Here is a 576,716-nt window from a genome sequence, read left to right as displayed (position 1 = left end):
CATGATGAAGAGGGTATCGGGATTCACCAGACCACGCAACGCTCTGCCACTGCGCCAACGTCCATTCACATGCCCATTTCAGTCGAAGTTGCCAATGTCGTGGCGTTAACACTGCCACATGCAAGGGTCCGCGACTGCGAAGGTCCATTGTTACGAGTGTTGTGTGCCCTGTGTGTTCAGACACACATGCACTCTGCGCAGCAGTAAAGTCTGATGTTAGTTCCGCCTGGGTTCGCCGCCTGTCTTGTTTTACCAGTCTGCCCAGCCTATGACGTCCAACATCTATAATGAGGGTGGCTGCCCAACCCGACGACGTCTCGACGTGGTTTCACCTTGGTTTCGGCACTTGCTGCAGACACTCACCACAGCACTTTCCGAACAACCCGGTAAGTCGTGCAGTTTCCGAAATGCTCGTGCCGAGCCTCCGGGCCATCACAATCTGCCCTCGGTCAGGCTCAGACGGATCACGCGCCGTCCCCATTTTACACACGGACAGCACTCTCACTGATACTACATGCACATGTGTCTGACTAGCAACCATTCCTCGCCAATGTGATGCTGCTACCACCTGGACGGCTTTATATCAATAGTAGGCCGGGGACCATAATGTTCTGGCTGATTAGTGGATATTCAGCGACATTCCGTCGTGAGGTCGGCTAATAGCAATGTTGAAGAATACGTGACTGTGGTGTTGTCACCGCTTTTTTACTGTGTAGCTAAAGAAACAAATGTAAATTAGATAAAAAGTTAGCAGTCAACTGATATCCAAGTCTTACTTCACCTCTCGAACAAACTAAGGAATAATATTGAAGCGTTACAATGTAGTCCTATTACAATAGTAAGAAGATTGAGTTTAACGTCCCGTCGACATCGAGATCATCAAAGACGGAGCACAATCTACGATTGTGTCAATGATGGGGAAGGAGATCGGCCGTGCCCTTTCGAGGGAACCATTCCGACATTTGCCTAGAGCGATTTAAGGAAATCACGGAGAACCTAAATCTCGATGACCGGACGCGGGTTTGAACCGTAGTCCTCTCGAATGGGAGTCCAGTGTGCTAATCGCTGAGCCACCTCGCTCGGTTATTACAGCAGTGTAGTAACGTTGCGCTATTTACAGGAATTTTTTTATCAACGCACAGAAAAGAACACTCAATACCTTTCTCTGGTAGCGAGAACGAGACTTTACTACTATTCTATGTTTAAATTAGCATCCCCAATTAAACGCACAAAATATTTTCACAAAGCCGATGTATGTTCATCTGAACGCCGTGTGATAAAACAATGCATATTGCTATTGCGTCACGTGACTGTGGATACACAATTTATTTTGGCAATGGACATACCGAAAGTATACAGCACTCCAGCCTGCTGGCATCGGGACACACATAAATAAGAACGACTGCGGAAATAGCTTCGTAACTTGCCTGTCCTCACCAGCAGGATGCAAGCGCAACGGTTTATTTTGTACGAGGTGGTTTATTCCTATTTGGTATGATAAGTGTCGCTATTTTTCTGTTTTCTACCCCTATTATATCTCCTACTACAGCAGTAAATTTTGTTTCATTTTACAGCGTATCTTATGGTGGTCGCAATCTGAAACTAGCCACAACGAACATACCCACGATCCGAATTGAACATTAGCAGAAAACAGACGCACTACGCTGTAGGATGAAATTGTATGGTGCAAGCTAAAGATCAATGAATAAAATAAAATTTGTAAAGAACATATGAAAGGCTAACTGTCTCAATGAAGTATAAAACCAAGGAGAATTTGCAACTGATTGTACATCAGACCTAGTAACTTGTTATTGCCGTGACTACGGTTTTGCAACTTAAAACCTTCTCCTTCGATTTCCTCTGAGTAGAGAAATAGGGCATTAAAAGTTTTGAGAAGTACGATTTGAGATATTTGTGTAATTTGCAGTAACTGCGCAGTGCATTCGCACATGTCCCCTTCCAAAATTACGAACATCAATAAGGATTAGCGCGCTCGTGAATGTGTTAAATAATTTGGCAATGAGAAAATGTCATTCAGAGACGTTTATAAAGTAGACGGAGAAGCGAATGCCTCCCACGACAGATCACTGGCGGTGTCAAGACAAGCTCCTTGTCACTGTTTCAATAAAATTATTTATCAAAATAATGTCCACGTAATATTCCACTAAAATAATAAGTAGTAGTATCGGTGCGCAAAAAAAATAAAATAAAAAAAAACGTTCAAATGGGTCTGAGCACTATGGGACTTAACGTCTGAGGTTATCAGTCCCCTAGACTTAGAACTACTTAAACTTAACTAACCTAAGAACATCACACACATCCATGCCCGAGGCAGGATTCGAACGTGCGACCGTAGCAGCAGCGCGGTTCCGGACTGAAGCGCCTAGAACCGCTCGGCCACAAAGGCTGGCTTACAATTACGACCTAATAAAAAACATAATTTAACAGAAGATGCGTAATTTGTGTCATTTATATCTCACAGTACTGCTCCCAGTTTCCGAACTGTTAAACTAATGTCTTCGATTTAAAACGATGTGTGGGCTGCTCAGAGGTGTATCTGATATGTGTATCCTCTCTGACAGTAGGGAAAGTACTTATGAAACAAGAGCAGAACATTAAAATAGGGTGTGTGTGTGTGGGGGGGGGGGGGGGGTGGTTCTCGTGTCCCCTTCAGCCACATATCTAAGTAAACAATCGAAAGAAAATTTAATTGTTATGCATATGATTTCCTCCATCCGCTCAGTCACAGCAGCATATGGGATTGATGTCAGAGACGTAACCGCGATGCCTTAGTTGTCTAATGATCGCACTTTAATAATTGTCACCTGTTTCACCAGCCTGGAAATGGAACTTTCCACTAGCGCCTAAGCGTTTATAATTACGACGTATAACTGCTCATAAGCAATGTTGTTTCTGCTCGTCAATGGCTACCCACCAATACTCGTGTCGCACGTATATACATTTTGGGTACTCAGCCAGAAAGGGAACGAACACCATCATCATTCATTAATTCATACTGGAGGCGCAACCGGTTAACGACGTAAACGATGCAGCGACGAGCTGCATAAGAGGCTAGGAAGCCGGCGGGAGCGCGGGTTCGAATCCCGCCCTTATCTGCGCCCAGCATCTGACCGGAGCTGCTATCTGGCGGTCGCATCTAGGCATCTTAATTGATATTCACGATTATTCCGGAGCGGCTGGCAAACATAGCGACGCTGCCGTATAAACAAGTCAATTGGCCGCGAGCTGGGACGGCTACTGTGCACGCAGACTACTGCAGCGTTATCAGATGGGAACCGGCGCTACGATAGGACGGGACGGGACGGGATGGGATGCGGCGCGATACGATAGGAGACGATACGATACGAAACGAGGCGATAGCATCTGGGGGCCGCGACAGCACAATTACTGTCCTCGGCAGCCGGCGAGACGGCCGTGCCCCGCGGCTGCCGAACGCTAATTTGGACGGCCGCGTCTCGTGCCTGCCTACCTGCGAGCTCACCCACCCGCATTTCATTACGGCCAACCTCCCATTTTGTACTGTATTATCTTCTCAGCTGCCCTCGTCCACGGATACGTAAAACCTCGGCTCTTTAACACTGCCAAGTACGGCGGCATTAATGAACACTTCACGCGCTAGTCGACTACCGTGTTAACTGTACCATTCTACTGATACGATTACCAAATTTGCCCGACTGAATATTGTGTGAAGTGTAATCAGGGTTTTTGACTTCGTCGTCCGTAGAAGACATCACGAGTCATCTGGCCTCGGCTGGTCACGGCGGAGGTTCGAGTCCTCCCTCGGGCATGGGTGTGTATGTTTGTCCTTAGGATAATTTAGGTTAAATAGTGTGTAAGCTTAGGGATTGATGACCTTAGTAGTTAAGTCCCATACGATTTCACACACAACATTTTTTTTCATCTTGCCTCCGTCCCGCTCTACGAGATATCATTGACTTGTAATTTCCTACAAGTAGCGTAATTCTGTTCGACTTCGAAATCTGTAGGTCGATATTTATCGAACTGTACAACTGTCCAACAATGAGTATAGCCACCAAGTGACTATTTTTAGAAAAGGAACAAATCTAACCATCGCATTTCTATTAGCATACAGCTAGCAGAGTTGACACGTGTAGTAGAGAAGACGCACTTACCGTTTTCATAGTCGCCGCTATCCGGCTGCACAAGTCTGTCAGTAGCGAGTTAGCAGCTGTAGTGGCAGGCATACTACAAATTGTGAACTTATACGCAAGTCTTAGAAGCGAATTTTCTCACCGACTGGCTGAGCTAAATGTCTCTCAAATTTCACAAACATAGCGCAGTCAATACATATTACAAAATTTACACGCGCGCGCTTGTGTGTGTGTGTTCAAATGGCTCTGAGCACTATGGAACTTAATTGCTGAGGTCATCAGTCCCCTAGAACTTAGAACTACTTAAACCTAACTAACCTAAGGACATCACCCACATCCATGCCTGAGGCAGGATTCGAACCTGCGACCGCAGCGGTCGCGCGGTTCCAGACTGTAGCACCTAGGACCGCTCGGCCACCCCAGCCGGCTGTGTGTGTGTGTGTGTGTGTGTGTGTGTGTGTGTGTGTGTGTGTGTGTGTGTGTGTGAGAGAGAGAGAGAGAGAGAGAGAGAGAGAGAGAGAGAGAGAGAGAGTGTTTTCCACATCTCCTCCTAAACCAGTGGACCGATTTCAACCAAAATCGTACACTTATCCCTTACTGTCATGCAACAATCACTGCAGGGGTAAGAACTAACAACCTATCGTAGGTAAGGAGATACGACATCATAAACAATGAGATGAGTGAAAACTACCGCACTGTGCATCACTTTTAAATTTATTACTTCTTTGCTACTGACTCTATTCGCACTTTTTTCGTTCATCCATATATGTCGATGAACTTACCTTCACAAATATATCATTGTACGACACATAGTTCAAGAGATATGACGTCGTAAACACTGATTTACATGGAAAAACTTCGCAACATATATGAAGTTTTAATAAATTTATTCTTCACTACTACGACACTCCTACAGTCGAGTTAACTTCAGGAAATCCCTGACACCTGGCAGCGCTTCTGTCAGTTTTAAATTGTGAAATACAAACGGCTGTAGGTGAAAACATTCGCCATCTTTAGAGCAATGAAGAGGCGTGTCATAGGGATGTTTACAAAATCGAGTTGCAGACACGCGAAGCAGCTACGACCAGCGTACATGAACTGTCCGAGTTGTTACACTGCAAACGAGTGTCTTTTTTTCGTTTCTATTAGAAAATTGCAAAAATGAGAACTGGAGCAATACCGGTTTTGTCAGCTAGTATTGTTACATGATGCGTGCGCAAAGGAATTAACGAAAGACCGAATGACGCACGCGATAGATAGGTTAATGGTACTGGCGTGCGGAGTGTTTAATGCTGGTCATCCATTTTTACACTGGAAAGGCAATGTGAGTCTTCTTCACAACTGCTTTAAGAAAGTTGCCGCATGAAAGCAGTAGGAGGGAAGACGTAAACCTGGAATGGGTACCAATTTATTGTGCGGCTATTTAGTGGTTATAGTGTAGTACAGTTTGTCTAAATCATCTGTGCTATGCTTGCGGGGTATATACATCATGCCGAACACCTATAATCAGATAACAAATCGAGCATCTTGGAGTGAAATTGGTTTGAGAAATGCGGCTAGCGCTGTAATGACACGGAGGAATTCAATGAAGACGAATGTGTACAATGTCTGGAACCTTTCTCTCAAACTCGATCTACGGCGGACTGATTACAATGTGTAGTGTGTAAATGTTGGTTGCATGAAGACTTTAATTTACAACATTGTGTGTGCCCTTTGTGGAAAATGTGAAAAGAAAAAACAGGAAAAATTACTGTTAAACAAAAGTAGAATAAGACTTCCTGTTTTGTAATTTCTTTGTTTGCTTAGTTACCTATACATGAGCAATTTCATTCTATTTTCACGTTTGTGCAGTTATGACATGCGATAATAATAATTGCTATTCTGATTCCTTCATTATTTCCACTGGTTTGAAAAGCTTCTTAGGCCAGTTGCAAACCAACAGACTAGACTTGTCTTTATAAGTAAACGAAGCAATTCCAAAATACAATCACGTGGCATCTCTCGCACCCATGTTGCGTCATTTTATCTACCCTAGGAGGAGAATTACAAAATATGGTCTTGTTAGGTACTGTTTAAAATCACAATTTCGTTTATAAAGGGTGTCCCAGCTACCTTGTCCACCCAAAATATCTCTGGAACAATAACAGCTATTGGAAAACGACTTTCACCGATATCAATGTACGGCTGGGGCCCATGAATGTACGTATTTGGAAACATTCTAAAACGAAAGCATTGTGTTTTTTAACACAAACTTATGTTTTTTTTTTAAATGGACCTCCTATATTTTTTCTGCAGCAATCCATAGCATGACAAAGCACATACACAATGGCGTTGATTGCATCGCAATATTCCCATTACATCCCGAGATATTGAGACGCGAAGTTGACGCTTGAAACACCCGACATGCGCTGCTAGCGCACGTCCTGAGGCTCAGGCGTGAACCCTATGCTGCCCGTAATCGCGATGTGATTGACATGTGTAATCACACCTCCATACTTATCAAGAGGTCCGAAACGAATAATACAGTCTGTTGCCATCAACTCTCATAAGCACATAATGGTTTCCCTCTTGCACGTTTTATGTATCTACGTACACAATATGAACCAGTACTGATCGGTGTACACCCGTCAGGTTGTCTTATTTATCCTGCACACCCAAAATAAGGTTTATCTAATGCGTTATATGACCCATTGTGCCTGTCGCGCAGGGCCTGGCTCTACCTAGCCAAGTGTCCAACGTAGTTCCCACTACTGCCACAGTTACCACTTCGCCTTGTTTATGATTTGCGACCCATGCAAACTCCTGTACTCCATCACCCTCCGAGCATCCCATCTGTTGTTGCTTTGGCGTGCAGTACACCGGTTGCCAGTGTAGTCGTGCATCAGAGTAATCTAGTGACGGCACGGAGGTAGTACACATTGTGAATAAACGTTGTGTTGTGGAACTTACACTGTACAGTATAATGTACACACATGAAGATATGGTAGAAATGCTGCTGATCTATGGAGAATGTACGTTGACGGGAAATACGTTATGAGATTGCTTGTTTGTTGCTAGTACTGTTAGCGAACATTATGATTAATAAGTTAATATGTCTGTTTTCTACCCCACTCTACATACTTGTACTGTACCCTGTTGTAGGGGGACGAAATGCTGTTCAGGCAGAACGACTGTACAGAAGACGATTCCCTGACAAGCCATCGCCTTCGCGCCGGATGTTTGGTCGTCTCACATCTCGTCTACGTGAAACGGGAAGCTTAAATCCAAGACCTCGACATCGTACTAGAACACGCACAGATGAAAGTGCTGAAGTTGCTGTGCTCGCTACCATAGCTGTGAATCCTCAAATCAGCACACGTCAAATTGCACGTGAAGTTGGTGTGTCGAAATCAAGTGCACAGCGTATTCTTAAACGTCATAAATTTCATCCTTACCATGTTCATTTACACCAGGATCTTCATGGAAATGACTTCCGCAATAGGGTAACATTTTGTCGGTGGGCTCAGCAAAAACTTCTGATTAATCCAATTTTTTTTGCAGATGTTCTCTTTACCGACGAGGCATCATTCTCCAACAAAGGAATTGTATATATGAGGAATATGCATTATTGGTCCGCAGACAATCCAAAATGGCTCCGTCAGGTAGAGCATCAACGTCCGTGGAAAGTTAATGTTTGGTGTGGGATTATTGGAGATACCATTATCGGACCTTTCTTTATCAATGGCATCCAAAATGGCAGACAATACTCCAGATTTATACGACACAATCTTCCTGTTCTCTTGGACACCGTACCTCTGAAGCGGAGAATGGTCATGTGGTATCAGCATGACGGATGCCCTGCACATAACGCCTTACGAGCACGACAACTTCTGAACCGTAAGTTCCCTGGTAGGTGGATTGGACGAGGTGGCCCAGTTAGGTGGCCTGCCCGATCTCCGGACCTTACACCGCTGGATTATTTTCTTTGGGGAGCAGTGAAGGATGCTGTTTACCAACACGAACCAACAACACCAGAGGACATGAAGCAACGCATTACTGATGCTTGTACAGCCATCAAAGAGGAAACAGTAGCACGAAGTAGGGCATCCTTCATCCGCAGAGTGACCCTATGTATGCAAGCCAATGGGCATCACTTTGAGCATGAGATGTGAACGCTACGTTTAGTATGTAGTGCTGGTATCACAGTGGAAGTTTCTACAAAGGGCCATTTTACCCAGTGAAGTTAAGAAACATTTGTTTGCAACAATCTGTAATTTAACGCATTAGATAAACATAACATTGATAATATTGGTTAAACATGTTTACATTCATCTTCTATGTCCTACCTGAACTTCCCAAATCAAAACATTTTTACCTAAACAACGGTAAAACTTTTAGTCCACTTGCTCGTTTCACTAAAACCATCAACATGAATTTTACTATTACGAGTGACTGATTAACTGTCACTTGCGCTAGATCTACAGTAAAGTAAAGTTTTAACGTTGAACGGCATTACCTTTTTAGTAACGGATTAACGATAAGCGAAGTTAACTTTGTGACAAACGTTGCGGTACACAGATATGTTACAGAACCGCATCACCCCTAGCCAATGGGATAAATACCTGCTGGAATGTACGACGTTAATGCAGGATGGCAGCAGACCGTATTATTCGTTTCGGACCTCTTGATAAGTATGGAAGTGTGATTACGCATGTCAATCACATCGCGATTACGGGCAGCATGGGGTTCATGACTGAGCCTCAGGACGTGCGCTAGCAGCGCATGTCGGGTGTTTCAAGCGTCAACTTCGCGTCTTAATATCTCGGGATATAATGGGAATATTGCGATGCAATCAACTCCATTGTGTATGTGCTTTGCCATGCTATGGATTGCTGAAGAAAAAATATAGGAGGTCCATTTAAAAAAACATAAGTCTGTGTTAAAAAACACATATGCTTTCGTTTCAGAATGTTTCCATATATGTACATTCATGGGCCCCAGCCCTACATTGATACCGGTGAAAGTCGTTTTCCAATAGCTGTTATTGTTCCAGAGATATTTTGGGTGGACATGATAGCTGGGACACCCTGTATATTCGCAGAAGCGGTCTTTTTCACAAAGACGAGAAATATGCGTCAAACATCTGGCAAGAATTTATACTTTTATGTATGCACTTGTACGGGGTTAACATAACGTTTCCGCTTTACCCTACATCTTATACAAATTTCACTGCTACGTAGAATTTTTATTCTTTTTCTTATTTCTTTCGCGCTCTGCATTAGAAGAGCGACTGCATATACGCATCTGTGTAAGCTCTTATTTCTTTAATTTTAAAGCAAAATTTATTACGCGGAATAAATGTGTGAGGAACTTAATTAACTTTCCTCTCTCGTAAATTTATGAATAAGGATTCCAGTGTTGCAGAATATTACCCATGTAGCGCGTTCCACTGCAATTTGTTGAGCATTTAAGCAACATACTGAATAATCAGGAAGCTCTTTCGAGAACCATCTCATTCCCTTAATCCAGTTTGATGAACGTTCAGGACTGAAAGGAAATACTTAGGCATTATTAAAGGAAAAAAAAAAAGTTTCTTCGCCAGTGCCAGACTACCTCTGATATGTTCCTGGCTGCAGCCAACCCGTGTAATTTCGCTTTCTGGGTAGGAGTTTCTCTTCTTCACTTCTTCTACTGCCGCGCTTCGATGTGAAGCGAGTTTTACTCTTCTGTCTATTCCTTTCAAAAGGTCTTCGAACTCTTCCATAGCTCCGGCCCGGAGGGCTATGTCGTCTGCAAATTTTACTTCTGTTTCTCTTCCGAAATGCTCTTTCACTTACTTCATTGCTTCTTCGACGTACAAGTTAAGCAACAGTAGTGTTAAACTACAAACCTGTCTTACAGTCTTCTTGACACCAACTTGTCTTTCTTGACCTTTCACTTTTATTACTCCAACTCTGTTTTTGTAGATGCAGAATATTCCGTCTGCCTCTGTACTTTTGCTCTGATGTTCTAGAGATTTTGAACACCTTACTCCAACTTGTTGGAGGCTGTTCTAAGTCAACCAGTGCTAGGGAAGGACCTGATTTTTTTCTTCGTTCTGCCTTCTATTACGGAGCGAATTAAAGAATTTGCTTTCTGAAGCCAATCTCGTATTTTTCCAGTAAGTCGTCAACTTTCGTCTTATTCTTCTGGTTATTATTCTGGTCAGCAATTTACAAACGTGGTTTGTCACACTAATCGCTTGATAGTTTTCGCAAATGCCCGTTTGGAAACGTTATGCTAATGATTTTCTGGGGATATGACGGCAATCTACACATTCCACAGTTCTTTTTTTCTTTCTTTTAAGGGTGCAAGGCTGATGAGAGCAATACTCGAGAATCGGTAAAACTGACGTTCTGTATGTCCACGAGTACGTTCATATCGAATTTAATCGTATGTATGATGCAGCGTAATGTTCACTTTCCATAATTTGTCATATTACCTGTAACTACGTGAATGACACATTCATTGCTTTACGAAATATGCGATGTATGAGAGTTTTTAGTAAGTTCCATGTCTTCCATGTCATTCGTTTCCTCATGCTACCTGCTCTCGTTTCTTTCCGTTGTGTCTGCACTAAACAGGCAATGCTAAAACATTCATTATCGTGGCGTAAGAAAAATGCAATGTTTCTACTTTGCTATCGTGCTGTCACGCTACGATTAATAGACAAAGAAGGAAACAGTGAAAGCATAGAGGTATAACGCAGATAAAAGATGTAGTTTAACAGGTTCTGCCAAATCCTTACACTCACGTAGGGACAAATAAACAACGGGGCGAAAAACAGATTAAAAGTAACGCACGTATCGAGCTTATAATCAGGTGACTCATCTACGCTCGGAATATTCCGAAACGTTGAGAGTCTATTTTGTTTTCTTCACGTGCGTGAGCTGTGAGGTCTTGTCATATGACCCACAATGTCTTGCCATATTATTACTAATTACAGATATAGCAATTTCACGACAGCTTTTCCAATGGGGACTATAGTGATTTCTACGTTTGCATTATCGCTCTTACAGAGACAATTTGTGTGCGTTCATGACCAAGAACATGTACCTTGACGTAGGTCTCTCGGAAGGAAGGTTGGTTTAACGTCCCGTCGAAGCCCAGATCATTAGATACGGAGGACACATTCGATTGGCGAAGGATGGGGAAAGCGTAAGTATAGTAACAGAGCAACAAACTGTCGTGAAGTTTCACATGAAACTACTGAAACCTATCTTTTACTAAAAGAAATGTATGGCAAAAACTGTATATCACGCACGAGAGTTCCTGAGTGATTCAAGCGTTTCCAAGGTGGCCGAGAAGACGCTGAAGGCGGCTAACGCCCGGGACGCCCTACAACATCAAAAACGGATGAAAATATCGAAAAAGTAGGTAATCTGATTAGACTTGACCATCGGTTGAGTATTAGATCGATTGTAGAAACTGTAGGAACTGACAAAGAATGTTTAAGGCAAATTTTATGTAACCAATGTAGTACGAGAAAAATTTGTGCGAACCTTGTGCCGAAAATACACACGGTCGAACAGAAAGAAGCCCATGAAAATGTTTATAGTGACACTCTCAATACAATGAAAATGTTTCTAATTTCTTGGGTAGAATGAAAACACGTGGAGAATCTTGTTTCTTTCACTTATCAACCAGAAATTAAAGCGTCGATCCATGCATTGGAAGGGCTCCACCTCAAAGAGAGCGAAAAAAGCTCGGGTGAGGAAATCAAGATTCAAAGCCATGATTTTTTTTTTCGATACTCATGAAATTGTGTATTGTCACTGGGTTGCTAAAGGTCAATTTTTAATCAACATTACTAGCTTGATGTTCTTGCCCGACTCCGTGAGAAAATAATAATAAAAACTACGCGAATTGTGAAAAAACAGATCATGGCTTCATGGGCTCTGCACCAAGAAAACGCACCGTCTCATACCGCACTGTCTGTTAGGAGGTTTCTATCGAAGTACAGCACCCCAGTGCTAGACCGCCCTGCTTTTCTGACATGGCGCCATATGACTTTTATCTACTCTTCAAGGTCGAATCTACATTAAGAAGAACAAAATTTCAGTCCGCTGAAGCAGTGAGAGAAAAAAACGGGACGCATCATCAAGGAGATTACAGAGCAATACTTGCCATCAACAGAAAATTCGCACAGAGCGTTGCAGGGATAAAGGAGGGAAGTATGTTGAGAACAATAACAACTAATTATATACACTATGTGATCAAAAGTATCCGGACACCTGGTTGCAAATGACTTACAAGTTCGAGGCGCCCTCATCGGTCATGGAATTAATATGGTGTTGGCCCACCCTTAGCCTTGATGACAGCTTCCACTCTCACAGGCATACGTTCAATTACTCGGTGCAGACCAGCCCATTGCAGGGATGTTATTGTCGTGTAACCACTCCGCCACAGGCCGTGCATTATGAACAGGTGCTCGATCGTGTTGAAAGATGCAACCGGCATTCCTGAATTGGTCTTCAACAGTGGGAAGCAAGAAGGTGCTTAAAACATCAATGTAGGCCTATGCTGTGATAGAGCCACGCAAAACAATAAGGGGTGCAATCACCCTCCATGAAAAACACGACCACACCGTAACACCACCACCTCCGAATTTTACTGTTGGCAATACACACGCTGGCAGATGACTGACGTTCACCGGCCATTCGTCATATCCACACCCTGCCATCGGATCGCCACATTGTGTTCCCTGATTCGTCACTCCAGACAACGTTTCTCCACTGTTCGAAGGTCCAATGTTTACGCTCCTTACACCAAGCGAGGCGTCGATTGGCATTTGCCGGTATGATGTGTGGCTTATGAGCAGCCGCTCGACCATGAAATCCGTTTCTTCACCTACCGCCTAACTGTCATAGTACTTGCAGTGGATCCTGATGCAATTTGGAATTCCTGTGTGATGGTCTGGATAGATGTTTGCCTATTACACATTACGACCCCCTTCAACCGTCGGCGGTCTCTGTCAGTCAACAGACGAGGTCGGTCTTTACGCTTTTGTGCTGTACGTGTCCCTTGACGTTTCCACTTCACTATCACATCGGAAACAGTGGACGTAGGGATATTGAAGAGCGTGGAAATCTGGCTTACAGACGTGTGGCACATGTGACACTCAATCACCTGACCACGTTCGAAATCCGTGAGTTCCGCGGAGCGCCCCATTCTGTTCTCTCACGATGTCTCATGACTATTGAGGTTCGCTGATATTACCTGGCAGTAGGATGGTAGCACAATGCACCTAATATGAAAAACGTATGTTTCTGGGGTTGTTCGTATACTTTTGATCACTTAATGTATATTTACTAAATAGAATGTTTAACACGACAGTCCCAGTATTTTATAGCAACGCCTCGCATTGTGCCACGATCCAAAAAACATGGGCGTGAAGAGAAAGAAATGAACGACTGATATTTACTGGATGAATCGAAGTGAAATATTGTTCATCCGTATAAACGGCACTAGCCCACTGTATTCCGTTCCTATAACAAAAACTAGTTTTCCATACTGGTACCACTGAAACGGCTACTTTCAATCCGGCGATAAATGTAATTAAATACCTACGAAGTAGTTCGTCTGCGATTAGATAAGCAGGTGTGTGCCAGCCGATTGTACTCCACAAGAGATTCCAAAATAACAGCCCGGAAGGTGGGCTGGGGCGCATATGTTGAGGAGGCCGCCCCTCCGTTAAGACAGCCGGTAGACGTTCGTCTGCCGGGTCACAGAATAACAGGAGCAGACGGCGCGTAAGCAGGTAGCGGCCGCAGCATTACAACGTGTAATCCCGCCGCAGGCCCTTCACAATGCCTCCGTCGGTCAAGATACCGGACTCAGCTCCGTGACACTGCTCTCCAGGGATTTATTTAAGCCCATGGCCTAAAATATGCCTCTTTTTCATTGGTACCGCTACGCTCCTCAAATGGGCAACTAAGCCTTCATCAAAGACACACGAAACTGTTGCTCCTTCTCTCGGCTGAGAGTGTACGAGAAACTTCTCTAAAATACTTATGATACATGGATGTAGGAAGGAACTGTAAATAGCGCCTATGTGTTATAGACTTAAGGTCAATAAACAAATTCTGAGCTCCCACTCCCGCCACAAATCCAACTTTCGGATTTCATAATATGATGAATTAATTAAATTGACTGCAGTCCATTCCAGTAGTTTAGTCCCAGGGTTCAACTGCGTTAGGCATTGTGTTATATGTACAAAGTAATAAGTCAAAGCCGGCCGGGGTAGCCGAGCGGTTCTAGGCGCTACAGTCTGGAACCGCACGACCGCTACGGTCGCAGGTTCGAATCCTGCCTCGGGCATAGATGTGGTGATGTCCTTAGGTTAGTTGGGTTGAAGTAGTTCTAAGTTCTGGGGGACTGATCACCTCAGAAGTTACGTCCCATAGTGCTCAGACCCATTTGAACCATTTTTTAATAAGTCAAAACATGTCTCCAAAGAATTAAAATTTTTACGTCAGCACAATTCAAAATCAGATTTCACAATGTCAGCAACCACTGGCTATGTTTTTTGAGCTTTAGCAACGTAAGTTCGGTAAGGAATCCGTAAACTACTGAGGGTCTCTGATGACCCACCTCAATGTTAACTCCATCAGAACTGTCAGTCACGTCTCTTACAATATAAGCCCTGCGTCTCCCTACCATTTTAAGTGAAGTGAGGTCACGAAGTATAAATATGTACTTCATTGTGGAGTAAGCTGCATGACGACTATCAACATTTCTATTTATATTAGTTGTAGCATAGAAAGTTCGTCCTTTTTATGTTAAATTAATCGTAATGTACGTTCTGCTATCTTAGCAAAATAAAAATAAATGTAATTTTTTACGAACTTTAAAACCAGTGTGAAATCATGTGTGAAACGTATTACCGTAAAAAAAATTTTTTGCATTGATTTTAAAAATTGGTCTTAGATTTTGGGAGGTCGTAATACTTTCGAAGTTATGGAGAATTTAATATTATGATTAATATTTTATCGACATCAACTCAACTGACACGTCTAGATTACAGCTGTACATGTAAAACATGATATTTTGATCTCTAGCATCAGCTGTGTCAACATTACTTTTGCTAACAGTCGTTTCAATACTGTTTCACAAGTCTTTCGTTAATACATGACACAATTTCGGAATTGGCAAAATCAATAGGTCCCCCACGAAATCTATTATCCTATTAAGATCTTTAGTTGCTCTAATTCCTCAATTCATCGCAGCAGAATATGGGGTCATAAATTTAACTGCTTTCAACATTCGAAGTTTGGACTTCTTACACGAATCCTAAAATACAGTATCAGGCGGATAGTATGTATCTACGGAATCAGCAAGCAAACAGAAATGTTGTGCTACTGTTATGAACATATCTTATGAATTTAAAAATGAATTTTACGTAATATCAATGTAGGTCAAGGAAAAAAAGAGTCTGTTGCAGCTTGTCGCATTCGAATTTCCTTTAATACTCGATAGGCCACTACGAAATCGTATCACAACTTTAAAACCAGGCGTTATCTTACACAGCATATAAGATTTACTCCCAAAATAACCAGTGTGATCTTGATAAATTATCAGCTTGATGCACAGATTAGGGACTAATATGAAAGATATAGATATCTAAGAATATTGACGTCAGTATATATAAAAACAAGCTGTTGCTGTGGCTCTGTCTGGTGAAATGAAAGAGAAAGAAAAGCGAACACACTAGTTTCTACCATGTATGGGGATTGGGAACACTTCGAATCTCCTTCTGCCCCTGTATCTGTCCGTCTCCTCCTTCCCCTCCCCCCTCCCCCCTCCCTCTTTATCCATCACCTCTTCCTTCCCCCTCTCTTTGCCCACCTTTTCCTTCCATTCACCTCTCTCTCCATCTCCTCCACAGCCCGTATCTCTCCCCCTCTCTCTTTCCATAACCTCCTTCCCCCTTTCTATGCTAGTCTTCTCCTCACCCCTTTCTCTCTCCTTTCCCTCCTTCCCCCTCCCCCACCCCTCTCTCATATATATATTCACTGTACCAGACAGGTATCCCAGTATCTGAGTAACGCATTTCCTCAATAGTGGATTGGCCATGGCGGACCCATTAATTGGTCTGTCAGATCACACGACCTAACCCCATCAGACTTGTTTATGGCGCTAGTTAAAGGGGTATGTGTACGCTACGAAGGTGGGTACATCGAAGAACTGGCTCGCATCACCGACGCTGTTGCCCGGATTAAACCCCGCTGCGACGATGTTCGATGTGCAACACATCATACCCTCCAACGCACTAACATGTGCGCTGAGATGAGTGGGGGGGGGGGCTTCTTGAACGAATGTAATAGGATGGATCAGTCATCTGTCCACCACAACGTCTCCACAGCATTTCAGTAAGTTATGTTCACACTTGTATTCATATTCATTCATGGATGTGCGTAGTCTTCAAGTCGTTCCAGTTGCGTAACGACAGAAACTCGCACACACGTTCAGAGAATTTTTTCGGTTTCATGGCCTATATAAATATTAAAAATATATAGCCGATGTCCATCCGAAAGTTCATTACAATATTGTGTAAATATTTGAAGTAAATTGATGAAGAAGTTTCAATTTTTTGCTAATAACGCTTCTCGTTTACACATTAGGTACATAAAACATGTACATATTCCACGGCATTGTTGTGTAAAACTTTCAAAGCAATTGTTGAAGAACTACTGTAGATATATGATTCTGAAGAAAAGAACATTTACAGTTTTATTTATATAAAGGATGTAGTAATATGTTTGGGTTATATTATTTATGAGTAACAACTAGAACCAGTCATGTTACACAGTTACATGGAAGTGAAAATGAAGTGGCATATGAAATTTAACGATAGCTTAGGCTTACTTGTCGGCCCAGCAGCTAACGACAATTGTTGAAAGTGGAAAATGAAAGAGCAAAAGTGAGTAACCACTGTCGGAAAATCTTGGTATTTCCTTCTAAACCAGAATTTCTCCGCCTGAATAGGACAGCAGTATTGCTTTCTACGTCAAATACAAGGGGCAATCAAATTAAAACGAGACAGACGGATAAAAAGGGAGTTAACTGTTTATTATCCGAAAAGTAATCTCCACAACTGTCGATAATTTATCCCACTATGAGAGAAGATGATCAATGCCTTCACGGAAAAATGTTTGCGGTACCCTACTAAATCATAATTGTACCCAGGCGTGCATCTCTTCAAAACTGATGGCGCTAACCTTGAAAAAGGCTTTTCGTTTCCTCTGTGATATCTACCGGTGGCTGAAAGATTTAAGGGTGTCACGGTCTCTGCGGTCCCTAGAATTCTGCTGGGACACTCTATGGGCGAATCCTGCACTCAGGAAGATGTTTTACACCGCACCGTAAAGGGCTCGAAGGTTGCAGAATTCTGGAAGGAAAAGTCTTCTTCCGGGCCAGAAAATAAAAAAGTAACATTACATTTTAATATTACATACTATTAATGCATTTTGAAACATATTTATACGAATTGCAAGATTCTTGCACTCGTGTTCTTGGCTATGAAGTCATGAGTCAGTCTCAAACATGTGCAAGGGAACTGTGTGTGGCACCTGCCACTACTTTTGCTTGCTAGAAACGTCGTTTGGGGGTGGGGGGTCCGCCGCTTGCACACCTTTCCGTCGCCCGCCCTTTGTTCTCATTTCGCGCGGCGCCAGGTCCTGGAGACCACACGCAGGTGGACAGAGACCTCGCGGGCTGTTAGGCATAAATCAGGCAACATTCGGGCGCCATCTCGCCTCCACAAACAACCCACAAGCGAGCTGATTATAATCTAACCGCATAGTGTCAAACCACCTAATCTCAATCAACGGACACACCAACAAATTTGTTTGAAACTGGTGTTGTTCTACCTCTTTGTTCCCTCAACCTACATAAAAATGTATTGTCAAAATATTACGGTTGAATTAAAACAAATGCTACACTCGTAACTTCTTTTCTTTCTTTTAGTGTTTAACCCTGAGGTTGGTTTGCAGCAGAGCGCCATTCCTCTCTTCTGTCTGCCTTCCTCTTCATTTCCACGTATATGTTACATCCAAGGTCATTCATGATCTGTTGCATGTATGATACCCTTGGTCGCCCCCGCCGATTCCTTCCCTCAATAGCTCCTTCTGCTATTGTTCCAATGATGTTGTTATGTCGTAGGATGTGCCCTACAAGTTCCCGTAACTAGTTCAAGGAAAGTAGTTGGCAGAGGATGGGTGCCACAGTTTGACATCTCCTGAGACATCGTGTTAAGTGAGTGACCTATTATAAATACATAGACAAACGTACCCTTATGAAGTACACAGGAAATAAAGGTGTAGTCTATTATTATCCCTTTCTGTTAGTTTGCAGCTATGTGCATGTTAAACCGCATCGTTTACTGCAATATGTCCATAATACGGTAGAAAGGAAAGCTGGATAAAAGAAATTAAGATCACTGTTAACGTCCCATTGACGACGAAGTCACTACACACAAATGTTTAAGGTTAACTTAAACAAGAGCGGGAAAGGAGATTAATCATGTCCTAATGGTTCAAATGGCTCTGAGCACTATGGGACTCAACTGCTGAGGTCATTAGTCCCCTAGAACTTAGAACTAGTTAAACCTAACTAACCTAAGGACATCACAAATATCCATGCCCGAGGCAGGATTCGAACCTGCGACCGTAGCGGTCTTGCGGTTCCAGACTGCAGCGCCTTTAACCGCACGGCCACTTCGGCCGGCAATCATGTCCTAATCAAAGAAACCACGCCAACATTCTCCTTAATAAGTGTAACAAACTAAGAAAACCCCAAATGTCCTGACGGGTGATTTGAATCTGAATTCTCTCGAATTCGTTGACCATTGTGCTAATTCATTTGGTCCTTCAAGAGGCTGCCTTGGGTTCTTACAAGAGGGCGTGCTGAAAGCTAAGGCCTCCGATTTTTTTATTCTGTTCTCAATATCGATTGAGTTACGTGGGCCGGCCCGTGTGGCCTTGCGGTTCTAGGCTCTTCAGTCTGAAACCGTGTGACCGCTACGGTCGCAGGTTCGAATCCTGTCTCGGGCATGGATGTGTGTGATGTCCTTAGGTTGGTTAAGTTTAAGTAGTTCTAAGTTCTAGGGGACTGATGACCACAGATGTTAAGTCCCATAGTGCTCAGAGCCATTTGAACCATTTGAGTTACGTGTTATGCACATTGCTCGGTTGATTTTCCCGCTTCGCTAAAGCAAGTTGCAACTTATGCCGCTAGAGGGCTCCCCATTGCAGCGTGCGACATGGCAAAGAAGGAAGAAGGACGGAAGATTGGGATTAACGTCCCGTAGACATCGAGGTCATTAGAGATGGAGCACAAGCACGGATTGTCTCGAGGACTGCGAAGGAAATCGGCCGTGCCCTTTCACAAGAACCATCCCGGAATGGTAAAGCTAAATTTGGATGGCCTGAAGCGGATCTGAACCATCATCCTCCCGAGTTCGCGTCCGGTGGATAACGTGGAGGTGTGTGACTTAATTATTTTGGTGTACTGCGAGAACCTCAGAAAACCGAAAGCACGAATTCGGAAGAGTTCTTCCACAAGTGGAACACCATCTCCTTCGGCATGACTATGCCAGACCACACACGAGCGCTGTGACACCTGCAGGATTTCGCCACTCGTCCGACCGACTAAATAATTGAATATTAATGCCGCAGAAAACGTCTGACTATTCGCAACAGAGGATGAAACGTAGCAACGTACGAACCCGCAAACTGGTAGGTCTATGGGATTTAATGATCACATCAATAAGTAGCTTCAGCTGGATATGATGTACTGTACATGAATACTCTTGTGGACTTACTTCCTCGCCGAATTGAGGCCATCGTTAGGACAATACACGGCGTGACACTTGGAGGTGATTAACGTTTTTGTTTGGCGTGCTTATTAGTGAGTAGTATTTAAGCTGAATGTTCTGTTCATTTCTTTCCTGTGGACAAATATAGGACACGACAAGCACACAAATATCCCTGCTTACAAGGGAACCTCCCCATCACACCCCCCTCAGTTTTAGTTATAAGTTGGCACAGTGGATAGGCCTAGAAAAACTGGCACAGATCAATCGAGAAAACAGGAAGAAGTTGTGTGGAGCTATGAAAAAATTAAGCAAAATACGCAAACTGAGTAGTCCGTGCACAAGATAGGCAACAACAAGGAGAGCATGAGCTCAGGAGTGCCGTGGTCCCGTGGTTAGCGTGAGCAGCTGCGGAGCAAGAGGTCCTTGATTCAAGTCTTCCCTCGAGTGAAATTTATTTTCAATTATCAAACTTCAGGCACTCACACATAATCAACTTCGCTCTCCAAAATTCCAGGACATGTTCAGATTTGCTTGGACATATGCAGGATTTGACGGTCTACACACGGAAAAAATTGAAAACGTTAAAAACATATGTTTTGACGGGGCACAGGGAAAACTGTGCGACTGTGAAACTGTTGCCTTCATTTGTTGCAGTTTATGTGACAAACTCTTATGTTTTCATCACTTTTTTGGGAGTGATTATCACATCCACAAGAAAACCTAAATCGGGCAAGGTAGAAGAATCTTTTTACCCATTCGCCAAGTGTGGGTTCACAACATATTCCTGTCATGTGACGCACATGCTGTCACCAGTGTCGTATAGAATATATCAGACGTGTTTTCCTGTGGAGGAATCGGTTGACCTATGACCTTGCGATCAAATGTTTTCGGTTCCCATTGGAGAGGCACGTCCTTTCGTCTACTAATCGCACCGTGATGCGGTGCGGTCGCAAAACAGACACTAAACTTATTACAGTGAACAGAGACGTCAATGAGGGAACGGACAGATCATAACTTTGCGAAAACAAAGAAAGTAAACTTTTCAGTCGAGGGATGACATGAACCAAGGACCTCTCATTCCGCAGCTGCTCACGCTAACCACGGGACCACGGTGCTCCTGAGCTCTCACTCTCCTTGATGTTGCCTATCTTGCACATCGACTACTCAGTTTGTATATTTTGCTTATTTTTTTCATAGTTCCACACAACTTCTTCCTGTTTTCTCGATTGATCTGTGTTCAGTTTTTCAAGGCCTATGCACTGTGCCAACTTATAACTAAATCTGAGGGGGGGTGCGATGGGGAGGTTCCCTTGTTAGAAACTAAGCTAAGGGCAACTGAGTTAACGAATTTCTGAATCTGAACACCATACACTGGCAGTCAGCAATTCACTGATGTTTGGAGCTTCTACTTGGCCTGCATGTAACGCGATACCCGGCCCCAGAAGCGAGCGGGGTCACTGGGCAGACGGTGGAACAGTCACGAGTCATTTCTGGGGAGGGCAGACGGCGGTGGCGCCAGCGCCGCTTTGAGCGGAGCCGCCGCGCCGCGGGTTTATGGCGGGGCCCCGGAGAACACGGGCCGAGGTTCGCGCGGCGCCCAAAAAGACGAGGCGGCGCGGGCCCACCCCTCGGGTGACACAATTAACCGCTCGGCTGCGCCGCGGCCCGCCCTACCTGCGCGCCTTTTTGTGGCGGCTACCCATGCGAGGGGCGCGGTTACCTTGACGCGCGTTAAATAATGGACACCTGCCGGCCGCGACTCGATACAGCGCTCCGACCACTCGCCGATTCATCGCCGGGGGACGGCTGCGCTCCCTCATCACTTGTGCAAGCGACACAACTCTTAGAGAGTGGCACCCCGTTATTTTTTTCTGAGGACAGCTACCTTTGACGCCAAATAGAAAAGGCCCAGCAAATTGACGCGATACTGATGCGTCCGGTCGGTGGTTCAGGAAGTGAGCGCGTCCAAAATCATCGCTTTTGGTAAATGTCGCGGGAGACCACGTCAGTTTTCAAAATATTGTGGATAAAAATGAACCTATTAAAGACAAGACTATTTTGTTCAGCCACGCATTTGGAATGTGTCACCAAAGTTAATTGTTCAATTTATTATCCTCTATGAACAACTCTTCCTATTTGTATATAGCTATTTAATTAATTTTATCTTACGTAAATAATCTTGCACCGTACTTACATTAAAATAATTCCTCTTGTTTTATTCCTGCACCTAACATTAACATTTTTCATCTCTGGAAATGGAGATACTCTGTGCACCACATACTTTTCTTTGTACCTAATGATGGCGTAACAGTCGAAAACCTGTTTGTGAAATAATTAATAAATATTGTAGAATATTACACCACTGTTGTGTGTGTTTTCATTCATACTGATAACTAACTTCTCAAAATATTTCAAAAGAATTGTTCAATCGCTAGCATTCATGGTGTACAAAGAAGTCCCTCATTTTTTCAACTAGTTTCCTTTCAGGTCAAGCCACTTATATCCACCGATTTTCTAGGATTAGATTACATATTTGTGTTTTGTGTAATCCAACTACGTCTGCAAAACACCAATCTACCAGAACAGTAAAATCATTACGGAGCACAATGTTTTCCAATTGTAAGTTTCCAGACAGAAGTCGATGAGTTGACTATCGCGTATGTAGAACAGAATGAACATTTTATTAATTCCTACTTCAAATCTCTCAGTTTTCTACAAGGCCTAGGCACATGTATGGGCGCTGTTTACTTTTCTATCCAGGCAATCCGTGCCTTTCGTCATATATTTGTTTCGTAACAACAACTTGTGCAATTCTCCAAAGTTATTGTTTTAACTCTGCAAGTTAATAAATGAGGAGAATACCTATTGCATACCAGGAAACACCGCTGGCCACAATCTTTCCAACAGATCAAACAGAATGGGTTATTTTTGTGACGGGGCTGTCGGCAACGGCTGTAAAAATTCAAAATGTCTGAAGGTGAAAGACAACTAGATCTGTACTTCGAAAGCAACATTCCGACAGAGGCGCGTCTGGTCACAGGAAAATAATGAAGCCACATTTTATATTTTGAGAATAGGGCTGAAGCAAACTTATTTGGGGACTTGTCTGGCGCTAATATGGTACATCATCGCACACAGAACTTTGGCCCTACACTGACAATCTGTTCGATCTGCAGTACTTAAATTACCTTGCCAATGGGTGATAACGATCCGTTCACGAACCAGCGGCCACATAAGAGTGCGGAGTGGGATGGGGGTGCAGGCACAGGGCAAAGATGTTGATGGGGGCACAAAGTGACACGGGGCAGAGGTACCAAATCAAAGAATAATTTCGAGTTTCACGTTAATATGATTAGTTTCACAATTAAAATCCATTCCGACAAAAGCAAGAAACGCTCAAGCAAGCAAGAGTTTGTCTCTACTCCATTCCGAAACATACAAAAGGGAGCTATTAGACGAGTAATCAGTGCACAGGAAATGCGGACGTTCACAGAGAGAACACAGCCAATAGTTAGGTAAACAATCCAACGTAAACAGCGTGCTACCCGACGGAAAGATACGTGCTGTCGCATTATTTAGCAGGGAAACAGGTTAGCTGGACCTGAAGACGTACAATAAGCTGTTGCGTACAACATTTACTATCCTTCATATGATAATCAGCTTTGTTGCTCGCCAATCAGACTTTAAAGAAAAATTCTACGTGCAATTTCAACATGTTAACTCAAGACAAATAAATTGGTCCCAACCATAACTTGTATACTTTTATAAAACTTCGCCTTCCCAAGTCTACGTATTTTTGGGTTACGGTTTCTATTTCGCTGTAAGGGTAAATGTAAGACAGACGAAAACATATTGCAGAGCAATCGTAACGAGTAGACGCCATACCCACACGTACGGAGAAACACCAAAGATAATTCGTCATGCAGCTGTAATCGATCGTTCCTCTCTTTATTCGACATTTCGCATCAGACGAAATCTGTGAATTATCACCAGAAAAAGGGTAAAACACATTATGGTAGCAAAAATCGCCCACAACTCGCCACTTTGCTGAAAAGTTAGAAACCTCTCGAATTGCATTGGATTCCAAATTTTGTGATGTACGTTACTTCACACCTTTCACGCAGATGTTCTCTTCCGACTCCGTCTGAAACATCAGTTTTCTGAAGTGCGGTATTCCCACTGTAAGTTTATCTTATTTTCTTCACTGTTGTCTCGACTTTGTTCACGAAACCAAAATGCTTCATTTCTAGACATATATCTAAGGTATACTATTTTGTTCCCCATTGACTGCTTTCTATAACTAATTTATTCTCGTACCCTGCATGTTCTTCCTAATGTCTTTGTAAGTTTTTCCTCTTGTTCGTGTGCGTTACCTATAGATTTCTTTATTCTGCACGACGAATCGTTGACTATCATACCATACAAGTGAGCGTAGAATATATTCTTTCAGTAGATAAACGACGCTAGTGTAAACCGCTGTCATTAATTAATGACTTCCAATTCGTTAACAGCATGCAAATTTTCTTGCACGCATTATTTTTAGTAACAAAGCTAACGCGGAATATACCCCGAATTGTTTAGTTTTCTCTCCCAAATTTGTTTTACCATTTGCGTATTTTCAATGCGTTTCCTGTTGAATACCTTACAAAACTGCAAAATCATGACAACAGATTAGTGATTAATAGCTGAGTGTATGTGAAACTGAAACGAATGAACTTAAATTCCAAGGGAAGGAAAAGAAAACAAGACATTCTTCACAAGAAGCTCACGTTGCTCCAGTGAATCACAGCACTTGGCTGACCACTGAGCCCGTCAAGCACATATCCTAGGGGTGGGTGGTGTGCTCGTGAGTAATGCGTTTCGTGTGTTTCGCCCTGCATTCCCACGGCTTTCGGTTGAGGACGTGTTTCCGGCGCGTAAGGTTGTGTTTCAAACCGCTTCTGAAAAGACGAATCAGAATGCGTCCTACAAACGAGTTTCAACCGACTGACTTGTCCAAAACACCAGGAAGTATATATTTACCGCACGTCAAACTAAACACTATTCCGAAACGGATATCTTGACAACGTGCACTAATCCACATATCTAACCCACAAATGAACTTCTCGTATTACAAGGAAGTAAGAAAATTGATCTTTAGTTACTACAACCCCTTTGTCGCTTTACCCGACCACTTTTACGTACTGCTGTCTCAACAAGAAGCCGAAAATAGCACGTCATGAACAGATGCCGGAAGTGACCACACACTTCATCAATTCAACTATGTTTATCCTGTGTTAGGATAAATCTTTTATGGCACTTTCAATCCAGGAGAATGACGTCGAGTTAACGGCAGCATTAAAATTGATATAAAGGACATTAACAATCATTGTAGGTTTTTCTTTCAACTGATTGGATAGTGCCTGTAGAAAACAATGTAGAATATTTTGGTTCACGGTGGTGGGAAAAAAATGAATAAAAATCCTAAGATGGAGGCGAAACTTAACTAAAACTAGTTTGCGCTCAACGTAAGTTCTTTGCAGTCAAGGAGATCTCAAATCCATTCATTGGATAGTTAACAGCTAATAAACTGGGAATTCCTTAAAACATGCGAGTGCAGGTAGATTTGCTTTGTTTTTGCAGACGACACAGTCATATGGTAGGAATAAGATACGAATAAACAACTTGATTGAGAGTGAGAGCCTGAATGGTACAACCATGGACAACATAAAGCAAGATTATAACATACCACCACCAACCACTGTAGAACACTGGGGAAAAGGCGGAGAACTTTAAATATCAGCAACAATTTTGAGCATAGAGGAATCAGGATAAATGAAAGGCTAAACGCAAGGAAGAGGAAGAACAGAACCGCCTGGTGCATGGCCTGAAATATCTACAGCGAATAAAGCAATGAATTAACGGACAATGATCAGACACAACAAAGTAAGAGTGACCAATCTAAGCCGCTGATATGATGAGACATATCAGAAACACTGAAGAAATAGGACAAAAAGAAAAACTCAGAAAGTTGGCGCAAAATGCGTAACAACTGGCGTACTGACCGGATGCTTTCTTCAAATGTGAGTAAATACGTGATAACCAACGGTAGATTTATATTAATTTTGTTTCGGAAATGGGCACAATGCAGTTCATTTGTCAGGGAAGCTGCATAAAACACTTGTGTGAGGTACTATTCAGGACGCGTATGGAGTAAAAGAGAATGTTTCTGTATCTTCGGTCCACACGCGAAGAAATAAAACAGAGTGACAAACATTTCACTGTAAAGTGGCTTATTTATTTGTCCTGTTAGGATTGGGAACTTACGGTCTTCTGTTATAGCCAATCAGTTATTTTAAGTTGCATTCAATGTGGCACACGTGTGCGCTATATAAAGTGAATTAATTAAGCTGTTAACCCCAAATATTTCCAGAACTGTTTAACTCATTGCATTTCTGTTTTCACCTGCACGAATTATATAGACATCCTCCCTAAAAGACCTCTTAATATTGCAATATTGATCAGAGATAGAGAGATCATCTTAGTTCTTACAGGAAGAACTACAGCAATTTTTGTTGCTAGTATATTATATCTCCTGCACGTCACGTCCGGTCAAAGCATTGCATAATATATTTAAAACCGCAAAATTCTTATCAACCGTTAACAAACACGCCACGATAAATGACTCCTTTCTAACGCCAGATCCTTCAAGGGAAGATCGGTCACATTAAAAGGGGCATGACTGAGTGGACATATACTCAGGACAGATGTGGATAGAATAGTCAGAAAACTATGGAATATAGGGGGAAGAACGAGAGGAACAAAATGTGTTTCATTAACTGGAGAATTAAGTACGAAGCAGTGAAGAACTGGTGAAATAAATACTATCCAACAGATATATCAGAAGTGGACGGTAGCGATGAAAGAAAAACAGGACAGAGTTTACCACTAGGTGGACAAGGGATACTGCCGACCTACGAGAAACGGCAAAAGAAGAGTAGGGAGAAGATGAAGAGGCTCTGACAGGATAACAGGAGGCGGCCTACTATTCGACAGTCCCATGCGGGTCTCTCGGCCGTCTTGAACCATTATTTCAGTGACAAACAGCTACATGATCATGCGGCGAGATAAATTCATAAAATCTTCTAGGACGTAAGAGGCGCGTCAGCTAGTTTCGCCCACGCACTCCTCGGCAATGTCAAATTGAAACTGACCGTATTCTGTCCAATGGTGTCTTCTTCATTTATCAGCATTGCGAGGTGTGTCGACAGTGGCGCTCGGTCCACTGCCAAACGGTACTTTTATCAAACTTCCTGGCAGATTAAAACTGTGTGCCGGACCGAGACTCGAACTCGGGACCTTTGCCTTTCGCGGGCAAGTGCTTTTGGTAGAGCTAAGGTCCCGAGTTCGAGTCTCGGTCCGGCACACAGTTTTAATCTGCCAGGAAGTTTCATATCAGCGCACACTCCGCAGCAGAGTGAAAATCTCATTCTGGTAATTTTATTGCCCCGTGTCCGCTTCAGCCACGCGAGTGATGGATAACTTAAGAGCACAGTGTCATAATCTCGACACAATACGACAAGCATTTTGCACCAACTCCTCAAAAGGAAAAATCATATGGACAAAAATTAAGCTTATATTTGATGTAAAGAAATGAAACATTTGAACTGCAAAATTCTGCGACGTATTTTGACTGTAGTGCTTAATTTTGCCTATTTTAAAACCTGTGGACGACTTCGTGATCTGACGCAGACTTTTCTGATAAAATATTTATCAGCTGTATTAATGAGAGTGGCTTTATTCCTCCGAGTCGTTAGCGCAGGACAGCGATGCGGCTCACGGAGGAATGCGCCGGCGAGACGGAAACCCCGCCAGTAATTGACAGGGGATAATGGAAATGAGGTGATTAGGGTTGGCCTCGTCGTAATTGGGGGAAAATATGCCGAAGAACTCACGTAAACGAGCAAAGCACCTTATGCAAATATGGATATAATCTCAATTCTCGCTGATGTGCTGCGCATTAAGCAAGCCTTTGTGTAGAATGGCTGGTAGTACGCTTAAATCTCAGGAGTCTACACAAAGTAGCAACGACGAGCACTCTGTAAGATCCTCTATCCTACTCACAGCATATGCAACGAATTCCAGATTGCCACTGTCATTTATTGTACGCATTTCGAGGGACCATCTGGAATTCTGTTAGCGACATATATGTAGTACCCCTCGCAAAGTGCTACCGTTCTCCAGTAATTCTCCAAGCATTTATTTAGCAAACGTGTTCTCTGAATCAGTCAACTATACGATGTAGTTGTCAGTTTGATATATCCGGATCACCATCTGAAAACCACTGCGTCAAGTACATGGCAAATGCTACCCCCAACTGTGGCATTGTTTTGGACTTCTTCCCGTTTCATGCGTGTACGGTGCGCGGGAAGAATGACTGCTTACGCGCATCTGTACGCGCTGTAACTAATCTAAACTTGTCTCCGGGTATATCCTCTGCAGTATGTGGTAAACATTAAATCTATCGCATACGATCTAAATTCGCCATTCAGGCTGAGGAAAAAAATAAAGAGAATCCTTCGACTACTAAATAGATACTGTCCTGAGTATTAAGGTGCGGATTTTCGACCTCGGTCTGTGTCTCCTTACTCAGTGACGAGTTTAAGAACGATCGAGTGGCAGTGGGCAAACATTTTATGACACTTTTTATTATGCCCTTCAGATGATGAGTATGAATTCTGACAGACAAGGGACAAGACTGAGGCTGTAATTTTACGTATTTACCAAATATTTTCGATTACTGGTGGTCACTTTCAAAGTGGAACCCGTTTGGTTCCACCGCTCAGAATATTTTTAACACACAGTTTTACGCCATGCAGTACATCCGCCGTTTCTTTCACCTGGTGGGGCGTCAGGAAATGTCTATAGTAAACTGCTCGCTCGCTGCCACCAGGTAGATCGATTCTGGTGGAACTTTCGCACCGTAGGGGTACAGTTCACGATCTTTTTTTAAATTTATTTTTTAGCGTTCAATTACATTAATTCAACTGACTCAAGTAAGTTGTCTCAGGACTTGCTTATATCTGACCTTTGCGTGTAGCATTATCGACCACATCTTATAGTGTTTAATCTAATTTGGAAAAATATCTAGTTGTGTTCCTCGGTAGTGACTGGTCGCAGCGACGTCCCTATGGCGGCATTCGGGACCGTCAGTAACGTTTCTTGCAGATCTTATTACATGAGGAATTACTGCTGACTATGACTGTAAAATTGGCTAATCTGTGCATCCACTTTTATTCAGCCAGAAAATGATGATAATGTAGAGTGAAGTGTATCATCAGGCCGCAAAACAGCTTAGTCCGAAATAAGTAGTTATCATTCATGTTGGCGCTGCGCTAGAATTACTTTCAATGTTACTGGGATACAAGATTATTCGAAACCACTTAATCTGACAGATTGACGCGACTAACATTATGACGAACTCTTAACACAATTTTCTCTGACAGACGGGGTCACTAAGACCCCCACCCCCGCTTTTTATGGAACCTTCATCCACGGCCAGTGCGTAAATGAGTTATAGGTCCTTCGTGGGAACATCTGTCACCTAGACGGCATTTGAACACGTTCCAAATTCTTAAGTTTCAACAGAGAAGGTGTATCGGGAAGGCGATGTCACTGCTGTCGATATACTCCATTCCATCCTAGCCATCGAGTTCGACAAAGAACATACATTCGTAGCCTAGCGCACCAAAAAATTGTCAAGGATGTATTCTATAATGACAACGTTATGCTCAGTACATTAACAAGACATCCCCAGTTTCCTTGACGAGTTTCGCTGGTACTAAATATGCATTTCAAAGGGAGATAGCTGGCAATGAAGTCGTTGTAATCTTTATCATAGATAATTGATGAAACTCATCATTTAACAGCCTCGGTGTAGACTCGGTGCGGCTAAATTTGTACAGTTGCTTCCAGGTGTGGGTAACTCAAGCCACTCACCACTGTCACAGCTGCTTGTACACAGCGGCTCACCTGTGTGTCGCTGGTGCGGGTGTGAATGTGATCGATTAGTGCGGGCACATCGACGTTGGGCTTCATTCCTTATGGATAAAGATTTCCTCTGGTGTAAATAAAGTAACGGCTGTGGCCGTTTTACCTGTGTGAGTAGTGGCTTCCTGCATCAACGTTACCGCAAGCCCGTGTACTGTGGAGTCGCTGACAATTATCTTGTCTCCAGCCCGTGCATATCAGCTGTAAGGACGACCTTGTCGAATGATTTCTTCCTTCCTTCCTTCCTTTCTTTCTTTCTTTCTTTCCTTGCCCTTAAACATTGTGTGTGTCTAGTGTTCGTGCCGTGGCGATCAGGTTTACGACGGAAGAAAAAACTGTGTTCATGTCTTTCTGGAAGCTTCAGATTTGCAACGACACGGTCATCAGTGGAACTAAAGCACCTACAGTCCATGAGAAACCAAATGCCAGAGTTTACTGTTACCAGCAGAAAACCTCGCTCACTGGTGACTCCTCGTGATAGCGACGTCAACCTGAGCAAGCGCACTTGGGGAGAGGGAGCTTTTATTAACACACCTCACATAAGCTAAGCATCTAAAGAGTTTCCGTTATCTCGTAGTAGTCGTTCCCTCCTAACGTACACGGTTACCAGAAACCCGCTGAGTCGATGCGCATGACGTTCAGCGTGCCCTAGCGGCGCCCGTTGATCCACGTTCTCGGGCCTTCTTAAATCACCGTTCAATGAAGTAGTGCATGTTATTACTGAACTAGATCCAAATAACATGTCTTAATTCTACAGTAACAGGCTCCCATAACATGTCAATCGAGAAAAATTGCACAAAGAAATTTCCTAAAAATGAACAGTATGAGAACGTGGATATGTGATAATATAGGTGGATTTTAAAATAAAGTAACACCAGCAAACAAAAAACCTGTTAATTATTCCATGTATAAAAGCAGATAGCAATAAGAAGTTGCGAACCGACAGGTTCATCTTCAAACGGTTGTTCATATTTATCTCACGTCATATTCACTGATCACATGTCTTCTATTTCCAGATTTGGTCAAACTTTCTTGGTATGACAGTGGCTTACAACAAGCATCAATATTAGGAAAAAGATTATCTTATGTGTTGTTTCTAACAGCCGAAATGACAAGGAGGCGGAGATTAGTGTTTAACGTCCCGTCGACAACGAAGTCATTAGAGACGGAGCACAAGCTCGGATTAGGGAAAGATGGAGAAGGAAAGGTGCCGTGTCCTTTTGATGCAACCATCCCGGCATTTGCCTCAAGTAATTTAGGGAAATCACATAAAACCTAAATTAGGATGGCCGAATGCGGGTCTGAACCGTCGTGTCGTCCTCCCGAACGCGGGTCCAATGTGCTAACCACTGCGCTACCCCGCTGAACAACATAAACAAAACTTTATAAGTCAGCAAATGAATTCTTTTGTCCTATTGACATCGAAAGAGTTGCGCTGTTTTTGCGGAACTGCTGTCTGATGTTGGGCTGCTTCCGATTGCGCGGAACAACGAGATGGAGTAGACACTTTTCCAACTTCCTTTCTGCAAGAATCCACCTGCACTGTACGATATATTTTGTTGAACGGTTTTTGTAAACTGTAATCTGGGAATCTACTATAGCTACCGCTATTCTACTGATAACTATTAATACAACGCAATAAAATAAATACAGTAGTTACCAGTTTCATAGAACACTCTGTACGCTTCACAGTTGTTCTCGCCTTCCGTCCGATGACTCTTTTTGATGCAGCTCTCCATGCTACGTTGTCCCGTGCAAGTCTCTTCACAGTATATTCATTCCCTGGCCTCCCGCTACACTCCAAGCCTCCCTCGCCGCGCGGTCTCAGGCGTATTGCCACGATTCTCGCGGCTCCCCCCATCGGAGGTTTGAGTCCTTCCTCGGTCATGGGAGTGTGCGTTGTTCTTAGCGTAAGTTAGTTAAAGATAGATTAAGTAGTGTGTAAGCCACCCTCCATTACCAAACTAACATTCCTTGAAGACTTAGGATGTCCTACTAAACGCTCCCTTCTTTTAGTCAAATTGTGCCATAAATTTAGTTTTACCCAAAGTGATTCAGTACCTGCTCATTTGTTATTTTATCTACCCACTTAATCTTCAGCATTCTTCTATAGCACCGTATTACAAACGCTTCCATTCTCTTCTTGTATAAAGTGCTTGTCATCCACATTTCACCTTCGCAAGAGGCTACGCCCTAGATAAATATCTTCAGAAGAAACTTCCTAACATTTAAATTTACATCAGATGTTAACAGATTCCTCTTTTGCGCTATTAGCTCCATATTAATAGTGGCGTTGCAACTTTAATAAAAACATATGTAAGACTCTCTAAACCTTTTACTACTTCCTTGTAACAGTGGAGTTACAGACGTAGTTACGGGCAATTTTGATTCAGTAGCTCTCGCAATAGAGCATTTGCAATCCCACCGAACAAAGTAAATACGGACGATACATTACACAGATGTTCCCTTAGTCAAACTCACATTGCACGAAAGGTGGAAGATCGATGCGTTACATTACCTTCTCCAAGCAGCTGCAATTGAAGTTCGGATTTTTTACAAGTTGTTCTGAACCATAGACAGCTGTCACACCAGCGACAATAGTAATCGGGAAATGTAAATTCGTGCATAAGCTCTTTTCCTACTTTTGGAGGTCCCCTTTCGTTGTTTGTTCCACACTACCGAGACTCAATCTCTATCCTCCATAGGAAGTCGGTGGATGAGATTCCACGGTGACTAATTTCTTCATCACGTTCGTCTCTTAAACCATTTCGTTCTCGTATGGGATTATTACTATTAGTGTAGAGACTGGTAACTTTTACCAAAAAATGCAATTACCACGTAAACATTAATCATCACATCAGTAATTTTCCTTCGTGGTTTTTATGAGTGTTTAGTTAGTCAGTAATTTTTTTTTTCTTTTGCTTATCTCATCTTTCTTTGCTGGAGGCACTTGATAGACATTTTCAGTTGCTGGATTATAACTTCTTTGTTATTTCTTTGGGGTTGGGGCTGGGTTGTTTGGGGAAGACCAGACAGCGAGGTCATCGGCCTCATCGGATTAGGGAAGGACGTGGAAGGAAGTCGGCCGTGCCCTTTCAAAGGAACCATCCCGGCATTTGCCTGGAGCGATTTAGGGAAATCACGGAAAACCTAAATCAGGATGGCCGGACGCGGGATTGAACCGTCGTCCTCCCGAATGCGAGTCCAGTGTGCTAGCCACTGCGCCACGTCGCTCGGTTATTTCTTTTTGGACGAAATATTATTACATAATGCAGACTATAAGCCTTGCAAAAGCTGGTTATACTGAATAGTTCTTTTTTATCGTTTCAAGCTACTGATTGACAATCGATTGAGTCTCCGTTGTTAATGCAACAAAGAAAGATTGCATTGTTTCTATTTTGCGCCCTATGTCTTAGAAAGTTTATATTCCGCTTTTAAATGATTATATAAACAGTGTGTTTTGTGTCGCATGACCTTGATACGTTTCAAGATCGAGTCACAGCAAGTCGAGTTTTCATTTGCTTTTATGTAATAATTTTCTGTAGTCTATACGAGTGTGTGCGGCACATAAACAGACTTTCCAAGCAGTTACAATGTCTTTTATTATGACTAACTCAATGCTTAGCGTAGAGTATTATGCTTCACTATAAAATAGTATAGTATAAATAAGTTACAGTTGCATGTGAAACTGACCACTTAATTCAATGGTATTAGCAGCGTTCATGCTGCCCATTTATTAAACCATGTAACGTGGCTGGTGACGAGCTACGAAGAAGGCGAACTGAAGGATATTAACAGATCATTCGAAGATACAATATGGAATAGATCGAACAGACAAACAGTGATTAGTATTTCCCGTGTTTCCCATAGATCTTCCTTTCATTTAGCACCTGTTGTACTCTCGATCACCTTATTTCGGCGTTCCAGTTTGACAAGAGTATGATTATTACATACATGTAGTTGCAGTTCCTCTTGCTTACCACTTCACAAGGGCAATTAAAAACTTTCTTTTTTGTATCATTTACTTTAAGAAAAAATCGGCTCCTTTGATTCGAATGGTAATGTTCAATATGTGCTAAATAATTATGCTTTCAAGACACAGAAGTGCAGACAACGTTGACAGTGATGTAAATAAACTGAATGGATAAAGTTGGACACACACATCGCTAACGCAGTACGCATATTGAAGCTATCTAAAGTTTTTCCCTTTCGCGCTAGCGAGGTAAACCAGTGGTTAAGGCATCTGAGTGGCATATATTAGAAATGGCGCTCAAATAAATGTTCTCCCAATCCGATTTAACTTTCCGGCGATACCTCTGAAATGCGGGAGCCAAATTTCGGGATGGTACATTCAATGAACTCTTCCCTACCAGAAACTGATCGCTATCGACAGAGTATTAGACTGTAGCCTTACCTCTTTCCTATATTTTGTTTGTCGGCAGAGATGAAGCTGTTCTTAATAAAATGTCGATACACAGAACAGCAGAGCAGAGCAGAGGTATCGAAAAACTTTGACTTCAAAATACAAGCTGTGTTCATTCACGGGCGTATCAATGCCCTGGATTAACTACATTGATCGTTATTTTTACAGTTAAAAATTAAATGTACGTGGTGCGTGAATTATCACCTGGGCTGTTGTTTAGGTGGTGCATCATAAACTTTGATACAGTGACACACTGCCGGCCGATGTGGCCGAGCGGTTCTAGGCGCTTCAGTCTGGAACCGCGCGGCCGCTACGGTCGCAGGTTCAAATCCTGCCTCGGGCATGGGTGTTTGTGATGTCCTTAGGTTAGTTAGGTTTAAGTAGTTCTAAGTTCTGGGGAACTGATGACCTCAGATGTTAAGTCCCATAGTGCTCAGAGCCATTTGAACCATTTGAACAGACACACTCTTGTACGGTTTACTTGGGCGGTTACGAGCACTGAAGCAGTTGTACAGACAGGTTGGCAGGTTATTTTTGACAGCAGTTACATTTGCAGCATCACTGAAATACATATACACATAAAAGCGTAAATTTCATTTGGAAGTTCCGTCATTGAAATGTTAGAAAGGTATGCTAACAACTTAAGCTCCGGTGATGCTGTGCTTCGAAATAAACAACAGCGGAGAGTAAGTGCTAATGAGAAGATTATGATGTTGGAGCTAGAGCGCTCAGCGGCTTGATCATCAACGCCCTTATTGCGTATCAACATTTGAATTATAAATCTTGCCGCAAAGACTGACACACACACACACACACACACACACACACACACACACACCTGCATGGAAAGCTCATATCTTGACCGATGCTGAAGAATAAACAAATACGGAGCGTCAGACTGAAGCAGCTCGGCCTCCAGCAGGGAGGCGCGCCGGCCGCGGGTCGCCGCCGCCGCCGCCGCCGCCGCCGCCGCCTGGCCCCGCCCCCCGGCCAATAGCGTGGCCGTGTCACTGCGGACGCCGCCTGCCTGTCTCTGCTGGCCGCCGCGGGCCCAGCGCAAAAACTGCCCGCGCCACACCGCTCCGCACCGGCCACAAGAGCACACGAGTCACCCCTCATATTTCTAGGAAATAGTAGTTTCCCGGTTCGCACTGCACACCTGCTCGTTACGGTAATCTGTCCTTAGCGCAGATCCGACAAGGAGCAGACTAGAGCTGCACTAGCTCTGATCAGTTTTAGGTTTTTTACAGAGCACACAGGACGGCTACCGACCTTTTTCCTTTTAGAATTTAGACCAAAGCAGTTTATACGTCATTAACCCCTTACGAGGGTATCTCCCGCGCGCACTTTTCTGCCTCAGTGGGTAATTTCCGCTAGCGCAATTGCGCTACATGTCTCGCTCATTCATTTATGAAATAAACTGTCTCCTGGGTTATTTACCTGCCCCTGCTTCTTACTGCATTTTCTAGGCAAGCATTTGGACAGAAATACAAAGTAATCAATACAGGCTGTTCCCGCTATCATTTGGTATTTACTGACATGAAAACAGCTTTACAAAATCAAAACATAACAATGTCCTATTTAAAAATTACTATCTCGTTACCACACCATTCTTACACTTCGATATATCTGTTAATTATTGAAAAAAAAAACACTTTAAATCATATAATTGGTGAAAATTCCTGACAGATTAAAACTGTGTGCCGAACCGAGACTCGAACTCGGGACCTTTGCCTTTCGCGGGCAAGTGCTCTACCAACTGAGCTACCCAAGCACGACTCACGCCCCGTCCTCACACCTTTAATTCCGCCAGTACCTCGTCTCCTACCTTCCAAACTTCACAGAAGCTCTCCTGCAAGGAGACGATTGTGGACACCTCTTCCGTTTGGAAGGTAGGAGACGAGGTACTGGCGGAATTAAAGCTGTCAGGACGGGCCGTGAGTCGTGCTTGGGTAGCTCCGTTGGTAGAGCACTTGCCCGCGAAAGGCAAAGGTTCCGAGTTTGAGTCTCCGTCCGGCACACGGTTTTAATCTGCCAGGAAGTTTCATATCAGCGCACACTCCGCTGTAGAGTGAAAAATTTCATTTTAGAAACTTATAATTGGTAATTCAAAGCAGTGCATTTATGTCCACTAGTGTAAAACATAAAGCAAAACAAAGATTAACCAGGTAAGGTTCATCTGAAGGTGATTTCACAAACCCTGAACCTGAGCAGATTTTCATTCATCCACACACTCGAAGCCGACTGAGCGCCTGCAGGAAGCACAAATATGGCGTTTGCAGTTTATATAGACCGCTTCAGTCTTCTTATCCGACGACTGAGGACACAGGTAACACCTCTTCCGTTTCACTGGACCAAAATTCTGCACTGAAGAACGCGAGGCCTCACTGGGAATTGGGCAACGCAATGACAATCCAACATTTCTCTTAGGTTCCTCTGTTCATAGAAAGTATTCTGTTTTGTTGTTTCGCAAACTCGTCAATATCTGATGCATTCAGGTCAGATTATGTATCGTGTTCACTGTTACATTCAGGATCACTTTCGTTGCCAGCTTCAGCATCACTGTCTTCAATATATTGCACCTCGTGTAACCAGTGAGTGAAAAGGGCCTCAAAATCTGGATCTGAAACACCCACTCTATCGTTGTTTGCTATGCCGAGCGATATTTCCGTAATTAATACAAAATACAAAGCGTTTAAAATTACAGAGCTCGTAATGTAAACTGTGTGGTTGGGTCACGTCATACTGCCAGCAACCCATTCTACTTACCAAGACATATTAACAGCAGCTCGCAACAATGACTGATCATTACAAACGCTCATAACGAACTGAACTAAAGCTACTGAGAAACAGAAGTGCTCAGTACGGAAAATTCCGGCGTCATGCGCATTGAAATGTAGGAGGGGTATCCTCGCGCGCCACAAAACCGATTGAGGGTTGAAACATACCTAAAAAAAATTAATACGTCGTTTCTTTCTCAGTCCTAGATGCACTTTTTTCATACATGACTAGTTTCGATCACAGATCTATGTTTCTCTTCAGATCTATGTAACTGTGTCAGCAACCCTCGCGTCCGTATCTAAACCTCACGTCAGAATATGGTATTCTGCGTACATCAAACACAGCGTGTGAAACCGCCGTAATTAGAACGATAGTCCGGAACCGCGGGACTGCTACGGTCGCAGGTTCGAATCCTGCCTCGGGCATGGATGTGTGTGATGTCCTTAGGTTAGTTAGGTTTGGTTGGTTTGGGGGGGAGTAAAGGGACCAGACTGCTATGGTCATCGGTCTTAGTTAGGTTTAAGTAGTTCTAAGTTCTAGGGGACTGATGACCACAGAAGTTAAGTCTCATAGTGCTCAGAGCCATTTGAACCATTTAGAACGATAACTCCATGAATGAGACGAGTAACAGCTGATCGCACGGATTTTCCGCACCAAACAACAGCCATCGGCGCATCAGTTAGGGATCATTTGCTCTGAAAACTTAACGTCTGCCCTGGACTACGCTAAATTGAGCACAGATTGTTGGCGGGCCTATTTTATCAGAGGTTTTCTCTTCTGAATCTTAGTATGGCAAAGAACAGTGCCGCAGATGCTGCATCCCCAAAAACACGATTACGGTGGTAGTGCAAATCTTCCTTTCGCAAACTCGCGGCTAGAAAGGAAAGAAGAAAATAAAGAACATGACATTGTTTGGAGAAAAAATTTTCTCACGCATTTCGAACCAACGATGTTTCAAGAGGGATGATGGCTTTCTCCTGCACTAGATCCTCTTTAAGCTGCTTCACTAGAGTTAAACAACAACTACTGCTAAGACGAGATGCCTTGCAGCCACCATCATTGACACCACTCCACGTCAGACACCAATGGTCAAATGTGAAATCTGTGATACCCCTTAGCCAGCAGTATCACCTGTTCTTTCAGCCTCTGTTTTTTTTTCTGTAGCTTCATCTCGGCAACAAAGACATTCGCGTTGGCTCAAAAATACTGAAGAGTTTAAAGCCACAGTCCGAGAGGCCATTTCTCCGGAAATGATCGCGAATGCAATGAGGAGCTTCCGTGAATTTCTATAGCAATGCAGCACCAATGATGGAAGCCATTTGTCTGATACACTTTTCAAGAAATAAATTTGTGTTCGTCTTCTCGGGAATGACAAAATGTGTGTAAATGTTACCTACACTATCTGATCCACAAGTATATGGACACCACTATGTAATGCGGACGTGACCGATAAATAACACGAGAAGCGGACCCGCCAATGCACAAGGAGGCGGTGAGTATTGTGTTGTCAACATATAAGCACTAACAGTTGATCGCACGGCAGCATAGTGAATTGGAACATGGTGTAGTCACTGGATGTCACATGAGTGACAAATCCATTAGGCGCATTTCAACCCTTCTAAAGCTGGCCAAGTGCCATCACGTGATTGTGAAGTGGAGAGCGAAGGAAGAACCACAGCTGAACCAAAACAGGGCAGACTTCATGCACTGATAGGAAGTGACCGTCTAGTAATGAGCAGGCTGGTTGTACAAAAATCAAAGCGGAAGGACTCACTCAAGAGTCCCAAAGTGCTATCAGTAGTTGAACTAACACAATGAGTGTGCGTATGGAGTTAGAAAGAACAGGGTACAATGATCGAGCAGCTCCCCATAAGCCACATATTTCTGTAGTCAACACTAAGCGACGCTTGAGGTGGTGTAAACACCGGAGCAACTGGAGAGTGGATGACTGGAAACGAGTGATTTGGAGTGATGAACCGTGCTACACCCTGTGGCAATCCGGTGAAAGGGTTTGTGTTTGGCAAATTCTTGGAGAAAGTTACCTGCAATCATGTGCAGTGGCAACAGTGACGTACGGAGTAGATGGTGTTACGGTACGGGGGAGTTATTCATAGTTCGGGTGTGGTTCCCTTTTGCGCTTAAGAAATCGCTAAATGCTGAACAATATGAACACATTGTTGATGACATTGTAATTCTGTCAGAGACAGCAAAGGACTTGGAAGAGCAGTTGAATGGAATGGACAGTGTCTTGAAAGGAGGATATAAGATGAACATCAACAAAAGCAAAACGAAGATAATGGAATGTAGTCGAATTAAGTCGGGTGATGCTGAGGGAATTAGATTAGGAAATGAGACACTTAAAGTAGTAAAGCAGTTTTGCTATTTGGGGAGCAAAATAACTGATGATGGTCGAAGTAGAGAGGATATAAAATGTAGACTGGCAATGGCAAGGAAAGCTTTTCTGAAGAAGAAAAATTTGTTAACATCGAGTATAGATTTAAGTGTCAGGAAGTCATTTCTGAAAGCATTTGTATGGAGTGTAGCCATGTATGGTAGTGAAACATGGACGATAAATAGTTTGGACAAGAAGAGAATAGAAGCATTCGAAATGTGGTGCTACAGAAGAATGCTGAAGATTAGATGGGTAGATCACATAACTAATGAGGAAGTATTGAATAGGATTGGGGAGAAGAGAAGTTTGTGGCACAACTTGACCAGAAGACGGGATCGGTTGGTAGGACATGTTCTGAGGCATCAAGGGATCACCAATTTAGTATTGGAGGGCAGCGTGGAGAGTAAAAATCGTAGAGGGAGACCAAGAGATGAATACACTAAGCAGATTCAGAAGGATGTAGATTGCAGTAGGTACTGGGAGATGAAGAAGCTTGCACAGGATAGAGTAGCATGGAGAGCTGCATCAAACCAGTCTCAGGACTGAAGACCACCACAACAACAACAATGAACACATATTACAGCATTGTACACTGTGTACAGAAGAGGAACTGCTCGGAGATGTATCAGCATGGCAGTGATCCCTATCCTAAACCACCATCTAAGAAGCAATGGATGATGGACGATAGCATTTCTGAAATGGATTGGCCTTTGGGAGGAGTTAGAACGTCGACTTCGCAGAGGATCCCAGGGTTCAACATGACTACCTTGTGTAGTTTTAGCTCTTGAGAAAGAACGAGCTGCCAGCTCTCCACAGACATTCAGTCACCTCCTCATTGAAAGCTTCGTCAGCAGAGTTCAAGCCATCATAAAGCCGAAGAGTGGCACACCACTTATTAATACACGTTAGACGTGGATACTTTTAATCAGATAGTGTACAAGCTACACTGGCGTAAATATACGCAAAAGTTAATAATAACCAAATTAAAATGTACTATTCCCTGTGAGCCACTCCGTATATTTACCTGCGGGGAAGGTGTCATGTTTATGTTTATTACATATTTCCTACAGATAGTTAAATAAAAAGCAATAGAAAGAAGAAGGAATCCCACTGCTAACCTTCGGCCCTGTAAGTTAACTATCAGATCTCTTTTTGGCAAACCGGATCTCTTCTGCAAACCAGATCTCTTCTGCAAACAATGTGTGTGATATCCAGGCGGTATAAAAAAATAAAAACTATGGGGAAAGTAACTGGTTACTTAGGTCTGTACACGGTACTCCGATAATACTTTACGGACTGCATTATCTGCACTCGCAAAACCGAGGCTCTTCTTGGTAACACGAGAAGGAGCTAAATCATAATATTCATCCAAATTTAATACTGGTTTACTAGCTTTTGAGAGTGCTGCAAAGAACCAGTTCAGAGGTGAAGTGAGATTGTTAACGCTGCATAGAATGCCATACAGGCCTTGGATATTGAGTATTTCTGAATGCATCAGACAGTAGAAGCCCTCCAGTCAATAGGATGGGAATTAACCTTGTTTTGCAAGTCACGTACGGACAGCGACCGTTATCAAAAGACTTTCACAACTATAAGAGTTTAGGAAGTTGATTCAAGTCTGACAAGTTTGCCTTATGGACCGTGAATTAATTACATCGTGTAATGGCGAAATTACGAGAGGCGTGAATCGCCTGGACCACGTGGATGGAGTAGTCCTAAGTAAACTTCTCTAGCGCCAACTTCACAAAGCATCTTTCCGGGGTTAGTTATTGGTAATGTTCTGGCTCAAAAACTTCACTTTCAAAATCAAACTGAGACCAAAACGCTAAAAGATGGAGCCTCTACCTGTGTTTACTTCAAAGAAGAAAGTAAAGAGACTGAAAATCTTGACAGTTGGCAACATTTGCTACTGCAAGTCGGTGCGAAGATGTATTCAGTGATCGTAGAGAGAGTGTGTGTGTACGATAAAACAGCGGTTAATTGGTTTCCAATTACTGAAGCTTTGAATCGTTGATGTTATCACAAAGAAAGATGTCACGTTGACCGGTGATTAACCTGTGCACAGGTTCTACTTTTTTTCCGTTCCGGCAGAGTTGAAAGGAGCGATACGGTAACCGTTAACATGGACTCACCAGGCCATCTCTCTTTCCAAGCCTCCTGGGGATCGTGATGAAGTCAATTACTATCGTCACCAAGTTCCACAACGACTTCGCGTCAGTTTAAAATTTGCTGAATTGTCAAATGAGGATATGGAGCGGGACCTTAGCAGGCTGTGGCTTTAAGGAGTATTAACAGCCAGTTTTGGGAGTGCGAGCCGCGACAGAGAGCATTTTGTTACGGAAGATCGTATTCACATACTAGAGTAATCTGCATTCTGGGTGATAATAGCCGCCAGTTTCATGAAAATTCTTAACTAAGTGCTGATTATGTGATTGCTTCCAGAAACAGATCCATCCAATCCGCCAGCAGAGGATTGTGCAACTGAAGTACTCGGCATGTTTGTGATACTGTCTAATGGAGTCGCAAACCAGAATTCGTGGGTAGTTAACAGTTTCGAGCCTATCAGTATAAACTATCGAGGATACAGCCGACAACCGTCGTTGTGACGTCACAGAAGAATGCTTGAGGTTAGTCTACGCAACACGGAGCAAAATCCATTGACCTGCCCGCACAAGTAAGAAGGAACGCTTGTAAGAGCGCATTCGACTAGCTGACGCAGCCATCAGTATCTGATTCTTAGTGGAAACATTAAAATACTAACTGTGTTTCGTTACCATGATCATGCAGATGTGCTATCAAAATATTTTAATCATCATTATAAACTTAACTCAAAGTCGCTTTCTTTGGGACCAGAATAAACTCTTGACAACTATGAGCATGTGAATTCTATATAGTTTTCATGTTAGAGTGACAATGCTTCTGCAGTCTTAATGGACAGCTGAAATGGTTCACCTTCACACGAGAAGCTGGTGTCCTCGCAGTCCACGAATTGGCCCTCTGAGCAGCAAATATGCACGTTATGAACAAGATACGATAATCAGCCCATTTATTGTCTTCTGAGTCACGCAAGCAACAGACTTCTCTCAAAGAATGTGCACTGTAAAATCTCTATTCCAGTGAAACCACGACTGAAGAGGCCAGCTGTCATAAGATTGGCAGGGATCGTATTCGCCTTTTAACTAAGACTGTAATAGCAGACAACAATAACAACAACAATTTGTTTGACAATGCGTCAGCTATCATCCACTCATTGACTTTGTGGAAGGTAAGTATATCTAACAAATGGTGTTCACTCTTCTTTTAACAAAACTGTTATCCACGAACGATTTTTCTCGGCAATGCGCCCACGACTGTACTGACACAAATTTAGAGGAAGCAGTGATCAGATCGATAGAGTACTTAGATGTTTAGATATCGTCAGAAGAGCAGCTTTCGGCCGGGTTAATGTTACCAATGTAGCAAGCAGACCGACTGTGCGTAAACAGAAATGAGCTTTCATAATAAGTTTCTATCGTTCTTGCTTAGGGCATATGTCTAGTTCTTCTAAAAGCTTCTTTCTAAAGACTGCCTATATAGTTTTCATCTTAAAGTCTTCTTTTTTCATATCATCATACAGGATACACGTTAATAAGACCGATAAACTGCAGGAACGAATTCGTGACTGCAAATGGAGGAACCCTGCGCTAACGAATGACAGTTCCTCTGACCAGGTGCCGTGTGTTCCTCGTTTGTTGCAGGCTGTGTGATCGAAGCAACGTACTGTAAGCAGCAGAATGGTCAGGTCGGTAACAGACCTGTGTTTGTGCACGGCCAAGCAGATGGAAATAGCGAGGGGCAGCACAGCTATACCAAATAAATATCCTCTCAGAAACCAACCACATCAAACAACATTTCAAGCCCTTTTTGGGCGTTTGTGTGATCACGAATCCTTTCAGACAGACGAACGTGCAGGGAGGCGGCGGACAGTGCGCACACTAGATTCGGAGAACCAGGTTCTACAGGATATAGAGAAGAACCAGGCAAGTGGCCACTCAACATGAGCACGGTTATGTGTATCCTGTGTGACAATCCCATGGAGGTCACTTTAACATCTGTTGGGACGTAGGTGCGATGCAGCTCTGTACTGTGTTCTGCGATGCTTTAATTTCGTTGCACGCACACCGTCCATTTCCGGACACATGTTCAAAGGACCTTTTTTCCCCAAATTTCAGTCAGGAATCCGTCCCTGCAGTTGTCTGTTTTATTAATTTTCATATTACACATACTTCAAGCGTCACATAATACTTCATATTCAGCAAACTGTCCTTCATAAACGTTACGCATTTCTCATAATTTTCGTATATTCAGACGTAGCCTATATTCCAACGTAGTCTACTTTACGCTACATACCAACGCTAGATAGCGCTCACTTTCCCTTCTCCGGTAGGAAAGATTATCTTGTTTTGGCAATGTATGTTTAATGGTCGACTTACAAAAACGTACTGAGAAATTCAACAGAACGTAGCGCAAAATCCGCACACTTGGTACCTCAAACTTCTTTCTGTGCAAAAAGTTGTGAAGGGCATTTTGACAGTGTCATGGTCACTGAGTTTTATTTGCACATTTCGATCATTGATCAATAATTTTATGGCTCAATAATCACCTATTATTTGGTTTAAAGTCACGTGACGAGGCAATTATTTCACGTTTTTGTGGCTAACTTTTGTCCTTTGTAAGATGATGGACGTTAAAGAAATCTTATCAGTTACTTTTTAGTGCGACGGCGTTCTCACACACACTTTTTAACCAGTCATTGGGGGGATAAGAGTTTCGCGGTTAATTCTAGACAGTATGACCTACTTTATGAGTCCCTGGATTGAGTCTTCGCGTTACAACTGTGATGTTGAGTGCGCTTTTATGCGCAGGGCAGAGCATTTCAGGCGTTTATCTTTACGTCTGCCTAATTAAAACGAGTGGCAGTTACCCACTTCAGCGAGGTGCCTTTATTACTGGTTGTCCGCACGCTTGTTTTGTTAGGTTATCTCTTAATGGCGGGCTTGGAGCGGCTGTAAATTATAAGGCCCCTTGCGCCCGGTAAAAGGCGAAACCGCAGAACCACCGAGGCAGACCTAACTGCGAAGTGAGAGCCTATGCGAAAGTCGTAATTCATTGGTACCCGAGTTTGCTCTCGAATGTATACGTCTATCCGTTTTCATTAATTAGAGACTTCACAATGAATCTGACAACTGTCGCAATCCAATCACAGATGAAAAGAAAGGTGAAAACATCATGGGAAATGAAAAGTACGGAATTAAAGAGACAATCTATGAAAATGAAAAAAATAGCAAGTCAAAACATAAATAGAACAGAACATTGTGAATGTATCATAGAAGGCAATAGAGCCAATGAGAAATTTTTCTGCACAGGTTCAGATTTAATGTTGGTGTTCAGAATACTTGCGGCTACTGGACATAGCTTCTCGTTGGTTTGGTATGCCTTTGGAATACAGTGCAGACATGTCTTACCACAACAATTTCGGTCCTTTCAGAACGTCTCCTGTTCTCGCTGCGCTGATATCATACGAAGATATGCCGAGTCGCGTAAGACGCTTGCAGTTGCGGTGCTGTTATGCGTACGCTAGAATGGCTGATTTGTTTTGTAAATCCACTTGAGAGTTCTTCCGACCGTACTGTCATCCGAAGCACAATGGCCACGAATTTCCAACAGAAAAACGACAACCAGCCACGATTCAATAACTCACAAGGGAGGAATTCACGATTCTATAAGTATTTCAGAATTATTAGAGATCTAATGCTTATAGGTGCGAGTTTTAACAAGCTATGATTGCTATATACCATGCTCAATGAACTTACGGTCGTGAAGTCATAGTTCGATCATTTTGGTGACCATTTAACTACAACAAAATACAAATAAAGTAACAATAAAGCTAACAGTCTTCTCGCACTTGCATGCCAAAGTTGCAGTACACGTCCAACAAAACAATCTCACCCGTACAAAGATTACATTCGCATTTCCGTATATGGTGAAACTCTAGCTGAATGGTAACAATGAAAATAAATGCCGGACGACGACTCAAACTCGGATTCCCGCCTTACGGGAGCGGAAGTCTTAACCACTTTGGCTCTCCGAGCACATTCCCTGCAAAGACTCAAACTTCCACGTGTCACCGTTTTGTCTACATCCTACACTGGCATCCCGTACAGGGAGAGACGTATGATTAAAATCGCGGCCATATTTTTAGGCGTGAAATACTATAAACAAAGGCAAGAGATTCGCGGTAACTGTGCCAATATAAGATGTAGACAAAACGGCGACACATGGAAGTCTGGGTCTGCACAGGTTGCGTGCTCGGACAGAGGCATCGTTTACAGCGACCACTCGAGTGAAGTGGGAAATCCGAGTTCGAGTCACGGTCCGGCACAAATTTTCATTGTCATCAATCAATAGTGCAGCTGGAGTTGTATCATATTCGCAAATAATTCTTGTACTTCATACAGCTGACGATCCTTCGGACACGCAAGTATGTCTGAAGGACATCGCACAGTACGTCGAAACAACATAAGCATTGCAATAGAATAATACAGACTTACCCGTATTGCAACTAAAGAAAAAAAGAAAATTTTCTTTCGTATGAAATGCTAATGAGATAAAACATTGTAATATTTCGTAATTTACGTTAGTAAATTTCTTTCATAAAATAGGTCCCCTCCAAGCCAAAGTTCCCTGTGATTTCGGCTTGTGGTACTTGACTAAGGTCACTGAAAATACTTGGCCGTATTGAAGATTACTTTTCCAATTATATAGTATGGTGAAATGTTGGTGCAGCCGAACCAAAACTCTCCCACAGAAACCTCATTTTTAAAATATGAAACTTGTTTCACAATGTTTTTGAAGTTAAATTGTTACTGGAATTGCATAAATAATACACTCGACTTTGAATAATACTCTGCTTTCAAATTACATTCTCAACATACACTTACATTCATTGAGCAATGAACTGCAATCAGAATCAAATCAGCAAAAGCATGTCATGAGAATGCGAATGAGAATTCGAATGTTCAGAGTCTAAATTTTTCGTCACTTATAAATCACTTGTGAAAAAACATTCTCGTCCCGCTATGACGAAGTTTGTATTATGTCTCTACGATTTAGTTTCTCCTTGCTCTTAAATAATCTTTGCCACTGTGCTTGAACATTAACTATACTACTTCTACGTAACTAAAATCAAAAAACTACGTAAAAACTCAAACTTAAGAAAAGAGGCGCCGTAATCTTTGCTACCCAGAATATTCCAGTCCTTAAAAACAAAGTGAAACAGTTTTTGGCAAATAATTCGTAATCCATCAGCATGAACTGTTACAGAATCAGTATAGTTGGTTTTTAACACGTTTATCACAAAAGAAAGAACGGATATATGCACATGTCGGAAAATTTTCGGTGCCATACACTAAAATAGTCCAAATTACAACATTAAATGCAGTTGATGCCTAGCAGTTACTTGACTCCTCGCTTTTAATTGTCTCTCACGCAAGACGCTTGCTGCGTACAGATAGTAACAGAAGGTTAAGCACATGTGAAAATCTTCACTGGGCAAGCAATTAATTTTCTAAATCTGATCAAAGCTCGAAATAGAGTCTGCGACATTTGCTTCGTCAGTTTGGATAAGAGGATGTTCCTGTAACAGATACAGCGAGAAAATACAATGAAGTGTCAATCTGTGGAAATCTCATTCTATCAAGCACTACCAACTCATATAAAATGTCAGTTCCATGCCGAATTACCTAATTTTGTAACTCAAATGAAAGTTATAAGGGATGTTCAAGCACTCCGTGGTTTTAACCAGGCAATTCCCTTATCTGTTAATTCATCACAAAAGTAAATACTTTCCACAATCAGAAAGCCTCGTTACAAAATTCATTTTCAGAACATTCGAAATGAACAATAATTCTGAAGTTTGGCGGTCACCCTCAAGGAGCTCGGAATTAGAATCTGACCGACGCAATAAAAAGCACCTGTTTCTAGTCCTTAAATCTATAAGTCGTATTCTGTTCTCTGCTTTCGTTGATATGTACACCACTGCTCATACTTATCCACGGCACATATCGCTCAGTTACTTTCACAAACAGTTATATGCAATATCATCATCATTAGGATGCGTTGGTACTTAGAGATTTCCAGAAATTACTTCGGTAAGATCCGTTCGCTTTGATGAACAGTCAGTTAACAGCGGTCTGTCTTCCACAGAAAAGTCTGGTTTCCTGGTGCACTCAGTCACTTTAAAGTCTTGGTTAACACAATGGTATACTATCTGTACCCCATTTCTGTAATGCGTCATGAGAAGTCGGTTCCTTAAATCTGACTAAAATTTATTAAATTGCCTGCACACGAAGATGAGCGAATAACTTACATATAGATGTGGGTCGAAAAATTTACGAGTAGGCATTTCGTGTTCACCATCATTGTTAACCTTCGTTCTGCTATTGAAGGAATTGCTGTAGTTGATCAGGCGTAAGCATGATATGGTCTGAAAACTGTGTCGTCTTCTCATGATCTAATTTACCTGTACATGAGAGTCAACCACAAAAAAATTATATTTTTAATAAGGCAGAAGGCAATATTTACGAAGACATTAGAAACCAATCACTTTGTGCTTCCAGAACAGCGCAAACATAAACGAAACCGAGCGACTGCGTGTGTTCACACAGGCCACACGTAGCCACCGTGACTCGGCATAACACCTGCTGCGTGACAAATTCTCCTGTGACCCTACAAGCCAAACAACCGTGACAAACTGTCGGGCCATGCATGCTAGGGCCAAGCGTCGGATCAGCGTCTATCGATATCTGATTGGTATTCCGTTTGAACAAGCTGTCTGCTTGGTTCTCTCCGTTGCGGCAAAGGATGAAAGATTAAAAAAAAAATACATCGATGTATAATAGCAAATAAGAACGCTGGTTAACGTCACGAATACAAAAATTGAGTAAACAACCCACTGAGCTTTTTCCCACACTGTAAGAAGTTGCGCAAGCCATTAAAAAGAAGCATCTAGACAGGTGCTGGGTACCTACATTTAGGACCGTGTTCGCTATGACAGCAGGAAGTGTGAAGCACCAAAGTTGCTTATACTAGATCAACATTACTGACAGTATTTCATAAAAGAATAACTGCATCACACATTTATTTCTTTAGCATTTTTGGTGATTACCACCAATTATACTTGTCATCAAAATGAGTTCCTGCATCTTCAAAAGAGACAGAGGAAAAAGTTTATCATGCCAAAATAAAACATATATCAGCGGTTTGAATTTACATTCTGTCGTTAAAACCTATTAGCAGTTGCTTCTTGGAATAAGATCAGAGAGAAAGACGTTCCTGCTTGTGAAAAATCCTTTCTTTTCTGTTACCCACTCAACATAATAGCGCATGTCTTTCAACTGATATCAGAGAGAAGGACGTTCCTGCTTGTGAAAAATCCTTTCTTTTGTGTTACCCGCTCAACATAATAGCTCATGCCTTTCAACTGATAGAGCACAGTAATCAGTCGTCCTTTTCTTTCAGATTTTTTTTAGACAAATATAGCCTACCTTCATTATAAGGAGTCCTGAACGAACTGTGACAGAAGCCTGAAGAACAAGGGACTGACGTATTAGGACATGCATTGATACTATGAAATAGTACGTTGATAATGGCTAGGCACTAGCCGAAATCTAGATTTACCTAATAAAACCTGAAAGAAAAGGACGACTGACTGCTGTACTCTATTATATGAAAGTCATATCACAGACGTTGAGTGCACCCACATTCCTAATGAAAGGTAACCTTGATAAAAGCTCATGTGCTGTATCATCAAGCAGTTATGGTCGCCACAATTATTTCGTTACCTTACGTGAGTTCTCTAGAATCTTCTATGAATCATCGTCATGATATGTTTATGATGTAGAACGTATTAACAAATTTCCAAAATTAAAACTTTTCTTCGGAAATATGTATACAACCACTCAAGTGAGTGACATTTACTTTCTTCGAAATCTATGCTTTTTCTCTATGGTCAGGAAGAATTGTCAAAAAGTTTATTGTTAGTATCAAGGAGTATTTAAATTTCACTTCGAATTTTGTATGGCTTATTGACAGAGCAGAGCTATGCTGTGAACAATGATGGTAATTTTTATTCCTAATGTTATTTCGAAAGCTAATGTGTTTTCTTTTTCCTTCAAAAAAGGTGCGACTAGTTGTCGATGAGATTCTTCGTAAGGAAATAACGAGTCCTATAAAGCAGATGTTAGTATATTTAGGGGCTTCAATATTTCTGTAAATTAGTCTTGGACGTATGCTTCAAATAATTCTTAGCGTAAATATTTGTAGAATCTGTAAATACACAATTGCTCCAAGATATTATTTCACGTGAGATTAATGAATGCAAATACAGGATATACACCTTATTGTTTAAGATCGCCAAAATAACTGTTCACTCGAAGAGTAACAGCTGCAGGACATAAGGAGAGTTACACTCTAATTTGCGTCACACAATTTATTGCCTCGTACAGAACACGTAGAATGACATCATCTAACAGATGATTACTTACGGAATCTGATAAAGCTACACTCTCTCAACTTCCTGTTAGTTAAAAACAAAGTAAATCTCTTAAGAACTAAATTTGCAATGTCATAAAATGGAAGTTTTTCCAAAATACTGTTGTGAATTTCACAAACAAACATCCTGAACAGGTCACACAGAATTAATGGTATTATTATTATTATTATTATTATTATTATTATTATAGATAACTTAGCTCATTAGAGAAGAGCATGAAGCGTTCTGTCAGGTGAGATATTCTTAAGCGCCACACACTTCTTTCGTCTTCTTACTATACATTTTCTTCCTTTCATCTGGCCAATCTGAAACAGCTTCTTCGCTGGCCGGCTGATCCCGGCGGAGGTTGGAGTCCTCCCTCGGGCATGGGTGTGTGTATTTGTCCTTAGGATAATTTAGGTTAAGTAGTGTGTAAGCTCAGGGACTGATGACCTTGGCAGTTAAGTCCCATAAGATTTCACACACATTTGACACTTTTTATTCGCTGGTTGTTGAGGCTCAGTTCGAAGCGGGACGCATCACTGAAGACAATTCTGCTCCAGTCAACGAGATTCCTGGCGAAGACGTGTGTGGAGACGTCCCTGACAGCGGTGGGAAACCAAACTGATTGTCGCCCACCATACGGCCCGAGAAAGAGGAGTGATGGTTTGCGGTGCCACTCCTTTTCATAGCAGGATCCCTTTGGTTGTCATCCGTGGCACCCTTACAGCACGGCGGTACGTCGACGATATTTTGCGCTCTGTTTTGTTGCCCTTCACGGCAACCCATCCTCGGGTTACAATTCAGCAAGATAACGCTCGCCTGCATACAGTGAGTGTTGCTACTGCTTGTCTTTGTGCGTCCCAAACCCTACCATGGCCAGCAAGGTCGCCGGATCTCTCCCCAGTTGAAAAGAATTAAGAGCAGCACCCTGCAAACAGCTCGGGGTTTTGACGATCTAAGGTGGTAATTGGACAGAATCTGGTGTGATATCCCTCAGAGGACATCTAACAATGCTATCAATCAATGCCAACCCGAATAATTGCTCGCGTAAGACCCAGAGGTGGACCAACGAGTTACTTACTATCTCAATTTGTCAATCTCTTTCTCTTGAATAAATCATCCAAATTTTCTAAAATCATAATTATTCCTTTGCCTGCGCATGTACATCACATCTACTGATTTCCGTCTCATTCGGATAATTCCTTAAGTGGTGCAGCATCTTTCAGGTATTTTCTGACTTCGATTATCCACCTCATATTCTTAATGCTTTCTGTGTACTCCAATATCTGTTTAGTCTGTCGGATAACCAGCATGTTCTTGATACCCCAATAAAATTTCAGTCGACGTTTTTTTACTGTATGTATTATGTTAGCTATCTGTTCGGTCTCTTGTCTGCTCCGCAATCTGTAGACTTATTATTATCATTATCAGGCATTTGACATCCACTCAAAAATAAAGTCCTCCTCTAGAGTTTTCCACGCGTTACGATCATCAGCGTTACGCATCCCTCCTGCTCCTGCACGCTTTTTTAAGTTAATGGTAGTCCTTTAAATTCCTTACCATGTCGCTGCTGTATTGATGAATGACAGATTTAATGGAAATGGAACCGGCTCAGCCTTTTGCTTCTGTAGAGGTGCCCAAATTGTGATGGGTACACTGTTCTCATAAAACTGTAAAGAATGATGGGCTGAAATGTCATATTTCGTATCACTTCTACAAGTGTGGTCAAAGAGCCTGTTTGTGATCGAGTATGTCCTCACAGACGAATATATTACCCGTCAAGGCGCTACTATTGTTCGGAAAGTTCACAATTGATACCAAATACCGAAACCACTATTTGCTTCCTCTTTACTTACATATAAAACACTACTGTTCTAATTTTTTCCATAAACGTTCCACAAGTTTCCACGGCACAACTATAAATTGAGATTTCAATTATCTTTGACATAAGTCTCCTTGCAAACTACAGTGATCTCTTGCAACACGTTCCGATAACGCGCATACATTTCTTCACAAGCGGTTTCATATAGAAATAGTCACATCGAGATATGTATAGAATTCTTACATGTGCCATGGAGAAATTTACACACGACTAACAAATGATTCGATAGATTTAAGAACTTGTTTGCTTCTGATCGAGCAACCGTTCATTTTTTTCATATTAAAACAGTTTTCTATGTTTTAAACACACTATTTTTATGCACTTTTTTGGCTCATCGGTCGTCTGGCAGATCTGATGTGAACTGCCAAGAATTCCTCTCCCGTGCTAGCCTTTCATCTCAGAGTAGCACTTGCACCCAACATTATAAATTACCTATTGGATATATCCCAACTTCCGTCTTCCCCTACAATTTTTGCCCACTGGAATTCCCTCACGTGCCGAGAAAGTTATTCCATGGCGTCTCAAAATATGTCTAATCAACTTGTGATTCTCTTTGTCAAAGATTTCAACGAGTATTTCCTCCTCGTCGATTCTGTAGAGAACCTCGTGATTCCTTCTCCTATCAATCCACGCAATTTTCAATATCCTTCAACAAGATAGCATCTCATACACTTCGATTCTCTTTTTTCTGGTTCATATGCGTAACTATTCCGTATTTCCTCATTGCTTCTGCAATAGCTAACAACTAAACTGAAAACCTTCACATTTAAAATATGGATGAGGGAAAGTCAAACAGTAAAGAGATTTTTGCACTTTCTCGCCGTACGGCTTGGTGATACTGCTAGAATCCAGGGCTGAAGTACTGTCGTCTGCAACGGTTCTATACAACGTGTCACTGTTATTCCCGCGTCAGTCGTCGTATTGTAGCAGACCGTGAAGCACGGCAGCTCCATCGTCGATCTGCACCACGGAGGAAATGTGAGGGCAGTGATTCGCTTTTTGTTTGCAGAAGATGTTAAACCTGTCTGGCGAATTTCTTTGTTAAAAAATTTTCTTCCGGCAGAATAAAAAAACCTGTGAAACGTTAGACAAAGTGCGTTGAAATGCAGGGAGGTTATGCAGACAATGTGTGTTTTAACTGTCTATCATTGGAATAAATATACTTTCATTTAAAAGTCTCTTAGCTTTTTGACTTCTCTTCGTATAAAAACAGGCATATCATTAAGGACGTTAACTGTGTTTTGAATTCTTCGTACATTTAAGAAGGCAGGATGATCATTTATTACAGTACTTTAGTGTGCCATGGAAATATATACCCTAAATGTTATTTTTTTCGTTTGTATGGATTTTCATTTACCTTTTCTCTCTCATCACTATCAGGTTGAACAAAACAATTGCTGCAAAATACAGATGGGTGCGGAGAACCCCACGGAAGCAACTATAATTTCTTTTACCGTTGCATTCCCAAATTCATGCCAGACTTCTTACATTGCGCAATCTTGTCCTTACACTAGCTAGGCAACACATACGGTGTAAACATTTTGAGTTGATGGGCAAACTCGGTACGGACAAGCATTATGAGAGAAATTGGTAGGAAAGTAGTTGTTAATTTCTAACTTCGTCACTTGCCAGTTAATTAGGAGTTTTTGAAAGCTTCATCCACATTCTGCAAGCACATAATTACATTTAGTGAACAAACAGTACACTGTTCTTATCTACGTTTCGTAAGAATTTTACACTGACGTACATGTTAATTACAACTCTGTAAAGACATCAAAAAATGTATAGCAAAAGAGCTTTGTACTGCTCGTTACGCACACTGACAAATCTTCCTACAAACTGGAGTCTGCCGCTGACTTTTAGCTGATGCTGATTGTATCAAGCTCCAAGAAGAGTTGAAGAACAATTACTGAAGTAATGTTGCCGCTGGCATACCCATCATCGTATTTGTCTGAAACAGTTACTCACAAACTGTAGGCATACGATCGCTTATAGCAATGTACCATCAAGCAATTTGACAAATGTAAAACGACTGGTTCTTCATGGACGTCTGCAAGGAGCGCTTGCGAAGTCTGCTGTTATATTCAAATTGTTACGCGTGGGTTAGGATTCTAAGGAAAGGAGATGGTGAGCCGATTGGATCTTACGAGAACTTTTCCCGAAAAGCAACATGCGATCGTCAAGATGTATTTCTAATCCCAAGCCATCAACAATGTCATAAGCTGTCACGTGTAAAATATTTCTTATGTAATATGAAACTTCATTTCCGAAGACTGCTTTGAAGCAGCTCTCCACGCTACTTTATCTTGTGCTAGCCTCACATTCTTCGAAAACTACTGCAACCTACATTCTTTTGAATCTGCTTGTTGTATTCATCTCTTGGTCTCTACAATTTTTAATCCACCCGCCCCGCACACACATTTCCCTCCAGCACTAAATAACTGATCCTTGATCTTCAGCATTCTTCTGTAGCACCACATTTCAGAGGCTTCTATTCTAGTCTAAACTGTTTATCGTCCGTGTACTACTTTCATCCATGGATACACCTCAGAGATATACCTTCAGAAAAGGCTTCCTAATAAATCTGTATTCGATGTTAACAAATTTCTTCTTTTCACAAACGCTTTTCTCACCATTGCCAGCTAACATTTCACAATCTCTCTACTTCAGCCATCAGTTATTTTACTGCCCAAACAGCAAAACGCATCTGCTACTTTTAGTGTCTCGGTTTCTAATGTAATTCCCTCATCCTCACCTGATTTAATTCGATTACATCCCTTATCCTTGTTTTGTTTTTACTGACGTTCATCTTAGACCCCACTTTCATGATACTATCCAAAAGCTCTTCCAAATTCTTTGCTTCTGTGACACAATTACAATGTCATCGGCAAACCTCAAAGTTTTTACTTCTTCTACCTGTAGTTTAATCTCTTCTCTAAATTTTCCTTTGGTTTCCTTTACTCCTTGCTCAATACACATTCCCTTCTCAATCACTGCTTCCCTTTCATGCCCTTCGACTCATAATGCTGTCTGGTTTCTGTACAAATTGTCTACCAGTTTTTCCATTCTTCTGTAAAGAATTCGTGTCAGTATTTTGCAACCATGTTTAATAAACAGATTGTTGGGTAATATTCACACGTGTCAGGACCAGCTTTCTTTGGAAAAGTAATTATTACATTCTTCTTTAAGTCTGGGGGTATTTCACTAGACTCATACATCCTGCACACCAGGTGGAATAGTTTTGTCATGACTGGCTCATCCAAGTTTATCACTAGTTCTGATGGAATGTTGTCAGAGGCCTTGTTTCTACTTAGGTTTCTCAGCACTATCAAATTCTTCCCACTGTATCATATCTCCCATCTCATCTTCGTCAACGTCCTCTTTCCTTTCTAAAGTATTGCCTCCAAGTTCATCTCCCTTGTACAGTCCTCTATATACTCCTTCCACCTTTCAGCAATCCCTTCTTTACTTATTACTAGTTTTCCATCTCATATCTTGATATTCATACAGGTGGTTGGTTCTTTTTTCTCCAAAGATCTCTACAGGCGGCATCTTTTCCCTAGTGATACTTGCTTCTAAATCCTTACATCTGTCCTCTAGCCATTCCTGCTTAGCTATTTTGCATTTCCTATCAGTCTCATTTTTTAGAAGTTTGTATTTCCTTTCACGTTCATTTAGTGCGTTTTTATATTTTCTCTTTTCATCAATTAAATTCAATATCTCTTGTGTTATCCAAGAATTTCTACTAGGCCTGGTCTTTTTACCTGTTTGACTCTCTGCTGCCCTCATTATTTCATCTCACAAAGCTACTCATTCGCCTTCTACTGTATTCCTTTCCTGTTCCAGTGGACCGTTGCCTAACTCCCCCCGAGAAATTTTCTACAATATCTGGTTCTTTCGGTTTATGCAGGTCCGAGCTCCTTAATTTCCTTCCTTTTTACAATTTCTTTATTTTTAATCTACAGTTCATAATCAATCAATTGGGGTCGGAGTCGACATCTGCCCCTGGAAATGTATTACAATTTAAAATTTGGTTCCGAAACCTCTGTCTTATCATTATATAATAAATCTGGAATCTTCCGATGTCTCCAGGTCTCTTCCACGTACACAACTTCTTTCATGATTCTTAAACCAGATATTAGAGATGATTAAATTATGCTGTGTGCAAAATTCTATCAAGTGGCTTGCTCTTTCATTCCTTTCGCCCGGCCCATATTCACCAACTATTTTTCCTTCTCTTCCCTTTCCTACTGTCGAATTCCAGACGCCCGTCGCAATTAAATTTTCGTCTCTCTTAACTATTTGGAATAATTTCTTTTATGTTATCATAGATTTCTTCACTGTCTTCCTCATCTGCGGAGCTAGTTGCCACATAATACAGGGTGTACATAAAGTCCGGAAACACTTTCAATTATTTATTGCACAAGAACTAAACACTGTACAGATGTCATACATATTGCACTTTGAAGAGAAACTATGAAAGTTTTTGTTACAAACATTCGATATGCGAACCATGAGTGATCGGCAAGACGTCAATACGGTAATCGAATTCTTGCCATACCCGTCCCAGCATGGCATTGTCGACTGGGACGTCCGCTTCTCTTTGCCGGGCGCAAGCAACCCGTCGTAACGAATTTGTTGTGCCAGTGGTAAATGCCCTTCCCTGTTGGTGCCTTCTTCCCGTATTTTGTTCTAAATATCCGTTGAACAGCTGTAGCACACCTGTTTTTGTCGAACACCAACACGCAGAAAGCCTGCTCCGCATCTGAACTCTCCATGATTGCGACTAGCGCTGACTAACGGCAAATTACCAAACTACGCTACGGCGGTATACACGAAAAAAAAAAAAAAAAAAGGTCAGGGGTTCTCTTCAAAATGACATAGTATGATATCTGTAAAATGTTTGGTTCTTGTTCAAAACATAATTGAAAGTGTTACCGGACTTTATGTGAACTCTGTATTGTACTAATGTGGTGGGTGTTGGCTTCGTGTGTATCTTGGCTACAATAATGGGTTCACTATGGTGTTCATATTAGCTTATCCGCATTCCCATGTTCTTATTCATTATCATACCTACCTCTGCACTACCCTTACTTGTTTTTGTGTTTATAACCCTACACCCATTTGACAAGAAGTCCTGTTCCTCCAGCCACAGAAATTCACTAATCCCCGCTATATGTAACTTCTATTTTTTCATTTTCAACATTTTATTCAAAGAGGACTAACAACTTTTTTTAAATATTTCATGAAGCGTTTATTAACAGATCTGTTGCAGTTGCAGTACTTGCGTTTGGCAACTCGTTTCGAAACGATTGGTTCATTCTCAAGCCTGACCTATCGAGGGTCTGATCTTAATAGCGAACATCACAATGGCAATACATGCAATGTATTGCCATGGTGATGATCGTTGTTTAGATCAGGAGTTTCAGTGCAGCCTCAATAGGTTATGCTTGAGAATGAAACAGGTGGTTCGAAACGGGCCGCCAAACATATGTTCTGCAACTGTGACAGATATTTTTATAATAAACTCTTCATGAAATATCTAGCTTCAACTTATCCAATCCCATTTTTAAATTTTGTAGCCTATTTGCGCGATTAAGGGATCCAACTTCCCACGGTCCGATCCGTGGAACGCTCGTTTTGATCCTCCTGGTGATAACATCCTCCAGAACAGTCCGCGCACGGAGATCCGAATGGGGAACCTCCGGATAATTTTACCCAACAGGGTGCCACCATTTTTTTAATTATACAGTGCAGCTACACGGCCTTGGGAAAAATTACGGCTTGATTTTGTGTACGTTGTATTTCAACTGTTCGCAGTACCAGCACAGCATGGCCATGTTGGTTGAAGTCCTCATCCAGATCGTTGCAAAAAATGGTTCAAATGGCTCTGAGCACTATGGGACTTAACTACTGAGGTCATCAGTCCCCTAGAACTTAGAACTACTTAAATCTAACTAACCTAAGGACATCACACACATCCATGCCCGAGGCAGGATTCGAACCTGCGACCCCAGATCGTTGCCCGTGCACTTAATGAAATGGCTGCCGCTGGAACCAAATGTTTGTCAGCCCTCTCAACAGATACCTCTCTGTTGCGGTTGCACTACCGTACGGCTATCTGTTTCGCTGAGGCTCGCACGGCACTCCATCACGGCGAGGTCCATGGTTCATGATTTAACGACCACTACATGAGATGAATCACAACGTGTGACGGTGCGCCTGTGTCAGCCGTCCATAAACGTCTTATAATTCCTGTGGCCTTCGGTCCAAACAGTGGTTTCATGCAGCTCTCCACACTTGTCTATCCTGGACAAGCCTCTTCATTACCGTCCACTACAGCAACCTAAAAACATCCGAACCAGGTCACTGTACTCAAGCCTTAGTTTCCCTCGACAATGTCCTCCCCCCCCCCACCCCCACCCCCCTCCCCTACCTACAGTTCCCTTACGTATCAAATCGACGAGTGCTTGATGTCTCAAGATGCGTCCTATCAACGGAAATCATCTTTTCGTTAAGTTGTGGAAAATATTTCTTTTTTCCCGAGTCAATACCGCTTCGTTAGTTACTAACTTAATCTTTAGCAATCTCCTGTAGCACCACATTTAAAAAGCTTCTATACTCTTCTTGTCTGAACTGCTTTATGGTCCACATTTCACTGTTGTACAAGGCTACACTCCAGAGAAATGGATTCAAAAAAGACTTCCTAACATTACATTTATATTCAATGTTAAGACACTTCTCTTTTTAAGAGATGCATTTCTTGCTATTGGCAGCCAGCATTTTATATTCTCTTTACCTCAGCCAAAGTCATTACTTTGCTATTCAAATAAAAAAACTCATCAAGTACATTTAGTTTGTTTACAAACAACGTCAGGCGTGACCTTCCGATCGGTATAGAACAATCACAACAATAGCAATACACCTGCACGACCTATCGGGATGATACAACACTTTTGTTGATAGATACATACACACACACACACACACACACACACACACACACACATACACACGCTACGTTATGCGCTATTCTGATTGTGCTTTTGGTGTAGGCACAAAATTACTGTAAGTGCCTACTGTACGGTAATTAATATCTATAAGGTTAATAGTGATTTTATTTAGTAATATCAGCTTTTATGGACTTCTAAATTTTTATTACGAAAGGTTTTCTTGTATTTAAAATTAAACACTATTAAGCATGCTCTATGTATTAGCCTCGAATTGTCCGTTTTCATATTTTTTGTTGTGTTTGTTCTTCTCTGTTTCCATGTTTTTATGATACAATTGCATCATCTTATATGGCGGTGTGCACCTCAAGACTGTCGGTGACAGAGGTTAGCCGCTTGTTTATAAATTCTTTCAGTGACCGTGCAGCACTTGATCCTAACTCTTATGTACTTGTACTAGGCCTGACTGCAACAAACTTGTGTAAATTTTATTGTTTGTGTTGTAGTCTTCTTTTGAAAACCGATTTATTTGCCAAGATCGCTATGTGAACACAGTTACTAATAAATAATTTCGACAATATGTATTGCCATCCACAAAACAGCTACAACATACAAGCTTTACACCAGTCTGTCGCATGAGGACTATATATTATGCATAACAGAGTCGATGCTTTACAATAACATGGTATGTGTTCTATCATAAAGTATGTACAACTTTGAACATTGATGTAAGCATTGTATGATGTACTTACCACTCCAAATTTTTATGGGTCTGAGGATGGCAATACATATTGCGAAAATTGATAAACCAGTAATTGTGTTTACATAGAGATCTTGGCAAATAAGCTGGTTTTCAACAGAAGACTGCAATACAAAATTACAGAGCGCCTCCTGCACTGACTGATGCTGTCAGGTAGCCATTACCGTTTTGTGTGAAGAGCTCGAGTCACATAAAATGATTTCGTTGTTAAACACTTCAATACTTGTGGTATTGTGGTTGCTGGGAACGGGTAGGTCTGAACAGGCAGAGGAATGGGCAGCTGCAGGTCCCATCGCGGGGCGCCGCGGCAAAAAGCAAGCGCCTCGGCTACTGTTGGCTGCACGCGACACCGGTATTAGGCAGGTGTCCTCGCTGTAATTCAATCAGCGACAGCCGGCCCTTCGCTCATTAGCAACTCTGCTTTTTATCATCGGCCTTCCGAAAGAGTTGTTAGTGGGTCTCCGCAGTGGTCATCATACGCCAAGTGGCCGCTCTGGAATACGAAAGCAGCGGAAACACGAGCCTATGTTTTGCGCGACGCTGTTTTTCAGTGTATGCAAACAAACGGCACGAGGCGCATTTCTTTTTCAGCTGCTGAAACAGGAATCCGGGCACATCACTACGCAAGAAACAGACATCTCATCTTTTAAGGCCAACGTTCTATTACGTTTAAGAAACAGACTATTAATTACTATTAACCACTATTAGAACACAAAAGTGAAACGATTATCCCATCTGAGTCAATAGCTGCTCAGAATATAACGGTATTCAAGGATAAACAAATTAAGTAGTCTAAACGCAGTTTTCTTTCGTCACAAGATAAATCCCACCCTATTCATCAATGTCACACACTCGCTGCTAGGTGTTGGAAAATTTCTTCATTTCTAGTGCTTCCACTCAGACAATTTTTCGAATAAAAGGGAAGTCCTCATTAACTTTTCACCGCATATACTGCACAACCTATGGCTCCAAGTCCGGAAACTGACTAGATCACTGATAATTTTGCGCACAGATACGACGTTCTGTAATGTATAAGTCACCTGACTCCAAATAAGAAAATTCGAAATCATGTCTGCTCTCTCCATTCCATTAATGGCTGTTAACTCAAAGTTAGCGTCGTACTGTCTATGTAGATTAGTTGTCAACTGTGAACACATAGAACGATACATATCAATAAAATCACGATATGAATTACATCCATTATCGATCGCTTCTATTTACCGTGTTTGTGGCTTTGGCAGTGAAAGCTGCTTATTATATTCTCTCCCCCTGGTGGATTAAAACTAGGAGCTGCACCAGGAATTGAACCCGGAACATTGCCTTTAAGCATTTACCGACTGAGCTATCTAGCTACGATTCGCGACCCGCGCACGCAGTTTCACTTCTGGCAGTATTTCTTTCTTACTTTGCACCTTCACACAAGGTCATCTGTTTATCTTGTTGGACTAGGTCTCCTGGAAGAAAAGAGCAGAAATGGCTTAGCCACAAATTGTTTCCAGCATGAATATCTCATTCCTCAGCTGGGTGTGCACTATTACAGAACGTCATAGCACGTTAAAACTGCGTGCTGGCCGAGAACAACAATGTAGAGTGCTAGTAACGGTTCGCAAGGTGCTAGGGCGTAACACAACAGCGCACACGCTGCTACAAAATTCATATGAGAACGTAACAAAGACGAAAATTACTATTTAGTTTGAAATCAATACAGCAACGATCAAAACCTTTAACGCTCGGTGTAAGCTACTACACAGCATGAAATATCAACCTCAACTTGTTCAGCTTCATATCTATATGTAATAGGGCTTTCTACTTTTCGAACGACGAATTTGGGGAAAATACTCTTATAATTTGGTTAATACGGTAATACATGCACTTGCCTGCAAATGTTGCAGAGCACTGCGCTTGGCTGGCCCTACTGACCATAATTACTTGGTCGTTATGGATAACAGAAGACATTGTCTCACAGAAGTATCTGCGCAAACCGACACTCACAGAATATAGAGACAAGCAGATACAGAGAACAGCACATATAGACACAAGCACAGGTGCTGCAAAATTGCCAAAGAACGCTCAAACAAAGAGGAAGATAGCGTTCAACTCCGCGTCGCCGACAATGTCAACAGAGACGGCGTGTAAGCTCAAATTGGTTAGGGATGGGACAGAAAATTGCCCACACATTTGGAAACGAACCACTTCGGAATTTCCTTGAAAAGTTTTAGGAAAACAACGGAAAATCCTCATGCTCAGGAGAACTGGCCCTCCAAATGTCAGTCTAATGCCGCAAACACTACGCCAACTTGCTCTGTTTTGACTGTGGATGTACGACAGAAGATAGTCTCGACTGATGAATTGAGGCACATGCTGGTACGCATGAAAGGAAAAGCAAATAAGACAGATGAATCTCTCGTGTCATCGAAATACAATTTAGATCAATGGTCGTATTTTTCTGTGAGGATGTTCACCTAAAGTGCACTTACGGTGTAATTTTCCCGAATATATAACGATTTCCGAAGTTCTGGTTAGATTGGAACTTAACAGCACAGTTTATACTGCTGGGAGCGAAACAAAATACCAGCTAACTTAATTTACGAAGCATAGGAAATTACGAACGATCGAGTGACTGGCTACCTATTTCCGACTAATGATTTATTAATCATCATTCATTAAGCAAAGCGTTACCAGCACCAGACAACGGAAAATCCGCCGACACCGTGATCGCACTTTTACCAAAATTTTAGCTAGTATATTGACAAAAAAATAGTCGGCATTGCTCGGCTTTCTAAGGGACTGTTTGTGACTATTATTTCCCACTTCACTGGAATCAGATTCAACAAAATCAATTTACTCAGTGACAGCGGATGCGCGATTTACTACAGACATGATCTTTCGCTCCGCCAGTAGTCAAAGAGCAGCGCAGCTCATCTGCAGCCTCAGGGTAAACGACGTTTACAAATGTTTTGTGCAGTGAAAAGAACGGATACTGACATGTGTGGACCAATATGGATCTTAGTTTTAAGGCTACCATCAATAACTGAAGATATTCTGTCAGTTCTCAAATCAGTTTCGTTTTTCCCCTCAAAACTCATACCAATTTTCTGGCGGAGCGCAACAGCTAGCCTATAGTAAAATGTTCGTCCACTTCCTCTGAGATGGTCGATCTTGATGGAACGTGTCACGGCGTAAGAGCACCAATACGCCACGACACATAGTTCCTCAATAATATGCGCACTGTGGTGTTTTTTTATGTGCAAGTAGTTTGCCTGAAATGCTTTGGCAAAACCGCAAAAAGTATATCAGGATCTTGTAGCTTCCGCTGTGATGGACGGAGTGTGTGTGTGTGTGTGTGTGTGTGTGGGGGGGGGGGGGCGTCAGCTGATAATATTTTCATGGCAATTATTACTTTCTACAGAATTTGTCAATCTGACTTGATTACACCAAAATATAACCAAATTAAGGTTAGAGACAAATCACCTGCATGGTACTTTAGTTGGACCTGTCCGGCTGATGTGTTTTCATACCTGTTCAGAGTGGATGAGCTGCACATGTTCAGAGGATACAATTACGAATATACTGCACATGAATTCCAGCATTATGAGCCTGAAAATCAGCCTTGTGATTTCGAAACACAGCATGGAGCCATACGAGAAACTGCACAGACGTATTATGTGTTATTAAATTAATAAAAATTTACTTTCTAGAAATCAAATTTTTAGATGTAGTTTCTCAGAATGTCGACGTAGCTGCACCACAGCATTCCGATTCCCGACAGATACGGACACGCACCGAGCGATTCCGAGGAAAAGCTGGATTATTTTAAAGAGATTTGTGGTCCATGAGAAGCACTTTGACAAGAAGAAATTAATAAGAACTGACACTTTTAATGATTTGTAAGTAAACGAGGAGTCGCACCCACGAGCGCGACGAAAATTACGTCAACGTGCGATTCCATAACCCCTCCCCTCATCTACATCATCATTCAAGGAAACTGAGTAAATCTACGTCTGGGAAAGCTCCAAATGAAAGAAGGCTGCGGGAGGAAAACCTTAGTAAGAGAATTAAAGAACAGTTTGAAGGAATAGCTTTAGTGACATGTGTGAAAATGTCGGTAGCATTGTAGATGACAAGTTGTAGCTTCATGTAATAAATTCTTTGTAATTTTCTACAAGTTATCAGTGGAAGGAATTCCAAAAATTCAAACTAGTGTAAGACTAGCAGTAATAAATTTACTGATATTTTACGCCGTTCAGTTGAAATTAAATCAAACGTATAAATAAGAGACAGTCTAATGAAAACGAGACAGATGGGAAAAAATGAGTAAACTCTTTATTATTTCAAAAGTAATAGCCACATCTGTTAACACATTTACCCCAATGTGAGACAATGCGATCAATGCCTTCACGAAAAATGTTTGCGATTGCCTACGGAACCATGACAGTACCCAGGCGTACACCTCTTCATCTGAAGGCTGCCCACTTGTTGACAAGGTTGCTTCGACTGTGCTGCAGGGAAGCCCTTACACATCCTCCGTACAGTCCCTACCTATCCCCATGCGATTTCCATATTTTTGCAGCCCTGTAGAAACACACACAGCCGGCCGGGGTGGCCGGGCGGTTCTAGGCGCTACAGTTTGGAACCGCGCGACCGCTACGGTCGCAGGTTCTAATCCTGCCTCGGGCATGGATGTGTGTGATGTCCTTAGGGTAGTTAGGTTTAAGTAGTTCTAAGTTCTAGGGAACTGATGACCTTAGAAGTTAAGTCCCATAGCGCTCAGAGCCATTTGAACCATTTTGAAACACGCTCATGGCAGTCTATTTTCCTTCGGGTGAAGAGGTGCATGCCTCATACAACAGTGGTTCAGTAAGCAACAGCACACATTTTTCCATGACGGCGCTGACCACCTCGTCTGACTATTTATGAAATAATGAAAGGTTTACTTACTTTTTACCATCTGTCTCGTTTTCATTTGACTTCACCTCGTACTTTGTTGTCATTTATCTGATAGTAGTTTTATCTCTTGGTTTGCTGATTAGACACTGTGGTGATAAACAAGCGTAAAATGAAGGGCATACCGGTTTAAAAAAAATGACCGTGCACAAAACTAAGTTATTCACAGGGAAGTTGTGTTCACATTGTACATTTTTTCCTACTTTCCATAATTTTTTAGATTTCTCTTCGAGTAATTCCTTCTGGATGTAGAGATTATAGGGATTAATCTGTCGAAGTACTTTATCAGAAATGTTTTATTAGTCAAACCGGACATTTTACAACGTCTTACTGTTTACGCTGAGATAACTAATAATGAAATTCGTGCGATTGCACAGTAACACTAAAAAAAAAACACATTTAATACACGATAAGACGTTGCCACCATCTTTTACTTTTGTTAGGATGGAAAAACTGTTTTTAATGTGTTAGGTATGCGCGTATCGTTCATGCTGCTCTGTACAGTTGGCAAGAATTTTTATTTTCGTGCATTACAATTTTATTCATTTGTAACATCCATTCTTAGCCATTTAAACGGGAATAGTATTGCTAATTTGATCTTGAGCACATATGTTCATTGTAGCATTACGCTTATGTGTGTAACTACAACACATCCTACCACATATTTGCCTAATATTCCGTTTTCGAGTTTCATAATTATCGACACTAACTAAAATTGCATTTGTAGCTACTTACATACGAAAGTATCAGTGATCAGTTCTTGAGTGCATTTGTTAAACATACAACTGCATGAGTCAGAGAGTAAAGTAGTTTTGTTTTTAACGATCCACGAGACGCCGGCTGTGAAAATTGGGCCATCTTTCTGGCAGCTGCACGATGTCATCACACTGAAGGCTCCGGCTTGTGTAGAGTAGGCGATGGACAGGAGGCGGACAAAAACATGGGAGCAATGCGAGAAATGCATGCTTGAATATAAATGCAGATGCTAGCCAAGCCTGCTGGCGGCGCTGTTGTACGTAACTAAGAAAGGCAGCTGTGCAACGTCCTCAGTACGTTGCCAGTGGCAGTCGTGTCAGAACGGTGTTATGTGTGGTAATGTCGCTGCAAAGTGAATCCCAACGTGGGCATATTGTTCCTGCTGCGTGGGTGCGTGGTGCTTGCTTCCGCAACCAAGAGAGCCGAAGGGTTCGATGTGTCAGCAGGCACCATATCGAAGATTTATATCGCAAACATGAAAGGCCGAGATACGTCATCCGCTGAACTGAGTTCCATAAACAGGGAGTTGCAGGGCGACCTATAATTCCAAAGCCAGTTATCTGTGATGCAATTGCCCGTAACAGGAAAACGTTGTACCGAAGCCATAAAACCTGGACTGCGGAACAGTAGAAGAAAGTCATTTGGTCGAATGAGTATTGTTTCACACTGTTTCCAAATTCTGTCCGAGTTTAAGTCCCAAGAGTGAAACAAGGCGGTGGTTAAGTGATGATTTGGACAGCCGTAGCGTGGTATTCCACGGGCCCCTTGGTTACCCTGCAAGCCGGTTGCGGGTGCCGAGCGGTTCTAGGCGCTTCAGTCGGGAACCGAGCTGCTGTTACGGTCGCAGGTTCGAATCCTGCCTCGGGCATGGATGTGTGTGATGTCCTTAGGTTGGTTAGATTTAAGTAGTTCTAATTCTAGGGAACTGATGACCTCAGATGTTAAGTCCCATAGTGCTTAGAGCTATTTGAACCATTTATCCTGCAAGTTCGCACTACTGCCAAGGATTATGTGACCATTCTGGCTGGTCAGGTCCACCCCACGGTAAAATCTTTGTTTCCCAGCTGTGGAGCAGTGTTTCAAGACGCCAGGGCCCACAGAGAGGTGTGCGTGATCGCTACCCTCCTCCATCACAATGGTTCAAATGGCTCTGAGCACTATGGGACTTAACATCTGAGGTCATCAGTCCCCTAGAACTTAGAACTACTTAAACCAAACTAACATAAGGACATCACACACATCCATGCCCGCGGCAAGATTCGAACCTGCGACCGTAGCAGTCGCGCGGTTCCAGACTGTAGCGCCTAGAACCACTCGGCCACACTGGCCGGTCCTCCTCCATCACCGCCACCTGAACGTGCCACTTTTTTGCAAGAATAATGGTATAAGATTCTCCTGACAACCATTCTGAGAAGCCTGGAAGTTGTTTTGAATGCCAACGAGTTACCTACACTGTATTAGGCATGGTAATGTGTAGCGTTTTTGGTGTTTCCATGTTCTCCAGCGGTTGTACAATCTTTTTTCCCGCGGACTATACGTGAATTTAGGAGGATGGTGAAGAGGAGGTGAGGTGTGGGGGAGGAGGTTGACAATTTTGGTACACACCGTATCCTCTGCAACACACCATACGATGGCTTGCAGAGTGTAAATGTAAACTCAGAGAGTAGAAAAAACTATGAGAGAGAAAAAGTGGCAATCTAGGTACGTCTGATTTGTACCGTGACATTTAAGCCCACGACCGCATGTTTACGTGTCTTCTGACGTTTCAGCTACCTGTCCAATATATGAGCACAGGACAGTATGGTTATATAAAAGGCGAGCTGCAGGAAGGGCGGTCGTGACAATAAATCGCTATCCTTAGCTCTGCCGACTGCCTCTGCTGACTGATCCAACGACAGCGAGGTTGGACGAGTTACGGTGCATGTCGCGTCTATGTGCGTCATCATAAAGCTTACGGGAGATGTCGTGAGCTACATGATACCTACTATTATTACAGTGATTATTAGCGATTCCATCATATATGAATGCATTGTCTTTAATTCTGACAAGGTACGTCTGATAATTCGAAATTAAAAAGCGTAGTTAGAAGTATCTGTCATATACACTCCTCTAATCATACAAAGCTACCTACGCACATGCTGTAGCTGGAAGGAGGTAGAAATGGTGGAGAAACAAGTACTACGGTGAAGCTTAAATATTCACTGAACCCGCCAAAACCAGTAAACAAAAGGTTTTGCAGATAGACGTGGAACGTCACGCAGCAGAGGTAACAGGATGGCCCAGCGGACTGGGGACGCGAAGTGCATCGACCCTGCCAGGCTTCCTGGAGTATTGCGCTCTACTGCAGATTCTGGCAAGCCGGCCGGGCCAGGCCGCGAGACACGGACTGGGCGTGCTAGGGCCGACACAACACATCACTATAGCCACCACAAATTGCCGCCGCCAGAATACTGAAGATAGGTGTAACGTACTACTTAGTATTTGGTATCCCCTATTCAGTTGGTCATCACTGTGAGTAGTATCTCTGTTCTCCTCCTGAGGCAGGACAGATGGTGCTGAAAGCAGTACGATACTTTGCATTGCTACTAGAGATATATTCAGGAGCATCCACAAAATCAGTAATTACTATAGTCGTTCGTAGGTGATAGAAGTGTGCTGCTGGCGATTAAAAATGCAACACCGTGAAAGGCAGCACGCAACAAACGTCAAACTACCACGGAGTGCACTACATGCTTGGGTAAGCAAATCATTAGTACGAGGGCTGATCAACAAAGACTGAGATTGATTTTTCCTGTAGCTTCCGTGATAGTTTCCTGTGTACACCGTGAATTACACTCGTGTCAGTAGGTTGGTAGTAATGCTTTGTTTTGTAGTCGCTCTTTGCATTTCGCAGAGACGCGAGTGGGGCTGTATGACGCAATAAAATTCTGCGTTCGTTTAAATCATACAGCCACTGAAACTTAGGAAGCGTGCGGTGAAGGTGCATTACCTTGTGTAACCAAGTTTAAGTGGTTCAAAGACTTCAAGGAGGCCGACTTGTATATGTTAAGAAAGGGGGTTTGACGTTTCGGCTGCTGCTGTGACTGAAGTCAACATCAACACATCTGCTGTAACTTTCCTGGGGATAGGCGGACAACATTTCTTTAGCTCAGTGAGGTGCAGAGAATTTCACATGGCAGTGTCTTTATGATTATGCATGATCATCTCCATACGACCAGTGTTTGTGCCCGTTGGGTGCCACGTCTGCTGACTCCCGAACAAAAAGCTGTGCGAATGGAGACAAGCCCTGAGGTGTTACGTCTATCTGCAGATAGAGGGAATGTGTTTCTCGAATCGACTATCACCGGTGATGAGTCATAGCTGCTTCACTACGATCATGAAAGAAATCGATCCAGCAAAGAGCGGAAATCGCCAGATTCTCCAACACCAAAAAATCGAAACTTCTTCCACCTGCAGGGAAAGTGATGGTGATAACATTTTTTTTATTCTCGTGGAACAACTTACCAGCAAGCATTCCCCTTGACACTACTGTTACGGCTGCATATTACAAGTCGGTATTGGCTAATCTGAGGAAGCGCATTGCAAGGAAACGACCAGAACTTTCCCGGAATGGCAGGGGACTTCATCATGTAATGCGTTGTCTCACGTCGCAAACCAAGTCACGTAGTTTATGACTCAATTCAACATTACCTGTGTACCGCATAACCTTATAGCCCCTGTCTTGCACCCTGTCATTCCTTTTTATTCCCATCACTAAAAGAAAAGGTTTCGGGCATTCTGTTTGAAAACTCTGAAGCAGTGCTCAAGAAAAATCAGGCGATTCTCAACGACCTGACAAAGAATGGACTGCACAATGTGCTCGAGGACTATCAGAGAAGCTACGAAAAGTCCAACTAGGAAGGGGTTATTTTGAAAAAGATCATACAAACATTGCTAAGGAGTAATAAACATCAGTTAAAAAATTAGGCTCAGTCTTTGTTGCTCAGGCCTCGCACAACAGCACAAAGTAGATAGCATTAACATCACTTATAATATTCTGTGCATAATGAAATACTAAGCAGCAGGTCTCTCGTTCAGTAATTGCGTCTGAATGTTAGTTCCTTGTGAGAATATCATGTTACGCCTCGTGCAAAATGGAGAAACGTCTACCACTGTGTGTCGGAGTTCGACAACGGCACAATCATGGCCTTTAGAGATACTGGTTTATCATTCCGCCATGTTACTGCTCGCGTTGATCGAGATCCCACTACTGTCACGCGAATACGGAATCGATGGGGTCAGGAGAGTGAACCTCAACACCATGTAGGATTTCAAGGGCCCCAAGCGACTAGCGCCCGAGAGGGCAAACACATGGTTAGCTCGGCCGTACAGGATCGTAGAGCCACGTCACTTACCTTGGGTCAGGCTTGTTTGTGGCAAGGCTTATCTCCACATGGGCCGTGCGCCTTATGGGATAGAGGAGGAGGAGGAGGAGGAGGAGGAGGAGATGGTGGTGGTGGTTGTGGTGGTGGTGGTAAGTGTTTAATGCACCGACGACAACGACATCATTAGAGACGGGGCAAAAATTCAAATTGGGGAAAGAAATCGCCTGTGCCCTTTCAAAGTAATCAATGAGCCAACCCGGCATTTGCTTGAAACGATTTGGGAGAATCACTGAAAACCTAAATCGCGATGTGCGGACGCAGATTTGAAGCGTCGTCCTCCCGAATGCGAGTCCAGTGTACTAACCACTGCGCCACCTCGCTCGCCACCTATGGTGTAGAATGGACTCTCAAATACGATACCACAGTTGCGGTTTCCCTTGATGCGACACCAGAGATACGTGCGCCAACAGTGTTGCCCCCTTTTTTTACGAGTCTCAGTTCTACAAAGAGCATCCCGATGGACATATCCGTGCGTGGGGGATCCAAAGAGAAAAAAATGTTTGCAGACTAGATTACTGTCTACAAGACGCGATTGTACGAAGAAGCATTGAGTTCACAATGTGATCACCCTTGGTTTTATAGCCAATAATTTGGACAGCAGCCTTACATTTCTGACGTGTTAAGCTCACTGGCTGTGCCACATCTTCGAGTTCTCCAAGATACTATCTTCCAATAATCTAATGCAAGACAACGGTGTCCTGTCCTTCCTCGATACGGAGGGTGTTCGGCTGTTGCGCTGACCGGTACCTACTCCAAAACTCTTACCAACGAAAACATATAACCACGGGTTGCCGACAGACTAAGACGCCACCACTCACCAGCTGTCACAATTGATGACCTATGGCATAGAGCTGAAGAAGAGTGGAATGACATACTTAGAACTGACGCCCGACCTGAGTTCGACTCGATGTGCAGCCTGGTTAGAGCCACCGTTGCTGCCTGACATCGCATCTTGTACATCTTTCAAATCTAGTACAAATTTAATCACGCATCTTCCTTCGGACAATAAGTAGAAGTTGGGTATTTGCTACCCTTTCTGGCCAGCAGTGTTCACATCATTTGCAAACGAACGACAAAGCGCACATTTGGGTATTCTCAGTGCGTGGCGGCGGCAGAAGAGCCAGCAGGTGTATCAGGCAGGCAGGCAGGCAGGCAGGGCCCACGTGCGTCGTGGCGACGTGAGCGCCCAGCACGCGGCGTCGTTGCCTCCGGGACACGCGCCTCACGCACGCGCGCCTGCACCGCGCACGCCCGCCGTTGTTTCGCCTCTGCCGCCGGCCGCCCACAATCGTCATCGCAATTAGCCCATTAGCAGACAATACGCGCCAGAAATTCGTATGCCGAGTCATGCCCCCGCTGGCGCCTCTCAAAGTCCGGTGGCCAGCATCCAAAACGTGCTCTGTCCGCCGAAATTTCCGCGGATAGTGTTCGGCAAGGACAGCCTGCCCCTGGGACAATGGGCCTTCTGGCGGCCGCTGACCCAACTGTTCCTGCTGAAGCCCCTCCTTGCATGTCGAGCAGCTCGCGAACAAAAGCTGTTTTCCGCTCGTATCCGTGCTAGGAGAATTTAGGTTTTCAGCTTCCTGTCAACAGTCGAATCATCTGAGTGGTGTCGATGGCAAAGAAGAGAGAGGGGAGAGGGGAGAAAGAAAGAGGGGCTTAACGTCCCATCACAGACGACGTCATTTAGAGATTGAGCAGAAGCTCGGAGTGGGGAAGCAAATCGACTGAAAACCATAGAAAACTTAAAACATTATGGACGGAACCGACCACCTTCATCTTTCCCACTGCCACACTTCGCTCAGAAGAGAGAGAGAGAGAGAGATTGAAAACATATCCACAAACGCTTTAGCCAAATTAAGAAAGAAATCGTTCTTTGGACACTGCAGCCCAGAGACAGTTAGGATAAAATGTCGCAAGCCACCACCTCCCAGACGAGCTGCGACCATGGATAAGACAGGCAGTTGCCACCGTACATCATCGTAGATCATAGAATTTGGCAGGAAATCAGCTGGTACATTTGTCGTGTTACAAAACGTAGCCACATTGACCATTTGTAAATAATATTTGGAGATATACTGCATACAGTGCTGTATCAAACAATTCTGTAAGTTATTTACGTTCTTCAGAATGGAAGATTACTTCCGTGTAACTAATTTATAAACACCCTATTACCATAAAATGGGACGAATTGTGCTTAGGCGTCACCTATTTCAGCGAAGGAAGAGACCGAATAATGTAGCCCTAATATGTGCAAAAAGTAAACGCGAACAAGTGTACAACACCGAAAAACGTGGCAAGTGTCAATGCCGGGTGTCCCAGGAGGAATGGACAATATTCAGGGGTATGATAGGAACAATCATTTAAAAAAAGACCCTGCTAAACAAGGGCTCTAAATTGCATACCTTGGGACCTATGAGCGCTTCTCCATCTTCGCTACAGTGAAACACATCTCTTCTGCTGAAAAAGTGCTCATAGCTCTTGAGGTATGCACTTTAGAGCCCGTGTTGACTACACATTTTTTGCTTCTTTTAGTCCATACTATCTCCTCCGAAAATATGGAAAGCAAAGAGCTGCAGTAGAAGATATTTGTTTCATAGTATCGACGATGAAGAAGTGCTCACAGCTCTTAAAGTATGCAATTCAAAGAGCTCATGTTTAATAAACTTTTTGCTTCGAATGATCGTTCCTGCATGGCCCTGAATATTGACCATTCCTCCTCGGACACCCTAAATATTCTAGCGCAAAGTGGAACGAAATAACAGTGTCCTGAAAGAGGCGAAATTGTAAAAGTGAGTCATTAAGGAAATGTGACCGATGTATAGCAGCGCTGACTATGTACCGATACTGTTAATACCACATCTATGGCTTTTCTTTCTTACAATCCGTATTTTCTGCACTGAACACAAGGAAAAACACTATACCGCTTCTATATTTTTCGAAACTATGTTGTAGGTAATGGGTTTTACTTAATATCGTATGATACCTCAGAGTTGAAAACTAACTTCCTTTTCTGTACTGACTTCAAGTTATTTAACTCTACATCTGCGCTAGTCCTCAGAAGTCGACCGTCGCAGTTCCGATACAATTTTCTACATAATGACAAGTTTCTACCAAGAAACCATTCTGCTCTCGCCTGCGCTTCCTACACTTCTCAGCGGAAATAGAAAGCTACGTAATAAATAATATAAATTTGTCTGTTCCTTAGAGTCTTACGATGCAGCAAGGTAAGTAGGTTGAAGTCCGCTGTGGCAACAGAGGAAGAGTAATTTCTTGTATATTGTCACTGTAGTGTTCCCAAATGTGAAACACATTCACTTCAGTTCATTCGTCACATTAAGTTGGCTGCTGCAATCTCAAACACATGTGCATCACCCAGTTTTATTAGCCCGATAAAGGTCATAAAGTATTAATAATATTCGATAGATTCAGCTGCGTCTTCGGAAGTCAGAATTTAATATCCCTTTTGCTTAGTCTGGTGGTTGCGGGTTGTAGCGTGGGATTGAAATTGCTAATGAACAGGATTCAATCCACGCTGATCTTGGGATATTCTTATTCCTTTGGATCTATAAGAAATAGTCTACATTTGTACCGTGATCCGCCGCCAATTTTAACTGTAGGTCTCCCTATAACTCTGAGTGGGCTAGTTATCATACTGGAGGATGGCATGTAGTTCATAGCAAATTTTGGGTGGTGATAGTTTTGTTTTAGAACACTTAACGGTTCTCACACCAAACAGCAATTAAATCTTTAAGTTATATCCACTGCTATGTGGGCATATTCATAAGACCTCCAGTTACTGATTCAGCTCAGCGCTAAAGGAGAAAGCCTATGCAGGAGTTCTTGCGTAATGAGTATTGAAAATTAGAAAAATATAAAACGGCTGCGTGAACTGAACTTAATGCTGTTGACGTGCTACATAATGAAAGCTTCGTCACGTGATTAACATCAGAAGCATCAAGGCATCGTTGGTGTCACATGCTACGAAATACTGAACTTCAAGTTAGTTCTTTGTTCTGATCAACTATGACATTTTCTATCACAATGTAACTATACACATGTCTGTCTTAGAATGTATCAACTGATCCTCTAATATTCTAGCCATCGCAGTATATAATCTTAGCGAACTAACTGAATACTGTTCCCTTCAGTTTTTTTTCTGATTCGTGTTTTCGAGTGTATCACATAAAACTATTGTATTATAAACTTGGTTCAAACAAAATATGAAATCACCAAAGAGTAGCTTCTTTCTCGGCAGAACTCAACGTCTATTCCATTATCACGCAAATTACCGGCGGCCTGCCGGGGTGGCCGAGCGGTTCTAGGCGCTACAATCTGGAACCGCGCGACCGCTACGGTCGCAGGTTCGAATCCTGCCTCGGGCATGGATGTGTGTGATGTCCTTAGGTTAGTTAGGTTTAAGTAGTTCTAAGTTCTAGGGGACTGATGACCACAGCAGTTAAGTCCCATAGTGCTCAGAGCCACTTGAACCATTTGAAATTAGCGGTATTCGTCGCGTTAAGTTTAATGCGCGTTGTTCCACTGTGATGTCCCAGATTTAGCAAAAGTGTAAACAACCTTCAAAAATCATCATTTTCTTCGTTTAATTTGGACGAAGATAGAACGTACAGACCAAATTTCAAATATGAAGTACTATTAAGCTACAACAAAATTTTTACGGTGTTCCAATATCCCGAGAATATCCCGATAATTCAAATTTAAAACAGTAACTAGCGTAATAATCATTAGAATTTACGATCATTCCCTTAGTCTTTGACTAAGATAAATGATAAAAAGGCGTTCGCTTAGTGGATCGACTCCAATTCTAGTTAGGCGTCGACACGTTGAAATGCAACGACGAAGTGGGCGCAGTAACATCCAGTAATTATAGGAGGAGCTCAGTTTCCTGTTTCTATGTCTGCAAAAGAGTCCAAAATTAGGGTTGCTGACAAGTTTCCCCAACTTATAGAAATTTAGTTGTGAATGATTTCAGCACTTGCCCAGATGTGGGGATTGGAATGCAGTTGGAACATGTACGCAATCTGGTGGTCGTTAGTACTTTTCGACAGTTTATTACCTGTCTACGCTCTCATTAATTTATTCTGCTGTGGTTCTTATACGACCGAGACAGAAATTTTAGTTCACGCGAGCACTAAAAAATGGTGTTTTTTTTGTAAAAAATCAACATTTCGTTGCAACGGTCACTAGACAAACTCTTGTTCAGACTTAAGTGGAGGAAAAACTGACGAGGGCGTGCTGATGATTAAATATCGCGACAGAGTGAAGACGGGAAAAATAGATCAGCGCTCATAGAGTGGGTTTTGAAACCAGTTCCCTCGTCTTCAAATTGCTTCATCCTGTTAAGATAGACGGTGACTAAGAACCTCACGCTATTGACAATGTACACCAAGCTATAGTACACGGTAATCCGAGATGTATGATTTGTAGCGATAAACGGAGCACGCCGTCAATTCTATCTTTCTTGTAGACGGACAGGATTTGTTCTTTACTGCAGTCGTGGGGTGTATAACCGTAACTGTAACAAATGGGAGCTCCTTGTCCGTAACTGCGGTGTGAACACGCGAATTGCAACAACGCACAAAAACTAGACATTTATTGATAGCCCTTCATGCAACATCGTAACAGCTAAAGTGCACGTTACGAGTTGGCGTGAGGGCGCCGAGAGACACGCACAGGAAATGCTACGCCGGAGCAGTCGTCGGAGAAACAGCCATTCTGGACCGATAATTGCTGTAGCACGGGGACTCGAAATGCGATACACGGCAACACCTGTAGATGCGCGCCCGATACGCCGCAGCTGGTCGCTGGCAAAAAGCAGTCGCGTCGCGCCCGCCCGCTCCGCTACGTCGGCGTCTATTACGCAGAGAACGGTAATAACGGAGCGATAACGCAGACTCGGCATTACGACGAAATATAAATTGCGCGCACGAAACCGGAGGCAGTAATAAGGGCGATTTCATCGAGCTGCGCGACGCACGAGCAGACCGCGGCCCGCGATAAGGCTGGTGTGCGCCCGCATCAACATACAATGGGAAACGACGTTAAAGAGGCTGTCGGTCAGCCGTGAATCATAGCGCGGCACCAACAGCCTCGCAGTAATAAAAGCGTCTCGCCATACAAGCTATACGTGCATTCGAGCCCCGCAACATATTCAGAGTCTTTGTTGCATCACAATGAGGAGTAAAGCTTTCCTCCGACAATATGGTCGTTGCGATTAGTTTAGGGATGAGCAAAAAATAGCGGTATATCAAAATACCGCCATCATCTGATGATAACATCGATATGTACTGCCGGTATATAAGTTACTGATATATCGATTAATCGATGAGTAACTAAAATGATATTTTTCTTATTTTTCCTCTTTTTCTTGACTCACAGGCACTACAGTTCTCATCGGCAGATTTCTTGCCCATTCCAGCTACTACCAATCTCTGCAATCTAACAGTAAATACACTGAAGCGCCAAAGAAACTGGTACAGACATGCGATTCCAAATACAGAGATATGTAAACAGGCAGAATACGGCGCTGCGGTCGGTAATGTCTATATACGACAAGTTTCTGGCCCAGTTCTTACATCGGTTACTGCTGCTACCATGGCAGATTATCAGGACTTAGAGAGTTTGAACGTGGTGTCAGAGTAGGCGCACGAGCGATAGAAGACACCATCTCCGAGGTAGCGATGAAGTGGGGATTTTTCTGTACGATCATTTCACGAGTGTACCGTGAATATCAGGAATCCGGTAAAACATCAAGTCTCCGACATCGCTGCGGCCGGGAAAAGATCCTGCATGTACGCGACCTACGACGACTAAAGAGAATCGTTCAACGTGACACAAGTGCAACCCTTCCGCAAATTACCAACACTTAGCTCCGACATTATGCACTCACGACGACACAGAACTTTGTTCTGACAACGGCTGGCGGTTGCAACGTATTGAGGACATTGCACAGGTGCCGTCTGTGGTCAAATACAACAGCGCAACCTCATCTGCATTTGTCTCCAAGCATGCATTTCTCGCGTTGTATAGCCATATGTTTGTCCAAATCCTGTAAGCAGAAAGCGTGAGCGCATGACGGTGTATATCTGCCCGCGTATACACGCATGCAGACGGACAAGGACAGGAGCGCGCGCACACACACACACACACACACACACACACACACACACAGACAGACAGACAGAGAGAGAGAGAGAGAGAGAGAGAGAGAGAGAGAGCCGCAAGCGCGCGTAGGGAAGAGAGAGAAAGAAAATATTACTCACATACTGCATCCCATAAAGTCGCCGTAGTTGCACACAGCAGCATCCCGCGCAATCGCCAACACCGCAAAAGGGGAGCGCAGTCGGTTGTTTCCCAAGGTATCAGGAAGCCAACATGAAACAAAATAAAGGAAAACATCCGTGAGAAGTCATAGCACTGGAAAAACTGTGACTTACCTATAGGAATAAGAAGTAAACGGCTCCGAGTTGCAATTGTAATTTACATACATCAGTCTTGGAACAGTCGTCTCACACAACACATTTTCATCAAGTACCCTCAAACTGAAACCGTTTTCTATACATATTTTTCACACAGTAACCCGCCAGGTTAGCCAAGAGCGCTAATGCGCTGCTTCCTGGACTCGGGTAGACGCGCCGGCCCCGGATTGAATCCGCCCGGCGGATTAACAATGCCGGTCGGTATGCCGGCCAGCCTGGATGTGGTTTTTAGGCGGTTTTCCACATCCCGCTAGGTGAATACCGGGCTGGTCCCCAAGTCCCGCCTCAATTACACGAGTCGCAGACACTTGAAAAACGTTTGCGCTGTTCCATGGTTTACACTAGACGCAGACAGCTAGGGTATACTACTTCCGCCCCAGGGGGTACGGGGTGGCGACAGGAAGGGCATCCGACCACCCCCTAAATTAACCTTGCCAAATTCAATAGTAACCATGCCGACCCTGCGTAGATGCGGGACAAGGGCACAAGCAAAAGAATTTATCACACAGTAATGTCTCAGTGAAGGTATCTCGTATAAAAATACGATGAAGACACGAGCGACAATCACTCTTTAAACTGATCATTTCTCAACGATATGTCAGTATTATCGGTGATAGTTCGGGTAGATTATTGACACGAATTTTGGACAGGCAACATTTAGTAATTGGATGAGGCTTGGATACTACTACATAGCGTATACAAATATGGTCCCTGATACCCTCCAATAGAAACAACACATTATTCGGCAAAGTCCATGTTTTAAGTACAAGTACTCATGAAAGAATATTCGTGTAACTTGGATGTGACCTAACTTCACACAGTAGTTCTAAAGATTGACTTTACACCCTTTGACAAAGTGAAATTTCAGTACAGACGACTGTCCACCATCCAGTCAGGCAAAAACACATGCCAATAAGATGACAATGATCGAAGACACGCCAGTAGTGTGTAACAGGCTGGGAAATTGCGTCGGAATGGGAGTGTGCCCGGATGACCGAGGGGGTTAATGCGATAGCTCCCGTTAAGCGGGAAATCCAGGTTCGAGTTCGGGTCCAGCACAAAGCGAGAGCGAGCGAGGGTGGAGAGGGAGGGAGAGAGAGAGAGACTTTAAACACGTCATGTAGGAAAGTGTTTGCAGTGATTTAACACTTTGTAACAAATATTTACCGCGCATATAAATGTGTGTTTTTGTTTTTGTTTTGATGTTCATTTTTTGTCTTGAGTCGCCGTCTTTTCTTCTACATTTTACCTATTATGTCTTCCTTTAGCATCATTCATCAAGATACGATCTCTCATTGAATAAATTGTGAGCCTCTTATAAGCTAATTTCCTTTTCAAAAAATAGCAAAAAAGTACTTACATTTCCATCTAACACATAAATTTTAAGGTATCATGAATCAATCGCCAGTTTTGTAGCTTTTTGTAATATGACATAGCTCCTATCCTTTCATTTGGTAGAAAACAATCAAAAGATGCTCTGAAGTAACAGAAACTGGTACAGCAGCACTACGCACAAAGTATTGATGTTGTTTTGTGTGATTCAAAGTAGTCTCTCTTCACTAGTGCAGTTATATATCTTATACAACTAATGCAGTGTTTAAAAAGTTCAACCAGAGAGTACAATTTCTGTGTCAGTGTTCACGAAACTACAGGTGATGTAAATCTCTGCAATTTTCCTCAGCGACAGACACAACAACATAACAACATTACGCTGCAGATAACTTTTTGTCAGTAGCCTTAAGGAATACCGGATACGTAGCTTTTAAATACACTGATGGTGCGGCAAGCGTCGTATCTCGATTCCAGACTTCTTTCCCGAAACATTCCTTGCCGCAGTGGATACACCGGTTCCCTTGAGATCACCGAAGTTGTGCGCTGCCAGGCGTGGCCGACACTTGGACGGGTCACCATCCAGGCCGCCATGTGCTGTTGCCATTTTCTGGGTGCATTCAGACTCGTGATGCGAATTGAGGAGCTACTCGACCGAGTAGTAGCGGCTTCGGTCAAGAATACCATCATTACGACCGGGAGAGCGGTGTGCTGACCCCACGCTCCTCCTATCCGTGTCCTTCATTGCGGATGACGCGGCGGTCGGATGGTCCCGATGGACCACTTGTGGCCTGTAGACGGAGTGTTTTTTTTCCGAAACATTGCTTGTTGTCGCAGAATGTGTAATGCTACTGTTCTCTTGGGAATTAGTAGTTGCACAACTTACAGCTACGCGACATCTAAAGATGATCGTGATCTTTGAGGATGGTTGCGTAATTAGCTATACCTAGAGTGAGTTACACATGGAAAGAAGTTCATAGAAAATGTCACGAAAACACCTCACGTATTATAACGCAACTTCCATTGCCTTGTGTCGTAACAGCATTCATAGCATGTTTGTTCCACGGCGTTAAGCGAAGAACACGCCGTCGTTCATTCGCCCTACACAATACAACACGCGCTGAACCGGAGAAGGATAACCATTCCCAATCACAGCTAATCCAGAGTCGATACTTCCTTGCAAACTTAAATACCTTCTGTCGATTCACTATCATGAACGTCTATTCAGGTACCGCCCGCCCGCTGCGAAACCTCATATGTAGCGGAGTCCGCCGAACTACTTGTTATTTGGATGGTGAGGTGTTCAGCTGTCGAGTGTCGGTTGGCATTCACTCGCTGTTGTAGTTGACTGTCAGTACCAACATCAACGGCATTTGAGGCTCCGTGAGTCCACGGAGAGTGTTCGCAGTAGTGCAGTTAGTCCACTCACAACACTCGTTCACACAGAGGCAAGGCGAGAGATCGAAAGCTTGACTGGATCAAAAGTACTGCACCTCTTTGCTCGAAAGCCGATGATTATTATATTTTGCAACTTCGATATCTCCTTTTACACACGTTGCCACTGAGGAAGACACGTACAGACAGCCCACCAGCCAACGCAAACATATGCCCATCCAATGCACATCGCCAGGAAACGTATGCGATGCCGTAGCCGTCATATCGAAGAAGTGGTCATAGTAACATGACTGGACATTGTGGTCGTGGATTTCTTGTGTAGGCACTCGATAATGGCCCTTCACCCAACAGGTAACCTATTTCTGTCGTACTGAGTTACCGTCTACAGTTCTTCAAGAAACAGTACTTTAGAACCGCCAGAAATGTACAGATATAAGAACTTCTCGTTCGCCGCTGATGGAGAGAAACTGAAACATTTCGCTCGTGTACAGGACGGGACGGCTACGGCCGCCTGCAGGCGCCCGCATAGGAGGCACGCGACGCTGGCAGTGGCAGGTAATGAAGGATGATGGTATCGGGAAGGGGGCGATTCTCCGGGGGGTGGAGGTCGGTCGTCACTGCTCGTCACCGCCGCACGCTAATTCATTCAAATTTATGACGCCAGCCGACTTCCTGCGCTCGGCCCTGGCAAAAACAAACGGTGGTCATTATCGGAGAAGTCCGTGGCGGCTAATGCCGAACGGTGGACCCGGCCGTGCCGCCACCTACTACCCTCCACAGTCCCTGCATGAGCAGTGTAGACTGCAGACACGGCGTTTTCGTGTGCTCTCACCAGACTGATCTACGACACTGGCATCTGCGAATACATCGATGTCCGTTGTACAGTCGCGTGCCCATTAATTTAGGTTGAACCCGACAGCACCATTACAGTGAATGGGAAAGGTGCCGTCTACAAGTCGACTGAAACATTCCACTATGTTCCTTAATCTGATATCAAATGACACATAATGGACTTCTTTTATTTTGAAAAGACTACACATATCGCAGAGCTGTCTTAGGACCGACCAAAATTAAAAATATCTGTCTGGCTAAAAAAAAAAAAAAAAAAAACCGTTTGCCGAAGCGGTACACGAACCAGGAACGTTGCATTTTGCAGACAACGCTCTTGCCAGCTGAGCTATCTAGGGAACGACTCACGGACAGGATAAACAGCTTCAGTTCTGGCAGTATGTTTTTGCTTGTCCCCAACTTCACAGTACCTCTCCTGTATCTCTTGCTGCATTAGCTCTCCTGGAAGAAAGGATATCGCGGAGAAATGGGTTATTTACAGCCCAGTAGTTGTTTACAGAATTAATGTTTCACAGTACATCGGAATGTGCTCTGTTTTGAAACTCGCTCGCTGATTAAGACAGATTCCAGACCGGGACTCGAGCCTGAGACCATGCCTTTGGAGGGGAATGCTCTCCAATTTACTCCGCCATCTGGTAAGGAATCGGCCTCTACTCAATACTGGGCCAATTCCGAAACAACTATAAACGGCACTATATGCAAATGTACATTCCGTAAGATTTTTAATACAATTAATAGACTACAACGGCGCAACAGTTTCCAAATTAGAATTACATTAATACCTTCAGCTGCCAACGGGCGTTGGTATTTATCAACGGGGACAGGTGAAAATGTGTGCCCCGACCGTGACTCGAACCCGGGATGTCCTGCTTACATGGAAGACGCTCTATCTATCTGAGCCACCGAGGACACAGAGGACAGTGCGACTGCAGAGAACATCTCGCGCACGCCACCCGCTAGACCCACATTCTCACCTTGTAAGTCCACACATTACATTCGTAGTGTCCCAACCAACACATTCATTACTCGTAGAAGACATTCTTACCAAGTCCCGTAAGAGTTCGGGGAATATGTGTACATCCGCACAGAAGGAGGAGGTCATGGCCGGTGTTGCCAGATCTATATACAGACACCATATCCATATAAGAAACAGTTTTCATGTCCTTTCATGTAAACTGACATACCGAGAAAACAGCTGCATTTTTCAATAAGACGGCTCGTCCAAGGATTTTTTTTTCCATTCTGCATTTGGACTACCAAGGCCCGCCTTCTAATAAGTTTTGTGCGCGCCGTAGTGCTCCACTCAGTCCACTTTAAGCCTGAACCAACGGCCCCTCAGCACGCCGCTCTCATGCTGAGCTGCTGACGCCATGGGTTCCACAGCCCACCCTGCACCACGTGGAGGTGGGGCCTCGTGGATATCTTTTCTCCTCTTTGTTTGTGTAAATGGGATCTGTATTGTACTTATAAAACTATCATACATCATACTGGAAATAGGAAATTATAAAAAAAATGATTTAAGAAAAATCATAAAAGAGGATCGATAGATTGAATAGTACAGGTCCCTTCACATGCGTTGCCCAGGGAGGAGGTCACGGAAAGTGATCTCGAGCCCCACATCTCAGTGCAGTGCCTCCCGAGGATACGTATTAAGGAATGTTGATCTGAGAGTCTACTTAACTTTAGGTCACCACTTTACCGGCTCACAGTGGTGCCCAGTACAATAATTGGTTACACTATGTTATACATTCTACATCGTATCTGCATACTCTGTGATTATTGATAAGAGGCCGCGGTGGACGAGCGGTTCTAGGCGCTTCATTCCGGAACCGCGCGACTGCTACGGTCGCAAGTTCGAATCCTGCCTCGGGTATGGATGTGTGTGATGTCCTTAAGTTAGTTAGGTTTAAATAGTTCTAAGTTTTAGGGGACTGATGACCTCCGATGTTAAGTCCCATAGTGCTCTGAACCATTTGAACCACAAGAGTGTAATTTTATTCTAACTTACGCTATCTGTTAAAAAAAAAACTACGCTATTATAACAACAGGTTTAAGGTGGCGCCTGGTATAATAACGGACGACGATTATACGATGTCTCTTAGGTTTGATCTATGTTTCGTGTTCCTATGTCTGGGTTTTTACGTGATCTTCTTCGTGTGTTCTGTCTTCTGTGTCGGTGTTGGAGGAGTCCGTAGTACTGGAGTCCTCATCTGAGCTAACCCAGTCATCTCTCTGACGTCTGCTACGACGCCAGTACGGTCTCACTTGTTTATGAATGTTGTGTTCCGTGTCGGAGATGTATTGTCCCCATTTGTGTGAGTCCCTGAGTGTGTACGTACTGTTCCTGTTGCGATTACTGTTATTTTTCACCGTGCGTGTGAGTACCGCTCACAGTACAGCACAACGTGTTCAGGGAATCCATGTTTAAGCAATGGCAGATAGCGTCCGCAAAAAGCGAGAAAGCGCCGTAGGTGCGCTGGATATCGGCTATGCCCAGTCAGGAAATGAACCTTCCCTGATATATGGGAAAAATTGCAGAGCCTACTGTCTTTGTCATTTTGGTCCTACTCCTGCTGCCAGACTTCCAACCCCCAAGTGTTTAGTTGTTTGTGTTCGAAGTCTCCCGCAGTTATTTCCCTGATCTTATCATGTATTCCCTCTTAAGTCAGTAGTACGCGGCCCGATACCTGATCCTTATATCGATCGGGAAGGCCCAAACACCACACACATCGCCTCTGTTGAGGTAGTGCGGAAAGCTGCCGACAGTATCGGGACTCTGGAGTACACTCCTTTGTCCCCGCCTCACTGCTGCCCTCCTGGTCATCAGAGCAAGCATATGTGCCCATTCACGTGTTGCGAAACTGACGACCAATTCGCAGAGTGCAGTGGTATGCTCTGATGTCTTGTGCAGTGTTAATGCGTGCAAGTCCGTAGAGTATTTTATCTGCTTTATCAACTGTTATGTGTACGTGGCGTGCACACTAATCTGAGGATTAGTCTTTCATCCGCGACGTCTACCCCGTGGTCTAGGGGTAGCGTCTTTGATTTGTACTCAAAACATCACTGTTCCTGAATTCGAATCTAACCACTGCTTAAATTTTCAATAAAAAACAGCAGCAATGGCCGCCAAATATTTCCAGCATAGGAAGCGACGCTCGTTCTGCCAACATCGTTGTCAAACCGTTCGGAGGAGAGGACGAAGGTTAAGGGAATCTCTTGCCCTTTGGGCGGGAAACTGCCCCTTAAAGTCAGAAGAATCAGTAATGGTAAAATGGATGAGGATGCAGGAGGCAATGGAAACCACTGCATCCAAGACGCTTAAGGTACACCCACAGAGCATGTGGCCTTTAACTGAAGAAGGGAAAAGATGATCTCTCCCTTGGCAAAAGATTCCAGATTAGTCCCCCATTAGGACCTCCGGGAGGCGACCCCTAAGAGGAAAAGAGACTCTACGAGTCGGCGTGTGGAATGTCAGACGTTAGAAGGTGGTAGGAAAGCTAAAAAATGCAAAATGGGGAATGATATAGTCGGGGTCAGTGAAGTGATAATCAAAGAAGATTTCTGGTCAGAATAACATGGAATAATATCAACAGCAGCAGAAAACGGTATAACAGAAGTAGGATCCATCATGAATAGGAAGGCAGGGCAGAGAGTGAGTTACTGTGATAGGGTTCTGCTCATCTGAGTCGACAGTAAACGAACGCCGACAGCAATAGTTCAGGTATACATGCTGACGTCGCAACCAGCTAATGACGAGATAGGGAAGGTATATGTGGATAATGAACAGGTAATTCAATATGTAAAGACAGATGGAAATCTAATAGTCATTGGGGATTGGAATGCGGTGGTAGGGGAAGGAGTAGAAGAAAGGATTACGGGAGAATATGGTCTTGTTGGTAGGAATGAGAGGGGAGAAAGAAAAATTGAGTTCCGCAATATATTTCAGCTAGTAACAGCGTATACTGATCCAAGCATGACAAGAGTGCACCCGGAAAAGGCCCGGAGACAATGGAAAATTCCACCCGGGTTACATCATAGTCAGACACGTATTCCGAAACCAGATATTGGATTTTAAGGTGTACCCAGGTGCAGATATACACTCAGATCACAATATAGTACTGATGAAAAGTACACCGAAGTTTAACAGAAACGCCTGAAAGAATCAATGGTGAAGGAAGTGGAATTCTATAGTACTGAGGAATTATGAGACCCCTTTTGAAGTTGGATGAAGACGTGGATACTCTGATAAGGAAAATCACAGTACGCAATTCAGTTGAAGAGGAGTGGAATCTCTAAAAAGAGCAATAACAGATGATGGACAGACAAACATAAGTACAAGGAAGATAACAAAGAAACCTTGGGTAACAGGAGAAATACATCAAAGACGAAAGAATAAAAATGTTCCCAGAAAGACAAGAATACAGAAATATAAATCACTTAATAATGAAATAAATTGGAAGTACTGGGAAGCCAAAGCGAAAGGACTGTAGGAAAAGTATGAATAAGTCGCAAAAGAAAAGTTCGTCGGAAGAACTTATCATCACACAGAAAAGTCAAAACAAGTTTCGGTGAAATTAACAGCAAGGGTAGCAACATTACAACTGCGATGAGAATCTCACTCGTAAGTGCAGAGGACAGAGGGACAGGTCGCAATTTCTAAAATCATTGGGGGAAGTGGCAACCAAACGACTACTCAAGCTGAAGTCTAGGGTATGAGACAGGGGACATACCATCATAATTTCGGAAAAATATCGTTCACACAACGGGAGGACGCAGGCAGCAAGGGCAATTAAATGCGTGAGCTATCGCACAGTCAGCATTAACAGCTCATGCATCCAAGTTGCTGACAAGAATAATGCATTGAAGAATGGAAAGGCCATGGTCTTTGGCGGGGCAGGATGCAAGCTCGGTTTGCGAAGACTTTTTATGGAGGGCGGGGGCGGAGGCGGCGGCAACTCCTCGCTGTCGCTGTGTAAGGAGTTGACTCATTAGGTGTGAGATACAGACACAAGGGAAGATTATATATGGAATCACTCGATGAATGTTTCACCAATACACTTGTATACAGCAGGAGCCCGACATTAGTTCGGCCGTGTCCTAGTTTAGAAACAGGCTGAGGTATCTGTGTAGAAATTTATCGTAATTTTTTAATAATGATTTTCGTTATGATACCATTTTATAAAGATGACAAGTCAAGTTCTGGTGGAGGCAGAACAACGGCAAAGAGAAAGAATTCTTTTCAGCAGAAAAACATAGGATGAGAAATTGCCAGCACTTCGATTTTCAGGTCACACATATAAACAATGTGGCTGTGGACTAGCTTCGTGAGTATAATACACTGCAATGCACAGCTGCACTGCAGCTTCCTGTGTGCTTCGCTGGAATGTGAATGTATGTTGGGTAGTGAACTACTATACCATAAATGCCCGCGTATTCACAGTTACACTGAACCTCAAGAAGCAACGCTGTGATAACCGACACCCATCAAGGCTGTACAGCACACCTACATTACGAATAACGATTTTACATTACATGTTCATGTCAACGTCAAGGTCATTATAAATGAGTAACCAGGAAGCGATAATTGGGGAAGGCATCAGTCTTATTAATGGAGTCACCCCGATATTCACAGAGAGATTTAGAGAAACGTATGTATACAATAAATCAGAATAATCGGACGGGGATAGTAACCTTGTTCTTAGAGAATCGACGGCATGGAAACAGCAAATCATCATAGTTCGCAGAGACTTAATGAAATAGAAAATTCATACAAAAAAAGAATAGCTTGTAAAAGCGTTACATTACTTACTCTTAAAAAAGCTGGCAGAGACCCAATGACATGAAAAATTCATAAGAAAAGAAGAGTAGCTTCTAAAAAAGCTAGATTACTTACTCTCAAAAAAGCATTAAAAAACAAGAAAAAGGAACCACCAAGAGCCTAATTGCAGTAACGTGGTTACCACCGAGTTTGGGAAAGTACATGAAGCCCAGTAGATTTTCTCACCTAGCGCAGCCGCAGGAAGTATGAAGAAGAGCAGCTCTTTAGTGACTGTTAAGTCGCTTAGAAAGTTAACAGTCAAGTCAGCGCAACGACGAGAGCTATGTCCAACTTCTTTCTTCACCTGGCCATACACAAGCTGAATGCTGCGTTTCATTATCCGCATTCGGTACAACTGCAAAACAACACGAACGCCGCCACGCATAACAAACTTGTACGAGTGGTCGCCAAGCGAAGTTTTCAGCGTATAAAGGATGCATTCTGCAGAACCATTTCCACTACTGCAAAGAATACGAGGTAATCTACTTTTACCTTCTCTGAGAGTCCCGACGGTGCTGTTGTGTTTGATTTATGCAAGGAAACGAGAATAAAGTGTTATGTGGGAGCACGTAATGCGCAAATTAAGAAAAGAAAACAAACACATTTTATTGATGGTGGTCCACATTATTAACACGCTGTCTCGTGTGTACATTTCTGCAACACTGTATAAATTTGAAGCAGAAAATATTATGCAGCGACTGAAAGAAACTGCCTTGCAAACGAGTGAAATTTAATTGTATTTGTTGCAAAAATCTGAAAACTGAATGTCGGCTTAAAATACATCTTTCGATCCTGGTTATATAAAACCGATTTTATGCTTACATTTAATCTATCACTGAGGAGGCGGAAAAACGCCGGCCGCTGGTGGCCGAGCGGTTCTGGCGCTACAGTCTGGAACCGCGCGACCGCTACGGTCGCAGGTTCGAATCCTGCCTCGGGCATGGATGTGTGTGTTGTCCTTAGGTTAGTTCGGTTTAAGTAGTTCTAAGATCTAGGGGACTTATGACCTCAGCAGTTGAGTCCCATAGTGCTCAGAGCCATTTGAACCATTTTTTGAGCGGAAAAACGAACCAGAGATTTGTTTCAAACCGGGAAAGAATTGTGTATGAAAATGAGTAAATCATGAATACGGACGCTCGATCCACGCAACGGCAACAACGACAACAAGGAAAATAAAGCAAGAAACTCCAGTGAAAGTGACAAGTTTGAGGATGTTGTAAGGCCAACTGGGAAGAAAGTCGAAGGAAACATTTATACAATGCGATGTGCAGGTAGAAAAAGAATCTTAGGCAAAGAGTGAAGGCTTATAGCAAGCAAATACAGCAACGTTACTTGAATCTAAAAAGAAAATTTCAAGAACGTAGCAACAGAAATAAGTAACACCGAAACAATTTTCAAAAGCAGGGAATCGACGAGTGAAGCTTAACAAATTTAAATCGAAACGTTCTCATGCATTAAGCTCTGTACCTGGCGCAGTTTTAGACGTAAAAATCATTAGTTGCAGGGAATAGAGCAAGTAAAATGTCACATATAACTATGGAATAGTACTGTTTATAGAACTTTCTACAATAATCGTGTTCTACATCTTTGTGCATTCTCTGAGATCCACTGTGAAGTGCGTGGCGAAGTGTACTTGTTGCGTGTTGCATCTTACAGTTCCTTCCCGTTCTGATCATGAATTGAGCATGAGAAAAATGACCGCTAGTGTGACACTTTTCTAAGGTTATATGTGTATGTTTCGTTCAAATGGGTACTCTCGAACTCAGTACCTTCGTACAACTCTCTACCTCTACGATATGCCTGTCCGACGCGGACAGTTTAAGCCAAGAACTCGCAAATTTGATGGTTGTTTTTAAGGAAACTGGATACTCTGAGAATTAGAATCGTCGGGCTATGACGTTTGGACCATCCCCGGAGGTACACGAAGGGAGCATAGGTCGGTGGCCTTTATTCCTTATGCTGGAGGCATATCGTTTACGACTGGAAGAATTTTAAGAATTTTTCACATTAAGAATGTATTCCGTCCATCTTCCAAGATTAGGTCAACTACTCGGCTCTGTGAAATACGATTTGGGGCTTAGGAAGCCTGGCATATATAAAATTCCGTGTCAACATGGGAAGGCTGATATCGGCGGTTCATTTCGCACAGGACAGGGGCGTTGAACATCGCGGTACCAGAACACTGCTTAAAGGAGGGATACGGGATGAAATCTGACGAAACTGTAGTAGTTGCCAACACTTCCGGTTTTTGTAACAGTGTTTATAAAGAGGTAATTGAAATTAGGTTGGCGGGTAAATTGATTAATAGAGAAAATGGGTTTCCTCTTAACGGGACGTGGAACTATGGACTACTCCGTATCAAAACTGAACGTTCTTCGATGCAACCGTTCCGAGTGTTCGAAACTAGTCTCTGAGTGCGATATATCGTTGCCGCAGCATTCTACAAAGGGCGGCGCCAACTGTCCAGTCTTGGAGGGCAGCAGCTGTGATGGGCGGCGCACGCGCCGTGTACGGTACGGAGGCCTATATATAGGACGTCGATTTGCAGCCTTGGCATCAGTTCTCAGCGGGACTCAGGAGCAGAAGGCGCGTTCTCTCTTCTTTGCGTGACATCCACGTTCACACTACCCTACTTCAGAAAAATTACTCCAGACACCCTAATCAAGGTTTGGGAAGAACTCGCCTGTCGACTCGATATGTGAAGAGTGATGCTTACATTGAACACTTGTAAGAAAAACTGAATTGTTCTTTCATTTTATGTATTATTTATAATTATAAGTTGAATTTAATAAATGCTACAAAGTCTTAAAGCCCGTATCTTCATTTTAAAACACCCTGTACGTATCTTTAGTACTGTATACCAGAGCTGAAACACTATCAAAGCAACAGATGGAAGATGGTGGCTCTATACTGAAGACGAAAAAGTGTAATTCCTACGCTGCAACGGTTCTGGCAATGTTTTGCAGGATGTAGGAGAACTCCAATCATTTATTCGCGATGTCTTGATCGCATTTGGTGGATTTATTACAATCATTCATCCACGAAATGAGATCAAAACATTTCAGAATAAATGATTGTATTTCAAATAGATCGTGTGTCCCTGTTTCACAACGTCAAATTTCAATGAAGCAATACTTTTCCTAACGGTTATCTTGAAGGACACAAAACAGTAACTGACAAACATAGCACCCGTCTGAACCCAATGGATTGAAAATACTTGAGAATAGATGTAGACTGCAAAAGATAAAAGTTTCTCTTTCGGGCAAAGCACCATTCACTTAATCACGAAGGTTATTTGATAATGAAAAATCTAAGGAAATCTAAATACATAAAGTTTTTAGTTCAAAAACACAGTCTTAGACATCAGGCCAAGAAATTTCCTCCTTATCGCCGTACAGGCAACAGAGGCGGGCTGGAACGAACACCTGTGTGCATGTAGAAAAGTGGGTAGTTTTTTCTTATATAGCCAGTGTAGTGTTCCTTGTGCGTTTCGAGATACAGAGGCAGCTGCGTCTACCTGCCACTTACGCAACGATCAACATGTGAACATTCACCCGTAGAAATTTGCACACAGCGGGCCGTATCATATACGGCATCACGACTGATGGTACCCTGCCGGTAAGTAACGTAAAGATATTAAAGATTAGCCGCACACCTTAAAAGGATCGAGACGCACCAAAATGGCATCCGCTAATATCCGGATTAAAGATAATGCACCTGAGAAATGATGTCCTCATAAGGCGCGACACAATTACCTCCTGCAATAACTGTGTCTGTGCATATATTTTCATAAGCAGGTGCTCGCTTATCAGGTGACCACAAAAGCAGATCGTGTAATTTAGCGAGAAATTCCGGAAGCGTGTTGGTAGGTAATGTGCACGCGGCCCGTATTGCATACGTATGAAGCAGGGGGAGATACGGCAGCACGCGAGTGTTCCACAAGCGCATGCGCCAAGTAGAAGGCATCTCTACAGCTCACGTTTGCTTCGACAACGCTTTGCTCTAGTGCGAAAGAAGGCCACACGCTGACGCAAAGTCGAAATTTTGTCTGAACGGTGGCGCAAAGTTTACTTTCGCGGAGAGAAATGTGCCGTTTGAACAACACACTAATTGTCCTCTTACGAATTTTGAAGCTCATTACTTTAGATTTAGTGGTCACTTAATGATTGGTTACATAAGTGTCAACATTCTCAATCTGCTGTCACTCAGTGATGTTTCGGTATGGTTGTATCATCATCACTTTGTTCTTTTATTGTTCCAACAACAAAGTGATATTTCGAAACCAACGAAACACGCGTAAGTGGAGAAAAGAACATTGTGTTGCTCAAGGTGGTGCCTTCAGAGTACTTTGACCATAAGAATTACATTAAAAATTAGTGGAAGGAGAGTAGAAGGAGCTATTTGCTTATTCTGAGTCACATATTCCTGCAAATGCAGAATTACGAATCAATATTTCTGCGTCAACTACAAGAATCCATGAATCTTTCGACGTTTGTAACAGTAGCCAATATTTTATGGATTGCCACTTTTCACTTCATTAAAAAATTAACTGCAGTATCAAAATGACAAAGCGCACGCCGATTCATCTAATATTGTGATTTCATAGGGTATGTCTAAACCGCGGTTGGTTTGCGATTTCACGTAGATACATGCTTCGGTGGTTCTTCAACTTTGTCCCGTCAACTTAATTCATTTATGAAAATTTAGAAGGAATTTCTAAAGTTCAGTAAATATGACTCCAAATTTATAGAGTGTAACTAACGCATTTTAAATGAAGTACGGGCTTACTGTGTAGGTGCTTGTGGGCAAGCTGAAATAGAAAATGAAATGCATAATACATACACTACCCCTCGCCTTTAACGTCGCCATCAACATTTATACTGGTAACTGTTCTCATCCAGTAAGCCGCTGAGGATTGTTCGGAATATAACCATACTGAAGAAGAGTCTCTATCCTACTTTCTCATTTCCACATCAAATCTCTTTTCACTGCTGGGATTCCCAAAAGCCAGTCTCTTTACAAATTAAAACTATCAGAGGAGGCGACACGTAATAATTATTATGATGCCTTATAGTTTTTTTCCAGTTATATATATATATATATATATATATATATATATATTTCAAGTTATATATATCTGCTAACCTGCAGGATCATCCTCTTAGGCCTACAAACAAGCGAGAACGTAATAGCTCTGTTGAGAAGTAATACCGAGATTCGTTTATGGTAGTCTGAAAATGTCATTCCGTTGAGTGTGATTAAAATAAACGAATGAGTTTTATCTCTTGTAATACCTCTCATGTGCTGTTGAAGTGTAACTCCAGTGAAAGCATTCTAATCAATGGGTTTTGGTATCCAATGCAGAGCCTCCATATCCGCTGATGCAGATGAAAGGCATTTTAGGAGGTACGTCTAATCTGAAATGCTAAGGTACATACACAAGTATTACACTGAACACTAATGGATGGTCTGAGAAGCAGCTGTCTTCACTCTCCCTCCAATTACATCACTCATTGTGGCTAATCGAGATCGACAGGTGCGCGCATCCATCATAACCAGTCGCCTTAAAGTAATGACTATTCTGTCAAAACCGGTTTAACCGAGTCGCACTCAGTGAACAGCTTCCCAATAAAGAAACTTGCCAACAAAGAATTGAAAATCGAGCCAAAGATATTCATCATTGTAGCTGATAAGTGCATCTCGAAGATTAAGAAGGTGTAGAACTACTATAGCGTGAAATATCCGCACGTGAGCGATAGGTCGAAGTCGCTTTCTCCATGTATGGGCCGACTGAGAGAAATAAATTTATAATATATTATGGGTATAACACATTTACACGTACCCTTCGGAAGACAGTTATCCAACTTCAATTAATCGATGGAAAGTGTGAAACAACTAGTGCAGAGAAAGCACTGTAGCTTAGCCTAGTATTCATCTAGATTACGTGCAATTCAGCTCCCCACTCTACTGTTCAAAGTTGAACGTTTCGCAGAAAGTCCTTTAGATATATTCGAGAACGTCAGGACGACGATGACGATGATTACGACGACGAATTTAGGGTGCTCGAAGGCATGGTTATCGGCGGAATTGTCAAACACGAATGTTAAAATTTAGTGAAAAGCACAGAGTCTTCATTTAAAAGCAATTTTCCAGTGAAAATGTTTCACAGACACGTAACAGCATTATAGGGAACGTCTCGCCGCGTCAAAACTTGAGTACCCCCGTGACACCCTGCACCAACACCAACACCAACACCTATTCTATTCCTGTCACAGGTTGGCGTCGCTCCACGGCGCGATTCTATGGGAAAGGAAGGTAACAAGACTATCTGTATTTGGGGAGGGAAGTGTAAACATGTGTTCATCATCAGTTTTATTAAGGAGCAGACGGTTAACGTTACATAAAGAAAAACACCGGTTGCCGACGAAGTAAGAATAAGATCTATTATTTAAATTCTTGGTATTACGTCCGTATGATCCTCATATTTTAAAAAGTAATAAATAAAGTTTATAGTAAAAGGTGAAGCTAGGAAGAGGTGAAAGACAAAATATTACCACAGAGTAATAAGAGTGGCTGATCACATGATTAAAAATGGATAAGAATTTTTTGAACACTGTCCTCAGGCAGATACATCGATTAATTAAATTATACTGAAGTTCTTTCACTAACACAGTCTAGATCGCATGTAAGCTGCATATATTTCATTTGGTGACCGGTGTCAGTTCCTTCAGAAGTTGTTGTGTCTTCAAGTCCTGAGACTGGTTTGATGCAGCTCTCCATGCTACTCTATCCTGTGCAAGCTTCTTCATCTCCCAGTACCTACTGCAACATACATCCTTCTGAATCTGCTTAGTGTATTCATCTCTTGGTCTCCCTCTACGATTTTTACCCTCCACGCTGCCCTCCAATGCTAAATTTGTGATCCATTGATGCCTCAAAACATGTCCTACCAACCGGTCCCTTCTTTTTGTCAAGTTGTGCCACAAACTCCTCTTCTCCCCAATTCTATTCAATACCTCCTCATTAGTTATGTGATCTACCCATCTAATCTTCAGCATTCTTCTGTAGCATCACATTTCGAAAGCTTCTATTCTCTTCTTGTACAAACTAGTTATCATCCGTGTTTCACTTCCATACATGGCTACACTCCATACAAATACTTTCAGAAACGACTCCCTGACACTTAAATCTATACTCGATGTTAACAAATTTCTCTTCTTTAGAAACGCTTTCCTTGCCATTGCCAGTCTACATTTTATATCCTCCCTACTTCGACCATCATCAGTTATTTTGCTCCCCAAATAGCAAAACTCCTTTACTACTTTAAGCGTCTCATTTCCTAATCTAATCCCCTCAGCATCACTCGACTTAATTCGACTACATTCCATTATCCTCGTTTTGCTTTTGTTGATGCCTTCAGAAGTAAAATAACATATATAGCATGCAGAAGCCATTTATTTTCCTTATTTTCTACTATGGTTGTATTCATTCCTCGACTACTTAAAAAACGTAATAATCTTGTTTACAGACTAAAAAAATGGTCTGATGATTGTCTTATAAGAGACGGAAACCGGTCACCAAATAAATACGAGGGAGAGTCAAATGAAAACCTTACATATCTTTTTAAATATTATTTATTGTGCAGAAGTGGTGCAAAGCTGTATCACTTTTCAACATAATCTCCCCCACGCTTAATGCAAGTCCTCCAGCGCTTACGAAGTGCATAAATTCCTTTAGAAAAAAATTCTTTCGGTAGTCCGCGCAACCACTCATGCACCGCGTGGCGTACCTCTTCATCAGAACGGAACTTCTTTCCTCCCATTGCGTCTTTGAGTGGTCCAAACATATGGAAGTCACTTGGGGCAAGATCTGGTGAGTATGGTGGATGAGGAAGACACTCAAAATGCACGTCCGTGATTGTTGCAACTGTTGTGCGGGCACTGTGGGCCCTTGCATTGTCATGTTGCAAAAGGACACCTGCTAACTGCAATCCCCGTCGCTTTGATTTGATTGCAGGCCGTAGATGATTTTTTTTTTAGGAGATCTGTGTATGATGCACTGGTGACAGTGGTCCCTCTAGACATGTAATGCTCCAAAATGACGCCTTTTTCGTCCCAAAAGAGAGTCAGTATAACCTTCCCTGCTGATGGTACTGTTCGAAACTTCTTTGGTTTTGGTGATGAGGAATGGCGCCATTCCTTGCTCGCTCTCTTCGTTTCCAGTTGGTGGAAGTGAACCCAGGTTTCGTCCCAAGTAACGATTCTTGCAAGGAAGCCATCACCTTCTCGTTCAAAGCGCCAAAGAAGTTCTTCACAAGCATCAACACGTCGTTCTCTCATTTCAGGAGTCAGCTGCCGTGGCACCCATCTTGCAGACACTTTGTGAAACTGGAGCGTATCATGCACAATGTGGTGTGACTAATTTGTAAACATGCTGCAATGTCATTTAGTGTCACTCGGCGGTTTTCCTTCACTATGTCTTCAACTGTTGCAATGTTCTGTGGAGTCACAACTCGTTGTGCCTGACCTGGACAAGAAGCATCTTCCACTGAAGTCACACCATTTGCGAACTTCCTACTCCATTCGTAGACTTGCTGCTGTGACAAACATACATCACCGTACTGAACCTTCATTCGTCGATGAATTTCGAATAGGTTTCACACCTTCGCTACGCAAAAACCGAATAACAGAACGCTGCGCTACGGTCGCAGGTTCGAATCCTGCCTCGGGCATGGATGTGTGTGCTGTCCTTAGGTTGGTTAGGTTTAAGTAGTTCTAAGTTCTAGGGGACTGATGACCTCAGCTGTTAAGTCCCATAGTGCTCAGAGCCATTTGAACCATTTTTTTGAACACAACGCTGTTCTTCCCTGGTGCAAGTCGCAAGTGGGGCGGCCATCTTTATACTGATACTGAGACGGTATGTGTGCATCTGCACTATGCTGCCACCTACAGACCATTCTGCACGCTGTTTGTAGCACGCTTACCAACTTACAGGATAACGGTGCGAAATATCGATTTGTTATTACAAATTTAAGGTTTTCAGTTGACTCACCCTCGTAAATAAATAAAGGCGACACACCAAGAAGGAATAACCCGAATGGGACAGAAGTCGGTAGGCGTGATGTACGTGTACAGACAAACAAATGATTAACAAAATGGCTCTGAGCACTATGGGACTTAACATCTGTGGTCATCAGTCCCCTAGAACTTAGAACTACTTAAACCTAACTAACCTAAGGACATCACACACATCCATGCCCGAGGCAGGATTCGAACCTGCGACCGCAGCAGTCGCGCGGTTCCGGACTGAGCGCCTAGAACCGCTAGACCACCACGGCCGGCAATGATTAACGTTTCAGAAAAATCGAATGATTTATTCAAGAGAAAGAGCTTCAAGCATCGACTAAGTCAGTAATGCGTGGCTCCACCTGTGGTTCTTGTGCAATCCGTTATTCGGCTTGGCACTGACTGATAGGGTTCCTGGATGTCCTCCTGAGGCATATCGTGCCAAATTCTATCCTACTGGCGGTTTAGATCGTCACAAGCGCGAGTTAGTTGGAGGGTCCTGCCAATAATGCTCCAAACGTTCTCAAATGGGGACACATCTGGCGAACTTGCTGGCCAAGGTAAGGTTTGGCAAGCACGAAAACAAGAAGCAGAAACTCTGGCGGTGTGCGGATGGGCATTGTCTTGCTGGAATGTAAGTCCAGGATGGCTGGCCGTGAAGAGCAACGAAACGAGGCGTAAAATATCGTCGACGTACCACTGAGCTGTAAGGGTGCTGCGGATGACAACCAAAGGTGTGCTGCTATTAAAAGCAATGGCAGCGCAGACCGCCACTCCTGGTTATCGGGCCGTATCGTGGGCGGCAGTCAGGTTGGTATTCCATCGCTACCTGGGGTGTCTCCAGATACGTTTTCGCTGGTGATCAGGGCTAATCACTACAGAGAGTTCTACTCCAGTCAATGAGATTCCAGCCCGAAGACATGTGTGGTGATGGCCGGGAGAGCGGAAATACATTTCAAATGATTGAAGGGAGTGCTGGTAAATCGAAGATAGTCAAATTTATCACAATTCTTTGATACAGTTACTGGAGAGGACTGATCTAAATCGAAAGATAGCATACGTTGCCAGCATTATAGCTCCCGCTGAAACAGAGAAATTTCTTAATCATTGCTCAGATTTAGGTCCTGGTTTGAATCCTTCTAGCCACTACACACGGTGTCATCAATTATGCCCGATATATACCCAGAATAGACACTGTGAGCACAGAACTTTAAAATTTCTGGAAATCACTCGCATAAACAACATATTCAAGAGAACAAATATAAGTAGCAAGCAGAAATGACAGTACCTGAGATAGGATTGAGCCTCGTGGGACGAGCTTAAGATGGTGCAGATTCGGAAGTGCAAGGAAATATGTGTACTTGACGATCGCAAAGAAGTCTGTTAACGCCAAGCTTTCTGTAATGTCACGCATCTAATTTAATTCGCGAAGTGTGTTCTGTAAAAGAAACAGAAAGGCGAAGGTGAAATGGGCCTAATTGCAGTAGCCGGCAGAGAATCAATGTTCATCTGTATGTCGATCTCAGATTCCGGCGTAGTGACCTGGCGTCCCATGCAAGAAACCATGTCGGAGCAGAAAGTATATCACTGACAAGGCGGCTCCAAACGACATAAAGAATAACAAGGCTACAGGAATCAGTTTTAGGCTGCGTATAACGCTTTTTATGAGGACGGACCATAAATTCACATACTGACATACCCTAATAACCATTTCCCTGTGATTTTATTAGGGCCTAATGGCCTCATAAATCTAAAGCCCGCCGTCGCAGACAGGGATTAAAAAGGCCGCCGAAGAGCCCCACAAAGGGCGCTTCCGTTTTTGCGGATTGGGTGACGGATTCCCGGGCTCTGTCGGACACGCGACGCGCGTGCGCAACGACGGCTGTCCGCGACGCAAAACAAGTGCGGCGGCGGTGACTGCAGGCGGCTACTATTAGCTCGTCCCACGGCGGCACACATTTTTTGGTGCGACCGCCCACAGACTATTCTCATCATTACTACCCTTGCGATGTCTACTCATTGGAACGCTCGTAAGTCGCAATATGCAAAACGATATACCCATGCCGCATTACAGACTGATAGCCGCATTGTATGTAAGCTTGAATAGTGGCTGCATTGACAAAGATGTAAACACAGTAACAGAAGATGCCCCAAAACTCAACTTACAATGTAAGGTAGATTGATGATATCTCAGAGTCGTCGGTATTAAGTAAACTTAAATGGATTGTTAAAGACAGTGTTCAAGTAAACAAACGAATTTCTTGTTGGTCACTTCCATTTTCTACTCAACAGCCAAAGAATTACCAGTGGAAAAATGCTCCTATCGGAGCACAAAAAAGGCAAATACGCTCCTGTTGAAAAGACTGACTGAAAAGTGGGGCACCAGCTGCTTCACCCCAACTTCTTCAGTATCTTTAAAAAATTTCTAAAAAATTTTGGCATGTGAACATATTCGCGCTATTTTTAACATGCACATCACCCCTTACTCCCAAAAGCTCCTCTGTCTGTAACCCGCTCAAACCCATCGGTCGACCGCTGTTACGTCTCTCATACCCACCACTCTCACTAACCCTTTCTCACTCACTCATTCAGCCCAACTCACTGTCATTATCTCTTTAGGGTCTCTCTACCTGTCATAGTCTACTGTATCACACCCACAGTCTCCTTCCTCCATCACTACCACTACTACTACTACTACTACTACTACTACTACTACTGTCTCATTTCACTGTCACTCTATCCCTCTTGATCTTCTTACTGTTACTATCTCATTCATTGCTTCCCACTGCTACTGTCTCTTCTCACTGTCACTATCTCTTCTTCTTCGTTGTCATTGTCACATATTCTATCGCTCATTATCACTAGCTCTCGCCCACTTCCACTTTTCCTTCTTTTTCTCTCCCACTGCTACTGTCTCCTTCACTCTTTTCCTAGCACTGTTCTGTCACTGTCAAGTAAGTTCCACTGCTATTGTGGCTCTTTCTATACCACAACGACTGTCTAATAACTTCCAGCATTTATTACTTTTCCGTTCCTTTCCCACTGTCACTGTCTCCTCCTTTCTCAGTATAAAAAGGTACGAATATGTTCACACGTCAAAATTTTTGAGAAAATTTTTCAAAGTGCCGAGGAAGGTACAAATAGGCAACTGATACCCCACTTTCAGTCAGAGTCTTTTAAACTGGAGCATATTCCTCTTTTTGTGCTCCAATAGGAACATTTTTCCCGCTAGTTTTCTTCTTTTCCCTGCAACGACAAAGCATGCCACTCATATAATAAGAACTTAGAGGTCAGTAAAATTTTGACAGTTTATTTGTTTGAAATAGAAATAACACAAAGCTAATTTTACAACTCAGATCAGATTTAATGTGCACAAAAATATTACATCTGCTTCAGTACTACAACATGGGGTTCCTACAACCCTTCTGATGATAATGGAGACACTTTAAATCATATTTCTCCGTGCTACACCACTTTATAAACGACGTTTTCGCCGAACACTGGATATTACGCGCGCTACTTACGTGTACAACTAGAGTAACTTTGAACCTCCGTAACTCGGAAACAGATGAAGATATCAAGAACATTTTCAAGGTTACACGAGATCCGGATCTCGAATGTATCGTAAAAATTATGGTCATGCGCATACTGTCTTGGCACACGAGACTAGTTTTGGTACTGAAAAACGAAGTTTTTGAGGTTTTTCTCGACAGCGGATAAGGATTTTTTTGAAAACGGGAAGATGGCATTTCTAGATAAATGCCTTGAGAATATACCCTTAAAATTTAAGCAATTTTCTGCCGTTAGTTATTTAGATATCCGCTGCTGACACCGAAAACAGGATGAAAAAGCTTTTTTCGCATTTTCTCAGGAGCCGCCCATGAACTAAATGGTGTCTACGTAAGTCCCTCTACGAGCACTGTAGACCACATCTGTTGCAAACAGAACCAACTGATTTCCTCCATTTGCCTCGGCTGGTGGAAGTGTGTAATACTCAAATCGTGACCCTGTACTGTGGGATGGGTACAGTAAGGTGGTCCCTCTGTTGGGTACGCAAATCGTCCTTAGCCCAAGGGCTATCCAACCCGAGGTATGAGCCCCGGAAAAATCCCGTTTCTATGTTCGGCGGTTTGGAACATATTTGTAGCGCATGCTGTTGCATTGGTAGCGATGTAGCAGTGCAATAGAGCCTGATAGTATTGAGGGGTAATTAAAAAATAATAACGATCCGACAATAATAATGCTATTGACTTCGTTGCTATTACTCTGCAGTTGCGCTTGCACTGTTGTCAACTATTTGCAAACCATATTATTTCACTGTGTATAAATGAAATGGTATATTAATTCACTTTTGCTGAAATGATAAACTGTGAAAACGAGATTTCATTACAGAGGTAAGAATGGAGTGGTTATCTTTTCTCCCTTTATATTCTTAACTTTACCTCCTTAAATAACAAACACAAATAGATAATTTGTCAATCAGTATCTATGTAATACCTTTTTTTTCCTTTTGTAATTATCAAGATGCTTTAATTTCTTCCTCCTTGAACTGTACTTGTGCCTGCCACGTGGCTTAGTTATGATGCTCCAACCTTTGGTGGCGAGTTTGTGAAATTGAACTGATTAGTGAGCAAATCAGCTCTCGTACTTGTCTATCGGAAAAAGTGAACTCTTCTCCGCTGTTAGAAAAATTCCTATACAATGCCGCCAACTTTCAAAAAATAAAATATCGAGCCCATTTTATTTACGGACTTTATCGTGCAGTAACTAAAACACTAACTATAGAAAGAAAGGAAAGGAAAGAACTAAAACTCCTTTTGTGTGACTTTATTACAAAGAGAAAACTCAAAACGTTTTACAAAGTGTACTGAAATTTTGACTCGAGAAAAAAGAAAACTGCAATAAATGACTTTAAATTGAAAACTAGCTAATCATCGTCTACTGTTCATAATCAGAAGAAGAAAGGAAAGAAATGAAGCTTAGAACTAGTCAGTGAACGGTCACAGAAGAGCTAATAGAAGAAAAAAAGGATACAGTGAAAAATTAACTTGACTCACTGTGTTTAGGCGATTTCGCCTTATAATTGTCTCGTTTGAGACAATAAAGTAAAAAATGGTTCAAATGGCTCTGAGCACTATGGGACTTAACAGCTTAGGTCATCAGTCCCCTAGAACTTAGAACTACTTAAACCTAACTAACCTAAGGACATCACACAACACCCAGCCATCACGAGGCAGAGAAAATCCCTGACCCCGCCGGGAATCGAACCCGGGAACCCGGGCGTGGGAAGCGAGAACGCTACCGCACGACCACGAGATGCGGGCGACAATAAAGTAAATAATACTTCTGTTCCGTATTAACGGAAATTCCCAAAAGTGCTCCACGGCTTCGATATACTTCAACAATTCATAAACCATGTACGACAATGGGAAAAAAACTCAACGTGCTAACAGTCAAGGACAATACACCTTCCTACTTTGTCTATTGCGAATGCAGCGGTTTATCAATGGAAAATATTGAACGCCATATGTCATTTCTGCTGCAATTATGTTTTAGTATAAATCTGATATTATCGGAAATTATTAATATTTTTTAATTTATTAGACTTTGTTGTTTCCTATTTTATCTGGAGACTTATCAACTCTCTGCAGTTAGGCATCTGCATGTCGAAGCATGTAGTCATCTTCATGTCAGTCTGATGTTTGTTGCATGCTACGTTCAGGGTGTTGAAGTTTTAATGGCTAGTACTGTATCCATGAGGAAGGGCAAGGTACTACGCAGAGCAAAGTGCTACCACCACTCGTGATATTTGTCGAGGGAAGGTAAAGACGATTAGTGTTTAATTTCCCAAAGACTGTGAAGTCATCAGAGACGGAATGCATGCTCAGACTGGGGAAGAACAGGGGGAGAAATCAGCCGTGCTCCTCGCAAGGAACTATTCCAGGATTCACCTTAAGCGATTTAGGAATCATGGAAAACAGAAGTCTGGATGATCCGAGTGGGAATCCCGTCTACCGCCATACCACTACGCCGTTACCATCCCCCACCCCTCACCCCCAGTGTACATTTCTTGATTAAAAACAGGATCGTGCGCAAACAATCTTAGAGAAGGATACGATTCTGCTACACTGGCTACCATTGCAAGGGATTCAAATGCCTCTTAAATAAGTTACAACTGAGATGTACGAATATAGTGTGAATGAAAGGTCACATACCTCAAAAGCAATCAGATTATGAAACATGTTTTATTTCATCGCCTTACACACAGTGTTCATAAGATATGCTCAAAATGGGTGCCCTCTTCTGTAACGCATGCACGTACTGATTAACCATGTCTGAAGACACTTTTCAGACATGCTGACGCTGATGTTAAGCTCCGTTATGTTAATCTTTAGTTCTGCAGCCTGTTTTACAGACTTATCATTTAAGGTGGCTTCGCAGCAAGGGGTCTGAAGACGCTGAATCGGGAGAATGTGGGTGACATAATCCTTTAAGGATGGTTTGATCACCACACAAGCCGCTTAAGAAATTAATTCTTTCATTCAATGTGTCGCTAGTAGTACCATACTTCTGCACCGACAATACAGGGGCGTAAAGTTTATCTGCCTCAAGAAGCGAAGTAGACGATACAATGGTGTCTTGTTGCACAACACAGTTGAATGTAGTTTCAAAGGAAACATGGCCCACTACTCGATGACGTGGCCTGGCACACCACACTCCAGTTCTCTGACAGTGTAAGGTGTTTTCTTGAAAATTCTTGTGTTTCGTGTATACATTAACGTGAAACCATACTTCATCAGTGAGGCAGACACGGCCATTTCTACAATTCCAAGAATGTCAACAGAAGGCTGAAACCACTTACAATATGCTAGTTCTTTTCTTTATCTGGAGCTTTAAATTCCCCAACACTACCGACATGATACGATTATGGAGGAAACTTGAACTTCTGCACCCTTTCTGAATAATATCATACGAAACCTGAAATTAGACAGATGGTATCTCCAAACTGTTTGATGGTGAACATAGCATTACAGCCCTCACCTGAGCCTGTTTAGCATCCATCAAAATGGCCGGTCTCCTGGTTCTCTTCTTGGCTGCATCCACATTCCCGAAATGCGAGATTGATCCTATTCTATATATATATATATATATATATATATATATATATATATATATATATATATATCTCCCATGATTGACGTCTACAACACTTGCATACGAACGACTGGCAGAATACTGTCCAAAAATAAAAACTCATTGCTCTTGGGAAAACGACATGTTTACCAAGCTATGAACTTGGTTCAAATGACTCTGAGCACTATGGGACTTAACTTCTGAGGTCATCAGTCCCCTATAACTTAGAACTACTTAAACCTAACTAACATAAGGGCATCACACACATCCATGCCCGAGGCAGGATTCGAACCTGCGACCGTAGCGGTCAAGCTATGAACTGCGCGATGCTACAAATGTTATGTGACCTGCACCCATTGCGCAGGCGTTATCGTTTATTGTTGATAATACCTGTGGCACTGTTTTGAGTTGGCTGACTGAACAAATGCAATGCAACTCTTATTTATAGACACATTTATTTTCAAGTGTACGACTTTTTGATCGCATTTGATCGTATTTCGGACAATCATTTTGAGTGTGGCTACACAGACGAAACAGCACAATGATGAATGTAAAATAAATCCATATTTTAATCCATTCAGTGACGCCAGTGAGATAAAATGTTATCATTTAAACCGATTGCTGTGGCTGTGGACCCTGTTGCACCCAAGAATTGGAATCTCAAAGAACTATTGACACTGTATACTATCACATTATAAATGTGCAGTATTTCAATTACACTAACATTTCCACAACATGCTACGCTTTCTAGATTTAAGACGTTGTTTTCCATCAAGGTTTCCACACGCTGTAAAAAATGTTAAGACCATTGTTATGAGGTACGTATTAAAATCAAGAACGACAAATATATACTGGTCTGTGAAGTTCATATTAAAATCAAGAACAACAAATATACATTAATCATCATGAAACTTTCTACATGCAACACAAATAAATAAAAATAATTTAAAAAACCTTGAAATACAAAGCTTCATCTACTTACGCCCTGTGGTAGATGAGATGTCCGGAAGCAGCAGCACAGCACATAGAAAAAGAAAGAAAGCATTAAATATTTTCTCAATAGCAATTTCAACGTATATAAGAACAGCGCAGTGAAAAAAAAAAAGAAGGCTGGTGTAACTGAGGTATTTTGCTAGGTAGGTGCACTATTTTAGTATGTCTATTTTACACCCCACTTACATTACTGTCTAGAAATACAACTTAAAAAAAATCAAGGGAGTAAAATTCGGGCAGTATGAAAGGGATTTCTCAGTGCAATAAAAAATACAGATTACATAAAATTATGAATGCTGACACTATCGACGAATTGGACAGATACAGATTTATCTATGTGCTGCTGTTGTCGCGTGTGGTAAAACGTGGCCTGTCTTTCATCGCATTTTGTGTATCCAAATGCAAAGATTAATAACAAAATTGTCTGAAAACAGTCAGATTGTGCAATGAGAGTCATATCTAGGTCCAATGAGCATAATGCACAATGAAGGAAAGGAGAACAAAATCTGCTGATTGGTACTATATCTTAACAATGGTGGCAATAATGGAGCTGGGCAGGTTCTAGCACAGTCTGCATTGCTTCAAGATATCTCATGCAGTCAGCACGCACTGTTGACAGATTTTTTCCCCTCCCTTTCTGACATAACTGCTACGATTCATAGTCTGACAGCACTACTTTCATGTCACTAAATTGTGGATTTTCAAACATTACCACTGCATTAAACTCTCGATCTGACACCAAGCCTTTAACAACATGTTGACTGTTAACAACATGTTGACTGTCATTTGCATTCAGGTTGTACATTACAGATTAGATCAGATCAGATGCATTTTTCGTTCCATTAGATCCACAGTGAGAAGATCCTACAGGATGCAGAACATGTCAGAAAAACATCAATACACAATAAATATTTACAAAAAAAATAAAAAATAATGCTAATGTACCTTTCATGGATCCCAAGCTCGATGGTCCTCATGGATGTGGAATAAGTCAAAAAAACTCTTACACATTTAAGGTAATAAATAACTTGTCACAAAACATGTAAATGTTCAATATACTGAAATGGCTACGGTAATTCTTAGGCTATTGTAGTCACAAATTATCAAATACAAAATTCATGTGACAACGCTTATTTACAATGACTGCAATACTGCACTGAATTTGTACACAATTCATATTATACTAGTACTCATATTATTTGATATTGTTAGTAATGTACACACAGCAGTCGGTTCTACTAGGAAATTCATGAATGATGGGGAAGGAGTTTGCCACCAATAAATCCTGCAGACTTCTCTTAAACTGATTTTTATTAGTAATTAAACCTTCTGCGCCTGCCTCAAGTTACTGAAACTGTGCGTTCCCGAAAAATTAACACCTTTCTGGACCAAAGAAAGTGACTTTAAATTTTTGTGGAGATAAAAGAATAACACTACATTCGTAGGTGCACTATGCAATGCTACAGATTCGATGAATGGTGCAGATGTTGGTAATAGTGAAAACTCAAAGCATGGAAGCAGTTTCTCGTGCCACTTGAGGTCTGCTCCAAAGAATCAGGTGCACTATGCTGGTGGCTCAATAATTTATAAAGATGTTGGATCTGGAAACAATTCTGTGTCCTGCTCTGATATACCAGGCACTGCTGTATGGAGTCAGTCTGTGTGCTGCGTCGGATTTCTTCCACAAATGCGTGTTTCGACTGAAAACATTTTGCAAAAAGGATGTTTTATTTATTTGGCAGGCATCAAATACATAAAATCATTTTCAGAATGGGTTTTGAAGAAAGCTCGTGCTCCAGGAGCTATCATACAAGCGGACGGTGTAAGTTTTTTACTGCTTGAAAATATTTATGTTTCTTGATGAATTTGTATTATGACCATAAGAAGTGAATGCAATTTGTGCTAACTGTATTTCCCGTATCACGGTACGTCGAAGCATGATTCCGGACCCCTTCTGGAGGCAAAACGCTGTGTTTCGACATCATTCATGGTGCCTGTCTCTCCTGTTCTCTCGCTGTTACCGTATCTGATCCTAATAAGTCTCCTGAATAAAAAACAAATATAGATAACACACAGAACCGTCAGGCAAAAGCATCAGACAAAAGTATTAAAGAAGTTAAAGTAGAAATCGATCATACCCCAAAAATCATCAGTAATGCGATTGAACACTTTCTTTCTAATTAAATTAGAATATCTTTTACCACCTATGATTTGAATGGCAAACTTCTTAAAACCAATCTTTCTTAGTGGCACGAAAATGAAGACTTCGTTAACAGTAGTTATTAAACTGACACTTATAAAAGATCAGGTTACCTTCCATTCAGAAGGCTGTTGCACTAAGCGACTGTTATATTGACTTGTAAATAATAGATTTCAGCTATCAGTCGTCCTTTTTAAATTTTATTGGCAGATCTAGATTTCGGCTAGAAATGAGCCATTCTCAATGCTAAGAATACAAGAGGTGCATAGTTAGATGATGTCATAAAAAGTTGCAATTAATGGCTTAACTCATATGGTTTGTATATTACACACCATTTTCATTTTTGATCAATGCATGTAATGCCTGTTGGTCGGGCTTCATACACAGTTCATTGAATACTACTGTTTGCGAAAGGCGGGCTGTGTGGAGAACACATCGGTTGGTTACATGCCGCCATCTATGTGAACTACGTATAAACCTCAAGGGAAGTAAATCGCTTCAAATTACATAAAATAAAACATAAGTAAAATTCTTAAATTATCGTCCGACTTATTTCATATTTATCATCAAGTAATAAAATTTCCATGTTCACTCCTTGTGAATCCGTTATTATTATTAAAACATTTAAATTACGTCAGGTGGGTAAAACTCTTTAAATTTTTTCAAACATTTTTTTAGAATTTATAAAACACTAGACGACACGTGCTGTATACATCTATTAGTTGATATGGCTTAAACATATTTATTTTTATATTATATCTCCGTTTATTAAAACATCATATTTACTAAATAGTTCATAGACGACGCCAAACATCAGTCAGATGCATGGTTATTACAATTTGGCTATTCTGATATAGATACAGAGTGTGCTAACCTCAATAGCGGAACAGCCAATTGTAATAACCATGCATCTGACTGGTGTTTGGCGTCGTCTATGAACTATTTAGTAAATATGAAATCTAGATCTGCAAATAAAATTTAAAAAGGACGACTGATAGCTAAAATCTATTATTTACAAGTTACTTGTAAAAGATCTGGCTGAGAGAATCGTCAAGCTCACGGAAAACTACAGTAAATAGTTAACAATAAACAACCAAACGAATAAATATGTACTTCAGTTTGTATTTGGGCACTGCAGGGCATAAAAATACATTTTTATCAATGAAAAATAAGTTTTACAAGGAAATGAAATTTTATCGTGATATTTGCCTTAGAAACACTGTGCGAGGGTGTGTTAAAAAGTAATGCCTCCGAAATTTTTATGTGAAAACTCGTAAAGTTCTTTTTTTTACATAAAACAAACGTTACTGACATTCTACGTGTTTATTCTTCATATCTACGTATGTATTTCTGAACGTAGTTACGCTGGCGACGAACACATTTCTCCCAACGAGAGATCGGTTTGCTGCTAGTGTCACTGTAGGATATTTGACTTGGCTGATGGAGCCACAACTTCGCCTCTGCTTGCACCGTTTCATCACCACCAAAGTGACGTCCTCGGCCGGCCAGGGTGGCCGAGCGGTTCTAGGCGCTTCAGCCCGGAACCGCGCGACTGCTACGGTCGCAGATTCGAATCCTGCCTCGGGCATGGATGTGTGTAATGTCCTTAGGTTAGTTAGGTTTAAGTAGTTCTAAGTGTAGGGGGGGCTGATCACATCAGATGTTAAGTCCAATTGTGCTCAGAGCCATTTGAAGTCCTCGAAGGTGTTATTTACGTATTGGAAAGAGATGAAAATCGGACGGGACCAAGTCAGGACTGTATGGAGGGTGATCGATGACGGTGAACCGAAGCCGTCGGTTTTTTGCAGATGTCAAGAGCGCTCGGTGTGTGGTCCGGCACAGTCGTTCCGAAGGAGAGGGCGTTGGGTGTGAAGATGAATTCTTTGAATCGAAACTCGATTGCAGCACGCGGTTTCTCATGAACCGACATAGTTACGATGCAAACCGCCTTGTAACAGAGCTGCAAATATGCGGACATGAACAATAACAGCGTAGACTAGCATTTGTTTTACTTTAGGGAGTTTTTACGGATAAAGTTTCGTGCGATCACTTTTCAGCGCGCCCTCGTATATAGTGGCTTGACAGATTGATTTATTAAATGTAATACGGTAACACTAAATAATGAAGTATAAGTAGCTACTCAGGTAATTAAAAGCAACAGACTTTGAACAGAAAATAAAACTAAGATTATTACGCACATACTTGCTTTTTTCCGGCCCAGGGGCACCCCCTTACCCTTTTTCTACGGAGCCCAAATTACAGATGAATCATTATTTTGTACAATGGAACCACAATAGGTTTCAGCAGAAAGAAAAAATGAGACTTAAAAAATAATTTGCTAAAACCGATTATATTTGTATGTAATGTAGCCTTATACAGAAATGATACGTGGGCGACGTACATAACACACAAAAAGAGAACAGAACTTTTGAAATGCGACGCTCCAGAAGAACGTCGAAGATAAGATGGATAGATTCAATAACTAACGAATAGATTCTGCGTCGAAATGGAAAAGGGAGAAGTTTATCACACATCTTGGGGATAGACGGTAATCAGTTGACAGCCCATGCTCTGAGCTATCAAGAAATAATAAACTTGGTAACTGAAGGAAATGTGGTGAAGGGGGGAGTGAGTAAAAAACTGTAGGGAGAGTTAAGGGAGACCAAGATTTAAGTACAGTAGGTAAGTTGGAACGGGCGTACGATGCAGCAGTCACGGAGTTCGGAAAGTACATGCAAAAGATAGACGAGTGCGGGGAACCGCATGAATCGTCTTCGGATTGATGTGTACAGTAACAGCTTTTGCAAGATGGCGGACATTTGGAGCAACAATCATCTTTTTACAGACATCTTTGCAGCTGAAATGAATTGGGCCGTCTCATCGTGTGTAGCACAGTGGAGCCAGACTACGAAGTAAGACACGTCGGAGAAGACTTGGCTGTAACTATAAATGCGCTAGCTCGGGGCTACTTAGATGAGGATGTCAAACTGTAAATGGAGAAATGCCAAGGAAACTGCAATCCAAAGCGAGTGCGAAATCTGGACGAGAGCGAAAATCCGGGACGGCGGCAGCCGCGTTAACTCCGGGGCGCGGCGGGCACTGTATTAGCTGGCGAGGAGGTGCAGGAGAACAGGCAGAGGCAGAGCGGAGGCGTCTGGGCAGAGCAAACAGCTGCGGGACGGCACTGTTCAGGTCTTAATCAAGGGCCGGGGGCTAATGGCGAGAGGCATTATAAGGCGGCTACACGGGAAGGGTGTGTCCGCGCCACGTCATTACGGCGGCGCGCAAGACCGCGCGTCCTCCGCAAACACCGCGCCGCGCCGCGCCGAGCCGAGCCGAGCCGGGCTGCGGGCGTTCCTCTCCGATCCGGTCCGTCGTCTGCGACGCTGCCGCAGGGCGCTTCTCCAGCTTCCCAAACCTACTACACCACATACAAAGTATCTCATTTGCGTATTGCGCTAACTTTTTCTTTAAGAGCTTTACGTCCCGCAGAGAGACCGGTCATCATAAGACTCACTCGGTGGAAACAGTACGGTTCGTAGGAGAGGCGTTCAACAAGTAATGCAATGTTTCTTTTTTTTCTCAAAGGAGGTTGGTTTTATCAGGATTCCAACATGCTGTAATATTCCCCAATCTTTTGGCTACGAACCCTATTTTTCAAAATAATTTCCGCTCAATGCAACTGGGAGAGGGGTCTGTACGTCCGCATGGCACCGCTCCACTGATCTACGTCGTAGCCAACATCTATCCGTATCAGTAACGCCCCCATCGTCAACGTACACCTTCCCGCGGAGTGCATCCTGCGCCGGGTCAAACAGATGTGATCGGACGGTGCGATATCGGGGCTATAATAGGGTGGATGAGTAAGAACAGAACAACGAACTTTTGTCAGCTCCTCTCGGTTGCGCAGACTTGTGCCAGGCCTTGCACTGTCATGGAGAAGGAGAAGTTCGTTTGCAATATGGTGGCGAAGAACACGTTTAAGTCCAACATTGCAGCAGTCACAGGTGTGAGCGGCCAGCCTGCACAAGAGAGAAGATCCGTCAGGTTCGCGCGTCCTTGTTGCGATGACGACTCGGACGGGTTTGCGCTTCCTTGTTGCTAAGATGACGCACGTCTCGCCAAACGACTCACCGCGCTTTTGTTCACATCCGAAGACTTTCTGCAAGCGCCTATGAGTATATACGATGCTCTGGTTTTCCGCCAAAAGAAATTAAATCACAATTCTCTGCTTGCAACGCACCTCCGTTACAGACGCCACTTTGAAGACTACTTATAGCGTTGCCTCCAATCGGAACATCGTGCAACTACAGGGGCTGAAGCGCGAATATTCCACAATTATACGCAACGAATTCCACATTTTCTCAACCGAAAGTGGCCGAGAAAAAAAAGTGTTGTATTTCTTATTGAACGCCCCTCTTGTGTACAGCACGCCGATTACAACTTTTACCTCAGGAACACACGAAGCCGGCCGAAAAGGCCGAGCGGTTCTAGGCGCTACAGTCTGGAACCGCGCGACCGCTACGGTCGTAGGTTCGAATCCTGCCTCGGGCATGGATGTGTGTGATGTCCTTAGGTTAGTTAGGTTTAAGTAGTCCTAAGTTCTACGGGACTGATGACCTCAGAAGTTTGCTGAGAGCCATTTGAACATATGAAAATAGAAAGCAGAAAGGTTTCATGGTCTTCAGTTTCTATGTGGAATATGACCATTTTCTTTTTTCCATCACGTTGTTGTTGTTGTTGTTGTTGTTGTGGTCTTCAGTCCTAAGACTGGTTTGATGCAGCCCTCCATGCTGCTCTATCCTGTGCAAGATTCTTCATCTCCCAGTACGTATTGCAGCCTACATCCTTCTGAATCTGCTTAGTGTATTCATCTCTTGGCCTCCCCAATTCTATTCAATACCTCCTCATTAGTTATATGACCTACCGATCTAATCTTCAGCATTCTTCTGTATCACCACATTTCGAAATCTTCTATTCTCTTCTTGTCCAAACTATTTATCGTTCATGTTTTACTTCCATACATGGCTACACTCCATACAAATACTTTCAGAAACGACTTCCTGACACTTAAACCTATGCTCGATGCTAACAAATTTCTCTTCTTCAGAAATGCTTTCCTTGCCATTGCCAGTCTACATTTTATATCCTCTCTACTTCGACCTCACAACGACCTACCGTCCTTTCCTCCCTTTCCCTTCCAGTCCCTTCCCTTTCCTTCTTCCCTTCTGTCAGTCTCTTCATCGGTGTAGGAGGCGGGTAATATCGATAGGTAAACACTCACGGCTTCTGTACCGACGAAGCAAGGCACCTGTGATGTGCCTTAAGGGCGTATGTCAGGATACTTGCAGTGGCATATGGCCATTCACTGCTTCCCCTGCCTCTTGCCAGTAGTATCGGCCCTACGATCCACTGCCAACTAGAGGCAGAGGACGAGAGAGTGGATCTGGATCCGCGCAACTGCTTGTCCACTTTAAATACCCTCACGCGCAGATGACTCCGGCAAAGTTTCAATGGACTATGAGCTTTGAAAGTCCTGCGGCGATGGAGTACTGATGGTGAGGCAAGGGTTTGGTGTACCTGAACCTTAGTTGGTGCTCTGCACGTTAGGCGGTCAGACGGTGATGGTCGTTCTGGTACTCGTGAGAGACGGGAGGACTGGTTCGGCAGCTCGTCAGACGACAAAGCCGCCCTATTCAGGATCGCTCTGCTTTCCCTAATCCAGGGAGGGGCCTAGAAAAGGTGGGCTAAACATAACCCGTCTCAACCAAGCACAAGTGGCAAACTGCGGTCACTTGTTCACTAACATATGCGGTCAAAAAAATAATAAAATAAACAGTTACCTTAAATATCTAATGATTGGAGTCTGGAACGTCCGTACTTTACAGGATAACGACCATAATCAGTGCCCAGAGAGAAAGACAGGACTTATCGCAAGGGAATTGGCTAGATATAACATCGACATTACCGCCATAAGTGAAACACATCTTAGTGACTCTGGACAGTTATGTGAACCGCTCGGAGGTTATACCTACTACTGGAGTGGAAAATCATCCAATGAAAGGGCGGAAAGTGGGGTAGGCTTTGCCATACGCAATAAATTGGAATGTTCACTATCAGAACTCCCAAAAGGTATCAGTGACAGAATAAAAACACTCAGACTTCACCTGGCATCCAAGAAATATCTTCACTTGATCAATGTATACGCACCTACATTGCCATCTCCGGATGAAGAGAAGAACAAGTTCTACCAAGACCTCCGACATGTCCTTAGGGATATTCCTTCTGCAGATAAACTTCTGTTACTTGGTGATTTTAATACTCGTGTTGGGAATGATTTCAGTGCTTGGAATGGAGTCCTCGGTCGCCATGGGATTGGAAAATGCAACTCGAATGGTTTGGATCTTCTAATTCTATGTGCAGAGTTTGAACTCTGTCTGACAAATACATATTTTCGTCTGCCTGAAAAATATAAAACGACATGGATGCATCCGCGATCTAAACACTGGCACCTTCTGGATTATGTGATAGTACGGAAAAAAGATCTTGCTGACGTACTGGTCACACGTGCACTGAGAGGCGCTCAGGGATGGACAGACCATCGACTCGTGAGGTCCAAATTAAAGATAACTTTGAAGGCACCACGTCGAGCTTCACACAAAATACCAACAAAATTGTCCTGCAACATCTTGGCAAATGATCAGACTATGAGAGCAAAACTGGATGAAAAATTTGGTGTCGATGGCCTTTTGATATCTGAATCTGCCCCTGTAGATGAACAGTGGAGTGCATACGCTAGCAGACTGCGTGGCTGTGCTTCATAAGTCTTGGGAAAGCCTCAGGAGAAGCACCAGTTTGACGACTCAGATCCAGAGATCAGAAAGCTAATTAATGATTTCAGAACCTCTCTTCGCACCCCTGATGATAACAAGCGTAGAGCAGCGCATTACAATCTGAAAGTGAAGGCACGTGCTCTCGAAGACAGTTGGTGGGCAAATAAAGCAAATGAAATACAGTTATATGCCGACACACACCAAACGGGCAGATTCTTTGAGTCCCTGAAAACTATCTTTGGTCCAAGAGTTGGGAAGATAGCACCAGTCTATAACAAAGATAAAAGTTGTCGTGACATCCTGTCTCGGTGGGTGGAACATTTTAATGACGTTCTTAATCCCGACCATCAGACAACCGATATTCCATACACAGAAGCACTTGAAGACCTGCCAGTTGAGGAACAACTTGCGGATGCCCCTTCCTACGATGAATTCATGTCAGCACTGGCTAAGCTGAAAAATGACAAAACAGCAGGATTAGATAACTTGCCATCAGAGCTATATAAATATGGGGGGCCAAACATCAAGAAACCATTGTTTGCTCTGATCTTAAGGATTTGGGAGTATGAAATGATTCCACAACACTGGAAAGATGCTTGTATTTCCAAGATCTATAAAGGCAAGGGTGGCATATCAGACTGCAGCTCCCACAGGGGCATTTCTCTTCTCTCAGCAGCGGGAAAAGTCCTTGCCCACATAATTAACACCCGGTTAACACACTTTGCAGAAAAACTGCTACCAGAGACCCAGTGTGGCTTTCGCCCAAACAGAGGCACAGTGGATGCCATATTTGTTGTCAAACAAATGCAAGAGAAAAGCTTATAGCAACATCGGCCTTTGTTCATGTGCTTTGTAGACCTGGAAAAGCTTTTGATCGTGTCCCACGGGAAGCTCTCTGGATCATACTAAAGAAAACTGGGTGCCCTGACAAAATTGTCAGTTTGATTCGGCAGTTTCATGAAAACATGATGGCAAAAATCCGCCACGAGGACAAGCTCTCAGAACAGTTTCCCGTGACATGTGGTGTAAAACAAGGCTGTGTTCTGGCTCCCACATTCTTCTCACTCTACTTCGCAGTTGTTATGAGAGACGCGACCAAAGCCTGTAGTAATCAAATTAGTCTCTACACAAGGACAGACAAAAGTGTCTTCAACATCTTTCGCCTCAGAACAAAAAGTCGCGTAACCAAACTATCCGTCTTAGAGATTCTCTACGCGGATGATGTATGCATGATGGCTAATTCTTGCGAAACTCTTCAGACTTACATAAATCTGCTAAATGCCTCCTGCAGAAGATTTGGCTTAGCCATTAGCATCACTAAGACGCAAGTTCTCAAACAGCCACTTAGAGGTCTTAATGCAGATGACTCCAGTATCGAGATAAATAACAAATCCTTGCAAAATGTGTCAAATTTCAAATACCTGGGAAGCCAAATTAGAAGTGACAACAGCCTGACAACGGAAATCGCAGCGCGTATAGCCAGCGCAGCCTCAGCCTTCGGTAAGCTTAATGACCGAGTATGGAAATCACATGATCTCAAACTACAAACAAAAATTGCAGTCTACAAAGCAGTAGTATTATCCACCTTACTCTATGCCTCGGAAACCTGGTGCCGTTACAAAGCTGACATTAAGAAGCTAGATAAATTTCATCTTCGATGTCTGAGATCAATTCTGCGCATCAAATGGGAAGATCGTGTCCCAAACACGGAGATTTTGCGCCGCGTGAAACTGGCTGGTATTGAAGCTTTAATAATGAAACATCAACTGAGATGGAGTGGTCACATAGTACGCATGGATGACAGTAGGCTACCTAAAGCGGTGTTCTACTCGCAGCTCTCGTGCGGGAAGAGGAGGAAAGGTGGTCAACACCTGCGATATAAAGACACCATTAAACGCCACCTTGCAGCCTGTGGCATTCCAAGCAACCGTTGGGAGGAGCTAGCATTGCGCCGATCGGAGTGGCGATCAACTGTACATAAGAGCATCGAACAATTCGAGCAAAAGCGTCTAATGAACCTGGATGCTAAAAGAGAGCTCCGAAAATCTCAGCTCAAGCCTGTCTACACGTATACTTACAACTCTGCTCAACTTCACTGTGCTTCATGCAACAGGATATTCAAAGCGAAATTCGGATTCGCGAGCCACATCCGAGCCTACCACAACAAGGACAGAGAAGACTGACGGAGTCGCTGTCGCCGGACACGGCGAGGAGGACATCATCATCATCATCACTTCGACCATCATCAGTTATTATGCTCCATAAATAGCAAAACTCCTTTACTACTTTAAGTGTCTCATTGCCTAATCTACTTCCCTCAGCATCACCCGAGTTAACGCGACTACATTCCGTTATCCTCGTTTTGCTTTTGTCGATGTTCATCTTATATCCTCCTTTCAAGATACTGTCCATTCCGTTGAACTGCTCTTCCAAGTCCTTTGCTGTCTCTGACAGAATTAAAATGTCATCGGCGAACCTCAAAGTTTTTATTTCTTCTTAATGGATTTTAATAACTACTCCGAACTTTTCTTTTGTTTCCTTTACTGCTTGCTCAATATACAGATTGAATAGCATCGGGGAGAGGCTACAACCCTGTCTCACTCCCTTCCCAACCACTGCTTCCCTTTCATACCCCTCGACTCTAATAACTACCATCTGGTTTCTGTACAAATTGTAAATAGCCTTTCGCTCCCTATGTTTTACACCTGAAACCTTCAGAATTTGAAAGAGAGTATTCCAGTCAACATTGCCAAAAGCTTTCTGTAGGTCTACAAATGCTAGAAACGTAGGTTTGCCTTTTCTTAATCTAGCTTCTAAGATAAGCCGTAGGGTCAGTATTGCCTCACCTGTTCCAACATTTCTACGGAATCCAAACTGATCTTCAAAAATGGTTCAAATGGCTCTGAGCACTATGGGACTTAACATCTTAGGTCATCAGTCCCCTAGAACTTAGAACTACTTAAACCTAACTAACGTAAGGACATCACACACATCCATGCCCGCGGCAGGATTCGAACCTGCGACCGTAGCAGTCCTGCGGTTCCGGACTGTAGCACCTAGAACCGCAAGACCACCGCGGCCGGCAACTGATCTTCCCCGAGGTCGGCTTCTACCAGTTTTTCCATTCGTCTATAAAGAATTCGCGTTAGTATTTTTCAGGCGTGACTTATTAAACTGATAGTTCGGTAATTTTCACATCTGTCAACACCTGCTTTCTTTGGGATTGGAATTATTATATTCTTCTTGAAGTCTGAGGGTATTTCGCCTGTCTCATACATCTTGCTCACCAGATGGTAGAGTTTTGTCCGGGCTGGCTCTCCCCAGGCTGTCAGTAGTTCCAATGGAATGTTGTTTACTCCCGGGGCCTTGTTTCGACTCAGGTCTTTCAGTGCTCTGTCAAACTCTTCACGCAGTATCGTATCTCCCACTTCATCTTAATCTACATCCTCTTCCATTTCCATAATATTGCCCTCAAGTACATCGCCCTTGTATAAACCCTCTATATACTCCTTCCACCTTTCTGCTTTTCCTTCTTTGGTTAGAAATGGGTTTCCATCTAAGCTCTTGATATTCATGCACAAGTGGTTCTCTTTTCTTCAAAGGTCTCTTTAATTTTCCTGTAGGCAGTATCTATCTTACCCCTAGTGAGATAAGCCTCTACATCCTTACATTTGTCCTCTAGCCATCCCTGCTTAGCCATTTTACCATCATCTTAAGCAACGTAGATTCTGACAGTACACATATCCACTGACCACGACCTACGTCTATATCATTATTCCGCAACTGACATTTACGTACTTGGCACGGTTCATCGAACCTCCTTCACACTGGTTCTTTACCGTTCCACTCTCGAACAATGCGGGAAGAATGTGGAAGCTCTGATTTCTCTTATTTTAACACGATGATATTTCTCCGTAAGTAAGCGAGCGTCAACAAAATGATCTCACTCTCGGAGGAGGAATTTGCTGATTGAATTTTCGTGAAAAGATCTCCTCGAGAAAAAAAAAGATGCCTTTATTTTAACGATTGCAGTCACGCATTCTATCCGTGACACTCTCGCTATTTCGCGATAATACACAACCAGCTGCCGTTCTAGGAACTTTTTTGATGTTCTCCATCAGTCCTATCTGGTAAGAACCGCATAACGCGCAGCAATACTCCAGAAGAGAACGGACAAACGTAGTGTAGCTGTTTCTCTAGTAGATCTGTTGCATCTAAGTTTTCTGCCAATAAAACGCAATCACTGGCTCGCCTTCCTCACAATATTTTGAACGTGATCTTTCCAGTTTCAGCTGTTCATAATTGTGATATTAGGTATCTATTTGCAATGACGCCTTTAGATTTCTGTGATTTATGTGTAACCGAAATTTAATGGATACCAAAAATCATGTGGATGACAATACACGTTTTACTGTTTACAGTCAAATGCCATATCTACCGATTTAGTAACTCTCTATCAAATATTACTCAAATTTGGTTTCTAATATGTCTCCGTTTCTTGCAGCAAAGAATCCATACATACATTTTAGCATTCACCTGCCCACACGTCAACCATTTTCTTTTTGAAATAAAAGAAAGTTGCTTTGGCGAAAATGTACCTCCTGCTGACTACCGAAAACACTAAGAGTAATCTAGGATTTAAAAATGTCAGATGTCTTCCGTATAGATTAATGAAGACCATATTTCTTTCAGAAGTTCAGTACCTACTATTGTCGACGTATATACATCAGATCTCCATAAAATCTGAATAGGGATGTTATAAAAATGTATGATTATTGTGGGGAAAAGTTCTAAACTGAACAATGATCAACAGTAAATTCTCGCAGAAAATGGCCCAAATGCAATGTTATGTGAATTGTTGCGGCCAATTTGACCAAGGCCCCGGAGGTATGATGATGCCGATCGGGTAGGAAGATCATCGATCTCCCTGATGTTAAATCCTATTTGCAAGCTCTTATGAACTATAATATTCAGAGTATAGTGGTCGAAATATTACGGGTCAAAAAGTTTATGGTGACAGACGGGAAAAATTAGATATAGTTACACGTGAATTTGATATTGATTTGTTATTATTGGCTAGTGTGTCGCAATTGTATGGTGAATCAACAAAATGTCTGTGTGATCCATAAACAGGTAGAACTATCTTTCCCCCCGTAATGTCGCATCTCAAGTGTGTTACGCTTCGATGACAAGTCATGAAAGGGCACGAAGAGCAAATGACAAGTTAGCACCTGTAAAGAGTTCTGTGGGAAAATGGAAATGCCGTGTGGCCAGGGCCTCCCGTCGGGTAGACCGTTCGCCTGGTGCAAGTCTTTCGAGTTGCGCCACTTCGGTGACTTGCGTGTCGATGGGAATGAAATGATGATTATGATAAGTACAAAAGAACACCCAGTCCCTGAGCGCAGAAAATCTCCGACCCACCCGGGAATCGAACCCTCGTATTAACGGTTATGAGGATTGCTTTAGAAATAATGAACAGTTTACTTACTTCTTTTTGCAACTGTTCTGTTTTCATTTGGCTGGCACTTATACAAATTAGGAAACGAGATTTCTAAAATTTACCGCTAGTAGACGTATAGAAAATTAAATGTAGTGTAATAAATTACGTGGGTGACTAGTTTCGGACACCAAGTTCATTTTTAAAGCCAGGCCTTTTAAACCTGTTGGAAATACGTAGCAAATGTAGTGTACTCATTTTTCTTAGAATTTCCGTCCTTCAAATCAAGTACCATGAACACCAATCTGCAGTTCAGGATAGGTTTTTATAATCAATTTTGTAATTTACAGCTATAATAAATAAAATCTCAAAAGTGGTACAATTTAGCCACCTCTACTATAAGATACTTTAGTTTGACTCACAGCTGGAGAGCACGTTTGTATCGCATTAGCACTCACCATCGTTGGATCCTGAAACAAAAGAGAAACGTATGAGTAAACATCTCTGAATAAAAGAAGCATTTGAATTTTCTACAACAGTACATTTCTACTCATGTACTTAGATTTCACTCTAAAATATACTTCAGAATTAATCACAAATCAGATCATGCCAAAACACACACACACACACACACACACACACACACACACACACACACACACACACACACACAGAGAGAGAGAGAGAGAGAGAGAGAGAGAGAGAGAGAGAGAGAGAGAGAGAGAGAGCGCTGCAATTCCTTGAATAGAGAAGCATGAGAGGAAGCGTAGCGCTACATTACAGCATGCACCCACGGGGACATGCCGAAAGAGAATATGAGAGAACAGATGGGTATGGGGGCTGAAAGTATATAACCAAGGCACTGATAACTCGACAGTAGAGTCGGATAATCATGCAATGTCATCCGTACAAGACGTGACAGGCAAAGATGATGAGGAATTAAGGGTAAGGAGGAGGAACATCAATGAAGAATCTAGTTAACTACTGTAACTAGTGCAGCATGGATTATAAACACGACATAAACTGGACATAAATTAAGCTCCTTCGCTATGGGCAATGTTGAGATACCATTATTCCTGTTGACAATAAACTCAACTAAATCACAACGATGCATGGGCCGTTTTCACCATAAAAATAACAGAGCTAATTGTAAGTATAAAAAACAGTTCAACACTGATACTGAAGACCGAAATTTGGGAAAAGTATTATGCCCTACATAACCTGACGGTATGAGAAAATAATCGGAAAATGTATATTTTCAAACGTAGTTAGGGATAAACATACCAACAATAAATGTTTTATCAAATAAAGTCTGCGGTGTTCTAATGGTTTACTCGGGGAATACCTTTCATTAATTAAATGATTTCGGGAAAAAACAACGATAATGAAATCTTTTAATGTCAGTTAAGTTTTTGAGAACAACAATTAGATTTGGATCAATATATTTAAGGGGGGTAGTGCTTGATGTAGGCGAAATATGAATCCTTGCTAAATAACACAAAACATACCCAGGAGCTCTCTGTACCGCCACAAGAGTATGTACCGTTACGTAATTGGAATATCCGGTATATTATGAAATACACAACGAGGAAGAGAAAACGGAACAAACAGCTACCCAACATCTGCTACTTCGTATGCAACGATTTATGGAAAATAAAACGGCACTAGAATCATCACAGGTTACAGATACTGGCAACAGCGTGTCGGGTCATAAAAGACTGTGAAAATATTGAAGTCACTGTGTAATGGTGAACAGGGTGAAGGCGAGAATAACTTAAAAGATCCTCATGAATTGGTGCATTTCTGTTTTACAGTGAGTACAATTTTTATAATACAAACAACTAAGGTAACTGTCCATTATGATTCTTCGTTTAAACAAACTGGAGCCAAAGCTAAACATACCGTCAAAGAGGACAGTGGAAGCAAATCATCGATCAATGGTTCAATGGCTCTGAGCACTATGGGACTTAACATCTGTGGTCATCAGTCCCCTAGAACTTAGAACTACTTAAACCTAACTAACCTAAGGACAGCACACACATCCATGCCCGAGGCAGGATTCGAACCTGCGACCGTAGCGGTCACGCGGTTCCAGACTGAAGCGCCTAGAACCGCACGGCCACACCGGTCGGCCAATCATCGATCAAGCGGAGTAGAAAACTAGTGTACAGTTTTCCTTCTCACAGCGCAGGTGATCGTTAGTGATACGGCAAGGCATGGCATAGCATAGCATAGCATCTCTCTCAAAGAAAACTGCGAGCCTTACAAGAGTAGAATTAATTTCACATCCCTTGGAAATCCGGCGACAATCGTGAACAGGATCGTAGTCCGCCTGGACACTATAATTATGGGCCATAGTAGGCGCTGTTTTACAGCCGACGGCTTGTCCCGAGCGCCAGATGAGCAAACACTTGTTTTGAATCATTAAGTGCAGCCGCGAGTGCCGAGCGTTAAGGCTGCGCCCATATTACCACTTGGCCACTCACCGAGCCTCCAGACATCGCGCCTACTGTGACGTATGTAGAGTTCGAAAGACGTCTAGCTTCAGCAAGTGATCATCTTCTGTACTCCTATCTGGTTCAGATTAACAGACGCTAACACAAAGATTCAGAAGTGCTATACGGCGCACACTTTTAACTATTCTGAAACAGATCACTCCAAACAACACTTCTCGTGTCATTTCTAGACATATTAAAGAACTGTACAGCACTTTCCGTGGCATGTTCTAAACTCTAGTATGTATGTACGTCCCGACGATGTTAAATTTTTATAGACGTCTTTGCCGCAAGATATATGAAACATACTTTAAAATACAAAAACTATAGTAAGCAATCGGATAGAAGAATTTCAGAAACTCAAGAGTAGCTGCATTTTTGTAGAAGAAAAACTGGGATTTTAGAGCACTAATTACCTGATCACATACATGAACTGTCTGACGTTCAGTCGTACTCGCAATGCGTCGGCGGGATAGTCACAATTACTTTAGGTACCTTCACTAAATGAACGTGATGGGAATAGATTTGAAACAGGAATACGGAAGCATCCATGTTTTGCACAGCCACTCACGGAGCTAAGAGCTAGCTTGTTTGAAACCAAAACAGAGGCAACGAATCAAAAACGATGTTGCGTTTTGTTACCTGTATCGTGCTGAATCGGTCAGCAAGAAAGAAGATCGTTAAAAAAAATTTCGATTCGTCCATGTAGTGAAGAAGAACGCTCGCTGCAGTCGTTCACATGGTCTATTTGATGCAACAGGCAAGCGATTCGACTACGCAATGTAATTACCTCACTGTAGGCCATGAAACGTTCTACTGGTGTTCATTAGTATAATTATCTTCATTAAACTGTTTTCATAACAATCGCTAGCATCGGTTTTAATTATGGGACAAGATTAATCAGTGCCAAATCCAGAGGAGATGGCTTGTGCCTTGGTGCTCTCTGATAGCATTCAGAGAATTTCTGATTAGCCTCCTGCACCAAAAGATACATGGACATGCCAAGAGTTAATACACAAATTCAGATATGTTTGTTTCCACAGCAACAGCGACATTCATTGTTACTTACGACAAAAAAAATCCATGCCCGAGCCTTCGAAGAAACTATTCAACAGTTACCTATTAGCTCCACAATCTAACACAGAGCTGAAAAAGCATCAGCCTCACTCCTCGTCCAACAACCGGTCCACCAAACCTCACACCTCTTATCTATTGAGTCCAGAGTAGCTCCTGAAAGTCTTTCAACATCGGCCTTTCTGACAATAAGTACCTTGTATACACAGTATTTGCCGCAAAATTCTTCGAAGTGACTGATAATGTTAATGCTTACAGTTAAATCACCTTCAGAATATCTGCGGGTGTCTCACACAATTGTTCACATATGTATAAGAGGTAGTCAAACGAAAACGAGACAGATGGAAAAAAAGAGTAAGCAAACTGTTTGTTATTTCAAAAGTAGTGCCCTAACTGTTAATACATTTATCACACTGTGAGACAAGACAGGTTCAAATAGTTCAAATGGCTCTGAGCACTATGCGACTTAACTTCGGAGGTCATCAGTCGCCTAGAACTTAGAACTAATTAAACCTAACTAACCTAAGGACAACACACACATCCATGCCCGAGGCAGGATTCGAACCTGCGATCGTAGCGGTCGCTCGGCTTCAGACTGTAGCGCCCAGAAACGCACGGCCACTCCGGCCGGCAGACAAGACAGGAAATTCCTTCATTGGAAAAATGTTTGTGTGTTGCCTCGGAATCATGATTGTACCCACGACTATGGAAATTTTTGAAAACATAGTCAGCGATCTTAAAAGTAGTTAAAATTTGAAACGGTCTTGATCGCAATCTTGTTAAAATATTTTTTTATTGGAGTGAGTGGCCGGTTTCGACTCTATGAAAGAGTTATCTTCAGTCTCGAGAGCGGTGGATGGACACTGCTAGATGAGTTACACGAGCGTCGAGGGTTGACGGAACTCATCTAGCAATGTCCATCCACCGCTCTGGAGTCTGAAAATGACTCTTTCATATAGTCGAAACCGGTTACTCACTCCAGTAAAAAAAGATATTTTAACAAGATTGCGATCAAGAGTGTTTTAAATTTTAATTTTAATTGTACCCAAGCATGCACCTTTTCGTCCGAGAGAAATAGACGGCCACCAATGTCTTCCATCAAGACACCAAGAACATGGTCATCGGATGGGACGAGATCGGGACTGTATGAGGGATGTCCAACGACTTTCCAGCGGAACTTATGCATTCCAGTCGAAACAACCTTGGCAATATCTGAGCGGGCAACACGGTTCCGTAGGGCATCGCAAACATGTTTCCATGAAAGTTTCTTCGTTTTGTCTCTCAGCAGGATAAATGTATTAACAGATACGGTGATTACTTTTGAAATAATAAATGGTTTGATTACTTTTTTCGATACTGATCACTTTTAAAATAGACTTTGAGTCGGAAATCAGATGATTGTGTGCGACATATATCTATTTTGTCTGCTTCCTACAGCCAATTAAAATAAAGATGACTTCGCCCATCATTAATTTCATCCATGTCACAATGGTCAGAAAAGCTTTCTATGTCACAAACATTTAGTATAGGATAGAAACTTGCGTAAAAGCGTTCAACGTGAGTCAATTACTTTCCTGAAATTAGTTACACTCCGACTTAAGGGAAATCCACCTTCTGCTTAAGGCTACCAGTAAAGGAACAATCGCCGGCCGAAGTGGCCGTGCGGTTAAAGGCGCTGCAGTCTGGAACCGCAAGACCGCTACGGTCGCAGGTTCGAATCCTGCCTCGGGCATGGATGTTTGTGATGTTCTTAGATTAGTTAGGTTTAACTAGTTCTAAGTTCTAGGGGACTAATGACCTCAGCAGTTGAGTCCCATAGTGCTCAGAGCCATTTTTGAAAGGAACAATCCTCGCCTGGGAGTGGGGCTGCCCTGTCCCACTGACACGAAATGACACCCACCCTGCAGTCATCCACGCGCCGGACTTGTGTGTGAAAAATGAGTTCTTGAATTAAAAACTGGTAATCAAGCACGGGTTATACACTACTACTGCTGCCGGAGACTGCAAATACATCTAATCAAAATTTTACTGGTGACCACTCGAGATGAGTTTTACCAAATTTGTGTCTGCTTAACGTCGCTCATACTCGGCCAGATCAGGCGTTTACACCGACGGCACTGAGCCCCAGACTGCGATGTGTAACGTGAGGCTGCACACAATATTTTATAACAGCGATTATACGAGGAACATAATTTGAATGTGTGCTCAGATTTAACAAGCTTGTCCCGAACGTCGAATTATGTCAAATTTGATCAGAAAGTCTGAGAGACTGCTTCCTCCGGAGGAGCGGCGGCGGGCCGCTGCAGAGGCGGCGCGGGAGGCGGGGTGGCCGATAATTTAGGCCTATTAAAAGGGGGCGTCGGGGGCCGGGGCGCTCCCGAGGTGCAATAAGCCGGCATGCCTGTGGCTTCCTGTCTTCGCTGCAATTACCGTCCTGGCCATTACACAGGAAGCGGCCGCCGAGCCGAGTCGAGCCGAGGCCGAGGCCCATTACGCCCTGCCTGGCCGGGCCGGGCCGGGCCGGGCATGCCCTCCGCCGGTCAAGGACTCACCTGCCGGGCCAAAGTGCTCCCAGCCGGCCACTTACCTGCCGCAGACTGCGTGACAAACGTTCTGACCCCGTAATTCAATCACACAGATTTACCTGAACCGCCTCTGGCCATCTCGGGCGCTCTCAGCGTAGTCGGACATATGGGGCATTCAGTGCACAACGGTACCAAGTCACAACGAGAAAATTCTGAGAAAAATAGACAAAATGTTTGCTGAATACAACAAAAACTCTACACCATCATAAAATGTTTGAATTACACAAAGTATTTTGTATGAAGTGTTCTCATACTGAAGAAGGGCAAAGGGCAAATGTAAGTGCTATTACATGCTACCTTGAACAGAAATGTAAAATTTGGGACTTGATTCTTTGGTGCACGGAGTGTATAGTACTTGTATCTTCCTCTTTATTCTAGTCTTCAGATTTTATTAACAAGACAGTTTAGAAAATACATTCCTTGAATATATAATTACAGTCCCTGTCTGTACTTGTAACAAATATTTCCAAACAGCAAGTTATACAATTTAGATTCGAAGAAAAATGTCTTTCAACTCCTTGCCCATGAAAAGCTGAGAAAGCAGTCGTAGCAATGTCACACGGTAGGTTCTTGGAAAAATGGTGACGCACAGGTGAAATGAGTAGCAGTAAATCCTCCACGTCCTTTTTCTTCTCTTTTGTTATTGGTCCACGTTCGGCATAAAAATGGCCCTGCCGGATGTTACGAAAGTATGTCATGGGATGGCCAGCGTTCTTTCGTAAGTCATCTTCGTCGAACTACACATCAAGATTCAGTATCTGCTTAACCATAATGTAAACATCTCATAGTGAGCCAGTTGATGCCATAATGCTCAACCATTTTTTCCTGTTCGTTACTTAATTCACCAAGTTTCCGGTGGATATGAAGTCCGCGAATTTTATTTTTGTGCCTTCAGATCTGGTGTACTTTCCGTTGCTTGTCTCGCGATACTTCCTAAACACTTTCTCCACTAAAGCGAAATCACTACTGCTAGGTAAGTAAGAATGTCCTTTAGCAATAATTTAAGTTCAATGGCTGAGAATTCATGCTCGGCTCTTGACGTAACTCCACGAAAGACAATAACATTTTAAAGTTCGTGTTTTCGCCAGTGCAAGGCTATGAATGTAAGTTTATTTTATTATGTGTAGAGGTTTCATACCCTTACAGATTTCGCTCCAGTACTTAAGAAATATTTGAAGCTAACGTCTTCAGGATTTCTGGAATCAGCTCTTTTCTGAAACCTCACAAACGGACCTGACTGACCAACACACAGAAGGTACATGTTTTGCCGACTGTAATCACTAGATTTCTAGAAGGAATAAAATAATTATGTTGTCTCTTCAAACGTAATTATCAGTCCGCTTCAATTAGAGCTCACACACCGACAAAACAAAGTATACAAAATGTGACAGTGGACATGTTCTCTTTGCGCTCTGAACAAAACACTGCTTCCCTCCGTGCTCAAAAGTGCTCCCAATGCTACATCAGTTATTTTCAGTATCTGGACATGAATCTTTTATGCTCTGAAAGGAGCTTCACAAATAGTACTTAAAAAGTAAACAAAGGCTAAGACTGCATGTCAAAAGGCTGAAGATAAATTACCTGCTCATCACTTAGTAACACTAGGAGTATATCCATGGGGGAAAAAAGGGTTATGAGGGGGTGGGTGTGAGGGGAAGGGAGTGGGCGTCATGGCACAATTCACATTAATATTTTTACATACCTAAATATCCAAATTTCTCAGTTAACTTGCGGAGAGTAGAGTACAATGAAAAGACTGGGAAGCTGAAAAGGCGACACCAATAGTCAAGAAAGGAAATAGGAGCAACCGCTAATTACGACCCGTATCATTCACGTCGATTTGCAGTAGGATTTTGGAACATATACTGTGTTCCAACATTATGAATTATCTCGAGGATAACGACTTACTGGCAAGTAGTCAACACGGATTTAGAAAATCACAACTAGCTCTTCATTCGCACGAAGCAATGTGTCCTATCGACAGCGGACCTCAAACTGATTCCACATTACTAGATACAAGAAGGCTTTTGACACAGTCCCTCACAATTGATTTTTCACCAAATTGTGTGCCTATGCATTGTGGTCTCAGTTGGGCGACTGGATTGGTGATTTCCTGTCAGAAAGGTCATACTCTTCGTAATAACTGACGGAAAGTCATAGAGTAAAAAGAAAGTGATGTCTGGTGTTCGCCATGGAAGTGGTACAGGCCTTCGGCTGTTTCTGATCTACATAAATGATATAAGAGCACTCGTAAGATTGTTTGGAGATAACAATATACTAAAGTAATCAGGAGACCAAAACTAATTTTGAAATGACTTAGACACGATACCTGTATGGGGCGAAGAGTGGCAATTGACTATGAATAAGGAAAAGTGCGAAGTCATCCACAATGGAACAAAAAGAAATCCGTTAAATTTCGGTTACACAATAAATCACATAAATCCTAAGGCAGACAACTCAATTAAATAACTAGGAATTACAATTACGAACAAATTAAATTTGTAACGCTCACTTAGGTAATGCTGACTGCGTTTTATTGCCAGAACACTTAAAAGAAGCAACAGTTCTACTAAAGAGACTGCCTACACTACGCTTGCCTGTACTCTTCTGGAGTACTGCTGCACGGTGTCGGATCCGTATCAGAGTGGATTGAAGGACGACATCGAAAACGCTCAAAGAAGGCCAGGTTGTTTTATGTTACTGTGGGATAGCGTGTCACGGATATCATAAGCTAGATTTTCCTCTGAATGCGAAAATATTTTATTGACACCAACCTACATACTACGAAACGTTCGTCACAATAAAATAAAAGAAATTGGAGATCTCGCACTGATTTAGTTGTTCGTCTTCTCCGCACGCTGTTGGAGAGTGGAAATGTAGAGAGAGAGATTGAAGGTGCTACGATGAACTCTTTGCCAAGCATTTAACTCCCACGCGGACCTGACCGCCCGCAGACGGCGCTCCCGCTAGAAAGAGGCGCACAGCCACAGACCGGCCGTGCCTGCCGACAGCAACAAACGCGGTACGGATCGTCCGTCCACATGCAGACCCGCTGAACCACATGAAGACGAGTAACGCAACAGAGAAGGGAAGATCCCCTACTAAGAAAATACTTGTAGCAACACTGCCTTCCCGAACGGAGGCGAAAACAACTTTTTTCTTTTCTTTCACTCCATTTCCAAGCGAGATTGCGGGCCGGGGTGGGCCGAAGTATTTTTCAGCCAGTTTCAGTTAATGCTGTTATGGCACTGCTTATTCCGAATCTTGGTTCCTTGTTTGGTTACGACACTGTATGTAATATTCACACTTAAATCCTTGCAGAAATACCTCCGCTCGGATTATTTGTCTTCGTCAAGGCATTTTTTGTCGTGTTGCTCTGTGTGGTCTGGTTGATTCGCTAATAATTCCTGTTGTCATGGAGACATTAACTTTTCCATGTTAGCTAATGTAATAATGTCAGTACTTTTTTATGCTGGATTGTTACGTGTTCCAGTTACTGTAGTTGAATTATGAAGAATCTCGTTTATTTCTTCACTCTTTAGGAGTAATTAGCGAAGTATATCTGGTGTAGCTTCGACAACGACCTCAGGGGCGTGTATATGTATGTGAAGTATGGATAGCTGAAGTTCGTAAATACGTGCTGAAGGGCATATTTCATGGGTTCAGAGTATTTTTTAAATGTTTACACCATATCAAGTGCCTTGCTCTTTGAGTCAATACTGTATTTTCTTTGTAATGAGACTTGCGTGAACTGAGGCAGTAGCAAAGTCATACGCTTCATCTTTCACAGCAGGAGACCTAACATACTGAAGAAAACAGTGTCCCATTCATTTACAAGCTCGCATGGCGACTGCCCCTTCACAATCGTATAGCTATCTGAAATACTGATAATGGTGAGTGCACAACACCATTTTCTTTTTTGTAAATTATGACATAATAGTGGCGAGAGAATCCTTTTCAAATGCTGTATTTCTCATCACTGCAATTTCTATGTACGTTAGAGAGAGTCAGAAGGAAATCCTAGATCGCCGCCTGTGTAAAACAATGTGGCCTCGAAAGTTCCTGGCTGTGTCACAGTTGTCCAATTCTGTAATTACCAATACAAAATAGCGACCCGCAGATTGTGAAAGTACGCCAGGAACAAAGCAACAAGCCATCAGGTTACCTTCCATTCAGAAGGCTGTTGTACGCAGCGACTGTTATATTGACTTTTAAATAATAGATTTCAGCTATCAGTCGTCCTTTTGAAATCCAGACCAATTGTGTGGTGGGATTGAAGAGTTCTTAGATAACAGAACGCAGCATGTCATTCTCAATGGAGAGAAGTCTTCCGAAGTGAGAGTGATATCAGGTGTGCCGCTGGGGAGTGTCATAGGACCGTTGCTATTCACAATATACATAAATGACGTTGTGGATGACATCGGAAGTTCACTGAGGCTTTTTGCAGATGATGCTGTGGTGTATCGAGAGGTTGTAACAATGGAAAATTGTACTGAAAAGCAGGAGGATCTGCAGCGAATTGACGCATGGTGCAGGGAATGGCAATTGAATCTCAATGTAGACAAGTGTAATGTGCTGCGAATACATAGAAAGATAGTTCCCTTATCATTTAGCTACAAAATAGGTCAGCAACTGGAAGCAGTAAATTCCATAAATTATCTGGGAGTACGCATTAGGAGTGATTTAAAATGGAATGATCATATAAAGTTGATCGTCGGTAAAGCAGATGCCAGACTAAGATTCATTGGAAGAATCCTAAGGAAATGCAATCCGAAAACAAAGGAAGTAGGTTACAGTACGCTTGTTCGGCCACTGCTTGAATACTGCTCAGCAGTGTGGGATCCGTACCAGATAGGGTTGATAGAAGAGATAGAGAAGATCCAACGGAGAGCAGCGCGCTTCATTACAGGATCATTTAGTAATCGCGAAAGCGTTACGGAGATGATAAACTCCAGTGGAAGACTCTGCAGGAGAGACGCTCAGTAGCTCGGTATGGGCTTTTGTTAAAGTTTCGAGAACATACCTTCACCGAAGAGTCAAGCAGTATATTGCTCCCTCCTACGTATATCTCGCGAAGAGACCGTGAGGATAAAATCAGAGAAATTAGAGCCCACACAGAAGCATACCGACAATCCTTCTTTCCACGAACAATACGAGACTGGAATAGAAGGGAGAACCGATAGAGGTACTCAGGGTACCCTCCGCCACACACCGTCAGGTGGCTTGCGGAGTATGGATGTAGATGTAGATTTTATTGGCAGATCTAGATTTCAGCTAGAAACTAGTCATTCTCAATGCACTATCATTTTTGATCAATGCATGTAATGCTTGTTGGTCGGGCTTCATCCACAGTTCACTGATCAAAAATGATAGTGCATTGAGAATGACTAGCTTCTAGCTGAAATCTAGATCTGCCAATAAAATTTCAGAAGGGCGACTGATAGCTGAAATCTCTTTTTACAAAAGCAACAAGTATCCTGGCGATGGAAGCACGCTACGTTGAGTACCTGGACGAAATTAAGCCTGAGAATTTCGAAACCTCTCATAAAGCACGATGACCTGTATATGTACTAACAATGGGATATCACCTTCAACCACCTATCCCGAATATTTTAAATATTTCATTTAGACAACAAAGTCGTTAAATTCGTTGAAATACTTCTTTGTAAAAATGGTGAAGAGCCATGAATTCCAAGGAAGCATCCTGGTAAACTATGACAACGTACAACAGTACCGTCGGACATGAATCAAAGTAGAACACTTCCTTAATTCGAGGAGGAGGGGGGGGGGGGGGGGGGGAGGAGGCGGCGATTAGTGTTTAACGTCCCGTCGAAAATAAGGACATTGGAAACGGAGCAGAAGCTCGGATTAGGGAAGGAAATTCGTCGTGACATTTCAAAGGAACCACCCCGGCATTTGCCTGAAGCGATTTAGGTAAATCACGGAAAACCTAAATCAGGATGGCCGGACGCTAGTTTGAAACGTCGTCCTCCCGAATGTGAGTGCAGTTTGCTAACCACTGCGTCACCTCGCTAGGTTCTTAATTCGAGTCCATTGCCTGCACCCAGGTGCTAGAAGCAATTCAGCTCCTTGTACGGCTTACACATCAGAAGAGAGTATAATATATTGGCGCCCAACAGCCCTAATTACAGCATTGAGCAAGAAGTCAATTTCGTAACCTCTTGCTTAGGTGGGCATGTATGATCAAGCCAGAAAGATTCTAATCCCATCCTTATATCTGCCTGTAAGCATGATCATCACTTGTTATTTTAATGATGAAGACGGCTCCGTTGCAACATAACTACGTAAAATAATTGTTATGATCTAAATTGATTCAGAGTAGCAGCCGAACATCCTGCCTCCCCCCCCCCCCTGCAAATCAGCCCGATATTAGCCAACATGATTATGAGAGGTAGCATTTTCATTGATCGAGGGAGGAATTCTGATTCAGACTTCACCAACATGGCATCTCTGTCTGTCAGCTCTCCAACTGAATATAAAAAAGTTTTTCAACGCATACTCAGACACTACATTCCTCTTTTTTACTTTGGTTATGCGGTGGCACGACTTGAAGCTTGTCAGAAAGAGCAAAGAAGCATTTCAAAACTAAAAGAAGTACTTCTGAAAGTAATCATCGGAGGTTAAGCGTGCTATTAAAGGGTAAAGCAATGGTAAACGGCTTTCAGTAGCCCGGTTTTGACCAGGTCGTCTTGATTCATTGCATTATTCTTTCTTATGGAGGACATATACAAGTACAAAAGAGCGAAGTATTCAATGCTTCGCCTGCCTGAGTAGGCAAATAGCTCTTCCTGTTTACATCCGAAGCCCACCGCAGCGGCGTGCTGGCACCAGCAGGCTCGCACTTCGCTCGACCGAGCTGTTGGCCTGGAGGTTCAGAGCGAATAAAGCGTGAGACGTAGCCTAGAATGATACGTGTCCATGGGTTACCAGATTAGAGGAACGACAAAAAGAGAAAGTAGAAAAATCTGTGTGTTAAGTAATAGACAGAGTATTTAAAGTTTCATGTCTCCCTTTCACCGTGCCATTCCACCCAAAAACATACAAAATAAAATGTTATTTGCACTTCAATGTCTCACTGTTACTTTGAGCCTATACCTACTTGAACTTCTTCAGTACCCAAAGGACCATCTCTGAATTCAACGGACAGAACAACGCCCACCTATTTCGTTCAATTCTGTAAGTGCGCCTTCGTGATGGTTATTTTGGAACTACGGTGACACTATGGCGCTCCAGAAGAATTTAATGTGTTCGAATGTATGCAGCCAATTCAGTACCGATCGGCAGGACAGGAGAGGCGACGATTACCATAAATACTGTACGAAACCGTCAATCTAACTATAACCTCTGAGCTGTGTCTCACAGCGTGACAGACAAATTGTACATTTCGTCGGAAGGTTGCGAACGCAAAAGCTGCAGAAAGGGGTGTAACGGCATTCGTATTCAACCCGGCTACAAAAAATTTGGTTCATCTGTTCTTCACGGGTATTTCATCTGGCTTTACTAACAAAAGCTGCACAATTTCGGCTATGGACTGACCGCAGACACAGTTATAACATACAATGGAAACCGGCAACAGCAGATTCTGGTACCACAATCTGAATACCCCTTCTCTGTTCCATTCGCGAATGGTGAGTGGAAGGACAATTGTCGGGAAACCTCCGTACTGGTTGCAACTTCTCGGACTTCGTCGTTTTGGTCATTTCACGAGTAGTACATGGGGAGAGGAAACCATGTTGGCCAAATCTTTCGGAACGTACTCACTCGGAATTTCGATCGAAAACCTCTCCGTGATGCACAAAACTTCTCTTGTAGCTTCTGCCAGTGTTTTATAAGGGGCGTTCAAAACGAAACGAGCCGGAGTCTGGAATGCGCAAATAGGCGACAGGAGGGCGTATGTAACGAGGTGTGGCTCCGACCAGAGCGTGCAAGTTCACAGCCCGTCACGTGACAATACAGAGCTAGCAGCATGCATGCATCAATCGTCCAACGCTGCTAGTCGCATTGCAAACAATGACATGGAGGCGTCAACAGCAGAGCAAAGACCTTCTGTTCGTTTTCTGACAGCAGAAGGAGTAGGAGGAACGGACATTCATCGACAAATGTCACAAGTGTACGGCGAACACTGCGTGTCCCTTGCAAGGGTCATGGCGTGGCACAAGCGCTTCAGAGAAGGACGGGTGTCGTTAGCCGATGATGCACAGTCTGGAGCACCGCACTGCATTACGATGACATCGTCCAGCTGGTGGATGCACTCATTACCCAGAACAGCCGAGTGACGGTGAAAGCCACAGACGCCGTGGTCGGATTGAGTGTAGGAAGTGTTCACACCATCATGACGGTACGACTGCACATGCGACAAGTGTGTGCCCAATGTGTGCCCCACAGTCTTCAACCACACCAGAAAGCGTGTCGAATGGCCCACTGTCTTGCTCATCTGCAGCGCTACGCTCGGGAAGGGAATGCGTTCCTGGCACGAGTGGTGGCTGTAGATGAGTCATGGTGTCATCACTTCGACCCAGAATCAAAACGACAACCCAGTAGAAGCATCCAGAGTCACCACCATTAAAAAAAGCCAAGGCCATCAACACGAGTACAGGAAAGGTTATGCTGACGTTCTTCTGTGAGCAAGACGGCCCCCTTCAGACTTCCTGCAGCACGGGACAACAATGAATGCCCAGCATTACTCGCAAACCTTGAGCACCCTTCGCCAAGCGATCAGATCAAAACGATCAGGCAATATTACCCGTGGAGTCATTCTCCTCCACGACAATGCAAAGCCTCACACGACCAACAGAGTCGCGGCACTCCTGCAAAAACTCAAGTGGGAGGTTCTCGGCCACCCTCCACACAGTCCGGACCTCTCTCCCTGTGATTACGCCATTTTTGGTCCCCTTGAAAAAGCTCTGTGGGGGCAAACGATTCACCTCGGACGACGACGTCCAGTTGTACGTGCGGAACTGGTTAACATCGCACCCCCGTAATTTTATGAGACAGCCATTCATCGCCTTGTGTCACAGTGGGACAAGTGTCTCACCAGCCAGGGTCAATACTTCTAACATACAGGTACTGGCTTCTGTAATTACGCCTCCGACTCGTTTCTTTTTGAACGCCCCTTATATGAGCCACGTATATTGTGCTTGAATTACATTTCCCTAACAGTCTTACAATGAATCTAGGCCCATCATTTGCTTCTAACGCTACTTGTTTTCTGTGGGAATTCTACTTTACGTCGCTTCAGGTGAAGAAGACTCGTCGGTATTTCAGGAGAGTTACTGTTTCCAGAATTTGTCACAAATTGTGGATTTCTTTTCCTGTGTATGTACAATACGTTACATTTATCTATGTTCAGGGTCAACTGCCAGAGCCTGTATCATTTATCAGTCCTCTGCAGTCATTCTCCAAACCGATGCAGTATTCTGGCGTTGCTACTTTCTTATAGTCAACTGCATCACCTGCAATCAGTCTCTAAGAGTTTCCGACGCTTTTTACTACATCATTTATACACACTGTAAACAGTAATAGTCCTAGACACTTCCTTGGAGTATTCCTTGACACCTGTCGGCTTTGTTCCATTAAGAGCGACGTGCTGAGTCCTGTTTGCAACAAAGTCCTGAATCCAGTAAAAAAATGTAGTCCGATGCTAGGTTACTTCGTATTTTTCTCACTAATCGGCAGTGTGGGACGATATCAAATGGCTTTCTGAAGTCAAGGAACAGACCAACCTTGGCGCCGTTGTCTATAGCGCTGTGGATCCCATGGAGGCACAGAGTGAGCTGAGTTCCGCAAGATCTCTGTTTGCGGAATCCTTGCTGATTTTTATGGATGACATTTTTTAGTCTCCAAAAATGTCATAATTTTTAGCATAAAACGCGTTCCATAATTTATAGCACATTGACGTCAACGATATACGTCTACAAGTATGTTCATTTGTCCTATTACCGTTCCTGAAATCGTGGCTCACTTGCGCTTCTTTCCAGTCGCTAAGTACCGTTCGTTGCTACAGCGATCTCCTATAAACTACTGCTAGAAGAGGCGCAAGTTCTTTCGCATAATCTTTGCAGAATCTTACAAGGTATGCCACCTAGTCCAGATGCCTTCTCGATTGTAGCTGCTTTTCTGTTTGGCAATCACCTACCTCAGTTCCGCCATTTCGTCGCTCGTGCGGTGACTAAAAGGAAGAGCCTTATTACGATCTTTCGCGGTGAATCTGTTTGTAAGAGAATTCAGTATTTCGGCTCTCTCTCTCTCTGTCATCTTCCGTTCCGGTGCCACTACGGTGATAGAGCCACGCTTGAGCTTATTTTTCTTCGGCGCCACAAGCGTACCAGAGCACAGAGTTCTGCGATACGCTGGCGATAAAAAAGATACGCCGCGGAGGTCAGCGAATGAAACAAATGAGTGCGAGCGACAGGCAGGCAGGCAGGCGCAGGCCGCGGCGAGCGTCGTCTGGTCAGGACTACAAATTGGCTCAAGGTCCCGCTCCGGGACGGACGTCGCGGCAGCGGCAGCGACACCGGCTAACTAACACACCAAGGGAAACGGACAAATTTATTCAGGCTCGCTTCTTATTTATACTGGCCAGTGCCCAAAAAACTGGTTATCATTAATATATGGGCGGCGGGCCGGGGAGCGCGCGATGCTATCAGCGCGGCCGGATTTATTGTGGAGGCCGGCAGCGGCGGCGGCGGCGGCGGCGGCGGCGCGCGGTCGGAGCGGCCTCTCCGTGCCGTGCCAAGTCGCGCAGGCAGATTCCTGGCCCGCGGCAGCCGCCGCCGCCGCACAATGGCTCACTCAGAGCCGCGGGCGCGGGACAACAGCCGTGACGTCACTCACGGGCACGCGGGCACTGCCCCGCCGCCGGCACGCAACTCGTCTGCGTGAATGCCGCTGTCCTACAGATCTCTATCTAATGCGATGTCGAAATGCAACAAAGTTTGCCGGCCTAATATCGTCAGACTTCATACTGTCCAGATACAGAATTTGGGATGCACCGCTGAGAATTTTTCCGCCTCTACGATGTATGGTAAAGTATGCTCTATAACTTGTTGTATACGAATATTAGTGATTTTTATCGTGCCACCTATTTAATATAAAACCACTTTAGGGTTAAAGGAGACCACTCACCAAAAAGCAGAAGTGCTGAGTTGTCGATAGGTGCACACAAAAGAAAGGAAAATTGCTAGCTTTCGGTGTTATCCTTTGACGAGCTAGATAAAATACCGAGTCTACCCAACAGCATGTAAGATGTGTGTGTGTGTGTGTGTGTGTGTGTGTGTGTGTATGTGTGTGTGAGTGTGTGTGTGTACGCAACCGACGATGTATCTTGCTCTAGCTCGTCAAACGATAACTCCGGGAACTAGCAAGTTTTCTTTGTTTTGCGAGTCCGTATCGAAAACTCAAAGATTCTGCTTTTTGGAGAGTGGTCTCCTCTCATCCTGAAGTACGAGGACTAGTCGGAAAGTAAGGGAAGATCGAATAAAAGTCTCTCGGGGTACATACCGCGTCAATTCAGGATAAAACTCCAAGCTTTCGACTACTACCTCCTTGGTCGTCGTCTGGGCTAAAACTGACTGTCGTGAACTGGCGAGGCTCCCACTTTTATATGCAAAGAACGGCTTCTGATTGGCTGGAATACGTCATAGCAACAGCGATATGGCGCGTAGTGAAGTGGTGCCCTTTACTTCCATAGATGTAGTTTCTATCCCGCGTTCCTTGCAGCGCCATCCCTTGAATCAGGAGGTAAAGTGTCGGAAGTTTTCCTCTGCGATTTTTCTTTATCCAACGCACTCTTCCAGGTGTTGCTAAGTGTCTCTGTTAAATTTACTATCGCTAAGTCTAATTTCGACCGCTTCCCGCATCACAGAGTCCCAGTAATTCGATGCGTCGGCTATTACTCTCGTTTCTTCAAATAAAATCTTATGCTTGTTAAGCAGGCTATGGTCAGCCACAGCTGATTTTTCCAAATACCTGTATTTCAGGTGGCGCTGGTGCTCGATGCAACGATCGGCAACGGTTCTTACAGACTGGCCCACGTACTTCTTGCCGAGAGAGACTTTAATTCAAGAAATACGCCGCGAAAGACTTCCAACCAAGGGAAGATCGGTCGCGAAATGGAAACCACACTGAAAATCCGATGAAGCTTTGCACAGATGTGTTGGGCAGTCTCTCTAGTATGCCCGTAGACAGCGTCACTCGCTCTTCTCACTTCTGAGCTTAGAATAACCCCGTAGAGATACGTAGAAAATAGTGTCTCCCGCCAAGTATGACTGACTGCCGGGAGATTTCACGCAACCCCACGTAAGGTAACTGTCATGCAATCCCCTCTCCATAGCAATTCTCGGTCGCAAACTGCAGGAGCAATGAGGACGCTCCTGCAGCGTTTTGATGGCAGGTGTTTCATCATCCACTATGCAGCCCAGACTTGGTTCCCTCCGATTTTCATCTCTACTCACATGGAACGCTGGCTACGGAGGCAACTTTTTGGCAAAGACAACGAACTGCAGACCAGCACAGAGAATTGTCTGGAAGCACAAGCGACTCCCTTTTATGACGATGGTATTGGAAAATTGGTACAACGCTACGACGGCGGCTATGTAGTGACGTAGCTGGAAGGTGTAGCTAACTGTTGCAAATTAAAGTTTTCCCAAATTTCACTGTGGTTTCCATTTCGCAACTGATCGTTTCTTACTTTCCGAATAGTCCTCGTATTTACATTCTACACGAACTTTACTAAAACAAGATTAATATAAAACTGAGAAGTGTTTGTCTTGTGTTTTCTTTCTTGCATGATCGACGAAGAGATTGGGCAAGAGCTGACGGCTGCTCTTCGCGCGGCGGGAAAATTTTTACAACACCGAATTAAACCTCCACCGGGTCGACGACCATTTACCGCAAGAAGCTCAAAATGTTCAAATGTGTGTGAAATCTTATGGGACTTAACTGCTAACGTCATTAGTCCCTAAGCTTACACACTACTTAACCTAAATTATCCGAAGGGCAAACACACACACCCATGCCCGAGGGAGGACTCGAGCCTCCGCCCGGACCAGCCGCACAGTCCATGACTGTAGCGCCTTAGACCGCTCGGATAATCCCGCGCGGCCCGCAAGAAGCAACCTGAACCCGTGAACAACCTTCCGCGACTATTAATAATAATAATAATAATAATAATAATAATCATAATGATAAAACAAAACGAATTTTAAAAAGTTGTAATGTTCGCGTTAACGTAATCAGTCACACTATTCAAGGCGTTTAGTCACGTATATGTGTTTTTACTTAAAAGTTTTCTGAAGACGTGGCACTGTGGTTGATACTTCGCTGTTAATAACTCAACCTGAAGTTATCTGCAGTTGAAAAGCAATAACTATGTTTACGTATTTAATAATTCAAACACGAAGATTCTGTCCTCACGTGACCCTATTATATCGCATATTCCAAATTTCTGGAGAAGAACGAGATGGACTGTTGTAAGACTAGTACAATAACGGTGGTAATTCTGCTGTATCATTTCAAAAATCTCCTGTGTTCCAGACATCGACAGGATGATAATAAAAATTATTTTCCTTCATTTCACTTATTTTTTGCCCATACATTCTACTGTCGCGCATAAAAACGCCATGAGATGCAGCAGAAATCAATAAATTAGGTACTGTGTTAGCCAAATCTCTAAATACGCATAATTAGTTAAATCACGTGTCGTAAACGATGCAGACTCCTCTTGAACTACGTTGGCATCGTTTGCTCATACATGCCACAACTAGCACATATTACATATGAATAAAGCATGCACTTATTAAACATAAACTGATATTAAAGTGTGGAATGGCATCTACACCTTAATCTGAAACGCAATACATTTTTACATGTTATCTGCTACTAGCATTTATTGTCAATCAATGTGACAGACATACGTACCGCAAATGCGACAGTATACTTCCTTCAGCAAGATATTAAATACCGAGTTTTCAGGAAAATTATCTGCTACATGAGGTCTATTTTGACGACACAGACACACGGTGACAAATTTCGGGAATCGTATTGCAAATGCTTGTCAGTTTCATGCAAGAACTACACAGTAAACACAAAGCGCACTTAATATTTCTGAAACACTGAAATTCCTGTTACCATTTGCAGCACAAAAAAAGCCGCGAGTAATACTGTAAAATGCGTAACATAAGTCAAGGAAGCAGTTTATTCTGATTATGTACGCCTTTTCTTAACAAGTACGCCTATTGCAATATTCTGCTAATCTGACAATTCCCTGTTTCAGATGGTGTTAAAGCCAATGACATCTATGCACCCAAACCGCGTGAAAATTTAATCACATATGAGTTCTAGTATAATATATTTGTCCAATGAATAACCGTTTCTCATCTGCATTTCTTCTTGGTGTAGCAAGTAATGTAGCTTCACGAACAGAAGCGAGGTCCACAATATATTTTCCGAACTGCCTCGTACGTTAAATGTGTTCAAAATCCAAAGATAGATTTGAGAATCACAGTGTTTTAGTATACATGCTCGTATTGGAGTTGGTACGGCCTTAAATTCCTTCGACATGTGAACTGATTGATCAAGCCAGTTATAGTGGGGCATAAAATCTAACATGGACCTCGAAACACAGTGCGACGTGGCAGTTTTCACGTTAACAAATATTTACCAGAAGCGAGAAGTGTCTGAAAAAAAAAAAAAATTCCATCGACTGACTGAAGACTCGCTTTTCAAGCGCCTGTATCAGAGGTAGGCAACCATGAAATAGTACCGGCAGAAAAGATATGGCTAACGGAAGTAGTTTTACTGTCGTAGACAAATTTCACTATAGTTCGATTAAATTTACTTAATAGTTGACTTTTACCACTTGGCGCTACATTGTTGCCGCATCGGCTGCTGGCTACCGCGCGGATACAGGCTACATAGAAACGTGTCGGATCACTTCACAAATGCCGTTAATGTGTAACGCGGGGCGAAGTGGCCGCCGTGAGGTATGCCGAAAAATGCGAAGTGCTCTGCCGACAGCTGATCTTGAGCGACCAGTGACTGAACTGAGGCAGACGACGCGTTTTGTAGCTCTCGATTTAAACTCATGTCCTAACCTAACCACAACCTCGTCATGTGGAATGTGTCCGATAAAACGGCGTTTAACAAACTGCGGTAGAACTAAAACGACGATCGCTTTGTTCACGGTGATTAGAGCTAACCTCTACGAGCAAACTCAAGACAGAAAAAAATCGGTTGCTGCGATAAAAGCAAACGGTAATTTTTCGCTGCCGTTGGGTTTCCTCACACTGGCTACACGAGCTGCCGTGAGCAGCCATTGTTGGCACTTAGTTGTGTATTACAGAAAACACAGGAAGATCACAAATGAAGAAAGAATGATAGGAAGAAAAGTAAGCGCAAATAAAAAAAGTCAACAGGATGATGAAAATGATGCAGCAAAGAATTAGAAATAAATTCTTCTATACGTCTGGTTTATAAGCTAACCATTACGCTATGCCGCTGCGCTTCTTTACGGTGATATATTTACGATTGTGGTGACCCAGTCGCAAGGATCCTTCAAAAATTCAGCTTCATGTAATGTCGCTCGAAGCTTATCGAATGTAAGTCGATCTCCGTAATTTTGGTAACTGTATACGTGACGCTGAATCGTGTCTTGTGCGGAAGTAATAGGTCGTGAAATGTCAACCATAGAGTAATTTTAAGCGGACTATAGTACTGTGCGGCTGCTCCCGGCGGAGGTTCGAGTCCTCCCTCGGGCATGGGTGTGTTTGTCCTTAGGATAATTTGAGTTAAATAGTGTGTAAGCTTAGGGACTGATGACCTTAGCAGCTAGGTCCCATAAGATTTCACACACATTTGAATTTTTTGGACTATAGTAATTACAAGTGCTTATGTACAACTTCATGTCACGCCGAGCCATGTTGATACTAGAATCACTGCCGTGTCTCTGTTTGTACATCAGAGGTTACAAGGGTACAGGTGAGGCTCTTATACGTGACTCTTCCTTTACTAGTATATTTCTTATGAAAGAAAAAGAAATATGTGCATAGGTTGTTGTCTGAAACCCATCACAGCTCGCGTTAGTTCTTAATATTGCTCTTGTGATATCTGCAACCCACAATAACGATAATTCTCTCTTTGTAACTGAAATAAACGAGTAGCAACACACTAAAATTACAATTACGGAGCGATTACGAATTTACCGAAGGAATTACAAAGCGCAGTATGTTGTTGGGGGCCAGACCCCTGAACCTGAAGTGTGAAATCGTCCTCGAGCGGAGTATCGGGAATACTGTGGGCTATGCATCATGCAGTAATTGTTTGGAGCGCTCGCCGATGGGCCTTATAAATCCGTGGCGCCGAGCCGGCCACTTATTGAAACGCAATTTACAGGTGGGCGGCAGATGTACTGCCGGGTGGCCCATTCGGCGGACCGCGCCGCTCGGAAGAAGGGCCCCGCTTGTCACGTTTCCATTAGCCGGCTGCCGTACCAGTTATATATAGGGGAGTGTATCGCGCGGGAATTGCTCGGCCGGGACGCGGCGCACAGTTGGCGCGACTGATGTATGTACGCTCGGTAGTCAGTCCGCGGCCGGTAATTACACGGACGCAAACTACTGCGCACCCACTGCTGCCAACCCACCGTTGACGTCGATTGAAAAACAGATTTACGGACTTTGCGGGCAAGGGCCAGGGCCGTGTCGCGCTGCTCGCCGGCGCTGACGGCCGCGAAATTGCCTCCGCAACGCCCTTCGCGCAGCGCGTTGTCCGAGGGGCGTTCCGCACTCCGCAGCTGTCCGCGCAACCGTAAACACCGCCACACTGCCCAGTACCGTGCGCCGCCGCGGCTCTTCTGAAACAGTCTGCCAAAGATACACATACCTTCTCCTTAGCGCACATCAGTCTAGAGACACGCAAAAAATATCAGATTCTCTCTCTTCCCTATCTGCACTGCGAATCGCGGGCACTCTGAGACCCAGCAATTGGAATAATCCAAATGTGTTACCAAATAACGCAGATTTGCAATACTTTCAACTACATCTACATGTATACTCCGCAAGCACCTTACGGAGTGTGACACAGGGTGCTTCTGATTCCACTATCGTCCCCCACCCCTGCTCAATTAGCGAATGGCGCATCAGATCGGTAGTAGCCACGGGAGACGTCCAAGTGTTGTTAGTTCGAAACACAACAAAGGGAAAGTTCGAGACAAGAGTTGTTGGTCGCCTGTGCGGGACAACGGTCAGACCCTGTAGGGTGGCTACATAAAATGTCGGAGGCTCTAAGAGCATCGTGGACCAGAGGCGCTAGGTTAGCGATGGTTACGTTTAGCTTTAACACTGTAAGAGTGTTATAATTGGAGACAAGGAGCGAGGGTAAGGGAGGGATAGAGGGAGCAAGTCTTTGGAAGGGGCACCATATGGCATGAAGAGCCTATACCATCCCTAAACATGATTTAACGACAGACGCCTCTTTGCCTCCATCTATCTTCCTAATAAGATTGCACAATTACAGCCAATGAGATGGTGAGGGTCTTCGAGAACACGACATGGCACGGACTAGTGGGGGAGAAGATAAAACTGAATAAAACTCGGAAGCACGACGCTCCGAAAGGTCTACTGCAGTCAGATTAGGGAGTTGGTAGTTTTATCAACAGAGGCAGGTGAAGACAGTAGCCAGGCAGGGATAAGCACAGTTATCTGCAGTAGCTGCAGCGCAGCTGATGGAATCCTAGTCGCTCAGTTAGGGATTTCAGCGAGTCGTGTCGTGGGTGTGGGCTCAGTTAGTAATGACAGCTCCATTTTACACTGACGGAACGGTGCTAGTTAATCACCGTCTCTGAGTAACGACTTGGTCTCTTCGTGTGTGGAATTAGAGCAAGTATATCAGGAGTTGACACTATTTTCTGAATAAAGCCAGAAGTTGTAAAACACAGTGTTTCTCATTTCAGTACTTTTTCGAAGTCTTAGCTTTAGTAAAAAGGGAATTTTAACTACATAGACACGTCAAAACTCTCTCCCACTTTGGCCAAACGACTATTTCTTTCTTTCCGAACCCTGTCGCTCAATCCCAAGCAACGCTCACGTCTGGGACGCGACAGAACGACTGCTGATAAACCTCCGTAGGAGCTCTCATTTCTCTGATTTTCTTGTTATGATCAAATCGCGAGAGATATGATGATGATGATGATGTTTGGTTTTTGGGGCGCTCGACTGCGCGGTTATCAGCATCCATACAAATTCCCAACCTTTTCTCAGCTCAATCTCGCCACTTTCATGAATAATGATGAAATGATGAGGACAACACAAGCACCCAGACATCTCGAGGCACGTGAAAATCCCTGACCCCGCACTGAATCGAACCCGGCGCGAGAGATATGTGCAAGGAAGTAATACGTTGCCTGATTCTTCTTGAAACGTGCGCTCTCGGAATTGCCACAGGAACTCCCTCCGTGATACTTCATGGCTTTCTTGCACAGCCTGCCTCTGGCGTCTGTTGAGCGTCTCCAAAACGCTTTCGCGTTTACTAATCGAGCTCGTGAAGAATTGTGCAGCTCATTGGTGTATCTTGTCTATCTCCTCCATTAATTTAACCTCGCAAGAGTTCCACACAGATAAGCAATAATCAAGAATCGGCCGACCAAGTGTCTTCCAAGCCTCTTCTTTAGTGAACGCATTACATTTCTTAGGATTATCCGAACAAGCCACAGTCTCGCATCTGATGCTCCTGCAGTCTGATATGGTCATTACATTTCAAGTCACTCCGCACGATTACTCCGAGGTATCTTGCGGTTTTTACTATTTCCAATAGTTTATCGTCAATAGCGTGTCCGAGCATATGCTGTCGTCCAACCATCGCGGCACAATAACAGAGTTGGCAACGCACACCAAAACCACAGACATTAGTGACGTCTCGCTGCAATGCGAAAAGAAGAAAGGGAGGCGCTCTTGGGGACGCGCCCTCTCTCTCAGTACCGCAACGCCATCACGCAGGGATCGATGTAGAGCCAAGCATGGACTCTCTCTGCACCAGTTCGTGACCTCCGATGAAGCAGTCAACATCATCTAGTTAGGACACCAGTTCTATTCAAGTCTCCGGTGGAGCTATACCTTTGTAAATGTTGAACCTGTACATCAAGAAGAAGAGTTTGTAACTGTGTCCTCAAGTGACGCTTTATTGTTCAAAGACAGTTGTAAATATTCAACACCTTTCTGTTGCCATGGATTAAATAAATACTTGTATCATTCAAGTAAAATAGTGAACTGATGCTTCATGTGTTGTAGTTCCGATTAGCCATCTCGCAGAGAAATCAAAGAACCCATAGTTATAACCTGGCCGGTTATTGCAGTTTCATCTAGTCATAACAGAACAGTAATGGGTCTCTTCGCCCATTTTTTTGCGATAGTGGCATTTAACGGTTATAAAATACTTCATCGATACTTCGAGGGGTACTGTGAAATACATGTGTTGATGTTCCACAATAACATCTACATCATACTCCGCAAGCCACTAATGGTGTGGCGGAGGGTACTTTCGGTACCACTATCTGATCCCTACAACCCTTTTCACTCGTAAATGTAAGGCATAACCATCGAGTGAACGAGGACGCCATGCTACTGGATCTCATCAACCGATGAACTCTCGTTAATCGTTTGTGTTCAGTACTGTTGTACGATGCATAGAAAATGTGGTGGTGGCGGCTGAACCATCTAAAAACATTTTCTATTTCACACCCATGGACAATGTGTACACGTTACAGGAGCGTGTTTCCAATGCATGTGATGAAATCCGCGGGCATTTTTCATGCGCTCGAGATTGTTTAAGGAGGAGGGCTGAAAGATGTGTAAGAACAAACGGTAATCACACAGAACACCTCCTGCAATGTTAACAGACAAATGAATCAAACGACAGAATGAATCCTCACCTCAAGCATTTGTTGCCAGGCGTAAGTTTAAGAAACGTTTTCCAGTTTTCACCACTACTAAAGCCTGTAAGATACGAGTACACATAGAAAGGGAAGAGTACATACGAATGCGCAGAAGCGCAAGTCTAAGTTCCGTACAAGTGTTCGAACTCGGAGGATCTTGTCATCTGCAAAGTGGAAAGATGAGTCCAGCTGTGCTGGAAAACGCCATGCCTACCGTTAGGTCCGGAACGGGCCGCTAGCCTGCTGCCGGAGGCTGATGTTATCACGAACCGCCGCAAATTTACTGCGCCGCATCAGAGCCGCGCTGGGTAAGGCGGCGTCGGCCACAATCCCGAGGTCCTTAAGCGGAGCTCGGAAACAGTTACGCAAGTCACTCTCTGAAAAGAATGCTTCGCAGATTAGGGACGCAGAGGGCAACCTACTCTTAGGAAGGGGGCCTTTAAAAACTGCATTGATTCAAGAACAAAGCGTTATTGTCGAACTTTAACTGCAGTCTTACATGGAACACGAGTTGGTCGCCAACACTACCATTTCCTTAAAGTCCTGTAAGTTGAAAAGGTAAAGCTGCCCCTACACACACACACACACACACACACACACACACACACACACACACACACACACACACACACACACAGATCAGACACCAAAAGGCAAAGGCGACAAATGAGATACTAAATGCAGCTGCGATGTAAACACTAGTAAGAAATGGTGTAGCACAACTAGAAAAAGGAGAGAGAAAGGTACTAAGAAAAGTACTGGGCCCTAAAATTTTGTGAGAGATGGATGCGAAAACTTGCAAAAGAACTGTATCGGAACACGAGGGCTGTATGGACCGGATCAGGACAAAATGGGACTGAAAACTGTAAGATTTACAGGACGTTTAAACAGAATGAATATAGATGACGAGAAAAAAGCATCGGTAACAACGGGGAGCAGGTGGGTTTTAAATTCCGGAAGGATTGGTCTGAATTGGGCTCAAGGTGGAAGGAAAAAATTTGGAAATTTGTGGTAAGTTGTTGCGAATCCAAACTGCTCAGCTCATCGATCCCTAGGCTTACACATTACTTAATCTAACTTAAACTAACAACACACACACCCATTCCCGAGAGAGGACTCGAAACTCCAACAGCGGGAGCAGCGCGAACCGTGGCAAAGCGCCGAGACCGCGAGGCTACACCGCGCGGCAAGGTGGAACGGAAGGAAGATTGGAGAAACAAGTACATACACATCGACGAACAGGCCAGAGATCGACGACACATATGGATAGGAGAAGGATGGAGAATCACAACTGGAGCAGACAAGATAAGAGGATACAGTGAATCTCGGAAGGAGAGTGTTAGAGAAGAGAAAGGATGAAGTGGTTCTGGGAGGAGTAGAAGAAAATGCAATCCAGGAGGAAGTTACCCGTAGTCCTACAGCGCCCATAACAGAAGAACAAGGAAGCTATTATCAACCTGACGTTTGGTTTGAACGAGACAGTATTTTACTAGGCGTAGTCTTGTTGTAGGTGATACGACGTTGCCTTCCTCCGAGATTTGAACTGATTTACAGAGCCATTTACAGGGGGGACTACAATTTAACGAGGACTCCGAATCACCATGGAACTCGGTGTTCTTCATGTTGACAAACATTACCAGGGGTGGAAGAATAAATAAGGGCTGAATAGGTACCTAACCCAGGACCTTTGGGTCTGTAGCCTGGCGCTTAACCACTGAGGTTCAGAATCAGAAAACCTGGCGATGTGGTGCGATCATTAACACGGCGAGGAGTCAGACTTCGATCATTCAGGGTTTGGTATTATCATTTCTTTTTCGTAAATCAATACAGCCGAATGCTGTAATGGTACCCCAAACAAAGAGTGCAGTCATTATTGCAGTTAGGAATGAAGGATGAAAGATTAGTCGTTACGGGGACAGAGCTAAAGCATGGATTTAACTACGATAGGAAAGGAAAGTTATGATTCGTTTTCGATGGACCATCTCTGCATTTGCCTTAATCGATTAGGAGGAAACCACGGAAAACTTAAATCGGTATGGCCGGACTCAGTAGGGCCCCTACCGAACATCAGTCCAATCACTCACCCACTGCGCCGCCGATGCGACATTAAGTTCTGAACAGTCGGTAGATGGCCTTCGAACGTGTCTTGAATGCACCTGTCTCGTTGTTTGATGGTCTCTGCGCTGGTGCGAGAAAGAAGGAAGTAATCGAGTTGTCTCAGTGCTGTGTTAAGTAAAAGTTCTCATATTTGGGACTCACAAGTTTTTCATTCTACTACCGAGCTACGTTCTAATTTCCTTCTCCCGATGCGACGGGGACTTGCACTCTAAAATTCGGCTCTTCGGAGAGGAAGTCAAGTCGAAGAAATAACGGACGCCGCAGCCACGCCGTCATTGTTATATGTCGTTGGAGAGAAAAGGTAAATTTCCAAGTCTCACACTACAACCACAAGATTAACATTTATTTAATGTTTTAGAACGCATCTACGCCAGCGCGCGTTTCTGGGCAGAAAATTTTTGGTGTGGCTTCCCGTTAATTCATGCATAATAAACCTTTCTTCCCAACCATTATAACGACCACACGTTGCTGCACGAAAACGTGCCTTCTTGATGTCACAGGATGTCAGCCTTTTTCCCTGGTTTGCCAGATCACCAGACTTGCCACCGATCGAAAATGTGTGGGAATTGGTGAAACAACGGGTGCAGTGTTTAATATTTTTTTGTGGTATTCAAAAAATTTAAAAACCTCTCTCACATCGGCCTGATTTAGCTTCACTGATCAGGATAGTAAAAACATGCGCATGTTAAGGGAATTTTCATTCACAAAGCAGGCTTATCACATTCACACAGTTCAATACTGTTCTATCCTGATTAAATTGAGCTTAACTTAAATTCCATAAGGCAGTGAAGCAATTTCGAAGTCTCGGTGCGACAAAAATTGTCAGTCGATCTCCTGAAAACATTTGTAATAATTATTAACTTTCGGTGATCACATGGGGAAGACCGGAGATCTGCTGGCAAGACCGTGTTAGCCTATTTATTTGAAGTAACTGAATATCTCGAGCATACAAAACGGCACGTTCGTCCAGTGTAAATCAGACGTTCCCCACTGATCCCGTGCAACACAGCGTAGTAAGCAGACACTGTCAATAATAATCAGTTGAATAATACGCGAACACACTTACTTTAGTTCATGTATTAAATTCCTTCTCATATAGAATCTCATCAAGATGGCGACTAGCTCAACAATACATACATATACATCCTCCTCCTTTCACGGCTAATCGGCAAGAACTCCCTCATCCTTTTCATAAGAGAAAACATAGATAGCAGAGAAGCTATTCCATGGAGTAATTGGACGCTCCAAGGAATAATAGGGCTTCAAGCTACTTTGCACTGATAATCATCGTATATTAAAGTTTAGGAATCGGTAAGATAAAAAGAGATATTTCGAGATATGTACTGAGTTATATAATTTATAAAATTTCTGAAAATATCGCGGAGAGACCGCAGCAAAAGACATTACAAGTGGTGCGACCCAATTCCCACCACCAAAGATGAATTTTGGAATCAGGTAAATGCAAGATGGATGGCAATACATAGGACGCCTAATATGCGTCGATGCCATCACGCGGATCCTGTACCTACTAGGTAACAGGACGCAAGCCGAACCGAGGCGACTGAAATGCTAATCATTTCTGCAGAACATACGAACGTACATTTCCTGCGAATATGAACGTCGTATCTCTAGTCGTTCAAGGCGTTCTGTTTTTACTGAACATGAGTGTATTTCAGAATTTTAAGCTTGACATAAATCTGTGTGTGTAAATGTCATATTATTCGTCTTAATTAGCGCGGAAGGTAGGATGCAGAATAGAAAGGAAGGTTAGGTACCGTACTGTTGTCGTCGAAGTCATTAGGGATTGAGCAAAAGCTCTAAATGGAAAAGGAAGTGGACGGAAAGCGGTCGGAATCTTTGACAGGAACAGTCGTGGAATTCGCCTTAGCGATTAAGGGAACACTCAGATAATCTAAATCTGGATGATCGCAATGGGATTTGTACCACGGTCCTCCAGAATATAAGTCCAGTGTCTTATCACTACCACCTCGGTCGGTTACACTCATTTATTTGCACATAAACATAATCTTAAAATTACCAGTATAGCATAAATGTATAGAGTGCACAATGGTGTATATCCTGTGATCTTCAGTCCGAAGACTGGTCTGATGCAGCACTCGAGGCTGCCCTATCCTGTGCGAACCTCTTCATCTCCGAATAACTACGGCAACCTACATCGTTCTGGATCTGCTTACTGTATTCGTCTCTTGGTCTCCCTCTACTATTTTTACCCCTCACACTTCCCTCCAATATTGGTGATCCCTTGATGTCTCAGAATGAGCCCTACCAACTGATCCCTTCTTTTGGTCAAGTGCCGGCCGCTGGTGGCCGAGCGGTTCTGGCGCTATAATCTGGAACCGCGCCACCGCTACGGTCGCAGGTTCGAATCCCGCCTCGGGCATGGATGTGTGTGTTGTCCTTAGGTTAGTTAGGTTTAAGTAGTTCTAAGTCCTAGGGGACTTATAACCTCAGCAGTTGAGTCCCATAGTGCTCAGAGCCATTTGAACCATTTTTTTTTGGTCAAGTTGTGCCAAATTTCTTTTCTGGCCAATTTCATTCATTACTCCCTGATTAGTTACAAGATCGACCCATCTAATCTTCAGCATTCTTCTATAACACCGCGTTTCGAAAGCTTCTATTCACTTTTTGTGTAAACTGTCTGTCGTCGATGTTCCACTTCCATACATGGCTACACTCCAGAGAAGTTCCTGCAGAAAAGACTTCCAAACACTTAAATCTATATTCGACGTTAGCAAATTTCTCTTCTTCAGAATACATGTCTTGCTATTGCATCTATATTATATATACTCTCTACTCCGACCATCATCAGTTATTTTTCTGCCCAAATATCAAAACTTATCGACTACTTTAAGTGTTCTCGTTTCTTACTCTAAGTCCCTCAGTGTCACCTGATTTAATTCGGCTACATTCTATTCTTGTTTTGCTTTTGTTGGTTCAAAAATGGTTCAAATGGCTCTGAGCACTATGGGACTTAACTGCTGTGGTCATCAGTCCCCTAGAACTTAGAACTACTTAAACCTAACTAACCTAAGGACATCACACACATCCACGCCCGAGGAAGGATTCGAATCTGCGACCGTAGCGGTTGCGCGGTTCCGGACTGTAGCGCATAGAACCCCTTGTCCACTCCGGCCGGCGCTTTTATTGGTGTTCATCTTCTATCCTCCTTTCAAGATAATGTCTATTCCGTTCAACTGCTCTTCCAAGTCCTTTGCTGACTCTGACCGAATTACAGTTTATGACACTGCCTATGGGCGAACCTTGAAGTTTTTATTCCTCCCCCCCCCTCCCCCGAACTTTAATTCCTACTCTAAACATTTCTTTGGTTGCCTTTACTGCTTGTTCAGTGTACAAATTGAATAACATTGGGGTAGGCTATAAGCTTGTCTTAATCCCTTTCCAACCACTGCCTCCTTTTCACGCCCTTACACTCTTGTAACTGGCGTCTGGTAGCCGTACAAGTTGTAAATAGCTTTTCTCTCCCTCTATTTTACTCCTGCTATCTTCAGAACTTCATAGAAAGTATTTCATTCAACATCGGGAAATGCTTTCTATAAATCTACAAATACTATAAAAGTTTGCCTTTCCTTAGCCAGCTTCTAAGGTAAGTCGTAAAGTAAGCATTTTCCTACATTTGTCGCGGAATGCAAACTGATTTTCCCCGAGGTCTGCTTCTACCAGTTTTTCCATTCTTCTGTAAGGAATTGGTGTTTGTATTTTGTAACCAAGACTTATTAAACTGACAGTTCGGTAATTTTCACACCCGTCAGTTACTGCTTTCTTTGGGATTGGAAGTGTGTCTCTTAAGAGTTAATTAAATACTCAGTTGCGATTCGTGCGTCCTCGCATTTATGGAGCCGCCTAGTCCAGTAGGTACGAGTGGCGCGTTGTGCCTAAGGACCCTGCTCGCAGGAGTAATGGCGACGGAGACGGGAGCGGGGTGTGGGGGGCGGCGTGATTCACAGCCTCGTGGGATGACAATTAAACCCGCCATTAAGTGCGGAATTAGTGGCGGGGGCGGGTACAGGCTTTTTGTGGGCGGCTCGGCCGGAGGCGCGCCCGACTCGCTAATGGCAGCCGCCGCCCGCAGGTAGCGACGGAGTTCGTCTTGGGGAGCCATTCTCAGGTGTCGTGGCTTCGTCCATCTAAACTGAGAGGGGAGCTCGCCGAACGTCTTATCATTTGCAAGACTCATCCGTAATTCCAACTGTCCTCGTATGCAGAGGGGGACGAGGAAGGAAGAGAGAGAAAGAAAGAAAGAGCCTGGTTTCCCAAAGTGACAGCCCTAACTGAAATGATACATTGGGCAAGTTGGTGATGTTGCCAAGATTTCTAACTCGTATTTGGAAGTAAAGGCGTGTAAATTATAGTCCACGGAACCTGATTCGGGTGCTTGCACTTTTCCCATCAAATTAGTCATTCCAATACAGCCTCTTCTCTTCTCCCTCCCACCTCTCCCCTAAACGAAAGGATATATACTGTGCGGACACTCTGTCCCTGACACACTCAACGTGCTGGTGTTGGGGCCCGAAAGTACCAAGTGCATGCCAACAGGAAACCGAGCATACTGAAGAAAGGAAAATTAAGATTTCAGATTCTGTCGACGGCGTAGTCATCACAAAGAAGAGAGGCACACGGAGAAAGAAATTGTCGGTGGTTGTTAGAAAGGAACCATCCTACTATTTGCTTAAAGTGATTTAGGAAAATCACGGAAAATCTGAATTTAGATTACCGGACAGGGATTTTAACACTGCGAATTCTGGGCTACTGCGCTACCTCGCACAGTGTGTTTCAAGTTACCGGCGTAGTGAACTATTAGAGTGAAGGTAACAGCTGCAAGAATGCTTCTAAGTCACAGGAGTTTTCTCACATAGCATCGACTTGAATCATACAAGACAAGGTTTGTTGATTCTAGCGCATCAGTTACTGCGTATCTCATTGGTACCGCTGTCTCCATTGGCATAAGTTAGTTTAAGTAATGTGTAAGCCTAGGGACCGATGACCTCAGCAGTTTGGTCCCCTAGGAATTGACACACACACACACACACACACACACACACACACACACGAAGTCGATCAGTGTGTGAGGAGTATTCCTGCGACGACGCACTGCAAGTTTCAACGGACTCCAAGCATGCTGAATCAGTTTCATGTCAACAGATACCGCAGGCCATTCCATTGAGTTGATTTCTGCATCTTCGAGAAATGTGTTCATGGGATGGACGTTGTGTGATCGTGCATTATCGTTTTGAGAGACGAACTGATCACCGGACTGTTGACACTATGACTGGGCAATGATTCTGAAAATCCTGTCCCGATAGTCACCAACCCTCTGTTTACCCTCGACAGCGATGAGAGGCGCCTGACACTGTTACAAGAAAATGCTAACAAAGTTATCAATCATATAGCAACTGGGGACGAGACTCGGATGAACCATGTCAACTGTGAAGCAAAAAGGCAATCGATGTAAAGGAGACACAAATTCTACCAAGAAACCAAGGAAGTGTTTGCAAACGCTGTCAACAAGAAAGATTATGGCTTCTGTGCTTTGCGACTCAAAGGGAGTGATTCTCATTGATTTCCTTGAACGTGGCACAACAGTTAACTCGGAGAAATATTGTCAAACATCGACAAAGTGAAGGCGAGCGATACAAAACAAGCGTCGGGAAAAACTTAGCGGAAAATTTTGCGTTTTCACAACGCGCATCCACACACGGCCAATCGCAACCGAGAGTTCCTACGAGGATTTGGATGGTCGATGTTTTCTCATCCACTGTACAACGTGGATATGGCATTTGGCGACGAGCGACCAACATCTTTTTCCAGTAATGATGACATGGCTCGCTACACAACGCTTTGATATTGCCGCCAAACTGCATGCTGGTATAAACGAGTGGGTGAAATCGTAGGCGGTAGATTTCTACAGAGACGGTACTGAAGAACTTGTGCCATGGTATGGTAAGTGTCTCGGTTTGAACGGGGATTCTGTACAAAAATAGCTTCAGAGCGTAACTTTAAATCGTACATAATAAAATCTGGTTTTTCCATATTCTTAATTGCTTTTAATTTCAAAACTTCTGTTACTATCTGAATAGCCACCTTATGTTGCCGTTCGAAAACAATAAACTTCCAGAAAATTATTCATCTTGATAATTTCATGTGACATACAAACAAAAGTGAATAAAATAATAATTCTGAAGGTTAACGCAAATTGTATGCCACAGCGACATATGGATTTATATTTTTATTGCAAACGATACACATCACACTTTATATCTTTGAAAAGGCCTCAAAAAGCATGCGCAGCGGCAGTGATAGGGAGAATCAATTAAGCTGTCGTGTTAGCTTCATATAGTAGCAGTTCTTGTTAGCATTTCATACAGCCGAGTTCGTGGTTCATATGTTATTGTGACACAGTGTTGTAAAGCAATGGATTTCTTCTGGACAGACTGCTCTTATTACTAAAATGGAAACCAATATTGATCTCGAATAAGCAAGGGTTTCTTTCAAGATAATGAAAACCACACAAGAAGTTGTTAGTTTTAACGCAAAAGACAAACGCGGACCATTATTAAGACGACGACAACAGAAGGATCTTCCCTGGACAGCGGTGCCGAAGAGAAGTTATTTCATTTAACTGTTGTATGTACTCTCATCAAAACATTTAAATCGAAGTGCAAAATTAGCTATTTTGCTTTATAAATGCCGTAAATGATATATTGTCCACGCCAGGCATGGTGGGCAACCTTTGGTGACACGCGAGCCTGATTCACACACTTACTAAAGTTCGGGGGCCGCCTCTCACCAGAAGACAGTGATGCTCCTAGCGCATAAACTCAGAATATAATGCATTCATGCCGAGATGAATGGCATCCCTTTCCCGACACTCGACTTCAACATCTTCCTCAAATAGCTGATTTCACATTCACCGTTTCTGGCGCGAGGCAGATTGGGCCGGATGCGGGCTGCGTGATGTCCCTCCTGTGATTTACGCTATGGGAACACCTGAAACTAATTGTATCTGGCGGGTCGCTTGAATATGCGCGCGCACTGGCCTGATTGGCAAACTTCAATGCTAATTAACTCGGAAAGGTCGCAACGCGCCGAATTTTTCCTCAACAATTATTTCCCTGCACAATCTACCATGCAACATCCACGCAGGCTTTTCAGACTGTTTCGTGACCACTCTGATTTTTTTTTTTTAATATAACAATATGGAAGGGGTTCATTTCAAGGGCGAGGGTGAGCTGCTGTTCACACGTCTCACAATATCGGCTGAACGCTCTAATGACGCCGCTGTGGTGTATGCCAGCGTCAATGAGTGTGCGATCTAATCTTGAAATGGACCACGGAGGTGCATTGACAGACTGAACAGTATACACAAACTGCAATGTCCCGTTCACGATTGGACACTCAGCGTGCTCTACTATACTGCAATGACAATGAAGGTTTAGCTTCAGCTCCATTACACAACTTACAGGCTTACCAAGTTCTTAGCGTATCGAAGAAAATGATTCCGGAAGAAATAGACCACAAACTGCACAAATCATGAAGAGTCGTGCAAATTTTTGTGAGACGTTTATTTAATGAAAATACGGCATCTTGAGTGTTTCCATCTGTTTATTTCTAGATACACATTTCAATGAACGGAATTATCGTAACGAATTTAAAAAAAGCGGCTGACAGTATATATGTCACAATCCTAGGACGTTGACAGGCAGTAAAAGCAGCTGAAAAGAAGAATGGTGGCAACCATTGGTGTGCGCCACGTAAAATACGTGAATATACCATCCTTTGTTCCTGCCCTGGGTCTGACGAAACCCTGGAACACACTGTTCATTTATAAGAGAAGCGGACCCCCTCATGTCGACGTTCTCATTTGTGAGGAGTACAGCAGCCATTTGTTCCCGCAGCGAGCAGGGCCGGGTCGCGACGCGGGATGAGATACGGCACGTCTATGGGGACACACAAAGACGGCTAATTACCCAGCATCTCTGCAGATTACATCGACGCTGGAATAATTAACATAGGGCAAACGCTCTATTACAGTAAATTACTTCTAGAAACTCCGACCAAGCCGCGATGCCATTGCTGAAGCTTCGGTAGGCGCATGCGCAGCGGTCGCAGGTACGTTTCCTTTGTTAAGAAAAAATAGAAACAGCGCGCCGCTAAGTATCGTTACCTGAAAACTCCGGAACGCGCTCTTCAAATGGAAGCTGCGCTTTGCTAGAAAGAAGATGTGCTCATAATAAATGTAATACGTTACACTTTAGACTATATTATGAGGAAAAGCGGCGAGGTCTTCTTTACAGAAAAATCGCGGCCGTTTTAACGCAGCTCTTTGGACGGATCCCTCTACTAGTAAAGGAAGGCTGTCACTAGCAAGAAGATTGATATAACGAATACTCAACATATCTTTGCGTCTCCGACTCGGAAACCAGCTCACCCGGTCAATCACAGAAGTGCCACAGTTGAATGCGGAATCTGGATCTCAAAGCAACTTAACTTTTTTTTCCACGCACACGAAACACTTGACACACGCAAGAGTTTCGCTACCTGAAATAAATGGGTACGGTCAACGTTGCAGGAGTTGAAGGCGGCATTTAATAGTAAGAGCTTTTCTGTCTGCCTATGCTAAGATTAGGATCGCTCTCATAAGCATCACCTCTCCTTGAGCTCAAATTGCGTGCAATTACATTAGTTAACTCCTGCAGGGATCAACCAGAATTTTGTACCGCTCACCTAAAGCGTGATTGTCCATAATTCGTACGCTATATTAAAAACAAGGACTATAATTAATTGAGGCATTGATTCAAATGTTCCGTGGTTTTTAGACTGAGGCAGATGGCCACTTACGTCCACAGACATCACGTCCCTCAATAGATTACGATGAAAGGTAATGAGCCAAAAATGTCTCATAGATGATTTTTGTCATATATCTTGACCAAAAAGCACTTGACAGGAAATTTAGAAAAAATGTGACTATGTACCGGCGTGATAATAGTACCATGCAGTGAACAAACCTTCCAACCCAACATGAAGGTCTGTGTGATTATAAACAAAGGGGAATGAAGGTATAATATCACAACTGAAGGAAAGCCATTAGAACAGGTTCGTAAACTGAAGTCCTTTGTCTATATCACAAACGGGAATGAGTAACGAAATGGACTGCGAAGTTGTAGAACGTTGCACCTTGTTCGTCTGAAGTAATTTAACAAAACCACGGAGAAGATACATAAAGATTGCGAGTCGGAGGCTCGGATGTCGTTCTTGCCTAATACGACCCACTGTTCTGATCAACAAGCCATGTAGATGGGGTACTGTTTACGAGAATATGCGTTATGTACATCCCTAACCTGTTCGATAGGATTAACATCTTGCGAATTTCGCAGACAGTATATCAAGTGGATTTCACCTTGTATTCCAGTTCAAAACAACATGATTCTGACAGTGTGGCCGGAACACACATCGTGCTAGACGCCTCCTCATCATTCATAAAGGATGCTGTAACTATAGTAATGGGACATTCGCCGCTCAATAAAGTACAAACACTAACCTAAAAATGTTTATCTCAAAGGAAAAGCGAAGAAACAGATTTAGCATGCATTATCACGTCTATGGTAGTGCGTAATTGTTATGCCTTCACGCAAGCTTCTGAGCCCCAGCAAGGGATACTCGTTTCTGGTCCACATAAAGTAAGTTCATGCAAAGTTGAACGACATAATGTAGATACTAAGGGCGACGGAAACGAAGTTTCACTCTCTGGCATAACTGGTTCTGCAACGCCTAGCAGAACTGAAAGACGGGTACATTTTCTGTAAACTGCTTGATATTCAGAAGGATGTGTGATGTCCTTGCGTTAGTTAGGTTTAAGTAGTTCTAAGTTCTAGGGAACTGATGACCTCAGCAGTTAAGTCCCATAGTGCTCAGAGACATTTGAACCATATATGGACTATTCTCATGGAGAATCATCAAACACACTTAAGAATTATTTAGCTGCTGCTGTCTTGGGACTGCCACTTTACAAACAACTTCGTCATCTGTCGAAGTCGATGTTTTTAAAGGTGGAAACGGGGTGTGGATGCCTAATGTGTCACACCTGTTCGTAACGATGTCTGTTGGGCGATGAAAACTGCAAAGCGACTAGAGAACAGGATGTCACCAAACTCTCAGGAACAATACTGCAGTGTAGCAGTTACACCTCATGGTGGTAATACATCATCATAGAAATATATCAAATGCTGTGCAGAAAGTGACTTTTATCTCATGTTGGCAACACTGACAGCATCGCAGATATGTCATATTAAAACGTCTGGTGGAAAATCCCGAAGGAAGTCAGGTATGACGCACTTTACTCCTAATTCTTCAACTCTATGTAACACTGCAGTCAGTAAAAATGTTTACGTTCTCAGAATAATTTATCTCCTTATCTGTAACTCATAACTAACGAAAGTGGCTTTCAACATATATTGCTGGATTACTGCAGTTCTTGACAGTAGTTGCACCAGTAACATCTTTACAGAATCCATGCGTATCACAATTCTCAACGAGTATCAATACGAAGTTTCTTTTAACAAATACATAATCTGGAGAAACAGTGTTCTGACAACGAAAAATTACACTACCGGCACACATTTCAATAAAAAGCTATTCAGATAAGCTTCGTCAGGACCAAAACGTCAGAATTACACACTGTTCTCTGGATTACAAACCGTAATTCTTGAAGCGATACTTAAAGGTGTTATGCATATCAAATAACCAGGTGGGTCTTAACCTAAGAAGTTAGTCCTCAGCGTAATTTAGCCGGACAAGCCGTGAACGCACTTATTTACCGAACAAATTCGATTAATGCCAGAAATGGAGTAAGCAAAGCTTACACTAATAAACACAGAACGTAATAGCAGGCCAATTATCTGGAACAATGTTTCAAGTTTAAACGTCCTGTGCCCGCTGCGATTACGGACCCTTCCACTTAACATGCCAACTCGTTTCGGAATGTGAATAACTGTGTTTTATAAGGCACTTTTTTCAGTCACTTAGAAAACACGGTACTGCTAATTGCAGACACCCAAAAAACAACGCTGTTATCGTTATTCGTGATTTAGAATGCGTAATAATTATCACAAACGCCAAATAAGCAATAAAGGGCAATCTACATACGATGCTACTGAATAACGATCATCAACCTTTTTCGCCGATATAAACTGCAAAGAAAGCCCAGAAATGAAATGCGCAGAATGATGACACAAAACTACAGGGTGTTGCAAGTAGGCTCCAACGACAAATGGTCAATAATGTAGGCTAATCGAGATTATTAAATGCTATAGGAAACGCAAAATAAAATTTAGATTTACTGACTGTGAATTATAAAGACCATCTCGTGAATGGTGTCTTTAGATAGCAGAAGAAGTATCTTAAGATTCGAAAAATCTCCATCTAGCACAGCAGAAAAGTACATCACCCGATGCTGTTATGCGTTAAAAAGCCTTCTTTGTCTCCTTGGGAAACGGGCAACGCACGTATACAACATGAGGTTACTGAGAAAACATAAGTGGTGCAACTGTCATTATGAAGAAATCAGAATCCTGCGCCAAGTCATAAATGTCATCTGGACATCTGACTGTGTCTTATAGGTCGGAGTATTCCTTCCAGTGGCGGCTGTGAATACTGAAACGCCATCAAGAAAAATCATAAATGAATTACGGTTACTATACATCTGATCTGTAGCGATACAAATAATCGTTAAACTAGGCACAGTATTTAAAAAAAAATCTCATGCCGAAAATCAGAACTTTATTAAGTGGCCTCTCATACAGGTCAAGCTTCAGAGATAGTGGTAGAATAACGTATCGACTATGTCTTTAAGAAATAGAATGCCGTATACCTTTCACTCGATTTCAAAATTTCAGGTGTTGCAAATGTGGCATGAGCGAGACGATGACTGATTCTAATAAAATGGTGACACCTCAGGTGAATAGATAGGACGGGGTAGAAGCGATATTTGTCGTGCAGAGAGAGGCCTTAACACACTGGTGTGCAAAACTTGAGAACGAAAGTAGCTTTCGCATGATCTATCACGGCCAAGTAATATAGCTCGATTAAGCTTGCCCCATACATAGAAAGAACTGCTACAGAGAAGGACAGAAATAACACTTATACGAAGGTCGTCGACCATTGTGTTGTCGATGATGAGAGGTAATGTCTGAAACTTGGTATTGGTTCAAATGGCTCTGAGCGCTATGGGACTTAACATCTATGGTCATCAGTCCCCTAGAACTTAGAACTACTTAAACCTAACTAACCTAAGGACATCACACAACACCCAGCCATCACGAGGCAGAGAAAATCCCTGACCCCGCCGGGGAATCGAACCCGGGAACCCGGGCGTGGGAAGCGAGAACGCTACCGCACGACCACGAGATGCGGGCAAACTTGGTATTCTCACCATAGTCTTGACACCGAGCGAAGTGGCGCAGTGGTTAGCACACTGGACTCGCATTCGGGAGGACGACGGTTCAATCCCGCGTCCGGCCATGCTGATTTAGGTTTTCCGTGATTTCCCTAAATCGCTCCAGGCAAATTCCGGGATGGTTCCTCTGAATGGGCACGGCCAACTTCCTTCCCCGTCCTTCCCTAATCCGATGAGACCAATGACCTCAATGTTTGGTCTCTTCCTCCAACCAACCAACCATAGTTTTGACACTGTGGATCTAGAAATATTGAATCCCCTAACAATTTCCGAAATCAAATGTGCCACGCGTCTAGTTCCAACTACCATTCCGCGTTCATAGTCCGTTAATGGCTGTCGTGTGCCCATAACCGCTCCTCCTGTAAATGTGCGTATCGCTAGCCCATGACTTTTGTCTCCTCAGTGTGTTTGGCTGGTCAGTACAGTCGTTTAGGTTCCAGGGTAAAGCACATGCCACACACGATTTTCCAATATAAATCGGACATTATTTCTTCAAGGATGATTGCCGATATGTTGGATACCGATACTGGAGTCAGTCACACCAGGTCAAGAATGGCCGCGCTCGTCATGAATAGGGTGAGGATAAGAAAGGCCCGGAGTGAGCGGCGGCGGAGGGGGCCATGACGGATCCCGGGCAAGTGCTCGGCATTAATACCGGGCTGGCGCTGGGCGGGCAGGCGCGCCTTTTTCAACGTCGCGCCCTATCCGCGCTATCGGGTTTCTTGGCAGCCTAACACTCCGGGAGGCTAATTTCTCTCGGCGGCCCGCCTGACGGGGCAAAGTGGCGCGCGGCGAGCGCCGTCTGCGGCCGCTCATTTGTCACATGGACAAACACAACCGCACCAATGCGCCGGCGTCACTACACGCGCAACGCCAGGAAAAGCTTTCGCTGGCACAAGCCAGTTTTCCCATCCTCTTTGTGTTACACACTCGCCGGGAGAATACGGTAAGTGTCATATACCGAATTCCCAGAAACTTCGTTCAGTGGAAGATGAGTTAAAATAAGTGAAGACGTGTTTCTGTTTATCCGTAGATACTCTATCGTTTCTGAGAAAACGACCGTCCAAGTTCTCGACGTAATTTAGATGCATTTTGCCGCCCAATTAGCTTATCACAACTGGTGGCACTTTGACTAGCATCACGTATTCTCAGTTTTGTGTCCTGTGTTCGCATCCCGATCGCTGTTTCTATTTATTTATTTATTTTTATTTATCTACCCATGCCCGTAGAAGGTTGCTACATGCACTTCCTTATCTAGTTGGGGGATACAAGGGCATTACAATAATTGCAAAATTACAACTTGGTTTCACAATAACTGTCTCTTTCTAAATTATCATATTTTTATATTTTATTCCTATATGAATTCTTATTTCTTACATTTTATTCTTATGTCTAGATGTCTTTCCTTGGTTGATACCGATCGTAGAAACATTCAAAACACGGGAATTCAGAACAGCACGAGCATCGCGCGAAGGCAGCTTTGTCAAAGCGGCATTTCTTCGTATGACTCTCACTCGACAAGACACGTCGTTAACATAGCTGATATGAAATGAAATCATCGTGTGACGTTGATGGCCGGGAGGCCCTGTCCGGGGAAGTTCGGCCGCCGGGTTACAAGCTCTAACAACCCTACCACAAAAAAGGTCAGCATTTAATAACGATTGTGGTGTTGCTCACGCTGCTAAATACTGCATTTTCGGGCAACAACAGTCATATTATGTGGCAGGTGTCATTAGAGCACAGTTAATAAAGTCATTTCATATAATAACCAAAAAACTAGGCACTCATCTTTTTGTGTTTCCCACGCTGGTCTCGTCGTAAAATCATGGCTCAATCGTTGAAAATCTAGGTGGTTATGATTCCAAGCTCGGATGCAAAGAGGCCTAGGTTTTATTCTGATATATTCAAAAGTTCTGTAGATGCGCTTCTCAAACCATTCTTGGAGATGAAACCTCTCAAAGTTAGCACAATGGTGATGCAAAAAAATAATGAGCACTCCGAATTTAAGTTACACTTCCTTTTAACTGCTTTTATTGCAATATCACGTATCACACAAAACATCACTTCACAATACAAAACATACTTGAAAACATCTTCCTCACATTTTATAAGCCAACTATAATATGCGTCTTTCCAACATGACGTCCAAGACTTGACCTTTTCAAGGTCCGACTCTCTAACAACTTAACAACTAACTAACAATCGCTTACGCGCCCAAAAATCAGAGTTACAAGTACGTCAAAGATCATAGTGACAAAAGAAAGAATACACATAAGAATAATATCATTGCAATATAAACATATCGATGTATCACAAATGAAATCAAATCTGAATATTGTCTCAGAAATATGTTAACTACTTTACAGAAACACAATAAAATATTACTGGAATCGAGAGGTTCAGGTGAGGCACCATAATGGTTACGTAATTCAAGTACCATTACAAAGTCTTAACTTCAGGTGACACCACACTGGGCGACTTGCGCATCGGTGATGATGAGGATGATGATGATGAAGATGATGACACAACCCGGCCGGAAATCGAACCCGGGCCCGCTGCATGGTAGGCAAACACTTTACCCCTCAGCTAAGCATGCAGGCAACATAGCTGAAAATTTCATGCGTTGGCAATAATTACCCTGCAAATCACGCGTAACGGATCATCTTTCCGAAAATTGGCGCTTGCAACGGATCATGAATCAAGATACAGTACAGGAATTTCATCGAAAACAATTTCAAATAATTTTTCCATTCATTTACTGTTTTCGATTTTTTAATTCGTTTGTCAGACAAACAATTAGTAGACAAACAAGAGCAAAGTTATTTCACAATGTACTGGAAAACATTCGTGTAGTTATCATCTACAGGCATGGGTAGACAAATAAAAAGAAACCAAAACTAAAGGTAATAATGGGATTACCAAAGTGTGACGCCACGACGCTGGCCACTGTACAACTGCTTCGGATGCATTACTTGCTCCCTAAAATGTACTTTAAGTACCCCAGTAACTTAAACTGTAGTATTCTCCGAAACGGCGGAGTATCATCGGATAAGACGAGATACGTGTTCGCTTATTCTGACCCCTCTTCCACTGAGCGACGTTTCTCGGAAATCTGATTACGGCACTTGCGTGTTTTCCTGGTCAGTTGCATGTGGACACCAGTGTCAACTTTTGTGCATAGTATTGCAAACACACAAATCAGGCTTGCTGGCATCAGAAGATATATGAACACCATGTGTACAAAATTTGCAGCCGACTAACAGAAGTAAGACCCTCAGGGGTATTTAATTTTTAAAAAAGTAATAATAATAACAATAATAATAATAATAATAATATATAATTTCACTCCAGAAACTGTTTCTCACATATTGCTTTTTGTGCGTTTCATAACTATGGAAATGAAGCATTATTGACAGCATGAGATTAATAAAAAATTGGTGAGTACCTTGATGAACAGAAACGCTTAGCTCAGACAACAGCGGTCACTTCTCAAAAACAGACAAACGTCGAATGTAATTACGTATGTACGCTTACAACGGATCCACTACAGTAGAGGAAAGGAAGGCTGGATAAATAAACGTTTGACTCAATCCACTGGACAACCATACAGAAGAGACACTCATGACATTAATCGTATTAACAAAGGAAAATTACAGAAAAACACAAAGCAAGACTACCGGACGCAGATTAGAACCCTGCTCTTCCGCGCACTTCGCTTAATAATAGCACCGAGCAATATGACACTGAGTTCATATACGGGAGGACAACAGTGCGCGGCCATTCCGATTTAGCTTTACCGTGGTTTCCCAAAACCGCTTAATGCGAATGCCAGGCTAGTTCCTTTGAAAAAGATGTTGCTGTTGAACGTTATGGGAAGTGGTGTGATTCGAGAAGAATGTGTGAAGTGTTTGCCGCTGATTCTCTATTAGCTGGATCGTTAACCTCACCTGCCAATCAGCTGTTCCCTCGACCGTGTTGGCATCCTGCTTCTTCATGTCTAGCAGAGTTGTCGATAGCTAAGTAAAATAGCTTATTGAATAAGGGCAACAGAGGTATGCTGGAAACCAGTAGAGAGATAGGTTTGGTATGTAAATTACATATATTCGCACAACAAAATACGTGAAATGAGAGGTAGCATATTACCAGCTATTAAAATATCGGTTAATTTTTGCCAGGAGAGTGCACAGGGTTGCGGTAGTGACTTCTCCAGGCCTCATGAATGTCAGAGAAAAGCCTCTGACTTACAACACAGTCAATTCCCTTACTCATATTTCGTCATTCCGAACTTGTGATCAATCTCTAATCATCTCGTTGTCGATATGACGTTAAACGCTAATCATCTTTTTTTTCAGTGAAGTTATCTAATTATGTTATCGGTGAACTAACAATATGTAAATAAAACCGCGTCAGGTAAGTGAAAATGATAGGAAATAACTGTAACGAGTTAACAGTAAGCAGATATTAGCTGCCAGATATACAGTTAGTATCCACTCCTTGTGAAAACTGGTGAGGTAGAGCACTAGTTAAAATAATAAACTCTTATTCGGAAAGCAGCGTGATTCAGTTCCCCGTTGTTGAGGTTTTCTGTTGTTTCCCTGTATCCGACCAGGTCAGTTCCGCGTTGGTCCCATTGAATATGTTATTTCCCCTTATTTGAAGCAAAGGCGCTCAGATTCAAATGTTCTCGACGTCGATGGGACTTTCTTTTTATTAGTGAATGGCAACGCTTGCAAAATCGTAATTATTTATGTCTCTGCATTCGGCAGGTCAAGTGTGTATATTACCAACAGCAAAAATACACCCATAATCCAACATTGTATTACAGTAATCATCTTCAGGTTGAACCTCTTCTGTCCGTGTTTGCTTACAAATGTATTTGTTTATGGAAGCATCCACATTAAGCAAAACACAATTTTATCTTTCCTTCTGTTTCTCAGATATGCTTGCTCAAGTTTTAGCATCATCAGTGGGCTTTTATTTCTTTTCTATTAAACAGGAAAGATGCTCTTTACTATTTTTGCACATTTACAATTTAGTTTTTAAGACAGTATTCACAAATTTAAAAAAAACAGACATAGTTTAGTATATGTACCTTGTTATCAGAGACTGACCACACAGTGGTTAGCAGGCAATGTTACACTTTTCAAAGAAGTGTAGAAAACACTACCTTTCATATAAAAACTTTACCGTAATTTGAAATATCTTTAGAGCTACTTTTCAGAATCGACTAGCTTAGGTTGCGACAGAATCTGTATATAAATAGGCGAATAGCTTCTTACAACTGGTTCCTAAGCAATCGACGTCGTACGTCAGCACCTGCCAAATGTGCTAGTTCGAATTATGATACGGGTGGCCCGCCCGGTTAGCCGAGCGGTCTACGCACGCCTTCCCGGAGCGGGAAGGAGCGCCTGGTCCACGGCATAAATCCGCCTGGCGGACTTGTGTCGAGGTCCGGTGAGCCGGCCAGTCTGTGGATAGTTTTTAGGCGGTCTTCCATCTGCATCGGCGAATGCGGGTTGGTTATCCCTATTCCACCTCAGCTACACTATGTCGGCGATTGCTGCGCAAACAAGTTCTCCACGTACGCATGCACCACCATTACTCTACCACGCAAACATAGGGGCACATTCGTCTGGTGTGAGACGTTCCCTTGGGGGGGGGGGGGGGGGGGCGAACCGCACAATAACTCTGTGTTCGGTGTGGGGCGGCGGAGGTTTGAAGTAGACAGCGGTAGTCGTCATGGGGTTGTGGACCACTGCGGCTGCGGCAGGGACGGAGCCTCTCTGTCGTTTCTAGGTCCCTGGTTAACATACATCATACGGGTAGATGACTCAGTACTGCATTATGGCATTCGCACACACGCACACACATGTGGCTGCTTACGGGAGGGTACGGAAAATAACACGTTCCGCATTTCAGCAATGGATCTTGGTTGGTTGGTGAATTTGGGGGAGGGGACCAAACAGCGAGGTCATCGGTCCCATAGGACAAGGGAAGGATGGGGAAGGAAGTCGGCCGTTCCCTTTCAAAGGAACCATCCCGGCATTTGGCTGAAGCGAATTAGGGAAATCACGGAAAACCTAATGGAATGTGAGTCCAGTGTGCTAACCACTGCGCCACCTCGCTCGGTGCAATGGATGTAATAAGACAGACAGACACAAGCGTGACGCAAATAGGTATATACGAGTTTGTGTTACCTCTCGCCTAATACTGATAAACACGTCGGCATGAGTTAAAGAATGAGAAGTTTATTTTTCATAGAGAGAACATGAATTACTGCGTCGTCTGAACTTCGCAAAGAAAAAATGCTTCTACTGCCACTGAAATAAAATCGAGAAACCTTACTGCAAGTACAGCACTCTATTGACAGAAGAAGGGACAAAAAGATATTTGTGTCTCACTGGAAAACAGTGTTGTAAAGTGACTTGTTTAGAAAAACAGGACAACCCCCCACCCTCTCCCCCCCCCCGTCACACACACACACACACACACACACACACACACACACACACACACACACACACACACACACACACACACGTGTGCGTACAAACTCGCCAGAGAGAACGCTGGTAGGTAAGGTACACGGACAAGGAAGTGTGTTATAAATGGGGCCTGTGGCGGCTAAAGCATCTCCAGCTGAAATACGACGAGACAGACTACAACGCAGCTGCAGACACGAATGATAAGAGGCATTCAGACTGTTTTAAGTGCGTCACGTTCAACATGCGTAACTGATTAAAATGAGCACTGGTGACATCACGTAATTAAAACGACGACGCTCTGCACTTTCGCTAACACGAGTCACAAGCAGTCGACGTCGAGCACGTGAGGGCTGCCTTGTTATCAATCCCCCTCATTACACAGAAAATAATTATGTTCACGTAGCCGCCGGAAGCGTCTGTTAACAATCTTAAGCGCACACTGTGAGGATAAACAGCTCGCTGATTGTTTCTGAAGATTATCCGCTTTCCTAGCTACAGGTATTTTTTGGTTATTCAATGGATAAACACGATAGATTTTTCCTGTCGTTTACTCACCCTACCCCACCACTTTATCTCCAACATCTTCTAGCTGCCTGCTCGCCCAGCCACAGGCCCAAGCTTTCTTCTTTGTTCTTGCAATTACAGATTTGTATGAATAAGGGAGATACCATAATCTTATCTCATCTCTTGCAATTTCAGAGTATAGCTTTTTTTTACACATAATAAAGATTGTTGCACACGATCTGACCGAAACTGTTTACTGCTTTGGACATTACAGTTATATTTAGGAGATTCCGACCTCAAATATCGGTCTGCTCATTCTGCTAGATTACAAATATTTTTCATGATCGCTTCAATATTGTCGACTTCTTCCAACTTACTGTCTTTATACAGGCTGATTCACGAAGATATGCATATATTTTAATATGTTGTTCTACAAGTAAAAGTAAAGAAAAAAGTTCATATAAACACAGGTCCGCAAATGTTTAGTTACGGAATTGTGGCTAACAAAAGATTTTGCCTGAAATTTAACAACTTCGCTAATATGAAGCCATTGCAAAACTGTACGAGGTTAAAGTAAAGCACGATTTCCATTTATTTCGTTGTTATTGGTCAGGTAAATCTAATAAAACATGTCCCAGACGTGTATCTGCAGTAGTTTTTCAGAACATCCGGAGAAGCGAAGGTTATTACACAAGTAAATTTGTCTACTTTCCATTAAGAATGTAGAAACGTTTATGTCATTGCTGGCAACCGTCCTCTATAACTTATGTTGAAAACATTGTGCAATTGTCTGGAATTCACAAAACAAACTGGGCCAAATAGTTAATAAAATAAAAAAAATTACGAAATTACATCTTTCCTTCTCTGGATGTTGTGAAAAACTACTAAAGATACACGTCTGGGACATGTTTTATTAGATCCACCAGATCAATAACCACAAAATAAATGGAAATCATGCTTTACTTTAACCTCATACAGTTTTGCGATGGTTTCATATTAGAAGTTGCTAAATTTCAGGCAAAATCTTTTATTGGCCGTAGCTCCGTAACTAAACATTTGCGGTCCTACGTTTGTATGAACTTTTTTCTTTAGTTTTACTTGTAGACTAACATATTAAAATATTTGCATATCTTCGTGAATCACCTGTATAGTTACCCCCACTCCTCTTTTAAATGTGTCATGTAGGAGCTACTTAAGAAGTTTTTTTTTTTTAGAGGAAAGACGAACGAACGCGATAAAAAATATTCCAAGCATCCATCCGTTGACTGTTTCCGTTGTAAAAAACTTCTGTCATCATCATTTCCAATCAGGGCTTATCACAGAGTTCAATAATTATGCACTGACTCGCAAGTACCAACAAAGTGTGGTCCAACAGTTGAGATATCAAGAGAGTCTCATTTACCATAGCGAATCTCTCTACTGCTATCTCTGTCCGACTTGAGTCTGGAATCCGAATCACTACACGATTAATTTTTTTTTTACATGCGAAAAGTTTGAGAGTCTAGACGTTTGCTAGCTGCTAGTAGGGCCCTTGGATGGAACACACATCGGATTCAGAACTTTCGAATCACCTACCCACTCCGTCATCAAACTGCACGGACCTGAAGTAAGGTATGCTAAATGAATGGCATTTTAGAAGACTTTGAAATGTGGTGTTAAAGGAGTTTGTTGAAAATCAGATGGAATGTATGGGTAAGGACTGAAGACGTCCAGCAACGAGCAAACGAGAAAAAAATGTCTAATAAGGAACATTATGAAACTGCGACAGGGAATGGTTGACCACTCAGTAAGACTAACTCGTACCCCTTTTGGGGTAGAGGGCGGGGGTGATAACGTGGAGAAATAAGACGCTAAGAGGAGATGGATAGACAAAGACGTGTTAGAAGGAGGTAGGCAGAGAGAGGGGAGGAGGAGATGTATAGAGAGGGGGGGGAGTGGTGATGTACAGGGAGGGAGGGAGAAGAAGATGAACAGAGAGGGGGGAAGTGGTGATGGACAGAGAAAGACGGAGGAGGGGATGCACAGGGAGGGGGGGGGGGGCAAGTGGTGATGAACGGAGAGAGGGGGACAAAGAGATGGATAGAGAGAGAGAGTGGGGAGGAGTAGATGGATAAAGAGAGGGGAGTAGGGGATGAGCTTGGAGAAGGTTAGGAGGGTGGAGGAGATGTGCAGAGAGAGAGGGGGAGATGTATAGAGAGGGGGAGGAGGTGATGGACAGTGAGGAAGGAGGAGGAGATGGACTAGTAGAAGACTGGAATATATACACAGACAACGCCTATTACCCAGCTAGTATTGTTAATAACCAGCCATCCTCGTTAGCTGCTACGTCAGTTTTTACCGTGTAGATAATAATTATTACGATTATTATGTTTCTTCTGTTTTCATGCGAACATGTTTTCATCTATTACTGTTAAGCATGTACCGTGTATTACGTACGGCACGTTAAATTCCTATCCACTAAGAGGAGCGTGGCCAGAGGTTATTTGTCTCTAATCACCGAAAGATCGCCCCATGCCCGGCAGTATGATGTCAGCGGCGCCACCCTCGAGTTGCTAGGAGCCGTGGCCGGGGACGTCACTTAGTCAGTCAGTCAGTCGATCCGTGGAGAGCAACGAGGAAGGACGACAAGGAAGCAACAGAGACGGGTGTGAGCATCCGAAGAGAGATTTTAGTTGGCGTGGGCAGCAGGACAGCCTGGTGGAGTCCGTACCTAAACTAGCAACAGACGGAGCTTTTCATCAACGGGCGGACATCGGTTCCTGTTCCGGGTGGCAGCACGGTGACTGGTGTCTTGGCTCCAGACGAGGCCGTGCTGACGACACCCAAGTGGATGCTACCCGCGTTGTGTGGTCTTGAGTGGCGCCACGCAGCAAGAGTCGTGCGTGGTGCTTGAAGAAAATATCGGCTGTGCAGTTACTTGCATTCTGGCTGTGATTTACCTTCAAGTGTGCTAGCTGTTCCAGGGCTCAGTGTTTGCGTGTTACAAAAATTCTAACGGCAGGGCTGCTCCAAGGTGTGTTGGTTGCAACATGTTTCAGCTGAAGAGGATTTACGTGAATTAGACCGTGGGGGCGTTAGCTACGGTTGACGCTACTAACTACTTGGGCTGCCGATATCGGTTCCGATCATATGTCGGGAGCTAGGGTCTTTGGTCGAGACTTGTGTTGTTGGTTTTTGGTGGGGTCTCGTACTGACAGTTAGCTGGAGGCACGTGGCTGGCAAGTTGTTGGCTTCGGGGGACTCCTGCTGTCCGGTACGCGCATCGAGAAGCCGCGAGTGGTTGGATCGGTAGGAAGCGAGCTTTGCCGGCTGGATTACGGATTGACGGCGGCAAGTTACGGGAAGAGCAGCGGACGCCGCGTGCAACCTGGTCAGAAAGTTTCCGGCCAAATCTGCAAAATTAAATTTTACGGCACCTGGAAGATCACCTGTACGAATTGGGTGCAATAACCTCCCTGCTTGGAATCCTGGAAGTCACGGCTTTTTCACACCGGAGTGCAGTTACGTATCGCTTTTTATTGGTACTTGTTATCGTAAGGCCACGTCTGTGTTAATGTGGAATCAGGCCTGTCATTCTAACGGCCTCCGTGTCTTTGTGTGGATGGTCATCGGTCAGTATACTAGTAATAATTTGTTGTTCCAGGATATATTCCGTGCAATGTACGAGCATTCTCTGTTGTAAACTGAACTGATGAAATTGAAATAACGTAGTCTGTGTCGAAGGTAAGGCACTTTTTATGATGAGTATGTCCCAGTGATTGCATTTTCAGGCGCTGATATTTCACCTTGTTAATTTTCAAGTAATTTTAAGGAGTGCTAAGCTTGTAACTTGTATGTGTGGTCACTTCCGGAATAAGTTAATAGTGCACACTTCCTAGACATTCCCGTTTGAAGCCGTATTTGGGCGGATTACTATTCCCTTATGACGCATGTTGGCAGGGTAGTTTCGGCAGCAGACGTCGCGTTCCTGTTTCCTGGGCCCGGAGCAGAGACGCGTTTTCTTTCTGCTGCGGCGACACTTCCATCGCCGCACGACGTCTAGCTTGGCCTGCTATCTGGCGCCTCCACCAGCCTCCTCGCGTTGGCTCAAGTTAAGTAAATTTCAGCGTGTGATACGTGCCACGGCGGAATGTCACCAGTCAATTTCTGAACTCTTGCTGTATTCAATATTGTAAATACAGCACGCACATAAGCTTTCAAGCGTGTTCTGCAAGTCCGAAGTTCCTTGTCACTATACTTGCTCTTTAACTACTTGTTTAAACCTTGCTCCCTTGTTGCTAGTTTTGGAGAATGTTAAGTTTTAATGCTCTTTACTCTTTTTATCCACAGTCATTAGTTATCACCATTCATTCTAAAACTTGCCTGCTTGTTGCCTGTTGGCTGTGATAGCCGTCTGATGTAATTTGCCACCCTTCCTCGTATTCAGGGGGACTGTATATATATTTAATGGTCATTGTTAATGTTTATGCTGGTGCGTACCAGCGGGGAATCAAATTTAAATTGCATGTCTTCGCAGTTTCTCTTGTATTTTGGGGGATTGTATATTTGAGTGTCATTGTTAATGTTTCTGCTGGCATGTATCGGTCGGGAATCACATTTAGAGGCCGGCCGAGTTGACCGAGCAGTTCTAGGCGCTACAGTCTGGAACCGCGCGACCGCTGGTTCCACAATTTGACCAGTAAAATGAATTACAAATGACTGCCACTCAAGGTTAACAATTCCCAAGCATGATTAACACCTTAAACAAATATACAACGCCCACCCAAAATATAGAAAAGATAACAAGTCACACTGATTGCGGCTGTTGGAAAGCCCTTAACAATTTATAAACCTTAATAATCACTTAAGCAATAAAATACAAAATCCCCATAATATAAGAAAAGCTGGGAAGGCATACAATTTAAATGTGATGGTTCAAATGGCTCTGAGCACTATGGGACTTAACTGATGTGGTCATCAGTCCCCTAGAACCTAGAACTACTTAAACCTAACTAACCTAAGGACATCACACACATCCATGCCCGAGGCAGGATTCGAATCTGCGACCTTAGCGGTCGCGCGGCTCCAGACTGTAGCGCCTAGAACCGCTCGGCCACTCCGGCCGTCTGAAATTTATGTTTTTTGCCATAAACATCTAGTAATACCATGTGTGTCATAACCTAAATAAATACTAAATCAAACAGATAACGATTATAGAAATTGAGAACTTCTATTTTGTGGTCAACTAGTGCCTGTGCAAGAGCCAATTTGCCTACTAAAAGAATATTAAATACAAAAGTGATGAATTACTGTGTTTCCAGAACGAGATTTTCACTCTGCAGCGGAGTGTGCGCTGATATGAAACTTCCTGGCAGATTAAAACTGTGTGCCGGACCGAGACTCGAACTCGGGACCTTTGCCTTTCGCGGGCAAGTGCTCTACCAACTGAGCTACCCAAGCACGACTCTCGCCCCGTCCTCACAGCTTCACTTCTGCCAGTTCCTCGTCTCCTACCTTCCAAACTTTACAGAAGCTCTCCTGCGAACCTTGCAGAACTAGCACTCCTGAAAGAAAGGATATTGCGGAGACATGGCTTAGCCACAGCCTAGGGGATGTTTCCGGAATTAGATTTTCACTCTGCAGAGTGCAAACTCTACAGAAGCTCTCCTGCGAAGAGGAGAGCTTCTGTAAAGTTTGGAAGGTAGGAGACGAGGAACTGGCAGAAGTGAAGCTGTGAGGACGGGGCGAGAGTCGTGCTTGGGTAGCTCAGTTGGTAGAGCACTTGCCCACGAAAGGCAAAGGTCCCGAGTTATAGTCTCGGTCCGGCACACAGTTTTAATCTGCCAGGAAGTTTCAATTGCTATGTTGTATGAAAAAATAAAAAGAGAACCTAACTGTCTCATAACAAAAGTATGTATAGTTAAACAATTATTATTTTTATTTTAAAGACTATTGATGATACCCACCATGTTTGGCTAAAAACGAAAAACGGTTCAGTTTCAATAGACGTGTGTGTATTCCTGTCTACACGATGAACAAATATTATGACCTTCGGTGCAGCAAAAGTATAGTTGAAGAAGTGGTGGAAGGAAAGAATCACATTCATACACGTTGGTATATCAGCAGATCGTGATGATGTGCAGTTATGCTGAAATGAAGAGGACTGCTAACAAACGACACCAATGAAGAACTGTATCAAACCAATTTCACAGAGTTGATTACCGAAACAACGGCAGTGCATCGGGAGGTAAATCCTGAAAGCGCCTCGTGCTGTTTATTGCTGGAAGAGGTGGGTATCGTGGCCAGTGGTATCGCCGGGGCGACTGACGAATCAGCTGGAAGCGCATCGCTGGCGGAACGAGAGCGCCCGGCTGGGGCTCGACAGTGCAGGGCGGCGGGGCTGGTCGCTGGCCCGCGGGCTCGCCGCGGACAGAGACGTAATGAGGCGGTGCGGGCCCAAATAAATAACCGGACAATCTGCGAGCGCATCTGGCGCCGTAAATCCGCCAGCGGCCGGCGCTGCGCTGCGCGGAGCGGTGCTGACCAGCGCTCAGGACGGGCCGGGCCCGGCCTAGCGGCGCGGATTGAAACGTCGGCACGGGCCGAGGCTGCCGCCTAGAGGCCAGCCCGCCCCTGAGCTTCCGCCGAATTCACAAGTCTGCCATATTTGGGCGTGAGTTCCGATTAGACGCACATCGACGGCTTCAGAGACACGCACTGCTTCAGCACCAACGTTCAGACGCTCAGCAGGATCGCCAGATCGTAAAGGAACAACCTCAACTCTATATAAAACATTGTGATTCCCGACCTTTCTGATATCATTATCGCTGAACGACATTATATGTCAGCTATTATCACCTCAGTGTGACTTAGCGGCCCCTACCTACGGCTTTTATGCAACTTGCAGCACTTTAACACACCACGAGCAATATTTCAATATTCTCTACCTCGCTACGTGCAAACTATTAGTCCTACAGAAAAAATGAACAGGACATTTTTGCAGGAAATTTAATGTAGTTAAATTTTTTACTGCGATACGTTTCCGCTAGATGCCGCAGTTTTCGAATTATTCAAGAAAAACGAACGAAAGGGACCTTCAAACGCGATCTTCTCTGATAACTCTAAATCCATGCCAGCATAAAATTTAACTACAATAAGTTCCCTATAAAGGATCCTGTTCGTTTTCTCTGTAGGATTAATAGTCTGCGCGTAGCGAGGGAGACAATATGAAAATCTCTCGTGTGGTTTTGAAGACCAGATACAGAATTGCCGTTTGCATAAAACCGATACATAGATATATACCAATCTTTTGAAATAAAAGGAGATAAATAATGTTTAGTTAACTTTCAAACAAATAAAATTCACTTGGTGCTTTATTAAAAACAAGTCTTGAGTTAATGAGACGGTCGGTTTGTACTCATTTGCAGCAAGCTGCTTAACATTACGTTTTGCCTAGTCCAATGTACATCGGTCGAGGTAATAATTGATACTCACTAGTACCTTTCTTCAAAATAACGCCACTTCTGTTGAACAAAAATTTACTTGCAGAATGCAGTCGTCGTGGATTTCAGGAAATTGTAGTTGATTCGAGTTTCACGATCTGGAAATACTTTTTTCCGTCAGTGAAAACAGCTTTAGAAGCCACCTATTTGTTTTTCGATTTCCCACGTCAGTGCTCATCGCGAATATTGATGACAAGCGCCGATTCAATTCATCTGTGGATGGACGGATTTTTTAGCTTGCGTCGAGTACACTGTCATTTTTGAGCACACTGACACGTCCTCAGCTTTAGCAAATGAATGGTTAAAGCTCAATTTCGAAGACAACTGTCTACTTTACATTGTTCTATTAAAGTGTTCACCATACTTCCTTGCAAGCGGAGCATATCTGACATTTTGGCTTGGTCGCTAAGCGTATAACTAACTGGTGAAACAAAGAGTGATAAACGAGGGGATTACTCGATCGATCGATTGGAGACATCGCGCCTGGTAGACATGTGCTTCGTTGCGTTAAGCTGCATTCATTTCTAAAAGCTCGCTGTTTACACATTCATTTCTCATGCTGCGGCTTTAATTTTACGCGATAACAACTCATGTAGAGTGATTCAATTGTAAACCACCACTCTTTGTTTTTACCCTTCATACTGGGAACAACTAATCTACAAAAAGTATCAAGAGTTCGAACGAATACATGTTCTCTTCCACAAAGGTACAAACGTTGCACGCAGAAGGCCTGTGATATTTCTACATATACCATGCACTCCCACATCACCGTTCTTCACCCTCTGCAGTGGACTCGTTCGTGAGAGTTTTAGGACAGTGAAAGTTCACCCCAGTCTCTTATATATCCTCTCCGGCAACTATCCTTCGATTTATTCAGCCTTTAAAAAACGCTATACTCCCCGTCAAACGGTAAAATTCTTTGTCCCTCCCGAGTATTCACGAACACCGCCCAAGTAGAAAGTATTTCCTCACAACTTCCCGTTTAACGAGCAACGTATATTAAAAATCAACGTATCCTGTCATCAGTATTTACATTCTAAAAAACAATTAATACTTGAAACACTTTCTTGCTCTAAACCTCCAGCTTCGTCGTGTTTGTCAATGTGTGCATCACGACTTCTTTCGAATTGTATGTGACATGTAAAGGACGCATGTACCATTCTCCGAGTAGTTCTTTAGCTTGTCAAACCACAGAACATGAAGTTCATTACCTTGTTCTAGTACAGCATACGGTTTATGAGAGTTATTTACTGAGCAAATCTTCAATAAACTACGTGTTCAACATATGTTGGACACCCCTAGTATTTTATAAATAGTTCAACGTAGGCTATCGAAATAAGGTATACACGACAAGAGATGTATTTTGTTGCGTTGTCAGTGTTGTCCACATTTTTTAACTACCGTAATACTGAAGAAACAATGGTTCCCTTTAACTTTCGTTAACAGCGTTCGCAAGCTTCTTAAGAAAACTCAGCTCACGTGCAGTAATATAAAAATACTTAGTCGTTCAGTGAAATTATTCTCTAAAAGACGCGGGAGATAAATGCTAAATCTCCTATAACAGATGACCACAGCTGCCTAAGTACAATTTCTATTTGTTGCCTTATGGAATTTACCACATGCACGTTGGGAAGACACGAATGCCACACTAGTCTCTTGCCACCATCTCGGTGCTTATATAACCGCGTCTGAGTCGCGCCACGTTGCATACACGCTGCAGCAGCGCCACCAAACGGAAGCTTCTCGATCGCCTCGTACATATTAACAGTAAGTAAGACTCCAGACTAATGTTATCTAACTTACAACAAAAACGTCTCTTTATGTCAAATCTTATGTGTGTATAAATTACAGAAAATACTGACTTCCTGTTATGGAGTGCTTCGGTTATACGAGGGACGTTCCATTAGTAAAGCAAGACTTTTTTCTCGGCCGATTTTGGTTGACAGAATGTGGAATTTGTTGGGAGACATAGTGGAATATTCCCGCTGCAGCCCCTATAGTTCCATGAAGTTCCGATCCGGTGGGGAAGCTATACGTAGACTTCAAAATGGCGTCGATAACAGGGGCGCGTTCCAAGCAAGTCATCGAGTTTCTTTTGGCGGAAAACCAGACCATACCAAATATTCATAGGCGCTTGCATTATGTCTACGGGGACCTGGCAGTGAACGAAAACACGGTCTGTCGTCGTGGGAGGCGTGTGTCATCATCTTAAAAAGGCCGCGCAAACCTGTGCAATCTCCACCGTGCCGGCCAGCCGCATACTGCTCTAACTCCTGACTCCTGCAGTGTTGGAACTTGCGGACACACCCATTCGACGTGCTCAACCGATCACAATCAAACACTTTGATGCACAACTGGACATCTCTGCTGATAGTAGTGCTGGCACACTCGCCCGTCACTTCGGGTACTAAAAATTGTGTGCCCCCTGGGATCCACCCTATAGCCGGGATCTCGCACATTCCGACTTCCATCTGTTTGGTTCAACGACGGTTCTAGGCGCTGCAGTCTGGAACCGCGTGACCGCTACGGATGGATGTGTGTGTTGTCCTTAGGTTAGTTAGGTTTAAGTAGTTCTACGTTCTAGGGGACTGATGACCTCAGAAGTTAAGTCCCATAGTGCTCAGAGCCATTTTTGGTTCAACGAAGGACGCACTCCATGGAAGCAATACGTGGATGATGGGTAAGTTATTGATGCAGCAAGACCTGACAAGTAGAGTGATACCACGGCGGCAAGTAGGCCCCTCCCAGTAATGTGGCAGAAGGCGGTGGCATTGAGCTGAGATTATGTTGAAAAATGGGGTCTGGAATAATATGGTGTATTGGAATCCAGAATGAAACAAACCTGCTTTCAGAAAAAAAGTGATGCATTACTTATGACCCTCGTAGTTTTCCTACTATAACTTCATACTGTTGTTGTTTCAGTCCCGTGCAGTCAGTGGAAAAACATTGCCAGGCGACATCTAAAGCTACATCTCTGTCCCCTTCCTGGATGCAAGCCGTCACCACAATACTCTGTCAGTGAAAACAAAAATATGAACCGCTACCGGCCAGCTTCCAAAGTGAGCCAATAACGCTCGTTACACAGTCACCCAACACTTAGGAAAAAATAAGATGATTTCAAGTTAACGACAGAATACAAAGGAGCAGTAAATGAAAAAGTTATTCTAGGAACTTTAAAATATCTCAGTTTGTACTACTAAGCTCCTACAGCAGGGAGTAGCCAGTACTTTGGCAACAGCCCGTGACTGATGTAAGAACACCGACTCAACAAGGTGTCGACGAGCTCACCCGCGCTAGGAAACTGTACAAAATACGTGGCGGGCGCCGACAGACACCGTGTGTGCTCCCGCCGACGCCAACAGCTCGCCCGCAGGCTGTAAACAACGCAGCGAACACTGTGTCCGAGCGCGGCGAAGACCTCAAAATGGAACACGCCGCCTCGTGTTACGGGGAGAAGGCCGCGCTGCGGACGTGTTCGCGCACAGTCTTGGCGCACCTGCTCGTAAATATCCTGGCCCGACAAGAGCATGTGTAGGCAAAGACTAATTCTACAGCTTGTAGCGTCAGCTTATGAGCGAATACCGGCGGAAATGCAGCGCTCAGTCTCTGTCGCGCGCACTCGGCCCGGCTTGTCACGCGGCCCGCTTCTGAAATAGACGCAAGAACGCGCCACAAAAATGCCGACATCACACGCGCGGCGAATCCAAAATATCATCACGCGAAGGGTGAAGGGCGGAAGAAATTTATTTCCAGAAGCAGCTCGAGTAAATTACGGCTCAAATCGATCAGTTTCTCTGGTCTATTGTTGTGTCCCGATAAACTCGGAGAGACAGTCACTGTTACGAACAGGGATCCAGATCTGAATATACGGATTTCCGACGGCGGGATTAACGTAGGAAACGACAGGAACAAAAAGAACTATTTCACTGCCAGAAACCTCCCCAAAGCCACAACGGGAATTTCAATACTGCTAGTCTGTGCTGGAAATTAAATAACAGACCTAGTTGTAACCAAATAATGTCCAGTCTGAATGGTGATTTTTATAGAAAAAGGACCTGACTAGGAGCAGGTGTAAGGACGAATGGGCGAAAGCTTATTCTCCGGGAAAACAGTTTTGTTTCGTTGCACTATCAACTCCCTGTTTACGGCAGTATCATAGATCAAAGCAATTCCCTTTCTGCCCCTAGTACTACAGGTATCATACGCATAAGTTCAACAATACAACACGCAAGTTAAGCAGGAAGCTGTTATTTTTGTGGTTCTTAGGTATTTCGCAACCTATATCTTGTCTGACTCGTGGTCAAGGTTTCAGTAAAATTGCGAAGGTAAGTTGGTCCGCAAACCGAAGAAAGGCAGCAGCACAGCTTCTCCAAGAGGACAAAGATTAGCAGAACTCTGTGACAATCAAATCGTATTTCAGGTTCACGACTACTTCAATTTCTCACGGATAACGAGTTCTTGGACTAACTGTAGGATTGTTGTGGATATTAAAGAAATTCCTAAGTATTGCGTATTCACAAAAACAAGTTCGAGACAGGAGCGTTTCCTTAGCAAACAGCTACAGTAATAATAAACAATCGATAGATGATATCAACAGCCAACGCAGGCCAAGTCTAATTTCGATGTTTTAGGATGCAATCACAATGAAGTCACTCCGTGTCTATAACAACAGAACTATATCTACTGTGTTCAACGATGACAGTAATCGGTGCATATTGATATAGCAGTGTTAACAATATGTTGGAGTTTCCAGGATGAAATTTTCACTCCACGGCGGAATGTGCGCTGATACAAAGCTTCCTGCAGGTTAAAACTGTGTGCCCAACCGAGACTCGAATTCGAGACCTTTGTCTTTCGCGGGCAAGTGCTCTACAGACTGAGCAATCCAAGCACGACTCAGACCTTTACTTCGGCGAAGACCACGTCTTCACCTTCCAAACTTCACAGGCGTTCTTCTGCGAAACTTGGAAGACTAGCACTCCTGGAGCAAAGGATATTAAGGAGACACGGCTTAGCCACAGCCTGGGGGGTGTTTCTAGAATGAAATTTTCACTCAGCAGCGGACAGCGCGCTGATATGTAACTTCCTGGCAGATTAAAACTATGTTCTCAGTCGGCGGAGCACTTGCCCGCGAAAGGCAAAGGTTCGGAGTTCGAGTCTCGGTACAGCACACAGCTTTAATCTCCCAGGAAGTTTCAACATGTTGGAGTACCTTCACTGTGATGTCATATACAAAAGGAACCAACCAATTCGCAGATACTCTTTTCTGGTGTGCTGACGTTGTATCAAAAGTGCTTACATAACAACTGAAACTCTGATGATGTTGCTGGACCTTCGAAATGTACATCGGCGTAGCACAAAACGCTATGACCAGACAGCAAACGGATGTTATTATTAAGTTTCTCCACTCATTTCACTTTTTGGTTTTAGCAAGAAGAGGCTCTATGGCTATCGTGAAAGTTCTTTGCCCATCGAATCTACGAATTCGCAACAGAAAGCTCCGGTTTTGTGTCTCGAAAAGTCCAGGTACGAAGGGGGCTATGTGCGTAGAGAATAATGCTGTTTCAGACCTGTATCCTATAGCAAAATCAACCTTCCACTATGTGGAAGCAACAACGTGACATATGATGAATACTCGCACGCATTCTTGTCGTCACGGCAGTGAACTCAGACGGCAATGATGCGTACAGAATAGTAGTAGTAAACTACGAAAGAAGCAGCCCCAAGAATGCACCACGATCATTTAGCAGAAACAGGCTGCTGGAACAAAGTACACAGAAGTGGAGCTGCGCGGAGCGGCGGCCCAGCTAAGAGCTGCAATCCGTCGCAGCTGGCCGGAGCGACAGACACATACCACAGGTCGCGGGCGACCGGCCTCCAGACTTAGGGAGGCCGGGCCGCGAGTGCCTTCACTTGTTACCCATTGTCCGCCATCAATAAGGGAAGACGCCGCAGCCAAAACACGGCGCGGGGACCACCGGCGCCGGCGTCTGGGCCTCGCGCCGCCCCCACAGCTGGCGGGCGGCGTCTGACTCGCTCTGCGGCTCTGTCCCGGCTCCCACGCGACACGCTTTCCTTACTGCCAGCTGATGTTCGAAGTATCTTGCACGTACGACAGCTTTCCTGAGTCACAGAACAATCTACATCCAATAACGACAATGCTGCCCTAGTGAATACCCAGAAGCTTTCCTGCTTACTCTTAACCGTCCTAAGGATAGACCCTGCACTATCTGATTAATGCAGCAACGATGATGTCATATTACCATCAAACTGATCTTTCTCCTGAAATACAGTTTCATGTAATACATGTACGTTAAGATTTTTGTTTTCATTACCAGTCCAGCATTCCATTACTTCCATTACATCAGCTTATTCTGAAATATTTAATGCTATGGAAGTTGCACCTTTGAAACTAAAGGCGGTTCGGTCAGAATCATTAATTCCAATTTTTACGTAACGTCGGAGTTTTCTGTCAGCAGATATCACACGGAGGACCACAGTAAACAGTACATTACTGTGCCAACTATACATTCTTATATATGTTTAAAGTTTCGTTACTATCTGATGAGGTTAGATAGTTGCAGTTTGTGCTTCAAAATAATTACAGCTTGCTTTGAGACCTACTACAGTAATCAAAATTTCACTGATATACAAAATCCGAAATCACTTACGCCAGAGCAGACGTAATCACGGACATACACGATAAAACCTGTAAAATCAAGTGTTCATGAAACTACACTGAAAATAAAATAATCTTTCTCATAGTTTAAATCAAACATTGGAAAATCCAGGATGGAATGTGACAGTATTACGAAAAGGATAGTTGCTACTCACCGTATAGCGGAGATGCTGAGTCGCAGGTAGGCACAACAAAGAGTCTGTCAGGAAGAAAAATTTCGGCCAACAAGGCCTTCATCGAAAATAAACCACACACACACACACACACACACACACACGACCACAGTTTGTTAACAGCCTCTTCATTACAGTGAAGTCTAGCCTCAGCAGACAGAGACTGTGGTAGTGTGTGTGTGTGTGTGTGTGTGTGTGTGTGTCTGTCTGTCTGTGTGTGAGAGAGAGAGAGAGAGAGAGAGAGAGAGAGAGAGAGAGTTGCGTTTGTGTGTGTGTGTGTGTGTGTGTGTGTGTGAGGGGGGGGGAGGGAGGGAGGGAGGGAGGGAGGGAGGGAGGGAGAGAGAGAGAGAGAGAGAGAGAGAGAGGTGTGTGTGTGAGTGTGTGTGTGTGTGTGTGTGTGTGTGTGTGTGTGTGTGTGTTATCTATTTCCGTCGAAGGCCTTGTTGGCCGGAAGCTTACTTTCGGACAGTTTTTTTGTTGTGCCTATCAGCGACTCAGCATCTTCGCTACATGGTGAGTAGCAACGATCCTTTTCTTACAATTTATTATGTTAATTGGGATAAAAAGATAAATAACTAGGTAAAAATGAATCCTTGACTCCTTATTCTACATAAAATGCCTGCCTGCTCAAATCAATAGCAACTAAAGGAACTGTCGACGAAGAACTTTCAGCAATAAAGTTCGACAGTAACAAATGGAAACGCAATTTACATAACTGACACAAATAATAAGAATACATCAATTTTGATTAGACAGATAGCATGTTTGCTGATGTGTTTGTAGGAATTAAAGGCCAAGTTGATATTATCAAACATCCAGAATACAACGCTTTATTCTATACAAGATACTTCAATCTAAGGAGCAAAATGTTAGAAATTATCACATCGGAGTTATCAAATTACTTACATCACAGCATAGCACGGACCACAGAGACATACTGCACCTTTTTCGCGCATGTACTACGTGACCCGCATGCGAAGATGATGGTGAAGAAAATGAATTATGTATCTTAAATTTCTCAGAACAATGAAAAATGAAAAGTAACCGATAGCGACTACCAACTTTTATTCTAATTTCCATAAAATCGTTAATTTTTAAGCGTTCTTTCTAATTTCATACACGTGTCTTTAAGCAATCGGGAACTACTAACAGTAGAATCCGGACCTTGTAACGGGACATCCTCCCCCAGCATTACTTTTCCTCAACAGTGGTTGTAGATCCCAGTAACATTTTTCGAATTTTGGACAGGTCAATATTATCTCAGCTGCTTTTCTGAAAACTTTCATATAATTTTATACACAGTATGTTATATTTCAAGATAAAATTTATGAAACGGGATTACTTTATTTTGGATGTTATGATCAATAAGTACTAGATCTGAATGTGCAATTAAAATTAATTTCTAGAAACATTTGAAATTACGAATTATTTGGCACACTTAAAATTTCTATTTTTAATTACGCAATCTAGTTCTGTTTACTATGATTATCTCCGGATTCATTTATGAAATAATATCGAAACTAAGAGAAATTCATTTGTCAAAAAAATTGTAAACCCTTTGGAATATTGTTATTTCCGCTGAGTGAGACAGTAATATGAAAGCCTCTTGTGTGATCGGACGTGTATTTGTATTTTGTGCGAACAATGCCATTTCGGCACTGTTAGTGTGAAAAATCAAAAGACACTATGATATACTAAAATGTGAGAAAGTATTTTAACGTAACAACAAAAATTATGCAACAACAGTCTTTAAATTTATTTAGATCAATTCAACCATAAGGACATAAAATATGAGAATTTCAGCTTCACGAGTAAATAGATAAGATGATCTAGAGTCAACTCTATGCGAAAAGATAAGCGAACTAGAAAGTTTACTGTAATCTTCGCTCCTTTCAAACCTTCACAAAAGACTAATGTGGACAGTAGCTGGAAGTAGGAAGGAGGGGAAAGATTACAACCTCCATCTTCGCTAATATGTAGCCTACTGAAATATTACGATCATTCAGGTACTGAAACATGTTATGGCTAGGAATTGCATCAATAAAAATATAAAATACATAATATTACTTAAGAAAAGCTATCTGTTTTATGAATACTTGTTGTCGGCTACATTTATGCGTCACTGTACCGAAAGTGAGGTAGCTACGAAGAATCCGGTGGTGGTGGTGGTGTCTAGAGACACAAGCCAAGGGTAGCGACAGCTGGCCGGGGGCGGGGCGGTCGTGCTATATTTACGGGCGCGGAGAGCGTCATCCATCGCGCCACTTCACAACAAACAAGGCGGGAGAACGCCGGCTCTGACTGACTGGCCACCGCCTTTTAGCGACCCACACATTTAAGTTGTTTGCGTGATGACTGTCTTCCCCAGGGCAGCGGAAAAAAAAACCGCTGAAGCCAAGCTGACTAATTTAGCAGGGGCTGAAATGAAAGCAGATGTCCCAGATATGCGACACTTATTAGCGCTGGTAGAGAGAACCTCGGCCACAAATAATAATAATAACAATAATAATAATTTTAAGGTAATACGTCAATAACATACACTTAGTCAATGCGGAAAGACGTAACATTCTTTCTGCTGTACAATTGTTGGTCCCAGTCAATGATAAAAACTGGAAAGATATCTGTCCCACCTAATAACAAGCTCTGAGTCAGAAGAAGTATTATAGAACACATATTAGCGCTACACTCTTTTCGTACGGTAATCATGCCATATGAGACAGCATTAAAAGCTCCGCTGCTTGCTCCACTATCGAAAATTACACGACAGAAAATCACAAACTATAAGCTCTCAGTACGCCACACTTTCGCTTCATCCATTAGATCAAAAAATTTGAGAGCAGCCTTCTTCTACACGACAGTAAAACATTTCCTTTTCATTTATTTTGTACATCTTTCTCTGTTTTACACAATAATTCTTTTACGTTGCACTCCAGTACGCCTTCGCAGACAAGCATGTTGCGATGACACTTTCTATCACTACCCCATAATGTTCTAATGCTCTACGGCCCTAAAAACAAACCTCTAACAACAGAGAAATTAACAGTTGTCCGCTTTAAGAAGTCGAGAAGACTCGGCTAGCACATGACAACGCGATCACTCAGTCGATGCTGAAACACGTAGGAGTGTGATGAAAATACCTGGAAATAACAATGCGTGTAGATGCGACGTGGGAAGATTTGACATTCTCAATTGTGCATGAAACAGATGGTAGACTTCGAATCTTGCTTCACGTAAAAGTGTAAATTACATGTTCCAGTATCTAAACTGCTAGTCTTAAGGAAGATGCGTGGTGTCTCACGAAAGCAGATTTATAAAATTTACCCAATTCGGTCCAGTACCGCCTCATTAGTTATTCGATCTACTCATCTAAGCTTCAGCGTTCTTCTTAATACCACCATTTAAAAGTTTTTACTTTCGGAACTGCGTATCTTTCATATTTCGCTTCCGTACAATGCAACATTCCAGACAAATGCTTCAGAAATGAATTCCAAAGACTTAAATTTATATTAGATTTTAACAAATTACTCATTTTCAGAAATGTTTTTCTCGCAGTTTATAGTTTGCTTTTAATCTCCTCTTTATTTCATCAAAATTCATCTTCTACTTTTAGCATGCCGTTTCGTAATATCACTTCCACTGCATCTCCTGATTTAATTCGCCTACAGTCCATTACCTTTCTTTTGCTTTTGCTGATATTAATGTTACAACCTGTTCTGAAGACATAATCCACTCCTTTCAACCGATCTTCAAGCTCTTTCGCTGTTCTTACCAGAAAAGGTTTTTCATCGGTAAACGTCAAAGGTTTAATTTCTTCTCTCTGGCCTTTAATTCCCTTCCCAAATTTCTCTCTAGTTTTCTTTACAGTTTGTTCAGTGTACTGATGGATTAACAGAGGGGATATAGGTTACAACAGGCTACAACCTTGTCTCCTAACACCTTTTCTCAACTATTACTTACCTTTCAGGTCCTCCGACTCTTGTAACTGCAGTTCGTTTCTTTACAACCTGTACTTCACGCCTGTTACTTTGAAAATTACAGAGAGTGTATGGATTATTCATGTTCAATTTACCTATATAAATAAAAATGTAAATGTTCGTTTGTTGAAAACCATGTATATCCCGAAGTTCTTGACCGATTGCTTTCAAATTTTGACAGAACGTTGAATTCTAAAGTGAGCGTGTTTTAGGTACCAAATTCATTAATGAAAGTATATTTATCCCTACGTAGGTGGGCTCCAACAAAATATTTTCACATTCTGTGGAGAAATATGGTGACTAAAATTTTATGAGAAGGTCCTGCCGTAGCGAAAACCGCCGTTGTTTTAATGACTGCCAACCCAATTCGTTTATTATATCTATCGGTGGCACACTCTGCAATAGTCTGGGGTAATAGAAAACTACTTGCCCTTCTTTGAGCTATTACGATGTCCTCCGTCAATTCGCCCTGATGTCGATTCCACACCGCACGGGAATACTCCAGGAGAGGGCAGACAACCGTAGCGTAAGCAGTCCCTTTAGTGGAACTGTTACATTTTCTAATGTCTCGCCAATAAATCGCAGTCTAAAGTTTGCTTTCCTCACATCATTATCTACGTGATCGTTCCGATTTAAGTTATTCGTAACTGTAATTCCTAAGTATTTAGTTGAGTTTACAGCCTTTAGATTTGCGTGATGTATAACTGAAACATAGCGGATTCTTCTTACATTTTGCAGTTGCTCTCGCTAACCACGGGACCACGACGCTCCTGAGCTCACATTATCCTTGATGTTGCTTATCTTGCGCATGGACTACTCAGTTTGTATATTTTGCTTATTTTTTTCATAGTTCCACAGAACTACTTCCTGTTTTCTCGATTGATCTGTATTCAGTTTTTCAAGGCCTATCCACTGTGCTAACTTATAACTAAATCTGAGGGGGGTGCGATGGGGAGGTTCCCTTTTTAGTGCTCGCTTGGATCACCTCACACTTTTTATTATTTAGGGTCAATGAAGAGATGGACAGAAGTGTGGGAGGAAATGGACTAGGAAACTGGAAGGAGGATATGGACAAAGAGAGGGGGACAGGAGGAGGGAGGGAGGGAGGGAGGGAGATATATATATATATTGGGGAGGGGAAGATGGATAGAGAAAGGAGGGAGCCGGACGGAGTGGCCGAGCGGTTCTAGGCGCTACAGTCTGGAACCGCGCGACCGCTACGTCCGCAGGTTCGAATCCTGCCTCGGGCATGGATGTGTGTGATATCCTTAGGTTAGTTACGTTTTAGTAGTTCTAAGTTTTAAGGGGACAGATGACCTCAGAAGTTAAGTCCCATAGTTCTCAGTGCCATTTGAGCCATTTGAAAGGAGGGAGGAAATTATGGACTGAGAGAGGGGGAAGGAGGAACAGATGAACAAAGAGATGGACAGAGACAAGGGAGAGAAGGAGATTAGGACATATATCGAAATCCCACACACATTAGAAACGTGTGCTTTCTCTTTTCTTTCTTGCCATTTAAGCATACTGAGGCGCAACAAAGAGTAGCCGGATACATCTAGTATTTAATAAAATAAAAATTAATTAAACTGGGCTCATATTTTTGATTAACCCAGTACTACGCATTAACTTTGGAAATAACCTACTGATAGCAGCTGAGAGTGAGGGTCCGTTATGGACGGCGAGTTTGGCGAAGGTTGCGGCGCAGCTGGCAGAGCAGTGGAGAGCGTCGGGTAGCCGGACGGGCAGAGGCGGCCGCGACGGGCAGACATACGCGGGGCCGGCTGCTGCTTTACGAGCCACAACTACCGCCGGATTAAAATGAAATAACGCGCCGACGCTTATCTCGGCGCCGACATTCGGCCGCGGGACACCAATCACGCCGCGAGCATTCCGGCCGCGTGTGCCCCGGGAGGCGCGAGGGCCACGAATTAATGCAGCGCGCGCGCAGATAAACAAGAATGCCCCGGGTGCCGGGTCGGGTCGCGCCGCGTCCTCGGGGTTGGAAACTAACAAATCACTCGTGCTGATGACAACGGGGAAAAATGAAAAAGATCGCCGGCAGTGCCGCCCCGTTTATCATATCCCGGTGGACGGGGAGGGGAAGAAAAACGAGCCAAAGTGTTGACCGGCGTAACCTTTACAGGGGGTAAGAGACTTGGCACTTGTTTTATATAAAAAGCAGATAGGAATCGCGGCGCACGCGCGTAATTCAATGAAGGGGACGGGGCGCGGGCCTGAGACGCCACGCCGAGCCTGCGGCCTGCGCCGGCCAAGCCGCCGCCGCAGCGCCGTGTGACGTTGCGCTCGCCGCACAGTAGCCGCCGCCGCTTGTAGCGCGGCGTAATTTTCTCCCGCGATCGGCGCGTCCCTGCCTCGGCCGCGTTCCTCTCGCACATTCTCGCACGATCGCTATCTTCTGGGCCCGCCGCGGCGTCTCACACCGAAACGCCGGTTCGTGATGAAGCGAGCCATTATCCGGCTGCAAACCGTTTAAGTCGAACGCGTCCGCACAACCCGTATTACAGGGTTCGGTACCGGCTCATTACACAGAAGCGACTATACGTAATTCTAACTACGTCCGCTCACAGCGCAGCCGGAGTGGCGCGCTCTTACACGGCTTCCGTCACTACGCGTACAAATTGCCACTTTCTTTCTCAATCGTGTCAGTTTGTTGTAAAAGCTATTTTCTTATCGTGGAAGAGAATAGAAGTGGTTAGCCAGGTGGGACGTGATACTCCCATCCTCCCATCCCGACTATAAGGCTCACGTGATAGCGTGAACACTGCACTACGTGATCAGGCCCAGTGGGCCGCACACATTTATAAGTTTCCTCCTCCACTGTATTCTGTCCATTGCTCCTATCCGCCATCCGTTGACATCTATTGACACTTGGTTTAAATCTTCATGGAGTCCATCCCTCCAACGCTTCTTGGGTCTCCCTGGCGGTCTCTTTCCTGTAGGTGTGAAATCCAGGAGCTTCCGAGGCCATCTGTGATCCTCCATCCGGGCCACATGGCCGGCCCACTGCATTCGTTTGGCTTTGACAGTTCCTGCTATGTTGGGCTGCTGGTATAGTTCCTCGAGCTCTTGGTTGTATCTGATCCTCCATTTCCCTGTATCTGCATCCAGAACCCGACCGAAGATCTTCCGAAGCACTCTTCTCTCAAAAACAAGGAGCTTATGGAAGTCCTGTTTCCGGATACTCCATGTCTCACAGCCATATAGAACAACCGGCTGGATCAGGGTTTTGTTCAGTCGCATCTTGAACTGTCTGGAGATATATCTGGACCGATCTTTATCCTGTACAGGGTGCGCAAATTTTTCATGCACCTTAAAACAGGCAATCCCAACTTACACCATCTGCAACTGGGGTTTAATGGTATGACTTGGGTTTCCTATATCGAAGCGTATGAGGTATTTTTCGGACCGGTTTTCTTTTGCCCATCCTGTCTGTAAGAATGTAACCGAACTTTCATTTTTTTTAAGTAAAAATATTTCACGTAGTTGTTTTGAACACCTTCAGTGTTTCTGTATGTCTTCTATGTTTCATCTGTGTCAACTGTTCTTTAGTGAACACTACTGGACTAAAACGTATCAAGTAAGTTATCACTTAACTGTAGAACATTGCAGTGATTGCAAACAATCTTCCTGCTACGACCTTCTCTGTTCATTGCACTTTACAGACATTAACACTTAAATTTTATCGTTGCAACTACAACGCATTGTGTGCCTTGCTTCTTTACGAGAAGCGCGCACCACCCACCATTAAGACTCTCTTTCTTTTCGTCTTTGTTTTTCCTTCACGACCATGGTCGTTAGTCAATGTAATTTAAAGACTCCCTGAGAAAAAACACTCAGTGCCATACCAGCTTCACCGACGATTCGAAGTAACGGGCACGAGAACAAGCTAGATTCCACCATCTTGAGCGTTTTCTATATTAAATAAACGAGGAATGCCGAAATAATCATACCTATTCCAACAAATGGTCCTCTATTCTGTCTTTATCTTGGGCATTTTACTATCCTTATAAACGTATCTAACATTCATTTTACATTTTTATCTCTTCTGGATAATTAGTTCTCAAGACGATTCACCAGTCAAGATCGACCAACTGTCATAAACTATCAAATGCAATCAAAACATTTGTGAATATAAGAGTAGCTCCTTTCAGTTGAAAAACGCGTTTCGGTGGCACGAACGGTGTACCACACTTTCCGGACAAAAAGTGACAGGTTCTATCATGTAAAACTGTTTGATACTGGTGACATTTTCCTGAGACGTTATGCTTTCACCCACTTGAATACACAGGGGTTACCTGCCTCGCTGCTCCGTCTAGTGGACGGACGTTGATACGCCTCACTATTAACATCAGAGGACTTGGAAGACAACTGGTTCGTAACTCGCTGTCGGATATCAGGCGAAGGTGCGAGTGAGTGATCACATGACAGATATATCAGTAAGAGGTCTGAAGGTAGACGGAAGAACGTTTGCTCACTATTCTGTGATTAGTTTAGCAGGTGTTAATTATGTATGTACGTATGTATGTATGATCAATAATATTTATTGAATTGAAGTCACTTAGAGCTGGGAAGACAGCAAGCTTTTATCATCTGTTCCAACCGTGGGAGGCATGTTGCAATTTGTGCCAGTTAGCTTACCAAATAAAACAGAATTCACTATTTACAGCAGAAAACCGTACAGCACATATCATAGAAACTCAGGCATTACCTAGTCAGCATACCTCAACGTTCCGCAACTTCAATTCTTCGACGACAGCAGTTCCACATAATTATCGTGGCCGCATACAGAATACACTGATGTTTGTAAAAGCCCCGTAATTTGCGAGACCATTCTCTCTCTCTCTTAAATCGGGACAGGCCCTTCTGTACCTCTTGGATGACGTAGGACCCCGTCCACTTCTTTTCTTAAGGTCTGGCGTGAAAAATCATATGACTTCCTAAGGTCTGGAAAATTTCTTCCTCATTCGTCTTGCAAGCAATTCTCAGTGACCTGTGGCTCCGTGACTATTCTCGCGTCGCATTGGCTGTTACATGTTAGCTCTGATTAGACAACCCGCTTCTTGTCTTCTCAGAGTAAACGCTACACGCAGCTGACTCACACTGAGTGAGTAGAAGAAATTCAAATTCATTTATACACTGCCGAAAAAAAGTAGAGGTTTCTAATTCACTTGAGATTTATTGTTGCAATAGTGCATATGGCATAAATGAAATGAATACATTTACAGATCATAGCACAAGCGGTTCTGATGTACTAGGTATCGACGCATGCTGAAACACTCATTTTAGTTCGTTGTGTAGCCTCCACGGGCGGCAATGCAGGCAGTGACTACCATACAGTCGTACAGACGGCAAATACTGTCCTGGGATACGCTTTTCCACGCCTGCTCGACCTGTTCACGTAGTTCTGTGAGAGCTGTTGGATGGTGAGGTGCAGGAGTCACTTCTTGTCCCATCGTGTCCCACCCCTGGTCGATTGGAGACAAGTCCGGAGATCGTGGTGGGCAAAGGACATTATGCACGCCTTGCAGAGTACATTGAGTTTCACGGGCAGTGTGTGGGCGAGCAGTATCCTGTTGGTACAACACATCACCCTCCTATTGCAAGAATGGCAAAAGAACGGATCTAACACAATTCTGCACGTACCGAGTGCTGGTTGTCGTCCCTTCCACGAACACCAAAGCTGTTGTAGCTTATCGCACCCCAGACATTAAAGCCTGGAATGGAGTCATTACATCTTGGGCGGATGTGCTCACCAGGTCTATATCGTACGCGCAAACTATCACCACTTGCGCGCAGGCAGATTCTGCTTTCATCGCTGAAGACCACGGCGCGCCATTCCATCTTCCAAGTGATCCTCTGACGGCATCAGTCGAGCCGTTCGCGTCGATGCAGTGGCATTAGTGGAAGACGGGCCAGAGGTGTGCGTGCCCGTAGTCCCACACCTAATAACCAGTTTGTAACAGTTCTACATCTACATACATACTCCGCAATCCACCATACGGTGCGTGGCGGAGGGTACCTCGTACTACAACTAGCATCTGCTCTCCCTGTTCCACTCCCAAACAGAACGAGGGAAAGATAACTGTCTACATGCCTGTGTACGAGTCCTAATCTCTCTTATCTTTGTGGTCTTTCCGCGAAATGTAAGTTGGCGGCAGTAAAATTGTACTGCAGTCAGCCTCAAATGCTGGTTCTCTAAATTTCCTCAGTAGCGATTCATGAAAAGAACGCCTCCTTACCTCTAGAGACTCCCACCCGAGTTCCTGAAGCATTTTCGTAACACTCGCGTGATGATCAAACCTACCAGTAACAAATGTAGCACTCCTCCCTCAATCGTCCTGATAGGATCTCGTTGATACGTCTAGGCTCACGATCCCTCTTATCTGTGCTCTGGTATCTGTACGATCTGCCACTGCTGCCCTTACAATACGATGGTCCCGGCGGGCGTCTGTGATGCGTGAACGTCCAGAACCTCGTCTACGGGTGAGAGAATGTTCATGTAACCACTGATACCACCACCGCCGACCTGCTGACGCAACACGCCGAACTTGTATGGTAATTTCCGAGAGGATCATCCCGCTTCTAGGAAGGCCTCAATTTGACCCCTTTCAAACTCGCTTAGCTGGTTGTAGGAAACACGAGTGCGTTTCGGTGGCATTGATGCCAGCTTGCTTCACACGTTTTCACCATACTGAGCCTTCTGGCCGTGAACTTTCTATTACATGGTAGACATAGATGGCGCTCAAGGTATATCTACGCTATCCGTTGGCGAACGACGCTGAAACTCTTATACGAGGTTTGTCCGGAAAATACGTATAAAAGTTGAATAATAACTTTATTTTACAATTATTCAGGTATTACAATATGGTCTCCTTCAAAGTACTCGCCCTGAGACGTGATACACTTCTGCCAACGCCGTTTCCACTGTTGATAACATTGCTGAACGTCTTGAGTTGTGATGCTGTTCAGTTGCCGTGTCGTTTCCGCCTTGATGGCTTCCACATCTCCCAAGTGCCGCCCCCGAAACATCATTTTGCATTTCGGGATGATGATGATGAAGAAGTCACATGGGGCTAAATCGGGTGAATAAGGCGGGTGGTCTGTCACGGTGATTGAGCTTCGGGCCAAAAACTCGCGCACAACGAGCGACGTGTGAGCGGGCGCATTGCCGTGATGAAGGATCCACCTGCCCCCTTTTGCCAACTCCGGTCAAACTCGGGCCACACGATCTCTGAGACGTGTCAGAACTTCAACGTAAAAATTTCCGTCCACTCTCTGGCCGGGAGGGAGAAATTCCTTGTGAACAATGCCCCTAGATTCAAAGAAAACAATCGACATTGTCTTCACATTGGACCTTGATTTTCGCGACTTTTTTGATCTCGGTTCTCCTGCCAGTTTCCATTCCTTGCTTTGAGATTTGAGCTCCACATCGAATTCGTAAAACCAGGACTCGTCTCCAGTGATGACTCGGTTGAGAAAGTCCCCTCGTTCCTCTGCTTTCCAACCAATCCTCAACAGCACTCTACCCTCTTTGCTTTCTGTTCTGGCGCCAAGAGCTTCGGTACGATTTTCGCACACAATTTCTTCATTTCAAGTTTTTGTGTCAGGATTTCGTAAACGATTGTTTTGGGGATTGACAGCTAGTCAGCAATCATTCTGACTGTCAATCTACGGTCTTTAAGAACACAAGCCCGAATTCGTTCAACATTTGCATCGGAACTCGATGTCGACGGGTGTCCTGGGCGAGGGTCATCGTTCACTTCTTCACAGCCATCCCGGAACCTTTTCAACCACTTGTTCACGGTTGGTTCCTTCAGAGAATTGTCTCCGTAAACCCGTTTCAAACACTCAAAAATCTCACGGCCATTCTTGCCTAGCTTTGCAAGAAACTCGATGTTGACGCGCTGTTCCTCAAACAGAGAGAGCTCCATGCCGACGGCAGGTGGAAAAGGGTAACTGTCAACAAACTGCCGCACACTCCCACCTTCACGCAGATTGCTCTGACTCGAACTGAGCGTTGATGGGATTGATTACAGCAGTAGTGCCACCTGGCGGTGACTGCAACTTGTAACATAAAGACATTATTCAACTTTTATACGTATTTTCCGGACAAACCTTGTATAGTCTAATATCCCCCACGTGGCATTTTCCGTCATCGGATCGAAATCGACGTTGTCTTTCGAGGTCTACTAATTTTTTATTTTTTTTTCCAGCATTGTATTTTCCATGAGACGCATTAATATATGGCTATATAGCTATATAGTGGGAGGCAGCAGGGCGGCAGCTAGTTAGCCGGGTAAGGCTTAGGCACGGGCATATATCTGGCGTACGTCCGAAGAACAGGCGGGGCTGGCGGTGTTTGGCGGCGAGGCGAGGCGAGCCCACCTACACAATGCGGGCACGGCGCGTCGCAGCGCGGCGCGGCCAAGGAGGCGGGCGCGCGCCCAGCCGGGCCGGCCAGCGCCGCGCAGCGCTGGTGTCGATGCGGTGAAATACGGCGGCCCGGCACACGAACAATGCCGGCCCATTCATCACCGCGGCCAACACGCGCGCCGCAGCACAGCGCCCAGCCGAGCCGAGCCGAGCGGCCGGCCTAACGAAGCTGCGGAACGCCGGACCAGTAATTACCGCCCAGAGCCGAAGCGGCAGCGGCTGCCGATGGCCGGCCGAGCCCCCCGCTACCGGGCTTCACGGCCACCGCGCTGCTGCTCATAACCGCTGCCTGCTCTATTACAATACTCTGACCGACCGTGCGGCCGGTCTTGCAGATAACGTGCGATGATGTTCTGTACGATCACATACGCTGAGACGACAAAAATCATGGGCTAGCGACATGCAAATATACGGATGACGGTAGTATCGCTACACAAGAAATAAAAGGGCAGTATATTGGCGGAGCTATTATTTTTACTCAGGTGATTCAAGTGAAAGGTTTCCGACATCATTATGGCCCCACGAGGGGTATTAACAAACTTTGAACACGGAATGGTAGTTGGAGCTAGACGCATGGTACGTCCCATTTCGGAAGTCGTTGGGAACTCAATATTCCGAGATCCACAGCGTCAAGAGTGTGCCGAAAATAGTAAATTTCAAGCACTACCTCTCACCACGGACAAAACAGTGGACTAACAGCCTTCTCTTAACGATTGAGGGTAACGGCGTTTGCGTAGGGTTATCAGTGCTAAGAGACAAGCGACACTGCATGAAATAACCGCAGATATCAAGGTAAATGTAAATGTCGTGTGACTAGGGCCTCCCGTAGGGTACACCGTTCGCTGGGTGCAAGTCTTTCGATTTGACGCCACTTCGGCGACTGGCGCGTCGTTGGGGAGGAAATGATGATGGTTAGGACAACACAACACCCAGTCCCTGAGCGGAAAAAATCTCCGACCCAGCCGGGAATCGAACCCGGGCCCTAGGATTGACATTGTCGCGCTGACAATCAGCTAAAGAGGGCGAACCATATCAAGGTGGAATGTAGGACAAACGTATCATCAGGAATGTGTACAGAAATCTGGCGTTAATGGGCTTTGGAAGCAGACAACCGAAGCGAGTGCCTTTGCCAACAGCAGGACAACGCCTGCAGCGCCTCCCTTGGGCTAGTGACAGAATCGGTTGGAGCCTAGGCGACTGGAAAACCGAGTCCCGATTTCAGTTGGTTACGGCTGATGGTAGGTTTCGAGTGTGACGCAGACTCCATGAAGTCATGAGGTCAGATTGTCACAAGGCTCTGAGCAAGCTGGTGGTGGCTCTATAGTGGAGTGGGCTGTGTTTACATGGAATGGGCTGGGTCCTCTGGTCCAACTGAAGCGATCACTGACTGGAGATGGGTATGTCGGATACTTGCAGACCATGTGCAGCCGTTCATGGACTTCATGTTTCCAAACAACGATGGAATTTTTATGCACGACAAAGCGCCACGTCACCAGCCCACACTTGTTTCTCGAATGGTTTGAAGGGTATTATCAACAATTTTAGTGAATCATTTGACCACCCAGATCGACCGACATGGGACGTAATCGAGAGACCAAATGGTTCAAATGGCTCTGAGCACTATGGGACTTAACATCTGAGGTCATTCAGTCCCCTAGAACATATAACTACTTAAAATTAACCAACCTAATGACATCACACACATTCACTCCCGAGGCAGGATTCGAACCTGCGACCGTAGCAGTCCCGCGGTTCCGGACTGAAGCGCCTAGAACTGCTCGGCCACCGCGGCCGATTACCGTATTCGTAAAACACCTTACTTTTTAGCAGCTCTGTGTAAGAAGAATGGGCTGCGGTGTTACGTTTAGGCTTGAATTGTACCACGCAGATACAGCGTTCCATCGTCTTCATGTCATACTTCGAACACAGAAAATGATCAAGAACAGCTGATATTTTCGACAACAACAAAAATGTAAACGTAAACTAGGTCCACAGGTACTGACGGCCTGATCCCTATCGACCATCCGCCACATCGTCCTCCACCAATGGCTTCATTGGAAGCCGTATGAAGGGACGTGGAATCAGCACGTGGCTCACTACTACTCCATCCAGTAACTCGACAACTGGCATCATCAGGCAGAGTTCACCACCAGGAAAAGTTCCTGTCAGTACCAAGAATCAAACCCGGGTCCTCCACACGACAGTCAGCTGCGCTGATCACTCAGCTACAGAGGCAGACAACGAAAGTATATAAATGTAAATTAGTACACAAAAACTCTTACGCCAAAAATAAATATTCATAAGAACCAAAAGAACTGTTCCCTCCAGTCTGAAGATAAGCTTCAACACCTTCCATGAAGATGGGCCCACTTGTGATAATACTATATGTCTTTATCTTCACGAACTATTCCAGTCACGTGGTGTGCACTCGGGTGCGTTTCAGAACCACCTGTTCTTTCTATCTTAAACAGTATACTTATCAAACCGCTCCATAAAATGTAATCCAATGAGTTCTGATTCGGAGACCTTCGAATCCACTGTCATCGTTCCACCTTCACCAACACAACTAGTGCTAAAAACTGTGACGTCTCAGTTGTGTGGTAGAACGTCCTGCATGAGCCACGCATTTACTCTTCAGCTATATCGACGTCTCGGAACTATTTTGGAAACTTATGATATGGGAGCTTTAGACAGTTTGAGCTTTATAACGCATGTAAAGTGGCAGGTCATGATAAATTCTGACCGACAGTACGGCATCAAATATTTACGGTAAAATGTACACGCAAGTCAGATTAACTTTATGCGTGTGTTTTTTTCGATTAGGTATGAGGCATGTGCGGATTTTAAAAGCCAACGCGAGAAAAATGCGCTATGTCAGTGAATAGGACATTTTTCAGGAACCTATTACCAACAACATGGTTTTTCGATTCAAGAGTTCAGAGACAATAATATTACCCATAAAAATTTCGTCAATCGTTTAATATCGGGTTGTTCTCGGTAGAGAATGCTTCATCTATACGATTACCTAGTATTTATTTGGGGTGAGAGTAGTTTCATCCCCATCCTGCCATCCAGATGTAGGTGCTCGTGGATTCTCTGAACCACTGAAGCTGAACACGAGGGTGTTTCCCCTGAAAGGATGCGACCGATTTGCGTCCCCATTCTGGCGTTCCATACCTGAGGAGATAATACGGATTAGACGCAGGGGCATGAGACTATCAAAAAACTTTTGCAGATTTGGTGAGTCCCGCATAACTTTTGTTCATAACGATTTTCCTTTAACACGAGTTATTCTTAAAATACACTGACGTAAGTATTGGACACACAACTTCTTTATTTCCAAATACTCTCACAATGTAAATCTCTAAAATAAGAATGTTATTTTATTACAGTGCCGTTTAACAGTTTATGTGGAACTTAAAGTGAATTTCTATATACTCTACCAACAGAACGTTAGCTCGGATTCTATAGCAAATGAGATGGAACTTTCTAAACAAGTGTCGTCTCACGCTAAGACCGTTGCGCAAGTGGTACACTGTCAGAAGAGAGTACATACTCCGAAATTCCTGCAAACACAGTTCTGCTGCGGTATGGACAGCACGTGAATTACAGTATGGGAGAGCAATGGCGCCGCAACCAGAAACTCACTCCACGACCCAGGTTCACGGGATAGTAAGACTCTTGCGAGCAAAACAGCTTAACTGCACACCGATTCACCGTGAACTTCTGGCGGTGTACAGGCCAATATTTGACCGACGCCGCACAGACGCGGATGATGGTGATTGAGAAAGAAGGTCATGGACATCCACATACAGGATTCTCGAATGGCTCCATTACAAAAGAGCTGAACTGTACGATCTTTACGTTCTTGGCACATGAATAATGAGACTTAGTGAACGAAAATACGTATACGCAAGCTAGGAAACTCACATTATCGTGCAAAGCGTCAATTTCCTTACGTCTATCATGAAGAATATAGAAATGTTATTCCATGAAACGACAGCGAGACACGGTGATTCCAGACAGGGCTGGACAAAAGCGTATATTCTATATGGTCCGACCCGTAGCAACGGCCTGCGCCCCTATCGTTCCTTCATTAACCTTAGGGGTTCAAAAGAGTAAAAGATAAAAAATATGACTATCAATATTCTCACAGCTGGTCGTTAATTTGAGGACGATTAATGGTAATTCTCTTATGTCAACATTATGACCCGAGCCGTACAAAAGGCGAAGGATCAATTATTGTGCCGGGGACGCCATTGTGTTTTCGTAATTAAAGTGGACCGCCAAGAGGAAGTCATTACAGCTCTCGATTTTGTTCTGAATGCAAGAGGCTACATACAGAAAAGCAAGCAGTGCGTTGACCTGAAGGAATGTAACCAAATAGATCACCACTTTGCCAACCAACACAAGTGACTACAGCTGTTATTTGTGATTCGTTTTTCAAGCCTATTTTTAGTGTCACGCAAGCTACAAATCACTTACCTGACACTATTTGTGTTGTTTTAATCCCAAAATGACCGGGTTGTTCTCTTCGGAATTGAATACCTATGCGAGTTTTTTTTCTCTACTGCAACGAGGACCCTATACAAAGAATTCAGTTTTTCTTCTAATCACAATCACGCGAAAAGCAGATCTTAAGGCTACCTCAGACAATCCAGGACCAAGAAAAAGAGATAAAGCCGAAAACTGATATTCTTACAAACTAAAATCTAGCTTTTCATCACAATTTCACTGTTTCGCTAAATCATTTTGCAGTGCATGTAAGTGAACTCATGCCTTAGGAAGACAAGGTGGTTTTGTTCTGTCCCTCTGTGACCTTAATTCCGAGTTCAGTTTTGTGAAATACTCTCAAAGTTCTCTTCGCCCCCTTATTTTTTCTGAAGATACTTATATTGTGGTATCTACAGAATACTGCATACAACAGCCACAAAAAACGTAAACACGCTACAAAATGAAATTTGGTCCCTGTGGTGAAGTTTTCTAGCGCAGATACAGTGTCCGAAAAAAAAGAAAGAAAAAAAGGGCACAGTCTCAGAAGGCACCGTTAGCAAATAGTGGGCTGCCTGCAGCATCGCGCGTCATCCCGCACCACTGATCGGAAACACGGACAAAAAATGGTTCAAATGGCTCTGAGCACTATGGGACTCAACTGCTGAGGTCATTAGTCCCCTAGAACTTAGAACTAGTTAAACCTAACTAACCTAAGGACATCACAAACATCCATGCCCGAGGCAGGATTCGAACCTGCAACCGTAGCGGTCTTGCGGTTCCAGACTGCAGCGCCTTTAACCGCACGGCCACTTCGGACGGCAAACACGGACAGCCGGACTCAGGAACTGCCTCCCATGTGTGGGCTGTCAACACGCAACACAAACGGAAAGGTTTGGAATGGTGCCAGACCGGGAAGCATGGACAGCTCATGAATGACATCGCAACGTGTTCAGCGATGAATCATGGTTTTGCACTACGGCCAACGTCAGGGAGTATGCCGGCGAGCCGGCCAGAGTGGCCGAGCGGTTCTAGGCGCTTTAGTCTGGAACCGCTCGACCACTACGGTCGCAGGTTCGAGTCCTGCCTCGGGCATGGATGTCTGTGATGTCCTTAGGTTGGTTAGGTTTAAGTAGTTCTAAGTTCTAGGGGATTGATGACCTCAGATGTTAAGTCCCATAGCGCTCAGAGCCATTTTATGCCGGCGACCTGTGGAGAGATCCAGACTTATAATACTTTGGTGAGGCATAGCGATGTTATTCCTGGCGTCGCGGTACGAGAAGCCATCGGGCATAACTTCAGGTTACGACTTGTAGCAACTGAGTGTACTCTGACGGCACAATGATATGTCAGGGACATCCAGCGTCCTCAAGTGTTACTACCATGCGGAAGTATCGTGGTGCCATATTTGAACAGAAAATATATGGCAAGTGTGTCTATTAACTGTCTGCGTGATGTTGAGATACTCCCCTGCCCTGCAAGATCCTCTGACCTCTTCCTGACTGGTGGGAGCAGCTCGGTCGTCGACTCCACCCCAGTTGCAGAATCCAGGACATCGAGGACGAGTTACAACTGTTGTGAATCCATTTGCCTCATGAGGAGATACAACGCCTTTATGACACCCTTCCCATCCGATTCAGCGAATGCTTCCAGGCCAGAGTGGGTATTTCGTCATACAGATAAGTGGACTAATACTGCCTAATTTCTTTGGAAATATAAATCGATTTTGTAATCACTGCAATACCATCACATAACCTCTCCACCGGTGAAGTTTCATTGCATTTCGTCCGCCGTTTCAGACTGCTTCACTTTTTTTGCAGGCAGTGTATTACTGAAAACTGCATAGCCAAACAGAATGGCTGGATGACACCAAAGTCAAAGGATGCCCTAACCAAGGTTGGAGAGAGACAAAATACAAGTACGTCCAGCAAGACGCTCTATTGATCATCTTGCCGATGGGGCAGTGTGTATACGCACGGTGACATGTTGAATGACACACGTCGACGGTGCAGTGGTTGATAAGTGACCCAGTTACATACGGTAAAAAGAAGAATACCAATCAGTCCATCTTGTATGTCCATTCTGCATAAATATGGAGAGTCAATACTAATACAATCCTCGTATGCATACGCATAGACCATGAATTCATTGTTTTTCTACTGTCGATCTGAGGGTTCACTGATGTAACAGAAGAAGCATCATGTTTTCAACTTCTAATTATTTCGGCGTCTCGTTATCGTCGAGAAAATATAGAAATAACAGGATCTACGATTACATTCGTACAGTCTGTATGAAGAATCATTCAGCTTATCATTAGCAGTGTTTTAAAACGCTAACTTTAAAATCTTTTGTGTTGACTAAGCGCACTTCCTGATCCTTGTAACGGGGACAACAGTTACTTGCACGCAGCAGTGCAGCAATCGCCTACGGTCCAGCGCGCTGCCTGCAGTGGAAATGCGGTTCGCGTCCGATTTTCGCGGCCGGTGGTCGTGCAGGTGTGGGTGTTTTAATTAGCGGCTGGTTGGCTGGCGGCGTTCGATGGATGGTCCCGGGCCCTACCAGTAAGTTAGGCTAATTAGCAGACGACCGCCCGCCACCGCGGACCACCGGTAGCGGACCTCGCTCGTTCCGGACGCAAAGCGAGCCGAGGTCGTGCCGTCAACTCACTGCGCTACGTCCAAATTACACCGCTGCCCATTAAATGTGCAACGATATGGAGGCAGCATGCAACAAACGTCAAATTGGCAAGAAGTGTACTACATGCTTGGATAAGCAAATGATTAAAATTTCAGCTATACCAAACAAAGTGCATTGGAGTAACGCTATCTACAGTCTACGTATTAGGAAGGTTTACAGTGCTAATTGACTATGTTATACGAACTACGTATAGTAAAGAGACTCGCCTATCAGTATTGTGGTTAACAGCTGCGTGAAGTTGTTCCTTGCGTTGGTTGGGTTCCCTATCACGAGAATATGTTATCGATGGGTTCAAGATGGCAATACTCAACGCCGTGCAGATCGTACAGCCACTCACGTACCTTGAGTCAATAAAGTGGCCTGCTTACAGCAAGACAAATATGCGTACACACGTCGGCAGCATCACGGACTGTCTGCAGGCCGACCATTGATAAGGCTTCCACTGCCGCTTGCAGCACAGGCAGGCAGGCAGGAATCACAATCTGGTGCCTGCTTTTTCTATAGTTTCATGTGGCCGTTCCACTTTATATCACTACGGACGCATACCGCTGCATATTTTACGGTTGTGACTTTTCTGTGATTGATAACCTAAGATACAATGAATCATTAACAACTCTTTCGTAAACTTATGCACAATATGCCACCTATGTTTGTCGGTCAACTGCCAATACCTACACCAAACTTCGATCTTCTTCAGACTTTCGGTATTTCGCTCTCATGTTGTGGCGTTACGGCTCTACCGAATACAATATTACCACTGGCGAACGGCCTCGTCGAACTTTCGACGTAATTTGTCTGGTCATTTATTTATTTTACAGTATGTCGGGATAGTTCTACCAAACATGTCACTGCTAATTTCCTTTCCTATTCATCCACATCCGTCTCTAACGTTCCAATGTTAAAATCTAACCTACTTACCTTCCTTCATTTTTTATTGTACCTCATATATAATTTGGGATTGTAAGGCACCATATACACAAAGTATTTACATGTGCAAATGGATCATTTCAACGAGACAGAATCCTTTCCGTAATGGGAATTACTTGGGACGATGTTTTCTTTCATATTTCCGGTCTTATAAGTTTACAGAAATGTAAGAGCTTTTTAGTGAAGAAAGAAAACAAAACAATCATATAAAAATTGAATTATTAACGCACAAAGCACTGAGACCGACATTCCGAGATGTCAAAAGTCTACAAATACGTTCTGGAAATCGTATAGAACTATTACGGCTCATCATCAAAGAGAAATTCACTTCAAAAGAAGAAATGAGGCAATTTACACATGACTCCAGGAAAAATGATCCTAAAATACGTCACATTTAACGCTTCACTGTATTAAAAATTTCTATCATTTCAGAAATACACATCTCACAGCATCACATGTATATGCGTGTAGTTCGAAAGCAACGACGTAGCGGCAACAAAATTACAACATTGTTTTTAACTAGCAACTTAGTAATACTCACAGCTATGCAGTGGAGCTCGATTCAGAGGTAGTCGATTCGAACCCTAGTCGTAACGGAATTTTTGTAGCTGGTATTTGGCCGGGAAGGGAACAGAGGTGCTTCCGTATTACTACTGATCAAAAACCTCTGCTTTAATGTCCTGGGTTAAATTCCAAACCTGTTCGCGGTCTCGCGGAGTGAGGGCATGTATCACTGTTGATGATGGTAATCCTTTCGTCAGATGAGGACTGCAAGCTAAGAGTTCCTCTTGACGTTAGACAAATGATGTAAGCTAAGTGGCTGCATCGAGTTTCATCCTCTCAACACTCTTGACACACAAGAAAATAAAAAACAATCCTAATCTGTCCATACGCTCGTCACAGTCTTCCACGCGACACAGATACACATTTGACACAGAGTAAGACTTAGAGGAAGGCAGTGGCAGATAAATTCCACTCGCGCATTGCACAGGAAGCCAATGACTCACAATACTATGCAATTACAAATGGCAAAATTTAGGGACTGAAATCTTTTTGTATCTTTATTCATTAGCCTTTTGGATGGCTGGAGACCCGCCTCCCAAACGATTTAATTATATGTTGGATACATTCCCCCCCCCCCCCCCCCCCAAAAAAAAATTTCAAATGGCTATGAACACTATGGGACTTACCATCTGCGGTCATCAGTCCCCTAGCACTTAGAACCACTTAAACCTAACTAACCTAAGGACATCACACACATCCATGCCCGAGGCAGGATTCGATCCTGCGACCGTAGCGGCAGCGCGGTTCCAGACTGTAGCGCCTAGAACCTCTCGGCCACAAATGCCGGCTGCATACATTCCAATCTATGTCTCCTACACACAGTGTTTACCCTCTAGGACTCCCTCTAACACCATGGCTGTTATTCCCTAAAGTTTTTCCTATCGCCCTGTCATTTCTTCTAGTTAGTGTGTCCATATATTCCCTCCTACGTCGATTCTGTGGCCAATCTCATTGCTCAACTTATCAAGTCACTTGATTTTCAGCTTCTTTTTGTAACACCACATTATAAAAACGATTATCGTCTGTCACAACGAAAATGTGCAGCGATTAACTTATGACGGCTCAGTTTCAAGAAAATGTTATTGCTTAAGTGGACTTCAAAACCCCGTGTTCATTACTTCGGTCCTGAAATACAGACGATCGAATAAGAATATCTCGTGACCAAATCAGTTCGAAGAGTGACTCGGGCACTGGTGCACAAGTGTTGTGCACCTGCAACCGAGCAGCCGGCGATTTTTGCAGAAGCGGACCGGCGGTCGCCGGGGGCGCAGTAACTCTTGTGCGCGGCTGCCGGCTATCGGCGGCCATCGAGCGCCTTGTTAGTAACATGCAAATTCCCGGCCGGGTCCCGGCTGCGAGCGCTGCCCGCCCGGCCGCAGTCCCTTCCCGTTCCATCTGGCTGATTTGTAAGGGCTCTCATCCGTGGCCGGCGACCGAGATTGAGCAATTAGAAGGACATGGCGACCGCTGTCGCGGAGCGGATCGCCCCCCGTCCCAGGCAGTTCCGCCGTCACCGTCCTCGGCAGTCGCGACCGTGGGGTCTCCGCCATCGGACGACCTAATTATGCCCTACGAAAGCCACCACAGGGTCTACCGTACACTAACGCTATGTTATAATGGCGTCTTTATCCAAAAGATTCCAAAAAGCAATGCACTCTAGAATAGTCTCACATGCAAGGAGGAACTATTTACTTAGCGTATCAAACTCTGGATTCCGGAAGGGTTGCTCGACGAAGAATGTCATTAATAAATTCATTGGTCAAATACCAGAACCTGTAATCTCCCCCCGCCCCCTCCTTCCTAATTCCATCTATTGTCCGCATTAGTCTTTATTGAAGATTTGAGAGGAGCGAAGATTACAGTAAACTTTCTAGTTTACTTAGCTCGTCATGTAGAGTTGGCTCCAGTTCTTCTTGTCTAGGGATCCGGTTCTTGAAGTTGAAAAAGTCACTTTTTAGGACCTCGCGGTTGAATTGATCTAAATAAATTTGAAGGTTGTTACTGCAAAACTTTTGTTTTTACGTAAATATATTTTTTCACATTTTAGTATATCATACAGTCTTTCGATTTTTCACATTAACAAACCCGCCCGGTCTGAGGCGTCTTGTCACAGCCCGCGCGGCTCCCCCCGCCAGCGGATCAAAGTCCGCCCTTGGGCGCGCGCGCGCGCGCGTGTGTGTGTGTGTGTGTGTGTGTGTGTGTGTGTGTGTGTGTGTGTGTGTGTGTGTGTGTGCGCGCGTGTGTGCGCGCGTGTGTGCGCGCGTGTGTGCGCGCGTGTGTGTGTCCGCGTGTGTGCGCGCGTGTGTGTGCGCGCGTGTGTGTGTCGTCCTTAGCGTAAGCTAGTTTACGTTAGATTAAGTAGTGTGTAAGCTTAGGGACCGATAACCTTAGTAGTTTGGTCCCATAAAACCGCTACGGTCGCAGGTTCGAATCCTTCCTCGGGTATGGATGTGTGTGATGTCCTTAGGTTAGTTAGGTTTAAGTAGTTCTTAAGTTCTAGGGGCTGATAACCGCAGCAGTTAAGTCCATAGTGCTCAGAGCCATTTGAACCATTTTTGAAAACCTTACCACAAATTTCCAAAACATTAACAAAGCCGAAATTACATTGTTCGCACAAAATACAGAAATACGTCAGATCACGTCAGAGGCATGGTTATGACTCTCACACTCTGCGGAATTACCATATTCCAAAGGGTTTACAATTTTTTTTAACAAATGAATTCCTACTAGTTTCTGTTTCGTTATTGTTCACATGTGTGTGAAATCTTATGGGACTTAACTGCTAACGTCATCAGTCCCTAAGCTTACACACTACTTAACCTAAATTATCCTAAGGACACACACACACACCCATGCCCGAAGGAGGATTCGAACCTCCACCGGGAGCAGCCGCACAGTCTATGACTGCAGCGCCTGAGACCGCTCGGCTAAGCCCGCGCGGCCTGTTTCGTTATTACATTCGATTATTATCTCAGAAATGAATCCGGAAATAAACATAGTAACCAGTACAGTATTGCATAATTAATAATATAAATTTTAAGTGTGCCAACAGTTCGTAATTTTGCATGTTTCTAGAAAAAAAATTTTTTAACTGTACGTTCAAAACCAGTACTTATCAACTATAACATCGAGACGAAAACATTTTATTAAGTAATTCATTTTCATAAATTTTAGCTTGAAATATAACATACTGTGTATAAAATTATATGAAAGTTTTCATAAAAGCAAGTGAGATAATACTGACCTGTCCAAAATCCGTGAGATAATACTGACCTGTCCAAAATCCGAAAAATAATACTGGCATCGACAACTACTGTTGAGGAAAGTAATACTACAGGAGGATGTCTCGTTACAAAGCCTTAAATATTATAATTTCACCAGTTGGTATTTTTGCGATTTTTCCAAGGCATTTGATTACGTATACAATAAAAAAACGTAAGTTTTATGGAACTGATGGCTTCCACACAACTGGCTTGAATCATACTTAACAAACAGAATGCAAAAAGTTGTACTCAATAATTTAAACATTGCTGGAAGGGAAGAAATTTTTTGTCATTGTGGAGAAACAACAAAGGGAGTACCACAGGGTTCCGTTTTGGGTCTCCTAGTTCTTTTGTATGCACACGACCTTCCACTTAATATTCAACAGGCAGAATTGGTACTTTTTGCACACGATACTGGTGCTACAATATACCCCATTTGAGAGAAAGCAACAGAAGACATTGTTAATGTTGTTTTACAAAAAATAAAAATGGATTCTCCATAAACTTTGAAGAAGCACTATACTCATTACTGTACAACAGTCACACCAGCATCTGATGTAGTGCATGAGCAGAAATCAGAAAACAGGGTAGAATGTTTAAGTTTCTGGGTGTACATACTGAGCTACTCAAACAATTAATCTCACATACTTTTCCTCTTCGTATAAGTGCTAGTCTTGGAAACAAACGAATCAACCTCCTGACATATTTTGCGTATTTCCACTCATTAATGTCTTACGTAATAATTTTCTGGGGTAAATCATCAATTACAAAGCAAGTATTGATTTGAGGCCATATTCACCATCAATCGACCGTGAGAGTTTCAAAAATATGAAAAGATTTTGCAAATACTGCAACCAGTCACAAAAATTTGTTGAGTACTTACCTTATTTAATTAGCAACATGTTTCAAAGTTAGACTTCACCATCAGGCTGCAGTGGTAGTACAACAAATATTTTACCGAATGAACAGAGATATTAAAGTATTTCTGTAGATTCTCTAATCAGGTTATCCTTCTCCTCCTCCAAAGGATGACAACACATGCCACGAATTATAAACAAAAAAACTTTAATATCTACGTGCACTTGTGTTAAACGTATTTGTATTGCCACTATAGCCTGATGACGTCTCCCTTCCAAACATATTGCTAATTAAATAACTTAAGTAGGCGAAAAATTTTCTGACTGGTAGTGGCATTTGTAAATTCTCTTCAGGGTACTGACTGCAAGAAAGCAAGCAGTAAGAATAACATGTGGAATCTACCAGAGAACGTCATTTAGGCATCTCTTCAGGGAGTTAAGAATTTTAACTACACTATCATAATATATATATTTTCGCTGATTAACTTTGTCATAAATAATTCATCCATATCTACAACGCCAGAGGAAAGAATGACATCTAGTCCTCATTATTAAAGCTGTCCGTCGCCCAGAAGAGAGTTTAATATGGAGCAAACAAAAATTTTTGGTCATTTGCCCAATACCGAAAAATGTCTGACTGGCAGCAAAGCAAGTTTCAAATCAAACACAAAATCATTTTAGTGAGACTATTCCTATTCCATGGACGAATTTTTATTTAAAAACCGGTAGCCTGTAAAAAACCCTAATATTTAAGTGAAGTTGCATGAGAAGGACTTATATTAATGTCCAATCATAACGTGTAGGCCTTATATTAATGATTCATTAATGTTAACACTAATAACGTATACATATCGTTCCACATCATGTAGATAAAAGAATCGTTCAAATGATAGATGGAACGTTTAACCAACTAAGAACACACGCTAAAATTGAGCTTTTGAAAGCAACCTGTACAACGTTTTAATAAAAGAAATAAATATTTAGAAATATCTTTCACACAAAAGCATTTTTCCGTTACGTGGTGGCTGTATTGATATTATTATTTGTACATTCGTACATTACAAAGGAACCAAAATTTTTAGTACTCACAAGAACACTCTTTTGTCTTTATGTTGTTTCAGTAGACAAAAACTTTTAGTCTTTTTTTGTACCTGAATAATTCTTCAAATCACTTTTTTTCGCGAACGAATACAACGAAATGACATAAGACACGATACATTTTTGTGCGGCGAATGGTTGAATTATATAATTATATTTGTTTTGACAAGAATAAAAGAAAAATTGATACATTAACCAATTAGTTGCCGCAAGAAACGGAAAAAAATCAGAGTGTGCTAGGTCTTTACGCAACTGTTGCTTAACACAGGCCAGTCTGAGTCTCCTCGTAACTTCCGCCTCATCCCTATTTTAGTGCCCTATAACCCTTTCTCTTAGTCTTCCTGCTCCTCCTCTAGGACACGTGACCCGTCTGCCACACCCTGGTTAAACCACTGGCGAAGAACGACTGTCTTTAAGGCTCTGCACAAGCTCTAATTTATCTGATTTTATTGTAGTGGTATTTTGTGAGACGTATGTGGGGAGTTCATCTTGGATGCCACTTTCTGAACCACACACTAATGGAAGTTTGACACTTAACCTCTCCGTGATGCTGTAGTAGCGTCAAGGAATAGAGTTAGATGCCCGTCACTGAGACGTTCTCGCATTTACTAACCGAGTCCGTGATGATATTTGCAACTAAAATATTTTCTATTCCATCTATGAAACCTACATCATAAGTAAGAGTTACGGCCTCTTGAGCGACAATCATGAATCCACTAATCGAAGTTTCGTACGTTACCTCTTTCACCGGTGAATCACATAGTCTTAGGATTCTTCCGGTGAATCGCAGGCTGACATGTCTTTCCTATTATATATTTTTCGGTTGTGACTCCAATGATTTAACAGTAAAAGAATAATGACTCTTTCGATAATAGGTTAATAGGTTTGTCTGTGTTGATGTCGCAGGTTCGAATCCTGCCTCGGGCATGGATGTGTGTAATGTCCTTAGGTTAGTTAGGTTTAAGTAGTTCTAAGTTCTAGGGGACTGATGACCTCAGAAGTTAAGTCCCATAGCGCTCAGAGCCATTTGAACCTTTTTTTTTTATGTCAACAGCTATACGGTATAGTCTTTCCCAAACCGCTGAGGTTCTACAGTCCTGCCAGTATTTCACTACAGTTTTCTGGCGTTCAAACTTCCGTATGTGGAACATCACCGTTAATGAAACAGCGTCATGGACTACCACCGTTATGAACCTGGTCAATTTTAAGTTATGAAGAGCAACGGTCACATAAGGCTTCTTTCTGTAACGTCCAAAGCTATAGTAACATATATTTCTACCCGCTTCCTAACTGTTCAAAGACTGTGCTATGTCTTATTTGTTAAGAAGTTTTCAGTCCAACCACAAATATAGTACGATATTCGACAAGCTCATCTTGTTCACCAGACAACTGTGCTGAATTGCGTCGAACAGCTTCAGGACACTAAGAAACACGGCGTCAACCTGGATGCTACTATCTATTACCCTCGTGGCTCTTATGGGTAAACAAGGTGACCTGAGTTTCGCAAGACCGATATTTGTGGAACATACAGAAATAAATTTTGACACAGGTGATTTTCGGTGTCTACAAGCAATAATAATAATAATAATAATAATAATCATTTAAGACTGATTATGGTGATAATGCCTTTCAGCCTTCAGTCTAGAGCATAGTCCCCCTTATAAAATTCCTCCATGATCTCCTATTCAGTGCTAACATCGATGCCTCTTTTGATGTTAGGCCTATTACTTCAAAATCATTCTTAACCGAATTCAGGTACCTTCTCGTTGGGCTACCCCGACTCCTCCTACCCTCTACTGCTGAACCCATGAGTCTCTTAGGTAACCTTGCTTCTCCCATGCGTGTAACATGACCCCACAATCTACGCCTGTTCGCCCTGACTGCTACATCTATAGAGTTCATTCCCAGCTTTTCTTTTGATTTCCTCATTGTGGACACCCTCCTGCCGTTGTTCCCATCTACTATTACCTGCAATCATCCTAGCTACTTTCATATCCGTAACCTCAACCGTATTGATAAGGTAACCTGAATCCACCCAGCTTTCGCTCCCATACAACAAAGTTGGTCGAAAGATTGAACTGTGCACAGATAACTTAGTCTTGGTACAGACTTCCTACTTGCAGAAAAGAGTAGATCGTAGCTGAGCGCTCACTGCATTAGCTTTGCTACACCTTGCTTCCAGTTCTTTCACTATGTTGCCATCCTGTGAGAATATGCATCCTAAGTACTTGAAACCGTCCACCTGTTCTAACTTTGTTCCTCCTATTTGGCACTCAATCCGTTTATATCTCTTTCCCACTGACATACTTTCGTTTTGGAGATGTTAATCTTCATACCATAGTCCTTACATTTCTAATCTAGCTCTGAAATATTACTTTGCAAACTTTCAATCGAATCTGCCATCACAACTAAGACTGCTTATTTTGTGTTCACATATCTTAATCTCACCCAGTCAGTCTATTGTTTTCAACATATGATCCATAAATAATATGAACAACAGTGGAGACAGGTCGCAGCCTTGTCTTACCCCTGAAACTACTCTGAACCATGAACTCAATTTACCGTCAACTCTGACTGCTGCCTGACTATCTATGTAAAGACCTTTAATTGCTTGCAAAAGTTTGCCTCCTATTCCACAATCTCGTAGAACAGACAATAACTTCCTCCTAGGAACCCGGTCATATGCCTTTTCTAGATCTATAAAGCATAGATACAATTCCCTGTTCCACTCGTAACACTTCTCCATTATTTGCCGTAAGCTAAAGATCCGGTCCTGCCAACCTCTAAGAGGCCTAAACTCACACTGATTTTCATCCAATTTGTCCTCAACTAATACTCGCACTTTCCTTTAACAATACCTGAGAAGATTTTACCCACAACGCTCATTAAAGAGATACCTCTGTAGTTGTTACAATCTTTTCTGTTTCCATGTTTAAAGATTGGTGTGATTACTGCTTTCGTCCAGTCTAATGGAACCTGTCCCGACTCCCACGCCATTTCAAATAACCTGTGTAGCCATTTAAGACCTGACATTCCACTGTATTTGATGAGTTCCGACTTAATTTCATCAACCCCAGCCGCTTTATTGCACTGCAATATATTGACCATTTTCTCCACTTCCTCAAATGTGATCCTATTTCCATAATCATTCCTATCCCATTATACATCGAAATCTGAAACTTTACTGATCGTATTTTCACCTACATTGAGCAACTCTTCAAAATATTCCCTCCATCTGCCCAAGGCATCAACAGGATTCACCAGCAGTTTTCCTGACCTGTCCAAGTAATAATAAGAGAGCATAAAATGTGTTGCATAATTTGACAAGAAATTGACGTGGTTGATGTTTAACACCACCAGGCGAAAACATGTTTTGGGCTACAAAAACAAGTATCAGTTGCGAAAGAAAGCTTTTATCTGCAAAAAAAAACCTCCATCAATAATCATTAAGCAATAATAACTGTTGATCGCGATTTTTCGATAAGCCTTTGTCGTCTTTTCAACGTTACGATGACACTTATAGAAAACTAATGCTAACTCTTAGGCCGCAACAACAACAAAGATTAACTTTTTGAAAAGTGATAAAGGTCGGAGCAGACTGGACACTAGCAATAATCGAGAGTTAACTGAGAGGGAAAAGAAAAAATCCAACTATACGTCGAAAATGACAAAAACAGTAAGTGAATGGGCGATGGTCAAATACCAGTGTATGGAGATAGATAGATAGATAGATAGATAGAGATAGAGAGAGAGAGAGAGAGAGAGAGAGAGAGAGAAGAAGAAGAAGAAGAAGAGGTTATCGCACAGCAAAGGGGTCTAAAGATACAGCGGATCCCATCCAAGAAATATGTGACGGCAACATTTGTGGCCCTCAGACAATGATGAGATCCGGCAGGCAGTTTCCATTCGATTTTACTATGATTTAACAGTGCTAGAAAGTTGGATTCGACGAGAGGGCAGGAAAGCATTTACATACCTGCCAGCACGACATGCGGTGGAAAGCGAAATCCAGCATATGTGCACGTACAAATTTCAGAAATTTAAAGAATATGTGGTTTAGTAAGGATGTATCCCATAAACGGAGCACATCTGAATGGAGAGACTGAGCCGATCTTAGGTGGATCTCAGAGAGTCCTCGCGCTAGAAAGGAAACATTTTTCCATTTATACTAAAGGTAATCAGTTTTGTAATTGATTTACGAGTACTATTCAGCACTGGCCGAAACAGGAACACTAAGAATGCCCACAGCAGCAAAGGAAAACAATATAAATCACGAACTAAAACAAATATCTAAGGACAATGGAAGCATAGCATCAGGGACGAGTTTTATCGGGTTCTCGAACAATCTAATTTGGGAATGTTAGCAACAAATCTGTCCACCTCGTAGGAGGAGCGTCATTCATTTACATAAATAGCGATAACGCGGGCGCAAAGGGCCAGCCGCTGTATTTCATAACGAGGGACGCGCCGTCTAATTCCGGCCGTCGCCGCTGCCGATACCATCGCCTGTTAAAATTTATACAACGCCTCCCCATAGCTGCTCTCACGCCATGCAGCTCTGGCGAGAGACGAATAGGAAGGCTGTGATGCAGCCGCCAAGGCGGAAACGTTCCCTTTTGATCCAAAGGGAAATCGAATCCACCAGTATCCATTGGATTGCACTTTAGATACAGTGTTCTAACAAGATATTTTTTGCGAACAGCCGAAGACGTTTTGTTGCAAACAATCGCACAATACTGCAAATTTCTTGAAATTTTGTGCAGAAGTTTCTCTCTGTCTCCGCTTTCCCTCCCCTGTGTCACGAATATACCGAAGTGCTGCCCCCCAAAAAGCACGCTCAAATTTCAGAGTTTGTACAGTAGCAGGTCGTTGAGGTATAGCATTCTTAGTTACAGTAGTTTAACTTAGAACAGGTACTCTAATGACGATACCCGACAGTCCCAGCTCAGCCTATTGCTAGGAGTTCACTCTCCTCTGTAGTACAAGTATTCCTTCCAAATATGTAAAACTAATTTTGTTTCTGTGACTTATGGTCAGTTTTAAGAAGTTCCAGAAAACCAGCACAGATCGAAACGTTCTTCTTTGTCTAGTACAATCTGTGCGACAAGGGAGTCTGTTTTATTTGGGAATTAAGTGTGTAATATCGCTTCCTGCATCTGACAAAAGGTATTTATGCTGTAAGTTCATGCTTCCCCAGCATATAATATTACGACGGCGATCTCGTCTGTACGACAGTGAGTCTAGTGGCACAATATTTAAGGCAGAAGATCGCGTATTCCGCAACAGGTGCTCTAAGGCCAAACGGATAAAGAATACCTGGTCAACGTCACGATCGCCTCTGGTTTATACTGTTTCTCGTCGGTAGAAGGAGATAAAGGACATACCGGGTGTCTTTCCCTACTCTTCCAGCGCATTTACTTTGGTGTTTGGGCAGATGTTTGCTGTATCGGTCTTGAACGTGTCGGCTAAAACAAATACTGCTCATCACACGTGTCATGCGTTTGTTTCACGTTCAAGCAAAATATTTTAAAATGGAAATATTGTGTGTCCATTCGATAGAGCGCTCCAGATTAGTCTAGTGCGATATTCGTTTTACCTATATTTATTTACAGGAACGGTAGAACACGACGAGTAACGGGTACTCCAGCAGCGACTGAGCAGCGCTTCTACATGGCGATAATAGTCAGCGGGGGCCAGGCAGATGCTGTCACTGCTGGAGTATTCGCTATTCCTCGTGTTTCCTGTTCCTGTTAATACATATCTTTCGCTACCGCCTTTATCCCGCATTGTGCGCAGGGTCGGCAGGGTTAGGTACGGAATTGGCATGGTTAATTGTTAGGGTGGCCGGATGCCCTTCCTGCCGCCACCCCATACCCCCCGGGACGGAATTAGTGTACCCCAGCTGTCTGCGTCCGGTGTAAATCGGGAAATAGTGCGAATGTGTTACAAATGACTGCGCGTCGTGTAACTGAAGCGCGACGTGGGGACCAGCCCGGTATTCACCTATGAGGATGTGGAAAACCGCCTAAAAACCACATCCAGGCTGACCGTCGTCGGTGATCCTCCGGGCGGATTCGATCCGTGGCCGGCGCGCCTACCCGAGTCCAGGAAGCAGCGCGTTAGCGCTCTCGGTTATCCTGGCGGGTTCCTGTTAATACATATCGCTACCACGAATATCGCGCTAGACTAATGTGCGTTCGCTCTGTCGAATGGGTACGTAAAATTTCTATTTAAAAATAATTTTGTTTGTAACTGGAGACAAACCGACGCTTTCCGTCGTCGCACGAAAGACGTGATGAGCAGCATTTGTTTGGGCTGACTCTAGCTGCACGTTACGAAAACAAAATGGCAAATATCTGCCCAAACACCAGAGAAGACGCGCCTGACGACTCTTAGAGACATCCTGTATAAATGAGAAGTTACAACCTGAAACTCATATTTCATCGTTTACTTTAAATAGCATTCAGCTCCTGTTAAACACAGTGACATAGCTCGGTGGCCGAGTTGGTAAAGTGAAACACCCAGGTGAAAGCTTCCGATGATTCAACAATTTTTTCTGTCCTTATCGTTTCTTCCGCCCTCGATTATGACGTGTTGAAGTGAAGATTGTCCAGTTCCAAAGTTGCTTAGAGCTCATTTAAACTATAGTAACCCCACAAAATGAATGAAGTACGTCAATTTAAATCGTCGGACAAGGGCAAGGGCAAACACCTTCCACTAGGATCATGCCTATTAAAGCGCTGTACTGTGTTTATTTAGCGATGAGTCTCATATTAACTTGATAAGCAAACCAATAATAACGCCCGCTGTACAACTAACCCCATTCAAGGATTATCGTAAGGTGCCCAACACATTTACGAGGATCACTCCAAAATAAATGCACACTATTTTTGTAAAAATGCAGTTTTCATTCTGCATGTGTGAAAGTTTTACAGTGTGTAGATACATCTTTCCCGCTTGTTTTGAAACTCAGTTCAACCTGCTCCCGTGAGTGGCGCCGTCACAGAATGTCTTAAAGATGGCTTGACGTTCGTCAGAAGCAACGTGCTGTCATAGAATTCCTGTGCTGTGAAAACGAGACAGTGGGAAACATCCAAAAGAGGTTGAAAAACGTGTATGGAGATGCTGCTGTCGATCGCAGTACAGTTAGTCGGTGGGCAAGCAGGTTACGTGATGAAAGTGGGCACGGCAATATTGAGGATTGTCCTCGCAGCAGCAGCTCCAGATAATGTGCAAGGAGTTAACGAATTGGTGACTGCTGACAGGCGCGTCACAGTGAACGAATTGTCACGCTACATTGGGATAGAGGAAGGAAGTGTTTGCAGAATACTGAAAGTGTTGGCGTTAAAAAGGGTTTGTGGCAGGTGGGTTCGCAGGATGTTGAGTGTCTCACAAAGAAACAAGAAAAACGTTATGCAGCAAACTTTTGGAGCAGTATGAGAATGGTGGAGATGAATTTCTTGAAAGAATTGAGACAGGTGGTGAAACATGGTTCCATCATTTTTCACCAGAGACGAAGAGGCAATCAATGGAGTGGCATCATGCAAATTCACCCAAGAAAAAAAATTCAAAACCACACCTGCTGGAAAAGTTATGGTTACGGTGTTTTTCGATTCCGAAGGACTCTTGCTTGTGGACATCATGCCAAGTGGAGCCACCATAAATTCTGATGCATATGTGATGACACTGAAGAAACTTCATGCTCGACTGAGTCGTGTTCGACCACATCCGCAAAAGCAGGACGTCTTGCTGTTGCACGACAATGCACGGCCACATATCAGTCAAAAAACCATGGAAACGATCACAAAACTCTCGGATGAACAACACTGAAACACTCGCCTTACGGTCCTGACCTGGCTCCATGTGACTATCATCTCTTTGGGAAACTGAAAGACTCTCTTCGTGGAACAAGGTTTGAAGATGATGACTCCCTTGTGCACGCTACCAAACAGTGGCTCCAACAGGTTGGTTCAGAATTTTACCGTGCGGGTATACAGGCGCTGGTTCCAAGATGGCGTAAGGCAGTTGAGAGGGATGGAGATTATGTGGAGAACCGAAAATATTGTTCCTAAAGGATGTATCTACACACTCTAAAACTTTCAGACATGTAGAATAAAAGATGGATTTAAAAAAGAAGATAGTGTGTATTTCTTTTGGAGTGACCCTCGTATAAACGATAACATGTTTTCAGTGTACTCTTATCTTTAAAGAGCAACAACATTGCAAAGAAGACAGTTTCTCCGGTAGTTGACACCCAGCTGCGAACTATCTAACTTCTAAGCTATCTGCTGTACAACACGAAAATACCGTTGCAAGAGCTTCGTAAAGGCAATCGGTTCTTTGAAACCTCTACCCAATGCAGACACAGAGCGGCCCGTCGAGTAGCAAAACAATACGGCAGAACCGACCCACAGAAAGCCGTAAATCGCAGAGTATAAAATTGTTCCCCGGCACCGGCTGGAATGTCGACATATTTACTGTTAAGTGAAACACGTAAATCGTACCGCCTCATTTCCCGCGGGATATGAATCGCGAAAGGAAAACGAAAAGCCGGACAAGCCATTACACAAAGGGGAAATATCTGGGCGGCCATCGCGCGCATTACGAGCACGGTAACTGCGGCGACATTACCGCCACGCGCGCCCCTCTAAATCAGGCGGTCCCGCCACGAGAGTCGCGGCGGATACGGCGGTCTCACTTATCCTCTATCTGAGCGGACGTCTGAATTAAGAAACGTTAGCAGAGCGACCGCGCCCTTTTTTTTTCTTTTTCCTCGTCTTTCCTTTCCTTTCCCTCTCTTCTCCGCGGCGTGTATTTATCGTCGGCTGCGTGTGTTTGTTTCCGGGGCGTGACGGGAGTTTATACGCGCTAGCAGGTACCGGGCGCGCGGCCGTCATTAAATCTACGTGAGGAATACAGCGGGGCGCAAGGCGCTGAATGAACCCGCGCTCCCGTGTAATTCGTGGGCTTAAGGGGCCCGCGGGCGGTGCGCCTAGATTTATGGCCTGCGCGGCAAGCCGCAGCCACGCCAGAGCAGAGCTGCACTGCGCTCGGGGCTGCCGGAAGACCGACGAAAGCACTAAGCTCTTCGCCCTAACTGTGGCAAAAATGTTTACATGTGTATCCAAACTCTCACATCCCCTCCCCCTTTTCCTGTTTCCCCCACCCTCTTATAGTGCTGGTGATTCTGCTTCTACATCTACATTTATATTCCGCAAGCCACCCAACGGTGTGTGGCGGAGGGCACCTTACGTGCCACTGTCATTACCTCCCTTTTCTGTTCCAGTCGCGTATGGTTCGCGGGAAGAACGACTGTCGGAAAGCCTCCGTGCGCGCTCGAATCTCTCTAATTTTACATTCGTGATCTCCTCGGGAGGTATAAGTAGGGGGAAGCAATATATTCGATACCTCATCCAGAAACGCACCCTCTCGAAAGCTGGCGAGCAAGCTACACCGCGATGCAGAGCGCCTCTCTTGCAGAGTCTGCCACGTGAGTTTGCTAAACATCTCCGTAACGCTATCACGGTTACCAAATAACCCTGTGACGAAACGTGCCGCTCCTCTTTGGATCTTCTCTATCTCCTCCGTCAACCCGATCTGGTACGGATCCCACACTGATGAGCAATACTCAAGTATAGGTCGAACGAGTGTTTTGTAAGCCACCTCCTTTGTTGATGGACTACATTTTCTAAGGACTCTCCCAACGAATCTCAACCTGGTACCCGCCTTACCAACAATTAATTTTATATGATCATTCCACTTCAAATCGTTCCGTACGCATACTCCCAGATATTTTACATAAATAACTGCTACCAGTGTTTGTTCCGCTATCATATAATCATACAATAAAGGATCCTTCTTTCTATGTATTCGCAATACATTACATTTGTCTATGTTAAGGGTCAGTTGCCACTCCCTGCACAAAGTGCCTATCTGCTGCAGATCTTCCTGCATTTCGCTACAATTTTCTAATTCTGCAACTTCTCTGTATACTACAGCATCATCCGCAAAAAGCTGCATGGAATTTCCAACACTATCTACTAGGTCATTTATATATATTGTGAAAAGCAAGGGTCCCATAACACTCCCCTGTGGCACGCCAGAGGTTACTTTAACGTCTGTAGACGTCTCTCCATTGATAACAACATGCTGTGTTCTGTTTGCTAAAAACTCTTCAATCCAGCCACACAGCTGGTCTGATATTCCGTAGGCTCTCACTTTGTTTATCAGGCGACAGTGCGGAACTGTATCGAAGGCCTTCCGGAAGTCAAGGAAAATAGCATCTACCTGGGAGCCTGTATCTAATATTTTCTGATGATTCGTCTTCGTTTCTCTATTCCATCCGTGTATCGTCGTGATTCTCAGTCCAAAGACTGCATTGACGCAGCTCTCCGCACTCTAGTCCAGTGGTCGTCAGACTTTTTTGTTCAAGAGCCAATAATGACTTCGTGAGATACTACCTCGAGCCAAGTACGTGCCGATCTTATTATAAAATGGTAACCTGCATGAAGTAGTATGTTATCAGTAAACCCTTTATTCTTTAAAGAATGGATTTCCCATGTAGAAAACAGTTTCAAATGTCTGATTACTTTAGAAATGAGTTAATGTGTTAGATACATGACGACATGCATGTAAGAGGCTAGGCAACTTGCGCTACATTTCAAACAACAAGTTTTTCGTGCATCTCAGTGTTTATGACGTCATATCTCCTGACCTGTGCGTCTTAGTCACATTATTTTCCAGGTAGATTCAGTGATTTACGTGGATTCTGCCTGCTAACTGCGACGTTAATAGAGTTGGCAATAAAGAGACACGCGATGTCTGACACTGAAGTTTTACAGCAAGAACAACGAAAATGTATTAACCGATGAACGTTATTTCCTTCCATCATCTTTTTTTCTTTTTTTTTTGGCGGGGGGGGGGGGGGGGGGTTACCGAGAAACGTTTCTCATTCTCAAATACTGGACGAATGAAGTCTAGGTATTTGTGCGCCATCAGTTACGCTGCCTCAAGATAAACATACAGTTTCTAACTGCAATACTTGCCTTAGTACGTTAAAACTTTAATAGCACATTATGACAGCATTTTAAATTTTTAAATTCAGTTGATAATATTTCTGTTGACACCCGGAAGCCTTTACATAATAGTAACTGCTACCGGATCCCGGGAGACTCGCTAAGTAACACAGGTGAACCTGCAGTAACCTAGCCATGGTATCGGCGCGGTAAGTTGGCTGCCGTCCCCTAAGTACTGATCGCTACCTGTCGATAACATTCGGAATACTTGTGATGACTGGGGCCTGTTTCAGACTGCTGCCAACCTCAGCGATTTAATACTTGTGGCACTATAGCTGCGTAGTGAGGTGTTGTCTGTTTTACTGCATGGGTACGTGACATCGGTTAATCACAGCATAGCTCGTCCACGAATCCATTGTACTTCCGTGTCAAAGTTTACACCACAGCAGCTGATCTGTACGAGTCACTTCGGGTGACAAAAAAAATTCTACCTCCATATTCGCTAATCCAGTAGTGGCCACGCTGTTTAGCCTACTGTCCCCGAGGTAAGTGGCCAACATTACTTAGCTCACGGTCGAATCCACCAACGTCAATTAAAATTAAGCGTATCATAAAATCATGCTGTCTCTGTAAGTATTTTTCTTTGTAACTGAATAGGAAATCTACGCTCTTAAGAAGGTCTAAACGTCAGTTGAAGTTTTTGCATTCAGCTGTTAGTTGCTAGATGGATATTATTGTAAAATATGGCTGAGAACCGCGGTCCGCACAAATACCAGATTCGGCCCGCAGTTTGGCGATCAATCCTCTAGTATATGGTGCATACTCTCCGACCCGTAGAACACCAGTTCTGTTCTTCCTAATGACAACGTCCTCCTCAGTACTCCCGCCCGGAGATTTGAATACGGAACTGTTTTACCACTGGATTATTTCACCCAAGAGGACGATATCCTTATTACACCATAAAGAACAACTGCATGTCTTCTAGAAATATAGCGGCTATGTTTTTCCCTTGCTTTCAGCCCTTCAAAGCATCAAGATAGGAAGGCCATGCTGACTAATATTACATATCAAGATCAATCATCCAGATCGGTGCCAGCTCTACTACTGGAAATATTGCTAGCCTTCTTGAGTAACCAAACGTCCTCTCCATAGTTACCTCTCCGAGGCTCAAATGCCTCTGAGCACTATGGGACTTAACAGCTGAGGTCATCAGTCCCCTAGGACTCAGAACTACTTAAACCACCTGCGACCGTAGCAGTCGCGCGGTTCCGGACTGAAGCGCCTAGAGCCGCTCGGCCACCTCGGCCGGCTCTCTCCGAAGCGGATCCACCTATTGTAGTGCTGTATGTATCGCTGAGGCCTTTTCATTTCTGTTGCATGGTGGCCGCAAGCTTTATTGTCGTCCGCCTCGGTAGGTGCGCTGCCATCTCCTCCACTACCAGAGTTGTGTACGTTACGGGTTAGCGGTTTTGTGCTAGAAATTTTTTATATCCTTGTTCGTTATTTTATGTGGATATATTAAAGGCTGCACTATGTATCAATAATGTATCGTACTTCGAGTCAATAAACGACTGCTTTCATTTACATGTAGAGTAACAACAGCCCACGATTCTCTGTACAGAAACATAAATGTACTCTTTAAAGGCAGCCCGGCAAATGCATATGGCAATTAATGTTACTGTGTGTACACAAACTCTTGAATTCACTGTTTTACTCCAGTAAAAAGTGTTATGTTAATGTGTTGGGTGTTAGTTCACAATGGATGAAATTATCGTACCTAATCAGAAGATTGGCGTACGAAGGCAACTTAACCAAATGAAAAATGGAATTTCTGTCGACAATTGAAACTTTTTTTCGTGAACAAATAATACGAATAATAATAATTCGCTAATGGTGACGGTTTTTAGAAAGAAAGAAAACTGGTAGAAACGGATTGCATATCGACGTAAACTAAACACGAACATATCCAGGAAATAGAAAGAAATCAACAACAAGATAAACGCTGATACGTTTCGCACGCGTATCTGAAGCTATGTTGTTTTCAGTTCCTGGCGGGCACGGGATGAACTGGCACCAGGTATGTCGGTTCAGGCAAACAGAGGCCCATTTATATAATATGTAATACTGATAATGATCATCCACTCTTTTTGACGCGTTTTATCCTTTTCGAAAGTCGTATTATTTAGCTGAAAAATGCTTTCCTTCCCATGGAAGAATATCAGCGCAGACTTTGAACGAGAAAGGGGGTGGGAACCTCAGTTTTTTCATTGCAAACTACGAAAAAGTTTTTATATTTCACGACGAAATGCTCTGGGTGCACTTGGTACTAGAGGGTATCCACTGTATGTTCTAGTTTTCTTCAAACCAATACACCTCTCTGGAAGAGCAGAATTTAAGTTCGGTGTGTGAAGTGGTTGGTTCAAATGGCTCTGAGCACTATGGGACTCAACATCTTAGGTCATAAGTCCCCTAGAACTTAGAACTACTTAAACCTAACCTAAGGACATCACACACACCCATGCCCGAAGCAGGATTCGAACCGGCGACCGTAGCAGTCCCGCGGTTCCGGACTGCAGCGCCAGAACCGCACGGCCACCGCGGCCGGCTGAAGTGGTTGGTGTTCATTTTTCTTTTCTTTTTTTTTGTTTTTGTTGAAAAGGAGGAGGGAGCGTGAGGGACTACTATAGTCTCTCGTCCATCGTTGGGTACGCCATTGCCAGCGTTTACGGGTGGCTGTGATCCCTTAAGGTTTTTTTTTTTTTTTTTTTTTGTTAGTAACACAAAAGTATTCTCGAAGCGTTAAGTTAATTATCCGAAGGAAGTCATCTGTCTATGAGGACGATTCTGGTTCGTCTTATGAATTAAAACCAAGCTCATCGCAATAGGCTGCAGAGAAATTCAGTTTCAGTATCGAAGAGTAGTTTTAAGTCTTTCCTGTCGAAACATCACCATGAAACAAAAGAAGACGTCAGACATTTGCATCGTAAATCCCTGCGCAGCAGTTACCGCTAGATTCGTGTTGAGTCGGCCGCTGTGGCCGAGCGGTTCTAGGCGTTTCAGTCCGGAACCGCGCGACTGCTACGGTCGCAGGTTCGAATCCTGCCTCGTGCATGAATGTGTGTGATGTCCTTAGGTTACGTAGGTTTAAGTAGTTCTAAGCTCCTGGGGACTGATGACCTCAGCTGTTAAGTCTGTTAGTGCTCAGAGCCATTTTTGATTCGTGGGATAGCCCAGTCCCATTTACTGCAAGGCTTATTGTAATAACGAGCTCTACAACTGGGGTACGCCAGTTGGCTTTCAAGAACCGTCGTAATGCGACAATTACCTCTGACATTAACGGTTTCCATTCAAATACGTCGCTTTCTTGCCGACCGCTTACGGACAGACAGTCGGGAAGACAGATATACACACATACAGCCCCTCGATTCAACTACTTCGCCAGAACACTCCATGTAAACTGGTGGTGAGCTGCGCGCTGTGGGAGTGGCTGCAGGAGCGCAGTGGTGTGGGAAAGGGTGCTGAACAGCTGAGGCAGCAGAGCCCAGAGCTCGGGCCGGCTCTGTGGGCCGCGCGGCGCCGCTGTCCGCCGCCAGAGATTTACACGGCCAGCCACTCCCGCTCGTTACGCCGCTGTCCGCGCGCTTATTTACTTATTATTATCGGCCCAAAGCGGCTCCCGAACAATAACATTCAATTTATTTTCTTTTACCTGTCCGCTCGGCCCGGTGCCGTTAACCAGCCAATTCTCCCGGCAGCAATTTGTATTCCTGTGACGCCCCTGCTACTGCCAGCTAGGTCCAAGCTCCAGTGCCGCTGTGCACCGCCTCGCCATGTCCGTGTCCCGTGATTGTCCACCGCGCAACGGATCTCTGCAGCCACTTCCTATCGCCGTACACACAGTGGTTATTACGGATAAAAGGGTGCTGCCCATAGGGCGACATTCGTTTCAGTTTTGTGTGTCTTGCTGTCGTCAAAGGTGATCAGTCAACAGTCACTCACTTACCAATCCCGAAAGAACGTACCTGTGTCTCTAGACATATAAAACTCTACTTCTTCGTATTTGTTAATTTTGCCTCTATGCGCCCAAAATTATCGTTCTATACAAGACGACATTGACCGTTCGTTTTCAACCCAGTATCGAGTTAGTTCAAGTTAGCGAATAACTTCAACTACGTAGTATGTATCTCAGCTCAATGCACAGCATTAATAGCGTTCCTCTACCACCAATCCGCCGTGCAGCCCATCGACGGGCCCAGGATCTTCGCGATTTTCTCCGCTCCTCTTCGATAACCGTTAAAAGAGTTAGCGCAGCTCTGTTACGCGCGACCACTTTCGCACAAAAACCGTATGGTTTGGGAGCACGTTAACCAGCACGATCCGTGTGTCAACAATCTTCGTTAGTCAGTATGTTGTGTCTAGACAAGACTGCCTAGACACAATGAGAGGAAGTCGAAATGCACGCTATAAGCTCACGCAGGATGGCGTGAGGTCTGAAACAGGATACGTAATGAATGCTATAAAGAAAAGTACGTAGCTGCTGGAATACTTAACTTTAATCCATCATTTGTGTACATCGTTCTTGATGAGACATGCTTCAAACGATAACTATCAATTGCTATGGCGCCTTGCTAGGTCGTAGCCATTGACTTGGCTGAAGGCTATTCTAACTATCTTCTCTGCAAATAAACGAGGCTTCGTCAGTGTTGCATCGCTAGCTAAATCGTCCGTACAACTGGGGCGAGTGCTAGTAAGTCTCTCTAGACCTGCCGTGTGGCGGCGCTCGGTCTGCAATTACTGACAGTGGCGACATGCGGGTCCGTCGTATACTACCGGACCGCGGCCGATTTAAAAGCTACCACCTAGCAAGTGTAGTGTCTGGCGGTGACACCACACAGTAAATCTTGAATTTCAGCGTCACGAGCCATCAGTCCTGTACACGACCAGAAGAGTAACATTTGATGGAAGACGCGAATGTGGTCAAGTAAATAGGTATACTGCGCACCAAAAAAACATTCGATCAACGTGATGTTAACAAAAGATACCCCTCTGTTTAAAAATTCTTCCAGTTTTTAATGTACCCCGTACTGTATGCTACTCTGTACGTCTTGATGCAACCGACCGCAATCTCTAGAAACTTTTCTTGGTTCAAATGGCTCTGAGCACCATGGGACTCAACATCAGAGGTCATCAGTCCCCTAGAACTTAGAACTACTTAAACCTAACTAACCTAAGGACATCACACACATCCATGCCCGAGGCAGGATTCGAACCTGAGACCGTAGCGATAGCGCGGTTCCGGAATGAAGCGCCTAGAACCGCTCGGCCACAGCGGCCGGCAAAGTTTTCTTGCTGAACCACTGTTAAAGGCTAGATGGGCCAGTTCTTATGCGACTCAGTTAACTTCGTTGGATGCGCACGGCAATCGTTATCATACAGGAGGAAACGCGACCATTACAAAATTGTTGCTCTAGAGTTCAAGCATTTGCTGCTACAGCAGCAGCGATGGAGGAATGGACAGACGTTTCTACTCCATCTGGGGTGCAATGGGGAAAAGTGAAATGCTGATGACGCTGATATTCAAGATTTACTGACTATTGAAGACTGTAGGCTTACCACTACGTAGCACGATTCATTACGGATGCTGCATTAAAGTTACATACTACACTGTCATAAACTAATAGGAAAATGAAATGAACGAGGAAGACGAAAAGATTGCTGAGTGGAGATGTCTATCGGATTGTAATGTCACCAAGATTAATTGCAGCATAACATATATAACATCTACTGATAACAAATACGAAGAGACACCAAAACAAAGAATTACTCATTCAGACATCTTTTATTTCACAAAGAAGTTAGGAAACTATCTGTTAAAGTAGAATCCATCGGACCTGAAGCACTTGTTTCAGCCTTTTATACATTAATGGGAAACAGTTCTGAAAGTCATTCGAAGTTTTGCCTCGCAGTAGTTCCAGTGTTTCTGTTTGACCTTTGCTCTATTCTAAATGCACTTGCCGTACAGGTCTCTGTCCCAGTCCACCTGAGGAGGCCGTGGAGAACGAATTCATGCTTGACTACTCACGATCAGTTTTGAAAAAATAATGACGGTTCTTATCTGCATTTGCTGCATTCAATTCTGGCGACGAAACAAATGTTCCATTAATCCAACTGTTGGTTGATGCTTGGGCTATACCGATTCGGTTGCTGATGCTGATTTTCCTAATACGAAATAAAAGTTTGGTGTTTGCACAGCGTTCTGTCATATCTGCAACATTGTTTATGGAACACGTACTCCAACCCCATCTATCGCTTCCTCACGAATGATGGTTGACCAACAGGAAATTGGTGCGCACTGGAGGCACCTAGCAAGCGAATTCGTTACTTTCGTCTCTCTCGTGCATGGAATGACATTACTCACAAGTCCAGTTTTTCACTCATTTTCATTTCCTAGATAGGAGAACTCTTTCATTTTTTCCACTACTGCATTGTTCCCAATTTTTATCTTGAGCAAATCATTACTGTCCTTTCTACTACTCTACATCACATTTGTCTTTGCTTACTTTATTTCTAACCCTTTGAGTACCAATCTTATTTCGAAAACAATGCATGGTCATTTTAAGTAATGTCTTAGAAGTTACAATATGAAAAGTACATTTCCCGCCGTTTCGTTTTGCAAGGGGTCGCGGCGGTGGGTGGTAGATTATACAGGATTAACCGTAACTACCTCCTGGATTGCCGAAGACGACTGCGCAAAACCTAAAAGACATACTGAAAGCACACAAACATCAACGGACATAGCATCTCTCTAAGTTTGTAAGTCACAATACAGGTTCTCAAAATATGGCCTTCGTCTGTGATGTAGCAAGTGCCAATTCCTGGTTGCAAGTCTTTGACGCGATGTGTCCGGGAAGGCTCGAAGGCAGTCCGCTTTGGGGATCTAGTAACTGGGTTGCCTATCTGCAGGTGAGGATTGCCGGCCGCAGTGGTCTCGCGGTTCTAGGCGCTCAGTCCGGAACCGCGCGACTGCTACGGTCGCAGGTTCGAATCCTGCCTCGGGCATGGATGTGTGTGATGTCCTTAGGTTAGTTAGGTTTAAGTAGTTCTAAGTTCTAGGGGACTGATGACCACAGATGTTTAGTCCCATAGTGCTCAGAGCCATTTTTTTGCAGGTGAGGATTATTTCGATGTGAAAATAGGGCGACGAGGGTTAACAATGAAATTTGAGGACAGCACAACGTACATGTGTAAATTATAATAATTCTGCTGACCGTTAGTAGGCTTCCCTTTACCAGGGGAACATGGTAGTGACATGCAACAAATTCCAACTGGTTCACTGAACCTATCGTGGGCCACCTACGTCCCGCTGGCAGTCAAAGGAGTAAGCGATATTCTGTGTTGAACATGTCTGTCCATTTCTTACACCATCGCTAATGTGTGTAAATCGAATGATTTGCGGTCCATTATTCTTAGAACAACTGTCGATTCCTAAGTCCACCGTTCTCGGTGATGACGCGGTATTCTTCATTGCTGCGCCTTCGAAACAATGAGAGAAAGGTGATGGAAAACAGGCACTGCCCTTTCCGCTAGCGGCGCACACAGTACGTGATCCCAGTGTGGTGGCTCGCGGATCCAGCAGCTGTGAGTGCCGGCCAGGACTTACGGCGAGTACCGGCCCATACGGGCACGGGGATCTGCGCTAATTAGAAGGCGGGCTCGGCTAATAATGAGCGGCTGGAACACGGGGGCGCGCACAATTAAGATGGGCCGCGCAGACGAGGTTATTTCTGCGGCAGCAGCAGCAGCAGCAGTGGGCCTATCGCCGCTTGTATCGCTGCCGGGATTCCGCGAGGCCTTTTTTGAGCAAAAATTGTCTGTCGGCAGCCGGGGCCGCAACAAAGGCGGCGAGAGGACGGGGCGATGCTTATCTCGCTCGCGATCCCTAGACGGGGCTAAGGGCGAGTGACCGGCAGTCGGCGGTCTCGTCGCCGAGCCTGCTGGCAGCAGCTGCAAATACGCACCAAACAGCGCAGCTGATCGTTATACATCAAGTGAAACTATTCAGAGTCATCACAAAATGATTAAAACGCCGTAAGGTATTAAAATGCAAACAATTACATACTCTCGCAGTCTCATAAAATTAAGAAGTATACACAGGATGATTCAGATGTCCCTACCTATGTGTTTTATGCAACACTTTTTCAACATCACGCGCCAAATTCTCATATTCTCTTGCTCGCTTCACGCAATCTATTAGTCCTACAGAAAAAATGGAAAGGACATTTACGTAGGAAATTTAATCTGATTAAATGTTGCACTTGGGTACATTGCCGGTGCAGACCACTGGTTTCGAATCATTCAAGAAAAACACATTTGAAGGTCACTTTTGTATGTTCTTCTAGAATAATTCCGAAACTAATGCCTCTGGCGAAAACGTATTTAACTAAATTAAATTTCCTATAAAATAGTCCAATTCCTTTTTTTAATTTTTTTAGTGAGCGAGAGAATATGAAAATCTTGGGCATGGTATTTGAATGTATTGAGGGCTGCGTAAAACACACGTGTAGGGGCAGATGTATCATCCTATATAAATAGTCAATGTCAAAGAAATAGGGTACTGCCTTGCAAGCTGGTAGACGAATGAAGTGGGTGAAATAATTAGGTATAGTAAGATAAACCACTTACGGCAGTGTACAAAGAAAAGCTTATTATGACGAAGTCTAGCCACCAGCTGTAGGTAACACGTCGCTTTGTTTCCTATTAGCTTCGACTGCTAAATACAATCTCTACGTGCTTTAAAGGGATGCAGTAAATGCATTAGTGCAGGGGGCACTGACACCGAAATTTTGTTTGTCACAACCAGAGATGCACTTAGAAGGCGTCCAGGTAGGCTTGTTAAGCATGTCTCTGTGTGGTTTGAAGCAGGCTAGCCGAACAGTGGAGTCTGAAGTTGAAAAATATACTGTTCGAAACACAACCAATCACTGTATATATACACAGCCCGTCCATAAAGCTCAGAGAGTAAAAAATTTATTCTTGGCATATAAGCAACGTTAGCGCAGTAACTATGGTAGCAGATTGAACAAACAACAGATGTGCAGTCGGCCAGTCAGTTGTGAGTACGCAGTTTTAAGTAGTGGGCGTGCGGCAGTTTTATGTCAACGTTGTTGTGTCACAGATCACAAAGGAGCAACAAAAAATGGTTCAAATGGCTCTGAGCACTATGGGACTTAACTTCTGAGGTCATCAGTCCCCTAGAACTTTGAACTATTTAAACCTAACTAACCTAAGGACATCACACACATCCATGCCCGAGGTAGGATTCGAACCTGCGACCGTAGCGGTCGCGCGGTTCCAGACTGTACCGCCTAGAACCGCTCGGCCACATCGGCCGGCAAAAGAGCAACACCTCTTAATAAGGCATTCCTATAACCGCCATATGAGCACACACGCAGTGCTAACCTTGTACTGTATTGTATGTTAACCGGAGGCCTAGAAACCACGATTAGACTCCGTCTCCGCCGCAGCCGCAGTGGTCCACAACCCCACGTCGACTACCGCAGTCCACTTCACCCCTCCGCCGCCCCACACCGAACCACTCTTTCAGGGTTACTGTGCGGTTCGGCCCCGGTGGAGAGCCCCCCCCCCCCCCCCCCCCACCCTCCTGGATTGTCTCTCACACCAGACGAGTGTAACCCCTATGTTTTCGTGGTAGAATAATGGCGGTGTACGCGTACGTGGAGAACTTGTTTGCGAAGCAATCGCCGACATAGTGTAGCTGAGGCGGAATAAAGGGAACCAGCCCGCATTCGCTGAGGCAGATGGAAAACCTCCTGAAAACCATCCACAGACAGGCCGGCTCACCGGACCTCGACACAAGTCCGCCAGGCGGATTTATGCCGTGGACCAGGCGCTCCTTCCCAATTCGGAAAGCCGTGCGTTAGACCACACGGGTAACCCAACCGGGCGGGCTGGTACTAACCTTGCCGGCCGAAGTGGCCGTGCGGTTAAAGGCGCTGCAGTCTGGAACCGCAAGACCGCTACGGTCGCAGGTTCGAACCCTGCCTCGGGCATGGATGTTTGTGATGTCCTTAGGTTAGTTAGGTTTAACTAGTTCTCAGTTCTAGGGGACTAATGACCTCAGCAGTTGAGTCCCATAGTGCTCAGAGCCATTTTTTGGTACTAACCTTAGTCTCAGGAAAATAATTCCAATGGCATTCTATTGCTGTTTCTATAGCTAGCATGGAGTGATTTAAGGAAAGAACTAAAATACAAGACGATACTGCTAGATGAAGACTAGAATTAGCGGGCTTCTGTTAGCTTAATAGACGAAACAATACGCATATCTGACCGCTACTGACTGATTATGAATATTATATTACAGTTTCGTATACCCTTCGACTACTGTTTCTTGTAATACTTAACCGATGGAACATTTAGTCAGAAAATAGTTAAACGAAAGTACGTTACTAAGAAACTTCACCTACATTACACGGAAATTCGGTAGCATTTTTTTCTGTTGGAAATGGACGGTATTTTAGTGACAGGACAGCTGATAGGAATGAGGGGCAAATACATAACATGGAAGTATTATTACGGAAGTCTTTTAATCAGAAATTATTCACAGTCCTCTTAAAGGGCGGTAGGAAGACTTTCTGCAACACAGAGACAACGGGAATAAACTTTTTGAAAGAGGCACATATGGAGCAGATGGAGGCGTGAAGTCGGCTACCAGAAATGGCGACTCCGTCTTTGGTTGAAATGCCAGTGAAATACCATCAAATCAGTTCATAAAGCACTAATGACGATCTCAGAAATAACATAAAACTAACCATCATATATCTCTATCGAACCCATTTCATGATGGCGAACGCTCTCAAAAACCAAGAAGGGACAATCAATCGAACGCTCACCCCCTCCTCCCCTTCGTTTCGCCAGCTACTGGATTTAGACGCAATGGGGCAGCAATTAACGTAATGTCTGTGAACGCCCAGGAGGATCCTAAGGTTACTGACGAACATAAGCCTTTCATTGCTTAGTCGTCTACGAAACACAAGATAAACCATTGCACTGCACAAACACTGATCACTACAAGACAGATTCCACTGCAGGACACGCCAGGTGAAGACATGGAACCCTCAGACTAGAGCCTTACGTGACGTCCGGTAAAATCTTACCAAATCTCAATGAAAATTGAAAATCTTGCGTCAACTTACTTCAGAGAATGCATACTATGTATATTATTGTAACGGACAACCTTTATGGGCTTACTGAACTGAAGTGAAATGATTGACACGTGCGCATGTCTGGGATTACCCGACTTCAAACAAGTGCCGCACAAGTGTCACATTTCTTTCCGGCAGTTGCCCGCCGCGCTGGTCGAAATCACTGCGTGTAAGTCAATGAGCCAGCTGTGATACTCTGCAATACATATAAAGCCTATTTTATTGTGTTCAACACGAATTTGTATCAGAGCTTTTACAAGGCATATGTTAACCGGCATGCTGAAAATGCGAAACACACATGTGACGAAGAAGTCAATCGTTAATGGTAGGAAGTTAAGCTGAAGTTCACCGACAAGAAATATCTAAGCGGTCATATAAATCAAGAGAATGAAAAACTACGTATCACAGGGTTCAAAGGTAGGTGGAAACAATGTTTTCTTTCAAACTTCCTTGCAGATTAAAACTGTGTGCCGGACCGAGACTCGAACTCGGGACCTTTGCCTTTCGCGGGCAAGTGCTCTACCAACTGAGCTACCCAAGCACGACTCACGCCCCGTCCTCACAGCTTCTTTTCTGCTGAGTTCGAGTCTCGGTCCGGCACACAGTTTTAATCTGCCAGGAAGTTTCATAATAGCGCACACTCCGCTACAGAGTGAAAATCTGATTCTGAAATGTTTTCTTTCATTTGCACAGTAAGAAGAGGTTCATGGTATTTAATGTTTACAAGATAACACGGAAGAGTCAATATTTAGGGATTGGTCGAAACGGTTAATACCATTTTGGTGGAGTCTTTTTGTCTGTCTGTCTTTGTGTCTCAGTACTACTCAGGGCACGCATGTTCAAAACAGTGTTTTTAACGGCGTGTTAAAAAACTATTCAATACACTTCCTAAATAAAACATGGTTCTATTAAAGTGTTTTAGTTAACGTTTGAAACGAATTTTTACCCAATTAAGGGTACCAAATCTCACCAGTGGGAGAGAAGGAGTCCAAGTTTTAATGGAAACCACTCACCCAATTCCCTTACCTAGGGCATCAATGCTGGTTTGTCACGTTGTCACTAACAATCGCTGACGTATGAGAAAGACTCGCTGATGGCAGTTCACATCGCGGCGCAACTTTAACCATCAATATTGGACCTCTGCTGCTCAGGCCACAGGTTATCCTTTTGCTGGCATTTACGCGCATTTCTCTGGAAATCTTCGTGGCCAGTGCTCCGTCAGAATGCTTCGCAGACGTTGCGGGAGTTTCCACGGCCTCCGAATCCCGCGAGGCGGCGTGACAAGGCCGCGCGGCACGGCCTTATTTATGCGCGTTGTTAGCGCCGCGGGTCGCCGCAGGAGCCCGTCACAAGTCCGGGAGGAATCCGAGCGGCTCCGCGTGGCGCCCACAATGGCCGTGTCGCGAAAAATACCGGCGTCGGCGCCCGCGCCCGCGGGCACTCCCACGCGGCGCCCATAACTCGCCCCGGCCGGGCTCGGCTCGCCCGGCGTCGCACATTCATTAGCATGAGCATCGGCGCGCTGACTCGCCGCCATTAATTAACCTAATGACGGCCGGGATAGCGGCGCGTCGCCAAATTCCGAAACGGGTCCGGGGCGCTACAATGAGAGCAAAGCGGCCGGGCCCGCCGACAGAGAAATACTGGCCGGTCGGCGAGCCGCTGCGAGGAGGGGTCCGACTCCTCTGCGAAACGAGGAGTAATACGCCGAAGGCAACGCTCTAAATTGTGTAGTACCAGCATTGAGGATAAGCAGTCTGTTGATTGGCAGCGTTGAGTCACTCTACGAACATAATTCGTGCCAAATATACAAATTCCAATTCTCCCTTTGTCAGTTGGTGTTAACATTCTCTGTGTACGATAAAAGCAAGGAAATTTTTCCTTCTTATTGTGCCGGTCATGATAATCGCTTACTGAATACAACTCAGTCGGGTGTGTGACTGTGTCACGCTGCAAATGGAACTACTAAAGTTTCTGCCAATTGGAGACATGGACTTTAACTTGATCTGGCTCAACCATCAGTACTGAGAACATCAGCACTTGCTCTGTGTCTTTCTGCAGCAGACTATGCAGCGCCAGTATGGGAAGCATCTGCACATGCTAAACAGGTTGATGTAAGTGTAAATGAGACAAAGCGAATTGTTACAGGCTGTCTCAGACCCACACCAACGGGTAATTTGTACCTACTTGCTGGAATTGCCCCATCCAAGATCAGAAGGCAGGTGGCAGCAGACGCTGAGAGAACAAAGATAGAAACAGATTCTTGACACCCACTGAATGGGCACGTCACTCAGGCTCGGAGGCTTAGGTCTCGAAATAGCTTTATTGCAAGAACCAAGATTCTTGACGGTTCACAGGAAGATAATAGAGTCCGTAAATGGGAGAATGAACAAACCGCACTGCAGATAATACCAAAAGAGCAAATGGCACCTGGGAACAAACTTCCTTATACAGTGTGACGAACACTAAATAGGCTGAGCGCTGGTGTGCCCAGATGCAAAACTAATCTGTGCAAGTGGGGACTGCTGACTAACGATGACGACGTTCTTTGCGGATGCGGAGAGGCACAAGACGAGGAAAATCTGCTCATGTGCCGACTACTGCCGGAGCCCTGCAGTTTTAGTGACCTGCTACAAGCCAACGACAAAGCCTTAGCGGTGGCTAACTATTGGAAAAATAAAATTTGATCTGCACACGGAAAAGTAAAGTAAAGTTGGAGACAGCCTTAAAGCAGAATGAATCTCTGCGAAGGGCGGTAGCTGTCGCCGTCTTCCCTGGCAGTGACGGACGTCCACCGGCCGACTGGGCTTGCGAAGGTGTTCCAGTGCCGTAAGTAGTACAGCAGAGTGTCGATTATCTTAAACAATTCGGGGCTGGGGGTGAACAGACAACTAATTTTCCTCGAAAATTAGTTATTATACATGACATAGCAACAACCTACAAAAACTGTGTTGTTGTTGGGGTCTTCACTCCGAAGACTGGTTTGATGCAGTTATCCACGCTACTCTATCCTGTGCAAGCCTCATTATCCCCGAATAACTACTGCAACTTACATCCTTCTGAATCTGCTTTCTGTATTCATCTCTCGGTCTCCCTCTATGATATTTACCCTCCACACTTTCCTCCAATACTACGTGGGCGATCCCTTAATGTCTCAGAGTGTGTTCTACCAACCGATCCCTACTTCTAGTCAGATTGTGCCACAAACTTCTTTTCTCCTCAAGCCGGCCGAAGTGGCCGTGCGGTTAAAGGCGCTGCAGTCTGGAACCGCAAGACCGCTACGGTCGCAGGTTCGAATCCTGCCTCGGGCATGGATGTTTGTGATGTCCTTAGGTTAATTAGGTTTAACTAGTTCTAAGTTCTAGGGGACTAATGACCTCAGCAGTTGAGTCCCATAGTGCTCAGAGCCATTTTTTTTTTTCTCCTCAGTTTTATTCTGTACCTCTTCATTAGTTACGTGATCTACCTATTAATCTTCGGCATTCCGCTACAGCACCAAATTTCAAAAGTTTCTATTATCTTATTTTCTAAACTCTTTATCGTCCATGTTTCACGTCACTCCGTATAAATACCTTCAGAAAAGACTTCCTAACACTTAAATCTATAGTCCATGTTAACAAATTTCTCTTCTTCAGAGACGCTTTTCTTGTTGTTGCCAGTCTACGTTTTACATCCTCTCTACTTCGGCCATCACCAGTTATTCTGCTGCGCAAATAACAGAACTCATGTACTGTCCTAAGTGTCTCGTTTTCTAATCTAATTCACTAAGTATCACCTGATTTAATTCGACTACATTCCATTATCCTTGCCTTGTTTTGTTGATGTTCATCATGTATCCTGCTTACAAGACATTGTCAATTCCGTTGAACTGCTCTTCCAAGTGCTTTAATTACAATGTCATCGGCAAGACAAGTTTTTATTTGTTATTCCTGAACTTCAATTCCTACTCCAAATTTTTCTTTGGTTTCTTTTACTGCTTGCTCTATGTACTGATTGAATAACTTTCGGGATAGGCTACAACCCTATCTTACTCCCTTCGCAATTATTGCTTCCTTTTAGTGACCATCGACTCTTATAACTGCCGTCTGGTTTCTGTACAAGTGGCAAACAGCTTTCCGCTCCCTGTATTTTACCCCTGTTAACTTGATAATGTCAAAGAGAGTATTTCAGTCAACTTTGTCAAAAGCTTTCTATCAGTCTACTAATGCTATATAAACGTAGGTTTGCATCTCTTAACCTATCTTCTAAGAAAAGACATAATGTCAGTATTGCCTCGCGTGTGCATATATTTCTCCGGCACCCAAACAGATCCCCCCAAGGTCGCCTTCTACCCATTTTTCCATTCTTCTATAAACAATAATTGTTACTATTTTGCAACCATGACTTATTAAACACAGAGTTCGGTAATATTCACACACGTCAGCGCCTGCTTTCTTTGAAATTGGAATTATTACACTCTTCTTGAAATCTGGGGACAATTCGCCTATTTATACGCAAAACTGTATATATTCTCTATTGCACATCTTACAAACACATTCCTTTTATAAAGTGACACATTACAGTTTATGGAAGAGACATCAAAACTTTCTTATGCTTCAAAACTGAGATATTTAATTTGTCACTACATTTCGCACTTGTTCTAAAGATAGCAACCGCACAGCACCATATTCTTCTTCTTGATGTAACTCCTTCGTAGTCCTCTCAATGTAGCGAAAAGTTTCGTTACTGGACAATACATTTTCAGCACGGTTCTAGTTACTGGACTCACTCTCCTTGTCGCAAAGGCCTTGGAAGCCGACGACAATAATTTCATCGTCCCTATTACCTGCAAGTTCGCGTCATTGAAGAGAGTCGTCAATCTTCCTTCAAATTCTGAAGATTCTTTGATCAGCCAAGTAAGCTTTTATACACAATGACTATTCCGTGGCCCTATGGGTGCAGTGAGAGACTCGTAAAATGGACGAACTTTATTCCAAGATTTTTCCAGTGTAGTGTCCTTGATTGCGATCAAAGCTTCTGACGCATGATTCGTCTTAATTTAGGTGTACACTTCCTGAATTTTTTTATGTTAACCCCCCGGTTTTCTATGATTCACAATATCAGTTCCGAGGACGAGATTACCGTGTTGGCTCTGAGCACTATGCGACTTAACTTCTGAGGTCATCAGTCGCCTAGAACTTAGAACTAATTAAACCTAACTAACCTAAGGACATCACACACATCCATGCCCGAGGCAGGATTCGAACCTGCGACCGCAGCGGTCACGCGGTTCCAGACTGAAGCGCCTTTAACCGCACGGCCACACCGGCCGGCGATTAGCGTGTAATTTAAACATACACACGGTAAATGTAATTACTGTGTTACACATAGTGAAGGTCTCGCAATGCGTCAAAGTCGTAACTAGTGTGCTAAGGATTAAAGATCTTGTAGTTCCTATCGCACTCATATGTTTATTACCTCTTCAGCCCTGAGATAATTAGCAAACGGTTATTCCAGAAGCTCCAGTGGCTTCTCCTTTATTACTGCCGATCGGTGCGCAGTTGAGATACGGAGATAAGAAGAAGTGTATTTCCTTCATCTAAACCAGATCTAGAATTTTTTATGCTATATTGAAATGGCTGTAGCTACATTATCATTGGCAGAGTATAGATGCATCGTTTTTCTCATTTGCGGTACTTTTCGAGCTTGTTTATATGTGGTTTATAAAGAAAAAAAGAGAAGGAAATTAAGAAGTTGTCTTCCGCCACATTACGCGTTTACGAGTGTTTAAACATTCCATAACATGTCCGAAATCAAGTTTCGCGTAAGCTTTACAATATGACTGAGCTAACTACTTGACACAACCAGATCAGGATAAGCTATGGCGTCAGACTTATTTGCCGAAACAAAGGCTGCATTACCGACTGCATTCACCAATGATGACGCTTGAGTTCCAAAATGGCGCTTACAAGAACGTTCGTAGAGCAAAAACAGAGTTAATGGTACACCGTCGAAAACCTAGTTTGAAGTCCTAGCCTTCCCGCGTTTAGCTGTCTACTGTGTTCTACATAACGTGTAGGAGGAGCAGATACAAATATTGCAATGCTGCCTTCGACGGACGATTCATTTAATAAATGGAGTTTATTGAAGAACTGTAAGGGATGGGGGAAACTTGAAAATCACTGCTAGGACAAAATACTTGTACAAGAATAAAGCATATTCTGTCTACCATCCTTTTTACTATTACGAGTGCACTCTTTTGTTTTCTATTTCCCTTTGGCAAAGTTGATTGGAATACATTCTTTGCAACTCTGAAAGCATCGGGGCTAAAATATACGAAGGGAAAGGTTATCTACAACTTGTAGAGAAATCTGACTGCAGTTGTAAGAATCGAAGGACATAAAACTGAGCCAATAGCTGAGAATGAGGGCGAGACATTGGTGTAAGACTATCCTGCCATGATGTTATTCATTCTATACATTGAGCAAGCTGTGAATGGCACAAAGAAATAATTGAGATAGGGGACTAAAGTTTAAGGAGAAGAAACTAAAGCTCTGACTTTTGTCGATGACATTCTAATCCCGGGGTAAAGACAGCAAAGGATCTGGAAAATCAGTTGAACGGACTGATGGTGTCTTCAGAAGTTATAAGATGAATATCATCAAAAGTACAACAAGGGTAATGGAATGTAGTCGAATTAAATCAGGGAAGCTGAGGAAATTAGATTAGGAATGGAGATATTAAAAGAAGTAGACAGGTTTTGTTATTTCTTCCGCAAAGTAACTGACGACGACTGAAATAGTAACTAAATACAATGCAGGCTGTCAATAGAAATGGTTCAAATGGCTCTGAGCAATATGGGACTTAACTTTTGAGGTCATCAGTCCCCTAGAACTTAGAACTACTTAAACCTAACTAACCTAAGGACGTCACACACATCCATGCCCGAGGCAGGATTAGAACCTGCGAACGTAGCGGTCACGTGGTTCCAGACTGAAGCGCCTAGAACCGCTCGGCCACACTGACCGGCCTGTTGCCAATAGAAAGAAAACCATTTATGAAAAAGAGAAATTTGTTAACATCAAATATAAATTAAAATGTTAGAAAGTCTTTATAAAGGTATTTGTCTTGAGTGTATCATTGAACGGAAATGAAACGTGCCCGGTAAACGGCTGAGAGAGGAAGAGTTCACAAGCTTTTGAAATGTGGTGGTGTAGACCAATTTTGAAGATCAGATGGATACATCAGATAACTAATGACGAGATACGGAATCGATTGTGGAGAAAATTTATGGCGCGGCTTGTAAAAGAGGGGGTTCGGTTGATGGGACACGTGCTAAGGCAGCAAAGAACCATCATTGGGTAACAGAAGGAAATGAGGGGTCAGGGGTGGGGGAGGAGGTGATAAAAATTGTAGGGGAAACCAAAGCTTGAGCTGGTTCAAATGGATGTAGACTGCAGTAGTCTTGCAGGGATCATGAGCCATGATAGGATACACTAGTGTACAGAGATGCACCAAACTAATCGTCGGACTGAAGACGACAACAACAGCGTCAGACCAAGAGGAAACGTCCAAAATTACCAGGAGGACACGTCTGCGGCCGCGAGTCGTGAAGGGCGCGACATAAATCTTCTGGTCCCACGTGAAGCCCTCCCGGTAAACAGCAGCGCGCCACTGCCGGCATACCGGCCTCTCTGTCCGCCCTGACAGGTTGAACTATTATGCAAAAAGTACAAATTTGGGAGGACGCGAGGGCCTTTTATTACTCGCCGTCGACGAATTGCATTGTTGCGGCTAATTGAGGTCGCGTTCCTGTCGGCGGGCGGAGAGGCGGCTGTCCGCCTCCTGGCAGCCACAAATCAAACGAGGGTCAGTCGGCGCCGTCTCCGCTGCCGCTCACCGCCCGCGAGCGATGGGAGCGAGACCGGGGGACCGCGCGCCGTGATACCGCCCAACAGCGGCGGAGCGTGTCAACCTTCACCGTCATCCCAGATTCAGTCCTGGCGTGTCTCGTGATCGAGGCAAAAGGCCGACTGCCCAGAGACTCTTCATTATCAGCGGAGGTAGCTGCTATTCATGCACTGAACTCTCTGAAGACTCTCGTATCAAAACAACGACCCATTTGATTATTTAGACGCTCTGTGCATACAACATAAATAATGTAGTAATAACTCACGGTCGCCGTAAGAAAGGAAAAATACACTGAGGAGCCATAACATTACGACCATCAGCTTAACAGCATGTTTGTCCGTTTTTGGAACGAAATACATCACTGATTCAGTGTATCAGGGATCAGACAGTTTGTTGGTAGGTTTGTGGAGGTATGTGGCATTAGGTATCTGCTCACAGGTCATGTAATTCGCGTAAATAACAGGTGCTGATTTTCATACTCCGCGAACGGCGCCCGATAGCGACCCAGATGGGTTCCACTGGATTTACGTCAGGCTAATTTGGTCGCCGAGGCATCAATATCAGTTCACTATAATGCTCCTCAAGCCACCGTAAGGTTCTGCTTCGTGGCGTACTGCACGTTTCGAGGCGCCCTTCACCTCGATGTCAGCATTTGTGGGTCTGACCGTCGACCTAGTGTAACAAAAATGCGATTTACCCGAAGAGCCACTGATCGACGGTCGAATCCCGATCATCTCGTGCCTATTGCAATCGTAATTGACGATGTCGTTGGGTCAACATGTGAACACGTACGGGTGGTGTGCTGCGGAGCTCCATGTTCAACAACGTACGATTAACGGAGTGGTTCAAATGGCTCTGAGCACTGTGGGACTTAACATCTGAGGTCATCAATCCCCTAGAACTTAGAACTACCTAAGGACATCACACACATCCATGCCCGAGGCAGGATTCGAACCTGCGACCGTAGCGGTAGCGGGGTTCCGCACTGAAGCGCATAGAACCGCTAGGCCACATCGTCCGGCGATTAACGGTGTGCTTCGGATCACTTGTGCGTGCACCAGCATTGTGCTCTCTCGGGATAGATGCCACAGATTACCATCTATCCTACTTTACAGAGCAGACAAGTCTCCGAAGCCCGCGTTCTGTGAAGAGTCGGGGACATCCAACCATTTAGCGCCTTGTTTCACTGTCCTCCTACATCTTTCCGTATATGTTCGCGACAGTAACACGTGAACATTCGACCAGCTTCGCCGTTTCAGAAATACTAATTCAAGGGCTCTGCGTAATAATAATCTGCCCTTTGTGAAAGTCCCTTATCTCAATGGATTTCCCCATTTGCGGCCCATATATTCGCTAGGGTGATCCCCCGTCCGTGTCTGCTCCGCTGACATACTTCTGTTACCGCGTCACGTGCCCTTAACGCCACCGGGCGGCATCCGTCATCGTGGTGGGCAGTGGTTATGTTTTGGCTTATCAGTGTATGTGATAGACTGAATTGGGTTCACAGATGGAAGAAGTGCATAATAATAAATGAATGACGTTGAAAGAGATGGGAACAGAAGTAACGACGGTGGGAGCTTGGCGTCTCACCACTGATATGAGTAACTTTTTAGAAGAAACGAGTTCCGAATTTCGGTTTGATCTTCTGAATTCAGAATTATTTATAGTTCACAACAATGCAACATTATTACTTTCGATAGTTTCACTGCGTATTCCATTCATTTCTACAATCTTGGCGATACTGAGCTGGTAAGAGCTGTCACAGGCGTATGTACACTGATGAGTCAAACTGTTTGCAGCCACACTTACGTCTTGCCCACCAAATTCGTATGATATGAACCCGCAAGAACACGTCTAGTATGTTATAGGTTGACACCTCCACGTGTACAAATCCTGGGAATTGCACAATTTGAGCATATGCATCTCATGCCACATACCTCTGAAATTCTATCAAGGACTTGTTGAAGCCATGAGTTCCAAAGTTGGTCCAACACACTATTGAGAAGACGTTAATAGTGTTTTGTCTCATCATTGTACCATATGCTACAGGAGAAAGAAAGAGAAAAAGAAATGACAGTTCAGCAATCTGTTATACACAGAGTAGAAAGCAATGTGAATGTGTTTATGTCTGCAATCCCCTCCTAAGCCCCTGTATCGATTGCAACCAATTGCCGGCCGAAGTGGCCGTGCGGTTAAAGGCGCTGCAGTCTGGAACCGCGAGACCGCTACGGTCGCAGGTTCGAATCCTGCCTCGGGCATGGATGTTTGTGATGTCCTTAGGTTAGTTAGGTTTAACTAGTTCTAAGTTCTAGGGGACTAATGACCTCAGCAGTTGAGTCCCATAGTGCTCAGAGCCATTTGAACCATTTTTTTTTTGCAACCAATTTTGACACAGAAACAGCAGGTCTCAAAAGTATCAGCACTGTGGGGTTTATACCCTCCTAGCTCCAATAGGAGCAAAGATGGGCAAACATGTGTTTTTCCTGACACTGGTGTATAGGTTGCTCTGCATGACAGGCACGTTGTGTGGGAACAGTATCAGCCCATCAGAACCCCTGCTTTCTAGGGTAGCCTACATATTGCAGGCAAGACATGATTTTCTGGACCCTGGAGGCTGCCCTGCATGACAGATGTGAGTAGAATCAGCCTGCTTTACTGAACTGTACTGCAGGGGCTCCAAGTGCTGATGAGTATAGCTGGGGATAGGTTGAGATGGATAGGGGGAAGGGTGGGATGCATTGAGTGAGGAGGAGGAGGAGGAGGAAATGGGCGGAAGAGGGTGAGATAGATGAGGCAGGTGGACAATGTAGATGGGTGGTGAGCAGGTGAAAAAGGAAGAGGAGGAAATGAAGGTGGAAAGAGAGAAGGGAGGAGGGTATGGTCAGAGGGAGAGGAAGGGAAGATATGATCAGGGAGAGGGTGGAGGAAATGGACACAGAGAAGGGGGGGGTGGATATGGAAAGAGTGGGGAGAAGGAAATAGACAGACAAAGGAGGATGAGGTGGACAGGCGGAAGGAGGGACAAAGATTGAGGGAGGAAGAGGTGTGTTCAATACATGTGTTGAAAACATACGCGATCTGATCCACGAGAAAAAGGCAAATAGTATTCCTATAGGAGACTTTCTTCAATTTCCAAAATAGTACCTAAAGCTAAAGTGTAAACGAATCTTTTTCTTAAAATTTCATTTCTCCACAGGTGTGAAAAGAAATGACGTGCAATGTAGTGAGTCAGCTGATCAACATATTTCTGTATGCATATCTTGTACAAACTGTCGACATGTAAGAAAATATCGTAATCAATCGCAATGTAAAGATAAGTCCAATACCGAAATATGCAAATTCTTGGGTTCTCTTATTATTTGATTTAATTATTTATTTTTGTTTCGTTCTGATCCTAAAAGTTTTGCATTTCATAGTTACATTTGACGGTATTTCTTGTTGGAAATACTCCATTACTCTGTTATAATAAAAGACTGTGTTGTATAGTTTTGCTCTCGAGGCTTTTAACTGTGCGCAACCCGACATTATTGTTATTATACCTTATTTATGATAGTCAATCCAGTAAGCAGCGCAGTTCACTTCAGAGCAGCGCTGGTGAGCTGTGCTGTCGGATTTTCTGTAATACGTTCCACGGAGTTGAGAAGTGCACCAAAATGCGTCACAGATCGCAACGAAAACGCAGATCGGAAACTAGAGATTGTAAATACGGCAATGAGGTAGTTATAAGTATGTGAGTAGAATGTGCCACAACAGTTAAATGTGGTAACATTTTTCGTCCTCGAAGCAACTAAGTTTGTTGACGGAACTACTGCGGCCTGCGTGCTGAAAATTCGGTGCAATTTGTTTTTTAGTTTACTCCTTTACTTAGAGTTACATACAGAGAAGAACGTAAGAGTTAGTCTCAAAATGTAGAATGTGAATAAAAGAATTTTTTTAGGCTGTGGTTCCCACGTGCGGTAGACTCCTACGACATGGCTCGACTTAAACGAAGCGTTTTTTCTTAACACTTATAGTCCATGCGGTGTATCGTACCCGCCAAAAAGTTTCACGGGGGTTCATCCGAATCGCCGGTGTATTATCTCAAATTTCCCATTTGTTAACTCCGCCCATATATAAATTACGTAAAGAAAGGATGATTAGTGTTTAATGTGCATTCGATGGATGATCATTCGAGACGAAAAACAAACTCGGAATAGCAAATTATAGAAAATTAGTGATAGATATGTCAACGCCGCAGAATCAAAACTTTCGCCGGCCGAAGTGGCCTTGCGGTTAAAGGCGCTGCAGTCTGGAACCGCAAGACCGGTACGGTCGCAGGTTCTAATTCTGCCTCGGGCATGGATGTTTGTGATGTCCTTAGGTTAGTTAGGTTTAACTAGTTGTAAGTTCTAGGGGACTAATGACTTCAGCAGTTGAGTCCCATAGTGCTCAGAGCCATTTGAACCATCAAAACTTTACGCAAGTTGCTCAACGAGACTAGCCCAGCAAACGAGCGGGATTTTCGAGACAAGAAAGTGAACAACCGCCACATACTGCTGGGAAACTGAAACGCTAAAATAGTGGAATCTCTTAGGCACCGGTAATATCACTTTTTGTTTTAGTACGTGTTTAAACGATATTTAAAGCGGTAACGATACCGTGAAGCCTCGCCTAGCTCCGAAAGCAGGAAGTGCTTACTACTACAGTCGTACGACTTTTAGACTTTAAAAGGGAAGTCTGAAATGACACTGGACACAACGAGGGTCGGGCGTAAACGTAAACTGCGATGTGGCGCAGTGGTTGACGTGACTTGAGAGTAGGGAGACAGCCTTTCCGTTCTTCTCGTACTATGCAAATCAATTAGCCTACTTGAGACAGACGCAGAAAGAGATGTACACCGGCAGCCTGCGCTGAGCGGCCACCCACGGCGCGTGCCTCGCGGAGCGGAGGCGCCGGCGCCGTCCCCAGCTGCTTAGCATAATGACGCCGGTCGCCGCTCGGCTAGGCAAGCGTTTTTGTGCCCGAGGCTTCTCTACGAGCGCGCACAGCCGCCGCAAAAACACACCGCCGGAGACGGGTCAATCGGCCATAGCCGGCAGGTGCCGTCTGTTAAGACAGTGCCGCGACACGGATAAGTCGCGCCCTCCGCCACCACTGGCCTACCATTGCGCGTCCAGTCCTTTTCATCATCTCGTTACTTTCTTCGCAATCTAACTCCAGTACTAAATTTCCTCAGAGATGATTACGCTCACTGTATGAAGAAGACAAAGGCTACCGACATAACTATAGGTAAAGATACACCCTTTCTTCTCTGCCGCCTTTCACAGCCAATACTAAAATGATAGCTGTCTGAGTGGGCCTGATGCCATCTTGGCGGGACTGGAGCGAGTAAAAATCTCCGCCCCTATTCCGGATTGATCGCGGGACCTCCACGAGTCTAGTGCCCTACCCGCTACGTCACCACGGCGACATCTGTAGAAATAGCTTTCATGAATACGGCAACAAAAAGCGAAAAAAAAAGACATCAAATTTCTTTGCTAATGTACTAGCAATAATTACCACGAATACCGTTGAAACGAGACACTCCCTGGAGAAAAAAATGGTTCAAGTGGCTCTGAGCCCTATGGGACTTAACAGCTGAGGTCATCAGTCCCCTAGAACTTAGAACTACTTAAACCTAACTAACCTAAGGACATCACACACATCCATTCCCGAGGCAGGATTCGAACCTGCGACTGTAGCGGTCACGCGGTTCCAGAAGACTGTAGCGCCTAGAACCGCTCAGCCACCACGGCCCGGTACTCCCTGGAGAAGCTTCTTCAGTTCGCTGTCTGAAATGGTCTTACGAGAAGAGACAGTACACGTACTGCCGGCCGGAGTGGCCGAGCGGTTCTAGGCGCTACAGACTGGAACCGCGAGACCGCTGCGGTAGCAGGTTCGAATCCTGCCTCGGGCATGGATGTGTGCGATGTCCTTAGGTTAGTTAGGTTTAAGTAGTTCTAAGTTCTAGAGGACTGATGACCTTAGAAGTTAAGTTCCATAGTGCTCAGAGCCAGTACACGTACTCCAGACATGCACACCTGGGATCCCCCACGGCAAAATATTGGAACGTCGTTACCGGAAACATTGGAAATGACAAAGAGAGCAATAAAACTCTTGCAGAAAAATTGTACTGTATACAGATTATTCAGTCATATGGAATGTATATAACAAGAAAGACCTTTTGTTTCTTGGTGTTTTGCCGATGGAAAGAACATAAAATGATCGTTCAGGCGTGCTTCTGGGCCAGAATTACCTGTTATTTCGACTTTTCGGCTGATAATGGTACAATCATCTTCAAGATGATCGGGTGACTGAATTAAAACCACCCGACGCAAAGGCGTATTGTGGAGTAAGGAGGTTTCAATTCAATGACCGACTCATCTTGAGGAAAGCTGTGCTGTTTATTAGCCGAAATACCAGAAGAAGAAATAATTCTGCCTCGGATGCATGCTCGAAAAACAACGTAATAAAAAGATTCTTCCGCAACGCCAATCTACGTCACTAACAAAGCTGGTTTTCCCAGAAGCTCCTTGCTACTGAGACATCACAACTAACCACGAATGTCAATGTCATCGAGCCACTGGAACGACCGATATTGCGGAAAATATTCGAATGCAAGATTCAAGACGGTATCTGGATTTGCAGAAGCTCAGGAGAATTGTATTCCCTCACGGAAATACTTAGTTCCATTGTTCTGAAAAGACGTCTCAAATTTATTGGAAATGAAGCACGAGTGGACGGCTCACCACTACCTAAGGAAACCTTCAACATCTTTAATGGATGCGAAAAACCGAAGTTCGATGGCCAGCAGACTTCCAGAAGGAGCTTAAGGGGGTTATGGATGATAGTCTCTTACCAGTTTATACTCTAATGCTCAGAAACTAAAAAGCACATGAACGCCAGGACGAGGATAGATCCATAGTACGAGGTGCATTCAAGTTCTAAGGCCTCCGATTTTTTTTCTCCGGACTGGAAAGAGATAGAAACATGCGCATTGTTTTAAAATGAGGCCGCGATCATTGTCAATACGTCCCAGAGATGGCAGCACCGTACGGCAGATGGAATTTTACCGCCAGCGGCGAGAATGAGAACTGTTTTAAATACTTAAAATGGCGACGTTTTCCTTACTTGAACAGCGTGCAATCATTCGTTTTCTGAATTTGCGTGATGTGAAACCAATTGAAATTCATCGACAGTTGAAGGACACATGTGGTGATGGAGTTGTGGATGTGTCGAAAGTTCGTACGTGGGTGCGACAGTTTAATGAAGGCAGAATATCGTGTGACAACAAACCGAAACAACCTCGGGCTCGCACAAGCCGGTCTGACGACATGATCGAGAAAGTGGAGAGAATTGTTTTGGGGGATCGCCGAATGACTGTTGAACAGATCGCCTCCAGAGTTGGAATTTCTGTGGGTTCTGTGCACACAATCCTGCATGACGACCTGAAAATGCGAAAACTGTCATCCAGGTGGGTGCCATGAATGCTGACAGACGACCACATGGCTGCCCGTGTGGCATGTTGCCAAGCAATGTTGACGCGCAACGACAGCATGAATGGGACTTTCTTTTCGTCGGTTGTGACAATGGATGAGAGGTGGATGCCATTTTTCAATCCAGAAACAAAGCGCCAGTCAGCTCAATGGAAGCACACAGATTCACCGCCACCAAAATAATTTCGGGTAACCGCCAGTGCTGAAAAAATGATGGTGTCCATGTTCTGGGACAGCGAGGGCGTAATCCTTACCCATTGCGTTCCAAAGGGCACTACGGTAACAGGTGCATCCTACGAAAATGGTTTGAAGAACAAATTCCTTCCTGCACTGCAACAAAAACGTCCGGGAAGGGCTGCGCGTGTGCTGTTTCACCAAGACAACGCACCCGCACATCGAGCTAACGTTACGCAACAGTTTCTTCATGATAACAACTTTGAAGTGATTCCTCATGCTCCCTACTCACCTGACCTGGCTCCTAGTGACTTTTGGCTTTTTCCAACAATGACAGACACTCTCCGTTGCCGCACATTCACCAGCCATGCTGCTATTGCCTCAGTGATTTTCCAGTGGTCAAAACAGACTCCTAAAAGAAGCCTTCGCCGCTGCCATGGAATCATGGCGTCAGCGTTGTGAAAAATGTGTACGTCTGCAGGGTGATTACGTCGAGAAGTAACGCCAGTTTCATCGATTTCGGGTGAGTAGTTAATTAGAAGAAAAATCGGAGGCCTTAGAACTTGAATGCACCTCGTAATACGGTGAAGAAGTCTCCGGATGATAAGAACAAGAACACCACGGTTGAATACTAGTTCTACGTGCTCTTAAAAGGGCTAAATGAAATAAAAACACCACCGTATCACGGATGCCATGTAAGAGTTCCGATTCGCAATGTGCCACAACGATCATTTTAGAGGGTCAGCAAACTCGAGTCTGACAAGGATATCGGTCGTTTCTTTTTCAAAGCAACCAGCCCGACTGAACACATAAGTCTGAATAACTCAAAGTGAATTTGAATCTGTCTCCAGAAGTGAGTCATATCTTGCTTGGTTTGCTCCAAAAATTCACGAAATTGTAGCATAGACAATCCCTGATAACAGTTTACTTTTCTATATCTTTGCACGAACACCAGTATAACACAGATTAACAATCGTTATTCTATTAAGTTAAACACTCGTTACTCCGAACGAGGGATTCTTGTTTGAAATCCAGTTCACTGCAGCGGAAAATACTTTACAGCGTGATATATTTATTTCACTTCTATGATCTAATCTTTCAGTGTTACCCAGATTTATAGTATATTTTGTAAATATCGATACATAACCCAATTGCGATTGTTAGACGAAAATCAGTTACGTACGCATTTTGCGCAAAGCGTTGCGTAAGTATAATTTAACAATATATCGTTGAGATTCAGAATAACATGCTGTTTTGCTTCTCACATATTAATACTTTGACGGCGAGCAGTGGAACACGACAGCGCCTCCAGTACTAATGAATTAATGACAAGTAGGCAGAGTGAGTTAAAAATTGTGACTGGTGTATTATTCAAAGAGTGAGTGTCCGTCGGTATCACAGAAACCCACAGACTGGGAGTCAATGCGGAGCACTCGGTACCCCTATTTCCGTAACATGAGACTGTAATCACTGAGAAGTGTTTAACGAAGAACAGCGTCTAGATCTGAGAAAAAATTGTTTTCGAAACACTGAACGTGAGTGAAACATAGGACTGACTCATCATTCTAACCGAAACAGATTAAATGCGACGCTGAAGCATTATTTGCATGAATGGAGTAAAGTGAAGAAAGCGCAGAGAGACAGAAAAGTAGCTCGATGGAGACACACGAATTACTGAATCCTTCGTGAGACCGTGGAAGGTAAACATCTTTTTCCTTCCAAAAATAACAATAGCTTCTCTGTTTCTGAAAGCCCCGAGCTGTCTTGTTTGGTTTAACTAGAAAGAAACAATTGAATGACGTTACCGATGGGATAAGACTGTACACGTGGTCTGTCTTGCACAGGATAATTACAGCAACGCTAAAAGAAAGTCATTGCTAGGGTATGGAAGGGCACACAGAAATAAGGAGTGGTAGCGTTTATGCTGTTCTGAGGTAAGGTCATACACATATCTAAATGGCAAAAGATTAATTTATAAACTCCACGAACAGGGTCCCAGAACGTGTAGTAATAGAAATATTTGAACGGCAGGGAAGACAGTAGTACTATCACAGAATTCAAAAATATACAGATGGTCAGAAACAGTCCGAAGAGATTGTAAGCGTGTTTCAGGACAGGCTGCACCGAGAAAAAACTGTCACGGAAAAACTTCGTTAAGTTGCACCGTTTTCGAGATAATTAGCGTTGAAGTTAGCCCATCTGGCCGTTGCTACCACAAATTCAAGTGGCTCACGAGAGGCAGTGCCGCCATACGTGTTCGTCGTTTGGTTTCACACAACAGAACAAGCAAGCGATACAAAAACTGGAACTGGTACGGTACTAAGAATCGAACACAAGCCAAAGTGTGAGCAGTATCGTGCGCTATCAGTTACGGCGTGAGAACAACTGACACTAATTTTATCGGGCGAGCCGCCTGAATTTGCGCTCGCAACGGCCTGATTGGCTAACTTCAATGCTAATTTAATCGGAAATGGCGCAACATAACAAATTTTTTTCTTAACAATTTTTTGTCAGCGTCACCTAGCTTGCAACAGCCGCACAAGCTTTTCAGACTGTTTCTGACCACCCTGTATCCGCTACGAATTACGTATCTGTCATGGATATCTACTTGTTGTGGTCTTCCGTCCGAAGACTGGTTTGATGCAGCTCTTCACGCTAATCTCTTCCTCTCTGCACAACTACTGCAACGTACATTCCTTTATATACACTCCTGGAAATGGAAAAAAGAACACATTGACACCGGTGTGTCAGACCCACCATACTTGCTCCGGACACTGCGAGAGGGCTGTACAAGCAATGATCACACGCACGGCACAGCGGACACACCAAGAACCGCGGTGTTGGCCGTCGAATGGCGCTAGCTGCACAGCATTTGTGCACCGCCGCCGTCAGTGTCAGCCAGTTTGCCGTGGCATACGGAGCTCCATCGCAGTCTTTAACACTGGTAGCATGCCGCGACAGCGTGGACGTGAACCGTACGTGCAGTTGACGGACTTTGAGCGAGGGCGTATAGTGGGCATGCGGGAGGCCGGGTGGACGTACCGCCGAATTGCTCAACACGTGGGGCGTGAGGTCTCCACAGTACATCTACGTTGTCGCCAGTGGTCGGCGGAAGGTGCACGTGCCCGTCGACCTGGGACCGGACCGCAGCGACGCACGGATGCACGCCAAGACCGTAGGATCCTACACAGTGCCGTAGGGGACCGCACCGCCACTTCCCAGCAAATTAGGGACACTGTTGCTCCTGGGGTATCGGCGAGGACCATTCGCAACCGTCTCCATGAAGCTGGGCTACGGTCCCGCACACCGTTAGGCCGTCTTCCGCTCACGCCCCAACATCGTGCAGCCCGCCTCCAGTGGTGTCGCGACAGGCGTGAATGGAGGGACGAATGGAGACGTGTCGTCTTCAGCGATGAGAGTCGCTTCTGCTTTGGTGCCAATGATGGTCGTATGCGTGTTTGGCGCCGTGCAGGTGAGCGCCACAATCAGGACTGCATACGACCGAGGCACACAGGGCCAACACCCGGCATCATGGTGTGGGGAGCGATCTCCTACACTGGCCGTACACCACTGGTGATCGTCGAGGGGACACTGAATAGTGCACGGTACATCCAAACCGTCATCGAACCCATCGTTCTACCATTCCTAGACCGGCAAGGGAACTTGCTGTTCCAACAGGACAATGCACGTCCGCATGTATCCCGTGCCACCCAATGTGCTCTAGAAGGTGTATGTCAACTACCCTGGCCAGCAAGATCTCCGGATCTGTCCCCCATTGAGCATGTTTGGGACTGGATGAAGCGTCGTCTCACGCGGTCTGCACGTCCAGCACGAACGCTGGTCCAACTGAGGCGCCAGGTGGAAATGGCATGGCAAGCCGTTCCACAGGACTACATCCAGCATCTCTACGATCGTCTCCATGGGAGAATAGCAGCCTGCATTGCTGCGAAAGGTGGATATACACTGTACTAGTGCCGACATTGTGCATGCTCTGTTGCCTGTGTCTATGTGCCTGTGGTTCTGTCAGTGTGATCATGTGATGTATCTGACCCCAGGAATGTGTCAATAAAGTTTCCCCTTCCTGGGACAATGAATTCACGGTGTTCTTATTTCAATTTCCAGGAGTGTGTATATATATATATCCTCAGATGAGTTACTGATAAACGACGTGTAATGAACAGAAGTGTAGCACGGTAGAAGAAGTTTTCTTAAATTGTAATGACAGTAGTGCTTGTAGTGCTACATTATTTACTAACGCCACTGAGTAGTGACAAGAACATCACTTGGCCTCGACAACACTAAAAAATAAATAAATTCAAAATAAAAAAAAATTTAATATATTCTTGTTTTTCAGTCTCATTTAAAAGTCGTTGAACTGTCACTGCACAACTCCAGGAGAATACGGTAAGCTAGCAAAAAGAAACGCTTCCTAATTTTCATTTTGAGCACGCAGTTACTGCAGTCGCCATTGTGCAGAAAATTGACTGCAGTGTTTCCGCGAGACGGAAATGCATTACCATACACGACAAGCAGCTTTTCAGTAACCGACTCCTGTAGTCGTGCCCCAGCAGTCGTCTACTCACGAATAGCAGAACAATCAAAACGCCGACCGAGCCGAGCAGCAGACACACGAGGTTGGCATGAAAGACGCGGCGGCGGACAGGAAACCGGCGTGTAGCAGAGATGGAAATCCCATAAGGTGATAGTGTGGCGGAAGCTGCGCTTCGGGAGGTCGGGCCGGCAGGCGCTGACGCCGGCGGACAGCCGGCACGCGCCGCGCTACACGGCGCACGCGACCCAGACACCCATTAGCATTGGAGAGAGTGCGTAATACAGCCGCCACACAATACGGCGCGCGCATTGGGATGCGGGGGAAGCCGTGCCATTGTGTGTCGCCGCCAGCATCCGCACTTCGCGGAACGCCCAGCTTCCCTGCTGCGCGGCCACCTTCCGGCAGCGCCGAGGAGCTCGTGTTGGTGCCGCAGCTCGCACCTTTACAGGTTTCCCTCGCATCGGTTATTCGTATTAGGGCCGGTACTGTGTCGCATAACTGCATTTCGCATTGTTGTCGCCTCGTTGTCTAGCGGTTAGCGAGGCTACCTCCAGATCGAGGGGTCCCGGGTTCATTTCCAGACCGAGTACACTTTCTTCGCTCGGGGACTGGGTGTTGTCATAATTACTTCATCTCGTCTTTGTTTCAAGGACGTGTAATTCGCCGGAGTGGCGTTAAACAGAAGGGCTTGCACCGTGCGGCCGATCAACCCCTCAGAAAGGGTCTCCTGTGCACGAGGGTCTATCCTGTGCAAGCTTCTTCATCTCCCAGTACTTACGGCAACCTACATCCTTCTGAATTTGCATAGTGTATTCATCTCTTGGTCTCCCTGTACGATTTTTACCCTCCACGCTGCCCTCCAGTACTAAATTGGTGAACCCTCGATGTCTCAGAACATGTCCTACCAACCGATCCCTTCTTCTGGTCAAGTTGTGCCACAAACTCCCCTTCTCCCCAATTCTATTCAATACCTCCTCATTAGTTATGTGATCTACCCATCTAATCTTCAGCATTCTTCTGTAGCACCACATTTCGAAAGCTTCTATTCTCTTCTTGTCCAAACTGGTTATCGTCCATGTTTCACTTCCATACATGGCTACACTCCATACAAATACTTTCAGAAACGACTTCCTGACTCTTAAATCTATACTCGATGTTAACAAATTTCTCTTCTTCAGAAACGCTTTCCTTGCCATTGCCAGTCTACATTTTATATCCTCTCTACTTCGACCAGCATCAGTTATTTTGCTCCCCAAATAGCAAAACTCCTTTACTACTTTAAGTGTCTCATTTCCTAATCTAATTTCATCAGCATCACCCGACTTAATTCGACTACATTCCATTATCCTTGTTTTACTTTTGTTGATGTTCATCTTAAACCCTCCTTTCAAGACACTGTCCATTCCGTTCAACTGCTCTTTCAAGTCCTTTGCTGTCTCTGACAGAATTACAATGTCATCGGCGAACCTCAAGGTTTTTAGTTCTTCTCCATGGATTTTAATACCTACTCCGAACTTTTCTTTTGCTCCCTCTACTGCTTGGTCAATATACAGATTGAATAGCATCGGGGAGAGGCTACAACCCTGTCTCACTCCCTTCCCAACAACTTCTTCCCTTTCATGTCCATCGACTCTTATAACTGCCATCTGCTTTCAGTACAAATTGTAAATAGCCTTTCGCTCCCTTTATTTTACCCCTCCCACCTTCAGAATTTGAAAGAGAGTATTCCTGTTAACATTGTCAAAAGCTTTCTCTAAGTCTACAAATGCTAGAAACGTAGGTTTGCCTTTCCTTAATCTTTCTTCCAAGATAAGTCGTAGAGTCAGTATTGCCTCACGTGTTCCAACATTTCTACGGAATCCAAACTGATCTTCCCCGAGGTCGCCTTCTACCAGTTTTTCCATTCGCCTGTAAAGAATACGCGTTAGTATTTTGCAGCTGTGACTCATTAAACTGAGCCGGTACTTTTCACGTCTCTCAACATCTGCTTTCTTTGGGATTGGAATTATTATATTCTCCTTGAAGTCTGAGGGAATTTCGCCTGTCTCATACATCTAGCTCACCAGATGGTAGAGTTTTGTCAGGACTGACTCTCCCAAGACTGTCAGTAGTTCTAATGGAATGTTGTCTACTCCCGGGGCCTTGTTTCGACTCATGTCTTTCAGTGCTCTGTCAAACTCTTCACGCAGTATCGTATCTCCCATTTCATCTTCATCTACATCCTCCTCCATTTCCATAATATTGTCCTCAAGTACATCGCCCCTGTAGAGACCCTCTATATACTCCTTCCACCTTTCTGCTTTCCCTTCTTTGCTTAGAACTGGGTTTCCATCTGAGCTCTTGATATTCATACAAGTGACTCACTTTTCTCCAAAGGCCTCTTTAATTTTTCTGTAGGCAGTATCTATCTTACCCCTCGTGAGATAAGCCTCTACATCCTTAGATTTGTTCTCTAGCCATGCCTTCTTAGCCATTTTGCACTTCCTGTCGATCTCAATTTTGAGACGTTTGTATTCCTTTTTGCCTGCTTCACTTACTGCATTTTTGTATTTTCTCCTTTCATCAATTAAATTCAGTATCTCTTCTATTATTCAAGGATTTCTACTAGCCCTCGTATTTTTACCTATTTGATCCTCTGCTGCCTTCATTATTTCATTTCTCAAAGCTACCCATTCTTCTTCTACTCTATTTCTTTCCCCCATTCCTATCAATTGTTCCCTTATGCTCTCCCTGAAACTCTGCACAACCTCTGGTTCTTTCAGTTTATCCAGGTCCCATCTCCTTAAATTCCCACCTTTTTGCAGTTTCTTCAGTTTTAATCTACAGTTCACAACCAATAGATTGTGGTCAGAGTCCACATCTGCCCCTGGAAATGTCTTACAATTTAAAATATGGTTCCTAAATCTCTGTCTTACCATTATATAATCTATATGAAACCTTCTAGTATCTCCACGGTTCTTCCATGTATACAACAACGTCATACCTTGATTTAATTTCGCTATGTTGCTAACAACAGCGGCACCAGTTGTGTTGGTGTGGTCTCTTAGTGACGTTGGTCCTAAGCCGAATAAAGTATAAGCAGGTATTGTTATGGTTTACGATTGTTGAGACTGAATTGGAAGATCATATTTACGAATGCACAGTTCCTTTATAGCTATATATACGGCACAGGGACCTGAATAAATATACCAATGACCTGACCTTGTAGCTCAGTGGGTATCACGTTGTAAATCTAAAGAATAAGGGTTGAATTCTTAGTCGGTCCAAGGACTGTTTCTGTCACTTGTCGCTTCTTTCGCCTCTGGTAGTGATCTGTGTATCTAAAAAACGCTGAGAAACAGCGTGGTTAAGAGTCTGCATTACTGTCTGGATAAATCAGTTCGAGCAGGCCTCTGTGGCCGAGCGGTTCTAGACGCTACAGTCCGGAACCACGCTGCTGCTGCGGCCGCAGTTTCGAATCCTGCTTCGGGCATGGATGTGTGTAATGTCCTTAGGTTAGTTTGGTTTAAGTAGTTCTAAGTCTAGGGGACTGATGACCTCAGTTGTTAAGTCCCATAGTGCTTAGAGCCATTTGAAATCAGTTCGAAGGCGGGGTAAAGCAAGGCCATATCACCATCAACTGGACCACAGCTCGTGAAGCACTGCCAACCTTCGCGTTTAAAATGGCTTTACTTTAACACTCAGGTTCAACACAGCCCTTCCGTACCGTCGCTTTTCCTAGACACCATCATGATGGAGTTAACAGATTTGCAAAAAGGAATAACGTCGGTGTCCGCTTAGTGCATCCCTGGCAACAGTTACAAATAAGGTGTTAATGTATTTAGTGTGGTGGCACCATTGACACTTGACGAGAAAACCTGGAATGCTGATCAGCAGAACATCCTACTACTACAATATCACGGAGTCGCAACTGAAGACAATTAAATCATAGGAATGCACATGTGTAACATATTGCTGGGATATAACTGCGTGATCACAAACGCCCATTCGTTGGTAAATCAGGCGACAGACTTCAGTTCACTGTTACAAAACTGGGAAACGCAATCTGTTACAAAAGATTTCTTGCAAAACACCCTTGCGAGCAAACTTAGAATATTTCTCAACTGAGTGACACAACTGCCAAATGAGACTGACATGGAAAGTTGAGCAAATAAAAAGAAGAATAGGAGTAGTAGTTTAGTCCAGTGTTGAACGTCCCGTCGACAACGAGGTCATTAGAGACGGAGCACAAGCTCGGATTAGGGAAGGATGGAGAAGGAAAGCGACGGTGCACTTTCGAAGGAACCATCCCGACGTTTGCCTTAAGCGATTTACGGAAATCACAGGAAACCAAAATCAGGATGGCCGGACTCGGGTTTGAACCATCGGCCTCCCGAATGCGTGTCCAGTGTACTACCCATTGCGGTACCTCGCTCGGTGGGTATAAAAAGAAAGACAGTGTGAATGGTCACAGGTTTGTTTGAATCACGGGAGAGAGAGTCACGAAAATTCTGAAAAACCTGAACTGGTGTACGCTTGAAGAAAGACGCAAATATCTTGTGAAAGTTTCAAGAAAGAGTATTAACTGACGAATCTAAGTATACGTAAAGTGCAGTCAAATGAAAACGAGGCAGATGGGAAAAGTAAATAAACGGTTTATTATTTAAAAAGTAATCGCCATACCTGTTACTACATTTAACTCACTGTGGTACAAGATGGTCAGTGCCTTCAATGAAAAAAGTTTCCGGTTGCCTATGAACTATGGTTGTATCCAGACGCGCACCTCTTCGTCCAAAGCAAATCGATGATCACGGGTCTCTCCAGGACTCCAGAACTATGGAAACCGCAAAGGGAGATATTGAGACTGTGTGGAGAAAGTGTAAGGGCTTCGCAGCGAAACTTCTCCATGGTACTCGAAACAGCATTGGAAACATCTGGGCCTACTCACATTGTACACACAGTCCCGATCCCGCTCCACGCAATGCCCGTAGCTTTGGACCCCAAAAGAAAGACATTCGTGGTCGACGATTTGCTTTGGACAAAGAGATGCACGCTTGGGTACAACCATAGTTCATAGGCAACCGGAAACTTGTTTCATTGAAGGCACTGACCGTCTTGTCTCTAAGCGGGATAAATGTATTAACATTTATGGCGATTACGTTTGCAATAATAAACAGTTTACGTATTGTTTTTCACCTGTCTCATCTTAATGTGACAGCCCTTTATACCACAGCCTCCCGGTAGCGCTCCAGTAGGGACTTCAGGGTGGTTTGAAGAGTATGAAAGTAGATGTAGAATTTTGGAGTCAATTTTTACCCGGTTCCTCACAGTAAGGCACGTTTACATGTGGAGTAGAGCAGCGGAAGCGTACATTTCTAACGTCAACTGTGGCCCGACTTAACCCCACGCTTCAGCCCTGACAGTGCCTCTCCGCTACTTCCAGATTTTACAGAAACTTTCCCGAATATACTGCTGGACAGCTAAGTGGATAAGAGCATTGCTGGCGAGTCCCCGTCCAGCAATACAGTCTTAATCTGTCAGGAAGTTGCAGTCCCATCCCGTTTTCAAGTATATCCTGGTCTTAATGTCACACTGAAAGGAAAATGTAGCGGGTAACTGTTACGGAAGCCTGTGTATTCGGTGATGCAGGCATTGTTTCACGAGAGGATAGCTCCTTCCAGGCTGATGATGGCTTTGTTCATGGGGGCTAGGAATATTTAAGATTGGATTGACGAGGACAATAGAAGGATAATAATTATTCATAGGTCTCCTCAATTTCCGCTCATCATACTAGGATGTTCTGGACTGCTTTGCAAGACAACTGAGGGAAAAAAAAGGTTCAAATGGCTCTGAGCACTACGGAACTTAACTTCTGAGGTCATCAGTCCCCTAGAACTTAGAACTACGTAAACCTAATTAACCTAAGGACATCACACACATCCATGCCCGAGGCAGGATGCCAACCTGAGACCGTAGCGGTCGCGCGGTTCCAGACTGTAGCGCCTACAACCGCTCGGCCATTCTGGCCGGCCAACTGAGGACACTTCGGCTTTTTCAGCATTTGTCACTGAATTGCAACAGTTTGTGAGCAGAGCCGTCAAAGACCATTTAGGAGATATTATGTGAATTACTTTATCATAGACGACTATACGGAAATGTGATTCTTCAAGAACAGTCAGATAAGTAGGCACATTGCCTTGTTAAAGAACTTCTGCTGGGTTTAATTTTATTTATTTATAGATTTTTGATCAGCACAATCATTATTCGAACGAGATAAGCTATGGCCAAAAGCACATGATCCTTATTAAACATCATAGCGGCCTTATTAATCATCATAGCACCTCTTAAATTATATAGAATTTCCAAACAAAAAGAGGGGCGATGAGGTCAGAAACATTTGTAAAACTTCTTACATTGCCTAGAATTTCAAATCTCTATTCATGATTTCGTGAGGAACTGCAAGAAGAGTGGGGAAGGCAGTCATACGCTACGAACGGCATCGCTTGTATTGATATTCGGTACATCACAACGTATACTTGGCTTCAAAGGCCTCTCAGAATAAAGCCTTTGCTTTGAGACGGTCTCCACAGCTTTGAGAAATTTTATGAAAGGCAGTCTTACTCCAACAAAAAGTTGTTATTAATTCCTACCGTATTTCGAAACAAGTTCCGACATGACTGTAATGATGCTGTAAACTTTTACGTTGATTCGCGCATACAACAGTATCATGTGTCGCGCCACTTCACAGACGACTGCATAACCAGGCTAGACGTGCATCACCGGTTAAAACTGAGTCATCAAAATGCACTAAGAGCATAGATCTTAAAAGAAATTTCTTGAACGTAAATTAATATCAGTTCATGTTCGAGAGAGTTTTTCAAATGACGCCAGCCATGCCAAAACTAGTCGCAGAATACAATATGAATTACTAGCAGCTTTTTGGTGGCGTAAAATACTTTAAAACAACCTCACAGAATCATTATAGTATTTATTTATTTTCTTTGCGTAAGTTTTACACGCCTTTTGAATAAAATCGTGTAGTACTAAATCCCTTGGTTAATTTGCAAAGATTACTCGGCCTTGTATTCAATATGGAGCGACTCCCTGACAGTATCATCGACGCAAATTACTATTTTCCCATTTCCTAAGCAATAGGCTGCTGAATAAAAAACTAATATGCGTTTTGATAATGGAAACAAACCTACAAAATACAGAATTTTGGAACGCGGAATACTGTCTGACTACAGTTCAGTTGTGACACACGGAACAATGCCCAATAAAGTATGCTTCCCACAATTATCAGCCTAGCGTCAGCTGCACTAGATCTGGAGCATAGTAATGCAGCTGGTAGAGTTCCGAAGATGCATTTTATTTGCTGTTTTTAAGGTGAGATGGGCGATTACGGAGATAGCAACGAAAAAACACACAATCAAGGTACAAAGCGTCGGCATTGTTTAATAGCCAAACTGTTTTTTCTAATATGATATCCTTAACAAAAAAAAAAAGAACAGACACCGGCGATAAAATGAACCCGCTGTTTTCCACTCGGTTTGCTAATTTACTGCAACTTCAGTGCAATAAAGTACATGCAAAAAGCTACAGCCTCCTTTGTTGGGGACGCTTGGTACACTGCGACGCTCGATAATGAAATGACCAATAAAACTTTACGACCCATCGTTGTCTGAGGATTCGTATACCATATCTTAAATACCAAAGAGTCGTCTGGTTTTATCGCGTCAGCCAGCGGAGGACTGCTGTACAGAGCCGTAAAGTGATGTGTGGCCTGGGTAATGGGGTTGCTGTCATGCTGCGGGTACACGAATCACACGTCGAGACACTGTAAGTGGGACATTAACGTGTCGTTCACAACCATAAGCATATGCGCATTCGCCTTTGGCAGTCATGAGCAGAAAGCGCCTGGGTACGCCGTAATGCCAGATGAAAGTTTCCACGGGAGTACGAAAATAAAACTCGTAAGTGTGCAGTGAAATGAACCTCCGCGACAGATTACATATGTACACCGAGGTGTTCGACTCAAGAAAACACTCAACTAACTGACAACGGACATGGACCCACTAAGTGATCTGTCACCATCTTCCCCCTCATGGTCTCATACGTATACGAAAACTACTTGTAGCTGACGTCTCCACGGGATAAAATGTGGAGATTATGTAGGCAGCGAAATACGTTACGAATATGTAGAGCAAAACATTAGTTCATGGAAAAAATTCAGTTCAGTATATAAATTCATCGATGAGTGAAACCAGTACTCAGTAGCATTCACCTGCGGAGAAGTCTGCAGTAGTACTCGTCCAAGTTCATTGTTAGCCCAAGAGATGACCTACAAATAGGTTAGGCGACACTTGCATCCAATGATGGCCATGTTTTCCGTTTGACAGGTGTTGTAAATTCTTCGGAGCAACTCGCAAAGCAGAAATATCTTTCTAAAGCGAATTTCATTGCATAGTGAAGGAAGGCATATCTAGTATAGGGAATATAATTACCGTACTTTTTATCGCTCGTATGTAAAGTGATTATCCAGGTCCTCATTAGAAGGCACGTTAATGAATTGAAATGTTTCATGTTTCAACGGAATAAAGACTTTTAGAGGAAATTAAAATTCTTAAGCATCCCAGGGCAGAAAAATGTAGATTACTGAATGATTAATTGGTAAGCAGAAACCAGTTTCATTATGATATTATAATGCCTACTATACTAACCCATCAACAGTTTTTTACCGTGAATGGTTTTTTATATTCTGACTTATTATGATTAACACATTTGAAGGTTTGGTTTTAGGCAGGTTTAAACAATTTAAATTTGATAGAGATCACTGAACTCATACACACCTTGTATCTTAGCACTCATTTTACCACCATCCTTGCACCTAATTTAATAACAATAATGTTACTGTTTACCTAATTTACTGTTTTCCGCATATGTAATTCAGCTGTGCAACCGCTTTTCGTAGGTACTTTAGTTAACCAATGCCATCTAACCCCCAGCGCTTGTTACTTCGGTTGTATAATCTCTTTACGGCCATATGTTTGTATGGCCAACTGCGACGTACGACGAATCCCATGTTCTCGACCGCATTATATACTGATGAGCCGAAATATTATGACCACCTGCTTAATAGTTTGTTTGTCCGTCTTTGGAACGAAATTCATCGCCGATTCTGCGTGTAAGGGATTCGACAGTTTGTTGGCAGGTTTGAGGAGATATGTAGCATTAGATGTCTACGCGAAGGTCATGTAATTCGCGTAAATATAGGATTTACATCAGGCGAGTTTCGTCGCCGAGACATCAGTGTGAGTTCACTATAATTCTGTCCAAACCACTGTAGCACGGTTCTGGTTCCGAGACACGGGCCATTACACAGCTGAAAGATGACATCGCCTTGGGGAAGACATCAAGCTTGAAGAGATGCAGGTGGTTCACAGCTGTCACTGTGTCTTCGGTTACTACCACAGGTCCCATGCAAACGCAGGAGAATGTTTTCCATAGCTTAATACAGCTCCCACCAACATGCGTCCGCGGCGCGCTATGCGTTTCGAGCCGGCGTTGACCACGATAACGGCATTTGTGGAGAAGACCGTCGACCTAGTGTAGCAAAAATGTGATTCACCCGTAGAGCCGACTTGTTTCCATTGATCGACGGTCGAATCCAGATGGTTCCGTGCCCACTGCAATCATAACTGACGATGTCGTTGGGTCAACATGTGAACACGTAGGGGTGGTCTGCTGCTGAGCTCCATGTTCAACAATGTACTATTAACGGTGTGCTCCGAAACACTTGTGCGTGCACCAGCATTGTGCTCTTTCGGCATAGATGCCACAGATCACCATCTATCCTACTTTACAGAGCACGCAAGCCTCCGAATTCCAAATTCTGTGACGAGTTGTGGACATCCAACTATTTAGCGCCTAGTGGTAGTTTCATTATCCCTCTACCCTTTCAGTAGATGTTCGCGACTGTAGCACGTGTGAACATTCGACCAGCTTTGCCGTTTTCAAGATACTCGTTCATAGCTCTGCATAATAATAACCTGCCCTTTTTCAAAGTCCGCTTATCTCAATGGATATCCTCATCTGCACCACATATATTCACTACAGTGAGCCCACGTCCGTGTCTGCTCCGCTTTTGTGACCGCGTCACGCGCCCGCAGGGCCACCAGGCAGCACTAAACGCCGTGGTGGGCAATGGTCATGCAGTTTTTGCTTATCAGTGTATTTACATTTCATCCGGTGTACGCAACGCAACGCTCCATGCTGTGTACGCCGGAATGCGGTTCGCTCCGTATTATGTAAGCTCTTTTAAATATTTTTCTCAGTTTGTTATAGTTATTCTTTCCTGTTGATACTGTAGTTATACTTGGCACTTTACACCTGGTTTTACTGTACCTATGCCTTACAATGTCATTTTACATCTCTACGTTAATCTAAAGATGCACCACAAGGGCGAAATGTATTAGTGGCAATAAATAGATAAAAATACTATGCTTCCAAAACTGTCTTATTTCACGGACTGGCAAATGTCATTCTGAGTTTTACTTCACGAGTTGACTGGGACATTTGTACTTTATTGTGCGAGTTCATTTCTCTAAGGTCATCTATGAGAAAAGTCTTCTATGGATGTATTTAGGAGTTCACTTCCTATCTCAGTGATTAGTGTATCAAAAACACACAGAGGTCTCGTGTTGGATTTCTGCTGCAGCATTCCCTTAGTGAAAGGTCTCTGATGTGGTCCTCTCTCACTTATAAGAAGCTATATGAAGGTAAAATAGCTGTTTCTGCTAAGAAAGAAGACATTAAAACTGGGAAGTGTGGTGTACTAATAACGTGCCATCCTATTAACGTTGAAAAGCACGACCTAGGCTTCTACTACATTACAAAAGAATTGTGTGAAAGTTCTTTTTATAAAAGAAGTTTATAAAACTTTTTACTATATACTGGTGTTTTTTATGGTAAAAAAGTTGGACCGTTTCCAAAGCTTTAATAGAAAATTTCTAACATATTTCACAGTGTAATACGGGGGATTGGGCCTAGAATGACGATGCAGTCGGGCGGCATCATACAGTCCGTCACCAAAGGAAAGACGATGAAGTTTTACACCCTGCCGACGGCACAGTTATTACGACGGAGCACATTTTCGGATCTTCCCAGGCATTCGGTTTAGGAAAACAATGAATACTCTAAATCTAAGCGGCGGGACGTAAACAGTACCTCGGTCTTCCGTGGTGCGAGTCCAGAGGGCCACCTAGCTCAGGGGTTAGTTGAAACAGTATCCCCACAAGAACTGGGCCTTTGAATTCAGTGTACCATGGTCGCGCTACGAGATGTACGCTGCCAGAGAGGCGAGGGGCACGGCGAAACGAAACTGCCGTCCGCGCTGCGCATAACCTACAGTGAAGTCCTAGCGGTAATCATCAGGCATCTCATTGTTAGTGTGGCAGGTGACACAATGTTGGCGGTTGAGGCTGCGATGGCTCGCGTAGACCTGCATGCCTAAAAGCTGCTGCGACTTACTCTGGCGCGCATACAACGAGAGACAAAAATCATGGGATACCTCTTAATATCGTGTCGGACTTCCTTTTTTCCGGCCTAGTGCAGCAACTAGACGTATCATGGACACAACAAATCGTTGGAGTCCCATGCAGAAATATTAAGCCATGCTGCCTCTACAGCCGTCCATAATTGCGAGATTGTTGCCAGTGCAGCATTTTGTGCACGAGAGGTTTCATGTCAGGCGATCTGGGTGGCCAACTCATTCGCTCGAAGTGTCCAGAATGTTCTTCAAACCAGTTGCGAGCAACTGAGGCCAGGTAAAAGGCGCATTTCATCCAGAAAAATTCTATCGTTTTTTGGGAATATGAAGTTCATGAATGGCTGTAAATGGTCTCCAAGTATCCGAACATCATCACTTACGGTCAATGGTCGGTTCAGTTGGACCAGAGCAGCCAGTACATTTCATGTACACACAAGTCCACGGAGCCACCATCAGCTTGCACGGTGTCTTGCTGACAACTTGGGTCCATGGCTTCGTTGCGTCTGCGCCGCACTCGAACCCTACCATCAGGTCTTAACAACTGTAGTAGGGACTCCTCTGACCAGGCCACGGTTTTTCAGACGTCTAGGGTCCAACCGATATGGTCCCGAGTGCAGGAGAGGCGCTGCGGGCAATGCCGTGGTGTTAGCAAAGGCATTCACGTCGGTCGTCTGCTACTATAACCCACCAAGGCCACATTTAGCCGCACTTTTCTCACGGATACCCTCGTCGTACGTCCCACATTGATCTCTGCGATTATTTCATGCAGTGCTGCTTGCCTGTTAGCGCTGACAATTCTAAGCAAACTCAGCTGCTCTCGGTAGTTAAGTGAAGGCCGACGACCACTGCGTTGTCCGTGGTGAGAAATAATGCTTAAAATTCGGTATCGTCGGCACACTCTTGACACTGTGAACCTCTCGGAATACTGAATTGTCTTACGATTTCCGAAATGGAATATCTCATGCGTCTAGCTCCAACTACCTTTCCGCGTTCAAGGTCTGTTAGTTTCCATTGTGTGGCCTTAATCAGGTCGGAAACCTTTGCACATGAATCACCTGTGAACAAATGACAGCTCCGCCAATGTACTGCCCTTTTATGCGTTGAGTACCGCCATCTGTATATGTGCATGTTGCTATCCCATGACTTTCGCCACTTCAGTGTATACTGAACACTGCCCTTTTATGCGTTGAGTACCGCCATCTGTATATGTTGCTATCCCATGACTTTTGCCACCTCAGTGTGTATTGAACACGCGCAGTTTCTTTCCCTATCTTTAACAGAGCACTGTATTATGAGGCGTTAGGTGAGACTGCAGCGAGAACTACGTTGATGGTTATCAAGTCTCCGCAGCCGTATTAGCAGGTGCAGCCTCCGCTGACATGTGAGTGACGGGACAAAACGCACGACCAGGCAGCGCGTAGCAGACGGCCTGCACCAACAGCCGCGCCGCCACCCTTCAGCTGGAGGTGTTGGTACTGTCGTCACGGCAACCTGCCAGAGCTACTGTTGGTAATAAGAGGAACTCAAGTTGTCCTCACCAGGCGTCGATTGCCTCTAGCGCGTTTTACTCAACAATACTTACGCCAAGGGCATTACATGCCAAGAGTTTATCTCGTTCCATAGGAATCCAGTTGTTCGTAATTCTCAAGTGCACAAGATACGATTTCAAAGAAGCCTACAGGAAGGCCTTTAAATAAATGCTGTGAAATACGTCAAAAGTAACTTTGTGGCGTGTCTGCTTTCTAACAAGCGACATTCACTCCTTTATTATACGCCGGTCCGGAAGTCAAGCACTGCGGCCTATTACGAGAGACAACATTCGAGAAACGCTTTTCATGAGGAGGTCTAAAGACACTGATTCATAAAAAAGCCTCTTAGTTACGTTTCAATTCAAGTTAGTTAGGTAGAACTTTTTCTTTCTCAAGTTAGTTAGGTAGAACTTTTTCTTTCTTTCACACAGTTCTTCTGTTAACAATGAAGGGACGATTTCCCTCACACTTAAGTGCATACTAACCATTTAAAAAAAGCGATAATAAACAGTTACTAAAATCTACTCGTAATTCCAGCCGCACCAAATGGATAATTTCCCGTGAGCTGTCGCGCCAGTGCTCATCGGCCACTGTCATATCACAACTGACTGCCGGTTCTGAAGCGGTGGAATCCTCAGAGAGTTGTTTCCCGGACGCCCTTATTTCCTTGCAACATCCTCGCATAGCCGTGCTGCCTTCTGTGGTGTCGCTGATGCTCAGTCCGTCGTCACAGAAGGCAATGGATTGAGCACCAGTGACGTCACAGCTGGCGAAATTGCTATATCAAAATGAGGCTATAGACGGGAAGCTACACAGATACCGACTCACAAATCAAACTTAGAAATATGACAGAAGATAGCCCAAATAAGAACCTAAAATAACAAAGGTAATTGTTAGAAACTTCAGCCGAGAGCTAATGGGTATTTAACCCATATTAGCTCCAGAGAAAGGAAAAAGCATCAGACAGTTAATTCTGATTTAGGCTCAGTAATGGACAAGATATGTGAAGGAAAAAATTATCTATCGGATTCTTTTCGTTCTGAACAACTTAGTGGTACAAGCTGGAACAATGTGATCGAAATTGTGAGCAGAGTGGCAGCAAAGCGGCGAATTAGTTACAGTAACAAGGAACGCTAATAAGAAGTAAGGGAAGTGATAAGAGATACGCTAGGTTAGAACCAGATAGTTTCAGAGTTCATTCCCACTGTCGTTTAACTAGTGTATTCAACAGAAAACGAATCAACTGAAACAAATGCATACACACACGCTTCATCTCTGATATCATTTATCAGTGTAAGAAGCGACCCAGTGCTTCCACAAATTCTTGCATTCCATGCGAGATGTTCTTACCAGTTGTACTAGCTAGACACCATTCGCCTCCCGAATCAAAGCTTGAATCTACAAGTACATCTATTCCACGTCCCAAACTCCGCAAATAAGTCTCTTACACACACTGCTGGACTAGCACCCCTCTCCCGTGACTGATTGAGCTAGGGAAAAAAAAGGCAGTCAAGTTTAAAGACACGTCGATCAGGGGATCATTCGACACGCTAGGTTTGGTGAAGAGTGAGGAATGGAATCGGCGATGTACTTTCCCGTATGCCTTCATTCAAATTATCCCTTTGAGTACCAGTGGTGTCCGCGTGAAACCAACATTTCATTAATTTTTTTACAATACCACTCAGTGCCTCTATCATAAAACAACCGACGGTGTTGTAAAACAGAAAAAAATCAGGTTGAGCTAATTTTATCAACGTAGTGCAATGTAGCAATCAAAGCGTTCAAAGTAACAGTCGACCCAGAGACGTGCTCCGTAATTGTAGGATACTGCGACATGTGTTTTTTCTTCAGATCTGAGATCATTGACAGTGGAAGTAAGCATATATATAACATAACTGTAACGTAAATCTGAGTCGGTAGTACTGTTGTTATGAGTGGTTCCTAAAGGAAACCACTGGGGCGGTGTGTAGTATCGATACAAAATTTATTAAATTTTAGACCCAATTTTGCGCGTTATTTAGGACCGTAGTTTGCTTTAGGCGTTATGAGTTCATGTAAGTTTTGAGAGATGGAATTGTGTATGAGAAAAATGCGAATTTGTTTTCAAATGTATGACATGAGATGATGGATGGCTGAAAATTTTATGTTCCATTGGTTCCAAAGTGGAACCATTTCCTCGGAACATTTAATTGTTTACTTTTTGCCGATTTCTCCTTGTATTGTTTCAAAGTAAAACCATTTCCTCAGAACATTTGATTGTTTACCTTTCGCCAATTCCTCCTTGTATTTGTTGCTTATTATGCTAGTAATTGTTAATTTTGTGAAAATTTTTAAAGAAATTAAATAATTTTAACTAATAACGCTGCTGCAACAGTATTTTATTCAGCTGTTTTTATGGCTATGAGCTCATTTATCACCGTGATCATATTCAAGCTACCTGAAAAACATATAAGACGTTAGTACATAATTTTTATACGTTTTCTTTAGTTATAAATCCCATTATAATTTTAATGCTACAATACGGAAGTACTTACGTCCGTAGCACATCGTTATTCTTGGTGGTGTCGAAATTTATCATATGTTAATGAGCTGATCCGAGTTTTATTAATCTACAGTGACTGAGCACTATTTTTGAGATATTTGATTCGTTTTTAAATTGAGAGCTTCTTTTGATAGCTTGGTAAGGATGTACTATGGTTACCTCACTGGTTTATTAGTCTATGGAATTCACAGACATACATTGTTCGACTGGCAATGCCGTGTACAGTATCGCTGAAGTCACTGAATTTACAATAGCAGTAGAGCGGGGAGCACAAAGGACGCGTCAAAAGCTGTTTATTTACTGATAAAACAGTCACAAGAAATGGCGATAAAGTGATATAACTACGTTACTTTTAGAGTTTTGACACAAGGTTAAATACGTACCTTGTGTTTGGCGGTAATTTTTCGTACAGCAGACGAAAGATGCAAGGAAGGGACCTGATCTCAATGCAAGCATAACTAGAAAGCTCTTACGAATTTTGCTTTTGTACTGTGTCTAAATCTAAGTAATTACATTGCAGTTTGTCTGATCTGATATACCGACAGTGCTTAAAAAGTTCATGCGTACTTGAAGGAATTGAATAACCTCTAGCATTAACAGACACAGCTTAATGACGTGTTTTTAACAAGTTTTGATGAACTTCGGGTTTTCTTCGAATATGTGGTATGGTCGTTATGAAAGTGCTCGTATAAGGAGAACGTGCTATTTGTATTGATAATAAGTGCCTTTATTTATTTGAGTGTTCTTACGAAAACTAGTCTGCTTTAAGTACGTGTACATGTAATTTGTTATTCTCATGGCACGATTATACAATGTATGAGTTTAACTCAATTATTATGCGAATTTTTCCGAACTCCAGACCTTGTTTAGACCACCTTGTAAAGCTTACGCCATTTCGTTTCAGAAAATCTTTGTAGTAACATACACAAACTTCCTGACGCCGTTACTGTTGCTATTGCTATATTATTGTACTGTTAACTGGTGGTATTAGCACACAGATCCGTAGATTAATAAACCAGAGGTGTAACCATAGTACATCGTTACCAGTCCGTCACTAGGCGCTGTCAATTTTAGATACCAGTCAAACATCTCAAAAATTGTCCTCAGCAACTGCAGATTAATAAAACTCCATTATTTTATTAACATACAATAAATTTCGATGGCGCCAGCTAAGGACGCAAGTACTCCCAAACTGTAACATAAGAATTATAATGTAATTTATAACAAATGAAAACGTACAAAAATTATGTACAAACATCTTACATGTTTTTCAGACTTGAAAATGACCACGCTGCAGAAATGAGCTCATAGCTCAATAAAATACTATTATAGCAGCATTATTGGTTATAATTATTTGATGTCTTTACAAGAGATTTACATTGCTGCACGCCAACAAGAAATAACAAAAATATTGAAAAATTTTAAAACTATATTTCTTTCGTCTTGTTAGGATTTGTAGAGTTAAGCGAGTAAGGGAAATCATTGAGAACTTACATAAGGATGGCCGGACATGCATTTGAAAATCCGCCATCCCGAATATGAGTCCAATGTCTTTCTACTGCGCCAGTTTGCTCGGTGATACAACTACGTCGAATAACATGGCGTGGATGGATTTTAGTGATCTCTGACGTAGATGAGGAATAATTTAGCTGTAGACTACAATAAGCTACGGTAGGTTTACCGCACTTACACACAGAGGTGAGGAAAGTCTAGGGATAGTGAAATGTACATATACAGATGGCGGTAGTATCGTGTAAGCAAGTTATAAAAGGACAGTGCATTGACGGAGATGTCATTTGCATTCCAGTGATTCATGCGAAATGGTTTCCGACGGTATTATGGCCGCATGACGGGATTCAAAAAATGGTTCAAATGGCTCTGAGCACTATTGGACTTAACTGCTGAGGTCATCAGTCCCCTAGAATTTAGAACTACTTAAACCTTACTAACCTAAGGACATCACACACAGCCCGTATCTCGTGGTCGTGCGGTAGCGTTCTCGCTTCCCACGCCCGGGTTCCCGGGTTCGATTCCCGGCGGGGTCAGGGATTTTCTCTGCCTCGTGATGGCTGGGTGTTGTGTGATGTCCTTAGGTTAGTTAGGTTTAAGTAGTTCTAAGTTCTAGGGGACTGATGACCATAGAAGTTAAGTCCCATAGCGCTCAGAGCCATTTGAACCATTTGAACATCACACACATCCATGCCCCTGGCAGGATTCAAACCTGCGACCGTAGGACGGGATTCAAAAGACTGTAAGTGCAAAATGGTAGGTGGAGCTAGACGCAGGGGATATTCCATTTCGGAAATCGTTACGGAATTCAAAACTACAAGATCCACAGTGTCAAAGAGTGCGCTGAGAATACCAAATTTCAGGCAACACTGCATGAAATAACCGCAGAAATCAATGTGAGGCGTAGGACGAACATCTCTTTTAGAACAGTGCCGTGAAATTTGACGTAAACGAATTACGGCAGCAGACGACCGACGCGAGTACCTTTGGTAACAGCACGACACCGTCTGGAGCGCCTCTCCTGGGCTCGTCGGCATAGCGGTTGGACCCTAGAGGACAGAAAAACCGTGGCCTGGTCAGATGAGTTCCGACTACAGTTGGTGAGGGCTAATGGTAGGGTTCGAGTTTGGCGCAGACCCCAGCAAGCCACGGACCCAAGTTGTCAACAAGGCACTGTGCAAGCTGTTAGTGGCTTCGTAATGGTGTGGTCGTGTTTACATGGAATGGACTGGGCCTCCTTGTACAACTGAACCGATCATTGACAAAGAGACTATCTGCAGCCATTCACGGATTTGATGTTCCCAAACACCGATAGGATTTTTATGGACGACAAGGCGCCATTTCAGTAGGTCACAACTGGTTTGAGGAACATTCTGGCCAGTTCGAGTGAATGGTTTGGCCACCCAGATCGCCCAGCACGAATAATTTTGGACATTTATGGGACTTAATCGAGGGGGGCAGTTCGTCCACAAAATACTGCACCGGCAACACTTTGGCAATTATGGACGGCTATAGAGGCACCACGGCTCAGTTATTCTGCAGAGGACTTCCAATTACTTGCTAGGTCCGCGCCACGTCCAGTTGCTGTACCAGCCGGGCTACAATATAGTAGGTCAGCAACTGGAAGCAGTTAATTCCATTAACTATCTGGGAGTACGCATTAGGATTGATTTAAAATGGAATGACCATATAAAGTTGATCGTCGGTAAAGCAGATGTCAGACTGAGATTCATTGGAAGAATCCTAAGGAAATGCAATCCGAAAACAAAGGAAGTAGGTTACAGAACACTTGTTCGCCCACTGCTTGAATACTGCTCACCGGCGTGGGATCCGTACCAGATAGGGTTGATAGAAGACATAGAGAAGATCCAACGAAGAGCAGCGCGCTTCGTTACAGGATCATTTAGTCATCGCGAAAGCGTTACGGAGATGACAGATAAACTCCAGTGTAAGACTCTGCAGGAGAGACGCTCAGTAGCTCGGTACGGGCTTTTGTTGAAGTTTCGAGAACATACCTTCACCGAGGAGTCAAGCAGTATACTGCTCCCTCCTACGTATATCTCGCGAAGAGACCATGAGGATAAAATCAGAGAGATTAGAGCTCACAAAGAGGCATACCGACAATCCTTCTTTCCACGAACAATACGAGACTGGAAGAGATAGAGGTACCCAAGGCACCCTCCGCCACACACCGTCAGGTGGCTTGCGGAGTATGGATGTAGATGGACACGATATTGGGGTATGCCACGACCTTTGTCGTCTCAGCGTAAATTTGCATGGCTGGACGGAGATCTGAACGTCTGTCACCCCGAATACGAGTTCAGTTTCTTTCAACTGCGTCCGTTTCCTCGTTGATTCAGCTGGGTTGAATAATATGGCATGGCTGCATTTTAGCGACATCTGATGTACATGAAATGTAATTTAGTTGTAGACTACCTAATCTGCGGTAGATTTACCGCGCTTATATAGCGGACGGTTTGTGTGGGTCGAGAGGTGTTGAACCACAGAGGTATTCACTGTGTTTCAATCACTGATAACTAAGACCCCGAATATATCGTCTACAGTGGCTCGCTCTTTTCATCGGCAACAAATGACGCTCCCCCCTAATCGCCAACGCTGGCCCGTAAAATCGTGTTCTTATTAAACAAAACGACAACGGGAGCCGCTGGCAGCGAAGCAGCAGTGACAAGAAGAGCTAACTGAGAGGCAGGGCCTGCGGCAGGCGTCGCGCTGGGCAATGACGGGCGGCCGTTAGGGTGTCGCCGGGGCGACAGCACAAACGGACGCGCCGTGACGCGAGCCGGCCCAGACGGCGCGCGGTATTTTTACATGCCCCCGGCGCTGACACCAATTAATTGCGGCGGCGCTCAGGTGACGGCGCGGCTGAAACTATCGCCGGCGATAATCTGAGAGGCGGCGGCGGAAGGTCGGCTATTTGTGTCAGGTGGTGGGAGGCGTGAGGGGGCAGCAGGCAGCGGCTCGTCTTTAAATGAAGCCTCAAAGGGTTTCCGCCACCCCACGCGCCGCCGCCACTAAACTGTGCGAGTCGCCGTAATGGCGTTTCAATGTTGAGCCCGGTGTTTTACGGCACCCTCTCAACTTGAGAAAACCTACGCAGTGAAATATACAGCGCCGAGGCGCGGGCGGCACTCCGGCACTGCCGCCGCACCGCAGTAAAAACTGTTTGACTAACGCCCCCCTAAACGGACAGGATAAGCACTTCAAAGGAATTAAAACTACAAATAACGGCTCTCTCCCATTTAGTCAGGTGGATATTCACTTCTGTAACAATCCCTCAGACAACATAAATAAGCACTCCGGCTACCGAAAAGGGAAGCAACATCGTGTGAGACATATACGTTGAGAACAGACGAGGTATCTACACAGTGATAAGATATATTGGTAGATCTGCCCTACGCGTTGAATAGCCCCTTAATGGAAAGTCCACGCAGCATTTCAAACATATCACCACAAATGGTTCTCGGATGCAGCCTTCTGAAAAGCACCAAATATTTTTCTTTTCCTTTTAACCCAGCCACGTCTCTGCCACTACGTCCCTTCACTACTGCATAGCGCTGTATTTCTGCGGGGAAAAAACTCAGAGGTTTGATCTTTTTCCAATATTAAGTTGTATCTACAACTAGAATTTGTGTCCACTGTTAATGTGACTATGTAATTTCATGTTAATTGATACGATATAACAACATGACAGTACCTTATCTGCGATGTTCCGCGACTTTTTACCTCAAAACAATTTATTTTTTAGTGATTGTTTGCGATAGTGCCAGTAGTCACTACATAATAACTTCGTGCCACATAATAATTCCTTGGAGTAATGTTTGATATAATTTATGATCCCACTGTCACCACATCCTTTATAAGTCATGTCACGAACGAGAAAAAAACAGCGACATATGCAAAACGTTATTGCTCATCGTGTTGTTTCTGTTCATTGTGGAGAGAAGGGGGGGAGGGAGGGGAGAGAGAGAAGGGGGGAGGGAGGGGAGAGAGAGAAAGAGGGGGGAGGGAGGGAGGGAGAGAGATGGGAGAATGGGACAAAGAGGGAAGAAAGTAGGAAGGGAGGTAAAGAAAGACGTGAAGAGGCCGCTAGGGCGGATGGGGTCGAAGGGGGAGGATGGCAAGAAAGCAGTAATTTTATATAGTGGAGGATGTTGGAACATTAGCTTTTATTTATGGACGTGTTCGTGAGTTGTTTATCAAGTGTGTCAAACAGTGTTTTGTTATGTAGGGCTGTGACATCATTCAGTGTCCTTTTGTCAAGTAGTATGGCATTTTGGTTGCATAAATTTTCCTTTACTGTTTGTGCGCGGTACATCCTATTGTTTCTTCGAGGACCTTCAGATCAGATTCAACATTATTTGACGGTGTCTTTCCTGCGTGATCCGCGTAAGTGAAGTGTGCACTATCACTTTTTAACGCTCTGGGGTGTTTACGTACCCATTTTAAAGTTTCTGTATGCTTGGCTCGAGTACACACACTGGCTTCAATTACAAGTTAAAAGATAGTTGCCAGGATTGTTGAAATTATCTTGGGAAATGTTGTTCATCTTCGGACGTTTTCTGTTGCATGTTTTTTTGTGCTACAAACTATCTGCTTCTTCTTGTAACATCAATCACACTCAGGCGGCGTTACTATTATAATTTAGTATGAACCAAGCTTTGTTTCTGTTACAGTATTCTTGTCCTAGTCCATCTTGTATGTTTGTTGCACGCTAGTATTCCTGGCCCTTTATTGTGACTTATTTCGTCCTTTTCTTATTTGTTTTTTATGTTTTTTATTTTGCTGTCTGTTTAATTTTTGTGCTGTACCATTTTCTCAAGTTGTGCAGCGTATTGTGTTTACTTTGTCGAAGGAGTTTCTGTTAAGTCGGCACAACACCTATAAAAATTATTGCTAGGATCATAGCGTCATTATCAACGATCGCAGAAGAATACACAGATCCACGTTACGTTTTCCAATCACAGAGTATGTACGAACTTGTTCAAGATATGTGTGACTAATGCATTATTATTATTATTTTTTTTTTAAATTCAGGTCATTACTGTTCCCGCCGATTTGAAGCAGCCACCCGGATCTTCATTTCTTTTGTCAAGTCTTTCATCTTCACGTACCAACCAATCATTGTTATTTACAGTCAATTCCCGTAGTCTGATTTTAAAATGTATATTTCTCCCTCCACTTCTACTGCCAGTAGCTAGTTGACGATTAGTATATGCCGCAGAAGATATCTAAATAACTCAAAAATCCTGCTGGAGGCTTTACAAATACTTCTTTCCTCGCCCCTACTCTGTGAGACGTCTTAATTGTTAACAATTTTCTGTAGCTTCATATTTTGAAGACGTAAGATTATTTCCCCTCAAAGTTTCTCGTGGTTCACCTTTCACTCTGCTGCCCTCCCCCCCTTACCCTCTCTTTCTCGTGTGTGTGTGTGTGTGTGTGTGTGTGTGTGTGTGTGTGTGTTCTGCAGAGCTCGGAACCACAGCTGCCACAAGCAGTAACAATAAATGCAGAAGATGAAGGAAGCCTTGGTAGTACACCTGAAGTGATGACACTGTCCGAATATTCTACAGTAATTCTATGAAAGTAATCTGAATAAGAAACGCGTGCAAAAATAATTTTGGGAGACTCCATTCTTACGTCCTAGGTTCACCACGTTTCGGGGAATTTCCACGGAAGGAAGGCTATGTAGTTGTTTATGACCACGCTGGAGGACCACCAGAGACACGCGTATCACGTTTACGCCATCTTCCTATAAAGTATGTCATAAGGCAACAGAATATTTCGGTTTGCGGACGCTCATATAATTCCGAAGGATGCAAACTAAATTTAAAGCGGTGCTTTAGACGGAAAAGCTGTTGGTGGGACACATTGCCGTTTATTTAAGTTCTAATGTTATCGTCACCGCATAAAGTTAGCTGGCGAGAAAAAGGAGCGATAGAGATTATAAAAGAGGTAGGGAGAAATGCAATTAATTAAAGTAAGCGAAGCGGCGGCAATTTAACGCATCCTCAGCAGGCGTTGAGTTATGTAAAATAATATCATACGGAGCAATACCTCACGGCAGCCAGTGTGAAAGCTGATACTCTGGGACATAATTAATGTTTAACTCAGCGACTGTCGGTGCGCTTCTCCCCAGTAATAAAGTAGCGAGCCGAGCGGGAGGAAAAAGCCCAAGACGAAGAGCATCAAACGTCTCATTAGAGGCGGCAGTAAGTTACACCACGGTCCGCCGCAATAAACCACTCAGCCGCGGCACCCCAAACACTGAATGATAAAAGTTGTTTACAGTCGCCGCCGCCCGCGCCTGCGCCCACAAAAAGGAGAGAAAAGGAGCGCCGGCCCGTGACGACCTGGCAGCCGGCTGCCGCGCTGCGATGCGCTTCATTTCGATACTCCGCGCCGACCGTGATTGACGACTTCACACACAAGAGAGCTGTCTCCAAAGGGCCAACAACGGCGACGGAGACCGCCGTCTGCTGCACAGGCAGCTACGAAAGGCGCAGTCTGCCTACTCTGTCCCCTCAGCTGCGAAATGACTTCCTGATTAACGGAATGAGATTCAAACTGTGGTGCCTCGATACTAATCACGCGAACAATCGCATCTCTCAAAAGTCTGTTCGTAGTAGGAAACGAAATATTTATACCGATGCACAACACGCTCTACCTCACCAAGAATGGAGCGAGCATTTCTTTCAAAAGGCCCTTGTCTCTGCAGCCACAGCCACCTCTCTTCAGCAGACCTATCCCTCGTCGTATAAGAACTTCATCACATCTCACAATCATACGCTGACCAGCCAGAACATTATGACCACCTGCCTAATAGCCGGTATGTCCACCTTTGGCATGTAAGTAATGAGACCTTGGTAGGTCGCTGAAGTGAGTTGGCATCACGTCTGCACACCCAAGTCAACTAATTCCCACAAATCACTGCGAGAGGTCGATAAGCTCTGACGCCACGTTCAAACACATCCCACGTGTGTTCAATCGCGTTCAGATCTGGTGAATTGGGGGTCAGCACATCAATTGGAGCTCGCCACTGTCTTCCTCGAACCACTCAACCACACTCCTGGTAATGTAACATGGCGCATTACCTTGTTTATCACTGCCACTCCAGTCGGGAAACATGAACCGTCATGGAGGGGTGTACGTGGTCTGCAACCACTGCACGACACTCCTTCGCCCTCACGACACGAACTCCATTGGACTCGTGGATGCCCACGCGAATATTCCCCAGAAGCATAATGGAAACGCGACAGCTTGTCTCCGTCCGCAAGTAGAGGTGTCAAGGTGCTGTTCCCCTGGAAGACGACGGATTCGCGCACTCCCAACGGCATAATGAAGAAGGTATCGAGATTCATAAGACCGTGCAACGCTCTGCCACTGAACGTCCAGTGCCGATGGTCACGTGCCCATTTCAGTCGTAGTTGCCGATCTCGTGGCGTAACATTGGCACATGCGTGGGTCGTCAGCTGCGGAAGCTCATCGTTAGGAATGTTCGGTGCACTGTTTGTCCACACACACTTTTACTCTGCCCAGCATTTAACTCCACCACAGTTGCCCGCCTGTCATGTTTTACCAGTCTACCCAGCCTACGATGTCCGACATCTGTAATGAGGGTTGGCCCCACAGTCCCACGGCATCTGGACGTGGTCTCACCTTGGTTTTGCCAGGTGCTGAAGATTCTCGCCACAGAACACCTCAAACACCCGATAAATCGTGCAGTTTCCGAAACGCTCGCGCCGAGCCTCCGGGCCATCAAAATCTCGGTCAAACTCAGACAGATTACGCGCCTTCCTCATTCTACACACAGGCAGCACGCCCACTGATATTACATCACCGTGCGTGTGTCTGACTAACAGTCATTCCTCCGCCAGGTGACGCTGCTATCGCCTGGACGGGCTTATATCGATAGTGTGTCGGTGTTCATAATGTTCTGGCTGATCAGCGTAGGGTACCTCATCATGCCATATCTCGGTCGTCTCCTCGTTTCCTTCCGTACGATATTGCCTTCGAGAATACTGAACATGATATTCTTTTACAAAATAAAGTGTCTTATGAGTTTTGCTCTGCGTTTGCCTGTAACTTTCAGTAGTTCGTTCTTCTCTCCTATTTCTTGTACAATCTTCTCATTCGCTCTCTGTGAGTTCAGCTAGTGCTTGTAATTCTCCTCCATAACATTTCCACAGCTTTCTTTTATTGGTGTGAATGCTGGTGTGCTTGTTAAGTGCAATGTAGTTCTAATTTGGAAGGCACTCGTGGGCACTGCTATTCTTCTCTTGGTTTCGGTGAGACATCTACTATTTTCCTCCACACTGCTACCGAGATAGCAAAATTCGGATACTTCCTCAAGTTGTTCACTACCTATTCTTATGTCAGTCTTACGTCCACCTATTTCCTTGTTTGTAATCCCAACCTGTGTCCTCTCGGAGTTTAGTTCTAGTTTTAGTTTTTTATCTCTTGATTTAAGACCCTAAACATTCTGTTTCGTTCCCTCTCTTAGACTGCCATTACTGCAGTATCATCGGTAAATCTGATGCACTGCTAATGCATACCATTAATTTTGATTCCACTGTCTTCTCTTTCATTGTTGTTATTGCCTTCTCGACGAACATATTAAATAAATGAGGTGACAGAAGAAACGATTGTTTCATTCCCGTTCTGATTTTTGCTTCTTTTTCTTTCTATTAATATCCAGTTCTGCACTTTGATTTTTGTATGTACTCAAAATGAATCGTTTGTTGTTCTTGTCGAGACCTGCTTAAAATTTAACTCTCTCTCCTTCTTGAAGCCTTTGAACCGCTTCAACGTGGTGTCGGCCGTGTTACTACAGGTTTGGCAGTGTTAGCTGCAGAGGGAGGCCGGATGCCCTTCCTGTCGCCACCCCGAAGTGCCCGGGACGTAAATAGTGCACCCCAGATGTCTGCGTCGAGTGTAAGCCATGAAATAGTGCGAACGTCTGCAAATGTTCGCGTGTAACTGGGGCGGAACGTGGGGACCAGCCCCGTATTCACCTAGCGGGATGTGGAAAACCCCCTAAAAACGACATCCAGGCTGGCCGGCATACCGACCCTCGTCGTTAATCCGCCAGGCGGATTCGATCCGGGGCCGGCGCGCCTACCCGAGTCCAGGAAGCAGCGCATTAGCGCTCTCGGCTACCCTGGCGGGTTCTTTCGAAAATTTAACATAGTCCCGAATGCGAGCCTAAGTTGATCACTGGCTTCAGATGGGAGAAAGGAACAAGGGACGCAGTATCAGCCCTACATCAAATGTTGGAAAGAAAAAGTAAACAAAAAACCACAGTCACCATTTATTGACCTAGAACAGGCGTTTGATATTTGAAGGAAACAAGCGCACCAGATAAACAATTCGTCGCCACCAGGTGAGTCATCCTAATGCAGTGCGACAGCGCCTCTACCTCCTTTGATAACAGCCTCAACACAGAAATCGAGTAGTGGTACTCATAAAAGTGGGTTTCATTTTAACACTACATACACAACGAAACTATACTGTGAGAAAATTACGCCAGTAATTCACCCACCTGCCTCATTAACCCACACATTCTTGCTCCTCTTATTATTAGTATCTTCCCGAATAAGTGGCTACGTGTGCGACTTTGAAGGAAACGATTCCAGATTAGACTCTCGGAAAATAATACTAAAAATTTTTCAGTGTTTAACGTGTATTTAACCTAAGGCAATGTTTCACGTAAATAAAATATCTCGAGCTGCAACGTGGATGGAATCTTAAGTTTTAATATATTGTGCCTCCAGTAACAGACCGGATGTGATCGTTTGCATATCGGAAAATCCACTGTACTTCTCATATTAACGAGATCAATTTAACCTTGACTACTTCACTTTCATTTACAGCCTTTTCAAGGGCTATGACTTCATTCGTTCATTTTTAGACAGTGTTAAAATTTCCAGCGAACTGATTCGTGTGACGAACAGAAAATACACCTACGCCTAGTTGTTACTTTTGGACATTTGGACATTGTCTTTGATAATGGGCTAAGAATAGTAATCAGAATAAACTTGAATTTGTATCACTGCTGCCGTATACCGATGTGTACATATACATGTCTGCATCTACATGATCACTCTGAAATTCACAGTTAAGTTCTGGCAGTGGGTTCATCGAACCACCTTCAAGCTATTTCCCTACTGTTGCACTCTCGAACAGCGCGCGTGAAAAACGAACATTTACGTGTTTCCGTGCGAGCTCTGATTTATATTATTATGAAAATCATTTCTCCCTATGTAGGTGGGCGCCGACAAATATTTTCACACGCTGAGGAGAAAGTTGATGATTGAAATTTCGTGAGAAGATCCTGCCGCTAGGAAAAACGACTTTGTTTTAATGATCGCCACCTCAACTCGTTTCATATCCGTGGCACTCTCTACCGACCTGCATTTTTTCGAATTTATTCGACGACCTCCATCAATCTTATATGATTCGGATTCCACACAGCACACTAATACTCGAGAAGAGGGTGAACTACTGCCAAAAAACCGCAGTTTTTGGTCTGCTTTCCCCACAACATTATCGACGTGATCGTTCCAGTTTAAGGTATTCGTAATTGTAATTGTAATGCTGAAGCATTTAGCTGAATTTACAGGCTTCATATTTGTCATTTATCATGAACCCGAAATTTGGTGGATTTTTTTAGTACCCATGTGGATGATTTCACACTTTCCATTATTTAGAGTCGACTGCTACTTTTCGCACCATACATATATTTGTCTAAATGGATTTGCAAATGGTTTTTAACAGCTGAGGGCCTATAACACTTCCCTGGGGAACGCCATATATTATTTCTGTTTTACTCGATGAGTTGCTGTCAGTTACTACGAACTGCGACCTTTTTGACAGGATGTCACAAATCCAGTCGCAGAACAGAGACGATATTCCGTGGGCACGCAATTTGATTAGATGTCGCTTGTGAGGAACGGTGTCAACAGCCTTCTGGAAATCAAAAATATGGAATCAATGTGACATGTTTTGTCGATAGCACCCATTACTTCGTGAGAATAAAGAGCTACTCTGTTTCATAAGAACTTTGTTTTCAGTATCTATGTTGGGTATTTGTCAGTAAATGGTGTTCTTCGATGTAATTGTGTGTGTGTGAAATCTTATGGGACTTAACTGCTAAGGTCATCAGTCTCTAAACTTACACACTACTTAACCTAAATTATCCTATGGACAAACACACACACACACACACACACACACACACACACACACACACACACACACCCATGCCCGAGGGAGGATTCGAACCTCCGACGGGAGCAGCCGCACAGTTCATGACTGCAGCGCCTTAGTCCGCTCGGCTAATCCCGCGCGGCTTAGATGTAATTCATAATGTTCAACACAGTATATGTTCCAAAATCCTACTGTGAATCGTTAGTGACATGGATATGTGATTGAGTGGATTACTCCCATTTCCTTTGTTGGATACTGGTGTGACCGCACAACTTTCCACTCTTTAGGTATGGATCATTTGACGGGTGGGCAGTTGTATATGATTACCAAGCACGGAGCTATTGTATCAGTATATTCTGAAACGAATCTGACTCGTATACAATCTGGACAGCAGGCCTTGCCGTTATTAAGTGGAGCTTAGGGTTGATAACAACTGGAACAAGGCAACTGCGCGAAAAGTCCTTTCCCGTAATTACGACTCGGCAGTCCTCCAGAGTACAGGTAGCATTTCATTTTCTAATTGTGGGGGCGAAGTTCATGAATGAAACAATGAACATCACCGGGGGCAGATACACATCTGGGGAATGGTATGGAGTGTTGTGGGGGTGGTGGCGGGAAGCGTTAAGCAGGCATCCGCGCTGCCGGGCAGGTGTCGAGAAGTGCCGGCGCGTTACCGATGCGGCGACGTTACACGGCAGCCGGAGATGCTATCGCCGGCGGAGATTTCGTTTGGGAACACGTGTTACGGCGTGCCGCGTGTGGCGGGGCATACGGCCGCTTGATCATCGAACACAAGCGCGCTGTGTGCGCCGCACGTGGGCCGGTGGTACGGCTCGAACGGCAGTAGCGGGACCGACCCTGCTGGCCGCTGGCTGCCGTCTCAACACGCGACAGACACCCCGAGTGCCAGCGCTCAACTCGCTTTACCGTTCCGTGTTTACTCTTTTTTTCCTTTTAATCTATTACACTGGCAAATACCATACTCTGTATTGCCTGTAAAATATACGAGGGACGTTCAATAACTAGCACAACACACTTTTTTTCTGAAAGCAGGTTGGTTTAATTCAGGATTCTTCTTCTTCTTCTTCTTCTTCTTCTTGCGTTACGGCCTCTGTAGGACCACCGGTAGCGGCTTCGTGGACTGCATTTTCCTCTTCTTCTCCCAGAACCACTTCATGCTTTCTCTTCTTCTCTCCCGCTCTTCTTCTTAGATCTCCATTAGGCTCCACTGGTGACACACTAATCTTTTCCTGTATTCTCCTCTGTCATTGATCTCCGGCATATTGGTCGGTGTGTATTTGTTCCTCCAATTTTCCTTTCCTTCGACCTAGATCCCCAATTCCAACCAGTCCTTCCAAAGTTCAACAACCCACTTGGTTCCTGTCTTCCCCCTTGTCCTCCCTGTTGTTTCCCACACTCTGTCATTCTGTCCATACTCATCCTAACTACATGTCCAGCAAACCTTGTCCTTTTGAGTCTGATTTCCCCGGATATTGTTTTCATGTTCCGGTACAATTCTTCCCTAGGTCTTTGCATCCACCTCTCTCTACCTCTTTTAGGACCTAGTATTTTTCTCTCTTCTTTCTCTAGTTGTTTTGCCCCACTTTTTCCTAGTGTCATCGTCTCAGCAGCATATAATACTGCATTCCTCACCGCTGCCTTGTAGTGGCCTATCTTTGCCTCTGTGGATATATTCTTTTCATTGTATATTTATCTCGTCATACACAAGGCTGACCCCATCTTCTTTATCCTCTCTGTTATTCCCTCCTTGTTCCTGTTGCTCCCTGTTATAAATTCTCCCAGGTATTTAAATTTGTCCACCATTTGCACAGTGCCTTCCGGTGTTTCCCAGTCTGCAGTGGTATTTAATGTCTTTGTCTGGTTATAGGCGATCCTCAGTCCTACCTTTCTGGTTACCTTACTTGAGTTGTCGAGTAGTGTCTTTGCTTCTTCTTCCGTCGCACTTAATATTGCTATGTCGTCTGCAAAGGCTAGGCAGTCCACTTGAGCCGTGTTGGACAACACACATGGGTCTTTGGTATTCCCATTTCCTCGTTTATTGTTCTCCACTGCCTGATCACTTCGTCCAGTGTAATTCAGGATTCCAATACACCATATTTTTCCGAACTGTCTTGGCGTCAGAGTCCCAGTTTTGAACACAATCTCCGTTCAATTGACGGCCTTACGCCACCTTACTGGGAGGACCAGTATGTTCGCGTAGCACTGCTCTACTGGTCGACGTCAGAGCCAACGTCTTCCTGCATCAACAATTTCATCATCCACGTACTGCTTCCCGCGGAGTGCGTCATTCACTGGGCCAAAGTGATGGAAGTCGGAAGGCGCGAGATCCGGGCTGTAGGATGGATGAGGAAGAACAGGCCAATGATGATTCGTGAGCTCTTCTCGGGTGAGTTGACTTGTATGAGGCCTTACGCTGTCATGAAGAAGGAGTAGTTCCTTTATATTTTTGTGGCGACGAACACGCTGAAATAGTTTCTTCAATTTCCCGAGGGTGGCACAATACACTTCACAGTTATCGTTGCACTATGGGGAAGGGCATCAAACAATCGCCATGACTTAACCGGCTCAGGATATAGTTATGAATTTTTTTTCTTCGGAGGAGAGGTGGTGTGACGCCACTCCATGGGCAACCATTTCATAGCCAGTGACGATGTTCGACAAAAATTGTTACGATCAGCCTCGTAACGCGCAAGCTATTAGGCACAGATGGTCCGTCGGTACTCACTATGATCTTCTGTTAGCCAGGTAGAACCCAGCGGGCACACAACGTTTGAGTACCCCAAATGGTGGATGAATGTGTCAGCACTACCAACAGAGACGTCCAGTCCAGGAGTGAGGTGCTTGACTGTGATCCTTCGACCACCTCGAATGACAGTGCCTGCACGTTTCAACACCGCAGTAGTCAAAGCCGTGTACGGCCGGTCGGCACGCGGTAGGTTGGACACGTTTGCGGGACCTTGTTGCGTTGTTGACACACGCCTCGCCCAATAATTCATAGTGCTTTTGTTCTCTGCCAGGTCTCTGTAGACATTCTGCAAGCGCCTATGAATATCTACGTTGCTCTGTTTTTCCGCCAAAAGAAACTCAATGAGAGCTCTCTGTCTGGAGCGCACCTCCGTTACAGACGCCATTCTGAAGGTTACTTATGTCGCCGCCAAATATAGGAAGTTCGTGAAACTATAGGGACGGAAGCGACAATATTCCACAAATACAGAACGGGAGGATGACGCTTCAAACCCGCATCCAGGCCTTTCTGATTTAGATTTAGCGTAATTTCCCTAAATCGCTTACGGCGGAAGACGTCACGTCGACAACGACGTCATTAGAGACGGAGCACACGCTCGGATTAAGGGAAGGATGGAGAAGGAAAGTGATCGTGGCCTTTCAAAGCAACCATCTCGGCATTTGCCTTCAGCGATAAAGGGACATCACGGAGAAACTAACTGAGGATGGCCGGACACGAGTTTGAACCGTCGTCCTTCCGAATGCGAGTCCAGTGTGCTAACCACTGCACTATGACGCTCGGAGTTGTCCCTTCGAAAGGGCACGACCGCTTTCCTTCTCCGGCCTTCCCTAATCCGAGCTTGTGCTCCGTCTCTAACGACTTTTTCGTTGACGGTACATTAAATACTATCTCATCCTCCTCGTTCCACGACGTACGCTAACAAATTCCGCATTTTCTCAACCGAAATTGGCCGAAAAAAAAGTGTTGCATTACATATTGAACGCTCTTGGTAGCATCTGTCTTCTCGTCGCATCAGATTTAACTTACAACTCTCGCTTTCTGCAACTGTTCCCGTCGTCACATTGAGGTGCAACTGGTTGTCAAGACTGCAATTTTGGTCATTTTATAATTAGTAGTCCGTCCAAAACTGGTGGGCCTATGTGATCGTGATGCCATGGAGAAACGCAGGAATTCGTATAGGCAGCAAGAGATCATGCAATATGTTACGAAGGGTGGCGAGTGTTCCATAGATACGAAAGTAACATCGGGAGTGCCACAAAGAAGCGTAACAGGACCTCTAATGTAAACGTAAACAGATTTATTACACAGTGCAGGCGGCACTATAAGATTGTTCGATGACGATGATATCGCGTATGGGAAAGTAGTGTTGTTGGACGACCGTAAGGATTGTAGACAGACTTGGACAAAATTTTCATTTGCTATAATGAATGGCAGCTCTCATAAAATGTGGATAAATGCAAGATAACGCACATAACGGTGGGAAAGAAACTGATAGTATCTGGTTAAAAGGTCAATGGTGAACATTTTGAGGACTTCACAGCGCAAGAGTATTTATGAGTAATACGAAGAAGTTATATGAAATAATACTGTCACGTGACATCGTCATTAAGGGAGGAACGTAAAGGAGAATCTCTGGAAAGACGACGCAGTTGTGGCGAAACGTTGTTGGGAAAGTTTAGATAACCTGTATTTGAAGAAGACCGTGACCAGTTTGCTGCATCGATCGCATACCACGCGCGGGGATTATGAAAATACACTCCAGGAAATTGAAATAAGAACACCGTGAATTCATTGTCCCAGGAAGGGGAAACTTTATTGACACATTCCTGGGGTCAGATACATCACATGATCACACTGACAGAACCACAGGCACATAGACACAGGCAACAGAGCATGCACAATGTCGGCACTAGTACAGTGTATATCCACCTTTCGCAGCAATGCAGGCTGCTATTCTCCCATGGAGACGATCGTAAAGATGCTGGATGTAGTCCTGTGGAACGGCTTGCCATGCCATTTCCACCTGGCGCCTCAGTTGGACCAGCGTTCGTGCTGGACGTGCAGACCGCGTGAGACGACGCTTCATCCAGTCCCAAACATGCTCAATGGGGGACAGATCCGGAGATCTTGCTGGCCAGGGTAGTTGACTTACACCTTCTAGAGCACGTTGGGTGGCACGGGATACATGCGGACGTGCATTGTCCTGTTGGAACAGCAAGTTCCCTTGCCGGTCTAGGAATGGTAGAACGATGGGTTCGATGACGGTTTGGATGTACCGTGCACTATTCAATGTCCCCTCGACGATCACCAGTGGTGTACGGCCAGTGTAGGAGATCGCTCCCCACACCATGATGCCGGGTGTTGGCCCTGTGTGCCTCGGTCGTATGCAGTCCTGATTGTGTCGCTCACCTGCACGGCGCCAAACACGCATACGACCATCATTGGCACCAAGGCAGAAGCGACTCTCATCGCTGAAGACGACACGTCTCCATTCGTCCCTCCATTCACGCCTGTCGCGACACCACTGGAGGCGGGCTGCACGATGTTGGGGCGTGAGCGGAAGACGGCCTAACGGTGTGCGGGACCGTAGCCCAGCTTCATGGAGACGGTTGCGAATGGTCCTCGCCAATACCCCAGGAGCAACAGTGTCCCTAATTTGCTGGGAAGTGGCGGTGCGGTCCCCTACGGCACTGCGTAGGATCCTACGGTCTTGGCGTGCATCCGTGCGACGCTGCGGTCCGGTCCCAGGTCGACGGGCACGTGCACCTTCCGCCGACCACTGACGACAACATCGATGTACTGTGGAGACCTCACGCCCCACGTGTTGAGCAATTCGGCGGTACGTCCACCTGGCCTCCCGCATGCCCACTACACGCCCTCGCTCAAAGTCCGTCAGCTGCACATACGGTTCACGTCCACGCTGTCGCGGCATGCTACCAGTGTTAAAGACTGCGATGGAGCTCCGTATGCCACGGCAAACTGGCTGACACTGACGGCGGCGGTGCACAAATGCTGCGCAGCTAGCGCCATTCGACGGCCAACACCGCGGTTCCTGGTGTGTCCGCTGTGCCGTGCGTGTGATCATTGCTTGTACAGCCCTCTCGCAGTGTCCGGAGCAAGTATGGTGGGTCTGACACACCGGTGTCAATGTGTTCTTTTTTCCATTTCCAGGAGTGTAGATTAGTGCGCGTGAAGATAAAGTCATTAACATTCACTTTCTACTCGTTCGAAACGCGAATCGGATAGGAATGGGAACAGTCAATGACATTCACTTTCCACTCGTTCGAAACGCGAATCGGATAGGAATGGGAACTGTGGTATCGACTGTGTCTTTGTCGATCGCACACGGCGCGCCGCTAACATCTTTATTGAAGAAGATACATTTAAACAGACCACCTGCGAGTTCCCTTCAGGGCTCGCCATTTTCCAATGGGAGGCGCTACGTGTGCCACCAGAGGAAGCCGTCTTCGTCTCTAGTCACTGCATGCAGTGCACCCTTGGCCTGTCTTCTAGGAAGCCGTACATCGGGCCCCGCCCAGTCTTCGAAGACTTGCACTGCGACCACTCACCACTCGCACGACGCCATTGACATTCAGCGATAGGAACTGTTATTGTACAGACAATTCAGTGTGTGATTGCGTAAGTACCAATGTGCAACGGAGAACCAAGAAATCTATATTGCGTATATTTTTAATTACTTTGGTCACAATGTAAATATATATGCTCATGGTTTACACATTTAATAAATGCCTTGACTACCCTTAGTTAAAAATAGCACCACTTACCAACTATGGACGCAACAAAAATCGATAGTATTGGTACGATGTACTCACCGCCATGCAATGTCAAGTGATTTGCGGAGTTTATATGCAAGTATTCTGATTATGAAACCTTAACAGCGCTCACATGCTTTCACTGGAAAGGCTAACAACTATTAGCATTTAGGTATAGCCTCTGCGTGGTTTTTGCACATCACGAATGTTGTAGAGCTGTCAGTTACGAGCTGTTTTTTTCTTTTATCACTTTGGGTAACCACGGAAACTCGAACCTAATACATTAATTGACTTCACTCGGTCTCAATGCAATGGCAGTTTCTGAAACAAGCCTACATTCTTTTCGAGTGGTGTGTTACGCGAAATACACTCCTGGAAATGGGAAAAAGAACACATTGACACCGGTGTGTCAGACCCACCATACTTGCTCCGGACACTGCGAGAGGGCCGTACAAGCAATGATCACACGCACGGCACAGCGGACACACCAGGAACGCGGTGTTGGCCGTCGAATGGCGCTAGCTGCGCAGCATTTGTGCACCGCCGCCGTCAGTGTCAGCCAGTTTGCCGTGGCATACGGAGCTCCATCGCAGTCTTTAACACTGGTAGCATGCCACGACAGCGTGGACGTGAACCGTATGTGCAGTTGACGGAGTTTGAGCGAGGGCGTATAGTGGGCATGCGGGAGGCCGGGTGGACGTACCGCCGAATTGCTCAACACGTGGGGCGTGAGGTCTCCACAGTACATCGATGTTGTCGCCAGTGGTCGGCAGAAGGTGCACGTGCCCGTCGACCTGGGACCGGACCGCAGCGACGCACGGATGCACGCCAAGACCGTAGGATCCTACGCAGTGCCGTAGGGGACCGCACCGCCACTTCCCAGCAAATTAGGGACACTGTTGCTCCTGGGGTATCGGCGACGACCATTCGCAACCGTCTCCATGAAGCTGGGCTACGGTCCCGCACACCGTTAGGCCGTCTTCCGCTCACGCCCCAACACCGTGCAGCCCGCCTCCAGTGGTGTTGCGACAGGCGTGAATGGAGGGACGAATGGAGACGTGTCGTCTTCAGCGATGAGAGTCGCTTCTGCCTTGGTGCCAATGATGGTCGTATGCGTGTTTGGCGCCGTGCAGGTGAGCACCACAATCAGGACTGCATACGACCGAGGCACACAGGGCCAACACCCGGCATCATGGTGTGGGGAGCGATCTCCTACACTGGCCGTACACCACTGGTGATCGTCGAGGGGACACTGAATAGTGCACGGTACATCCAAACCGTCATCGAACCCATCGTTCTACCATTCCTAGACCGGCAAGGGAACTTGCTGTTCCAACAGGACAATGCACTTCCACATGTATCCCGTGCCACCCAAAGTGCTCTAGAAGGTGTAAGTCAACTACCCTGGCCAGCAAGTTCTCCGGATCTGTCCCCCATTGAGCATGTTTGGGACTGGATGAAGCGTCGTCTCACGCAGTCTGCACGTCCAGCACGAACGCTGGTCCAACTGAGGCGCCAGGTGGAAATGGCATGGCAAGCCGTTCCACAGGACTACATCCAGCATCTCTACGATCGTCTCCATGGGAGAATAGCAGCCTGCATTGCTGCGAAAGGTGGATATACACTGTACTAGTGCCGACATTGTGCATGCTCTGTTGCCTGTGTCTATGGGCCTGTGGTTCTGTCAGTGTGATCATGTGATGTATCTGACCCCAGGAATGTGTCAATAAAGTTTTCCCTTCCTGGGACAATGAAGTCACGGTGTTCTTATTTCAATTTCCAGGAGTGTAGTTAGAAGAGTAAAAATTACCTAGTCCCAAAGATAACTATATCAGTCAGTACACATTGCGATGGGTCCATAATCAGAGATAGCATATTGCTACTTCGTTGTCATGAGCAAGTCACTGTTTGTGTGTGTGTGTGTGTGTGTGTGTGTGTGTGTGTGTGTGTGTGTGTGTGTGTCCGCGCGCGCAAATAAAGCTGTATCTGGAGTCAATCTCCACACCTACGTCACTGCATTCCAGAGTGCCCTCCAGCCACATCCGGCAGGAATCAAAGAACCCGTGCGTCTAGCCATAGGAACCAGCTTTCCCACCTGTTGCTTCGCCTTCATCCGCTCTGTTTCTCCTTCCTCCGCGTGAGTAAAGGTAAATCAGGCACTCAACCAACGTACGACGTGATCCTTTTAGAGTGCCACAAAATATTTATAAGATGGTTTTTCAATAGTGGCCCGAAGAAGAGGTTGTAATTGAGTTTTGTTGGAGGACATCTCTCGGAAACTTGGCAATGAACATGCGAAACGACTAATCATTTTCCAACGCCTAAGAAAGAAAATTGCAGCCCCACGCATCTGAAATAATCAAACAGCAACATTGATAAATATGTAAGATGGATAATACACGCCACATATGGTAGCTCTCTGTAGTTGACTCCACCGTCTTACACGTCTATCCCTCAAGCAGCACATTGTGCTAATCTACATTTGTCGCGGTGCTTCCGGCCACGTACGCAAAGGTGTTAAATTGCAGTGAAGCTCTCCCGCTGCATTTGGAGATATTTGAGTAGTTCTAGACAAAATGTTCTGCAATCATATGAAAAGTGTTTCGTTCGTGCCAGTTACACTTTTAAGTATTCGCGTGACGCAAATGTTGATTCTGTGTATGGAAATGGTTGAAACACGTAAGATTTGTGAAGAACTTGCTGTTAGACGTACTGTGTGTCCAGGAGATTAAAAAAAGAGCTTCGCCGATGGAAAAGACACATATAGAGTATATGAAGACGCTAAAGCGTCTTGGCCAATAGATACAAGTCAGTGATAAGATGCAAACCAGACACATGTCAATGTAAGCTGCAGAAACATTTCTGGCATTCGCGGGACAATGACTGTTCTGAGATAAAATGAGAGGAGCATCACTGCACAGAGATGGAAAACAAAGAAAGTGGTGAGGGACTGAAAACAGGAGATCTTTATCTACGTTACTAAATGGTTAACCGGGTTCATGGTTCTTGGTACAAGGTATCACTTGCAGGTTGCCTATCTAAAGGTTTTCAGGGGCAAAAAAAATTTGAATTTCTGTATTTCATATAATTACTGACGGAATTCAAACATTTACAATGCTGTCTACTCATTAAGAGGTATACTGCTATGTTAAAGGTTTAACGGAGTAAGACAAGTATTACATACAGAAACTGACAGCTTCACTTACCGCGAGCAAATTATCCGGGCTATATTCATCCCATATTGGAGAATGTGAGCAACAAACTTTACATACAATTTCAACGCTTTACGAAACGTTTTCTAGCTGACACGTCCCACAATATGGTGAAAGAAAAAGTAAAAATTATCGTTTACTACACTTTTGGTCTTGACAGTCACTCCAGACATGACATTTTGTTCTTTACTACTGACTCTAGTCGCAACACTTTTGTAAGCAGTAATCACATACATCACCGAATGTAACTCTACAATTATATCATCGTACGACACACAGTTCAGAAGATATTACTTCATGAACATTGAGATGCATGAAAAACTAGGTCTTGTTTAAAACGGAGCGCACATTACCCGCACTATACTCTTCCAGTGTCTGATAATCACAGCACTTAGAGACTTCCAACGAACTTTAAACATAACTTTAAAAACCTTTTCTAAACTTTTCCCCACTTACAACCTTTACGTCAAATACAGGGTGTCCACAATGAGACTACAACATTTTAATATTCTACATCTTTCTCATTTCAGATGGTGGACCTGTGACTCCTGAAGGGGCAGACAGAGCAACTCAACAAGTTTGTGGTGTGAAAATTTGATACGGCAAGTGGCCGTAGCGGAGGTGCAGTCAATTGTTTCAGCAAAATGGAGGACATGAAGGAGCGTGCACAAGTGGTCTGCTGGTATGCAGAGAGAAAACCGGCGACCCAAGTGCAAAGAAACATTCGTCGAGTTTACAAAAAAGCGCCCCCGTCGTTCAAGACTATAAAGAAGTGGTGTGGTCAGTTTCTGGCTACTGGGAGTGTTGCGAAAGGGCATGGTGGTTGTAAGCCTGGGATCAGCGACCATCTTGTGGAACAAGTGCGGCGGTCATTCAAACAAAGTCCACAGAAGTCAGTGCGACAGGCAGCACGAAAACTTCGTATGAAACGTTCCGTTCAACAGTGCACAAAGTGCTTCATCAGCGATTACGTTTGTACGTATATAAAGTGCAGGTTGTGCAAGAAATCAAGCCTGATGATCGACCAAAGCGAGAAGAATTTGCGTGTGTCATGTTAGATCGCATTGCCGCGGACGATACATTTCTGTCACGCGTCAAGTTTACTGACGAGGCAACCTTTCACGTGTCAGGGGCTGTCAATCGTCACAATGTGCGTATCTGGGGGTCCGAAAATCCACACGCACCTAGGGAACATATGCGCGACAGTCCGAAAGTTAATGTGTGGTGTAGTTTGATGATAAACCGCATTGTTGAGCAGTTTTTCTTTCAGGAGCCGACTGTGGATGGTGCCATCTACCTGGGCATGTTGGAGCAATTAGCCGTGCCACAGATAAGAGACCTGCAGCCAAATGTGATGTTTCAACAGGACGGTGCACCACCCCATTGGAGCCTTGATGTTCGAAAATTTTTAAATGACACATTCCAGCAACGATGGATTGGCCGTGGAGGTCCAGTTCCTTGGCTGCTAAGTTCGCCCGACATAACCCCCCTCGATTTTTTCTTGTGGGGTTACGTGAAAGACCGGGTATACGCTACAGCAGTAAAGGACCTGCAAGACTTGAAACAGCGCATAAGAATTGTCATCAACTCTGTCGCAAAACAGATGCAACGCAACGCATGGCATGAAATCGATTATACGTAGACTTGATACTCTTCGCGCTACCCGTGGCGCCCATGTTCAAGTGTACTGAACCGTCCACCTGTGTATGAAAACTTGATGAGTTGCTGTATGATTTCCCTGTATTTGTTCGTCAATAAATTGTGTTTCCTCTCAGATTTTATGAGTTCAAATGTTGGAGTCTCATTGTGGACACCCTGTATTAAACACAAAAAATGGATCTGAGCACTATGGGACTTAACTTCTAAGGTCATCAGTCCCCTAGAACTTGGAACTACTTAAACCTAACTAACCTAAGGACATCACACACATCCATGCCCGATGCAGAATTCAAACCTACGACGTAGCGGTCGCGCGGTTCCAGACTGTAGCACCTAGAACCGCTCGGCCACCCCGGCCGGCATATTAAACACACCAATTCATCTCCGGAAATCAGAAGCCTGAAGCTATTTTATATGCGATAGTTCGATTCTTTAAGGAGTCGGGGGTTTAGTGGTGCGAGGCTAAACTATGTTAGCGTAGGATAACGTTCTGTTACAGACAAACAAAGCATATGAACAGAGTAGTTACTTCAATCGAGCAGACGTAAAAGCCTGTATAGAAATCACTATAAAAAGGAACTGCGCATCACACTTAAAATGCTCTGGAGATCTCGCGAACCCTGACGACGAACCAAAGAAAGCAACTTACGAAATATCCACGCTGTGGCACCAAAGCAACAGAACTGGGACGAGGCTGCAGAGCACCTGACACCTGGCGATAACCATTCATTCCCAGGGCAATGTGGGATACATTTGGCGGTTCTGGAACTGTGTGCCTGACACAACGTGGAGGGAGACTTACACAGCGGCAGACCAGGGCAGGGGGAGCACACGCTGGCCGCGACCCGGCGAAGCAGACGCCCGGCGCCGGCATTTGCATTTAAGTGTTCTGAATTACACAAAAGCGGCATGCGAGGAACTTATACCTGTGCTCAAACAAAGGACCGGCGGGCACGCTCTCCTGGAATGCCGCGAGTAAAAGTATTTAGGTGGCTTTTTTGCATTTATATCAGATCTTATCTCAGTCGTTTTAGCTCCTTTTTCCGAATTCCCAAGGACGAAACACGACTTGCGGCAGACGCCTGGGAATCGGGAAGCTAACGCGAATTTAGTAACGAGGCCTCATTATCAATAAATCTTCAGTGAACAAAGCTGAACCATAAATCTGAAGAGAGTGAGATAGTTTTTTGTGTGTGTGTGTGTGTGTGTGTGTGTGTGTGAGAGAGAGAGAGAGAGAGAGAGAGAGAGAGAAGGGGCCAAGCTTGAACAAGGAGACGGAGAAAGGCCGTGTAGACTGAATTAGCAGTCATAATTTTAATTACGGATACGATTTATTTTATTTAAATACTCACATAACAGACTGTGCGCACAAACAGAAAATTAACGTAGTTTCGAAAACTTTGATGTAATTCTGAAATTTACGCTATTTAAACACATTTGGGATCGAAATTACTGGTGTCAGTATCTCATTTGGCAATCCAGAGGGAAGGAGTTGACGTCCTACACACTGCCTTTGTTTCTATGTACAGATTTTGGAAACAATTACTCGCAGAAAAATGATGGACTTCATTTCCTGTATCATATCTTTCTGTCCTTCACTGCTTTTGCTCTGCTACTGGAATCATACTAGAGGGAAAGAGCTGTTACTGTTGTTATAATTACGAGGTAAAGTAATGTTACTGTTCATTTTTCTCCATAATAACGTAGGAAATGTACACTCCTGGAAATGGAAAAAAGAACACATTGACACCGGTGTGTCAGACCCACCATACTTGCTCCGGACACTGCGAGAGGGCTGTACAAGCAATGATCACACGCACGGCACAGCGGACACACCAGGAACCGCGGTGTTGGCCGTCGAATGGCGCTAGCTGCGCAGCATTTGTGCACCGCCGCCGTCAGTGTCAGCCAGTTTGCCGTGGCATACGGAGCTCCATCGTAGTCTTTAACACTGGTAGCATGCCGCGACAGCGTGGACGTGAACCGTATGTGCAGTTGACGGACTTTGAGCGAGGGCGTATAGTGGGCATGCGGGAGGCCGGGTGGACGTACCGCCGAATTGCTCAACACGTGGGGCGTGAGGTCTCCACAGTACATCGATATTGTCGCCAGTGGTCGGCGGAAGGTGCACGTGCCCGTCGACCTGGGACCGGACCGCAGCAACGCACGGATGCACGCCAAGACCGTAGGATCCTACGCAGTGCCGTAGGGGACCACACCGCCACTTCCCAGCAAATTAGGGACACTGTTGCTCCTGGGGTATCGGCGACGACCATTCGCAACCGTCTCCATGAAGCTGGGCTACGGTCCCGCACACCGTTAGGCCGTCTTCCGCTCACGCCCCAACATCGTGCAGCCCGCCTCCAGTGGTGTCGCGACAGGCGTGAATGGAGGGACGAATGGAGACGTGTCGTCTTCAGCGATGAGAGTCGCTTCTGCCTTGGTGCCAATGATGGTCGTATGCGTGTTTGGCGCCGTGCAGGTGAGCGCCACAATCAGGACTGCATACGACCGAGGCACACAGGGCCAACACCCGGCATCATGGTGTGGGGAGCGATCTCCTACACTGGCCGTACACCACTGGTGATCGTCGAGGGGACACTGAATAGCGCACGGTACATCCAAACCGTCATCGAACCCATCGTTCTACCATTCCTAGACCGACAAGGGAACTTGCTGTTCCAACAGGACAATGCACGTCCGCATGTATCCCGTGCCACCCAACGTGCTCTAGAAGGTGTAAGTCAACTACCCTGGCCAGCAAGATCTCCGGATCTGTCCCCCATTGAGTATGTTTGGGACTGGATGAAGCGTCGTCTCACGCGGTCTGCACGTCCAGCACGAACGCTGGTCCAACTGAGGCGCCAGGTGGAAATGGCATGGCAAGCCGTTCCACAGGACTACATCCAGCATCTCTACGATCGTCTCCATGGGAGAATAGCAGCCTGCATTGCTGCGAAAGGTGGATATACACTGTACTAGTGCCGACATTGTGCATGCTCTGTTGCCTGTGTCTATGTGCCTGTGGTTCTGTCAGTGTGATCATGTGATGTATCTGACCCCAGGAATGTGTCAATAAAGTTTCCCCTTCCTGGGACAATGAATTCACGGTGTTCTTATTTCAATTTCCAGGAGTGTAAAAAGGACTTTATTGTTTTCCACTGAATCGTTTAAATCGCCGGTGTACTTCATGAATAGCTTTTCAAACAGAAGAACCCATGAAGTAACTTTCACTAAGCAATATTTAAAATTAGCGTAGCTTTGTAATTGTGAACAACCACGATCACAATGAAAAGTATTTGGAGACGATGCAAGAAAATAACCTAAAGAATTTTAATCGTCGCCCACTAGAGATACTTAAATAATTATGAAACACCAGGGTACAAATTTTTCATGGAAAACGATAATATTTACTGATAGTCTCACAACACAAGCAATTAAAAAAAAACTATTAAATATCTTGGAAAGTGACCAACTTTATTATTTTGCTGAGCGCTTGAACAGCTGTAAGAATTAATACCGTGGCACAACATCGGCCCGGAAGTTCGGCATGCTCTGTGCGGGAGAACAATCAATTACGACTGAAAGTATTTACTATAAACTCCATTTAGAAACAAAGACGATTTATTTGTGTGATTCCCCTTTAGTATTCTAACAGAGTACACAATATGTTTACATCCCACAAGTTCGCAACTGTTACAACTGAAGTTGATAGTGAAACACGTAAAGGAACCACAAATGGATACATGTTTTAGAAATGTGTAACGTCCAAACACAGAAACGGCCGTTCGAGGGTAACTGATAAAGAAATGGCTATGGTACAATCTGGAGAGTAGGGCACGTAGTTCGCTTTGTAGTTCCACTACGTTTTCAAGAAATGACCGATGAGGCTCGATCGAGGGATGGTGTGTTTCGGGGTGGCCCGTGGTTTTGTACTTGGTAATTAAAAGACTTAAAAAGAAAGCGAGATAGTGCTGTCAGTTCTTCGTCACATATTCTCCGTTACTGTTGCAACCCCGTCAGTGATACTATGTCTTAACATAAGAATATTATCCACTTTTGTGGCATATGTGCGGTCCTTTACGAAGCCCCACAAGAAGAAAAGCAGCTGCGCAATGTTGCGGAAATATTGACGGCCAACCACTGAGGCTTCCGCTTCCTATCCAGCAATTGGGAAATCGAGGAACTAGCGAACCGCCTTTGACTTATGCGGCGGAGCTCCATCTTGTTGGAAGATGATGATGATGGGTTGGAAGCCTTGTTTGTATCGAAAGGTATACAAACTGCTTCAACATGTCCAAATACACTGATCTGTTCACTGTATTGTCTGCAAAGAAGAACAGTCCAACAATCCTGTCGTGATTTAGCCCACACGAGACGTTCAGTTTAGCACTATCACGAACGTGTTCAGTGATAGCATGCGGATGTTGCGAGTCCCAAACACGGTCATTATGCCGATTAACCGTCCCATTTACACAAAAGGCTGCCTCATCTCAAAATAAACATCTTTCCAGGTAGCTGGCATTCATGTCAATGTGCTGCAGCATATACGTAGCATATTATTGTCGGGATGGTGGTTGTCGTTCGGTACCCGATGTTGCAGAATTTGCACTTCGGAAGCATACAAACGAAGACGCTAGTGTACTACACTATGCAATGTTGCTCGGAGTACGTGAAGTTGTCTAGATTCCTGTGGAACAGACGTACGTCGGCTTCTGAGAAACGCTTGGCTGATATCCTCGACGTGTACCGCCATAACGTTTCAAAAGACTTCCAGATCCTACAAGCTTACGATACCATTCCTTAATTGTTTTTCACATCGGGTGAATCACACCCTTACCACCTAAGATAATGTGTTTGCACAGTAATCGGCGACTTTGTATTGCAAACAACATTACTGCTTGCGCGCGCTTCTGTGGAGTCGCCATTTTCACTTCATGAAATCATGCTGCTCTCTGGCGACAGTTGTTGGCAGTCTGACGTGGAAATATAAATTATTTGACACACTGCAGCATACAGTTCAATCTGATTATCACATCTACTGTAGGTATTTTTTTCCTGGGTCTTTCAAACGCGTAAGCCTTGAATGGGATGCTCTGTATTGTTTTTAGCATTCCACGAAATTTGTACGGTGTCTTGACACAGATACCTCATATACATTTATGACTTTTGCCAACGATACAGCACTTGAGTAGTTATGGGCAATTGGAAAATAGTTCGGGGTGATCACAGATTAAAAGATCACCATAAAGATCTCAGTTGCCTACATTCGTGATCAAAGGGTAATATCGCCGCCTCTAAGACTGAAGCCTCCTTTTTCGTCTTCCACTTCCGATGTGGGAGTGGACTTTAAATCATCGATGCTGCTCTTACCCACACACAGACTGAACTAAAAATTACAAAAGAGTAATATTACATATACGTTCAAGATAGCTTAGATATAAACAAACTGGCATATGATCTTGTGGAGAATGATCACAGGCTTATAGGTGGCTCATTGAGCGAGAAATATACTGCTGGCCAGTAAATCTGCAACATAACGAATGGGGCATGCAACATAAATCAGAATATGCTACACGCTTGGATCTACATCTACATCTACATGGTTACTCTGCAATTCACACTTAATGCCTGGCAGAGGATTCATCGAACCATTTTCATACGACTTCTCTACCATTCCACTCATGAATGGCGCGTGTGAAAAAGGAACACCTAAATCTTTCCGTTCGAGTTCTGATTTATTTTATTATGACGACCATTTCTCCCTACGTAGGTGGGTGTCAACAAACTATTTTCGCATTCGGAAGAGAAAGTTCGTGATTGAAATTTCGTAGATAGATCTCGCCGAAAAGAAAACCGCCTTTGTTTCAGTGACTGCCACCGCAACTCGCGTATCGTATCAGTGACACTCTCACCCCTATTGAACGATAACAGGAAACGAGTTGCCCTTCTTTGCACTTTTTAGATGTCCTTCGTCAATCCTACCTGGTAAGGATCTCACACCGCGCAGCAATATTCCAGCAGAGGACGGACAAGTGTAATGTAGGCTGTCTCTTTAGCGGGTCTGTCACATCTTCTAAGTATTCTGCAAACAAAGCGCAGTCTTTGTTTCGCCTTCCCCACAATATTAGCTATGTGCTCTTCCCAATTTAAGTTGCTCGTAATTGTAATTCCTAGGTATTTAGTCGAATTGACAGCCTCATATGATTAGCAATTCAGCACAATCGCACAAAGTAGGTCGGAGGATCAATAGTCCGTATATAAGAGAAGACTAGGCAGCGCGTTTCTCATTCATAAATCGCATATGAAATTTGGTTATTTATGAAAAGATGGTGTTATGCTCCGAGCAAAAAGTAGAAATGCCAACCAGGACGTGTCAGAATTTGACAGTGGGAGGAAGGTGCACTGCGCTCGCAACCGTGGCTGCCACTTTGACGAAGCAGCACAGAGACGCGCACCTACAGTAGTGAGTGCACCCAGTGCCAACACCGGCTGCGGGCGCGACACTATTTCGTCTTTCAACATGAGACTCAGTTCTCTGTACAGCACTGTACCACCCATGTACATGGTGGACATATAGGTGTGTCGAGGATCCGAGGAGACCGAACGTTGCCTGATGGACGTACATGCGTGATGGTACGGGGTGCCATTGATTACACGAGACGACCACCGGTTGCTTGTTCGCATATGTGTTAGATTTACGTTGTATTAAGGCTGGTAACTGAACCATATCCTCGAGGTTTCCGGGATGTTAGTTTTCAATAAGATAACCAAGACCGCATAACTTGGCTGCTCTGTCCTGACGAACCTCAGTACAGAGGCTGCTCGAGTGTTGCCCTGTCCTGTACGATTTTCACATCTCTCAAGTACCGAGAGACTCACACGCCACCTGTCGCCGGGCGCTACGAATGATGAACTCAGGCATGGGACTGAAGCAGCATGGAATGAGGTACCCGTATCTGTCAGCCAAGAACAGTTTGACTCGATGCCCAACCGGGACAGAGCCAGTGTAACTCCAAAATGTGGCACTTCTGTACTAAATTTCGGGCCCTCTACACACTCAAAAACATCTACAACCTTAATCACGTATTCTTTCTGTTATACTGTATAGGCACACTAAGTAAAAGTTTGTACACGGTTTAAGCAGCAACCGTAGCATGAAATCTTCTTAAGGAAATAATAAACAGCGAATCAGTTGCAAAATGAATGGTTTATTTATAACCCATGACCATGGTTTCAACTTTTATAAAAACATCTGCAGAACGAAATAGCGACAACCTACACAGGTTAACCATGAAAACATGTTAAGATAAAAATAATACCTTGTTACGAACACAAAAAAATTATTCGAACTTGACTGGGTTAAATATTGTGTGGCGGTACGTTAAAATATATACGAAAGGCATCAGTAAAATATAAAATTTCTCCTCCATAATAACTGTACTGAACAACAAAATCAGCTTTGACATTTTCCGTAAATCTACTTTAGCAGATAACATAATCCCAACTCATTCATGTCATCTAAAAAACCACGAAACCATTTTTTCCCACTCTGCAATGTATCGTGCAGTGCGCACCTCTTTAGAACAACGTTGTGTTTAAAAAGAAATATCCTCAATTTAATCCATTTCAGTTAACAATGGATATGACCCTGTTGGTTGATCATACTGTGAAGCAAAAAACAGCTATTAAGTGTTCAACTTCAGGGAACAGTAGCTAGAAGACGGGAAGTGACAGTAATAAGTTTGCCGGCCGTGGTGGTCTAGCGGTTCTGGCGCTGCAGTCCGGAACCGCGGGACTGCTACGGTCGCAGGTTCGAATCCTGCCTCGGGCATGGGTGTGTATGATGTCCTTAGGTTAGTTAGGTTTAAGTAGTTCTAAGTTCTAGGGGACTTATGACCTAAGATGTTGAGTCCCATAGTGCTCAGAGCCATTTGAACCAGTAATAAGTTTATTTCTATACCATTTCTAGGAAATGTATCGCTCATGGCCTGTTAAGCAAGAGATATGGCTGCAGCGTTACCTTCTCTGTGAACAACAGTCTAAACCACAAATTATTTCCAATCACAACACAAGAAGATCGGTTCGCTAACTGTGGTGTTTATAAAAGTTTGCGCAAAGAAGTTGAAGGTTACAGGCTCGACCTGCTCGAAAAATTAGAAGGTTTTAAACATTTTGCTCAAAAAGACGGATCCATATTAAATGAACAGATGCAGCTTGAAAACAGAAATTAACTGAATAGTTTCAGACAGCTACTTTCGTTAACGTTAACAGAGACTATCGAATGTGTCATTTTCCTGGTCTGTTAATGCTAGGGGTACCTGTGTTCTTCTTCGATATGATGTAAATGTATTTCTAGACGTTTTGATGTTCACAATTCGTCAGATATGTTATATTTGTTAGTTATACACGTTTTTACCTCCCACCCCCCCCCCCCCTTCCCCGCGCCTGCACCAACCCTTTCTCACGTAATTTGTTTTTATCACAATGACCTTTTCCAGGTGGTAACTTATTACTTGTTGCCGTTTTTTATCACAATCATCTTTTCTGGATGGTAACTTATTACTCGTTGCCATTTCGTTAAATTTAAATACGCGCATAGCTGACGCCTTTCGGCAATATTTTAACGTCCCTGTACCACAACATGTAACCCAGTAAGCTTGGAATAATTTTTCGTATTCGTAACGAGGTACTATTGTATCTCATGTATTCACGGTTAATATATGCAAGTTATCACTATTTGCTTCTTAAGAAGACTTTTTATAAACGTTGGAACCACTGTCAAGGGAGTTTAAATAAATCTTCAAATTTCGCAACTGATTGGCTGTTTATTATATCTTCGAGAAGTAAAAGTTCGTTGTTTGGTGTCTTTTCCGCCGTCGCAATTTTAATGGCCGTCATTGTACGCACGCGTTTAAGATAGCCGGCATAAACAACCCTACGTTGGCTGTATGGTAGTGAAGAGAAAGTCATAAGAGACCATACGTAATGGCAGCTTAGTAGACTTATAAATACTTACAATACATGGGGAAAAAAAGATCTTCAGCGTTACACTTATGCCAAAAGACAAGCTCCGGAGAAGACACTGTCCAGCCGCCGCAGGACTCGGGAGCCAGAGGTGGGAACGCGAGGCGTGACGACGGATGGGGCGTGCGGATGTGTGCAGCGCCTGATTTCACGTGGCGGCTGTCACCCGACTCCCGGTGTAGCGCCGGTAGCTGGCACAGCCACTTCCTGCACCCCCGGGAGATTTATGCCGAGGGGGCCGAGGCGCCAAGGACAGGGTCGAATTCGGCTGACAAACACAAACACCGTGCCGGTGGAACTCTGGGCGCCTCCCCACATGTAACAGACGCCATTACCAGACTTCTGACGGGTCCTCTTGCGCCTCCTTTCGCTCTCACTCTCACTAATCCCCGGACGGGTGACAAAAAGCCCTCAGCCACGCCGTGTCTCCCTCTAGCAGAAGCTCGGCGACGAGGCTTGAACCTGGCCGGAATTATCATCAAATGCGGCGGGCAGAGCGCGCTTGTCCCACAAATACGGGCACTGTTAGCTTTTACGAGCTACCGCAAGAGGGGCCACTTTTTCCGTGCTGTCGCCGCCCAAACGAATGGTCACAAAACGACTCTCCCGGGGCAACATTTTATTATGCAGCGTCCATGCCGAAGCGGCATCGCTCCATAAACTATTTCTCAACATTCTTGGCGTGAGTTACACAAATGTTTGGAAAGCTGCGCTGCCACAGATATCCCACTCTTGTAAACTTTTTGCCAGTCGGTATTTCTTCTTTATTAATGATAAATCGGGCGATCCAAATCGGATTTCGGATAACAGTGTACGTAATTCAGTATTAGCAGTAAGTACCGCGCACAGGTTCATAACTTGCCTTGTGACTTTGCAATGATAATAGGATTACAGAGTAACAAATAATAAACTATGGAATAAACTACAGAATGAAACCAATAAACTTTCAGCTTATCCGAAGGGCGTAGCAGTAGAGCAACAGTGAGTTATAGCGGTATTCAGGGCGTTACACCACAAAGGTAAGTTTGCTTTCAGAATATGAAATTAAAAATGCAAAGCATTAGGAACTATTAAAACTGCATATTGATTACGATTTCAGGAAGCCTCTTTTGATGACTTAGACTCATTACCAATTACGTATCTACGAAATTCTATCTATCCTGTGAGAAGAGTCTCATAGGCACATGATGTGTTTCCAACGCTCGCAGTACAAACAGCGCTGAATAATTACATAAGAGAGAGAGAGAGAGAGAGAGAGAGAGAGAGAGAGAGAGAGAGAGAGAGAGAGACGGCGGCGGCGGAGAAAAGAGGGACTCTATATACAGTGTCCAGCCAGATGGCTAGATGGTTCAGTAGTTTAAAGACAGTATACCTCAAATTCCCTTCCAGTGATTCTGATTTAAATGTTCAATAGGTTCTCCAAATATCTTCGGGCGAATATCTAAATTGTTCCTTAAACAAGCCTAAACTGTTTTCCTTCATGAGTCAGTTCTCTGACTCTACTAATGACCTAGTCATTGGCGGCACCTAAAATTCTTCCTTCCTTCCCCCGAAACGCTATGAAGAAGCACCACAGGTTTAGAATGCCCACGGTACTTCTGTACCAATTAGCCACACATATTTTATTGACTGCAAGGCTAATTAATATATACGTATACAACTGTTAAAAAGAACATGACATAACTTATAAAGGTTAACTGTTCACTAAAGTTCGAATTTCGAATTTTTAATATCCAACAACGATTTCGTTAGTGCAATCCGTGTAAATAAGAACTTGGTGGAAAGATATTCACCAAATAAAAATCACCTGACAGCTATGTGTTTTCAAAAGTTGACATTTTATTTACACGACCACTTTTGGCATCTTATTAATGTCATCTTCTGGCCCCTAAGTACTCCATATATAGAGAATCAGACACATCGATGCACGTATACCTCGATTTCGTGAACTTTTTGTATTAGGGGCTCCGATTCTCCATGCATCGACGTATCTGATTCTCTAGACATGGAGTGCATAGGGTCCTGAAGATGGCGTTAATGAGATGCCGGAAATGGTCGTGTAAATAAACCAACTTCTGAATGCATAAGGCTGTTCGCTGATTTCTCTTTGGTAGTTATGTGACTGGTTGCTGTCCCGTACCCACTATGGACCAGCACAGATTGGTGGAAACGAGGTCTGGCAGAAAGGTATAAGGTTGTACTAAATGATAAACAATAATTCCAATAACACAATGCAGATAACAAAACATGTCAGCGTAACGAAAAGCCTCTCCGCTGCCATAAAAGAATTTCCAATATTAGAGTATAGGAGTTATTTCGACAAATATTAAAAGCAAAGATACGACTTACACTAGAAGAGAGATTAAAAACTGCAATTTGCTAAGATTTATTGCACATGGATGAGAGCTGTATGATGACCGATTAATTTTAAATGGAAGCAAAAAAAAGCTGACAAACTAAAATCAGTTGAGCATCCCATATGGAAATGACGAAAACTCACTGCGTGCAGTTAATGTCGCATCCATCGGAGATTTCATTTTGGAAGACTTATGTGATACTTTCGAGCATAATTTGGTAATGCTTTCGTACGGCAAATACCACAATACACCAGCTTCTTGTATTACCGCGTTTTGTTTCAGGTGAAGTAGTAATGTAAATCCTAGGTATCTGATGTAGGATCCCGGAAGAGTTCTCTGAAGCTTCGATGACGCCGAATGGGCGAATCAGAACGGACCTCAGCTTAGAGGGATTACAGTCTGTTACTGCCGGGTTACCTATCAGAAAATGAAGCTATAAGAAGAAAGTCAGTCGGAGCATATACTAACTCTTCCCTCAGCACAAACATTTAGGAGCAACTGGCCGACTCTTTAAAGTGAAAACCTACGTTTAATGGCGCACTCAGCAGTCATTTTTACGACGGTGCGAACGGCTGAGCAGAAAGCAGGCTGCTCAGGTCGAGCGGCACATAAATTAGACGGGCCAGTTGTTGCTATAAACGTCGTGGAGCCCGGACTGCCCAGCAGAGGATATCTTTGGAGGTAACGATAGCTGGAGACCCACCAAACACTAACTGCTCTACCGCCTGACATGAGCGCCGTCAGTATGATAAATATAAGCTAGCAGTAAACTGCGGCAGCAAATAGGGTGACGGCTGCAGTGTTCGTACCACGCTGTCTCTCTTGTAACGCACACTAACATGCATTAGTCAGCCTCCGACTTCATTTTCACATTTTCTGCTATTCTTGACTAGTTAATATACTGCTTTTTAATAAACTTTCGGACACTATACAACTGTGAATAAATCTTTCTAACATCTCTTTGACAACTTAGTCATTAGATAGGAAACATTAGCTCGGGCCTACAGATGTCAAATAAGTAATTATATGGTTTAAAACAAGTGAAAGTTAATCAATATTGAGAGAGTACTTTCGTTGCAGATAGTCAAAAATCTGTCCTTAATATTGACGTAGCGAATAGCTGATGTAAATTAGGAGAAGCGATGATACATTCTTAGCGGCATGAAACTAAGCGGTTGTCCAGCAGATCAGGACCAGATTCAAACCAACTGACCAACTGAAGCAAATACACCGCTGGCCACTGAAACTGCAACACATGGAAGCAAAGCAAATAATGTAATTTTATTTATTGTGCAGGCACAGTAGCCGGCCGGAGTGGCCGAGCAGTTCTAGGCGCTACAGTCTGGAACCGCGCGACCGCTACGGCCGCAGGTTCGAATCCTGCCTCGGGCATGGATGTGTGTGGTGTCCTTAGGTTACTTACGTTTAAGTAGATCTAAGTTCTAGGGGACTGATGACCTCAGCAGTTAAGTCCCATAGTGCTCAGAGCCATTTGAACCAGGCACAGTATAGTAGGAAGAATACAAGATCAAATTAATAGGTGGTTTACCTGTATACAAGGTACAGAATTCAGTACACAAAGCCGCCACATCTGGCATCAGCAGTAAGTCTAATCCGGTTGGGCGTGGAATCGAACTGAGTTTGGATGACAGATACGGGTACGTCATAATTCCACACTACTTCAACTTCATGGGGTACTTCAGTAGTCGCAGAATCTGACGAGTGGTGGCGTGACAGCCTTTCGGCCACCAATGATAAAATGTTTTTAACGAGTCAGAGTTCTGGAGAATGTGCTGGCCCAGGCAACAGTGGAACACTCTCTGTATCGAGGTACTTTACAACAGCAATGAAAACATGGACTCTTGCGTCAGCTTTGAAGAGTGCAAGTACTCTCGGAGGGGTGTATGGTGGTGGTGGTGGTGGTGGTGGTGGTGGTGGTGACAGGCCGTAGAGGCCAGAGGAAAAGCTGCTGACAATAAAGAATGCTTTATTCAGTTTCGGCCCACGCTTTTTCGTGGTTCAGTGAGAGGCAGACGGGCGTTGACGTATGGTGGCGGTTTCCGTTCTGGTGGGAGGATGCTGCATAAGTGCCCTGCGATGCTGACGGTAGGCCTCTATACACCACGGCCATGACGTCAGCGATGGCTCCTGGAGCGGCCCCTCAGCTCCGCACGCGTTCGCAGCGCCGGTGTGCTGACACTGCTGTGCAGGGATTCGACCTGGTGCCCTGTGGCAGGAGTCGGAAGGCGGCTGGTGCTGCGATAGTAAATCCAGTGGCGAACTGGTAGGAGGTGGCAGCATGGGCGGACGGCATGTTGACGGTGCTGCGGCACTAAGTCCTTTGAGGAACTCAATGCTGGTGGCGACAGGTGCAGCCCCATCTCGAACACATGGCTGTTGCTGGCATGCCTTATCGACTCGGTGTGCGGCGTGGTCCAGCGTTGTAGCGCTGTTGGACTCCAGTGAAAGGAATGCCTCTTCCTCAAAATTCAAATATGTTTATTTCGCCCCAAGCACATTTGTTTCACTAAAACCTGTCACCCAGTCAAGTCGCCCATAATAAGAGACTTGCCACGGTGTTGTGACACAGACCCGGCTGCTACAGTTATTACCACTCTGCAGTGCAGTTTTCTACTGAGTGCGGCTAGCCTCGATTCGCAATCCCCTTTCGCGCATGATATTCCAGCCCACATGTCGCCACACTGCAACTAACTAGGCAGTGGCTGCTAATGCGATAATTCACTGCAACTTTCTCATCCCTTGGTATTACTTTTGCTAAAAGACTGTGTAGCGACACTACGTCTCGTTTAGATATAAAATCATAGAATCCTCGAAAACAAGGCAAAGCCATCGGCCGTAACACGTTAGGAATGTCACATCTGTTGTCCAAATTACATGCTGTGTTATAAAGAGGTGATCATTTTGTGTACCCAATGACACTTCATATCATCACACTACGTGTTTTCCTCTGGGTAATGAAGCTCGTCAAGAAAAACTCCAGATATATCCACAAAAAAAGGAAGGCCTTCTTAGTTCGCTCAATGAGCGAGCACGAAAAATCTGCAGGAACAGTGGTGTGTTTGTGTTGGACGCTTAATAAACACCAGAAGCTATTTGCAGACTCTGAGATAGTCAAAAAATATATGTTGAAAATGGCCGTGGTACTTGCTGATGAGAAAAAGATGTTGTTGCCGAAACTGAAGGTATTTCATTGTCGGCAAGAAGTAATACAAAATGAACCAAAATTTTGGCTACTTACAATAAATAAAAGTAGTTTGCTCGAACCTCTACAAAAGGCGCCTTGCTACACCACAACACTAGATGAATCATGCGACGTTGTTGATGATGAACATAATGTCCATTTTCGTGCGATTTTTTGATATTGAAAGTAAAGAATTTAGGGAAGAATTGCTATAAACATTGCCACTGAGAGGCAAGACTCACGAAGAAGATTTATTCAAGACTTTTGATGATTTCATGACAAAATCAAATATTAATTATGATAAAATGGTGTCTCTTTCAACTGACGGGTGCTCCAGCGATGATCGGCAAAGAAAAAGGACTAGTAAAGAGATCAAGGATAGAATGCTTGGCTACTATTATAACAGCGCATAATTCACCAGGCAGCACCTTGTGGAAAACTTAGTGTGACTCATACAAGTAATGGACGGGCTGATCCAGTTGATTAATTTTATGAGGTCTCGTTCTGCTCTTCAGCTCAGATAGTTCAAAGAGTTTTTTCTGAGTGTGATTTGGCGCATTCTAATTTACTGCAGTACAACAATGTTCGTAGGCTAAACAAAGGTCAAGCGATTGAACGTTTTTGGAAAGTAAAAGAAGAAGTAACATTCTTCTTAGAAAACTTGGATTCACAAGAAGCAAGAAACCATTTGGAGTTACTAGCGAACGAATGCAGTATCCTAGCTGTGGCTTTCTTGAAAGACATTCTGAAACATTTAAATGAGCTCAGTACCGAGCTACAAGGAAATGAAAATTAATATGCAATGTGATACAAAGCGTATCTTCTTCCGTCAAAAGCTGGATATCTTTGAAAAAGACATTACAAGTCAAGACTTTTTTCACTCTCCAAAAATTTTTTAATTTTAAAATAATCCTGAAACAGACATTTCAGTGTTCTAAAATTTTATATCAAATTTTAAGAAGGAATATGCAGCAATATTCCAACACTTTTCGGAGACGGAGAAGCTGTCGCGATTCTTAAAATCGCTTTTCTAAGTTTCTCCAAAGGCAGAATGGACGGATGAGACTGCAAAGTTGTTCTGCCTTTCAAAGACTTTACTCCAAATGGAGGTAATACACCTGCAGGAACGCATTTCCTTGCAAACGTATAAAACTGCAACCGCTGAAGAATTTTGGAGTAAACATTTCCCAGAAAAATACGAAAATTGCAATAAATTAGCCGTATACCTGGATACTATGCTTGGCATCAAATATATTTGTGAAATTTTATTTTTTAAATTAAAAGAAGTATCGCTCAAGATTAACAGCCGCCCATCTTGAAGACGCTATTCACATACGCTGCTCCCCATGTGAACTTTAAGTAACTGACTCGAGACCGAAAATGTAATTTCTCCCATTGATTTTTTAATACAAATATGCCTATCTATTGTACTTAATACTTTGTGAGTGAAAATTAAAATAAGAAATAGGGCTGAAGATACGTTTTTTCTGGATTTTTAAATAAAATGTGCCTATCTGTTGTATTTCACATTTTTTTGTGAGTGAAATCACGCGTCTTATGGATCACCGGCGAACAGTGCGAAGACAAGCCCCGGGGATGTTAATCTTCGACAAAATACGTTAACACTATATGTAATGCAGATATGAGATACATTAATACAAGAAACGCATATGGACAGAATACGCATAAATCTCTGCACACTGTTCTACTCAGCTAGAGAGGAAACTGATTCTTAGTCATCTTGTACGGCAGTTATAGTGTTCTTTCGCGAAAGCCAACTTCACCCACTACGTGCGCTGCTCGCTTTTCAGTTTACAAACAAACTATACATCCCCATCTTTTTCTGTTCATTTCTCTTAAGTAAGTAGAGAAAATAACTTAACTGGGCTCGTGTTAATATAATGGATTTATTTTCAGTTCCTTAAATGAGCACCTTTTGCAAGTACGATTTAATGTAATACACGTTCCTGTAAACAATGGCTGAGAGGTGTTCAATTTGTAAGGGTGTGATGTTGTCAGTGACCATGGTAGTATTGGTGGGACAGCGATTAGATTGGTAAATGTTGCACATTCCTCCTGTCTATCTTTGCCTGCATACTGTAAAGCGGTATAACTGTGTTGTTGTCACTTCATGGTGAATGAATAAATGAATGACCAGATAGTTACTGCCCTTCTCTCGCCATTAATTGTGATACTGTTAGTCTGCATAAATCTCTTCCGTTCACGAATTACTAGCACTTTGCGAGTGGGGTGCACTGGGTGGAGCCAGTTACTACACATTCACACAATATCTTCAAAAATGAGTGCGAATATGTATGATGGAAAGGCACTGTTCATGTTCAGGTCTAGAACAGTAATCTGCTGTAGTGCATTGCTTGACATATGTTGAAACACCTCACGTTCCATAACACCTAAGCGATCTTTTTCTTTACAAAAGGATGCAGTTTAAGCCTCTGGGCCTCTTCGGATGTTGGAGAAGCGGAGGTTGGGGTGATGCATATGTTACCCACCACGCTGTGAAAAGTATTATAGATGGTGATGTGGAGGTAATGAAATACGCACTGACAGCATGTTACACTTGCGACAGGCTCTTCAGTGAGGTAGACAATTGACAACTCTAGATGCCCAGCTTTTTCACTTAATATCACACTTAACTAACTGCAAATAGGTACTCACTTAATGAACTGAAAATAAGTCCACTATATAAACACGAGCCTGTTAAGTTATTTTGTCTATTCACATAAGAGAACTGGACTAAAATGCTGAGGATGTATAGTCTCTCCGTAGTGTGGGAAATTGCCTGTCTTGGAAGAAAAGCCCAGCTGTTGTACAAGGTGACTAAGAATCAATTTCCCCTCTAGCAATGTAAACAGTGTGAAGAGATTTGTGTATATTGGTGACTTTCTCGCGTTACTAGTAACTCATATCTGCCTTCGATGTAGTGTTAATGCGTTTTGTTGGAAATAAACTTCCTCCGGGCACGTCAGCGCACTATGTTGCCAGTGATTCATAAGAAGCGCTGCACAGGACCGGTATATAACTTTGTTAAACACCCCGTAGTTGCTTCTTGTGACGTAATGGGGTAGATAGAGCGCGGAACCAGCAGTGCTTGACCACAATCTGGCGACTTAGCTTCCCTCGCTCTTCCACCCTCCAACCGCCTCGTCCACCACTCTCTTACACCACCAGAAAGCAGTTTATACGGTAACGCGGCTGTATTGCACTAAGATGTTGTACATACATCAAATATTTGTTCATAACCCACTCCGTTTGACAGTAAACATTAATATTCCACCATCAAACATTTTTTTAATAATCTACGATTTTTGCATCCCTTACAACGCGGAAACTACTAGTCCCAGAAAAAAAACTTGCCAGACCTTTTTTCTTGAGGAAATTTACCGTCATTTAATTTTGTACTGAGAAAGATTTTCGCTAAAATCCGCAGATTTCGAGTTATTCGGGCGAAATGTAATAAAGTGACATTTATCGACACGAGTTTTCGTGTGTTGTTCGGGACACTCCCTCCTAGCACTACGCAAAAATTTGGGACAGCACGATTTTTTTTCTAATAGCCCCATTTTGGTCTTCGTTGTCTGGGTTAAGTACAAATATGATATGAACGAAATTTCCACTTCTGTATCGTTGCCTAAGCAACACCATCCGCAATCTGAGAATGGACACACAGTGTCCTCAAATCTTTTGAAAGTGAACACAGCATCACACCCTGATGTCAGCTAGTTAGCGTCCATCAAATTGGCCAGTCTCCCGATTTTCTTCTTGTGTGCAACAGACCAGCATTCCCGGAAATGGGCGATTGATCTCGTTACTGGCGAATTGTTCGGTACAGCTGCAACTACACAAGGCGGTCCATTGATAGTGACCGGGCCAAATATCTCACGAAATAAGCATCAAACGAAAAAACTACGAAGAACGAAACTCGTCTAGCTTGAAGGGGGAAACCGGATGGCGTTATGGTTGGCCCGCTAGATGGCGATGCCATAGGTCAAACGGATATCAACTGCGTTTTTTTAAAAATAGGAACACCATTTTTATTACATATTCGTGTAGTAAGTAAAGAAATATGAATGTTTTGGTTGGACCACTTTTTTCGCTTTGTGATAGATGGCGCTGTAATAGTCACAAACGTATAAGTATGTGCTACAACGTAACATTCCGCCAGTGCGGACGGTATTTGCTTCGTGATATATTACCCGTGTTAAAATGGACCGTTTACCAATTGCGGAAAAGGTCGACATCGTGTTGATGTATGGCTATTGTGATCGATATGCCTAACGGGCGTGTGCTATGTATGCTGCTCGGTATCCTGGACGACATCATCCAAGTGTCCGGAACGTTCGCCGGATAGTTACGTTATTTAAGGAAACAGGAAGTGTTCCGCCACATGTGAAACGTCAACCACGACCTGCAACAAATGATGATGCCCAAGTAGGCGTTTTAGCTGCTCTCGCGGCTAATCCGCACATCAGTAGCAGACAAATTGCGCGGGAATTGGGAATCTCAAAAACGTCGGTGTTGAGAATGCTACATCAACATCGATTGCACCCGTACCCATTTTATCGACAGCAATATAAGCGGTGCAATGTATGCTGATTTCCTAAGTAATGTTCTACCGATGTTACTACAAGATGTTTCGCTGCAAGACAGAATGGCGATGTACTTCCACCATGATGGATGTCCGGCACATAGCTCGCGTGCGGTTGAAGCGGTATTGAATAGCACATTTCATGACAGGTGGATTGGTCGTCGAAGCACCATACCATGGCCTGCACGTTCACCGGATCTGACGTCTTTCTGTGGGGAAAGTTGAAGGATATTTGATATCGTGATACACCGACAACGCCTGACAACATGGGTCAGCGCATTGTCAATACACGTGCGAACATTACGGAAGGCGAACTACTCGCTGTTGAGAGGAATGTAGTTACACGTATTACGAAATGCATTGAGGTTGACGGACATCATTTTGAGCATTTATTGCATTAATGTGGTATTTACAGGTAATCACGCTATAACAGCATGCGTTCTCAGAAATGATAAGTTCACAAAGGTACATGTATCACATTGGAACAACCGAAATACAATGTTCAAACATACCTAAGTTCTGTATTTTAATTTAAAAAACCTACCTGTTACCAACTGTTCGTCTAAAATTGTGAGCCATATGTTTGTGATTATTACAGCGCCATCTATCACAAAGCGAAAAAAGTGGTTCAACTAAAACATTCATTTTTTTACGTACTACACGAATATGTAATAAAGAATGGGGGTTCGCATTTAAAAAAACGCAGTTGATTTCCGTTTGACCTATGGCAGCGCCATCTAGCGGGCCAACCATAGCGCCATCTGGTTTCCCCCTTCTAGCTAGACAATGTTTGTTCTTTGTAGTTTTTTCGCTTGACGCTTATTTCGTGAGATATTTGGCCCGGTCACGATCAATGGACCACCCTGTATATTGACCAAGAAATGCGCGTATAACACGTTCAAAATTCTATAGAACCACGAAAGGTCGTTGCTCTTAGAAAAGCGACATGTTTACGAAGCAAAGAAGTGTTCGATACTGTAGACGTCACTTGACATGTACCCGTTACAAATACGTCTTCGTTTGTTACGGTAATATACCTGCCATTCCACCACGAGTTGGCAGATCGACTGAATCCAATGCTACTCTTACATACTGACACCTCCATTTTCATGTGCGCGACGTTTAGATCGTGCCAACACGTACTACAAGCGATGCAGCTCTTTTTATCCCGGCAGCTAAGCCTCCCTTCTAAGTATTCGCGAGTAACGAGTCACTATGGAGGGAGAATTGCGACATCCCTCCATATTTTCCGAGTACTGTGATGTGCGGCTCTCCGATGGGCTTGGAGGAGGCAGGTGTAGCGATACTCGCGTCGAGCAGTGCAACGGCAGAGATCGGCTAGGGAACGCACTGGTGGCCAGGGCGGGCACGCGCCGGCCTCGGCGGCTTTTCGCGCGGCGTCGCTATCGCTCACCGCTGTGTAAACGCGGCGCTCCGGCGCGGCGCGGCACAGCGGCGGCGGCTGCAGCGGCGGAGGCGTCTGGCGCGCACATGTGGCCCGGCCGGGCTGGCACGATTTATCCCCGCGGCTGGCAGCCGGCTGCGGTGTTTTGTAGCGCGAGACGGATAGCCGCCCGGCTACGCCCACGCCGGCGGGGCGCCACCCCGCATCCTGCCGCTGCCACAGCTGCGACCCGCCCCCAGGCGCCTCCACCCGTCACACACTTATGTCTCGCTCGTCAAAACCACTCGCCCCATTCAGCTTCGTGCCACTTGTGAGGAGACTGCATGCTCACACGCATTCTGATTTATAAACACGGTCCAGTCCCATTGCCGTAACCCCCACCTAGGATCGAAGTCAAAGTGCAATAACCACTCACAGACAGTAGGTGGCAACACTAGTAATAGACGGTATATAATGCGTGTCGGGGGGACGCGGAAAACAGCAAGTTTCACCACCCCCCACTTCTCTCCGAGATTAACACCATCAACCAAGAAGTCCATCACCACCTACACTCCACTGCAGTGGTAGGAAATGGCCTTCTGGGTAAACCCTACGTTTCCGATAGACTTGGGCTATCCAACGCCCAGTCCAGAAGCAATGAGACCGCGCTCACGGAAAACAGTGCAGTCTTCGTCGTAATGCGTCAACGGAGCGATTTATCTGACGCAAAAAACGGCATGGTCATTGGCTTTCGGGTCAACGGTGGAAGCATTTCTGAAACGGCTAAGATAAACTGTCGGCGTGTCGCTGTTGTTAAAGTATACCACGCATGACAAAACTGCGCTATCCAAAACCGGCGCCAAGCTAACTCTGGTGCACCACGGACCATACATCACAGACATGAAATACAGCTGCAGAGATGTGTACGGGGGAATATACGTCCAACTGCCGAGCAACTGACGGCCCAGATGAGCCAAGGGGCTACCAATCCTGTCTCCTCAACGGCCGTTCACTGAACGCTGCTGCGTACGGGCCTCCGCAGCCGGAGCCTGGTTCATACACCCATGCTGACTGCTGTTCATAGGACACGAAGGCTGGAATTTGCACTGACTGGTGACAGGTGGCCTTTTCAGATTGATTGCGTTTTATGCCCCATCGGACTGTGTGTACGTTGTGAAACATCTGAAAGCAAACAAGCTGGAACAGTTATAGTCTGTGGAACGTTTCGTGGCATTTCCTGGGTAATGTTATTCCGGAACGCACAATCGGTCAACACGAGAATGCATCTATCCTTGGGGACCATGTTCACACCTACAGGCAGTTTGATTTTCCTCAGCACGATGGCATCTACCAGCAGGACAGTGCAACATGTCGCACAGCTCGCTGTGTACGTGCGTGGTTCAATGAGCACCAGGATGAGTTTACCGTACTCCCCTGGCCACCTACTCCCTGGATTTAAACCCAATCGAGACTCTGTGGGACCACTTCGCTCGGGCTGTTCCCGCCATGGATCCTCAACCGAGAAACCGAGCGCGGCTAGCCATAGCACTGGAGTCGGTATGGCTCTACGTCCCTGTAGGTATCTTCTGGAACCTCACTGATACTGTTCCTGCATGTCCATCAGCAGTCCGCGTTGAAAAAGGTGGTTATTCAGACTTTTGACAGGTGGTCGCATTAATGTGACAGGACAGTGTCTATATTCGTTTACTTATTTTTTTCACGCCACTGATAGTCAATATCGATCTATAAGCCAGTGGAAGAAAACGTGAACCTCTTTTGAGCGCGATACGACGCTCGAACGTTTAACCTGCGTGTTTGAGTCAGTATGCGAAGGTCATTGACCGTCCGGCGTGGCTCTGCGATTCTAGGCGCTACAGTCCGGAGCCGAGCGACCGCTACGGTCGCAGGCTAGAATCCTGCCTCGGGCATGGATGTATGTGATGTCCTTAGGTTAGTTAGGTTTAATTAGTTCTAAGTTCTAGGCGACTGATGACCTCAGAAGTTAAGTCGCATAGTGCTCAGAGCCATCTGAACCATTTTTTTCGAAGTTCATTGGCGTGGTCGAAGAGGGTGCACGTATTATGCATAACGCAGCATTCGCGGATGTGATAGCGGTTTGTAGAGGATTTTGTTGAAGATACAAGTGTGTAAAACAATAACGACGCGGGGAGAAAGGATGAAAATGTATTCATTTACCGTGATTAAACACAGGGTATCCCAGGAGGAATGTTGAGTAGTCAGGGATATGATGGCGCCAGTCATTCATACTTGAAGAGCTATGAGAACTACTACATATTTGATACTATGGAACAAATCTCAAGCTTTTTGCTTTCCACATTGTGACAGACTACCAATAAAAGAAAAAAAAAAGGTCCAGTAAACATGGTCTTTGAAGTGGATACCTTAACAGCGATTAGCACTACATCTTTGCTGCCGTGAAACATCTCTTTTATTGAAACAGTGCTCTTAGCTCTTTAGATATGCATTTTACAGCCCCATGTTTGCTGGACTTTCTTGCTTCGAATTATCGTTCCTGTTATATCCCTGACTACTAACCATTCCTCCTGGAAGTTTAAGAAAAGTTCGTCCAACAATAGTGGCACATAGTAGACTGTTGCGTACGATGAGATTACCGTAGTCTACCTTGGAACAATAACCACTCTTTTTTACGTTAAGCATGTTTCAACCTTAGCGAACAGAACCTTTTATGAACGATATTCCGGTTTAACCGACACGACGAAAAGAAATAAATCTGAGTGATGAAAAGGCAACACGATAGATAATTATAGGTAACAGTCAGTAGCACAGTCAGAGCTATAATTAGTCAGTTATAAACTCAACATTAAGGAAAGAATATCTTATAATACGACGAGTGACAAATGAACGACAGACCAGGTATGACAGTACAACATGATACGGGAGAGACGCCGATGCCTTATACACTCGGGAAATTTCATTTTCTCGTGTTGCAGAATACTGTAGATACACTGGCGTTCACCGTGAAAACTCACAAATCAGCAATAATCTGCGTAAAAATAATGGAACTAATACGAAAGCCAAAAATTTCGTCAAAACGGACTACTGCACATTATTGCCACAGGTGCACCATCAGGGACATAACGTGTCTGCAATATATGTACGTGCGTTTGATAGTAGAACGACAGTTGATGCTCCGAGAGTGGGAAACACATGTGGGGTAGTTTTAGCGTGAGGTGTCATGTACCCAACGAAATACGATGTAAAGCCATTGGCAGTCTCGATGTAAAGCCATTGGCAGACTGAAGACACGTTAGTCACACGTAAGATAATAAATGGGAAACTGTTCACCGTTCCGTCGTTCGTAGACTTGCATCAACTTACAAAAACAATTTCGGCATTCAGAAAACCTGGCTAAGAACAGTCAGGACCGCAACCATCGAAGATGTCTTATTTCCAACTGTACCATGGAATGTATAAGATCACAACCACGAACCAATTACGAATTGCTGCAGCCAAAGGATGGGAAGCGGAAGGGGTAATACCGATCACTGATGGTCTACATCAGGGGTCGCCAAACTACGGCTCGCCGACTGTGCTTCATAAAAGTATGGAATACGACACATTGTCAAACAATTTAAATTTAAATATTATTTTTAGAACAAAAGGAGATCTTAAATACATGAAGGTGACATGTACGTGTAGCGAATAGTTACACGTAAACCACTCAACTTGTGACATAAATAGAAGCGTTTTCAGTACGCGTGCGAACTTTTTTACAAACAGTAAATGCAGATGAACGGAGAAGGGTTGGCTTGAGAGTTGTGTTCCAATTTAGTTTGCTAAATCTAAGTAGAAATATCTCCATGTATTTCCAGGTGGAAATATCACAAACAGGTGATGCTGAAGGAATTAGATTAGGGAGCGAGACACTAAAGTAGATGAGTTTTTGCTATTTGGCGCAGCAAAATAATTGATTGATGGCCGAAGTAGAGAGGATATAAAACGTACACTGGCAATGGCAAGAAAAGCATTTCAGAAGAAGAGAAATTTACTAACGTTGATTATAGATTTAAGTGTTAGGAAGTCTTTTCTGAAAGTATTTGTCTAGAATGTAGTCATGCGGCAGGCCGGGGTGGCCGAGCGGTTCTAGGCGTTACAGTCTGGAACCGCGCGACCGCTGCGGTCGCAGGTTCGAATCCTGCCTCGGGCATGGATGTGTGTGATGTCCTTAGGTTAGTTATGTTTAAGTAGTTCTAAGTTATAGGGGACTGATGACCTCAGAAGTTAAGTCCCATAGTGCTCAGAGCCATTTTAACCATTTTGTAGTCATGCACGGAAGTGAACATGGACGACACGCAATTTAAGCGAACAAACAAAACAAAAAAGAACAGAAGCTTTAGAAATGTTGTGCTACAGAAGAGTGCTGAAGATTAGACGGATAGATCACTTAACTTATGACGAGATTCTGAACAGAACTGGGGAGACAAGACATTTGTGGCACAACTTGGCCAAAAGAAGGGATTGGTTGACAGGACCCATTCTAAGACATCAACGGATCACAAGTTTAATATTTAAGGGCACTGTGGGGGTAAAACTCATAGAGGGAGACCAAGAGATGAATACAGTAAGCACATTCAAAAGGACGTAGGCTGCAGTAGTTATACGGAGATGATGAGGCTTGCATAGGACAAAGTAACATGTGAGCTGCATCAAACCTGTCTTCGGGCTGAAGGCCACAACAACAGGTATAACATCCACGAAGCATATATATACGTAATATGTCTCGAGTTCATTCCGACGACACTGCACGAACACTGTCTAGTCGGCGACTGCCTTCAATAGCAAATCTATCACCAAATGGCCACATCGGTCTCCCGATCTGAAACCCATACGACAAGTTTGTTTTGCTTTAGGTGGCGTGTTCCTGTTCAGTTTTCCGCAGCTTTGGAAGGAAGATGGCATTAGTTTTCTAAGAAACGAGCTTTAAAATATCGGGCTGCTATTAAGGTAATCACACTCAGTATTACTTCTTACATGAATTGTACCAAACTAGTACATCAATTTTGTATATTTAAAAAAGTGAATAAAGTTCTAAGTCACCTTATTTTCCGGAAATTCTCTCTTCATTAGTTTTATTTGGTGTGATACCTATTACACTTTGCATACGAATAATAGGCCTACATTCGACACAGAAGTTTTACGAGAGAGCTATTTTTGTGATTTCTCCTTGCACAGTGTACGGTTCAAATGGCTCTGAGCACTATGGGACTTAACATCTGAGGTCATCAGTCCCCTAGGCTTAGAATTATTGAAACCTAACTAACCTAAGGACATCACACACACCCATGCCCGAGGCAGGATTCGAACCTGCGACCGTAGCAGCAGCGCGTTTCCGGGCTGAAGCGCCTAGAACCGCTCGGTCACAGCAGCCAGCTAAAACAGTGTAATAATTTCTATTAATAAAGGAACATTTCTAAGATGGGTGGCGGCCGAAATTCAATATTGCAGCTCAAACGATAAATAATCTAAGCTACCAATGAGCCGGCTAAATCTGCACTGCAGCGGACGCTCTTTTACTTACCCTAACATTTATTTTCATTTCCATAAAACTATCTTTACCCTTCGATGTTTTAATTCCTAGTGTTACATACCTCCGAAGACTTGATTTGTTCAGAGATATGGTGGAAGTGGTAACAATTATGTATATTCTCCTATAATGCTGTATAACCTATGTGATCAAAGAATCCGATGACCTATTCGAAAGAAACATATATTACAGGCCACTGAAGACGGTTGACAAATAAAAATAAGGGAAACGAGTAACTCAAGAAACAAACTGCGTTTGATTAAGTTGCATAGACGGAACAATCTCCATGACTGTGTCAATGAGGTGTCTCACTGTCTCTGGGGAATGGCAGCCCACCCTATCTTTCAAGGGCAGCAAGCTGATACGGTAGTAATGAAGGATGCTGAGGTCTGGAGCGAAGTCGATTTTCCAACTCATGCCAAAGGTGTTTTCCATTGGGTTCAGGTCGGGAATCTGGGAGAGTCAGTCCATTTCAGGGATGTTAATGTCTGCAAATCACTGCCTCTCAGATGTTGCTTTATGACAAGGTGTGTTGCCTTGATGCTACGATCATCGCCTCCGAACTGTTCCTCAGCTGTAACCTGTACAAAGTGCTGTAAAATGTTTTCATATACCTCTGCATTTGGCAATTCATTATCTGCGGTAAGAGTACCACGTCCTAAGATAAATACACCCGTATCGCCTCCTCCGCACTTCACTGATGCCACCATACACGATGGCTGATAACATTCTCCAGGCATTCTCCATAAGCAAACCCTTCCGCAACATTGCCACACTGCATAGCGTTATTCATCACTCCAAATCACTCGTGTCCAGTCATCCACCGTCTGGTGGCGTCGCTCTTTACACCATCTAAAGTGTCGCTTAGAATGACTACAGAAATGTGTGGCTTTTGAGGGCCACTCGGACATTGTACCCCATTCTTTTTAACTACCTATGCACAATCACAGTGCTATGTAGACTGCTGGAAGCACTTTGGAACGTACGAGTGATTCCTCCCGTTGCTTTCATACGATGTTTTACTACCAGCCTACGCAAAGCTCGACGAACCCTGGCCGTCGGTACATGTGGTCGGCCTGGACTTGGCCTAGCTGTAGCTGTTCCTTCGCGTTCCCACTGCATAATCACGTGACTAGCTGTCGACTTGGGTACTTTAGAAGGGTTGAAACGCCCCTAATTGATCTGTTAGGCAGGTGACATCCGATAATTAGTCCACTTGCGAAGTGACTGAGCTCTTCTGACGGACCATTCGGCTATTACTGCTTCTCTGCTGACAACGCAATATTCCGTGTCTCCTTTTTTTACTAGGAGATGCGCCCCTCGTGATATCTAGTGGTCAATATTGGATTACACAGATGTGTCCGGCTACTTTTGACCAAACAGTGTGTATTACACAATAATTTTGCAAAATACAATTAAGAGTCCATTATAAGTCCCGCAGATACGCGTTACTGGCGAGCTGACACAGCAACGTGGGTCCACATGCGACTACTGAAGCCTTGACTATGAAGCTGTGGCCTCAACTTGTCCATTTCCACAATGAAAACACAATAGGTGGATTTTATTACTATGTTTTCCATGTATTTGACTGTTCCGGTTTTGTCAAGGATAGTCACTATGGCTGGTACGAAATATGAGGTAAATGGTCCCAAGAGATCAACCAAGCCTGGATAAAGGTTTGAATGGAAGTAATTGTTTCCTACAGTGCCTCATACTGTGACCAAGGCAAAGTACTGTAGTGTTGCTATGGCGACGGTCTGTGGCCGCAGGCCGGGACTGTACCGCCGCGCTGCGGCAGCCGCGGCCGCCGGTGGCAGATAAGGCGGGGCTCTCCCGCTGCGCGGACGCGCATTCCTCGGTCCGCCGCTGGGGCTCTGCTCACCTATGCGACTGCGACGCCCGCCCGACCCCAAGTCACAGGCCCACCGTCTGCAAGGCGGAACCGGCAGCGTATTCAGTACTCCCAGGCTGCCGGCACATCGCGTAGCATCTGCTGATCATCCTTCGTACTCACACTCGCTAGCCAGCCCACTATCTCCGTCTTGCATATTTTATACTTATGTCTTATTTTTCTTATTCTTATTATTTCAAGTACTACAAGATTCACGTGCTCCGGTCACATGAGTTGTTGCCAACGTTTCCTTGGACCTTCCGACTCTTTTACCATTCGGTATATATGATATGTTACTGGTGCTTTTCCTTCTTTCATTCTGTTCAGCACCGAGAGCCATCTTCCTTTACTTAAAAATATTCCCTTCTCTCCATACATCGTTATTTTTAGATGAACCCAATCTCGTCCAGCATTTCGCGGATCTCCGGCATCTCACATCAGATCCCTCCGTCTTACTACTATATTTACTATTCTTCGCTCCTGTCTGTGTGGCGTAGAGCAAAACTGGCACAGCCATTACATTTTAAAATGACATTCGTGTACTTTCCACATTTCCCAAGATAATATTCATCGGTTTATTTCACATATAGCCCATTACTTGTTCAGTCTGAGATTAGTATCACGATCAATGTCGCAAGTTCTACCAGAGACTAGGTACTGGAAGTGAGACACTTGTTCAGTAGGTGTCTTATATGTTAGTTTTCTTAGTTCACAGCGAAAAAAGAGAACTGTGTTCCATCAGTGCTAACAGCAGAAGAGCGTTGGATGTAGGTCTCCGATGAACACCTGGGACATGACAAGAGGCTCAAAAATAGTAGCCCCACCACTATGCCACTGCACAAGACGATCTCATGTGAGTTACGCATTGCACATAAATATACAAGTAGCCTTTCAGTAATCCATAAGTAGGTGTGGATTTCACGAAGACAATTACATTAGACCCTACCATATTCCTTAGCCGCTTTACTGGAGACGAAGAAAAGAAAAAGAAGAAAGATTAGAATTTAACGTCGACTTATCGCTGTGCGGTTAAGAGTGCACCTGATGACAACCAATGGGGTCCTGCTATGAAAAGAAATGGCATCCCAGACCATCTATCCTGGTTGTCGGCCAGTATGGCGGACGAAAGTCGTGTTGGTATGCCACCGCTGTCTGGGGTGGCACGAGACACTTCTTCGGGCTGAAACCTCATGGACTGGAGTAGCATTGTCTCCAGTGATGAGTCTCACTTCGAACTGAGCCCCAATGACCAGCAAGGACGTATCTGGAGACGCCCCGGTTAGCGGTGCGATACCAACCTAGCTGTCGCCCGCCATACGGCCCGATAACCGCCCGTGCCATTTCTTTTTACAGTCGGGCCTCTTTGGTTGTCATCCGCGACACCGCTACAACATAGCAGTACGCCGACGATATTCTACGCCCCGTTTTGTTGCCTTTCATGGCAGGCCATCCTAGGTTTACAAAATGGTTCAAATGGCTCTGAGCACTATGCGACTTAACTTCTGAGGTCATCAGTCGCCTTGAACTTAGAACTAATTAAACCTAACTAACCTAAGGACATCACACACATCCATGCCCGAGGCAGGATTCGAACCTGCGACCGTAGCTGTCCCGCGGTTTCGGACTGAGCGCCTAGAACCGCTAGACCACCGCGGCCGGCCCTAGGTTTACATTTCACCAACCGACCGCATACGGCGAGAGTTTCCACTGTTTGTACCTTGGCAAGATACGTCGTCGGATGACTCCCCAAATGAGAAAGTATAGAGCATTATGGGCAGGGTCCTCCAACAATCTAGAGATTCTCATGATCTAACGCATCAACTGGACAGACTTTGGCACGGTATCCCTTCATGAGGACATCCAAAAACTTTGTCAATACCAGGCCGAATAACTGGTTCAGAAAGGGGCAGACCAACGCGTTAGACTTGCCCAATATGTGCAGCTCTTTCTCTCGAATAAACTATTCGTATTTTCTGAAGTTATAATCATTTGTTTATCTTTACATATACATCACATCTTTATATCCATTTCGGATAATTCCCTCGTGATGCGTAGTTCTTTTTTTACGATTGTATATATACGAATAAAATGGGCGACGGCCGGGACCGAATCTAAAATTCCTGTAGTAAATAATATATAGGTGGATAATTCCATGGTTTTTGAGGATGGTCAAAATTTGTGTCTGCAATAAGGAAAGCAAGAAGGGAGGCAGAAAATGAAATTATCTTACTCTTGGTGGATAATACATTACGGACCCGGCCGGGATTGTAACCCGCGAGCATTCTTTCTAGGGGCAGCGATCTTTTTACTAATCACAAACTCACGCACGCGTCAGGGACGGAAACACGGTTAACTTTCCCAATGGTTCCTCTCTGTTGCTTCCAAACTTTACACATGCTTTTCGGCGACGCTGTAGGGTAGCGATGACAGACGACGTGTACTGTGCAAACAGTAAAATATGTTCCTATTAAATTATAACCATACCGCTGAATTCACATTTAAATGTCCGCTGTATCATTTGGACAAGAAGCTGAAAATAAAGTAACTGTGGCCTTATCGAATGACCATGCCATCCGTCTGAAGTGACTTACGGAAACTACAGAGTACCTAAATCAGACAGCAGGAACAGTGATTTTTCCCAAATGTCACACAAAAAATACAAATATCATTAGGATAACATCTAAATCCGAACAACAGAGATAAATCTCGCGTAATACCGAAGTACTGGAAAAATAAATAGTCAATATTCATATTTCATGGCAGCCACAGTGTTCATTTTCTGGCAGTGACAATAGTAAAATGAATGGGTAACCTAATAATAAAATCTGTCTTTTCAGTAGCATTTTTATTCGTCCATGTACATCCCAAATCATAGCTTCATCATCAGCGCTTCAGTTGTTACACACTATAAGGCCCTTCACTGTCATGTTAACAGGCCAGAACTGCGCGTCTGAGGGATTTACATTGCGCTCATAATTGAAATTTGCGATTTATATATGTAAGGCACAAATTTTAGCAAAAATCTACAGGTATTCTATAATTCTGTACCCGCCCCACCACAACTGCGCAAATTGCAATTAATACAGTATTATTCCCACAGATACGAGTTTCTGGCGTGTTGCCACTACGATGAAGGTCCATTCGTAAACACTGGAGCCTCGAGAATGAAGCCGGGACTACGAAAAGTACATCGGTTGTACTGTATCATGTGCGGTTATTTTACAAATTTTTACGAATTGTGCGTAACGTAAGGGATTACGCGCTCAAGTGACGGGTCGGCCTGATACAAACAGTGAGCTAGCGATAATACGACGAGACAGACGTTCATCAGAGCAATGAATTCTCAGCCAGGATAATTATTCATTTGAATTAACTGAAACATGTGGACTGAGCTACTAAATTTTAATCAGGATGGTGTCAAACTTTGTAACAGAAAGACGTGTACTGAATTTCGGGAGATTTAAGTGCATTATCGGGCGCCGTTAGAAAAGAATTGTTAATTTGATGGTACTGCGAAGTCTTAGTCAACATGAAGTCAAGTGTATGCTGTTTATTGCTCATTAAAGGAAGACTGGAATTATATTCAATAAAAAAAAGGTTCGTTAAAGTAATTATTTTGCCATTTCACCTTATTGTACTAGATTGTGTGACTTAACAGCAGGAACAGTTGGGTGTATGCTTTGGTTAGGCGGAAGAGCCTGCAAATAATTACGCGGTCTGAAATTAAATGTTGAGTTTGAAAGTTTGTAGAAGTTTTCCGCTGATTCACCTTCGCCGCAACCAAATGCCTACACAGCAGTTCGTCATTGCACTACAGATGATCTGCGCAGTCTCATGTTTGCCGCATGAATAATTATCACGAAAATAAATAATAGAGCATTGCAGGAATTAACGACGGTTATGACTCATGTACCAGAAATAAGTGATTGTCGGTTTGTCTGCATGAAAGTGTGACGATCAAATTACTTATTAAGATTGATGATTTCTTGGCGATCAAACCTTGGAAGTGAATTAATCACTGGTGTGTAGCGAGTGATTGGATCTATACAGTTTACATTAAACTTCTCAAGTTTACTTACTTTGTTGATACACACTGATCAGCCAGAACATTACGACCACCTACCTTATAGCCGCCATGCCCACCTTTGGCACGGATAACAGCGGCGAGGCGTCGTGGCATGGAAGCAAACAAGTCACCTAATTCCCATTGAGTACGGGGAGTGGGGCGATGAGCTCTGACGCCATGTTCAAACATATCCCGGATGTGTTCGTACGTTCAAATACATCACAGATGTGTTCAATCGGGTCCAGATCTGTCGAACTGGGGAGCCAGCACATCAACTGGAACTCTCACTGTCTTCCTCGAACCACTCCATCACACGCGTGGCACTGTGACATGGCGCACTATATTGTTGGAATGAGCCACTGCCGTCGGGAAATATGATCATCATGAAGGTGTGTACGTGGTCTGCAACCAATGTACGATGCTCGGTGGCCATCATGGTGCCCACGTGATGATGATGTTTGGTTTGTTGGGAGCTCAACTGCTCGGTCATCAGCGCCCGTACAAAGTCCCAATTTTTACACAGTCCAGTTTGCCACTGTCACAAATGATGATGAGGAGGAGGAAATGATGAGTACAACACAAGCACCCAGTTCCCGTACAGAGAAGATCCATAACCCGGTCGGGGATCAAACCCCGGACCCTGTGTCAATGGGCAGCAACGCTAGCCAGAATGTTCCCCAGAGGTTAATGGCGCCGCCACCAGCTTGTATTCATCCCGCAGTACACGCGTCAAGGAGCTGTTGTCCTGGAAGTCGACGGATTCGCGCCCTCCCATCTGAGTGATGAAGAAGGTACCGGGATTCATCAGACCATGCAACACTCTGCCACTGCGACCTGTGCATATGGACACTTGCCCATTTCAGTAGTAGTTGCCGATGTTGGGGTGTTAACATTGGCACATACATGGGTCGTTGGTTGCGGACGCCCGTCGTTAGGAGTGTTCGGTGGACTGTGTGTCCAAACAAACTTGTACTCTGCCCAGCGTTAAAGTCTGATGTTAGTTCCGCCATAGTTCGGCGCCCGTCCTGTTCTACCAGTCTGCCCAGCCTACGACGTCCGACTTCTGTAATGAGGAATGGCGGCCGCCCAACCCCACGACGTCTGGACGTGGCTTCACCCTGGTTTCGTCATATGTTAAAGATATTCACCACTGTACTTCTCCAACACCCGTCAAGTCGTGCTGTTTCCGAAATGCTCGCGCCAAGCTTCAGGATCATCACAATCTGCCCTCAGTCAAACTGAGATAGATCGCGCGCCTTCCCCATTCTACACACGGACAGCACGCTCACTGATACTACAAACAGCGTGCCTGTGTCTGACTAGCAGTTGTTGTTCGTCAGGTGGTGCTATCGCCTGGACGGGTTTATATCGATAGCAGGTTGGTGGTCACAATGTTCTGGAACATCATTGCTTTAAGAGTCATGATAGCAAATAACGACGACATTTTGACATTTAATTTGTGGAGAAATTTTAAAGTATCAATTTAGATCAAGCGGATTTTAAATAAGTTGTGACTGTACTGTGTGAGTATGTGGACAGGACTTACAAACGTTGTGGATAGGACATACAAACGTCGTGGTAGGACATAAAAACATATTCAATACTTACAACATAATTATTCGAGATAATTCTTCACCAGAATGTATGTCCGATTACAGTAAGATGATCACAATTACGCGGTGACATAGTAATTGTACATGGGACACACCACAGTGGTACACACCAATACACAGACAAGAAACTAAGAACTTCATACTAATAACAGTAAGGACAATACATAAAGAAGTAAAACCGCTATTGAAAAGACAGTAACCAGACTTTATTATTAGGTTTTCCAATATTCATACTATTGTACTACTGGCTAATCAAGAATGCTGCATCTGCCGTGCATGTCTTTCCTTCGAATCTGATCAGTATCACAGACCACGGACCGTATGAGGTCGATACGGCGCGATCTGCGTTGTCTATTTTGGCCGGAGTGCGCTCGTACCGATAAATTTTTTTAATGGAACGCGCGGATACACTAGGTGAGAAGTTTATCCGTTTGCACGTAAACAAGGCGAGCAGTGGATGCGCCGCGGCTGCTGACGGATTACAGTGGGCGGCTGGGGCCACGGCGGCGCACTCATCGCCGGCCGGGGATTTATGCGTATTTACCATAATTAAATCAGCGAGTGAGCGGCGCGCGGGGGTGGGCACACGGTCGGCCAGCTGAATTAAACCGTAGATCAAGGGGTGGGGGAGGGCGGAGCGCGCGCGGCCCGCCGCCGCTCATGAATAACTCGTCACACGCTTCGTCTGCGCCCGACAACTGCCATAGATCGGCACCCGCGCAGCACCGCACCGAGTGCGCCGGTGCCGGCACGCCCCGCCTATTATTTCAGTGCCTGCCGCAGTGGAAACATTGTTATGTAACGCGAGCGCACGGCGCATCGACTCCACGAGGACGCCGCCAAAGAGGTCTCGACAAGGCTTTTTCAACCTGGAGGACGCTCTGCATCAGGATACGCACTTTGGAAAATAGCGGGATCCAAGTAGGGAAATATGCATACTATAGTGAGGCTTCTGCGGAGAGTAGACCACTAGTACCATTATCACCAAGGCTTATTGTCCAACAATTCTTGTTTCGCCTCTCCACCCCCCCCCCCCCCATAACTTTTTCCGTTCGGCTCATGTACAGTCTCCTCTTGATGCCTGCCCTTTAATCTGCTCGAGCACTACCGAGTGAATTGGCGCAGTGCTTAGGGGACTGCGCTCGTAATCAAGAGGGGCAGATTTCAAATCCACCCATATTTACCCTGTGGTGACAGAAGTCATGGGATAGCTATATGCGCTTATACAAATGGCGGTAGTATCGCGTACACAAGGTAGAACAGGGCAGACTGGCGGAGCTGTCATTTGTACTCAGCTGATTCGTATGAAATGATTATGGCCGCACAACGGGAATTCAAAAAATGCTTCAAATGGCTCTGAGCACTACGGAACTTAACTTCTGAGGTCATCAGTCCCCTCGCGGTTCCAGACTGTAGCGCCAGAACCGCTCGGCCACACCGGCCGGCACAACGGGAATTAACAGGCTTTAAACGCGGAATTGTACTTGGAGCTAGATGCATGGGACATTCCATTTCGAAAATCGTTAAGGAATTCAATATTCCGAGATACACGACAAATGCGTTTGCGCAGGCTTGTCAGTGCTAGCAGACAAGAAACACCGTGTCAAATAAGCGCAGAACTCCAAGTAGAACGTACGACGAACGTATCCGGTAGGACAGTGCGGCGAAATTTGGTGTTAATGGGCTATGGTAGCAGACGATGGACGAAAGTGCCTTCGCTAATAGCACGACATCATCTGCAGCACCTCTCCTGGGCTCGTGACCATAGACGACTGAAAACCGTGGCCTGATCAGATGAGTCCCGATTTCAGTTGGTAAGCGCTGGTGGCATGGTTCGAGTGTGGCGCAGACCTCACAAAGCCATGGACCCAAGCTGTCAACAACGCACTGTGCTAGCTGATGGTGACCCCATAATGGTGTGGGCTGCGTTTACATGGAGCAGACTGGATCCTCTGGATACAGCTGTTCATGAACTTCAACAACAATGTCACGTCATTGTGTCACAAATTGTTCGCGATTTGTTTAAAGAACATCCTGGACAATTTAAGCGAATGATTTGCCCACCCAGTTCTCCCGACTTGAATCCCATCAAACATTTATGGGACATAATCGAGAGACAGGTCTGTTAGTGCACAAAATCCTGCACCAGCAACACTTTCGCAATTAGGAACGACTAAACAGGCAGCATGCCTCAACACTTCTGCAAGGGACTTCGAACCACTTGCTGATTCCATGCCACGTCGAGTTGCTGCACTACGCCGGACAAAAGGAGATCCGACACGACATTAAGAGGAATCCCACGACCTTCGTCACCTCAAGGTAGTGTTTCCACGATTTCCGATCATCACTTACGGCAAATGTGGAATAGTGGTTTTGAAAAGAACAATACCAATATCTTTTCCCTACTTATATTTTCCGAGCTTTCGATGCTTGTCTAATGTCCTCGTAATCGAAGGCGCAGTAAACCCTAACACCCCATATTCCTGATTCAGCATGACGACGTACGTACTTATAGCCCTAGGTCGCGTGTGATTTATTCAGAGTTCAGCGTCGGGGTTCGGATTCACAATGCAAGTTCCTCGAGTTTCCGAATTAAGTTAACGTCTCATGTGGAACACTGATGTTCTATGTAAGTATGAGGTCTTCAACTTCGCTTCAGCCGTTTTCTCTCAAAGTACAACGTTTTACCGTGAAAAAAAACTTACAGAAATTTACGATTCAAAGTATCGGGCATCTATGACCACTACTTTCTCCCCTGTTTCGGGCAGCATACGAATACCGCGGCGTAAGAAACGGGTGCCTTTCGAGGAGATCCAAGAATCGATCCAAATTTGCACTTGCTCATTTGACCGGGAGGGCTGGTCAACCAGGCCGTGTGCCACTGATCGAAAAAGGAGGTGGTCAAACGGAGCAGTGTGTGGAGAACGCTGTGGGTGGTGTAGGATTTCCAATTTCTACGTTTACAAGTATGTTTTGGCGGGTTTTGCGACATGAGGTCGAGCACTGTCATGCTGCAAAATCACCTTATCATGTCTATCATTGTATTGCGGCCATCTGTCTTTCAGCGCTCGGATCAAGTAGATCAACTGCTTTGGTGACTGACTGCGTCGCTTTCAGTAGCTTCGAAAAGCTTCTCACCACAGGTCTTACCCAGCATTTTATGAGCCTCACGCGTTGATTTCTTCATGTTAAAGTACAAAATTAAAAACTTCCCATAAATAACAATAATTGGGCTCGTACGTTTACATATTCAATAGAGATTAGCTTCATGGTTCAATCACAAACCGACTAATATTTTGTTGGCAATACGTTCACAAGCGCCTAAGCTTATTCTATTACACTTACGACCTACCACCTACAACACAACTTGCCACTACTGTCACCTACTACAAAAGGCGAAAGCAAAGTTGTACAGACCTAATAAACAGTTGTGTTTCCAGTTAACTTGTCTTAATGTTAGACATTTACAAGCAGCCACCAGTATTTTGGTTTTATTGTGGAAAGATGTACAGCTAGATTTTTAATATACTTGTCTTTGTTATTGGTAATACGAGCCACTATTTACTCCTTGTTTTATCACCATGATACTGTACATCGCTGACGGAGAACTGTCCCTGGTAAAAGGTAGGCAAATCTGTGTTCAACACCCTGTCCACGTGGAGGTCATTTGAATCGGTATACAAGCTCGGACTGGGGAAGGAACCATATGCCGAAAGCAATTTCCGGCAACTACGAAAAACTTAAATCTGGATTGAGCCGTTTACCGGCTCCGGGAACTATTATTGATAGAGATCTTCCCTCTACGCCATCTTTGAGCATCGTTGCCGAACAAAGAGTGCCTTGGCGTCCTGCTTGAGGGCGTAGCTGGACCCGCCGACCGGGGTCAGAGCACTGCTTCCGGCAGTCTCAGGACCTATCAGCGAGTGTACCTCCCAGCGGCTGGGACTCTTATTAAATAGCCGTCGTGATTCACGTGGTGCCTTTTAAACAAAGTATTTGAGTTGTGTCTAAAGAGCGTGATTTATATTTTCTTTTTTTTTCTTTTTTTTTTTCAACTTAAGGCACCGCTGAAAGTTTTTGCACTGGGGATGCTGCAACTGAGGAGACCCGAGCCCGAGCCCGTTGTCTTCTGGAAGCTCGGGCAAGTCCCCGGGTAATGGCATTTATGCAACCCTAGCTACGGCTTCCATTCGTTCACCGCACAGCGAGTAGAAAACCGACGATAATTGAAACCGGTAACGAACATATTGGAACAAACCTGTCAATCGAGTGTCCTGTGTGACATCAGCTAACTGTTGTTTAAATTGTCAAGCATCATCCGATCTGCCCTGACTTATTGAACGGCTGTTTGGTCTCGGTAATATTTTCGTGATGGTGGTAGCTCCACTGTCAGGATAAAGAAAAAAGGTTGTTTTGTAATTCATTATAATGTACACTGAAGCGCCAAAGAAACTGCTATAAACATGCGTATTCAAATACAGAGATACGTAAATAGGCAGAGTACGGCACTGCCGTCGGCAACGCCTATATAAGACAACAAGCATCTGGCGCAGTTGTTAGATCGGCTACTGCTGCTACAATCGCAGGTTATCAAGATTTAAGTGAGTTTGAACGTGGTGTTATAGTGGGCGCACGAGAGATGGGACACAGCATCTCCGAGGTAGCGATGAAGTTGGGAATTTCCCTTACGACGATTTCATAAGAGTACTGTGAACATCAGGAACATGGTAAAACATCTATCTCCGACATATCTGCGGCCTGAAAAAGGTCCTGCAAGAATGGGACCAACGACGACTGAAGAGAATCGTTCAACGTGACAGAACTGCGACCGTTCCGATAGTCGCTGCAGATTTCAATGCTGGGCCGTCAACAAACGTCAGCGAATCAGTCAACGCAACATCATCGATATGGACTTACGGAGCCGAAGGCCCACTCTTACATCCTTGATGACTGCACTACACAAAGCTTTCCGGTTCGCCTGGGCCCGTCAATTTGGACGTTGATGGACTGTTGATGCCTGGAGACATGTTGCCTGGTTAGACGTGTACGGGTAAAGAGACAACTTCATGAACCCATGGTCCCTGCATGTCAGCAGGGAACCCTTCAAGCTATTGGAGATCTGTAATGGTTTGGGACGTGTGAAGTTGCAGTGATATAAGACCCCTCACACGTCTAGATACGACTCTCGACATGTGATACGTAAGTAAGCATCCTGTCTGATCACCTGCATCCATTCATGTCCATTGTGCATTCCGACGGACTTGGGCAATTCCAGCAGGACAATGCGGCACCCCACACGTCCAGAACTGCTACAGAGTGGCTCCAGGAACATTACTGAGCATATCTGGGCTACCTTGCAACGTGCTGTTCCGAAAACATCTCCACCCCCTCGTATTCTTACGGATTTATGGACAGACCTGGAGGATTCATGGTGTCAATTCCCTCCAGCTCGACTTCAGATATTAGTCGAGTCCTTGCCACGTCGTGTTGCGACACTTCTGTGTGCTCACGGCGGGCCTTCAGGCTATTAGGCAGATGTAACAGTTTCTTTGGCTCTTCAGTGTACATAGGGGTCTATTGTTACCGGGTTCAGAAAACGTTTTCATACAAAGTTAATGATTCCTCTATTTAATATTATTAATGTTACGGCTTTGGATGTATTGTCTGATTTTAAAATATGAAATCTTCTTATTGTCTATTTTCTGTATTGCTTTTACTGTATATGCCTTACATATTTGCATGTTCCGGAACAGTTTACCAGCAGTCCTGTACGGTAAGGTTAAATGGGCTCAAAAGTGGATGAGGGAGGCCAGTTGCTTATTGTAGCGTGCATTAAAGCACGTTTTTTGTAAACTTATCTTGGTGACGTTGGAGCACGGGATGTGTTTGTATGTATTTGTGATTGAAACCTCACGGCGATAAATACATGTTACAGCGGCTCTTGGTGGTTTCGTGATGCCGGAGATTCTATCTTTCTGTGCAGCACTGGCCTCAAAGTATTTTTTTTATATATGTGGATTTGGCCCTTCCACTCCCAGTTCTACGCTCTTTCATGTATGATTACACGTGGATATGATTGGAGTCCTTCCGAATGCGAGTGCAGAGTGAGTGTTGCCACTACGCCATATCTCCCGGTCTCGTCCTTCGTCTGGAAGCCGCTTGTCGGCACGTGCATTAACGCTATTTCTTCCTCACTTACTCCCAGTCACCAACAAGCTGTTATCAACTGGAAGATTCTTTTGAACACCACGTGCTTTACTAGGTATGATTCTATTGGAGATGGTGTGCAGTTTACTTCCTTCCACCTCTAAACTTACTTATCCACTTATCCACTGGGTTGCTGAGAGACTTATACACTCCTGGAAATTGAAATAAGAACACCGTGAATTCATTGTCCCAGGAAGGGGAAACTTTATTGGCACATTCCTGGGGTCAGATACATCACATGATCACACTGACAGAACCACAGGCACATAGACACAGGCAACAGAGCATGCACAATGTCGGCACTAGTACAGTGTATATCCACCTTTCGCAGCAATGCAGGCTGCTATTCTCCCATGGAGACGATCGTAGAGATGCTGGATGTAGTCCTGTGGAACGGCTTGCCATGCCATTTCCACCTGGCGCCTCAGTTGGACCAGCGTTCGTGCTGGACGTGCAGACCGCGTGAGACGACGCTTCATCCAGTCCCAAACATGCTCAATGGGGGACAGATCCGGAGATCTTGCTGGCCAGGGTAGTTGACTTACACCTTCTAGAGCACGTTGGGTGGCACGGGATACATGCGGACGTGCATTGTCCTGTTGGAACAGCAAGGTCCCTTGCCGGTCTAGGAATGGTAGAACGATGGGTTCGATGACGGTTTGGATGTACCGTGCACTATTCAGTGCCCCTCGACGATCACCAGTGGTGTACGGCCAGTGTAGGAGATCGCTCCCCACACCATGATGCCGGGTGTTGGCCCTGTGTGCCTCGGTCGTATGCAGTCCTGATTGTGGCGCTCACCTGCACGGCGCCAAACACGCATACGACCATCATTGGCACCAAGGCAGAAGCGACTCTCATCGCTGAAGACGACACGTCTCCATTCGTCCCTCCATTCACGCCTGTCGCGACACCACTGGAGGCGGGATGCACGATGTTGGGGCGTGAGCGGAAGACGGCCTAACGGTGTGCGGGACCGTAGCCCAGCTTCATGGAGACGGTTGCGAATGGTCCTCGCCGATACCCCAGGAGCAACAGTGTCCCTAATTTGCTGGGAAGTGGCGGTGCGGTCCCCTACGGCACTGCGTAGGATCCTACGGTCTTGGCGTGCATCCGTGCGTCGCTGCGGTCCGGTCCCAGGTCGACGGGCACGTGCACCTTCCGCCGACCACTGGCGACAACATCGATGTACTGTGGAGACCTCACGCCCCACGTGTTGAGCAATTCGGCGGTACGTCCACCCTGCCTCCCGCATGCCCACTATACGCCCTCGCTCAAAGTCCGTCAACTGCACATACGGTTCACGTCCACGCTATCGCGGCATGCTACCAGTGTTAAAGACTGCGATGGAGCTCCGTATACCACGGCAAACTGGCTGACACTGACGGCGGCGGTGCACAAATGCTGCGCAGCTAGCGCCATTCGACGGCCAACACCGCGGTTCCCGGTGTGTCCGCTGTGCCGTGCGTGTGATCATTGCTTGTACAGCCCTCTCGCAGTGTCCGGAGCAAGTATGGTGGGTCTGACACACCGGTGTCAATGTGTTCTTTTTTCCATTTCCAGGAGTGTATTTTATCGTGGACCGCGTCACGAGGTAACTCAGTATTCTTCGTATTTACGAACACTGACAGAGGTGAAAGGAGTAGTAACTTACACATACAAATCCGGGGATCGAAGCTCGGACCTTTGGAGTCAAAGAACAACATTACGAAACCACCAAGGGCCGTTGTATCGTGTATTTATTTTCCGATAACCAGTTTCGGTCAATCGCCCGTCTTCAAGTCGCCTACAGCTTAACAGACAATAGCATCATGTCAAAATGCTTGTAATTGAGGTGAACTACTGCGCATAGCAGATACGCACGAAGACATCAGGTTAAAGGAAAAATTCCTTGGCATCAAATACATAATTGTTATCACTTGCAGCATCAAACTAAAATATTTAAAAATACGATAAGAGTAAAGACATTAAAAATAAAGCGTACATATGTATATATGTCAACGATACAAATCTAACATCATTACCTGTGACTTACACTTAATTTGTCTGACAAGTCCTATTTCTTATACATTTCTGTTAACACATAGGTGTCTTGAGCGAAACTGGTTATCAATAAATAAACAAATAAATAAACAGATAAATACACTTTACAGCAGATTTTGTACTTTCATTATGCCGCTCTCTAATTCCAATGCGATGTGCAACACTGTTTACAGGGAAAAAACCTTTGGATTCGTAGGTTTGGCATTTAACCACTTCTACGGAAACGCTACTATGAGGGTAAACTGCACAAATACAACAGACAGACACAAGATTAAGGTACACATTTGACACATTACACTGAAGAAAGGAGATGTAAAAGCCCAGCGTTTCAGTGTGGCCGTTTAACAACCATAAAAAAGACGCTAGATACAGTTCCGCACTGCCACCTAATGAACAAAATACGAGGGTAAGGAACATCAAACCAAATGTGCAACTTGACTGAAGAGTTTCTAGCAAACAGGACACTGCAAGCCATTCACAACGCAGAAAAGTCTTCAGACGTAAATGTAACGTTGGGTGTATCCCAAGAGAGTGTTATAGGGCCATTACTTTTCATAATATATAGAGATATAATATATAAGTAGATAATGCCGGATATGCCATGAGGCTTTTCGTGGATGATGCTGTTATATACACAGAAGTCTCAACTCTAGGAAATTGTAGTGAAATGCAGCAAGACCTAAAGAGCTTCGACGCTTGGAATGACAGTTGATCCTCAATATAAACAAATGTATCGTATTGCGAATACATAGACAGCAATACCCACTACTGCATGATTTCAGGGCTGCAGAACAATCACTGTAAGCAGTCACTTGCATAAAATGTCTAGGAATATGCGTTCGAGCAACCTGAAGCTGAAGGACCACATGAAATTAACCGCGAGTACGGTAGATGCCAGACAAACTCATCGGAATAATCCTCACGAAATGTAGGCCATTCACAAAGGAAGTAGCCAGCCGAGGTGGCCGGGCGGTTCTAGGCGCTACAGTCTGGAACCGCGCGACCACTACTGTCGCAGGTTCGAATCCTGCCTCGGGCACGGATGTGTGTGATGTCCTTAGGTTAGTTAGGTTTACGTAGTTCTAAGTTCTAGGGGACTGATGACCTCCGAAGTTAAGTCCCATAGTGCTCAGAGACATTTGAACAAAGGAAGTAGGTAACAAAACACTCGTTTCACCGATATTGCTCGTCACTCTTGGGACCCGTACCTGACACGACTGATAAAAGAAACAAAGAAAATCCAAAGAGCTGCAGCACGTTTCGTTAAAGGTTCACTTAGTAAGCGCGAAAGTATTAGGGAGATGCTCAGCCTACTCCAGTGGCAGACAGTGCAAGAGAGGCGTTTTGATCACGAGGTGATCTACTCTGAAAAGTTTTTAGAGCGTACGTTCCTAAATGAGTGAACCAATATATTTCTTCCTCCTACGTATATCTCGGCAAGAGGTCATGAAGATAAAATCAGAGAGATTCGGGCCCAAACAGAGACTGACTAGCAATGCCCCTTCCCGTGAACCATTCGTGACTGGGACAAGGAAAGGGGGAAGTGACACTGGTACACACAGTACCCTCTGCCCAGACTGATGTAAAATTAAAAAACTGATTCGCATCATCTCGAAATATGAACTAGGCAGGATCCCACGTGAACTGCCGACACTTTGAAACTGGTACCCATTCTGTGTACGAAATTCACATGAAATATTTGATGATCAGTCGCAACCGATGACAGCTGGGACACACTTATAAAAGAAATTCCATTAGCACAGACGACGGCTGTAGTGCAATTGTAGGAGTCTGCATTCAGCCATTGTTTGCCCGTGATCTTCGAGTGGACAATATCTACGCGTCAACAGATAGTTGCGATCAAATATGTATTGATGGCTGTTACCCTCATCAGGCTTACGGCATTTAGTTTTTGTAACAGGCCTACCGCAGAGGAACTGCATGTCTTTCACAGTGCGATGGTAACCTTTCCGACGGGACCAGGACATCGCGTTGTTTTATTTTGATTTGTGTGAGGGAATCGCCTGCGTATCTTACACGAAATGTTGAGAAACCGTGTGTGGAACAGCAAGTGTCGAGTGAGCTGACAAAAGGACGCGAAGACAGGACAGCTGTAGCGGCGATCTGGTGCTCTGCGTGCTGGCGGGGGTAAAAAGTGAAAGTCGGCGGGGCGGGGTAAGTAATGGCGCACGTGGCATCAGATGCAGCCGATAGCCGGGGGCTGCTTGCGCGCCGGAATTAATTTGAAACATTTGTGGAACACCTCATAGCCGAGCCATAATTACACCTGCCAAGAAATACCCGATACCCATCAGTGAATAATTGAGTTTCTAATAAGGAATAAACACTTGTTCCTGGAATTAAATGATGGCCAAGCTCATTAGCGTTACATGTTACGTATGTTATTCTTTTAACAAGCTGAAAGGCAGAAGTTATAAATTACAAAATACATTCATCTATGACACAGTTATAATTGCGGATTCGCAGGCGGACGCAGTACTGTATTACCAGTGACAAAATCTATATAATAATTTACAAATATAATGGAAAATGCAATTCTGCACTGCAAGTAAGTTCATAAAGATAGAAGAACGGTATACTAGAGGACAGTGTGTTGGTAATTAACAGATCTTGTTTCATGCGAAAAAGAAAATAGATTTTAAACAGATAAAGTTTCTTAAAGCAGCTGTGCACAGCTAACGGATGAACGAAGTCGGAAGCAGAATGCGACGAAATATTTTCATTAACGTGACCATGACGGTGCGAGTAATTTCCCGGTAGAGTAGGGTACATCACCAATGTTAAGTATTTCAATGAAAGTAACATCATTCAAATCTGTCCGTATACCGTCTTTGAGTAAGATACCTGAGGCAAAAGTGATATCATAACACTATGCGCCGCAGTTCACGTGTAACTACTCACTGTCACTAAATGGCCAAGGAGGAGTTACACTACGGAAACACATTAGCCACAACACTCACCTACTCCGTGGACGAGCTTATCACACATAGAAATCCGTGTACGCATCCCAGACGAGAGGAAGGAAGGAAGTCAAATCCTACCTTTTTTCTTTAAAGGATGAAAATATGATGGTTGCCACAAATCGAATTGATCAGTACGGTAATCAGCGCTAGAAGAAGAAAACATACACTTACAATGCGAGTAACACTTAGCAGCAACAAAATTACGCGATGAAGACGATGCGGAAAAATAAGCAACCAAAACATGATTTTTAAGCGTTTTGTAAAATCTTTGACAAAAAAAAACTCTGAGACGACCTTTAAATTAACACTGCGGAAAACCTACTATCGTTACTTGTATGTGGATAAATAGCACTTATTTTCTCGTTATGGCTCGTCCGATATTAATTTTACCAAACAACGCTTAAGAAACTGCAAATTACGAGGATAGTGCACTGGAATAGGAGGAGGTATCTGTTGTACGGAAATCCTATGAAGGTCGCCATTTGGAGCAATCGTAATGGTTCGCAAAAGAAATTCAGTTAACAACAACAAAATACAAAGTTTTCATAATCAGAAGGCCGGCCGAAGTGGCCGTGCGGTTAAAGGCGCTGCAGTCTGGAACCGCGAGACCGCTACGGTCGCAGGTTCGCATCCTGCCTCGGGCATGGATGTTTGTGATGTCCTTAGGTTAGTTAGGTTTAACTAGTTCTAAGTTCTCGGGGACTAATGACCTCAGCAGTTGAGTCCCATAGTGCTCAGAGCCATTTGAACCATAATCAGAAGATATAAAAGAAGCCTAAAATCTCTTAAGTGTAAAAAGTGAAAACCTGTTGTTAAACCGATATGAAGAAACAGCCGCAAGAAGAGAGAGAGAACTACTGTGAGGTCAGCGCTTCAGTTTTCAAAATAAGTCACGTTCACGTTCTACAAAGAACCGCGAAGCATGTTAACAAAAAAGCCGCGGTATTTACAAGGTTTTAACAGCGCTTTCTTGAAGTAGTACACGTTCGTGATTACTCGAAGCATGCAGAAGTTGGCTTTGTTTAAATACCAATATTGCCTCGTTATTATTAGAGTCATCAGTGAAAAGGAAAGCAGCAGCACACCACAAGAATTACAGAGTTTTGCGGTATGTATCCAACTTGATACTACTTCATCTCTAAGAATGTTGTAATGATTGACCGAATTGTTATCTGAGGTACTGTTAAGGCTCTCGCTAACATCATGTAAGGGTTTTCCATCCTAATATATTTTCGTGACAAAGTGCACAGTTTCTCTCTATATTCCATATCGTGTATTCATCATGGAAACAGTCCCATAAGCTGTGAATAAGCTGGAATAACTTTTCTTCCTAAGTGCTAGACCGGCAAGATATGCATGTGAAGTTTCGAAGGTAGGAGAAATAGTACTGGCTGAAGTAAAGCTGTCAGAGCGAGTCATGTGTCGTGTTTGTTGGGGTGAATAGGTAGAGCAGTTTTGACCGCGAAACTCAAATGTCCCGTGTTCGGGTACCGGTCCGCCACAGTTTTCGACGGCCGAAAAGTTTCAATTCAGTTTACCACGTATTTCCAAGATCGGAGCACGCAGCAAGTCGCTCATTCTAAATCTCAAGAACAATCTCTTATCCTGTCAAACAGTTAACACAAACACACAACTAATTATTTAATTCTGGAATGAGCTAAGCTGAGGGTACCCCTGACAGAATAATAATCAAGTGCAGTACAACAAAGAGGGATATGAAGTTTCAACCCATTTATTTTTCCTTTAATTATTTGTGAGTAATAGGTAGCCAGTTAGGAAAACATCGATAGCTATTAACTGAATGCGTGATAAATGAGGATATAAATAAAAGGCGGCTTGCGTGTTGCTTCTGTAAGGCACATATGTCAGAAGTAGCCCAGACAAAACCGCTGCTGCTACTTAGTCGCAATTCCATATGAACAGTACAACTACGGCTTCCTGGTGCAAACAGCCCCATACGTGTGACAATGTGCTTCACAAACCACGGATCTCAGCTCTCCTCTCGATAGAGATGGACATTTAGACAAGCCTGCACATATGAAGGCATCGCTAACTACGACTTGCCCCTTACACCCGAAGCTGACTACGGAACAATTTAATAGTCATTTTTCACGAGCAATTTAATACTCATTTTTCAAGTTAGACACCAAGAGTATCTGCGGAATCGTTGACTAGCTTACAATGATATCCTGTAGAATGATACGTAGTAGAAATTAATCGTAACGTAGAGAACAACAGAAACAATGCACGTTATGCAGTTTCCTCCATCGTTTTACAATGGTTCCTGCATGTTTGCGACGGGCCTGTTGAGGAAACCTAAGAAATTAGTAAACAGTTTTATAGCTTCGCAACATATATTAGAGGATCATAAAATCTGGGTTCTAAGGCAGAAGGGGAGTAAAATTTAACTTGTTTACTACTGTTTTGATGTTTTTTTTCCTTTCTGCAACGAAGACTAGTTAAATTTCCTTTGACGTCTACATAATAAAGAGCATAGCTCCAGTGCGCCTAGATAAGGATGGAGCGTAAAACTAGCGGTTCCCTTGTTGAATGAACCACGGAACATTAGTCTACAGAGATTTAATGAAATAATGGATTCTTATAGAACGATAAGAATGAGATTCGAACTGCTCTCTTTACAAATATGAATCCAACGTCCTTTATGTCAGATGCCTACGCAGAACGAAACACTGATACAATGCGATGAGTGCAACATAACCACGTAGAAGAAAATGTGAATAACAAAGCGACTTCTGGTCGAGGACGACAGGTACAAACATGCAGCACATTACTGAATGAGAAGTTCCTCTGTCGATGCAAGAATGTGCATGCTAACGAATTACAGAGGAGAAACACGCCGTGTTTGGTGAATTCATTACGATTCCCACATCCAGAAACCATAGCTCCAACCCAATCATCCAATCATTGAAAACCAATACTGGGCAATGACCTTCACAGGCAACAATCAATAACAAATTTTCTTTTGAATGAGTACGAAAGTGTCAACGTCTGGCCGGGATTAAAATATTGCCCGAAATTCGACAAGACTTGTGAAATCCAAGTACATTTCCTGAATGACAACAAACCTACTGTGATTTACTGTAAAGGACATCAACAACGTAATCGGAACGTTGATTCTCAGGTATGGCACAGGAAAAGCGTATACTATTATGGCTGACAGCTTCAGTTTAACTCAAGAGTTCGGCCCCTTTACTCGGTGGGTTCCTGTGAAAGGTGCATATGAGATTTGTTCCTCTCTGGAATGGAGAAATTGTCCACAACCCAGTCCATAAAGCAGGAAAGAGTTCAAACGTCGTAACTGCGTGATAATGAATCAAATACATGAGACCGTTTAAGAGGGCTAGTGGCATTCATCTAGCAAGGAATGCAGCAGTGTAATAGCCTAGGTACGCACTACAACGTGTCACTTTCCAAATAAGTAAAATGTGTATTCGAACTACTTTCCACACTCTATGCAATCATAGGATATACGTGATACTTCTCAAAGTGTGAAGCTTTTAGTTTACTTGCCAGTCAAAACAATGAAAAAATAAAAACTGTGTCAGAATAAAATGGTGCTTTGCAGGGACCATTATCATGTTTTCCATCAGTAACACAAGCGCTTTATTCATAGATATAAGGAGGAACTATATCCGTATCGAAACACGAGATGTTTACATATTTACGAATTTTAACGTGATAATTCTCTTACGTTACGGTACAACCATAGATATGTTTATCTAACAGACAGCAGAATTGTTTTATGATATCCGCAAATAAAAATAAAACAAACAGTAAACCTATGTAATTATCACGTTGAACTAATAGCACCCAATCAACCGCCTAGATAAATACTTTCTTGCGTTGGTAATATCTACAAAACCGACGCAAATGCTGCAGAGGATTTAAGTTAATGTTGTACTCGAATTCGTGAGCCTTATTCAATTCTTTCGCACATTTACGTTTTCTGTGGACTTTATAAAATCACTTCACGCAAATCCCTAACTGATATCTTGAACAAAGTACACGTAATTATTTCCTCAACCCTTTTGAGTTAGTACTTCAATTCTAATGACTTCGACAAGAGAAATTTTGATCTTAATTCATTCCTTGGTATCTGCTCTGCCCGTTGGCCTACAAATGTAACTCGGCAGAATTCGAGACTGCATAGTGCCTGGAACGTAAACATGATGTTATTTCGCTTAGCCGAGTACCGAATAGTGAAGGCGAGGATATGATGTATCACCCATGATACATAAAACTGGGGATATTGTACCAGAATTAAGTGAGATACAGTTTTATTAATGACGAAAGCAGAATTCGTAAACGTTGTTCTTGACAGCGGTTGCACGTTACGTTTTGCACAATGCTGAGAAGTGAAAGAATAGGAAACATTGCGTCCATTTATTTCAAAACACCGATTTCTATTTTCTAGACGAAATTCATAGATACAAACATATCAAGCAACGAAACTTCCTGGCAGATTAAAACTGTGTGCCGGACCGAGACTCGAACTCGGGACCTTTGCCTTTCGGGGGTAAGTGCTCTGGTTCTCTGCCCGCGAAAGGCAAAGGTCCCGAGTTAGAGTCTCGGTCCGGCACACAGTTTTAATCTGCCAGGAAGTTTCATATCAGCGCACACTCCGCTGCAGAGTGAAAATCTCATTCTGGATATCAACCAACATTTAGAAAGCAAAATTTAAGGCCTTTTTGGTTTATCTCTAACTCTTGTTTTCTAAATGCAAAACAACGTAACAAAACTGCATTTTTTCCTTGAATGCACAAGGGCTATTTGGAAAGTAAGGTCCGATCGGTCGCGAAATCGAAACCACTGTGAAAATCAAAAATGTTTTATTTGCGACAGATTGCTACACCTTTTCGCTACATAGTCGCCATACAGACTTACTAGTTGCCTGTGTCAAAGTGCTATCTTCATAGTCACCGGTCCATGTGAGCAGAGATAAAACTCAGGTGGAGCCATTTAAGAGCTCGAGCATCTTCATTTCCCCTCCAGAATGCGGCCGAGACTTATCGTGAAGAAGGAAACGCTGACTTATGTGGGCTGCGTGACATCAGACGAAATCTCTCACAAGGCACTATACTATTTTCTAAGCATGTTTACGTGCTCACTGTGCGCTCCGAACTAAAATGTGTGACGTGACGCGATTGACGGATGTACTAGAGACTCTGATCAACCCATCTGTGCAAAGCTTGATCCGATTTCCATTTCGCGCCGGATGGGATTTTACTTTCCGAATAGCCCTAGTAGCTGACATTTTCGCTGTTCAAAAGGGAATTTTAATGAAAATTGTTTAATCTATTTATGTTGTTCATTTATGCGTAACGTGTGTGCGCATCGAGAATAAGTTAACTTCCGACGTTAGCAGGCTCTCAAAGTCAACGTCAACACTTCCTTCCCGAGAAATCTTGACACTGACATTGACGTTCCGTTGACGGTCAGTGTGTACGCCGCCATTTCAAATACATTGTGGAATGTTTCGACGCTCCGTTTCGCGACATCCAATGAGGATCTCCCTCTACTTGGCGCTACTTGTTTTCTGTTGACATGCGTGGCGCTAATGAAAGTGAAAATAGGCGACCGCATAACGCAGCGTGGCGCCACTGTTTACCGCCAATACGTCGGCGTGCCATCCGCGTCGGGCTCATTAGGCTAATTTACAACAACAAGACGACGGGCAGCCTGGGCTGGGCTCACTTTTTGTGAGAGGGCGATGCGTCATGAGAGCCGGGAGGCTGCCGGCGGCACGGGCGCCTCAAATTAGCGCCGTGGCTAGCTCAGCCACACTCAGAGCTACCTGGTGTCACTGTCCCGCCGTCATCTCGCTACATTATGTGAGCTCGTAACCATATCGGTTCGACCCTAGATCACTGGAAATCCATGGCCTGATCAAAAATGGTTCACATGGCTCTGAGCACTATGGGACTGAGGTCATCAGTCCCCTAGAAGTCATCAGTCCCCTAGAACTACTTAAACCTAACTAACCTAAGGACATCACACACATCCATGCCCGAGGCAGGATACGAACCTGCGACCGTAGCGGTCGTGCGGTTCCAGACTGTAGCGCCTAGAACCGCTCGGCCACTCCGGCCAGCTGTCTGATCAGTGAGTCCCGATTTCAGTTGGTAAGAGCTGATGGTAGCGTTCGAGTGTGGCGCAAATCCTACGAAGTACTGGACCCAAACTGTCAGCAAGGCATTATGCAAGCTGACGGTGGCCCCATAATGGTGTGGGCTGTGCTTACATGGAATAACCTGGGTCCTCTGGTCCAAATGAAGCGATCACTGACTGGAAATGGTTATGTTCGGTTACCTGAAGGCCATTTGCAGCCATTCATGTGCTTCATGTTTCCAAACAACTATGTATTTATCACCGAGGCACAACTGTTCGCGATTAGTTTAAAGAATATTCTACACAGTCCGAGGACTGATTTGGCCATCGCCCGCCATGAGTCGCATCGAGCATTTATGGGACATACTCGAGAGGTCAGTTCGCGAACAAAACTCTGCACCGGCAACAGTTTCGCAATTATGGACGGCTGCAGAGGGCGGATGGCTGAATATTTCTGCAGGGGGGCTTCCATGTCTTGTTGAGTGCATACCATGTCGAGTTGCTGCACTGCGCCACGCAAAAGGGCGTCCGACGAGATTTAGGACATGTTCCATTACTTTTGCCATCTCAGTTTATTTGAACAGAAATAAATAGTATGTAGGCAGTAGCTGAAAGCGTCATACAGTACAACAGTTTACCATGTTATCGGCTTGAAAGCTGTAGCCATGGTATTCGATTCAGTAGAAACAACAGCGCACAGCCAATACATTTTGTATTTCTATCTCGGTAGTTTCGATACTTTTATCCAGTGTTTCTCTCTTGACAGCTGTGTTGAATTGTGCTGGAGCACGAACGTGCACTTGACCACTGTTATTATATACGTGTCAAACTAAATTTCACGAAAATAGTGTCACGTGTGGTGATATTGTTTACAATTTTGTCTTGATGTTCCCAATGGCTCCGCTTTTTAAGAAGGAAGATGGCAATCTGTAAGTTATCTCACTTCATTTTACTGTCACAAACTGCATAAACAAATGTTACAAACAGTAAATGGTATTATTGTATCAACCTATATTTCCGTACTATCAATTACGATCCTTGTACACAAAATAAAATACTTCATCTTCCCTACCGTTCATGTTAACATCTGGAAACCTCAGTCAGACCCCGAAAAGAAGACAAGGAGCCCACCTTCAAGATAACAAGCAAAGTAAAAATTTGTATTTTAGAAAAGCAAAGATGCCGTTCAATGACACTTCCATCAGAATAACGACGAAGGTCCGTTTAGCGGACGTGTCAATGTACAGACCTTACTGTACTGGTGTGTTACACTACACTGCCGAAACCTCGTAGTACACAAAATAAGAAAAAAATGGGTAAAAACAAACAACCACCGGAGAAACGTAATTTCTTTCAAGACGTTTATCACGGCTGTGGATGCTTTTGAACTGAACTTTGTGCGTCGTCAGGCTGTCACGAGCAATGACCCTCGGAGTGATCCTCACTGGCAGCTGGTCGTGGGGCTCTCGATTGGCCGTTGCGAGTTGGCTCCAGTGTGCGAGCAATGCACACCAATTACGTATATTTATTAGGAAACTTATTTATTGCTCATTAAACATGGAAAGTTTTCTTGTAACACGTGTGTCTGCCCTATTAGGTGAGTTGTCACAGCGTCTGACTGCTATGCAGTGAGCCCGAGTTCGAGCGCATCGGAGATTTTCTCAGCTTGGGGACTGTGTGTTGTGCTGTCATCATCATCATCATCTTCATCTTCATCATCATCATTTCGTCGTCATAGACATGCAAATCGTCCCGCCAACTGAAAAGAATTCCAACGCGGCACCCGAACTTACGCAGGTGGGGACTCCTGCCCATCAATGCCATACGATCATTTGCAACATACACTATGTGATCAAAAGTATCCGGACACCTTGCTGAAAATGACTTAAAATTTCGTGGTGTCCTCCATCGGTATTGCTGGAATTCAATATGGTGTTGGCCAACCCTTAGCCTTGATGACAGCTTCCAGTCTCGCAGGCGTACTTTCAATCAGGCGCTGGAAGGTTTCTTGGAGAATGGCAGCCCATTGTTTACAAGCAGTGCTCCAATGAGGAGAAGTATCGATGTCGGTCGGTGGGGCCTGGCACGAAGTCGGCGTTCTAAAACATCCCAAAGGTGTTCTATAGGATTCAGGTCAGGACTCGGTGCAGGCCAGTCCATTACAGGCATGTTATAGTCGTGTAACCACTCCGCCACAGGCCGTGCATTATGAACAGATGCTCAATCAAGTTGAAAGATGCAATCGCCATCCTCGAATTGCTCTTCAACAATGGGAAGCAAGAAGGTCCTTAAAACATCAACGTAGGCCTGTGCTCTGATAGTTCGACGCAGGACAACAAGGGGTGCAAGCCCCCTCCACGAAAAACGCGACCGCACCATAACACCAACGCCTCCGAATTTTGCTGTTGGCACTACACACGCTGGCAGATGACGTTCACCGGGCATTCGCCATATCCACTTGCCATCGGATCGCCACATTGTGTTCCGTGATTCGTCACTCCACACCAGTGTGCGATTTGCAGGGGGGGATGGGGGGGGGGGGGATTTCCCCCCTCTCTGCATCAGACCATCCCCTCCTCTGGTTTTAGTTTATGCATCCCAACCTGGGATGTTTATTTCCCACGCACTGGAGTAAAACTTTACATATAATTTAAATTTGTGGAGCCGAACACTGAAAGTTTTTAATACAGTCTTACTATTAATGTGTTTGCTTATTAATTTTGAAAAAGTGTTATCTAGTAGTTATTGTTGTTGTCTTCAGTCCAGAGACTGATTTGATGCAGCTCTCCATGGATGTAGCAGTTAAGCATTTCAAAACGTTTAGAACTAAATCATCATTATCATGTTGTCATTGTTGCTTTCATCTAAGGTGCATCATCCGTTTACTTGCGAGCTTGTATCATGATGGACGAAAGTACAACGGTTTCCAATAAAACTTGTTTAATAATATATATAAGTTTGTCCTTTGAGGGAGTTGCTTGCGATTTTTTTTTTTTTTGACAATGTTGAATTAGAAAGTGGGACAGGAGAATGCATTTTCAGCACACTGTTAGCAGCTCTTCAAAAGTATGGCATTACAAATGATGAACTAAAAAAACCACCTTGTAGGTATCGCAACAGATGGTGGCTCAACAATGCTTGCACCTTACAAAGGCGTAGCCGCTCTACTGCGTAGTCATTTACCTAAGGATTTAACTGTCGTTCATTGCATGAACCACAAAATGAAATTAGCTGTCCACGATGTTATGAATGATGTAGCAGATGTATACCATATACAGGTGGTTTTTCTTTTTTTAGATTCCTTATATTCTGTGTTTTCTCGAAGTCCCAAAAATCAGACACTACTACAAAGTGTTTCACAAGAATTATCCTTGCAGCTATTAAAACTAGGCCGTATTCTTCGCGTACGTTGGGTTGCTTCCTCATTTAATGCTTTTCGAGCTTTTCTCGAAAGTCCAGTTCTCTTGTCCATCTTTTTGAAAAACTGAGACATGATGGTTCCTTATCAACTCAGGAGAGATCTAAATTTGTTCGGTTTACTAAAACATCTCACAAAGTGGCTTTTCTGATAGTGCATACGCGTGAATAGTGAGTTTCGGCATTAACATCTATTTATAAATAACTGTTTAACCATGGGTAACGCCACGGTCCAAGCTAGTAACATATATAATTATACTAACCCCCTAAGACATCCCCCCCCCCCCCCCACTGGTAAAAGCACAAATCGCGCACTGCTCCACACAACGTTTTTCCACTGTTCAATCATCCAATGTTTACGCTCCTTATACCTAGCGAGGCGTCGTTTGGCATATACCGGCGTGATGTGTGGCTTATGGGCAGCCGTTCGACCATGAAATCCAAGTTCTCTCACCTCCCGCCTAACTGTCGTAGAACTTGCAGTGGATCCTGATGCAGTTTGGAATTCCTGTGTGAAGGTCTGGATAGATGTCTGGCTATTACAAAATACGACCCTCTTCAACTGTCGGCGGTCTCTGTCTGTCAGCATACGAACGGCATGTAGGCTTTTGTGCTCAACGTGTCCCTTCACGTTTCCACTTCCCTATCGTATTGGAAACACTGGACCTAGGGATGTTTAGGAATGTGGAAATCTGGCGTACTGACAGACGTTCGAAGTCCGTGAGTTCCGCGGAGCGCCCCGTTCTGCTCTCTTACTATTTCTAATGACTACTGAGGTTGCTGGTATGAAGTACCTGGCAGTAGGATGCAGTACAATGCATCTACTATGAAAAAAGTATGTTTTTGGGGGTGTCCGGACACCTTTCATCACATAGTGTACGTAGATTATCTTGGGTGTGGATTATAGATCGCTGTGTGCACAAGGCTTTGTGATTATGGTTTTATTATTTTAACCAACGCCAACTTTATGCATAAAATAACTGGTGTCCTTTGTGAAATTTCGAAAACTTCCCTTAATAGTCTACCTAAGTTTGAACACGCGACTCATGAATAGTAGCAATTCATTTCGGACAGCAATATGAGGTCAAGAACCGAAATCTCACTTGTAACTGCAATGGGAAAAAAAAAAACTTGGGCGTGAAGGTGCGAGATAAGTACATTTTACAGAGCTCTGAGATCTTTTCCGATTTTTGCTAACATCCAACTGCGACCCCACAGAGACTGCAGTCTCAGTACAAATGATGTCAGTATCGTGGACACAATGGAAGGTTTCAACGTAACCTTAAGAATGTGTGTGAGCTATCTGCCACATTGAATGATTTTTCACAAACGCTGTTGTAACAAAACATGGCAAGAGGATCGCTGTTGAAGTTTTCATTGTGAAGGGTAAGCAACCCCGGGTTGAATTGTAAGCTGCTCCAGAAGCAAGCAAGAAGCACGGTGGTGGCGATGTGCTGAGCTCCTGGGAACTTGGAGCGGGAGACGAGGGCGCCTGCAGGCGAGCCCAAGTTGCGAAGTGTTGGCAGTAAAGCGGGCCCCAGGCATCCGGGCTGGCGGTGGGTCGCGGCGGGGGAGAATTTGTCGGCGCGGGGCGCTGCCTGCTGCCTGCTGCCTCCCCGCGGCTTGTTAGTCAGGGGCGGCCATCAGTCAGACCGGGGTCGCATACCTGCCGGCGCGCTGGCGCCAGTAACGAAGCAGCCCAGCCGCTTCCTGCGCCCGCGGGGCGTGGGCGCCTCGTTAGCAAACCTGCGCCTACAGGCTCCCTCCCAAACCTACGCCCACCACATACAAACATTTTATTATTACAGATGCATCTGGTCGCCATTGGTTTTTACTTCGGCTTTCATTAATGGAGAAATAATCTCAACGTTGACTATTTTTTTAAAAATAAAATACAGTCCTCACACACTGATGTGGCAAAAGTCATGGGATATCTCTTAAAGTCGTGTCGAACCTTCTTTTGCCCGGCACAGTACAGCAACTCGACGTGGTATGCACTCAACAAGTAGCTGGAAGTCCCCTCCAGAAATATTTACTCATGCTGCCTATATAGCCGTCCATAATTGCGAAAGTGTTGCCGTGCACGGCATTGTACACGAAACGACCACTCGATTATGTCCCATAAATGTTCGATAGAATTCATGTCAGCCACTGCGTTGTCCGTGGTGAGAGGAAACATTTTTGACACTGTGGGTTTCGAAATATTGAATTCCATAACGATTTCCGAAATGAAATGTCACATAGGGTCTAGCTCCAACTATCATTCTCCGTTCAAAATCTGTTCACTCTCGTCGTGTGGCCATGATCACGTCGGAAATCTTTTCACATGAACCACCTGAGTAGAAATGCCAGCTCCGCCAATGCACTGCCCTTTTATACCTTGTGTACACGATACTACCGCCATCTGTAAATATGCATATCGCTATCTCAAGATGATTGTCACGTCAGTGTACGTCCAGTAGAAATGTTTAGAAAATACGTATAGTATTTTTGTCGACTAACAAGGGTGGAGATGCTACTGAAGAATACAGAAGATTAGATGCATAGATCCGATAACTAATGAAGAGGAACTGGTCGAATCGGAGAACAAAGATATTTCCGGAAAAACCTGATTAAATAAAGAGAGAAATTGACATGAGACATCCAGAGGCATCAAGGAATAGTTAATTGCGGGGAAGTGTCGGGGGAGGGGAACGGGGACGGGAGAGAGAAGATATAAAAGGTGACCAATGATTACCTTCTGCAAACAGATTCAAGTGGATGAAAGGTGCAGCAATTATGCAGAGATCAGCAGAGTCTCGCAGGGTATACTGTCATGAAAAAATGCATCGAACAAATCTACGGACTGAATACAATACCAAAAGGAAAAATACGGTCTGTCGAAAGCGATTGATGAGAAAATCGGAGAGTTAACAGGGGTGGGGATGAATCACGTCATAACGTTTAGAAAGAAACGTAAAGTGATTCCTAGAAGCCTCGCAATCGTTCATGTACGTCTACGTTCCGCAAGACTATTTACGGTCTTCGCCGGAGGGTAGTTCTAGTAGCTCTATATTTTGCCGCCCTCATCGTTATGCAAGGTGACTCCGTGATAATGTTACCAAGTTTCTGGGATGATGGTGAAGCGGAAATGTATCAATTTGAGGTGGGTCCCTGGTCCGGAAACGAGCAGATCGAAAGTTATACGGGAAAACCGTTCTGATAGTGGAATACAGGTGATACTGTTGCTACGATCGAAGGATGTGAAGCTTTCAGAGGTGGTTGTATGGAGAAAAACAAGAAAAAGCTGTGAGTACTTATTCAGTGTACGGGATGTGTTTCACAGTAGCGAAGATGAACAAGTGGTCGGTAGCTCTTCAGGTATATATTTTAGAGCCCATGTTTACTCGACATTTCTTCTTGGTATGGTCTATACTACCAACCCTCAAAGTTGCTAGTCTACAATGTTAGCATAAATAGTACCGTACACGTATTCTACTGCCAGAGGTATCAGAACGATTCTCGCTTACAGCTTCTGACTCGGTAGTTTCTGGGTCCCTTACCTCAAATTCATACTCGCCCATCATACCTGAAAGTTTGTAATATCATCACAGAAACATCCTGTATTTGCGAGTTGTGCGTGAGAACAATTATCGCGCTGAAACTCCATCTGACCTGTAATTTCTCTGGTGTTTTCGTCGTGGTCAAATCACGATACATATCTAAGATGAACTAATATGTTGTCCCACTGTTGATGGAACGTACACTCTTGAAATTCGAATACTAGACCTGTCCATGATGTCCAATGCACTTCTGGTATTGTCTGCGCAGAATTTTATTGAGCATATCTGTTTAGCGTGATGAAGTGGACCGCTCTGCTTTGGATCTTCTGTATCTCTTTCATTAATCTAACCTCGTAACTATCCCAGACTGACGAACAATATCCAAGAATTGATCGAACAAGTGTTTTGTAAGCCGCATGCTTCGTAGATGAATTAAATTTCCTTAATGTTATACATGTGAATTTTAGCCTGGCTTCTATTTTTCCTACAATCTGTTTCATGTGATGATTCTACTTTACATCCCTCCGTATGATTACTGCTGAATATATTACGGCAATTACTGTTTCAGTGAATTCTCGTCAATGGTGTAATCAAACAGTAGTTGATCTTTCCGCCAATTTATGCGCAGTACGTTGCATTTATTCACGTACCTGGTTAACCGTCGAGTAACTGCATTTCTATAGCTCCTCTGCAGGTCTTCACGTAATTCGACACCGTCTTCTCGCGTTGCCGTCATCCTACAGGCAATAACATCCTCCGCGAATGGGTTCCGAGAGCCTACAAAGTTATCCACTAGATCATTAATATACACTGTAAACAGAAATGGCTTTGAAACACTCCGTTGGGGTACTCCAGAAATTACCTTTATACCCATTGATTTTGTTCCATTAAGAACGATGTGCTGAGTTCTGACAGGAAGAACTGAAACCAATCAGAAACCTGGTCCAATGCCCAGGCAGCTCGTATTTTGTTCACAAAGGCACATTTCATGACAATGTAACCTGTCACTCACGCTCTATCCCGGCCCGTTATATTTTATAGCTGTCCTAGCATAAACTGTCGTTTCTTTACCTGTTGCTAAACAGGCTCGATAATTAGAGTTATTCGACGGTGTATTTAAGAGCGCTACGTAAACGTAAACACTGCACTGGTACGTTAATGAGTCTCTTTTCCAATTAAAAGTGTGAGAAGCATTGAACACATGGCGACGTCAAAGGCTCTGGCCTGCCTTACCTCGCAACAGACAGCTGCTCGCTGTTTTGTCCCGCCATTAACGCCTATCTACGTTTCGCGTCGCCTTCCGCTGTAAATTAGTCTTATTTTCGCTGCATCACCGTCATGTAGGAAACTTGGTACTGCCTTTGTTCGTAGTCGCATGGCGAGTACGTGTTGAACATTATCGTTGCTGTCATCTACGCCATGATACCTACCAATTACAGTTCTCACCGTCCGGCACTCCCGTCTAAGAATTAAATAAGCTTTTAGGTCTCAGTATCTTTTAATCGATACGTAATTAGGGGATATGAAAGCATCCGGGTAGAAATAGTGCCTGTTCCGTTGTGGTGTCTTAACGCCTTTTACGCAACACACGCACCGCTACGCTACGCTATTATTGTCATCATGGCCCATAACATTATCTTTGGGCTTGGTATTATTCTGGCTGTAAGCAACGCTCTGGCCGCCGCCGTCGTTTCTCTGAAATCTTGATGGACGTGTTCTGGATCTGCACGCCCGCTCCCAGCTCGAGAAGCCCATTAACGGGAGAGTGTGATGCCGACCGCCGACCATTACACAGCTGCCGGCGCGAAATCGGAGATATCTTCATTCGATAACTTGCTCGGAGTAAATTAAGACGGGAATCTCATTCTGTTTGCTTTAGAAAGAATTTCATTACCTGTAACAGTATTAATGTGCGAAGGTGCATAGGTTTTTGATGTTGTTGAGCAACAGTCATACAATAATTTTTAAATGAACACACCACCATTTGACTATTTTCTTTATTTAATTACGACTTACGAGTTCGGCCTTTTATGCAATTTCCAAATGATTGAAAATGGCATATCTACACGTTCTGTGTGGCAATATGCTGAAGCTAGTGTCCATCCGAGTCGAGTGAACTAAAAAGTCTACGTGACAGCTACCGGTTAGTACTGATTATTCGCCCTTGGAAGCGAGGAAATATAGACTGCCAGAAGTACTATACCAAGCTCACTTGAAAATGGCATAAAAGGACGAGACCTAGATTGTGACTAAATAAAGAACAATAGTCAAATAGTGGTGTGCTCATTTAAAAAGACGCATACGCTTATCAGACGCAATAAGTGAAGGCAGCAAACTAACTACGCGCTTCCAAAACTATTTCGCTTATGGCACCATAAAATAGTCTGCGAGACAGACACTGGACTACTTTCATTATAGTATTGCTGATTCACCGGGTTATTCTTTCTCTTAAAAACAATGCATACTATAAAGCTGAAATCGCATCGAATTGTAGTACACAAACATTGTCAATGAATTCAGTGTCACCCCTGCGCATCTGTAGAGATGCACATACATTTCCGCTATCGAAAGAAGTCTGCCTGCTGTCCAGTACACAAACTATCTTAGTTTACACATAAATTTATAGCTTTCAGCGTAGACAACTTTCTTGTAAAACCCAAACTAATACATTAGATATATATATGATCGCGTTGCCAGCTGACGCAGATAGAGCTGGAACTAGTGACGTTTTCAGTCAGTCCGTCAGACATGCTCGGATAGTGCAGTTGCCGCGACAGAAAAGTTGTCGCTCGTCCCAAACTTTCAAGACGTAGATCTGAACCCAGTTCTTTTCGAATACAAGCTCCGTGTGTTAAGAACTACTCCATTAGGCTCCCGTTATTTCAATAGATGAAATAGTGTACACGTTACATGTTCATTATTTCATCGTCTGATAGAATTTTCAATGCTTCAGACAGGCTACGAAGATTCGGTAATGGGTTCCCCATTAGATGAATGACACCACAAGATATGGCTCCTGGAAGGTCTGCCCCCCCCCTTCCTTCCTTTCTTCCTCCCCCCCCCCCCCTATTACCGGGACAAATACTTTTCGCTTTTATATCTTCACGTTCTTTGTGGCAACATGCTGAAGCTAGCGTCCATCCGAGCCGAGTAAAGTCTTGGTGACAGCTCCTGATTGGTATTTATTACTCGTCCTTGGAAGCGAGGAAATGTAGATTGCGCGGAAGTACTACACCAAGCTGCACGAGATTCACTGAAATTGTAGGAAGAACGAAGGAAGGAAGAGTGGGTTTGGAAATTAGTGGTAAGTTCCTATGGGAACAAATTGCTGAGGTCATCGGTCCCTAGACCTACATATTACTCAGTCTAACTTAAGCTAAGGACAACACACACACACACACACACACACACACACACACACACACACACACACACACACACACACACACACACACATGCCCGAGGGAGGACTCGAAACTCCGACGGGGAGAGCCACGCGAACCGTGCCAAGGCCCCTAGGCCGCGCGGCGGAGTGGGTTTAACGACCCGCCGACATCGACGTCATTAGAGAAAGTGCAAAAACTCGGATTGTGTCAAGGATGCAGAAGAAAGTCGGCCGTGCCCTATGCAAGGAACCATCCCGGCATTTGCCTCGAGCGATACAGGGAAATTAGTGAAAACTTAAATCTGGAGACCAGACGCGGGTTTGAACCATTCGTCCTCCCGATGAGAGTCCAGTGTGCTAACCGCTGCGCACATCGCTCGGTGGAAATGAAGGAGTAGGGCGCCTAGAATGAAAGAAAGCAGCAAAATTTTACCTCCACACAACATTCAAAACTAGCGCGGTTGACGGAAAAGACGTATTAAACATTTTCGGATTTCCGCAGGCAGTTCACAATAATCACGAAAGGAAAGAACTGCACAGTTTTACACAGAGCAGGCATACTGCCTGAGGAAAACACAGTAACACCCTACTAATTTTTTTATCATATATTTCAGCCTCAAGTCACATAAACGGATCATTACCGGTTTAGATTTATAACAAAGTCATCATCTAATGGTTTGAGTACGTTATATAGTATGACTTGGCAACATTGTACCATTTGTGTGACGTGAGGCTAAAGAACACTACTTACAAAATTGCGTGAATCTCTACAAATTATTGAGTTTTGAGTAGAAGCTCTCTTAAAACTTGCAACGATTCAAATTTTTATGCTTATTATGATTTCCATTTTCTACTGTTATCTGTTAAGCAGCCTCATCAAAACAACCCGAAGAGAACATTGTTGTTGCAGTCTCTGGACTTTAATCTTTTTGTCTGACCAACAGCAAAACGAATGTACGTAAACCACAAAAACGCAGCAACGCCGTTTGTGATCAGAACACACCTTCAGAGCTCGTTGTGAGAAACCTGTATGTGTTGGCACAAGGTCGGCACAGATGTACTCTGTGGTTAGTACTGGAAGCAAGGCTGTTTTTGAACTTGACAAATTATAAGTAATCTTGTACAGCATATTTTATTTTTAAGCAAACCTCTTAAAATTTTTTGGGTGAGCACCGAAATTGAACAGTTATTTACACTGATAAGTTCCAGCGGTGCCGTATTGTCGGTTACTCAGAAGATTTCCTTGACATTGTCTTTAGGATTAGACTACCAGACGAAGTTACATCATTGGATCCAGAGCTCAATACAAACCTAACGGTACTGCAGCAAATGAAGTACAACCGATGGAATAAGGTTTTCGTCCGCCTTGAGTCCCTATGTGCTCACAGATGGTGCGTAAAAAAAATTAAGGTTTTCCCTGCGACATTGCAATTCTGCCAGAAACGCAAAGTACCTGTAAGATGAGTTGAACGGAATGCATAGCGTCTTGAAAATGTGTTATATGAAACTTCCTGGAAGATTCAAACTGTATGTCATACAGTGAATGGGACGTGGCAGGCAAGTGCCCTGCCGCTCGCGGAATCAAAAGAGACTCACGGCCCTCTTTACTTCCGCCTAGATCTCATCTTCTACCTCCCAAATTTCACAAAGTTCTCCCGCATATCTTGCGGGACTAGCACTCCTAGGAGAAAAGATACTGCGGGGAAATGGCTTAGCCTTAGCCTACGGCATTCCTTACAGAATGAATATCAACAAACGTTAACACAAGGACAAGGAATGAAGTCGAATTAAATCACGAAAAACGGAGAGAATTACAGTAGGAAATGAGACGTTAAAAGTGGTAGATTAGGTTTGCTACTTGGGCACCGAAGTAACTGACAATATCCGAAGTAAATAGGTTATAAAATAATTGCAACAGAAGAAAATAATGAAATTAAATTTACATTGTACATTAAGTGCTAGGGATTCGTTTTCGAAGGAATACACTCTTGTTTCACTTCCGTCAGACACTGTTCACACAAGGAAATGGCTCTGAGCACTATGGGACTTAACTTCTGAGGTCATCAGTCCCTGTCAGAGAATAGAAGCTGTTAAAATGTGGTGCTATAGAAGAAGGCGGAGGATCAGATTGGTAGGCCAGCTGCAGACATGTAAGAGTGCAGACCATAGAAAACAGATGCTTCAGGACTGCTACGGATGCTAGGCGGTACCAACAAAACAGACACACACACACACACACACACACACACACACACACACACAAATCACAACATTCTAAAAATTCCAGCAATCATTCAAGCAAAATCTATCAAATTCCTGCACCAAACCTCGGACTATGACCATCCACGCATCAGAAATATAGCCTTCAAAGCATCAGACCCCGGAACAAACTTCAAACTTCCCAGTAATGATTACAACCAGAATCTTTCATATACCATAAGGAAATACACCCCCCCCCCCCCACACACACACAATCAACTGAACTCACACATTCACGACATATACAACACACAATTCCGCTACCATATCACCAGACAGAACGCAGATAACACCAGTTTCGATCCTTCGATCATACGGGTTTCAAACCAATCAGGCCGCGCTCCTACTCCTCCTGGATAGGCCTCGAATCTAATGAAGAGGTACTGAATCCAACAACGGAGAGAAAACATTTATGGCACAACCTGCCTAAAAAAACGGATCGGTCGATCGGACACATCCTGAGACATTAAGGAATTGTCAATTTGGTAATGGAGGGAAATCAAGGCGGTAAAAATTGTTGAGGAAGACCAATGCTTGACTACAGAAGCAGGTTGAAATGGGATTTAGTTTGCAGTAATTATGGAGAGATGAGGAGGTTTGCACAGGTTGGACTAGCGTGGAGAGCTGAAGATAAAAACAAAAAAATTCTAAAATTTTATGGGCAACGCCGCGGTACAAGAAGGTGCAAGGAGGGGTTTATTATACTGGCGCAAGGGCTGGCCCAGACGCAGTGTGACTCGCTCACACAGGTACGGAGGAAGCAGTGGGCGCTGAGGCAGTCCGGAGGCGTGCGCTATGGCGACGGCAGGAGTCAGCAGGCGGCGCGCGAGGCTGGGACGGGGACGGACCACCCACGCTCGGGGCTGCGGCCCGCGGACAATGGTGGCGGTTGGGCGGGCGGCGGCGGGCGGCGGGCGACGTGCGCGGGTGCGCGCGTGCCCGACAGCCGGGCCCAATTAAAGGGGCCTTTAATTTGTTGCTCCATTCAGGCAACGCAATGTTAATTAGTTGCTACAAACTTAGAGGGGGCGAGCACTCTCTCCGTGATTCTCCGGCCCTGCTCGTGCGAATCGTGCTCTGTCGCGGGGGTAGAGTCCGTGAATTTTCTACCTCGTACAGCAAAGTTACGTACTAAACGCGGCCTGGGGCATCGACTGCCTGGTACACAATGGTGCACCAAGCGAATACTCAACTACGCTAAAGCAGAACATTCGTCCGGAGATGACGCACGATAATTGTACGTCAAATACAAGGCTAAAACAGGAAACACTGGGGCAGCACACTGACACTTACCAGCAGCGATGAATTCAATCTCCCAGGTTTCCGCGGCGCGGTTGATTAATGGTGTGCTTCCGAGGGTCCTGCCCAGTTGTTCCCATTTCATGCACCATATTTCGACTACCATGGCAGCCATCTGGTTCCCGTGCTACTAGTTCCATGTGTACTAGCTGCTTGGACTCCAACCGGACTGTAGACTACTGTTGGTCTCGAGCCGCTATTTACGGCCGAGTTCGATTCCCTTACACTGGCCTAATGTCCGGAAAGATGAGTAGACTCCTACGGAGACACGCCAGCCACTGGATTTCACTCCGTTCGACTAAGATAAAAAAGTCTCCTTAGTAATGTTAATGACGATCTAGGCCCCGAAAGCCGGATGTGTACCGCGTTCAATGCGAATTCGGCATGTCGTGGAGCAGACTGTCAGGCCAGTCGCACAGAGATGCAAGGAACATAGGCAACGCACTTGACTAAAACGACCAAGTAAATCAGCTGTCCCTGAACACTGTCTCGAATATAGTCATGAAGTGAAATACGATGAGACCACTATCGTGGGGGCGACACCAGGTTTCTGGGACAACATATTACGGAATCTATCGAAATCAAGATGCCAGAAAACCTGATAGACAGGGACAGAGTTTTCAATTTAATTAATCCTTGGGATCTGTCATACAATTCACTAAAATCTCGCCGGCCATCACATCTACTTCAGTTGGAAAGCGCTAAGAGAATTTGCGTTTCACGGAATATCACTGCGATCTCTGAGAAACAAACATGCATCAAAGGTCGCAGTGTATGTTGGGAACCGAATTCGGCCATAAATAGTGGCGCGAAACTAATAATAATTCACAGTCTGGTTGTAGACCTGACCCGCCAGGGTAGCCGAGAGCGCTAACGCACTGCTTCCTGGACTCGGGTAGGCGCGCCGGCCCCGGATCGAATCCGTCCGGCGGATTAACGACGAGGGTCGATGTGTCGGCCAGCCTGGATGTGGTTTTCAGGCGGTTTTACACATCCCGCTAGGTGAATGTCGCGTTAGTCCACATGTTCCGCCGCAGTTCCACGGCTCGCAGACATCTGAACACTTTCGCACTATTTCATGGATTACACTCGACGCAGACAGTTGGGGTACTCTAGTTCCGTCCCGAGGGGTACGGGGTGGCGGCAGGAAGAGCATCCGGCCACCCCTTAAACATTAACATGCCAAATCCGATTAACGATGGCTGACCCTCCGGGACAAGGCTCAAGCGATAGATAGAATAGTCTGGTTGTAGACCTAGCGGCGAACACATATAACAGCAGAACTTGCAGCACCTGAAGAAGAAAACTGTGTTGGTCGTCGAAATATCCTGCATAAAATGGAAACAACAACGTCAGAGGACCCGGAAACACATCATTAAACTGTCGATTTATTTATTTCCTCTACTTTTTGCGCCTTGAGCACGATCTACCAAAAGTGCGGCGATTTAAAGGTTTCGGAAACGCAGAAACTGTAAGATACGACTTATGTGAATTTACTGCTATGCACATCACATCACCTAGTCTTGCACGTTCAGTAATCCACTTCAGAATCCGATAGCGCGATGACTACGATATATACAACAGAAAAGCGAATAGTTTTATGTCTATTCCTACCCCCCCCCCCCCCCCCCCCCCACACACACACACACACACACACACACACACAATTCCCCTCCCTCTTCACATCTCTTTCTTGTAACTAGTGCTGTGGATAGTTTTAAGCCAGAGGCAACAAAAAGTTTCCCGACGAATCCAAAGCTCCTGGGATGTCTACTGCTTACAGTAGAATAAATGGGTTGCGTGATGCTGAAACGCTCTACAGGCAATTTTTTTGACACATGGTCGTATAGCTTTGACTGTAGACAATCGGGGCCTTACTGTTATAGGCATATACACTATCCTTACATAGACAAAGAGGGTGTTCTGTTCAACCTCACTATACAGGAGTACCTACATAAATTTAAAGAAATTTGTCACTTAGTCAAGGAATGTGTCTAAGATGTGCAATACACGCCCACAATGGCACAGCGTAAGTGCAGGACGAAAGGACATTACAGTGGGGAGTGAAATTGGGGATAATTATCAGAGATGAATATCCGTCTACGTAGGAAAACATGATAGTAGAAAGCGCAGTCAAAAGTACACTTCACTGTGGTAGCAGAAACGAAGTGTGGCCGAAACGATAGGATGCTGGGCGGTATAGGGATGCTTCACTGTAAGTGGCCACATGTCAATCCAGAGCACACTATCTCTTGTAGAAGCGGAAAGTACTGGACTACAACAAGTCAGTCTGGCAGCTCCTAGACAAAAATGCTGGTGTAGTGTCCAAAAATGCTTGGGAGGCGCATAGTCTTACAAATCAGTCCGCTTCCACTGCACTACAGGAGCAACGGCGCCGCCGACGTACTGGTCTGTGTCGGGAAGGCATCCGACGAACTGGTGTGACGCGGGTCATCAAACAGTCACCGTCAATACCGGACACTGCAAAACTCGTAAGGAACAGGGAAATGTGACTGCACCCCAGTGAGCACAGCAGAAAAATGCGCAGAGATAGGTTATCCACATGAAAGTGGACGAAGAATCCAGTTCCTTTCACTATGTCCACTGCTGCGCAAACGGAGTCTGCATTGTAACTACGGACTGGGATTCGCTGACTAAGTGTGAGGAAGCTCTGATAGATAACTGTTAAACAGCTGACAGTGATTAGCTAAGCAAGATAAGGATGCACCCTTATCTGTGTTTAACCATCTTGACAATAGCAGGAATAATAATGGTGGAGGTAGACGTAGACGTCACCCTTGTCGTCATCATTGTTGTATTAGTTGTAGCAGTAGTTGCAGTAGTAGTAACCGTAGCTATCATGAGAGTGGTACTATTACCAACAGTAGTAAAGTTTTGCTTTATCTTTCATTGTATGGTGGTTATTATTTAACCCAACAACAAAGTACAGTCACGACTGTGGACATAAAATACGGCTAACTGCACACTATCACAAAATATCGCTATAATATGTAACAAAATAAGTAAATAAACAAATACACTCCTGGAAATGGAAAAAAGAACACATTGACACCGGTGTGTCAGACCCACCATACTTGCTCCGGACACTGCGAGAGGGCTGTACAAGCAATGGTCACACGCACGGCACAGCGGACACACCAGGAACCGCGGTGTTGGCCGTCGAATGGCGCTAGCTGCGCAGCATTTGTGCACCGCCCCCGTCAGTGTCAGCCAGTTTGCCGTGGCATACGGAGCTCCATCGCAGTCTTTAACACTGGTAGCATGCCGCGACACCGTGGACGTGAACCGTATGTGCAGTTGACGGACTTTGAGCGAGGGCGTATAGTGGGCATGCGGGAGGCCGGGTGGACGTACCGCCGAATTGCTCAACACGTGGGGCGTGAGGTCTCCACAGTACATCGATGTTGTCGCCAGTGGTCGGCGGAAGGTGCACGTGCCCGTCGACCTGGGACCGGACCGCAGCGACGCACGGATGCACGCCAAGACCGTAGGATCCTACGCAGTGCCGTAGGGGACCGCACCGCCACTTCCCAGCAAATTAGGGACACTGTTGCTCCTGGGGTATCGGCGAGGACCATTCGCAACCGTCTCCATGAAGCTGGGCTACGGTCCCGCACACCGTTAGGCCGTCTTCCGCTCACGCCCCAACATCGTGCAGCCCGCCTCCAGTGGTGTCGCGACAGGCGTGAATGGAGGGACGAATGGAGACGTGTCGTCTTCAGCGATGAGAGTCGCTTCTGCCTTGGTGCCAATGATGGTCGTATGCGTGTTTGGCGCCGTGCAGGTGAGCGCCACAATCAGGACTGCATACGACCGAGGCACACAGGGCCAACACCCGGCATCATGGTGTGGGGAGCGATCTCCTACACTGGCCATACACCACTGGTGATCGTCGAGGGGCACTGAATAGTGCACGGTACATCCAAACCGTCATCGAACCCATCGTTCTACCATTCCTAGACCGGCAAGGGACCTTGCTGTTCCAACAGGACAATGCACGTCCGCATGTATCCCGTGCCACCCAACGTGCTCTAGAAGGTGTAAGTCAACTACCCTGGCCAGCAAGATCTCCGGATCTGTCCCCCATTGAGCATGTTTGGGACTGGATGAAGCGTCGTCTCACGCGGTCTGCACGTCCAGCACGAACGCTGGTCCAACTGAGGCGCCAGGTGGAAATGGCATGACAAGCCGTTCCACAGGACTACATCCAGCATCTCTACGATCGTCTCCATGGGAGAATAGCAGCCTGCATTGCTGCGAAAGGTGGATATACACTGTACTAGTGCCGACACTGTGCATGCTCTGTTGCCTGTGTCTATGTGCCTGTGGTTCTGTCAGTGTGATCATGTGATGTATCTGACCCCAGGAATGTGCCAATAAAGTTTCCCCTTCCTGGGACAATGAATTCACGGTGTTCTTATTTCAATTTCCAGGAGTGTAGTTACATCGAGAATCGAAGACTATTCGCTCTACAACTTTAATATATCACAGGCATTCTCTCTCCGACATTTGAACCTCCATTGAACGTTTCATCAACTAAATATCAGAATACGGTCGAGACAAATAGAGAGATACACATCTGAAAACTTTCAAGACTTTCCATTGAATTTGGGTCTACTGCTGCAGGATATTCTACAACAAACAAATTAAAAGTGCAGTTGCGGGTGGGATAACCATTTAAACAAAATGTGTGTCCGTTGTTTAGAATCTGTCCGTATTAGTAATATTATGATCTCTAACAGAAACGCAGAAGAGAACAGTTTGCTTATAAGTAAGTTATTACGTCAAATGACTTGTTAGTTAGTATCCATCAGAATTTCAAAGCAGCCCCATGCTCAGCGAATGAGCGTAGGGGAATAGATGCAGTAATCCCGCTGCGCGGTTCTAGGCAAGGACCTAGTGGAGATGGTTGGCCATTGCTTTCCTACGACTTGTAATGAAGTGTGTATTTGTGTCCTGTGGGTGGCTGATGAGAGTCTACTACTCTAAGAGAGCCCCAAGGGGGGAGTTGAGCCTGTGCAGAAGTTTGGAGCGCAATTCAGGGCACTGGCGCAAAGGCTGGACGTAGGAACTTCGCGCACTATCTCTTCTTTCCTTGTCGGCCAAAAAGTTGTAGCGAAAATTTTCCATCACCAGGATCTGAACCGGTTTGCCTCCGAGTCTAGCTCTACCGTACAGATGTGCGTGTTAGCGACCTCGGCTATGGAGACGAGTCAGGGTCTGTCAGTAGCAGCTAAACTAAATCACTGAAAACTGTCTCCCAATACCGTATGCTCTTCACGAACATGCACGTCACATGTAAGATTCACAGAATTATTTACATGTTCATTTCAGTACCTGCCAATCCCATAGAAATCAGGAATCTATTACGTGTTGGCTGTAAAGACGCCGGAGCCTAATAAAAACCTGTTTTTCCAGGCATCGAAGGTTCATTAAGTTACAACGTTAGTGATTCCTGCGCAATAGCGGAAAAATGATATTCCAATCTCAGTAGCCGACGATCTTTTATGTGCTCTGGTGTCTGTCAAACAGAGATTGGAAAAACACCATCACTCGAATAATCGCCAAGAAATGATTTCTCTAACAGAGCACCGTTTAAACGAATGATTCACGAGATAAAGACCAGTACAGCTCGAGGAGGTTGTGGAAGGATTCGTGACAATGGAGATCACACCCTTTCAGAAAAGTGAGATTAGGGATTCTTAGGAACTACTTTTTTAATGGTTTACCAGCACAACTGACAGTTAAGGGGGTTTATCCGCCTCTGAGTTTAATACGAACAACGTCGATGACAACACACAGTTTTATCTCACGCAAATTAAAATACGGAAAATTTTTGTAAGAAGTCAATTCTACGTTCAGTGCAATACGCACTTCGGAATGATATACCTACATCAAGCACGTTTTGTTAATGCTGGTACACCAAAAATATTGTCTTCTGTATGTTACTGTGAGCGATTTGTAGCACTATTTTTCAGTGGCCATAGACAAATTTTATGAACAGTGCTTCATTGTTCATAAAAATCTGTTCCAGAGAAAAAAACTTTTCTATATAGACGTAGAAAAGCCCTCACTACCTAATTAACGGTTAATAGTCGCGTAATGACGGCAAACCAACACAGAGAATGCAATGCTAAATGTGGGTCTGGTTTGTTGCTGTCACCATGTGACACATCTGTCGGTGTGGTGTACTTTCTACACACAGGGTGGTGTGTGCGTCCGTTGTGCGACATGGCACAGAGACGACAATTTCGGGTTGGGAATAGAGATGACAGAGCATTACAAAGCATTTCTCGGTCTGCTGGATTCCGAAGGTGATTTAATTGTGCACGCATTTAGAAAGACTAAATCACGTCATTACATCTTATTCCTTCGTGTGCTGCTTTCCAACCGGTAAACATCCAACTTCTTTTTCATATCGTCATGTAGGAGGAGTCAAATGAAAACGGAAAACGCGCCACAAAGCGACCATGCTAAGTTTTCACGCGCGTTAATACATTTATCTCACAGAGAAACGAGACGATCAGTTCCTGCTTCGTAGAATGCGTTCGGCAGCTGACGGATCCACAACCGCGTCCACACTTGAACGTCCTCGTTCGACAGAAACCTACGTCCACGCATGTCTACCTTCAGATCGACAAAGGCGTGAAACCCATACGGTGAAAGATTCTGGCTGCACGGAAAATGTCGCAGTGTTTTCCACACAAATGGCTTCGTCCGATTGGTGGTGTGGAGGTGGGCTTTATCGTGCATCATGGCCTTACGTGGTGCCACCGTTTCAAATCCGATGGCAAACGGCAAATCCAACAGTGCAAACGTCCCACATCTCCCTCGCCGAATAAATCCAAAGCTGTTCACACAATTTCTGGTAAGGTTACGATGACCTTCCCCTTCGACTGCAGGGACTCTCAGATAGCCCAGTTCCTCGAGCATGGAACCGCAATCAATGCCCAACGTTATGAAGAACCTTTGCAGAAACTACGATGCGCCATAAAATCGAATCGCCCGGGAATGCTGTCGGACGGAAGCATCCCGTTCTGCGACAACGCCCGCCCCCACACTGCCAATCGGACGAAGGCTACGCTTCAGTGATTTGGTTGGGGAACAACTGCAACATTCTCCGTACAGCCCGAATCTCTCAACGTGTGATTTTCACATCTTTGGTGACCTGAGGGGGGGGAAGGAATACATGGACGTCGGTATCAGTCGGAAGAGGAAGTGCACGAGTGGGTGCGGTTGTAGCCCCGTCAGCGGCCGACCGCATTGCACGAAACAGCAACTCATAATCTCATTTCTCAGTGAGACACACTGAAGCGCCAAAGAAACTGAAATAGGCAAGCGCATTCAAATACAGAGATACGAGAACACGCAAAATACGGCGCTGCGATTGGCAACTGCTGCTAGAAAGGCAACTCATCAGGGTTTAAGTGAGTTTAAACGTGGCGTTATAGTCGGCGCACTTGCAATGGTACACAGCAACTCCGAGGTAGCGAAGAAGTGGGGATTTTCTCGTACGACAATTTCACGAATGTAAGTGAATAGCAGGAATTCGATAAAACATCAAATCTCCGGCAGTAATGCGGCCGGAAAAAGATAATGCAAGAACGGGACCAACGACGACTGAAGACAATCGTTCAACGTGACAGAAGTGCAATCCTTCCACAAATGGCTGCAGATTTCAGTGCCGAGCCATCAACAAGAGTCAGCGTGCGAACTATTCAACGAAACATCATCGATATATAGGCTTTCAGAGTCGAAGGCCCACTCGTGTATCCTTGATGACTGCACGACACAAAGCTTTACGCCTCGCCTGGGACCGTCAACACCGACATTGGATTGTTGATGACTGGAAACATGTTGCCTTGTTGGACGAGTCCCGAGGCTTTGTACTGGTGTTGGGCGTGTGCAGTTGGAATTATATTGGGCCACTGATACGTCTAGATACAACTCTGACAGGTGACACGTACATAAGCATTCTGTCTGATCATCTGCATCCACTCAGGTTTACTGTGCATTCGGATGGGACTTGCAAATTTCAGCAGGGCAATACGACAGCCCAATCGTCCGGAATTGCTACAGACTGGTTCCAGGAGTACTCTTCCGAGTTTAAACACTTCCGCTGGCCATCAAACTCTCCAGACATGAACATTATTGAGCATATCTGGGATGCCTTGCAACGTGTTGTTCAGAAGAGATATCGATCCCCTGGTACACTTACGGATTTATAGACAGCCCTGCAAGATTCATGGTGTCAGTTACCTCCAGCACTACTCCCGACATTAGTCGAGTCCATGCCACGTAGTGTAGCGGCACTACTGAGTACTCGCCGGGGCCCTACATGATATCTAACAGCTGTCCCAGTTTCTTTGACTCTTCAGTGTAAATGTCTTAACGCGTGTGGTGATTACTTTTGAATGGAACCATTACATCGTCCTGTTGTAGCGAGTGTTAGGTTTTCATTTGACTGCCCCTTACAGTTGAAACGAGGTAGCGCAGTTAATGTGATACACAGCGTAATATGTGCTTGTAATGATACTATGTGGCGACGTGGATGGCCACATGTCGATAGCTAAACGGCAAAAGTAATAAAGTACAATGATAATAATAATACTTTTACAATTCACGTCCCTTTGTGTAGATAGAAAGCAAACACAAAACCGATATCCTTTCCTGGAGAAATCAAGAAATTAATAACTATTCTCATTGCCATACCAGGATTAATTAGCTGTTAACAAAAACTAATAAGTTCCGCATTTCGATGGAACAACAGATTACAGCTTGTATCGTATTTGGCTACCATTTCCACTGAGCCAGGGCGATCGTGTATGATGTGTTATTAGACCCTGGAAATTTATTATTGTAAAGAGATTGAATAAACAATAGCACTTAAATAACACGATAGAAATAAATTACATTAGAGTTAAACAACCTGTTACGCAAGATGACCGTAGCCGATAAACAGATGAAGAAAGCGAGCGGGAGGTAATTCCTTAAGATCGATACCATCTGAGATTAGGGAGAGGAAATAAGAGGACGGAGACGAGTGCGTAACTGGCGTGGGTAAGCTGTGCTGGGCGACGAGTAATTTATCGGAAAGTGCGGAGGGGGAGGGGCGGCGCCGGCCCGGGCCCCGTGGTAATGAGCGAGCCGGCGCGGCCAGCGCAGCACCAGCCGTGCCCGCTGACGGACGGCGTCGCCGCCACGCCTGCCGTGCGCGTGACGCCGCAGCCGATGCTGCTGCCGCTGCGAATCTAGGGACACAGGCGCTTCTGGCAACTGAATGACGGTGGGTTACAGCGTAATTTAAACTCAAACCTCACGGGCAGGGAGATTGCTCGGGAACAAAGTTTTGACTGACTTTGGTGGTCGCTGGGCGGGGGAAGAGGTGCTACCTATAATGACATAGCAAATGACACAGTAAATCCTAGACGACAATACAAATAACGACACACACACACACACACACACACACACACACACACACACACACACACACACACACACAGCGATACATAATTTTTTTTCTGTCTTTCATCTGCTAAATTTTAAATGAGGTACCTCAAGCACATTCTAAGGCAATAAAAACGACGCACCACGATAGATGGGATGTAAATCGGTAAGTGTGATATACATGTACAAACAAATGATCATAATTTCAGAAAAATTGGATGATTTATTGAAGACACAGAGCTTCACAAAATGAGTAAGTCAGTAACGCACTGGTCCATCTCTGGCCGTTATGGAAAGAGTTATTCGACTTGCCATTGACAGTGTTGTTAAGATGTCCCCCTGAGATACATCGAGCCCGACTCTGTCCAATTGGCACGTCGGATCCTCAAAATCCTAAGCTCGTTGGAGGAGTCTGCCAATAATACACCAAACATTCTCAATTGGGGAGAGATACGGCAACCTTTTACGGAAATGCTTCAGGAACTCGGGTGGAAGTCTCTGGAGGAAAGGAGGCGTTCTTTTCGTGAATCGCTACTGAGGAAATTTTCGAGAACCAGCATTTGAGGCTGACTGCAGTACAATTTTACTGCCGCCAACTTATATTTCGCGGAAAGACCACAAAGATAAGATAAGAGAGATTAGGGCTCGTACAGTCATTTTTCCCTCGTTCTGTTTGGGAGTGGAACAGGGAGAGAAGATGCTAGTTGTGGTACGAGGTACCCTCCGCCACGCACCGTATGGTGGATTGCGGAGTATGTATGTAGATGTAGATGTAGAACCTTGCTTGGCAAGCACGAAGACAAGCAGTGCAAACTCTCGCCGTGTGCAGGCGGGCATTACACTGCTGAAATGTAAGCCCACGATGGCCTGGCAGGAAGGGCAACAAAGAGAGGGTGTAGAATGTCGTCGACATACCGCTGTGCTGTAAGGATGCAGTGTGTTACAACCAAAGGCGTTCTGCTATGAACAGCAATGGCACCAGGACCATCGCACTTGGTTGTCGGGCCGTATCACGGGCGACAGTCCAATGCTTCTCCATACACGTCCTCGTTGATCATCGGGGAGCTACTCGAAGTGGAACTCGTCACTGAAGACACGTCTACTCCAGTCAATGATATTCCAAGGCCGAATGTGCTCGACACCACAGCGATCAGGCTTCAAATGGCTCTGAGCACTATGCGACTTAACTTCCGAGGTCACCAGTCGCCTAGAACTTAGAACTAATTAAACCTAACTAACCTAAGGACATCACACACATCCATGCCCGAGGCAGAATTCGAACCTGCGACCGTAGCGGTCGCTTGGCTCCAGACTGTAGCACCTAGAACCGCACGGCCACTCCGGCTGGCACAGCGATCAGGCTTGTAGATGGACAGAACTCAGTCCCCTTTCTGTGAGCCGCCTATTAATGGTGCTAGTGGTCACTGAAGCACCATTCGCACTTCAGATAGATAATAATGATGAATCCGGGACTTTGCGTGTCTTTATGACGATTGCTCGGTCTTCATGTTCTGTCGTCTCTTTAGGTCAACCGCGTCCTTCTTGACGCTGTGTTTTGCCATGGTTCACCCATTATTGTCAACACCGTTGAATAGTGGCACCTATTCAAATATCTGGCTATTCACCGATTACTCAAAACCGGCTTCTTTTAGACCAGCTACACGTCCTCTCCCAAATGCTGACACCTGTGTATATTGTTCACGCGCCTGTCTGTGAGGCACTGTTACTTCCCGACTGAGTGGACGGAATGAAATTCACAAAGACTATATGCCCTGGTATTGGCATGTCCCTTGTTTACTATCTTTCTAGCTGCATGATGAAACTGTGCTGCAGCGTCACACAATCAGCCATCGGTCACCAAACTTAACAATGTTGCATTATCAACTTTGTTGTGGCATTGTACTGCTTTCTCATACACCCGTGTCTTTTCAGGGGTGTAGTTCGGCCCCGATTTCACTTTTATGGATGGTGACGCGCGACCGCAACGAGCTACGCGGGTGGAGCAGCTCTTGGAACGAGATGATACTCGGCGAAATGACTCTCTTGCCGTTCCCATAACTTACATCCCATCGACCATGTTTGGGATGTGGTGCGGAGCCACGCTGCAACACGTCCACCTGCACCGACGACCATCCAGCAGTTGTCAACCGCACTGGCGAAGGAATGGAACAGTCACCATAAGAACTGCTTACCAACCTTATGGCCGGAATGGAAGCACATTGTAGAGGAAGCAGTGCCGTCCGTGCTGATCACACACCCTACTAACAACCACGCCTCACACACCATTACGAATCGCTGCGACTGCAGTGTAATTATTCTCTTTGATTAAAAGTGTAATTTCTCTTTTGAGTATTTCTTTCAGTTACCTTTTACACTATCCTGTAGCATTTCTTTATATGCAAGGTCCAAATCTCATCGAGTTACGTTACTTGTCAGTGATACGCCATGTGAAAGCTACTTCCGTCTTTAAGTTTTGCACACCAGTGTACTAAAAGGATATTCCGCTTTTGCATCTTGCCTGTGTAATGGCTTCCAGGGCCAACAAGAGTTTTATTTTTAATTGTTTGTGTTCTTATTGACCGAATTTAAAAATTTGAAACGCTCTCATAATTATACAGAGGGGTCAAAAAAAATGTACCCACTGTTTAAAAGTCCATAACTTGCGAACTAATTGACGGAGTTGTCTCATTTTTGGTGAAAGTGTAGCTTAAAGTCCAAGTTAAAGATGTGACTGTAGGTGTTCGAAATGGTCACCATTAACATCCACACACATACGATGCCGCCCAACTGCAGCACGAACTACTGACTGCAACGTGTTCAGTTGGATATTTGCACATGAATGTACGATGGATTTTCGAAGTTCATACAATGTGCGTGGCTTTTGTCGATAAACGGCGTCCTTTAGTGTTTTGAAGACAGCAAAGCGGAAGTGCTACATCCCACGATTGCTACACGCAATAAACGAGGACGACCCAGATAGTAGAATGGAGTACGGCGAGTGGTTTACCAACATCTAACATGGTGTGCAACGATGAAGAGTTTGCAGAGATGATTGTGTGGTCTGATAAGGCACAGTTCAAACTCAATGGCACAGTAAATCGCCACAATTGCATCAACTTGGCCGCCGAAAAACCGATAGTCCATGTGGACAAAGCCGTGAATTTGCCAGGAGTAAATGTGTGGTGTGGGTTGTCTTATCGGGGGTTGATTGGGCCAATCTTCTTTGACGGCACAGTTACCGGTGAGGTGTACCTTCAGAAGCTTCAGACATCCATTTTACCTGCCATCCGAGACTAGTATGGAGACGGAAGAGTTTACTTTCAACAAGATGGTGCCCCAGCCCACTACCAAAATCGTGTTAGGGCGTATCTCGACGAAAATCTACCAGGAAATGGATAGACTGTAGAGGTGCTGTGGAGTGTCCACCACGTTCCCTAGACCTAACTCCTCTGGACTTTTACCTGTGGGGAACACTAAAGGACGTCGTTTATCGACAAAAGCCGCGCACTTTGGATGAACTTTGAGAATACATAGTACATTCATGTGCAAATATCCAACTGAACACGTTGCAGTCAGTAGTTCGTGCTGCAGTTGGGCGGCATCGTTTGTGTGTGGATGTTAATGGTGACCATTTCGCACACCTACATTCATATCTTTAACTTGGACGTTAAGCTACACTTTCACCAAAAATGAGACAACTCCGTCAATTAGTTTGCTAGTTATGGACTTTTAAACAGTGGATACATTTTTTTTGACCCCTCTGTATACAAAACACAGGTTTAACACAGTAAAACAAGTAAGTCAGAAACTGTGTATACGTCTTGAGGCAGTGTAACTTACTCTGTGCGTATACCCACACTGTATTGGTCCAGTATTTAAGAATGAGAACACTTAGTGACTTGCAACACACTTTACACACAATTTCAGACCTTTTCTAAAAGTTTTCTCAAATGTGTGTGAATTTCTAAGGGACCAAACTTCTGAGGTCATCGGCCCCTTGTCTTACACACTATTTAAACTAACTTATACTAAGAATAATACACGCACACACACCCATGCCCGAGGGAGGACTCGAACGCCGGCCGGTGTGGCCGAGCGGTTCTAGGCGCTACAGTCTGGAACCGCGCGACCGCTATGGTCGCTGGTTCGAATCCTGCCTCGGGCATGGATGTGTGTGATGTCCTTAGGTTGGTTAGGTTTAAGTAGTTCTAAGTTCTAGGGAACTGATGACCTCAGTAGTTAAGTCCCATAGTGCTCAGAGCCTTTTGAACCATTTTTGGAGGACTCGAACCTCCGGCGGGAACGTTTTCTCGCTTACATGCTTAACGTCAAATACTCAACACATTATCTCAACTGTAATACATCTGAAGTTATTTTACATATGGGAGTTCGATTCTTTGCAGAATCTAGTGCTTGCTGCTATTGAGTATATACAATCCATCGAAAACAAGAACCCAGAGTTGTGACTGCGGAGCCATTGGTACACCTGACACATCATTCTGGAAAACCCAGGTTTATAAATTCTCGATGTCAGAAGGGAGACGGCAGCTTAAAGGCACTCCAGTTTACGAGGCGTTGCCAAACGAGGAGAACTCTGGCTTGTTCAATTAAAAGCCTTCAGCCATTTCACTGTCACCCAAAACAGAGCAAAGGCTTGTATTCTTTTCTTATCGTCCAAGTTTCAGTTCTGTACAAGGCTACATTCCAAACAAATATCTTCAGAAAAAACTTACTAAGATGTAACTTATATTCTACGCATAACAAATTCCACTTTTTCAGAAATGATTTCCTTCCTATAGCCAGTTTGCGTTTTACATCCTCTCTACTTCGACCATCAGCAGTTATATTTTACTGTCCAAAAAACAAAACTCATCTGCTGCCTTTATTTTCTCGTTTCCTAATCTAATCCCCTCAGCATCACCTGAATTAGTTCGATTACACTACATTACTCTGGTTTTATTTTTGTTGCTGCTCATCTCATATGCTTTTTTCAAGAAACTGTCCATTCCGCTCAACTGCTCTTCCAAATCCTTTGCTGTTTTTCACAGAAATACGATGTCATCGGTAAACCGCAGAGTTCCATTTCTGAAAGCTAGTCCTCTTCCAAATTTTCCTTTGGTTTCCTTTGCTGCTTCTCATACATATTTGATAACATCGGCGGTAGGCTACAAAAGCGTCTCACTCCCTTCTCAACTACTGCTTACTCTATATGGCCTTCGACTCTTATAACTGCCGTCTGGTTCCTGTACAAGCTGTATACAACCTTTCGCTCCCTGTATTTTATTCCACATATCTTCATAATTTTACATCGTTTATTCCAGTCAATACTGTCAAAAACTTTCCCTACGTTTACAAATGCTGTAAATTGGAAGTACGCTTTCTTTAGCTTTAGGTAAGTCGCGGGGTCTGTGTTGTTCTTTCCATTTCCGCTCTCTCACTTTTTGTTGTTAGTAATTTTATTTATTATTATTATTATTTGCAACATTGGATGGATAGTAGTTTAAACGGATAAATTAGTAACAGTTACCTTATAGCTAGTTTTTAGAAGGAACACTTGGAGAGAAACAAACATTATCGGGAAGGTACGGAATTAGGTAATACGTGTACACTAGTTAATTTAAGACACAACAATAAAATGTCTATCATTTTGCACACATTATTTTAAAAGTGGCTCATTACATCACAGCAACGCGTGAATTCCTGTCGCGGAACCGAGGAAGGTTATCGCACGACGCTATGACGCGACAGAGGATGAGAGAAAGTACGTTTCAATAAAGTTGTCATAAGTAACTCCGAAAATAAAAGCAGTTTTAGCTGAAAGAACAAGTGCACAGAGGTAACGGCGACGAATGGGGACCTCAAAGCAGCTGCAGTACGAGGCTGTGAGGAAGCACGTGGAAGAGGAGCCGGTACCGCGGCTAACGTGAGGACGCTGCCCGTGGTGTGGTCGCTACCTGTGGACGGCCGCTATTAGCATATTTATTTAATTGGAGAGTGGCTTCTGTCCGCAAGAAGAATGCCCGCGCCGGGCCACGAGGGCGAGGGGCGGCGACGCTCATTTCTCAACGCTTCACCGAGTTCGTCCATCAAAAACCAATTACAGCAGCGCACATGCGCAGGCGGCCGTTCCGGCACCAGGAAGAGCGGGAGCAAGTGGAAACGCTGCCGCTGCAGCATCTGTGAAACGAACCCGCTGGGAACAGTTTCCGGAGAAATTCGACTTTTCGTTGCATTTTAATGTTACTGATAGTCCAGATGGCACCGCGGATGCCTTGGAATTTTCCCGTCTACTTCCATTTCGTATAAAAATGGTAGTTATGAAGCCGCCCGCGTCTTTACATGGGCGCCAAAAGCAATATATTATTAGCGCAAAATTTTGATTATCGGCTTCACACTGCTAGTCATGTGGAATACAGTCAAGTGGCGGTAATATTGACTTTTAGCAGTGTTAAGTGCAGTCAAATTCAAAATTGTAACATACGGTAATTGAGAACTTACATATGCAGTTCACCTTGTTGCCATAGAAGAGCCAATGGACACAGGTGGAGCACAGGAAAGATGATGTTCTGGCCTTCAATCCGAAGATTGGTGTGATTAGCTAGTCTATCCTGTGCAAGCCTCTTCATCTCTGCATAACTACCGCAACCTATATCCATTTAAACCTGTTTACTGTATTCAAGCATTGATCTCCTCCCTCTACAATGTTCACCCCGCCCCTCTCCCCCCCCCCCCCCCCCCCCACACACACTCTTCCATCGAATACAATACTGATAATCCCTTGAAGCATCTCAGTGTGTCCTTTCAACTGATCACTTCTCTTAATCAAATTGTGCCCTAAATTTCTCTTCTCCCCAGTTCTATTCAGTACTGCCTCATTAATGATTCGATCTATCCATCCGGTTTTCAGCATTCTTCTGCAGCGCCACATTTCAAACGTTTCCACTGTCTGAACTGTTTATCGTTCACGTTTCACTTCCGTACAATGCTATAACCCAGAAAAATACCTTAAGAAAAGATTTCATGACACATATACAAGGTGATTCTTATTACCTTTGGAAAACCCCCGAAGCGACGTGGACGATGCCAAGACAAGTAATTTAATGTAAGACACATAGGTCCGCAAATGTTAGGAAATACCCTGAAAGTTGATGACAATGGTGAACATGTGAAGTCACCAAATGACGTACCTCGCCGCACTTGCAGTGGTTGGGCTTGTCGATTCTACTCCCACTGGTGGTAGTGGGTGGTGGGTGTGGGGGGGGGGGGGCAGTAGTGCCATATGTGCTCAGCTAGGCTGCTCTCTTTTCGTAAATGTAAACCGATCCAACATAGTCTTGCGTTACCACTACCATAATCACTGCCGTATCACATCGGATAGTGCAAGAACGAATACAGAGTACCCTAGCGGAGCAATGTGTAACACTGCCCTCTACCGGCAAGGATAGGATCGACAAGTCCAACCGCAGCAAGTGTGGTAAAGGACGTCAGCTGGTGACATCACAAGTTCAACATTTGTTATCCATTTTTGGGGTATTTCCCAACATCTGCGGCCCCAGGTGTCTTACATTACTTATCTCAGCGTCATCTACATCGCTTCGGGGGGGGGGGGTTAAAAGTTAATATGGGTCAACCTGCATATATTTGATGTTAACAAATTTCTCTTTGCCAGAAATGCTTTTCTTGCTATTGCAAGTCTGCATTTTATATCCTCTTTACTTCGACCATCACCAATTATTTTTACTGCCGAACTAACAAAACCCATATACTATCATTAGTTTCTCACTTCCTAATCCAATTCCTTCAGCATCATCCGAATGAATTCGATTACATTCCATTTCCCTTGTTTCACTTTAGTTGCTATTCATCTTATAATCTCCTTTCAAAACACCACTTACTCCGTTCAACTTTCCTACTAAATCTTTTGCTGTCTCTGACAGTATTAAAATGTCATCGTCAAACAAGTTTTTTATTTCTTTTCCATGAACTTTAAATCATTTTACAAGTTTCTCCTTGGTTTCCTGTAGTGCTTTCTTTACGTACAGATTAAATAACATCGGCGATAGGCTACAACCCTGTCTCACCTCCTTCAGAACTACGGCTTCCCTTTCAAATTCTTCCATTTTTGTAACTGGAGTTCGGTTTCTGTACGAGTAGTACATAACAGGGAACAATAAACATCGCTAAAGATGCCTAATACGATTAGGTGAAACAAGTTTTGTTAAAAACAGTAATAATACGGTAATTATCTTTTTATCCTTTGCAAATTAATTAATAAGAGAAAGTCCATCCGCATTCCAGGAAATACTGATCATAAGCCTTCCAACAGATGAAATCAGTTACGTTTTTTCCGGTGCAGGACCACTGGCTGCACTACTCTGTCTTATGTTGCGTTGCTGGCGTGATGTATTGCAATCACGCTTATTCAAAAGAAACAACTCAAAATAGCAAGTTCACATGGATTCTTTTCGCAGGTATCCAAAAATGTCTGCGCAATTTCCTTTCGCATCTTTTATTGATCAGTACTGAAAAAAAATGTGGTTTGGTCTTGCAGAAACATTACTCATTTTTTATTCTTATTGTAAAGTGTGCCCTACTCTTTCACTCGATATGTTAGTGGCTTCATACAACGTTAATGGGTCATCGTCCACTAACACACAGCCTACTTTCGCAATTGTTAAATCCATAGTTGCAGTTTTGATAAGTGTTGAGGTGGAGCATCTACAATATATTTATTTATTTATTGCAAATGCCTGTTACCCGATGTTTTTTAACAGGTCTTACATATTACAGTTTTCATTTGCAACCTTGTTTGTAGTTTTTTGTTCTGCATTGCTTAACAAAGAATAATACACTTTTTAAAAAATAACAATAATCTGAAGCTTAAATATAAATAAAATTTTGTTGTTTTAAGAAGAATGTAAAAAGATGATACGACAGAGAAGAGATTTGTTAGTGCCATAATCGATTGTGACTGTCAGTAAATACCTGGGAATGGTTTCTTCAAGCTGTTGACTGCCAGTCACAATGAAATAGTTTATAGTTAGTAGCAGAGAAATATTACTGCTAATCCTATGCATTATCATTAGGTACTCACCCATGTACACCACTGAGTGCTTTCTTGGGCCGGCCGAAGTGGCCGTGCGGTTAAAGGCGCTGCAGTCTGGAACCGCAAGACCGCTACGGTCGCAGGTTCGAATCCTGCCTCGGGCATGGATGTTTGTGATGTCCTTAGGTTAGTTAGGTTTAACTAGTTCTAAGTTCTAGGGGACTAATGACCTCAGCAGTTGAGTCCCACAGTGCTCAGAGCCATTTGAACCATTTTTTTGCTTTCTTGGCTGCACTGCCAGCACCTTACACTACATTTACTCTAGTATCTACAATCTGTAAGTATTATTTGAGTGATGTATACAATTTGTGAGTGCATTTTGGCGTGTTATGTACTTCTAGGTGTCTTATTTAATGTTATATCTCATCTTCCTCCTGTTCTTCCTAAGTGTCACTGTCCACCCTCTACAGATTGTTGTTATGTTGCATACAGGCAAGTCTGTTATGTCGTGTCCGCAAGTACTCTTCATGTGTTGTTTTCGTAATATTATTTGTTAATGCGTTTAGTTGTGCCTATTGCTCCTCATCCCTTATTGCTGCGTATATATGTATGTCTGTTTCTGTGTAGTCTAAGTGTGGTGCATATCTATTGCTCACGTATTGCCCACAAAAGAAGACAGTGTGTTTTGGGGAACGTTCACGATGTACGCCCACTTCTGTCGCCGCCCATTTCGTAATTCGAAGTGTTGACAATGAGCGAGCAGACTACTTATAAGCCTTCTGAACCTTTGGAGGTCTTCCCGTTCTAAAAATGAATTTAGTTCAAAATGGTTCAAATGGCTCTGAGTACTATGGGACTTAACATCTATGGTCATCAGTCCCCTAGAACTTAGAACTACTTAAACCTAACTAACCTAAAGACATCACACAACACCCAGTCATCACGAGGCAGAGAAAATCCCTGACCCCGCCGGGAATCGAACCCGGGAACCCGGGCGTGAATGAATTTAGTGATGGTACACCAGTTTATCTATTGAAATGAAATACACGGCTGTTTCAAAAGGTCGTATAAACTACACTATTCCGCAGCTACAGTTGGCACTTCCATTATTGCACAATAAATATTTCCACCTTTCCCTGTAACAATACGCAACTGTGGTCCGGTTGAACCTTTACATACTGAACGTCGGGTCTGACCCGATGTAAGTCGCCCACTCTAAGACAGAAGACGTAAATATGGAATATTAACCAAGTACACCGACCTGTAGTTTCATGGCGGGCAGCTTTTTCCTGCGTGGAAGCATCAAATTATAGAAATGCTGTAATGTTGAAGAGCTAGGCAACAAACCAACACATTGGGAATGGGTACTACTCTACTACGCAAAGTAGCGCAGTTAATGTAGAACACAATTTCTATATTCAAGCCTTACATCACTTGGCTACACTGTTTAGATACTAATACAAAGCTTTTCCAAAAGAAGAAACAGAATTCAAACATTTATTGTTTCCAAACTACAAAAGATAGAAACACAATTCCAACGTTCCTGGAAAGAGAAATGTTCAAATTTTAAAGCATTCAATGTGAACACCATGTTATACACGACAAATATCAATTCAATTCAAATACCAATTCAATCACTTCAATTTCCGATATCACGATAATGCGAGGGGTATTCGGAAAGTAAGGTCCTATTTGGCACGAAATGGAAACCACTGTGAAAATGTGATGCTCTGCACAGATGTGTTGGACAGTGTCTCTAGTATGGCCGTCGATCGCGTGACGTCGCTCTTTCCAGATCAGAGCACATAGTGAGCACGTAGAGATGCCTACAACAACAGTGTCTCCCACCAAGTACGTGGATCTGGTGAGAGATTTCGCCTCAAGCTATGCAACCTACACACCATAAATGTCATGCGTTTCTTTCTTCAAGACAATTCTCAGCCGCATTCTGAGGTAGCAATGAAGATGCTCCTACAGTGTTTTCCGTGGGAAATGTTTGATCACCAATAATACAGCCCTTAATTGGCTCCCTCTGAGTTTCATCTCTGCTCACATGAACCGCTAGCTACGAAGTCAACATTCTGGCACATACAACGAGGTGTAGATCAGCGTAGATAATTGGTCGAAAGCATAGGCGGCTGCTTTCTGTACAGAGGGTGCTAGAAAGTTTGTACACCGCTACGACAAAAAAAGGGTTCAAATGGCTCTGAGCACTATGGGACTTAACATCTGAAAGTCATCAGCTCCTACAACTTAGAACTAGTTAAACCTAACTAACCTAAGAGCATCACACACATCCATGCCCGAGGCAGGATTCGAACCTGCGACCGTAGCGATCGCGCGGTTCCGGACTGAAGCGCCTAGAACCGCTCGGCCACAAAGGCCGGCACCGCTACGACAAAGTGTAAGTCGGAGCGGCGAGTATTTACAGAGGTAGCTGGAAGTGCGGCTAACTGTTGCGAATAAAAAATTTTTGATTTTCACTGTGGTTTCCAATTCGTGACCACCAGACCTTACTTTCCGAACAGCCCTGGTACCTCCGAGAGTAGTGAACACCGGGCGACACAGTAGATTCGTGATTAATCCATGTGGCTCAGTCCACATTTCCGAGTAGGTATTCACCGAACATCAACCACTTCCCACACGAACTATTTCAAAATAAACACACAAGTGCGCCGCCTGTCTTTTTCCGTTACGACCAGACACAGCCTACACCGTGACGTAATGAAGATGCGCCGCGTGAAGTAATACGTGCGCAGATAGACACAACAAGCATTGAGAATGTTACGCTTCTATACTACTATTATTAGTATTAATTTTTAACATAGTTTGTAGTGACAAACTGCTTTGCAGCATAGGCGAAGACCTACAAGGTCAATCACACTGAAATGTATGTCTGTAATTTTGACGACGTCATGGGTGTATACAGACGAGTGATAGGTAGCTTCCACATTTCCGTGCATACTACTACACTTCTTTGTGGACGGTGCGTCTCATTTGCAAATCAGTTCTTAGCATGCCCGCTGCCGCGACTGAAAGTAATTGTTTTAGCACTGTGCGGCTGTGGATTACCAGGGGGCGACGCCGGTAGTTTTAAGCAGCGACAGATCCAACCGAAGCGGTGTGTAGCGGCGGTGGTGGCGGCGGTGGGAATGGGAGCGGGGAATAGGCTACCGCAAGATGGTGGGCGACCCGGGCTCTGCTGGCGGATTGATATTAATTAAGCCCGCTAACCCCAGGGGGGCGGTTTGTTCTCTACTGCCTCAGCTGATTAACCCCGGTGTTGATTTAATCACCAGCTGGATAATTGGTGTCTCTCCAACTCGGCGCGCGGCGCGGCGCCGCACCGCAGCGCACCGCCGCCTCTTGTTTGCATATTCATCAATTGGTCCGGCCCGCGGCTGGCCCTCCTGGCCGGCGCTGACTCTGGCCGGCAAAACACGGGGGCGGCGCGACCCGCACGGGGCACGGGCGCGGCCCACGCTGCCCGCTCGCCTGCGCCGCAGCCGCAGGTGCCGCCCCACAGAGATCCGAGACACCACGCGACAACAATTACCTCATCCCTCTTTGCACAATAAAGGGGGGAGACGAAAAGAAAACAGAGCCTCACTCGCACCCGCTCACAAAATATGAGTGACTTGCTGTTTCACCGACAAAATCACAAATCTGCAGATATATTTTGGATTCGATCCCCGAATAGCTCTAAATGACGGTCACTTCTATCAAAGTTTTCAATACGCGGCTGCTGCCTTGATCCACAGTCCTTCGGAATCCACATTCACCTGCAGGATGTCAAAACTTAAACGGAAAGATAAAATACGAAATGAGGTTCGAGAGCACGTAGGTCGAAAGTTAATTTGAGCAATTCTAATACTGTGTCGGCATACAGGACCAGCAACTATATTTTATTCTTTAGTTACTTCCATCTTACAGTTGCATACGTTGTGGCGAAATAAATAAAAAAAATTTATTGGTTTTTTGAAAAGAGGAAAAATTATGGACATGGAACTGTAACTTTAGAATTTTTGAAAGGCTTTTTTTTTCTTTTTTACGGACTGTATTGACCGGCTTGATTGCGGACAAATTCAGTGCTGCGTGAAATATGCCTGTATTATAATTTACCATTCCGATTAACTACATTTTGAATTCTACTTCATTGTTGATTTAATCAGAGTTCTCACCTTAGTCGTAGAATTAGTCCTTCTGCCACAGTATTAATTCATTAGTCGCCATCGGTGTTGTTCTCTTTGTTGACCGTGTGTATCTTCCTGAGTCGGCATCGGTTCACTTCACTTCACGAAGACGGTGGAAACCAAGAAATACAATGCTATGTCACTTTAAATAATTCTCGTAAAACTTAGATACTTCGCACTATTTTTTATTCACAACACAATAAGACTTGCTGTGCTCGTCGCACAAACCATAATTACTAACTATATGGCTGCCTTTCCGCACACTCCAAAAATTACGTCCATCCTCCACAAGGCAACAATCGAAAGTGTCCCTTAGCTCCTTCTTGGAGTATGAAACAAAAGAGAATCCAATGTGAACATTACAAAGATTATAATCTACATGCATCTCAATTTAATCTTTGGCGCAGCCTTTAAGGTATTGTACGTCTCTGCGTCGGGATGTGTCATTATAACGTATTCCTTAACAGTGATTAATTTCGAACGAGTCAGTTCATTTATGAACAATATACTAAGTTCACCTAGTGTATGGACGTCAACTGCGCCAAGAACAGGCAGTTCGAATGTATACTGTACGAACAAAACAAAAGTTTTACATTACACTGGATTCATTTTACAATTAAGTGACAGAAACGCAGGTAATAATTCTAAAAAGAACGGAATCGTTCGAAACTAGCCACCATAAAGGAATTTGTGAGCAACTGTGACAGGAAAAGGAAAGGTAATATAAAGTAAACATTTAAAACAAATATGGATGGGCTAGTTGGACATTTCATACAATATGTAGAATCTTTGAATTTGTACTAAAAGGAGCAGGAGATGAGAAAAACTTGGGGCAAATATTAGAATATGTAAGAAATACTATCGAAAATCTTGGGCGATGAAATAGGAAATGATGAACGACTGCAATCAGTCAAAATACTGACGACTTAAAAAAGACGAATAACTGGATTGATAAGCTGACTATCAAGTCGGACGGAGGCAAGGGCCCCTACTATACACATAGTTAGTATTATTGAACAATAATCATCGTGTTCACAACCGGCTTACTTCAGTTTTATATCGAATAATTAATCGTGTGATACGAAGATGGGGCTGGTCACATCATTCGAATTAACATATACTTACACAGATATAAATATTAAGTCCCATGCATTTAACTTCTTAGCAAAGAATTTGGTTTAAGAGTAAATGTAATGATTCGCCCGACGCGCGAGAAAAATCTCCAAATAAAAATAAAAAAATGGACGAATACAGAAGAAAAATACCATCTGTGCTCAAAGGAAGATGATATACGAATGAATACGGAAGCCAAACAGTGAATTAACATAGTTCAAGAACAATATCACTGAAATGAAACATGGACAACTGTTAGATCGGACAATGACCGAGCTCTAAGCACTTGAAATTAATATTGTGCAGCTGATGAATTGTAAAAATAAAACAGGCAAATAAAACTACGAAATGATGAGGCGTTCAACAGAACAAACGAATAATTATTTGAAAACACTTGGCAGCAGACGGCAAAGATATCTAGCGCACCTGTATGAGCAACTTCATCTAGTTAAACAAGTCAAAAGAAATGGAATAACATACGAGGTTGCTAAACTTCTTCAAAGTGATACAAGTTACTCGCTACATTGGTTGTCGACGCAGAATGAAGCGGACTAGAGGATAGCGTGTCGAAATGGGAGGGGTAAAGGGGGTAAGTATGAGTGGGCGGGAAGATGGGAGTGTGGAATGGGATGGGGGGTTGAGCTTCTCAACGCAGGGCTCCGAAGGCTTGACTCCTCCATAATTTGACTTGAACTTCCGTTCTGTGTAGTCGTCCGGCATAGACTCCTCCAAATTCTACTGCAAAAGCCCACTGCTTCACCAGTCTCTAGTGCGCTACAAATGTGTTTAAGCAGTTCCTTACCTATCGCAATTATTAAACTTCCTGGCAGATTAAAACTGTGTGCCGGACCGAGACTCGAACTCGGGACCTTTGCCTTTTGCTCTATCGCGGTAGAGCACTTGCCGGCGAACGGCAAAGCTCCCGAGCTCGAGTCTCGGTTCGGCACACTGTTTTTAATCTGCCAGGAAGTTTCATATCAACGCACACTACGCTGCAGAGCGAAAATTTCATTCTGGAAACATACCGTAATTATTATTCGACAAGTAATATTGTTTGCATTTTCTTCTACATTTGAGTGCGTTATCTAGGGCTGAAGTTCAGCGAAGTTTATGGCTACACGCAGGCATTAAATCATAATTATTATTTGGCTTCCTTGATAGTTAACAAAACAGATGTAAGATATTACTATGAAAATTTTGTCGCTCTAGACTTTCTACTACCGAAAATACAACAGAATTCCCGTGTGGTATAATGTCCCACGTTAAGACTACGACGAATCACCTGGCAGTAGCTGCACTTACAGACAGACCTGTACAGAGAACTTGCGTCTATGGCAGAACTGCCAAAACTACTGCTTCCCTCGAAAACTTATCTTTCTTAAATGTTTTCTACGCAAATTAACAAACTGTAATTAAGAAAGTAGGTTTGATAAACATCTAGCACAGTGAAACCGACCATCCACTGAGATTTTATACAAGAATTACATGGATTAAACGCTTAGCAAAAGTAGCAAAGAACATTAAGATTTATTATACAACCCGAGATGTGAGAGTTTCAATATCAGAATAACAATATACTGAATACATAATTAAGGCCAGTTTCTTACGTCACCAGATGTCTGAGCCATGCAGAGCATACGTTTGTTTATTCTAGAGTTCAATATAGATAAAGAAAGTATATCAGTCCATTAGCACAACGACCATAACAACTCCTGTAATATTTTTAATCAGACACAAAATTATGCAACCTGAGATGTGAGAGTTTCAATATCAGAATACCAACAATATACTGAATACATAATTAAGGCCAGTTTCTTACGTCACCAGAAGTCTGAGCCATGCAGAGCATACGTCTGTTTATTCTAGAGTTCAATACAAACAAAGTATACCAGTCCATTAGCACAATGACTATAACAACTCCTGTAATATTTTTAACCAGACACAAAAGGCTCATTCGGGAATTCTTTTTTGTTTACACAGTAGACGGTATCAGCTGAAACTCACGAGCAGCAAAAGTACTGGCTGGAGGAACGAATGAAGTACATATCCCATCCACCTTTTATGTTTGATTTCTCCACAGTCATGTATCGCTACAGTCCTCAGTCGCAGAAATCGGAAAAAATCCGATTAAAACCAGTAACCATGAATGTGCCTGTGTTTCAGATTACGTTTGTTATATTATCATTTGGTGGCAACTAGTCATTTCACTGAACGATGTATAACAATATTTAACGTTATGTTATTTTATATTTAATACTGTATAACAAATTTTTGCGCACTGAGTTGTTATAAAACTGGTCCCGGCTTAGACTCCCAGAACATCGTCGCCTGAACATAATCCATGTTAGTGATAGTAGAAACCTGTTCGATGGTAGTCGTTTCTTTAGGATGCTATCAGAAGAAAATGCCATTGTGACAACGGCACGCATTTACGGTTGCCTGTCGAGGGAAAGGCTGCTTATTAAAAGCACTAGAACGCCAGGGATAGGAGAACTCACGTACCTGTCCTGGTTAATTCTTAAACCATCTTTTCTTTTCGTTTTTTTTCCCCTCCGGTCAGTTTTGCGCCTCTTCTGCGCTGCGCCATTGGCGGGAGCGTATCTCACCGCGCCTCGTTATGGAGCTGCTTACGTACTACATTTTCCAGCTTCTCCCTCCCTCCCTCTCTCTCTCTCTCTGACACACACACACACACACACACACACACACACACTAGGCTACTTACCCTGAGCGACGCGAGGCGCGGGTTTTCCTGTGCTAGCTTGGCCAGCTTCATGTGGTTGCCCTGTGCCGCTGCCACCAGCCACTCGCGTGCCTTTGGTTCCTGGCAACATGACAAATATTGATAAATCTATCCGAGGACAAATCACATATCAGATGTAGATATTCTTATGGAAACGGAAGTATGCCCACATATTTACGATGACTGCTAGGCAAGTAGGACTGATTAACCAACAAAGCGTGTTACGACCCAGTTTTCAGAAGTGAAGCAGGACTACTTCCTAACAGCTAAGGGGGTGGTGGTTAGTGTTTAACGTCCCGTCGACAACGACGTCATTAGAGACGGAGCGCAAGCTCGGGTTAGGGAAGGATTGGGAAGGAAATCGGCCGTGCCCTTTCAAAGGAACCATCCCGGCATTTGCCTGAAACGATTTAGGGAAATCACGGAAAACCTAAATCAGGATGGCCGGAGACGGGATTGAACCGTCGTCCTCCCGAACGCGAGTCCAGTGTGCTAACCACTGCGCCACCTCGCTCGGTCTAACAGGTAAGGTCAGTACAAAATCAACCATCCCTCCATATTTCTTTTAGCAGCCGATATATACAAGGTGTTTACAAATGATTCATCGGATTTTGAGCTCTTCTACATTCAAATCTACACTCCTGGAAATGGAAAAAAGAACACATTGACACCGGTTAGTCAGATCCACCATACTTGCTCCGGACACTGCGAGAGGGCTGTACAAGCAATGATCACACGCACGGCACAGCGGACACACCAGGAACCGCGGTGTTGGCCGTCGAATGGCGCTAGCTACGCAACATTTGTGCACCGCCGCCGTCAGTGTCAGCCAGTTTGCCGTGGCATACGGAGCTCCATCGCAGTCTTTAACACTGGTAGCATGCCGCGACAGCGTGGACGTGAACCGTATGTGCAGTTGACGGCCTTTGAGTGAGGGCGTATAGTGGGCATGTGGGAGGCCGGGTGGACGTACCACCGAATTGCTCAACACGTGGGGCGTGAGGTCTCCACAGTACATCGATGTTGTCGCCAGTGGTCGGCGGAAAATGCACGTGCCCGTCGACCTGGGACCGGACCGCAGCGACGCACGGATGCACGCCAAGACCGTAGGATCCTACGCAGTGCCGTAGGGGACCGCACCGCCACTTCCCAGCAAATTAGGGACACTGTTGCTCCTGGGGTATTGGCGAGGACCATTTGCAACCGTCTCCATGAAGCTGGGCTACGGTCCCGCACACCGTTAGGCCGTCTTCCGCTCATGCCCCAACATCGTGCAGCTCGCCTCCAGTGGTGTCGCGACAGGCGTGAATGGAGGGACGAATGGAGACGTGTCGTCTTCAGCGATGAGAGTCGTTTCTGCCTTGGTGCCAATGATGGTCGTATGCGTGTTTGGCGCCGTGCAGGTGAGCGCCACAATCAGGACTGCATACGACCGAGGCACACAGGGCCAACACCCGGCATCATGGTGTGGGGAGCGATCTCCTACACTGGCCGTACACCACTGGTGATCATCGAAGGGACACTGAATAGTGCACGGTACATCCAAACGGTCATCGAACCCATCGTTCTACCATTCCTAGACCGGCAAGGGAACTTGCTGTTCCAACAGGACAATGCACGTCCGCATGTATCCCGTGCCACCCAACGTGCTCTAGAAGGTGTAAGTCAACTACCCTGGCCAGCAAGATCTCCGGATCTGTCCCCCATTGAGCATGTTTGGGACTGGATGAAGCGTCGTCTCACGCGGTCTGCACGTCCAGCACGAACGCTGGTCCAACTGAAGCGCCAGGTGGAAATGGCATGGCAAGCCGTTCCACAGGACTACATCCAGCATCTCTACGATCGTCTCCATGGGAGAATAGCAGCCTGCATTGCTGCGAAAGGTGGATATACACTGTACTAGTGCCGACATTGTGCATGCTCTGTTGCCTGTGTCTATGTGCCTGTGGTTCTGTCAGTGTGATCATGTGATGTATCTGACCCCAGGAATGTGTCAATAAAGTTTCCCCTTCCTGGGACAATGAATTCACGGTGTTCTTATTTCAATTTCCAGGAGTGTATAATACCCACTCGAGTGTAAAAAAAAAAAAAAAAAAAAAATGGTTCAAATGGCTCTGAGCACTATGGTACTGAACATCTGTGGTCATCAGTCCCCTAGAACTTAGAACTACTTAAACCTAACTAACCTAAAGACAGCACACAAAAAATGGTTCAAATGGCTCTGAGCACTATGGGACTCAACTGCTGAGGTCATTAGTCCCCTAGAACTTAGAACTAGTTAAACCTAACTAACCTAAGGACAGCACACACATCCATGCCCGAGGCAGGATTCGAACCTGCGACCGTAGCGGTCACGCGGTTCCAGACTGAAGCGCCTAGAACCGCACGGCCACACCGGGCGGCCACACTCGAGTGTACTAATTACCAATGAAGAGAGCATATTTTAGGCCTAATGTTTTGTTCATGTCATTGAACTACTCCGGGAAATAATGAAAGATGAGGAATTTACACGCCGACTCGTGCGCAGTGATGAAGACATGTTCTGCACAAATGGTCAGAACGTCCGCATAATGGGGCAGGGCAAATCTCAACGTTGCAGTGGAGACTGAAAGATTTGAAAGGTGAATGACTTCTACGCCGTTTCACGTAACAAAGCGTACGGGCCCTAATGTTTTCCTGGGAAAACTGTGACGGGTACAATGTACCCAAACATGTTGGTAGACTGACAGCGGATAACCCGAACTTCATATTTCACCCAGAGGGAACTCCGCCTCATTGGCGTGGATTAGTGCGTTGTCATCTGAACGAGGAACTTCCCTACCGGTGGATTGAAAGTTGTGCTCAGAATGATTTAGCACTCTTCAAGTGGCCTCCAAGATTGCCTACACTTATGGTTCAAATGGCTCTGAGCACTATGGGACTCAACTGCTGAGGTCATTAGTCCCCTAGAACTTAGAACTAGTTAAACCTAACTAACCTAAGGACATCACAAACATCCATGCCCGAGGCAGGATTCGAACCTGCGACCGTAGCGGTCTTGCGGTTCCAGACTGCAGCGCCTTTAACCGCACGGCTACTTCGGCCGGCTGCCTACACTTAAAGTTTGCGATTTTTCTTTCTATTTTTTGCGAGGGACGGATACGTGAAAGGCAATGCAGTGTTTACGTACCACCACTGCCGACTACAGTGACTGAGCTCTAGGATCGCTTCACTGGTTTGCAAGCTAATATCGTCAGCAACACGCTCTAGCGCGTACGGGTTGAACGTGACTACCGCGTAGATGTTCGTGGTGTAACACGAGGAGAGCACATGGAACATTTGTAACAGTGCGTAAAAAAATTGAAAATTTACTTTTCCATACAATGTGTCATTATCTGTTTTGAATGTGATACTTTGTGAAATAAATTTACCCGATAACCGTTGAACCATTTATAAAATCCTTGTACATGTACACTGAATTAACTTTCAGTTTTCCAGCATTCAGTTGTTGGTATGGGAAGAAGTACAAGAAATAAAAAGCATTCTCCACGTAACACTAAGATTTCTTAATGTTTCCCAACACTTACATAAAAGATTTTTACATATTGTAACCTAAAACAGACGTATGTTTCTGATTAGTAGTACTGGATTGTAATGTAATGTCTTTCATTCCAGCTTCCCGCACCGACGGGTCAGTCGCGGGAAAGCTAAACATCAGAAATATGTAAGAGAACGTGTTTTGGAGTTTCCGCAACGAATTTTCATTTTGGTGTGGTGATCACAAACTTCCTGGTATATTTTAACAGTATGCTGTAACGAGCCGCGACCACGAGACCTTTGCTATTCGCGCGCAAATGCTCTAGTGACGTCCCAAGTCGTCTTCACAGCAATTGCGAAAAGTGAAGGTTCGAGCCCCGGTCCTGCACACTGTTTTAATCTGCCAGAAAGTATCAGTTTTGTTGTTACTGACCTACACAGTACAGTGCCACATGCGAAACGTTGAGCACCTCATGTTCTAGGTAGACCTTCAGTTAATGAAGATGACAGTGATGTCTAATATTCCGGACTGGAAAAGCACTACAGTAATAGCATTAGTACCTCACTAACAACAAAGCAGAAAATACAACGCAGGCTTGTTGGAGAGACTGGCCCACAGGAATGAGAGACTTGTACTGCCTGAGCAGTAAAACGTTACTTACCTTCCTACTTGGGCGGATTCGAAGATATGCGTTGGTTTGTAACGATGATGTTGAAGGAACAAAGTTATCTTTTGAGTACACGCATTTTTCGCGAGTGTTGTTCGTCTAATAGATTGATACGGTATTCTGAGCAGAGCGCTTCCACGCGTCCTCACTTTATAAGTGAAACTCTGAATATAGCCCAGCCTGGCGGCAGTAGCAGAGGAGAAGGGACTGCTATATGGGGCATGCCTGGGGCAGACCGCACCAGCCGAGGAATCCCGCAAAGCAGGTTGTTTGGGATCTCGGATGCATAGCGTGCACGAGGATACGCAATGTTCCCGTGAATGCCGAAAGAGAAGTAGAAAAGTCCCTGTATGAAGACAGAGGGTCGTTCCGACTGCAGAAACACGGCCGCCGGAATGAAGTATAAGGGAGTGGACAGGCGATGCAGCCTGAATAGTTAAGTCCCACTGCGGCACCATTGATCCGGAGGATTCCTTCTTTAGATGCTGCCAGTCAACCAACCCGCATCATCGCGGTGTTTCATCGGAACTCATCGCTACGCTTAGTGGGTAAACAGAGCCATCGGTGCGGGAGTTTCCTCTCAGTTTTTCAACAGAGAAGGCAAGGCATCTAAGTTTCAAGGCACTGACATCCGCGTAGGTTTTCTTCAAATTGTGCACTAAGAACACAATCGTGATAGCCATCACCGCGAGGGATGATTCATTGATATCCCAATCCATATACGAGTTCACACAAAAATATTTAGCGAAATTAGTTTGGCAGTTATCGTTCATTAACGGTACATCGACCACACGATATTTCGCATACCAAAATAACAGAGTACACATTTTGAGCACAACAGGAGCCTTTTCCCATTATGTTACATAATTTTTATGTGTGGTGGGGCAAGCAACATTATTTTGTTAAAATCGTAATCAACTTTTAGAACAAACGCCATGAACAATAGGTACAAATTAATATTTCGAAAAGTTCAGTAGGCAAAGCACAAAGGAAATTAAATTTCAAGTTGCGACAAGTCATAGTCTTAATGTTCTGACTCTTTCACTGCAAAATTATGCTGTTTCTACATCAGCATGACAGCAGTTTTTTCTGAGTATTATTATTCTGGTATAATGCATGTTATAAATTTAGAACCTTACGTGAGTCACATAGTTCTGATACACAGCAGAAAAGAGGATGGAACATCTTTCATTGAAGGACGCTCACTTACCGATGTGAGGGACACGGAGTCCTCGTCTTCTGCTCCACCCTGAAACAGGAGACAATACAATGAGATATCTCGCCAAGATGAATGGACACTATTCCATTGTCGTATCATGATATTAGTGACCACAAGGTAATCCTAAGAAGCGAAGTCTCAAAGAGCGTATAGGATGAAATGATAAATTAACAGAAGCATCTCACGCAGCAAGAAAAAAAAAAATATCACAATTTTTTCAAGAGCTAGGTCAGAATAACTATTCTAAGCACATAAAATCCCACACCAAGAAGAAAATCATTACAGAAAACAATGTCTCACATTCAAACAATTCACTGAATTCCAAACTGATGGAGTCAATGTGTTACCATTAAAAGCTTTATTTGTAGCATACATTATCAGTATCCTAGTTTCCAGTCCATTTCGATCCCTATTCATAGTTAGTTCGCACACTTTGCTGTTGATCATTAACGGGCTGGTATCCTATTGACTATTGCTCATTTCTCCAACAATCTATGGTGTCTTAAAACAAAGAGCAGAGTGGCGAAGTTGTAGTAAATATAATTTTGTTAGCCGATCTGGGCAACGTAACGACGCTGACCAATTGTACTAGACGCTGGCTAATTGGACTACATGTCCAGGAATGTATTGCATTCCGTCATGTACATGTAACTGACTTGACCGACAACATTACAAGCTCTCTGCGGATGTTCGTCGATGACATATGTATATACAGGAACGGCAAGTGATTAGACAACTGTTGTGAGATACAGGATAGCTTACGTTCTGCGAGTGTGTCTTGTCGACTCGGATCTTTATAAAGTTGGACTAAAGGGGTGAGATTTGGGGGGGGGGGGAGATATAGGTGCGCGATTACTCAAGGATTTAATTATTCAGCGTTCGACACTCAAAGCAATGAGAAACGCTACCAGTAAGGCGTTGGGCATCAAAAGAGAACCTTGTTTTCAAAATTCTGAGAGGTTATGTTCCAATACAAGTGACAGAACATATTACTTTCTCCAACGTACACTTCGCGTACTCTGTAAAGGGTTCTTCTTCCTACGCATCAACCGCAAGTTCAACCTGGTCGCCTGAGGCTGTAGTATCGTGGTTCGGAACCATTTTGCATCCAAATACTTCAAAAAATGACGTAATTTGTTGGTCATTACTCTTCATAGATAGATTTTATCATTTACGAGTAAGAGAATTCAACCTGAGATTGAGCTATTGTACAGTCAATTTTATCTTACATCGTTACAATCAATACGCAAATATTCTATTACAAAATAATGTGTATCTGATTGGTAATCTTCACTTAACGTTAAAGGAAAAATTCGTGAGTTCCTTAAACGAACTGTACTACACAATTTAATAAGGTAAACAAAAGTTTTCTTCAAAGACTTCAACTAAAAACTTACCGGTTACAGATATTTGTTTACTTCAATTCGTATCCGTGCGCCGCACTTAGCTTTTACCTGAAATGTTCGCACTAATAGCTGATCAATCTTAGAAACATACACTAAATGCTGTAGCTACTACGACCATTGTCATCACCAACTTCTTGTTGAAGTCTAGGGACACAACAGCACCAAAACGATACAGTTGGTCAATGTTACTTAAGAGACTTAATCTTCTTCACTTTGCGGCCTCCAGTTGGTCCAGTGTCATAGGACGATGCTAGAAACTGAAGAGGCAAATGATAAGGGAAATGAAGAAATGTTAAAACAGCGAGGTTAGAGTTAAACGCACCGTCCACGTCGTGGTAATTAGAGACGAGGACAAACTAAGAATGGACGTCTACAGAGAAGGAAAGTGGCCACGACGTTGTTGACAGAACAATGCCAGCTTTCGTCTCAAGCTATTTACAAAAACCATAGGAAACAAAGTCACAATCGCCCGAAAATGTTAAAATGTTTGTGAGTTCTTAAGGGACCAAACTGCAGAGGTCATCGGTCCCTAGACTTACACACTGCTTAAACTAACCCATGCTAAGAACAACAGAGACACCCATGTCCGAGGGTGGACTCGAACCTCCGGCGGGAGAGGCCACGCTGTCAGTGACATGGCGCCTCTAACCACACGGCCACAATCGCCAGAATGGAATTTCAATTTCGCTCTTCTCGAACACGTGTCCAGCCTATTATTTTCTGTGTAATATCTAGTGGCAACTTAGAACAAAACAAGTATGAAGTCTATGGTAAAATCTTTGAAGAATTCACTAGGGAATGGCAGATGGAACATGGGTCAAAGCAAACAAAGCAATCAGAAACAAATATTCTCTTAACATCGCAATGGTGATTGTGGCCTAGGTGAGAAACAGCAAGGGACGACAAGGATTCGATTCGTGTAGATTACACAGATAACTGACGCCGCACGTATGGAAAAGAAAATTTGGTAAAATTTGTAATGGAATGGAAAACTGTTCCAATCGGACGAAAGACAGGACTACAAAAAGTCTGCAGTCGGGAAGTAAAATAGGACGTGTTGCAAAAGCTCTAAAATTAAGCACAGCCTTAGATATACTGGTGCTGCTCCTATAACGTGCAGTCCATGAGGTAAACATTCATCTGTAAGCATATAACATCGATCGGGCGGCCTGGTTCTTAGGGAGACAGACATTTCAAACTGAGCGAGTAGGAGCCAACAGTCCCTACGAAAGCGTGTTGCGGGGGAACTATCAGTACCATCATATCTCTGTTAGTAATAGGTAACATATCTTTGTGGAACTTCCTGGAAGATTAAAACTGTGTGCCGGACCGAGACTCGAACTCGGGACCTTTGCCTTTCGCGGGCAAGTGCTCTACCATCTGAGCTACCCAAGCACGACTCACGACCCGTCCTCACAGCTTTATTACCGCCAGCCCCGGACGTGGACGTTGCTTACTCAGTCCTTTAAGGTTACTCGTCCAGACCAGAGTACCATCTACAGGCACATCTACATCTACGTGACTACTCTGGCATACCCACTTAAGTAGCTGGCACCGAACCATTTTCACACTTCTGGAGCAGAAAGATGATGACTGAAATTTCGTAAACACATCTAGCCACAGCAAAAAACGCCTTTGTTCTGACGACTGCAACTCCAATTGTCTTATCATATATGTGACACCCTCTCCCCCATCTTGCGATAGTACAAAACGTCCTGGCCGTCTTTAAACTTTCCCGATGGCCTCCGTCAATCCTATCTGGTACGGATCCTTTACAGCGCAGCAATATTCCAGAAGAGGGCGGCAAAGCGCAATGTAAGCAGTCTCTTTAGTGAACATGTTGCGTCCTCCAATTGGTTTCTCCATTAAAAGCAATATCTAGCTCGCTTTCCCCACAACACTATTTATGTGACCGTTCAAACTTACGTAGTTCGTAATTGTTATCCACAGGTTATTTAACTGACTTGACAGCCTTCAGGTTTGAACGATTTATCGTGTAACCGAAATTTAAAAGATTCGTTTTTTAACTCAAGTGTATGACCTCACACGTTTCGTTATTTAGAGTCAATTTCCGCGTTTCACATCACACAGATATCGTGTCTAAGTTACTTTGCAACTGTTGTTGACCTCCTGATGACTTTAATACATGGTAAATGACAGCATCGTCTGCAAACAATCTAAGAAGGCTGCTCAGATTGTCTTCTGAATATTTGTATAGGTTAGGAACAGCAGGGAGCCTATAACACTTTTTTGGGGAACCCCAGATACCACTTATTCTTTTACTCGATTACTTTCCGTCAATTACTACGAACTGTCACCTTTCTGACAGGAAATCACGAATCCAGTCGCACAACGAAGACGATATTCCATAATTACGGAATTTTATTAATAGTCGTTTATGAGGAGCTATGGAATCAACTTGAGACTACCTGCCGACTGCACTCATTACTTCACTTTAATAAATTGCGACATTTTCTGAATCCGTGCTTACGATGTGTCGTTCGATCGTTTTCTTCGAGGTACTGTGTAATGTTCGAACACAGTATATGTTCCAAAATCCTACTGCAAATCGACTACAGTGATATTGGTCTGCCGGCCGTTGTGGACGAGCGGTTCTAGGCCCTTCAGTCCGGAACCGCGCTGCTGCTACGGTCGCAGGTTCGAATCCTGCGTCGAGCATGGATGTGTGTGATGTCCTTAGGTTAGTAAGGTTTAAGTAGTTCTAAATCTAGGGGACTGATGACCTCAGATGTTAAGTCCCATAGTGCTTAGAGCCATTTGAACCATTTGATATTGGTCTGGAATTCAGTGGACCGCTCGTATTTCCTTTCTTGAGTACTGGCATGACTAGTGCAACTTTCTAGTTTTCAGACGCGGGTCTTTCGTGGAGCGAGTAGCGAGTAGTTGTATGTGGCTGGTATGTATGGAGGTGTTATATCGACGTTCCACGAAAGGAACATAGCTGCTATACAATCTGGCCCGGCAGACTGATCTTTATTACGTGATTAAAGCTGTTTCGCTGCACCGAGGATATCTACTCCTAAGCTACTCTCATTTGGAGCTTTCTTGATCAGAATTCTTGAATATGTACTTCGGTTTCTTTGGCGAAAGAATTTCGGAAAATCGTGCTGAGTAATTTCGGTTTAGTGGCACTGTCATCGGTAACAACACCACTGTTATCGCGCAATTAATTGTGTCTGCATAATATGGAGCTTCCTCCGTCTGATTTGAGCATGGCCCAGCATTCTGGACCGAACGTTAGTGCTGGTCTTGTCTCTTGTTCGTATTTATTTCCTTTGACTTTGACAGGAGCGCATCGCGCATGAAATAAATACAAGAAAATAGTGGCTGGTAGCGGCAAACGCCATTTTCTAAGAAACTAAACAAAAGTTATGGTGAATACAAAAAATGAGACAAATGTCGAAGAAAGATTAGAAGTGAAAGCTGCGTTAAAAAGAGAAATATTATTCAATCAGATCAAAGGAACGAGATATCAGAAATGACTTCTTAAGTGTAGTAGCTGACGTGTTTAGGGTTGAAAACCATGCGCAGGTGATAGAAAACCGCAGTTGTATTAAACGGTGAGTGATTCAAGCCTCAATGATTTTGAAGGGCAATATTCCAGTATGAAACTAACCAGGGTGACATTAATACTGCTAAGATAATACGGAGTGTGACTGTGGTCTCAAGTATTGTCAGGCAGAAGTTGTTGTCAAAACAGACTGTGACTTCAGTCACAAAAACCCAGGCCTACGAGAAAGACAGGCCGCGGCGCGTACGTCACGAAGGTAGTCCCGCGCACGCTCGCTCAAATCAGCAGACAAACTACGTTTCTACATCTGTTAACTCGTAACTAGGCGTGTCCGTACAAACAAAACCTGAATCTTCTACTGGAATCCGCTATTATGGAATCTTACTGTTATTAGTCCTATAATGATGGGAAGTTCAAGGGCCTACTTATAATTTGTTACGGCTGTACTGGCGTACAATAAAATAAAATCATGCTAAAATGATTATAAGTTTCATAGGGCACCACTTCCAGCATGAAATGAGTACTGTTAAGCAGAAGAGACTAAATCCTATAAACACGGCGTTATACCATTTACATCGAGTACTGATCTTAAATTATATTTTGCTGTAGTGCTGTTAATCAGTAAGACTTCATAATAGCAGATTCCAGTGGAAGATGCAATTCTCGTTAGTACTTACACGCCCAGCTGCGAGTTAACAGGTTTAGAAACGCATTTCATTTGCTGAGCCGAGCGAGCGAGCGAGATCAGGACTCTCTTCGTGACGTACGCGTTGCGGCCTGTCTTTCCCGTGGGCCTCGCAAAAGCCTCTGGTAACGCGGACGTTATACTAATATGTTAAATTTCAACGAACAATGCTGTAAACTATACGAAAAGATCGTAACACGGACTGGTGGCGCACTGTCACAGACCTTATCCTAGCCCTTTTACCTCTTCGTGACTTCTTCAGCGCAACTATGTACACTATCTGATCAAAAGTATACGGAGATCCCAATGCAATGCGGCATCGGCCGCTAGATGCCACGAGAGGCGAACCCGTCATTATAAAGGAAAGGGGGGAGTGTCTTGTTATCAGTGTAGAAGCAGTAAATGCAGAAAGAGTCGGTCAGAAGATTCAACATCACCACTAACTAAAAAAAATGGTTCAAATGGCTCTGAGCACTATGGGACTCAACTGCTGTGGTCATTAGTCCCCTAAAACTTAGAACTACTTAAACCTAACTAACCTAAGGACACCACACACACCCATGCCCGAGGCAGGATTCGAACCTGCGACCGTAGTAGTCCCGCGGTTCCGGACTGCAGCGCCAGAACCGCTAGACCACCGCGGCCGGCCCACCACTAACTTCCGGTTTCGGCTCTCGAGGAAAAACAGGCTGCCATTCCTCCTCAGACATTCAAGCACCTCACCGAAAGTGTCCTCAACGGAGTTCAAGGTGTCATAAAGGCGAAGGGTGAACACGTCCCATAACAATGTCCACTACTAGATGTCCGAATACTTTTGACAATTTGCGACAAAAACTGCGACTACTAAATAAACTAGGGGCACGAGGAGAAGTGTTACAGTGTGCATAGCTCTACTGCAAACCAAAACTGACTTGCAATGCAATCACGATAAGAGGTACAGGTACGGGGAATTCTTCAGTAAGTGGTTGCAATGAACCTGGTGACACAGAATTTCGGTGAGAACTCCCCACGGCTTGGCACTCATTACAGAACGGCGCCGCAGGGAGGTGTACAGTTTGATGGCGCGGTGGCGGCTTTTTGCAGACCGCGGGTCCCTGGTGCCCGCGCAGCCTGCATTTTTCCGCGGGCCGCAGTTTTTGGGGCGGGCCGCGTGGGCGACCCTATCACTGCGGTCGCCGCCTGATAATTACTGACGTGTTAGCCGCGGGCTTCGTTTTGTTTTTAATTTTAGCGCGACAAGCTTTTATTACACGTGCTCCCCCCGCTGGGAATATTTTTATACGCCGCGCTCTGCGTGTTTTTATTGGCTAATAGCTGCATCAGTCCCCGAGAAAGACACATCAGTCCACTGTCACATTGTTAACAACCTTGGATATAAATAAATACAAACGTAAAAACGTGTTACGCTGCAACCAGCTAATAAGGTTACACTGATGGATGGCCTTGATACAGAAAACCTATCGGACAAAATGCGGGTACAGGGACAAGCTCAGGCACACAAATTGAATAATTAAAATTCGTGTTTGCCAAAAAGAAAGTCTGCATTGCGTTACTGTGGGAGTTGTTCATCGTCAGAACAAGACACTTTTAATTGAGTAACATCAACATAATTTTTTTAAATTAAAACATACGTGTCCAAAGAAACGCCTGCTGACGAGCGGAATTAGGAGGAGAAAACTACAAAATTAGTTTTCGCGAAAAAAATTGGTGGTGGTGGTTAGTGTTTCACGTCCCGTCGACAACGACGTCATTAGAGACGGAGCGCAAGTTCGGGTTAGGGAAGGATTGGGAAGGAAATCGGCCGTGCCCTTTCAAAGGAACCATCCCGGCATTTGCCTGGAGCGATTTAGGGAAATCACGGAAAACCTAAATCAGGATGGCTGGAGACGGGATTGAACCGTCGTCCTCCCGAATGCGAGTCCAGTGTGCTAACCATTGCGCCACCTCGCTCGGTGCGAAAAAATATTGACCCTGCTCGAGGGCGAATGACGTGACATACATTTCATCCCTCATTTGTTCACAATCTCAAAATACCTTTTAATTGTTGCAAAAGCAGTGCAGCTGCCCACGACAGTTATCAAAATCCCTGCCCTTGGAGGCTACGTGTATTTCTTCACATATATACTGATATAAATTTTGTAAGTTAGCCCCAATGTGAGAACTCTGACTTTTACGGAATTTATTTAAAGCACATGAAACAACGAAGGATATTTCATTAGTTTTATGCACAACTCTTCTTAGTTTATTAAGTTTGTCTGAACAGTTGTTAAAACAGAGATTATTTCTGGTGACAAACCGGTATAAGTGTACAGATAATACAAACGAATGTATATATCTAAGTTCTTCAATAGCAAACAAGAGTTCTGCCCCTGGCGCAAGAGTTCTGCCCCTGGCGCATTCAGTTCTGATGGGAGTGGAAAAAATCGATCGTTTTTGGTGTTCTTTAATCATAATTGTTGACTGTACTCAGTTACGTTATTGTTGTTCAGATATTTGCTTTTTATTTTGAGCCAGTAAGTGACTTTTAGTTCAATTTTCCGTTCGTATTTCTCAATAGTGCAATTACTAAATAATGAACTCTGTCCGGATCAAAATGCCGATTCGCTCACTTGCGTGGGAATTTTACACAAAAACTGACAGATATTGCGGTCTGTAAAATCGGTAAATAGAAAATGCGTTTCTACGGTTCATCTAGTTAAATAATGGATAACTCGAACTGGATGCATTGCCAGTATATGGCTCATTCGGGAACTTGGCCCCAACCCGTTGAAAACAGCAAGTCTCTCTCTTCCGCTTCTGGCGCCACTGTGTGTGCCTATTCCTCTGTCGGCACTGCCACGTTCGCGTATATAGCAGGTACGGCCGATATACAACCCGAATTCACAAAAAGTTATACGACCGAAACAACAGAAGCAAACCACCCCTTCAATTGGCCAAGTACTGTTGCCCCACAGTCGAAAAAAATATCAGCGCGAGCGATGGTTTTTGGTGCTATGAAGGTAAAAGAACTATCTAGTGACAAACTTACAGATATTGACAACCTACTCGTTATACTGTGGCTGTGCATTATCTACCATTTTCTTTGATAATGGCACATTTATGGGACTAGTTTAGGCACTTGAGTATTCTCTGGATCCCAGGAAGACCCCTGACACAAAAACTGTTAAATGATCATGGTCTTGAAATCAGGGAAGTTATCAGCAATAAACAGGCTGAAATCAAATATGTCCCGCTGGACATCCCGGTCAACATAAATGCGCAAGAGTTCTTGACAGCCACAGCACACTTTACTAGACAGTAAAAACTGCAGTCTGCTGTTCTGGGCACTGTGTACGCAGCTGTTCGGTACACTTCCGAAAATACTGACAAGAGTTTAAAACATTTTTTTCTGGACGTGCAACAAGTGTAAATAGTACTGTAGCCACTGGGAAACTGATAGACTACCGAGTTCATGTGCACAGAAACAGGGCACCCCCCACGTCAACTCAACGTTTCTATGAAGACATTGCAATCTTGACTTTTACATACTGCAAGTATGGTTGGGAGCTGTTATACGACTGGATAAAAAGTTATCCTCATGATAAATTCAATGAAGAATTCAGTATCTGCACGGATTGTTCAGTCTCTGAAACTATGGTTTTTAAAATAATTCAAAGAAAATTTAATGTATGATCACAGTTATTTTTCACAAAAAATTACTTCCGACTAGTGGCAGTATATGGTTAAAAAAATTTAAGTCTCCATAATTTAAGTCACCAAACAAATAAGAAAAATTGTATCCTATATGTTTTCTGTTCACGTCACGTCAGTATTTACGAAAGAGGATATTATCGGTGACGGGTGCAAACTGGTGGGAAGAGAGGGACAAGAGCGTCTATATATTTAAACTAAAATGGAATTGTTTTTTGTTTAAGTATAAATTTACAATACAGGAACAGCCATTAAACTTTCAAAGCCAATCAAAAATTTATATTAAAAACATCCGTACGAAAAAACCACATTTACGTAAACAAATACATAAATTCTAAATACTTCATTTTTAGAAATATACTTTTTATTTATCTCTTCCTAAAATAAGATAAATTATTTGTCTCTGAAAAGTTGGCAACTTTAGCCATCGCTCATCTCTAACCGAAAAGGCTGTGTCAGTGAAAACACTCCTATCCGAAGACTGAATGAAAAAATTCATATAACTGAAGTAATCGTCAGAGACTTGTCTTAGTCGGTTGTCTCACATTAAGTGAAACAGCTCAAACCAGGAGAGCGAGTGAAAAACATGTATATACAGTTGTCGTGGCCGCCAGAAAAAACAATCGACTGGCCGATCGGTTGTTAAAACACTCGGTTGTCCCATTACTATTTTACGGTGGTTTTAAAAACTTGACTGCAGCTGCAAATCTCGTTCATTTAACAAATTAGTTCAACGACAGTGCGAAGGGCGCAGCTTTTGAGACACCATACTAGTATATAGTGCTTCGTCTCTAACGGCTTCGACGTCATCAAGACTATCTTCATTTCTCTAGAAATGTCTGTTTAAGCTCCCAGCCACCTCTATTGTATTCTGGCCAGTTTGCAACACCTAAAGGAAAAGTTTCATATTTTACATATTTTAACCTGTGTGTGTGTGTGTGTGTGTGTGTGTGTGTGTGTGTGTGCGCGCGCGCGCGGGGGGATGTTGAACGATACGTGCTTGTAACTTTTTAAAGAATTGTGACAGCTAGTGTGAAATTCAATTTACGCACCGAGAAATTCTGTATTTTACGTGAAATATTTTAGGTATCAAACGCTACACAGTTAATTTAATACAATTCTGAACACTGCGGCTAAAGAAATAGGAATTATACAGAACGAAAAAAATCCCCTTTTGTGTGTCATGAAACCACATAACAACAAAAAGTCAAATTAATAAAAATAACAAGAACGCTAAGCTTTAAGTGCCCTGTGCCGGCGGCGTTCAGGCTATAAAAGTCTAATTCTTTATATAAGCGACAATAGTGAGGCGGGCAGATTTATTTAGTCTTCAATGGTAGTTATTGACAGTGCAGTCACTCCAGCCGTTAATACGGGTGATTTAAGCGTTTTCGCGACAGGGGTCATAAATAATTCTAAATTGTGCGACGCCTGCTGTCCAAAGATTAATGGGGTTTGATCTATGGCTCTCGCATTTGCCATTAAGCTCTTGTACTGGCACCTTTATTTGGCCGCAATTAAAAGCAATTCATGGCTGCCCACCACTTACAAATTAGACGTTGCTCTAAGCTTCATCATCCTGCGCCAATTAAAACAACTGTTAATGCGACCGGCGAGCATTTAAGAACAGCGAACACAAATAATGATGGTACAATGATCCGCTGCTTGTTCTTAACAAATGAGAACAGCACGACCGCATCTCATCAGATGGCGAAGACGATGTGCAATCAGTTTTGAATTTAGTTGCTAAAGACCTCACACGTGTCAGCGCTTCAAAACATGAAGAAAGAGAGCAAACTTGACAAACATCCTCTGCTTACCGGAAGCCACTTCGTCGACAGTTCAATGAATTGGCGAATGAATGCCGCAGCTACCACCTATTGTACTCGACAGAACGTCAAAGCAAAAAGATTCATGTCATGTTTCCGCTCACGGAGTCGGCGCACAGAAAAATGAATCAAGCTCTTCGTTTGCGTTGCTCCTCCTTACTGCTTGCTTTCTACGCCAGTCGAAAGTTTATTGACCTGCGTCAATGCAGTTAAACTTTTATCTGTAACTGGTTCCTTTTAGAATTATTCCAGAGTGCTATCAAGATTTCAAAACGCCTTTCCTTTCCCCGGAGCGCGTCATATTTCAGTGTGACGTGAGCATTGTGGCCCAGCAGTGCAGGGCGCCCGCTGTGATGGGACCGTCGTTCGGCAGTAAAGCACGCCTGCCGACCGCTTGGCTGGACAAGCCATTTGTATCGCAGACAGTACACAAAGCACACCACACTGAGCTGCCTGAAGCATCGCCCTGGGGACTGTGTAACTTCTCATTCCGACGGGTGTCCTCTGGAAACGCATAGGCTGGATCAGCTACGCACGCGGGACAAATACTGAAATGCGAGAATGTCACTCTTAGCAGCTCTAAACGGTTGCACGTGGATATAAAATGTAGCTTTCGGCCTTTCCTGAGTCGTAATAGATAATCAAGTCCTCAGCAGGGGAGGGATCTATCCATGGACGGCCCTGATGTTGCGGATGGCTAGATAGCATCGTGGCTTGTAGTTAAAAGCTCTGAGGCACAGGAGCCACCCCAAAAGATAATATATTGACTGTCTTTTTTCAATTCCGCATTACAGAATTTAAATTATCAAGAAGCGTTTTGAATACTCTTCACACAGATTTGAATACTCACGTCAACCATTTTTCGAACTGCTGGCATCGAGTTATCTTTTTCAAACAGGTAGTCCGCAGCTCGTGGTCTAGTGGCTAGCTTTGCTGCCTCTGGATCATGGGTTCCTGGGTTCGATTCCCGGCCAGGTTCGTGATTTTCTCTGCCCGGGGACTGGGTGTTTGTTTTGTCATCATTTCATCATCATTTCTGAAAGTGGCTAGATTGGACTGTATAAAGATTGTGACTTTGTACGGGCGCTGAAGACCGCGCAGTTGAGCGTCCCACAAACCAATCATCATCATCATCATCAAGCATGTAGAGGATATATCTTCAATTTCTGTAATCCTGTCGTCCTCGGTTGCTTATAATATTATGGTATGTTGATAATTTTTACTTTAGGACCGTCTAATCACAACTAAAGGAAATACAGTTTTTGTGTCATAGGTGTTTCGCCTTTATTCTTTGCAAGACATCTACAATGGCACATTTTGTGGATGGTAATACACATGTTCTGTTTTTGTTCCTTGGTTAACGCTGTTCTTCTTCTTGTAACGGAGTGTTCAGTTCCTAGTGCTGTGAAGTATGAAACAGAAATTTCACATGGCACTCAAAAGAACAATATCGACAACAAAGGGCAAAAAAACACACACACACACACACACACACACACACACACACACACACACACACATACACAACGTGCAGATCAACATCCAAGAGATCTGCCACTAGAGATGCCTTGCAAAGAATAAAGGAGAAATGCGTACAGAACAAAAATTTTGTTTCATTCAGTTTTGATTAGTGGGTCCCAAAGTAAAATTTATCAACATAACGTAGTACGCATATTAAGGCCGAGCCTTGATATGACGGTTAGGATCGAGTAACAAAAAGTTTGGGGGTGGCTTCAATGGAATACAGCCTTGAAGGGTTTCTAGAAGGGTCTTGAATTAACTTACATATGATATTCACGTTCCACGGCTTACAACGAAGAGAAATTAACAGAGTAGCCGAACCGTAACTTTCGAATTCTCCCTCTTATACTCGGACGCGACATTAATCTACGTTTAATACCAATATTTTGACAGTATTAAAGATAAGTTTTTGATTTCTGACATTGGTAATTAGATCTACTGTGGGAAAGGCAAGGTAGGTTTGTAAATTTCTCGCTTGACTGCACTAAAATGCGATAACGAAAGTGTCCCCACCTAGAAAGAGTTTCATGAAAGATTAGAGGAAATAATGGAGCGAAAAATGTATCATTACTTTTAATCGCTAACAAGTTTCCTGCTTTCTACTGGCGTTTGCTTCATGAAGTGTGATATATGCAAGCTGCTTTTTGTTATTTGAGTGGCTATTTCCGCAACATGTGAGATAGGTAGGACTGCCCAAAACACGTATTTTGAGGTAGCACTGAAGGGAACAAAAAATCTGTACCCCTCTCAGGCACCGGGGAGTTTGACAACATTCATTCCAGATTCGCATCCTTCCCCGACATGGAAACCACGAGACGCGTCTGGAGCAGACAGAAGACGGGACATGTAGAAGGGACGCAGTTGGACGATTTTCATGTCACTGAGTTCCTCATAAAACGTTACAGTTCGGTTCTAAGAACGATTAGGAACGTAAGTCACTGCGATGCTGTTCTCATACCCAGGGGTGACAGTGTTGTCGGATTGGGATTTGAGGAATGGTTAGTGGAAAGATACTTCAATACAACTCGCACACATGGCGTGCAACCTAGGTTGTTTCGCATATATTCTATTAAATGCACATCACTGAGTAACACTCTCGGCACTAATTACGCTTGCTAATTACGAATACAAATCTATAAACTCTCCCACTAATGAAGGCAGCTTAATACTTATCAAATAGTTAAACATATTGAAACAAAGTATTCGATAAGTTATGTTACACAAAGGGGAGAGTATGTTTTGTACGATTAATATTCTTCACCTTTTTATCGACCGAAATAATGAAGTAACTACGAGTCTTTTTGAAAGTGAAAATAGTACTTTTAATTACGTCTGATAGCTTATACTTAATCACACAAATAAGAATTAAACAACTTTTCATTTGCAATGACAACCCAAACGCTTTTTTCGCTGGTAGTGCGTGTTGCTTGAAAGACTCGATAAGTCGTAAATGTTTTAGAATGGCTACGCCTAAATATTACGAATCTAAATCGTGACTGTCTTCGGGAACACATGTGAAAAGCCACATTTCTTTCAGTCAACGCAAATTCTTTCTTTCATGTTTATTTTGTGTCCTTTCTACCCACATGATTTTTCATTGTTTCTTCTTAATGCTGTAACACATTTATTTCATTTAGTTACTATCAATGTTGTTTCTTCCGTTTTATCTACTGCGGATAGAAACTTGGTCTGCGCTGGTTCTCAGTAACAGCTATCATTTCTTAGGCATTACAACAGCTTGTAGAAATTTCTATCGTTGACTATGCACCTTCCAACGAAGTACACACACAAAAGTAGTAAAAGAAGTAAGACATCTAACAGCAATTTATGGAAAATATGTCACAATACAAGTAAAATATTTCCAAGTACCATATAAGAAACACAGGGCTGAGAGTGAATTTTCGCTCCTCTGGGCTAATAAAGCCTATTTTAAAAATGTTTATTCCACTAAAAAGAAACAAGCAATGTGTGATTTTAACGGTTAAAACAACATATTTAAAACAGAATCAAATCATGGTAGGTTTCTCCGTCGCGACTGCTTCATACTTCACAAATTAAGGCTTATAACGGCACCCCCATTTCTCGAATCTTGACATAAAAGAGTCACTACACGCCCTGTATAATTACCCAAGGCCGTAACCTGACTTCGCAAGGCAAATTTGTTGCAATCTCAATACGATTAAAAACTATAGATGAGTCTGTTTGTATTCTTACATAGAGTATTGCCACAGGTCTAACTTTGGTCTTGCCGATGTAACAGCCGTGAACGAGGCAAGTATACAGCGGAAAATCAACTGAAACTGAAACTTCTCTATAACTTTTTGTAAATTTTCAAACGAAAATTATATAAGTTTACGGTTTAATGATATGTCAACGACGAGACCATCATCGGTGTAGCACAAACTTTCATTAATTCTCTTTGTAGAGTGCGATATTTAGTTTTTACAGAGTGGGCAATAATATCTTTATGCCTACTCTCGTGCTCATTAAACGGTAACTGTTTGTGAAATGCCAGTAGCGTTGATTCGAGGTCTGAAGAGTTGTTTGTGTGTTTCCACAGTGAGCAACTGGCGCTAGAACAGGAGTTCAAACAAATGAGTCACACACAGATTAGTTAAGCTGTTTGACTTATTCGGTTGTCATTATAGCGCTCACGGATGAATGTTTCGCTAATCGCCAATGCACACGCGCAGACAGAGCGGTTGGGTGGACCAGCCATCTGCCCTGGATTGATTACGATTACTTGCAAGGGATAAAATGCTTTAGTCTTCCACTAATGCTTTACTCTTGAGTAAGTTAGCCTATTCTTTCGTCACTTGCTGGTTTTATGTCCATTCCAGGACAGAAAGAAACTAAACGATTACGCAATTGCTATGCGAATCTTGTTGTTGTATACCCCCCCCCCCCCCCGCCCCGCCTTTGTTTCTCCTTGGATCAGTTCATGTTTACAACTACATTGTAATGCAGACACGACACAGGACATATACGATCATTTACTATGACAAGGTTTTCGGTACTTTTCAACAGGCAGTGTTGGTACAAAGTTGACTTAACGTACGATAAAGAGGAAAAGCAGTATGTTTTGTGCACAGAGCGGAGGGTTATTTCAAATGATTTTCATGAACCCACCTTGCTCATCTGAACCACTGTTATCTCCTCTTAACACTCTGTTGGCCACTAATCTAGAATAGCTGAATGCTTTGTCATCACTGCAACTGCTAAGTAGAGTTTTTCTGTTTTCACGTGTTTCATAATCGTCAAAATTCTGCGTCTCAACGGAATCGACGTTACAATATGGATGACAAAAATAACGAAGAAAGTTATTGTTTAACGTCTCGTCATCAAGAAGTCACAGAAGCGCATACGAATTTGGAGGAAAAAAAGAGAGAGAGCGGCCGAGCCTCTTTCTTTTTCAAGGAAAGCGAGTCGGAATTCGTCTGGAGAGATGTCAGGAAATCACACAAAATTTACATCAGGGCTACTACCGAATTCGAGTAAATTATCTCAACGACTGCGGCATCACCCTTAATGGGAGAAATGAACAAACTGTGTGGAAAACCACAAGAAATTCATCTCGGCAATCTAAAGAGAAGAAAAACTATGATAAAAGAAAAAAATATGGGCAAAAGAAATTAAATTTTGGAAAAGAGTGTGGTAAAATCTATACATGAAAGAAACTGGAAAAAGAGGAGGAATATAAATGCGCAACCAGTTAATGTCATCGAGGAACATGACAAAAGCATCATGCCAATACGTGTACTTTTCAACAGTATCTCTGTGCAACATCAGTTATTATGAAACTACACACAGCGGGAACACTTGGAAAGTGCTACGATTTTACACTTAGATTTGTCGCAAATCACGTGGAAGTCTATTGTTTTAGTATGTTAGTGTAAACTTCAAATTCAACAGCATTCAACACGTGGCCTACAACATTTTTTAATGTGCACTAGTCAGTCCGGTGTTTAAAGAAATTGCCGAGTAATTTAGTTCCAAAAGTTATTGTAGTTACTTAACACCAGTATTCTATCTGATACTGGCAGTAGGATGACGTGATCTTCAGTCCGAAGACTGATTTCAATCGCTATCTACGCTATTATTTACTGTTCAAACCTCTTCATCTCTGCATAACTACCGCAATCTACATACATTTGAACCTGTATTCATCCCTTGGTCTCCCTCCACTATTTTTATCACCACACTTCCCTCCATTACCAAATTGACGATTACTTCTCTTGCTTCTTCAGGATGTGTGCTACCAACTGATCCCTACTTCTAGTACAGTTGTACCACAAATATTGCTTTCCCCCGATCTGATAACTACTCATTAATTACTCGTCCTACCATCTAATCTTCAGCAATCTTCTGCAGCACCATATTTCAGAAACTGCTATTCTCCTCTTGTCTCAATTCGTTGCCATCCACGTTTCACTACCGTACAAGGCTACACTGCGGAGTGTGTACAAACAATTTACATCTTATAGCAACAGCTTAACCTCCTAGCAACAGTTACAAGTACGCGGTTCACCTGCGTTAATCATTCGACATCTCGCACCGTCTAAAGCACTTATTTCCGACTATTGGTCCGTTGTCTCAAAACACCCATTTTAAGAACGTCTACAATTTATACTCTGCGCAGATAAACAACTTGATAACGCAGTCATAACAGGGAAGAGGACGTCGAATTGAGCAAAATATTCCATGTAACAAAAGGCCGGAAACGCATCGCTGTTGAGTTGCGGCTATAAATTGGAAATGAGCGTGCGAAAGTATGTCCAATCAAACTAATTTGTTCTACCTAATAATTTTTATGGTAAAGAGCTCAGTTGCTAATTAAACTGACTCCACGTAATGGTTTCAGCTGAAGAGTCAAAGCAACGCGAACTTTAAATTGTTAGCCACGGCCGATTGCGCTAGACGCGAATTTTCTGTGGTGTTTAGTCAGGTAATGGTTGATTATTAAATGAACTAGCTAAAAGTACCACAATACCACTAACTTGTTAAAATAATTAGCTTTCTTTTAGAAACAGCATTGCAATAAGATAGTGCGGATGCGGTACAGTAAACTGCAATGTTATTAATAATAAAAGGTCACATTTTTTAACTTTTGATAATGTACACAGAGCATGAATGAAACTTTGTTTAAATAAGCGTAGTTGAGCACAGAAACCACAGCATAACGCAGCAACAGCTCAGCCGACAAATCCGCGCTGCTAGACACCCAAACACGTTCGCTTACCGAACAAACTTTCGCACGCTCGTAGCTGATTAGGTATCCTGTTTCTGTTTGTAGATCCACAATAGTGTACTTCCGACTTAAACTTATCTTGAAAATTTAACTCGACTATTAGTTCGCTCCTCTGCCTGGACTTTATTTTTGATTTTTTTTCTACGTTCTATAATTTTGATCATTAATTTTTGGGATAACCTGTGGGCTATGGACGATGAAACTGCAGGAATCAAGTGCTGCTAACGAGTTTGAGGATCTTTAAAGCGTGTTCTATTTGTCGGCATGTAACAGGTCACAGTAAAAACATTTAAAATTTCTGCGAAAAAAGGTATACACCAAATTTTGATAATGGCCAGAATCCTTATATAGGGTGTTCAGAAACAAGGGTATTGCAGTGGAGATCGTACTGAGAAATAATTGTTAGTAAAAAAGTTCCATAAGTTGTACCGTTTCCGAGTGTTAAGTATTGAAGTTAACCAATAAGGTCTTCGTGTGCGCGAATTCAAGCAGCCTGTCAGAGGCGGTGTCGTAAACCTGTTCTTCGTTTGGTTTCCGCAAATCGAAAAAACATAGCTTTTGCTTACCTACCTCCAATTTATCGCTTCCCAAAATATCTTCCAGGACTGGCATCCTTTAACGGCCCAAACCAGTAGAAGTCTGAGGGGGCTAAGTCAGGGCTGTAGGGTGGATGGGGTAACACTGCCCAATCCTGTCCTCAGACTTGTGTGGGGCCGAGCATTATCGAGTTGCAGCAGAACGTCTCCTGGGTTGCTATCGCGCCGAAGTCACCGGAAGCGCGTCTTGAGTTTTGTTAGTATGTTGACATACGCTTCTGAATTAATGGTACCGCCTCTTGGCATCACATCAATGAGAATCACACCTTCACAGTCCCAGAACACAGTATCATGATCTTACCAGCGGAAGCAGTTGCTATGAATTTTTTCTTCTGTGGGGAGTGGGAATGGCGCCATTCCCATCGACTGTCGTTTTGTTTGGGGCTCAAAACGATGAACTCAGGTTTCATCACCTGTCAATATCCCGGACAAGAAGGCTTTCCCCATCAGCTTCAAAACGTTGCAACAAATCAAGACAAATGTTTTTCCTGTGCGATTTGTGGCCCACCGTTAGACACCGCGGGACCCATCTTGCAAACACTTTTGAATATCGAAGAGTGCGGATAATTGCACTCACACTTCCTTTGCTGACAGATAGATGCAGCGCCATCTGCCGAGTCGTATTGCGTCTGTCCTCGCGAATGACATCAACTCGCTGCAATAAGTCAGTTGTGACAGAAGTGAGATGGTCTCCCCGACCGCTGCAAATCGTGGAGCTCCGCCGAACCGCCTTCTGATGACCTCACCCTCCGTGCCCAGCGACTAACTATACTTCTGTCGACAGCAGATGCTCCATAGACTTTGCAGAAGCGTTTCTGAATATTCCCCACAGTTTCTTTCTCTGCAGTGAGAAATTCAATGACAGCTCGTTGCTTGTAACGTACATCATCTACAGACGCCATCTGAAATTGTCCTGCAGCTACGCTATCTGTCGGAAGTGACGGAAAATTGGAGCGCTAACTCAGGAGTCTTCAAATAATACACTACTGGCCATTAAAATTGCTACACCACGAAGATGACGTGCTACAGACGCGAAATTTAACCGACAGGAAGAAGATGCTTTGATATGGAAATGATTAGCTTTTCAGAGCATTCACACAACGTTGGCGCCGGTGGCGACACCTACAGCGTGCTGACATGAGGAAAGTTTCCAACCGATTTCTCATACACTAACAGCAGAAGACCGTTGTTGTGATGCCTCATGTAAGGAGGAGAAATGCGTACCATCACGTTTCCGACTTTGATAAAGGTCGGATTGTAGCCTATCGCGATTGCGGTTTATCGTATCGCGACATTTCTGCTCGCGTTGGTCGAGATTACAATGACTGGTAGCAGAATATGGAATCGGTGGGTACAGAAGGGTAATGCGGAACGCCGTGCCGGATCCCAACGGCCTCGTATCACTAGCAGTCGAGATGACAGGCAACTTATCCGCATGGCTGTAACGGATCGTGCAGCCACGTCTCGATCCCTGAGTCAACAGATGAGACGTTTGCAAGACAACGACCATCTGCACGAACAGTTCGACGACGTTTGCAGCAGCATGGACTATCAGCTCATAGACCATGGCTGCGGTTACCCTTGACGTTGCATCACAGACAGCAGCGCCTGTGATGGTGTACTCAACGACGAACCTCGGTGCACGAATGGCAAAACGTCATTTTTTCGGATGATTCCAGGTTCTGTTTACATCATCATGATGGTCGCATCTGTGTTTGGCGACATCGCGGTGAACGCACATTGGAAGCGTGTATTCGTCATCGTCATACTGGCGTATCACCCGGCGTGATGGCATGGGGTGCCGCCGTTGGTTACACGTCGCGGTCACCTCTTGTTCGCATTGACGGAACTTTGAACAGTGGACGTTACGCTTCAGATGTGTTACGACCCGTGGCCTCTACCCTTCATTCGATTCCTGCGAAGCCCCACATTTCAGCAGGCTAATGCACGACTGCATGTTGAGGTCCTGTACGCGCCTTTCTGGGTACAGAAAATGTTCGACTGCTGCCCTGGCCAGCACATTCTCCAGATCTCTCACCAATTGAAAATGTCAGGTCAATGGTGGCCGAGCAACTGGCTCGTCACAATACGCCAGTCACTACCCTTGATGAACTGTGGTATCGTGTTGAAGCTGCATGGGCAGGTGTATTTGTACACGCCATCCAAGGCCTGTTTGACTCAATGCCCAGGCGTATGAAGGCCGTTATTACGGCCAGAGGTGGTAGTTCTAGGTACTGATTTATCAGGATTATACACCCAAATTGCGCGAAAATGTAATCACATGTCAGTTCTAGTATAATATATTTGTCCAATGAATACCCGTTTATCATCTGCATTTCTTCTTGGTGTAGCAATTTGAATGGCCAGTATTGTACATACATAAAAAACAAGAAAAATAAATGCGGTGCATTACTTTCTGGGCAACCCTCGTGCTTCAAAATACATAATGTGTTACTGCACAAAGGTGCCCAATTGGCGAATGCAGAGTCGCCGACGAGGGCGGCGGAGACGCAGGCTGGCGGCCGCTGGCCCGCGGCGTGCGCGCGACTGTACGGGCCGAGCCGCGCGGCGCCCCCCGCGGCGAGCCTGACGCCGGCCCGACAGCCGCCCCGGCAGCGCTGGAGGCGCGCCGGAATTGATTTTATAATCATTTCAATAAGCAGTTGTTATTTGCTGCCTCACAATGGAGATGGACAAGCGGCGATAAGCGCCGCCGCAGCCGCAGCCGCAGCCACGGCCGCGGAACAGCCCGGACGACACAGATTAGCGCGCCTCCGCGCCCGCGCCGTCCGACAAATTACACGCCAGCCGCGACAGGCCCGGAAACCAGGGCGACGCGACTCCGCTCCCAGCTACCTGGCCCACCACCGAAACACGCAGCCTGGCTCCTATCGTGTGGAAAATATAAAACCTTTCTTGTGGTTATGAGCTGTAGCTGCATTTTCGGATGACAAATCCAAAGATCTGCGGTTTGATTTCCAGTATGTCCTAAGACGATTTTTCTGTCACTTATAACCAAGCTGTGGCGTAGCTCGTAGTCCCCGTTAAACTGTAGATAACTGTTTAGTTAAGTCTGCTCTGAGGCCTAACAGAAAGAATATAGCACGGGGAGCGGGGTTGGGAAGGGGGGGGGGGGGGGAAGAGGGGGGCAACCAACTCGGTAATGCAGCTACTCCCACGATCTGCAAATCACAGTGATCTGCGTGATAGGCGTTACTTCCCACTGCACCAGTTATCAGAGCTCCTTCCCGTTCCATTCACTTATGGAACGCGGGAAGAATGGCTCTTTAAACGCCTCGGTACATCCTGTAATTAATCTAATCTTGTCCTCACAATCCTTACGGAAGCAATACGTAGGGAGTTGTACTATGTTCCTAGATTTATCATTTAAAGCTCGTTCTTGAAACTTTGTAAGCATAGTTTCTCTTCTACATTTCAAGAGCCTGCCACTTCAGTTTCTTCAGCATCTCTGTGACACTCTCCCAAGGATCAAACAAACCTGTGAGCATTCGTGATTGCCTTCTATGCATACGTTCAATAACCCCTGTTAGCCCCATACGGTAGGTATCCCATACACTTGAGCAATATTCTAACGTTCCTGATGGTATTTTTACTCCTTCGTTACAACTACAACAAAATGAGTGTTTTTCTGACCAGACGCGTTCCGCTTTATTGAAATAAAGCATCATTAGTAGCCTGTAACTAAAGAACTTTATAATTTGATTTGGTTTCTAGGGCGAAAAAACAGTTCGTTAACAAATTGTTGGTTTTCACTTACAGTAACCTCTGTTTGGTTTTTCGCTTACATCAGGAAATGCAGAAATTACCGTAAGGAAAAACCAACAATTTCTGAACGAATTGTTTTTCGATCTACAAAGCAAATCAAATTGTAATTGTAAATATCTTCAATCACAGACTACTTATGATGCTTTATTTCAATAAAGCGAAACGCGTCTGGTGAAAAAAAAAAAAAAAAAAAGCGTTTAGTTGTAGTTGTAACGACGGAACAAAAATACCCTCAGGAATTGTAAAGCAACTACCGATAATATGGTCACACAAATGAAGAATTTAATATTCTAATGGTTTGCTAACAATCTGTTTCGCAGACTGACTGCACTTCCCTAGTATTCTGCCGACAAATCGAAGTCTGCCACTTGATTTATCTACAACTGTGCCAACGTGAACGTTCTACTTCGTATCCCAAGTAATTGTATGAGTTGACTCAACCCAATTGTGACTTGTTAATATGTTAATCATAGGATACTACGTTGTTCTCGTTTTGTCAAGTGCTCATTCTTACATTTGTGAACATCTGAAGCAAGTTGCCGATAATCGGACCATTTTGAAACCTTATCAAGATTCGACTGAATATTTGTGCAGACTTTTTCAGGCAGTACAAAATCTGATGTTGCTCTTTATATTGTATGCGAGCTCATTAACATCAGACATGAACAGCAAGCGATCCAACACAATTCTCTGCCCTGGGGTACACCCGAAGTTACTTCTATGTCTGTCGGTGACTCTCCAGGATAAGAAACCGTCCTCCCTGTCAAGAGATCCTCCGTCCATTAACAAATTTCCCCTGATACCCAATCCCATCACACTTTTCATAATACGCGTAGGCGTGGCACTGAATGAAATGATTTTCGGAAATTGAGAAATACTGCATATACCTGACTGCCTTGAGCAATGGCTTCAAGATCTCATGGGAGAAAACTGCGAGTCTGGTTTCACATGAACCATGCTGGTTCCTGTGGAGGACGTCATTCTGTTCGAAATGCGTCACCCATACTGTAACAGGTGCAACCTGTGCTTTTTTTTCAATTACTGGCCGCGGTTTTTTGCTTGACAGATTTACGGTAGGTTGCAGTTAAAAGAGAGACTAATTCAGCTGGAAATTCGGTGTAGAATCTGATAGGGATAATTCGGTGTAGAATCTCATAGGGATTCTATCAGCCCCCGAGGCTTTGTTTAGTTTTACAGATTTCAGCTGTTTCTGAGCACCACTGCCACTAATAACTATATCGCTAAGTTGGAGCAATACCTCTGGATTTTCATTTGTATAGGAACATCTCAAAACGAAGCTAATCATTTCTGCTTTTGCTTTGCTACCCTAAAATCCAATGCCTGTCACGGCCACGAGTATATAGACACTTTCATACCACTGATAGCCTTTACGTACATACGAGTAGAATTTCTTTGGGTTTTTGTGAGGCAGATATCGGTAATATTCTGATACGGTAATCGTTGAAGGCATCATGCGTTGCGCTCTTGATAGTCAAAAGTGATTCACTCAGTATCTCCCTATCAACAGCCCTACAACTTAATTTACACCTATCCAAGGAAACTCAAGGAAGGGTTAATTAATTCCTCTAGCCGACTTCCTCAACTTGTCCTTCAGGAAGCAAAGCTTCTGCATATGTTTGGACAGACACGTCCTCTGTTCTCTGCGCGTAGTCCTCTGCGTGTCAAAGTTTTCATTCTCATTTTAACTCACTGTTTAATCGGCTTACCCAAATATTTACTTGTTTGTAAGAAAACTGAACAACAAAAATAGACTCTTACATTCCGCTAAGTTGCGGAGTTTGGGTACTGGGCAGGTAAAAGTTGTGGAGTTCGTGTGAGCTGGAATAGGCCACAGCACCTCCAATACCACCTTGGTTGGTAAAGCACAGTAATGTACAAACTAATCTTCGAGACAGATCGCAGATACGCCTTTATTCTTTGCGGGTCATGCTGCAATTGCAAAAACGTAATATCGATTACGATCAGAGGCATCTGGTGCTGTCTTCGCCACTTACATATAAGTGATTTTTATTATGCTTCAAACGTGCTTGATTTGGTGTTACTGTGTTGTGGCTATGGTTTTGTGTTTTGGCAGACTTCTGATAAAAGGTAATGCCTCGGACAGACGGATTTCTCATGGCATTTCCGTATTTGTTGTGGTCTTACCAGACATTAAATAGTGACTGAGGAATAATTATGTTGTATGCATCATAAACTGCTGAAAATAAGTTTTTCATGATGTGCATAGTTTGTGTGTGTGTGTGTGTGTGTGTGTGTGTGTGTGTGTGCAGAGAGAGAGAGAGAGAGAGAGAAATTTATTGGAGAAGCACATAATAGCCACAGACACCTAAATCTGAAAATAAATAATAAAGACAGCTACAATTAGTAAAAATCTGCACTCAACAAAAATTTAAGAGAGTGTTAAGAGTATGGTTTACAAATAAGGCTTATTATTCAGTTGAAGATTACCTTCAAAATAAATTGAATAAATTGGAGGAGGAAAAGAACACTAATTACTAGTAAATAGCTGTGTACTTATTAAAATCAGGAGTGTGATAACATACTTTTTCATCCATGTAAAACGTAAATATACCATGTACAATGTGAAACTGGAAGATTGGCTCTGAGCACTAAGGGACTCAACTGCTGTAGTCATTAGTCCCCTAGAACTTAGAACTACTTAAACCTAACTAACCTACGGACATCACACACATCCATGCCCGAGGCAGGATTCGAACCTGCGACCGTAGCAGTCGCACTGAAACTGGAAGAAAGTGTGTGTATTTTTGTAATTAATACGCAGATAAATAATGGAAGACAGAATGTATTTCCTCATGTATAATTGTGTAGACATGCAATGACATATATTATAATGCACTGTCACGTCATGAGAATCTTCGAGCTGTAAAAACCTTAAAAATGTATGTATGTAACTAAAAAGTTCGTGTACATTTTTAACTTGAGTTCACGGAGTGAGATGCATGGTAAATATGCTGAAAGTCAAGTAAACAGACATCTAAACGTTCTCCTTCGATCACAGGAAATCAGTGTACTGGAGGTAATAGCAAGCTTCCATTCTCAGTATGGTTCAGCAGAGCGAGGTGGCGTCTCCATTCGTAAACACGACAAAATGGTTGGCAGGTCACTTCAAAGTGAGATCGCGCGCGCATTATCCTTTACGGCAACAAGAGTTGTCAGCAGAAATGGTGTACTGCAGGACGATGATATTCGAACTTTCAGTTACTATCGCCAAATCATAGAAGCGCTGCCTCTTACTCGTCGTCCGCGGTCAACAGCGCCAGCTAATAACCGCCACCTACACACTATCGCCCGTAGGCACTCCGAAGAGAATGCATTAGAACTGCCCGATGCCTTTTGGTGGCAGTCGCGGGCTGGGCTAAGGAACTCCAGGAATGGAAGCTGGGTCAGTGGCGTCGGGTTCACATCATTGACGAGTGCACGGTATCTTCGTACGACAGTTTGGAGGCATGAGCAAATGGTGTGGAGCTTTACGTAAACAAATGAATGTAGTGTGCCACACATTCACGCTCCATTATGTTTTCTGTATTATACCTTCACTCACTTCAACGTAGCAGCGACAGAGTGATATATGCCCATCCCAATCCCGCTGAGTACTCACCAGATCGGCAGACATATGACTAAGCACGATTCCCATACCATTATACCCGCATGACGTCTGCTCATCTCCCCAGTCTTGTTCCCTATAGGCAGTGAGCATGTGGTGTGTACAACGTCTGTTGTGTTTACTAGTAACTTGTCTGCAGGAAATACTCTCGGCAGTCGCAGTGATATAGCAGCACAACCATCGCACATCAATCACGTACTTCCGTCAGAAAAACTGCTGTGCCCAGTGGACGTATGATGATCCGGTATTAAACTTACAGCTGGGTATATCCTTTCTAAAGCCTCGCTTCGTGTATGGCTTTTTAATTTCATAGCTATAAATTAAAGGTATTGCGTTTAGTAATGCAACAGAGACCATGTTTCAAACACACACAGCCACGATCTGGGTATCCGGTGGGCTATACCAGCGATTATGGAATGTCAACTCGGACCAACAAAATCGCAACCGTATTATGTCTGCTGTTGTATTTGATTTATTACATACTAAGGGAAATACGTAATCAGCAGAGATGTAGAGCATACCATGCAGAAACAGCTCTGGATCACGCCATAACTACAACACTCTTTTTACGTAAAAAATACTATAAGCTTCGGAACCACAGCGTCTCATGCAAATATCCGCACCGATCAACCCTCCTCCATCCCCTTCACCAATTTCCTTCCCCATGCAAACGTTATTTCGCCTAAAATTCGGTAGTCAGGCCGAGACTAACAGAACCATTCCTCGTATCTTGAAGAGATGGAGAACAAACTATAACCAGTCCTTCAAGAGTAAGATCCACGCTTAATCTTCTCTCCTCTCGAAGAGCCCAGACTAAGCAATAATTTTATGCAATTAACGGTAAATAGGATGCAACTCGTCGCGCGTAAGGCTAATTTCCGCTAAAATAATGCCCATTAGGATTTCGAAAAGTCTGCTGCATACAGACACGAAACTGAATTTCAGGCAACTATGTTCGGCCAACTATGTCATTCAAGAACAACTAAAACGACAAACTACCAGCACACATTTCTCACTAGACGGAAGAAAGAATTCTCTGCACCTGACAGCAGGAAAAGTCTTTTGTCGTTTGGTGGTGCATGCTTGGTTTGTTCTATGTCAGACCACTTTCTCCTTATTGAGCACACCTAAGGCCACGGGACGCTAAGGCGTTTGAAGTTACACACGTTCGACCCCGGTATCTGAATGTCGTGCAAAAAAGTTGTATCTTCAAAAATTAACTGTTGGGTGTCATGTAATTTTTAAAACGTAACCCCGTATTTTTACTATTTATGACTGATACTGAATGACTCATGGTTTGGTTTAATGGATATTCGGTGTATCGAGAAATAATATATCACCATGGCTTAAAATTCCTCCATGCTGCTATCATTTTATCATAGTCCGTTCAAACTATGTATATTCACTTCCCCCTACTACAAGATCTGCTAACCTACTTTGACTGAATATAACAAAGCACAATGAGGTAAGTCCGGGCAAACGCGGATCTTGAATAGTGCACCTAGTTAATGCCAGTACAATTCCATGGCTTTTGTACTTTAGCGTAAATGATAAACAGTGTCTGACTTGATGACAAATACGTTCAATGGCTTTTGTATAATACACAACGTACCGTGATCGTTTCCTACCGAAATACACATCTGCGAAGGAAAGAAATTGAAGACAGCATGATGGGGAGGTAAGAGGAAGTAGATGAATATGAGATAGGAGAAATGACACTATGAGAAGAATTTGACAGAGTAGTGAAAGACATCTCTCACAATTATTTTGATCCTTGGAAGAACATACCATGACAAACTACTCCACTTGGTACGCAAGATGTGTAAGACAGGCGAGATATTCTCAGATTTCATGAATAATATAATACATTAGTACTAATTTCAAACGTGGAGGTGCTGATAGGCGTTAAATATTGTGAATCATCAATTTAAAAAGGCATGCATGCACATACGACACGTATTATTTACGGAGGAGTAGCCAAACTTGTAGAAGCCGCAGAAGATGGGTCTGGATTCTGAGGAAATGTCTGAATACACGAGGCAATACCGACCACATGACTTTTCTTCTGAGAGAGATTGAAAAAAGATAAACCTACGTTTCTAGTACATGTAAATTTAAAGAATGCATTTAACAACTTTGAGTGGAACACACTCTTTGAAAGTGTGAAGGTAGCAGAGATAAAGGGTTATCCACAACTCGTACAAAAAACAACTAGAGACATGTACGGCAAGAGCGCAAAAGTTTAGAATGAAGCAAGGCAGGATGTAGTCTATTCCCAAGTTATTCAATCTAGAATTGAGGAAACTATGCATGAAACCAAACAGAAATTTAAAAAAGGAATTAAAATGTTCAGGGAACATAAATTAAAAGTTTAAAGTTTGGCGATGACATTTTAATTTTGTCAGAGATAGCGAAAGATTTCGAAGAAAACTCGAACGAAATGGACAAAAGGGGCGGACAACAAGAAAAAGAAAACAAGAGTAATATAGTGTAATCAAATTGCTTCAGAGGATGATGGGGGAATTTCATTACGAAATGACACTAAAACCAGTGGACGTCTTTTGTTATTTGGCAGTGAAATAAATGATAATAGGGAAGGTGGAGAGGGTATAAAATGCAGATTGACAATAGAGCAAGAAATCGTTTCTGAAAAGAGGAATTTGTTAACATTTACCATCAAATTAAGTGTTAGGAAGTATTTTCTGAAATTATTTTTGTCTGGAGCGTTGCCTTGTACGTAAGTGAAACGTCGGCGATAAATAGTTCAGAGAAGAAATGAATATGAGCTTTTAAATGTCAATACCGAAGTATATGTAGGTCTAGAGTAACTAGAGAGAAGATATTTATATTACTACGCGGAACCCAAATCAGCTGCCGTTTGCCTCTCTAACGTCTTCCAGAGGCAACAAAAATTTCATACAAATTGTGACAGAATTTAAAAATTTAAAATGCTGACATAATCTACTCTTTAAGAGGTATAATGTTATGTGAAAGGTTCAACACAATATGGCAAGTATTACAGTAATAATTGTGTAACTGCACACATATACCCAGACTATATTCACTCAATATGCGAGAATGAGAGCAGCTAGTTACAAGCAACAAACTTCGCATATAATTTCGAACACTTACGAAACTTTTTCTCGCTGAGATCACGCGCAAAATGATGAAAGGAAAAAAGTTAATCCGCGACTACACATTCGCTGTTCATGCCTCATCAGGCATGATGTTTTCATTTATTTCTTCATTACTATTAACTGTATTGTCCGCTCCCGGTAGCTGAAGGGTCAGCGTGACGGATTGTCAATCCTCTGGGCCCCGGTTCGATTCCCGGCTGGGTCGGGGAATTTTCTCCGCCCAGGGACTGGGTGTTGTGCTGTCCTCATCATCATCCCATCATCCTCATCGACTGCAGGTCGCCGAAGTGGCGTCAGATTGAAAGACCGGCACCCGGCGAACGGCCTGCCCGACGGGGGCCCTAGCCATACGATTAAATAAATTAACTTATTTGCAACACATCGTGCACACTGTTACCATATATAACACAGAGTGTACCCGTAAAATTATATCACTCTACGACACATGGTTCAAGAGATATGACGTGATAAACATTGAGATGAGTGAAAAACTTGCTTTTGCTTAAATGGAGCGCAAAGTATCCGGACTATGTTTATCCACTGCTTCATAACGACAGCACAACAAACACTTCCAACAACCGTTAACCATAATTTTAAACACTTTCTAAATTTTTTTTCGCTGACATGCTTAATGGAGAATATCTTACACATTGACTGTTTTGTAAAATAATCGGAAGTCTGAAGCTGTTTTTTATACGTGGGTGTTAGATTCTTTCAGGAATCGGGAGGGGGGAAGGGGGGAGGGGGAGTTTAATGGTTGAACCGAATTGGGGTGCATAGAAATTTACTGCACAATCCGAGTCAAAGAATAGGATTCGTTGATAGGGCGCATCCCGAGGCTTCTAGGAATTGTGAAACTGGTAGTGGAGGGAAGTATGGGAGGTAAAAATTTCAGAGGGGTAGCAAGGCATGGCTACAGTAAACAGATTGAAATGGATGTAGGTTGCAGTACTTATGGAGAGATGAAGAGATTCGTGGAGGATAGACAAGGGTGGAGACCAGACTGAAGACCACAACAGCACCGCAGTATCGCCGCTTGTCCCAGGGAATTACCATCACTGTAGACTGGTGACAAGGCCGGGTGTGGAGCGCGCCGTGGGCTCGCGGGCCGGCAGCGGCAGTGGCAGCAGCAGCGGCAGCAGCAGGACGGCGGCGCGGGGCTGCGGCGGAGTCCCGCGGGCGCAGTTTCTGGTTGCGGCCCCGGCTGCGGCGCCGCGCCGGCATATCCTCTACCACTGCTCCTGCCCCAGAGGCGGCTACACGCAGCACGTGTTGTGCTAATTGAGATGGCCGTGAATCATGGCCGAGGGCAGCCGTGTTGCGACACGGCCACGCCACACGGCCGACGCCGTTGCCGCCACCCGTCGTCCACAACGGAAGTCACACAGTGTTTATCGATGGCAACCAACGGCGACCACCTGGTATGCTATTCGTCACTGTCTTACTAGGAACCTGCATTTTTTCAACCTCTTTCGAGTTGGCCACAGTAAACGTAGCTGACGTTTCCACTCCAGTTTCCACGTCGAGACGGACTGTACTGAAAATTAATATCAACCTTGCGAAGAAACAACCATTCTCCCTCCTCCACCACACTTAAAATACCAAACCCTCAACATAATATTCGGGGCTGTTGCGAGAGTGTCGAATACCGACACAGAGAGCCATACCGGGTAGTTATAATTAAAGTGCGGCTACTCACAGAGGTACAGTGCGCACTGTAAGTATTGCGTGGCAGCCGCACTTGGTAGATAGTCTAATAAGTTACTGCGGAACCGATTCACACCGGAAAAAATTAGTTTCAATTTTCGTTATCAGGTGCAAATCTGGCGCTATGAATGCAAGAAAGACATAGGTATTATGTTCCCACAGGTAACGGATTAGAAACGGGACGTGAGCAGAAAACGTCAAACAATTCATAAAGATATAATGTAGGTATTATTATTATTAAACTTGTGTGCCGGACCGAGACTCGAACTCGGGACCTTTGCCTTTCGTGGGCAAGTGCTCTACCAACTGGGCTACCCAAGCACGACTCACGCCCCGTCCTCACAGCTCTACTTCTGCCAGTACCTCGTCTCCTACCTTCCAAACTTTACAGAAGCTCTCCTGCGAACCTTGCAGAACTAGCACTCCTGAAAGAAAGGATATCCTTTCTTTGCAGTCACTTGGAGCTTTGCACTGGGCTAGAGATTCACGACTGATGCAAGCCAAGGAGGGGCCAGTGCCGTAGAGTACTCTCAGAAAAACCGAACTGGGATTCCATCCGCATCTGGCGACTTATTGGCTTTCAACTCCTTTAGCTCTTTCTCTACGCCAGGGTTCTTATTACTATGTCATCAATACGGGACTCCGCTCGATGGTCAAACGATAGTACGTTTGTACGATTTTCCCGCGTGAACGTGAAATTTAAAACTTCGACTTTCGTTTTGCTATTTTCAACTGCCACACCAGACTGATCAAGAGGTGAGTGGATGAAAGCCTTAGTGTCACTTGGCGATTTTACATAGGACCCAGAATTTTCTCGAATTCTCTCCCAGATCTTTTGCTAAGGTATGACGGTGGTAGTAGTTGAAGGCGTGGCGCACAGATCTTCTCACAGACACACGAATCTCTACTAACTTTTGCTTCTCATCACTTGCACGTTCTTTTTTGAACCGAGACTGCAACAGCCTGCGCTTCCGAATCTCGTTATAAAACCATGGGAGGTCTTTCCGCACTTAATCCACTTACTAGGCCCATAATTCTCTACACCACGACTTACAATCTGCTTCAACTTTGCCCATAATACCTCTACGTCCGCCGGCCGCGGTGGTCTCGCGGTTCTAGGCGCGCAGTCCGGAACCGTGCGACTGCTACGGTCGCAGGTTCGAATCCTGCCTCGGGCATGGATGTGTGTGATGTCCTTAGGTTAGTTAGGTTTAAGTAGTTCTAAGTTCTAGGGGACTGATGACCACAGCTGTTAAGTCCCATAGTGGTCAGAGCCATTTTTTGAACCTCTACGTCCATCTTACTGGAACTAAGTGATGTCAAGTCACTGTATGAGTGAGATGCTAACAACTGCTCCTCTGCTCTTTCTAGCAGAAACACTCTCCCAGCCTTCTTAAATGATTTATTAACTTTCGTAAACGTAGTTGCTATAATGGCATCATGATCGCCATTCCCCGTTTCTATGCTAACGTTGTCTTGTCGATAAGGTCCGGCTTATTTGTAGCTAAAAGGTCAAAGACATTCCCAATGCGTGTGGATTGCCGAACTAGCTGCTCAAGGTAGTTTTCAGAAAACGTGTTCAAAAGTACTTCGCATGCTTGTCTGCCTGAAGCCCCTGCAACGAATCCATACACATTCCAGTCTATATTCGGTAGGGTAAAGTTGCTTCCATCTAGTAATGCATGATCTGGGTATTTACGCGCTACTGAGCATAGAAATTCTTTGAATGACTCCACAAGTGTCACAGCAGAGTCGTGTGGCCGGTAAAAGCATCTAACAATTAACTTGGTTCAGCTAGACCTGTTATACACGACTAGATAACTTCACTGTCACACTCAACCTCAATAGGCACATTATTTTTGTCATCTGCAATGAACACTCCGCCTCCTATGACCTCTATCTGTCTTTCCAATATACATTCCATGACTCACTAAATATCTTACGGCTTTCCACTTCGGGTTTCAGGAATCACCACGGCATTTGGCTGGAGTGATTTAGGGAAATCACGGAACACATAAATATGGATGTCGGACGCGGATTTGAACCGTCGTCTCCCCGAATGGGAGGCCGGTGTTCTACCCACAGCAGCACCTCGCTCGTTAATGGAGGAAGGAATGGGATGATGTTGAGGTGGTCGGCGGTGATTTAAATCGTGATCCTGCAGAATCAGGAAACGAAGATCAGGATTTTTAACATCCCGTCGACAATGAGACCATCAAAGACTGAACCCAAGATAGAAGGGGGCAAAAATGAGCAACGGAGTCGCTAAGTTCCTTTTTAGCGGAACCTATTTGTCTTCTGTCATTTATGAAAACAACGGAAAACCTAAAAGTAGTAGCTCTGAAACCCTCTCTTCCTAAATATAAGTTACGTATTTTAACAAATGCGCTACCTCACCGGGTCACTGGCTTCGAGGGCCGCTGTGCAACGCCCGCAGCGAGTACGGCATGCTGCAAGAGCAAGAAAGTCGAAACTGTCATTTGTGTATGCAGCTGGTAGGTACACTGTGATATCTTAAAGCTGTTTCGAAGAACAAGGTATCCGACAGAAACTACTGTAGTGCACGAGTAGCGCGCCTGTGTTAACGTTGGAAAGCTGTTACTACGGTGCGCACTGCCCGTTCTGTCGGCGGGCTACAAGCGCGCTTACTACCGGTTCTCATTTTGCGTTCCTGACTGGGGGACGAGCGAGTTGTAGGGGAGCGGAGATGGCAACCACTCGAAACTGACTGGCGCTGTTCCTGCAAAAAAATATATTAAAAAAAAGCTCTCGCTGCGGCGGACTATGCATTCGGGGTGTTGAGTGGGAGGGCTATCCATTACCGAGCCGCGCCGCTCTCTCTCTCTCTCTCTCTCTCTCTCTCTCACACACACACACACACACACACACACACACACCGGGCGGCCGGCGGCGCGTCCATAAAACACAGCACGTGCCAATTGTGGCCTACATGCACTTCATTAATCCCAGCGGTCATATTTTCAGGCGGCGCTGACGGCAAGCGCACCGCCCTCCCCCGCCTCGTCGCAGCAGCTAGCGGGGAGACTGTGCGAGCGCGCACGCACACACACGCACATGCACACCCCTGTACGCGCAAGCGCACACGCACACACGCAAGCAAACGCACACGCACACAAAATTGCCCTGCGTACATATACAGCAACCGCTCCATGTACGTTAGCCAATTGCTCAAATTTACACACGCATTCTGAAACGCCCCCGTATCGCTGGCAATTGTCCGCAGCAACACCAGCGCCAGCAGACGTTGAACGGCAACAGACCTAGTGCACACCGCGGAGCAAGCAGCCGACCCAAAGACTGGTGCGCTAGTTTCTAGACGAGGAGCGTGCGTAGTACCTGAGCAACGCCAAGAGAATGACGGCACAAAAACCGCAATCCGTTACTTGGCAGACGGCAAGTGAACGAAAAGTAACAGGGTTGACTTTATTTTTCAAATACAAAGTAACCAAAATGTTACTGCACAAGATGAGTGTTACTGATTGTAAAATGGTTGATTGACTGTAAAATGGTTGACTTCAAAATAAAATTACAAACACTACGTAACCACACATAAACTTGAAGTTTTTTGAGTTACTACTCGTTTCGGAAGCTTTGCTCATTATCAGGTAGCCGTTCTGATATTTAGCTTAGGTGCACTGCTACTGGGAAAACAACAATATTGAAATGTCTATAGTCTTATGGATCTTCTTTACGTATTTGTCTCAAGAACACAGAACTTGAACTTGACACGTTCACTATTTAGAAACTTTTCCTGGGGCAATGCATCAGAGCTAAACACCAGAATTGCCAACTAATAATGAACAAAGCCCCCGAAAAGTGTCGTAATAGAAAAAATTTAAATTTTGGTGGCTAGTTATGTTTCTATTTATATCTCAAACAAACAGTCTATCAAAACAGGTATAAAACTTGTGTTAATGGTTCACTTTATTTGTCAAACACGAAGACCGAGCAAGAACAGTTTTAATGACTAAAACAATGCTACTGTAGTCAGATGTTACAGTCTGTTTAACCCCTACGCTCGTGACAATTTTCAAACGAAATACAAGTTTTAATTTATCATTTTTACCTGTGCTCATAACAATAAAAAGTTGACATTATACCAATTATAATATCAACTACAGGAGTCATACTACACAATATCCACCAGTACATCAATGCAATACAGCTACATCCAAACTTATATATACAACTACAGAAATCTGTAATTATTGACACTTGTTCAATTACCCGAAAGTTCCTACATGCAATGTAACATATATCATACAGTTAAAAGGAAGTCACGCTTGATCAAGGTCCGCGTCACCTTCCATTTTTAACCAGTCCGCAAAATAATATAACAATAATAATAATAATAATAATTATTATTATTATTATTGCGGGATCGAATCCAGGTCTGATATTGGAATATTTCAGTCCACCATAAACTTGTCTACATCTCCCAGTGGTGTGAAAATTTACCAGGAACCGCACGTGGTTTGGATTCCACGTTACACTGTAGCGCCTGCTTTCCCCGGTAGAGATACTGGGGTAAGCAAGGGACACGCAAGTTGCCGGAGTGATCTCGAGTTGAAACACTTGCACAAAGCCGCTGAATCACGTGTGTGCGTGTGCGCTTGCGCGTACAGGGGTTTGCATGTGCGTGTGTATGCGCGCGCTCGCTCGCTCGCACAGTCTCTACATCTACATCTATACTCCGCGAGCCACCTTACGGTGTGTGGCGGAGGGTACTTATTGTACCACTATCTGATCCCCCATTCCCTGTTCCATTCACGAATTGTGCGTGGGAAGAACGACTGCTTGTAAGTCTCCGAATTTGCTCTAATTTCTCGGATCTTTTCGTTGTGATCATTACGCGAGATATATGTGGGCGGTAGTAATATGTTGCCCATCTCTTCCCGGAATGTGCTCTCTCGTAATTTCGATAATAAACCTCTCCGTATTGCGTAACGCCTTTCTTGAAGTGTCCGCCACTGGAGCTTGTTCAGCATCTCCGTAACGCTCTCGCGCTGACTACATGTCCCCATGACGATTCGCGCTGCTTTTCGCTCGATCATGTCTATCTCTTCTATTAATCCAACCTGGTAAGGGTCCCATACTGATGAGCAATACTCAAGAATCGGACGAACAAGCGTTTTGTAAGCTACTTCTTTCGTCGATGAGTCACATTTTCTTAGAATTCTTCCTATGAATCTCAACCTGGCGCCTGCTTTTCCCACTATTTGTTTTATGTGATCATTCCACTTCAGATCGCTCCGGATAGTAACTCCTAAGTATTTTACGGTCGTTACCGCTTCCAATGATTTACCACCTATGGCATAATCGTACTGGAATGGATTTCTGCCCCTACGCTCTACGCTATAATAATTATTAAAGATCCCAATACCACAACAGATAAATGCAGACGTTGCAAACAACAAATAGAAACAGTAGATCACATCACAAGCGGATGTACAATACTAGCAAATACAGAATACCCCAGAAGACATGACAATGTAGCAAAAATAATACATCAGCAGCTTGCCTTACAACATAAACTTATAAAACAACACGTTCCCATATACAAGTATGCACCACAAAATGTGCTGGAGAATGATGAATACAAATTATACTGGAACAGAACCATTATAACAGATAAAACACCACCACATAACAAACCTGACATCATACTCACCAATAAAAAGAAGAAATTAACACAACTAATCGAAATATCCATATCCAATACAACAAATAAACAGAAGAAAACAGGAGAAAAAATTGAAAAATACATCCAACTTGCTGAGGAAGTCAAGGACATGTGGCATCAGGATAAAGTTGACATTATACCAATTATTCTATCAACTACAGGAGTCATACCACACAATATCCATCAGTACATCAACGCAATACAGCTACATCCAAACTTGTATATACAACTACAGAAATCTGTAATTATTGATACATGTTCAATTACCCGAAAGTTCCTAAATGCAATGTAACATATACCGTACAGTTAAAAGGAAGTCACGCTTGATCAAGGTCCGCGTCACTTTCCATTTTTGACCAGATGTAACATCTGAGAAAGGAAAGAAATGATGATAATAATAATAATAATAATTCCCGTGGAGGCCCGGGAAAAGAATAGGCCTCCGGTATGTTCTGCCAGTCGTAAAAGGCGACGAAAAGAACAAACCACTAATAGGGCTAACCCCCCTTTTAGTGTGATTAGTTGGTTCAGGACAGAACTAAAGAAGCCTCGGACAAGCGCCGTCATGGTCGGGGACGACGCTTGAACCCTATGCCCGCCCACAATGGTAACGACACTGCTAGCCAACTGGAAAATGATTTAAATCCAAATAGAGGTGTTTTGTAGGATATGCTTCCTGCAACCACTCTAGAAGGAAAACAAAGACAGAGGATGAGATGGTCAGATGAAGTTGACCGACACCTCATGTTCTGTTATTACCAACCAACAAACTTAGGAACCAACACAACTGGATACAGATCCCAAGTATACACAACATTTATTACCAGATACCCAGAATTAAAATTTTTAACAGAACAACGACTAGCTGATCAGATCCGTGTAATAATCAAAAATAACAGGATACCCCAGTCAGAATTAGAAAACATCAAACAACAAGTACAACAAATACTGGAACAAAACAATGTGCAATCAGAAGAAGAAGAAAATACAGTAATAGACTCAAACATCCCAGAGCAAACAAACAAAGAACAACACACACATCAATTAAACAATCAGAGGAAAACGAAATCTTAAGACAGCCACCAGAACAAGCACAAATAGAACACGAAGTGACACACATGTTAGATATAGAAGAAAAATTTCAGCTGACATATATAGAATACAAAGACACAAATACAGATATTAGACCATTCTTGAATAGACCGCCAAATAACCCACAAGTCGAAACAACAATAAAAACTATCAACACAATCAAACACAACAAAATAAATGAAAACACAACTAAGGAAGAGTTACAGCTACTGGTTTATATAGGAGCACTAACTACACTAAATATACACACTAGGCAGAGATCAGAACCAACCAACACACAGAAGAAACCCACAAAACCAGCATGGCAACACAGGCTACAGATCAGAATAGAAAAACTGAGAAAAGACATCGGACAGCTAACACAATTTATAAGAAATGAAATGTCAGAAAAATGACGAAAAAGGTTAGGTAAAATCTCACAACAAGAAGTGATAGAGCAATTAGATGAAAAGAAGCAGAAATTACAAGCATTGGCCAAACGACTTAGAAGATACAAAAAAAACTTAAAATAGAAGGAAACAAAACCAAACATTCAACACAAACCAAAAGAAATTTTACCAGACAATAGATAACACACACATTAAAATAGACAATCCACCAAACATAACAGACATGGAACACTTCTGGAGCAACATATGGTCAAACCCAGTACAACATAACAGGCATGCACGGTGGATACAAGCAGAAACAGATACATACAAGATGATACCACAAATGCCTGAACTGATAATTTTGCAACATGAAGTCACCCAAGCAATTAATTCTACTCACAATTGGAAAGCCCCTGGAAAAGATAAAATAGCAAATTTCTGGCTAAAGAAATTCACCTCAACACATTCACATCTAACTAAATTATTTAACAGTTACATTGCAGACCCATACACATTCCCTGATATACTTACACATGGAATAACTTATCTGAAACCTAAAGATCAAGTAGACACAGCAAACCCAGCTAAATATCGCCCCATAACATGCCTACCAATAATATACAAAATATTAACTTCAGTCATTACACAGAAATTAATGACACATACAACACAGAACAAAATTATAAATGAAGAACAAAAACGCTGTTGCAAAGGAGCACGAGGATGTAAAGTGCAACTGATAATAGATGCAGAGGTGACATATCAAGCTAAAACTAAACAGAGGTCGCTACACTACGCATACATTGATTACCAAAAAGCTTTTGATAGTGCATCCCACTCATGGTTACTACAAATATTGGAAATATACAAAGTAGATCCTAAATTGATACAGTTCCTAAACATAGTAATGAAAAATTGGAAAACCACACTTAATATCCAAACAAATTCAAATAATATCACATCACAGTCAATACAGATAAAGCGTGGAATATACCAAGGAGACTCATTAAGTCCTTTCTGGTTCTGCCTTGCTCTGAACCCACTATCCAACATGCTAAATAATACAAATTATGGATACAATATTACTGGAACATACCCACACAAAATCACACATCTGCTATACATGGATGGTCTAAAACTACTGGCAGCAATAAATCAACAACTCAACCAATTACTAAAGATAACAGAAGTATTCAGCAATGATATAAATATGGCTTTTGGAACAGACAAATGTAAGAAAAATAGCATAGTCAAGGGAAAACACACTAAACAAGAAGATTACATATTGAATAACCACAGTGACTCCATAGAAGCAATGGAAAAACAGATGCCTATAAATATCTAGGATACAGACAAAAAATAGGAATAGATAACACAAATATTAAAGAAGAACTAAAAGAAAAATATAGACAAAGACTAACAAAAATACTGAAAACAGAATTGACAGCAAGAAACAAGACAAAAGCTATAAATACTTATGCTATACCAATATTGATCTACTCAATGGAGTAACACAGACCTAGAAGCACTCAATACACTTACACGATCACAATGCCACAAATATAGAATACATCACATACATTCAGCAACTGAATGATTCACATTAAGCAGAAAGGAAGGAGGAAGGGCATTTATCGACATAAAAAAACTACATTATGGACAGGTAGACAATTTAAGAAAATTCTTTCTAGAACGAGCAGAAACTAGCAAAATACACAAAGCAATCACTCATATAAATACATCGGCTACACCACTGCAATCTCATAACCACTTCTACAACCCTTTAGATCACATAACATCAACAGATATGAAGAAAGGAAATTGGAAAAAGAAAACACTACACGGCAAGCACCCGTATCATCTAACACAGCCACACATCGATCAAGACGCATCCAACACATGGCTAAGAAAAGGCAATATATACAGTGAGATGGAAGGATTCATGATTGCAATACAGTATCAAACAATAAACACCACATATTACAGCAAGCATATTATTAAAGATCCCAATACCACAACAGATGAATGCAGACTTTGCAAACAACAAATAGAAACAGTAGATCACATCACAAGCGGATGTAAAATACTAGCAAATACAGAATACCCCAGAAGACATGACAATGTAGCAAAAATAATACATCAACAGCTTGCCTTACAACATAAACTTATAAAACAACACATTCCCACATACAAGTATGCACCACAAAATGTACTGGAGAATGATGAATACAAATTATACTGGAACAGAACCATTATAACAGATAAAAGAACACCACATAACAAACCTGACATCAGACTCACCAATAAAAAGAAGAAATTAACACAACTAATCGAAATATCCATACCCAATACAACAAATATACAAAAGAAAACAGGAGAAAAAATTGAAAAATACATCCAACTGACTGAGGAAGTCAAGGACATGTGGCATCAGGATAAAGTTGACATTATACCAATTATACAATCAACTACAGGAGTCATACCACACAATATCCACCAGTACATCAATGCAATACAGCTACATCCAAACTTATATATACAACTACAGAAATCTGTAATTATTGATACATGTTCAATTAACCGAAAGTTCCTAAATGCAATATAACATATACCGTACAGTTAAAAGGAAGTCACGCTTGATCAAGGTCCGCATCACTTTCCATTTTTGACCAGACATAACGTCTGAGAAAAGAAAGAAATAATAATAATAATAATAATAATAATACTTATTATTATTATTATTATTATTATTATTATTTCGTGTGATTCAGCGGCTTTGTGCAAGTGTTTCAACTCGAGATCACTCCGGCAACTTGCGTGTCCCTTGCTTACCCCAGTATCTCTACCGGGGAAAGCGGGCGCTACAGTTGAACGTGGAATCCAAACCACGTGCGGTTCCTGGTAAATTTTCACACCACTGGGAGATGTAGACAAGTTTACGGTGGACTGAAATATTCCAATATCCGACCGGGATTCGATCCCGCAACATTTCAGTTTGCATGTACGCGCGTTACTACTGGACTACCAGATCACTGCAGCAGATACATGTTGCAGGTGGTGTGTGTACACTAGTCCTCGGAGAAGCGACATTGAACGAGAATTACTGGAGCGCACAGGAATTACACGAGCCAAAAGGGGCCAAGAACAAATTAGAAGTCTTTGGTCTCCGCGAGGATTTGGAGCCTTGCAGTCTGAACTGCTTCCAGCTGATACACAAGAATGTATAAGGGAGTTTTCATACTGGAAAAAGACTATGAGGTCCCCTCATGTTCGCTAAGTCCCCACTTGGAGAATTTGGGAGCAACGGAAGGACTTGCAAGTAATGGTCGTGCCTTAAAGGCTGTTTGCGTAAACTTCCGATAGTATAGAGGCGTTCTGATTTGTAGAAAGATGTTATCCTCTCCAAACAAGACAATCAGTTTCAGCGTGTAATTGTATTCTTCGAGGAGGGATTCGTAACGAAGTCAGTCACGAGCGCCTTCCAAGTGCATTAATCGTCCTAGGGAATGCCACTAAACCATCTCTATACCATAACGCAACTTCAACACCTCGTGTTCCATCAAGAATATTTGGTGACTGTTTGTTTCGAAACATTTCACGGCGAACACGCAACCCTGTGAAGCCACACGGACTCATCGGAGAAGGCTCCCGTACTGAATATCGGTGTCAGTCTAATATCGACACTGACGGGCAAATTTAAAGTATTCTCCGCCGACGCACAGAAGTTAGTACGCATACAAAATTAAATTAAATGATCGTATGGCAATGATAGCCGGGAGTCCCCATCTGATGAAGTTTGGCCGCCGAACTGCAATTTCGCAGATGCCGTCCGTCAGCTTAGAAAGCCCCTTCGTAGTAACGTTCGGTTAACCTGTCCACTAGACAAGGGGCTGACTACAACCTGGTTTATTACCGTTCGAGCTGTCGCAATGGTTAATTGCACTTGCATTAGGGAATACGGGACGGACTTTCCAAGCCCCATCATACCATCCAGATTTAGGTTTTCCATAGTTGTCCAGAATCGCTCACGGTACATGGCGAAATAGCTCCGCTGAAAACGACCCGGCCTATTTTAGTTAGCATCCTTCCCCCAGTCCGAGTTTGTGCGCCGTCTCTAATGACTACGTCGTAGATGGGATTTTAAACCTTAATTTTCCTTCCTTACACTGTAGTCAAACGCTTGTCTGGTTTTTGTACAAGTTGTAAATAGCCTTTCGCTCCCCGTATTTTATTATATTCAGGATTTCAAAGTGTGTATTCTAATCAACATTCTCAAGTCTTCTATAAATCTAAAAAGCTATATACGAAGATTTGCGTTTCTTGAACCAACTTCTAAGATAAATCTTGGGGTCAATACTGTCTCACGTGTTCCTACATTTCTTTGGAACCCAACGTGATCTTTGCCGAGGTTGGCTTCCACCAAACTTTCCATCCTTCTGTAAATTGTCCGTAATAATATTTTGCAACACGATTCATTAAACTGGCGGTTCGATAATATTCACGCCTGTCAGCGTCTGCCTTCTTTGGAAATGGAATTTATGTGATATTTTGGCGACGCAATGGAGCACACTATTTGATCAAAAGTATTTGAACACCTATCGATGGGCATAAATATGGGGTGTGTTCACACTTTGCCTTTATGATTGAATGAACTCTGCTTAAATGTTTTCAATGAAATGTCTGAATGTCTGCAAAGGAATGGCGACCGTTTTTGTACACGAGCCGGAACCAAAAGATGGTAGCGTGTTAGACGCTGGGGTCTGAACCAAAGTCGACGAGCTTGCTTATCCCACAGGTAATCCATTGCGTTCAGGTCAGGACATTTGACAAGTCTGCCCATTTCAGGAACACTACTGTTCACAAACCACTGCCTCACATACGCAGCCTTATGAACTGTGCACTGTCATGCTGGTATAAACAATTACCATCTCCGAACTGTCTCTCAAATGTACGCAGTACACAATGATGTTCCTATCCTTCCGCATTTAGCGTTTTCATAAGTGCAATAAGAGGACCACATCCTAACCACGGAAAACAGCCCACTACGGCAACAACTGCACCTCCATACTTCACCGTTGGCGCTACACATGATGGCTGGTAACGTTCTCCGGGCATTCGTAAAAACCAACCTCTTCCATCTGATTTCCACAGAGCACAGCTTGCGTCATCACTCCAAATCACTCGCTTCCAGTCATCCACTGTCCAGTGGCGTCGCTTTTACACCACCTCAAGTGCTGCGCAGGCTACAGGAGGGTGTGGGTTAAGAGGTGCTACCCGACCACTGTACTCCACTCCTTTTTTAACTCCAAATGCACAGTTACTGTACTGGTAACGCCTTAGAACTGACGAGTGACTCCTTCCGCTGATTTCATGCGACGTCATCATCAATCACAATGCTTGACGGTCCCTATCCAACAGTATACGAGGTTCACCCGGTCTTGGTTTAGCTGTGATTGTTCCTTCGGGTTTACACTCCACAATTAAATTGAGGTGACAAAAATCATGTGATACCTCCTAACATGGTATCGGACCTCATTTTGTCCGCCAGAGCGCAGCAACTCGACGTGGCGTGGTCTCCACAAATCGTTAGAAGACCTCCGCAGAAATATTGAGCCAAGTTGCCTCTTTATCCGTCCATAATTGCGAAAATGTTGCCTGTGCAGGATTTTGTGCATGAACTGACCTCTGGATAATGTTCCATGAATGTTCTATTGGATTCATGCCGGGCGATTTGGATAGCTAAATCACTCGCTCGAATTGTCCGGAATGTTCTCGAAACCAATCGCGAAGAACTGCAGCCCGGTGGCGCACTGTCATCCATAAAAATTCCATTGTTGTTTGGTCCCCAAATAGCCGAACAGAACCATTTCCAGTCAATAGTCGGTTCTGTTGGACCAGAGGAGTAAGTGCATTCCGTGAAAACACAGCCCAGACCATTATGGAGCCAACACCACTTGCACAGTACCTTGTTGACAAGATGGATCCACAACTTCGTAGGGTCTGTGCCACATTTGCACCCTGCCGTCAGCTCTCACTGACTGAAATCGGGATTCGTCTGAACAGACCATGGTTTTAGGAAGCAAACGATATGTTCACGAGCCCGGGGGAGGAACTGCAGGCGATGTCGTGCTTGTTAGCAAAGGCTCTCCCGTCGGTTGTTTGCTGCCAAAGCCCGTTAACACCAAATTTCGCTGCACTGTCCTAGCGGATACGTTCGTCGTACGTCCCACATTGATTTCTGAGGTTACTACAGGCAGTGCTGCTTGTCTGTTAGCACTGACAACTCTACACAAACACCGCTGCTTTCGGTCGTTAAGTAAAGGTCGTCGGCCAGTGCGCTGTCTGTGACGGAAGGTAATGCCTCAGATTTGGTATTATCGGCACACTCTTGACACTGTGGATCTCGGAATACTGAATTCCCTACCGATTTCCGAAATGGAATGTGTCTTGGATGCAGCTCCAACTACCATTGCACTTTCAAAGCCTGTTAATACCAGGCCGGCCGAAGTGGCCGTGCGGTTCTAGGCGCTGCAGTCTGGAACCGCGAGACCGCTACGGTCGCAAGTTCGAGTCCTGCCTCGGGCATGGATGTGTGTGATGTCCTTAGGTTAGTTAGGTTTAACTAGTTCTAAGTTCTAGGGGACTAATGACCTCAGAAGTTGAGTCCCATAGTGCTCAGAGCCATTTGAACCATTTTGAACCTGTTAATACCTGTCATGCGGCCATAATCACGACTGAAACCTTTTCACATGAATCACCTGAGTACAAATGACAGCTCCGCCAATGTACTGCCCTTTTATACCTTGTGTACCTGATACTACCGCGCTCTGTATATGTGCATGTCGCTATCCCACGATTTTTGTCACCTCAGTGTATATCACTAACAATCGACATGGGCAGATTTTTAGACTGGTTGATATGTCCCTGATTGGTTTGTTACACAGGTGACATCTAATTCCTGTTCTAAGTGAGTGAGCTCTCCCGACTGATCGATTTTGCTGTTACTCCTCCTCAGCTGAGAAGAAAATACTCCCTGCCCCGTTCTTATACTGTCGTGTCTGCCTCTCGTGACACCTAGTGGACAATTCCGTATTACCACAGGGGTGATAGGGGTGTCAGGATAGTGTATATGACTGCACACACGGAAGGAATCAGGTGACGTCGAAAGGCCCAATATTGGACAAAATTGTAACGTGCAGTTACCTTACGAGCAAGGTCAAAGTCAGTGAATAGCAGGTAAAACAGTGTTGAAGTAGATGTTTTTACAAGATGTCGGCACACGTACAGATTTTGGTTGTACTGAGTGCATGCGGTCTCGTGCACAGCAAACGGATTCGCCATCGGACGGCACGGCGGGGACATCGCGCCGGGCGCCAGCGTGTGACGGCCGCACGCAGCGGCCGGGTCGCGATGCGCGGCGGCAGATACGCGGCTATCGGCCGGAGCGCGTCCTTCCGCCGCACCCGCGCCCGCGCCCAGCGCTCAGATTGCAGATACGGCTGCCGCAGACTACTTATTAACTCGGGGCTCACGGCCCTATCTGGCGGCATCGCCGCCGCCGGGATTTATGTCCGCGCGCGCACTATGTACCCTTATCTGGGGGCGAGCAAGCCACTGTCCACTACTTGCCATTTCCATACGCCCGTACGCCGGCCAGGCCAGGCTCTCTCCATCTGCCCCTGCGCACTCGCCGTCATACCTTACGATAATTAGCTACCAATACAGAGCTATCGCAATCTCTTAATTGTGGATTCCCTACCCGGCTTACGTCTTTCAATTACGCATCGGAAGTTAATGCGCCGCATAAAAGTTTGTTCATTACCGTGGCAATTACCTCATGGACGTCTAACAAAAATTAGTGAATTATTCCTGTTCAATGGTTTGAACCTGAGGTTTTTGATCAATTTTTAGGCAGCTATTAGAACATCGTTCTTCCCTGAGACTGCAGTTGCAGCAATTACTATGACGAGTGCTCACGCACTGTTAATGAGGCGGAAAGGTTTAGTTCTTAACCCCTCGATGGGCTGTTCCTTGTGCTGCTATCTCTTCCCACTCGTGCAATTAGTCCGTGCCTCGCGGCGGTTTCTTACGGCGCGGCGTAATCTGACACTTTTCGTTGCACTTTGCTCAAATCAAGCGATTGTTGCGATTATAAGCTGTCAACAATTCGAAGCCTTTGGCAGCAGGAACGTGTACTATGAAAATAAGAACATTACAATTGATTTATTTTGACAGTCTCATGATGGATTTTACTCGAGAAGCGAACGCATAGACAATATTTTTCGGGAAACATGTTCCAAGAATGTCTTTCCTTGAACAATACAATTCAAAATCGGGATTCTGAACTATGCCTTGTAGAAATAACACTGCGAACAAAGAATATGAATCTCAATTATTGGATGCTATCGTCCGTGCACATTCGACCGTTGTTTCGGTGTACCCACATGTCAACTCACAAGCTGTTCCGCATATTTGTTCGCCACATCAATCATTATTAACAACCCATCGTCAAAACGAATATCTAAATATCACAATCCAAAGAAAAACAGCCCTCGGTCACTATTGTTAACGAATTAACCGGGTTTCAACACTGTTAGGAGTGTCTTCCTCAGAATTCAAATGTTATAGACCGTTCTTTGATTTGAATTCTGAGGAAGACACTCCTAGCAGTGTTGTAACCCGGTTAATTCGTTAAAAATAGTGATCGAGGGCTGTTTTTCTTTCAGTTGTAACTATTCACGGTGTCTGACCGTGCAGCCATGTACAAAATTTTGCGATCTAAATATCAAGTGGACCCATGCGGCTGGTGTAAAATTTGTAGAGCCCGCCTAATGTTGCCCAATTATGCACCAGAGTGCCGTTCGTCGAGCACGCAGCGCAGCGCGGCCAGGCAGCCCATACTCAGTTCGTTGAGCACGGTCGAGGGGTTAACCTAGGGCAACGGACTATTGTCTAATAAGAAAGGACAGTAAAGTTTCAACTATCCCATCTCTGTTAGTCAACTACACAAGAGTGAAATTTTATTCCAGACCAGGTTTAGGAGAACACTTGCCGAGTCTGTTGTAGTCTTTAGTCCGGAAACTGGTCTGAAGCAGTTTTCCACGCTTGTGTCTCCTGTGCCTGTCTCTTCACCTCTACTTAGTTACTCCACACAAATTTTGCTCTTGGGCGCTTCTGGCTCTTTTTTTAGGATGGCGCCTCGACCGGCCGCTTGGTCATTAAACCAGTCCTGCATCTTCCTGTACAATTTTTACACAACAAACTTCCCTCCATTACCAAACTATTTTTGATGCCTCTGGATGTAGTCTATAAACCTATCCCTTCAGCTGATCAAGTTATGACACGAAGCCGCTTTCACCTCGATCAGATTTAGTACATCTTCATCAGTCACTCGTTTTATTTTCTTGTATTTTATAGCAGACAGATGTGTTTTGAGTTAGCCTTCAGCAAATAAGGCACCAGACAATCGACTAAAGTCTGAAACGCGTAGTGCTGTCTCCGTATAACCAATACAAGTATATGAAAATTGTGAGGCTGGTTGCAGCCATAAACATACAACATTTGCGTCACATGCACGGACAAACAATAGTTGATATGGGTCACAGTGGAAATTGTATAACACTTTAATAGAGTACCTTGGCACTTACAAAACGCGATGAAGCAACGTCAAATACACTGGTGACCAAAAATTGCACGTTAAATGAGTGCACACTTCCAGGGGCAATAACGCAGGGCTGTTTTCCAATGTTCTTCTGGTGAAGGATGTGAAACAATATACAATCTAATCTGAGTATGTTTTCGCAGGCACATTTTCACACTCATTTAGCAGAGTAGTGGGCTGGTCACCACTAAGGTCTTAAGTCCTTACATCCCTATTCAATGAACAATAATATTACAAACCGAAGTTAAGTCACAAGAAAGGATCTTCAAAGAGTCCTTTCATCACAATTGTCCATTTCTATCGCAGTCCTTCCCGTTCCCGTTATCTGCACCCACGATTTTCTTTCGCAAGAAAACTTGTTTGTCACGTAGTTGTGATGGACAACCGAACGTCTGTGCATTGTACATGGTATTAAATCAATGCGGTTATCATGTCATTCAAAGACAAAGTGAGAGAATGAGCATCAGATATAGATGTTCCAATGGGGCAAAACGAGTTTGAAAATAGTCACTGTGCTGAGATAGGTGTCTTGCTGTGCATAAATGTAGATGCTCACGTGAGGCGGATTCCATCGTGGTCTTTTTGAGAAATCTTTTCACTGGTACTGATTTAGAGAGAACAACTAGGTGCCGTTCTGCGTGAGTAGTTCGCTGGCTCCACTCGTTCTCAACGTGCTCATCCACTCTTATTGCGAAGGAAAGGCAATGGAATGGAGTTCACCGCAGAGTTCATTAATTTTCCAGTATACTGTATTCCCTGGACGAGACGCACCATAAAATTACTCGGCGGTTTAGTCGGAGGCGCCAGATGCAGCCGGCGAAAGCTATTAATAAGCGTAATGGGAGCGGAGCGTTTGGGACGGCGTAGTAATTGCTGGGCAGCTGCCACTGACGCACCTGCGGCGCCGCGATTTCCTTTCCTACAGGTGCTGCTCTTCTCGGGTCGAGGGGCGCTCAGGCTGAGCGACGCTCCAAGAAGAAGGCGCTATCCACGTCGCTACACTGATTTCCATTACCACTACTAATAAACGGTAGTTTGGTGTGGTGAAGTCGCGAGGCAACTGCAGCGCCAACCGGGGAGTCCATCGCAACTCCAGCACGATGAGTGCCAAGCACAGCGTGATGCCACAGTGTGAGGTTGGTGTCGTCGTGAGCTTGAGTAACGGACATACCAAGCTCAACTTGCTTTGCCTCCCACCTCCCGAATGTTTACAACCAAGTCAGACCCGATCCAAAGTAACGTCAATGTACTTTCCAGTGCGAGAATGGGGTCAGCCATGGGCTATAGATCTGCTGGCAGCTTCTTGCGGGTAAAGACCACCGCCTGGGTCTTGGTTGTGTTAAACTGGAGCCGTCATTTGGTGGCTCTGGCTCTCAGTTCGTTGCAGGCCGAGTGCAGGCGGCGGCACAACAGTTGTTCGTTTATCCCACGCGCGAACAACGTAGTGTCGCCCGCGTGGAGTGAACATCGCGGGAGCTGCGTTATATACGACTGCAAGCCAATAAAGCAAAGGCAATGTTCTTCTCATCCATAATATGACAGCACTGATTCAACAATGCTTTAATCACATTGTTGTTCTTGCGCGTAAGCAGTGTAGGTTCAGTGAAGAACCCTATCCTGGTGACTTCAGAACATTTTATCACGACTGCCTAACTGTTCGCTTGCCAGGGAAGAAATAAGAGAAACGTTTTTTTTTTCCTATTCTCTGAAGTGACTAATATTCCCAGAACGCAGCTGCAGTACGATGATAGCTCTCTTCCTGAACGAAAAATTTATGCGTAGACAAATGTGTTCAAATTTGTGTGGAATTTTATGGGGCTTAACTGCTAAGGTCAGCAGTCCCTAAGCTTACACACTACTTAACCTAAATTATCCTAAGGACAAAAACACACATCCATGCCCGAGGAGGACTCGAACCTCCGCCGAGACCAGCCGCACAGTCCATAACTGCAGCGGCCTAGACCGCTCGGATAATCCCGCGCGGCCGTAGATAATCTCCAGAAGAAGAGCGTTCGGGTAGTTCATCCACTTCGAAAACGGAAAGGGATATGGAGACGGACAGTTATGCGAACGGTTTGTGAAAATCATCGTGCCATAACTGATGATACTGCTCATGCTGAATTGGTCCAGCTTTAGCAATCGTACATGAATCTCGATTTATCTCAAAGTTTGCACTCGTTGGGTTCCATGTCTACTGACAAATACAAACAGGTACATTTGGAAATGTCGCAATCACATTTAAGGCGCTTTGGAGAGAAAGGAGAAGACTTTTTCAGGTGTGTAACAATCGTTGATGAGATGTGGATCCATCATTACGAGTCACGAGAAGCAGCAGAACATGGCGAGGAAGCACCTATCTTCCCCAACAGCGAAAAATTTCAAAAGCCAAGCTTCTACACGAGGGTTAATAACAGTATTTTGGGATACGGAATGTCCATTACCGATTAATTACCAGCCTTGACCTTTAGGTCAAACAGTGGGTACTGACAGCAACAGATATGAAACTCAAAACCGAAATGGGGAACTAAGCTTTCAAATGGTGTGACTAGTGCTGATACTCAAAGCTGCGAAAACAATCCGGTGTATTCAATATTTCAGCTTCGAGCTGTTGGAGCACTAACTGTGCAGTCATGACCTAGCTCTAAGTGATCTTCACCTTTTTCGCCCAATGAAGAAACATCTGCATAGTATACGTTTTCGTTGGATATGGCTAACAGCACGATATAGCCTGCAGCGCCTCTCCTGGGCTTCTAACCGCATTGGTTGGACTCTATCTGGAAAACCGTCGCCTGATCAAACGAGACCCGATTTCAGTCGGTAAGAGCTGATGGCAGAGTTCGCGTGTAGCGCAGATCCCACGAAGCCGTGGAGCCAAGTTGTCAATAAGGCACTCTGCAAGCTGGTGGTGGCTCCATAATGGTATAGGCTGTATCTACATGGAATGGACTGGGTCCTCTGGTCCAACTGAAACGATCACTGACTGTAAATTGTTACCTTTGGCTATTTGGAAACCATTTGCAGCCGATAATAGAGTTCATGTTCCCAACAACGATAGAATTTTTGTGGATGACGATGAGCCATGTAACCGGGCCACATTTGTTCGCGATTGGTGTAAATGTCATTTTGGACAATTCGAGCGAATGATTTGGCCACCCATGAAGCCCATCGAAAATTTACAGGACATATCGAGAGGTCAGTTCGTGCATAAAATCCTGCAGCGGCAACACTTTCACAATTATGGACGGCTATGGAGGCACATTGCACTATTTATGCAAGGGACTTCCAACGATTTATTGAGTCCCTGCCACGTCGAGTTGCTGGAGTGCGCTGGGAAAAAATGAGCTCCGGCACGATATTAGGAAGTGTCCCTTGACCTTTGTCTCCGCAGTGTACAGTTTACCGAACAGAAACAGCGGTAAGGAAACTCTTGCACATCATCCTCCAAACCATAAAGGGAAACAACGGTGTCTTATGTGTTCATGGTTTGATGAATACTCGAGCATCCTGTCGCACCTTCACTGGTCCGCTAAATCACATGAACATAAGCCAACAGAAAATATCAACGACTGGATGAAACTTAACAATCAACATCTCCGCAAATGGGTCGCTCGACGCGATATGGTAATGAGTGGCATCTGTTGGATACGGCATATGTGACGAAATGGGTGGACAACTTTCTCGCCAAAGCGAGGCCGTTATCAAGGGTATAGTGGTGTTACACGTTGTTACCGTCATGGTTCTCGGGCTTGCGTATACTATTGTTCGATTTGCTTGTATTGCTTACATTGCCCAAGTTTTCACGCACAGTACTCGAATGCCCCACTGGATCCAGCAGACGTACCGCTTCAGTCTTTTACATTCAACAGTATTATCTCTCCATATGAGGCACTCGTTTTAAAACATGTCACCATTCAGATATCAGTCCATTAACCAACACAGGACGTATCAGGGAATGGGGAGGGGAGGACCAGAGAGTTGAGGTTGACAGTGTTCGTCTATATTACATGCATGAACCCGCATTGCGGTCTCATTCAAACAGTGTAACAACTGCTACAAGATACGTAGTTTTCATCTGTTCTCTTCCGGCCGCGGTGGCCTAGCGGTTCTAGGCGCTTCAGTCCGGAACCGCGCGACTGCTACGGTCGCAGGTTCGTATCCTGCCTCGGGCATCGATGTGTGTGATGTGATTAGGTTAGTTAGGTTTAAGTAGTTCTAAGTTCTAGGGGCCTGATGACCTGAGATGTTAAGTCCCATAGTGCTCGGAGCCATTTGAACCTTTTTTCATCTGTTCTCTGGAATTCACCATACGGTGAGTGGTAAAGGGTATTTCGTGTACCAGTCGAAACAAACCCTTTTCAGTTCCATGCGCGAGATGAGCGATTATTGCTTAATTTCCGTGTGGGGTCAGATCTCTCCCATTTTACGTCCATGGTCTTGTCACAAGAGAAACTTATTAGAAAGCAATATATTAGTTGACTCTTGTAGGAGCATACGCTCTCGGAACTGTAACAGTAAACCACCCACACCCTGATGCATAACGCCTCTGTTGCAGTGTCTGCCGCTGGAATTGGCTCAGCATCTCCGTGTGACGCTTCCGTGCTTAATAAATGAGTCTGCAACAGAATGCACTGCTATTCTTTGGATCTTCTTTACTTCCTCGGTCAATCCTATCTGGTACCCGCCCCAGACTAGCGAGCGATATACAAATAACGATCGAACGAGTTTTTTTTAAGCTACCTCATTCGCGGAGGAGCCTACGATTTCGGAAGTTTCTTCCAATGAATGTCAGGCTGGCATCTGCCTTACCTGCGATTAGTTTTATGCAGACACTCCATTTTACACAGCGCCGTACGCACACTCCCAAATATTTAATGGCTGTGACTGTTTCAAGTGATCGGCAATTGTGTACAAAAACAGGAGTGTTCTCTCCTGACATGAGCAAATTCGCCACAATGGAGTCAGTGTGTGTTTCTTTCAGAATTAACTCGGCAAACGACTAAGAAATTGTGTCAAGAAAAGAACCAATAATCACTCAGAAGACGTGGTCCTTCCGCTTAATCAGGCTGCAAAAAACACAAAAACTTTATCTTTGCTGGCCCGCTGGTTTGGAACGATGGAGCTGGCAACCTAAGGAAATGAAGTGGCATCTCCAGGATACGGCTTTTAAAGCGTGGCGGTCCAATTAGGCTGCGACGAGGTAAAGGGCGTCAAGTTGTCCATCTGTGGAGAGGCAGCGGCGGTGTGCGCCAGAAAGCCGCAGAGCCAGGGGCGGCCGCAGAAGACGCGCCGGCGGAGGCTAACGAGGCGGCCGGGCCCGGCCCAGCCAGGCCGCGGTGGGCGGCGATGGCTATCTGGCGCGCATTACCGCCGCGTTAATTGGTCGTGCGCCGCCCGCCGTCTGCGCTCCTGGTGGCCCACCGGCGCTGTCTGCACAAGTACCCGCCTGGCTACCTCCTCTGCTAACTAGCGGCCACGGTAAGTCGTCGTCAACGATCGAGCTTCTGCTCCTAAAGCTCATCCTTTTGTGGTCGTCAGTGACACTTGCACTATCACTACGACGTCTGGAACACTTGGTTAGGAAATGATTTCGGTTCGACTGTCGTTGAAAACTGTGCACACACAACAAAGTCCAACGATGATGGCACGAAGATTACTGTTTGACGTCCCTACGACGGCGAAATTGTTGGAAGACAGAGAAACTTTGGAGGAGGATGGGGGAAAGGAATCGCCCGTGTCCTCTCAGAAGAACAATTCCCCTATCCGCTCTGATTTAGAAAACTCGCGATAAATCTGATTCTATGAGGCCAAAAGGGGTTTTAAACCGTTGTCCTCCCAAATACGAGTGCAGTCTTTCATCACTGCGCCATCTCGCTTTGTCTCAACAATGAAGTACTGCCATTCCGTATAACTTTGATACGTCGGAAATGGGAACACTGTAAAATTCGCCTTGTTAATTACTGCTATGCTAGCAAAAGAATACAAGTGTTCCCAGAGAATAGAAAAATAATTAAGGTGGTGATCTCACGCACGCACCCACCACGTACGTTGGAATCCGCAATATATTAACAATGTTGTGCAATGGTGTTTATTTAGGAGTCTTTAGTACTGCTTCTTGGTAATGCTCTTAAGCTCACTCCCTTAATAAAATACTTTTGGCAAGAAAGCGGGATCACACAAAAAGGTCAAGGCATACGAGCCCCATACGAACTTCTGACGTTACACTAGTCGATTTGTCCGCCACGCTTCGCTTCCTGCAGGGCCCGCAGGAAAACGATATGTAACGGATAAGGAACTCACTAATGGTCTTAACTATGTCGTGTGCTATAGAGAGCTTGCGTGTATTTAAACGCGGCAGTCAGTAATTATGAAACTTCTGAAATAGCTACTCGCTCCCCGCCGTAGACGCCTGCTGGCATTTGTAACACCAGCAGTGTCATGTGCTGTGACGCACGCCCACGGCCTGTCTTTCTCGTGAGCCTTGGGTGACAGTACTACACTGCCAATGGAAGTTCATTCATAATTAGTAAAGGTTTACAAGAAGTGGCCGTCAATAATACAGGATTATTCTAAATTAGTCACCTGAAAGTAACAGTCAAAAAATTTCGATAACACTGACTCATTATTCCCCGGGCGCTCTTGAAACATCGCACCGTGTTCCAATTTTCAATCCTTTGCCTCCAGAAGTCGCTCCATTCGCTCATTATACGGAGACAGTGCGTGACCGCAGTAACAATGGAGACATAATAGCAGTGCGGACCGTGCTAAGCGATGCTTGTGGTAACAAGAAACGCAATCACTAATATATTGTTGCAAAACGAATGGAGTGTCACAGAGCCCCGCATCAGGCAAAGACTACAAAAGCATGGTATGATTTGTTCGTGGACACAGGTTCTATGGACATCGAGGGAAAGGTCAAGATTGTCCACGGGTAGCAGGCCAGTTGGCAGATACCTGATGTGATGTTCCCAAGTGGTAGCCACATAGTATATTTGTAGGAAGAAACTTCATATTCTGTAAATTTCAGAAATGAGAATAAATTATTTCAAGTAACTAAATCTCCTGCGTTATTTAATGTTACTTTTAGGTAACTGATTGCGAACAACCCTGAATAAGAAACGAGTAGTTACATACACGCGTGTCCGCCTTTTTCTACTATGATTCACGCAAAGGACGTCCGTAAAAATGAACGGATGAAAAACGCCTAGAAACTGCACAAAATGCATTCGTCGAAAGAATAAAATGATATGAAACAGCTAACTTAAAGTAAGAGAAAAAAAATCGAGAATTAACTATGAGAAAGTCTATGTCCCATGCAGAAGAAGTTGTGTTTAGCGACAGTTTTCTGGAATGCAAAAATCATTCTTCTCATTAATTGCCTTGCAAACGGCAAGACAATTTGGAGATCACTACTCAAATATTTGAAACCAGCTGTATGAAAAAATGCGCAAGAACTCGCCCGAATTTCAAAATTAATAAAGGATCTCTAATGAGGATAATGGAAGATACACACATCAAAGAAAGTTTTGCATAACCCCGGTTCCCAGAACTCCTGAAGATAGACGTCGACTATGGATATTGTATCACAGAGAGAGTCCCTTTGACTGTTCAGAGATGTCACTAAACCCGCCCAAAGATGTACACAACCATGTATGAGCAGCGCCTATTAGACAGAGGTGGTCCGACAGCCGATCCGTTCCAGTGATTCCAACAGGAATGGGGTACACGACTCGTGTTGTCTGTAGTTCAACCATGCCTAGACGGTCAATACCGAGGTTCGATCGTGTCCGCATTGTTACTTTGTGCCAGGAAGGGCTTTCAACAAGGGAAATGTCCAGGCGTCTCTGAGTGAACCAAAGCGATGTTGTTCGCATATGGAGGAGATACAGAGAGACAGTAACTGTCGGTGACATGTCTCGCTCAGGCCGCCCAAGGGCTACCACTGCAGTGGATGGTGGCTACCTACGGATTGTGGCTCGGAGGACCCTGACAGAAACGCCACCATGTTGAATAATGCTTTTCGTGCAGCCACAGAATGTCTTGTTACGACTCAAAATGTACGCAATAGGCTGCATGATGGGCAACTTCACTCCCAACGTACATGGCGAGGTCCATCTTTGCAACCACAACACCATGCAGCGCGGTACAGATGGGCCCAACAACATGCCGAATGGATCGCTCAGGTTTGGCATCACGTTCTCTTCACCGATGAGTGTCGCATATGCCTTCAACCAGACAATTGCCGGAGACGTGTTTGCAGGCAACCCGGTCAGGTTGAACGCCTTAGACACACTGTCCAGCTAGTGCAGCAAGGTGGAGGTTCCCTGCTTTTTTGGGGTAGCTTTATGTGAGGTCGACGTACGCAGCTGGTGGTCATGGAAGGCGCCGTAACGGCTGTACGATACGTGAATGCCATCCTCGGACCGATAGTGCAACCATATCGGCAGAATATTGGCGAGGCATTCGTCTTCATGGGCAACAATTCGCGCCCCCATCGTGCACATCTTGTGAATGACTTCCTTTAGGATAACGACATCGCTCAACTAGAGTGGCCAGCATGTTCTCCAGACATGGACTCTATCAAACATGTCAGGGATAGATTGAAAAGGGCTGTTTAAGGACGACGTGACCCTCCATACACTTTGAGGGATCTATGCTGAATCGCCGTTGAAGATTGGGGCAATCTGGACTAACATTGCCTTGATGAAATTGTGGATAGTATGCCACGACGAATACAGGCATACATCAATGCAAGAGGACGTGCTACTGGGTATTAGAGGTACCGGTCCGTACAGCAATTTGGACCATCACCTCTGAAGGTCTCGCTGTATGGTGGTACAACATGCGATGTGTGGTTCTCATTAGCAATAAAAACGGCGGAAATGATGTTTATGTTGATCTCTATTCCAATTTTCTCTACAGGTTCCGGAACTCTCGGAACCGAGGTGATGCAAAAACTTTTTTTGACGTGTGTATTTTGGCAATAGAAAAACTGAGTGACATTGTACGCTAATTGTTAGTATGTTCCATGTCGTCTCAGTTGATTTCGCTGTGCTACAATTGGACGAGGACGTGGAGGAAAGTGGCTGCTGCGTTTTCAAAGGAACTGTCCAAGCACTTCATTAAGTGATGTACTCAAATAATGGAAAACCATATTCCGTATAGCCTGGCGGTGGTCTGGACCCCCCACGCGAATTCTGGTCCGGTGGCTTTACCAGTGTGCCACCTCGGCCGTCTCCTTCCAGGTGGAAATGAGTGGAGTGCGCAGCCACTCAAAATCTGTTGAGTGCGGGATGAATGGGAGGCAGGAGCCGCACGTGGCGCACACGCACGCTGACGTCAGAGTGGCCCCGCTCGGCCGCTGCAGGGGAGCGGAGCGGCGGCCGCAGTTGGCGCACAATGCAAGTGTATCATTAGCCATTGTCGCGGCAGGCCCCCGGCCCCGGCTGCTGTTGTTTTCGTGCGGGGCAGAGCGCAGCGGCGCGGTAATTGCACAAACTTGTAAACGCGCCCGCTATGAAAGGTAAAACATGTCCGCCGCCGGCCCCGGGCGTTTCCGCGTGGCCGGGCCACGGCGCTCGCCCGCCCCGAGGAGCTTTTGTTTCGCGGGTCGTGGGAGGGGCGCCACGCAAAATATTGGCCGCCTTCCACAGAACACGCAGTTCCCACAGGCCCGCCTCTGGCACACACAGCCCCAGTAGGCGTGCTGCGTGCTGGTTGCCGCGTTTATGGCTCCCGCCCTACTTATTTTCTACCTAGCTCAACGCTCTTCGTATTCGGGCGTGGAAATGAAAAGGGCAGTTCAATTCGCAGTTTGTTACTGGTAAATACGCCAGCTTCGCTCAGTATGGTAACTTTTCCGCTCTCTTACAACATGTAATGAAAATAAAACTCGCTAATATGTAAATTGAGAGTGGAGAGGGGGAAAAGGGAAAGGAAAGGGAGGGTGGTGAGGGGATTACTAATGCATCGGGGCGTTACGCGGAATCAGCGGCGACGAGTGTAAATGTGTACCGGACCGGGATTCGAAACCAGGACCTCCACCGGTTGACTGAAGATTTGCTAGCAGAGCTGGCCACATTCAGTTCCAGGATAAATCAAAAGTTATCTTTGTGCAGCGCCTTTCTGAATTTCGACTGCGAGACATCATTAAGCTCTCAGTCAATGATTGTTGCGTTACTATTATTATGTAGTACCACAGATGCAATTTACATAGCCCGCCAGCTCATAGAAAAACAAAGGGAGAAGGTGTATCCCTGCACCCAGCAATCTTCCATTTAGAAAAAGTCTTCATCATGTGCCTCACTATCTGAGACGGTTTCTCTCTGGTATCCTGGTGACCCAGAGACACAGGTTACCTGGGGTGAAGGCATCAACAGCCCAGTGAAATGCCCAGCACGATTATCAGGAAACTTCCCCATGACAGTCGTCATACTTCAGGGATCTCTTTTGTCTTCTTCGCTTTTTATTGTTGACACGGAAATCAACACCAGACCCTTTTTATTGTTGACACGGAAATCAACACCAGACCTACAGAAACAAGTCTCACTGATACTCTTGCAAGCTAATGGTATCATTCCTGCTGCCGCAGTCGCACTAAACCTGTAACAACAAAGTGGAAATAGCATGATCAACATCAGCAACTCAAGATAAAATACCTGGAGACCACGTACACGTTTGATTACATTACCTTAAGTGGCATCACTCCAGAGAAGGTAGAAAATTTCTGGTATCTGGGATCCTGCGTGTAAAGCGACAGTGAGGTAAATGATTACGCCATAGTCCATGCAGACGGAGAGCAATGGCGTAAAAGACACTGTGTAAATTCCGTCCGTGGTACGTCACAGAAAAATTCTATTCCAACCTAAACCCAAGTGTAACAGACAGTGGTGCGAAGTGCCGATGTTTAAAGTCCTTGTATGTTGTTTACAGTCCTTGTATGTCACGGAAAGTTGAAAGCTACGTCTGGGTATGTACTGAAAGAACCACAGGAGGCAGCGATACATTCTGTATATCAGCTCAGTGTGGATAGACGAAGAGCAACGAAACGGTGAACAGTACGCTCAATAACGATATGCGTATTATAAACCTATGTACCTAAGGCGCGTTGGAACGAAACGGCCGGCCGCGGTGGCCGTGCGGTTCTGGTGCTGCAGTCCGGAACCGCGGGACTGCTACGGTCGCAGGTTCGAATCCTGCCTCGGGCATGGATGTGTGTGATGTCCTTAGGTTAGTTAGGTTTAAGTAGTTCTAAGTTCTAGCGGACTTATGACCTAAGATGTTGAGTCCCATAGTGCTCAGAGCCATTTGAACCATTTGGAACGAAACGGCGGAAGTTGAATCGCAAAGTGAATCCCATGACCGCAGCACCACAAGTCTACGAAGAAGAAGAAGAAGAAGAAGAAGAAGAAGAAGAAGAAGAGTTAAGAAAATCATCATTTACGACAAATTTAAAGCTGAGTGTTAGGGTAGGGCCGGACGTCCAATAAATTTTCGCGAGCAGTGATCTTCCGATTGAGCCTTCAACCCGCCACTGAGTCCTATGTTCCACCAAATTACACAGAGGCTCTTTGGTAATGCTGTGGGATAGCGCCCGCTGCAAAACAGGTTCGGCAGATAACCTGTCGTAATGACAAGTTTAGGAAAACTATACTTCTGATACTAGAGACTACCGAACCTGACTGTGAAATGATTAAGGCATCGACCTGACATTCAGAAGGGGCGGGACGTAAAACCTCCTCCGGCCATCCTGACTTAAGTTTGTCTTGATTTCCTCCACATTACTCCAGGGGAATGCTGAAACAGTTCCATTCAGAAGGTGACAGCCGATTTCCTTCAACAATCTTTGACCAAATGAGGTAATCTTGAAGGACAAGTGTGTTAAGGATATTACGATATAGTTACGATGGGTGGTTTTTGTAAAATCCAAACATCGATGAACAAAGGACTAATACGACAGTACATCACAATGGTGATGTGTTAGATATCGTCAGTACCCACTGAGGGAAAGAAGAAGAAAAGTGAATCATAATTTTAATACTTCGGCTTTCCGTTACAGTCTACAAACTCTTTCTTATTAACAGGAGAGCCTATTATTTATATTTAAAATGGCTTTCGGACGATTGTCATTACCTTCTGCGTGGAGTCGGCCAGACGTACTTCGAAATAATAGCTTTGTGTAAAAACAATAGTACCGCTTGTTTCTTCTAGCAGCAGTGTCTCAGACGGGGGAATAAAAGGAAGACTGGCGACGGAGCTTTCAGGCGGTAACCTCATACTCGGCAAGCAGTTGTCGGAGACTACACGGGACTTTACTTGGAGTGGCGGCGAATAGTCCTCGACTCGCAGCTCGCGTACGACAAACAAAGACGCGTCAACGGAAGCCGGTTACCCTGGCGACAGAAGGGTCTCAAGGGATTCCCAAGGCTGCACCGGTTGACTGAAGATCTGCTAGCAGAGCTGGCCACATTCAGTTCCAGGATAAATCAAAAGTTATCTTTGTGCAGCACCTCACTTCTAGACCTTACCACAAGAAAACATACCACCCTCTCTTCCTGTCATCCCACTTCAAAGCGAGTAAGCGCATTTGGCAAGACGTCGAATATGTTCCTTAAGGCAGACATTCCAATCATGTGTGTCAAACGAATTTTATTGCCGTAACTTCATTATCTAAGGTTTATGAGGTATGAAGTAAAATGTAGAATGTAGACAGGAATGCCCAGAATCGAAGAATATATTTATCCAATAGAGAATTCCAGTAAAGTATCGATGAACATGTGTCTGGACAGTTTAGTTTACACGCTAACCGCAACCCTTAGGCCGCAACATGGCATTTAAAATGAAGAGATCATCACATGTCTGCTTCAAAAGTTGAAGGATAGTTCTACCATTTACTCAGCAATCCAGAACTCGCAATCATCATTAACAACTTTCAATTTCTGGAACATCAAATACACATTTTGAAACTGCAGTAGTAAACAGAGAGGTACAACCAACATCTAGAGTAACTCAAGGTACTTAACGGTTTCCAGTAAGCTCTCTAGAGCCGGCCGTGGTGGCCAAGCGGTTAAAGGCGCTACAGTTTGGAACCGCGCGGCCGCTACGGTCGGAGGTTCGAATCCTGCCTCGGGCATGGATGTGTGTGATGTCCTTAGGTTAGTTAGGTTTAAGTAATTCTAGGTTAAGTAGTTCTAGGTTCTAGGGGACTGATGACCTTAGAAGTTAAGTCCCATAGTGCTCAGAGCCATTTGAACCATTTTAAGCTCTCTAGAGTATGTCTAGAAATGAAAGAGCGAGGACTGTATCCTACTGGCGAAGGTTGATATGTAGACTGGCCTATGGCTTATTTAAGAAAGTATATCAGTGATCGAAACGCTGTGAATATCTCTCAGATCCAGCACCTTCCTGACGTCACACAAACCATCCGCTATACAAGCGCGGTAAATCTGCCTCAAATTTGTGCGGTCTACAACTATAAGGAACAGTCAAATGAAAACGATGGAAAGAAAGTAAGTAAACTGTGTATTCCAGTATGAAATTTTCTCTCTGCAGCGGAAAGCAAGCTGATATGAAACTTACTTGCAGATTGAAACTGCGTGCCCAGGCTGTGGCTAAGCCAAGTCTCCTAAGTCAAGCCTCCGCAATATCCTTTCTTCCAGGAGTGCTAGTGCTACATGTTTCTCAGAACTTCTATGAAGTTTGGAAGGTAGGAGACGAGGTATTGGCGGTATGAAAGCTGTGAGGTCGGATCGTGACTCGTGCTCGGGTAGCTCTGTTGGTGGTGCACTTGCCCGCGAAAGACAACGATCCGAGTTCAACTCTCGGTCCACCACACAGTTCTAATCTGCCAATAATTTTCAAACTGCATTATTTCAAAAGTAATAATTATAACTGTTAATACACTTATTTCACTCCGAGACATGGAAAAATATATACTGCTGCCTTCGAGACCATGATTGTACGTATGCGTGCAGCTCCTGCCATGAATGTCTTTCCTCAAGGCTCCAAAAATACGCAAATCACGGGCCCTCGTGTTGCCAAGGTTGTTTCCAATACGCTGCAGAAGTTTCGCCGGGAATCCCTTACACATTGCTCTTACACCCCAGATCCCTCTCTCTGCGATTTCCAAATGCCACAAATGCCGATGTGACAACGGAAAATAGTAGTTTCCAGTCGAATCCAGGGCTTTCGGTCGCATTGATAAACTAATTTTGTAGGTCACAAAATTCTTTTCTGGACTGTTCGACGCCAATGGATATTCGTCCTAAGTCGGTGAAGGCACATACGGACTCGGGTCCTTTTTGGATTTTGGGACTGAATTCTAATGTAGTTGTGTATCTGTTGAAGACGATGCACATCTGTAGCGTCTCCAAACTGCAACCAGAGGTAAACATCGGTGAATCGTACTATATGGTACTGTACGATCGCCGGTTAAAGGAGTAGTGAACAACTGACTACGTATGCATATCAAAAGATGAAGAGTTATCTGAGGCAGCTTTGTACATGATGGGTAGCACTTTTTCAAAGAATAAGGTAAAAGGTTTATTTCATAAGTTTCGGTCAGTTTGTAAAAATATGAATACGAATTTTGTTCTTCAATCTGTTGCCATGAATGAGACGAGGTTCACTAGTTCACAGCAGAAGGTAAATATGAACTAACATAGTGGGTGGGAAGTGGTGGCCTTGCAGGAGAACAGGTGATAACTTCATTTAACTTATCCTCTCTTGTTTATCCAGATTTAAAAAATGGTTCAAATGGCTCTGAGCACTATGGGACTTAACATCTGAGGTCATCAGTCCCCTAGAACTTAGAACTACTTAAACCTGACCAACCTAAGGACATCACACACATCCATGCCCGAGGCAGGATTCGAACCTGCGACCGTAGCAGTCGCGTGGTTCTAGACTGAAGCGCCTAGAACCGCTCGGCCACCGCGGCCGGCCTATCCAGATTTAAGCGAAGTTTCCTTTTATAATATAAAGCATATTCCGGGAGGGTTCTTTTGAGAAGGTCACGCATGATATCCTGTCTCCAATAGGAGCTTGTGCTCCATCTTTAATGCTCTTGCCGTTGACAGGACACTGAGCTCAAAACCTTTCTTCTTTCCATTTTTTGATTTCATCTGCTGGGAACAATAAGGCCACTGTTTTCTTATTTTGGATCACTGGATGAATAATTACCTGAGGAGAGACTTGGATCGTGAAAGTAAAAGAAGTCGTAATTCGTATGGGAACGATTTCGACAGCGTAAATACTAAGGTATGTGATGAAGGAATTGTTGGAACATCCAGACTATTTGCCAGTTATGTCATTCTGGTAAGCACCCGTTACACAGGTAGAAAGCGTTGTTGCTGTAAAAAGTTTTTAGCCTAACGAAAAGATGACGGCAGCTGTTTACAGGTATTTTCTTCGCCTTAAAAATGCGTACTTTACAAATCAATTATGACACTGGAAACACATCCGGCAAAAGTGTACTATGAGGAAAAATAGGTGCATTTTTACCTAAAATCATAGTTTTCAAGGAATCCAGAGTCCTTGTCCACGTGTAGTAGGAAGAGGTGTCGCATATCTCTTCTGGTAACGGAAATGATGAAAATCGTTTCCAATAGTAACTGATGTTTACTGTCAATGTTAATAAACGTCACAGAATGTTATTAGAATGTTACGCAAACAATAAAGGACGGACAAATGTTTCATGAATAAAACTGTAATGGGTTATCCTTGAGTTCCTACTTCTTAAGCAAGCAACATTCACGCCGAGAATGTGTCCGCCTCTGATGAGGGTAACGCTCTGATCAGATCATTCAATAAATATTTCAATAATAAGGGGCACTTTCCAGTACTCCTGGCCGCTCAAGTCGAGGCAAGTGCTTGTATGACGAATACAAGACTGTATCTCGATTCCTCCTCACACTTCAGCTGAGATACAAATTATTTGTCAGAGGAGTGGCTGTGTTATTCAGTTATGCACTGGTGTGAACGGTTCGTATTGATGCGCCCCGCGGAGACATTAATTCAGACGGGTAACATATGAGCCGGTATTTACCTTGGACGGCGAGCGCTTTATACTAGCTTATGGAAATTAACGCCACTAGTCCAGCAGGTGTCGCGGAGGCGTTTGTCATTTAGCTCGGCTAATAATTTAATGCAGTCGGCGTCGACGGCAGCGGGTGGGAAGGGAAGAGAAGAGAAGGTGGGAGAGGTATCGCCGTACCAGAAATACCCGCTGCGCCCGCTTCTCGATGGCCTCACATGCAACTAGGCTGCCCGTCGCGATGGGAAAGCGAGCCTTACCTTCTCACAGAACTGTATCCCCCGCAAGTCTCACATTTTTATGGAAAATATGAATCATATGGAATTTCGCGCAACGCTAACATCTTGAAACTACAGAGTATCCCCAATATTGTGAGCTGGAAACTGTTGTACAAAGCTCACCAATAGCTGACGCTTATGTGGAGGTCATGCCGGGAAAAGTAGGAAAAAGGTGAGGAAGATTTAGATTTTAGCTCCCGTGGACGAAGAGTAGAAGCTCGCAGGAAACAAACTGGCCGTGTCCTTTTTCAAAGAAAATAGCTCGATGTTTGTCTTAAGATATTTAAGGAAGCTACGGAATATCTAATGGCCGGACGGGAATTTGAACCGCCATCCTTCGGAATGCGACTCTGGTTTCTTACCACTGCGCCACCCCACTCGATGGGAAGTAACAGGTGTGGCATTGAAACGGGCTATGTGGAAACCTCCACCAGCAATACAAATTTATTCACAACGATATAAAAGAAATAAAACATGACTTTAAAACGCCCATGACCTGAAAGTGACGCCATGTAGGAGTCCGCCATTTTCATTCACATACATTTCAAGTCTTTACGGAAGTTAGACATCACTTCTTGCACGACTGGCACTGGAATTCGATTAACTTCCTCCTGAATTTGATTCTTCAGCTCCTAGATGGTGTTTGGTGGGTCACACCGGAAAATCTTAGTTTTCAAATGGCTGAAGGGTCAGGGGCTCTTAAAGGCCAGGAAATGTCCCCGTTGCTGGAGATGAGATGACCAGGAGAGATGTTCTGTAGCGCGTTAATGGAATGCCGCGAGGAATGGCACGTGCCCAGTCTTCTTGGAAGAATATGTTTGCAGTTACAGGAAGATCAGCAAGTTGGAGCACAAGACAATGGATCATCATGTGAATACAACGTTTTATATTCGCAATAACAGCACAGACACAATCGCCTTAAAAAAGCTCCTTGATTCCAAACAATGATACGCTGCAGCACACTAACACTTTCTGACTGATGACTGAGAAGTGGCGTTTCATGAATCATTTCAGGATTTCCATGTGACCAGTATCTAAAGTTTTGCTAGTTAACAAAGCTTGACACTCAAAAACTGGCCACACCGCTCATGTTCAGATTGTCGAACACGCCTGGTTTGTCGTTCATTAATTCCAACGATTTCCGGCAAAACCATAGTCTCTTTGGGAGGTAGTCTGCATTCGGTTTTTGCATTACCTGAATTTTATATGAGTGGAATTGCAGTTTCTTGTGCAATATTCGCTGTAAAGCGCGATCCGATACGTCAAGTTGCTGCGCATGTTAGCGCGCAGAACGCGCGAGACTTCGGCTGAAGGCTTCCCCCACTCTTGCAACATTCTCTGGTGCACACATACGTTTCGCACTTCCATCTCTCTTTCGCAGTGTATCATCCGTTTGCTCAAAGTTATATACCCACACTTTGATAGCATGTGCAGGCGTGACCGGTGCATGACGTGCGACTTTGTAATGAGCACGAAATAGACGCTTCGCGGCCACATAGCTGTCGTTTTTGTAAAACGCCTTCACGACAACATCGCATTGCCCACCAGTCTCAACTGGCAAGGTCAACGGCAAAGATTTGTTGTCCAGAGGGTGCCACTCTCCTTTTTCTGAATACAAACGTAAAGTGTTATTTCCAGGTTTGCTATATTAAAATCACGGGTTTCACTATCGCACCTCTTACGTTCTGAAAACTTAAAAGCTTACATCATACGATGAAGATTTTTCACGACTCATATTTATATTCTTGCTGGTTGCTATTTTATGTGCTTTAGGTCATGGTGTAAGGAATGTTTCTGTGCCTACCGTTTGGTCTCCCAATGCTACACACATCCTCACAGGCTACACAGATGTAGTTAACTTTCAAACTTAAACAAGCTTTGCAAGCGTAGTCTTATCGTGAGTACAGTACTTGAGAATAGTTCTAAACACAGGAGTAACAGCGTTCTAGAATCGGTTACACCAGTGGGGTAACTTATGTGCTTAACAGTCCACCGCACTTTCCCGCCCATCAAACCTAAGTATTTCGTTCGCTTTGCTACTGTTTTTACTTGATAGTTCCATTGTACGTAGCTTCATAACATTAACTCACATTCCAGAAGTTAACTACCAGTTTCGTAATAGGATGCTATAGCTTTCTGTCGTTTTGTTATGGGTAATGTTTTGCATCTATCCACATTTAAACAACAGCTAGCACTCAATGAACCGAGTAGAAATGTTGCCTAAACTCTCACGCGCTGAAAATCATCCAACGACGCCACATTCCTCCTGACACAATGTTACATGTACATTTATATCTATCCTCCACAAGCCATTTTACTGTGTGTGGCGGAGGGTACTTTGTGTACCTGTGTCACTTCCTCCCTTTCGTATTCCAGTCGCGAATGGTACGAGCGAAGAACAATTGTTGCTAAGAATCTCTCTAATTTTACATTCATGTTTTCTTCATGAGATATACGTAGAAGGAGGCAATATATTGCTTGACTCTTCTAAGGAAGTACTCTCAAGGAATTTTAACAGTAGACTTCCAGCATGAAGCACAACATTTCTCTTGTAACGTCTGCCAATGGAGTTCGAAGTGCAACCCCCTGACTTCTTCGCGGTTACTAAAAATACCTGTCACGAAAAGTGCCGCTCTCCTTTGGATCTTCTCAGTTTCCTCTAGCATCAAACCTATCTGCTACGTGACTCAAAATAGACGAGCAATATTCAAGTACCGGTCGAACAGTGTTCTAAACCTCCCTGAAGAATCATAATATACAGTGTGACAAAGTCCGTTGACATTTGAAAATGCACTAATTCAAAAATGGTTCAAATGGCTCTGAGCACTATGGGACTCAACTGCTGAGGTCATTAGTCCCCTAGAACTTAGAACTAGTTAAACCTAACTAACCTAATGACATCACAAACATCCATGCCCGAGGCAGGATTCGAACCTGCGACCGTAGCGGTCTCGCGGTTCCAGACTGCAGCGCCTTTAACCGCACGGCCACTTCGGCCGGCCTAATGCACTAATTCACAGAACAATGTACAAAGAGAGAGAACAAATTACAGAGATGCTTGAAATGACGCGAGGTTTTATTGAAACCAAAGCGAGTGCAAAAACTGGTCAGCAGATGGCGCTGGACAGCAGCACGTCAATAACGCCGCATGACAATTTTTTATAAAATGAGCTGCGGTGAGAAACGGAGTCAGACCATCCCTCGCCTGGTTGATGAATACCTGCTGGAAGTTAGGTCATTCGTTCACTTTTGCTACTGTTTTTATTTGATAGTTTCCTTGTATATAGCTCCATAAGATGCTGAGCCGCTACGACCGTCATGCTTGGGCTCTCAAGTCCCGAGATCTCAATCCGTGTGATGCCTTACTAGGAACGGTAAAAACAACATTCGACGGCAATTTTTCACCATACCTACTGATATGCTATGCAATGCTGTTCACAACATTGTACCTCTACTACAGATATTGTTGATGAATGACGGCCGACATGTTGATCATTTGTTATAAAGAACATCGCAATCAATTGTTACGCTTCCAGAATGAGATTTTCACTCTGCAGCGCAGTGTGCGCTGATATGAAACTTTCTGGCAGATTAAAACTGTGTGCCGGACCGAGACTCGAACTCGGGACCTTTGCCTTCCGCGGGCAAGTGCTCTACCGCTTGAGCTACCCAAGTACGACTCACGCCCCGTCCTCACAGCTTTACTTCTGCCAGTATCTCGTCTCCTACCTTCCAAACTTCACAGAAGCTCTTCTGCGAACCTTGCAGAACTAGCACTCCTGGAAGAAAGGATATTGCGGAGACATAACTTAGCCACTGCCTGGGGATGTTTCCAGAATGAGATTTTCACTCTGCAGCGGAGTGTGCGCTGATATGAAACTTTCTGGCAGATTAAAACTGTGTGCCGGAACGAGACTCGAACTCGGGACGGTCAAGTGCTCTACCGTCTGAGCACTTGCCCGCGAAACGCAAAGGTCCCGAGTTCAAGTCTCGGTGCGGCACACAGTTTTTATCTGCCAGAAAGTTTCAATTGTTATGTTAATTATTGCTATTGTTTCATATGAAGCGCGATCAGTTGACCATTTTATGCAATTTTTTGGTTTTAATAAAACCCCATGTATTTTCAAGCATGTGTGCCAAATTTACCTCTCTGCCTACGTTATTCAGTGAAACATACAATTTTCAAACGTTAACGGACTTTTTGGGTCTCACTGTATATTGAGAACATTATCGGTCCTATTAAGCTATTTGGAACAAACCATATGCTACTTCAGATTGTGTTCAATGTTAGTCATTCCATGTAATGTAGGTACTGGGTTCAAACAAGAAAACATTCTTCGAGCCAGTCACATATTTCGTGAAGGTCATCGTTTTGCTACAAGTCCACAAATTAGTATGATGCCGAAAGCCTTTCGAAACGGTTGGAAAACGTTTTCGAAGGTAATATGACGATGAAATATATCCAGGCGTGACTATGCACGTAATTGACTGATCGGCCCTCTAACTGTAATTAACAGTTCACACAGAGATAAATCGCGGCTGTGGCATATGTGGCGTACCGCACTATCAGGCAGTTCACGAACGCTGGAGCATAATAGCCCTAAAGCAGAGCATGGCCTATCGAGACTGCGGCCGCCCTGGGCACTAATCGGCATATATCGCTAATGGCCAGCAGACACGCTGAGACGGCCCCCTATCAGGAACGGCAGCGTCTTCCTGCTGGACGGCCATTACGACACATAAATTGCGTGCCATTACCACCACCTTTCCATCGAGGATATTTTACACTAATTCGAACTATCGATTCGACAGTTTTTAACATGCTTGAATACATTAACAAAATTTTCTTCCTGTTTTTAACGCACTGGTGTTTCCTGAAACACACGAACGGAAAATTGTAGCAGTAATAAAATTTGCTCCAAACTCGTAACCTGAGGTGGCTCATCCCGTTCCAGCAAAGAGGCGAAGAAAAAGACCATAGTCTCATAAAATTATCTCGGCTGTTGCGTCTACGTTCTCTGCTCTCGAAAGCTTTAGTCTCAACGCAAGGTATTAGCTCTCCACCTTATTAAGGAAGCACTCATCTTGCACCATCACTGTTTCACACATCGTGAACAAGTCGTCACTTTCAAACGAGAGCGTTTTACTAGTTCCAGCATGTTTTCTCAGTGACTTCTGAAGACTTAGTTGCTTATCGAGATTATATACAGAGCGACGAACGTGAATGTCAAAGAAACTGCACCTCTCTTTTTTTATGTGCAATATTCTTGAAGAGGGTTGCCAGTAGTCACTGAAACTAAGAAGTTTGCAGAAAACTAGTATCATTAGAGGTGGACAGTGAAAACAAGCCAAATGGTTCAAATGGCTCTAAGCGCTATGGAACTTAACAGCTGAGGTCATGAGTCCCCTAGACTTAGAATTACTTAAACCTAACTAACCTAAGGACATCATCACACACATCCATGCCCGAGGCACGAATCGAACCTGCGAACGTAGCAGCAGCGCGGTTCCGGACTGAAGCGCCTAGAACCGCTCGGTCACAGCGGCCGGCGAAAAAGAGCCCATTATTTTACCCGTAATGGTATATTTTTCGTGCAAAGTGCCTGGTGAAAGGTCTAGGTCATTCTTATAGCCGTTTTCCATTGTACAAAAAACAGTCTTTTGCTATATCTGCTCAGATCAATATTACAAGTACAGCCTTAACAAGCCAACTATTCAATATTAAACGTCGTTTCGCCTGGAAAACAATTTTTTCTGCGAGTTTGGCATCCAGGTTGTCGCATAACTTCGAAGCTCCAGTCTATTTTTCTTGTAAAGAAGGAAGGAACTGTCGTTGCTTAATGGACTCGATCTGACCTTTCACAGCTTGTAAAGAAAACGACATAGAAAATATGTAATTAACCATACATGGCTCTAAAAAAGACGCAGAGGGAAATGAAATAATTTTGTCCGAATTGTTGTGAATGAACGCACTGAACATTCTAGGGTGTCTACCGTATGCTATCGGTTTATCGTCGTAAAACACAGGATATCCTTAGGGGACAGATATGACAAGCTCTTAGCGTTTATATGCGTGTCGTATCATCCAACAGAACTTACGGTGTTTGCCAGAAGAGCGGAGTGGATGACATGTAAGTGAAGACCTCTATACCAGGTGATCTCAAAATGTTCTGTGATGAAACGGTCAAGAACAAGATTCTTTCGGAAGCATGAGGAGCTGGTTGAGTAATAAGTGGCTACAGAGACACATAAGCTGTCTAACTGGCGTCAAGTAGAAATCCTTCCACCAAGCTGTCAGCCACACGACACACTTTTTAATTTTTAGAGGATACATATATTAAGCAGCACTCTGTCACGAGTCCTCATACAATATTACATATTGTTTGTGTTGTTTTTGACGGTGAGGAAACAGAGGGACGGGAAAGGAAAAAAGCAGTATTGAACTGTCTACATAATCGAAGTGTTATACACGAATATACCACAATTACTGATATTCTCTTACATGATCTTCATAAACACAAAACATGAATCTCTATTCGCAACAAGAACATTTACTATTCGATATGCGGAGTAGCTCGAAAAAATCTGAGGTTCGTAATGTTTCAAACAAATGCCACCGATTCTTGACATTTCTTGACCGTCAGCTGCTGAACGCAGGTGTACACACGTTCTCCAGCCCTTCTATGGCAACAGATGCAGAACACATGTCCCATGTCGGAGGTAATTATGATGGTATTGCAACACTGTGACTGCTACCAGCGAAGAGAGAACTGATTCAATCTTCGAGCATAGGGAAGAGCAGGGATGCTGCAGACGACTGTATAATGCAGCGCACCTAGCATCGCTCCGCACGCCTACGCAGTGAGCACCTCCCTTGGCCGAGTCACAGCTGTCACACGAGAGGCACAACAGCTGCAGGAAACTTACTTTAATATAGCGGCGGTGGTCAACTTGCGGCATATCATCTCAATAGTGATGAGAGCGGGGGCCGACCGCGGGGCACTGTAGGCCGATGTGCACCGCCGCCTCCTGGCACACTGTGTGCCGAGTACCAGAATACTAGTTCCCGCAGATAATTTAATTATGCAGCACAACCACCGCATTCCTAAAGAAATAACCTGTGTCGCCCGGCATCAACCATCTCAATTCACAAAATTCAGTTCTTTGTTCAAGTCCACCACGTTGACAAAGTGGTTTCGGCAGTGGTGCAATTGAACCACGGCCTGTATTTTATGATCTGAGGACAGTCATCCTCAGATCATAAAATACACGCCAACACCGGTTATTTCGTTACAAATAAACTTGACTATGCCGGACAGTTAAATTATTTTCAAAACAATCAATCACTGTGTCTCTCGACACCCCATTGGAGCTTGCCTTTTAAGCATCTTGGGACGAAAATATTCACTACGCTGTCGCAACGTACGTCCAGTCGAAACTTTATAAAACTCTTAACACTCAAGTGCAATACGTAAGATAGATGTATCTAGGCTACAACGTCACTAATTACAACAGGACTACGTCACTCGAATGACAATACGGAAATCAAAAAATGCTGCTCATAAATCATCATTATATGTATCTACTTCGTGTTCCAATAAATCTTAAATCATGGTGAGCAATATACATACTCCATTCCCATTACTTTCTCCGTGTGAAGTGTATCTCTTTGACACTCTTCCATATTCATTTCGTCCAGCCCTTGCATTCAGGTCTACCAAAATTAGAAATACGTCGTAGTTGTGTACCATACTACGTTCAAGTACTTTGAAGGTTCTATTACTCACACTTCTGCTTCCTTTGTTGGTGCGTCTGCTTTTATTGCCGTTATGTTTCTGAATTTCCCTTTTGCTATCAGTCTGCAGAGTCGTTCGTTTATAGGTCCGAATTCCAAAACACTTCTCGTAATCCCTTTTGTTGATATAATCTTCTTCCAGACTGACCTGTTGTTCTCCCTGCTACACTATACACCAGAGAAGACTGAGGCACATCTGTCACTGCCCTTGCCCCAATGCTGCACTTAATCTCAAGGATCTTCTCTACTACTTCTTTAATTTTTATATGTTATTTGTCCTTTGACGAAGTAGTGTTCTGCACATCCCATCCACTGCAGAGGCTCTTGTTGTGGCTGTTAGTTACATTTTCCATAGATCATCCAAAGAACTCTTTTATCGAAAGAACGTGGAACGAGTCGGCTAACAGGATATGTACACTATGTGATCAAAAGTATCCGGACACCCCCAGAAACATACGTTTCTCATACCAGGTGCATTGTGCTGCCACGTACTCCATATCAGCAACCTCAGTAGTCATTATACATAGTGAGAGAGCAGAATGGGGTGCTCCGCGGAACTCACGGACTTCGAACGTGGTCAGATGATTGGGTGTCACTTGTGTCATACGTCCGTACGCGAGATTTACACACTCAGAAACATCCCTAGGTCCACTGTTTCCGATGTGATAGTGAAGTGAAAACGTGAAGGGACACGTACAGCACAAAAGCGTACAGGTTGACCTCTTCTGTTGACTGACAGAGACCGCCGACAGTTGAAGATGGTCGTAATGTGAAACAGGCTGATATCTATCCAGACCATCACACAGGCTATCCAAACTGCATCAGAATCCACTGCAAGTACTACGACAGTTAGGCGGGAGGTGAGAAAACTTGGGTTTCACGGCCGAGCGGCTGGTCATAAGCCACACATCATGTCGGCCAATGCCAAACGGCGCCTCGCTTGGGGTAAGGGGCGTAAACATTGGACGATTGAACAGTGGAAAAACGTTGTGTGGAGTGACGAATCACGGTACACAAAGTGGCGATCCGATGGCGCACGCCCGGTGAACGTCATCTGCCAGCGTGTGTAGAGCCAACAGTAAAATTCGGAGGTGGTGGTGTTATGGTGTGGTCATGTTTTTCAAAGAGGGGGCTTGCGCCCCTTTTTGTTTTGCGTGGCACTATCACAGCACCTTCTTGCTTCCCACTGTTGAAGAGCAATTCGGGGATGGCCATTGAATCTTTCAACACGATCGAGCATCTGTTCATAATGCACGGCCTGTGGCGCAGTGGTTACACGACAATAACACCCCTGTAATGGACTGGCCTGCATAGAGTCCTGACCTGAATCCTATAGGACACCTCTGGGATGTTTTGGAACGCCGACGTCGTGCCAGGCCTCACCGACCGACATCGATACCTCTCCTCAGTGCAGCACTCCTTGAAGAATGGACTGCCATTCCCGAAGAACTCTTCCAGCACCTGATTGAACGTATGCCTGCGAGAGTAGAAGCTGCCATCAAGGCTAAGGGTGGGCCAACACCATACTGAATTCCAGCATTACCGATGGAGGGCGCCACGAGCTTGTAAGTCATTTTCAGCCAGGTGTCCGGATACGTTTGGTGACATAGTGTATACATGATTAGTGTTAACATTAATGAACACATTATCATTTTATTCCTACTCATGCAACTACAGTTACAAACAAGGTTTTTTTTTGTACGGCAACAAACACGTGATTTTAGAAGGTTGCAGGAGAAAAACTGTGAATGGAAACTCGTGTCCGAAACTGCCGTCCATCGAGGCAACAAAACATCGCACTCATAGGGGACAAGGCCTTTCTACGCAGCAGCTAGTTCCATCGTCTCCACCGGCGATCGTGGAAATTTGTCGACCCCCGAATAACAAACAACATTGAGAGACGTTCCGCCTACGATCCGTCAGCATACAGAGTCACATTTGTTGGCGAAGGGGTGGCCTTGTAGCAGGGGCTGGCGATTACAGCTTCAACGATCTGTAGCATCGTTGGATGACATTTCAGGACACGGGTTCCTATCTTCTATTTGTTTCTCAAGACGCTCCTACAGACCCTCGAAATCTATCACGACATTTTTGGGACACCGTGTATACAGACACATAAATATACGGAGCACAGTGGTCGCCCGTGGCCTTGTGAAAGGAACCATGACATTTGTCTGAAACGATTTAGAAAACCATGAAAAACGTAAATCACGATGGCTAGACATAGCATGAGCCGCCTCCTCCCAAATCTGAGACAAGTGTCTTGACAAGTGCACCACCTCAGTCAGTTATACTTCACGTACAGTTCTCTTATGTTAGTACACATTTGAAATGAGGTAGCATAAAAAATAATTATACAGTATTCCTTTAATCTTTTGACACTTTTCATTGCACACGACCCAACTTAACTGTAAAACTGAGGACGACTAACACGCTGCCACATCTCTATTGCATCTCTATGTCTTCCCTTGCACGTGTCTGAAAAATTTAGCAAGTCAAGATAATGGAAAGAGTAGTGTCTGATACTGACGCACAGCCCACTGTTGATCAATGCACCATAGACAGAATGCCAAATCTCTTATCTCCAATCGACGGGATGAGCAATGTCAACAGTGTAGAATGCTTTAAGGGACTCTGCGTGCCTGTCAAATTCTCCTGATGAACAATTCATTCCAGCATCTAGCAAGATGTAGCCCAGCTACCTCCCCGCCGAGAACCATACTTCTAACGTGCTTTAGCTATAGCAAGGAGGGTTACAGCAAATTACGTAACACACTGAAATTATGACCAGAACATGCCATTCTGTAGATGAAATCGTAGCAAGTAACGAGTTTGGTGGCGCACTCTTAAGACACTGGACTTGCATGCGGGAAGCAAGCCACGTTCAGTTATACAGATTTAGGTTTCCTGTGATGGAAGAGTTCCCTATAGAACAACACGGTGGATTTCGTTCCTCCTCCTTCACCAAACCGAGATTTCGTTCCGTCTCTAATGATCTCGTCGTCGACGGGACGTTACACCTTACTCTTCCTTCTTTCACTTCAAGCAACACACTTACAATAATCACCGTAAATCAAAAATAATTGTGCTAAGTTTATGTTAAGTCCACCGCCTCTCGCGCCGGAACACAATTTCAACGTTAAGAGGTTCACGGTAACCCGTGCAGCTGATGAGTACGTCGCCTGTAACACACAGAGCTACCGGTGTGGAGAGCTGCGGGTTATACTGATTACATGTGGAGATGAACAACTCTCGTTCCGTTGCACAATGTGTATCTCCAAATGCTCAAGACTACGCAAGAACATAGCGACTGTCTCTGACTGGGCACTATAATACTCTACCGTAGGCGCCCACTTCAGATTAGGAACAGGAAACTGCAAAGCGACCGCCGCAACGTCATACACAGCAAAAGATTCTCTGTGGTTAACCACAATCGTTACGACTGTATGAATGTCTTCCGAGACGAAATGGCAGGAGTCATGCGCTTCACTGAATTGTGAACAACGGCTCGCTTTACAGACAATCAAGATGATGGTAATATTTTGAACTAGAGGAGGTAGCTGCGCAGAAGACATTGGGACCGGAGCTACTCATGGAAGTCTCCTACTGAAACTTCCATTTGGTGGACCATCAAAAGGTGTGACCGTCTCACGGAGGAAAATACAATCACATAATTACACGAGAATAACTGTTTTCACTAAGAAATGGGCCCCTAACTCGAAACCAATGTCGATTAAAAATATCAAGGGAACATACGCAAACGTTTGTGTAATTATTGCATAATTATATGCAATTTTTCAACGAGATCTCACAGTTAAAATAATGAAATAAAATAAATTCTCTACTTCGCACTCATATTGCTAAGATACTTTCATAGTAAACGGAACCACATAGAGCAGATTGAAAAAAAAAAAAAAAAAAAAGAATCTATCTAGAAAAGGGTTTCCCAAACTGTGTTACGCGAAACATTTGTACTCCGCGGGAAATGGATAGGTGATCCGCGAAAAACTATTAATAACATGGCGTTTATTTCGATATTTTGACGATATTAATTACTTTCTTAAAATTTTATTATTATTTCTGGGTTATTAGTTATGGTTTAAAATTGAACTAATCACTGAATAAAGCACGTTTTTCTCATTTTTAAAAAAAATATTAACCTTCACAATAAACAAGGTGTCCCATCAAAGTTCCAGGATTCTGAAGGTGCTCCGTCAGAGGAAAAGTTAGCGAACCTCTTATCTAGATATTTTTTTAACTGTACCACGATTTTTAAGCTTAATTAAATAGTGCCGTTATAAAAATTAAAAACTGTCCGGTTATGTGGAGAGATAAGTGACTCAGTTCACACTTAATCAGTTATTCGTATGTACACTAAACCTTTCTATACGTGTGCTGATCTTATTCCTGTATTGTATGCACTTCTTAATTGTGTTACTGCATATCTGTATGGAAAAAGTCACGAATACCAAAATGGTGACCCATACAACACCAAAATGAAAATAATAATAATAATTATAATTATAATAAACATGGAATATAGTATTCATATGGCTGCTCTGCTGCAAATGTTAATGAATATGTTTCAGTTGCGGCAGATTTGGTATATGTGTAACATTTTCCAAGTGATGCTTTGCTTTCACGGTTCCTACACCTTCAGCAAGAAGAAGGTAATATTAAGCATTTCGTTCAAAACAGAAACTTAGTAATGGCCTAACAATAGCAAATATTTAGGCATTCGCTTGGAATGGTCTGCTAAAACCGTGGATAACGCAAACCAAGATAGCTGGATATGGTAAACAAGCCTGAAACCTTATTACAGGAATAAATCTTTTACCCTAATTTTCGGTACATTCATAACGTGACCAAGTGATCTGGGATTACTCTTAATGAACAGTACTTTCGTACCTCTCGTTTTATTTCTGGGAGTCACAATAGCCTCAGTACGATTCCTGCAGAGAACATAAAGAGTTTTGTCAACAGAAAACGCTTCAAGTATGAATAGCTGCGATTTGTTGCTAACAGCCTTACTGGTGCCCCCCACTGTAAGATGCTATCCTCGCCACGCCATGTTGTCGCTGATATCAGACACCCAGTTTCTATCGCGACTGTTAGCAGCATAGTCGACTATATAGCTGCATGCCGCTTCTCTGAAAACTGTTTGCGCAGACAGAATGAGCCCTGTGGCAAGTTTCAATATACCAGCAACCGGGTGTTCGCCTTCTACCATTTCCTCTTACAGCTTGGCACCGTGCCCTTGCCTGCTACCTGGCAGTAGAACTTTCCTCTATCTAACACTCCTCTTTAGTCAACGTTTTTATGTCCCAAGGAAGGCAGAAAGATTAGAGTTTAATGTCCCTGCGACAGCGCGGTCCGTACAAATGCAGCAAAAGCTCGGATTACGAATGTATGGGGAAGGAAATCGACCGTGCCCTTTTCAGTAGATCACGACATTTGACTGGTGCGATTTAGTGAAATCGCGGAAAATCTGAATCTGGATGAACGGACGTGGATTGGAACCGTCGGCCTTACGAATGCGAATCCGGTGAGATAGAGCGCCACTTCGGTCGATGCACTTAACCAACATATATTAGTACCAGAGCCTCCTCTTCGCTTCGGTGTTCTCCAGAGCTAGATACAGCACTCCAGCGAACTGCAAAACTAATGTTGTTGTTGTTGTTTTCAGAACGAAGACTGGTTTGATGTAGCACTCAGCACTTGCCAATTCTGTGCAGCTGTCTCATCTCTGCATAATAAATACAACACACGTCCACTTGAGCCTGCTTACCATATTCAAGCCTTTGTCTTCCTCTATAAATGTTACCCCCTCAACTTCCACACTGACGATTCGTTAATGCTTCAGGACGTGTTTTGTCAACTGAGGCCTTCTTTATGTCAACTTTTGCCATGAACTACTACTCCCTAAAGCTGAATTCGAAACCTCTTCATTAGTTATTCAATCCATATAAATCGACAGCATTATTTTTGTAGCACCACATTTCTAAAGCTTCTATGACCCGTTAGTCTAAACCATTTATCGCCCACGTTTCGCTTCCGTACAAGGCTGCACTCCAGACAAATACTTTCAGAAATGACTTCCTACCTCTTGAATTGGCGATACATGTTGCTAATTTCCTCTTTTTGAGAAATGCTTTTCATGATATTGCAACTCTGCATATTATATCCTCTCTACTTCAGCCAACGGGAGATATTTTGCTGCCCCAGTAGCGAACCTGGTGCACAACGAGCAGTCAGATGAAAACGAGACAGAAGGAAAAAAAGAAATTTATTATTTCAAAAGTGATCGCCATAACTGTTAATACGTTTACCCAAGGCGGTCAGTGCCATCATGGAACAATGCTTGCGGCTGCCTATACGCTGCAGAAGTTTAGCTGGGAAGTCCTCACACATCCTCCATACAGTCCCGATCTCTCCCCACGGAATTTCCGTATTTTTGTAGCGGTCAAGAAAGATATTAGTGGCCGCAATTTGCTTCGGACAAAGAGGTGCGCGCCTGAGTACAATCATGATCCCACAGGCAACCGCAAAAATTTTTCCATGAAGGCATCGACAGTCTTGTCTCAGAGTATGATAAATGTAATAACAATTATGGGGATTACTTTCTAAATAATAAACAGTTGACTTACACTTTTCATCTATCTCGTTCTCATATGACTGCCCCTTATACTACCTATAGTGTCTCAATGTGTTATAAAATTCCCTCAGCACCACTGAATTTAATTCGGCTACATTTCAGTTGCCTCGTTTTACTTATGTTGTAAGCTCTTAGCAAAATAAATGGTTCAAATGGCTTTGAGCACTTTGGGACTTAACTTCTGAGGTCATCAATCCCATAGAATTTAGAACTACGTAAACCTAACTAACCTAAGGACATGACACACATCCATCCCCGAGGCAGGATTCGAACCTGCGACCGCAACGATTGCGCGGTTCCAGACTGTAGCGCCTAGAACCGCTCGGCCACTCCGGCCGACTTTTTCAAGACACTAACCATTCCTCCCATGTCACTTGCCGCCCCTAACAGAATTAAATAAAAATAGCCTCTGCCGGAGGAAACATGCAGTCCTTCTTTCGCACTCTTCCCTTTGATGTCACGCGAAGGAACATTACTACACGGTACCATGAAAGAGTCGACGGGCATGAAAGGGAAGCAGTGGTTGCGAAGGGAGTGAGACAGGGTTGTAGCCTCTCCCCGGTGTTATTCAATCTGTATATTGAGCAAGCAGTAAAGGAAACAAAAGAAAAATTCGGTGTAGGTATTAAAATCCATGAAGAAATTAAAACTTTGAGGTTCGCCGATGACTTGTAATTCTATCAGAGACAGCAAAGGACTTGGAAGAGCAGTTGAACGGAATGGACAGTGTCTTGAAAGGAGGGTATAAGACGAACATCAAGAAAAGCAAAACGAGGATAATGGAATGTAGTCGAATTAAGTCGGGTGATGCTGAGGGAATTAGATTAGGAAATGAGACACTTAAAGCCGCCCGTAGTGGCCGTGCGGTCCTAGGGGCTGCAGTCTGGAACCGAGCGACCGCTTCGGTCGCAGGTTCGAATCCTGCCTCGGGCATGGATGTGTGTGATGTCCTTAGGATAGTTAGGTTTGATTAGTTCTAAGTTCTAGGCAACTGATGACCTCAGAAGATAAGTCGCATAGTGCTCAGAGCCATTTTTTGAGACACTTAAAGTAGTAAAGGGGCAAAATAAATAATTTGGGGAGCAAAATAACTGATGATGGTCGAAGTAGAGAAGATATAAAATGTAGACTGGCAATGGCAAGGAAAGCGTTTCTGAAGAAGAGAAATTTGTTAACATCGAGTATAGATTTAAGAGTCAGAAAGTCGTTTCTGAAAGTATTTGTATGGAGTGTAGCCCTGTATGGAAGTGAAACATGGACGATAAATAGTTTGGACAAGAAGAGAATAGAAGCTTTCGAAATGTGGTGCTACAGAAGAATGCTGAAGATTAGATGGGTAGATTACATAACTAATGCTGAAGTACTGAACAGAATTGGGGAGAAGAGAAATTTGTGGCACAACTTGACAAAAAGAAGGGACCGGTTAGTAGGACATGTTCTGAGGCATCAAGGGATCACAAATGTAGTATTGGAGGGGCGCGTGGAGGGTAAAAATCGTAGAGGGAGACCAAGAGATGAATACACTAAGCAGATTCAGAAGGCTGTAGGTTGTAGTAAGTACTGGGAGATGAAGAAGCTTGCACAGTATAGGGTAGCATGGAGAGCTGCATCAAACCAGTCTCAGAGCTGAAGACCACAACAACAACAACCATGAAAGCTAATTACCGCAGCACCCATTACTGATTTTTTCCGATCAGAAATGTACAAACAAAACAGTGCGGATATTCTGAAACACTTATAATGGCTCAGTACAGAAAAGTGCTCCAGCAACCGGGAACTATGCGCCATAAAAAAGAACGCCTCCGCCGGGTATATTTGTGAAGTGCTTTGGTGACGCGATCCAATTTCACTTATAATCTGTGGCGTCGCCGGAGCAGCGGCCGGCGGTCACGGCGCCTCGTAATAAAAGCGGCCGCGTTCTCGCCGATCGCAGCCCATAAAATCAGTGTTGCAGCAAGCAGCGAACGGTGCGCGGTGCGGTGCGGCGCGGCGCGCCGCCGCGCTATTAGGCGCTTTTTCCGACCTAACCACATCCTCGGAGCGCGGCCGTTTTATAAATCACCGCGGCTGTAATTAACGGAAGCAATGGCCTGTGCCGGTCCGCACCGCACCGCCAGATTACACGGCTGCCGCCCCGCGAGGCGCTGGCCGCCGCCTTCGAGATGGCTCGCCGCGCAGATTGCTCAAACAAGATAGCGCGCCCGGACACTGGGGAATGAGACGTCCCGGTAAGCGACGGAGACGTGAGCGCGGCCAGAGTCATCACGGGTAATAAGGAGGTGGCCATTAAATTCTTTAATTTCAAAATAAAAATAGCCAACGTTTAGAATAATCCTTTTCTTGCCCTCGCCAAGAGGTTCCATTCTTCTTACACCAACAGGCACGGCGCAGGCTTCATTTGTGCGCTTTGCAGCCGCCCTTTGTGTAGACAAGTTAGAGATGTCGTGGTGAATATCATCAGTGCGCACTTCGTGCTATAGACATTAAAGAATGCGGATACGAAGAGAAGGATAGATGGGGAAAAAAGAGATCGTAGTTTTTTAATCACAATTACAGTCCGGTGACGTACGGTTCCCATTGCGCATGTGAAAATAAGGACACTTATAAAAGTATACAATGTCATTATAAAGTTCACGAAACAGTTTTAAAAAGTCGGTACACATAAATGACTAAACAGAGCGTAACAAATGATGTAGTACCTGAAATAAGAAGTCATAAAGTTATTTTTTTTTAACTTGGTTCCGGCAAGTCAGCTTAGAAAACGTCCGACAGCGCTATTATCAACCGTAGTTGCTGATAATGGCGATGAAGCAGGCAGTGAAAGCATATTCTGCGCTAGAATTTGCCCATTGCCATCGGTTCTGACTGTGCAAAGAGCTTTCAGTGGCGATTTCCACAAGATACAACCGTTTAAAACAGCATAGTGGAGTGGTAGAGGAAATTCAAGGAGGATGGTTGGTTGTGTGATGCAAAACGCCAACAGGGCATGTCGGAACAGACAGTGGAGCGTGTTAAGGGAAGTAATGCTGGGAAGTCCATCAAAGTCTATCCATTGAGCAAGCGCAGACACAGCCACCAGTGTGGAAAATCCTTCTTGAGAGACTAAGAGTGAAGCCGTACATATTTCACCACATTTCGTCACCACGACGACAAATTCCGCTGGACATGATGCCTTGCGATCTCTGTCCATCAAGGGTAGCGTTTATGTTCCATCTCTATCTCTACCACAGAACCTCGAAGACCTGCGACACCCCAATCCTGGTACGCTGGGTCAGGTAAGGACAGTACTGGAATACTGATTACATGTGTGCCGTCTGACGAAGATGGATACGCAGAACATTTATAAACACTTAAAAGCTTTAAGAGTTTTTCTTTCAAATACTATCACTGTTGCGTTGTTCTTGGTCATTTATCTGTACCGAACTTTTAAAATATTTCATGAACTTTATAATTACCCTATACATAAGAATACTTACACACATTGCAGCGTATGTTATTAGACGATCTGATGACGCCAACTGGCTATTCGAAACTAGTACATCTAGGAAAGCTTTTGTGGTAGTTGTCGCAAGAAAATGAAAACATATTTTTTTTTTACTAAAAGAAGCGCCGCTCGTCGGGAACAACAACAAGCGCCGAGAGTAACTAATAGAAATGAATCAGCAAAAAAGGATAGTACAAAACAGACACAGGGGAACAAGAACATGTGCTTCCAATAAAAAGTGCAAAATCTCAGAAATTATAAATTAAACCTTTACAAAACACAAGCAGGAAGTCTTTTTCGAGAATGACAGAAAGAGATTGACAATTGCAAATATAACTATATTCATCTCGGTGCTGCCGGGATAGATCCAAGCAAGTAGAAAATGTGGAAATTAGTCAACAGAAATAATCCTCCATTGCATAATGCTGAATAGACAGTAACTCACAGCACTTGGCTCCACTTTAGGCCACAACTGCCGAGACAGCTAATAGAATCCATGGTTACGTACTGAACTATCACCATGTAAGCATCAACGACATAGGAAGCACTGTGAACAAGACAAGTAAACGGGTATTTTACATTCTCTGGGTAACAATTAGACCAGGCTAGTCAACCTTTCTTATCTACCGGCCACTTCTGCATCTCTGTTAGCGGAAAAAGTTTCTAACCGCCCACTGCTTCCTTAGTAAAGATGATTTATAAAGAAGGGTAGTAACTTTACCTTACAAAGTTCATGAAGCAGAGTTATAGCAAGCAAGTTAAATCATATAACAATGATTGTACGAAAACCCAATGGATATGTTTTCAAAAATGCTACTGCCTACCGCCCACCATGACAGCTGTTTTAAGCCCAATAGTGGGCGGTAGGAACCTGTTTGACTATCACTGAGTTAGCCGGTACCGTGATGGGTGTTATGACTTTGCAGTGTTGAATCGTATGGCAATTTCGTGGCAGTGCTTGAACATGCTGTAGCGCTATGTCACGACTGATGAAACACTGGGAAGCTAGTTTCAACCTGTGACCGGCTTTCCTCTTTGAAATGTCGTCCATCAGCTGCAAAATCAAGACTTTATTGTGACTCGTATGGCTTGATACTTGCTGACAAGTTCGAAAACAATCGCCCTTCCATACTGTGCCTCTTTACTAGCTACATTCACAATGACAGGTTTATTTGCATGACGACGTTCCGCAAAAAAGAAAAAAGGTATTCTGTTTAACTTAAAGACTCATTTTTCTTGCTGCAATACAGTATTTATGATCCAACCGCGTTTGACTTTGGTATTACAATCTTCTTCAACGGATTTTTTTTAGGCAGACGAATAAACTAAAGAAGTCCATTGAAGATGTCCGTAATAAAAAGATTAAACGCGTCTGGTACATAAATACATATACTCAAGCAGAAAAACTTATTTTCAAGTTAAAGACGAATATTTCATGAATTCATAAAAAAGCTGATTCCTTTCTGAGGACAAAAAAAATATTTATTCAGGAAAGTACGTCTACTCACTCGTCTGTAGCTTTCATAGCAAAAATTTGAGACGTTCCTTTCGTCCGTACCTCGGAGCTTCCGTATCGTCACGTGAATTCACACTCGCGATAGTAGCCTGTATCCAAAGGATCTTGGTGATGTGCTGTGCACGTTAACAAAAGTATGTAACGGGGGTTTAATTCTGAAACGCTGATTCTCTGCTCTGCTACACTACCAAATCAGTTTGAATAATGGTCGCCTTACTCAGTTTTACCCGCAAGATGGGCGTAAACTTCTCACCACTCCTGTCTCAAGAATTAAGAGGTCCTGTAGCAATATCCACACATTCAGAAGGAATCCAAGATCCGACCACTGGATTGGAAAATGCCCACCGTTAACAATTCAATACTGCGCCACCAACTGGCTACTGGCAACTACCTCCTGTAATCTCAACAACAGCGAAACAGGACAACAGGCAATAGGGAAAAAGTCAGATCAACACACGACACCCAAATTTCCATGCAAACGAATATATTTTAATGACAAATGAAAAACTTGCCAAGTCGGTCTCGCTCGCTAAATACAACTGTCCAGTTAGCAGCTTGGCTCCACAAGCTAATTTGAAATCTCTGCTTCTTGTGCTTTTGCACAGACCCTAAACGGAGCCACGCGCCCAAAAATATGAATAGCTCAACCCGAAATCAACGGCCGCGCACGGAAACCCACTTTCGGAATCTCTCTATTTTCCATATTAGAGCAAAAAGCAACTCGGTTAATCACTACGGATCATCTTCTCCCGTCGTCTGAAATACAATATGGAAATACCATCTCCGCCACCGCGGGCACAGAACTTCTACACCCGACGAGGGCTGCCGGCAGACCCCTCAGTTTTGCGAGTTCCGAGCCGCTTCACGAAATTATTTGACATTTAGACCTTCCGGCCAATCAGAATCAGCGCCAAAATGTAGAAATTTTCGTTGGCCATTTCTTGCTTCCACTTACGGCCCTTCTGTAAAGTGCTGCTACCTGGAAGGACTTCACGATGTTGTTCTGCCACGGAGGTTCGAAAACACCTGCCGTCCCGGGGATATTACTCATCCATAAAATCTGTCTAGTAGACTCCGAGCACTGCCCATTTAGAAAGACTAGGAAAAGACCAAGCCATTTTCTGTGGGTTGGAGGGAACTCCCAGCAGAAACCGACCCTGTCGCAGACAATAGCCACAAGAAGAGCACTCAGGTGCGGAATCGAAACGATACGTTTGAATTTGTCGACTTTGTTACGTAATGCTACCTAATTTACTATTTTATTCACACTTGGCCACATTGCAACTATTTTTCAATTGAAAATCTGAAGAGATAACTAGGAGCGCAAACATTCTGGTCTAATAAAGAAACGTTCAAAAAAATTTTCAAGTTTCTAAGTTGCGCCTTTTGAAATATTTTGTGTTCTTAAATACTCAAGTTATAAAAACGTCGGTCAGCGCGCATTGAGCTAAAATGTCACTGAGCTGGCAAACTGATAGACGCTGGTAAGGAAACAAAACGACAAGGTTGTGACTTTTGAGTCGCTCTTGTACACAATTAGCGGCGACAAAGACGACAGCGCCGCCAGGGCTGTGCGGCTGCGTGGTCCACCGTACACATGAGGATGGCAGCTGCTGCTTGTGGATTCGGAGGCAGTGCCGGCGGCGCTTCCTCTGCGCCTCTTACGGGAGGACATCCTGGGCCACGGCTCTCCGGAATGACAAACAGCATCTCCAGGTCGGCGGCTGCAGGAGAGGTTCAAACCAGCGGCGAGATTTTCTTTTCGAGGTTACTCAGCTCGATCGCACTGCCGCATTTACTACACAGAAGACGTATGTTTTCATTCACGCCAATCCACTTGATACAGGACCCACCCAATCTGTGTAGCAATGCATAGTAAGATTTCGCCAGTATTACGAGACACCTCGCACGAAGATCGTTTCAACTACGTCACTGCAATCATACTATACCTTTTTGAATGTTTAGACGAAGTTGATAAAGAAATTTCAGATACATTACAAACGAGCGGAAATGGATGTAAAAGACGAATAAAGCATTATAAAGTCAGCAAGATACCACCATTCGCGTGCGCGCGCACACACACACACACACACACACACACACACACACACACACACACACACACGGGTGTAGTAGACCGGAAACGGAAGCGGTCCATCGACAGCGACAGCAGAAAAACAATGGAGCTTCGACGCACATTTGGAACGAATTAGTGCCTTCATTAAGTAACCTGCTCAAAAATCGCACCACTGGCTTTCCGTAATGAAACATGGATGCTTCAGAAAATTTCACCCGAGGACTGACAACCTCAATTAAAACCATGGTCCTTCGGATTAGAAACCCTAGATATATATCGAAGGCAAATGTTTAAATTTAAATATGCCAATACTAAAAACCGGTAATTCTGTGGAAAACTGTATTACCACTGAACATATGGAGACAGAAACTGTCCTTGCTAAACACGATTTCCACTCTGCTACTGCGGAGTCAAGCAACAGCTGGCCGGCTAAATAAATACTAAGTTGGCATGAAATTACAGTATCGCTGGTTGTATAAATTATCGGTGTGGCAAGACGAGCTAATATATGGGAGATTTCTGAAAGATCGAATTCTGCCATTGTCACGGTCCTCCCAAAGTCTTACTAAACAATCTTACGTATTCACTTGTTTTTCTGCTCCATCTTAATCGTACCATTTAAACCTTGTGAGATTCGTTATTACACAATAGTTGGCGAGTAGACTTTATAGGTTAATATTACTTCAGCGACTAGAAGAGCATTTGGTGAATACAGCGGGAAAAGCGAGCTTTATTATCCCACCATCATCATGACGACACTTAAGAATATCAGTATGAAACCATCAAATTGGCTTTAACAGTTTTGTTTCCACGAGAGGGTTTTGTTTTCGGTTATTAAGTAGCGTCAGATAGTAAATATCATTAATTAGCCTACAAATGGCAGCACGTCGTACTGAATGAAGTATTATGATATTTCTGCGATGGCCCTTCTTGCTTTCATGAAATTACTAGCAAGAGAAATGTAAAACGTTCATATTTAATACTTTCAATCCTAGTTTATGAGCAAGGATTCTTAAATAACAAAACGGGAACTTTCTTGCTTATCTACGTGTACATTCACCTCGTACAGATAACTCTAAATAAAGCTACAACGAGTAAATTTGTTATATAGGCATCTTTATGTTAGTCTCAAACAATTTTCCAGTAAACGACTGATGAATGCAGTTGTTTTATTGTGAAGGGGAAGCGGCGGCTTGATAACAACGGTATCAAAAACCAATGACAGACTACTTATAGAAGCTCACTGGTATAGCAAATCGGGAGGTCATCAGAGATGAGGGAAGCTAAGAGTACAAACCTCAGTTGCATACTTCTTCCTGTGATTCATGTGGTGCTGTAAAGTGTTCTGTTGCAATGGATTTTCTTTTAATTGTGTGGCTCATCACTCGACACGTGTTTCTCCACTTGACAGCACTTCGGTGGCTTACGTGTCGTATGCCTTCAGTGGAACTGTTTTGTGCAGGTGAGTGATGTCAGTGAGTTCAGTGTAGAGTCGTCTTCCTGTTAATGACTACGGCGATGTCAACGATAGGTGCTGGCATATGGCTTATTATTGAAGAGCATCAAGGTGAGAAGCCGAGCTCAGCGTCGTAATCTGACGAACTGATCACGATGAGCAGTGTAACACCACGAAGCACGGCGAAGGAGTTCGGTATTTAACTTGGACAAACAGCACGTTCTGTATGTGATCACCAACAGTACCCCATTACCGTGTTTTGCAAAGAATGGTGACAAACATTTCTCCACCCATTAGCATTCAAAAGGACTTATTTAACTCTAGTGTGCATTAGCGACCTCGGCTATGGAGGCGGGTGCTAGGCGCATGGAACAAATCTGTGCCCGGCTGGGCCGGCCGCGGTGACCGAGCGGTTCTAGGCGCTTCAGTCCGGAAGCAGGCGACTGCTACGGTCGCAGGTTCGAATCCTGCCTCGGGCATGGATGTGTGTGATGTCCTTAGGTTAGGTTAGGTTTAAGTAGTTCTAAGTTCTAGGAGAATGATGACCTCAGTGTCAGTGCTCAGAGCCATTTTGTGCCCGGCTGCTGCCGCAAAATTGTTCGTACAACGTGAAACTGAGTATTAAGGGGGCATAGGTAGCATACACCGTTTGATGAAAAGTACCCGGACATATGTTAGGGAACATTACTATGGGGTGTGTCTACTCTTCGTCTTTATGACAGCTTAAACTCTGCTGGACACTCTTTCAATGAGGAGTTCGTATCTCTGTGGACGAATAGCAATCCATTCTTTCTCAAGATCCGAAGCCAGAGAAGATAGTGGGACTGTTGAAGGCTGGGGTCAGGAGCGAAGTCGAAGTTCTAACTCATCCCAAAGTCGTTCTATTGTGTACTGATCTGGACTGTGGGCATGCCAGTCCGTTACGCGAACGACATTGCCCACATAACATTGTCTCACAAATGCTTATTTATAACAGCGTGCACTGTCATACTGATAGTCTCAGAACTGTTCCTCTACAGAAGACAGTACACTATGCTGAAATATGTTTTCATGTCCTTCCGCATTTGGCGTTTTCTCAAGCGCAATAAAGGGATCACACCCCTAACCAGGATGAACACCCCCACACTGTGGCACAACCTCCCGTGTACTTCACTGTTGGCGCTAAACATGACGGCACTTAAAAGTTCTCCAGGCATTCGCCAAACCCAAACCCTTCCATTGAATTGGCACAGGGCACAAGGTGATTCACCACTCTAAATGACTCGTTTGCAGTCATCCACTGTCCAGTGGCGTCGATCTTTGCACCACTTGAATGAAGCGTCACTTATTACTGAGACTACAGAAGCGTGTGGCTTATGAGGATCCATCCTGTCTCGTTCTTTTTGACTCACTACACACAGTCACTGTGCTAGCTGGACTGCTGGTAGCACCCTGGAACTCACGAATGATTCATTCCGCCGATTTCTTGCAATTTTCCACCGCCACACTCAGAATGCTCGACAGTTTCTGTCCGTCAGTATACGACATCTGCCTTGTCTCAATTTGATCTTCCGCGCTTCCACTTCACAATCACGTCACCAACAGTCGAACTGGACAGTTTAAGAACGGTTTAAATGCTCTGATGGACTAGTCCATGTTCGATGCCCTGATCTCCACTGAACGACCCTTTTTTCTTCTCTACTAATAACATCGCCCCCCCCCCCCCCTCCCAGCCTGCTTCAATATTTGGCGGGTTCGCCTCTCGTGACATCTGGAGGTCTCTTTCTTATTACATAGGGGTGTCCGGATACTTCTGATCATCTAGTGTACATTAATGAACCTGATAAAAATACCCAGTACAAAACTGAGATCTGCCTATTTATAATTGCTGGTATAAAATCGAGCCCCAAATTCAGTAGTGTCTGAAATGTACAACTTCATGCTCACACGTTGTTTTTAGTTCTTTTGTCCAGAGTTGCAGCTCCTCGGCTTCGTATGAGGTAATTTCAATCGCCTCAGTGATACTTATTATTATCCAGTGCAAAATGAAAACATACCGTCCCGCTTCAATATGGCTTTCGTCAGTGTTGCTACTGTACTACTCATCAGAAACGAAGATGCACAGTGTCATCTGAAACTATCAACCAAATACCCACCAGTTGCTCCTGCCTATCCGTTAATAACTGTCTCGACTGACTGAAAAACTGTACACAAGTAACTGCACATGGGTGGTCAACTACGGTCAACGAGTGTGCCCGTACAGCGAACGTCAGCAGCGCAGGACAGAGTAATGCCGCTGACTCCGCGGCGCAGGGGCGCGGGCCAGTGCCTGGCAGCACCGTTTATTGAGGCCCGGGCTCCGGGCAGGACCCGGCCGGGTGGCGCGGGGCGAGACTTTATTGGTACCGGCCGCAGGGAGGCGGCGCGCCCGCCCAGATAAGCCGTGAGTAATGGCACGGCCGCTCAGAATGTGACCAGTCATTCAGTAATTTCCGTGGCGCGGGCGTACGGGCGCGCCGCGGGTTTTTGTTTGTTTTCCCCTGCTGTGAACACAAATTACTTTACAATCGCGTCGGGGTCCAATCTCCGTGGCCTCATCTCGACGGCGCGCGGGGTCCGGGTCGTCGCTTAGTCCGCGCCCAGTCGCTCCCGCCGGAGTACGTCACTCCGGCGAGGAGAGTCGCGCGGTCACCTGTGGCTCAGGCCCCGCGGCCCTCCCAAACTGGCCGCCTACATCAACGCTCACCAACCAAACCATTGCCGTGTTTCAAAGCTAATGTAGTAGTAGTAGTAGTAGTAGTAGTTGCTGTTGTCGTCGTCGTCGTCGTCGTTGTTGGTTGTTTAGGTGGTGGTGGTGGTGGTGGTGGTGGTGGTGGTGGTGGTCGTGGTCGTCGTCGTCGTCGTCTTCGGTCCGAAAACTGATTTCATGTAGCACTGCACACTCGCCTATCCTGTGCAAGGTTCTTCAGCAAGACGTAACTACCTCATTCTAAATCTATGTCCGCTCTACTACAATCTAAGCTCCCCTTCTATAATTCTCGCCCTCTACGCTTCCCTCGATTAGTAAACCTATGATTCCTCAATGGCTAAGGATGTGTGCTATCAACCGATTCCTTCTTTTAATCAAGCTGTGCCATAAATGTCTTGTCTCTCCAATTAGTTACCCGAGCCACTCATCTAATCTTCAGCATTCTTCTGTAGCACAACGTTCCAAAAGCCTCTATTCTTGTATGAACTGTTTCTCAGCCACATTTTACCTGCTTACAATGCCAACCTACACTCAAGACTTCTAACAATTTTTCAATGTTACCAAATTTTCGATGTTACCAAATTCCTCTTTTACAGAAATTCTTTTCCCGTTATTGCTAGTCTGCCTTTTATATCTTCTTTACTTCGGTCGTCGTCTGTCATTTTGCTGCCCAAATAGCAACACCCATTTACTACTATTGGTGACTCACACCCTAATGTAACTCCTCAGCATTGTCTAATTTAATTCGAATATATTTCATTACCATTATTTTACTTTTCATGACGTTCATCTCACAACTTCATTTCGGGAAGCTATCAATTTCGTCGAACTACTGTTCTACGTCCACTGCTCTCACATAATTAAGATATAATCAGCAAACCTCAAAGATCTCATTTCTCCTCCCTGAATTTTAATCCCCTTCCCAGATTTCTCCCTGGTTTTCTTCACAGCTGCTTCTGTGTACAGATGGAATAACACTGGAGGCAGACTACAACCCCGTCACTCCCTTCCCAACTCAGTTCCCCTTTCCTGTCCTTTGACTCTTTTATAACTGCTGTTTAGCTCCGGCACAACCTGCAGATAACTCCTTACACTCGGTATTTTATAGCTGTTTCATAACGAGAAACACTGGTATTTACCGTTACACAAATAGTTATCAACATTTTTATGTTCTTTTCACACGGGTTAACATTAAATTTTTCAAACAAATACGAGTTTTTTTGGTAGTGGACAGGGCCTCAGGGCCTCCTAGACAAATATTCGAATAAAAAATATATTTATTGTGTCTTAGTGACATAAAATACTATAGGGCGACAGGGCCCCAAATTTAACAGGTAACGTTTGGGTAAAGAAATGCCAGTTCTCTATCACTCAGATCTACAAGTCTTACGTTACTTTCTGCACACACATGTTTCTGCACACACGTGCTAATAAAACTAAGTGTCTCACTGTAACATCCGGGGTTAAAATGAGTCCATTTCATCCAATAGACTGAGCTAATTACAGCGTCAATCCCGTTTCTAAATAAGGCAACAAGTAAGAGCACCACACACCATGTCGAAAAGTATTCTGGACTGCAAGTCTACAACTCTGCTGCAAATGCATGGTGTTTGTTATTTTCGTCTTACATAACGGGTGCGAATAACACTGTACAGGAATCATAAGAACAGCTTGAAATCCATTTATCATGCAGCAGAAAGATAAAAAGAAACGACTAAATCTTGAGACAGATGTGAGCAAATTAATAACATGCAATGAACTGAAAATTAAATTTTTCGCTTGTCACAGAATTACTGAGGGTTTTGATGTGTTTCTTGGGTATTGCCTATCAGTTGGTGCCAATTTCTAGAATACCGGGAGGCTTGTAGCTTCTACCTAGGGTAGGTTTTCGTGCAAAGGTTCGAAGAAATTTCCTTATTTGCACTACGACGCAAATTGTCGCCCCTTATAATTTAATAAAAGAGGCGCTGCGTTACTACAGCTACACAATAGCCTCGCTTGTTCGCGTGTTAACGTCCACTCTGTCATGTGCCACACCTAAAGTACTGTGAAGAATAGCCGGCCGGAGTGGCCGAGCGGTTCTAGGCGCTTCAGTCTGGAACCGCGCGACCGCTACGGTCGCAGGTTCGAATCCTGCCTCGGGCATGGATGTGTGTGATGTCCTTAGGTTAGTTAGGTTTAAGTAGTTCTAAGTTCTAGGGGACTGATGACCTCAGCAGTTAAGTCCCATAGTGCTCAGAGCCAATTTTTTGTGAAGAATAACTAAATGAATAAAAGTTTGTCAAAAATGTTCAAATGTGTGTGAATTCCTAAGGGACCAAACTGCTGAGATCATCGGTCCCTAGACTTACACACTACTTAAACCAACTTATGCTAAGAACAACCCACACACACCATGCCCGACGGGGGGCTCGAACCTCCGGCGGGAGGGGCCGCGCATTCCGTGACATGGCGCCAAAAGTGCTGTCGTTTTCTCTGTTATAATAATAGGGTACGTTAGCATGAGAATACGAGCGACGAATGTACTATCTGACAAGAATTCTTATATTCCGAATTTGTATAAATAAATATTGATCAGTTCAAAAATATTAAATTAGTAATGTATACATAGAAAAGTTATAATCATTAGAAAATTAATAACTAAGTGATCATTACAGCAATGCTTCACCAATATGAAGACTTTAAAGCACGAGCGTACCCAACCCCCAGTAACACAATCGTCCAGCAATAGAAAACGTCGTTAAGCTCTTCCAAAACATATTGGTGCTTCTATCTTTTATTGGCAAAAGACGCAAGCCCACAATCCCAGACAATCTGCTGACTCACTTTGTGAAACGCGGTACAATCTTCCGATCAGTACACATCCACGTGTTGAAAGGCCTTCAGGCCGATACAATTAAAACACAGATCACTCGATTAACCCCAGTAGTCAGGTGAAATTAATAAGTGAAATTGAACAACTAATCGCTTAATCTTGACAGCTGTGAAGAAATATGATTTTCAATTTTAACGCTGAGTCACCTATTCGAGTCGGTTATCGCCTCAGGCAGGTCGGTAGACAGGTGATTTTCTCCTAACGGTGGTGTTATGGCACGTAATGGCATGTAAGCTTGGCATCTCTGGACAAAAAGTTTACGACGTATGCCGTTAATTTCCTACTTGCGGACATTTTAATTGTGCCTGCCAATCAGCGGCGCTAGCTCACAGAACGCAGCCGAAGTAATGGCTGCACTAATGCGCCCTCGCGAAAACTAGTAATTTTGGTGGAAATTACAAATTCAGCAGCGACCCGCTGATGTCCGTGAAACACACAAAGGCGCCTCGACAATCCTCTGTCTATATAATTTATTTTCATGTTACGTAGTGGCTCTGAGCACTATGGGACTTAACAACTATGGTCATCGGTCCCCTAGCACTTAGAACTACTTAAACCTAACTAACCTAAGGACATCACACAACACCCAGTCATCACGAGGCAGAGAAAATCCCTGACCCCGCCGGGAATCGAACCCGGGAACCCGGGCGCGGGAAGCGAGAACGCTACCGCACGACCACGAGCTGCGGACATGTTACGTAGTCTCAGCGCAAGCAGACCACTTAACACCACCATCAGTCGAACAAACTACTACAAGTATTGGGCAAATGGCTAAGTAATTGGCAATGTGTACATTTTACCCGTAGTACGACTGCACTCTATTATTTTTATTTACACTACACGTGATTCGTTTATCTTCTATAATATTGATCGATGATGACTTCTCAGAATACGTACTATTGCACCCTGCAAATTTCTCTCTTTCGAAAATATGTCATCGTCATCTCATATACAGAGATTAAGCATATGCCAGTTCCGCCTCCAAGAAGTTTATGTCCGTCGCTTCCTTGGTCGACCTACGTCTGTCCTTCCGTTCGGGTTGAAGTTAATTCATAGCAGCGCTATGTTTGCACACTAGAGCACTCTCATACCAGATCGCACATCACCCACTAGTGCCAACCGTCCACATCTACACTCAAGTACGTAACGGTGGGTACTTTTGCTGTGCCATGTTGTCCGCCTCCGAAGCTAAGTGGTCAGCGCGGCTGACTGCCAAGCACGGGTCATCGGTTCGATTACCGCTACCGTCACGGATTTTCCCTCGGTGGGAGGAGGGGTACGGGATGCACTCAGCTTCGTGAGGCTGAGGAGCTACTTGACCGATTAGTAGCGATTCCAAGGTCAAGAAACGGCCGGGTGAGCGGTGTGCGGCTCACACGCTCCTCCATACCGCATTCGAAGACGCCATTGGCGGAGAATGGCACGGCGGTGAGCCCGATTGGCCCGTCTAGGGACAGAACGCAGCATTTTACCTTACCTTTATACGTCCAGATTCTACATTTGTACAAATTGTGGGAACAATAACTGCTTACACGCATGTGTGCGAGCTGTTATTTGCCCAGTTTTACCCATGCGACTTATACGGGACGATGTAGGGGGATGATGAATACTCAGTTCCCATTCTCGGTGGCATTTTCGAAAATGTCTTCGCAGGCTGCAGGGCGTCTTTCTTGGAGAGCCTCGCAGTTAATATTGGCTATGAGCACTATGGGACTTAACTGCTGAGGTCATCAGTCCCCTAGAACTTAGAACTACTTAAACCTAACTAACCTAAGGACGTCACACACACCCATGCCCGAGGCAGGATTCGAACCGCTCGGCCACCCCGGCCGGCACAGTTAATATTCTGCAACATTTCAGTTACATTCTCTCGCCAGCTAAATAAACCTGTGACCATTCGCACCGCCTTTCTTTGTATATGCGCTATGTCCGCTGTTACAGTACGACATGATGTGGATCTACATCTACATCTACATTTATACTCCGCAAGCCACCCAACGGTGTGTGGCGGAGGGCACTTTACGTGTCACTGTCATTACCTCCCTTTCCTGTTCCAGTCGCGTATGGTTCGCGGGAAGAACGACTGTCTGAAAGCCTCCGTGCGCGCTCTAATCTCTCTAATTTTACATTCGTGATCTCCTCGGGAGGTATAAGTAGGGGGAAGCAATATATTCGATACCTCATCCAGAAACGCACCCTCTCGAAACCTGGCGAGCAAGCTACACCGCGATGCAGAGCGCCTCTCTTGCAGAGTCTGCCACTTGAGTGTATTAAACATCTCCGTAATGCTATCACGGTTACCAAATAACCCTGTGACGAAACGCGCCGCTCTTCTTTGGATCTTCCCTATCTCCTCCGTCAAACCGATCTGGTACGGATCCCACACTGATGAGCAATACTCAAGTATAGGTCGAACGAGTGTTTTGTAAGCCACCTCCTTTGTTGATGGACTACATTTTCTAAGCACTCTCCCAATGAATCTCAACCTGGTACCCGCCTTACCAACAATTAATTTTATATGATCATTCCACTTCAAATCGTTCCGCACGCATACTCCCAGATATTTTACAGAAGTAACTGCTACCAGTGTTTGTTCCGCTATCATATAATCATACAATAAAGGATCCTTCTTTCTATGTATTCGCAATACATTACATTTGTCTATGTTAAGGGACAGTTGCCACTCCCTGCACCAAGTGCCTATCCGCTGCAGATCTTCCTGCATTTCGCTACAATTTTCTAATGCTGCAACTTCTCTGTATACTACAGCATCATCCGCGAAAAGCCGCATGGAACTTCCGATACTATCTACTAGGTCATTTATATATATTGTGAAAAGCAATGGTCCCATAACACTCCCCTGTGGCACGCCAGAGGTTACTTTAACGTCTGTAGACGTCTCTCCATTGATAACAACATGCTGTGTTCTGTTTGCTAAAAACTCTTCAATCCAGCCACACAGCTGGTCTGATATTCCGTAGGCTATTACTTCGTTTATCTGGCGACAGTGAGGAACTGTATCGAACGCCTTCCGGAAGTCAAGAAAAATAGCATCTACCTGGGAGCCTGTATCTAATATTTTCTGGGTCTCATGAACAAATAAAGCGTCTATAGTTTTGTGCATCTGCTCGACGACACTTCTTGTAGACTGGGACTACCTGTGCTCTTTTCCAATCATTTGGAACCCTCCGTTCCACAAGGGCCGACTGATAATGCAGTAAAAGTGTTCTTACACAAAACTGCACTTTCCTATTTAGCCTACCAATGAATTGTCACTAGGTTTACATACTATCGAGCAGACAGGGGTGAACAGAAAAATGGAAACGTCAAAAACACAATACACTATCATGCCTAACATGAAAAGAAGCTTCCAATCGTCTCCGACTGGATAAATACACGCATGTATGTAGACAGGAACGTTGCATCGTACGTCTGAACAACACAGGCATTGTAGTATCGTATTTATCCGCCAACACGGGGCAAGCGACTTTCAAGTAAAGTGTCTCACCTCTACGGCAATACACATAATGGATGTACAAGTGCAGGTTGTAGTCACATGGTTGACGATATATGGAATTTTCGGCCTGGCCGTGACACGTGCTTGGACAGATTAATAGTAAAGCGACCGTTCGCGACAAGCGGGAGATCCGGGATCGAGTCCCTGTTCGCGAAAAATTTTTATTGTTGTCGTTCCATTATACAGTTGATGGTTTTCCATATTCACAACTGCCAATACATTTTATGTATTGGATACGTACAGGTCCTGTACTGTTTTCAAAGGAATCTTACAACATTCTTTCCGCAAAATAGTGGCAAGTTCAGGTAACGGCGATGGATGTGGACAGCGATCAGCACCCCTCTCTCCAAACTAGACCACAAAGGCTCAACAACATCGAGATCAGGGACTGTGGTGGCTAGGTGGAATGCAACAATCCATCCTTGTGCTCACAAAACCAATCCTAGACGATGCGACCTGTGTGAATAGAGGCCTGTCGTCTTGGAAAACAGCATCACCACTGCGGAACAAACGCTATACCACGGGATGGATGTGATCAGCCAAATCGGTCACATAATACTTGGCAATAATACGATCTTGCAAAGTAATCATAGGGGCCAAGGAATACCACGATATGACTGCCCAAATGATCATTGGACCGCCGCCATGTGCCACTCTTGCGACGTGAACTCGCCCAGAAGTTGGGAACTGTATGAAACAAGACTCATCTGATGAAATGATATTCCTCCATTGCTCCAGAATCCAGGTTTTATCGCATGGAACCATGTTTTCCCGTTACGGGCATCTGCATCACTAAAGACTGAACTTGGAATTCCACTTCACCGTGGCAATTCCCTACTTATGGACTTTCCTTCACGATGTCTTGGTGCTGACGGGGTTCGGGAGTCTGACATTCAGTTCTGCATGCAGCTGTTGTCCTCTAATTTATCGTCACAATATTTTTCAACTGCCGCCTGTCACGATCACTCAACATACTTTTTTGACAGTGTTGCGACTTCGCAGATTATACACGGTGCAGCGCTGTAAATTGCTTTTTTGGAATTCACGTTGGGCGGCACTGTACGTCGAATACAGGGGAGAGAGGGCGTGGTTTATAGTGACCGATGAGAGGTTTGTATTTAATTGTTGTCCAGATGCGATAATGCAGTGGACACGTGAGGAGCATTCATGTCGTGTTGAAGTGTATTTCTCAAATTCCCACTCGATCATTGCAGTGCAGTGCAGTGCCTTTCGTTTGCGATTTGCAGTACGCCCACGGGGACGTGTTACTGGACGGCAATAAATTTTAAATGTGGTAAATGCATTCAGAACAACATGGGATGTGTCACCTGTACGAAGAGGATCTGGGAGAAGCGTTACAACACCACAAAATTTCGAACGAGTTAGAGCAGCAGTATTGCAGCATCCGAAAAGCTCATCTCGGAAACACGCACTTGCTCTTGGCATTTTAAGACGTTCTCTACACCGTATTCTTCATAATGAAATCAATTTTCACCCATATAAAATGTGCGTGGTCCAGCAGTTGTCAGTACGGGATTATGTAACACTAAGAACGTCTTGTGAAGACATGCTTGCAACCATACCCCATGATGCAAATATGGTTGTTTTTTTTTTTTTTTTTTTTTTTGATGAGGCACATTTTCACCTCAGTGGGTGTGTAAACAAACGGAACATGCTGTATTGGAGCGACACGAACCCCAGGAAAATTAACCAGAGACCCCTGCATTCAGACCGTGTCACTGCATTGTGCGCCGTATCACGAGTAGGCATCATTCGCCATTACTTTTTCCAAGAAAACTGTCGAGCTGTATCTGTGAATTCGGATCGTTATTTAACTATGCTGCAAGAGTTTTTCCAGCCGGCTTTCGAGGCAATGAAATTACAGGGTACCTGGTATCAACAAGACGGTGCCACTGCATACACAGCATTAACATGAATTTTTTGAAGCAAACATTTCCTGGAAGGTTTGTCCCTCGGATGGGGGATCTAAACTGGCCCGCACGATCACCAGACTTAGCCCCATGCGATTTCTTCTTTGGGTTTACCTGAAGTCAAAGGTGTATTGCAACCGTCCCAGCGCCCTGGAAGACCTACAGAACAATATCAAGGCTGCAACTGCAAGAATACCAGAATACATGCTTGAATGGGTGCATGAGAATTTCAAAAAACGACAGCAGCAGTGTGTGGATTGTCAAAGTAGACATTTCCCAGATATACTGTTTAAACAGACTCCCATTATTGCCCAATATGAGAAAAATATAAATGTAAGTTCCTAAGCGTTCGTTATTTTTTTATTTCGTTCCCAAATCAGCAATTTACCGCCCTCCAACCTGTACTTCTTCGCTTTCCTTGTACACGGTACAAATCTTCGATACGGTGCCTCTTGGAAACACCAACACCTCGTCTACCTGGTTATGGAAGTACTTACCACGCGAGCATCAACAATTTGCCCACGTTAGAATTGACTTAGCTCCAACATAATGCACTCTCAACTACACAGAATACTGTTCTGACGACGACTGACATTTGCTATACACTGAGGACATTGCAGAGGTATCGTTCGTGAACAAACACAACAATGCAATTTGCCTGCAACCTGCAGACTTGGCTATCATCTGCATGTATGGTCAAGCATGCATTTCTCGAGATGTTCCCATATTTTTGTCAACCCCCTTGTAAGCGGTCGCTGCAATTCGTACCTCTACACACTTTACTCCCAAATATTTCAATAACTTCACTGAATCTAGTTGTGACTCATGAATCACATTTCCTGAGGACACCACACATTTACTTTCCACGAAGCGTGAGGATTTGTATTTCTCTACAGTGACAGCTACCTGCATCCCTAAAAATGAGGCAGTACAGGGTACAAAACCGTTAAACTTCTCTTTTTAAATATTGTGGACGCCTCGCACATACTTCATTCTGTAAGTCGAGATGGCACAAATGAGAACGCCTTCAAACAAAATAAAAAGCATATTCGAACACAATGAACGAAAATTAAGCGTGCACTGACGTTATGTGATCTAACACGGTTATGCCGTAACAGGACTAAAAATGATATTAACACACGTAAGTAAATACACACATTTAAACGTGCATAAAAAGCCTTCAGCAGCTTTGATTAATATAGTGTGGATCCAGTCTAAGTGTCCACGGACGGAAGCGAAGTTTGGTCCTCCGAGGACGATTCCGCACGAGTCTCCAACTTGCTCCAACTATGGCAAACCCGCACCTGCTCCGAACAGCTCTGCTAATCGGGGGCTTGGCAGGAGCCGCCCCAGCCACCGCGACGGTAATCCGCTAAGCCATACAAATTAGCCTTAACGAGATGTAAGGACGAAGCAGCCGAGCTTTCAGTACGGAATTACTCCCAAAACTGGCATTAAAGGCTTTTATTGCCGCCGGTTCGACGAGCCTCGGCAAGATGGGACAAGAAACGCGAGTACATGCACTCTCGGTTTCATCTCCACGGCTTCTACTGATCACCTCTCATAAGAGCATTCCAAGTTTCTGTGGCAATTTCCGTATTGTGTTTTCATTTTCAATACATGCACAGATCTTTAGCAAATCGATATACACAAAAAAAGAAAAAATCTGCGTCACACTCGGAGACTTATTTTGCCCACTACCGTTTCGATGGTTAACCACCATCATCAGGTGGAAGGCGCCTCGTACATTGCTTTTGTTAGTGGAAAGCAAAGGTGATTTTATGCACTAGCATGTGATGCGGACAAGAGGTTTTGTTGTGATCTGCAAGAAGAGTACAGACAGTTCCACAAGAAAGTGTACGCCATAATTTTAAATGTAACGTTCGTAGCGACGTCTCTTGTAGTGGTCTCGAATACGTAATCAATGTGCTTTTGCACAGTGTATAGATAAACAGTATGAGAGTTGAGAGTTTTGTTTTGTCCGTTGCAGTTTGAAATGAGTGCAAAATATCTGAAGCGCCACTTATATTTATATATTTAAGAAAAATGTCTTTTAGGTTCCGTTAAGAAAACTGGGGGCTTCAAGAGGATAATAATCCGAAACATCGCAGCGGTCTCTGTACAGCGAGGAAACAAGACAATGGGTTGTCCATGATGGATTGACCTGCAATGTATCCGGATGCAAATCCGATCGAAAATGTCTGGTCGTATATTAAGATGAAGCTTAAAGGAAAGCCAATATATACTTTGAAGCAGCTGTCACATCAAATCAAAACGATATAGAGATTGTCACCGACAGAAAATGCAGAAAATCTCATGAAATGCATGACAAAAAGATGCCAAGATACAATCGATAATGGTGGCGATGGGATTAACTATTAGGTAATTGTGCAATTAGTAATAACAAGTGTTTCATGTAAACATATATTTATAATAGTGTCTTTTAGTTCATACAGGTAACGGCGTACATTTTCTTTTGGAAGTTTGGCCGCATTTATGCCACATTCTGCCGCTGAATATCGAAACTGCTTCCCACTGATAGTTGCAGTGTGGGAAGCATTTGCGATTTTTAGCTCCACTTACTCTTCTTGGAAAACACACTTCATGCACAAAACTACCATTGCTTTCCATTAAAATAACCACGTAGAAGGTGCCTTCTGCCTGATGGAAACTGTCGACCATCGAATCATGTAGTGGATAAACAAATTTTCTTGGGTGACGCAGAATGATACGCCTCAAAACATAATTCATAAAGGATGTAACCGGGACGAACCGGTATAATTATTTCAGATGCCCACATTTCATACTAGGATTATTCAGACACAACTGCGGCGCTTTCTGGACGATTTACACATTTACAAAAAAATAAAAAAAATGGCTCTGAGCACTATGGGACTTAAGTCTCCTAGAACTTAGAACTACTTAAACCTCACTAACCTAAGGGCATCACACACATCTATGCCCGAGGCAGGATTCGAACGTTCGACCGTAGCGGTCGCGCGGCTCCAGACTGTAGCGCCTAGAACCGCTCGGCCACTCCGGCCGGCACACATTTACATTTTCCTATTATAAGTCACCTTTTGAAACTGTGTTTCACATCCAGTCAATAACGTTGTAACTGTGGACGACATACTGAACGACCACACCTCTCCGGTCATTAGGATCATCACATGTCACCAAATCAAAAAATAATTGAGAGGCTATCTTTTTACCTTAGTTTATAGATTACTTCTCCACTGCCGTGGCGACACCTATCTAAAATTACAATTTCGGTCATTTTAAATCTCGTGTTGAGTTAACATGCTTGCAGTATTCCTTCCTACAAAATAGCAGCAAGAATAAATAGCTTGCGTGTGCTGTTGCCGACTATACAAACAATAGGAACAGTATCAGTATCACTACACGACTAACTCTCCGTAAGCGAATGCGTGTCTCATTTCATAAGTTGCTGGAAATGAGCATTTTGCAGAGTTTAACAAAATCTATTCTGCAGACGTAATGAAAAACGAATGAAGCTAGATGGTTCAAATAGGAAGATGTGTTGAGAAACAAATGAGTTTTCTGTTCTGAAAAATGTTTATTTGGTTTTTGATCACACATACGAAACGTTGTTCGTGTAAACCCAAGGCGTAAAAATGCCTTTCTGAGAACGTATTGCATGGTCACAGCTAAAGCCAAGAAGCACTTATCTACGCCACGCCTACGACAAGTAGTTTTATGAGTGCCCGTTAATACTTCCAGAGAATTTATTGTAGTGGTTAATGATGCTGTCCACCTAGTAACTCCACTGAATCAACGGGTAATCATACTTGCCTCGCCTATAATGTTTTTTCCAACGCACATTCACTATTTAAATCATTAACTTTTTACTCTCTGATTACAGGCAATCGAAATGCGTAATTAGTTTGTGGAGTAGATATACGAAGTTCATAGAGAATCGTTAATGGTGATGTCAAGTGTAAAACCAAATAAAAAGCTATCCTGTGATGAAATTGTTGCTTTATACATTACAACCTTGGCACTATATTATTAGAGAAAACTTTAGATGATTATAGTCTGTTATCAGATCAAACAAGATGAGTAACGAGTGATGAATCCTTCGAGTTAGAGAGTAACCAGGAGGCGCATTTGGCACAATATTTGTTCCAAGAAAATCCTGCGTTGATTTTAGGACCAGATGTCACTGAAAGGATGGCAGAGAAAAGAGCTCCTTATCACGCAGAAGGAGAACGAGGCATAACTTTCAGGAATCAACTTACATGTCTTAACGTGTGTGTGTGTGTGTGTGTGTGTGTGTGTGTGTGTGTGTGTGTATGGGGGTGGAGGACTATGTCGGAAGAATCAAGAAATATAAACGAACAGTTATAGTAGTGACTGCCCTAGAGAATAAGTACTTCAGAAAACTTCACAGGAAAAGTTGAGATAATGAAAGACACTTGGAGTGCGCCTGCGAACAGAAATATTGACAGCAAAAATGCTACCGGTCCTAGGAACTGAGATTAATAACGGTTATCAACTGCCCGCTAAAGTCGTATGGCCGTACTGTAAGTAGGCTACCTAGACGCAAGACTAGACGACTCAATTTGACACAGGTAATCATATCTTATTTTACAAAAACAGAAGCTCAGGTAACAACACAAACCACAAAACACATCAAATAACGCAATCGCTGACATCTATTGCGGTGTCAGAGGGTACTGGATTACATTATATACGCGGTATGGCGGTTTTCCCCTCTTCTGTTACCGAGTTAGAATACTTTGAAATTATCACCGCAGATGCACTAACATTTCGCAAACGATCTTTATCAAAATCCCAATCTTCTGCAAGGGGCTTATTTAAGGAACTAACGCAGCATTCGCCGGAATCACGACGGCAGGGAGGGCCTCGAGCCTCACTCCTACAACATTTGAGTACACTGAAATGACCAATATACGCCTTGGCTTCTCCGAGTCGATACGTGTCGAGATGGGTTCTTGGAAAAGCACCTCCCAAGAAGGGAAGAACTCGGATCTAATACTGGTGCACAGTACATTTCCAGCTTGCCAGCTAAGTTCAGCATAGTAATTTACCGTCAATTTGCAGACATTACGTTCCACGACGGCTTGTTTTTAGACTAACTCCTTGTAACACATAAGAATTGTTCCTGACAGTGACACCCAATTCCAGTCTCCACAAACTGGTGCTGGAACTTCTCATCAATGGTATGTGAAACTTAAAGATCTCACTGTTCGTTGGTGATATATTCCAGCTAGAGTCGCATGACGAATCGTCTGCTGGGGAGAGTGAAGAGATTTTACATCAACATTTATAATCTGGAAATAACTGCGCAGTGCATGACAGATGGTACTTCCCATTGCGGCACGTTACGGTTTCTTCCGTTTCCACTGACGTAGGAAGCGGGGAAGAATAACTGCTTAAATGCCTTTGTGCGCTGTCTTGCCTTGATTGTCTCTGCGGGAACGACACGTACACTGTAGTATATTTCTAAATTCGTCACTTATATCTGGCGCTTGAAACTGTGCAAGCACGCTTTCGCAGGGTAGTTTGCGTCTACCTTCAAGTGTCTCTCAGTTCAAGTTTTTACGATCTGTGTGACATTCTCCCAAGCGTCAAACAAACATGTAACAATTCGCGCTGCCCATCTTTGTGCATGTTCGATATTCCCTATAAGTCCTAATAGGTACGGATCCCAACACTGAAAACGTGAGCAATGTTATAGGAGGAATGGAGCGAGTATTTTGTAAGTTACCTCCTTTGCAGATTACACTTTTCCGGTATACTACCAATGATCCTAAGTATGCCACCTGCTTTACCCACGGCTGAACACACGAATTAGTTTTACTTCAGGACTCTATAAATTATTACCCACATATTTGTATGAGTTGACCGATTCCAACTGTGACTCACTGATATGTCTATCTTCGTGCCACTTTGAAATCATATGAAGACTAGACGGAATATGTGCAGCTATTGTTTTTGCTGTTTTTTTTTAACGTACTTCATTACAAATAAATGCTTCACCAGCGATAAGTTTGAGGTTATCATCATCATTGCCTGTTCAAGTCATTACTATACAACATAAACAGGAATTGTGCCGACAAACTTCCCTGAGGGTTGAGGACGCTTCTAGCAGCATTTTTCTCTTCACTGTTCCATTCGCGAATGACGTGCGTGCATAACGGCTGTCGATAAACCTCTGCGTTTCTCAGATTTGGATTTCTTTGCAGTGGATATTTCCGGAGACATATGTGGGATGAAGTAATACCGGCAGTCTTCTTGGAACGTACACTCGCGGAATTTCAACAGTAAAACTCTCTATGACACGCAATGGCTATCTTTTAGGGTCTGCCACTAGAGTTTGTTGAGCATCTCTGTAAAGTTCTCGTTCACACAAGTCCACAGTGAAACATGCCGCTCTTCTTTGGATCTCTTCTATTAACCCAACCTGGTAAGGGTCCGAGGCTGATGAACAATACTTCATACTCGTTTTTACAAGTGTTTGGGAAGCCATTTAATTCGAGGATGAATTCCATTTCCTCAAGATTCTCCCGTTTTTCCCACGATTACTTTTATGTGGTCATTCCACCATGGGTTGCTCCGGATGGTTACTCCCAAGTATCTTACGGTTGCCATTGTTTCCAGTTGTTTATCACCAATAATTTAATTAAACATTGTCTTTTATCGGCGTTCTGTGTCAGCTGCCAGTTACTGCACAAATTATCATAGATCCTCCGCATTTCGCAACACTCATCTTACGAGCAGCACTGTCCGTTAAGAAATTATTCTATGATTTGTACAGAAATCGCAGTATTACACTTTTCTGTGGCACACCAGATATTAGTTTTGTATTTGTAGTCCACTCTCCACAAAGGGCAATGTACTCGTTGTACCAGACAGAGAGCTGGTTAGAATGTCACATACAAACTTACCTCATTTAAGGAACGTCGCTAAGGAATTTTACTGTACCAAAATATTTTAGAAAGTTTACGAACACAGGTCATCTCAATACACATCATCCGCGGAGTACGAGGGTTAGGCTTTGCATGGTTAATGATTTTAGAACCCACGCTGGTTTCCATACAAAGTTTCATTTTGTTCCGCTTACGTCATATTGTTATAATTCTGGATTCCGGTACGTGGTAGAATTCTTACAAACAGAAGTGAGTGATATAGAAAACGTAGTTCCTCAGACAAGTTCTTTTATATTTTATGTAGCTGGATGTAACTTGAAATCTTTTCCAATCCAGGCAAACAAGTTTCTGCTCAAGGTACCTTTATTATTGTGGTGAATAATGGAGATTTACGAAACCATGGAACATCTGTCTGAAAAATCGTTTAGATTAACTTTTTATCAACCGCAGTGAAGCGATGATCACCAAGACTTTTTTCAGCGCGATAAAAACGTTGAAATCATAACTTGAGTGATGTGACTTCTGGCTGGATCTTGGAAGAGTGTCCCAATTAGTTACGGGAAGCGTGGGCCTATAAACGACCAGTAACATGGAGAGTAATTGGTGTGCACGGCATCACAGGGGGTTTACATTTTAATGGCAACAGTTTAACCAAGAAATACATCCGTGGACACTGGACACCATGCTGTAATCGACGACAGCAACTTTCGTTGCACTGTAAAAAAATTTTACAAATTGAGTATTAACCATACCGTTTTCCATCGAGATAAATCTCTTACGGGGCAAATTTTCAATAAGACATTCTAGAGAATGAAACATTTTCAATTATTTCAGCTCAATAAATACACGCAAAAAAATGTTACTGCCTCCGGTTCCATACTACGAATTATGCGAATCCTTGCGACCTTATTTCTAAAAAGTGTAAGTTTTATTACTTCTAAGCAACATCTCTGCTACTATATTTTCAAAAAAGCGAGCAATTTTGACTCGTCAATGTCACAGATATACCACTTTCAAAACAGATTATTATATTATTACGCAACAATTGTTCATATTAAGATGTTAAGAAACGCAGCTACGAGAAATCGTTGTCAGTGTAGCATTTCTTACAATGACTCATTCCACTGTGTTGTCTCAAGTCCACCACCATTTTCGTCCTACTTACAAATACAGACCACAATCGCTAATTCAGAACGAAGAAGACAGAACGATCCAGTAAACATTATGACGAACGAAGCTTTCAAAACACAGAACAGCATAAAAGCAGAAACTGATAGTGGCTAACAAGCAGGAAGAAGTAATACCGACACCAGTAAGAAACAGGCACTACAACTTTTTACATAGTATAAAAGTATGAAATTAGTGGTACTTATTTATTGTTGCAGGGAAGCCATAAAATGAAGCAGACAGCACTGAGTGAAATGGACAGATCAGAAGAAATGGCAATCATTCTAATTATTTTCAACAAGACGATAAAAGTTAGAGAAAAGAGCTGAAAGTCGTTGTACGTAGACAGTTGAGACTGAGAGAAATCATAGTGTAAATAATAATACGTCTATAGTCCACAAAACTAGTTTTCGTTAGAGCCAACGTAAATTTCGAAACTTCACATACAGTAATATGACTGTACAAGATACACGTAATTCAATAGCTAACGCAAGAACACGAGGTATAAAATATCATTTTTAAACTTATTTTTCGAACCGACTACGTACCTGTTAGTCTACACACATTTTTTCACTGTTCTTCTGTTTCTTAAACTGACGTGTCGCATACGTGACTACCTGATCATTAACAATAGGTGAAGTGAAGATATATACGTCGCAAAGATTATGGTCTGACCAGCAGATATACATCCTTCGGTTTATTTTTAAAAGTGATCGTACTATAAAAGTTTTCTCTGTCCTCATTGAGCTGCTGTATTATGACTGCAATGCCTTATTTTTCTCTCTTTTGTAATGGGGTTAATTTACAGTTAATAATAACAGCGCAAAAGTTGCCGAAAACTTAAGCAGGATATTCTGCTTTTAGTCACCACTTTCCCTGTTTTTCCTCAGAGTTCTTGCCGCCGCGAGAATAACCAACTTGATCAAGCCCCGTTATTCCTCTAGCACGGTATAATTATTACGAAAACATTATTATGTGTATAGTTGCAAATTTAAGGAACTGGTGCTACCAGATTTTCCTGTATGTTCTGCGATAAAACAAATGATGTATCATGAGAATGAGAAAGGTTTTCACGAAAGACTTCTATCCATCGTCATTTTTGCCGCTCAGAACGCGATTTGGAACATTTACCCTCTAAGAATGGCACTGGACTGTATATACTAAATTTGCAATTCGTTTCACTGATCTTTAGCAACTTACTTGATTTAGGTAACAAAATTAAGCTTAAAAGAAGTATGATAACGGCAAAACTGAGGCCTTCTGTTGAGCGGACGGTTGGACACCACTGGTAAAAAATTACTGTCAATTTGTCCGGTACACAAATGACTCAGCATTTTTTCGCATAACCCTAAGTATATGTGAGAAACGTCAACTAAATATGAAGACATACGTGAGCAGCTTGTGCGGAGTATCCACCATATTTAAAACAAAAAAGGGTGTAGAACGTCTGACTACATTATTTTGGAACTTACTATCTTTGCGTGATATTTTTCTGGCTGCAGCTGTTACGCTATAATCACGCTAAATCGGTATTCCTTTGATTCGAGCATAGTTGTTATGGAGTCACAATTTCGCAAGTAACTACTGAAACAGATCTTTTCACATTTCGACTCCAGCCTGGGATGTTTACACAAATCAAACGAAAAACACTGACAACCTCGTAAGTAAAATTTACATCTACAGCAATACTCCGCACGCCATCTGACGGTGTGTGGCGGAGAGTACTTCTGGTACCACTATCTGAATCCCCCCTTCCCTGTTCCCTTTGCGAATGAGAAGAATGTCTGTTCGGAAACCTCTGGATTATCTCTAATTTCTCGAAGCTCGAACAAAAACTAATATTGTAGACATTTTAGACTGTTTTAGACTGTATTATAATTTACGTAATGGATGCCGTTAATACGTTAACTGGCTCACGTCCGCACGGCAGACTGAGCCGTTAGTCGTTTTAGAGAAGAGAATGCAGCACAAGACAAGCGACAGCGACTAGGCCGAGACGGTCACGTGACTGCTCGGTCGGCTAACAGGGGAAGGAAGGCAGGCAAGGCAGCGTGAGATGAGAAGCAGGCAGACGGAAGACGTGCCACCGCCACCGGCGCTCTTTAGCCCGCCACTTACCCGCTCGGGCTTCTTCTTGGCCGGCTGCGCCTGCGCCCTGTGCAGGTCCACCTCGGTGGCCAGCCTGTTGAAAACCTGAGTGCGCTCCTTCACGCTCAGCTGTTCCGGAGGATCGCCAGCGTCCTAGTCCAACAACCACACACGTCTGTAAACTACTTGCTTTTGGGCACGCACGGCGGCATGCAGCAGGGATCGAATGAGAGGAAAATCAACCAAATGGCCGTTTCTGACTGCACTGAGAGTCAATCTTGCCACTTCTCAAGAAAGTCAATATCTTGACAGAGACAAAATATACATTTCAGAACGAGTTGTTGAAAACGAAAGCATAATCAAAAACAACTGCATATGTAAGACAGCAGTCACCAACTTGGACATCGGCGCACAGGTAATCCTCACAGCATGCGACGAGACCTATTACATCGTTAAAGAAAGGAAGAAAACCAGCTATGCGTTAAGCGCAGATTAGCCAACGAAGCCAAAGTTATTTGTATCATGCGATTATTAGGCAAATTTTATTTGTATAAGAACACACAGGATTCACATTCAGCATTCCTCAGTGTTATAAGAAGCACAAACACGTTTTCGGTCAACCGAGACTTCGGACAAAATATTCTGTAGTAAATACCTACCGTCCACACATTCTGCACGTAATTTTCTCTGATGGCAAAACCTAACAAGACAGTTAACTCCCAATTATACGTGCGGATACAAGAAGCTCTAGTAAGCCTAAATCGCTCAAGCAACTGCAGTCCCAATTTATCAAGTAACCTTATGAATAGATGTGCTTACTAGTGGAAGGAAACCGCAGAACAAGTTTTTCTGAACCGCCTCAAAAAGGAGAAAAACGAATTTTGTCCCAAATCGTTGGTTTCAACTGCCACACAAAGAAATAATCTTGGTACGACAACTGCATGGAATTTACCATATTCCTCTTTCAACAGATCGTGTCACTGGATACCAGCTAATGAAACTTCGTGGTATGTACAGAAGATCACTCCTAAGCGTCAGCAGGCCCGTTTTGTCTGGTGTTTTGACAGATATCTGCAATTTCGTATTTCCATTGTGTAGCTGTAGTCAACCCTAACCCCCCCCCAGAGTAGCCGAGAGCGCTAACGCGCTGCTTCCTGGACTCGGGTAGGCGCACCGGCCCCGAAACGAATCCGTCCGGCGGATTAACGACGACGACAGGTGTGCCGGCCAGCCTGGATGTGGTTTTTAGGCGGTTTTCCAAGTCCTCCTAGGTGAATACCGGGCTGGTCCCCACGTACCACCTCAGTTACACAACTCGCAGACATTTGAAACACATCCACACTCTTTCACGATTTACACTAGACGCAGACAGCTGGGGTACACTAATTCCGTCCCAGGGGGGGGGGGGGGGGGGGGTTATCGGGTGGCGGCAGGAACGGCATCCGGCCACCCCTTAAAATTAACCATGCCAATTCCATACTTAAACCTGCCAACCCTGCGCACAATGTGAGATAAAGGCGGTAGCAAAAGAAAGAAAGAAAGAAAGCTGTAGTCAACCCTACTGCTCATCGCGTCTTTCATGTGACGTCCTGTGACTACGGAAAGTATTGATTTGTGTCAAGCTACAACAAAAAAAAATTTTTTTTTTAAGCGGAATTTTACGTGTCCATTCGATAAAGCGGTCCCAAATTAATCTAGTGCGATATTCATTCCATCGACATGTATTAACAAGGACAGGAAAACACGTTGAATAACCAGTACCCCAGCAGCGACAGCACCGTCCTGGCCCGCGCTGACTGCTATTGCTATTGTCGTGCAGCACAGCTGCTCATTCGCTGCTGGTGACTACCGATTACATTTTGTGTTTTCTGTTCCCGTTATAATATATATCGATGGGCACGTAAAACCGCTTTAAAAAGAATTTGGTGGTAGCTGGATACAAACAGATGCTTTCCGTCGACAATGGGCGTCTTATGAAAGACGCGACAACTATTTGTTTGGACTGACTGCAGCTACACAATGCAAAAACGAAATTGCAGATATCTGCCGAAACACCAGAGAAAATGCGCCTCACGATTCTTACAAGGGACACCCATTATACATTACGACTAGTATGCAAACGGCACCTCGATTACGTTTAATTCGCTCTCCTCTTATCTGTTTCATCAGTTAACGATACCGAACTTTCAAATAAACGAGGCAGTACTCATTCACATATGTCATACGTAATGCTTATATTTCAGAAAATATCTCTGTCGTAGAATACTTCCAGTTCAGAACTGCGAGCACTTCGAGTTAAAAGAAATCATACGCTGACACTGAAACACAGTTCGCCAAACTGTATGGTTAACAAATTACTTCCATTAATAAAAGAGTATCCCCTGACTATCACATTCAATGAAGCTTACGAATTTCGAACATCACGGCTTCACGTGGAACGGACGCAAGGATATTACATCAAATTTTGATACTCATCTACCTGGAGTCTTTCTAGCCAAAAGCTGTACGTCTTCTACCTTCTCGTTGTAAAATAAATTTTAATTGCATCAAGACGTGGATATATCGGCTTCCAAATCCGGACTTTTTTCATCGCAGGTAGGACTTTAAATTTTTTCCATGCAAAATACATTAGGCAAAGCAGCAACATTTTCAATAAATATCCGAAACATTGTATGTACCAAATTAAGTGGTAAAAATTTTCATTTGTTTATTTAAAGCATGCTTAATCTGTAGTAATGCCCTCAAATAACGCACTGTGATTTTGTTTGATAACCGTTTTGATTATTCGTTTCCTTATATGAAAAAGAAGGACGTACAGTCCTAGAACCACAAGCTATAACAATTTTACCTATTAGTTGATGATGAAAACACTGACCTTGTTACATAACATATAAGTTCTGTGTCTGATACGTATGTTTACGCCTTCGCCAAACGTACGTGGTGTTTTAGGAGGAAGTTATGGTTTGACAGTTTGGCGAGTACTCAACGGAAATATCACAAAAGAGGTTAGCTCTTCCCTCAATGGTTTCCGACATGCAGCTGTTTGAAACTCACCGTTTGCCACGTTGATCATTTGAATGCGCACTTCACACAAGGGTGGCGACAGTCTCCATATTGCTGAGGACGGTAACTTTCAGAGTCGTTATCAGTTAATGTGATTCTTTTGCCACATTCCTCATGATATAGAGCACAGAACTTCAAGTCAAGCATATTTTTTTGCGAGTCCAGCTGTCTTCACGCAATCCAAGAGCTGAGAAACGTATTACTTTGGTCCTGTGCCAACGTCTCTGATTCCTACCCAACACGAAGGCTACGGTTAGCTGAAGTTCTGTGCTCTATATCATGAGGAATGTGCAGAGACTAAGAAGTTGTAAGAAAATGAAACGCCTACAGCCGTCCTTATGATCTTATTTATCCTGTAGCTACCACTTTCGGCGCTTCAGTGCGCCATGTTCATGCCTTAGTTGATGCTGCAAGGGTTGTCACGATCCACCATACGCTGCATCAGTGGCCAACAAAACTGGTTTGCACAGACTACCTGTAACTTTGCTGTCAGCAATCCAACCATCAAGATGGCAGTTGATGGTTGGAATGCCTACATCACAGTTAAAGAAAGTCTGCGTAAACAAGTTATGTTGGCCACTGATGCAGCGTGTAGTGGATCGTGACAACCTCTTCAGCATCAACTAAGGCCTAAACGTGGCGCATTGAAGCGCCGAAAATATTAGCTACACCATAAATAAGGTCATAAGGACGGCTGTAGACGTTTCATTTTGTTACAATACCGAACGACTGTGGTCCCCAAGACCTCAGTCAAAAGGATGGACATACAAAAACTTGATGTAGAGAAGTAGCTGAAAAGTATATGGCTAACTATCGCAAATAAAAATTCCTTTATTTTCACAGCGGTTTCCATTTCGCGACCGGTCGGATCTTACTTTCCGAACAGCCCTCGTAGTTAGTTACTACACTACTGGCCATTAAAATTGCTACACCACGAAGATGACGTGCTACAGACGCGGAATTTAACCGACAGGAAAAAGGCGCTGTGACATGCAAATGATTAGCTTTTCAGAGCATTCACACGAGGTTGGCGCCGGTGGCGACACCTACAACGTGCTGACATGAGGAAAGTTTCCAACCGATTTCTCATACACAAACAGCAGTTGACCGGCGTTGCCTGGTGAAACGTTGTGGTGATGCCTCGTGTGAGGAGGAGAAATGCGGACCATCACGTTTCCAATTTTGATAAAGGTCGGATTGCAGCCTATCGCGATTGCGGTTTATCGTATCGCCACATTGCTGCTCGCGTTGGTCGAGATCCAATGACTGTTAGCAGAATATGGACTCGGTGGGTTCAGGAGGGTAATACGGAACGCCATGCCGGATCCCAACGGCCTCGTGTCACTAGCAGTCTAGATGACAGGCATCTTATCCGCATGACTGTAACGGATCGTGCAGCCACGTCTCGATCCCTGAATCAACAGATGTGGACATTTGCAAGACAACAACAATCTGCACGAACAGTTCGACGACGTATGCAGCAGCATGGACTATCAGCTCGGAGACCGTGGCTACGGTTACCCTTGACACTGCATCACAGACAGGAGCGCCTGCGATGGTGTACCCAACAACGAACCTGGGTGCACGAATGGCAAAACGTCATTTTTTGGGATGAATCCAGGTTCCGTTTTCAGCATCATGATGGCTGCATCCGTGTTTGGCGACATCGCGGTGAACGCACATTGGAAGCGCGTAATCGTCATCGCTATACTGGCGTATCACCCGGCGTGATGGTATGGGGTGCCATTGGTTACACGTCTCGGTCACCTCTTGTTCGCATTGACGGCACTTTGAACAGTGGACGTCATATTTCAGATGTGTTACAGCCCGTGGCTCTACCCTTCCTTCGATTCCTGCGAAACCCTACATTTCAGCAGGATAATGCACGACCGCATGTTGCACATCCTGTACGGGCCTTTCTGGATACAGAAAATGTTCGACTGCTGCCCTGGCCAGCACTTTCTCCGGATCTCTCGCCAATCGAAAACGTCTGGTCAATGGTGGCCGAGCAACTGACTCGTCACAATACGCTAGTCACTACTCTTGATGAACTCTGGTATCGTGTTGAAGCTGCATGGGCAGATGTACCTGTACAAGCCATCCTAGCTCTGTTTGACTCAATGCCCAGGCGTAGCAAGGCCGTTATTACGGCCAGAGGTGGTTGTTCTGGGTACTGATTTCTCAGGATCTATGCACCCAAATTGCGTGAAAATGTAATCACATGTCAGTTCTAGTATAATATATTTGTCCAATGAACACCCGTTTATCATCTGCATTTCTTCTTGGTGTAGCAATTTTAATGGCCAATAGTATATAAAGAAAAAATTACCTCAATGGGAAAGTAAAACAACGATTTGTTGACTCACTAGCATCTGCACCGTTCCCATTGCTGGCAGTCTCAAACAGCTGTACCTCAGATCACATTGTGACAGATCATATGCTTATGATTTTCTTCCCTTGAGAATGATCCATATATCACGCCTTATGCTGGTTTGCTTCTCAAACGCCGTGCAAGGTACTAGTGGTTATTCTGGTTACTTGGAGTATTCCGGTGACAGTGAACACAATGAAATGTGGTTTCAGGTCCCACTACATTGGATGAGAGCGCAAAATAGGAGGAAGACTCACCTCCTTGCCAGCTGGTTCAGCTCCCGCAGCCTTTGGGCGCTTGGTGACGTCGATGTTCTCCTTGTTCTCGGTTCTGATCCTGTCGCTGCTCTTGCGGCGCGGGGGCACCGGGGGCGTGGGCTCGGGTGCAGCGGGTTCGCCGCCACCCTGTAACTGCGGCGGAGCAGCCGGAGGGGGCGGCTCGCGGTATTGTGGAGACGGCGGCTGGGGGCTGGCGCCCAGCGTCGGGGGAGGCCGGTACGGCGGCGGCTGGCGAGACGGCGAGACCAGGGACTCGCTGGACACGTACTGCAAGCCGCCCGGACTGCTCACCATCGACTCCACGGACGGAGAAGGAGACGGAGATGGCGAAGGAGAGGCGTAGCCCCCAGGACTCACCGCTCCGGGGATACGGTGTTTCTTCTTCAGGATCAGGTACTTCTCCCCCTGAAAGCGAGATAAGCCTCTCTGCATTCCAAGGGGTCTTCTTCACTGGTCTGGTTTTAATGTGAATACCCGACGGGAGGCCCTAGCCACACGACATTTCCATTATGTGAATATTTACGCTTTGAAAATCTAAAAGGTAATACAGATAAAATTATGGAGTCAAAGGTTATCTGCAACTTATACAAAAACCAGACTGCTGTCAAAGGAGGCGAAAGACGTGGAAGGGCAGCAGTAAATGAAAGGTGGGGTTGTAGCCTAACCCCAATATTATTCAATATGTCCACTGAGCAAGTGGATACAAAAGTGACAATCAGGAAGAGAATTAAATTTCACGGGAAAAGAATAGGATGACTGTGTTTTGGCTACGATACTGTAATACTGCCAGAGATAGCAAAGAACTTGGAAGGAGAAATGAATAGAATGGGCAGTCTCTTGAAAAGATATTATAAGATGAATATCAAGGAAAGTACAACAAGGGTAATGCAATGTAGTTGAATTAAATAACACAATACTGAGGAAATTAGATTAAGAAATGAGACATTACAATTATTAGATGAGTTCTGCTATTTGGTCAGAAAAATAAATGCTGACAACCAAAGCAGAGAGAATATAAAATGCAGGCTAAAATCAGCACGAAAAGAATTTCCGAACAAAAAAACATTGTTGACATCCAACAGAAACTTATATGTTACGAAGTCTTTTCTGAAGGTATTTGTCTGGAGTTTAGCCATGTGAGGAAGTAGACTGTGGATGATGAACAATTCAGACAATAAGACAACAAAAGCTTTTAGATGGAGAGATTGATAATGAGGTGGTACTGAATCGAAATGTAGAGAAAAGAAATTTCTGTTACAACTTGACTACAAGAAACCAACAGCTTTATTGCAATGGTAACAACATTTTCAGCCAGATCACCAAAGTTAAGTGCTGTCGGGCTGGGCTAACACTTGGATGGGAGACCATCTGGTCTGCTGAGTGCTGTTGGCAAGCAGGGGGCACACAGCAAACTGATGAGCTACTTCATTGAGCTCTGGTCTCTCTCATAAACTGCCATATGGCCAGGAAGGCAGTGTGCCAGCCATGTGCTACTCCTTATCCATATCCGGTGACACCTGTGGTCTGAGGATGATAAAATTGCCTGTCGGTACCGTTGGGCCTTCGTGGCCTGTTTGGGTGGAGTTTAGTTTAGTTTTGACTACAAGAAGGAATTAGTTGATAGGACACATCCTGGGACTTCAAGGAAATGTCATTTGGTATTGGAGGGGGAGGGGGGGGGGGATCAGAGTAAAATTGTAGAGGGAGATCAAGGATTGACAACAGTAAGTCTGTTAAAATGGATGTAGACTGCAGTAGTAAAGTAGACAAGAAGAAATTTGCACAGGACAGTTTAGTGTGGAGGGCTCAGCTACTCCATGTCAGTTCCCAGTCTCAAGATTGCAAGAACAACTTATGCAGTACTTCTTTCATGGGTTGCCACTCCTGCATACTTACAGAGTTCGAGTGACAGGGAACTGGTGTCACCAGATGCCATCACTTGCTAATTTTTTTGTGAAAGTTATACCGACATGAAAGTGTATAAAGCCAATACTTACAAAATTGAAACACAAACATAATTTTGCAGTCTGTTCAGAACTTGAGCATTTTTCAACAGCCAGTGGACAGATGCACGTTAAACATGATGCAGAAGGCACAGAGAAACAAACAAACAGACAGTAAGAGAAAAGATAGGAGTTGAATGCTGTTATGAAACAGAACTAGAGAAGAGCGGGGCACATACTGTGACGAAATGATGGAAATGGACTAAGAAGATTTTGAGTTGGCTTCCACATGATAAGAGTAGTCTATAAGACATCTTCATGGTTAATGAACTGACAACATAAAGGAACAAACAGGACAAACTTTGCTGCAAAATGATAAAGACGTAAGTCTGGCAAAGACCAATATCCAGCAGTGGATGATGAAAAGATGTTGATGATGGTCATATGTTCAAGGTAAATTCTGCTATCAACAGTTAGGAAGTACCTCAGACAAGATCTAGAAAGCTATAGTGACTTTCAAAGGCCAACAAGTGATATTTCACGAAGGGTGGTAACAATTGTAATCAAGGAGGTGAAATGGATGGCACATTAGATGTTGCAGATTCACAAAATAAGTCCATACACTTTGGCTTCCACAAGTTTCCAAGGCAGATATTGTGTCTTGGGATGTAAACATGCAAACTGACAGCCTGAAACATGTGGAAAGAGTAGAGACATGAAAATAGCAAAAACCAAGTGAAAAATAATGCCAACTCCGTGATTTTTTGGTAGTGTCTCCCTTCCCAAACAAAAATCTAGTAAATCTGAGGCCAGCAGTTCACAAATATTGGTAACTGCCAGTTACTCATGGCTGAAACTGAATTTTGACTCTTTTCTTACAGCCAAGGTTCACATATAATCTTCAAATGCCAGTTCATTTCCCACACAAAGAACTATGGCTCCACAGACAAAAATTTCCTAAGTCCAACACACTTCTTTTTGATAACAGTTTTAGTCAGTGGAGTCACATGTCCCAAAACGTTTTTGCAACAAATCATACCTAAAATGATTTTTTTTACTGATCTTCAGCACTCTGTATCATCATATTAACCCATACATTTTTGTTACTAAGTATGATTACTGAAACAACCAAATATGATACTTCAGCTTAACAAATACACAAAGCAACTATGCATCTACCAGATTTTCATCTATCAGCCAGTCACAATGTAGAATATGTGAGGTCACACAAAACTCACTGTTCCCACATACGACTGATGGAAGACATTAAATCACTCTCCAGGAGTAGTATGATTCTTACAGAATCACACAAACTTCCAAAGAAAACATCAGCTTTCAACTTACCGTTGACCACGGTCTAGTTAAGAGATCAAGCTCTCTCCACAAACTTCATTCACCAAAAAGTAAAAATAATACTGAAATAAACATTTTCAGTCAATAATAGATTTTTCTTAATTAATAATTAAATTCAAGCAATTAAATAGTATTTTGCAAAGTTAGACCTCACACTGGTCAATTGATATCCTATTTGTCAATGTTAGACACTATTTTTGGCTATACAAATTTGGATAAAAACCCCTGGTGTACTTTATTAGGGGTCTTGCTTTTGCACAGCTCATATATTTGACCAATCACAATCAATTACTCACCAGTAAATCTGCATCACTGACTACAAAGATACCATTTTTAAGAAATATGAAAGCCAGAGCTTTATGTGCTGGCTTCTCTTTACTTTACTTTCTTCAGATGTTTCTTGGCTCATGTTCCACGTGATAAGTGAGAACTTTCATCATATGTACTGAGTGTTAAAATAGCTGAGACTGGACCTTACAAAAAACTGATCACTTTCCATGAGACTATAGTGCTTTTCTGACAACTGAGTGTGAATGAAACAAAGAAATTCATCACAAGGTCTATATTTTAAAGAAATACATAAAATTTACAGTTTAGTTTAAAATGATACGTGGATCACATGGAAATTTAAGTATTGAGTTTATAGCAGGTAACACCAGATGTTTCCAAAATCTACATAGTTTGTTCATATAACAATTTACTTGGATAGTAAGCTATGCCTTACAACTGAAGTGTGAAGATTAGTAGACTATAAAGCATTTTCTCTATAAGCCAAAATTTAATAAAATCATATTACATTCCTCTCTTGCAAAAATGCTGCTTTTGCCACCTGACCCATAGCTATAACTGATCATTTTTCTTATTTATGTATCTCTTTGTTGGATTACTTTGGAGTTGCAAGAATGTTGTTTCATTTCTTTATTACTATACTGTCAGGTCCCACTGTCAGTCTGTTTTTTTTTTTTTTGTCAGATATCAATTTTGTGACTCAGTAATACCATGTATGTATACCAATGTTGTACAATATATATTTATAGAAATGTTAAACGTTGGGCAACTACTTACATCCTCATTGCGCATAGTGGCAAGGTCATTTACATATTCTTTGAATAAGTTTCGTGCTTCAACTGAAAAGAAAAGAAAGAGGGTGGATGCAAATTAAAAGTACCAATGCAGTTCATTTTATTTTTTTATGTTAAAAGGTATAACATTTAAGACAATAATTCCACTAATAGGATGTATTATTTTATCAACTAAAACATTTATATGGCACTGAATTAATACATTTATGTGGCAGTGAACATGAACAATGGTGCAAAATAATATAAATTTTCATGAAAGTATACTTACAGCTCTTTGGACAGTATACCCATGTATTAGAAAGCTTTTAACAATAGTTTTAAAACTGCCCATCAACAAACTGTTTTCACAACCCAACAACAGTTTCACTATTGTTACAATGACTAACAAGCAAATATCGTACACACTACATTTTACAGTCAAACTAATTATTCCTTAATGTTGACAGAGTGCAGCATCAACCAGCCACAATTAACATTCCGTATCACATAACAGCCACTGTTGTTCAATAACATCATTATCTGATAACAAAAGCATTAGTCGTTACTTTACAGTACAGAAATTATTGAAATACTGTGCGAAACAATAGTTCGTCACACTGTTATTGGACATCATTAAAATCAACAGCAACAAGTACAGTAATTGCTGGAGACATCCAAAGTTCAAACTCTTGAGAAGCTGCATGTGTTAAGCCCACAAAATCAGCACAGCCACAGTTTTGAAATATTTGTTGGGGGGCAGTCTTCCCTAGAGACTGATGATTGCCAACTAGGGACCATTCACATCAAAATTTAATCATATGACTAAACATTTTCTGATCTCTCTCATATGCCGCTACATGGAAATGTTATTGTGTTAGTTATCTCAATCAATAATAATGTCGAAACTGAACCAATCTTTCAGTCTGCAGAAGAGTGAGTCCAATTTGGATCTTCCTGGTCAATTAAAACTGTGTATTGGACTGGGACTCTAACTTGCAAGCTTGTTTTCCGTGTTCTAAGCTCTCACTGAGTTAGAACTCACAGATTTACTGACAACAGAACCTGTCTCCTACTTTCTGAGCTTCAGGAACATTTTGCCGCACACCTTGCTGAACTAGCAAATTTCAAAGAGAGTGAAGCTGTGAGCGCTGGTCATGACTCGTCCCTGGATAGCTCAGTAAAAGAACTTCCCAAAAAAGGCATGGTTCTGGGATCGCATCCTTGTCCATCACACAGCTCTTACGTAATACTGGAGTTCTTTTTCTACATCCATCAATGTATCCAGAACATTAGTAGTCCAAGCAGAATCGAATACAGAACCTTACGATTTTGCTGAAACTCTCTGTAGATAATGGGCCAACATACTAAACATGCTGGCTGGTGAGTCTGAGTGTTGGGGTGTGGGTGAGGGGGATGGGGAGCTTGAAGCTCACATTTTAAGTTTTCTTGGATATCCTGAAACCCGCGGCTTCTATGGAAAACCTTTCGCAGTTTAAAGTTAAATTACGTTAAGTTTCCTACTAAAAAGGTCTGGCTGATTTTTACTCTTGGACTAATAGTCTCCAGGTTGTAGGATATAGAAAAATCGGAAATTATTTTAAATAAGTGTTTTAATGGAATAAAATTAATGTTTGCCGCTAAATGAAGAACACACATTTAATATGTGGACCATACCTAAGTGCATTACAGACGTATTAATGAATAAATTACTTTTTGGAGACGTAACAGGTTGGAGGACGAGGGGATAAACGGTAGAAGCGCGAGGAAAAGTAAGTCGCCAGACTGCGTGTCATGCATTTCCCTTCTTCACAGGCAAGGGCGTACCCAGGATCTGAACTGGGGGGGTTGCTAGCAGATCCCAAGGACAGTTGTGCTAGTTGCAGAGTGTATGACATTACTTTGTGTGCTGAAAGGAAAGAAGTGAACTTCCGAAAAACGCAAATCGCGATTCACACAAAAGTCTAGCGTCCTAAGCTCGAAGAGGACATGAAAGCTTCTCAAATTCAGATTGGCTGCTGAGCATTCACTATCTTTGTCAACAATAGATCATAAAGGTGACTTCATAAAAAGACATTTTCGTCGATTCTAAAATTGTCCAAACACTAAGAGCAACACGCTTCCCCAGTAACAATGTGAATATTTTGTTTCAAAAAAAGCGACTGTTCAGTGTACAAAATTTTTTCATAAAGAGGAAACGTTACTACCCAGTATATCATTAATTTTTTTTCCTCGCCAGCCTAGAATTTTTTGCGTCTGTAGAGACTTAAAATGTGAATGTACAGACATATCACGTGTCATGTAGGGACTTGGTCGAAAATGTGTTGTCAACACTACAGTGTTGTCGAATTCGGAGGAAAACCCCGTGTGTTTATTGTGAAACAGTAGTGTGTCTGTTCCCAAGAAAAGTAATGGAGAATGTTAGTTTTCGACAAAGCACAAAAAAATTAGACAGTGAATTTCCTGTTAATTCTGAATTACGAACACGTAAAAGTTGAGACATAAAATCTTAATTACCAATATAGCAAAGTGCGTTTACAAAGCCAGTTAGCAAAACAGTAACATGATAATGGGCTCTTAACAAGTCTGCTGTGTTTTATCGAAAAGGGATAAAACCTTCCAATGACGGGGAAGTAGTTAAAGAAGCAATCAATGAACAGTGTCTCGGAATCTCTGTTCGATGGTCACGAAAATAAATCTGCACTTAGTCTTTCAAAGGACTTCAATTGTCTCACCTAACTGTTGCTAGACGTGTTGAAGAGATTTCTGAAGATTCTGAGCCTCAATTATATCAGAACATGCTATGGTGTGTATTTTTCGCTTCAGTTTGATGAAAGCACTGATATTTCTCATGTTGGAGAGTTGTGTTCATTTATTAGAATGGTCTTTAGAGATTTTACGGTCAAAGAGAAGTTTATTAAAGTGTTGCCACCTCATGAACGTGTTAGGGGACAAGACATATTTAACGCTTTCCTGATGTTTGTGAAACGTAGCGACTTCCCGCACTTTAAACGTTTTGTGATAACAACCACCTTCAACGACGGAAAGAATCATGGGTTTCTTGCTGTGAGGTTGGTTGGTTGGTTTGTTTGGGGGAGGGGGCCAAACAGCGAGGTCATCGGTCCCATCGGATTAGGAAAGGATGGGGAAGAAACTCGGCCGCGCCCTTCCAAAGGAACCATCCCGACCTGGAGTGATTTAGGGAAATCACCGAAAACCTAAATCAGGATGGCCGGATGCGGGTTTGAACCGTCGCGTCGTCCACCCGAATGCAAGTCCAGTGTGTTAACCACTGCGTCCCCTCACTCGGTGGGTTTCTGGCTCTCTGTGCTGTCGATGATTCATTTTCAAAATTTCTTTCTTATCACTGTATTGTCACCCAAGAAGCTATATGTGCCAAGATTCTGAAATTTGACTATGTCACGAAACTTGAAACTCGTATAGAAAATTACATCTGAGCATATTCTACAGGCCGGCCGGAGTGGCCGAGCGGTTCTACGCGCTACAGTCTGGAACCGCGCGACCGCAGGTTCGAATCCTGCCTCGGACATGGATGTGTGTGTTGTCTTTAGGTTAATTAGGTTTAAGTAGTTCTAAGTTCTAGGGGACTGATGACCTCAGAAGTTAAGTCCCATAGTGCTCAGAGCCATTTGAACCATATTCTACACGGCACCAAATCTTCTGAATGTATCATATTATGAGAATGGTGACATAATTCTTCATGCTAACGTAAGATGGCTTATTATGGGGAAAACTATGGAACGATTGTGCAATCTTCTTGGTGAGATATGAGATTTTCTGAAATCATCTGGGCAACATTGTCAAGAACTTAACGACATACCATGGTTTCTTGATTTAGGTTTCTTGACAGATATTAAAATTAAGTAGCTACATCTCCAATTGCAAGGGAAAATCGCTACATTTCAGCCGTAAGTACAGCAAATGCTTTTCAGATGAAACTAGTATTATGGATGATAAAGGTAAAAAAACTGTGGAAACCGCAGATATCGGCGAATACGACTATCTATCGCTTGCCAAGCATCTTGAAATATTACTTACAGAATTTCGTGACCTGTTTAGCAACTGATTATGTTTATCAGTAACCCATTTGTTTCAGTTGTCATTACTGAACTTGGAGGGAGGTAGGATATGAGAGACCACTAGGAATTTTTCTGGACTCTGATGGACAGCAATAAAAGTCCCATGATTGTCAGTGTTGCTTTGGAAACTTATTCTTGTTTCGGCTCGACATATATTAGTGAAGTCACGTTTTCATCTATGAGCATAATCAAGAATAAATACAGATTCAGCCTGACAGATTCACATCTATATATGACGCATTAAGAACAGCTTATTCCAACTACACACCAGATTTTTCTGAACACAGCGAACGTGCAGTGGCAAACCTCAAATTAATTACGTAAGTCGTCGATCTAAGCAATTTTAATTATATCTGTACACTATTCCGCAGATTTTATTTTCAACAGGCTTCTAGCATAAAAAAAAAAAGAACGATAAAACCCAAGTATTCAAATACAATGTGAAAGGCTTCCTAGTGGCACACTCGACTTCTGTATATCAATTCCTCGCAGTAGTTCAGACTTTGTTCCTGTATGTGTTATTTATTTATATACTGTACTCTAATTGTTTTCTCATGCTTTACTAATCTTTGGTTTTAAATTTTCTAATCAGCATTCTGTAAACTAAGTTCCGACTCATTCCATGAATAACACAGGGACCGTACCAACTTCCCCACACCGATTCGATTCGTATTGACAGGATGTGTACGGCACGACTACGACTTCAACATATGTGAAAAGGAAGACGCAACTCTCAGCCGCTTTCGAGAAAACTGGGTTTGAAAATTTTACGCGAATTTATACATTGTGTGTGGTCGCTAGTACTCGAGAAGTCCGCAGCAGAGCGTGTTAAGCGGTTAGTTTCAAGAGCGAGGGGTACAAAGATCGAATATCCTGTCTGCACTTCTTTTTTCTCCCCAAGTAATTACATGACTGAGAAAACTGTTATTATTAAATGTTCCATTTATTATTGCCATAATCTTTATCCCCAAAAATGTACAAAAAATTTCGTAATAGTATTGGAATAAAATGGATACACAAGAAGTTTCAATGGAATCAGTATAGTTACTTACATTATTTTATCTACGTGTGTGTCAAGTGTAAGGTGTAACTTATGGAGCGCAGCACGAAACAGGGTGATGACAGAAACACAGGAACCAATAATTCCTGCGACGTACTACACCTGTAACGAACGCCGATCTTTTAATGTGCATGGTTTTCTCAATGTGCATTGCAAAACAAACATGGGTTACATTCGTAAGTGGTGCTTGGTCAGCATATAATTTCGCGGCGTACAGCGCATACCTGTTCTTACAATTAGTAGGAATGAAATACAGACCTCGCGCTTATCAAAATAAGCGTTTACACGCTTGGTCGCGGAATCCTTGGTTACTATAACCGTACAAAGTATGTGAGCATGCGTAAAATGTTCAAACCCTATTCTCTCGAAAACGATTGAGAGTTGCGTCTTGCTACTTACGTATGTTGAAGCCCTAGTCATGGCCTACACAGCCTGTCAATACGAATCAAATTGTCGAGGAGAAGTTCGTACCACCTCCCTGTACGTAGCCTTGGCTCGCACAGAATCATATAAAACGACAGTAAAATAAAATAAATGGCTTGATCGGCGCACAGGACTTGCATTTGGAAGAAGCGGCATTGAAATCCTCATCCAGTCATTCTGACTTAGGTTTACAATGGATTCTCTACTGGGCCAGTCCTTTGAAAAGAACATCCCCCATTCTCCTTTTCTATCCTTGCCCTGCCCAAGAATGCGATCTGTCTCTAATGGCCTCATCACTGATGGCATAAGAAACTCTAATTTTCCTTCCTTCCCGAGGAAGATCCATAGCAACTCAAGAAAGTTCCCACATAGAACATTCAAATCTATTCATGTGAATTCAAAAGCTTCTTGACATGCATTTGTAATCGCTGTATGACTTCATACCTAAGTGTACATTTTCTGCAACATACATCGATCTTCTGCCTTCTCCACAGTCACATTCTCATACCAACTTATTGTTGTTAGGTAAAATATGTATCATACGGAGTTGTCCTTTTCCAACACTATCTCAAGTTCAGCTGATCATTTCTGTCATGGTCTCTTCCAATGTCAGTATTTGCAAGACATAAATGTATTGAAAGGAGGATAGCAACCTCCACCTTCTGTTACTTATGGCAATCTTATCTCTACAGAGATAGTGAAAGCCCCAATAATCAAAGCTGCATACTCTGATCTTTATTTTCCCCTTCTTCTGTTCTTTACTGCGACTGTCTACAACTCATGTTCCTTCCACACAACAATGTGCTTCGGATGCAGTTTCAGAAACTACTACTTTTACTGAGGAATTGTGCTAGTCTAATCCAAATTAAGTTTCAGCCCACGTTGTTTTGACCATGTCTGGTCTTACTATCTGTTAGAACATTTTTTTCTTTTTCTTTTTTGTTTCTGTTTAACAAGTTGTTACTAACCTATCTAATACTCTGCAGACAGTCTCTCTTGAAAGTCGATGTCAATTAACCTGTACAATCCATTCACCAATTCTTTTCAGTCTTCCACACTTGCAGATATGACAGCCGTATCATAGCAGTGAAGTTTCACCAGCGTTTTGTATGTTTATTTCATTTCTTTCACAGCTTACACTTCAATGGTACGAAATGAAAACCTTGTAACTCCATTTTGTTAAGCAAGCATTTGTATAGGAAAAACGGCATCTTAAAAAATAATATAAAATGATACATAAAATTGCTACATGTATAACTATATGGTAGAAGACTAGTTATATACAGGTTAGAGAAACCCATGCACTTTCAAATCTCTCTTTGATTATGGAATTTCTGGCTACTGGAAACATGAGTTTTCAGAGACAGATGGAGTTATAAAGTTTTCACTGCCTACCATTGATATAGTGAAGTTCTATACAAAGCAATTACAATACTTTTTGCCACAATACAAAAATAACAACCACAGTAAAGATGAAAAACTTTAAGATGCAGCATCACACTTAAGTACATCAGGAAATATAAACAGAAATACACACAATCTATGTACTTCTATTTATAAAATATATATCTTTCATTGTCTCTGTGTGCTATGTGAAACCATTAGGAATTCTTAGCAAAAAACTGAGTTAAGCACAGTTCTTAGCGCTGGCTGGTGTGGCCAAGCGGTTAAGGCGCTAAAGTCTGGAACCGCGTGACCGCTACGGTCGCAGGTTCGAATCCTGCCTCGGGCATGGATGTGTGTGATGTCCTTAGGTTAGTTAGGTTTAAGTAGTTCTAAGTTCTAGGGGACTGATGACCTCCGATGTTAAGTCCCATAGTGTTCAGAGCCATTTGAACCATTTAGTTCACAGCAAAAGGCTGCATTGGGCATGCTACTTACTAAATATTTCTGAAAACTGTGTACTCAGAATGCATAGTCCAATGAAAAACTCAAAGAATGTTTAGCATAGACTATTAACAAGCCTGGAGAGAGATTGTGAACAGATAAGCTCAGTAACTCTCTCCAGTGATCTTCATCACCTATACAACGGATGACACAATTAGCATTTTTGACAAATATCACTTCAGCATGCTCTATGTTGCCACATCTTAAATACACTGATCACAAATTGGCAGCTTTCACTCTTAATTGATGTAACTGGATAACTGCCTAAGTGCGATGAGTTGGGGTGCTGTTGAATAAAGAATGTGATATTGACTCCCAAATACTCAGATAATCTGAATGGAAACAATTACATCAAGTTGTTTTTAGAGCCTGTGGTACCACGCTTCAGGTGCAAGCAAAAACTAAAATTTCAGCAGGAAAATACCAGGCCACATGTAGGTAGGATTGTGCATGTCTACTTCCCTCACCAATAAGTTTGTCTGACATGTCATTCATCATACATGTTTGGAGCATCATTGGTCAGCATTTTGTTTGTCATGATTGTGCAGCAATCACTGTTAATGCTTTGTGGACTTCAATATCAACTTCCTGGCATATCAACGTCCTCTTTGAAATATTAATGTATTAGTGGACTTACTTCAAATTTTCAGTGTCTCTTCAATTTCTTCAAAAGACCATATCTCCAGGACCTTAACCTCTATGCCATCTTACTTCACAACAGGTACCTAGCTTTGTGGAACTGGAAGGGACATTATTGGTGTTTTGATGAAGTCACTAGGGGCAGCGAAAAGCTTATACTGGAGGAGGATGGGGAAGGAAATTGGCTGTTGAGGAACACAAGACTCGTACACCATCTGCTGGTGTCTTATAGAAAGCTGGAAACTGTACGTCCGCCTTCAGCATGTGTGTGACATAACTGTAATGGAATGCTCTGTGTGTGTGTGTGTGTGTGTGTGTGTGTGTGTGTATTTTGAAGCTGAGGCTGATGGGAACAAATAACAGGCTTGGTCACTCTCAGGTGGATGAAAAGAGCCTAAACACCATTTTGGTAGAAATAGAAGCTGCAATAAACTCATATAATTCACTCAGGGATATAGTGACACAGTGATGATACCAGCCCACTTCCTAAATCATGCCAAACTGGAAACCATTCCATGTGGGTCATTTAGCAGATTGTTCACAGAACCACTTTAAGACTGTTACTTGACTGCTCCACTTTCAAATAACATATGGGAAAAATGAATAGCTAGATCTTTCGGTGCAAGCTTGATTTCTTTTATTTCATAATGATGGCCATGTCTTGATATGTATGTGGGAGTCAACAAAATATTCTTGCACTTGGAGCATAAAGTATGTGACTGAAATTTCATGAAAGACCTTTCCACAGCAAAAAAATGCATTTCTATTAAAGATTCCACCCAAACTCTTTTAACACACCTGTGACTCTCTGCCCTCTTTTTTTGCAATAATTCAGAATGAGCTGCTCTCCTTTGAACTTCTTGGATCTCCTACATCAACCCTACAAGGTAAGGATCCCATACCATGCAGCAATACTCCAGGAGATGACACAAAAGTGAGTGTATGCAGTCTCTTCAGTAGCCATAATGATGATACCCAGAACGTCAAGACAGAAAGCAGTTGGCAAATTTGAAAAAACATGGATGCAAACTAAGTTGATCTTGTCAAACAGCAAATTTGCCCACACTGTTTTAGAAAAACCATGGGAAACCTCTATCATGGCATACTATACGATTCAGTAGTAAAGAAACAAAAAAAATTGCTGTAGTGCTAGAACAAAAGAGTAGCTAAAAATGATAAAGCATGTAGGTCTATACACAGAACATCATGATAAAACACTATGGCGGTACAGATAAATTGGAAACAATAATGTGTCAAAAAGCACAACAAACTGTGTAGCAATTTGCCCAATGGTTGAAACAGTGGTATGAACTATGACTACACAAAAAAAGACTGTATGACATTATTGATTGGAAGATCCCATATGGGGTTGTTTGGGCACCTGGTACAAGACCTCTATTTGACAACATTTCGACGACTCACATGTCAATGAAGATGAGATGAAATGATAAGGAAAACACAGTGCTCCAGTGAAGAAACTCTCTGACCTGACTGGGAATTCAAACCTGAACTCTGTGATTTAGAGGCAGTGATGATAGCCACTTGCCAATGAGCTTCAGGCTAGAGACACTAGGTTGAACCATACAACATACTTTTATCACTTTTGAAAAGAAGTGTCTCAGAAGGTCTACTGCTATTTAAGCCCTGAAGGAAATACAGTAATCTCGATCACCAATATTATTTTTGTTAACATATCAAGTGTTTCGGGCTATCATCATCATCATCATCATCATCATCAGATTAGTAAAAGCCATATACAGTACTTTGTCACCTGCTACTGCAAGGGGCATTCAATAAGTAATGAAATACTTTTTTCTTTTTACTCAACTAATTGCGGTTGAAAAAATGCAGAATTTGCTGTGGGATATCATGGAATATTCATCCTTCTGCTCCTACAATTTCATGAACGTCTGATAGGTGGCAGCGCTACATATACCCTTCAAAATAGCATCCGTAATGGAAGTGTGTTCCAGACAGAGAGCTGTCATTGAGCTCATTTTGGTAGAAAACCAGAGCATCGCAGATATTCAATGCTGCTTCCAGATTGGCTACGGGGACCTGGCACTGAATAAAAACATGATGAGACATTGGGCAAGCCGTCTCTCATAATCACAACAAGATCTCACAAACTTGTCTGATCTCCAGTGTACCAGCCAGTCACACACAGCTGTGACTCCTGCAATGTTGGAACATGTGGACAATCTCATCTGAGGTGACGGATGGACCACAATCAAACACCTCACTGTGCACCAGAGAGGAGTTCATAAAACTTCACTGGACTGTTTTTCCTCATATACCATTCAGCTCGAATTTTGTACCTTCCATCTGTTTGGCCCAATTGAGGATGCACTCTACAGGAAGTAGTACATGGATGACGGGGAGGCTATTGATGCAGCAAAACCTTGGGTCTGATGTCGGTCAGTGGAGTGGTACCATGAGGGCACATAGGCCCTCCCAGAAGGGTGACGTAAGGCCGTTACATTGAATGGAGATTATGTTAAAAAATAGGATTTTGTAGCCAAAAGAGTCAGGAATAATGTGGTGTATTGGAATCCTGAATAAAAGCAACCTGTTTTCAGAAAAAAAAAAATGTTGTGCATCACTTACTGAACACACCTCAAACATTCTGGTAGACCATCAGTTCCCAAAATTATGATGCTAAATTAAGCAAACTCAGGAAAGAATTGAGCAGTACTGAATATAAGCTTGAAGGAAAAGAGTTAAAATGGCATTACTATTGTCAAAAGCATGTACCATAGTGAATGGAACAAATTTATTTCCAAACAAACACACAACACATATCATCAACATTTGTGCTGTTGTGCACTATTTTCAACTTTTTCTTCAAATATCCACTATCAAACCATTTATTTAGAATTTAGTTAGGTTCAGGCACTCAGCTGTTATTTTGAAATTTAAATTCGCCATACTAGTTAGGACCTAAATAAATTTAATGATGGCCGCTTGGAGACGATTTATATTAAGGTTCCAACATCGATCAGCCACATGACCCACTTGACAAGTTCACTTTCTTAGGAAATTAAGATCCTCAAAATTTAAACTGTCACAAAACTATGCAAGATGCAGACTGATGTCTATTAGTGTGGCTATTTTTAATAAAATTTCTTAATTATCCTATGTAGCCAAATTGTTGATCCCTGTATCATTAACTGAATGCATTTTCATGTCACACACCACATTTCTTTCACACACCGTGACTGGTCAGAGATCCCAAGATACGCAGAGGGGGAGAGAGTGGTGGAGAGGGGGGGGGGGGGGAGTGAGACAAACTGTTCATTATTATGGCCCAATTTGAACCACCTCAGGAGTTATTTATTTTTAAGGCAAGATAACAATTGTATCAAAAACAATATCCCTGTCTTCTATTCAATTCAGGAAGAAAATTTATTTACTTGGGTATTACTCCCTTGAAATAACTGGAAGCATACTCCCATCTGTCGATCAATGTTAAAGGTATTCATGTACTACTTGTGGATGTTTAAATTAACTGGGCGTTGGGAGTGCCGCTTCAGCTTCAGGAAGCCATGATTTATTGAAAAAAAAAGTATGAATTCCTACATACGAGCTAGGAAACTGCACCTCAAAATTTTTAGATATGAATAAAAAATGGTGGCCACTACAAATAATACTGGAAGACCATCAGGCATTCACAGACTAAAAGAAGCAGATTTTGTTAAAAAATGGAGGACGACGACAAGATTAGTGTTTAATGTCCAGTTGACAATGAGGTCGTTAGACACGGAGCACAAGCTTGGATTGGGATAAGGATAGAGAAGGAAAGTGGCTGTGCCCTTTCAAAGGAAACATCCTAGTGTTTGTTTTAAGCAATTTAAGGAAATTGCAGAAAATCTAAATCAGGACGTCCGGACGCAGCTATGAACTGTCGTCCTCCCAAATGCAAATCCAGTGTACGAGCCACTACAATACTCCACTCCGTTTTTGTTAAAAACCATGACTACTTTTTGACAAAGCATGTGCAAATGCTTAGAATATTATTACCTTTAAAGAAGATAAAAAGTTTCTGATCAACCAACAGTGGAAAGAACTCAAGGATTTATGCATGGAACTGATTATTAATTACGTGAGAAGGGCAGAAAAGCAACTGAGTGAGGAGAGGCAGCTGGGAGGAGGTGAGTGCAAAGCAAATGTAAAATTCAAGATTTTGACAAATTATTTACTTATAAATTCACAACATACATACATTTGAAAAAAAAGAAAGAAAAATCCACTACTAATATAATGCTGATATTTTTACTAACATTTTGATTGTTCAACACCCTATTGCTTAGAGCATTATCCTCATTTTTTTCTCAGACGAACTTGTCAAATTGTTGATATAAAGTACAAGAAATGTTGAATCACTCGAGATCGAGGAAATTAAAAGAACATCAAGTGATAAGAGTCTCAAAAATTCCATTGCCACAAATAAAAGGCAAAAGGGCTTCAATCAGTAATGACTTCTAAGCATGCAGCAGCACCAGATACATACTATAGGAGCAACGAAAAGACAGCACTTTACATCCTGATAGCTACCAAGTACTAGGTCAAGGTATTGAAGAATAGAAGTTCTATTTAAAATTCCCAAGAGAAACTCTGCGAGAAAAAGGCTATTTATTTCCATTTTCCTTGCCAGTGTGTATGTCAGAGAGTGATTCTCTGCCACTTCTGCAACCAAAGCACCATACAGGGTTTTCATTTATGACACTTGTCTCCTGAAATTACACACGACCTAGTTTGTGCTCAAAAGTGCCAAATTAGCAGGTAGCACAAAGGGAAAAAAAATGAAAAATAAGAACTCAGAACTATACACAGTTCTTTAATGGCGGAGGTGGTGGTGTGGTGGTGGTGGTGGGGCGGGGGGGGGGGGGGGGGGGGGGGGAGGTACAGAAACAAGATAAGTGCGAATCCCAGGAGCAAGTTTTGCTAAGGCCCAATAAATCTCATTTCAGAACACATACAAAAATCACATTTACGAAGTAATATGAGATGATAGTTATAGTATGCTGAGCAGAAACCTCTGAGCACATTCATATAAAGCAGAAGGCTTTCTTTAATAGGTATTGTTCTTCAAGTTGAGCCCTCTGGGTATCCCTTAGGGACTAAAACATATTTCAAACTTGTCACTACTATCACCCTTTTCCCTTGCATTCTCAGTTTCAAAGTTCACAGCCCAGTCAATTTCATGACTATCTCACATTTTCAAACATAGAACAAATACACTTTTACGTCAAATGGGGCTCAGAGGTATATAAACTGAGTGAGAGAGAGATAGAGACAAGTGGAAGGAGACAGAGTGTAAAATAAGCATTAAGTCCACACGACTGATAAGAAGCAAGTATATAATGGATTCAGCTACGGGATGTATCATGCAATAGTGTGTTTCCCTGCAGTGGGGATCAATTGAACGGCTGTTTGATGATATGCATTCCCTTAAGCTGAGACTTGCATGGTGGTTAAATGTGTTATAGATAGTTGAACAAGAAGACATATCAACCAGTTGTACACTAAATCAATTTTTCTTTGGTAAGGTCAATGATATGTTCACAAGAATCACACCTTAAACATATGAAACAGAGCTAATGTGTGCAATCTCTCAGTAACACAATGCTATGCAGACAAGAGACAGGTGTGGGTAATATATGGAGTACAACAATGTCAATGAAGGAAATGTGATCCTACTTAAGAATGCTTTATGACTATGTGATGCACTATGCACAATATCTACTATAGATTTGACAGAACATATGCTGTTCTACCCAAGTGTAAGGAAGGAGAGGCACAAAGCAGTCAATCAAAATCCCATTAGCTTTTATTAGTCTTGAAAATCTACATTTTGGCTATAAATACCCATCTTCAGTGCATTTTCATTACAATTCAACAGACTCGCAGCAATTCATGTCATCATATGCTCTTATAGGTGTATAGGCAGAAGTGACTGCTGTGTGCTTCTCCTTCCTTATAGTCTACAGTCGCTGTGCACTACGGTTTCTGATGGAATCAAGTGTTGTCTCTAGCAAGGGACATGTGCCACCACTCTTTCCTCTAATCGGAAAAAATCATCCTTGCAAACCGAACCTGCATCTTGTATAAATATACAGACAGATGTATCAATTCAGTATTAGTTTAAGACAGTCAAAACATTGTAATGATGTCTCAAAACTATTTCACCATTTGCCACTATTCTCTTGTAACTAAAAAAAGCCAGATCGCTCTAGGTTCTGAAAAACTCCCGCAGTATTCTATCATCAATATACATTGTTCTGTTCGTATCATCAACCAATGTCAGCCTGTGAATGTAGTAACTGTTCTCATGTAATTAATGTTATTGGGTTGCCAGCAACAGTTATTAAATCTCATGTAAGGGTATATTCTCTCAGTTACGGGCAATGTGGGTATCAGTCATGAAGCTGTAGCATTAGTAGGCTACATTTGATGATTAATAAACAAGATTTTTCAGTAGCTTTGGCTTTCATTTTGAAAGAAACTGTGCACTGCTTCCTACACCCCCTTAAAATTTCATAAAATTAGTGCAAGTTCCCCTCCCATCTCAAATGAATATATTGGGAACAATCTTGGTTCTAACTCAAAGACAATTTACACCAGGTTGCCATATATTCAGTATGTATATTCTTACTTAAGTTCGACACAAATAACAATACAGTTATCTAAGTTAAGCACTTCAAAGGCAGATAATTATGAACTGATTAATTTCTTTCACAGAGAATCACCATGAAATAAACAAAGGATGATTTCTACACTAATTTTTCTCAGTTTCAAACTACTGGCTGTTTGAACTGATACTTCATTACTACACCTAGACACATCAGTTCAAGAAAAATTTGGTTACTGCAAACATTTACCTTTTCCAAACTTTGATGTCATAATTTATTTTAAAAATATGAATCAATATTGTAGAGAAAAGCATCTTAATGACACAGCAAAATGCTCGAGACTGGTGAAAATGTAGATATTTCATGACAGACACTGAAACAACACTGCACCTAATTTCATAATCATCAGTTCAGAAAACATATATACTGATCAGTAAGAAGAAGAAGAAGAAGAAGAAGAGGGGAATAAAGACCACAAAGAGAATAACTGTCATGGAGGAAACGTACTTCCATGCTATACGAACTGTGGATATAGAACCAACATTATACTTCAGTATAGATGAACTTCAGTTTTATTTTAGTCTCAATAAAGCAACACCTGGAAAGACTATATCACACAAGGAACAAAAGTTCTGGAGATAATCACTCTCAATGACTGTTATGAAAGGGAATCTCAGTGTAAACAACAGTATCAGATCCTTTTCAATCAGTCAATTTTCATGAGCAATGTCATTAATTGAACTGTGGCAGAAATTCAGTTTTGAAAATGTGACACAAAAACACTTGAAGCAAACTGTGAGAACTAAGTATGTTAACCACAGAAACATACACAGCTTAAAAGGCAACAGTATTAAGCTCCTGTACAGAATTTCATCTCAGTTGGAAAAATGTTATTTTCATGTTGGTACACATCACTTTAATAAGATATCTGTCTCTCATGAAAACCACATATGATGTGAAAACAAGGAGTGGTGCAGACAGTGAGATACGATACACAACATTCTTGAAGTGACAGAACAAAACTGTTTTTACTTGCACAACAGGATAGGATCACTAATAGGCAGTGACATATGTAGAAACCATAATTAATCAACAATAATCACAAAACTAGAGAATGGAATTGAAAAGCCTCAGTTCTGAATGGCTGTGGTTTGCAGGCTACCATTCTTTGCAGCAGTACTAGCACTCAGGGTCTTTACCTCTATCGTTTATTAGGAATCAGCAGCCCCCTTTCTTGTGTGCATACATGTAACTAACAGGTTGAAACTGGAAACTACGCAATACATATTACACAAATTATGCGAATCTGACCGATAACAGTATCGTATTTACCACCATTTAAACACTGAGCAAATACCAAATGATCTTGAACAATTACTGAACTGTATTAACAAGTATGTGAGAAGATGAAAAGACCTAAAAAAGTAGATCACTATATTTACACGCAACTCCTGCTTTTACTGTTTTCTTGTCACCTGCAAAGTACCACTGCTAATTGTTACCTGGAGCATGGAGCAAAACATAATGTCATATTTTTCATTCATCTCAGTGTAACATAATAAGATGTTAAAGTGATCTGACAATCCATCAATGAACTAGCTAAATTCTTGCTGTTGTGAGTACAAGAGAAAGAACAGTACAACTAAATGTACAGAATGTTGCTGGTTTTCCAGTTTATGATTTATAAGAAATATTCACTACTAAAAAATAAATAACTATAGAAAACCAAATAAAATCGATAAACTTTATACTCTACACATATAAAGATTTTGCACTTAAACATGCAACACCACACGACTCTAGACAGCTTATATCAGGCAGGCGAAATAAGAACGAATACAGAAAGCTACTTCTATGTATTTGTTGGTAATGTATGTTAACGGACATATAAAAATGATTGTCAGATGAAGTATAGAAATGATAAACACGCAAAAGTCAATGGTAATGAGCAATGCACTTATGGAGGAACGATTTATCTGGCAGGTCATGGGGACGAACGGAAAATTATGACATTGTGGACATGATGAAATTGAGACTGAAGAGAATCAAACAGTAACAATGGACCACAAACAAAAGGATTCAACAACAATCTTTCTTTAACAGGCAAAACACACACTGTAACATAAGAGAATGTTGTGCTGTTAATTGTGAGGCAGTGAATGTGCATTTGAAAATGGAACTCTACATTCTATACAGCTCCCCTTTAGAAATTTGTACCAGAGACGGCACACAGTAGCCAAACATTGACTTTTTTATACAATGTGTAAAGCTACATATTTTGTAAACTACCACGAGAATACGTTATAAGAATGAAAATGTACTGCTTTATCAGTTATGTTTTGCAGCATTGTCCAGTTTTCAGACGTTTTTGGTAAATATTCGTATGAGTGCCATGCAAAGCTTCAAAACAGAAGTGGGAAGCATTTCTGCATCATACGTCAAGCATATTTCACTTTGGAACTGAATTACAGCACACTTTTGTAATACGTTTGGTATTCAATGTTCTTTCGTAGCATTCCGGAATCACCATCAGTGCTTACAATTTCATGGAAACATACTTTAAGCTTTGTTTACTACCACAGAACACGCCCAGTCGGTAACATAACCTTAAACATCGACATTTCTCGCAACAAATTAACTGTGTTTATTTTGCTGTCATGCGGTAATTCGATAATTATCAGATTCCTGTTCACATATTACCAAATTCTAATGTACAATTAGAAGCACTTCCACGAAATATTTGTAAATAAACTATTAAAACGACTGTCACTTTCCTGACACAACACTACACAATGATGTCAACATACCTCTTGTTTCCGGATCGGTCAGAAATGGTTTAAAATATTTTACGAGTTCATGATTTGTTACTTTACCACCATGATCTAGCATAAAACTTTTTATCGCTTCTTTCGAAAGTTCACTTGGCCCTGCCATTTTGCTATCAAAATAATACCAGGTGGCTGCTACAGGTGTAAACAGTTATCGACTCACACTTCCGTCGACAATTGTAAACATACTATCGACTATCGACCGTTGCCAGATCACAGATGATTCAAACGACATTGAACGCGTTAGTTATATTGTACCCGTAACTGTTCATGAAACGCAACATTCGATAGTGAATGGACAAACCAAGAGGTGATCGTATCCTTAATGATAAAATTATTGTTTCTGTACAATAGGACGGTCGATACTTTTCTCGTAGATGCTTTAACTCTGTCTCATTGAATGTTAGCTACAGCGCAAGCTTACAATATCACGATTTTTTATCTTTTACGCTAACAGACTAAAGCTCCGCTGGCGCGGAGATAGTTAGACATACAGGATCCTGACATAATGCAACAAAGGAGCTAATTTACATCCCTGACAAATTGAAAACTATGTGACGGCTGGGACTCGAACCCAGCTATCATTTCTTCGCTATCAGCGCTATCTACTTCACTATTTTAGGTTAAATCTAACTTTGGCTGCAAATTATTCTGCTACAAAAATCTTTGATTACTTAATAAATAGCATAAAAAGTCTGACAGATAGCCAACCAATATTTAAAAATAAATTAGAAAGAATTAGTTATTTTACAAACAAAAATTTAAAAAAAAACCATTTGATTATGGCAATGTAAAGAAACCTTTTGTTAAGCTGACACGCTCCACATCATTACGAAGTATAGTATCCATGATATATGGAACAAGTATTAATCTAATCTAATCTCTAGTCTAATCACCTGTGGTCCCTGAGCACGTTCAACGAGCTGATCAATCCTTTCAAGCAACACTTCTGTTTGGTTATTGTTTTATTGCCGTGATTTTAACTTATAAAAAATGTAAACTAAATGCCGAGAGCTGTTCACAATTTGGCGTCAACACCTTGACAGCTGCCTCAACAACCGTTGTCTCGTCGTTATATACAACACTTTTTTACTTGAATACTGCGATAATAACACTTACTTAATGTTTCTTATTTCACCGTCAAGCATCTAAACTCAAAAAAGAGGTTAGGCGTCGGGTAAATAATGACTTGATTAGAAATCCCTTATCATCTAACATGGAACCTTTGTAAGTATTAGAAATTTTAAGGTGAGTTCAGTAAGAGCCTGCATAGGCCTACACCACTATTTTGGAAGACTAATGGCTACTTGTAAGTACAAATAAAAAAGTTAGAGTTCCGACTCTGTTAGAAACCGTCTTTTAAATCATTTTGCTGAAAGAAGAACAACTGGTTACACTATATTTTTTCGTTTGCTTGAGATAGGTTGGGGGGAGGGGGGGCGAGTCCCCTTGCCCCCTCCGGGTATAGGCACCATTGTACTAGGACATTGGGTAGTCACGTGTATGCTGTCTGATCAAAAGCATCTGGATACCTTCATGTAATGCGGAATTGATCACCAGATGTCACTAGAGGCGGATCTGCCAGGAAGGTAGTAAAGAAACAGTAACAGCAGAATCCGTCGGCCAGGAGAACTCAGCTTCTCATTGGCCACACACTTCTGTAGTCCTTGCTAAGTGACGCTTGAAGTAGTCTAGAGAACTACGCTGCTAGACAGTGGATAACTCGAAACAAGTGATTTGGAGTGATGACTCACACTATGCCCTGTGGCAATCAGACGGAAGTGTTTTGGTTTGGCGAATACGTGACGAACGTTACCTGCTATCATACGTAGTGCCGGAGGAGGTGGTGTTGCGGCATTTGAGTGTTTTTCGTGGTTAGTGTGTTGCCCCTTACTGCACTTAGGAAAATACTGAGTGCGGAAGAAGATGAACACATTTTGTAGCATTGTGTACTGCATACAGCAGATCACAGTTTGGAGACGACGAATCCTTGTCTCAACACGACAGTGCACCCTGTCATTAAACACATCTGTGAGACAGTGATATAATACTCCTGAAATGAACTGGCCGACCAGAGCCCCGAACTGAAGCCAATGGAACATCTTTGCGATAAGTTAAATCATCAACTTCGCCCCAGCGTTCCACATCACTAACTTCCCTGATTTTGGCTCTTGAGGGAGGACTACCATTCTTCTACAGAAATTCAGACAACTCATTGGAAGTGTCCTCAGCTTAGTTCAAGCAGTCACTGAACAAACCGTTCATTAATGTCCACTAATTTTGATTAGATAGCGTACTGAGTCTCTACCACGTCATTTGATCAGTAGTCACGTATATCAAGCCACTAATAGATGAAATCGTCCCAAGAAGCGAAGAAGCGACACATCAGAAAATCATAAAATGACACAAGACCACAAACTTGCGTAATATAATGCTGACACTACTACAGTATTAAATAAGTATGACTCTAACTCAGAATACACTTTCGACAAAAATATATTAACATTGGTGAAGCTCTCACAAAAGTTGCAACGAACACCAAACAAGCAAATTAGAACCCAGCAGCGAAGGAAGTGTATTTTTCGAAAAACAGTCAGAATCAGAAGAGTTCTTCAGTAATTTCAGTGACTGACTGAGATGATATTACCCAGTAGATACTTTAGATTAAAAGTGTAGTACAGGAAAATCAAATGGAAAGTATAAGTGTTTCTTGTTGACAGGGCAAACGGAGGCGAGGTGGCGGTAACAACACAGAAGGTGATGAAAAATTTGGAAATTACGGTCCAATTTTACATATTTGATCAGAGGTTAAAATCTTGCTAGGAAAATTGTTTAGTAACATTTCGTGGTAATATTAAACACAGAGAGACCTACAAAACCTCAAGATAATAGTATTACCGATACAAAGGGTGTCAACTTTGTTACAACATGGTGACCCATCTGCACGGACTTTCAGTACGAATTGTCATAAATAATTTCTAAGTAGCGATTGTAAAGTAGGATGATGCCCCCTACTTTTAGTCTGGTCCATCAGTTCTACTGACAGATAATGCACTAAAGATTATGTGTCTTATACGACCTGTTTGTGGTGCAGTGATACGACACTCAACTTATATGCGAGACCACCTAATTTGATATCACTAAATCACTCGAAATCAGTGCTGGGATGTCGCCTTTAGAGAGGCACTACCGATGAAATGTTTTGTGTTTGGAGTTCTTTTAGCAGGCTTCCATGTTGGCTACGGCTGGCCAAGCGTTCCCTTGAAAACCTGAAAGCCGTGATCCAAAATAAGGATTACAATTCTCTTTCTTATCTCTGTCCTATCTCAATACCAAAAGGTATCAGATAGATTACATAACGGTAAGACAGAGATTTAGAACCAGGTTTTAAATTGTAAGACATTTCGAGGGGCAGATGTGGACTCTGACCACAATCTATTGGTTATGACCTGTAGATTAAAATTGAAGAAACTGCAAAAAGGTGGGAATTTAAGGAGATGGGACCTGGATAAACTGAAAGAACCAGAGGTTGTACAGAGTTTCACGGAGAGCATAAGGGAACAATTGACAGGAATGGGGGAAAGAAATACGGTAGAAGAAGAATGGGTAGCTCTGAAGGATGAAATAGTGAAGGCAGCAGAGGATCGAATAAGCAAAAAGACGAGGGCTAGTAGAAACCCATGGGTAACAGAAGAAATATTGAATTTAATTGATGAAAGGAGAACATATAAAAATGCGGTAAATGAAGCAGGCAAAATGGAATACAAACGTCACAAAAATGATATCGACAGGAAGTGCAAAATGGCTAAGTGGGGATGGCTAGAGGAAAAACGTAAGGATGTAGAGGCTTATCTCACTAGGGTAAGACAGATACTGCCTACAGGAAAATTAAAGAGACCTTTGGAGAAAGGAGAACCACTTGCATGAATATCAAGAACTTTGATGGAAACCCAGTTCTAAGCAAAGAAGGGAAAGCAGAAAGGTGGAAGGAGTATATAGAGGGTCTATACAAGGGCGATGTACTTGAGGACAATATTATGGAAATGGAAGAGGATGCAGATGAAAATGAAATGGGAGATATGATACTGCGTGGAGAGTTTGACAGAGCACTGAAAGACCTGAGTCGAAACAAGGCCCCGGGAGTAGACAACATTCCATTAGAACTACTGATAGCCTTGGGAGAGCCAGTCCTGACAAAACTCTACCATATGGTGAGCAAGATGTATGAGACAGGCAAAATACCCTCAGACTTTAAGAAAAATATAATAATTCCAATCCCAAAGAAAGCAGGTGTTGACAGATTTGAAAATTACCGAACTATCAGTTTAATAAGTCACAGCTGCAAAATACTAACGCGAGTTCTTTACAGACGAATGGAAAAACTGGTAGAAGCCGACCTCGGGGGAGATCAGTTTGGATTCCGTAGAAATATGGGAACACGTGAGGCAATACTGACCCAACGACTTATCTTAGAAGCTAGATTAAGAAAAGGCAAACCTTCGTTTCTAGCATTTGTAGACTTGGAGAAAGCTTTTGACAATGTTGACTGGAATACCCTCTTTCAAATTCTAAAGGTGGCAGGGGTAAAATACATGGAGCAAAAGGCTATTTACAATTTCTACAGAAAGCAGATGGCAGTTATAAGAGTCGAGGGGTATGAAAGGGAAGCAGTGGTTGGGAAGGGAGTGAGACAGGGTTGTAGCCTCTCCCCGATGTTATTCAATCTGTATATTGAGCAAGCAATAAAGGAAACAAAAGAAAAGTTCGGAGTAGGTATTAAAATCCATGGAGAAGAAATAAAAACTTTGAGGTTCGCTGATGAGATTGTAATTCTGTCAGAGACAGCAAAGGACTTGGAAGAGCAGTTGAATGGAATGGACAGTGTCTTGAAAGGATGATATAAGATGAACATCAACAAAAGCAAAACGAGGGTAATGGAATGTAGTCGAATTAAGTCGGGTGACGCTGAGGGAATTAGATTAGGAAATGAGACACTTAAAGTAGTAAAGGAGTTTTGCTATTTGGGGAGCAAAATAATGGTCGAAGTAGAGAAGATATAAAATGTAGACTGGCAATGGCAAGGAAAGCGTTTCCGAAGAAGAGAAATTTGTTAACATCGAGTATAGATTTAAATGTCAGGAAGTCGTTTCTGAAAGTATTTGTATGGAGTGTAGCTATGTATGGAAGTGAAACGTGGACGATACATAGTTTATACAAGAAGAGAATATAAGCTTTCGAAATATGGTGCTACAGAAGAATGCAGAAGATTAGATGGGTAGATCACATAACTAATGAGGAGGTATTGAACAGAATTGGGGAGAAGAGGAGCTTGTGGCACAACTTGACTAGAAGAAGGGATCGGTTGGTAGGACATGTTCTGAGACATCGAGGGATCACCAATTTAGTATTGGAGGGCAGCGTGGAGGGTAAAAATTGCAGAGGGAGACCAAGAGATGAGTACACTAAGCAGATTCAGAAGGATGTAGGTTGTGGTAGGTACTGGGAGATGAAGAAGCTTGCACAGGATAGAGTAGCATGGAGAGCTGCATCAAACCAGTCTCAGGACTGAAGACCACAACAACAACAGCATCTCAATCGTGTTCAATAAATAACTGTCCCATGATGTATAATTCAAGCGGCATGTGTTTTCTATGAGCTGCTTGTTGGCACATTTGTTAGAAAGTCACATGACTTACAGGGCAGTCCGTATTTACCTCCATATGGTCACCTATCCAGGGGAGTGCTCGAACATCCTCAGGCTGCAACCGTCTGCTGGATTATCTATAGAGTGGTCTCGGAGTAAAACTTTGCAGATCGTCATGTCTAGAAACAGAGTGTCATTTGTAGTTATTTGTGTCCGCCACAACCCAGAGCTGAATCGACTGACTCTTGCTGTAATTGTTTATCTGGGAAGATGTCCTGAAGTACCAATGGGAGAACTGAAACCTTCTTCTACATCTACATTTATACTCCACAAGCCACCCAACGGTGTGTGGCGGAGGGCACTTTACGAGCCACTGTCATTACCTCCCTTTCCTGTTCCAGTCTCGTATGGTTCGCGTGAAGAACGACTGCCGGAAAGCCTCCGTGCGCGCTCGAATCTCTCTAATTTTACATTCGTGATCTCCTCGGGAGGTATAAGAAGGGGAAAGCAATATATTCGATACCTCATCCAGAAACGCACCCTCTCTAAACCTGGACAGCAAGGTATACTGCGATGCAGAGCGCCTCTCTTGCAGAATCCGCCACTTGAGTTTGCCAAACATCTCCGTAACGCTTACCAAATAACCCTGTGATGAAAAGCGCCGCTCCTCTTTGGATCCTCTCTATCTCCTCTGTCAACCCGACCTGGTACGGATCCCCCACTGATGAGCAATACTCAAGTATAGGTCGAACGAGTGTTTTGTAAGCCACCTCCTTTGTTGATGGACTACATTTTCTAAGCACTCTCCCAATGAATCTCAAACTGGCACCCGCCTTACCAACAATTACTTTTATATGATCATTCCACTTCTAACCGCTCCGTACGCATACGCCCAGATATTTTACAGTAGGTACTGCTACCAGTGTTTGTTCCGCTATCATATAATCATACAATAAAGGATCCTTCTTTCTATGTATTCGCAATACATTACATTTGTCTATGTCAGTTGCCACTCCCTGAACCAAGTGTCCATCCGCTGCAGATTTCCTTGCATTTCGCTGCAATTTTGTAATGCTGCAACTTCTCTGTATACTACAGCATCATCCGCGAAAAGCCGCATGGAACTTCCGGCACTATCTACTAGCTCATTTATATATATTGTGAAAAGCAATGGTCCCATAACATTCCCCTGTGGCACGTCAGAGATTACTTTAACGTCAGTAGAAGTCTCTCCATTGTTCTTGTTGACGAACAGGTTGGTGATGGAAGGAAATGATCTAGTATTCGATACATCGAGGTACCCAAAAGAAGCCAAACTAATTTTTTTGGTGGACAGAGCTTTTGCAGTACCGCGTTTTGCCGCTAGGAGAGCATACAGCGAACATTCCAGAGTCATTAGACCGAGTGCCGTCTCTGAACAAGGTCAGGACTAGTTTCGGTAGAGTTTATAGTGATAACTGTTTTGTGTGATTGTTGTTTCTTTAATGACTTTTTTTCGTGAGCAGCATGCAGCGGTTAAATACTGCTTTTTTTCTCGGAAAAAATGGAACAGAAACTCTTGAAATGTTTAAAACTGTGTACGAGGGCAATGTTGTGGGGAAAACTCAAGTGTTTGAGTACTTTTCCCGTTTCAAAAATGGTGAAACGTCAATTGATGACGAAGTTCGTTCTGATCATCCTTCCACCGCTGGCACGTGAAAATGTTGAAAACACTCGTGCAGCCATCAACGAAGATCGACGACGGCCCACTGAAGAAATTGTGGATCTGTCGGGAGTGACTTGGAATTCAGTGCAGTAAAGCGTAACGGAAGATATGGGAATGAAAAGGGTGGCTGTCAAATTTGTGCCCTAACTGCTGACTGCCGAACAAAAACAAGGTCGCGTGGAAGCATGCTGTGCTTTGAAAGAAGAGTCCCGAAATGATCCAAATTTTTCTTAAAAAATTATCACAGGCGACGAAACTTGGTACTACGCTTACGATCCTGAATCAAAGCAACAATCAAGCCAGTGGAAGATTTCAAGTTCGCCTCGCCCCAAGGAAGCTCGTCAGGTGTTTTCGATGTGAGAGGAGTCGGCCATTAAGAGTTTGTTCCAGAGGTTCAGACTGTTAACCAGGCTTTCTACTTGAAAGTTTCGAAAAGAATGCGCAACACTTTGCGGCGGAAGCGGCTCTTTTCGTGGCAGTCGAGTGATTGCTTTTCTCGTCATAAGAATGCCCACGCAGCGCTGTCTGTGCAATTCTTCAGCAAAAATGGTATGACCCGTGTTCCTCACCCCTCATACTGACCCGACCTTGCCCGGTATGACTTTTTTTGTTTCCTAAAATGAAAAGAGACTTGAAAGGAAAGCGCTTTGCCTGTGTTGCTTAGGTGAAGATAAAAACAGCGGAGGTGCTGTCAAGCATCACAAAAGATGAATTTACGCAATATTTTGGAAAATGGAATAAAAGATCAGACAAGTTTGTTAGTGCAAGCGGAGAGTACTTCGAAGAGGGTCGAAGGTTTGTCCTTAAAATGTGAATGAGTAAAAACTCGGTTTCTTTTGGGTACCCCCTCGTATATAACACTGAGGGTGAGAACTACATTACTGGCCATTAAAATTGCTACACCACGAAGATGACGTGCTACAGACGTGAAATATAACCGACAGGAAGAAGATGCTGTGATATGCAAATGATTAGCTTTTCAGAGCATTCAAACAGGGTTGGCGCCGGTGGCGACACCTACAACGTACTGACATGACGAAAGTTTCCAACCGATTTCTCATACACAAACAGCAGTTGACCGGCGTTGCCTGGTGAAATGTTGTTGTGATGCATCGTGTAAGGTGGAGAAATGCGTACCATCACGTTTCCGACTTTGATAAAGGTCGGATTGTAGCCTATCGCTCTTGCGGTTTATCGTATAGCGACATTGCTGCTCGCGTTGGTCGAGATCCAGTGAATGTTAGCAGAACATGGAATCGAGTTTTTCAGGAGGGTAATACGGAACGCCGTGCTGGATCCCGACGGCCTCGTATCACTAGCAGTCGAGACGACAGGCGTCTTATCCGCATGGCTGTAACGTATCGTGCAGCCACGTCTCGATCCCTGAGTCAACAAATGGGGGCGTTTGCAAGACAACAACCATCTGCACGAACAGTTCGACGACGTATGCAGCAGCATTGACTATCAGCTCGGAGACCATGGCTGCGGTTACCCTTGACGCTGCATCACCGGGAGCGCCTGCGATGGTGTACTCAACGACGAACCTGGGTGCACGAATTGCAAAACGTCATTTTTTGGTATGAATCCAGGTTCTGTTTACAGCATCAAGATGGTCGCATCCGTGTTTGGTGACATCGCGGTGAACGCACATTTGAAGCGTGTATTCGTCATCGCCAAACTGGCGTATCGCCCGGCGTGATGGTATGGGGTGCCATTGGTTACACGTCTCGGTCACCTCTTGTTAGCATTGACGGCACTTTGAACAGTGGACGTTACAATTTAGATGTGTTACGACCCGTGGTTCTACCCTTCAGTCGATCCCTGCGAAACCCTACACTTCAGCAGGATAATGCACGACCGCATGTTACAGGTTCTGTACGGGCCTTTCTGGACACAGAAAATGTTCGACGGTTGCCCTGGGCATCAAATTCTCCAGATCTCTCACCAACTGAAAACGTCTGGTCAATGGTGGCCGAGATATTGGCTCGTTACAATACGCCAATACTCTTGATGAATTGTGGTATGGTGTTGAAGCTGCATGAGAAGTTGTACCTGTACACGCCATCCAAGCTCTGTTTGACTCAATGCCCAGGCGTATTAAGGACGTTATTAGGGCCAGAGGTGGTTATTCTGGGTAGTGATTTCTTAGAATCTATGCACCCAAATTGCTTGAAAATGGCAGAGCGGTTTTAGGCGCTACAGTCAGGAATCGCACGACCGCTACGGTCGAAGGTTCGAATCCTGCCTCGGACATGGATGTGTGTGATGTCCTTAGGTTAGTTAGGTTTAAGTAGTTCTAAGTTCTAGGGGACTGATGACCTTAGAAGTTAAGTCCCATAGTGCTCAGAGCCACTTGAACCATTTTTTTGCGTGGAAATGTAATCATATGTCAGATCTAGTATAACATATTTGTCCAATGAATATCCGTTTATCATCTGCATTTCTTCTTGGTGTAGCAATTTTAATGGCCAGTAGTGTATATAATGTGAACCTGAAATCCACCGAGAAAAATTTCGAAAATTGTTCGGTATATTATCTGAGTATTTCTGATATAAGTAACTCGCGGTCTCCGGTAAATCATAGGCCGAGCAATAAGGCAATTATGATTTATTCGGTTTTTTGCCCAATTCAGTAATGTTCCTATTAGAATAAGTTCGCAATAATGAAAATGCCTGTGATGCGCAATTACCAATACGTATAACACAGATCTCTCAGATGCCGTTCTGTGATGTGGTTGCCGGGAGCAGCCCAACGTAGCGTGCAGGGCCGCGCTTGCATTGCATTCAGTGAACCCTCTCACGAGCTCCATATCGGTACTTACCGTCGACATTTGCACCATTGTGCAGATATTTTCTGTCCAATAAAGACAGGGGTAGTGAATCACACGAAAAACTATTTCTCTGCAACGAGCCGTTGGAGAACACCGGTCCGTCAGACCAGATAATTCGCAAGGGAAGTGCGCGTCATCGACAGCTCAGAATCACATGAAAACGTGCTTAGAACATAAACGGGTTATCACAAAAATGTGGTATGAGTCATTCGCATGCAAAATTGCGCTTCATACCATGAGGGACATTTAAATGCTCTGCTGTTCAGGATCTGAGAGAGGAACTTCAGCAACGTGAAGAAACAAAATATCGGTATATTATATCAAAAACACACCGAAGACAACAAAACACGAGGTCTATTCAGAAAATTCTGTAACATTCATGATTTCGCACCAATGGTGTGTTGGAGCGAAATGCGGTTGGCATCTCTGTACACGTCTGTTTTTAACGTGTAACTGCCGGGAGTTTCATTGTTGTATTACTGTTAGTTATTGTTCAGTGCTGTATTGAGTAGAACGTTGTGTCGTGCAATTTGCGAGTGTCGAGATAGCAGAGTTAGAGGAGCAACGCGTCTGCATTATATTTTGCGTGAACTCAAGACAACCTTTACAGAGATAAACCAAATGATGCAGGAAGCCTACGGTGAGGAGTGCTTAAGCCGTACTCGGTGTTACGAATGCTTCATACTGTTTAAAAATGGCCGGACGGAAGTTAAAATGACGCTCGTTCAGGACACCCTTCGACGTCTACCGATTACACTCATGTCAGGAGTGGCAACGAAATTGTGCGTCCCAATCGAAGACTTAATTCCGAGAGACTGCAGAAGAATTTAACCTTTCAGTCGGATCATGTCATGAAATCCTGACACAGCGTCTTGGAATGGATCGTGTAGCCGCCAAGTTCTTTCCACGGCTCATGAATCCAGACTAACAACGTGTGAAGAGCTTTTGGATCGCGGAAATGAGAACGAGATGTTCCTTAAGAAAATCATAACTGGTGAGAGACGTGGCTCTACGGTTATGATGTTGAGACCAAGGTTCAGTCTTCACAATGGGTCGGGAAAGGTCCTCCGAGACAAGAAAAAAACAAAAAAAAAACAAAAAATACCTCGTCAGGGTAGGTCAAATGTCAAAGCCATGTTGATAGTGTTCTTTGACTTAGAAATGTTAGTTCATCATGAATTCGAGTCACAGGGACAAACTGTAATCGATGGTACTGTCGGAGCGTGTTGAGATGCCTGCGAGAAAAAGTGCGATGGGAACGGCGTGGAACGTGGCGAGACAACTCATGGCTCCTGCATCACGATAATGCACTCGCACGTTCATCCCTGTTGTTGCATGGCTATTGCACAAAAAACCAAGTCACTGAGCTGTCTCTTCCTCCGTACTCTCCAGACCTGGCCCCCGTGGATTTCCGAAGTTGACAACTAATTTGAAAGGGTGAAGATTTGCAACGATAGACGAGACAAAAGAAAATTCGCAGACGGTTCTCCCGGCGACCCAGCAATAGACATAACAAGACTGGTTCCGGAAATGGAAGCGGCTTTGGCAGTGGTGTGTGTATCAGTCGTGGAGAAAAGTATTTCGAAGGGGACCATGCACAATAAGCTAAAAGGAAAGCATAGAAAAATTTTGTGGACGAAGTTTCGGAATTATTTGAACAGACTTCAAATGTGTGTGAAATCATATGGGACTTAACTGCTAAGGTCACCAGTCCCTAAGCCACACTACTTAACCTAAATTATCCTAAGGACAAACACACACACCCATGCCCGAGGGAGGACTCGAATCTCCGCCGGGACCAGCAGCACAGTCCATGACTGTAAGCGCCTGAGATCGCTCGGCTAATCCCGCGCGGCACAGACCTCGTATTGCCGATTTCTGAATGTACACATCTTTAGTAAATATAAGGTCTACATGGGAAAACCGTTGATTTACTAAAACTACAATGTGAAAAACTGCATTTAAAATTACATTATCGTTATCATCAATCAATTTTCCGCACCACAGTACACGCCTACGTTACAGTATGCTTGGCAAAAGGCAGGTTATGGCATTGACAAAGCAAAATTCGTCGTTTGAAAACTTACTCTACTGGCCATTAAAATTGCTACACCACGAAGATGACGTGCTACAGACGCGAAATTTAACCGACAGGAAGAAGACGCTGTGATATGCAAAAGATTATCTTTTCAGAACATTCACACAAGGTTGGCGCCGGTGGCGACACCTACAACGTGCTGACATGACGAAAGTTTCCAACCAATTTACCATACATAAACAGCAGTTGACCGGCGTTGTCTCGCGAAACGTTGTTGTGATGCCTCGTGTAAGGAGGAGAAATGCGTACCATCACGTTTCAGACTTTGATAAAGGGTGGATTGTAGCCTATCGCGATTGTGGTTTATCGTATCGCGATATTGCTGCTCGCGTTGGTCGAGATCCAATGACTGTTAGCAGAATATGGAATCAGTGGATTCAGGATGGTAATACGGAACGTCGTGCTGGATCCAAACGGCCTCGTATCACTAGCAGTCGAGATGACAGGCATCTTATCCGCATGGTTGTAACTGATAATGCAGTCACGTCTCGATCCCTGAGTCAACTGGTGGGGACGTTTGCAAGACAACAACCATCTGCACGAACAGTTCGACGACGTTTGCAGCAGCATGGATTGTCAGCTCGGAGACCATGGCTGCGGTTACCCCTGACGCTGCATCACAGACAGGAGCGGCTGCGATGGTGTACTCAACGACGAACCGGGGTGCACGAGTGGCAAAACGTCATTTTTTCGTATGAATCCAGGTTCTGTTTACAGTGTCATGATGGTCGCATCCGTGTTTGGCGACATCGCGGTGAACGCACATTGCAAGCGTGTATTCCTCATCGCCATACTGGCGTATCACCCGGCATGATGGTATGGGGTGCCATTGGTTACACGTCTCGGTCACCTCTTGTTCGCATTGACGGCACTTTGAACAGTGGACGTTACATTTCAGACGTGTTACGACCCGTAGCTCTACCCTTCATTCGATCCCTGCGAAACCTTACATTTCAGCAGGATAATGCACGTCCACATGTTTCAGGTCCTGTACGGGCCTTTCTGGACACAGAAAATGTTCGACTGCTGCCCTGGCCATCATATTCTCCAGATCTCTCACCAACTGAAAACGTCTGGTCAATGGTGGCCGAGCAACTGGTTCGTCACAATACGCTAGTCACTACTCTTGATGAACTGTGGTATCGTGTTGAAGCTGCATGGGCAGCTGTACCTGTACACGCCATCCAAGCTCTATTTGACTCAATGCCCAGGAGTATCAAGGCGGTTATTACGGCCAGAGGTGGTTGTTCTGGGTACTGATTTCTCAGGATCTATGCACCCAAATTGTGTGAAAATGTAATCACATGTCAGTTCTAGTATAATATATTTTTCCAGTGAATAACCATTTATCATCTGCATTTCTTCTTGGTGTAGCAATTTTAATGGCCATTAATGTATTAATTGTGGATCTTCGTACGGGACTGCTAGATTGCAGAAGTGATGTTGAATGTGAACGCAATGACTTTAGTCAGATGTGCATAGTGTTCTGTTACACTTTACTTTCTACTTCTACCTCCCATCGCACCAGTTATTAGGGTTTCTTCCTGTTCCGTTCACTCTTGGAGCGCGTGAAGAATGGCTGTTTCAGTGCCTCAGTGCATGCTGTAATTAAGCTGTTTTCCTCACGATTGCTACGAGAGCAATAAGTAAAGGATTGTAGTATATTCCTACAATCACCGTTTAAAGCTGGTTCTTGAAATTTTATAAGTAAACTTTTCGGCACAGTTGACGTCTGTCTCTCAAGAGTGTGCCATTTCAGTTTTTTCAGCTCTCCGTCCTCCGTCGACACTCTTCCACAGGTCAAATAAAGCTGTGACCATTTGTACTGATTTTCTCTCTATACCGGTTCCATAAATGTTCTCTGCTAGTCCTATTTGGTTCGAGATCCGAACACTTCTGCAGTGCTGTAGGATAGGTCGTACGAATGATTTGCTAGCAATGTCCTTTGTTGACTGTTTGCATTTCCCTAGTGTTCTACCAATGAACCGAAGTGTGCCACCTGCTATACCTACGACTCAGCCTGTGTGATCGTTCCATTTCCTATCCCTATAAGACCCCGGTTTCTGTACCAATTAACCGTGTTCAGCTGTGACTGATTGATATTAAAGTCGTAGGATTAGTGTATAAGTAGTGTGTAAGTAGGTTTTTGGGTTGGCAACGCCACGCAGCGCTCTATATGAAAATCACTGACTGTGCTGTGTGAAGTCTGTAGCTGGTTTGAATTGTTGGAATATTTGCTGTTGTAGTGTTGGGCAGTTGGATGTGAACAGTGCGTAGCGTTGCGCAGTTGGAGGTGAGCCGCCAGCAGTGGTGGATGTGGGGAGAGAGATGGCAGAATTTTGAGAGCGGACGACCTGGACGTGTGTCCATCAGAAAGAGTAAATTTGTAATACTGGATATCATGAACTGATATATATATATATATATATATATATATATATATATATATATATATATATATATATATATGAGATTACTTTTGAACATTATTAAGGTAAATACATTGTTTGTTCTCTATCAAAATCTTTCATTTGCAAGCTATGCCTATCAGTAGTTAGTACCTTCAGTAGTTAGAATCTTTTATTCAGCTGGCAGCATGGGTGCACGCTGCATTGCAGTAGTTTGAGTAACGAAGATTTTTGTGAGGTAAGTGATTCATGAAAGGTTAGGTTATTGTTAGTCAGGGCCATTCTTTTGTAGGGATTATTAAAAGTCAGACTGCGTTGCGCTAAAAGAATATTGTGTGTCAGTTTAGTGATGATCAGAATAAGTAAAGAGAGAAATGTCTGAGTACGTTCAGTTTTGCTCAGCTGTTTGAAAATCAAATAACGTAAGAGGTTTATCAGCACAGCAATTCATTAATTTTGCAAAGGGGATGTTTCAAGTGAAGTGCATAATTTTTCTTTACCGATTTCATTGAAATCCTACACGTGCACTGTGAAGACTGAATAGCTGTGCAACACTGTTACGACATTAGAAATAGTTTGTTATTCAGTCAGCGTAACTATTTTAGGTAGGAGGAGAAATAGCAACAAGTCACGACGTTGAAATACTTGTATATGTATGTTTTGGTCCTATTATATCGATGTTTTGTTTCATTACCAAAGTTCCTCTCTTAGACACTGAATTAATGATCTGAATGTCTCTCGCGGTAAGACGCGCAGTTTTGCATGCAAATGGCTCATACTACTGTTCTTAGGATGAGCGATCTATATTCTAAGCACATTTTCGTGTAGCTCAGAGCGTTTGAAGTCACGCACTTCCCTTGTCAGAAAATATCACGGAACAACCTCCGCAATTTTGTCCAGATTCATCCTGTATACAGAGGGCCTACCACCACATCTGCATAGGTATTTGCACTACTTTCACTCCAGAGTATCTAAATGAGATATTATAGATTTTAGCATACACGTTGCTTTGCGTTTCCTAACCACTATGCAACAGTTCTATCCCTAATTAGATTGCTCTCTCTGCTTTAAAACAGAAACTATGTAGTTAGTTGACCGATGTACACCGCCACATTTACTACAACGTTCGTAAATGCGGCACTGGTTAATAACATGCCAGAATAAATGCAACACTATGCAGCACGTATTTAAAGAAAAGGATATCTTCAAAGAAAAAGAAAAACACCGCAGGAAATCAACGTTTAAAAGACTTTTTAAGTGTAAAGAATGCGCAGAATTTGGCTTTCCGTGGCAGTAGTTTTAAACTGAGTGGCTGTGATGATAATTTTCTTCCAAATTGTAGATAACTTGTCTCGATTTAGCTCATAACGATTGAAAGAACGAATACCTTTGAGAACTGAAAATGAGAATATATTACATGATCATTGTCTGGGAAAAATTATTTAAGTCTTTGTCAGCACTGTTTGTGTCAATATACAGTGTGTCTCAAACTTACTATCCCACTGCAGGGGCCCTTTATTCGAAAATTGTGCATTCGATATTTTTCGGGTAAAAAGCATTATAGGAAAACCGTTTAGGGCGCGTTACAGGGATAACCTTACATTGTCTAGATGTCACTGAAAGGGGGAGGAAACGGACTCAATTATCTAACTCAAGCAGGGGGAAAAATTAGTACCGTTAAGTAGAGCTATGAACACTTTTGTTAATAAATGTCTTTGTATTTTGCGGTGATATCTAATAGCGAAGACTGAATTTCTTCACAGCCGCTGCCACTACTTGTGTCCAACGAAACGGTTTACTGTCAAACGTTTCTATAGTGATCCTTAATGTTCTTAAGTTCATTGTTTCGTAATAACTAGAGTTCTCCGCAGATAAGAAATATGCTATTCGCTGTTCACGCCGGAATGTCCCTTTTCCGCGCCCACATGTCTTTTATTCACGTCTGCGGACGTTAAAATGTTGTAAACTTCTTTAATTCGTACAGTACACCCGAGAGTGCACGTGGCCTGAATTTTCGTCCGGTGAAGTCAGACCTTGTAATTTATATTCTAATGACTGAGATTGTAGAAGCCAATCATAACCATTTTTTAATGTGACATATTCTGTCAGTCCTTGATATCCTACTTAACTCACAATTTTCCATCGTAACTACTGTAACTGATTTAGAGACGTTTCCTCAACAATGGGAAGTCAAATGAAATAGTGTTGCAAGCTATTGTCGCATCTTGCAGGCTGTTAAATGTTAGTTGTATAGTTCGTTCATCAAATGTATATTAATTTGCCACAATGTTAAATTATATTAACATGCTATGCTTCTCAATGTATATTATCTGATCAAAAGTATTTGGACACCTTGCAGCGGCCATTATTATGGGGTGTGTCTATCTTTCACTTTCATGATGGCTTCAGCTCTGCTGAGGACACTCTCAACGAGGTCTCTGAATGTCTGTGGAGGAATGGCAGCCGATTCTTCCTAAACGGCTGAAACCAGAGAATTGTCCAAATCAATTAAATTCGCCAGCAGCCGTGTTACTGAGATGTTATTTTATTCTATTTTGGCTATCAGTTTCGGCTTTCCACAGTGTCATCTTCACGCCCCATATGCATCTCTCAGAATAAACATATTGTCGTACAGTGTCATATATTCCTGGATGTCGGGAACTCATACCGTTTCACAAGTGCTTCATTCGAAGACTTGATAACAACTTGCTATCAAATATTCGACTGAAGCACTTGTGAAACGGTTTGAGTTCACGACATCCGGAAATATATGGCACTGTATGACAGTATCGTTTATTTTGAGAGATGCATATAGGGCCTGAAGATGGCATCGTGGAATGCCGAAACTGGTAGTCAAATTAAAATAAAATAAGTCTCAGTCACACGACTGTTGGCTAATTTCATTGATGCTGACAGTTACTTGACCAGCTGATGTTCCCTGTCCACGATGGATCAACAGAAAAACCAGAGAAGGCGGTGATGCCGGACCCAGGGGTGTGGAGGGGTTTGACGTTATAATTCATCGTAAAGGTGTTCCACTGAGTTCAGGTCGGAACTCTGGGCAGGCAAGTCCATTTATGGAACGCTGTTGTTCACGAATCACTTCCTCACAGACGCTGCTTATGACGGGGCGCACTGTCAAGTTGATATAATTATCATCTCCGAATTGTTCATCTACTGTGCACAGTATATAATGCTGTAAAATGTATTCATATCCTCTCACATTTAGCTTTCTCTTAAGCACAATAAGGAGACTACACTCAAATACTGTAACGGCCACTTCCTCTGTACTTCACAGCTGGCATTACAGATGATGGTTGGTAACGTTCTCCAGGCATTCGCCAAACCCAAATCCTTCCATCGGATTGCTGCAGGGTATAGCATGATTCATTGTTCCAAATCACTCGTTTCTGGTCATCCATATCCAATGGCATCGCTCTTTACACCACGTCAATTGTCACTGAGCATTAACCATAGAAACGTCTGATTTAAGAGAAGCTGCTCGATCACTGGTTCACACTCTTATTAACTTCCTACACGCTGACTGGACTGATGGTAGCACTTTTGAAATCAGTTGTGATTCTGATTCGCGGCAGCCTGTTGCCAGACTGGCACATTTCATGTACCAATCATAATTTGATTTATAATCATTACTACATAGTGGTTATAATTAAACCTTCCCTATTTAGCACGTTATAAAGCGGAAACTAATTATCGTACGAGGAGTAAACTTAGTAGCATTAAGACCAAAGACCAGGGGAAGAGAAATAATGCAGAATCAATTCAATTGTAACACTTGTAATGTGCTGATACGGTATATCATACCATTACATAGCGGTACCATTACAGCTACAAAAGGAGCTCAATATGGCGCCCATCAGTGTCCAGAGTCCGAAAGCGCAGGATTGCATTCTGCACAGCAGAACAAAGCGTGTCCGTAGGTATGCTGGCTACCGCTTTTGATATGCTGAGCTTCAGATCAGCACATGTGTGAATGTTCAGGTAGCCTCACAACCAGAAATCACAGGGAGTGAGATCAGGTGATCGTGCCGGCCAAATGTGTTTCGGAGAAGCAGAGGAACTTCACGAGCGATGTACGATGGGGCCCCATCTCGCTGAGTTCACTGCGTCTCTCTCATGTAGGGCGCGTATGACATACTGGCGAAGCATATCGCAGTAACGCTGGTCAGTGACACTGCACGTCTGTGGTCCTTGAGCGCCAACCTGTTCAAAAAATAATGGCCCAATGATGAACGTAGCCGTGAAGCCACACCACATGGTGTACGTTCACCATACAGACGAACTTCATGCACAGTGACTGCAGGTGAAGATCCCCACACTTGGCAATTCTCTGTGTTCACCTCACCCGTCAGAGAAAACTGAGCTTCATCTGTCCATAGGATGGTCCAGGGCGAGCCCTCGCAAACTTCAATCATTGCGAGAAAGCGGAGAGCGAAGTCAAGACGTCGTTGTGCGTCCTGTGGTGCAAACTGCTGTACGATATGGATCTTGTACGGATACCAATTGAGAATGGTTCGAAGCATCTTCCGTACAGTGGATCACGGGATGTTTAACTGTCCAGACACAGCACGCGCACTGCCTAACGATCGGGAATTGCGCGCAGCGTTGTCTGACATAGCAACAGCGATTTGATCAACCACCTGTGGTGCAATCGGTCGTCGGCCTCTTCCCGGAGCGACGCCCAGTTCTCCAGTTGACTCGAACTTCTTGGTCATGCTCCGCACAGCAGGTGGAGAAAAAGGACCCTTCCGAAATCCTTTCAACCAGCGATATTCTCGAAGTTCAGCTGCAGCATTACTGTTGTTTTGATAATAGAGCTTTACCAATAATGCCCTGCTCCTTTTGTCCACGCCGGACCATGTGGCCGTGCGGTTCTAGGCGCTTCAGTCTGGAACCGCGCGACCGCTATGGTCGCAGGTTCGAATCCTGCCTCGGGCATGGATGTGTGTGATGTCCTGAGGTTAGCTAGGTTTAAGTAGTTCTAAGTTCTAGGGGACTGATGACCACCGATGTTAAGTCCCATAGTGCTCAGAGCCATTTGAACCATTTTGAACCTTTTGTCCACGCTTATGTTGACTCGTCAACAAATGCACTCCGAGTGGTCAGGTGTGTGAGACTGCGAATCATACTGACGCCACCTGGTGGCCATAGTTGGAACTGGACGGTGCGGCTGTGACGCGCGGAAATCATGCACCCCATACTCTGGACATAAAGACTACCAAGGCTGGTAATTAGTTTCCGTATTATAACGTGTCAAGTAGGTAAAGTTTAATTATAACCACCCAGTGTATTGACTTAATTCCTGATGGTTAGTAAAATACGATTGCCATGAATAACACCAGTGATTGCCAGAAGAAGCCGTCTACCACTATATTAATTTCTTCTTATACCAGTCGAGGTTATGCACGTTGATTTCTCTGTAGCTCAGTTGAGTGAGTGTGAGTGTGTGATGAGCCAAGCCGGGCGGGTCAGGCCAGCGGCCCAATGTTAGGGACGACCACACTGAGAGATGCAGCCTGCCTTTTCAGAGGGCAGCGCAAGCCGCAACGACCGCTGAAGGCAGGTACGGATTGTTGACCACGCCACTGTCAGGGCTGCCAATCGCCTTCCAGCTTCCTGCCACTTTCGCATAATGCTTTGCATTTCTTAAATCACTGTGGTAGCTAACATGTTGTGATGAACACCTGCACTAACGGAGAGTTGCAGTTTTTATCAGCAGGGATATCTAGGTAGAACCAACTTCAAAGGAACTTCGTTTTGCGCCTAGACGTTGCCTTCCAGGAATGCTGGGTAGTCAGTGACAAACATCTTGGCATGCCGTGATGAGCAGTTTACCTGCTCTGTGAACAGAAGTTCCTTTCTTTTTAAAGAGGAGAGGGCTAACTCAGTGTTGCCATTTTACGTGAGTTGGATGACGTTTGGCCCGAAAAATTGTAAGAGGCCTACTCATTGGCTAACAAATAGCAGAGGAAGGCAAGATGCCAATTTTCGCACACTGGCTAAAACACAGAACCGGCTGAAGAGTGGGAGAGTGGCTCAGTGTTTTTTATGCACTGCGAGTCTAGGTTAATTGGTTAATATTGCACACGTTCAAATAGAGGGGATTTTGTTGACTTGTTAAGTATAGCATTAGCCAGCACTTTGCAGAGCCATTCTCACTGGCACATGAGAATTGTGCAGATTTAGAACGGAGATTACTTCACTTTGAAAACCGGTAGAACAGACTTCGGTTTGGATCACGATGAAGGAGATTTCTAGTCGAAAATGAAGCAATTGACTTGGAGACTACATCTGGAGATCTGAGGCAGAGCTGCCGGCCGGAGTGGCCGAGAGGTTCTAGGCGCTACAGTTTGGAACCGCGCGACCGCTACGGTCGCAGATTCGAATCCTGCCTCGGGCATGGATGTGTGTGATGTCCATAGGTTAGTTAGGTTTAAGTAGTTCTAAGTTCTAGGGGACTGATGACCTTAGAAGATAAGTCCCATAGTGCTCAGAGACATTTGAACCATTTTTTTGAGGCAGAGCTGATAGCCCGCATCTCGTGGTCGCGCGGTAGCGTTCTCGCTTCCCACGTCCGGGTTCCCGGGTTCGATTCCCGGCGAGGTCAGGGATTTTCTCTGCCTCGTGATGGCTGGGTGTTGTGTGATGTCCTTAGGTTAATTAGGTTTAAGTAGTTCTAAGTTCTAGGGGACTGATGGCCATAGATGTTAAGTCCCATAGTGCTCAGAGCCATTTGAACCATTGAGCAGAGCTGATATGCTGCAGTTTGTGGCAAATAATGGTGCGCACTATGCTCTAAGCATCTGAGGGCTGAACATGGTGAGAGATTGCAGCCTAGGTGAGCATGGCATGAGAATTATTGCGTGTCTGTAGGTACGGTGTTAGAATTGGCTTCACTTCAGAATACAATACCTTCGCGAGTAGTTGAAAGCTTGTTTACGACTGAATCGAAAGTACTAGTTGTATGTATAGTTCTTCAGTTCTTCTCATATATTCAGGCACTCACTGGATGGCCACTGTGGAGTTACCTTCCCGTAAGTCATGTACCGATTAAGGTCTTTTTGCAATTACCCGAATCATCCAATCTTTGCCTAAGTTTGTTTGTTATTTCGCATGAGGTACAGTATCGATATATCATGTTTTCTTGAGCCACCATTGTTCTGTTAGTTATCTGTTGCATGACAGATTTTTTAATAAATTACTCATGAATTCATAGAGAGTGATCCAATTATCGAGCAGTCCAACCAATTAAGATCATTCTAATAACCACAGGGGTTTGTCAAAGGCTCCGCCTTAATTTACCAATACGTTCTGCTGATTTCACAAGATTTTTTACAACCACCCTCGGCAATGCTCTACGTTTTCTATCTGTCAGTACATAAGGTCTGCCTGATCTCGATTTAGCAGTAGTTATTCCATCAAGTTTCCACTTCACAATCACATTACAAACAGTTGATGTGCGCCCTTTTAGAAGAGTAGGAATATTTTTTATAGATTTGTTATTCAGGTGACATCCAGTGAGAATTCCACGTTCCAAGTCAGTATTTTCTTCTGACCACCCCACTCTGCTGTTACTGTTTCTCTACTGTCAACACAATACCCTCCCTCCCCCCTACCCCTCCTATTACATCTCATGACGTCTAGTAGTCATTTCTGCATTTCATAGGTGTGTCGAGATACTTTTGATTAGATAGTGCAGTAAGAGTTCCATTGTTTGCTTGTAAACATTTTAAGAGAAACATTAATAGCATCACCGATTTTACACTGCACATTAATTATAACGTATGAGGTACACAAATAGGATCAGACTATGATGGAAAATCCAGAGGATGGAATGTCCTAGTGTCCTGCGGATGGGGTGTCTTGTCGCTATGAGTCTGCTTTAATTAATTACGTAAGTGACCTCTGTTAACGTTAGCAAAACAACATAACTCAGACATACGGCAGCTGTTAACACGCCTGAAGCTGGCTGTATGTGTAACTGTGTGGAGTATCGGAAAGATCGTCAGGTCCCCGTTTTTAACACTTCCAATAGATTTTTTAAAATTTATTTGGTTTTTGGCAACATTGATCATACAGCCAGCAATAGTTGTATCTGTAGAGAGTTAACATAAAACTTCGAGTTAAAGTAAAATGACAGGGTAACGTGCCTACTGTTTCGAGGATGCTGTGCATTCGAGTCAATATACGTACATTAATAACTAAAACAATATTAAACACTATTAACGCTCACTTGTAATGCAGAATTAGACTAAAATCATAGAATTGGCAATATCCTTTAATTTTTGACCACAAAGTAATTAATATTGTTGATATAAGCAGATGCAACTGCGGATACCAACACGCGTGCAGCCCCTTAATAAAAGCATATTCTAACAAAACAGCATTTTATGTGCTTACGGTAGTCAGAGAATATTGCCAGTATTACCAATAAACAAAGCAGGTTTATACAGAGAGACATAAAAGTCGTTCACGTCTTCCACGAGAAGTTTTCTGGTGATTGGCAGCACAGGTTCGCAACAGTGGCCATCTGACACGTCAAAAAACGTCTTAGAGACGAAAGAGGAGCAAAGTTTCTTGTTGCAATGATAAACGATCCCTATATATTATCTGCATTTATCGTAAATTAAGTCTGTTTTCGAGTTTGCTAACAACTATGAATGGAAATGAGCGTTTGGCGTCAGTGGCTGGGAGGCCCCCCTGCGGGGCAGGTCCGGCCGCCTTCGTGCAGGTCTTATTACATTCAACGCCACACTGGGCGACCTGCGGGCCGCATGGGGATGAAATGATGATGAAGACGGAACAACAGCCAGTCCCTGAGTGGAGAAAATCCCCGACCCAGCCGGGAATCGAACCCGGGCCTGTAGGACGGCAATCCGTCACGCTGACCACTCAGCTATCGGGGCGGACCAAACAACTATAACTAACATCGAAATATTTTAGGAAAGTAGTAATTTTTACCACAGGTTTTTATGTCGCCTTAATAGAAATCTCGTTTTGTGTACCTGCTTCAGTTCTTATAGGGAATTAGCAACGTTTTAGCTCAACAGATTAAAAGATAATCATCAAGTTTAATTTAATGTTATTTGTTCTCTGCCTTGTAATACATTCCACCAGCCAAAATGCAGCCTCGCTTTGAATGCTGTTCTCAAAATCGGGATGAGCTGGTTGACGTTCATAAGCAGCTGGAAGTCACCCTGACTACTGTCAAACGATTGGCAGCTGCTGCGAATCGGTGCGTTGGAAGAGCTCCTGAGGGTCGTGTACCAGTGATACCCGTACCAGAGGTACCTCAAATGCTATCCTCTCCTGTGGATCCTGTCTCCTTTTCAGAAAGCACAGGATCTGTCATTATCAGTCCACTTGGCTGTGAGCGGCGTGCCAGTTGTAGATCTAAGCGTTCTGTACAGGATGGATGGCGACCAGGGAGGACTCAAGGTGTTGTACCAGTCCCAATAACCAACAAGATTGAAGCACTGTCATTCACTGTAACTGAAAGTGAGCCAATGGGACTGACTTTTTTGTCACGTGTCAGAAGGAGGCAAATGCAAAAGGGTAGGGGTCTATTAATAGTCGGTAGTTCAAACGTATGGTGAATGATGGTACCTCTTAAGGAAATGGCAGCTATGGACAGGAAAGGACACCAGGTGCACTCAGTGTGTATGCCTGGGGGCCTCATTCAACATGTTGAAGAGGCTATTTCGGGAGCCATTGAGGGTACAGGTTGCAACCAACTGCAGATTGTGGTGCACGTTGGAACAAATGAAGCCTGTCGTCTGGCTCTGAGGTCATTATTTGGTCATTCCGGCGACTGGCAGAGAAGGTTGAGAAAACCAGCCTTGCGCGTGGAGTTTCAGCGAAGCTTACGAAAAAAATGGTTCAAATGGCTCTGAGCACTATGGAACTTAAAATCTGAGGTCATCAGTTCCCTAGAACTTAGAACTATTTAAACCTAACTAACCTAAGGACATCAAACACATCCATGCCCGAGGCAGGATTCGAACCTACGACCGTAGCAGTCGCGCGGTTCCGGACTGAAGCGCCTAGAACCGCTCGGCCACTGCGACCGGCAGCGAAGCTTACAGTTTGCAGCATTATCCCCAGAACTGATCAGGGCCCTTTGGTTCTGAGGCAAGTGAATACGACTGAATTCATCGTAAGTGAAAAAACAAGGCATTCATAATCGTATCGATAAGGTACACTACTGGCCATTAAAATTGCTACACCAAGAAGCAGTGCAGATGATAAACGGGTATTTATTGGACAAATATATTACACTAGAACTGACATGTGATTACATTTTCACGCAATTTGGGTGCATACCAGTACCCAGAACAACCACCTCTGGCCGTAATAACGGCCTTGATACGCCTGGGCATTGAGTCAAATAGAGCTTGGATGGCGTGTACAGGCACAGCTGCCCATGCAGCTTCAACACGATACCACAGTTCATCAAGACTAGTGACTGGCGTATTGTGACGAGCCAGTTGCTCGGCCACCATTGACCAGACGTTTTCAATTGGTGAGAGATCTGGAGAATGTGCTGGCCAGGGCAGCATTCGAACATTTTCTGTATCCAGGAAGGCCCGTGCAGGACCTGCAACATGCGGTCGTGCATTATCCTGCTGAAATGTAGGGTTTTGCAGGGATCGAATGAAGGGTAGAGCCACGGGTCGTAACACATCTGAAATGTAACGTCCACTGTTCACAGTGCCGTCAATGCGAACAAGAGGAGACGGAGACGTGTAACCAATGACACCCCATACCATCACGCCGGGCGATACGCCAGTTTGGCGATGACGAATACACGCTTCAAATATGCGTTCACCGCGATGTCGCCAAACACGGATGCGACCATCATGATGCTGTAAACAGAACCTGGATTCATACGAAAATATGACGTTTTGCCATTCGTGCACCCAGGTTCGTCGTTGAGTACACCATCGCAGGCGCTCCTGGTGATGCAGCGTCAAGGGTAACCGCAGCCATGGTCTCCGAGCTGATAGTCCATGCTGCTGCATACGTCGTCGAACTGTTCGTGCAGATGGTTGTTGTCTTGCAAACGTCCCCATCTGTTGACTCAGGGATCGAGACGTGGCTGCACGATCCGTTACAGCCATGCGGTTAAGTTGCCTGTCATCTCGACTGCTAGTGATACGAGGCCGTTGGGATCCAGCACGGCGTTCCGTATTACCCTCCTAAACCCACCGATTCCATATTCTGCTAACAGTCATTGGATCTCGACCAACGCGAGTAGCAATGTCGCGATACGATAAACCACAATCGCGATTGGCTACAATCCGACCTTTATCAAAGTCGGAAACGTGTTTGTACGCATTTTCCCTCCTTACACGAGGCATCACAACAACGTTTCACCAGGCAACGCCGGTCAACTGCTGTTTGTGTATGAGAAATCGGTTGGAAACTTTCCTCATGTCAGCACGTTGTAGATGTCGCCACCGGTGCCAACCTTGTGTGAATGCTCTGAAAAGCTAATCATTTCCATATCACAGCATCATCTTCCTGTGAGGTAAATTTCGCGTCTGTGGCACGTCATCTTCGTTGTGTAACAATTGTAATGGCCAGTAGCGTACAAATGTGAACTTGTGGATGCTAATGAAATATGCTTACCTTTTAAGTGTCAACGTAATTTAACTTCAAAAATATATCGAGTAGGTAGCTATTAATCTTTCATTATACTGTATTCCTCTCATGAAAGGTAGCTCTTGATGCACGATACATCTTCAGGTTCACAGTATCAGCTACAAAAACGAAAGTAATTTCAGAATCTTGACACCTCTATGATTAATGTCTGCGGACACCCATAATTTAGTCTGAAGCAGCATGTAGACACATAAAAGTGATGCTGTCTGCGTTGTGTCCACGGATTATCCATTACTTACAGGAACGACTGCGCTGAAATTATACTTGAACGTAAGCAATACCTCTGGGTCATACACAGAACCGGGGTTGTTCCGAAGTTTTCCAAGATTTTAGAATGGTAGCTGTTTACCTCACACCGCTACAAGAATTTCCACATTTTCCGGATATTAGGGGCTTCTTCAGGCTCATTTCTTGACGACATATTAGAGACTGCTAAGATAAGTTACTACAAGAAATAGAGAATTGAAGAAGAAGACTGTTTCTCACGCCAATATACTACATCTTTCTAAAAAAGAACGAATTACTCATGCGATCTTAACATGTTTATTTCATATCACACACTTAATTTACTGGGTTGAGGCCACTTCGGTCGATCCATGTCTATTCTAGCTATTTAAGATTTGTAGTTCATGAAAACTGTCGATACTGGCATATTGGAATTTACTCGAACAATCTATCGTATAAATAGGGACCTCTGTAACGAGGCAAGCAGTCGAGCTACGTGTGTGCTCAATAAATGTTTCAGTGTAGAGTATTAGTTCCTATTGTTTTCACGCAAAGCAACATACACGTTTACAGCGACTTACATATTCTGCAAACCACTATGCAATGCATGGCAGAGGATACGTAGCTTGTACCTCACGTTAGGGTCTCTTCACATTGCAACTAAGTATGAGGCACGGGGAGAACGACTTATTAAATTCTTCTGTGCGCTCTCAAACCGTAGTCTAATCTTGTCTTCCCATTCCTTTTGGGAGCTATACGTAGGAGAAAACGATGTTTTGGAAAGCTATTTCTGCAAAAGTTTGCAGGATACGCAGTTGTAGCTCAGAACTTAATATGAAGTGTGTTACGCAGACCATTCATAAGTGTCCAAAAATTGTCAAAAAATGTATCTTTTATCATCGTAGCTCACACAGAAATTAGGGGCAACGACAGAACGAGGGTACTGCTTCCAGAATTTATGAAAGACACAAATCTAGTTCACAGTTTACGAATTTTGCGCCGCCCTCGAATACATAAAGAAATACGGAATATATCGCTATAAAAACAATCCTTGACATGAATCCTTTACTTTGCTGGATTTGTGACACCTTCGACACCAATCTACCAAGGACGAACGCTGCAGAAATATTTTATCCGACTCGACATCCCACGCTCGTCACACAAAATTGAACGCCTTGTTGGGTGGTGTGCTCATGTCCAGATAAAGCGAAAACACTTCTCACTACGGCAGAGAATCGCGTGGACCTTGCGTCCCATCCATCGACGCAGTCGGCGCCTTGCATCAGCCAAAAATAGACAATATCGCGGCTCGTCGGACCACACTAAGAGTCTCATGGCAACCACTACCCATTTTTTGTGTTGTTTGGCGCACTGCGTATGTGCAGTTTGACACGTCGCAGCGAGCAATGGCCTTTAGCCAGATATCCGACTCCAAAAGTCCATAGCATGCAATTCCCTTCACAACGTTCGCTCGTAAAACTGGTTTTGATGGAACTGCTTTCACTGACAACATCAATTCCTGTAGAGTTTGAAACCGACTGTCATTGACAAGATCTGATATTCGTCTTGTGTCTCTGTCAGTTATGATCTTTTGGAGGCCATTGTTTTAACCTGTAACCTGGTTACATGTGGTACACCATTTCTTGGCCTGTTGTGTACATAGTTCCGCGTAGTCAGCTCGTACACAACTTTCCCAATAGGGCGCGCCCCGCTAAGCACAACAGCGCAGGCGCAACGCTCGTCCGTCTCCGCATTACGAGATGGCGCTGTCTTAGAGACGGACCAAATTCTGCTTCCGCCGATCCGCGTAACGCAACCAATGAGATTGCTGCAAACGTACAACCTTTTCTCCTCGCGGATCACACTCGCGCAATGATACCTGAACGCTCGAGGTATTGTAACGAGTGTAGAGACCTCCGATTAGTCAGTCTGTATTAGTCTGTGGTCAAGTTTCAGTCTGCACCTAATAAGATTATCGTATTCCTGTACATAGCCATGTAATGAAATGAAATGTCGTGTGGCTAAGGCCCCCCGTCGGGTAGACCATTCGCCTGGTGCAGGTCTTTCGATTTGACGCCACTTTGGCGACCTGCGCGTCAATGGGGATGAAGTGATGATGATTAGGACAACACAGCACCCAGTCCCTGAGCGGAGAAAATCTCCGACCCAGCCGGGAATCGAACCCGGGACCTTAGGACTGACATTCCGTCACGCTGATCACTCAGCTACCGGGGCCGGACATAGCCATGTAGAGAAATGTCTAGACACTTTGTCAAGTATCAGAGATATGTGAGAATAAGAATAACTTACCAAGACCAAAGGAACTTCAGATTGTCAATTGTAAATAGCATCCAGAACCAAGTTAAGTTATTTTTACGCTTGTTATTATTTTAATAAATGTGTGTGAAAATTAATCAAGTCCTGTTTAAAGTTGGTCACCGTCAATCTGCTACTCTAAGCGTGCAAGTGGCATTTCTATCATCTGACCTAACGGCAGAAGATAAACACGCCACAATAAGACCACGAGACATATTGCTGACACTCGCCTACTTCGTTAGAGCGACAAGTCAAATAACCTGATGGTGTGTGTACCGAAGGTCTTACAGTACGCACACTACATGGCCACACGTTGGACAGTCCGCACTGATGCACTAAGAAATCGGTCATCTTCATTCACGGTGTAGTCATGGGCAGATCAAAAAACGATACCTTCTTTTTCTCATTCCGTCACGTCTCCAAGTCGACTCATCTTACTGTGCTGATCCCATACAATCGACTGGAAAACCCACACCACTGCACTGCCATGATTCAAGTCAGCGCTGGAAGGTCACATGACCAGCTAGTACCAGTCCCACACCATCTACAGCTCTTCAAGACGACCAGTGTGCGCTTTTTGAAGGGTTACTAATATCAGGTCATCAAAAAGTCAGTATAAATTTGAAAACTGAATAAACCACGGAATAATGTAGATAGAGAGGTAAAAATTGACACACATGCTTGGAATGACATGAGGTTTTATTAGAACAAAAAAAAGTATTGCTAGACGCCACTTTCGTCATGCTTGGCCTCCCAGGTCCCCAGTCCTCAGTCGGTGCGATTATTGGCTTTGGGGTTACCTGAAGTCGCAAGTGTATCGTGATCGACCGACATCTCTAGCGATGCAGAAAGACAACATCCGATGCCAATGCCTCACCATAACCCCGGGCATGCTTTACAGTGCTGTTCACAACATTATTCCTCGACTACAGCTATTGTTGAGGAATGGTGGTGGACATATTGAGCATTTCCTGTAAAGAACATCATCTTTGATTTGTCTTACTTTGTTATGCTAATTATTGCTATTCTGATCCGATGAAGCGCCATCTGTCGGACATTTTTTGAACTTTTGTATTTTTTTGGTTCTAATAAAACCCCATGTCATACCAAGCATGTGTGTCAATTTGTACCTCTCTATCTATATTATTTCGTGATTTATTCAGTTTTCGTCCGCAGCGTGTGGTCATGCGGTAGCCTTCTCGCTTCCCACGCCCGGGTTCCCGGGTTCCATTACCGTCGGGGTCAGGGATTTCCTCTGCCTCGTGATGACTGGGTGTTGTGTGATCTCCTTAGGTTAGTTAGGTTTAAGTAGGTCTCAGTTCTAGGGGACTGATGACCATAGATGTTGTCCCATAGTGCTCAGAGCCATTTGAACCATTTATTCAGTTTTCAAATTTATACTGACTTTTGATCACCCGGTATTTTCTCCAGTAATGTTTGGGTATCTCGCAGTGCAAGGAGTCACTGCACAACCTTGTCTACAGTATGTCGATCCTTAAGAGCCGCCCATTATTCTGCACCAAACGTCCTTGCTACTTTGCGACCGTTGCAGCCATTAAATTGCTAATAACCAGCATGTCCTGAATCCAATCAAATCTTGATACTCCGCCCGCATCCGCCGACACTTACCTCTGACTACTGGAGTCGACAGCAGACTTGTTCCCTCACGTATTCTGTCGGCGCATAAAAATACTACATGTGTACACAACAAGACATCGACGTTGCCTAGGACGCCGCTTGAGTTAATTTTTGTGTTTCTGCGTTAGTGTGCAAGTTGTCCTGTGAATAGCTACATTTAGGTAGTTATCCGTGCAACTGCATTAACTGCTTGCGCGTTACGACGATCCAACCTCCCATCAGCATTTTACCCTCGGAATCACCTTAGTGGGGGAGATGGCACGGTGCTAAGATACTGGGCTCTCATTCGGGTAGTCGGCGGTTTCACTTCCTGTTCAGCCATCCACATTTAGATTTTCTGTGAATTACTTAAACTACTTAAGGCTAATGCCGTGATGGCTTCTTTGGAGGGGTTCGGCCGAGTTCTTTCCCTCTCCTCCCTCAATCTGAGCTTGTGCTTCGTCTCTAATGACCTCGTCATCGACGGGGCGTTAAACATCAAGTTTGTTTCCCTTGGAGTTCCCTGACGGTGCTGCTATAGGCATCGTATATTTATTTAAAAATGAGGAAAGGGACTGCAACAGAATAGCTAGAAAATTTCGTGACCCACGTTTATTAAGTCTCTGACATCGACACCTGTAAAAGGTTCTCTTCGCTAATGAAATCGGGACAGATAAAAAGAGGCTTTCGATCATGTGAACCATAAAACACGGCATCCGATTTGCATAAGTGTAATCTTACTGTCACATCAAGAAAAAGAGACTCATTGACAAATTACACTACAAGACTGAGGCTAAACTTCGAATGAAGGAACATAAAATACGGAAAACTACAAGATTCAGTATTGATCCAAGTTTGTTCTCAACCTACATAAATTTATTGGCGTTAAAGATGTCCAAAATTGTTAATTATTTGCAGAACAAAAGTATCAATCAAGAGCCTAAACTTAACCACATCAAAACATTTTTTGATTGTTTTCCACGGCTTTTATAAACTGCAGAAATTGCATATTTGACACTTTAAACTGTTGCTTAATTTATTCTTTATTGTGCGACCTGCTTTCATCGAAAACCATTAACCACCACAGATTTCTGCTAATAGTAAGAGTTACATACAGCCCATACATTAAAAAATAAAATGTCAAATATATTATATTTATGAATAAGGTTTAGTGAAGCAGATGTAGAAGCAGAATAAAGAATAAATTAAAAAGCTGCTTAAGGTATTACGTGATGTTCTTTCCACAATTAACCATCCCAAGCACAATCAAATGGTAAGAAAAACTTTGTAAATACATTAAAAGTCTTAATCTCACAAAAACTCGTAAAAGGCATTTCAAATGGTTGAAAATATCCTGTTGGTACCAGATTTAAGAATTACAGATTCGTTCATTTTTGGGTGGATAACAAGCGAAGCGGTAAGCACATAAACTAGTCTAGAAACGTAGTCCATCATGTCTTCCGTTTGAAATAACTGTTATTATGTTAATTTTAAGACAAAATATGCTAGAGACAACAAACCGAAAGAGGATAAATTATAATTTATTTATAAAATCGAGGAATAAGTATAATGCGTAAAATTGATTACATCACTCGTTACCGGTACCTTTTCAATCGCCATAAAATACTTTCTTTACTTTCCAAAACATTTATTTCGTTGTAGTTTTTGTAGTTAATGATATATTTTTAAAAACAGTCATAATAGTCACCCTCATACATGTCAGCTGTTTATTCACGTTACCGATATGAAATTCCATATTTTGTTAAAATTACCAGGCTGAGAGGTTGCGTTCGAAATGCAAAACTGTTCACTAACATTTCGTCATATCAGCGGCGGACGTCTTCAGACGTAAAAAAACTGGCAGCTGTGTATAAAACTTTTTGAGCTGCGTAGACAGCACAACAATTCGCCACGTGTTGCTGAATGCACTGATATTCTCCTAAGGGTAACATAATTGTCAATTACAAATTCCTCTCATTGTGCAGAGCTGGCTTCCACATTTTCTTTACTTTAAGTTCAAAAATGGTTCAAATGGCTCTGAGCACTAAGGTACTTAACATCTGAGGTCATCAGTCCCCTAGAACTCAGAACTACTTAAACCTAACTAACCTAAAGACATCACACACAACCATGCCCGAGGCAGGATTCGAACATGCGACCGTTGCGGTCGCGCGGTTCCAGGCTGAAGCGCCTAGAACCGCTCGGCCACGGCGGCCGGCTTTACTTTAAGTCCCTATTCCCTTCTGTTTACATTGTGATGATGTTTGAACATTTCCATTGGTCCTCTACACAAGCGCGCATGACAAGGCGTTGGCCTCATCTAAAACGCTGATATCATGCTCATGTTGTCTACGCTGTAAAGCATGTTTTCCCACGACTAATTTTCCTGTTTATTCAGTGTGACAATTCACCTTGTGGTCGGCTAAACGAGTGTTATGTGATTTCAATAAGTATTTGGCCACAACGATACGGAATTTTACAATCACTATCAGTCGCCAATGGATTACGTATATACTCCACAGATTTGAGGAATGCATCTATTTTTATGGTGGACATAAAAATCATTTGAACCTCATGCTTTGCCATAAATTTTCCAATACGTTCATCACACTTGTTTATAATGGGGAAGAAACTTTCCTCTTTGGTGGTTGTTGTTACTCATTAGCCATGAGAATGCTTTTTCTTGACCTTAGCGTTCCTCCCAGCTTGTTATTAGAATAGCCACTATTCTTAAAAGGTGAACGTAAGTAACTGAGCTTTTATTGTGGCCGGCCGCGGTGGACGTGCGGTTCTAGGCGCTCCAGTCCGGAGCCGCGCTGCTGCTACGGTCGCAGGTTCGAATCCTGCCTCGGGCATGAGTGTGTGTGATATCTTTAGGTTAGTTAGGTTTAAGTAGTTCTAAGTTCTAGGGGACTGGTGACCACAGCAGTTGAGTCCCATAGTGCTCAGAGCCATTTTATTGTGAGTAACATAGTTCGCATTATAGTTACCTTATAGACGTACGTTTTAATATGGATGATAATTGAATGTCTTAAGAGATAAGGACCTGTATGTTTCATTTTCTTACATCTTATGGCTTAGATGCCGTAAGAACGTTTTATTAATGATACATGCAGCAAATTAAGCTGATCATGGCCCCCTTTCTCCATACTAAAGAGAATATTTGGTTTATTGCTACTGAGATGTAGCAAAGATAAATCCAACTCCCTCTACCACTGGTCCATATCATCCACATAATGACATAGCTGATCTCCTGTTGGTTGTTAGACGCTATTGGTTCGTTATCTCAATGAACTCCGCTTATCATCCACTACTGTTTTCAACGTTTCGATCCTAAATCTTTGGACCGCCCCATCTGAATGGAACACGGAACCGCTAAGTGTTAAATTTACTACGTGAAATTTGCTGGTCAACTATAAACATCAGATCCACGTGTTCGGGCTCTCGCTGGCACTGCTGCAGATGAGTAGATGACTTGGTTGCTAAATAGACTGCTCGTGTTAATTTGATTCACTTACAAAGAGTCCTACATTGTACTTTCTGGGTATCCACTAGATCTGGTATTTTTCTCTCCGACGCCAAGAGTCTGTGTCACAGGCTGTATTCCACAACTGTTTACAGAGTATGCAGTGTGATTTACACTTCCTGTTAAAGGCTTCTAGGGGTTGTAGAGAGTACTCAGTATATAAGGTTTTAGTCAAGGACCCATGTACACAAATGTACCGTTTGGATGTAAAATAAGTTTGAAGATCGGATCGCTTTCAAATTTCCCGCTTCACGATACCGACGCAGTGAAGATAAAGAGCTCTGACTTGTGTGCTGTACAGGAACCCATGACATGGAAAATGTATCGATTACTCATCGTCAGGTCTGTTCTATGTGACATCCTCATAAAAGTCGATTCTGCGATACCTCTTTGGCGCAACTAAGTCGACCGCTCGTAGTTGAGAACGTACCAGTTCCTCGCCACTGTTGTTGTAGCCTGTGATCAGAAGTATCCGGACATCCCCAAAAACATACCTTTTTCATGTTAGGTGCATTGTGCTGCCACCTACTGCCAGGTACTCCATATCAGCGACCTCAGTAGTCACTAGGCATCGTGAGAGAGCACAATGGGGCGCTTCGTGGAACTCTCGGACTTCGAACGTGGTCGGGTGATTGGGTGTCACTTGTGTCATACGGCTGTACGCGAGATTTTCACAGTCCTAAACTTCCCTAGGTACACTGTTTCTGATGTGATAGTGAAGTGGAAACGTGAAGGAAGGGACACGTACAGCACAAAAGCGTACAGGCCGGCCTCGTCTGTTGACTGACAGTGACAGCCGACAGTTGAAGATCGTCGTAACGTGTAATAGGCAGATATCTATCCAGACCATAACACAGGAAGTCCAAACTGAATCAGGATCCACTGTAAGTACTATGACAGATAGGCGGGAGGTGAGAAAACTTGGATTTCATAGTCGGCCGACTAGTCGTAAGCCACACATCACGCTGGTAAATGCCAAACGACGCCTTGCTTGGTGTAAGGACCATAAACATTGGACGACTGAACAGTGGAAAAACGTTGTGTGGAGTGACGAATCACGGTACACAATGTGGCGATCCGATGGCGGAATGTGGATATTGCGAATGCCCAGAGAACGCCATCTGCTAGCGTGTGTAATGCCAACAGTAAGATTCGGAGGCGGTGGTGTTATGGTGTGGTCGTATTGTTGTTTGCGTGGCACTATCACAGCACAGGCCTACATTGATGTTTTAAGCACCTTCTTGCTTCCCACTGTTAAAGAGGAATTCAGGGATGGCGATTATATCTTTCAACACGATCGAGCACCTGTTCATAATGCACGGCCTGTGGTGGAGATGTTACACGACAATAACATCCCTGTAATGGACTGGCTTGCACGGAGTCCTGACCTGAATCCTACAGAACACCTTTGAGATGTTTTGGAACGCCGACTTCGTGCCAGGCCTCACCGACCGACATCGATACCTTTCCTCAATTCAGCACTCCGTGACGAATAGGCTGCCGTTCCCCAAGAAACTTTCCAGCACCTGATTGAAGGCATACCTGCGAGAGTGGAAGCTGTCATCAAGGCTAAGGGTGGGCCAAAACTATAGTGAATTCAAGCGTTACCGATGGAGGGCGCCACGAAGTTTTAAGTCATTTTCAGCCAGGTGTCCAGATAGTTTTGATCACATAGTGTATGTGATTCATAATTAGAAAACGATACTGTCTGTGGTGCCTTCGTCTCAGTTTTTGATTGTACCGTGAAACGCGAGATTTGAAAGAGATTCCATCTTCAGACTTATTTATATCCAAACGGTGCATTTACTGACATGGATTCCATATTAGACTTCTATCTTCTGAGGTCCATCTACAATGCTTAGAAGCCTATAATAGGAATTGTGAAACTATCTCTACATGGCAGCTAACGAATAAATATTCTAGCTTCTCATATGGAATAAAAGCCAGTAGTTTTTACATTTCATTAAGTGCACAACTCTAAACATTACTGCATTCGAATGTAGCTGCTATCCATTAAACCAGTAGGATAATTGACAGAGCAGTACTGTAAACTTTATTAGATAACTCTTTCTCATTGACGTATGTGTAAGTATTGGAGCAAGGGGGTTCTGGCCCAAAGTACCATTATCCAAGATGGCGGCAATGACATAATCCAAGATGACAGCTGTCATCCAAGATGGCGGATTTTGGAGGTAAGTTTGAATTTTGGTGGGCCGGCCGAAGTGGCCGTGCGGTTATAGGCACTGCAGTCTGGAACCGCGAGACTGCTACGGTCGCAGGTTCGAATCCTGCCTCGGGCATGGATGTGTGTGATGTCCTTAGGTTAGTTAGGTTTAAGTAGTTCTAAGTTGTAGGGGACTAATGACGTCAGCAGTTGAGTCCCATAGTGCTCAGAGCCATTTGCACCATTTTTTTAAAATTTTGGTGGGAAGATAGGTCAATTGGGCTACCTCCACTAGCCTAACACCCCTCCCCTCCCCTACCCCAGAAAAGTGGCAGGAAGTTCACATTCCATCAGGATAACACATCACACCACAGTTAGTGCTACTAACCTAAGAAAATGGCGGGAAAGATAGGTCACTTTGGCCACCTCCACTAACCTAAATCATCTGACCACCACGTCTTCCTAGGAACTGGCGTCGAGTTTGAATTTTGGTGGTAAAGAAAGGTCAGTTGGGCTGTCTCTACTAAACTAAGAAAATGGCAGGAAAGAAAGGACACCTCCACCAACCTCAGTCACCTGACCACCACTGTGTCCTAGGGATCGGTGGGAAATTTGAATTTTGGTGGTAAAGAAAGGTCATTTGAGCTATCTCTACAAACCTAAGAAAATGATGAAAAAGAAAGGTCACTTGGACTACCTCCACTAACCTAGTCATCCGACCACCACCTCTTCCTAGGCATTGGTGGGAAAAGAACCCAGCCTGCACTGGGTTGCTTGAGAGAGGAAGGAGTGTACTTTATTTATTTTGGGACAATTTATTTAGGGGCTGATTTTGAGAGATAATATATTTATCACGGTGATATAGAACACACACTCTGAAATGCCACACAGCCTACAAACCTGCAAACCACTCGTAAATAATGCAATACATTTATGTCCAGAGAGCCAAACAACTTGTAAATTGTCAAAACAATAATCCATCTAAAAGATCCTGCAAACATCCTTGCTAATCATCAAATGTCGAAATAATGCACCAGTCTTTATTTAAGCAATTTGAGGCACTACCACAATCCAGTGTGTTCACCACAATGTCCATAGCCCAACTGACCTAGTACACAGTACCACTACCAGAGTGAGCTGTCGTCTGTTCCATTACATAATCCAAGATGGCGACCATGATTTCAGCTGATGACACAAGTACCATTATCCAAGACGGCGGCAAACAGTGTGTTCACCACATGGTATGGAGTCCAACTGGTCTAGTACACAGTACTGCCACCAGAGGGAACTGTCATCAATTCCGCGACATAATCTAAGATGGTGGGAAACAGTGTGGTCTCCATGAGGTATGAGCCTAGTACACAGTACTGCCACCAGAGGGTGCTGTCATCCCTCCTGTGACATAACCCAAAATGGGTTTCTGGAGAGAGTAAGGAAGGAGTGTACTTTATTTATGTTGGAACAATTTATTTAGGGATGGAGTATATTTATTACAGTGATACAGAATAAACACTCTGACATGCTTGGGATCAGGCCACACAGCCTACAGACCTGTAAACTACTTTTTAATAACGCTCTGGAGACAACTCTTAAATTACTGAAATAATTTCATTTCAGACATGTGAACTCCTCCTAAATAATGCTGTAAACTCATGTGCAGATACGAAATCAACTCAAAAACTGCCCAATTAGCACAAAACACAGCCTACAGACCTGCTCACAAAATAATGCAATCAATGTGTGCAAGCACCATATGACACCCCCTGTCCACTGGACCGTATGGGAGGCTAGTGGCAACTCCCATAAAGTGACTTGGCCATCAGCTGTCAAACCACGCACAGGTGTCCATTTGGGTCCCATAAGCATGAGGTGGCGACATCCCTTTCATACTTAGTACCTGAGAAATTCTTCTCGGAATATGTGTTCTCCTAGGCACTGTTACTGATGTGACCGGACGGGAGTGAAGAGCTATTTGCAGAGCGTGCCAAAGCCATCATGAGACACTGCCAGACGCAAGCCAGTGAGAGACATTGCTCTCACACCGCTGCTGCCTATAGCGACTATGTGAAAGTTGCTTCTATTTTCGAGTCTACAGTCAGAGTTCTCCGAGTGTTATACTAACGTCACAGAACTCCAACATGTGCTTACTCTGATCCCGTATGTGAGATACCTTTGGGCAGCACGCTTTACCATTGCTGATGTGATACTGATGTCACTGAATAGCACAGGGTGCATTGTTCCTAGTGTGACATGCGAGACATGTCTAACAGTGCTTAACTGCCCAGCGTGACTGACAAACAAGGTTCTCAATCTTATACTAATGTCACATGGCTATGTAAAAAATAACACCAAAGTCGACTTCTCAGAAATTGTATAGTGTCCCAGAAATAGTTAACACTGCTTTTCCTGATGTCTCAGCTTGTATGCACGGAAATTCTTGCCCTAGCAGAACCTATTTATGAAAATAGCACAGAATAATATCAAATGCACAGTCTTCCTAGCGGCCCTAATGCGGCACCCCATCCATCATGTCTTACCCTTCCTGCTTTCAACATACACAAATGTTCTAACTGCTATGTAGAGACTCCTATATCCCAGCACAAAGGATGTGAATGAATCGGCGTTATGATTTTCTCTTATTGAATTTACTCTCCGAATTACTGATGCCACAGGTGTGGAAGCACCCTCCATTTTTTTTCTTTCTGCTGACCAGACTTTCAGCGGTTATTTTACATAGATCACGATGGTGCACTAGCAATTAAATCCTACAAACTACCCTACATATTTTCAAATATGGAAAGACTCTTATTCAATTACACTGCTCTTCCACTGCGGACAGGAGCTTGAATATTCAAATGTGAAACTGACTGGTGGTTCATCAATATATCACCATGTACCCTACATATCGTCCAATACGGAATGACTCCTACTCAATTACACTGCTATCCCATGGAGGACAGGAGCTTGAATATTAGAACATGAAACTGATCTCCAACCCATCAATGCATCACCACATACTGTGTCGATGTAGTAAACATACAATTCCTATCCTGTGCCATACAAACTCTGCCCTTTTACATCATTCGTATAAAGTCTGCCCTTTTACATCATTCGTACATATACCACAAAGACAGACAGCACAGTACGTATTGTCGCAGCACTAAATATCTACTGCGAGGTCAGGCGGGCATCCACATCCAACAGGAGGCTGAGCACCCTCAGAGGACCAAAGTCACTCACAAAACTGTTCTACAAATTTGGGTGGCATCCCCTCGGTACAAACGCATTCTGTTTCTGGTCCAGATCTGCTTGCTTGCTTGATTTTCTACACCCATCTCCAGACTCTGGGATTACAAGGACATACTTATTTTCGCATGGTTTGTCATAATATTATACCATTTTCGCGGTACTTCTCGATATCGAGCACACAGCAGTAGCCTAACGATCGCCTGGGGGACATAATTCCGGAGATATAGACTGGACGTTATCTCTCTACAAAACCCGAAACTATAGCGCTCATCCCGTCTGCAAGGACCTTTACATGAGAAAAAGATAGTGGAACCTGATATTCCCACTCTCGAATACCGATGTTGGTGATGTACCAGATTCCAAATCATCCCTATAATTTACAAGGTCAACTAAGGTGTTTGTCATGTCTAGAGAACCGGCAAACATGTCTTCCACATGCTAGATGCACACACCACAATCGATCTTCTCTCAACTAAATAAAGTCGCGAAATGTGCAGAAGCAGTCAACCAAACAATTTACATGGGAGGGAATAACGGTACAGTGCAAACACATCTCCATATTTAATCTTCTCAAATTCCAATTGATCACCAAAATCTCTATTTGGTCGTCTAGAGGACAACACAGTTAATTCATCTACATTGCTACACTCCAACAGGCCTCTCTATTCTGACAGATCCTTTCATTAATGGGAAACATGAATCATTCCCACCACAGGCCACGCATACACGGAATCATCCTAGAAAACCTGCCACATGCATGTTTTATCATTATACTTACAATTATATGTTACGATCACGGTCTCAACTGAATGGCATTCGACAATGAGTGAAGTATCAGTAATACACCCTGCTGATGGCAGTGGCTCTGGAAATAGAAATATCTGTACCATTCTTGTGACTTGACGTACTCTTCCCTCTGCTATCTCAGTATTCCACAGTGGTCTCCTTTGCACATGTCGAAACACAGACACATACTTTATAAACCTGATGCTCAAGGAGAACCTATCACACATCCCCTACTATTACTAATTATAATATTTCGTCAATAACTGATCGCTGGTGATACAAAATAATACTGAGAGAAAATCAACCGTGGGTGTACATATCTCATACGTTTTTCTTGCAAGTGCTTCCACTGTGTCTTAGAAAGAGAGGCGTAATCAACCAGATGTTAAAAAATCCTATCGCAACAAATTCTGTATGTTACTGTCACAAGCGGTCTTGGTTCTACAAATGTGCACTAGTATCCATGTTGAAAGCTATACTGGCTTTATAAATCGAGGTATGACCTTACCTCAGAATGAGGTGGTTTTCCAGTCAAATACCGAGATGGTGATCTTAGGAATGTGTATTATCAGACCAGCACTCCAGTTGCACATACCCTACAATGCAACCTCAAGATGGCTGTGGCTCTGGAAATAGAAATATCTGTACCATTCTTGTGACTTGACATACTCTTCCCTCTGCTATCTCAGTATTCCACAGTGGTCTCCTTTGCACATGTCGAAACACAGACACATGATTTGGCTAAGGAACGTGGTATATAAGCGATATTTGCAACTCCCTTACACCGCCCCAGCTAGATATTTCTATAGTACTTGTAAAGTATTTTGTCTCCATACCATGTCAGAGGTTCTGCAATAGTATAACCCTCAGAGAACTCTAACTTTATACACGAAAATAGAAGCAATTTTCAACCAGCAGCAGTGTGAATGCAATACCTCATGCTGGCTTGTGTCTGGCAGTGACTCGTGGTGGCATTGGCGCCTCTGCAAATAGCTCTTCACTCCCGTCCACTTATGTACGCTATGGTGCCTAGGTGAACACGTATTTCAAGAGGAATTTCTCAGGTACTAAGTATGAAAGGGATGTCGCCGCCTCATGCTTGCAGGACCGAACGGACACCCATGCGAGGTTTGACAGCTGATGGCCACATCACTTCGTGGGGGGTACCGCTAGTCTCCCATGCTGTGTTATTCGCTAATTGGGCAGTTTATGAGTTGATATCGTATCTGGACATGAGTGAACTGCATTATTTAGGAGGAGTTCGCATGTCTGTACTGAAATTATTTCAGTAATTTAGAAGTTGTCCGCATAATGCTATTTAAAAGTAGTTTACAGGTCTGTAGACTGTGTGGCCTGATCCCAAGCATCTCAGAGTGTGTGTTCTGTATCACTGTAATAAATATACTCCACCCTTAAAAAAATTGTTCCAACATAAATGAAGTACACTCCTTCCTTACTCTCTCCAGAAACCAGTGTAGGCAGAGTCATTTTCCCTTCCAGACAGCCATTTTGGGTTACATCACAGGAGGGATGACAGTACTGCCACCAGAGGAGCCTCACACAAACTTACATGGTTTCCATAACTAAGACAAAATGCAGGAAATAACATTGTTTATTTCTTCTTAGATTAAATATATATATATATATATATATATATATATATATATATATATATTACAGTCACATGCATGCACACACACACACACACACACACACACACACACACACACACACACACACAGCTAATAATCAAGAGAGTGCCACCAGTAACATAACTTCCATCATTTCTCCCTAACCAACCCTATTACCATCCTCTACACTTTATAACTTCCCACAATCCTTCAGTTAATCTAGCAGCTAGGTCAATTGCAGTCAACTATGTGGTTGTGAAATGTAGCTTAGAGGGAACACTGTGCAAAGAAGTTTCAATCAACAAAATCATATAGAAGAGCCAATGTACGAACAAAAGCTGTGAGGGACATGAAAGTAAATTTTGAATCTATATTCATTACTTGTAAATAATATGAATATTAAGTTAACCTACAAGTCTTTATCGCATATACATGGTGCTATAGATATGAGAATGATTTACAAATGAACAAAGGTGTTCATAATAAAAGAAAACTACATTTTATATTCAGACACAATGTTTTCCTGGCTTGTAGCATGAAACTCTCAAAATACAACTGAATTATAACTTACATTGAGCAATTTATAAGCCTGGCAGGGTATCTTAGGCTGTAAATTTAAGTGATAAGTACCATTGCAATTTAGATATGCAGTACATTCACTACACATTATATTTCAGTTTTACTAGACAATTATAACAATGTTAATTAATTATTACATAACACTAATTAAGTACTTTGTAAAAACTGTACATCGCAAAAACCAAAAAGCTACTTGGCTGCAAAAACTGTTAACCATATGTCTGTCCAATTATTAGTATGGTTACATTGCATTCAGAATGTGATCAAGTCTTCAGTACATACTCACTGATAGTGTTCACATATAAATCATCAAACAATAATGTGTTGCCAGATACAGCCATTATTTCAGACTAGCAATAGCGATTCGGTATAAAACTGATAACATTCAAGTATGTGGAACAGGCTGGTCAATGAGCAGGCATGGTATCCGGAACATGTAAATTTCATTTTTTTAAAGACATGGTTGCTGGAACACATTATATTCACACCCGATTTATAGATACGTTCGTTATGTGTACATCAATCAACAAAAAATTCTTTAATAATATGCACAAAACAAACACTACACAGTATACAACAAATCAGCAGACAGTCAACAACAAATGGTACATAATGACTTACAGCAACTAAGTCACACAGCATGAGCAATATACCAAAGAGACAAGGACTCATCATAGCATACAGAACCAACAACACAGTACAAATCAGAATTGGGAGAAATACCACCAATACTGACAAATACAGCTAGTCTGGTGTATGCCAACTAACTTGCAACTGATCTCAATCTGTATATATGGGTCAAACATGCAGGAATTTCGTAACTAGGTACATTTGCAGATCTCCTGATAACACAGAATCACGACCCAACAATAATTCGAACTGGCTTAAAGATTCTTAAAACTAGGAACAGCCTACACCAAAGATTAACAATAGAAGAAAACTATCACATTTAAAAATCAATAGCCCATGTTATTGTGCTAAATGAATACACATAACTCTGCAATATAACTCACTTTGCCACAATTGAAGAACTATATAAATAACATCCACACCAAAACTCAACATGATCAGCCATCTGAATTAAATTTCCCTCTCCCCCATGCAGCACAACATTCACTCTAGATGCCTCTCCACAACGACCTCTCTCTCTCTCTCTCTCTCTCTCTCTCTCTCTCTCTCTCTCTCCTTCTTTCTCTCTGCCTCCTAACCCTGAACACACTCGCACAGACACGCACACACAAACTAAACACCATAACGCCAACAACTCCTCAAATTTGTGCGCCGCACCCACAGCTACCAACATACGACGAAAGAAATGAATATTACACAGCCACAACAACACGCAATGGGAGAATAAACGTTGTGCAAGTTCGAAAAATCGGAGAAAATGGCTGTGGAACGATAAAAGTGGCAGAAATCAGCGTGTTACCACAGCACAAGCACAAACAAAGGAAACAAACATCACTACACCAAAGCCGTAAGTAATAGGCAAAATAACGTGATACATAGTCATTTTCGTTCGGAAATACATAATAAACAGAAATAAAAATTACGTTTTGCCGTTTTGCAGATGACAGGTTGCAGATTGTGTAGTAGACTCACAGCTACCAACATAAACATGCAATAACTTCATGCACAGAATGTAAACTAACGCTTACATCCACCCTTTTTCCAAATAAGCTAAAAAACCAGACACATTGTAATAAACAACATAAAGTGCGTCAGCACAATAGCACCTATCTCAACTGTGAACTGAAAAAAAAGGAAAATATTTTAGGACAATCACTTCATTCAGAAATGTGTTTGAACCAAAAGTTTTGTTCAAATGGTTCAAATGGCTCTGAGCACTATGTGACTTAACATCTGAGGTCATCAGTCCCCTAGAACTTAGAACTACTGAAACCTAACTAACCTAACGACATCACGCACATCCGTACCCGAGGCAGGATTCGAACATGCGGCTGTAGCGGTCGCGCGTTCCAGACTAAAGCGCCAAGAACCGCTCGGCCACACCGGCCGGCAAAAGTTTTGTCTAAACGTTAATTTGTAATAACAGTTTTACTAAAAGGAAATAAAGTAACCCACTGAAGATAGCACAAGAAGTGCTGAAACATGTCTGCGTAAAACAAAACTCCAAAGATGTCTTGCATAAAACGGAATTCCTCATCCAATTTAATAATATAAGTTTTAACGTGTTTATGAAGTTAGATTAGGCACATTGTGGAGCTCGTGCAGTTTGTTACAACAAAATGTATAACCTAAAAGTGTCGCTGTGAAACCCTACACATCTCAAGACAATGTGAAGCAAATTGTTTTTCCTTTATTTTTTTTTGTAGACCACTGATGATGTCTAAAAGAACTGTTTGAAACATAACTGGTTACAAATTAAAATTCACTTACAAAAAGGAACAAGTAATAGTCGTAGTAGTACACATTGTTAAACTGCCGTACTGATAATGTTACTTAAAATCCGTCTTGATTGCAATTTTTTTTTTATATTCATAGGACCGGTTTCGGTCATATGTGACTCAGCATGTGAAAGTTGCTGGATTTGGACGGGTTACTCCCGTAACAGAAATATCATATCTGAAGATGGTTCTGCATGAACCGAAACCGGTCATATGAATATAAAAAAATTTGCAATCAAAACGGATTTTAAGTAACATTATAAAATCACTGATTGCTGTTATCTCATAAGACATTATGTCTGTTTTTGCAAAATGCCGTATTATGCTCGAGGTAACGATTCTGCACTGATGTTGCTTCAGCAACACCAAACTGATAACCCCATTTCCTATATTTCAAATATATTAGTAAGTTGTAAGATTAATTTTTTGTGTTATTGGGTTTCAACGATTTGTTTACACTGAAGAGCCAAAGAAACTGGTACACTCGCCTAATACCGTGTAGGGCCCTCCGCGAGCACGCAGAAGTTCCGCAACACGACGTGGCATGGACTGAGCTAATATGTGAAGTAGTGCTGGAGGGAAGTGACACCACGAATCCTGCAGGGCTGTCCATAAATCCGTAAGAGTACGAATGGGTGGAGATCTCTTCAGAACAACACGTTGCAGGGCATCCTAGAAGTGCTCAATAATATTCATGTCTGGGGAGTTTGGTGGCCTGCGGAAATGTTTAAAATCAGAAGAGTGTTCCTGGAGCCACTCTGTAGCAATTCTGGACGTGTGGGGTGTCGCACTGTCATGCTGGGATTGCACAAGTCCGTCGGAATGCACAACGGACATGAATGTATGCAGGTGACCAGACAGGATGCTTAAGTACGTATCACCTGTCAGAGTCGTATCAAGGCGTATCAGTGGTCCCGTACCACTCCAGCTGCACATGACCCACTCCATTATAGAGCTTTCACCAGCTTGAACAGTCCCCTGCTGACATGCAGGGTCCATTGATTCATGAGGTTGTCTCCATATCCGTACACGTTTATCCGCTCGACAGAATTTGAAACGAGATTCGTCCGACCAGGCAACATGTTTCCTGCCATGAACAGTCCGACTTGGGTGTGAGACGCCCAGGCGAGGCATAAAGCTTTGTGACGTGCAGTCATCAAGGATACACGAGTGGGCCTTGGACTCCGAAAGCTCATATCGATGGTGTTTCGTTGAATGGTTCGCACGCTGACACTTGTTGATGGCCCAGTACTGAAATCTGGAGCAATTTTAGGAAGGGTTACACTTCTGTCACGTTGAACGATTCTCTTTAGTCGTTGGTGGTAGCGTTCTTGCAGGATCTTTTCGTGCCGCAGCGATGTCAGAGACTTGATGTTTTACCGGATTCGTGATATTCACGGTACACTTGTCAAATGATCGTACGGGAAAATCCCCACTTCATCGCTATCTCGGATATGCTCTGTCCCATCGCTCGTGCGTCGACTATAACACCACGTTGAAATTCACTTAAATACTGATAACCTGCCTTTGTAGCAGTAGTAACCGACCCAACAACTGCGCCAGGCACTTGTTGTCTTAAATAGGCGTCGCCGACCGCAGTGCAGCGCCGTATCCTGACTGTTTACATGTCTCTGTATTTGAATACGCATGCCTATACCAGTTTCTTTGGCGGTTCAATGTATGTTGTGTGAGATGTTTTGTACAAGTTTCAACTAGCAACTTTTTGAGTTATTTTCGTTTGCGATGTTTTCCTGATTAAGGTAAGTGTATGTAAGATCTTCGTTTATAATTTTAACAACCCTGTCAAAGAGCATTGGTCTCTTCATGCCGATCAAAAAATGGTTAAAATGGCTCTAAGCACTATGAGACTTAACATCTGAGGCCATCAGACCCCTAGACTTAGAACTATTTAAACCTAACTAACTTAAGGAAGTCACAAACACCCATGCCGGAGGCAGGATTCGAACCTGCGACCGCAGCCACGCCTGAGTCCCTAAACTCGAACAGAATTGCAGAGGCTTTCCAATTGTACTAGAATAGCACCTCAACATCGAACGAAACGGTGCATAGTGCGTGAAACGCAGGCGTAGGAGCTTTTAATTAAATGAAACTATATGGTTCCAGAAACCTTTTCAGGCCTCAGACATCTGTGGTGTACATATACCTCTGCAATGCTGTTCGAGTTTAAGGGGAGTAGCAGGTGGCTCTGAGGCGTGAACTTCGACTGAGGAGGGAAGTGTGCTAGGGCAGCCCGTGCCATTGCACAGAGCCACTGTGCCAGTGCGGCTGAGTGGTTAGCTCATCTCACTAGTGACCACTGACCTGCGCCCGAATGCCGGCCTTGGCACACATTTTCATTCGTCGCTTCACACTGCAGACATACATCTTAGATGTATGAGACTTACAAAGTCTCTGGAACCATGCAGTTTCATTTGATTTTCTATGGAATTAAGGTCGGGTGATATTCGGGCCTTTCGATGTACGGTACTGTGCGTGAGTGTTCGTTAAACCAGGAAAGAACACGCGAAACCATGTGAAGGCGATATATGGGAGGATGGGACATTCACAACAACAGCGTCACGCCCCGCGGGATTAGCCGAGCGGTCTAAAGCGCTGCAGTCGTGGACTGTGTGGCTGGTCCCAGCGGAGGTTCGAGTCCTCTCTCGGGCATGGGTGTGTGTGTTTGTCCTTGTGGTGTATAAGTTTAGGAACTTATGACCTTAGCAGTTAAGTCCCATAAGATTTCACATACTTTTTTAACAACAGCGTCACGAAAACGGAGGAGGCCAAAATTTGGTCATAGAGAACGTTGATGAACATCACGATACATGCTCACAGTAACCTGAATAAGCGGGATCAAGTCATGGTTTTATAAACACTCCATAAACATAACAGGACCACCTCCACAGCTGCTACCTACACACACCACGGGTTAAAAGCCTGTTTGTGCCGATGGTGGACTCGGCGGTTAGCGTCATTTGAAAAGAGGTTAAATCACGACTGGTGAGATTCCATTGCGGGCCTCCGGTCAGTTATTGTCCAATTTCTGTCTTGTTTGGGACACTGAAGACATGCAGCTTACTGTGCGGCTGTGAGAAAAAGCCGTTTCCAAGATGCCCGGCACCAAATGGCCCTGCACTTATTCCCCTTCGCAATAATTATTTGTAAACTGACAGCAGCAATTCTGTTAGCGTTGAAACTAACTGGGCACGTCCAAGCACAAAAGCCCCTTCCTACTTTGCTTGACGACTCCACGTCGATCCATCTTAATACGGTGATTCCATACAGCGAACAGGTACATACACGAAACTTCACCGCCATAACTTACGTCATCGGCAACGAATCATATGATTGCCTGGTACGTACTACACTGTCTGGGTCGGTACGAAGACCGGCCGCTGTGGCCGCGCGGTTCTAGGCGCTTCAGTCCAGAAGCACGCGGCTGCTACAGTCGCAGGTTCGAATCCTGCCTCGGGCATGGATGTGTGTAATGTCCTTAGGTTAGTTAGATTTACAGCCATTTAACCGACAGGAAGAAGATGCCGTGATATGCAAATGATAAGTTTTTCAGAGCATTCACACAAGGTTGGCGCCGGTGGCGGCACCTACAATGTGCTGACATGAGGAAAGTTTCCAACAGATTTCTCATACACAAACAGCAGTTGACGGGTGTTGCCTGGTGAAACGTTGTTGGGATGCGGGGATGCCTCGTGTAAGAAAGAGAAATGCGTACCATCACGTTTCCAACTTCGATAAAGGTCGGATTGTATAGCCTATCGTGATTGCGGTTTATCATATCGCAGCATTGCTGCTTGCGGTGGTCGAGATCCAATGACTGTTAGCAGAATATCGAATGGATGAGTTCAGGAGGGTAATACGGAACGCCGTGCTGGATCCCAACGGCCTCATATCACTAGCAGTCGAGATGACAGGCATCTTATCCGCATGTCTGTAACGGATCGTGCAGCCACGTTTCGATCTCGTCAACAGATGGGGACGTTTGCAAGACAACAACCATCTGCACGAACAGTTCGAAGGCGTTTGCAAGAGCATGGACTATCAGTTCGGAGACCATGGCTGCGGTTACCCTTGACGCTGCATCACAGACAGGAGCACCTGCGATGGTGTACTCAACGACGAACCTGGGTGCACGAATGGCGAAACTTCGTTTTTTCGTATGAATCCAGGTTCTGTTTACAGCATCATGATGGTCGCATCCGTGTTTGGTGAAAAGCGGTGATCGCACATTGGAAGCGTGTATTCGTTGTCGCCATACTGGCGTATCACCCGGCGTGATGGACGGTATGGGATGCCATTGGTTACACGTCTCGGTCACATCTTGTTCACATTGACGGCATTTTGAACAGTGGACGTTACATTTCAGACGTGTTACGACCCGTGGCTCTACCCTTTATTCGATCCATGCAAACCCTACATTTCATCAGGATAATGCACGACCGCATGTTTCAGGTTCTGTACGGGCCTTTCTGGATACAGAGAATGTTCGACTGCTGCTCTGGCCAGCACATTCCCCAGATCTCTCACCAACTGAAAACATCTGGTCAATGGTGGCCGAGCAACTGGCTCGTCACAATACGCGAGTCACTACTCTTGATGAACTGTGGTATCGTGTTGAGGCTGCATGGGCAGCTGTGCCTGTACACGCCATCCAAGCTCTGTTTGACTCAATGCCCAGGCGTATGAAGGCCGTTATTACGGCCAGAGGTGGTTGTTCTGGGTACTGATTTCTCAGGATCTATGCACCCAAATTGCGTGAAAATGTAATCACATGTCTGTTGTAGTATAATATATTTGTCGGAAGAATTCCCGTTTATGATCTGCATTTCTTCTTTGTGTAGCAATTTTAATGGCCAGTAGTGTAAGTAGCTCTATGTCTAGGGGACTGATGACCTCAGATGTTAAGTAACATAGTGCTTAGAGCCATTTGAACCACTCAGGCGTGAGTGGGAATTTAGATTAAGGGGGGAGGCGTGCTTGGGTAGTCCGTACAGTTGTGCACAGCCACTGTGCCAGGGTGGCGTAGTTGTTGGCGCATGAGCCTAGTGCGCAGGAGACCCCGGTTCGAATCCTGGCTTTAGTGCAAAATTTCCATGGAAAATACCTGGGACTGTTCGGAACTGCGTGAGAAACAGAGCATCCTTGCAGTATTGTACCTCTACGGAATCTAAACATGAAAGAGTGGCTGCATCAGCTTGGATATACCGTACGTGAAGGAACATGTGGACTCCTTTCCGCGGCGAGTTACGGCCGTTATCGGTTCTGCACGGGGTGCTACACGATATTAGCGTGACGTCTGACGGTGACTAATTTCTTTGTCCAGCGTGCATATTTTCTGTAGCAAAATGTAACCACGCTCCTTTTGTAAGGCTACAAACACGGCAAACACTTGGATCAATAGTTCTTGCGCTAACATAGACCCGGGCGCATTTCAGTTGCACCTGTGTGGCAGAGCCTGGGACGGCTCTGCTGGGACCAGGGGGCCAGCTCAGCCAGGCCGGGCCCCGCGGCTGGTTGCGCGCGCCTTTGTAGCGGACGCGGCGGCACGGCGGTCTGATTGCACACAGTAATAGCCGCCGTCATTACGGCTCCGTAATGGTACGCCTAAAGGAGCGGCGCCGCTGCGCGCTCCTCCGCCTTCTGCCACGTACCGGTACCGGCTACTGAAGGCTCCGAATTGCCCCTCGCGTACCCACTTGCTGCTGCTGGAGTCGCGGTTCAGGCGCTCACTTACGAATTGCTCATTGTCGCGGTCCGCTTCTAAAAAAATAATGAGGCGGCTTCGATTTGAAGTCTTCAGATAACCCAGATTCCCGAGCGCTACATAAATGTGAGTTTGTTTTTGTAACTTGGCTCGGGTGAACCATCCCACTAAGGTGTCAAATTAAAAATCTCCTGGGAATCAGTGTAAAAATCCTAACTGGGAACCTAAATGAGCATTTGACGGTACCAAAAATCTTCCGCAGCTCCTAACGAAACAATTCTATTAAAACTGAAAAGTTCATTGAATAATCGTTCTTCGTAGCTTCAAGAAGCGATTTAAACAAGTGGCCTCGAAAGCCTTAACAGTTTTATAGAGTGATTTAAAATTTGCACATTTCTCAAACTGACTGAAAATGAATCGAGTACTCGTTCATATTAGTTTACTCGGTAAAATAAACCTTCGATCACTGATTTAAAATCATAATCCAAATAGATTAAACATCAATTAATATTAAATGTATACGTGCTCGACAAAAATATGGAAATACGAAAAATACATTACCACGCCTAACACGGTGTAGCTATCCCATTGCATTTCAAAACAACTTCCACTCGCCTCGTAATTGGTGAATACAGGTCGTATATCCTTTTCAGGGGAATCTTATACCATTCTTCCTACAAAACACCAAAACCAATAAAAGGCAGCTATCGAGACTCTCAATACTGACCTGCCTGTCCTATCGTAAAGGAATGAACATGACGTTGAAAGCTCAGCTCGTCCAAAACCCAAGAGGTTCTGCTTGGTCACTCTAGGCTTATTAGCTCGAAATATCGGGTATACATACCATCTTTAATTCTAAATGGAAGAAATATCAAATGCACTCCCTCACCTAAGACTCTAGCAGCAGTAATACAGGGTGTCCCACTCAAACCTCCCTGATTTCAAAGACCCAGAAAGAAACACAGTAGATACGACAATGAAAAATGCATCACATTGTAGAGCATCTCAAAGAATTTATTTGTTTATCATCAATACACCTCTACATGTGAACCATTTGTAGCACGAAGAATATCGAGTCTACTGTGTATTCAATTTCTTGCCAAGGTCTTTGTAACATTTCCTCTGTTATTGTTGCAATCGCATTAGTGATACGATGTCGCAACGTAGGAATATCGTCCACTTTCGTCGCATACACGTGGTCCTTCTCGAATCCCCACATGAAGAAATCAACCGGCGTAATGTCGAGTGAATGTGGTGGCCAGGCAATGGGTCTTCCGTGTCCGATCCAACGATTGGGAAATTTCCTATCCAGGAACTTGCGAACACCCGCTGACCAATGCGGCGGAGCTCTATCTTGCTGAAAAATGATGTTGGGCTGCAAGTCTTTTATCTGAGGGTACACAAACTGCTCCAACATTTCCAGATACTCTTACCCATTTACTGTTTGTTCCGCAAAGAAGAACGATCCAACAATCCTGTCGTGCATTAGCCCGCACCAGACGTTTATTTTAGGGCTATCACCAACACGTTCAATGAGAACGTGAGGATTTTGCGAACCCCAACTCCGATCATTATACCTATTAACCCTTCGTGATAGATGAAAGGTTGCCTCATCTGAGAATAAACATCTTTCCAGGAAGCTGGCATCCATATCAGTACGATGCAGCATATCATCAGCAAATTGTTGTCGGCGTGGCTTGTCGTTTGGCGTCAGATGTTGCAGAATTTGCACTTTGTAAGCACACATACGAAGACTCTGGTGAACTACACGATGCAATGTTGATTGTGCTACATCAGGTTGCCTAGATGGTTGACGAATTGACTTACGTGGGCTTCTGAGAAACAATTGTCTGATGTCCTCCACTGTCTCTTCTGAAACTCCGTAACGTGCACTGCCCGAATGTTTCAGAACACCTTCTGTTGCCAGAAACTTCCTATACCATTCATTAATTGCTTTCACATCAGGTGGATCACATTCATACACACGACGATAATTTCTTTGCACAGTAATCGGCGATTTTGTTTCTGCGAACCACACTACTGCTTGCGCGCGATTCTGTGGAATCGCCATTTTCACTTCTTGCTACCATGCTGCACTCTGTCGATGATACTTGGTACTTCTGACGCGGCAATATAAATTCTTTGAGATACTCTACAATGTGGTGCATTTCTCACTGTCGTATCTACTGTGGTTTTTCTCTCCTGGGTCCTTGAAATCAGGAAGGTTTGTGTGGGACACCCTGTATATGAAAATGAAGTGCAGTATGCACAAAAAGTTTTTCCCTCGTGTCCTGAAAAAAAAAAAGCCTTTACAAATACTTATACTTACAATTACTGATTACAACGATGTTATCTTGCCATGTCTTTCACAGGAAAGTTCACGGCGCGAGGAACTGTGTATGAATGCCTGTGTTCGATATATCTGTCATATCGCATTCCTTAATCATATTTCAGCATCATATGCACTGTTATCTTGGCTGCAAACAAGCACAGAGATTCCCATTCCGTCTGTCCTCTCTACTTTCTTGTCAACGAACACTATCCCTCATATCTTTCCTCGACCTTAACCACTTGTCTGAACAACATGGCAGAAACACCAGTGGTTAAAACACGGGACTCACATTCGGTAGGACGACGTTTAAAACATGCGTCCAGCCATCCTAATTTAGGTTTTCCATTATTTTCCCAAATCGCTAAGGGTTAATGCCAAGATGGTTCTTTTGAAAGGACACAGCCGATTTCCTTCCCCATCATTCCCTTACCAGAGCTTATGTCTCCGTCTCTAATGACTTCGCTGTCGACGGGTCGTTATACACTAACCCCCTCGTCCTCCCCCTCCAGAAATACCCATTTCCATCAGAATATAATCTTTTCTGTTCCATTTCATCGTTCAGACACTTTCTTAAAGCCCTCAGTAGCAGGCAGCCGACTCTGGAATAACCTCACTCATTATATTAAGAGGACTGAATAACATCTTCAGCTTCAGAATACAGTTAATCGCGTATCTGCTAAAGCAACGTTATAGCAAGTTAATAGTCTGTATTACTTACTCACATTGTCACTGTAGACACTCAAATCATTTTAATATTATTTGTCATATTAAAACTGTTCTTTCTTAGGAAACGATGTAAAAAAGGTTCTGTATGCGTGAAACTCGTGTCCGATGTAAGAGAGGGCCTGATGGCCCTAACCACATCAGGGTAAATAAATAAATATACATTACACAGCGGAGGCTATTTGTTACCAATATTTGCGACTTTGTGTTGTATGCCATTCGCGTATTTAGAGAGGAAGAAATGTGCATGTGTCATTATTCGTGCCATAATCTCCCATTGAAACGATTTCTATGCGAGACAAATGATGGTGGCCGTGGAATTGTCTTACTGGCTTCCTCGGATAGTGGTTCTACAAATTTACCTCACGGGATTTCGAGAGAAGAACGTTAGCTATTTTCCAAAGACTGCCGCTCAAGTTTTGCGACCAACTCTGTTACACTCTTGTATGTGCAACACCGACCTGACACCTTTCTGTATTCTTTCCATCTCCGTTGACATGCCTACTTGATGACTTCAAATTCTACGGCAACACTCTACAACTGGCCGCACTGGCGTTTTGCAGGCGATTTACTGTGCATATGGTCTGCCCTTTCCCAGATACCCCGAAACAAATCAAATTCTTCTTTCCGTCTTTCATATGGCCCCTTAGTACTACCACTATATATTTAAAGGAAGTAACGTAGCCGGCCGCGGTGGCCGAGCGGTTCTAGGCGCTTCAGTCCGGAGCCACGTGACTGGTAGGGTCGCAGGTTCGAATCCTGCCTCGGGCATGCATGTGTGTTATGTCCTTAGGTTAGTTAGGTTTAAGTAGTTCTAAGTTCTAGGGGACTGATGACCTCAGATGTTACGTCCGATAGTGTTCAGAGCTATTTGAACCATTTTTGAAGTAACGTACTCTGTATGTTCGCCATTAATCGTGTAACGCAGTACTATCAGCTTTTTGCAGGGTAGTAAGTACTGCATTTATCCACAGTTAAAGAGATCTGCATTCAGTACTCCCAGTGGAAAATCTATCAAAACTCTCATCGTCTCAGCGAAATAGCCACAACATACAATGTATAATGACTGGTAAAAGAATATCTAGATCTATTTCTCGGGATATCTCAGAACTACTTCCTCGCTCGCTGCAAAACTAGCATGAGTATCTAAGTCGGTGTCCCCCTCCACCCTCCCCCTCCCCCCCGCCCCTCTCTGTCACAGATTCGGTCCAGGGTACGCTTTTGTCTCCAATCACCTTACATCCGCAAATTTTTTATCAGATAAGCTCTGACTTATTCCTTGGTTGGTTTTCGAATTTCTTCTACAGTTACGTAACAACGAGATCTTCAGCAGGAGCTCTGTTATACTGTAAATTATCTGGATGTCCTAATATATATCGGAGTCACCTGCAAAATTAGCTGGTCACGAAACAAAAGGAGGCATAATTAATCAGTGACAAGGCACCAAGCGATGGCTGTCTTATATT

The 576,716-nt window shown here is 43.7% G+C and overlaps 1 protein-coding gene across 1 annotated transcript; it reads right to left on the bottom strand.

Moving 5' to 3' along the window:
• Nucleotides 1-118,817: 118,817 nt before the first annotated feature.
• On the bottom strand, nucleotides 118,818-521,765 carry LOC126431845 (ankyrin repeat domain-containing protein SOWAHA). Its single transcript, XM_050090438.1, has 7 exons — nucleotides 521,582-521,765; nucleotides 504,041-504,102; nucleotides 499,659-500,084; nucleotides 493,998-494,120; nucleotides 385,837-385,875; nucleotides 380,425-380,523; nucleotides 118,818-118,904 (listed from the first exon to the last, which is right to left on the bottom strand). Exons 1-7 carry the CDS (start codon nucleotides 521,706-521,708, stop codon nucleotides 118,818-118,820), a joined length of 963 nt encoding a protein of 320 aa, XP_049946395.1. The 5' UTR covers nucleotides 521,709-521,765.
• Between the last annotated feature and the right edge of the window lie 54,951 nt (nucleotides 521,766-576,716).

Source organism: Schistocerca serialis, chromosome 1 (genome assembly GCF_023864345.2).
Source record: "Schistocerca serialis cubense isolate TAMUIC-IGC-003099 chromosome 1, iqSchSeri2.2, whole genome shotgun sequence".
In the NCBI taxonomy this organism is placed as follows: domain Eukaryota; kingdom Metazoa; phylum Arthropoda; class Insecta; order Orthoptera; family Acrididae; genus Schistocerca; species Schistocerca serialis.
Note: the sequence above shows the minus strand (reverse complement) of the source record. Positions and strands in the feature narration are given on the sequence as shown.

Coding starts and splice junctions, on each gene's coding strand:
- LOC126431845 (XM_050090438.1), bottom strand. CDS start 521,708: ATGGCAGGGCCAAGTGAACTTTCGAAAGAAGCGATAAAAAGTTTTATG. Junction 504,103..521,581: donor GACCGATCCGGAAACAAGAG/GTATGTTGACAT, acceptor TTTTCTTTTCAG/TTGAAGCACGAAACTTATTC. Junction 494,121..499,658: donor CTGAACCAGCTGGCAAGGAG/GTGAGTCTTCCT, acceptor TTGTTGGACTAG/GACGCTGGCGATCCTCCGGA.